Genomic DNA, 576716 nt, shown 5'->3' with positions numbered 1-576716 from the left:
CTCGATCCCAGGACTCAGGATCACGACCTGAGCCGAAGGCAGTTGCTTAACCAACTGAGCCACCCAGGCGCCCTATAAGGATTTGTTTTTAAAAAATGTTCCTAACACTGTGGTCACAAAAATATCCTTTTTTTATGTCATTAATTTTACTTTTGACATTTGGGTATTTAATCTATGTAAAGCAATTTTTTAAAAGATTTTATTTATTCATTTGCCAGAGAGTGAGAGAGCACAAGTTTTGGGGGGGGGGGGGCGGGCAGCAGAGGCAGAGGAGAAGCAGGTTCCCAGCTGAGCAAGAAGCCCGATGTGGGACTCGATCCCAGGACCCTGGGATCATGACCTGAGCCAAAGGCAGACACTTAACTGACTGAAACACCCAGGCGCCCCTGTAAAGCAATTTTTTATCCAACTTTGTAATCCAACTTTTAAAGTCCATATCCTGAGTCAAATTTCCATATATCATTTACTAAAAAATGTGTAATTTTCCCACTGCCCAATATACTACCTCTTACCAAATATGAAGTAACCACATTTTTAAGGATCTGTTTCTGGGCTCTCTCTCATCTATTTGTCAGTTCTTTTACAAAAACTACACTTTTTACTATTACATCTTTGTTAAGTGTCTTAATGTCTACTGATGACACACACACACATATATGCGTATAATGTATGTATATTTAACTTTCCACTTTAGAATTATAACAGATATCCTTAACTTTATCTCGATACATAAATTATAGAATAGGTGTAGTTTCCCAAAAGTTTCTCCTAGAAATCTGTTGGAATTTCATTGAGTATATAGATAAATTTTAGCAGAATTGACACATTTAAAATTGTTTGCCCATCCACGAACATATTTTACCTTTTATTGAGGTTCTCTCTATAAGATTTTTACATAACACAAAGATCAAATACTCAAATCAGACTCACAGTAATTATAGTTTCTCTTATAAGAAATTATAGATTTCTTACCAGTAATTTAATGGGTCTAGGCAATCACAAAGCACAGATAAAAGATGGCTATGTCTGAGAATTCTCCAGTTCCCTGGGTCCTTTCTTTATATACCAGAATGCACCATGATTTATAATTCACACATGAGGTTTCAAATGATTAAAGTAGGACATAACTTATAAAAAGGAAGATGTTTCAACTGTGAAATATCTCCCTTTTATATTCCCATAATTTATGGGAATATTCCAGGGTGTTAAATCCCATAATCCATAGATTCTGGCTTTATTTACAATAAACATATTGAGAGGAAAGATACATCCTGCTAAAATATATAGTTTTATCTCCATTATCTTTCCACTAAGAAATAGCAACAGCAATTATGGTTACTATATTTAATAAGAAAGAGGTGGGTGGCACAGTCGGTTAAGTGACCGACTCTTGGTTTCAGCTCAGGTTGTGATCTCAGGGTTGTGAAATCCAGCCCCACACAGAATTTCTGCTTGAGATTCTCTTTCCCTCTCTCTCTACCCATCCCTCTCATTCTCTCTCTCTCTCGCTCTCTAAAATAAATAAATCTTTAAAAAAAAAAAAAAAAGTCTAGTTTATTCTTTTCCCTATTGCTCCTTCTTACTTAATAAGTTATTTACATTTTGAGCAATAAGTTCTTATGCATTCTTTGTTAGGGTAATTTCTAGACAATATTTTTGTTACTATAAGCCTAATGATATTTTTTAACATTTATAGTTGGTCATTGATAGTATAAATAAATACTACAGATCTCTATATACTACTGAAATTCATTTTGTATTAGGCAGCTTAACTGAACTTTGTATTAATTCTAATTGTTGTGTATTGCTTCTATGTCAATTATTATACCACGTCTACATCAGGCCAATTTTTTCTCCTCTTCCAATTTTTACATTTATAATTTTTTTTAAACATATGTCACTGACCAGGACATCCAGTAAATTAAGAACAGTACTGATAACAGAATATTTTTTCTCATCCCTGACCTTCCTAAAATAGCATCAAAAATTTATCCATTAAATACAGATTTTGTAAATATCACTTACTAAATTATAAGAAAGTTATTTTCTAGGGGCGCCTGGGTGGCTCAGTTGTTAAGCATCTGCCTTCAGCTCAGGTCATGATCCCAGGGTCCTGGGATCGAGCCCCACATCAGGCTCCCTGCTCAGTGGGGAGCCTGCTTCTCCCTCTCCCGCTCCCCCGCTTGTGTTCCCTCTCTCGCTGTGTCTCTCTCTGTCAAATAAATAAATAAAATCTTAAAAAAAAAAGTTATTTTCTAATCCTAGTTTCCAGAGTTTTAAAAATATTAAAGTGTTCAATATTTTATTGGGCTAACTAGGCTAAGTAAGAAAAAAAAAGAGAAGACACAAATTACTAATATCAGCAATTAAAGAGAGAACATCACTATATATTCCATGTACATTAAAAGGAAATTAAAAGACTATTATAAAAAACTCCATGCCCACCAATTTGATAACCTAGATGAAATGGACCTATTCTTTTTAGTATACAACCTACAAGATTCATACAAGAAGAAATAGAAACTTTGAATAGACCTATATCTAATAAAGGAATTCAATTAATAATTAATAATCTTTCAAAAAAGAAAGCACCAGGCCTAGATGGGCTCATTAGAAAATTCTACCAAACAGAGAAGAAATTATACCAATTCTCTACAATATTTTTCAGACGGTAAGTGCAGAGGGAAAACATCCTAGCTCATTCTATGAGGCCAGCATTACCCTAATACCAAAACCAGGCAAAAATAATACCAAAAAAAAAAAGTGTAGATTAATATCTCTTATGAAAAGAGATGCAAAAATCTTCAACAAAATATTAGCAAATTCAATCCAACAATGTATGAAAATTATTATACAACAAAACCAAGTAGGATTTGTCCCAGGTATGCAAGGCCAATTCAAGTTTCAAAAATAAATTAAGGTAACCCATCATATTTATAGGCTAAAGAAGAAAAATCACATGATCATATCAATAGATGTAGAAAAAGCATTTACAAAACCTAATACCCATTTATGATAAAATCTCAGCAAACTAAGAATAGAAGGGGATGTCTTCAACATGATAAAGACTATACATAAAAGCTTACAGCTAACATTATACCTAACGATGAGAAATTAGAAGCTGTGCTGCTAAGATCAGGGACAAGGAAGGCAAGGATGTCCCCTCTCACCACTCATTTTCAGCATTGTACTGGAAGTACTAGCTAATAAAATAAGACAAGAAAAGGAAATACAAGGTATGCAGATTGGGAAGGAACTAATAAAACTTTGTTCCCAGGGGCGCCTGGGTGGTTCAGTCGTTAAGCGTCTGCCTTCGACTCAGGTCATGATCCCAGGGTCCTGGGATCGAGCCCCACATTGGGCTCCCTGCTCCACGGGAGGCCTGCTTCTCCCTCTCTCACTCCCCCTGCTTGTGTTTCCTCTCTCGCTGTGTCTCTCTCTGTCAAATAAATAAATAAAATCTTTAAAAAACAAAAAAAAAAAAAAAAAACTTTGTTCCCAGATAACATGATTATCCAGGTAATAATTCCAAAAGAATTGACAAAAACCTCCAGGAACTATTAAACTATTGTATTAAGATTGTGAGATACAAGGTTAATATAAAAAAATTGAATTGCTTTTGAATATATCAGTAATGAACAAATGACATATGAAATTAAAAACACATTACCATTTACATTAGCACCCTGTAAAATGAAATAACAAATATAAACAGGATCTATATGAAGAAAACTACAAAGCTGATGAAAGAAATCGAAGAACTAAATAAATGGGGAGATACTCCATGTTTATGGATAGGAAGACTCAATATTGTCAAGATGTCAGTTTGCAACCCAATAAAAAATCTCACAAGTTATATAGGTATCAACAAGCTTATTCTAAAGTTTATAGAGAAAAAAATAAAAATAAAGTTTATAGAGAGAAGCAAAAGACCCAGAATAGTAAAAATAATATCACAGGAGAAGAACAAAGTCAAAGGACTGACACTACTTGACTTCAACCCTTGTTGTAAAACTACAGTAATCAAGACACTGTGATACTGACACAAAGACTTGTCAAATAGATCAATGGAACAAAATGGAGAGCAAAGAAATAAACCACTCAGAAAACAGTCAACTGATCTTTGACAAAGGAGCAAAAACAATACAATGGAACAAAGATAATCTTTCTAACAAATGTATGGGGAGAACAGAACTGAATACCCACATGCAAAAAGGAAAAAAAAAATGTAGACTCAAACCTTACAACCTTTACAAAAATTAACTCAAAACGAAGCACAAACTTAAGTGTAAAATGCAAAACTATAAAACTCCTGGAATATAACATGAAAGAAAACCTAGATGACCTTGGGTTTGGCAATAACTTTTTTGATACAATACCAAAGGCATGGTCCATGAAAAAAATAATTGATAAGCTAGACTTCATTACAATTAAAAATGTCTGCTCGGCACGTCACTTTCAAGAAATGAAAAGGCAAGCCAAACCTGGGAGGAAATAGTTGCAGAGGACATTTCTGCTACAGGACCGTTATCCAAAATATAGAAAGAACTCTTAAAACACAATAATGAGAAAACAATAAAAAGGGGCCAAAGACCTTAACAGATACCTCACCAAAAAATATAAACAGATTTAAAATAAACATGTGAAAAAATACTCACATATGTGATGATCATATGTCATCAGGGAAATGCAAATTAAAACAATAAGATACTACTGCATACCTATTAAACTGCCAAAACTAGAACACTGATAACATCCAAATGTTGGCAAGGATGTGAAGCAACAGGAACTCTCATTCATTGCTGGTATGGATGTAAATGGCACAGTCACTTTGAAAGACAGTTTGGCAGTTTCTTACAAAACTAAACATACTCTTATCATACAGTTCAGCATGTGCTCTTCTTGGGATTTTCCCAAAGGAAATAAAAACTTACATCCATGCAAAATCCTGCACATTGTTGTTTATAGTAGCTTTATTCATCATTGCCCCAAAATGAAAGCAACCAAGATATCTTTTGATAGGTAAATGGATAAATAAACTATGATATATTAAAACAATGGAATATTATTTAGCACTAAAAATAAATGAACTATTAAACCACAGAAAGTTATAGAAGAACCTTAATCATATTCTCAAGTGAAAGAAGCCAATCTGAAAAGGCTACATACTATGTATTTATTATTCTAACTATATGACAATTCTATAAAAGAAAAAACTATGTAGACAGTACAAATGATTGCCAGGGTTTGGGCGTGGGGAGGTATGGATGAACAAGCAGAGCACAGGATTTTTAGGGCAGTGGAACTTTTCTTCCACTTTTCTGTTCCACTATAGTAACGATACTATAATTGTGGATACATGTCATTTTACATTTGTACATAGAATGTACACCAAGAGTAAATCCAAATGTAAACTATGTGCTTTGGGTGATTATGTGTCAATGAAGGTTCATTAATTGTAACAAATGCACCACTCTGGTGGGGGGTGTTGATAATGGAGAGGGTTATTCATATGCAGGGGCAGGAGATATATTGGAAATCTCTATTTCTTCTGCTCAAATTTTGGTATGAACCTAATATTGCTCTAAAAGATAAATTCTACTTTTATTTTCTATTTTTAAAGTAATAGTAAGAAATTACTGAAATTTGGGGCGCCTGGGTGGCTCAGTCGTTGTATCTGCCTTCAGCTCAGGTCATGATCCCAGGGTTCTGGGATTGAGCCCCGCATCAGGTTCCCTGCTCAGTGGGAAGCCTGCTTCTCCCTCTCCCACATGTTCTCAGTTCCCTCTCTCGCTGTGTCTCTCTCTGTCAAATAAATTAAAAATCTTAAAAAAAGAGGAATTATTGAAACGTATAGAAAAAAATTTTTACATTGAAGGTAAGTATTAACTTATTCACAATGATTCATTGCATACTAACCTCCAGATAAAGGTTTTGTTTTGTCCTCCTGAAAGAATCAAGAAAAACAAATACAATCTAATGCTTAAAGCAATACATTTTGGTTAACCCCAAGGCTTTGACTCCTGCTCATACATGTATTGTAAACGCCTTATAACTTAAGGACTGAAGTTTCTTTCCTGTATATGACATCCAGCCCCATTAGAGACTCTTGTTTTCTACTGCAGAATGGACAAAGAGGAAACATACAGTTGCTACTATTCCTGTTTTCATAAGTTTTTAGTAGCTTATGAAATGAAATATAAAGTAATAAAATTATTAAATGATGCTCGAACAGGTCCAGTTTGTGTGCTATTTAACCATTTACTCTCATTTGCATGATATAGTCCATTTTTGTTGAAATATGTTAATAAAATTTTTAATAATAAATAATTGTGCATTTTGGAGATAAGCTTCACTTGATCATAGCTAATTAGTTTTAATTTCCCATTAGATCAAGGGACTTAACGCATTTAGATATTTTGCATCTTTTTCAATATATGAAATTAGCTTATAACTATCTTTCCTTGGTTTGCCTTTACCGTATATTGCTAAAATATATTGTAGTGCTTTCTTCTCTTTTCCTATCTTTTTGAAATTTTCTTTTTTTTTTAGAATTATTTATTTGAGAGGGAAAGAGAGAGAGATAGAGAGAGGGAGGGAGCATGAGCAGGGTGAGGGGCAGAGGGAGAAGCAGGCTCTCTGCTGAGCAAGGAGCCCAATGTGGGGCTCAATCCCAAGACTCCTGGATCATGACCTGAGCCGAAGGCAGAAGCTTAACCAACTGAGCCCCCCAAGCGCCCCTTTTTGAAAATTTCTATGAAAGTGTTTATTTGCTCAAAGCATAGTAGAACTCACCTGTAAAAGCTTACAGGACTGAGATTCTAGGAGGTGCGGAAGTACTTTTCCTAATCTTTTCCTTTATATAATAGTTATCCCTACTTTCAAGTTTTCTATAACTTCAACTGCCAATTTTAGTATTTTACAAGTGAAGAAATGTGTCTATAGCAACAATGTTCCCAAATTTATAGATACAGATTAAATAATATTATTGAATAATTCTCTTAAAAATCTCTGCAGTTATTAGTATCATAAAATACTGGGATCCTACTTTACCATCACCTCTCCTTCTTTGAAAAAGATAATTTTCTGAAGGATCCCAGGAAAGTGCCATATGATTGAGAATGAAGACATAAAAATTCACTTAATTTCTATGGATACTAAAAGTAAAGTAAATTTTTCAATCTAAGCAACACATGGTAATAAATGTTTTGAAGCATAAGGATAATTTTAGACACAAATTGAGAAAGACTATTACATCAAAACAATGTGAAATTTTAATGAAGTAGCATCACTGATAATTAGCTGTCAAATTTAGAAGCACATAAGCAATTAATACATTTATAAAGTCATTAAAATAAAAGCCACTATACTAAAAGATAAGCAAAGGACAGAATTTTGAAACTCAAAATAGACTGGGGTAGTGGTCTTATACTTTTTTTACATTTGGTAGAATAGCAGGATGGTTCATCATAAATTCTCCAGCCCTTTTAGTGTAGGGGACATGAGAGTGTCAGGATTAGATAGGAAGGGGAGGTGGATTTATTGAGGAAAAATTTTGTTCCATGAGCTGTTACATAGTGATTTTTTACATAAAGATTTCTTGTGTTAATTCAGTAAATATTCTCCATAAATTTCAAAACTACTGTTTTTCATATTTGATATGAATTATCAGGCTATATGTGATTGTGGGAAAACATGAATTTGTAATCTTTGGAATGCATTTTATGTATAAATAACTAGAAAATTAGAGTATATGCTTTAATAAAAACATCTGGTATGTTACATGGAAAGAAGTGTCTAGTTCCAGTATATGCAAAGATAGAGTATAATTTGGGGATATGTTATATCTAAAAGAACTAATGTAAAGATGACAGCTGATGGCAAAGGTAGGTGAAACAAGTGGCACATATATAATGACAAGAACTATAGAAATTTATGACAAATGAAAGGAGAAAGAAAAAGGGAACTATAGAGATAAAAGTTATCATATATCAAATACCACAACTTTCCCATTAAAAAAAAGATATTAAAAAAATGATATTCAGTGACCTTCCCAAGAAAAAAATAGTTGGGACTGGAATCTATACTCTTGATTCCTATTTTACAATGTTTTAATTCTAGACCTCTGTTAGGAGAGACCTTTCATGTGTACTTCACAGATTAGTTGTGTTACTGATGTTGTGTGTGCCATTAACTCTCTTGGATAGAAAATGGTAGAGAAAAAGCAAGCAGATCTAGGGAAGATCAGCAGACAGTGGGGATAGATAAAAATAGGCTACCAGAAGTCCTCTGTACTCTTTTATCTGGTATCATTGCCAAACCCACTTATCTTGTTTTCCTGAGTTTTATCTGCCTGAAGCTTGAAAGTCACTTATCTGAGACACTAAAGCCCCCATTCTAGCAGGAAAAAACCTGGAATCCTACTCTCCCTGGAAGCTGTTTGCCCTCAAAGTGTCATATGCTAGGTCACTTGTCATTGCTGCCAAATCACTCTTTTGTGCACAATGCTATAACTCAACAAAAATAAGTATTCGTTTCTACCCTTTGGCATGTTTTTAGAGTTTGTACTCACCCTGTTAATTTAAAGTTTGTGAATCACCTTAAAATCCTTGAAGTTGACACATACATTGTAAAAATAGAAACTACATAATATAACAAGGAGGTTGTTAAGGAATACCTTAGGTAGCTGGCATTCTCTGGAGGATACATATCAATGACAAGGTTGGCCCCAAGAATACACAGGGGTTCATGCTGAAGACCTCCAACAAATTAATCTGGGTCCCTAATTCAACTGCATATAGTTCTTTATATAAAATAATAGCACCTTTAAAGAGACCTTTAAAATCTAATAGCAGATAATTTTTTTAATGTTTTATTTATTAATTTTTGAGTTGTGCTGCTGTATTGAATTTTTCTTGCTTCTCTATGCAGGGTTTGTTTACATATTTCCCCACATTACATTATTAGTTTAGTTAGACTTTATTTTATTTTGATTATTGGTACAATATTTATTCATCAAGTAATTAGAGAGATTAAAATGTAATGATATGTATTTTGATTTTTATTCAAAAATCAAGGAGGTTCACATGATGGCTCCACAATCATATAGAGTATTTTTTTTCTAACCCAATTTCCTGATGATTATGAAGTTCTTTTATAGAGAAGGATATAGTATTAGAGCCTATATCAAGACAGGGTGCATGATGTGTAAGTCTATCAAGAGAATACTTCAACTTTAATATTCATATATTAAAAACTGATAATTATTTATATAGACATTTCTAATTTTATATCTAGTCGTTAGTAACTATTAGTAAATGAAAATTAGGAAATTCCCAATAGACTTCACTTATACAATTCATTTATACACTTCATTTATATATAGACTTCATTTATTACACTTGATTTATAACAGTGTTCACCTTTTCAATTCACTTCTAAAATAAAGCACTTCTAGTAAAAAAATAATAAAAACATTTAAAATAAAGTGGTACATTAATAGAAAATTGCATTATATTCTGAATAATCAACATCAATACCAGTCAGATTTTTACCCTTTTACACTTCTTACTTTGGGACATTTGAAGTTAGGAAGAACCTACTAATTAACACTGCATATAGTTGCCATCATTTTATATGAATCAGTCTTTTATTCTGTCTTAATGACTGATTTCATTACTGACTATATTTTTACTCTAAAGAAAGGTAGTATGTAAGTGTTGAATCACTAATTTGTACACCTGAAACTAGTATTACATTGTATGTTAACTAACTGGAATTTAAATAAAAGCTAAAAAAAGAAAGATAGAAAATGAATAGAATAATTACTCTTAAAAACACAAAGCACATCAATTATATTTCTTTCAGTGTTCCAGTTTTAGATCATATTCTCCTATATTTGTACAATATAGTTAAAATGATTATCATTCCTCGACCTGTGATCTTCATATTGCTGAAAGGAGAAAAATGTCACTTGGAGAGATAGGAGACTACTCTGCATGGATGATATGACCATAATCTTTCTCTTCCTTATTTGTGCACTTGTTCTCAGTACTGAAGGGGGGATGTGGTAGAAAATAAGGAGGTATAGGCAACATACACATAATCCATATGCATATGCTGATCATCCTCTCAATGATGCAAATTCACCAATATTCACAAAACGTATCTGATTCCATATCACTGTATAAGGCTCTCTTTGCAAGAGAAGTTAAAGGAAAGAACACAATGAAACACTGAATACCATTTCTAAGTTGCAGAAATGAAGATATATACAAACATATTGCTCTTTCCCCCATTTTTACCCTCCTGTTTCTCCTCCTCCTTTTGGTTTATTCCCATCATCTTTTTTATCTTTCTTCTCTTTAATTGAAACTCCTCTTTATTATTTCCCTATTTTCCACCTGTCCCTTCATTGGATATTCAGCTTTGTTTAGTACAGTGCTTTCTGTATTTGTTGAATAAAGAGATTTTGTTTTCAATCTCCCTGTCCAGGACAGGCACAATTTTTTTTCTCTTCCTACTACACAGAACACTTTTATACTACCTATTATAGTAGATCTAGCTAGTACTTTCTTAATAATGCATAACACATAATGTATATTTTAACATTGCATGAGGCATTGGTCTTAGGCAAATAATTAAATTATTTTAACTTTAACAATTAAAATTAGCATGGTAGGAATGAACTGGGTTCACTGTTTATCTATCTTCACCTTCAAATGTCACATGTTTGTCTTCACCTTCAAGTATCTACATGTTTATCTGTCTTCACCTCCAAATATCTACGTAAGAATTAAAGTTAGGGGCATAAAATCAGTATTCACTAATTTATTTAAATATATTTAAAGTAATGTAGAATAACATATCTAAATGCTTAAAGTAGGGCATGATAATTTACAATTCCATCCTATTTCTCAGAGTTTAGATCCACCTTAAATATATTTGCTAGTGCATAAAGAAATTGCTATCATCCCACTTCCCTGTGTCTATTTGAAACAATGCACAAACTATCCCACTTTCCTTTGCTCATTCCTGAAACACTACATAAATATACATACATACACCCACTCCTAACAAAGCAGCCAAATGAACTAGGCAACAGATGGGAAACTGAGAGTCCATGTGTTCACATTCCTACCATGCCAATAACTTGCTGGGTGATCTTAGGCAAGCCACATATCTTCAGCTAATTGCCTTCTCAGTTAAAAGAACAGAGCCATAGGGCCTGAATATTAGCTCTCAGAAGCCAGTAATGAATTTGTCCCATCATCCTTCTTAATGTGGAAAACATATTCAAATAATAAAGAGCTAGAATTGATCTTATTATTATTGCATAATCTCACTAGGTCTTCCCTGCTGTTCTGAAGGCTATAACCAAATGTTTTGCAAAACCCACTTAAAAAAAAAAAAAAAGGAACTTTCTTCACCAAATACTACAGTAAAAATTATGAACAAGATGCATTTTTTATACTCACACAAGCAACAACAACAAAAAAGATACATCTAATTTGTTCAAAGAAGATATACAAATAAGCAATACAAGCATGAAATAAACTTTAATACCATTAGGGAAATGGAAATTAAAATCACAATGAGATTTAATTTCACAGCCACTAGGATGGCTATTTTTTTTTAAAGATAGAAAATAGCAAGAATTGGTAAGGATGTTGAAAAACGTCATACATTGATAATAGGCTTGCAAATGGTACAGCCACTTTGAAAAAATTTGGATGTTCTTCAAAATGTTAAATGTAGAGTTACCAAAAATTTCACTATTAGTTTATATCTAGGAGCATTGAAAACTGATGTCCACATAAAAACACATAAACAAATGTTCATAGCAGCATTCATAATAATCACAAAATTATGGGCGCCTGGGTGGCTCAGTCATTAAGCGTCTGCCTTCGGCTTAGATCATGATCCCAGGGTCCTGGGATCAAGCCCCACATTGGGCTCCCTGCTCAGCGGGAAGAGCCTGCTTCTCCCTCTCCCACTCCCCCTGCTTGTGTTCCCTCTCTCGCTGTCTCTCTCTCTGTTGAAAAATAAATAAAATCTTTTAAAAAAATCACAAAATTAAAACAATCCAAATGTCTATCAACTTATAAATGGATAAATGAAATGTAGTATATTCATATAATGGAGTATTATTCAGCCATAAAGAGGAATGACATACTGAAACATGCTACAACACAGATGATCCTTGAAAACATTATGCTAAATAAAAAGAAGTCAGTCACATACTATATGATACCATTTATATGAAATGTTCAGAATAGGCATATCCATAAAGACAGAAAGTGGATTAGCAGTTGCCAGGGCCAGCTGGCTCAACATTGCTCAGTGTGACCTCAGTTTACCCTCACGGACTTTAATAACCAAATTGCAGGAAGATATTGGAATGTTTTAGGCTATTTTCTCCAGATAGCAGAGCCTGAGAAAACGTTCTTGTGCAGGTTGCATTATGGGACAAGTAAACACTATGGAAAACTACCACCCAATCCTGGTAGAAGCACATACAACCCTCCACCTCCCATGTAATGATCTATATAAAGAGTAATGCAAAATTATCTGTTGAAGGGGAAAAAATTATCATTTACCTGTCCATAACCATTGCCCATTGGTCAAAGTTGACCCAGTGAATGTCACCCTCCTCGCAATCCAGTTAATGAATACGGAAATGACTAGCAGTTCTTACAGGCATGCCAGGTTGAGGCCTTAAAGAAGCTCCTATCCAGAAGCAAGTGATACAGGGTATAGGTGAGATTAAGTGTTGTCAAGTTACAGGCATTTGAAACATTATGGAACATTGGCTAAAAAAAGGATAAGTTGATAGTCTATCATACCAAGCAGAAGGAGCATGTAATACAGAATCTCTATCCCTTAACTCTCAAATATGTGTAGCAGTATATTAGAGCTGTGTGTACCAACTTGTGAGAGTTCACTCTGTACATCAGTTTCCAACTCTGCATTCAGTAACATCTTTTTAGTAGCTTGATATTGGCCATGATGGGAGTATTTGCACAATGGAAATGGGCAAACACTAAAAATCAGCTTTTAGGGGCACAATAACCACTTACCAACATATCTCCTATCAATTATTCTTCCTAGTTTTTGCTAACCAGATGCCATGTTAGGGAAATCATGTATTTACCTATGCCTAGAAACAGAAAACTACCTCTGACCTCCTTCTTTGGTATTATTGAGATAAAAGTTAAGGAATATGAGGGGTGGAAGACAAAGGAAGCATATATCAACAGCGACAAAGAAGTAGACAGATCTGAAGTATGTTTTTATATATCATGGATACATCTTCTATTGCTACTCTGAATTTAAGACATGTATGTCACTATTTAAAAGTAAATAATATCCAGATAACACTAAATATACACAAAGCACTGCACTAGATATTCTTACATAAGCTATTTTTGTTGTTGTTGTCCTAATGATGACCTATGAGACAGGTAATTTTATTATTCTCATTTTACCAACAAAGAAATTAAGAATCAGAGACATTGCAATTTACATGAGGTAACAGAGTTAGAAGTTATTTAACTTGAATACAACCGCAATGATTTCAGATTCTGAATGTCAGCAATTTTCCTATTACACTTCAGATGCCACTTTTATAACATAATCAAGAATAAAAGTAGGGTTTTATTAAACAAATTATTTTTATGTCTTTTGATAAACAATCATATAGCTATTTGCCTTTTTTCCTGTATGTGATGAATTCCACTGATACATTCAATATCAATTTCACTGATATGTATGAATAACTTTTTGGTCTGCAAGAATAAACTTTTAGGAGAGCAAGGTCATTAGTCACTTTTTGTTCCCTCTCCTCATAAGGAAGAATACACATTGTTACCCATACTCTGCTGCTCTTACTGCCTTCTCACCCAAAAGATTCTATCTATATTCAGAAGCAAAGATAGCATGTAGAATCATGGTGCCATAAAAACATGTTAACATTCCTCACTGCTCCTCAACTTCCCTGTTTCCAAATTTGTTGATCCAAATAAGTGACTATATATTTTCACACTTTTCTTCTGTCCCCACAATTTCCTCACTGCTATAATGTCCCCAACATTAATAGTAGGCTAAGCTACTATCAAGTTCTAAGTTAAGTACACCAGACTCAGGGGTCAGGGGCTAGGTTCCCTAGGACAACTTACACCCAAAGTGGGGAAAATATGCTTTTGTTACTATATACTTTATAACTGGGGCTGCACGTAAGGTTGGCCTTTTCATTTATTGCAGTGGTATAAATTTATCTTTAGTTCGGGGAGTTAACAATGCAGGGATTCAATGAGTGAAAATAAGTCTTCCTACTGGCCAATGGCCAACTCAATCCAAAGAATCCTGAAACCAGGGGATTGGGGCAGGGAGGAGAAAAGAGAGGGAAAATGGTATAAAGGTTTGCAAAGCCATTTGAAAAATCATACTTTGTTTTTCTCTTGACAGGGAAAAAAGAAAATAATGAAGATCAGGACATCGTATTTCATCTGAACCATTTATAAATCACAGGTTGATTTGGAACCATATGAGTGTATTTAAAAAAGAAATTAACTTTGAAGCAAACTTTTATGAAAAGAGCCTGAATATCTTGATGTGGCAGAGGTGATATCATAAACAAGTTTGTTACTGCATTATTGATGAAAATATTTTCATTCTGGTAAGGTTCATTTCAGAAAAAGCAAATACAGGCAGATTCTGCATTAGTGATTAGTAGAATAGTGTCTGTTTTTTTTTTTTTGGTAAACTTTGTTTTATATTTTTCTCACTCAGGTATGCAAAATGAGACTTTAAAAAATGAAAATAAATAAATTTAAAAAAGCAAAGAGTACTAATACACGACTTTAGGGATATGTAAAGTTTAAGATATTAACAGCAGCATGGGACCTGTTACACAATTTTCCTCTCTATCTTTGAACAACATTCAAGGCCAAAGAAAGAATTGTCTTAAATCCCTGTGGCATTCCCAGAAGCTCCTGTAGTCACCTCCCACCCTATTTTCAAGATAGCTCTGACATCCACCCAGATTACAATTGCAGATTTCAGGAACCCACAGTCTGTGGATAAATCAACACCACAGAAGCATGGATTTGTTCAGTGAACAGAAAATGTGGAATGGAGACTTGATACCATGAGATATCATACCATGAAGCTGAGATAGAGGAAAAAAAGTCATTGTAATTATTATAAACCCATGGGCTAAGTGATAATTTAAAAATACTATTCTCATATCACTTTGCCAGTTGGATTTAAGATTGTACAGAGACATAGTGAAGAATGAAATGAGTTTAAAAAGCAGTTTATTTTTTTTTTAGTCAGAATTGGAACTGTGTTGTAAATGAAAATAAAAAGCAAAGAAGGCATGTTGATTTAGCAAGAGAGGAAAAGAGATATGCTTAGAAAAAGGTGAAGGTCTTAAATAGAAATCTACAAAATAGGGAAAAAGATAATGTGCCCATACTTAACTACTTTTGAAATCAAAACTAGGAAAGTTGAAGTTATACTTTCTTTCTGGATCAGGATTCAAAATGATTTCATATATAAGAGTGAAGATGTTAACAACAACAACAACAAAATCAGAAGACTTCCATAAGAAGGATGGGAGGCAGAAAGGTACAGAATTATATCCTCTAACAGTGTCCTTTGTTTATTGGAACAATTGCACTAGTTTATTAGGTAAGATTTGGACACATTTCAGAAAGAAAGTTTGAGAATATCAGCATGAAACTCAAGCATTTGTTGAGTATTTTGATTAAAAAAACAGAATCTTAAAGGAAGTAAAATAAAAATAGAACCCAAGTAGGAAATCAGGTAATTCTTTTTATTTATTTATTTATTTATGAGAGAGCGAGAGAGTACTTGAGTGAGTGGAAGAGGAGGAGGGAGAGAATCTCAAGCAGACTCTGCACTGAGAATGGAGCCTGACATGGGGCTCTATCTCATGACCTTGAGATTATGACCTGAGCCGAAACCAAGAGTTGGATGTTTAACCAACTGATCTACCCAGGTGCCCCAAGTAATTCTTATATGGTAAGAGAACACCAGACGCTAAGTAGGAGTTCATGTATGATGAGATGATAAAGTTAAGCAAAACAAACAAATTAAATCTAACTTTTTGGAATTCTGGACAAGTAGTTGATGATCTTCTCAGTGGAATTACTCTATTTGGGGAAGCAAGAAATTATTTTTTTTGAAGGAAGTGGGTGCTTCTTCACAGTCAAAATTCAAAAATTGAATCTCTCATTCCAGAAGACTTGTATCACAGAATCAGGAAAAATATATTAGCAAAATAAACATCTGGACTCAAAACAAATTGAAAGAGAAGGGAAAGATAATCCTTCAATAGCAAATAGTGTTTTCCTGCATCAGGCAGAGAAGGAACGGAGCTAAGGCTGAAAGCAAATTAATTATTAAAAATTTTGCAGGCGCCTGGGTGGCTCAGTCGTTAAGCGTCTGCCTTCGGCTCAGGTCATGATCCCAGGGTCCTGGGATCGAGCCCCACATCGGGCTCCCTGCTCAGCGGGGAGCCTGCTTCTCCCTCTCCCTCTGCCGCTCCCCCTGCTTGTGCTCTCTCGCTCTCTCTCTGCCAAATAAATAAATAAAATCTTAAAAAAAAAAAAAAAAAAATTTTGCCAGGTTCTCCTTGAAAGGTATGGGAAACTAACAGAAAGTAAATGAAACACACAAAGGATTCAGTTGTAGGTGTAAAAGTTTCCTGTGGCTGCCATAATAAAGTTCTACAAACTCAGTGGTTTACTCAACACAAATTTATTGTCTTACAGTTCTGGTGAGTACTAAAAGTCCAAAATTAAGGTGTCAACAGGATTGGTTCTTCTGAGGGCTGTGAGGGAGAAGTTGCTCCATACCTCTCCTATCTTCTGGTATCCTCAGCCATTCCTTGGCTTATGGATGGCATTCCTCCTGTGTCTACATATGGTCTTCCCTCTACTCATGTCCATCTTTGTGTCCAAATTTCCTCTTTTTATAAGGACATCAGTCATATTGAATTAGAGCCCATCCTAATGATCTCATCCTACTTTGATTATTTGCAAAGAACCTATTTCCAAATAATCCTATATGCACAGGTTCTAGGGGTTAGGATTGGACATATTTTGAGAGGACATAAACCAATCCATAACAACAGGAAAGAATGTACTAGATAGTAATGTTTCTGATGTCTTTGAGATAGCACAAATTGATCAAGTCTTGTCAATTACAAAAGAAAATACTGAGGAAAAGAAAAGATTTTCTTGTACATATTATAGCACAGTCTATACAGGTTCTCATTAGATATTGGCTTCCTCAAGCTTCTGAAGCCAAACAGTTTTAATTAGGAATAGCATTGAGGGTGAGTCTGAAATACAGAAATGATAAGATCAGGCAGAAAATATCTTAGGAAGCAGGAATTATGGACCTGGAGTTATGCTTTAGGAATCTGCAGCAGAATCATTAATATTAAGACAAAACAAAAATGATATGGAATCTTCCCAGAGAAGGAAATACAGAAAAATCTAGGTAATGGAGGGCTTTGGCACTTTGAGTAGTACCATGGTCTTATGTTTCATACTGGGCATCTTGGTAGTAGAATTAAATATAGTCTGTTTCCCTACAGAATCCTCACATGTATTTCAACTGTGCAGTGCCTTGAATTCAAAGACTATTTCCAAGCACCGGTTTGTAAATATATGAGGTGAAAACCAAAGGAATGCAAGAACCTCAGGGAAGCACAGTAGACAAGCATAGTGTCCCTTGCAAAAGTTCACAATTGGGCAAAAAGAACCATTTCAAATGCTAAGAGAGAAAGGAGGTATGTATGGATGCACAAATTTTTAAGCAAGATGTCACAACTGACATTTTGATGGGTGATTTTTCCCAAGTTGACTGTAAATTATAAACAATGGACTGGCTTCTTGTAAAAGCTGAAGCCTAAATCATTTATCTCTTCTTTCTTATGCTTTTCGTCTATACCCACTTTTGAATAACACTGAATCATCACTTTTCTTGGAAATGTATTATAGTGGTTTCACTGAGGTTAATTTTAGAAGAATTTTTGGAGTGTGAGAGACAGGAGGAACTTGAAGTTAGTTTAATTCAAATTTTGAGGTGTCATTCTTAGAAAGATAAAAGCAGAAGAAAGTACCCAGAAATCTCACAAGCTCCCAAGTAAGACCTCTGTGACTACCCCATGAAGGAAAACAAAACAAAACAAAAAAATGGAGAAAATTTTTGAATTCTTAATTGAATTAAACTGAAAATTTGAATTAAATTTTGGAAATCAATTAAAATGGGAATTTAACTTTGACATTATCTTCTCAGGTAACTTAGGGGAAGGCAGGTAAATACACATGTTGAAGCATTTTAATTGTTTTATTATATTCACTGTAAAATTCCAAATGAGCTATACTGAGAAGATTATATTCTTAGAATATGACATGGGAAATCAAGTTGGCTAACCTATGGCAAAAAGTTAACTTATTGTCCAATTTGGAGCCACTTAAGATTTTTATGGAAAATAGATAAAATGCTTGTTACTATATATTTGGATAATAAACCTAAGGTGCTGGGAAAAAAGAAGTTGAGTATTATTACAAAGGAAGTTTTTTTCTTTTTTATACAGACACTGTCTTTTCAGTATATTTACATAGTACAATGTGTGCACATACAACAGTCTACAATCCTACTTTAACTTAAAGATATTTTGGTATCTTTTATTTATTTTTGTAGCTATCTGAATTTATATATTTTGATAAATTATAAACAATAAACTATTATGATACTTTATTAGAGAACTGTATAGAGGTCTGGGGAAACACCTTACAGCCTATACCTAAGTTAAAGAAAGTTGAAGTTTACATTCTGAGTTTTCATTAACCTATTTACCTTGTTTTCACCCCCCAAATCATAAAATATTGCATGTATTAGTCAACTACTGCTGCATAACGAGCCACCCCAGAAGTTTCTGGTCTACAATAAGCATTTTTTTTCTTCTCAAGTGTTTGTAAGTCAGCTGGAATAGTTCTGTTTCAGGCTACAGATCAGCTGTTGTTGGCTTCAATCTTTGGATCAGGTTCATGTCAGCTCTACTTGTCTCCATATTCTTCTTGCTCTGGCTACTTTAACCCAGGTATATTTTCCCCACAGCAAATCCCATGAACACCGGAGTACAATATAAACCAAATAAACATGTTTCATCCTCAGTTGTCACGACAAGCTGAAACAATTTATAAGACCAAGCCTAAAGTCAGTGGGGCAGAAATATATATTGATTTACATCATTTCTTCTGTTGCAACATTATAAAACTCAATAAAACAAAGTTTTATTTGTGACTAACATCATTTTGTCTATGATTCTCAAAACTAAGGGGCACGTGGGTGGCTCAATCTGTTGCATGTCCAACTCTTGATTGCGGCTTGGGTCATGATCTTGGGGTTGAAGGATCAAGTCCCACATTGGCTTCATGCTCAGTGCAGTCTGCTTGTCCCTCTCTCTCTCCTCCTTTCTCTCTCTCACTCTCTCTCTCTAGGAAATAAATTAACAAATAAAATCTTTAAAAAAAAACCCTAAAATCTCAAACCCATTTTCGCACCTTAATTCTGGGCCTATCTCTACAGGTTATTTCTTATTTTGAAATACATATATAATAACCAATTTGTTTTACAATCTTTAATACTTTATTATCCAGAAATTATTTCTCATTGTTTTAATCTGTGCTTTTATAGGTACTACTATTATAATTCACATGGACCCACATCCCATGTTTTTGAGTTTCTATTTTCTGTAATCAAAATGCTCTGATTGATGTTCCCCCCAAATGTCTCCCATTTAGTACCTTTTTGTTCATCCTGCTTCTTTTCATTTGAATATCCTTCCCATCATTCCAGAATCTCTGCTCATAGGAATTCTATTCACCCATCAAAATCTACCACCTCAAACTTTCCAATAAGAGATGGTATTTTCCTCTTTGGACCCCCCACTACACATGTCCGTCCATCCTTCCTTCCTTCCTTCCTTCCTTCCTTCCTTCCTCCCTCCCTCCCTCCCTTCCTTCCTTTCTTTCTCTTTCTTTTACTATACTGATCATATTTTGCCTTAAAATGTAATGTAGGAAATTTAATTGGGTCCAGGTGTGATGCCTTAATGATAAAAATAATAATAAATAGGAATTATATATATGCAATACACAAGCCTTACTAATTAAAATACTGTTCACCAAATATTTATTATAAGATATGCAATACTAAAATAACTCAGGATATAATCTAGAGCCAGATATTTGCATTAGCTGGTTTAACAGAGAGAATTTACTATAAAGGATTCTAAATATTGAAGAACAGAAAAGCCACTGAGATCTAACAAAAGTAACAAATTCAAGAAGAAGCTACTACTCCTAGGTTTGGAAAACAGAGGGAAGAGTTTCTGATTATTAAAATTTAGAGACCTGGACAAAGGATCCTGTGGAGTTGAAACTCATACTTTTGAGAAAGTGGTGTTGCTTGACTCTACTTGCCCCTCAGAGATGAGAAGACAGCCCCACAGAGTTAGACCGAACATCAGAGAAAGGGACAATAGCCACCTGGTGCTGATATCTCTCAGAGGGCACAACAAGACTAGTTCTGTGAGAGGTGGTAAACTGCTAAGGGTAACAAAATGCTGGTTTGGGGGTAGAAAAGCAGGCTAGTGACACTGACAGGAATAGGAAGCACAAAGAGGAAGAAAATTCCAACAGAAAGAAATCTATCCCTCGCTCCTCCAACCTTGCAGTCTTCTTTGCAGAACACCTTATTGGAAGAGCCTAACAAGAAAAAAGTGACAAAGGAAAAATATATTCTTCCCAGTTACAGACCCTGTGCCACAAAGCCAACTTTAGAAGGGAAGATTTGGAGTTGTAAGATCATTCTTTCCCATCTATAGAAATATTCAAACATGAGGAAAAGGGCTTAAAATTTGTTTCATCTGATTTTATAAACATTTTCCAGAAAGTATGTGGTCTTCATCACTGTAGATCTTTGAAAACTAAATTATCAACATTTATTAATATTAACATGATTAACAGTAATCAACTACTGTTATTAAATAGTATAAAAATTTACTTACAGGGATAAAGAATGTCATTATATTAAGAAGTTGCTGACTCTGTTGAGATATGAGCCCTCCATATTGCTTAGCCATCCACAACTTATTCTTACTTTTCTAGCAAGATATAAAGAAAACATCACATTTCAGCCAATTAAAAAATATATGTAGCATTTTCTGTAACTGTAATAAAAAATAACTTAGTAAGAAAAGTAAGAAACATTAAAAGTTTAGATGTGACCCACTGGACTTAGACTTAATCAGTCACTACTAAATACCCAAACCCTAAAAACATACCTTGAACAGAACAAATGGATCTCAAGTGACTTTGGATGAAGAAAACCTCAATAAATAACATAAAAATTCAGTCTAGTTAATAGTACATCTGAGGGGGAATCTTATGTGGGTAAAAGTAAAATTTTCCCAGAAGGAAACTCCTGCACCCAAACTCATGGACAAAGTTTCACTGAGGAAGATTTCACTTTTAAAAACTGGGAAACAATCTACCATGAATACAAGTCATATGACAAAACTAAAAGTAGCATTAGACCATCCAAGATATATCATCTGATAACTGCACAGAAGTTCTAAAATTAAAAGGTGTAAAATTAAGGAATAACAGAAGAAATAAAAACATAAGAAAACAATACAGTTGACCCTTGAACAATATGGATTTGAACTCTGCGGGACCAACTCACATGTGGATTGTTTACAGAACAGTATTATAAATGTATTTTCTCATCCTTATGATTCTCTTATTTTTTTTTTAATTTTTTTTTTTTTTTAAGATTTTTTATTTATTTGACAGAGAGAGACACAGCGAGAGAGGGAACACAAGCAGGGGGAGTGGGAGAGGGAGAAGCAGGCTTCCCGCTGAGCAGGGAGCCCGACGTGGGGCTCGATCCCAGGACCCTGGGATCATGACCTGAGCCGAAGGCAGATGCTTAACGACTGAGCCACCCAGGCGCCCCTTTATGATTCTCTTATTAACGTTTTCTTTTCTCTAGCTTACCTTCTTGTAAGAATACAGAATATAATACACAAAACATGCAAAATATGTGTTAATTGACTATTTATGTTATCTGTAAGGCTCCTGGTCAATAATAGGCTATTATTAAGTTTTGGGGAAGTTAATAGTTATATAGTGTCCCTCACCCCTGCATTGTTCTAGAATCAAATGTACATTATAAATATTGAAGGACAAATTTAAAAAATGAAGCAAATAGAAGGGTAATATTGAGAAATGTGTTCATAAACTGAGAAACTCGTGGTCAGGTTAGAGATGTAGAAATAAGAGATAAAAATAGTATTCTGTATTCTTCAAGGTTTTCTTGTTTGTTACATAAGTTTCAAAATGGGGCCTGCAAATTTTTAAAAATTACTTTAATTCACCATATTTTATAAGAAAACTATTATTTTAAGACACATATATAATGTAACATTCATTCATAAACACAGTTGCTAAGATTTTTATAGTTGCCATAAACTTATCTTAGATTCCAAAGAAAAATTCATTTAATATCATATATTATTTACTAATTAGCGGGAAATAGTTTCTTTTTAAATAAATGAAAAATACCCAGGATTTCCTGGTTGTATTATTCTTTTCACACCATAATTAGATCACTTTAGGCTCAAAAAAATTGAAAATATATGCACAGGGTTTTTTGAGCTCATAATTATTAATTTAAATAAACTGATAGTCATGTTTATCAGCATTCAGTTATGTGGACAATATGCACCTACCTATCAATGTGAAATACTCAATGTTATGGTAACTACCTTGGTACATTAAATTTCAAGTATTTATTTAGCTGGCAGAAATTATAACATTTAAAACTGATGGAATGAATACTAAAGGTATAAAGGATAATGAATGATGAAATTTTGGATCAAGTCAAGAAATACAAAAAAAATCAGATATATTAATTATTGATGTTTCTAAAAGGTTATAAAATAAACCTATTGGCATCATAAGACTTTTAGAGTTAAAATATTTTTTTTATAATCTTCTACTTATAAACTATACCAAATATTAAACATTACCCGAATACAAATGCTAATTAATGGTTCAAATTATGGACTAGTTGCTATAATTATCTCAATTCTTCAGAGGTGAGAAATAATAAGTTTTAAAACTAGAATAATCACTTCTTTTTTTTTTTAACATATATTGTATTATTTGTTTCAGAGGTACAGATCTGTGATTCAACAGTCTTGCACAATTCACAGCGCTCACCATAGTACATACTCTCCCAATGTCTATCACCCAGCCACCCATCCCTCCCACCCCCTACCACTCCAGCAACCCTAAGTTTATTTCCTGAGATTAAGAATTCCTCTTATCAGTGAGATCATATGATACATGTCTTTCTCTGGCTTATTTCACTCAGCATAACACCTTCCAGTTCCATCCACCTCATTGCAAATGGCAAGATTTTATTCCTTTTGATGGCTGCATAATATTCCATTATATATATATATATATATATATATATATATATATACACATATATATATATACCATAGCTTCTTTATCCATTCATCTGTCGATGGACATCTTGGCACTTTCCATAGTTTGGCTATTGTTGACATTGCTGCTATAAACATCGGGTTGCACGTACCCCTTCAGATCCCTACATTTGTATCTTTGGGATAAATACCCAGTAGTGCAACTGCTGGGTTGTAGGGTAGCTCTATTTTCAACTTTTTGAGGAACCTCCATACTGTTTCCCAGAGTGGCTGCACCAGCTTGCATTCCCACCAACAGTGTAGGAGGGTTCCCCTTTCTCCACATCCCCGCCAACATCTGTCATTTCCTGACTTGTTAATTTTAGCCATTCTGACTGGTATGAGGTGATATCTCACTGAGATTTTGATTTGAATTTCCCTGATGTCGAGTGATGTTGAGCACTTTTTCATGTGTCTGTTGGCCGTTTGGATGTCTTCTTTGGAAAAATGTCTGTTCATGTCTTCTGCCCATTTCTTGATTGGATCATTTGTTCTTTGGCTGTTGAGTTTGATAAGTTCTTTATAGATTTTGGATACTAGCCCTTTATCTGATATGTCATTTGCAAATATCTTCTCCCATTCTGTCGGTTGTCTTTTGGTTTTGTTGACTGTTTCCTTTGCTGTGCAAAAGCTTTTTATCTTGATGAAGTCCCAATAGGTCATTTTTGCCCTTGCTTCCCTTGCCTTTGGCAATGTTTCTAGGAAAAAGTTGCTGTGGCTGAGGTCGAAGAGGTTGGTGCCTGTGTTCTCCTTTAGGATTTTGATGGACTCTTGTCTCACATTTAGGTCTTTCATCCATTTTGAGTCTATTTTTGTGTGTGGTGTAAGGAAATGGCCCAGTTTCATTCTTCTGCATGTGGCTGTCCAATTTTCCCAACACCATTTATTGAAGACACTGTCTTTTTTCCATTGGACATTCTTTTCTGCTTTGTCAAAGATTAGCTGACCATAGAGTTGAGGGTCCATTTCTGGGCTCTCTATTCTGTTCCATTGATCTATGTGTCTGTTTTTGTGCCAGTACCATACTGTCTTGATGATGACAGCCTTGTAATAGAGCTTGAAGTCCGGAATTGTGATGCCGCCACCTTTGCTTTTATTTCAAAAAAAAAAAAGATAGCAAGAGGGGAAGAATGAAGGGGGCGGATCAGAGGGGGAGAGGAACCATAAGAGAGGATGGATTCTGAAAAACAAACTGAGGGTTCTAGAGAGGAGGAGGGTGGGAGGATGGGTTAGCCTGGTGATGGGTATTAAAGAGGGCATGTTCTGCATGGAGCACTGGGTGTTATACGCAAACAATGAATCATGGAACACTACATCAAAAACTAATGATGTAATGTATGGTGATTGACATAACATAATAAAAAAACTAGAATATTCACAAATCTAAAAGTCATGAATCCACTACAACCCTATAAGCAAATTCTAAAAGCACAAAAAAGAAATTCATAAGAACATGTACATTGCAAGAAGCTAACTTCACATTCAATTGAAGATCAGTTCTCTATTGATTAAGTCACACTGCTGATTTTTATCCCATGAAATCATTCTTTCACACTAGTAAATAATTTCAATAGGTTTGGACAAATATTTCAATTCTAACCCACTAGTCAAAATTATTAGTTCAAATAAAAACGCTTTTAACTTTCTGTACTCTTCCTTCAGTTGCAAAATATTCAATGAAAAACCATGAATCAGTTTTAAATTACTTTGTAAAACTACTTACTTTCTAAATAGTTTTGAGATTTTTTTTCTTCACAAAATATCACAAGGGGTTAAGGAGAGCATGCACAATGAGTAAGAGAAGAAAATATTTACAAACTTAGAAAACTTGGGAATGGAACAAAGGGATTGAGACCATAGCTAGTTAAGGGATTTAGTATTTTCCTACCACAAATTAGAATGTATGGTTAGACACTTGTAACTTACCCCTCAATAACTATTCTGCCATATCTCTTTAGTAAAGGAACCCAGCTGTTAAACTTAGCACTCTAAAGCCTGGCTAAATCCTCGTATCACACAACACTCTATAGCTAGGTGTGGCCTTGTGCCCAGGTAGCCCAGATGAAATACTATTGCTGAGTGATATTTGTATCCCTGGGACATCTTAAAAAGATCGGAGTGCTTTCTCTCCTCTTTCTCTGTCATGCTTGCTGGAATGTGGATGCAATGTCTCAAACAGCATAATGAAGATAATGTGACCTTGGGAAAAGAAGCCATGCACAGAACACCAAGAAGAAAGAAGGAACCTGAGTCTCAGACATGTGAGAGTGGCTTTAAGAGTCATGACTGCCTAACTACAATTTTTGTGTTTGTTTGTTTTTGTTTTTTGTTTTTTAGAATTCTGGCTTAAGTCTCTACTTTGAGGTCAGTGCTATTTGCAGCAATCTTAATCCTTAGAGTGACTGTGTATTTTTAGACCAAAATAAAGCACACAAGAGAGAATTAGAAATGCAAATAATATATTCAAAACAGGGATAATAAACATCAATAGCATCAGAATACACATGTCATATCTTGGATGGTGAAGAAAAACACTAGTTATTCAAAGAAAGATTTTTTAAAATGAAGCAAGAAGAAATAGAAATAAAGGCCATTGGCTTAGATCATCACTATATTAAAGATTCATTTGGGAAATCAACCGAAAGAATGAAAATCATTTAGAACAGTCAATGAGGGGGATGCAATATAGTTAACAGAGGATGAATAAATGGATAGCAACGGAGCAGTGTGGTCTAAACTCTTCCTCTTATGATTCTGTTGACCTTGTCATACTCACACCACCTTACCTTTCTTTTTTAAAGTGCTTAAATAACTCTTTCTATGAAAAAACTTTTCTCTGTAAAATAAAAGAAGATGCACATGTACATTTAGCTCTAATAACCTCCTTAGTCCTCTCCTTCCAGGAGTTGAAAAAGGAAACTTTTTCAACTTTTTGAGGAACCAGTACATATTAGCCTCCTTGTTATACCACATTACCCCCGAAACAAGTCTAGGAACTGATTTTTATTTCAACAGAATTGTTTCCTTTTTATTTTTTTAATTTTTATTGTTATGTTAATCACCATACATTACATCATTACTTTTTGATGTAGTGTTCCATGATTCATTGTTTGTGTATAACACCCAGTGCTCCATGCAATACATGCCCTCTTTAATACCCATCACCAGGCTAACCCATCCTCCCACCCCCTTCCTCTAGAACCCTCAGTTTGTTTTTCAGAGTCCATTGTCTCTTGTTTCCATTTGTCTCTGTGCAGAAAAAGAAATATAAACATACACACACACACACACACACACACACACACACACACACACACACTTTGTATAGTTTGAAACTATCCAATTCTTTATTTGGGAACACAGATCAGCCATTTTTGGGTCTGTGATTGCAGGCAAATTTTCAAAATAATGTACTCTCAATTTTCTTATCTGTAAAAAAGTAGGGAATCATCTTGAAGATGTATTGTTATCAGAATTAAATGAAGCCATTTGTGTGAATGTGTACAGTCTTGTATGTAATACAATAGCTCATTGTTTACTAAAGTATGGTCTTAGAATAACTACATAAGAATAAACTGTAGCACTAATTAAAGAATGAAGGTTCATTAAATCTTGGTTGAGCACAAGAAATCTGGAATTTTTTAATAGCACCATGGTTAGTTCTTTTTCACTGATTATACTGGATGATACATAATACTCAAAAAATAATTCTTAATCTTTTTTTTGTTTTTTTATCTTTTTTGTTTTTGCTTTAAAGATGATTTATTATGACAACCAATAGTAGACTAAAAATATCTAGATTGATATGGATAGCTGTAGCTATATATTTAAACATAGATACTGAGATTTGTATCATCATCACACAAAATAGCAAAGAACTTAATTTTACATTAAACTTTCACATTGGCCATAGTTTTTTTACACTGATTTAAATTTCACCCCTTTCCTTTAGCTAGCAGCTAAATGATATTAATCATGCAAATGTTAAATAGACAATGTTGTAATTAAATGGTCCCAGTTCATACAGCATTATCCCAAACCAGAAAACTGTCTGACAGAGAAGAAATATGAAAAAAGTGATATCCCATTGACAATTCTGTTATGTATTGTTTCGCCTCTAAAATGCTCTTCACTCTGTATCAGGTTCAAAATAAGAATGTATAGATAATTTCCACAGATACACAAATACCATCTGCCAAATTTAGTACATATTTTAAAAATAATGAATGTAGAAAATTAAAATGTGTCATTAGCAATAAACTTTTATAAACACACACAAAAAGGCAGATGGTAGGATTTAAGTAATATTATGCCAAATGGTTGGCTACATTATAGCTACCACTACCACTTATAAGTCTAAAATAAATTATAATGTCAATAACAAAATATTTCAAAACATAATTGAGCAAGTTAAAAAATGACACTTTCTATGTATTGTCCACAGTACCATATGTTGAGAATTGAGGCAGCTTTGACAAAAATTAAGTATAGAAAATAAACCACTCAAATCATGATCACACAAAAAAAGAGAAAACAGAAAGTAAGAAGTGTATAAAATGGTAATGAGAATAAAGAGTTAGTACAAGCACCATCCTGAGTCAAATTCACTTTGCTATTTTCTTTAACTTCACAAAGATAAGAAACACTATTATGTTCATTAAGGAATTCATTGGTTTTCATTTTTTCTTTTATTCTTTTCTTCTCAGTGCTCTAAGTTATTCAAAGAAACACTAGGTATAGGAGGAGGAGCAAGATGGTGGAGGAGTAGGAGACCTAAATTTCCTCTGGTCCCAGGAATTCAGCTAGATAGGTATCAAACCGTTCTGAACACCTAGAAACTCAATAGGAAATTGAAGAAAAGAATAGCAGTAACTCTCTGAACAGAAAAGCGACCACTTTCTGGAAGGTAGGACACGCAGAGAAGTGAATCCAAGGTGATAATCGGGAAGACAGACCATGGGGGGAGGGGGCCTCCATCAGCTGCTACGGGCAAGTGATAGAGCAGCAGAGCACAAAATCGGAACTTTTAGAAGTCTGCTCCACTGAGGGACGTCGCTCCAGTGGCTAAGCTCCAGTGGAACCCTCACTGGGACAGTGTGGTCTCAGGAACCTCGGGGTCACAGAAAGACCGGGGGTGCCTGAGTGCAGCAGAGCTCCCAGGTATCCGAGCAGGGAAGCCAGTGGCAGAGACGGAGCCGAGGAGTGGGCTCTCAGCTCGGGGTTGCCACAAACCATGATCCATGGCACAGTCGGGTCACTGCTCTTCCAGCAGGGACCCAACAAGCGGCAGATCCGGGGAGACTCCCCTTCCTCCCCCAGGAGGAGCAGTGCAGAGTGCACCGCAGGGATCTGCTGGGTTTGGAGACTCCACATGGGGTCAGGTGCCAGAGATAGAAATGCTCCCTCACAGGCCGGGTGAGCACGGAGAGCAGCCGGAGACTGGGGAGACGGGAGTGATTGACTGCTTTTCTCTGGGGGAGCACTGAGGAGTGGAACCCGAGTTCTCGGCTCCTCCGGGGCAGAGATTGGGAGGCTGTCATTTTCACTCTCACTCTCCAAAGCTGTACAGAAAACATACAGGGAACAAAAGCTACCAAGAGCAAACCAGAGCAGATGACTTAGCCCGGCCCCCGACAAGGGCAGGGCAATTCCGCCTCTGGCAAAGACATTTGAGAACCACGGCAATAGGCCCTTCCCCCAGAAGATCAGCAAGAACAGCCAGCCAAGACCAAGGTTACCGATCAATGAGAACGGCAGAACGCCAGCACTAGGGGAATACTGCACATAGAATTCATGGCTTTTTTTCCCATGATTCTTTAGTCTTTCAAAGTTAATTTTTTAAAATTTCCTTTTTTTCTTTTTCTATTTTTTTCTGAATTTTTCTTTTTCCCTTTTTCAACAAACATCTTATCAATCCCTTTTTTAAAATCTTTTTTATTTTTCATTTTTAGAGTCATATTCTATCCCTTCGTTGTAGTTAACCTAATTTTTGGTATATATATAAGTTGTTCTCTCTTTAAAATTTTGAGATACAGTTTCTTCTAACAGACTACAATATACCCTAAATCTCTAGTGTATGGCTTTGTTCTAGTCTCCTGCCTGATCACATTCTCTCCCTTTTTTTTTTTTTAATTTCTCTTCCTTTTTTCAACCAACTTATCAATTCCTTTTATAAAATCTTTTATAATTTTCATCTTTACAATCATATTCTATCCCTTCATCGTATTTACCCTTATATTTGTACATACATAAGTTTTTCTTTCTTTAAAATTTTGGGAGGCAGTTTCTTCTAACAAACCAAAATACACCCAAAATCTAGTGTGTAGCACTGATCTATTCACCAGCCTGATCATATTTGATCATATTCTTTTTTTTTTCTTTTTTCTTTCTTTCCCTTTCTTTTCCCCCAGTTTCAGGTCTCTTCTGATTTGTTTAGTGTATATTTTTCTGGGGTCGTTGTTACCCTGTTAGCATTTTGTTCTCTCATTCATCTATTCTCCTCTGGACAAAATGACAAGACGGGAAAACTCACCTCAAAAAAAAGAACAAGAGGCAGTCCGACTGCCATGGACCTAATCAATATGGACATTAGTAAGATGTCGGAACTAGAGTTCAGAATGACAATTATAAAAATACTAGCTGGGCTTGAAAAAAGCATGGAAGATACTACAGAAACCCTTTCTGGAGAAATAAAAGAACTAAAATCTAACCAAGTTGAAATCAAAAAGACTACTAATGAGGTGTGATCAAAAACGGAGGCTCTAACTGCTAGGATAAAGGAGGCAGAAGAGAGAATTAGTGATATAGAAGACCAAATGATGGGGCACCTGGGTGGCTCAGTTGTTAAGCGTCTGCCTTCAGCTCAGGTCACGATCCCAGGGTCCTGGGATTGAGCCTCGCATCGGGCTCCCTGCTCAGCGGGAAGCCTGCTTCTCCCTCTCCCACCCCCCCTGCTTGTGTTCCCTCTCTCGCTGTGTCTCTCTCTGTCAAATAAATAAATAAAATCTTTAAAAAAAAAAAAAAAAGAAGACCAAATGATGGAGAATAAAGAAGCTGAGAAAAAGAGAGATAAACAACTACTGGATCATGAGGACAGAATTCGAGAGATAAGTGATACCATAAGATGAAACAACATTAGAATAATTGGGATCCCAGAAGAAGAAGAAAGAGAGACAGGGGCAGAAGGTATATTGGAGCAAATTATAGCAGAGAACTTCCCTAATTTGGGGAAGGAAACAGGCATCAAAATCCAGGAGGCACAGAGAACCCCTCTCAAAATCAATAAAAATAGGTCAACACCCCGACATATAATAGTAAAACTTACGAGTCTCAGAGACAAAGAGAAAATCCTGAAAGCAGTTCGGGACAAGAGGTCTGTAACCTACAATGGTAGAAACATTAGATTGGCAGCAGACCTATCCACAGAGACCTGGCAGGCCAGAAAGGACTGGCAGGACATATTCAGAGCACTAAACAAGAAAAATATGCAGCCAAGAATACTATATCTAGCTAGGCTGTCATTGAAAATAGAAGGAGAGATAAAAAGCTTCCAGGACAAACAAAAACTAAAAGAATTTGCAAACACGAAACCAGCCCTACAAGAAATATTGAAAGGGGTCCTCTAAGCAAAGAGAGAGCCTAAAAGTAACATAGACCAGAAAGGAAAACAGAAAATATTCAGTAACAGTCACCTTACAGGCAATATAATGGCACTAAATTCATATCTTTCAATAGTTACCCTGAATGTAAATGGGCTAAATGCCCCAATCAAAAGACACAGGGTATCAGATTGGATAAAAAAACAAGACCCTTCGATATGCTGTCTACAAGAGACTCATTTTAGACCGAAAGACACCTCCAGATTGAAAGTGCGGGGGTGGAAAACCATTTACCATGCTAATGGACATCAAAAGAAGGCTGGGGCAGCAATCCTTATATCAGACAAATTAGATTTTAAATCAAAGACTATATAAGAGATGAGGAAGCGCACTATATCCTACTTAAAGGGACTATCCAACAAGAAGATCTAACAATTGTAAATATCTATGCCCCTAACATGGGAGCAGCCAATTATATAAGCCAATTAATAACAAAAGAAAAGAAACACATCGACAACAATACAATAATAGTAGGGGATTTTAACACCCCCCTCACTGAAATGGACAGATCATCTAAGCAAAAGATCAACAAGGAAATAAAGACTTTAAACGACACACTGGACCAAATGGACTTCACAGATATATTCAGAACATTCCATCCCAAAGCAACATTATAGCAAATACTATTCTTCCCTAGTGCCCATGGAACATTCTCCAGAAGAGATCACACCCAAAGTCACAAATCAGGTCTCAACCAGTACCAAAAGATTGGGATCATTCCCTTCTTATTTCCAGACCACAGTGCTTTGAAACTAGAACTCAAACACAAGAGGGAAGTTGGAAAGAACTCAAATACATGGAGGCTAAAGAGCATCCTACTAAAGAATGAATGGGTCAACCAAGAAATTAAAGAAGAATTAAAAAAAATTGATGGAAACAAATGAAAATGAAAACACAACTGTTCAAAATCTTGGGGATGTAGCAAAGGTGGTCCTAAGAGGAAAGTTTATAGCAATACAAGCCTTTCTCAAGAAACAAGAAAGGTCTCAAATACACAACCTAACCCTACACCTAAAGGAGCTGGAGAAAGAACAGCAAATAAAGCCTAAACCCAGCAGGAGAAAAGAAATAGTAAAGATCAGAGCAGAAATCAATGAACTACAAACCAAAAGAACAGTAGAACAGATCAACAAAACTAGGAGCTCGTTCCTTGAAAGAATTAATAAGATTGATAAACCCCTGGCCAGACTTATCAAAAAGAAAAGAGAAATGACCCAAATAAACAAAATCATGAATGAAAGAGGAGAAATCACAACCAACACCAAAGAAATACAAACAATTATAAGAACATACTATGAGCAACTGTATGCCAGCAAATTAGATAATCTGGAAGAAATGGATGCATTCCTAGAGATGTATCAACTACCAAAACTGAACCAGGAAGAAATAGAAAACCTGAACAGACCTATAACCACTAAGGAAATTGAAGCAGTCATCAAAAATCTCCCAACAAACAAGAGCCCAGGGCCAGATGGCTTCCCAGGGGAATTCTACCAAACATTTAAAGAAGAATTAATACCTATTCTTCTGAAACTGTTCCAAAAAATAGAAATGGAAGGAAAACCTCCAAACTCATTTTATGAGGCCAGCATTACCTTGATCCCCAAACCAGACAAAGACCCCATCAAAAAGGAGAACTACAGACCAATATCCCTGATGAGCATAGATGCAAAAATTCTCATCAAAAAATAAAGACTTTAAATGTGTCGTTTAAAGTCTTTATTTCCTTGTTGATCTTTTGCTTAGATGATCTGTCCATTTCAGTGAGGGGGGTGTTAAAATCCCCTACTATTATTGTATAGCCAATAGGATCAAACAGTACATTACAAGGATTATTCACCACAACCAAGTGGGATTTATTCCTGGGCTGCAAGGTTGGTTCAACATCCGCAAATCAATCAATGTGATACAATACATTAATAAAAGAAAGAATATGAACCATATGATCCTCTCAATAGATGCAGGAAAAGCATTTGACAAAGTACAGCATCCTTTCTTGATTAAAACTATTCAGAGTGTAGGGATAGAGGGTACAGACCTCAATATCATAAAAGCCATCTATGAAAAACCCACAGTGAATATCATTCTCAATGGGGAAAAACTGAGAGCTTCCCCCCTAAGGTCAGGAACACAGCAGGGATGTCCATTATCACCACTGCTATTCAACATAGTATTAGAAGTCCTAGCCACGGCAATCAGACAACAAAAAGAAATAAAAGGCATCCGAATTGGCAAAGAAGAAGTCAAGCTCTCACTCTTTGCAGATGATATGATACTTTATGTGGAAAACACAAAAGACTCCACCCCAAAACTGCTAGAACTCATACAGGAATTCAGTAAAGTGGCAGGATATAAAATCAATGCACAGAAATCAGTGGCATTTCTATACACCAACAATAGGACAGAAGAAAGAGAAATTAAGGAATCAATCCCATTTACAATTTCACCCAAAATCATAAAATACCTAGGAATAAATCTAACCAAAGAGACAAAGAATCTGTACTCAGAAAACTATAAAATACTCATGAAAGAAATTGAGGAAGACACAAAGAAATGGAAAAACGTTCCATGCTCATGGATTGGAAGAACAAATATTGTGAGGATGTCAATGCTACCTAGAGCAATCTACACATTTAATGCAATCCCTATCAAAATACCATCAACTTCTTTCAAAGAAATGGAACAAATAATCCTAAAATTTGTATGGAACCAGAAAAGACCCCGATTGCCAGAGGAATGTTGGGAAAAAAAAGCAAAGCTGGTGGTATCACAATTCCGGACTTCAGGCTCTATTACAAAGCTGTCATCATCAAGACAGTATGGTACTGGCACAAAAACAGAACATAGATCAATGGAACAGAATAGAGAGCCCAGAAATGGACCCTCAACTCTATGGTCAACTAATCTTTGACAAAGCAGGAAAGAATGTCCAGTGGAAAAAAGACAGTGTCTTCAATAAATGGTGTTGGGAAAATTGGACAGCCACATGCAGAAGAATGAAACTGGACCATTTCCTTATACCACACAATAAAATAGACTCAAAATGGATGAAAGACCTAAATGTGAGACAAGAGTCCATCAAAATCCTAAAGGAGAACACAGGCACCAACCTCTTCGACCTCAGCCACAGCAACTTCTTCCTAGAAACATCACCAAAGGCAAGGGAAGCAAGGGCAAAAATGACCTATTGGGACTTCATCAAGATAAAAAGCTTTTGCACAGCAAAGGAAACAGTCAACAAAACCAAAAGACAACCGACAGAATGGGAGAAGATATTTGCAAATGACATATCAGATAAAGGGCTAGTATCCTAAATCTATAAAGAACTTTGCACTACTGGGTATTTACCCCAAAGATACAAATGTAGGGATCCAAAGGGGTACATGCACCCCGATGTTTATAGCAGCAATGTCCACAATAGCCAAACTATGGAAAGAGCAAAGATGTCCATCAACAGATGAATGGATAAAGAAGCTGTTTATATATATATATATATATATATATATACACAATGGAATATTATGCAGCCACCAAAAAGCCCCGAAATCTTGTCATTTGCAATGACGTGGATGGAACTAGAGGGTATTATGCTAAGCGAAATAAGTCAGGCAGAGAAAGACATGTATCATATGATCTCACTGATATGAGGAATTCTTAATCTCAGGAAACAAACTGAGGGTTGCTGGAGTGGTGGGGGGTGGGAGGGATGGGGTGCCTGGGTGATAGACATTGGGAAGGGTGTGTGCTGTGGTGAGTGCTGTGAATTGTGTAAGACTGATGAATCATAGACCTGTAACTCTGAAACAATTAATACATTATATGTTAAAAAAAAAAAGATAGTAGGAAGGGAAAAATGAAGGGGTAAAATCGGAAGCGGAGACAAACCATGAGAGACTATGGACTCTGAGAAACAAACTGAGGGTTCTAGATGGGAAGGGGCTGGAGGGATGGGTTAGCCTGGTGATGGGTATTAAAGAGGGCACGTATTGAATGGAGCACTAGGTGTTATATGCAAACAATGAATCATGGAACACTACATCAAACACTAATGACGTAATGTATGGTGATTAACATAACATAATAAAATAAAATTAAAAAAAAGAAACACTAGTTATATAAATTGTTCACATCTCTAGCTATTTAGTTAGAATCTGATACAATAGAGCTCCAAAAGTTGTTTTTCCAAAAAACTGTGTTGTTTTGTACTATCTGATGCCTAGTTGTATTTGTTCTTTAATCGTTTTAATGTGCTTGCATGAATACGTTGACATTTAATAAATAGAAATAGGAACTGTGGTGAAGTGGGCCACCTTGTTCTGATCATGTAGCAGAGAGGCAAAGATATAAATGGACTCCTTCAAAGTCTGATGACTAGCAGGTAGTAAATCAGGACTAAAACATTAGTGTTTTCACTCAGACCATTGCTTTTTCCACTGAAAGTAAGCGTATTTTGTTAATGGTAAAACTAGAGCTGGGAGGACCGCATAGTGATGAGAAAAAAATTATTTGGAAATTTTAGTGAATCCATACTGAAAAAAATGAGTTTGAGAAAACAATCAATTATAAAGCTGAATTTAAAATTGCTTCTGAAATCAACTCACTATAAACTAAGAGTGAACAATTAACTATTAAGACATTCCTGATGCAAAAAATTATTGAAGGGAATATATAAATGAAATATACTTCTCTCTCATTCAATACACATTTAATCTCTTGCTATTTCATTTTAGAAAAAGCTACTCAGGGGCACCTGGGTGGCTCAGATGGTTAAGCGTCTGCCTTCGGCTCAGGTCATGATCCCAGGGTTCTGGGATGGAGCCTCGCATCGGGCTACCTGCTCAGCGGGAAGCCTGCTTCTCCCTCTCCCACTCCCCCTGCTTGTGTTCCCTCTCTCGCTGTGTCTCTCTCTGTCAAATAAATAAATAAAATCTTTAAAAAAAAGAAAAAAAGAAAAAGCTACCCAGTTATCAGATAGGTCAATCCCAGGGCTAGTGTGTGGGCACACACACACACAACACACAGAGTGACAACAAGGTTTTTTACAGAACAATTGTCATCTACCTTAACTCTCCATCTAGGAATTATGTCCTGTTTTAGAAAAATACTGGTTTTGATTTTTGGCTAATGTATGAGATAAGAGAAGAAGTGTATTATATCAAGTTGTTGCTCTATCCTTGTGTAGCTAAACTCCTTTGGAATCATAATTAATATTACTGGCAGATATAGCTTTAAAAGAATATTTCTTAAGTAAAAAAAGCCAATCATCATCAGAGTTTCTAATAAAGTCTGTGGAATCTCCATGATAATATTTTTTTTTTTAAAAAGAAAGAAATAACACTTATGCTTTTAAGGACAATGGGGTGGTTAATTTTATTCTAGCAATGCTAAACAGAGGTAGTAACACAGATGGCTCAGTGAGATTGAGTTAGTTTTTTGAATAAACATCTTTAAAATGCCTATAGACAAAGAAAGCCCATTTTTAAAAAGTGACATTGCATCTTTTCTTCTACAGTGGATGATAAAGACTCTGCTACTCTTCCATATTTGTATTGTTTTTTTCTTCTTTTCCTCAACAAGCTGGACAAGAAGATGTAATTCCCAAATTACAGACTGGCATCAATTGTTTTCCAGTGGGGACTCATTTTAATTGATCTTTAAAATGTAAAAGCAAATTTTGCATGCAAATTTAGGGCAATGTAAGAAATAAAAGAGGGGTGCCTGGGTGGCTCAGCCGTTAAGCGTCTGCCTTCGGCTCAGGTCATGGTCCCAGGGTCCTGGGATCGAGCCCCGCATCGGGCTCCGGCTCGGCAGGAAGCCTGCTTCTCCCTCTCCCACTCCCCCTGCTTGTGTTCCCTCTCTCGCTGTGTCTCTGTCTGTCAAATAAATAAATAAAATCTAAAAAAAAAAAAAAAAATTAAGGAGATAATATCTTGAAATTATAGATTAAAATCCTAATTATATTTATTATGTAACATTTAAGGAACAAATTAGATATAAAGCACTCTGAATACCTCTGTATCCACCCCTAGCTTAAAAAATTAAATGCCAATAGAATTCTCTATGTCTCAGGAAGGTGACTAGTATGCTGATTAGGTGGTTCATCAATCTCACTTATGCTTTTATACTTTCATTACATACATATCTATCTCTACCCAATGTATAGTATTGTTTTACATATGGTAACATTATAACAATGGCAACCTCCTGCAGGCTCTTGCTACTTCTCTCTCCCACCACCAAAGAGAGGAGTGGATTTTGGTTAGGTTATTCATATTTGATATCAAAAGTATTCACTCTTATAATTTATATTTCCGTTCTGTATTCTGGTGAATTTAATACTTGTTGTTTAACAATACTTATTGTCTTACCTTGAAAACTAAATGTACAGCATTAAAAACAAGGAGATCCCTTTACATTCAATGATATTCAGAGACAGAAATATATACAAATAATTTCTAGAGGAAGTTTACAAAATGTTTAAATGATATACAGAGATGTATTTTAGGATGATTCAATGAAGACTACATTATACGGTATAAAAAAAAGTCAAAGTCAAATCCCAAGAGCTCCGTGAGGAAGATTTCAATGCACTGCTCCTCTGTAGAGAAGGCTGAGATTTGATAGGTAGGAGGCAAGGCCACATAGATTCCAGAACTATACAAACTCCCATCAGTATTTCATTTACAGATGCTGAAAACAGATTCCTACACTGGGAACTGAAAGGATCCCAGTACTACAAACAAACAAATAACGTGCAGCTTTCTCTACTGGATGAGTATAAAGAAGTTTGGCCATGGCAAGTGTTGCTAGTCTTGATCTGAAGTTCCAGGTATTCATTTGAGATTAAAAGGAACGCAGCATGCTGTTTCTGAAATAAAGGGCCAAAAGGTTGGATCTAATAATTCAGGCAAATAAATATATCATTAAACCTGCTAAATGTATTCATATACATATAGAGCAACTGCACTTATATTTGTTCATAGTATCAATACTTTTCACACTGTAACCTTTACAAAACAGAGAGGCATACATTTTGGTAATACCTATGGAAATTTACAAGTATTATCTGTGGCAGTCAAAACAAAAGAAATGCCAATTCCTAAGTTACATGAATTGACTGGAAAAAGATTAATAATAATCAGTGACAAACTTCTCTTTGTATCATGTCATAAATTCATCAAGTGAAGCCCTCCAGGTGGTACAATCAATGCCCCATCTGTGATAGTTTTCATATATTTTAACACCATTTAACACCATTCGCAAAGACAAATGGCTTCACATTATAATACAAATATATATACATAAATATGTATACATATATGTATGACAGAGATATAGAGACAGACAGAAAGAGAATGTATATTGTAGCCCAAAAAGGTGCTCAAATAGCTGTGTGTGTATTTAAGCTATCATGTATTTCATTAATTTTTATTAATTAATAATGTTAAATTGCTCTTCTTTAACTGTGTCAGCTTAGATATGTTTTTATAGAGAATTATGTAAATGACTTAAATTTAAATAAATTAATTTAAAGGAAATAAAAACAAACCCTTATAAATAAGACCAATAACATTTATTAATACTGTTTTATTTTTAATACTTTAAGGATTTTATCATTAATAAAAATGCTAATATAAATAATGCTCTCTCTATAAAAGTTAAGATAAAGTACATTGCTATGCCCTATTTTCCCAAGAAGTATACTGCAAAATGAAATAATATAATTATAGAAAGTATTAACTTCTGAAACTTTAATCTTTTTTTTTTTTTTTACTATCTAAGTGCAAATCTCACAATTCTTTAAAACTGTACTACCAATATTTTTACAAGATCTCCCTCTTCTGGCTACAACAGTTATTTCATTTCTTTTTATCCACAGTGGTCAAAGTCTGCTGCAAAGTTTGGGCAAAGCTAATTTATACTAATCTGGCATCAAAGAGATAAATAGACGGACACTCCTAAAAATGAAAAACAGGAAGGTCTTTTCAATATCTCTAATACACATACTGTTCTATTAAAGTCTGTTTATCTAATTTCATTTAAGTTTTCTGCCTCACTGATAGTCTGAGGATTCATATGCCAAGCTTGGTAATAAGTTAATAAATGAATTGAATGCTTGAGGTGTTCCAGATGGACTTAAATTGTAAATGCTGTCATTCACAAAAGGGACTGAGCTCATAGAGCAGGAATGCAAGTTTCTAAATGCAGACTCACCTATGCACCTTAAAATAAAGATGAAGATGTAAGCTCCATTAAATGCCCTTTTAGAATTTAACATTTCCTTTCAAATTTACAAGCCTGATTGAAACAATAAATCTGAGAAATATTCACAAATGAAAGACAATAAATGTTTACCATGCAACTGCCAAAACAATATACCAAAATTATTTTTAAAATGTGTGCTTGTGTCACTATCACATATTTATTAGTCTACTTTGATCATTAGATTTCATTGTGTAAAATTTCAGAAAACCATGCATTAAAATTTTGGTGGGAACTGCTGTTCCCTAAAAAGCATATTGTATTAATGCACCAATATTCCCAGTGGCCATTGCTTGATAAGCTCTTCCATTTCTTCAAGAAACACTCACCATAAAATAAGTAGAACATACTCAGTACTCTCAAGAAATGCATATTTGTAAATGACATATCTGAAAAGGGGTTAGTATCCAAAATATATATAAAGAACTTAGGAAAACACCCCCAAAATGAATAATCCAATAAAAAATGGGCAATCTGAATAGAAATGGGCAATCTTTCATTTTTCCAATGAAAACATACAAATAGCCAACAGGCACATGAAAAGAGGCTCCAAATCACTGACGATCAGGAAAATACAAATCAAAACTGCAAGATAACACTTCATACGTCTCATTAAGGGCTAAAATAAAAAATGCAAGAAACAACAAGTGTTGGGGAGGACGTGGAGAAAAAGGAACCTTCTTACACTGTTTGTGGGATTGTAAACTGGTGCAGCCTCTCTGGAAAACAGTATGGAGGTTACTAAAAAAGTTAAATATAGAACTACCCTATGATCCAGCAATTGCCCTACTAGGTATTTACACAAAGAATACAAAAATACTAATTCAAAGGGATACATGCAACCCGATGTTTATAGCAGCATTATCTACAATTGTCAAATTATGGAAGCAGCCCAAGTGTCCATCGACTGATGAATGGATAAGGAAGAGATGGTAGATAGATAGATATAGATGATAGATAGATAGATGATAGATAGATAGATAGATAGATAGATAGATAGATATAGAGATATATATAATGGAATACTACTCCGCCATAAAAAAGAATGAAATCTTGCCATTTGCAATGACATGGATAGAAGTAGAGAGTATTATGCTAAGCCAAATAAGTCAGAGAAAGACTAATACCATAGGATTTCATTCATATGTGGAATTTAAGAAACAAAACAAAACAAAACAAAACAAAAAAGAGAGAGAGAGACAAACCAAGAAACAGACTCTTAACTATAGAGAAGAAACTGATGGTTACCAGAGGGAAGGTGGGTAGGGGGATGGGTGAAATAGTTGATGGGGATTAAGGAGGGCACTTGTGAAGAGCATCAGGTGTTGTACAGAAGTGTTGAATCAGTATGTTGTACACCTGAAACTAATATTATACTGTATATGAACTAACTGGAATTTAAATAAAACTTTAAAAAGTTATTATAAAAAAATAAATGCATGATATGGTGCCAACCTTGGATTACATTAACAAATCTCAGCAAATTTGGAATCCCTTGAAATTATACTCAACTTGATATTGTACATACCACTTTTTAGGAGAAAGTGTTTACTTATAGCTTTCATCAGATGCTCAAAGATGTCAATGACTCCAAATGTTTAAGAACTGAGTGAGATAAACAAATAATTACGAATTCCATAACATCTGATATTTTAAAATACCAGTGTAAACAAAAGTTTGAACAATGAACTCTACATAGGAGAATCAAGGAAGGTTCCCGAGGAATGGCAGCAGTATACCCTGATTTTTGAAACTCAAGGAGAAGTTTCTCAGGAAGAGAAGAAAGAGAAGATGACTTGAGAGCACCTCTAGAATATACATAGAAGCAACGTTGACCGCTGGAGCCTTGGCATAGTCATTGGAGAGAACTAGGACTAAAGGATGTACATAGTGAAGTTGTCTATTGCATCCATTGCTGTTTCCTACATTTAGAAAAGTATTTGGTACATAGTATGAAGGTCTATAGATGTTTGTTAAAGGAGAAATAGGAATAGGTTTAAATGATAGGATATGGACAGATAATGAAATTTCTTGAGGAATTCACTAAGAATTTGGCCTTAACAGTTTGGCACAAAAATGACATAAAACATTGGTTGATGAATACAGCCAAAATTTTCTAGCATCAGATGTTATTAGATAAGGTGAATTTCGAGTTTTAACATCATATTATGTACATGAGAAAGGTAACAGGGGAGATCACACAGAGTTCACTCTATTTTCTGTTTTCTAATGTTTTAGAAAGGTTTCTTTTCTTAGAATATCTCCAGCCAGTTAAAAAATGTCAGAAATGTCACCATTAGAGAAACACTATTTTTCTCAAATCCTCTGTAAAAATGCAGATCATATTGGGAACTCTCTAATGGATAGCATGGCATTATTTTTAGATTTTTTTTTTCTCATAGAAGGAATGCATCATTTTGGTGATTCCTCATCTAAGCTTTTGTCTCCTAATAGAGTTAATGAGAAGATAATGAGTACACTGTTTGGCATTTAATTTTAGATATCATATAGACAAGTCTCCATACCTAAATTGTGTATTGATATATTTCTATACACAAGCACACTTATTTAATTGGTTATAAAAGTTTCTCTATTATATGGTTATAAAATAGTTCCTCTATTATTATATCTCTGTGAACCATGTGAATTATGAGTTTACTAAAGATTGTTTTAGAAGTTATGCTACACTCACCTCACCTGAAAAATAACATAAATAATAGATGATAATTAAGCCTATTTTTGTTTCATTGTAAATGCAATATTAAAATGTTCATTACCTTTCTGTAAAAAAACCTAATATTTATACCTCATATTGACATAGCCAAATCAACAACAACTTGGATAACTAGGATTTTGGAGTCATATTAACAATTTATTTTTCTGCTATTGATCAAATTAACTACTCTACATTTCAAAGAGGCAAAAACAAAACAAAACAAAACAAAAAAACCTTAAATTTGGTTCTTTTGATTATGAAGCTGCCACACAAAATTGATAATTCTACTGAAGCAGCTGGACATGAGAAGGGTGACTGATCAGAGCAGAACTGCATTAATCCCAATAATATCTATTTAGAATTCTCAAGCAGGGATCAATTAGGGGAGAAGACAAAGAAAATAATGCTACTGAGGGATGCAGAATTCCAGTCTTGCCCACGATGCACACATATGTGAAGTGTGATATAATAAAATATGCTGAAGTGCTATTACTTGGTGATTCACTAAACCAGTTGGCCATGTTCATCAAGAATAGTACATTTTCCTAACCTATTTTCCAAGAGTAAGTATCTTACCTACCTTGCCAGTTTCCCTGGATTTATATCCTTATTCCATAGCATGCAAAAACCAACTTGTTCAAAACAACCTCCCTCTTTGGCATAGAAATAGAAGTTTTAGGCATTCACTTTGGCCTTTCTATTGCATTGATCTTCTATGATTGCTCTTTGTTTGCACATCACCTTATGTTTCTATTTGCAATTTCACATCCCTGTACTTGCAGCAGCAGTAATAACAACTATAGTTTGATTTTAATACTAACCTTAAGGGAGTCAGATAATTCAAATGGTCTTACTCTAATAAGGCATTATCAATAACAAAAGAGTTCCTGCCTATTACTAAAAACAAGACAACATGCCCAAAATGGAGTCACTTATACTTTTGTTTTTTAACACTATCAACTCTGAATCAGGTAGTAAAACTTTCAACAAAGAACATTCCAGGAATCTGTGCTTCAGGAAAATAAAAATGTTTAATTTTCAATGTCAGGCTGCTGAAAAGGAACTACTCTGGAGATTCCAAAACAAGTTTTCTTCACATAACCACTGTAATGTAAGGTGTTGATAGACAATTTAACTGGGGTAAGCCCCAAATGCCCTTATGTACAGGGAAAATATTGCCTTTGGTAAACTATATCTGGGAATGACTGTATTGATGCTGATATTAATCTTTAAATAATAGTCAAATGTTCTAAATAGCTATCCAAATATGTAGTTCATTAATATAACTGTAAAGGCTTCAAGTTCCAACTGTACAAATCATTTGAGAATACCCTTTCCTCAAGTAAGAAAACAATATATCTTTCTTAAATGCATTATACCTATTTTTGCCTATGGCAAACTGTGTTTAATGACCAAGTAAGAAAATAATATATCTTTCTTAAATGCATTATACCTATTTTTGCCTATGGCAAACTGTGTTTAATGACCAAAAAAGGTTTTAGGTATAATTCTATATATTTTTCCAAATATATATCATATTCAAAAACAGTTCCAATTAAGATTATTTCCACATGTTCTAGGACATAAAATCAGTATCTCCATACTTAAAAAGTATCTATGTTGGCATTTTTTATTAGTTAATTCTATGGATGTTGATGTTAGTCTAGATATAATCTACTTCTGATTATCCACACAAATAATATCAAATAGCAGATAAATACTAATAATAGCCTAATTTTAATCTATTACTTTATAATTGTTTATAAATTTATAAATTTATAAACAATTTATAAATTGTTTATTTTTATAGGGATTCAGTCTTTCTTTAAATCTCTGTTGATACTTATTTTTCTTTAATTATTTTATAAATGCCATCTAGAGGAGTATTAAAAATAATTTTGAGAAGGGCGCCTGGGTGGCTCAGTCGTTGAGCGTCTGCCTTCGGCTCAGGTCATGATCTCAGGGTCCTGGGATCGAGCCTCACATCGGGCTCCCTGCTCGGCGGGAAGCCTGCTTCTCCCTCTCCCACTCCCCCTGCTTGTGTTCCCTCTCTCGCTGTGTCTCTCTCTGTCAAGGAAATAAATAAAATCTTAAAAAATAATAATAATTTTGAGAAGAAAGAATTTGAGGTATTATATAAAATCCCAGTTTTTACAGGGGTAACTCAGTAGCTCTAGTATATAAAAATAATAATAATACATGATGAATCTTCAAATTAATGTTTTTAGGGATCGAGTCCCGCATCGGGCTCCCTGCTCGGCAAGGAGTCTGCTTCTCCCTCTGACCCTCCTCCCTCTCATGCTCTCTGTCTCTCATTCTCTCTCTCTCAAATAAATAAATAAAAAATCTTTAAAAAAAAAAAAATTAATGTTTTTAATCTAAATTCCCAAAAGATAAGTAAATTCAAATATCTTATATGCCAAGCAATGCTTTCAGTGGTTTTGTAACATATGTCCGGTTTTTGACCTAGCTTTCCTATGTATGAGCCATTGGGTCTTATTTTTTCAAGTCTTAATTTTTCAAGTCTTAAGTTTTCAAGTATCTCTGAATCTTGGCTTGATACTCAAAGTTAGAATGAATATAATGGTACCTAATATGTAAATTCCAATTATTTACAGAGTAGTTAGTAAATATTAAATCCCTTCTGACATTCATATAGCAAGTCTACTAACTACATAAACTATTTCTTATTCCATGCACAGAAACTTTGGTAACTCTTGGTTTTATTAACAGCCTCAGTTCTTATACCCAAAGCTCCACAGAATCTTATTATTAAGTAGGAAAAATCCTATGTAGAAGTCTAAGACATAGACAAATTAATACAAATATTTTTAGGGACTACCGACATCCCAAATGTTTCAAACAACTCTTCCCTGAGTATATATTTTAAATCCTAACATCAAGGTGAATTCTTTGGGTTAAGATAAAACTCTATAAAGTTTTCAGAACTTATATATTTTTAACCTGGAAGAGAAACTAAACAAAGATGAATGTAGTATTTCATACATTTGTCACACACACACAAAAATCCGTAATACTCTGGGTGTTGTGAATAAAGCAGTAAACAAAATACATAAAATCCCAGTTTTTATGGAACATAAAGCCTGAAAAACTCAGGGGTATGCATAAATAAATAAAATTAACTATTTAACATGTATCAGACTGCAGTAAACAATGAACAAAATAAAGCAAAGGGGAAAGGCAGACTATGACAAAGGTTGGTAAAGACTCTTTTGACAAGGTAAAATTTGAACAAAATCAAAAGAAATGGAGGAGCCATCACTCAGCTCTGGGAGAACAATATTCTATGCATAGAAACAATAAGCTTCTTAAAAAATGGAGATTCTTAAGGCACACAAATTATGTATAGTAAGGAACTGGTGAAGGGTTTCAAGCAGGAAAGTGGCATGATCACATTGACATTTTAAATATATATGATAAATCATTATCAACTATAATGTAATGTTATTATTTTTATTTAATTTTTATTTTTATTTGTGCAATAACTGACAGTCTGTCTCGCATACAGCTATACTGTATATCCCAGCCTCACAGATTTATAGTCTGTTAGGAATGGATATGGGGGTGGGGGCATGAAGATGCAGATAGAAGTTGGTTATGATGCATGATGGAAGGTCAAAGATAGCAAAACACAGATGGTACTAGGAAATTACAGAGGAGAAACCCCAGCCACCGACATGTGATTCAGACAACATGTATATAATACAAAATGCAATTGAATGCTACTGGACTGTAAAGTGTAAGGCATTGGTTTATAAAATATTCTATATTATGTATGTATGATTAAGGAGATTGGGATGTATCCAATAAAAGCAGGGAACCATTAAAGTCTTTAGGTAATTAGTTAAAGTTTCATTTAATACACCACTCTGACACGTGTGAGAAGGCAGATGTAAGAAGAAAAAGGAAAGGAGGCAACAGTTGTTTTTTCAGTTATGACAGAATTGGGATCTGAAAGAGGGCAAAAGTAATAAGGATAGAGGAGATGGAGTGATTGTAAAAATACATGGAGAGTAAAATCAGGGAAACTGATGATTAATCACAAGAGGAGATAGGGAAAAAAACAAAAAGTCAAGAATGACTTCTAGGGGGCACCTGGGTGGCTCAGTCGTTAAGCGTCTGCCTTTGGCTCAGGTCATGATCCCAGGGTCCTGGAATCGAGCCCCGCATCAGGCTCCCTGCTCAGCAGGAAGCCTGCTTCTCCCTCTCCCACTCCCCCTGCTTGTGTTCCCGCTCTCACTGTCTCTCTCTGTCAAATAAATAAATAAAATCTTAAAAAAATAAAAAAAGAATGACTTCTAGGTCTTAGGTTGTATTAATAGATCAAACACAGTGCTGCCAGTAGAGAGAGAAAATACAGAAGAAATAGGGCCTGAGAGGAAGGATATTTGTTCAATTTTGACATTTTTGAAGCTCCTGTGTGTTGCCTATGTTTGTACAGCAAGCAGTTTGATTAATTAATCCTAGACCGCAAAGAGAGGTCTAAGAGGACAAATACATTTGGAAAAAAGAGGCATATAATTAGTAGTTGAAACAATGTAAACCAATGAAATCACCCAAAGGTAGTATACGGAGAAAGAAAGGCAGTTTTCAAGGAACCAAATTTTAGGATGAATAAAGAGATCCTTGAGAGAGAAAGAGAGAGAGAGATTGAGACAGAAAAAGAGACAAAGGCACTATGAACTTGAAAAATTGAAAGAATAATGAAGAGTTTTCTCCATCAGTAAAGCTGAAGGAGTGGAAAATTCCAAGGAACAGAGATCCTCCAAATTCTACTGTGAGCTTCTTTTTTTTTTTTTTTTAAAGATTTTATTTATTCATTTGAGACACAGAGATACAGAGAGAGAGAGAGAGCATGAGCAGTGGGGGGAGACAGAGGGAGAGGGAGAAGCAGGCTCCATGCTGAGCCAAGAGCCCGACGTGGGGCTTGATCCCAGGACCCTGGAATCATGACCTGAGCCGAAGGCAGACGCTTAACCATCTGAGCCACCCAGGCACCCCCTACTGTGAACTTCTTAAGGGTAAGGGTTGTTTCCTTTACCTCTGTTCTGCCAGGTCCTAGCATATAACCTGTAAAATAAGAAACTCTTAGTACAAAATTGATAGAATGAGTAAGAAGAAGAGAAGGGATAAAAGTAAAGATATGAATTTCAATAAAAAAATTTCAAATATAAGGACCACTAGGATGACTGACAAAGATAGAGATTCTAGGCTTGCTTCCTACCAGGAAAGCTAAGAAAATCAGAAGTTTATCTACCTTACCTCCACTTCATTACTTTACAACTACCTCAACCCCCTTACGTCTATTTTCAGATTTGTAAACCAGAGAAAGAAAATATTGAGGAAAATATGCAAAAATAAAATTTTTAAAAGACCTAAGTATTTATCATTCCCACAGTTAAGAAATATGTTGATTAAAAAAGAAACACATTTAAAATTCAGGAAACTGATAGAAGAATTCAAATTCAGCTACCTTAAGATAGGACTCCATCATGACAAGCTTCACTTTGAATTGTGAATGAAAATAATTCCCTGAGGCATAAAATGGTTAGATTACAGTTTTGCTAGGCTGGACTAGCTAGGAAATAAGGGTTGGAAAATGGGAGAGGCTGCTGGGCAAAGTAAGTGAAAGATCTAGTTCTGTGGACAACTTTCCAAATGATCTTGGCCCAAATATTTGATCTTTTTTGCATGAAATTATTCATAATTGTATAAAAAAAGAAAGTAGAACTAGACAAACTTTATGGTGATTTTCAGAGCCAAAGTAAATGATCTTAAAATGGAAGCCATGGCCAATATGTCAGATATCCATCTTTCTTAATCTCACTGCCTGTCATATAGAACGATGTAGAATGGAAGAAGAGAGGGTATAAAATCAGAGATTGACAGAGGTATGAAATAAGAGGGGGGAAAGGAAGAAAACAACAAAAAAGATAAAAATTTATTTGAAACATTCAAAAAGCACATTGAAAGATAAGAAAATATCCTTTAAAGGACTTTTAAAGAGTAGGGAATAGATTTGGATTGACAATTAGAAAAGAGATATTAAGAATATATGAATTCCTATATTGGCTCTACTCCTCTTCCTAGGTAGGATAAACTGAAGCATAATGGACAGGCAGGTTTACATAAATGGTTCTTAAATTTGCTATATTTTCAGACTAATAAATCTTGGACCTAGTCAATTTAATACTTTAAATACTCAGAATCAGATGTGAGAGATAGGACAGGTTACAAAAGCAGTTCATATCTGAAGTCAGGCAAGAATTAGAACTTGAATTTGAGATTTTTTTTTTCCAGAGCTCAAAAACATGCAATGTAACAGACACACAAGATCAAGAAATAATGTGGATGAACTAGAAGGTGTATGGTCTCAGTATTCCCAGGGAATGTGAAACCTTCAAGGTTGGAGGAGCATAGAACTTCAGGATTATTCTTTTGTAGAATGGGGAGGGATCATTCAGTATTTAAGTGCCTGGATTATTATCATAAAAAGATGTAATTAAACCCTGAGCTGTGGATCCAGCGTGGAGACTAATAACATCTTTGCTATGCCATGGTGCCCAAACTCAGTTGCACAACAGTTTTAAGAATATTATGTTCAGCAGTGTTGGGGCCCATCTAAGATCTTCATACAACAGAACCAGCCATTTAAAAACAAAGTACTTTGCTTTATATAGCCTACCTCTTCAAACTAAAAAAAAAAAAACCTTTGCTTCTGGATTATTTTTTACTGAAACTGCATTTTCCATTTTCTCTCTAACTCTCAAGATATTTCTAATTTAATAAAACACTGTTAAACATGTAGCACCTCTACTTTGTCAGTCAATTCTTCTATCTAAATATGTTTTGACCCAGTAACAATTTTAGCTATCCATAGATACAGAATACCATTTGTGTAAATACTATCAACACAGCGTATCTACAGTGTGCAAAACATGATGTTAGACACTAGAATACAATGGGTTATAAATAATTTTCTACACAGGGGCGCCTGGGTGGCTCAGTCGTTAAGCGTCTGCTTTCGGCTCAGGTCATGATCCCAGGGTCCTGGGATCCAGCCCCGCATCGGGCTCCCTGCTCCACGGGAAGCCTGCTTCTCCCTCTCCCACTCCCCCTGCTTGTGTTCCCTCTCTCGCTGTCTATTTCTCTGTCAAATAAATAAATAAAATCTTTAAAAAATAATAATAATAATAATTTTCTACACATACAACAAACTGAAAACTTAGTTCAGAATAAGTTTATTAAGGGTCTAGTGAGGAGCACCTGAGTGGCTCAGTCAGTTAAGCGGCTGCCTTCAGCTCAGGTCATGATCCCAGGGTCCCGGAATCGAGTCCCGCATTGGGCTCCTTCCTCAGCGGGGAGCCTGCTTCTCCCTCTCCCTCTGCTTGCAGCTCCACCTGGTTGTGCTCTCTCTATCTCTGTCAAATAAATAAAAATTTTAAAAAAGAGCCTAGAGAAACTCTTTGCATTTTTCTTATATTTAGATTCCCAAGAAAATAAAGACAAAATAAGTTTTTACTATTTTTATAAATTTAACTAGAACTTTGTTCTTCTAATGATACATTTTATTTATTTTCCTTCACTTTACATTAGAAATACTATACTGAATATCTTCCAGATCATAAACTGAATATCCACCAGATGTCAGTATATGCGTGCAAATGCTTTACTTTGACCCGCCAGTGCTAGCAAAGTCACATCTTCTATTAAAATGTACTCTTACAAGAAATATAAAGTGAATGCCTTTTCTTTGAAAAATTAAAATTCTTTATTTTTTTAAAGATTTTATTTATTTATATGACAGAGAGAGCACAAGCAGGGGGAGCAGGCAGAGGGAGAGGGAGAAGCCGGCTCCCCGCTGAGCAGAGAGCCCCACATGGGCCTCGATCCTAGGACCCTGGAATCATGACCTGAGCCAAAAGCAGATGCTTAACTGACTAAGCCATGCAGGTGCCCTGGAAAATTAAAATTCTTTAATCATCTACACTATATTTATTCAGAGGTCATTGAAAATCATCTTTGAAGTTTTTATTCTGACCAAATGTAATACTTTTGTCAATTTGACAATTTTTTCTGGTACTTTATGAAATACTTACTTTAAAAAACATAGCTAGACAATTATTCAGTTGAAATTCTTTAGAGAAACGAATGCAAAACTTTTAGTTAATATAACTGTACACCTGGAAAATTACAGAGAATAATTTGAAAATCCAGTCAAATAATAAGATTATCCTATAAAACAACCAACTACAAAATTTATGGGATAAAAATGTGTTACTTTTCATATATACTGGTTAAAAACAGAGAATGCCAGGAAGAAAATATTTCATTATACATAGGGGAAAAAAGCATATGTAAGAGAAAAAGAGAAGTGTAGTGTACCTATCTGAGGAATAATTGAAAACTACTTGAAAACATTAAACAGTACTAAAGAAGTAATTCTAAGAAACGATGAGTCACTGAGGGAAAAAAATGTTGTTCTCCCTAGATTAATCTATCTTTAATGGCATACCAGTTAAGATGCCAATTAGATAGTATGTGTATTGTTCACAGTTTCACTGAAATTATATAAAATTCTACTTTAAGAAAGTTTAACCCTACAGTTATTGGAAAGTCTTATAAAGCTGTAATTAGTTGTAAAAAGGTAAGCTTTGAGAAAGAAGCCTCTGAATGGAAAGAAATAGAATCCATAAATTTACCCAAAATGAGAAGTCTGGTTAGTATATGATAAAAGTGGTGTGTCAGTGAAGAAAATATTTATTATTCAACAAATATTCTTAAGATAACTGGCCTGTCATAAAAATAAGTAAATAAACAACTAAGTTTCATAAGAGTAATTATTAATATAGATACCTGAAGTTACATTCTGTAAGTATATTCAGGAAAATTATTACAATGTTGATTTTCTGGAGGTTTTAATAATTTTCCATTTTTTATGTATAAGCTTTATAAGCTTAAAACACAAAGAATTAAAAATGCTATGTAGTTCTGTCTTAGTGAAAACAGAAATTAGCAAAATATGGAGGATAAATACAATTTTTAAATAATAAATTATAAGATAATATAATTATATGTTAATAACATAACAGAATATAATGCACTAAGCAAAGAAATCAATAAAATGGAAGATTGTGAAGAGATCAAGGAAATAAAAGCCATAATCATGGGGAAAACAAGAATAGATAATTGAATAAGGGGATACCTTGTGATCGTTATAGGAAAAAAAAACAAAAAGACAACAAGTTATCCTTTCTGGATTTTAGTAGCCAGTTTTGACAATTTCAGGCACTATTCCAAAAGCAGTAAGATTTTTAAAACGCTGGAATTTTTCTAACTGAAACTTTTTCTAGCAACCTGCAGTAATGCCTTAACTTATGTTGTGTGATTCAGTCAGTTTTTCATGCAAACTTGTATGTTGAATTCCCACTGTGTGTCAAGAATTGTACAACAAACCCAGTAAATACTTGAGCACAAAAATAGGCATTTCTGCCTTGGGACTGATGGTATTTATACATGATGTATTCAGAGGAAGGAGTACAAAGAACCAATAGCTAAAGCCTTCCTATTCAGAAATTAAACTTTTTTCCAACGGAAGTATTTATCATATTTAATGGACATATTTCAATATTTTCCCCAGTCTTTCAATCTCCTGACGACCATCCTGTACTGTGCATGTGACTTGGCCTAGAGTTTTCTGATATTGCGTATCCTCTGTGGTTTTTTACTATCCTTTCCTTTTCCGTCCACACTCTATCTTCCTTATCTCTTCCTTATCCTCTATGTCAGGAAGAATATGCTTTCTTTTTTGCAAGAGCAGCCATTTTCACATGCATCATAGATTCTAACCTCTGTCAACACTTCTGGAAAACTGTTCAGTCTATTATACCCTAGTCCTTTCATTTTAGATACATCTTCTTAAAGGAGAAAAATACAATAAATTTTCCAATCTAAACACCTATAAACACATGCAGACATATACATCACTATCCTAGATAAACTTTGGAATTATATTTTCCTTTTTCGTTCTAGAATAGCTCCATAATCTTCATTTTCTTGTCCATGATTCATTTCTTAGTCCCTTTTTCCAGTGCTTATGTGATACTTTACATAAAAATGAATCTATTGAATATCACGATTCCATATATATATTCTATTTTTTCTGATTGAATGGATGTTTCCATACTCATGTATAAAGTTTATTATCTCAAGAAAAATTAAGGATAAAAATTTCATTCAGATTTCCATTAAGCAGAGAAAATATTTTTTTTTTAAAGTTAAGGATAAACTGGATTTATCTTAATGTATAGTTATTCTTTAATCATTCCTATATTTACTGAAGGTTTTTTTGTGGCAAGTTTTCTCCACTATAAAATTACTGTTTTTCCCTTTATGATTAAAAAGGCTTGTTTTGAGGGAGATATTTTGAGACTGCAATTATCCTGTTGCTCCTTATATTTGTCCACTAATTTTAGCATCCACTGGGGGATCTTGCCTGTAGCACATGTTCTTCTAATAGCGTTCTAACGGTGGCTTTTTATTTTATTCGTTCCTTTTATATTTATCACTTTAAAGATTTTTTTAATTTATTTATTGAGAGAGATAATGATAGAGAGAGAGCATGAGAGGGGGGAGAGTCAGAGGGAGAAGCAGACGCCCCGCTGAGCAGGGAGCCCGATGCGGGACTCGATCCCGGGACTCCAGGATCATGACCTGAGCTGAAGGCAGTAGCTTAAACAACTGAGCCACCCAGGCGCCCTATATTTATCACTTTAAAGTCTTCTGTAAAGAATGGGTATCCTTTCTCCCACATATATTTTTATTGAATTATTTATTGATATCAGTATGGACTCATAGATATTTCATTTCATCAAGTGTTTTATTTTTCTCCTCAAAAATATAAATAGTAAGTTACACCATAGAAGGGTTCTATGTTGTCTGTTATCATTCATGAAAGTCAACTTATTTGGATTTAAAATGTTTGATTATAGCACAAACTTTTCCTTTTAAAACTCTGGATCTATTATACTAATGCATAATGGCATCTGTGCTACAAAATAGAAGGGTAATGAACAATATGTGTTGGTGGTTTTGTAGATAGCTACATTTCTATTGGGCTTTCTTGGTGATGGATTGCTTTGCTAAGACTAAGGCCTTCAAATTGAAGGAGGCCTATATTTAATTTCATTGTATGTTTTAATTTTTAGTTTCCTAATCCTTTAGAAAAAGATATATGTGTCTATAGATATAAAGATATCTATATTTGGGGCGCCTGGGTGACTCAGTCGTTAAGGGTCTGCCCTCGGCTCAGGTCATGATCCTGGAGTCCCGGGATCGAGTCCCTCATCGGGCTCCCTGCTTGGTGGGAAGCCTGCTTCTCCCTCTCCCACTCCCCCTGTTTGTGTTCCCTTTCTCACTGTCCCTCTCTCTCTGTCAAATAAATAAATAAAATCTTTAAAAAAATATATCTATATTTAAAATATATGCATATATATATCTTTTAAGAAAAGATATATATCTTCTTAGATAATTTAGAAAAATTGTATAATAATATATATATTTCTTGTGTATATATGTAATATACACTTATATATACATATACCTGTAGACACATACACACACACACACACACACACATACACGCTTATGTATATAGTGCTAAGAAAAAGTCCTTACAAGTATTAAGGAACAGTATTATGGCATTGGTAGTTGTATTATTAGTGCAGTTCTGCTAACCAAAATGGGAAACCTGCTATAGTTACAATTTTGTGTTCTGATATTCTGAACTGATACTATACCTAAACGACTACCACGCCGGTACACAGCTATGTCCTGTCTGCAGTCTTGCCTAGAGTGATTTGATTTGTAATATGCGCTTATGTGAATGTAGAATGCCTTCTGTACTGTTTTCTATTTCCTGCACATTGCTTTCTGAGAGTAGTATTTAAATGATGGCAGAATATGGCACCCCAAAATATGCTGCTTCAGCAAAGGGTTATTTTGAGCTAAAGGCACTTGGGGAAAAAAGGCAAATATAAGAAGCATTCTCATCTCCCCTTTGTTCCTAAAGACAGGAGATGAAATTCCATGTGAAAGATGCCCTCCCTACCTATATCAGAAGGAAAGTAACATTTTTATCAAGGATGAGAAGTTGAGACCAAGAGAATTCTCCTCAAAAGACCTTGTTAAAATAGTTTTCATCTTCCTTTACCCTCACCCTATTTCCAGTTACTCTAGATTTTGCCACTTCTTTGGGTCATTTCCTTTTGAGGGCTCCCCCTTCATATGAAACTTAAATTTGTATGCTTTTCTCATGCCTTTTGTTATGGAGACCTTTTGTTATGGAGACCTAAAATGAGTAGAGGAAAACTTTTCCTCCCCTCCATTATTCTTCAAATACATGTAGAGAGAAGACGCATATGAACGGCTGAATAATGACCTCCCAAAGATATCCATGTCTTAACCCACAGAACCCGTGAATATAATACTTCAACATGGCAAAAGAATTTAACTGATGTGATTAAATTAAGGATCTTAAAATGGGGAGATTATTTTGAATTATCCAAGAAGACCCAATGTAATCCAAAGGGTCCTTAAAATGGAAAGAGGGAGGTAAGAGAGTGAGAGTCAAGAGAAGAAAATGTTACCACGAAAGCAGAGTTTGAAGTAACATGTAAACACAATTCGAGAAATGCCAGCAGTCTCTATACACTGAAAAAAGTAATGGACCCTCCCCTCCCCTCAAGCTTCCAAGAGGTGCTGCCTATAGGCTTCTGAGATCCAGAACTATAAGAGTTTGATGTTGTTTTAAGCCACTAACTCAGTTTCTAATTTGTTACAGCAGCAATAGGAAATTAATACAAGTTATCTTGAAACACGGTCTTCATATAGTGTAAAGAAAACTTTTATTTCCTATCTATCCTGGTTTTACAGGACTAAAGAAGCTAGCAAACACTAGGAAAACTATGAAATATTTGTGAGTGAATTTTTAGGTGTGGGGGATCACCATGCAGTTTTTGAGCATGGTCAGTCCATTCACTGTTTCAAAACAGCTCCATTAGCCTGCTAGTTAATGAAAAGTGTTCTAAGAGTTTACCAACAATTAAAATGCCAATACTTCAAAATGGTTTTGTTTTGTTTTGTTTTGTTTTTTTAGTAGAAGTTTCATCAAGATCTTTATAGCACTCATTTGTTTTGCTTTGCATATTGCTAAGGACATGTCAGTTTTTTTTAGTTTGAGGATATTTTAAATCAAAAGTATAAAATTATTTATCTCATCATTTAGGTACCAATTTATTCATTAAATAGCAGTTGGATTAAAACAATCATTGTAACTGACCTCATAGAGTTTACAGTCTCAATAAGAAGACAGTCATTGAATAAGTATCTGTAATTAATTAGTATTTCAAAAGGGGAAAAAGAGATTCTCTGAGATTGTAGGTTAGGGAGAATGTACCTAGTCTAGGGAAGATATCCTTGAGGAAGTGAGATTGCTATCATTTGCTACACAAAAATTAGATGCAAAGTGTTCCAGCAATAAAAGCAAAAGTTCCTGAATGTGAGAGATTAACTCCTAGGAGCAATGGGAAGTTATTAAAAAATTTGCAGCAGTAAAGCAGAATAATCAATCCTCATCTTTGACAAAATTATTCTGGTTGAAACTTGAAAAATTAATTAAAGAATCAGAGTGTTTTCTTAATGTGTTGCTTTAGTAAACACAAAATATTTAACACAATTCAAGTACTCTTGTGCTTTAGGACTGTTACAATTGATGCAACGTTTGTGGTTTTCTTTACTACAGCTCCCTCAGATGTTTAAAGTAAATATTTCTTCTCACTAAGACTGCTCACTTCTCACACTGATATGTCTCACAAACTCAACCCTCCTTCTCAGTTGCTAACTTTTATCCAGAAAGGTACCATATGATACAAATGGAAGCCATAAAATCAAACTTCTTCAATTGTCTTTATAAATATTACACAAGCTGCTAGATAAAAAGAAAACACTGAGGAGTAAAGTATATGGGCTTTATGAGACCTATTTCAACTTTCTGCTCAATGATTACATTTTGTTCTCTGTATTATGCTTTTTGGGTTTCAAGTTGTTAAATATTCCACTACATGATAAGTCGAGGATTATTGCACATGAAATTGTATATTTTCTCACACCCACCTTGAAGGTATAAACTGCTTGCTATTTTACCCTGTTAACATAGAGATAATAAAATATTAATATTATAAATATTATTTTGTTCCCATGAAAATGACATGTTAGCTCTTGGGGATAGCTAGATATGATAAAAACAAAGTTTCATTATTGAGTGCCAAGTTCTACCTCAATGGTGGTATTATAGACTAATACCAAGAAAAAAACATTCCCCACAAATGGGTGACCCTGGTGCATAAAATTCACAATGGGTTTGAAGATTAAAATAAAAACTGTCTGAGGACATCTGGCTGTCTCAGTGGGTGGAACATGCAACTCTTGATCCTGGGGTTTTGAGTTTGAGTCCCATGTTGGGTTTAAAATTACTTAAAAAAAATCTTTATCATCAAGATAGAAAGCTTTTGCACAGCAAAGGAAACAGTCAACAAAACTAAAAGGCAACCTATGGAATGGGAGAAGATATTTGCAAATGACATATCAGATAAAGGGCTAGTATCCAAAATCTATGAAGAACTTACCAAATTCAACACTCAAAAAAACAAAAAATCCAGTCAAGACATGGGCAGAAGATATGAACGAACAGACATTTCTCCAAAGAAGACATCCAAATGGCCAAAAGACACATGAAAAAATACTCAACATCATTCAGCATCAGGGAAATACAAATCAAAACCACAATGAGATACCAGCTCACACTGGTCAGAATGGCTAAAATTAGTAACTCAGGAAACAACAGATGTTCGCAAGGATGCAGAGAAAGGGGGATTCTCTTACACTGTTGGTGGGAATGCAAATTGGTACAACCACCCTGGAAAACAGTACGGAGTTTCCTCAAAAAGTTAAAAATAGAGCTACCCTATGACCCAGTAATTGCACTACTTTTTATCCACAGATATAAACATAGTGATTTGATGGGGTACATGCACTCCAATGTTTATAGCAGCAGTGTCCACAATAGACAAAATATGGAAAGAGCCCAAATGTCCATTGACAGATGAATGGATAAAGATGTGGTGCGTGTGTGTGTGTGTGTGTGTGTGTGTGTAATGGAATATTACTCAGCCATTGAAAAGAATGACATCTTGCCACTTGCAATGACGTGGATGGAACCAGAGGGTATTATGCTAAGTGAAATAAATTAGTCAGAAAAAGACAAATACCATATGATATCACTCATATGTGGAATTTAAGAAACAAAACAGATGAACATAGGGGAAGGGAAGGGAAAATAAAATAAGGTTAGAATAGAGAGTGAGGCAAACCATAAGAGATGCTGAACTCTAGGAAAAAACTGAAGGTTGCTATAGGGGAGGTAGGTGAATGGAAGGGGTAATTAGGTGATAGGCTTTAAGGAGGGCACTTGATGTAATAAGCACTGGGTGTTACATGCAACTGATGAATCACTAAATTCTACCCCTGAAACGAATAGTACAGCACTTAGTTAACTAAATTGAGTTTAAATAAAGAATTAAAAAAAAATAAAAGTATCTGAGTACAAAATTATGAGATTTTTCTCTCAGCTATAATGAAATTCCTCATTGTGCATTTCTAGGAAAAAGTGAATGGATAACTTTTCAATTGCTGCCAATATTTAAGATTTAACACTTTAAATCTTTTTAATGTAAAGTCCAAATAAAGTCAATTTTCTGTCTCATGCTATTTTCCCTTCTGATATTAAAGAAATGTGAATTATGTGGCTATACATCTGGTTGTTCCTTCCCTAAATATACCTGTGAAGTAAAAAACAAAACACTTCTGTCTTTCCAGAAATATGGGCTTCAAAGGGCTTTTGATTATTTAAATTTTCTAGAGTCTTTGATTCCTCTAATTTCCTTCCTAGAAAATATTTTTCCATATTAATCTGCCCAGGAAAATCATCTTCTAGTTTGTGACTCCATTCAAGTTATATTGTATTTTAAAAGTCATCCCTGAAACAATACTTTCAAACATAAATTGTCCCTATCACCTTTTCTACCTCTAGTATATCCTTATATAGATTATACCATAGCATGTACACAAGATTTTATTGCATTTTTTTCATGCCTTTCTCCCTTTATTTCTCTTAAGCTTCTTCAAAGGAGTATTTATATCTCTAATTGTTTTTGCAGCCCTCAAACATGTGGGACACATATAAGTCATTAAATAATATTTAGAGCTTGAGTCAAAGTACACACTGAAAGTAAATCATGCTGATCCCAATCTAGATTTGGCAAATCTTCAGTGCACATAAAATATTGTAAAGATATAGTTGATGAGCATAGAATAACACGTACCATGTTTCCCAGTACAAAACGAACAATATTATACATCTGATCATTTTTATACTTTTATCCATGATTACATTAATAAACCAGGGCATGCTGTAAGTAACCCATAATAATTTAGGGAGTATTGTTATCAACCTTCTCCATAGAACTGCCAATAATTATATAGATAGATAGATAGATAGATAGATGCAAATATATATATTTTTATAACTATATATACACACATATATAATTATACATTAAATACACACATAAATATGTACATTTATATTAGAGTATATATGAATATTATATACTCACAGATATTATGAGAGTCATTATATATATGTATTACACACTCTATATTATAGTAGAAGTATATATATGAGTCTTATGAGTATTTATGTATTTGTGTGTGCATGTGTATTTGTGCATAATTTTGTTATGAACGTCCTCACATTATACATGGAGTATGCACATTTAAGTTTATAAGATAATGACAAATAATTTTTCAAAATGGTTCTAGCAATTTACACTATCAACAATAAAATATAAGACTGACTTTTGTTCCACACCTTTATTTTTTTTAAGATTTTATTTATTTATGAGAGAGAGAGAGCGAGCACAAGCAGGGGGAGCGGCAGGCAGAGGGAGAAGCAGGCTTCCTGCTGAGCAAGGAGCCCGATGCAGGACTTAATCCCAGGACCCTGGGATCATGACCTGAGCCGAAGGCAGATGCTAAACTGACTGAGCCACCCAGGCGTTCCTGTTCCACACCTTTAATAACCCTATCCAAGGAAGAGTGCAGTCCTCTGTAAAACTGACTGGGAAACTGATCATCCCATTCAATGGGTCCAAAGGTCTAGGGTGATGGTGAAGGAAATACTAAAAAGATCATTTTAGTCTCAGGTACAAGATGCCATCTCCTATAATAATATAACATAACACAACATGAAACAAAACAACATATCATGTACATTTTTATCTCTATCTCATTCTATATCTGCTTCCTAATTGTTTCAAAATGTAGATTATAGGAGTGTATACAAAATCATTACCTCCACACTCTAACACATGGGGCCTTGGCAAGGAAACCTTGAGAAACTGGCAAGAGGAGTTGTATTTTGGGACCAAAACACTGCATGATGAGAACCAGCCCCTAGATGCAGCTGTCACAGCAGGTGTGTCCTGGCAAGTGGATGTCTGTAACAGGTGTAGGTTCGAGCAACGCAAGCTGCACGGGTCGGGTGAACAGACTGTGCGGACCTCTGTGTCCAACAAACCTCAGCACTTGGCCACAGCTGGTTCTGCAGGTATGGGGGATAGACAAGGCAGCATTCTGATGATCAGAGAAAGAGTATTTAATGCAAAACAAAGCTCCCCTTGAAAGTGACAGTTTCAGCGTATGAAAATTTCAAGTATTGGTGGGTTGTGAAGTAATGTTTAAAATTTTATTTCTAAAATAAACATGGAATTTTCTCGATTTCCTTAAAATCTTGATAAATCACATATACATTTGCTGTCACTGGAAGTAGCGTTTTGTATTAATTAACTCTTCTCTGACCACTGGATCACAAAAATAAAATTGATTTTTGTTCATTGATACCTTATCTAACAACTTTTACAAACTCTCTTATTAACCATAATAAAGTATCTATAGATTATTTTCTGTTTTCTATGTGGCAAATTTTATACAATGAGGATAATGACAGAGTTATATGTTGAATATTTGTGTCCCCCTAAAATACATATGTTGAAGCCCCAACCAAGTATAGCTATATTTGAAGATGAAGAAAAAAAGTAAAAGTCAGGCCCAGATCCATTAGGATCCATTAGGATTAGTGTGTTTATAAGAAGAGACACCAGAAGCCAATCTCTCTCTCTCTCTCTCTCCCCCTCCCTCCCTTCTTCCCTATCCCCACCTCTAACATGTGCACATGCCAAGAAAGGTCATGTGAGGACACAGCAAAAAAGCAGTCATTAGCAAACCAAGAAGAGATCCTCACCAGAAATTGACACTACCAGACTTAATATGAGACTTCTAGCCTTCAGAACTATGAGAAAATAAATTTCTGTGTTTAAGCCACTCAATCTACTGTATTCCATTATGACTGCCTTAAAACACCAATGCAGTAGATTTATTCCTTTCTTTTATTTATTTAATCATTAATTGTCTTATTTTTAGTCAACACCAACAGTACAAGAATAAATATAACCTCACAACTGGCCATTATTTTCTTGTTAAGCATGCTTTTAGAATATCCTCACCATTTTATAGACCGGATCCTGGGGGATAAAAATATCTAGTCTACTAATGCTGGAAGACTTCTCTGTGTTTCCATTAAATCAACCTTGTATATTGTGTTAAAATATATTTTGATTAATGTTATTGTTTTTATTTGCTTTATCTGTCAACATTAAAGAGAGGTATACTGGAATATTTTAATGCTGTGGTGTAGTAGTGATATTCTGTAATTTCATTAGTTATTGCTTTACATATTGTGAGGTTATTTTATCAGGTGCATACAAGTTTCTTTCTTTCTTTCTTTTTCTTTTTTTCTTTTTTTTTTTTTTGTAATGTCCTGATGAGTATTGTAAGGACAAATACAAGTTAAAAATAATAAAGTATTTCCCTTCCTTCTTTCTCAGAGCATTTATTTTAGAGACTTTAAATTCTAAGTACTTTCTCCTCTCTTTCAAATGTTTATTTTATTTATTTTTATTTTTTTATTATGTTATGTTAATCACCATACATGACATCATTAGTTTTTGATGTAGTGTTCCATGATTCATTGTTTGCGTATAACACCCAGTGCTCCATGCAGAACATGCCCTCTTTAATACCCATGACCAGGCTAACCCATCCCCCCACCCCCCTACCCTTTTATAAATCTCTTTGAAGAAAAGATAGACCTTTGTCATATGTAGGACCCAGGAATGTCTTTCTCAATGAGCTGGGAAACATCTCTTTTTAAATGTAAACATCAAAGGAAACAGAACTCCTTTTTCTTACTTTCTGTTGGAGAGCTGGAGCCTAACTCCAATGGGTGCCTTGCCCCAAATTGCAAGACTATGCCCTGTCATAAAGATATGTCAATTTGTTTTCCTTTGGAATAAAGGCAGTTAGTAAACACTGAGGGTTGCCCAATTATCAGGTAAAGTTAAGATGAACTATGTGTGACAAATAGTACTGTCAAGTCCTCTTACTTGAGAATTAGTTACTGTTTATCTTGAGAACATGTCTATAATGGGTTGTATTGATGTCACTATATAAAGGGGTGAAATTGTTTTCTATCTGTGCAATATCTTTATTGGATTGCCTATAATGGGTAACATCGTGGTTTAATGCTTATTCAGTAATAAGTGCTTTATTTCTGTACTACCTTTGTGGAGAGGATTTCTGGATTAGAAGAACATTTTGTTTTTAATTGTATTTTCCTCAAAGTTTAAACCTATGATATTATATAGTGACCTCATTTCATAATTATAAATTCTTATTTTTTCAAGCACTACTTGGTTTCATATTTCTATAGCTATGCCAGCTTCCTTTAAGTTATTGGCTTACTGCTATGACTTTTTTTTTTTTGTAAGATTTTATTTATTTATTTGTCAGAGAGAGCACACAAGTAGAGGGACAGGCAGGCAGAGCAAGAAACAGGCTCCCCGCTGAGCAAGAAGCCCAATGCGGTACTCGATCCCAGCACCCTGGGATCATGACCTGAGCTGAAGGCAGATGCTTAACCAACTGAGCCACCCAGGCATCTCTTACCGCTATGATTTTTTTCCACTCCTGTTTTCAACTTACTCATGGGAGTCTGTTTTTGCAGCTGGATTTTTAATCTAATCTGAAATATCTTTATTTGGACTGGTGAATTTAATCTATTCATATTTGCTTTCATTGCTGAGATTTTAATTTTTAGTATCTAGTTTTGCTCTATTTTTTTCAATTTTATGCTTTATTTTAATCCTTTTCTCTTTTTAGTAGATACTTTCTCTTCTTTCCTTATAGCTCTCCTATTTCCTTCTTCTAGTTTCTCCTTTTAATGCTTACCCTTGAAATCTATTTTGACTTTGGAATCTAGTGTTAATTAACTTTATTCTTTTCTTTACAAATGTAAATACCTTAGAGAACTTTACTGCCAATCAACCTCTTGTTGATTTACATGCTAATTTTGTCTGGTGTTTGCGTCTGAAGTTTTCTATTCCTTCAAATTATACATTATTATTAATTTTATGTTATTATTAACATCATATTTTTAAGTTTTCTATATAGATAATTTTTACTTTCCCCCCACCTTTTTTCCCCTAATGTTTATGTTCCCCATTCCTTCTTATATTTCACGTCTTTCTTCTGTGATATTTTCATCTCTTCCTGAAGTGAAATTATGTTATTGATAAAACCTCAACCTTTGTGGGCGCCTGGGTGGCTCAGTTGGTTAAGCGACTGCCTTCGGCTCAGGTCATGATCCTGGAGTCCCGGAATCGAGTCCCGCATCGGGCTCCCTGCTCGGCAGGGAGTCTGCTTCTCCCTCTGACCCTCCCCCCTCTCATGTGCTCTCTCTCTCTCACTCTCTCAAATAAATGAATAAATAAAATCTAAAAAAAAAAACAAAAAACCTCAACCTTTGCTTTTGTGAAAATGGCTTCACATTTCCATTATTCTCAAAAGATCCATATATGGTAGAAAAGTAACCACGTAAAAATAAGATTAAAATGTTAAAACAGTCAGCTGAACTAATTTGAACAGAGCAGGAGGAACTTGAAAAGCACCATGAGCATAGAGATCTTTACCTATCTTGGTCACTGATGAACCCCAATTGCCTAAAAGGTGCCTGAACACACTATGTGTTCAGTAATTATTCAATGATGTAATGCACAAACATAGGATTAGAAACTTTGAATCATATTCTTTCTTTCACAAAAGGAAAAGAATGACTGTAAGGAAACACAGGTGCTACCATTAAAATAGCAAAGTTATACAAGAACAGAAAAATTCCAAAGCTGGGGAAAGGAATGTCTGGGAGAAAATTAAACAAAGTTATTGGTCCTCCTTAGGACTTGTGAGCATTGCTTCTGTAAACATAAATAACTACTTCAATACAGAAATCAGTAATGATTCTCTAATGAAAATAAATGTGGAGATATGAGAGAAATTTTTATTTAAACACATTTATTAAGTTGAAGAAATTCCAAATCAGTAAGCTCTGAGAGCAGCCAATACCATACATAACTAAAATGCCTCAAAGACATGTTAGATGTGGCTGGCCCTACACAGAATGCAAGTTTTCTTGGAGGATAGATTGAGGCAGATGTGGGGTGCCTGATTCACAAAAGAGAAAGCAAGTTTTCACAAGATGAAACTCATAATCAGTTCAAAACTTGGTGTCAAGGAAGGTTGAGGGTTAGTGTTAATTATGTGGTTTTAAATATATTGGATGAAGAAGGAAACAGCTTCAAGTCATGATGACTTAGGCCTATCAAAGGAAATTTCTAAAGATAGGAAGTAGAAAAGGATATCTAAAATACCACTTTCAATACTTGGTGGTGGATAGCACCCTCTCTCCTCTTGATACCCAATCACTTAACTGATGGAAGATCACTCTTACTTCAGTGTAAGGTCTGAAAGAATCCTGTCCATTGTGATGGTTAATTGTATGTGTCAACATGGCTGGTCCATAGAGCCCAGATAATATAGTCTGATATTATTCTAGATGCTTCTATGAGGGTGTTTTAGATAAGGTTAACATTAAGTCAGTGGAATGGCCTTTTAATGACTCAGCCATGGTGCCAGCTAGATGGCAATACCTCGCAGGACTGAGGCGAGATTCTCTAAGAGGTTATCTAGCTCTGAATCAGTGTCCAGTATATGATGCTTTCTCAGATAGACAGGATTCATGGATACAGGAATGAAAGGGTGAAAAAGGAAGTTGCATCACTCACTTTATGCCTAATGACCCAGTAGCAAAATCTTTGCTCCCTGTCCCTACAACCTTATTCTCTGCTGGCCAAATATGTAGTTCCAGAGGGAGGAACACTTCCACCAGGAGACACAACAATGGTCCCACTGAACTCGAAGTTAAGGCCACCAAGCCACTTTTAACTTTTCATGGCTCTGAATCAAAAAGCAAAAAAGGAGTTATGGTATTGGCTGGGGTGAATGATCCTGATGACCAAAGATACTACATCTCTACAACAGAAATAAAAAAGAGTATGTCTGAAATATAGGAGATTCCCTGGAGTATCTCTTGGTATTACCATGCCCTGTGATAAAGTCAGTGGAAAACTATAGCAGTCCAATCCAGGCAGGTATACTAATATCCCAGACCCTTAATGAATGAAGGTTTGGGTCATCTCAATAGGTAAAGAACTATTACCAGAAGAGGTGCTTGCTGAAGGCAAAGGGAATTCAGAATTGGTCATGGAAGAAGGTAATAATAAATACCAGCTATGATCACATGACCAGTTATAGAACTATAGAACTAAGGACTGTAATTGTCATATCTCCTTTTTACTTTATTATATGTTTGTGTGATATATACGTGTGGGTGTTTGTGTGATGTGTGTGTGTGTGTGTGTGTGTATGTGTATATATCTTTGTTTTCTTCCCTCTCTTACATCCATATCATGTAATCATGTAACATAAGATGTATGGACTTTACATCATAGTATTTAAGTTATGGGCTATCAAGAAGAATAAACATCACTGGAGGGCTTTTCATCCTCTCCCAGGCAGACTGTGTTTTTTCTTGTATGCAGGATAGTTGTATCATGTTAGGGGAAGTATGACATTGGTATTGTCTTTATTTTGAGAATAAATATGATTTAAGGAGATGCATTTGGGTGGCAAGTTAACAGAGGATGCTAGGCTGTGGTGCCCAAATATGTGGTGAAACATTATTCTGGAGGTTCTTGGATATGATTAACATTTAACTTGGTAGACTTTGAGTGAAACAGATTGATCTGCATAATATGAGTAGGTGTCATGTAATCAGTTGGAGCTCTGAGTAGAACAAAAGACTGACCTCTCCTGAGAAAATGTAATTCTGCCAGCAGATGGCCTTTGGACTTGAAATGCAACATTAGCTCTTCTCTATGTCTTCAGCCTGACTGCCTTTGGTTTCGAACTACAGCATCAGCTCTGCCCTGGTCTCTTGCCTGCCAGCCCACCCTGAAGATTTTGGACTTGCCAGCCTTCACAATAGCATGAGCCAAATTCTTAAAATAGATCTATTTATTCACACACACACACACACACACCACACGTGGAGAATACTAATACATCTGTGGTGGCAAAGTACAGTCCAGTTTGCTTATACTAAATAAATCTCAAAATCCAGCACACAATCTTTTATGACTGTCAACTTTTTTTGTTATTGTTTTGCAAACACATTTTATTATTAATGATTGAGGGACATTTATAAAGCAGCTCTTATGTTTGAGTGAAGAGACTGAGTTTAGAAAGAGAAAGAGAGGGAGACAATAAGAAAGAGAAACAGAGACAGAAAGACAGTGATTTAAAAAAGTAGGCATACAAGCATATGAGAACGTGACACTCATAGCTTAGAGCCTGGATCAGAGTACAAATTCAATAAATGTAGCCTCTATTATCATTACCATTATCAAGTGCAATTGTTACTGAATACAGAAAAGAATCATACCAAAAGGAGAAAATTAGACACCCTGTGGCTATGTTGATTAAAAAATGCTCAACCATGAGAAAGCTGAATTAAAGTTGAACCTTTCTTTCCTGCTTTATAATTCATCATAATGAATGTAGAAAAAAACTATTCCTTTAAAATTTGATTTGATTATGCCTCCACTGATTATTATCCCATATACAGAAATAGACCAAAATTGAAATTCTTTCTACTTTGCATGCTATAAGCATGCACAGAAATTTGAAAATGAAAATCTTAGCGCTATAATTTGATTTAAAACTTATTTTACTTCACATGTATTCAACTTGAGCAACCCTAAAAAAATAACTGAGGACCACTTATACCATATTACACTTACAGTTCTTGTAATTGTTTTCTTTCCTCTATAGGTCTGTCTAAATTAAACTGAAGTATGTAAACAACAGTAACTCCAACAGTTACTGCATATAGCTCAAAGCCAAGAAGCTCTATATAATGAATAGTTCTCTTCACCCAGCCTGGATTTGGCACAAAGATGACATAAGACATACAAAAAATTATATCTACATTTCAGATGTTAATCCTACCTTATTAGAAATTACATTGAATATAAATTGATTAATCAAACGTCAAAAACTTATAGAACAGATTTTTTAAAACATATGACCCAAATAATATGCCATTTCCAAGAGATTACAAAGATTTGAATAGGTTGAAAGTGAAAGGATGGGGAGAAAATACCATGGAAACAGTAAACCAAAGAGAGTAGGACTGTTCAACTATCACTAATGTTGCTGTGTAGAAATGTGGAACCAGAATAACCAAAACTACTTATTCTGAGAGAAAAATCAGAAATGTGTATTTTTATTTCATGTCTTTTAAAATCAAAACGCTGGCTCACCTTTTTACATTATGTAAGCCAAATAAAATAAGTGTAAGGCCATGTATGACCTCTTGGCTATTAATTTATGACCAATTTAAGACTTTCAAAAACAAATAACTCTTAATAATCCCCTGACCGAATGGAATGGAGAAACATTTAGGACACCAAACTCTCATAATATTATGGAGATGGAGGAAGGATGTGAAGCTTGCAGAGGAGAAACAAGTAATTTAATTTCTCTATTATGTGAAGCTTGCAGAGGAGAAACAAGTAATTTAATTTCTCTCTCCAGCTATTCTGCCATAGAGACTTAAAACTTAAAATTTTACTTCTTTATTTATCACAACATTTTTTAAGAAGCAACTTTTCATTGCTCCCTTGATAAAATGAGGAAGTTACAGTCTAGCCATCAATGTACTCAGGATTTTTAGTTCTAGATTAGTACTATGACTTGTATAAACTATACAGATCTTTTATATAACTTCACTTGAAAAGCTGTATTTCCAGGTCAGTGTCTGGCATAAAATCGGTGTATGGATGGCTCTTAGCCACACATATATTCCACTTTTTAGTGGTATTATTCTAGACTGCAGTATGAACACGCCCTAGGAAATATTCAGGCCCTGGAAGGCATTCATCTAATTCAGGTTCTCTGAAACAAAGGATTGGATCATTCTGCTGCCAGGTTCTCTGGGTATGGTAGTACCTAAAAATGATTTTATTGTTTTGTTTTGTTTACTAGCACAGTATAAAAAATAATAAATCACCAGCATTTGTTGCTCACTATAATCAAACTGACCTCACTTCCTGTATGCTTCTTGACAAATAACTATTATACATAACATTACAGAATTGGCACTGTCCATTTCCCTCTATCCCCAATCACATTATATACACATTGTACTCTATGAATAGATGCAGAAAATAAGAACTCAGTGACAGTTGAAAAAAAATGGCTGTTTTAGGTTATACTCAGCAAAAGATTGAAGCTGCAGTAGAAGGAGCCAATATTGTAGTGAGAAAACAATGAATAACATATTCTTTCTATCTTCTTTAGTCATTAATTCTGCTTTTTCTCCACTTATGGCAGATTCCATAGGTTGTAAATGAATTTCTCAACCATCACAAGGCCTGCCATTTGTGATTTGTTTTCTAAAATAACACCATCTTATCATTTATCTCAATGTTTACTCTTTTTGTTTTTGTTTAACTCAATGGGTATTTAATTGGGAATTTTAGTGATATGCATTACTATTACAACTACAAAGCATTTACATGAATTTTAATGCAGAGAATCAGTAAATATAGAATAAGAAAAGTCAACCATAGGTTTGAGATGATAAAAATATAGTGACATTTCAGAAGAAAGTATGACAGATACTTTAGTTTGGCTCACTCAACAGAAAATGGCTTTTTACCCTGCCTCCAGAAGAGAGACTAGAAATCTGTTTTTAAAATCCCTACATTTTTTTAAACCTCTTTGAGCCGAAAAGTGTTCATGTGACTCGCTTCTGAGCTGTGAAATGAAGGGGCACTACCTTTAGTATATGTGCTGCCGAAGCGAGCACTGAAGGGGCACTACCTTGATGGCTTTTCCTTCCTCCTTTTCTAGAATGCTGGTGATAACTGGGAATATAGCAGCACTGCTAAGGAAAAGGTAGCAAGAGATAGAAGAAGACCATTTCCTGTCATTACTGGGCAAAATTTCAGTCTTAGAGTCCTACCAGTAGATATATTTTTGCATGAGATAAACAAATCCTTTTTGCTTGAGCTACTGTAATCAAGTCTCTCTTGTGAAACACAAACTCTCACTGATATACAGTAAAAAAACAGACCTTTAAGGACAGAATGATCATGGATATCAAGGAAACAGAGTCTATTTTCACTAAGTTCTAAGCCATATCCAACATTATTTTGAAAAGGTCAGCTAGATCTATTACTATATTTAGAAACTCCCAGATTACTCTAAAATAATATTTTAGTAATATTCCTGCATTTAACCCTTATTGCCTGTCACAGTGAGTTCTACTCACCCAAACTGTTAATAATCACTTACAACAATAAACAAAACTTGTCAGTTCTGGCTCTCAGTCCACTCACTGATGTGTGTTCAATTCTTGGTGAGCAATTACCTGCTCTGACAATTTTCACTGAAGCAGTGGTACCTTTCACTAAGTATACCCTTGCACATTATAGACAGACACTCAATTTTTAAAAGGTTTGAGTATGGGTGGGATTATAAACCAGAAGTTAAAGAGCTTTCACATTTTTGAATTGAGAAAACACCAGAAACTTCAAACTCACCCTGAAAGATGAATCTCTGGATAGGAAGGGGCTTCTCCTCCACATGATCTTGATCATCGATCCTGAATGTCTCAATGGGATCTCTTATTCTGTGCCAACACTACTGAAGCAATACACAGAAAATCAGGCTGGATAAAAACTTGACCTTTCTTCTTCCTTGAAGAGTTAAAAGAAGAGGAAATTTTACAAAAGCTTTACTAAAAAATAATAATAATACTCATTACCAAGTGACTGATGTAAAGCATTTAAAATGCTGGTTTGTAAAGAACAGCTTGTGTACCACAGCTAACATATATCTCACTTAAGAGATCAAGTTAAAAAATTAAAAATGTCTTTGCCTGGGTCCTTCACTTCTTACCTCCCATCCTATCTTTAATATCTATCACTCATGAAGAGCTTAAACACTTAAAGTCTACCAAGAGAAACAGCCTTTATTACAATCTATCTAGGACATATTTATTCAATTCTAGTTCCTAGTAGGAAGACATATGCTGTTTTTGGTAGAAAGATTATATGATTTCAACATTTGGCAAGACAATTAGACCTATAAAAAAAAAAAAAAACTCAACTATTTTCCATTACAGAATGCATTTATAATATCACAGATTAATGAAACAAACATATTTTAGTAAAACAGAAATGAAACATTCAAACAAGTTATAATATCACTCAAGCCCAGAAGGGCAAGGACACTGCTTAGAAAGTCTTTGGGCTTCCACCATTTTGTATGACATTCATTGATTCATTCATTTTTTTAATACAACACTGTCTTATTATATGAACCAAACCAAAATGTGCCAACAGTATGCCTTATGCTTCAGGGAAATAAAAATGGGGAAATCATTAACAAACTTTACATTGTAGGAGTTCCCAACGTATCAAAAGGAGTAAAAATATAAACAAATAAATAAATAAATACAAGTAATATAGTATAGTAGATGGATTTTTAAGGTAACCATATGGTATAGCAATAGCACTTTAGAGTTAGAGTACAGCATCTTCTGTCAGGATGGTAGAGGGAATCAGTATGACGCATATAAAATCTGATATTGGATTTGTGTCTTAAAAATTGTGTTAGAACAAGAAGATTATTCCAAGCAGAAAAGCAACAATCCAATTCTCCTCCCCCCATCTCCTCCCATCCGGGAGCTCCGCCAGAGCTAAAAAGACCATCAGAACTAGTTGAAAGGGTGACTGTACCATTTTTAAATTAATGTTTTGACTTGAAAACTCACCCTAATCTGAATGAAGAAAATCCAATTTTGGGACAAGAATTAATTTCCATGAGACTAATATTCCAGCTTTTAGATGTGTATTAACACCCATTCTTTTCAACAGAACAATTTTTTGGCATTGTAATGGATAAAGAATATCAAAAGAAGAGAATACTCTTAAGTTCTTGCAAGAGGTGGTAATTTCTTCTTAAATAGAAAGATGACAACAGTGTTGCATGATAATATTCTCCAAGGGTAATCTCCAGGGACATCTCAAATTTTATTTGTTTTGCTCAATTCTCTATTCCCAGTATTTAGGACATAACAGTGGTCACAAAGTAGTTGCCCAATAAATATGTGTTGAATGAAAAAATGAACAAGCAAGCAAGTAAGTTTTCAGTCTTAGTCCTGATAATTCACCTGCAGATATTATATCACAGTTCTTGTATTTCAAATAGATTTTTAGAAACGTATTTGGCAGCATAATTGAAAAGTTACTAAATTTTATTAAGGTCACACTTGATAAAAAGCAATAAACCAGAGTAAACAGGGATCTAACTAATAAGGAGAAAGCTATGCAAATACTTCTAGAGGAACTCCAGTTACAACTGAGGAATGGAATATATACAAAACACAACTTAATAACTATTAGTGAAAATTTAGTATGTTCAAAACTAATACATTTAAGCAAAATAGGTAAATGTGAGGGATATGAAAGCTAGTGGCAATATTACAGTGGTCTTGAGCTATAACAAAATTTTTTCAAAGAATAAGATCTTCATTGAAAATTCAAATGAAATCTAATTTAAAGGAAAATTTTTGACTCTGTGACGATGTAGGATAGTTCATATCTTTGAAATATTTTTCTCTTGAACTGGAATCATTTGTGATACAAAGATAAAACTGTAGAAGAGTATACATGACTTTTTGGGGGTTTTTTTGTATCTTAATTTTTTTCCCTTCTGGGACTATAACATTTTCATTACAGTTATTTAACAAGTGAAGATTAGACGGATGGATAGATAGAAGATAGATAGATAGATAGATAGATAGATAGATAGATAGATAGATGATAGATTATTAAAATGTTTGTCATGTACATACTCTGTATGCAAACGTCAGCACATTCAGCTCTTTATTACCACTGTGAGAAATGCTGAGTCACACAAATATGCACAAATAATTCTTTAGACAACAAGTAGAGTCCTTCATATAAAGAAATATATACAGGAAAATATGGAGAATAAGCAAAAGTAAAAAAAAAAGATTTTTAAAAATACTTACAAATATTGAATAAAATAAAGCCATATTTTGAGTATTTATACTTACCAACAAGAAAGTAAAACGCCTAAAGAACAGAATTCAAGAAGGGAGTGAAAAAATGAGTCAAAGCTCATGTGAGAAAAGATTAACATGGCAGATTTGGTTTCTCAGCCCTAGAGTGTCTCTACAGTAATTTGGAACCAAGACTGACTCTTGTTCAAACCCTCAAAATATGATTATCTTACTTGCATTTTCTTACATGACTTATGTTTCATATACCCAGAAGAATGGGGCATGCTGTACCATATTTTCAGGACATATGAGGATGATTTTTATGCAAACATTAAGATTACTGACGTGACTGCTTTCACTGTCAGGAACTTGAGCTTCTATTATCACAGCTGGTTGTATAGTAGAACATATCTATGTTACCAGTTATTCACAAAAATATTTGTACCCCTCTAAAACTAATGATGTAATGTATGGGGATTAACATAACAATAAAAAAATTTAAATAAAAAAAAAATATTTGTACCCTGAGATTCAAATGGACTTCCTTGAGCTGAGGCATATTGCATGTGTAGTTTGGTACAAGACAGAAAAATGTGTCCCGTGAGACTTGGTAGGATAATGACTTGGAAGCCTGTACCTGACCCTTGTAGATTCCACCCAATGCATATTTTTTTCATAGCAATCTTGCTCTGTATCTTTTGATGTAATAAATTTTAGCTACTACTGTAACATGCTACTGAGTCCTGTGAGTCATTCTAGCAAATCAATTAATTTGAAAGTGGTTTTGAGACACTAGAAACATCAAGTGATGCTGTGGCTAATAAAGGAGGCATATGGCATGGTTGCAATGACACAGATGTTGGGTCTTTAAAATAAGGGTTTGGAGTGGAATGCCTATGCAGGGACAAAAGATGGATCCACATAAGTATTTGAGAAGGAAGCTCCCTTCAGGTTGCAAAAGATAACACAGACCTTCTAAAATATGAGTAATTCAAAATTAGAAAATACGTAAGGAAGCCATCAACCACAATTTAGAATAATCAGATACAATAAAAGTGATTGAAACTCCAAGGCCTTAAGCTAAAAATATTATAATCCAAAAGACAATATTAAAAAATGGGTGTATCTGGGGCGCCTGGGTGGCTCAGTTGGTTAAGCGACTGCCTTCGGCTCAGGTCATGATCCTGGAGTCCCAGGATCGAGTCCCGCATCGGGCTCCCTGCTCGGCAGGGAGTCTGCTTCTCCCTCTGACCCTCCTCCCTCTCATGCTCTCTGTCTCTCATTCTCTCTCTCTCAAATAAATAAATAAAATCTTTAAAAAAAAAAAAAAATGGGTGTATCTAAAATGATTAAAAGCTTAAAGGATTAAAAATATTAAAAGAATGAGATAATATGAAAAAGTACAAGTAGATGTGAAGTAGAACCAAGATTATATTTCTATTACAGAAAAATGTAGACTTTCAAATGTAAAACTCCTTGGGCCAGTTAACTTAAAAATTTATGCAATAAAAGAGGGAATTAATAAACTAGGGGACAAAACTGAGGATATTATAAAATGCAACATGAAGAACTGAAAAGATGGATGATAATTAAGAGAAAAATAATCTGGAAGATAAATGCATCAATATATGTATAAAAAAGTTTTAAAAATTAATAATAAAGAATATGAAGCAAATGCAATATTGAAAATAATATTTTGATAAGAAATTTTTAGAATTGGTAAAAGATATTACATCAGTTAGAATAAAAGTCAGAAAATAAAATATATTTTTAAAATAATCAGGATTTAAAGCAAGTAGCAATACTACTGTCTTTGAGATCAAGACACATCCATATGTGAAAGGTGAAAGGTCTGAGATTTTACTGTACTTGCGAGTTAACAAATTAGTTTTCCAATTTCTTGAACAGTGGCAGAAAACACAAGACTTCTACGTCAAAGACAAAGAACTTTACTACTCACAGCAATAGCAATAGTGGAGTATCAGCATTTGGATAAGTTGCCCAAGGCTCAATTCACATAGGCTGACAAGAAGTAGGCTTGGTGACACCTGCTTATGCAGCACTGTGCTACAGGAAGAGAACACTATGCAGTGGAAATCAAGAGACAAGGAAGTCAAAACCAAGGAGCTACAGTGACCAGAACTGCCCAGATGCAAATGCCTCTTAACATGCTGAAAGGTAGAGAGAAGTACTTGAATAATACTGTAGTAATTGTTTTAAAGTAGTCTCTATGCACAACATGGGGCTCAAACTCTCAACCCTAGATCAAGAGTCACATGCTCTACTGTCTGAGCCAGCCAGGTACCCCAAATAACATAGTAGTAACTTTAATATTTTCTTCATCTTGTTCATTAGTAGAAAAAAACAAATGAATAGGTAGATGATCTTTTGACTTTACCTCTCCCTTACAAATCTCCCACAATTATATCAACTCAAAATGGATTAAAGACTTGAATGTAAGAGCTAAAACCATAAAAATCCTAGACGAGGAGCTCCTGCCTGGCTCAGTTAGTAAAGCACGTGACTCTTGATCTCAGGGTAATGAGTGTGAACTCCACATTGGGCCTAGAGTTTACTTAAAAAAAAATCCCAGAAGAAAACATGGGCAGTCAGTTCCTTGACATTAGTCTTAGTGATGTTATTCTGAATCTGACTCCAAAGGCAAGGGCAACAAAAGTGAAAATCAATAACTGGGACTACATCAAATGAAAAATCTTATGCAAAGTGAAGGAAACACTCAACAAAACAAAAAGGAAACCTACTGAATGGAAGAGAAGACATTTGTATACCCAATAAGGGGTTAATATTCAAAATATATAAAGAATTCACACATCTCAATAATAAAAAAATGATCTAATAAAAAATGGGCAGAGGATCTGAATAGACATTTTTCCAAAAAAGACACACAGATGGCCAATAAGAACATGAAAAGATGGGGCGCCTGGGTGGCTCAGTCATTAAGTGTCTGCCTTTGGCTCAGGTCATGATCCCAGGGTCCTGGGATCGAGCCCCGCATCGGGCTCCCTGCTCGGCGGGAAGCCTGCTTCTCCTTCTCCCACTCCCCCTGCTTGTGCTCTCTCTCTCTCTGTGTCTCTCTCTGTCAAATAAATAAATAAAATCTTAAAAAAAAAAAAATGAAAAGATGTTCAACATCAATAATCATTATGGAAATGCAAATCAAAACCACAATGAGATATCACCTTACACCTGTCAGAATGGCTATTACCAAAAATACAAGAAATAACAAATGCTGGCAAGGATGTGGAGAGAAGGGAATCATCGTGCACTGTTGTTGGGAATGTAAATTGGTGCAGCCACTATAACAAATGGTGTGGTGGTTCCTCAAAAAAAAAAAAAGTTACTATATGATCCAGGAATTCCAGTACTGGGTATCTATCCAAATAAAATAAAAACACTAATTTGAAAAGATATATGAGCCCTTATGTTCATTGTTGCATTATTTATATTAGCCAAGATATGGAAACAATCTAATTGCCCATCAATAGATACATGCATAAATAGGATGTGGTATATGCACAAAGGAATACTACTCAGACATAAAAAAGAACAAAATCTTGCCATTTGCAACAACATGGATGGACCTTAAAGAGATTATGCTAAATGAAATAATTCCGACAGAGAAAAATAAATACTGCATGATTTCACTTATATGTGGAATCTAAAAAACAAAACAAACAAAACAAACAAAACCCAGACTCATAGATACAGAGAACAAATTAGTGATTGCCAGAGTGGGGGGGTAGGGGGAATAGGTGAAGAGGATGAAGAAAAACAAACTTCTAGTTATAAAATAAATAAGTCATGGGGATGTAATGTACAGCATGGGGAATATAGTCAATAACATTGTGCTAACTTTGTAAGGCAACAGATCGTAACTAGACTCGTGGTGATCATTTTGCAGTGTATACAGATGTGAAATCACTACGTTGTACCTGAAACTACTATAGTAGTGTATGTCAATTATATCTTAATTTAAAAATAGATAAAACAGTAAAAACAGAGGTGCTCCCCTCAAAGTACTTTTCATCCCGGTGGAGGAGACAAAGACAAAACATCACTGATTTCTACGCAAGATAACATATGTAAGGAGGCAAATACTCAGAGTGCTGAAAGAGCAGTAGAGGAACATTTAAACCACCCAGATAATCTTAGAAAGCATTAAGAGCAGAAATGAGCCGAGACTTGAAGAAAAAGAACTATAAATGTTAAAGAAAAATGTGGAGCCGGCACTTCTGTCAAAAGAAACTGTATGAATAAAAGAATAGAACTATGAAATGATATATTGTGTGAAGCACTTTGTACGAAGTTTGTGGTCTAAAAGAGCAAGAAATGAAGCAGGATCTATAAAAAAGAGGCCAATTCATGGAAGGGCTTATGTATCATGCTTAAGGATTTAGGCTTAATCTTTTGGGTGACAGGGAGCAATTGAAGAATTTAAGCAGGGAAGTGAGTGACATGGACAAATTTTGATTTTAAAATAGATTTCCATACTAAAGAGACTTGCGTAAGTAAGCTAGCTCAGTCATTTATTAAGGAAAGCCATTGAGAAGTGTGCTTAAATCTCTGAATTTCAGATTCCTCATTGCTGAGAGACTTAAATGAGATATATAATAAATCAAAAGATATATGGAATCAACAATGCACATAATTGCAAGCTGCAGTCAGAATTCAGACACGTTAAGATGGCGGCTGCACATCCACAAATGAGATGTGCTACTCTAAATGTCACAACAGATGATCAAGAGAATGTTCTCAGGCTAAAATTTGACTGTAGGATGATAAAGCTACTATGAGAATACTCAACGAAGAATTCCTTGTAGCAATGGTGGAAGAGGAAGTCAGGAATACCATGCTTAGAGGAGAGAGAGAAAGAGAAATTAAACATGATACTTAGCATAATACTGCGATCACAGTTTGGGATATAAAGAAAAACCAGGTAAGATTCTTATAAGCTCTAGGGCAAATACCTCAGCATTAAAGAAATAAAAATACAAGCATTTCATTAATGGGGACTGTGGGGTTAAGGTCTTAGGAAATTAATCACTAACCATAAAAATGGCAGAGATCCCTAAGGAGTGCTTATTATAACAAGAGAACCACTGGAGAAGAGGCTGGAGGGAAAAAGAAACGTCCTTCCCCATGCCATAACTTGTTAATTCAGTCAGTCCACCCATATTTATAACATTCCACACTGATATTACAATGGGCTGTAATCACACACCATTTTTCTTCTGAAGCGCAAAATTAATTGAAGAAAAATCATTAAATAACAACATAAAAACAGAGTTATATATGCAATGATGATAAAAATAACAGATTTAACAACAGCAAAAAATATCCTTGGAATTAAAGAAGAATTCCCTGAGAATGTGATATATTATTTGAAATATGATGAGGAAATAGGAAACACGTAAATGCAGGTAGAGGAGCATTTTATAAAGAGGTTGTTGCATGGGCTAAATCTTGGACTAGGAGAAACAAGGTGAGCTGTCCAGCAGGAGATGGGGTTGGAATAGAAAATGTAATTTAAAGAAATATAATAATATTTAATCATCATCCTAAAAAGATGAAATAGCTGATTGAGTGATCTGGACTATGAATTTGTTAAAATCTCCCAGCATAAGTTGCAAAAAGAAAAAGGCAAGGGTCAAAAAGAAAGAAAAGACAAGAAAGAATCAAGCCAATATTTAAAATATATGACCAGTGAGACTAAAACAAGGGGAAAAAATGAAAAAAAATTAATCAAGAATTTCTCTGAACTGAAGGAAGACAGGGATCTTTAATTTCAAATGGCATACAGAAGGCCAAGCAAGATGAGTGTAAACAATTTGTTACTGAAAACTATTTCAGAATTTCAAGGAGGAAAAAAATAGGTCCTCTATACTGCAAAAATAATTAAATTTGAATCAGACATCTCCCTGGATTTTCAGACCAAGTATAAATGTCTTCAAAATTCAGAAAGAACATAATTTTGACTAAAGGATGTTACCAAACTCTTAATTAAGTCAGAAGACAAAATAAAGATATTTTCTAAAACCTAAAGATCAGAGACTAGAATTTCCATGTATCCATTCTAAGAAAGTTTTTAATATCAGTTAAAAGAAAAGCCAGACTACCTTGACTGAAAACTAAGGAAATATTTTATTTCACATAACTGCAAAGTCTAGGTATTTCTAGATAAAAGGGAGGATAAGGATAATACAATGGAAAAAAAAAATCATAGGAGAAAAAAATTAATTGGAAACAAAGTGGTCATTGCTCCATACTTCATATCCTGTTTGAAAGAATAGTATAAACTTTTTGCCCTGATAGTGGGATGATTCCTAGATATTTTGATAGAAAAAATTTCTAGGTCCTTACTCATATCCCAGCCCCCCACCTCCCACTTCTTGGTTTGGGCCTCTAAAGGAGTCCCTTATTTAGTGTTATCCATGACCACATCTCAGAGGGCAATTGGCAAGAATGCCTATTCTGGGTGCTGATTTTCTTCATCATCTCACTCCCTACAGGTTTGTGTGTATGTGTCTTCATTTGTGTGTGAGAAGCGCAAGTGTGAATAGAGGATTGATTGCTAAATGGAAGCTCAAACATCATCTCTTAATCCCAGACACGGGGAAAGCAACTCCCTTAAAGTCAGATACTGTGTTCAGCCATGTTACCTGATTCTAGAGCTGGAACTTGGAGTTATCTGTTTCCTAGCAACAATTCTCAGTTATTTGTTCACTTCCCTAACCCTTAATTTAATGACCTCCACTGAGGCATCTGCTTTGGACAACTGGAGACAATGGTTCGGGATGGGGAGGCACAGTTAATCAGCATTTCTCCCTGCTATCTGCACTTATACCATAAAAATAATTGTCTCCTGTGGCTGCCTTGTAGTATATAACAGAAGATTCACGGAAAGGGCCTGTGGGAATCACGCTTCTCACATAACTCAATCTCATTGCCAATTTTGGTTCTGACTTCCTTAACTCTGCTAACTCTAAGAAGCTTTTTGTTAAATAATTTAGCTTTTTTATCCAAACAGGGCTACAGGTCATTCTCAGCCATCCTTGGAGGTTGGCCAGAGGCAAAAAGTATGCCTTTTCTTTCTGATGAGTCAGTTTTAACCCAGGTCTGTATCTTTATTATAGGATATTACCAAATCTGTAAGAAGGGGAGAAGCTAACAATCCACTCTGACATCCTGAATTTTCCCTATCAAATCTCATAATGTACAATCATGCTAGACACATGGCTTTTGTGCAAAGTGTAACAAGCATTTTGTCCATCTGTTTGACGACTAATAACAAGAATCGCAACTTCCCTTACTTGGGATTATTGTGATTCCCATTGTCTTTCAAACTACTTCTACGTGGCAATTTCAAGCTTGGAGTATGACAAATTTCAGCAACAGTTTAGGATAAGTACTAACAGCTAATAATTAGTCTGAAATATGATAGTGGTAACTTTTTTACCTACCAAACTATATATTTCTTAGACACATTATTTGTTGTTTTAATTTGTTGTGCTTAACTACCATTTACTTCAGGGTTGTTTCCTCTTCAATCACAAATTTAACTCAGCCTTCAATTATAGTTTTAGCAAAAGATGCTTTACTTTCTATTATAAATATGACACGAATCTACAACAATGAACACTTCAGCTTTTAACTTTCATTTGCATTTTAACTTTTTCTAAGATAAAGGGTTGCAAAGACAATTTCCAGAGCAGGAAAGGGAGAGGGAGATTGAGAGAGAAAAACACACATTTTGTTTCAGGCATTTTTGTCCCAGAATAGCCAAAAATAAATCCATTGATCAAAACACCCTGCAAATAAACTCTGTAGCCTCTTTATGAAACTCTTAATTTAAGCGCAAGAGACTGAAATGATAATAGTGTCACTCTGTAACAAGACCTTGCTGAGTTCAGTTCCTTCTCCAAACTTTATGTCTAAATACTGCAGGGGCTGCCTTGCCTCCCCAGCACGTGCTGATCCCGCCTCAACTGAAGAGTGAAGACACCTATATGAAGTCCTCTATGCTAAAATGGAAGGGTATAAATTACTGAGAACACTGTCAACAATTAACTTTCTTAAACCAAGAGATGACTTAGTCTACAAATACAATGCCTATCATTGGAACAAAAAGTAGTTCCTTATTTTTTTTAAAGATGCTTCTGATGCTATTCAGTCCTATGCTAAGATCACCAGATACTGCAGAAGGATACTTTCTTGTAATGGTATCTAAAGTAACTCTTGTAAACTGTGCTTTCAAATGCTGCATTTGACATTGAGGTTCATTCAATTAGGTCTCTCAGAAACTCAAAATTGCCCATTTCCTTTAACCATGCTTTTCCAATTTTTCTCTCAGTTTAAAATGACTGGTGTGATTATGGGTTTGAAGTGAGTACATATTTAAATACTGCTTAATCTCTCTCCCGTATCTGTACCAAAGTTATTTTTATTTTAAAAATTTCAGAAAATTTATAATGGAGATAATTGTAAAATGTTTACAAATTAATAAAAGAATGACATTAAATATCAATACTATACCAGCGAAGCTAAATTAAAATTTAAAAATTTAAAAGCTAAATAATGGGGTGCCTGGGTGGCTTAGTTGGTTAAGCGGCTGCCTTGGCTCTGGGTCCCTCAATCTACATTTGGAGGAGAACAGGCTTCCAATCAGGAACATCTGCTTTAGACAGTTACATGAGTGAGACATGTTGTTTCATTATTTTTAAGTCATTAATTATTTTTGGATATCTTACAGCATAGATTGTTACCTTACATAAGTCAGACCTTATTAAAAAAATAAGAAACCTTGTTCCCCTTTAAGAGAAGGAATCAGTGATGCCACCTGTTAGATACAAAAAATACTGGCAGCCCTTAGAAGCATATGGCACTGTGTGAGTAATGAGAGCTCCTACAGCTCTCTCTTTTTATTCATCTTTACAAAATCCCTATCCTAAATACCCACACAGGGTTCTTTTGGGTATGGGGTATATATTAGTTTCCTGTGGCTACTGTAACACTACCACAAACTGGGTAGCTTAAAACAACAGACATTTATTCTCTCATAGATCTGGAGGTTAGAAGTTCAGATAACAGTCTCAGCTCCCCCTGAAATTTCAAGAGAAGTAGCCTTCCTTGCCTCTTCTAGCTTCTGCTGGCAATCCTTGATTTTCTGGATGCATGTCTGTGATTCTATGTCCAAATTTCCTTTTCTTATAAGGACAAGAGTCATATTGGACTCAGGGCTCACCCTAATTCATTACTATCTCATCTACCTTGATCACATTTGCAAAGACCCTATTTCCAAAGAAGGTTACTTTCTAAGGTTCCTTTTTTTTTTTTTTTTTAAGATTTTATTCATTCATTTAAGAGAGACAGAGACAGAGCACAAGCAGGGAGAGAGGCAGAGGGAGAGGGAGAAGCAGACTCCCTGCTGAGCTGGAAGCCTGATGCGGGGCTCGATCCCAGGACCTGGAGATCATGACCTGAGCTGAAGGCAGATGCTTAACCACCTGAGCCACCCAGGTGCCTACTTTCCAAGGTTCCTAATGGACATGAATTATGAGGCAACACCATCAACCCAGTTTAGTGTGGGAGGGAATAAGAAATAGGTTAGAGGGAGAGGTCTGCTGTAGCATAAGTATGTGCATAACAGAATAAATGTCACTACATAAATAGTATCATCAAAGGTGCCTATTTCCTAAAATTTGGGAATGTAAATGACAGAGAGAACACCAAGAGTGGCCAGTACTACAGCTGGAAATGGCCTTATCATACTACATTTTTTGAAAAATTTTCAGGGTCAAGATAGTAGTTCTCCACAAATTGATTTTGAGTCTGATTTTTAAATTGTTATTCATATTGGATTGGATTTTTGGAATCTAACTTATATTTATTAACTTACAATATACTACCACCATTAGTTTATACTTTCATGAAATTATACAATAGCATCAGTTTATAAATTCAAAATAAAAAAATAAATGACCAGAAAATACATAATGCCATGAAAAATTTCATCTCAAGATGACTAAGCATAACATTTAGAGTTGCTTATTAAACTTGAAAATGAGTGATATAAGTACACATGTCACTTTCTCATTTTCCTAACGTCCCATTTCTTCTGTTCAAGGAATAAATACGTACATTCTCCCTTTTTGTCAATCTTATTCCAAGAATTGACATGTTTTTGAGTGAACTAAAATAAAAAATGAAATGTGCCTATGTCAAAAAAAGATACTATAAAAAGGGATATTATAAATTTATTCTGTAAATACTAAGTCAGTATACACTATGCCCCACATCTTGGGCTAGGTACTTGGGATATAATATAATAAGTTGTTCAGATATACTTGAAGGCTTCCTGTCTTCTTCCATGACTTGCCACACCCTATATACAGATGGGCATTTGATTATACCTAAAACTTTCCTTTCAACAAGTAAAGCATGTTAGCTTTCCCAAGGTACATATCTAAACCAGAATTTCACCCTAACATGCAAAGTAAAAATCTTGAGCTTGCTTCATTTTCTACTTCAATTTTATGATATTTGATTAGCTTTTCCAAACAGTTGTAATAGTAAAGTGGATATAATTGAGTGTTTTGAAACCTAGGCCAGCATTAAAATGAAGACTAAATTATTCTGATTCTCTTTCTTCCTAAAAATATGTAAGTTAAACTCTCAAATTTGAGAGGGATCCTAATTCTATTTCTGATTTGTGCAGATGGGTTTGCATGAATTATTGTCTGTAACAATTTTTCTTAACTTAAGTCAGAAACTGATCATAATTTAAAAAGGGATTATCAATTAAAACCAAATCCAGACTCAGGTAAGGAGAAAAGGCTATTGCAATAAAGGGGAGGCAGACTACGACAGTAGAGAAAATACTCTGAACTTAAAACATCTATAAACCTCTCAAAGGTCAGGCAGAAATGGATTTTATTTATAGGAATGAGTAAACAAGGCTAGAAAGAACCCGTTGTGTGGAGGTGGGATGAGTAGGTGGTGTGCTCTGACAGTTGATCAGGAATGTTTTTCTGTGAGGTGAGCTGATTCTCAGGAGGGACTCATAAAGAAGGTACCAAAGTTCAGGGGCCAAATGAAAACTTACTAAATGTGGATCAAGGCAGGTTACCAAGCATTTTGTCCATATTGCTCAGTAGCACAAATGGTTTAGCTACTCATTAATGAACCAAAGAATAGGAGTTTGGAGGATTTATGTCTAGCCTTGTCAATATATAAGCAAGAAGGCTATCCGCGAACCTTACCTAAGTTACATGTGGATAGTTATTTGCAGTAGGGCATTTCCTAGAACACAAAGTGGGGAGGAGCAGGGGAAGGGTTTCTTAATTATTATTTTCCAGAAGCATAAGGCTCAGGTAATGTTCAACATTCTCAGGGGTAGTTAGGCCAATACAAATCCAACTAACACAAAAAAATAAGTTAATTTATACTCTTAACCCTTATTCATTAGATGCTTAAACTAAGTCATATATTTCAGAAGGTAAACTGAATTCCATGCAATTAATGCACAAGTTATTATTAAATACTTACCATATGATTAAAAATGGAAAACTTTTCTTAGTTTACTTTTTCTTCTACAATTTGCAAACACAGAAACACAAGCATCTTGTCCACAAAATCAGCATGTAAATCAGGCAGTTAGGCATAAAGTAAAAAGTCTTTCTTCTAACTTAAATTTTAGATTCTTTGTCAGTTGGTTAGAAATAATTTTATATGCTCTGTGATTAAAACTACTTAGCAGGGGCGCCTGGGTGGCTCAGTTGGTTAAGCGGCTGCCTTCGGCTCAGGTCATGATCCCAGGGTCCTGGGATCAAGCCCCGCATCAGGCTCCCTGCTCAGCGGGGAGCCTGCTTCTCCCTCTCCCTCTGCCTGCCTCTCTGCCTACTTGTTCTCTCTCTCTATCTCTGTCAAAAAAATAAATAAAATCTTTAAAAAAAAAAAAACTACTTAGCAAAAAGCACATGAATTATAGCACATGAGTTGCAATTTAATAGTCCTATTTAATCTTTTGAATCTCATATTACTTTTTCCATGAACATGATTTGCTGAAATGGAGTCACATCTTATAGGAAGGTTATATTTAATACATATTAACAAGTATTTAATATGTACTTTTTCTCCATGTTGAGAGGACAAAATGTTATATTTTTTTCTCCAGTCTTAATATGCGATATATAAGTTATTTTTATGTACAGTTCATTAGAAATTGCACAAATTTTAATATATAACTTAACCATTGAAAAAAGAGATGGCAATTAAGGCTAAGGAAGAATTAAGTCAAATTAAACTGGGAGTCAAGGAAGTGTACAAAAGTAAGCGGAGGAGTGGCGATTTAGCTCTTACTACTTTGCCTTAGGAAAATTTCATGAAATGGATATTTCATGATTATGATTTTTTTTCTATGTACTTAGAGTTGTAGAAAGAATATAAGAAGCTATTTTCCTTAGATACAAGATTAACTAGACCAAACATAAAAAGATGCTTACTTCCTTATACTCTTGCATGTATAACAAATGCTCACGGAAGATGTAATAGCAATAAGAGTGAGAGAGGTGTTTTGCCAAATAGGGTTTGAGAAAGTTTATAGGAATAAATCTGCCTGTGTTGTAGCTAAAAGAAAAGCCTCCATAAAATCTTCACCCTTTGGGCATCTGGACCAACCAATGAAGAATTATTGCAGTAACTATTTTCCCAAATGCATAGTATGTGGGAAGGAAAAAAATATTACAAATACAAGAGTCAACACTTTAAACAAAAATCACAAATAAAACAGCTGGAGGGGAGAGTAAAAAGAATAATTAGAACTGCATTGTCCATCTGGAAAAAGTCTACTATCCTTCTGGTCATAACTCAAGGCTCTCTGAAATCTTCCCTAATGTCCCTAGGCACTCTCTGTTTCTTCCTTGCATGTGTGTTTTATTTATATAGTGTTTGCTATTTCTCCTTTATCTAAGAGATGAAAAAGAATGGATGTAATGAAATAGGTAACTAAAAGCAAGATACGTAGAATATACTTTCTGAACGTGGCAAATAAAACTAAATCTTGCCATATCATCCCTGCTCTAGTATTATTTAATAAATGGAGTTAATATTTGGTCTATGTTTCTAGCATAAATTCTTATTTTTTAGCATAACTATGACAACATTCTAACCAAGTAATTTATATATTATATTACATGGTATATAGACCTGAAAATTAAAGTGATTGCTGCCATTCCTTTTTTCTTTGTGGTGTGCAGAATTGGTTAAATGTTATGCTTCTGAAAATACCTTTAAAAACTGAGCATTTCATGCTCAAAGGGAAAAAAAATCTGAAAGCTGATATATCCTGAGCTAAGAATAAACTCTAACAGGTCTTGTGATATCTCTGTGCCATATCTTGGCATACACCGTTTCTGGCCTACAATATAAGAAATTAAGAAGTTTAATGATTTCAACCAGCTCACAAATAAAAGAGTCGTTTCAGCAACTGCTTATATTTCTACATTCTTTTTGGAGTGCTTGACTTAGTTTAATATAGGGTTCCCTAACAACGTCTACCTGTAATAATAATCCAAGCTTTGGAAAACCTGACATGTTTTACTGAACATACATAGGATCCTGAATCTGTATAGATTTCTAAACACAAAGTTGCGAATAGAAATTTTCACTAAATAACTGTAAAAAGCAATTATTACAAGAAAAATGGGAAGAAAAAGATTAAAACCCTAGATTTTAGGATCAAATAAAAACAGAAATCAGCATACATTCTCCTTGGGATCCCAGTGAAGCAACTTTAGGCACATCTGTAAATACAGCTTCTAGTTCATTTTGGAAAAAAAATATTATTTTAACAATCTTGACCTTGGGATGACATGCTACTTGGTTGCTTTTCAGAAATCTGGGACAGAACAATAGAGCATGACTGTTCATCAGTGTTTCATTTATTCATATATACTTTACTTAATTTTTTAAAGACTTATTTATTTTAGAGAGAGAGTGAGTGAGTGAGGGGAGGGGCAGAAGGAGAGGGAGAGAGATTCTCAAGCAGATTCCCCACTGAGCACAGAGCCTGACAACACGGGGCTCAAACCCATGACCCATGAGATCGTGACCTGAGCAGAAATCACGAGCTGGACACTTAACTGACACGAGCCAACCAGGTGCCCCATCCATATATACTCAAGTATAGAAAACAAATGTGCAGAGTGTGTGTTTATACATATTAAAAATACATATGACATAGGAGTGAAAGAATGGTATTTTACTTCCAGCGTTTTAAATTGTAAGAAAGATAAACATTTGGACAGGATTTTCTTAAGTTTTAGAGCACTGATTATGCTTTTAAAACTTATTTTTTATATTTTCTGACCATCAGTTGAAAGTATAAAGATATACTAAAGAGCAATGCAACTTTCTATTAAGAATTCAAATGTTGGGGTGCTTGGGTGGCTTCTGTCGTTTAAGCATCTGACTCTTGGTTTCGGCTAAGGTCATGATCTCAGGGTCATGGGATTAAGCCCCCATATGGGTTCCATACTCAGAGTGGAGTCTACTGGTCCCTCTCCCTCTGCTCCTCCCCCTGCTTGTGTTCTCTCTCGTGTACGCACGCTGTCCTCTCTCTCTCTCTAAAATAAATAAAATCTTAAAACGAAAATTCAAATGTTTTACTTGTGTTACAAAATCAAGTACCACTTTGAAAGTGGAGGATATTTTCCTGTAAAAATGCTTATGTCTATACATAACTAGAAAAAAAACAACGTTGCCAAGAAAGTTTGTGTTTTTATATTTTTAGTATAAATTTAGATCTATCTGCAGCAACTGTATGTATTCTGCAAAACAGACATGAGTTTGTACTTGAATAATCATTGCCTTAAAACACTTTATAGATTAAAATTTCTGTAACTTTTGTTTATAACATTAGTCTGAAGTTGAAAGAGTTTCTCAGAAGACCAGATGTGTATTTAGGGTTTTATAGCCACATGATTTGTATAAAATTTGACTTAAAATATGATTTTTTTCTCTCCTTCTGAGGGAAAAAGCTCAAATATAATGTCCTCCACAAAAACATAATCTACTAAAACATTGTGGAGTTGCTTTGGGATTTTAATAATCTTTTGGAGCAACCAGACTTACTTGGCAATCTCTAGTAGGAAGGTGATTTCATTGATCATTTTAATTTGTCACATTCCATTCTTTGAATAGAAAGGTGAATATGGATAATCAGTAAGAAGGGGAAAAATAATTAGGGTGGTAGAATATTCCCACCTCAAAACCTGAGGTTTGCCTACCCAGCAAAGATTTATTAGACAGGTCACAAAAAAGCACCAAGAGAAAAACATTAAAAATTGAACTTTGTCAAAATTAAAATTTTCAGTTAATTAAAGAATACCATTAAGAAAACAAAGAGACAGGGGTGCCTGGGTGGCTCAGTAGGTTGAGTGTCCAACTCTTGGTTTCAGCTCAGATCATGATCTCAGGGTCATGAGATCAAGCTCTGTGTCTGGCTCTGTGTTCAGCAGGGAGTCTGCTTGAGATTTTGTCTCTCCCTCTTCCTTTGCTCCTCCTCCCCACTCACTTGTGCACACATTCTCTCTCTCTCTCTCTCTCTAATAAATAAATAAATCTTAAAAAAAAGGAAAAAAAGAAAATGAAGAGACAAGCCACAGTAAGGGGGAAAAAAAACTATTTGCCATATATATATATATATATATATATATATATAATATATATGAAAAATGACTCATATTCTGAATATATATCCGCCATATATAAAAGACTCTTAAAAATCAACTATAAAAATGAAAGCAAAAAATACAATAAATATGGGCAAAAAATTGGGACTAAAACTTCACAAAACAAGATATACAAATGACTAATAAACACATGAAAAAGCTCTCAACATCTTTGAGTATCAGAATAATGGAAACTAAAATCACAATGAGCTAGAATGCATAAAGTTACAAAGTCTACCAGAATGTTGGTAAAGTTGTGGAGCACCTGGAACTCCCACACAATGCTGGTGAGAATATTCTCCAAATATTTTGGAAAATTATTTGTCATTTCTTAACAGTATAACAAAATAACATACTGTTATTACATAAAAATATGGCGTGGGCACTGTGTGTGTGTGTGTGTGTGTGTGTGTGTATCATATGAGCCAGAAAAGTCACTCTTAGATCATTTATCCAAGAGCAATGAAAATATAGTTGTCAAAATCATTCATATGAGGATTTTTAGACCACACTAATTCATAATAGCCAAAAACTTGGAACACCCTTAACGTTCCTTAACAGAAAAATGGATAACAACTTGTATATTCAAACAATGCATTACTACTCAGCTATAAAAAATATAAACTACTGTTACTCAAAACAACATAGATAAATCTTTAAAAAAAAATCAGCCTAAGGGGGCACCTGGGTGGCTCCGTTGGTTAAGTGACAGACTCTTGATTTCAGCTCAGGTCATGATCTCAGGGTGGTGAAATCGAGCCCCGTATCAGGCTCCACGCTCAGCAGGGAGTCAGAACCTGCCTGAGATTCTCTCCCTGTCCTTCTGTCCGGCCCCCGTTGTGTGTTCTCTCTCTCTAAAATAAATAAATCTTAAAAAAAGATGATACATATAATATATGATGTTTTCATTTAACTTATCTAAGTTTTCTATTTGCTATCATAAAAGTAATAAGTAATCATAGTGAAAAAGATTTTTTAGAAGTATAGAGAAGTATATAATGAAGTAAATTAACTCCTCTCCCCTGCCCACAAAGCTAATTCCATTCTTATCTTCATCATTTATTACTGATGCTAAATATAAAATACTAAAGATTTTATTTTTCCTAGAAAAGTAAAGTATGTCACACATGGATTTCTGAGTACTTTTTCTTCTATTCTTAAATTTAAGTCTGGGTTTAAAATTATTTTCCATGTGCATTAGAAGGAACAAATTCATTGTTCTCTAGAATATACATTATTGCTGGTTAGAAGGATGATAACAATTTGTCCCTTGCCTATTGAAAGTAGCCATATCACTTTCCCTCTTTGGGGGGAATACTTTCTCTTTTTAACTGAAAATTAAAACTGCAGCAAAAGTGATTAGGTTTGTTTCTTCTTATTTATTTTGTACTTCCTGGATTCCTTCATTCTGAAGATTCCAGGTGCTCAGCTCAGGGGAAATCTAGTCTATTAGTTCTTTATGTACCTGCTCCATTCTTTCTGGCATTTTCATGAGATGGAACTGGAAATTCAGTAAGTATTCTCTTTGAGTTTTATCTTTTCTTTTATGCATATATCCTATAATAATAAAAATAGTTATAAAAGAATTTATACTTATTAAGTATTTACTAAACACCAGGCACCTTAAATTCCTTTGATGAATTATTTCATTTAATCCGGCTAACTATCTTTTAAGGTAAATATTATATTTAATCCCATTTTAGCAGATTAGAAACCAGAATATTCTTAAGGTCAAGTTAGTTATCTAAGGTCACACAATTCAAAAAATTATAGTGACTGAAAGATGGAATAGATGGATTGTACACCTAATTGCTACTCTTTTTCTTCTTTTCATATAAATATACATATTCCCCAAACTTTATTTTCTAATCATCAAATTTAGTCATCACCCTTATCTATTCTTAAGCAGCATTTCTATTAAAATATATTGCTTTATTTTTCTTTATTGATATATAATTTATGTAAAGTAAAATGTACAGATCTTTAGTGTACAGTTGGTAAGATATGATAAATGTGTATACCCATGTAGCCAACCTCCACTTCAAAATATAGAACATTTCCATCACCCCCAAAATTTCTCTCATGGTCTTTTCTAGTCAATCACCACCATCACCACCACCACCATCCCTAACCCACCAAGGCAACAACTGTTCTAATTTCTCTTACCATAGATCACCTTTGTGTGGTCTTAATCTTTATATAATTAAAGTCATGTGTTACACACTCTTTTTCTGTCTGGCTTCTTTCAGTCAACTCTACATCTGTGAGATTCTTTCACTTGGCTCTATGCATCAATAATTAATTTCTTCCTATTATTATGTAGTATTCACTTGTACAAATATAAAATTTATTTTTATACTACTGTTGTGAGAAGTCTGTTTTTGCCCATTATGAGTAATGTTGCTAGGAAATTCTTGAACAATTCTTTTGTGGATCTATGCCTTCATTTCTCTTTGGTGAATACCTTGGAGTAGAATTTCTGGGTCATGTTGTGGGTAAACATTACCAATATAAGAAACCGCCAAATTTCCAATTTCTTTTTTTTTTTTTTAACAGATGTAATATTTTCTATAATCTATCTAGAGATCCTTTACATGTGACCAGTAGATCAGAGCAGGCAAAACTACTGACTTGGATAACAAAGCTAACTTCAGTATTATCCTGGTAAATGTTTAACAACTCCCTCTGGCACTAGTTGGTATAAATAATCCCATCATAGCCAATTTCAAGCTACCAACATAACATCAACCAACTCCCAAAATTCCTGAAAATTTCACAATCAGTTCTCCCAATAGAAGTTAACTTCAGTACCCCTTTGGACCTATCAGTTTATCTTAGGCAACAGGAAAAATAAAGCTAGGCAATTCACTATGTAGTCTCCCTCCTTCCCAAATCTGTCTGTGGGTATGGAATAGATAAATAATAATGCTTACTTAATGCTAACTATACGGCAAGTAACATGCTAAATACTTCAGATGCAATATCTCTGTAAATCATTTAATACCTACAACAACGCTAAGTACATTTTTATTGATGAAGAAACCAAGGCATGCTTAAGTGAAATGCTTTCCTAAAGTCCCATACCTACTAGAGCCATTGAGCTAGCATTTCAACTCAGGCATACTAGCTGACCTTTATATTAATACATAGTTGCCATTCTTCTGGAGACAACACATGATTTTGTTTTGTCACTGTTTGTTCACTATTTAAAACCCTGATTAACTGATATTTGATAGATACCTGATAATGTAAATTGTTTAATTACATTTTATACAGGCTTTACGAATCCACCTAATATTTCATTTGTGAAAAAAAACTCGAGAGATTACAATTATATACAAAGACAAATTTGAAATCTAGAATCAAGCAATCATGAGAAAAGAATGACTTTATATTGCATTCAAAAGCAATTCAAATTAAATTACCATTATCTTAAGTCAGATCTAAAAATGTTTTGGAAAACTGGATAAAAGATGTATTTGCTTATTCATAAGATTCTACATATATAACAAATTGTTTCTGCTTTGAATTATATATATATAAATTGAATCATATATGTGTATATATATAAAACAACTTCACTATAGAATAAAACTTATGCCTCAAGTTCACCGAAGTTCAGCACATGGAAGAATGTGAAATGTCAGCGGTCCTCAGCAAAAACTGATCCCTGAATGTCAAAGCCCCAAGCAAGACTGACTTACGCACTCTAGATAAAGGCAGCAGGGGAGCAGTTAGTCTTGTCAAAACTTGTCGGCCCCTAAGGTGCTCATAGTTAGGAGATACCCTTCTGACCTTTCATTGCTTTGAGCCAGGTGTCTTAGAAGTTTCCAGGCCGGCTGGAGCAGGCGAGCCTTCAAGAGAGGGGAAGAAAAACTTTTAAAAGAGGACTTGGGGCCTACGGTGGCCGACGAGGGACACGCAGAGCGGCCGGCTGCAAGACGATGCGCTTCATGCAGCCGACCAGCGGGCGGGAGAAGTTGTGGCTGCAGAAATGGTGCTTGGCCACAGCAGACACGCCGCGAAAGAAGACGGCTCGGGAGCTTATGCAAGTCGTTCTGGCTTGCAAGCCCATGATGTGCAGCCTCCTGGAGTAGGAGGACCTCAAAGTCATCTATAAAAGATACACCAGCCTCTATTTCTGCGGCGCCATGGAGCGCCTGGTCAATGAACTCGTCAGGCTGGAGCTGATGCACCGACCTGTGAAGCTCCTGGACAAATACTTCCGCAGCGTGTGCGAGATGGACTTCTGTAACGTTGAGAAGGCCTGCTTCCTCTAGTATGAGGTTTTGGTGGGGGGTGATGTCCAGGACAGCTTCAAGAAGCATGTGCTGAAGGCTGTGACGCAGGCCGACCTGCTGCAGGAGGAGGAGAAGCGCTCCTGCTGGAGGAGATTGGGGTAGCCCCCGGCGCAGCCTTTGGAGACTTGCGGAGCTGGTGGAGAGGCAGGACGTGAGTGGCCGCTTCTTACATGTCTCTCCGAGGACCCTTTTCTTGGTGGGACCCGGCTGCCCCTCTTCTGCTGCCTCACCTTCTTTTGCAGTGAGCTCTGGGCTCAGGACCCTCAAACATTACATCCCTCCACTTCTTACTTCCTGTTTCCCCCTTTCCCCCTCAAGATTTTAGGAGCAAGGAGGCAGGAAATTATAGCCAAAACAGCTGCTATTTGGTTTTCATCCCCTGCCTTTGCAGAACTATTGTCACTCCAAACTTCTTCCCCTCCCCGAAAGCTGTAAATATATAAATATGTCAGATTAAAGAAAAAGGTCTGGGGGCTTTCTCTTCTCTTGCCCCATATCTCACCTCCATCTCTCCCCGCAGGCAGCCGGGGCGTCTTCTCTGCCTGGGAGGGGGTTTCTGTGTAGTAAGCGGAAGTTCCCTTTTCCACATCTGCCTCCCTCACTTTTTGGCTGCAGCGCCAGAGGAAGAACAATATAATTTTTCTAATCTTGCCACTTTGTGGGAAGGAAGAGTTGGAGAAAGGGTGGGCTTTGTGGGAGACTGGGCCCCGTCCTTCTTTCACTCCACGTTCTAGGTGAGCCAGGAGCTTAGGGGGTGGAGTGGGTAAGTGTCTGACTTTATTTCCTTCCCTCTGAAATAAAAGGAAAAAGATTTCCGGGGCGGGGCGGGGGGGGTGGGGAATACAGCGTTATTCTGTAAAGAGTATCAAGTGGGAGGGCCATCAGGGTCTCTCTGAATTCTTCATAATAATCTAAATCTCCTAAAGCTGAAATCTGAGATAATTTGTTTATCCTTATACAGTGAGAGGAAATTCAGACTATGCAAAATTGTGCCTTTGGATTAAGTATTGCTTCACCATTTTAGCCCCACTTTTCTACCTTCTTATACTTTCAGTAGCAGTCTCTAAATATTCTTTGAAGTCAGAGACTTGCATTTCTTACATGCAAAAACAGTACTTTTCTTATATTGAAGTCCAACTCTTGTCACAATGTCAGCACATTGTAAGAATTACAATATTAATTAATGTTTTTTCATATTGGAGGAGGCTTTCTTCCTCTCATATAGAAAAAATGTGGCCTTCCTATCCAAAACTGGATTTACTGTATATCTAGTCTTTTTATTTGCTTTATTTTTTACTTTGTCAGGAGTGTAATGTGGTTGTAGATGAATAAAATATGCAGTTTGATTGATTAGGATTTTAATCCTGGCTCTGCCACTTCTCATCTAACCTTAAACAAATTATTTAAATGCTTTTAGCTTCACATTCCTCATATATAAAATGAGATATTGATACCCATTTCATAAGATTGCTCTTGTGTTGTAACATATATTTAAAATGATCAACACAATGCCAGGAACATAATATAAGTAACGTAAGTTACGTAATTAACAAATTACACAAGTAACATGATTTACTAATTTTTTGCCTTCCAGTTTGTTTCTCAAAATAAATTGTTTAAATTATAGCTTATAATAAGTTATATCCTCAGTGTTCTCATAATGTTAGTGACAAATATTTACTTACCTCTTATTTTATTTATGGAGTGTGGTCTCCAAGTTCAGGACATAAATTGATTAATCAAAAAACAACTTTAAGCCAGAAAATATTGAACATTCAGTGCCATGTAGCCAGTTTTATATTCCTTCTTATTTTTCCTCAACTTAAACTTCTTCTTAACTATAGTTATATTTTTGCAAACATGCCCAAACCTCATAACCTCCCATTTCCACCTCTAGTCTTTCTACTCCTCTGAACCCTCTTGATATTTTTCAAACAGTCTGTCTACTGTGTATACTGTTCCTACTTCTACCCAGGACTTTGTGGTTATTTTTGAATTAGTGCAGTAAATTTCTACCTGGCATACCTGATCCCAACTCATTGTCTTCTAATACACTGTCCACACTAATGGCAAGTAATGTGTTTAAATTAATCAGTCTAAAATAAAATTTCCATGCTAATTTTTTTACTAACTCCTTCTATGAAAAATCCAAGCATCTCCACATGAAACAGAAACTCTTTTCCAATCTAAAATCTATCTTTCTCTGTTGTCCATGGTACTGACTACCACTGCTATACTTCAGGGAGGGGCTCTAGGTACCATGGTCTCCCAGGCTCCCTGCATTCATGTGTGCCTGTAGGTGCCTGGAACTCTGCTTCTCTGTTTCTTTGTTGCTAACTTCTACTAGAACTCCATAACTCAGCCCTGATGTTACTTCTCTAATGCTTCTCCCACAATGTTCCCGATCTCCTGTGTGCCTTCACCTCTTGTGACAGTGGTGTGCCTTGATCTGCTTATATTTCTGCCCCCTTGGTAGACTATAACTCCATGATGAAAGAAAAAACTAGCATATTGTCTGGCACATACTAACACCAAAATTAATCCCTTGCCTCCTCTTCCTACCACTATAATCATGACTGCTGATAGAATTAATAGGTAAAATATGCCAAGAGGTTACTATTTGCCATACATTGTTCTAACCTCTTTTCATCCATTTGTACCTCACTGCAACATGCTATGCCAAGTACTATAAATGTCCCCATTTGACCTATCAGGAAATGGAGACATGGAGACACAAAAAGTTGAAATCATTTGCTCATGGTCACACAGCTAATAAGTAGCAGATCCAAAAGTCAAGTTGGGGCAATCTGGGTTTCAGAGCTTCGGAGCTTGGCCTCTTAACCACTATAAATTACTGCTCATAACTGCACCATTAACTTCTCTGAATAAATGGTTTTCCAAATTGTAAATAGAGATGAAATAATCTATATCTTTGAGACCATATTTTGGTTATATGAAGTATTATATTGTTTTAAGTTAAATTAGTTTCATAATAAATTTAGATTTAGGTTAAAAAAATGTCAAATAGAAATTTGAACAGTGATAGAGTGAATGCTGTTGATGAAGACAACTGAAATGTAGGGTTTTCATCTCCAGATACTCACCCTAATACTTCAGAGAACTAAATTAGTGATAAGAAAATGCGCTACATTATAAGGGTAAAGTAGGAAATTAATAGTGCTTATCTGAGATGGGTTGGGTGGGAAAAGCCTCACAAAGGAGATCATAGTTAGCCTGGGCATATGTAATGAACATACAAGGGAGAGAAGGCAAACAATGCAATTCAAGTTGACTAAAGCACATGAATAGAAAAATGGAGCCATGAAAACAGGTTCGATGTGTAAGCAAAAGAAACTTGGTATGTTGAAAATACTAAAGGTGTCAAAAGGAGTGATGGATAGTCCTAGGAAAGTAGAGGAAGACAGGTTTGGGGATAAATTATGAAGAGTATTCCTAAGGACTCTAATAAGGAGTCTGCCCTATATTTTTCCAGGAAACAAAAGCCAAAGGGTTTTCAAGCAGTCTTTCTTCACTTTTTTTTTTTTTTCAAATAACTAGTTTATTATAAAAGCACAGATATTTCTACAAGGAAAATAAATGAATCTGACATAATCATTTTTAACACCTTGGTGTATAGGGTATGTAAGTATAGTAGGTATGAATCAGAGTCCAAAATCTCTAGTATGTTAAGAAACGTAACTTTATTTTCCAATAAGCCAAAATGATTTTTATTTTTATGCCCCATTCTGCCAGAATGACAGGAATTCAGTTAGTCATTTGCGTTTTAATCCCTTCCTGGAATCATAACTAATCTCTAAAGTTTTAGAAGATAATTAGAGGGAGGGGCAATTTGATCCTCTACCACTACTTTATAAAGCCCTTCTCAGTCCCCAGTCAAGCCTGGAACCCTTGTATCATATCCTTTTATCTTCCTGAATTTCTACCTTTGGCCCTTACTAAGATTATAATTAAAAATATAATTATGTAAATGTGCAGTATCTTCACTATCCCTCTGGAATATAATCTCCCTGAGGTCTGGAGCAGAATCTCTATCACTATGCCCTTGTACTTAGTGCCAGTTATGAAGAGTTTTTTTTTAAAGATTTTATTTATTCATTTGAGACACAGAGATACGGAGAGAGAGAGAGCACGAGCAGGGGGGAGACAGAAGGAGAGGGAGAAGCAGGCTCCCTGCCGAGCAGAAAGCCCGATGCGGGGCTCGATCCCAGTACCCTGGAATCATGACCTGAGCCGAAGGCAGACACCTAACCATCTGAGCCACCCAGGCGCCCCTCATGAAGAGTTTTAATTGTTGCATACATTTTTTAAAAATTAATAAGTGAATTAAATAAAACCCCAGTGGTCAAACTTTAAGCAAATTCCAGATCAGTGGGAGATTATTTTAGGACAGAAATACTTAATTCCCATCTATTTACTTTGCATTTCAAGAAAAAATGTTTGACCTGTTTATTTGGTGAAATTTTATTGAAAAGGTAGCTTTTCATAGAAACCGTGTCTTATGCATAAATGACTAAGACAAGAAATAACCTGAAGAAAAATTATTGTCACCTTCATTTGTATAGCTGTGGAAATAAATGAAGACAATCCAAATGAGAAGAAACAGAAGCTATTATTTCAGAGTTTGCTATAGCAAAGGATTCAGCCACTGTCACTTGGCAATGAAAAAGCTTTATAGTAGAAAAAGAGATGACATCAGGTATGTTCTTACTGGAGGTTGTTGGCAAGGGGGAGCTAGAGGCAGGCTAATGAGAAGTTAGGCATCTTACATGATTGGTTTGAGGAGCATATTTGGCTTTCTTTGATCGGTCCTGAGTTGGAATCATAGGGCAAAGATAGGAAGCAGTCACTCACCAAGTTCTGACTGGTTTGGGCCAATTGCTTGCAGAGGTTGTGATTTGCCTTCCTGACTGGTTACTATAGAAGTTGTGGGTTAGCGTTCTGTTTTCGTTTACTGCCTGGCCCTTGTGCATTTGTATATTCAGTCTCTCATAGCTTATATTTTTAAGGCAAGATTAGCTGATAATTGCATTCTAGTCACGCTTTGTACTTTTTATATTTAGTCATGAACATATTTCTTTATTTTTTAAGAATTTATTTTTGAGAGAGAGAGGGAGAGAGCGAGCAAGCACAGGCATGGCATGGGAGGAGGGGCAGAGGGGGAAGGAGAGGGACAGAATCTCAAGTAAACTCCCTGCTCAGTGAAGCCTGGTCCAGGCCTCAGTCTCAGGACCCTGAGATAATGACCTGAGCCAAAACCAAGAGTCCAACGCTTAACTGACTGAGCCAACCAGGCGCCCTGTAGTATTAAGCATCTATTTACATTCATTAACAGTGCTAGAGAATGAGGATATGGTGGTGAACAATTCAGGCACCATAATACCAAGCCTGCTTTCAGAGTCCTTACTAATCTGTGACACTGGTTCAAACCAGCTTTGAAAGCATATTAGCTGTTGTATTTAAAATTTTAGGTTTTGTGCAAAACTGTTACGTCAATGAAGTTGCTTTCTGTCGCAAGTAATTGAAAAACTCTTGTCAATATTGAAGATAATTTATAAGCTTACGTAACTGTAACAGTCCTGAATCATTGCAGGTTTCAAGCATGTTTTGACCAGGGCTATGCTCCTGCTTTTCTGTACTTTTCTTTCTTTTTTTTTTTTTTTTTTAAACTCTTCTGCATTTGTCAGTTTCACATTCAAGTTGTCCTCAATCATATGGGTTAATGGCTAGTAGTTCCATACGTCACCTCTGTTCTATATACCATACAGAAAAAAATGAAATTTGTTTTGTAACCGACTACACAAGAAAAGCCCATTGATTGGGTCCTAATCCTATATTAGTTTTCTATTGCTGCTGCAACAAAATACCACACATGTAGCATCTTAAAATAACAAAAATTTAGTCTCTTACAGTTCCAGAAGTCTGAAATCAGTTTCTTGGGGCTAAAGGCAAGGTGTCTGCTAGACTGGTTCCTTCTGGAAGCTCTGAGGATACAATCTTTTTCTTTGCCTTATTCAGTGTTTAGTGGCTTCTTCCAGTGTTTGTTGTTTGTATCCCATGACTTGTGGTCCCTTTCTATGTCTCCAACATGAACCACTCCAAATCTCTGCTTCCATCATCACATAACCTTCTCCTTGCTTTCTGACTCCTCCTGAGTCCTTCTAATAAAAACCCATGTGATTACACTTAGGACCCAAGGGAATAATTCAGGATCATCTCTATACCTCACATTCTTAATTTAATCACAAATACCAAATCCCTTTGCTATATAGGGTAATATTCACAGATTTGGGAGATTAGGCCATGGACATCTTTGGGAGGCCATTATTCAGCCTACCACAGATCTCCAACCTTGCTGTGTGCTAATTGAGATAGGCATAGTTTAAATCAATCCCTGAGGCAAGGGGGCTGAGATGATAGAGCAAACTTGAAAGCTGGGAGTAGAGTCAAACTCCTCTCAGTTGTATGGCTGCTCACAGTGCACAGGGTGGATACATGCTGGGAAGGCAACAGATGCTTGTCGATTTCTACTGTTATCTGTAAAATAAGTAATAAAAGGAACATCCCTGGGTATGCATGGATACCGAGCGTAAACCTCCAGTGTAGAAAATTAAGGGGGAAGCTGGGCACTGAATACAATAAGAACAGAACGACCTCTAGGAAATATTCTGTTTTATTATTTTTAAGGAAGAAACATCTGGCTTAAGGCTGAATAACAGAACGAAGGAATTAAAAGTAGTAATGAAGTAAAAACAACAAAGCAACTGGAGGAGATAACAGGAGATAGGTAAGTATAGAAGTATTTTCCTGAATAGGGTGTGGTTAGGGGGATAATGTAAATGTTGGAAGATGAGAGAAAACTTAATTAGCTGTATGGTGTTGATATGTCAGTATTTACTGCTTAGAGTAGCTTTGGTCTGAAGCTAGTTCGATGTCCTGAACTAGAAGACCAAGATAAAGTACTTCATAAAAGAGATGGATTTTTAACATTTTTATCACGTTTAAATCTGGCAGTCCGGGTTTCTTAGTAACAGCTGTGATACTTGATTTTTCAAAGATAAACCATGTTTTAAAAGTCTAAAATCTTCAAAGATATTATGAGAATTTCACTTTGATATAAATTACAGTTTTGCCTCTCCCCACCTCTTACAAAATGTAAGGAGCATGAAGGAAGAATTTTGAAAGGCAAAGAGAAATCAGTAAAACTGTGTAAATAGGAATAACAGATTTTTAACTGCTATAAAAACATATATGGAGAGATTTACTTAAAAGAATTCTATAAATTTCTAAAAATTCTTAATTCAAAGTAGTTTTATTTCAAACTAATTCAAAATAAGCTTTTTTTATAGGGAAAAACAAATGATATTTTTTCAGATAATTTAATGTCAAAATAAAGTTGTTTTAATTCTCAGTTAAATGAGAAGTGTTGGGGCGCCTGGGTGGCTCAGTCGTTAAGCGTCTGCCTTCGGCTCAGGTCATGATCCCAGGGTCCTGGGATCGAGCCCCGCATTGGGCTCCCTGCTCCGCGGGAAGCCTGCTTCTCTCTCTCTCCTACTCCCCCTGCTTGTGTTCCCTCTCTCGCTGTGTCTCTCTCTGTCAAATAAATAAATAAAATCTTTAAAAAAAAAAAAAAATGAGAAGTGTTATCCTATAAGCTAATGCACCCAATTCTCAAAAAACCACTAATTTTACAAATTCATAAAATAATAGTTTCTTCCTAAAAGTCCTACATTGGTAGAAGGTTTTATCTTTTTAATACTTATTTTTTCGATCAAATTATAGTAAATTCCAGAGACCATCTCCTCCTATGGAATCATTATTTTTTTGAAATTTTTAAACGTCATTGTCATGTGAAAAACCAAACTGTATATCAGGAAGATGAGTTCATTGCAAGAGTTTCCACCTGCAAACCAGGAAACTCAAGGTTAATGGAGCAAAGAGTTCCAAGTTGCTCACAGACTAAAGTCTTTTTTTTTTTTTTAATGTGGTAAATGTGGAAGTTATTTGACTTTTTCAGCTGATTGGTTGCCTAGTAGTGTTCTTTCTTATTTGGATCAGGGTAGCTGAGTCAGAGGAACAAGGGAGCCCAAAGATGGTATAAACAAACTTGGCATTTGGGGACTGGTTGAGATCCTCTGCTGATTTCTGAAAAGAGCTATAAATTCCTGCAACCTAGGTAAGGTTGAGTTTTGTTTTTCTTTAATGTGACTGCTTTGGCCAACTCCATTTTGTCCCTGACATAAGTGACTCCATTTTTATTGTTCTGGTTCATAGTCAAAAAGGGTGAGAAGCATTTGTGCAGGTTATTGTTTCTTCAAAAGGAAGTCTTTGGAAATTAAGTCCCATCATATATTCCAAGTAAGTAGATTTCTATGAAGTTTCAAAGGTACTATAATATTGTGATGTGTAATAAGAAATAAATATTTGGTATCTGGCACAGAAATCCTAAAACTCTTGAAATTTTCTGTGATGAGAGCAAGAGAGCAATAAAGGCATCTTTTGTTGTGTTAATGAGGTGACTTTTGGAAAGCCTTTAAGGATGGGGGCCCTGTTTCGAGTGGAGCCAAGGCTTCCTCCAGATCTCTGAGGAGGGAAGAGGGGCTGGAGATGGAGTTCAACCGCCAATGGCCAAAGATTTCATCCATGATAATGGAACTTCCATAAAAACCCAAAATGGTGCGATTTGGAAAACCTCCTGGTTGATGAGCAGGTGGATATTTGGGGAGAGTGGTATACTCCAAGATGGCATGGAAGCTTCACACCCTTTCCCCGTACCTTGCCCTATGCATCTCTTCCATCTGGCTCGCCCTGAATTATATCCTTTTATAATTAACTAGTCACCAATAAGGTAGGCAACATGGGGAAAGGGCAAACCAGGAAACCAAGGAGGGCAGTATACAAGAACTGTTTCATTTTGTGGATTGATATCATCAAGTTCTTAAGGAACCTTTACTGAAGCAGGTGTGAGTATAATTTAGGAGCTGTATCTTTGGTTTTGAATGCTGCAGAATGAAAGAGCTTGTTTGGGTTGACACAGGACCCACAGCTCACTATGGAACAATCACAGATGGTTATATGTCAGCCTAGCGAACTGGGTAAGAGCCACTGTATGGTCTGTTTACCTTGAGAAGGTAGGCTGTCCATCTCCCCCTATAAATGCCATGTGGAATTCCCCAGATGTAGCAGTTGATATGCTTCATATGCAAGCCACATGGGACTGGCTTTATGACAACAAGGATATTTACCCATGAATATGCCAGTTACCTAGTCATAGTAAATGCTGTGGCTAAAGGGGCCTTTTTCACGTGGGCACCCCATTATAACCAAGGGACAGAAAGAATTTACTGTCTCAGCTTCCCTACTGGGTCTTACAGATACAAATAAATAAATTAGGTCAATTAACAAGAGAATGGGAAGAGGCCTAGGTAAGAGTCAAGGGGCTCTTCCCAATTAGGTAGAAATCTGTAAAAGGTTATTTTAAGAAATAAGGTGGGTAAAGCAAATGTTAGCAGGAGTGAAACAAAGAGGAAACAGGAGGGGAGGAGTTATAGAACTCATCCAAGCAGGGTGGAAATCTGTAGATGGCTATTAAGAAATGGAATGAATAAAATGGACGTTGATGGATTAAAATAAAGGTTATAATATAGCACTGTCAAACTTTGGGGTACCAAAGGGATCCCCTGTTGCTCCCCTAACATTAAACAGCCCCAAACACGTCTATTCTCTTTTCTCCAATTTGGAGAAATTTAAAAAGTCGTAAGGTAGAGATTACTATGAAAAACTTGACCAGAAATCACTTAGGACAGTGATTAGGTTAATAAAGATAAAAAATTGACAAAAGGACCAGGGTCTCTCTGCTTTACTCTTTGCTGGGCACGCAAAGCCTATTGCACAGGGGTAGGTCAGGGGTAGAGAAGAGACGTTACCAGGATTCCTTAATACAGGTGTTGTTCCATGAACTGTGGTACCAAACCCATTGGCAAAGCCCTGATTTGGGCTACAGGTGGATTGAGAGAATATAAAAATGTAATAGTTGACAGGATTATGGAAGTTGGAATGTTTAAACAAGCTTTATATAAACAAGTTGTGTCTTTTTTACCTAATTTTTTTTTTTTTTTTTTTTTTTTTTGAGAATGAATAATATGTCTGGCTGGGGAATACTTCCCCTCTCTAGTATTGTAAAGCAAAAACCTATGGATGAAGTCTTTTTTATTTTTTTAAGATTATTTATTTATTTATTTGAGAGAGAGAATGAGAGAGAGAGGGCATGAGAGGAGGGTGGGGCAGAGGGAGAAGCAGACTCCCTGCTGAGCAGGGAACCTGATGCGAGACTTGATCCTGGGACTCCAGGATCATGACCTGAGCCGAAGGCAGTCATTTAACCAACTGAGCCACCCAGGCACCCGTGGATGAAGTCTTAATAGAGGCTACAGTTAGGAAACAGAAGATGTAAGGGTAAGAGTTGATGGAATTAAAGTAAAAATGTGTAGGAGAATTGGTATGTTTGAATAGGTTTTATGTGAAAGGGTTTTATGTGAAGTCTCTTTTACCTGATATATTGTAGAAATAGGCATTGTATCTCACTGGGGAATGCTCTCCCTACCTAGTACTGTAAAATAGAAAGCATGTAAATCTGCCCTTCAGGCACGTTAATTGGACATACTAAATGGGAACCAATAAGACTGCCTGAGCCCACACAGTGTGAAAGACAAGCTGGAGTGCTGGTAGGGAAATCCTCTGTGTGGTAGCCCTAAGTGGAGCATAGATTGGGGCTTATGAACATCTCCCAACAACACTACTGGGGTTTTAGACTAGAAGAATTTCCATTTGAGGGGCATTTACTACCTTGTTATTGGACATTGTTAACTGAAGCTACCTCCATGAAGCCGACATAAAGTGATCTTAAAATCCGAAGTACCTATAATGTCTATGATGACGTCCTAGAGAAACACTTTAAGGGGTTGTCAGTGCCCTAAAAACTTCACAAAATTTAAATGGTTTGTACAGGATCATGCTGACTGGGCAATTCACGGAAGAGATACTTACAAGCAGGGAGCCTCTTTTCCCCTTAAAGACTGACTCTGGAAGTGCATGAGACGCTGTTGGATTCTATTAACATAGACAGTGCCCTATAAACAACTCTCAGCTGACTGACAAAGAAGTGGCAGTTCCAAGGTGAATGGACAACATCCTATATGGAGGGCTACCACTCTGAGGGAAGAAGGTAAAAACAAAGCTTGGTGGGCTGAATTGCATGCTGCTCTCCTAGCAGTGATGGAAGAATTGAACAGTTGTAAAATCTCCTAGGTATGGCTTTTTACTGACTCCCAGGCAGCGCTCAGTGACCTAGTCATATGGTTAGGCAGGAGGGCAATGGAATGGGGCATACACAGCCCTATGAAAATCACTGGGAATTTGACATTTGGCATTAAAGTAGGACATGGTGATGCCCTCAGAAGAATCTTCTTTCCGATTCAGAAGGTGATTGGAATTAACAAGCAGATATCCCCATGTGCTCACTTAATGTGGCCACCTGGATCCATGAAATGAGTGAACCTGAGGGTAGGGCGGCAACGCAGAGATGGGCTGAGTCTAAACATAGCCCTTCTGCACCCTCTGAGACAAAAAAATTAATAAAAACTGTCCTATCTGCCAAGAGAGGCAGAGACTGCAGATGGCTATGTGGTAGATCCCCTGGCGGAAAAAGGCCTTGATCATAGCTGGCAAGTGAGACTGATGCTGGTAGCACTGTGAGCTACAGATGGGTCCTGATAGGAATAGACACTGACTGTGCATTGGGCTACACCTACTCAGGGTAGATGCAAATGCTGAGTATTATGAAAGAACCAGAACAGGAGATATTGCACCAATTTGGACAGCAGACCATCATTTCTGCAGACCAGGGAACGCATTTTATAACCCATAATGGCCAACAATGGACAGAGAGATAGCCTCCTCACAGTAAGAGTCCTAACAGAGAATTGCAAGAGGCCATTAAAAGATGGTTGGCTAAATCAGGGAGATAAAAGCATGAAGGGCTGTCTTACATGCCTTCACGAGTGTATGCTCACTATCAACGTGAACATGAGTGGGGCCAAAGGAATGTCCCCACTGGATAGATTGCCCTGTTTTTCTGGTGGGTCTGAGGAGGAGAGGGTAAGCAAGGAAGCTGGTGTTCTTTCTTTCCCTCTGCAGCTTTTTCCCTCCCTCCCTACTTGGTGCAGTGGAGAAGAGCTGGATGACTCCAGTTTTCACCCTTCTTTTCAGTTTTTCACTGTGTATGCTCCGTGGCTGCTTTCCTCTTCATTAGCTCATTGGGCAATAAAGCTAGTTCAGTAGTTTAGGGGAAGAATATGGATCACAGAGGTAATATTCTTTTCTCCAAATTTAGTATAGCATTTAGGTAACTACCTTCTGAGCTGGAAGGGGGAATAAAAATTAATAATTGTCTACCGCTACACTTCCTCTGGAATCTGTGTCCCGTAAAAGTCAGAGCCAGCACATTTAAAATAAGAGAGGCAGATACTATGGGTATTTTTGCTACTCTAATTTAGTTTCTAAACCAAAAGCAAATAACACTTTTTTTAGGACATCTAAGCATTAGTGTACGGTGAAAGTATCATTATGGGAAAAAACAGACAAAAAAAAATTGTATAAAGAAAAGAAAATAAACCAACTCAATTAGGTTTCAGAACGGTTTTTAAACTCTGTAACAAGCATAGATCAGACCCATAAAAAGTGGGGAACAGATAAATAAAAATGCATACACAAAATAGGAAGACTTGAGTTCTAAGCAGCTTAACCAATATATTTTGCTCCAAATGGACTGCTGCTTTGTGTACAGGAGGCACAGGATCTCTTTAAAATATTATGGAGGTATTTTACTTTTTTAAGAAATTACATGAATGTTGACCTAAGGATTTTTATTCTGGTTTTCCGGATGAATAGCCTCTGAACTCTTGTGCCATGTAACTGTAAAATCATGGTCTTCAGTGTTCTATAAAGCTGCTTTCAGATTTATATTGATATTCCATATGTTATTTGAAACCTCATCATTACTAGGTATAATTTTAGCTATTTAAAGAAATATTTACCAAAAAAATCTAAATACTAGAAAATTAGAATATGGGACCAAGGGTATGATGACTATTCATGATAAAAATTTCTGAAGAAAGTATGATCAATTCCTACTTGTATGAAAAAAGATAATAAATTTATACATCCAAAACCAGGATTTTTTTAAATTAAAAGATTGGAGAATTCCGAGAATCTTCTCAGAGAATACAAGTCCCAAAGGCAAAGGCCAGAGAGACTTCTTGAAGATAAATCTCCAGCTAAGAAATCTAAACATTGGTAAATTATCTGTAGACAGAGAAGAAGGAAATGCATACCTGATCATTGAAATAGTCCATTCAGATTCCTAACTTTCCATAGCTTCATATCCATTTCAAAAAGAGGAACTAGTCTAAAAACAATGTATTAATTGTGATATCACACGTAAATTTGAATACATTAGCACATACACAAACACGCATATACATACACACATAGATATAACCACATCTATCCAGCTCTTTCAGGCTTTATATTTTCTGCGTGATGGTTTTTTAGCTGATCTCTCCTGCATGATTTCTACCTGCCATAGGTTGAATTGTGTCTCCCCAAAAGATATGTGGAAGTCTTCATCCCTCATACCTGTGCATGTGTGACTACTTGGAGATATGATTTTTGCAGATGTAATTAAGATGCAAATTACGATGAGGTCATATTAGAGTAGGGTGAGCCTTTAATCCAATATGACCAATATCCTCATAAGAGAGAAGAAGAGACACCCAGGGAGAGTGCCATGTAGAGATCGAAGCAGGTATTACAGTGATGCTTCTGTAAGCCAAAGAATGACAAAGGTTCCCAGCTGTCACCAGAAGCTAGAAAAAAGGCAGGGAACAGATTCTCCATCAGAGCCCTCAGAAAGAACCAACCATGCTGATCTCTTGATTTCAGACTTATGTCTTGTAGAACTGAGACAATACATATCTGTTGTTTTAAACCACCAATTTTGTGGTACTTGTTACAGCAGCCCTAGAAACAGTGTGTGGCCCGGGACGTATGAAAATTCCAGAGAACTCCATGCTATTGCTGTTAATTCTAATATAATTTAAAGGATGAGGTTTGTTGTATTATTTGATTCAAAATGTAGGTATTACATTTTTAACATAATATCAAAATGATTAAGGATTTTTCCTTTTTACCTAATGGGAGGGATATATTTTAAAACTTTTTTTCCTCATGATGAGAACATGAAGTAAGTGATCCTAGTAACTTTTAGGGCCAGTAGGAGCTGTAATGCGTAAATAATTGATCAGAGATTTTTGAGGTCAGTAAAGTATATGAGTCTGACTCCCATGCTTGGCTTTTCCTTAGCTCTGCTCATTTAGGCAAATTTTTATGAGTTTTCGGTCCCTCATCTGACTCCTTACATTTTTGATGAGATCAGTTATATCAAGTTAATAAGATTCCTATGAAAGTATCACAGTATTATGATTTTTCTCCCCATTTTTTTTCAGTAAAGAAAGTTAGGAAAGTAAACACCTTTATTCTTAAGGTGGTGGGAAAAAAATGCTGCTTTAACATTTTGATTCATCACAGTTTATGTTAACTGATTGGTATAATTCCCTCAGGGAAGAAAAGATTCTTCTTGCTTAGCAAGATATTGTCCAACAACATAGATTCTTGCTCCCACTGGTGATAGCCACTTAAATATTAGTGACCTCCCTGGTGCTTATAGCTAATGCTTTGTAAACCTGTGCCCTTCTAAAGGAATGCAGTATACTGGAAATCACATTTTGTGGTGTTACTGCTTTACCTCACCTCAAAGCTTTTACAGGGACACTAAGGTGGAAATAGATCACTAAAACTCAATTCCCCTATCTTTGTAACAATATTTCTAACCTTTGTCACAGAAATGGTTTGATTTTTTAATGCTCGTGTCCACAATGTTAAAACGGTTGGAAGTTTCCAGAACCATAAGTCTAAGCAACCCTTATTCACATCCTCCATAGCAAATCATATTACTTTAGGGTATCAAGGAACCACAATGGGGAAAAAAAAGAACAAAGATTGTTTTTGCTTTTATAGCCTTTGCTTTCACAATTCAATGGTAAATCAACAGTGAACATTTGGTTTGCCTGAGGCAAACATGAAATCAGCTTGCCTGTTTGGAGCTTATATTGTCTTTTGTTCTTATCTGATAACGCTTCAAAATAAACTCTCCCATCTTGAAGACCCTCAGCACCAGTGGTAGTCCCCACTGAATTTATTCATTTCATCAAAATGATATGAAATTCGGCTGTCCAATTTTGTATTCGTGAGGAATATTGGTAATATAGTTCAAAATAAAGCCGCAGAGAAGAATTCATTTCAACATAGAAATAATTTCCCCTATAGTTAAGTCTTTTTATTCAGACACAGAGACTTGCCTCCACGAGGCCATTTCTTTCCCTATGAAGAAGAAAAGTTTGGGGGAAAAAACCATCTGACTCAACAGATATATTTAAGCACACAAGCAAGAAAACTCTTTTTCAGGGTGATTTTCTTGCCAACAAACTCTGAGTATCCTCCCGGTCATACCTATGTTCAATGCCAGATTCAAGCCTTACCAGTGACAAAGGAAACTGTCAAGAAGGTGGAAGGCATCAGTAGTGATTTGAAAACACGTTAAGACAGGGGAAGCAAGGGAAAAAGAACAGGGCATGGAGAAATTCAAATTGATCGGCCTGATTTAGCTGATAGCTGCATCATGAAGCACCACTTTGATTTGATTTGATTTGTTAAAGAGATGTGTGACTTAGCTTAAAGCTATTTCCTTTTCTACTTCTTTCATTTTTCATATACATAAGAGATTTCTGAAGATTATTCATTTCTTAAGACAATCTAATGTGGGCAAAAAAGGATTTGTAAGGGATAAAAACATACACATGAAATTCAGAGTATTCTCAAAACAGTTAATGAAATGGCTTTGTTACCTTTAAATTAGGGCAAATAAATTTAAATGGTTGAAAAACAAAATATTGTTTTGAGGACTAAGGGGAATTACGGTCCCACCCTCCATTTTAAAGAGAGCACGCATAACTGGGCATTTACCTCAGGGCTTGTTGCAGTACCAAGAGTCTCTCTCACTCCTTCCATAAAAAGGTGATTCAATGCCCCTTCTTCCTGAATATCCCAGAGCTGTGTTGCTGTTTTGACCAACAATATGAGTCATGTTGTGAGGAGTCCAAGCAGCTCCATGGAAAGGCTCTTGTGCCACAAAACTGTTATCAGGGCTCTAGCTGAGTGTCCAGCTAGTCACCAGCACCAACCTTTTAACCATGTTTATTGAGCCATCTTTGGAAGTGGGTCTTCCAGCCCCAGTCCAGACATTCTAGCTGATGCCATATAGAACAGAGACAAAATTCCCCATAAGTCTCTGATCAAATTGCAGATATGTGAGCAAAAGGAATGGTTCTTCTCGTGACAAACCAATAATTTGGGGGGTTGGTTGTTACACAACAATAAAAAAAAAAAACAGACAGCTTGTTAGGAGGTAGCCTAACTGGCTCTACTCCTTCTATCCTAACTCCGGCACCTCTCTTACCTGTATAAAAAGAAGAAGACTAAGGAAAACATAAAATAGAGAGAGCTCTCAGAGTTGTAAATAACTGACCCTAATTCTCTGGATGTCAAGTAAAGGTGGGGGAAAAGGTAGGAGAATAGACTTCCTTCCCTTTCCTGTTTTACTTCTTAACTCCTCTCCAGGTATTTACTGGTATTAGCTCTTAAATATATTACTTGCATGTAAATTAATTGTTGTGAGAGAACCCTAACAAAGACAGCCTCAGCTAGTGATGCAGGTCACACTGGTTGCATAGATATGTCTTAGTTATCAGTCCTTTTGCTTGTAAAAGAATGGATGTAGTGTCTTCTGTGATCTGATGTCACACTCTTTGGTGTCATCCTATGTAACTAGTTTATTAAACAATGCAAATTCACTGGATGAGTAAGTTTGGACTTGTTTCTTTTTTTATTTCTTCCTTTAAAAAAACATATATCCCCAACTGAATAATATAGAATCTCTAGTCTCTAATGATTAGTAAATTCCTTAGTGTTAAGATTACATGACTCCTTCTATACACTTTCTGTTATCGATTTCCTTATAGTCTTGTATTTAAACTTCCAATTAAAATTCAATTCAAGTCTTATATCTTTCCTAAATGGTTGTTTCAGTCCCAGGAATTTGGAGTGGGGTGGAGGCAGGACTTATTCTTTCATTCTTTTCTTTTCTCTACAGTGGAGATGAGTGCGTTGGAGCTATGTATTTTGTGATATTCTGTTCTCTCCCCTTCTGGGTCTGCCTCCTCTGATGTTGTGGGGTAGGAAGGAAAAAAAAAAACATGACAAGAATCTTCTTAAAAACTAAGCACATATCAGTGGGAGAACAACCCAGTAGAGGTCTTGTTTGGTATTATACGTCTGAAATGGTATTCTGAAGAGATAGGGATCAATGGAAGGAAACCTCCTTTTCCACTTATATTCTTAGAAAATTTCATTTTTTTTTTCTGAAGACTCTGAAAGCTGTGGGAACTTGGGTGAGCATTTTTCTCATTCTTCTTTTCCTGGAAACACCATTCTACGAGTCCCTAATCATTGTGTGTTTGCAAACTTCTCTAGTAAGCCTTCTGCTTTCAGAAATATTCAAAGATGTGGGCACAAATTTCTATATCTACATATGCTGCCAAACTCTAGTAAATAATGGCAAAATTATAGTGAGTTTTTCCTCCTCACATCCTATTTACAATATTGTAAGACCATAATTTCATATCTTAGAAAATGCACAAATAAAAAATGAGAAATGAAAAAAAAATGAGAAATGTACTACTTGTATGCTAAGTCAATTTTACTCTTGTCATTTCACAATTCTTCAAAATTTGGCAGTTCTACTTTCTTGAAACAAAACAAAACAAAATAATAAGAGTGTTACTGAGATACCTCCAACATCTACTGCTTCGTTTGTCCAATGGCAGCAATATCTATCATGCCATTCCTAGATTTCCCCTTATCCGCATCCACAACCAGCAGTTTTGTTGTTCTCAGTTACTTGCATGGTGGGATTTGAGCCCCCAAATGACCCTTTCCATGTCAGACCATAACTGGTATAAATGCTCATTTACTTTTGTCACTAGGCATGGAAACACCAATCCCATGAGTTTCAGACATTGTTTTCTCTATATTTTATATAGTAGAATGATCAGTTCCTCCTGCTTGTGTAGTGACTTTTGCCATTTGGTCTTCTGGGATAAGGATTTCAAAGTGACTAGGCAGTAGCCACAGTTTTAGCTTACTGTGTCCCCTGGGAGAAAAGTGCCTTTAGGGACCAGGGCATTTAGTCAAGCAGAATCTGTGTTTATGGGGAGAAGGAAGCAGAAATTCCACATGTGACTCACTGATAATGATGGTAAAAGGTTCCTTCTACTTCTAATCCTTAGATCTCAAACCCATATATTCCACATAATGGGATAAATCAGCATTTCCTGGCTAATGGGCCCTTGTATATTTTTCATCTTGAAGAATACTACTGCGACTATAAGGATGCCATAGTCAGGGCATAAGCTATGTCTTTAAGAGTACACTACAATGTTCCATCAGGGTAGTTCTTTTCCTGATGATATAGAATATGGTACTAAGACCCACTTTCTACACTGTGAGATGGATTTAGAGCAGTACTTCACTTAACATCTAGAATTTGAAATCCCCACTCCAACTAGGGGTCCCTAGTATCAATGACAGCTGAAAGTATATTCAACAATCCTTGAAATATTCGAGTATTCCTCTTTCTTTACTATACAGTTACTCTGGTGAATGACCATAGGTCTCTTTGAGATGTATAGAAATAATTACTAGTATGTATACATGTTGTAGCATTAAATACTTATTTCTCAAAGAGCCCTGGCCTCCCCTTCAGTCAGAGGAGCTTCTGTTTGAGGAATGTTGCAGGTCTGGAAATTAGATTCAGGATTATAAATTGCATTGTAAGAGTTGCCATCAGCCTTCTGGTCCCCCACTCTTTTTTTTTTTTTTTTTTTTTTTTAAGTTTTATTTATTTAAGTAATCTCTACACCCCGCATAGGGCTCGAACTCACAACCCCCCAAGATCAAGAGTCGCATGCTCTTCTGCCTGAGCCAGCCAGGCACCCTCTATAAATTTATAAATAAATTTTTTTCATTACAAAAGTTAAGAAATCACTGGCTGCTCTTGGACCTTTACCTTAAGAACACCATAGTTTGTTAGTCATCCACAGATTTCTGGGAGTCACAAGTGTCATTTCAGACTTTCTACCATTACCACAATTATGGCTCCTTGTCTCTGATGGTTAAGTGCTAAAACTTGACCTTTGTTCTTTTGGAATTCTGTCCTTCTCATGTTATCCAGTTGAATAGCAGCCTTCCTACCATTAATCCCTAGCCTTCGAAGAATAGCCACCACTGGTTTCCCAACAATACTGGTGCCTCCTCATTGCTTTAGGGAAATGATTATCCTTAGAGATAATCCTTGGAAATCAGAGGCAGCTGCTGGGTTCTCTAATTTTATATAATCGATTTACTCTAGTTTGCTATGCTCTCAGCCTTTTGACCACAAGGCAGTTCTGGCATTTCTACCTCATTACCTCTAATTACCTAGCTTTGTATTTTTTTTTTTTTTTTATTCTTAAAGAACTCATCCCATCAACATATTAAGGCTAGCTCCAGGTATCCTTGACAGATATAAATTATGAAATCATTTAGGAGCCCAATTATTAATAAACTCGACTTTATTTAACCTTATGTTCAGCCCTCATTGATCTAGCACCATCCCAATCATGATCTCTGGGTTCTGGTTGGTTTCTAATAGCTGTGTTCTCCTACTCTTTTGATGAATAATCCTTTACCTCCTACAGCAGAAACAGTACTTCCTTCATTAATCCATAGCAAGACTTGGTCAAATGTATTACTCTAGAAGCAATGAGATAAAGTGAAGGAAGGTATTATCCTGACAGACATCTACTTCTTGTGAGACCTTTGCATGGTTGTTAGGCAAGGTGTGAGAGCTCCCCCAAAAGTTATCCTTGAAACAAAGATTTAAGGGAAAGTTGTTTCCTTGAGAGGTAATCTTAAGAAACACTGTTTCTGGGGCACCTGGGTGGCCCAGATGGTTAAGTATCTGCCTTCGGCTCAGGTCATGATCCCAGGATCCTGGGATCAAGCCCCACATCGGGCTCCTGGCTCAGCGGGGAGCCTACTTCTCCCTCTCCCTCTGCCTCTCCCCCTCCTCATGCTCTCTCTCTCTCTCTGTATCTCTGTGTCTCAAATGAATAAATAAAATCTTAAAAAAAGAAACACTGTTCGTGGGAAAAACAAATGAGAAAGTATACCTGTTGACCAGTGTTCTTCCAAAGTTCATGTCCACCTAGAATATGACCTTTGGAAATGGGGCCTTGCGTGTGTAATTAAACGAGGTCATACTGGGTTAAGGCAGACAATAACGTGTCTTGTAAGGGAAAGGAAAGGGTGATGTGGATACAGAGACACAGAGAGGAGACAGGGAAGAAGGTGAGGTGATGATGGAAGCAAAGATTCAAGTGATAGAACTGTAAGACAAAGGAACACCAGGGATTTTTGGCAACCATTAAGAATGAGGAAGAAGCAAAGAAAAATTCTTCCTTACAGCCTTCAGGGAAAGCACGATCCTGCTTATGCATTTATTTTGGTTTTCTAACCTCCAAAACTATAAGAAAATAAATTTCTGTTGTTTTAAGTCACTTAGTTTATTTGTTGTTTTGTTGTTGTTGTTGTTGTTTGGGGTTTTTGTTTTGTTTTGTTTTGTTATACAAGCCCTAGGAAACAATACAGGCAGGGAAAGGAAGGAAGTCAAGAGAGGGTTATGTTATCAAGCTCAGAGCCACTGTAATTTATTCCCACCTGGGAATTCTGAGCATTCATATAGAATACATTCCTCAGTTATTCCTTTTGAAAATGCAGGAATTGGGGTAATTCTCTACCAATTCCCATTGGTTGAGCTATTTTCCAGGGAGTTCTTCTATTCCCCAACACTTCTGATGCATTAAGCACTCGAGCAGAACGGGCTCTGGTGGTCAGTCCTCAGTCAAGAGGACACAAAGACAGGCGGTTGGAACTAGAGCTTCTGTGCTCGGAAATGGTAGTAAGGATCTATGGGAAGTAGATGGAGCACTGACAGTGTCGGCCAGAGATAGTTAACTAAGTCCATGTTGTTCATTCACATTCAAATTATATGGACCAGTGTTCACTTTGGCAGCACATATGCTAAAATTGGAACGATACAGAGAAGATTAGCATGGCCCCTGCGCAAGGAGGACACACAAATTCGTGAAGCATTCCATATTAAAAAAAAAAAAAAAAAATATGTGGACCATCCACCTGGAGATCTTTCTCCAAACTTCCTAGAACTTCTGAGCTCGGTTGGTCTGCACTGAGTAATCCACTAGTAGGCCAGCCTTTTGGCCGCATTTGCTTTTGTTATGATTCCTGTAGAAAACTAGTGCTCCACAATTCAGAAGAGCCTTGCTCACTACTGTGCTGATTTTCTTACAGGCCTCAGTGGCCTTTCAATAAAACAGAATCCGGGACCTCCTGGATTACTACCAGACAGTCTTCTCCAAACAGATGGTGGCCGTTTACTTTACACTTCCGTGAATTACCATATTGCTAAAGTGTTTCCTCCATGCCAGGGTGATTGTCTCAGTAATGTGTTCCAGAGCAGCCACATGTTGTACCAGAGCCACCCCTTTCTAATTTTCCTTTGGTCCTGGTACTAAACCTGGATTACCTGCCCAGACTTCCTGTTTCCTCATGGTCATTTCCATTATGGAGTCCCAATATCTCTCAGTTGGAATAAACTTTTTTCATCCTGCCTAATAACATTAAAAAGAGGAAGGATGTCTATTCCTTTACTCTTAGGCGATCTCTTGGCTTTGCACAAATTTGTCTATCCCTCCACAGTGACCTTCTACAGTTTCTTACCATGGGGCTATTGGGAGGAATTATATTAATGACATAAATTTGGTTCTTATATAAACTCGAAATGTACTCATGATTCTTAAAAGCCAACTTGCTAATTAATGCTATTAGTCACAAGAGGAATAAGAAGCCATGAGGATATGAGTAAATTGCTTTCTTATTCACCAAAGCTATTAGCAAAACAGAGTGACTTTTTTTCTATCAATAAAATATCAATTTTACATTAAGTGGAATATTTAAAAAATAAATACTTGTCCAGATGTCTGGTATAAATGATTTATTTGCTAAAATATTTACTGTTCACCTACTTTGTACCATCATTGTGCTGAGTGCTGGGTGGCTAAAGACAAACAAATACAGCTCCTGTCCTTAAGGAGCTTATAGTATGGAAAGGAAGAGAAAAATACAATTAAATAGCCAAATAATAAAACAATAAAAGGTATAGCAAGTGCTATTAAGAAAGGAAGAAATTGCAATGATTAAGACTAAAGAGTTACACTGAGAAACAAACTGAGGGTTCTAGAGGGGAGGGGAGCAGGGGGATGGGTTAGCCTGGTGATGGGTCTTAAGGAGGGCATGGATTGAATGGAGCACTGGGTGTTATACGCAAACAATGACTCATGGAACACTATATCAAAACCTAATGATGTAATATATGGTGATTAATATAATATAATAAAATTAAATTTAAAATAAAAAGACTAAAGAGTTACAGAAGCCAAGCACTTCTGGAGAAAGAGTTCAGGAAAGACCTTTCAGAAGTTATATTTATTCAGAGCCCTAATGGAATCAACAGATGAAAGAGCAGGAAGGAGAGAGTTCCAGGCAGAAGGAAAATGCTGTACAAAGATTCTTGTGTTGGGAGGAGCTTGGAATAATATGGACTCTGAAAGCAGCCCATGTGTCTCAAGCATTGTACTAGAGATCAGGGTAGAATGCTGTCAAGTGTCCAGAAGATGCAGGGCCTTACAGGTAATGATGAGAAATGTCAGTCTTTTCCCAAGTATATTAAGTTTTAAGCAAGTGGATAACATCACATCCATCATTTATGGAGGATTTAGGATTTATTCAGGAAAAACTGTGCTTTGTGCATGATCCACTGAAGAAAGTATATGAGAAAGCAGAGGGCAGAATTTGGAGCCTATGGCAGTTGTCTAAGTGAGAGGCCAAACTTTTTAAATTAGGAAGTCTCATTGTTTGTGACTAGTTATCTTTGGAGTTCAACTTGATTTTTGACTCAGTATACACAGCTTGATGCATTATGGCTGTGCAAGGCCAATGCAGTGATAGTAAGCCACATGTTCTTACTGATTAAGAAAGATGAATACTTTTCTTCACTTCTGAATTCCATACTGGAAGTTTGCTCCAACATTGTGGGAAATGTGATTCAATGATTATTACAACTGCAATTAGAATCACTGGATTGGTGCTAAATGAATACATACTTCAATTCTTAATCTAAAACCTTGGCTTAAATACGTTTATAAGATACAGGCAATGTATAGAGTACGTGGCGATTTCTTTTTACCTAGGGCTCAGATTGATGGGAATAAATATAAATTAAATGTTAAAAGCTGTCATCATAAGGGAAATTTTCCATTAAAACAAATACATCAAAGAACAAGAACGTACTTACATTTCTTGGCTCATATTCTTTGTTTAGCCATGACTGACTGTAATTTTATTGTTTTCAATGGTAACTTTAAAATTTTTATTTTCAGAGTTATAAATTCATTTGATGAATAACTCTGTGATGACTTCATTTTGACTTCATGGTGAACAGTTCAATATACAATGAATTTCTTAGCTATTAATGTGCAAGTTTTGCCACTGGAAATATTCATTCAAAGGGAAATTAGCATAAGGGTTTGGAATTTTCACTTAATGAATCACATATTGATTTAACAAAGCTCTTTAGCAACAACTGGTTTTTCCTCTTTCAAAGCTGCACAACACAATAGTTATAACAACTTCAATACCACATCATCTTGATCATAATATAGTAATGCAATACTTAAAGCTTTATTGGCTATACATAGACATTATTTAAAGTACATATCAATGTATATAATTTGAATTATATACATAGATATAATTTGAATACGTAGTAGATAAAATTTGAAGGTTTATTTGGCTGTAAACACCTAACAATATACTTTCCTAGAATTCTCATCTTATATTCTCTCTTCTTTTTTGTTAAAGATAGGGAAGAATTTATTGTTTTGTAAAGGACACCCTATTAGGCTTTATTCCCAGGGAAGAGAACTCAAAGATTTGAAAGTATTAAAGCATGTATCCAAGATATATGCATATGGGAGGTGAGATAAAGTTGTGGGGGACATATATGTTCTTAAATAATATACACAAAGTTGTTTGTCAAACCGAAGGGTTAGAAAGAAGAGCAGTGAATTACTGGGAAATGTTGGATCCAATAATAGTTAGATGCAGATAAATCAGTCTGGCAGTTCTGAAACTATTTTTGGAAACATTAAAGGCTCCATGAGTCTTACTTTTCTGGGAAGGCTGATGCACAATGTAGACCCTTAAGCTCAATCAAATAACCCTGACCTAAACGTGGAAGCATTTTCTTAGGCTTCCTCTGTGGAATGTGTCTTTTCCCTTATGAAAACAACCATTGAAGCAGAATTTAATAGTACCTAGGATCTAAGGTAACCTATAGCAAATCTTCGGGACCTCTTCTCTGTTTATCGGGTTAGATTGTTGGAAAGCATAATATAAAATAATGACTTTCCATTCTAAAAATAGTCTAGATATCGCTAAAATCATTATTTTCCAGGTTGAGAGAAAGATGCCTGAAATGAGTGTAGCTATCCATTTTAGATGACACCTAACACCTGGTCTTTCACCTATTACTGGACTGGAACCTGTACGTATGGGGAGAGAAAAGGGTAATCCTTGGTGAACCTGAACAACAGACCCTGGCTTTAGGTGTTTGCACATATTTGCTATCAGTTTATCTGTATCCCTTCATTATAGAATTTGAGTTAACCAATGTATAACCCATGTGGGTAAATAGGAATGAAGAAGCTGCTAGAGATTCTCTTTATGCTGGGCTGAAGAGCAGCCTTGTGTCAAAGAAAAAATTCTTTAATAAGACAATAACATGGTCAGTCTTTTAAAAAATCTATAATGAGCTGTATATTCTGCCTCAATGGAGACAATGAAGAATATATTCCCCAAAATAAGGAATGAGAAAGGGGCCATCTCTGAAAATTCTACAGAGAGTAAAAGACTAATAAGAAAATGTTATGGGGCGACTGGGTGGCTCAGTCGTTAAGCGTCTGCCTTCGGCTCAGGTCATGATCCCAGGGTTCTGGGATCGAGCCCTGCATCGGGCTCTCTGCTCAGCAGGAAGCCTGCTTCTCCCTCTCCCACTCCCCCTGCTTGTGTTCCCTCTCTCGCTGTGTCTCTCTCTGTCAAATAAATAAATAAAAATCTTAAAAAAAAAAAAAAAAGAAAATGTTATAAACAGGGGTGCCTGTGTGGCTCGGTCGTTAAGCGTGTGCCTTCGGCTCAGGTCATGATCCCAGGGTGCTGGGATCGAGCCTCGCATCAGGCTCCCTGCTCGGCGGGAAGCCTGCTTCTTCCTCTCCCACTGTCCCTGCTTGTGTTCCCTCTCTCGCTATGTCTCTCTCTGTCAAATAAATAAATAAAATCTTTAAAAAAAAAAATGTTATAAGCAACTTAATGAAAATACATTTGACAACATAGATGAAATGGATACATTTCTTGAAGACTTAAGCTACCAAACCTCATTCAAAAAGAGAATATCTCTATGGTCATTAAACGAATTGAATTTGAACTTAAATATATTCTATCAAAAAATTTTAGACCTAGATGGCTTCACTTGTGGTTCTGCCAGACATTTGAGAAAGAAATAATATCAATTTTACATAAACACTTCCAGATAATTGAATATAAAGGCATATTTCTGAACACATTCTGTGAGGCTAGCAATGTCCTGGCAGAAAACCAGAAAAAAAGGAAGACAGGAAAATAATTTTATGAGCACTGATGCAAAAATTCTCAACACCGTTTTGGTAAAATAAATCCAAAAATTTATCATGACTAAATGGGGTTTATCTTAGAAATGAAGGGGGTTTACAATTTAAAAATTAAGCAATGTAATTCGGCATATTAACGGGACTAAAAAAGAAAAATGATACGATTATCTCAATAGATGCAGAAAAGGAATTTTACAAAATCCAACCTTCATTGATTACAAAGCTTTCAGCAAACTAGGAACAGAAAGGAACATAAACTGATAAAGAGCGCATAGGACAAACCTACGGTTACCATCATACTTCATGGTGAAATGTTGAATAACTTTCCCCTAAGGTGTTTTTTTTTTTTTTTTTAAGGTTTTATTTATATTTGAGAAAGAGAATAAGAGAGAGAATGAGTAGGGGGGAGACCTGAGGGAGAAGCAGACTCCCCGCTGAGCAGGGAGCCCTAGGAGGGGCTGGATCCCAGGACGCTGGGATCATGACCCAAGCCAGATACTTTAGCAGGCTGAGCCGCCTGGGGGCCCCTCCCCTAAGGTTTTAAAGGAGGTGAGAATGTCCCTTCTCACTTTTTATTTCCTGAATTTCATTAGAGGGCACATATCTTTTTACAATTCTGTTGAGTTATAATTAAGGCATAATTACACATATTTAAATTGAATAGTTTTATAATCTTTCACATACACAGCTTGGAATAATCACCCTAATCAAGAAAATAAGCAGATCTGTCACCCACAGACTTTTGTGCTCCTTTGTTATCCAACCCTGCCTCTCCAACCCATCTGCATGCAAACATGAAAGTACTTTCTGTCATCATAGATTAATTATGTCCTCTTGATGAATTAAACCCTTTATCATTTTAAAATGATTCTTTCAACATGGTAATATTCTTTTCTCTGGAATACCCTTTGTCTGATATTAATATGTCCACTCCAGCTGTTTTCTTTTGATTAGTGTTAGCACGATAGTATATATTTTCCATCCTTTTAATTCATTTGTGGGGGTTTTTTTAGAGTTGGTTTCTTTTTAGTAGCATTTAGCTGAGTTTTACTTTTTTTTTTTTCTTTTTAATTCAGTGTGCTGATCTCTCACTTTTAATTGGGATATTTAGACCACAATTTCATTTGGTTATTGGTACGGTTGGTTTAAATATACCATTTTGCTGTATTTTGCTACTTGTCTTATGTGTTCTTTGTTCCCTTTTCCTCTCTTTCAATCTTGTTTTAGATAGCTAAGAAAAATTACGTTTGGTCATTTGGGTGGCTCAGTCAGTTAAATGTCTGCCTTCAGCTCAGGTCATGATCCCGGGATCCTGGGATCAAGTCCCTATTCGGACTCCCTGCTTAGCGGGGAGCCTGTGTCTCCCGCTCCTCCTCACTCGTGCTCTCTCTTACTATAGCTGTCTCTCTCAAATAAATAAATAAAATCTTTAAAAAAATTATGTGTGCTCATATATTTGCCATCTTCAATTCTTTCTACTCTGTTGTGTAGATACAGATTTCCATTTTACTTTATTCTCCTTCTGCTTGAAAGACTTCTTTTCACTTTTCTAATAGTACAGATTTATTGATGATGAATATTTTAGCTTTTGTATATCTAAAGTAAGTCTTTATTTCATTTTTGTTCTTGAAAGATATTTTTACCGTATGTAGATTTTTAGGTGGACAGTATTTTTCTTTTAGTATTTTAATGTTGTTCCACCAATGTTTGGCTGGCATTGTATGGTTTCTGATGAGAAGTGGTCATTCTTATTTTTGTTATTCTGTATATAAAAATTTCTCTTTTTCTTGTGACTTCTTTAAAAATATATATTTAACACTGGTTACAAGAAATTAGATTATAGCTTGGTATAGTTTTCTTCATGCATTTTGTGCTTGGGGTTCATTGAGCTTCCTGGTTCTAAGGGTTTATATTTTTCATCAAATTTGGAGAATGTTCAGCCATTATTTCTTCAAATATTTTTTATGCTTCCTATTCTGATTCAGGGATTAAATTATATGTCTATGTGGCCAGCTGAAGTTATCCCATATCTCATTTATGATCAGAATTTGTTTTTTATTTGTTTTTTATTTTTTTTTATTTTTTTTTTTAAAGATTTTTATTTATTTATTTGACAGAGAGAGAGACACAGCGAGAGAGGGAACACAAGCAGGAGGAGTGGGAGAGGGAGAAGCAGGCTTCCTGCTGAGCAGGGAGCCTGATGCAGGGCTCGATCCCAGGACCCTGAGATCATGACCTGAGCCGAAGGCAGACACTTAACGACTGAGCCACCCAGGCGCCCCCAGAATTTGTTTTTTAGTTTTTTTTTCCCTGTGTGTGTTTCATGTGGTTAGTTTTTTTTTTTTTTTTTTAAGATTTTTGTTTATTTTAGAGAAAAAGAGTGCCCAAGCTGGGGGAGGGGCAGAGGGAGAGGGGAAGCAGACTCCCTGTTGCGTGTGGAGCCTGATGCGATATAGGGTTCAATCCCACAACCCTGAGATCATGACCTGAGCCAAAACCAAGAGTCAGACACTTAACCAACTGAGCCACGCAAGTGCCCCTCATGTGGTTGGTTTCTATTGCTATATTTCTAGTTCAAAGATTTCCTTCAATAATGTCTAATATGCTGTTAATTCCTTTTTTTTTTTTTTTTTTTAAATCTCAGACACTATTCGTTTCACCTCCAAAAGTTTGATTTGGGTCTTTTTTTTTTTTTAATATCAGTAACAACACTTAAATATTCTCATGCTTTCCAGGGTGGCTGGGTGACTCAGTCGGTTGAGTGTCTGCCTTCAGCTCAGGTCATGATCCCAGGATCCTGGGATCAAGCACCATGTAGGCTCCCTGCTCAGCAGGGAGTTTCCTTCTCCCTCTTCATCTGCCTCTCCCCCAGCTCATGCTCTCTCTCACTCACTCTCTCTCAAATAAATAAATAAATTCTTTAAAAAAATATTCTTATGCTTTCCTCCCCCTTTTTAAACATATGGAATATAGTTATAAAGGTCCCCCATTTTTGCAAGATACATTCTAAAGATCTGCTGTACAATATAGTATCTTTAGTTAATAATATGGTATTGTACATTTAAAACATGTTAAGAGAGATCTCAATTAGGTGTTCCTACAAAGCTGAAAAAAAAGAAAGAAGAAAAAGAAAGAAAAAAAAGAAAGAAAGAAAGAAAAAGAAAAGAAAGGAAGAAAAGAGAGAAAGGAAGAAATAAAGAGAGAGAGGAGGAAGGAAGGAAGGAGGGAGGAAGGAAGGAAGGAAGGAAGGAAGGAAGGAAGGAAGGAAGGAAGGAAGGAAGATCAGTCACAAAAGAACCCTAAGAAATTTTTGGAGGTGATGAATATGTTTAGTACTTTGATTGTGGTGATGGTATCATGGGTGTATGCATCTGTCCAAACTCATCAAAATATATACATTAAACATGTACATTTTTTTCTACACCCAAAAATTTTAAAAATAAAAATTGAATACAAAAAAATATCCTTGACCTTTGTTGAGTGACACACCTTCATTATTTGGAAGGAGTTGTGCCTTTTAAACTTCATTAGGCAGGGCATTACTTTGCAGCAATTTTGACCCACTGTCAAGACATTGTCCTTCTGAGTACTCTACCCAATAATCCCTAAGGTCTATATTTTACTGATTTCTGTACCTTAGGTGGTGGGAACAAAAATAATTCTTAACCCTGTGTGAGCCCCAGGAATTGTTCAACTTAATTCTTTCTAGGGATTCTTTCACAAGCTTCTGGTCATTTTCTCATGCATAATCTCTGATCCTGCTTAGTGTTAAGACTCAGTCAGGTCTGTGTGCAAATCTCTGAACTCTTTGTCTCTTTATAGAACTCTTTCCTCTCTGGAGCTCTTCCCTGTGAGTTCTAGCTACTATGGTAGTCAAGTGACTTACCAGTCTGGCTCTGTTCACATTTCCTTTTCTGTGCTGCAGACTGGAATCTCTCTTTCTTCAGGAATCATTGCCCACTGCTGCCTTTTGTCTAATGTCTGAAAACCAATGTTTCATATATTTTCTAGGTCTTTATTTGCTTAAATAAAGAGGGTAACCCCATCCTCTGTTACCTCCTCATGGCTGAAAGCACAAATTAGTATACAATATTTTTATATTTAGAGAAAATATAAACTCATTACCTTTTGATATGATTGAAAATCCTTAGCTTAGTGTTTTCTTTCTGAAATTTATGTCTTGGAGATGACAGGTAGTCTTCCCAGAATGGCAATTCAATGACTGCTGTCCGTTTCTTCTGATACATGTAGAGACGATTAACTTCAATACAAGGATTCACAATGTATTTCTAGGAAATGTAGAATTCAGACCATCATTAAGAATACCATAATTTTTATGTACTCTATATAGATATAGTGTGGATGAATGTGGTAAATATATTTGTCAACAGAATCCCTAAAATATTTAAAAGCCTTACTATTTATTTTAATTGAATATGATTGGGAAAGAGAATAGGTCAATAAGTAGATAAATCTATTCAATGATTTTCTACTAATACTATTAAAATGATATGCATTTTTAAAACCATAAAAATAGAGGAAGTTAACATGCATGAAAAAGTACTTATGGACCTTAATGCCTTTATATCAATGACAGATAATGAAGTGAGGGGAAAGAAGGAGATAATAAAAGTTGAAATCAGCAAATTCATTATATATTTGATCTATATTCTGTGATCATGATCACTGAAAGCTATGTACTTATTCAATTGAATTTACTTTAGGGTGCAAGGGTCAATGGAGTTGCAGCATTTGCTAATTTTAGCAGAGGAGAACTCTGGAAAAAAATTGGCCAAGAAATTAAAGAAAATGTTAATAGAAGGGAGAATACGGTTGTTTGTTTCCAAGACTCTAATGGAAGTTATTTCTCATAGTTGTCTGAAATAGAATCAACACTTTCCCTTTTTGCAAGTTTTTACAGCTCTTTGAAATACAATTAACCCAGAACCAAAAAATTAGAAATCATTTTAAATAAGTTTTTTAAAGATTTATTTATTTATTTGAGAGAGAGAGATTGAGAAAGAGAGAGAGAGAGAGAAAGTGTGTGGGGGGGAGGGGCAGATGGAGAGGGCCAGAATCAAGAAGACGCCCTCCTGAGCGTGGGGCCTAATGGGGCTGGATCTCAGGATCCTGAGATCATGACTTGAGCCGAAATCAAGGGTTGAACCCTCAACTCACTGAGCCACCCCGGTGTCCCTTAAATAACTTTTATTACACATTTGTGGCTCTAGTATCTCTATATTTTAGCGTCAAAGAGACCCTGAAATACAGTGGTTTTTACAACATAAAATTTAACGTCTCTCTCTCATTGGAGTTTTGAAATCACTGTTTCATCTTTGCACCTCAGAGACCCAGATGTCATCCAGATAATTACCTCGCAGTCCTCTATAATGCTGTTGTTTTTATGGTTCAAATCCATACCTGGATTCTGATCACTGGGAAGAAGGAAGATTGCTTCCAGGAAGCATGCCTTCCATCTTAAGTTCTAGATCTGTAATTAGCATACTTACTTCTGCTTATAGTCCAGTGATCAGAATTTAACCTGTGATGAGAAGGCTTAAAAATATCTAGTTAAATAGCATAGTCCAAGCCAAAATTTTATTATAATGGAAGAAGGGAAGAAATTTTGTTATATGATTAGAAGTCTCTACCATAATTCTCTATATCATTAACTTCCAAATTTATATTTCTAGTTCTGAACTCACTTTTCATTGATCATTTTATTTATACTGTTTACTTAATATCCCTACTTTTATGTTTTATAAATACATAAAAATTATGATGCCCATTTAATTTGCATCCTGCGATACTGACTTTCCTATCTCTACTGATGAAAACTTCATCCCCACCTCCACCTCCCCACCCCCTTGCTCAGAAACCATTCTTTACCTAACTAACCATGATCCAACAAAATCTAGTTGAGGAAACAGAAACCACACTAGGTCTTTTAAATCATTATTTTTATTTTTTTTAATTTTTTCTTATGTATATTTTGAAAGTAACCACAGAGGTCTTTGAAATTTTGGCCAGATTATATCAGTCCTCTGCCAGAAACCTGAATTGTCTCCCAAATTTAGACAAAGAAAAGCAGAGTCCTGATATATCCTAAAGGTACCTTCAGGACCAACTCTCCATTATCACAGTACGTTAATTACTTATTTTTTTCATCTCACTTTACTCTGTTGCACCCACACTTATATTTTTCCTTCTCCTTAGCTGTTTTTCTAGCACTCCTATTCATCTCTCACTTGACAGTTTGGGCATTGGCTATCTGCCTCATAGAGGATGTTCCTAACCTAGACAAATGAACATCTCTTTCATATTTCACCTTTCTGATAATATCTAACTTGATCCCATATTTTAAAGTCTAATTTGATTCCATATTATACTCTACCATTCTCTCTCAACATTCTCTGTTTCTCTTAACCCTGTTTCACTTCCTCTTTTATTTCATATCACTTATAAAATAAAATTTAGTTACTTACCATATTTATTGTCTATTTCAATTTATTGCCTATCACTAAAATGTAAGCTGCATGTAAGCAAGAAACTTTATCTCTATTTTATATCTCTATTGCTCACCAAGAACATTGTCAAATGATAATTCTCAATAAATATTTATTGAAGTGAAAAATAGGTAAGTGAATTTCCTGTGTAGAAATTTCCATATGTATTTTTAAATTACTTCAAAGAATTGTTTCCTTTTGTTTTTCTAATACAGTCCTTAGATCCAAGACAAGCTTTAGTTTTCAAATCTGAATTTCAATGAACAACAAGCATCCACATTAGCCTCATTAACAATAGAATTTGTCCTCAATGTAATATACTCAGAACTGTTTGTATTTTCATATTATTTTGTCAACAGCTAATAGCAATTACGGAAATTTTAATACCTGAAGTTTTCTAAAGAACCTTTATGACGTACATTCCATTTCTAGAAAGGAGACATTTTTCTTTTAAAAATATGTATAGCTGTGGAAGCAAAATCAATTTTCATTAATAACTATGTAAGTAGGAATCCATTTCATTTTGTATGTCAATTTTTAATCATAACAGTCTACTGGCAGAACTTAAATCACCCAAAAACATTAATTTTCCTAACCTAAATGGAAATATCTCTAAAGATATTTTCAAAGTATTTCATTCATTCATCCAACAAACCTTCAGCAAACATTTACTGAGCTAGTGTAATACTATATTAGTTACTAGTCTAACCCATGAGGACATATCACTTTTTAAAAATGGGTCCTATATGTTGGCTAACTGAATATAATAAATAAAAATAAATAAAATTTAAAAATTAAATTAAATTAAAAGCGGGTCCTCTTGGGAAAAGAATAATGGCATTACTGAAGAGTAACATTCTACAGGAACTCAAGATGATTGGATATGAATGTTATGGGAGGATGAAGTTCCTTTCTGCAACTGTAAAGATAATGTGCTCTTCACCAAACAGAAATTTCAAGGGTAGAGCAGGTTTCAGAGAAATGATGAATTTTAGTTTTGGGGTGTTAACCTTGCGTTTCCTCTGAGACATTTGGGTAGATGATTTGGAATGGAAAAATAGGCTCAGAATTCAGGCAAGAGTTTTGTGATAAAAACATAATGTTGAAGTTATTATCATACTAGGAGGAAATTAAATGATACATGTAAGAATCTATAGAGAGAGAATAGCAACTAAGTCTGAAGGAACACTTAAATTTAAACTACAGATAGAAATAAAAAACAGTAAAGGAGAGCCATCTTTCATGATCAGAGAGTAGGAGTAGAATGAGGAAGTACACACACTTCCTCAAGTTCATTAAAGATAAGTGCTGTGGGGGCGCCTGGTTAGCACAGTCAGTTAAGCTTCACTCTTGGTTTCAGCTGAGGTCATGATCTCAGGGCCCTGAGGTAGAGCCCTGCATCAAGATTCTCTCTCCCTCTCCTTCTGCCCCTTCCCACTGCTCTCTATCTCAAATAAATAAATAAATCTTTAAAAAAAGATACCTCTCTCCTTCTTCTTCTTCCCCTCCCCACCACTCTATTTTTCTCTCTCTCAAATAAATAAATAAATAAATAAATAAATGTTTTGTTTATCCATCTATTTAATATGATGACTGGAAAAAAGAAAGGATGCAATAAATTATTATTGAGTTAAAATCTTTTATACTTTATATGGCAATATGTTAAATATCTTTCAGTAACATTGAACTTACTTTTTTCAAATTTTGTCAGAAGTGATATTAATCTGGGTTTTGGATTATCCCTTATGATATATTCTAATAAATAAAATGCTACAGGTAAAAGGTATAAACAATTTTAAGATTGTGGTAGAACTTTTTTTTTTCATGTTACTATCTATAAGCATTTTTCACATCCTTTGATTCAGGGAATATTCCTACCATGAAAAAGATTAAAGAATGTAATATAGCTTTCACATTAAGAAAATGTTAAGCTACATTTTTAGTTGAATAAATTATTAGTTTCTCTATAGTAAACACTGATGTGGAGAAACACAAAATCTCTTGCAACATGTTATGAAATTTTAAGAGTAAAAACAAAAATCCCTGACACATTTTAATATTTGTACAATTTTTAATGTTATGCATTTATATTCTATGAGAATAGAATTAATACATTTCTTTATATATATATATATATATATATGTATATATAGTTGTTTGGAGTGATTCAGTAAGCCTTAAGTGTGATATGGCAATGATATCTCCTTGTTTATCATCCTTTCTAAATGTAAATTACTAATGTAAATTGTACAGTGTAAAATGTTACCAGAAAATCCAGTGAAATTAAATCTACTTAATCATTTTTGCCTGAAAGATTTAATAATGTTCAATGGCTTTACATTTTGCTTCTACATGCTGCATCATGGTCATGGTTTCTGAATATATGATGTAGCATTGGTTCTATGTGCCAGACACCAGTGATTTCACCATAGTATACTGAACCTAATTCGCTTACAATATGTATTCCATTCCATTAATTTTGGTGTTTTTATAAGGATTTATTCCCATGTCAATATTATTTATATAGTAATTCTTCTTTGAATCGGAATATTCAACAAAGAATTGTCACAACTATTATTTCGCATATTTTCTGATACATTACCTAGCTACATCCAAAAATCAAGCCAAAGTAAATCATATTTTTTAATTATATTACCAGTTGTTTTTAATAAAAATATACTGTTTTCTTTTTACTTTTTTTCTTTCTTTTTGGTATTGTTGTTGTTGTTTTGATTTCTTGCCTTGCCAAGTCAAATTCCTCTCTAGGAAGGATTCATTCAGTGAATCTAAATTCAAGCAATAAAACGATGTACTCTCTACTCACTTCTATTTATTTGTCTGTTCTCTCATTCTCACACCTGATTTCCCAGAAAGCAAATTTAAGCAAACAGAATTACTTACATGTCTTGAAAAAAGTTTAAAAAGCCAGGCTGAGGCTTCCAGTAATACACAATATATATGTATGAATGTAGGTGTGTGTATATACGCGTGTGCATGTGTGTAGATAGATAAATTAATAAATAGATTTTCTTTTTTATTGCAAATTTACTTTTTGTAATTCTGCTCACCTTCCTGATTCGTGTTTTGACTCTGACCAATTTCTTTGTCATGTTTTACAGTAAGTGTAGCTAAAAGAGTTATACTGAAATTATAATTTAATTTTCAACTCTGTAATCTTAACCATAAGACCAACATCTTTGACCATTTATCTAGTAATATCTGTCTTTAGTCATTCAAGGGATGGGAAAGTACAAAAAGTGGTAGCATATATACTTCATGTGGGATGGTACCTTTTCTGTTTTTCTCACCACTGTAATTTTAGCGTGCATTTGCAGTACCAAGCACAATAAGTATTTATTCAGTAAGCACGATGAATTATTGTTCTCTGAATTGATGAGTTATAATGAGAAATTTAACATCAAGAGAAAGAGAAAAAAGAAAGAATGCCTAATTATCCAAAGCATCCCATATTTCTGTGTCCTTACCTTCTTTCTTCTCCCTCCTTTTAGCCTTGTCTCTGTCACCAAATTTGTAGGATGGCAATAGAAGCGCTATATTATAAGCATTATGTTGAGCACTATTAAATTTATTTTAGTAGAAAGAAATCATTTCTCATAACAGTTAATCTTTTTATTTTCAAGATGATCTTCTTGGAAACCTCATCCTAATGCATGTCGCCTATCATTCTTACTGTGGATGTATTATATATCCCCTAAGGACCCTTTTGCACTATCATAGGCAACACCCTTTTCCTGCAAAAACTCTGACCTGCTCTACAATTCATCCACAAACCTAATACGAAACAATGTCTAACTCAAGCTGAAATACTTTAACTGCCAAAAAAATTTTAGAGTTCCTTCCTCCAGCATATTATTCTTTAACTAGCAAAATTCCTGGTAGGTATTTATTTATTTATGCCATTTTCATTGTTAGTTTAGAGCACTTATGAAAGTAGAGCAGCTGTAGGATCTATATTCTATCAATAATTGATAGCTCTGTATGGACACTGTGAAAGATTATTGTCTACAGATAGAAGCACCTGGGGAAAAGAAGCTCTGGATCAAAGTAGGCTCATTCAGATCTCTAACAGAGTAGCTAATAAAAGGGAGATGAGAGACTGGGGAAAGACTGATCTTAACTAAGCAGGTTTAAAAACCAGCAGTACTTCCATTCCAATCAGAGATTGTTAATTTCTAAGTGATACCTTTAGCATATAGTTCTGAATATAGCTCTGATTTTATCAGAAGATTATTCTAGCTAAAAAACCATTTTCAGGACTAATTATTTCTGCATTTCCAAAATAAATTACTGTTGCATAATATGTTATGATGTAAGTATGCCACAGTTAATCCGATTTCAAATTCTCTTGATTTTATAGACATTGCCTTCCTTCTAGCTTGTTTTTTGCTGTTTTGCCTAATGCTGCAGTAAACAATTCTATAACATATCTACCGACTGAGCCCCCCAGGTGTCCCAATTCTGTACATATCTACTAATGAACATGAACAAGGCTTTTTTCCCCCTACATAAGAATAAAATTGCTGGGACATAGCTTAATTCAATTTTACAAAATGTTCAGTGTTCAATTTTACAAGATCATGTATATAAGAACTATAGGGAATAACATGGATGACTCATAGAAATAGAATATTGTGTGAAAAAAGAAAATTGCAGAATAACACATAAAAACTTTTAGTACAAAGCTTTACAAAAAAAATAACAGTATATTATTTATAATACGTACATGAGTTTAAACTATTTAAAAATGCTTAGGAAGTATAAAAATAAAATTTCTATTAGTGGTGACAGGGAGAGGCAGGGAAGAAATGGAGAAGATTGTGCAGTAAAGATACAGGCAAGCTTCTAGTGGTTGGTTAGGTGGTTAGATCAGGAGTATTTCTTTCATTATGCTTTATATCAAACATGTTATATGTACAAATACATGTATTACTTAAAAGTTAAATAAATTTATATGATTTTTCAATGATTTTTTCTGAAATAACACAATTTTATTTCACTATTGGTATATTGAGGACACCTATAAATGGTCCATCAGAGAAACTGTGTAGATGGATGTATAGAGTAATGTTAATAGTAATGTGTATGAAATGGCAAATTAAGAAAACATGAAGAGCTGTAATGATTACAGGAGTATTTATTTGATAATGATATACAGAAAGTATTTTGTTGTCATTTCTTTTTTGAACAATGGAAATCTGTTTTGATTATGGAAAGAAACAAAGCATAAAGCCCTGTTACAACTGCTTCTTTTGTGACTCCAGAGGAATTAGAAGAGAATGCTCAAAAAGGGAAGATCTGTAAAGTTCTCCTCTCCTGGAAGATCGGCTGTGCCAAACACAGAATCCACCAAGAATACCCTAAGAATCTAGCTAGATATCAGTTTACTAGATGGGGTGGCCAGCAACTAGGGATAGGAATGCTGGACAGGAATTCAAATGCAGTCTTTAAGGGAGCATCCCAGAGTGTTTACTTTTTGTAGTAGTGATTTCTAAACACTAAAAAGTTTATGTGATATAATGCCTGAATAATTGTATTCAGATTTCACGGTCTAAAACCAATGTTTATTGTCTCATTTAAGTTTTGAATACTTCATGTACTAAATAAATCTTTGAGAGTTCCTTCTACTCTTGAGCTATAAATGAAATAATTAACTACATATTAATCTGGATCCCATGGTCTCTATTTTGTACATTAAGTATTCATCAAGTGAATTCTTTTGTAGTTCTGTTATATTATAAAAATTAAAAAGAAAAGAAAGCCGAAACTTCACTGAGAATCTTGAAGGTCTGCAAATCTCTTCCTGCCTTTACACACACACACACACACACACACACACAAACACAAACACACACCTACACACACACACACAAGCAGCTCTGCCACTCAGAAGTATGCAGTAATGGCAGGTTCAGCTTATAGAAAAGATAAAAATTTAGCCTTTGGGGCTGGAAATTGCCATATATCCTATTAAGATTTTTTCTCAGCATTTTTATTGTTCTGCTCTGATGGAAAAAAATGAGAATTACTGCCAAAGAGCAAAACTCGCCGAGTTTTTATGATCCTCACTGTGTTGCCTGTTGTTTTAGTATCTATAAAATTTCAGAATCTATCCACACAAATGTAAAAGTAGAGAAAAGAACTAAGATCCTTTATATCTGGTGGGGGAGAGTTGTTTAGTTTTAAACAAACTCTATATTGAGAGCTCTATTAAGATATATAATAGAAAAGCAAATGCTTGAAGACTTTAGATACTGTTGCCAAAACTATTGCATGATCCTTTTGTTTCCTGTGAATTGGACAATGACTATGATAACTGAGTCTAGACAAGTTATATTTTTCTCTTCTATGCAACTTTAGAGTATGTTAAAATTAGAGAATAATTATATCCTATTTTTTAAAGATTTATTTATTTATTTGAAAGAGAGAGAGCCCACGTGCCATTGAGCAGGGGGAGGGACAGAGGGCGAGAAAGAATCCTCTAGCAGACCCCACTGAGTGTGGAGGAGCCCAACATAGGGCTCGATCACAGGACCTTAGGATCATGACCTGAGCTGAAATCAAGAGTCCACCCAGGCACCCCAATTATATCCTATTTATATAGCATGTGACTTGTTCTTTTTTCCCCTGGTTTAGACACAGTTTAATTCCAAGTGTTAACCTCCTAAATCAGATCTTAGTATAAACCTGAATTTAAAACAGTTACTTCATTACCAATGAATGTATGATACCTACATGCTGCAGTGGAGGAAAAGAGTGTGGAAAACACCCTATTAGATAAATTTATGTATTTGTTTCATGTACTGGACAAGCTTCTCCAAATATTTTATAAGATTTTTCAATGCAATAATAGACCAAAAGGTTTTATCTTAGTGCATCCTTATCCTTTTCCAGAATTTTGAAGATGAAAATAGTGAACATTTGAATTAAAGCAAACTTTCACATTGAAGGATATATAGAAGAACTTACTTTATGGGATTGTTAAAGTCAAGAACAGCACAAGACACTAACAGTCTCTACATCATTTCAAAATAATGGAATGTAATAATGTATAATGTTATCCTCAATTATCTTTTCTTCAGCACAGAACACAAATTTCATAGAAATTAGAGGAAATTTTTCCACTATTTACCCACATTTTCTCCCAGACATACCCTAAGGGACATCAAAGCAACTGTTACATTCACTCCTAGTTTCAGCCAGCTGAGGCTTGACAGGAATAATCTACTTGAAGTAATTTTCTCTGCTAACATTTTATACTTATCACTGTCAAGTAGTTATTATCATTGGCATCTGGCAGAATTTCAGAATCTATCATGTTGTTTAACACCTGCCAAGGTTTATGCGTAAGACTCAGAAGTTTATTAAGAACTCAAATTAATTACTATTTCATTAATGATTTTACAATACTCGCATATACCCATGCTCTAACATCCACATATCTTTACACTTAAAATATTTCCCCATGAAATTTTTAAAAATCTAAACACCATTGTTGAATGGCAACATATTTATTAGTCTAAAATCTATGTAACCAATTCAGGTTTCTGGTCTTGTTATATTTACTCTACTTCCAAAACAGATGGGGGGAGGGGGGAAGTCATTAAAAATGACTCACACAATACAAAATTTAATTCATATATGTTGATATCTAAATATTTTATCAGTCAGTACCCTTTGTGCTATAAAATGTATTTTTAAGAAGCCAGGGTGCCTGGGTGGCCCAGTTGGTTAAGCGTCTGACTCCATCTCAGCTCAGGTCTTGATCTCAGGGTCGTGAGTTCAAGCCTCATGTTGGGTCCCACACTGGGCATAGAGCCTACTTAAAACAAACAAAACAAATGAAAGGATATAATTTGTATTAGGTACCATTTATTTTTAATATTTTATCTACACTGTAACCATTAGTTTTATGTTTACAACTTTTCATTCTCTACTGAAACTGGGAATTCACACTCCATTTCATCTCCTTCTCCATATGAAAAGTCGAAGTACACAGAGTAGATTTTTTAGGATTGATGAAAATATGTGTCTTCCTTAACTTTGGCGACTGTAGGGATTATTACAAGATTATGGCAGCCTTGGATTTTGCCCTATGGAAGCTAAAAGTATCCCTGTATGCTGCTGCTAACCACACTGATTATTATATCTTTAACAATCAGTAAAGTTTTTGCTTACTTGATCTTAATTTTTACAATTTAAAGTTTTTCCCTCAACATTTTTTTTAATTCATAACAATGAAGAGAACATTGGTTATTTGGGATATTTTGTGGTTGCATACCTTTGAGGATTATTTTCTCTATTTCTGTGAAAAATGCTATTGGGACTCTGATAGAGATTGCATTGAATCTATAGATAGCTTTGGGTAATCTGGATATTTTAACAATATTAGTTCTTCTAATCCATGGACATAGGATATTTCCATTTGTTTGTGTCTTCTTTATTTCTTTCATCAAAGTCTTGTAGTTTCATTGTATAGATCTTTCATTTCCTTGGTTAAACTTACTCCTAAGTATTTTATTATTTTTGATGCTATTAGAGGATAGTTTTCTTTATTTCTTTTTCAGATACTCATCATTAGTGTTTAGAAATGCAACTGATTCTGTTGATTTTATATCTTGCAGTTTTACTGAATTCTTTGATTATTTCCAACAGTTTCATGGTTGAATCTTTAGGATTTTCTATATACATAAGATAATATTATCTGCAAGTAATGACAATTTTACCTCTTTTCCAATGTGAATGTTTTTTATTTCTTTGTCTTGCCTAATTCCTCTAGTACTTAAAGCACTATGTTGAATAAGAGTGGTGAGAATGGACACCTTTGTCTTTGTCTTGTTCCTTATTTTAGAGGAAAAGCTTGAAACATTTTCACTGTTCAGTATGATGTTAGCTGTGAGTTTTTCTATAAGACCCCAAATAGCAAAACAATCACGTGAAAGAAGAACAAAGCAGGAGGCATCACACTTCCTGGTTTCAAGCTGTACTGCAAAGCTATAGTAATTAAAACAGTATGGTACTGGCATAAAAATAGACTTATACACCAATGGAACAGAATAGCAAGCTCAGAAATAACTCCCTGAATATACAGTCAACTAATATTTGATGAGGGGAATGGGTAGTTTCTTCAACAAATGGTGTTGTGAAAACTGGATAACCATATGCAGAAATATGAAATTGACTCCTATATTATACCATTCAGAAAAGTTAACTCAAAATGAGTTACACACTTAAACCTAAGATCTGATACCATAAAACTCCTAGAGGTAACAGAAAAGAAATTTATTGACACTGATCTTGGCAATATTTTTTTTTTTTTTTTTGATATGGCACTAAAAGCACAAGCAACAAAAGCAAAAAACAACAAATAGGACTATATCAAACTAAAAAGCTTCTTCACAGTGAAAGAAATCATCAACAAAATGAAAAGGCAACCTACAGAATGGGAGAAAATATTTACAACCATACATCAGATAAGGAGTTAATAGCCAAAATATATAAAGAACTCATACAACTCATTAACAGAGAAACAACCCAATTAACAAATGGGCAGAGGAACCAAATAGATGTTTTTCCAAAGAAGACGTCCTGGCCAATAAGTACGTGAAAAGATGCTCAACATCTCTAATGTTCAGGGAAATGCAAATGAAAATCACAGTGAGTTATTACTTTACATCTGTTAAACGGTTATCAGAAAAAGGTAAGAGACAACAAGTGTTGGTGAGGATGTGGAAAAAGGGAACAATTTTATACTCTCATTGGGAATGTAAATTGGTTCAGCCAATAGGGAAAACAGCATGGAAGTTCCTCCAAAAATTAAAAATAGTACTACCATGTGATCCAGCAATCCCACTTCTGGGTATATATCTAAAAGAAATGAAAGCAGGATATCAAAAAGATATTTGCCCTCCCATGTTTATTGCAGCATTATTTGCATTAGCCAAGATATGGAAACAACCCAAGTATATCAATGGATGAATGGATAAAGAAGATGTAGTGTATATACAATGGAATATTATTCATCTATGAGAAAGAAGGAAATCCTGCCATTTGCAACAATGTGGAGGGACCTTGAGAGCATTAAGCTAAGTGAGATAAGTTGACAGAGAAAGACAAGTACTGTATGTTATCATTTATATGTGTAATCTAAAAAAGCTGAACTCATAGGAATGGGGAATGTTAGTTACCAGGCCTGGGGATGGGGAAATTCAGGAGATGTTTAAGGGTCCAAACTTGCAACTAGAAGATAAAAAAGTTCTGGAAATCTAATGCACAGCATAGTGATTATAATCAACAATAATACATTATATACATTAAAGTTGTTAAGAGACTAGATTTTAATTGTTCCCACAACATAAAAGAAATGATAATTATGTGACTCAATAGGGGTGTTAGCTAATGCTATAGTGGTGGTAATCATATTGCAATATATGTATCAAATCAACACATTGTACACCTTGAAGTTACACAATATTTCCTGTCAATTGTATCTTAATAATAATAAAACAACAAAGAATGAGGAGAGCAAAAGTAACTTGGAAAGAAATTACTTGAACTCAAATAACTGGTTAGAATCAGATATTGGACTCCAAGGGGTTAACAGTCAGTGCAACCATTTAAAATCTTTGCGTATTATAATCATAATGCTTTGATACTCCTTGGTATATTTAATTCTCTACATATTCAAACATTTAAGAGATTTTGGTAAATTCGGTAAAATCACAGAATAAAGGGGGAACACAAACAAGACAGCACCTTTCACAGTTCCCTGGACTTTTTAAACTAGTTGTCTAAATAAACTCTGTAAATGCTCTATGGAAACAAAAAATTTGAATAATACAAAATACATAAACCAAACTCACCTATACTATATAGGTTAAAAAAAATAACATGGGGAGAAAACCAATAGTACCCCATTGTTTTGGATCACAGGAAAATGAAAATACACATAGCTGTGCTTAAAAATAAATTCACATGAGCTGAACTTTAACATACACATACTTCTGTATAAGGTCAAAACAAATGTGATTATTTTGCAAGCTTTTCATTTGGATTTCCCATACTTTAATACCATATTCACAATAAAACTACCTCCCTCTCTATTCCTCTGTCTTTTGCTCATTCTGTATCTCTTTTGTAATTTAAGAGGCATCTATCTATCTACACACATTAATACATATATATTATTGATTTATATGTATCCTAATATATATATAAATGGTTAAAATAGGATAACCATTAAATTACCATGTATATGGATATATAGCATTTTTCATATATAATGTATATTTCATATATATTTGAGAAATTTAATGGTTATGCAATTAAAGACCTGAATGCCTGAAAGAAAAATATGTAAATATAGAAAGGTTTGAAGATATGGTCAGTGCTGCTGACATTTTTCTACAAATTATGTCTTCAAATTTTCTTCTACTTTCTGAAGCTATTATTAACTAGGCTTTATGCTATGAGAAACTGAATCTCAGAAAATATAAGTGACTTGATACATATTTTGAATAGTGATTACTATATTTTTATCTCATATAACCACCTAAACTACTAGTATGCATCTCCATTTATTTGGGAGTTGTCATGGTATTGCTGGGTGTCCAGGAAGAAATGAGGAATGAATATATATGTGTGTGTATACACACACACTTACATACATATACATATATATATATGCATACACACACACACACACATATAGTGGAGGGGGTACAGTTTACAATTTTGCACAATTGATCAGGATTATATAACACCTATTCAGCAAGTGGCAGAAAAGAAATTTGAAACATCTGTTGCTAAGGTCTGAATGTTTATGTCCTCCAAAAATTTGTTGAAAGTTGGGAAGTGATTAAGTCATGAGGGTGGCTGCTTCATGAGTGGGATTAGTGCTCTTATAGAAGAGATATCAAGAGGCCCCTAGCCCCTTCCACCGTATGAGAATATAATGAGAAGTCTGTGACCCAGAAGAGGGCTCTCACCTGGTCATGTTGGCACCCTGATCTTGGACTTCAACCTCCAGAGGTGTGAGCAATACATTTCTGCTTTTTATAAGCTAACCAGTGTGGTATTTTGTTATAGCAGCCCCAACAGAACAAGACACCTTTGCTAAATCCAAACCTAATGTTGCAAATATATGTCAGATAATTCCAATTTTCAATAGACACATTTTTAAAAAATATTCTTTTTATTTTGCATAAAAGTGCTGGAAGAATTAACAGTAATATGAAAGTGAAAATTCCAGAATACATATATATATATTAGGATACATATAAATCATTAATACATTATACTTAACATCTTATGTTGAGAATAGAACCACCTTTAGTAAAAAGACAAAATTCTATTTTATAGTTTTTCATTAACTCATGAAAACTATTGCCGTAGCTACTAGAATGAAGAGATAATTTATTCATATATTCATTGCAAAAAAAAGATTATTGGACATTTGAGATTAAGGTCAAAAGTATAAGTGTTCTTGGGGCGCCTGGGTGGCTCAGTCAGTTAAGCGTCTGCCTTCGGCTCAGGTCACGATCCAGGGGTCCTGGGATCTACCCCACATAGGGCTCCCTGCTCAGCGGGGAGCCTGCTTCTCCCTCTCCTCCCCACTCGTGCTCTCTGTTGCTACCTCTGTCTCTCTCAAATAAATAAATAAAATCTTAAAAAAAGTATAAGTGTTCATATTATTTTCTTTTTAAATATTCCAAAGAGCACCCAGAGTTTCAAAATGCTATGTTATGTATATATAAACTGTTACATGCATTACATTATTCTAAACTCTGAAAATTTTATTTTGCATGCCTCATTCATGAAGATAATATTGTTCTAAGGAGTCAGTATTTTCATAGTCATCAGAAACATTTTGAATGCTTTTATGAACTTGCCACTGTACTAGATTATACTAGACCACATTCAACAAGGTAGATGTAGTCCCTGTCTTCTTGTTTCTTATTTTCTAACAGTAGGCTAGTCAGACAAATACAATACAGCTACTAGAAAATCAAGATACATACTCTTATGACAATATAGCTCAATCAAAAATCAGAAAATCAAGTGATACTGAAAAAAAATAGCAAAATACTTGGGCTCTAGATTATATATATTAAAGATTTATTTATTTGAGAGAGAGAGGGTGTACACATGCATGCAAGTAGGGGGAGGGGCAAAGGAAGAGAATTTTCAAGCAGACTCTGTGCTAAGTGCAGAGCCTGACATGGGGCTCAATCTCATGACACATGAGATTATGACCTGAGCTGAAACCAAGATTTGGACATTCAATCAACTGAGCCACCCATGCACGCATACTCTAGATTATATTTTGTCACTGCTTATTCATTGACGAATATTGGTTATGTCCCTACTGTATGCAAGATGCAATTCTGGACTCCTAGGATATGCCAGTGAAGGAATCAGTCAGAGGTTCCTTCAATGTGGAGTTTCCTTCTCTTCCCTAGTTGGGGAGAGGAGATAAAATAATAAACATATTAATTCATCAAACATTTCGGAACATAATAAATGCTATGAAAAAATAGAGTAGGAAAAGTATTTTGAGAGTAGAATGGAGTGTAGCCAAGGGATGAGGTCAGAAAGATAATGATTATTGACTTTTACTGTGAGTTTGAGAAGAGTGACATGTTGAAAGTTGTATTCTGAGAGAATGATTCTTGTAACTCTTTAGAAAATAAGCTGTTAGGGGACAAGTGTGGAAGCCATATTTCCACATAGGAAGCTGTTACTATAATCCACTATAGAAATAGTGATGGCTTATTCCAGAGTGCATTGGGATATTAAAAGGAGGTTGGCTTCTGGAATTATTCTGAGAGTTACCAACAGGATTTCCAGATGTATTGAATGAAAGCAGAGGGAAAAAAGGAGAATTCAAAGAAATTTGAATTTTTTGGCATGAGCAATTAGAGGGATGAAATACCATCAGCTGAGGTATGACAGGCTGAGTCTGCATCGGATATTGGAAGAGAAGTTTGGGAGTTCAGATGTCGACCTGTCAAGTTTACGACATTGATTAGCTATCCAATTAGAGGCACTATGGAGAAAAGTTGGTAATACGAGTCTAGAGGATTAAAGAAAAATATGAGTTGAAGATACAAAAGGGAAAGTTTTAAAACATACAAATCATATTTAAAGACAGAAGACTAGTTGTATTTATCTGGACAATGGGCATGGATAGAAAAGATATCCTGGGCACTGTAATATTAATATGTGAAAAAGAAAGGAAGGAGCCCTCAAAAGATACTGCTTGAGTTGGCTACATGTGAGTGATGCTGACTTACATGTCAGAGATAGGTCCTCAGCCACAAAATAATGTTAAAACATAGTATATGTATTATTTCATTCAGTCCTGTCAAAAACTCTATTAATGAATTACATAATTGTCCCCATTTTTAAGTATAGAAACCTGTTGAAGAACACATACGGATTAAGTGACTATCAGGTATTACCAAGTTATTAACTATTAATACTATAGCTTGTATTGCTCTTGGATTGATTTCTTCTTTGAGAAGGAGAAAGAGGGGGAGGGAGAGAAAGAGAGAGAGAGGAGTTTCTTTCCAAATTATACACTGATCAGGCATTCACATGCATTTGTTCCAGGAATAAATACACATATTGGTTGATTAAATAAACATTTCATTTGGGAATTTAAAAGGATAGCCAATAACTATCTGAATTAAATCTCAGAACTTCTAATCAGCATTTAGATCCCATTATGTACTATTACTTATCTAGGATTGCTTTTCATTATGTTTTCATTTGCACATTCTTTGTTAAATAATAGATTCTGATTTCCATCTTAGTTTTTTCTACATTCTCTTCTTCTCTAGAGTCCTTCTTGTTCTCGATATTAAGTAATTTCCAGTACTCATCCTAAAGTATCAATTACATTTAATTGTTTATTTCTATTCCTTGAGCTGTTTTATACACATTTGGTAGTGTATTAAAATAGATTCTAGGACAGACTAGGAAAGTAAACAAATAAATTATCAAAACTAGGAAAGTAGCAGTATATAAGTGAGACCAACAGTGAAAGGTAAAATAGTGTGCATTTACCCTAAATAAGAAAATAATTAGATAAAAATGAAGTATTCAAGGGACACCTGGGTGGCTCAGTCAGTTAAGCGTCTGCCTTCAGCTCAGGTCATGATCCCAGGGTCCTGGGATCGAGTCCCGCATCGGGCTCCCTGCTCAGCGGGGAGTCTGCTTCTCCCTCTGCCTGCCGCTCCCCCTGCTTGTGCTCTCTCTGACAAATAAATATTTAAAAGAAAAAAAAAATGAAGTATTCAAAGAAAATTCTGCTAGAAAATGAGTAAATAGAAGGTACAGAATGTGACATGTGTCTCCTGAAAAAATCAGCAATCAGTATTTGTGATCATGTGTATCTGTAAATTTAACTCCTGACAATGCAAACTCAGTTGAAGTTTTATGTTCTCATGCAAAGAATGCAACATTACATATTTAATGCTCAATTTTATTTATTAATGACAATTGTGATCCAATATAACAGTGTTTTGGATATTGTGAATATGTTATTAAAAATGAATATGTGACCCATATTTGCCACCAATAATGTATAATCTAATTAAATGAGATAAAGTGTAAGCATTTCCTGTACTGCAAGAATATAGTGGCTCAAAAAAATTTAGTGCCTTTGCCCCTTCAATCATATCATGTACAATATGTGGTTTTGAGTTTATGAGGGGAGCACATTGATGTTTTCCAATCTCACTCACTTAATGCAGTGAGCAAAGATAAATTAAAACCTATTCTTTTTTAGCTGTCTGTTCAAATGACTTATTAAAAGGAAGCACTGAACAACTTTGCTTAGAAAGACTAATTCTACTTGTGAAGTATGAGGCCTCCAAATGACCTAGGCCATATTTTGTTTTCTACCAGAAGATAATAAAACCAGAGAATCCTTTCTTGCTATTATCTGGTCTCAGAAACTTGGTTCTGTGTTTGTGTCTGCCGAACTGTGACAGTCTCATCCAAATTTTGGAATCATGAGGGACGACCCAATAGCATTCTTTCTAAAATGCTGACAAAGATGAGAGACTGCTGACTAGGACAAACTGACATATTGATTGACAGCCTTTTAAAGCCCCTGTCTCCTAAAATTTCAACCTATACCCCTGGAATCTTAATGCAAGCTAATCATGCCTTGTCCTTCATCTAAAATAATTTTAGTTTAACAACAATGAATCTTATTATCTCTCTTCTTTGCAGTACATAAGCTGAACTCACAATTATTTCAACTTTAAGCTGTATTACACATTTATGATCTCAATATCCATATAGATGATCATATCCCAACCTATCTCTTGAGATTTTGATCTTGACAATAACTACAAGCTCTTTATTTACACTTCTGTGTAGCCAGACATTGCAAGAGGACCTAAGACCTTATATTCCCCAGAAATGGAACTCTAAAATCTTATATTTCAAATGCTAAGCTTGGCTTGTAATGACTACATTTATTTCCTTCATCTTCGTAATTCAAACTGGCTTTTTGACATTATTGAGATCTATTTTACATCCAGCAATTTTTTTCTCTTTCTTTCTATCCTGTCTTTCATAGCATTCTTTCTTCCCCAATTTGGCTTATAGAGCATAATTTTGGAGGAAAAAAGATTGCCACATAAGGACAATATTAATGATATTCTTTATATTATAAGTATATAATGAATCTAAAATAGATGCTAAAGAAAATTTAAATAAGTAAATAAATAAATGATATTTAAAAGTAAGTTAAGTGAGACAGGGTTGGTGATAAGAAGTGGGTAGGATATAGGATTCCATGATTCATTGTTTACATGTAACACCCAGTGCTCCATTCAGTACGTGCCCTCTTTAATACCCATCACTACATCAAAAACTAATGATGTAATGTATGGTGATTAACATAACATAATAAAATTTAAAAAATTTAAAATAAAAAGAAGTGGGTAGGATAAGAAATGAATTTTTAAGGCTATCAAAAAATATAACACCGAGATTAAAATCTGTTTACCAGGAAGTAATATGCAAGGCAGCATTGCAATGAGAAATAAATTGTGGAGTAAAAATAAATTGTAAAGCTCTACAGATGTGTTAGGTGTAAAGACTCAAAATGGAGAGCCAGATAGGCTAGCACACGCTAATTTTGTACTCCAAGTTCTTTTAGTTCCTGACTAATTAGCTCAGATTTTTTACTATGAATATTTGCTACTGGAAAAAGAATAAATTCATGGTAGTTTTGGTCAAGTCCATGCTCACTGAGCACTATTGTATTTAGTAAAGTTTATTCTGGTCCAGAGAGTCATTGCTAACCAACCATAGTATAATTGCTCACCATTAAAATTAAGAAATTAATATATGATTAATAAAGAATGTAATTATCATATTTATCATTAAATAGTTACCATATAAAATTTCACCATTCAAAGGTAATACTGCCAATATCATTTTCTATTTATTTTCCTAAACCAAATTAGCATTCAGGCTAGGCATTGCATTCAAGGCTTGGCATATATTGAAAAATAAAATACATTGTTTCTTCTCAAAAAGATTACAGTTTAGTTGCATATGTTTGGAAAACATTAATTTCAAATAAGGTTTATTTGCATTCCTGTATTGAAACTGGGAGGTAACGCAGAGAAACTTTCTTTAACATCAATTATAACACTTTATTAAAGCTTTAATAACCCAACAGTACACGTCAATTGTAAACAACTGGGGCGAGAGAGGGTGGGAGGGAAGGAGAGACAGAGACAGAGAGAGACAGAGAGATACCAAAGAGCAAAAGAAAGAATGCTAAAACATTAACATTAAAGATTAGTTTCAGTACATTTCCCCTTGTTTTAGTAAAAGTTTCCTGAATTTCTTTGAGTAAATCCTAAATGGATTTGGTAAAATAAGTCCATTTAGTGGGGTGAATGTGTCATGTGAACATAAAAATAATCATCACATTCTATCCCTTTGACCACAATAATTGATCAAGGATGAGCGAGCACATGACACATTCTGAACATGAGTCATCCATAAGCTTTTGTTCCTAACACTGGGGGTATTAAAAACTGAAGCAATGTAAATGGCTTAACACAACACAAAAACAATGTCCAATGTCACTAGTGACAAAGGAATGAAAATTTTTTTTTAATTAAATAAATAATTGAAGATATCTTTTTTTTAAATTATGAAGCTAGATTTTGAAGGATAAGTGGACAAGAGAAGGAACCTTGAAAATAGTACGGCATATTTTAAGAACTGCCAAGAAGTAACGTTCACCTCTTGTCATTTTTGCACATGATAAGTTACAAAGTAAATGATTGCATGGTAATGACTGTTAGCTGCCTCCAATGTCAATTATCTTTTTTCTTTTACAATAGTAAAATTTTTTACTCAGCATATGGGTGTTTAGAAGAAAGACTACATTTCCCAGTGGCTTAGCAACAAAGTTGCTGGTCAATCTGATGAGGCAGAATATTATGTGGCAACTTCTGGCAAACTCCTTGTCAAAGACAAATTGTACAGAAGAAAATTAAACAGGCAATGAAGATTTTATTCAAGACTGTTGCAATAGGGAAGAGATATTGAGCTTAACTCCATCAAAACAAAAGGCAGGAGGTTTTTAAACAATGGAGAAAGTAGTGGAAAGTAGTAGAGGACAGGACTTTATTGGGGGCAGGTTGATCTTTGGGATTTGTTGAGCACATTGAGCATTGAGTTGTTCCTTAGTTTGCAAATGTTTTTTCTCTGGGATTAGACCATCTGTGTTTCCTAACTGGTGCTCATCAAAAGTTAGTCTCTTAAACTCCCATAGAAACTGAGAAATCGGAGCACTATCTTTCTTGATCGCATTTGAAAGGGATGGCTCCAGGTCCCTGAGAAAGACATTTCTAGGTTGTAAAACTGGCTAGAGGCTGGGAGATTTATATACATTTCAAAGGAGCAGAGGAAGAATTTGCAATTAGAAGTTTCTAAAGTAATTGTTCTAACAAAAGACAGATTAGGGATTTACAGTCAGGAAAACGTCAGTCTAAATGTTAATCAAGCTGAGATTAACATTAAGGCAGTCTTGATTATTCTTTAACAAAACCAAAAATATATGTGACCTATGTCCTCTATTAATTTCTTCCTCCATCCTGATGTCTGGAATGTAAATTATTCTTTGGACTAAGATGATATGGGCTACAGTTTAGGGATAGCAGAGTAATGAACTGAAGATATCCTAGGTCTGTGAGGACTTTGTGGGGCAGCGAGTGCCCTATCAGCTCTGGACTGCACACTTCTAAATATTTTGTGTTTTCAACCATTGGGGGTATTTTGGTCTCTTTCTCTCAACTGAGCGTAATCTAGTTTATTGCTTGTTTGTTGAATTGCAATTAATCCAAATGAATTCCAAAATAGCTTCTCTGACCCTCACCAACAATATGTGTTCGTGAAGGTCAGAGAATCAAGAACCAGATTTGGGTTCTTGGGCCCAACAATAACCATAGAAAGAAGAGAAATTAGGTCAGACCCAAAAGTCAAAGGCACAGGCAAGCCTCTGTTGGAGCTGTAACTGGAACTGAAGGGAGACAGCCCTAAGAGAGAGCAGTTCTGTGAACCTCCCCAACGAAAGGGAGGCCCTGCTTATATAGAGAAAGTTCCTGCTCAGGTTCCCACCCTGGTCCAATATGCTAATAAGGGAAAGAAAGATAATGCCTCCTCCTAATTGGTTGAACAAGCCTCCTCCTGCCTGGTCAGAAGGGCCTCCTCCTGATTGGGTGATACTGGCAGGCAACTTAGGTAACTCACTAGTGCTTTGGAGCCAGGGTCCTCAGGTTTGTGGAGCTTCTGTTTTAAGCCTGGCTTGTATATATTGGGCCGCATCCTGGTTTTGCTCTGTAGGAGAATCAGTATAATAGCAGCCAACAGAAAGTGCCCCAAGTGCATAATGTTTTTCATGTGAGGCTTGTTCCCATGGTCCCTAACTGTCAATATGAGCTCCTTTTTACCTCAGAGTTCCTGCATTTATTTACTCTCTATTCTCATTTATTATGTTTTATGTGCAAGTATTTCACTTTCCCAGCTTAATTCAAAGGTAATCTCATTTTGTACACCCCTTAAAGGATAACATGGTAACTACCACATAATTTACCCTTAAGTAATATTTATTTGAACAATTATATCTTAATAATATCTGTATTTAAAAATTGTACAAAATTTCTAATATATGGTTTTTGTGTGAGTTTGGGAATATATCAGAGAACATGGAGGTTTGTGAATATGTAATTATCTATTCTAAAAAGTAAAACCAAAATATAGAATCTAGCATGGGAGAATGGAGGACAGTATCTGTTGCTAATTGGTTTGATTACTAAGTGATTTAGAATAATATTAAAGTAGAAGGCAAAAAATGATACAAGAGAATTTTTAATACTTTAGAAATCTTTGAAGTATTTAGCTCAACTTTTCTGGCCCCCTTTCTTCAAATAAAACTTCAACTAATTCAGAATATAGAGGACCTCAAGTTTAAAAATAATTGCCTTCCAAGCTCAAGCAAATAGAAAATTTTCTCATTTTTATTATAGGTATTTTACTGAGACCTTTAAAACCAATATAAATAATGTCAAAGCTCAGTGAAGAAATGTGGTGCATAATAAATATTAAACAACAAGGTAATAATGATAATGATTTTTTCATTGAGGACACCTTTTAAATTTTTGATTCATACAAACTATTAACTTGAAACCTTAATAGAGTATTGATTACATATAAGGGCTCTAAATAACAATAAAGAGATCCTCACAAATGAAAAACATCACATGAGAGAGTTTCTAATTAAAGTTGTAATTTATTATTATAAAATAAATGTTATGGCTGTAATTTATGATCAGTATACCTGAATAACTAACTCTGATCGTGATCAATAAGTATTGACTAATAGAACTGAGTTGTTTGCAATTTTTTCCAAGCATGCAAATCAGGACACATTTGTAAACACCAAAAACGTCTCTCTTTAAGCAGTGCATTCTGTTAGCAAAAGTAAAGTAAATATACCATAAAAAGACCAGTTTAATCATTGGTTTTATTTTATATGGAATCAAATTAAATTTAAACTGTGATGTACATTTGCATATCCAAGAGTCAATTTGTGTATTCAAATAAGTTTTAGAGGAGTAGAATGGGGAAAATATGTTTGAAAAGTGATGTCTCAAGATAGAAAGCACATTTTAAACACACTCTTGGTTGGGAATGAAAAAAACAGCCATTTCCTACTGCTAGATAATGATCAAAGTTAACAATCAACTTTATGTTCAATCCTAGTATGGAATCTATTCCTAGTATGGAATTTTTTCAATTGTAAACGAGAGCAAAGACTGTTCTAATTATATTCATATTCCTAATTTTATCCACAAATATTTATTGAGTAATCCCTATGTGCTGAGCACTGTTCTGATGTGTTTTGGATGCTATGTTTATCAATGTCTTAAAAAAGAGCTCAGGCCTGAATTAAAAGTGGGAGAATAGTGGGGCCAGTGCTGTCTTTGGCCCCTCACAGACGAGATTGTAAAAATCAGGGCCATTGTGTGAACTTCATCCGTTATTTAACTTTGGTATGTCTCTGTGTCCTCTTCTGCAACATCAGGATAATAATAATTTTCCAGGTTGTTATAAGGGCTAAGTGAGATGATATGCAAAGTACTGGTATATGTGAGAACTCAACAGATGGCAGCTACCAATAATTAAATAATGATTAAGTAATAATTATAAGCCATCGTGAGCCTTGATAAATATATTATTGGTGGTTGAGATTTCAAGTGAGTGAAATATGTGGAGATCCACCTTGAATGGTTCTTTTCTCATTTTAATACAGAACATGAGGGGTGCCTGGGTGGCTCAGTTGGTTAAGCATCTGACTCTTGACCTCAGCCCAGGTCTTGACCTTAGGGTTGTGAGTTCAAGCCCTGCATTGGGCTCCACATCTAGCATGGAGCTTAAAAAAATAAAAAATAAAAATAAATACAGAACATGCACCATATCCAACATTTATAAAAAAAATGTATATGTTGTATCTCATGTGTGTTTGTATTTTCTGATCAGATTCCATTTGATAGCATATGGGCACTGACACTGATAATCCCATGTAATTGCCTCATATGCAGGCAGTCATCATATTTGATGGGCACCCTTGTTGCTTCCAGAGTGTATCACTGTATGAGCTTGGTTCTACCACTACTCCAAATGATAACTACAGAACAATTGTTCTACTTTTGATAAATTATTTTTTTTCAACCAACAATGCCAACAGCTGGAATTCTTAGGAGAGGAAAATCTGTGTGGTGGTCTGTGGCTATATTAAAGAGAATATCACTTTGCATTAAACTGTATTCTATTAGACAACAATCTGAATCCTGCCACCTGTGCCTTAAAATTTTAGAACTTTCAGTGTATCAATTCTTTTAATTTACCATTATAGCCCCCAATATGAAATTGTATGATTTTGTAATTCACTGTTTAACTTGCCTGTCTGACTTCTCAAGTGATATTTATGATTATTGGCTTTTTATCTTCTAATTTTATCCATTGTATATGTTGAATGGCTCTATTCCTTGAACAGGTATTCTCAAAGTGGCATCAAATAAAGTCTCAAGTTCTCTGCTAACAAAATTATCAAAACCACATTGCCCTACTTCAGACAAGTGTTACCTATTACCCTATTAAATTCTGAAACAATATGTATATAATTTGTCAGCATTTTTCAAAGACTGCTACAGAGAACATTATACCCACAAGATACTCAATTAGAATGCAAAATCACTGAAGGTAGGAAGTTTTCTGTTTTATTCATTGCTATATTCCTAGTGCCTAGAACAGTGTCTGGAAGACATTGAAGAAAAAGTTTTGCTGAGTGAGTGAATGAATGAATGACAAAAAAGGAAAATTACTGAGGAAATACTGAATACTCACTCTATCCTAATCTTAAAGATTTATAGTACATATTAGTATATTAAAGACACCAGGGTATCTTGCATCAAATGAAACTGTTAATCTAGGGGCGCCTGGGTGGCTTAGTCAGTTAAGTGGCTGACCCTTGATCTCAGCTCAGGTCATGATCTCAGGGTCCTGGGATCAAGCAGCATTGGGCTCAGAGCTCAATGGAAGTCTGCTTGAGATTCTTTCTCGCTCTCCCTCTGCCCCTGCCCTTGCTCACGCTTTTTCTCTTGCGCTCTCTCTCTCTCTCTAAAATAAATAAATCTTAAAAAAACCTGTTAATCTAAATGTTTATACTCAATATCCTACAGAAACCTTTCAGCACCTGTAAAAATCAATTGAAATATATGCTCCTGTGAATATATTTTGGAAAGCTAAATCATTCACACAATTCAATTTACATAAGGTCATCAAATTAACTAAAGGAGGTTTTAAAAATACTATTAATATTGGGTTTTTTCTCATTTAGAATGTCAAATTTCAATCTTAATGTAGACACATTCAATAGTGATATTTTCTCATCCTGACAAATCAACATTTTAGATGGATGAAATGATTTGCATCTCCCTCACTATTTTCCTGTCATCCTTACTTTAAACTGACAAGCTAGTCTGATTTTCTTCCTTTCTGATACCAAATTACTTATCCAGAATTAATTACCTGATTGTTTCCTTTTCGAGAAATGCTGTTTTTGTTTCTACAAAGAGATCGACATTCATTTAAAATTCAGTTTGTTAAAGACTTCTCTGCTTGGTACCCTCAGAAGAGCTAGTAACAGGCACATGACTCTCTTTTCTGAAACACCATTTAAAGAGCAGTTCCTGGCTCCTAGTTCCCATGCTGTTCTTTTTTCTGATTCCTGAGAACCTAACTGGAAATGTAATACACAAATTGACATTGACTGGCTACTCTGTTAGGCTTTATAATGGACTGAAAAAGAGAAGCACGCTTTCTAATTCAACTGTTTCCATCTAGGAAAAAAAAAGGAGATTCATTGATCCTATAGAGACAAACATCAAGTACTCAGAAAATCCAATTCACTTAAAAAATTAAGGCTGTACTGTTTGTCAGTCAAATCTTCATTTTATTCTGAGAGAAGACCTAATATTGTGCAACTACTTTGCAGGCACGTTACTCTAGTGAAAATATTTGTACATTGACAAATTAAATAATTTAAATAAGTTTTTCTACTGTCTGTTTTTTTTCACTTGATTTCTTATTTAAAATTGTAATGAAGTAATAAGCTAGAAGTGCATGTTTTACTGCAACCATTCAAAGATTTCAAAGTCAATCAAAACTTTTTAAATAAAAAATATTTTCATAAATAATTTCCTCCTATGTCAAAAGTTCAAGTTCACTGGTTATGTGGGCTGCTCTATAAGTAGGATGGTTAAAAGAATTAAGACTTGGATATGAACAGTTTTAGCTGCTTACTGACTATATGATCTTGGTCAATAAATTTACTTTTCAAGCCTTGTTTTGTTTACCTAAATGGGAACATTAAAATCTTTACTGACCAAACAAATAGATTATGCTAATTTAACTTGCGTCTTTTTTTTTTTTAAACAAGATCTTATGATAGAACTTCTATTCTATAGTTCATGTTCTATAAATTTTGGAATAAAATGGATTTTAAATTATAATATTTTAATAGCACAATTAATATAATAAAATAACAACACCAACCAATTTATTTGTCTTTAGCATTAAATCATATCCTTCATGAATCTATTAGGCATTATTTCTTTTTTTTAAAGGAGTAGTTTTGGGGCAACTGGGTGGCTCAGTCAGTTAAGTATCAGGCTCTCGAATTTAGCTCAGGTCGTGATCTTGGGGTTGTGGGATCGAGCCCCATGTTGGGCTCAGCGCTAGGTGTGGAGCCTGCTTGGGATTCTCTCTCCCTCTCCCTCTGCCCCTTTCCACGCCCCTGTTCCCCACCTCCCTGCTTATGCTCTCTCTCTCTCAAAAAAAAATAAAATAAAGGAGTAAAATATTGATATTGAAAGATTTGATTATTTTGAGGAAAGCTTAATATGAATTCTATATCATACATAAGAGAAAAATATCTAAATGTTCAAAGACACCCTTATTCTTATTGGACACTTACATCTTAAGCATTATTTCTACAAAATATGATGTGTGAAATACTAGCAAGAAAAGGGAGTTATACCAATATTTTCTATCACACAACACATAATGTACATCTTCACCAATTGTACATCCATTTCTGCATCTTAGTATAGAAGCCAATGTACAGTAATGTCATTAAGATAATTCACTAAAAAAGTTTCAGTTTGAACTCTCTTACCTGAAATATTATCCTCATTTGAAAATTTAGGTAACTAAATTTCTTCTTACAATATCTACATATTGAACACACAATGTCAAAATGCTAGACATAGGTAATTTTTCAAAATCAGAAATATTTATACATCGATATATCAACACCTTGCTTTTAGAAACCTTGTTTTTGTGCTGCATATTTTTATTTTTTTATTTTTTATTATTTTTTGTGCTGCATATTTTTAATTCAATGTCTTTCAGTTAGTGAGATGTCATTGGTAATAAAACTACTGATAAATTTGGATAACTTTTTGAAATATGTTAAAATATTGGGTAATTATATTGATTGGAAATTATAATTTCAAAAGAGTCTAATATTTTCATGCATCTTGCTTCATATCTTTCAGGAATTGTTTTTATGCTATAATTCATCAAAGGACAGTTTTAATTATTATATTGTATATATATTAACATATAGTTGTCAAAGCTTTGAGACCTTTGGGAAATACATCTCCTTATGCAATGCACTAACAAAATGTTCAAGCCTAATGTGTCACTCAAAAGGGAGCGAATGCTACTGCTTTCTTCATCATGGGAAAACTTACAGTTTTCCTTTGACAAAAACTGAAAAGACTGAGCTAGGGATATTTTCCTTTTCTCTGAAAACAATAATAATATTTTTAATGCTATTAATAAGAATAAAATAAAAACAATATTTTCCTTCTAAAATAATACTGATATTTCTATGAATACCTTTAATTATATAATTATATTTTATGAGATAAATTATATTCCTATTAAATACCTTTAATTACAAAGAGATGTATAGGTACTTAGTTATTAATCAAAAATGTATTTTTTCATTCAGTCAACTAACATGAATGTGTGTATGTATAGATACAGATTTATATATTCAAGTTATATATATATATATATGATAGTATTCCACACACACATATATATATATACCTACATATTTTATATATACATATATATATATACACACACACACATTTATATATAGGATTATATATACAAGTTTATATAGGTTTATACATATATATGTACACATACATACAAGTTTATTAAACATGAATTGTCCTGAGTATAAATATACAAAAATTATTGGGGAAATTATTTTTACTAGTTGTTTATTATAATATAAACACATATGCATGTGTATGTGTGATTATATATATATATATATATACACACACACACACATATATATATAGCATTAACCATTTTTTCTCTTCTATGTAATGCTGGTAAAATAAATGGACATTTATTTGAATATCAAAATTATGCCATTTTAACAATAAAAAAATTTTAAAAATTTAAAAAAATTTAAAAAATAAAAAATTTAAAAAAAATTTTTAAAATTTAAAAAAAATTAAAAAAAATTATGCCATTTTATACCATAGAGCATATATTATATGTATTATTCAGTAGTTGAAACTTCATTTTGATATTTAAACATTTGGGAAAAGCCTATGGACATCTGCTAAGGAAGTTATATTGCGTACATAGGTTAAAAATACAATTAGTAACAAAATGATTGACCATGCAGACTGATTTAAGTGCCAACCACCATGATTTCTCTGTTTCAATATATTGGATCTCGAGTTTTCAAATCACTTAATTTTCAGCTTAGAAAATATTAAGATTGCTTGCAACCATTCTGGTGAGGTGTTATGCACTGTACTTGACATGAGGTTAATCTGGAGAGGACAATGTTGGGATGAAAGCATTAATTTAACCTATGACTACCAACTGCATCCACCCCCAATTCAAACTATGTATTTGAACCTTTTCAAATCTAAGTGGTTAGAAAGCATCTTCAAAATTATTTTTTAACTTAATTGTGACATATCTTCAAACTTCATGTTAATGATTCAAGCAATTATACCAGTGTATTTTTGTACAGTCATGACTAAGCTTTCTTGTCAAGACTTTGACAAAATCTTTATCCTAATTTAACAATGAAGTTAGGAATTCTGTAACATGGCAATAATTGTTGAGAGCAATTCAAGAAAAAGGCTTTAACTGATTATAGAATGAGCATACACACACAAACACACACGGAGTTTTCTAACATTCTGTAACAGATCTTTTAGTCTTTTGAAAATGTATATTAAATTACCATACTCTTTCCCCCCCTACAAACACCTTCATGGCTCTTTGTTTATTAAGATAAATAAAGCCAATTATCCCTAAACAAATGCAAAGTTCATATTATGTACCACCACCTGCTCTTGACCTCTCTGTTTGCTCTGGACCGTGAACAGGCTGTGCTTCCTTCATGGGGCATTGCACATGCCATTCTTTTTCCTTGGGGTGTCCTTCCTTCCTTGTTCTTCTAGGTAAATTACATTCATTCTTCATTAAGCAGCATCAGTACCTTCAGAGAACCTTCTCTGATCCCTATAACTGTCAAATTCTATTAGTAGCTCTTTTCATAGTTGCAGTTTTCTGTCTACTTGTATGATTATATATTATTTTCAGCTAGATTGTGACTATGTTTATTATATCATTAGAGCTCAATAATACTTTAAATGAATGATAGGATAAATGAATGAGGGGGCTCCTGGGTGGCTCAGTCAGTTAAGCATCCAACTCTTGATCTCAACTCAGGTCTTGATCTCAGGGTCATGAGTTCAAGCCCTGCATTGGTCTCCATGCTGGGCATGGAGCCTACTTAAAATAAATAGATAGGTAGGTAAGTAGGTAGGTAGATAGATAGATAGATAGATAGATAGATAGATAAAATAATATAGAAAATTAAGACATCTTAGAGCCTCAAAAATTTTCCTGAAAAATTTTTAAGTTACATTTTTTCCCCTATAGTCAAAATTTTATTTACAGGAGATTGTAGATTGGTTAGTTATTAGAAATCTATTTGAAAAGATCAAAAATGGGGCACCTAGGTGGCTCAGTCATTAAGCATCTGCCTTCGGCTCAGGTCATGATCCCAGGGTGCTGGGATCGAGCCCCGCATCAGGCTACCTTCTCAGCGGGAAGCCTGCTTCTCCCTCTCCACTCCCCCTGTTGTGTTTCCTCTCTCGCTGTGTCTCTGTCAAATAAATAAATAAAATCTTTTAAAAAAATTAAAAAAGAAAAGGTCAAAAATTAAAATAATTGCTTTATGCTTTGTCCCATAAATAGTAAGTCATAAAATCTTTGTAGGTTTTATCTTAAAGAAGGACCTGAAAATTTGAAAGCAGGGTCAGGGAAAAGGGAGTGGAAGCTCAAGGATATATTACTGAGAACAAACTCTGTACAACTAACTTCATTTATGACAAGTGGGTAGAAAGAACAAACCAGCCTTCTTCATTTTGTTTCTCAATCCTTGCTTTTGGATTAAGAGGTGTGCATCAGCCACTTCCTGAGGTAGCACTTAATGGAGAACAAGAATTCCTAGTAGCCCCTGAAGATCTTATATTTATCCCACTGGTAGGAGAGAGAGCACTACATTTTAAACTTTCAGGAGATTCTGCTCCTGTAATAGATACTTCAGTTGTCCTCTTTCCTCCTTCAGTCCATGCTCTGAGAGGTGACAGAATGGGTGATACTGGGAGAGGAAAGATTCAAACCAGCAAGTGTCTGCTGCTCTGCAGGAGTTTTCCATGAGCATCCATACTCTGCTGATCCATTTCTGCAATCCATTCCTCCATGCTGCTTGGTGTTAGAGGTTGTGTTGCTGCATGTCACTTGCATAACTTGTCGCTTGTTTGTTTAATTCCTGAAGTCCATCCCCATTGCTATTCTTCTGGCCCAATATTATTTTTCCGATATGCCTTGATGAATTCTGCGTTGTCAACTCAGCCGTTTGTGCCAGGATGTCCTTTCTTTGTATTAATGCCTCTTTTGTTCTAAGCTATTGCCCATCTCCCAGTACTGGGGGCTCTTCTGAGAAATTGGGGATTCTGGCCTGCTGAGTGTTTGAATGGGAAATGCAGAGGGGCTTCAAGAAGTTAACAAAAGGAGACTGGGCTTTGTTCTCCAGATCTTCTGCCATGTGAGAGACCCTCCACCACTGAGTATGAAGAGGTAACTCTCTTCGTTTGCATTCTGATTGTCTGCACCAAGTAGGTAAGGTCTTCTTTTCTCAGTTTTGTTCCTTGTCAATCATTTCCATAATTGGAGGAATTTGTGGAGCAGGACGAGTTTGAACAGTCCTTAATACATACTGCAAGGGAGAGAATTCTGAGTTGATCTTCTGCCTTGGTGGTGTTATTTGAGCTCAAATACCTGTGCTGGAAGATTGTTGGCCAGATTCACACTATCTGGGGAGGTTGGTAACTGAGATAGTTTAACAGACAAGTTTTCCCGTGGGAACTCAACCACTTCTCCCTTTCTGAACATCAATGGCAAAGAGACATTAACATTTATAGCAGGGCCCTCTGATTTATCTATAATTTTCCTAATCATGGATCCCCCTTCTGATGCCTGACTTTCTTTGTTGCTGTTTATCAAAGGACAGTTCTTCATGGCATGTGTGAGTGATATAAGTTGCTCATCTGTTGTGACCATGTACTGCTGAAGTCTTGCCTGGGTAGCAGTATTTTCTTCTCTAAGAAGAATTTCTGCTGTAAGTGCATCAGTGAGCTCTCGATGATCACCTAACACTCGTTCCAGTTACTGCCTTATCTCTACTTTATGCACCTGGAGCTCACTTTCTTTAAGGTACCAAACCAGACAATAGAGAGAGCTCACCAGTGATAGAGTGAAACCTGTACGACTGACTACTCCGTAGTCCCTTGACCTCACATCCTGTCCACCATTCATATTCTTCCACTTAGTGTTCCACTTCATGTATCACGGGTTTGAGGGCATCCAGCCTGGATTTTTGCTATTTGGCAAGTCTGTGGAGGCTGTACTAGCTGCTAACGTGGTTCTGTTGTGCTTGGAAACAGCATGCAAATCCGGTTTTCCTTTCACTTTATTTAACAACTGTTTTTGCTTCCTTGAGTTTAACACTTGTCCCACAAGATAGCCTGAGTCTAGAGTCTCAGTAGATTCTTCAGATTGAAGCCTGGTATGGATTCTCCTGACAGCATCGGTAGCATTGAGAGCCAGCTTTTTATTCCTCTGATGGAGGGGGCAGATGATGGAGTTCCTGGAGGGGTTGTTATTTGTGACTGTGTTGCTATTTTCTGCTGAATATCAGTCCACAGTTTATTAATTAACTCAGAATCATCTTCCTTTAGTTGGTGGAGAAACTTGTCTGCATTCCTATTTGAGAGTTTAGAGCTATCCAATTCATTCTCGCTTTCTTCTGACTGGCTGTTAACAGTTCCTTCTTCTTCATCATTTATTTCATTAAGAGCCTGAGGCTCCATAACAGATTCACTAATAATGGTCTTGGTGACAGGGTCTTGATTTACCACGATGAGACCTTGAGAAGAATTAGGAGCCATTGTTACATTCAGAAACGCTGTGCACCTATGAGAATCTTAGTTGATTCTAGTATAAGCATAATGCCAGACGGTAGTTCTTCCTGTATTTCTCTGGGTTGTCTTTTTCTTTTTCTTTTGTCCTGTACATTTCAAATATTCATAGGAAAGGAATTACAGAACATTTCACTCCTTGGACACATTTCAGGATAGTAAAAAATCCCCTCATCTTACTGAAGATTTGCTTACATTCTAGAATAATAATAAACTTAGACACACCATCCCCTGAGAGACATCTGATTAGATTTCAGTGTAACAAACCAAGAGATCTTACCCTCCTCAAATCATAAGACATTTTGACATTTTAGATTAAAATAAAGTCTTTTTCTCCCAAAGGGCTAATGGGGTGGCATACCAGCTGCCCAATATAAGCACTTAGAGTTATAATTTTAGAGCACCTCTCCTGTGATATGAATACACTTCATACCCAAATAATAACTGATTCTCACTGTGGGCAATTGGCTGATTGTTTGTGTCCACCCAAAATTTGTTTGTTGAAATCCTAACACCAATGTGATTGTATTAGGAGGCAGAGCCTCTGGGGGTGATTAGGTCATGAGGGTGGAGCCTTTGTTAATGGAATTAGTGCCCAAAAAGAGGCCTCAGAGAGCTCCCTCCCCACTTCCATCATGTGAAGACACAGCAAGAAGATAGCTGTCTATGAACCAGGAAATGGGCTCTCACCAGACGCCAAATCTGCTGGTGCCTTGATCTTGGACTTCTCAGGCTCCAGAACTGTGACACTGTGTGTTCCAGTGAGGACTGGGGCTCAAAGAACTGGCACCAAGATCCTATCCAGGCTGGTGTTCTTGGTGTGAGTAATGCATGGCCTATTTCTCTGCAGTATGGTACTTCTGTCAGGATATACATGCAATTACATAGGCTAACTTGTTTACTTGCAAGTAGGGTAAGTCTCAGACCCTTCACACTTTCTGACATAACATATATTACATAAAATATTCTACACAAACAAACGTTAGGTACTTGTTTCTCAAAAAAGAATAACATCAGTCTCGATAATATCCTTAGTATTTAGGGTTTTTTTTCCTCAAGATCTTGGTGTCTCTGGCTTTTGGTTTATGATACTATTCAAAAAACAAGCAAGCATCATTGGCTGTTTTAAAAATCAACAAACTGTAATTAAGCTGAAAGAGCATAAACTACTGCATGTATATAATAATCGGGTATATATGCAATGACTTCTGCCACATATTTGGGGAGCCCATAGGTGGCTCCGGTAGGTGGAGCATTCCTAACCACTTCTGGTTAGGCATTGCCCCATTGGAATCGATTTTTGCTCAAATAAGTCATAAAATGTTTAATATACCTCAATTTATCTTTTAACCATACAAAGCCGTTCATTGTATCCCTCAGTTTAATAAAAAAGGCATTTTTGCTGTGGGTTTGATTGTCTCCATCATCTGTATATCAGCTCTAACTTTTTCTCACTTTGAAAATACAACTTCCTCGGTAGGCAGGGGAACAGGTTTGCCGTTCCAAGCAATAAATATTTCATTAAGAAGTGTCAAGATCTTTTTGAACAGGTAGAGAAAGTCTTATAGAACTCTACTTTATTTTCAAAATCGCTATTATCTTCTACAAAGGGGCAGATGTTGTCTGAGCATAAGAAGAATATCAAAATAATGATGCCCATTTAAAAAGTATTATTCTGTGTTTATAAAGCCAAGGGGATATTATCACTTGAGACATCCAAGCAGAAATAGTATAGCTATCATCATTTAAGATAATAGACTATATAACTTCTAAGGTTTCTTTCTACTCTAAGAACATACTTTGTAATTGTGTAAGATAATAATGCTGTCTGTTGCATCCATTCTGAAATTGTGCACAACACTGATTTCAAAGTATGGTTCTCTTTCAGTTCTCCCTATCTCAGTGAATGGTACCAATGTCCATTAAGTTTCACCAGCTTAGAAACCCAGGCATCACTCTTTTTACCTCTCCCCTTTAAATAGAATCCATCACTAAGCCCTTTGATGGACGCTCCAATTTATTCACATCTGTTTCATCTTCACCATCACTAACCTCATGCAAGGTATAATCATCTCTTAACTAAACTATTGAATTACTTCTGTCTGAACTACAAACAGAACTCAAACCTTAAGGTCACATTGTAAGAAAATGCATATTTAAAGTGCTTATGCTAATCTTAGGAAAATAAACATGCTATAAATTCACATTTCTTTTAGTACCTATATACTTATACCATCTTATGTCCAATCCTCATAATGTAATCTAAATAGTGCCCTCTAATACATCCTAATCCAAGCCATCATTCTTTCTTTTTTTCTTTTTTTTTTTTTTTTTTGTTCTTGATCTGGGCACTGGGGAAGAAAGAAGTTTTGGGAGGGAAGCAAAAATTTCTATGTGACTTGTTACCAAAAGTCCAAAATCTTCATATATCTTAAAATTAATGTGAGTCTTCTGTTCTTCACAGTGGCTCACTTGGATTAGCAAATTACATTGATAATGACTTTCGGCAACTGCAATTTCATAAATTTTATTAGGAAAAAAGTCCTCCGGATGTGTTTAAGCACTATCTTTTTGTATTAGTTCTTAAAAGGGCATATGTTATGAAAGTTCATCCTGAAATATCAAAAGTGACCATGAAATTTGCCATGCCAGTACTTAATCCATCCCAGAAGTGATATGCTTTTGTCAGGTTAAAATGATAATAGTATATATCCTCCTTTGGTCTCCTTAGTAAATGACACTATTGAGGATATGATTGTCCCATGATGTCAAAGTCGCTGAGGCAGTGAAATGAACTTTATCACTCATATCTAATAGAGAGGGTCACTGAACTGTATTAAAATTAAACCTGCATTTTATTTCCTGGAATAGACAGAATATGAGCAGAAACTGAGTTCCAGTATTTCCAGTTTTGGAAAAAAAAAAAAAATAGCTCTACTATTTCAAAAAGTTTTGGAGGGCAAATAAACTTCAGATCGAATTTTTTTTTTTTTTTTTTTAAGTAATGAATCAAATTTGCTTTGCAGTTTCTTCCCCATCCTGGATTTCTTTTTAGTTAATCAAACTCTCCAGGTTGAAGATTTCCTCTCAAACACTTTTATGTAGTTAAGTGTGGCCCTTTAACTAAATCTTGGCTGATAAGGTAAAGGCAGAAGTGCTGTCTATATGTCAGGTGCTTGGAATTTTAATGGCTCCCATGAGTGCTTTCTTGTTATTATCTGTCTTTTCCTGGTTTGTGCTGCTTTTAAACAGATGTGGTGACAAAGTGCTAAAGACCCGCATTCCCCAAATGGAAAACCAATAGAGCCTAAGTACATGGGCAATGGAATGGGAGAAGGCTGGGTACCTGGGGACTCCATGACACAGAGCTGCCATACCTGGCTTGCATACCTTCAGACTTTATATAAAATACAAATGCACTCCCATCATCTCCAGTTCATGACACTTTGATTTTGGTGCTCCCACTAAAATCTAATCCTGATAGATAGAGTGACATTTCATGGGAATAAAGGTGTTCAGGTCAATAAACCTTTAGAAACTTCTAGAACAATTAACATGCATGTGATGTTTTTATTGTATTTTACAGAAGTATTCATCCGCATTAGACAAGAAAAAAAATTAATAGGGATCCTTATCACAGATAATTTGAGACTGCTCAGGCAACACTTATTATATTTATGTGTGTATACGTGTGTGGAATTATTATTTCCCCCATTCATGAATAAATATCTAATGGAGGACAGGCTTTATCTGAAGAGCTTAAAATTGCTCAGCAGGTGTGAAGTCACTCTGTGTCTGCTCTCAGTTTCTATTGGCCCTGAACGATAATCAGGAACCCCCTTTAGCTACTCTTGGAATTATATTTCCTGCGCCAAACATGTTCCAAAACCTAGATAGGAGAAGAGTCCCAAGTATCTGTGTGAGTCTTGAGACTCTAATAGAAATAGTAAGAGTGTTTTGTGCTAAAATCTTGATCTTGGGATCATCAAAGTTCATGATGTGAGTGTATAATCATAGGTCCAATTGTGGAGAAATATCTACCACTGAACAAGTTAATTTTGGTCAAGAAAAAGGTCAATAGAAATGACAGTTCTTGAATAACCCAAATGGTTAGAGTTCAAGGTAAAAAAACAAGTGAAATGTAATCACTGAAGGGCAGAGAGAGGAGGGTGGGGGAAGTGAGGGACAGGAGGGAAGGAGGGAGAGAAAAAGGACAGGAGGGAGAGAGGGAAAGAAGCAGGAATGAAAACTGTTATATTTTCTATAGCTTTTACAGGTGTATGGTAGTGATGTGATTTCACACAGGAAGTAGTTTAAATAGGGCAATGGCTAATTTATTAAATTGTTGTATCATACCATAGCAAAAAAGGAAATAAAACTTAAATATAATAGTCACCATTCTTCTACAAAAAATATTATCTCCCCCCCAAATAGCCTTTACAAAAAAGAAAAGAAAAGCAGGTGATGCATGCTTCACAAACAGCAGAATATTCTTATTCCTTGTCTTCATGATTTTCCAGGCAACGTGCAATTCATTTCAATTTTGTTCTTTTATTTATTGCTCAATTTTGTTTTTTCTTATTTGCTATTGAAGATTGCTATATGAAGTCTATCAAATATACAACTTAATGGATACTCCAGCCTCTGGTTTTACTGATGACTATGAACAATAAGACCAAAAAAAAGAGAGAGAGAGACAGCTTTATTATTACCTACTGCCACTTAAAGATAAACCATGGCTCAGTTATTAGGGGGAATTAGATGTCTTTTTCCAATCAGATATGGAGAGAATGTAATGCTTGAGGGTAAATAACATTTAAGTAAGAGGCATAAATATAATTAAATTACAATTCTCAAAACAAGTAAAACAGTGCTGTATCTCAAATAAACAAAAACAGTGGTGATATATTGTACCTGAGATGTATCTATATCTATTTCTATATCTATACATAAATATTTATTTAAAAGATTTCATTTATTTATTTGAGAGAGAGAGAGAACAAGTGCGAGGTAGGGGCAGAGGGAGAGGGAGAAGCAGACTCCCTGCCGAGCAGGGAGCCAATGGGGGCCTAATCCCATGACCCCAAGATCATGACTGAGCCGAAGGCAGTCACTTAACTGACTGAGCCAGCCAGGTGCCCCACACGTGATATTTTTAAAAGGAGTGAAGAGAAATAAAATTTGGTTAAAAATTAAATAAATGATATAATTGTAATTATTGAATGTGTCTAATACAGGTAATGACCAATCTTTATCATGTACTTATTTTCTTTCAGGTATTGTATTAAATCATATTAAATAAAGAGTAATAACCCCATTTCACAGATAGAAGCTTACTCCTATTTTACACGGCTCTCAAGTGGGGGTGCCCAGGGTCCTGGGATGGAGCCCCATGTCAGGCTCCCTGCTCAGTGGGGAGTCTGCTTCTCCCTCTCCCTCTGCCTCTCCTCCTTGCTTGTGCTCTCTCTCTTTCTAAAATAAATAAATAAAATTAAGAAAAAAAATGTTTGTATGGCTGTCAAATGAATAAGTTTATCTTAGAACAGGGGGAAAAAAGAAAGGAAAATAAAGCAAAACTATATAGTAAATAGTAAATAATAAAATAATAAAACAGCAACAATAACAAGAAAAAATATCTTAAAGAACCAGAAATGAAAATGTAGAGAAGGAAAAGCTTTCTCTTGATCCTCTAGGGTCCCTGGCTGGATCTGAAAATTAAATTGGTGAAGACAGATTAAGAGGAGAAAAGCATACAAATTTATTTAATATATAAGTTTTACATGACATGGGAGCCTTCCTAAGGAAATGAAAACCCAAAGAAACACTTAGACCTATGTACTTTTATGCTAGGTTTGATGAAGAGTAGACAGCTGTGAAGGAATATGGTAGGTTGAGGAGTATAAGGAGTATGACAGGTTGAAGAGTAAGCAAGTTCAGTCTATTTATTGAGATTCTTCAAGGTGATCTTTGTCTTCAAAGATAAGGATATTCCTTTCCTCTGGGTATGGGGAAGGCGCCTCTCACTTGTGGGTTTTATGACCTGTTTCAGAAGGACAAGGGGCTGGGAGAGAAGGTCAGAGTGATCTTCCTGCATCGGCCGTTTTCTCAAATTCCTTCAGCTTAAAATATTCAATGTGCGAGGGTGCCATATTTTGGGGTAATGTGTAATGAACCCCTTCAAAAATTATATTTATGCTAGTGTTAGGTAGGTATTGACTACTGGAAGACGTAACATTGGATTTTTTTTTTTTTTTTTTAACAAATACAGCTATAATGTTGGCAGGCATTACACTTCAACCACTCTCAGGCAGTTACTATACCTTTTTATAAAAGAACTTTAGGAATCTGAGAGGATTATCAGTTACCTAATAAACATGATACAACTAATTTATATTTTAACAAACTGAAAATATTAATGACAGTCTGCATCACTGTAAATACCAACGTGGCAATTGTAACAGGGATCTCAAGCTTGCTATCCCTTTTGAAGAGCACTCCAAGAAACATCAGGATGACATCGGAAATAAAAAAAGAATTTAGAAAACCTATGGTATTCAAAAAGAGAAAATTTGGAAAATAAAACTGTATCTAGTCTGTCAGCATTATAGCTGTTTCCAAAAGACCGCTGTTGGAGTTTAAAATACAAGAGCTCATTTAATGCCTAATAATTTAGGGCAATCATCTTGACTTTTTCATCTTTTTTTTTTTCTCTACTGTATTAAAATAAGAGATTTGAATAGAGGAAATCTTATTGTGAGTTCAATATAGGAAGGAAGACTGTAAAGGAATGAATTTAATTTGCTTGTTAATTAGTAATTAACAACAAAATGTTAGAAGTGGGTTTTCACTGCTCAAATTCTATGTGTTTAAATTTTGTGAATTAACTAAAGTATTTTAAAGACAATGCCCACCCTTGCAAGAAAAAAAAAAAAATCAGACCTGTGGACTATCCCTCACGGATAGTATATGAGGTTATGATCCTGTGCTCACCCACTGGTGCAGTAATAGTTCTGGTTTTCTGATACTGACTCTAAAGGTGGTGCATCCCTGCCTCTGGACGCTTAACTTAACTCTTCCAGTTAACCTTTCATCCACACTACTCAGGAGGCTTAGGATTGTCTCTGAATTGTTCAACATGGAATCATATTAATATTGAATAAATAAGGGGTGAATGATTGGAATTTATCTGAACCCTATCTTCCTGGAAAGCTTGTCGAGAGACCCTCCCCTCCCCTTCTGTGTTCTGAGAAATGGCTAACTGCAAAAGTGTGACTTTTCTGGCATATTCCAAGAATTAAACACCTCCAGCCTTCAAATAGGACTCACTGTCATCCTTCTTCAAAACCCCTTCGTTTCCATGACAATGAACCCTACTTTTTCCTCCCTAGTCTTTTATTTTTTTTTTAAAGATTTTATTTATTTATTTGAGAGAGAGAGCACATGAGAGGGGGGAGGGTCAGAGGGAGGAGCAGACTCCCTGCAGAGCAGGGAGCCCGATGTGGGACTTGATCCCGGGACTCCAGGATCATGACCTGAGCTGAAGGCAGTCCCTTAACCAACTGAGCCACCCAGACGCCCACCTCCCTAGTCTTTTAAAACATCTTCATTAAAGAACATTCCTTCTATTACAACAGCCTGAATTTAAAATCATCTATGTAATTTGGTCTTTCACATGACTTTTTTGATTGATAAAGTGAATAGAATGTGGTAAATGGACATTAGGAAGAGTTTGAGTATGACAGGAATAGATAATTTTTTATATTTATAACTGTATTTTAATTTTTGAAAATTTTCTTTTTTCTCTTTGAATTAGAAAATTTTTCCTTTTTTCCCTGGCCCTACTACAAACAGGATTGCTTTCATGATGTATGAAATTAACTTGATGATCTAGTTATTTAGTTTATATTTTTTTAAAGGTTTTTTGTTGTTGTTTTTTTCTGATTCAGAGCTAGTGCTAATGTTAACCTGGGTTTTGTTAATAGGTGTACATTTCTCAGAGAAAATAAATAAATTTTATGAAAAATGTATTCATAAATTGCTTCTCTTAAAATGATTGTCTAGTAGTAAACAATCTTTTGATTTTCTCTGTAAACATTTACCATGCATAGTGGTATTACAGTTAAAGGGGTCTTTTTCTTTTTCTTTTTATTTAGAGAGGGAGAGAGAGAGAGATGGAGTGGTCAGAGGGAGAGAAAGAATCTTGAACAGGCTTAATGCCCAGCATGGAACCCAACATGGGGCTTGATCTCACAACCCTGAGATCATGACCTGAGCCCAAATCCAGAGGTGGACGCTTAACCGACTCAGCCACCCAAGCACTCTCACGGGGGGCCTTTTATTTGTTTTGTTTTCTTTATTAACCTTTATCAACGATTTGCCAAGGCGTAGACATTGGGCTAAGTAGTTTAAATAATTTTCACAGTCCTCTCAATATACTTACAGTGAAGAAGGTCTGGAACAAAGAAGTTAAGTAATTTGCCCAACTCACATAACTGGAAAAAGACAGAGCCTAGACACAGCCCGGGTGATCCGAACCCAAAATATAACCTCTTAACCACTAAAAATACTTCCAGAATGTTTAAGGGAATGTTCTGTATATTATCGAATTTACTACAAATACAAGACAAAAAAAATACATATCTGAATTAAACTAATAAAATGGAAGTTCATTCAGTAATTCCTGCTATTTGGATTCTTATCCATAATTTATAGTTCCAAAGAAAGAAAAGTCGATTGATAAATACATATAATGATTCTTTTTCTTGAGGCCTTACACAAGAGAGAAAGGTACCCTAAAATTTTCCAAATTAAAGCTACTTAGCATTGTTAACATAGGAATTCAAGATTAATAGGTTTGCATTTCCTAAGGATTCATCAGAAAACAGTGTGAGATTTATTTCTGAGACTCTGAAGAAAGGACCAGCAGAAATACCCTCCTCCTACCTAAATTTAGCAGTGTTAGGTATGCAGGGGGACAAGTGGGAAGTGGTTAGAGAAAGAACATAATTGCTTTCTACATCTCACTTCAAGACTACTTCAGATCCCTCCTCCTGACTTTTTTATCATTACAAATACGAGTTTCTTGCGTAAATCCTTCTTCATCTCCCCGAGCAATTTGATATTCCCTGATCAACTTCTTTTACATCTGGTACTTAAATCTATCATAGCACTTATTCAGGGTATTATTTGCTTATAAGTGGCCTTTCTTCTCATGGTGCTGGATATAAAGAACATTTGTTGTTTAAAATTATGCCTCCAATGCCAGTTTGGATTCCTGGCATTATAGAAGGTTTTTAGTGAATATTTGACAGATGAATATATTGCATTATGAACATATTACATTTAACTTATCTTTACTCTATAAATTAGAGAATCATTTACTCATTTTAACCTAGATCTGTAATTTCTATATGTTTGCATAATTCAAGTCAATTGAAGAATTGAGATTTCTCTGAAAATTCTTGATTGTTTCGATTGGTGTTCTGTTTAAATTAATAGCATCAGAATATATGAATATATTTAGTCCAAAAAGTTTTTCAACCACTAAAATAATGCCTTTTATGACCATAGCTCTGATTAATTCTGATTGTGAATGTAGGTCTAGGGATGTGATATATTTTTTAAAGAAATGTACTTCTATACCCTAAACCATTTGATAAGCAACAAATGCATAGAATATTAGACTAGGCATCAAAACATAAACATTTTGTTGACTGGTTAAGCTGCTTCTCTGTTCCTACTCTTCGGGAGAGTAAGTAGATGCTCTTGATTTCCTAGGATTTAGAAAAATTAATGTAACGCATTGTATGTTAAAATAAGACACCTTTTTGACTCTGAAAACACCTTTACTTTCCTTCACTACACTCTTTGGTATTACTTTGCTAGTTCAGTTCAGTAGTCAAGCTTTTAGTCTCCATGGTTACTTTTGCAAATGTAATTTGGTGAGAAGATCAGAGTAAAAATCAATCAAGGCAGTGCTTAGACATGCAATTTAGCTATTCTCCCTAATGTGTACACATCATAGCAAGTTTCCTACAGTTCTTTAGGAATTCTCTTAATTTTTTAACTGACATCAAACCAGCTTTAATATAATTCCCCTTTTCAAACATCTGAATTAAAAATAAATTCCGTGTAAGCATCTTCTATACCAGTTAAAATCTAAATATGCCATTTGTATCAGCCAATTATTGTACATTATTTATATCTGGGAATAGAAGTGAGGGAAAGGACCAGGTTTTGGACATTTGAAAAAATATAAGCATTTAAGTATATATTATTTTTAAAAGGACTTCAATATTTTTGTGTATGGGCCTGAAGGATAAAGGATATGATAATTGTGAATTTCCAGACAGTCGTATCTTAACTTTCTGAATTATTACTAAGAGAAATAAATTTATTTAAATTTATGTTGAAATAACTAGCAAAGGTGATTGGTCCTAAGATAGGGAAAAATGCAGTAGAATAGAAATACATTTATGTTACACAAAGATATTAAGTTATAATGAGTATAATATTATCTATATAAAATAAGGACACTGTACATTTTTTACTGTAAGTAATCTAGGATCCATAAGTTAGGTAATTTGAGCCCATGTGAGCAAATATTTATCTTCTCATTAGTATTATTTAATAAAATGAATTTTTATAGCTGTATTATGGAATTCTATTCCTAGTTCTGTGATGGATAGAGTATAATTCTGAAGAAACTGTTATTTTCAAAATTGAGATAAAGATGAATTAGTAATACATATGACAGTATTTTATAAACATGAACAATATTTTTGGTTTTAAGTGTGTGTGCGTTGTATTTGAAAAATACTATTAGTGGTTGTTTTCTTCATAGAATAAATATCAACTTTTAAAAATAATTATGTCAACAAATAATATTTTCCTTAAATTTCTAAATTGAACTTTCAAAGTCTTGGTAATTTAGTTATAAATCTATGAAATAGTAACAATACTTTTTAAGGGGGCCCTGATTAATATGTGCTTATATAAATTTAAGCATATAAATTCCCTTAAATAATCAGTCCCATTTTCAGCTTATTTAAATTCCCTCTGACACTTTAATCTACATTCATAAATATAATAATGCTTGTGTTTTAAGTTTGTGAAGTATTTATCCTTAGACAGAAAGCTTTAAAAACATTAGTCAATTCTAATAAATGTGTTAAAATAATAAAGTCAATGATTTAATTTTTAAAATTCAAATGTTTATAAACTTTGTCACATTTTCTTTTACCCTTCCACATAAAATTTAAAATCTAAAATCAATATTACTTCCTAAATCTTAATATTACTTACTAGGATCTTAAGTCAGTTATGATGAATTTCTAACACAACAAAATCTATAAATACTATTAAATTAGTTAAACAAGGAGTCCATTAGACTGAGGTGGCCTCAGTCTATATGCTTGTTAATGGCTCTAAGTTATGAAATCAGAGTGCTAATAAGAACAACCACTCTCAGTCAACAAAGCTTTAAGCTATAGCCAGTCAAGTAATTTCCTTCACTTCCGCACCTTTATGTAAGTCTTTACCCTGACTCCTTTAGGTGGAGTGCTTTTAACCACTTTTGGTTTGGCCCTGCCACACTGGAATCTATTTTTTTCAGTTAACTCTTAAAATGTTTAACATGCCTCATTTTACATTTTAACAATACAAAACTTTTAATTTTACCTCGCAGTTTAATGCAAAAGGCATTGCTGCTGTGGATTTGATTTTCTCCATCACCAATATAAGAATTCTAAGTCTCATTTTGAAAATACAAGTTCCTCAGTAGGCAGAATAGGTTTGCCCTTCTAATAAGCAAACTGGGGATTAGTTCCCAAGCAAACTAAAATTACCATCTCAAGAGAATTGAGGTCAGTAAGAATCACTCGGATTGATTATAAGCCAGAAATTTGGCTACATGAAGCCAGGGACTACTTTCCTCTCCAGTCTCAGTAAGACTGAAACAGATTATAAAATAATGGGTATAATGTAAACATATGATCTACTTTCTCTTGTATCTTCCTTTGTAAAAATTGCAGCTTCTCATAATTGGAACTCTCTGCTTACCATATATCCCACTTCACCTAGCTCACTACTATTTCTCTGCTGGGTTTTGGGAGTAATCCAGTAAGTAGACCCTTCCTCATCTAGTTTCTGAACCAGTTAAAAATTAGACCAAGGGAAAGCAGTTGAGAACTAAAACATTACTGTTATTCCTGATAAAGTTTATACTGGAGTACATGGATTAAATATGAGAGCTGAGCAGGATTGCTGATTCCCTACTTGATACCTTCATTGAGAAAACCAGAGAGGGAAATAGAGTTTGCAGAGAAATAATTACTTACATTGGTGTTTCTCAAAGTTTAACAAGTCACATTAGATACTTTGTTAAAAAGTAGGATCCCATTTAGCAGCTCTGGGTGGGTCCCAGATTTAGCATTTCTAACAAGCTCCTAGGTAATAGTAAAGTTGCTTGTTCAGGGACTATTATCTGATTAGTAAGGACCTAGACCAGGTGTCAGCAAACTTTTTCTGTAAAGGTGCACAGAGTAAATATTTTAAGTCTTGTGATTATATGGTCTCTCTTGCAACTAACTCTGCTGGTGTAGCTAGAAAGCAGCCACAGTAAATAGCGGAGGAGGCATGGCCGTGTTTCAATAACACTTTATCTATAGACACTGGAATTTGTGTTTTACATAATTTTCATGTGTCTGAAATATTATTCTTCTGATATTTTTTTCAATCATTTAAAGACACAGAAACAGTGGGCTGCATTTGGCCTGTGGCCCTTAGTTTGCACACCCCAACATAGATCATTGCCTCACCCTGACCACAGAGAAAAAAAGAAGAGAAAAAGGGCAAATCTGAAGTTAGACAGAAAAACAACTAGAGGAAAAATACACTAATATCAATTTTAAGGACAAATAATAAATGCAAATGAAGAGGTTTAATTCTCTCTGAAATGAGGGAAGAGGGGCGCCTGTGTGGCTCAGTCGTTAAGCGTCTGCCTTCAGCTCAGGTCCTGATCCCAGGGTCCTGAGATCGAGCCCCGCATCGGGCTCCCTGCTCCGCGGGAAGCCTGCTTCTCCCTCTCCCACTCCCCCTGCTTGTGTTCCCTCTCTCGTTGTGTCTCTCTCTGTCAAATAAATAAAATCTTTAAAAAAAAAAAAAGATTTATGAAATGAGGGAAGAGATTTTTCCTCCCCTTCTCTTTCTCAAGAGCATTTACTTTAGAGAATTTGTAATTCTGAGTACTTTCTCCTCTCTTTGAATTATATGTAAATATAATTTTCAAAAACTAGATAGGCCTTTGTCAACTTGGTGACATACGAATGTTTTTTTCTCAAGGACCTGGTGTAGCCAGCATGCAGGGATACACGACTACCTCGCTCTAGACCAGGTTCAGCCAACCAGTCACTGCTGACAAAATCCAAAGGCAGAAAAAGGAGTGGTGGTGAAACAAGAAAGGAATTTATTTCATTGAGGCCAACACCAGGAAGACAGGGGATTAACGTCTCAAAGACTGTCTCCAAAATGCTGAAAATACTTCCAGGTCTATATAAGGAAACTGTGAGGCAGAAGTGGGTGGAAACATACAGGTAGGCAGTAAAAGTCAAATTGATCTTTGTCTTGGAGTCAGTCACAGGCAGGGTCTTGCTGGCTCAGGGCCAGCTTCCTTGAGAGGATAGTTTCAGATCTGATCAGGGGATGCTTTTCCCTCAGCATCTTCTGTCTGAACCAAGAGACAAGCTGGAAAGAGGAACCCAACTAGAAAGTTTGAGATCAAAATGGAGGCAGCTGAAGTCCTCCTTCACTGAGGGCCATCTCTTTGAAATGTAATCATCAGGGAAGATAGCAGCCCTATCTCTACTTCCTGAAGGAAGGTAGGAGCATAACTTTGGTGGGATCCTTGCTCCAAGTTGCAAAATTACTTGCTGTCATAAAGTTTGAGAAGTATTACCCCCCAAAGATAAAGCTGATTAACACAGATGCTCATCCCAATTGCCCAGTAAAGTTAGGATGAACTATTTATGACAAGTGGTTCTATTTAGTCCTCTTACTTGAGAACTAGTTGCTGTTTATCTTGAAAATATGTGGTAATTGAGGCAAGGGAAACAAAAGCAAAAATAAACTATTGGGACTTCATCAAAATGAAAAGCTTCTGCACAGCAAAGGAAATAATCAACAAAACTAAAAGGCAGCCTACGGAATGTGAGAAGATATTTGCAAATGACATCAAATAAAGGGTTAGGATCCAAAATATATAAAGAACTTCTAAAACTCAACACCCAAAAAGCAATTAGTCCAATTAAAAATGGGCAGAAGACATGAACAGACATTTCTCCAAAGATCTACAGATGGTTAACAGACACATGAAAAGATGCTTGACATCACTCATCATCAGGGAAATACAAGTGAAAACCACAATGAGATATCACTCACACCTGTCAGAATGGCTAAAATCAACAACACAAGAAACAACAGGTGTTAGTGAGGCTGTGGAGAAAAAGGAACCCTCGTGCACTGTTGGTGGGAATGCAAACTGGCACAGCCACTCTGGAAAACAATATGGAGATTCCTCAAAAAGTTAAAAATAGAACTACCCTATGACCCAGCAATTGCACTCCTGGGTATTTACCCAAAGAATATGAAATGCTAATTCAAAGGGATAATATGCACCCCTGTGTTTACAGCAGCAGTATTTACAATAGCCAAATTACAGAAGCAGCCCAAGTGTCCATTGATTGATGAATGGATAAAGAGATGTGGTATATATATAATGGAATATTATTCAGACATAAAAAATAATGAAATCTTGCCATTTGCAATGACATGGTTGGAGCTAGAGAATATAATGCCAAGCAAGATAAGTCAGAGAAAGACAAATATCATATGATTTCACTCATATGTAAAATTTAAGAAACAAAACAACTGAGGAAAGGGGGAAAAAAAGAAAGAGAGAGAAAGATCAAGAAACAGACTCTTAATTATAGAGAACAAACTAATGGTTACCAGAGGGGAAGGAGTAGAGGAGTACAGGAAGGGGGTGAGGGAATGTGTTAAATAGAGGATTTAGGAGTGCAGTGGTCGTGATGAGTACCGGGTGATGTATGGAAGTGTTGAATCACTATATTGTACACCTAGAGCTAATATAACACTGTATGTTAACTAACTGGAATTAAAAAAAAAATTATGGCAGATGGATTAAAAAACAAATACCTATATATAAAAATAAACGATTATAAGGAAAGAGAAAAGAAAATATGTGGTAATGGATTGTATTTGTTTGGCTATATATAAGAATAGGATATCTTTCTGTCTGTGCAGTTGTAGGTTGCCTGGGATGGACCTCACATTCCGGTTTCATGATAATTCAATAAGAAAAGAAGTTTGTTTTTTTTCCTACTACTTTTGTGGGGAGGTTTTCTGGGTTTAGAACATTTTTGCTTGTTTTTGTTTGTTTTATTTTCCCAACCTTGTCACCCATCCACCACATTACTACTAGGTTCACTATCATTTAGAGGAGATACAGAGGGTATAAAAGACCAGGAATGTCTTGGAAAAAAAATATTTCTTCATGTACCAGTGAAGTAGGGAAGAAGTATTCTTTTAACATCATCCTTAAGGATTCAGGCATCACATCCACAAAATAAAGTGGATGTCCCTCCGATGTTTTCCATAGCATTCTGGAAGAGATTTTCTCAACATTACTGAAATGTGACATAATCATGCATTTATTAGTTTGTCTTCTTTCATGTCTGTGAGCTAGATGGGTGCAAGTACTGTCCATTGAGCACAGTGCCTGCTACATGTAGATTTTGATACTGGGTCATGGAAATAATAAGCAAATAAAATAAAATAAGTGATTTGATTTTCACGTTGTGTTTTTCATATATTCTGAATACATAAATATTTTTGTGTGTAGTAGCTTGTATTACTTTTCATTTATGTTCAAGGATAGGAAATTTAAATGTCAATAAAGTTTCAATTACCAAAAGCCACAAATTGATCTAAAAACGATAAATTAAAAATGTGCCAATTATATTCATGCATATAATATATAAATGCATATGTTTTCTGAATTTGAATCTGCATATATAAAGTATCTAATTATTGTGACTATCAGATTATAGAAATTTAGAGCAAAAACAATATATAAAATTTATATAGTCACAAGACATTAATTTTCCATTTGAGATAACCATAGTCTATAAGATGATACAATTCTAGCTAGGCCTTTTCAAATTATCTAGTAGGGTAGTAGTGGGATATTTATAGGAAGAAGTCCTGTTAAACCTTTAAAGGGGAAGAGAAATAATTTTTCCTTTACCCTTTTAGGCTCTTGGCTGAGACTTCACTGGAATAAAACAGATTAACGGGAGAAAAACAAACAGAAGTTTAATAACATGTACACCTCCCGTGTACATGGGATATAGCCACAAAAACTGACTAACTCTCCAAAATGGCCTAAGGCACCCACCTTAAATACCATCACCAGCAAAAGATAAAAGGAAATGTTTGGGAGTGGGGAGTCAGTTATGAGAGGCTATCAAGAAAAGCATAGTAAACAAGGATAAGATTCTTAGACAGATTTAGGTTTTTGCCTTCTTAAGAGTTTCTAGAGCTTTAGTCATCCTCCTCTTCCAGTTACAGAGATGGAAACATTCTTACAAGTGGAGATTTTCCATATAAGTGTAAATGTCCCTTACGAAAAAGTATCTTATACTGTCTGTCCGCTATTTCTTAAAAAATAACCAGCTCAAGATAATCCTTATACCAAAGAGGAATATTTTGGGGTGGCAAATTCTGTTCCCCTTCATGCCTAAAAGATTAATTTTAATTCTCATTTCTCCTATTTATACTTAATTTTCATCTCTTTTGAAATACTAAAAACACTATATACAGGTTTAATGAGTGACATGGACACAGTTAAAAGAATTCCCCAAAGCTGCAACATCTTAAATTTTTTATAGAAACATTTTAATTTAGAAATATAAGACCATAGATATTTAAATATTATATTTTAGCCTATGTTTAAATGTTATTTTTTTTAGAATTATTATCACAGGTTTTAGCTGTTTGGTTGCAAATTTTTATTTTATACATAGACTTGCTGGTTTCTTCAAACATACATAATCTAATTAATAATTTAAACTCCTTACACTCTTTGGGTAGCCAGTATTTTTCAGGAGATTGCACTAATGCTTCTATTCTTATTCAGTCTCTTGTTTCAGTATCCAGGAGAAACTTAAAATATCACCTCTTTGATTTTATTTTAACTGTATGATTGTGTTTTATTGGCTTTTAATGTGCAACATAAAATAAATCAGTACTACAGTGTTTGGAGATTTGGATGTGATTGCATACTTTATAAATAATTTTGAACCATATTTTATATTCCTATTCTCATTAATAGTCATCATTAAAATTGAAAATATTTGCAGAATATTCTAAGACTTCACAGTGCTATTTATAAAAATAAGTTATACTCCAGGGATATCAATGTAATAAAAGTACTGAACAGTATCTTGGAAAAACTAGCCTCCTTGATGCTATTTTCTATACTTTTTTAAATTTAAATATGCCTTATTAATTAAAGAACCAAATAGTGAATCCTGTTTTTAGCAGAAATTTTATCTCAAATGGTGATCTTTAGCATAGCTGAATTATCACTTGACAGAGCCAAGTTTCAAGAATCCTGGATTGGATTAATGGCAGGGTATGTAGCAAGTGCTGGGACTTATTTAACATGTGACTTTGGAGAACAGTTTCCTTTTCAGCAAATTGGCACAGCGGTATCCATTCTCCCTATCTCATATAGGCTTAGAGTTCATTGTCCAAAGTGCTCTTCAATCTCATCATTTGGTCAATTGATGTACACACTCACTGTATGCAATATAAGCAGTAGTAATAGGCTAATATGATCTACATATAGAGTTGGTTGAATGCAGCAAATTTGTTTCAGGTAAATTCCTTCTCAGGAAAGAATATTATAAAAATATCAATACATTTATTAACAAATTTTAAATATGACCACCACAAAACTTTACTGGTTAAAAAATAGATGTAACCACATTATCTTCTCCTCTATTCTTTCAAGTTTCAAAACTAAGTTGTCTATTCCAGGTAGCTAATATTATCTGTATGTTCTATGTGTTGGAGAAAATATGTGGGCAGAAAAAATTGAATATACTTAATTAACACTACTAACCTATACTTAGAAATGGTTAAGATGATAAATTTTTTTTTTCTTTTTCAAAGATTTTATTTATTTTTTGACAGAGAGAGAGACAGCGAGAGAGGGAACACAAGCAGGGGAGGTGGGAGAGGGAGAAGCAGGCTTCCCGCAGAGCATTGAGCCCTACATGGGACTCGATCCCAGGACCCTGGGATCATGACCCGAGTTGAAGGCAGACGCTTAACGACTGAGCCACCCAGGTGCCCCAAGATGATAAATTTTATGTTATGCATTCTTTACCTGTAATTTTTAAAATTCATTGATACTTCCTCCTATCTTATACTTCTAGGGACATAATTTTTCTGACATAAATGTGACTAATAACTTTGATCACATGTGTCAATGGGATATTTAGCTATCAGTGGGAAAATTTAGATTTCCTAATATTTCCTTGAGACAAACTATCAATATTTTCCATGGTTTACATTGACTCAAAGAGGAATTTTCTTTCTTTTCTAGCTCCTGCACAATTATCAGCACTCATTATGGGATACGTGTTTTGTAAGCACTATTGCTAACTGCCTCAAATCAGTGACTATAGAAGAAAGCAATAATTAAAGACTGCATTTGGTGCCAGTGTAATATTTAGGAGGAAGTACACATTTTGAGAGAGATATATAGTCCTTGATTTTTTGAAAAGTCAAGCAATAAAAATGGCCTGTCTCTGCGGTATACCTTGTCAGTTTTTTACTCAGATGTGAATTAAAATTTATTGAAGAAAGATACAATGATAAAAGCAAATGTTCTATCATTTATTAATTATATTTAAAATTTACATGAATTTATTAAGGACATTGTATAATGTTTCCACTTTATGCTTTAAACAGTTACAAACATTTGGCATAAAATAATGTGCATATCAATGTAACAAGTTTGAAAAGTGGGAAATGAGAATCTGAAGTCCGCCTTCCTTCTAACAATGATCATTAACACTCCAAATGAATGAATCATAGATTTCTCTCTCAAAATTCTAAGGTTTTTGTTTTGTTTTGTCTTTTATGAACAAAATTCTAAAGGACTTTAACATGCAATGAATATATATAACATTCAGAATAACTAGCTTCCATGCTTACACTGAACTCAACATAAGGCAAAAGCCCATAATTGTACTGATTCTTTGGCTCAGTGTTCAAAAAGCAAAGCAATGTGGTAAGCCTAATGAAAACAATCCTTTGTGTTTGCCAGCTTCAGATTGCTAATATGGTTGCAATAAAATTCAACCATCCTCTCTGATGAAATATGCGGCTTTGATTAGCAGAACAGTTTGTTTTCTGAATGCAAGAGACAGGCATGAATCTGTTTCTCTAATTGTCCTCATAGTTGAGAAAATGAGGAAGAAGCGTGTTTGTTTTAATAAAACATCATTCTGCCTCCTAGAATGACCACATCTGATTAGGAAAGTAGTAAACCAATCAGATTCTGTCAGATGAAATATCGTATCTTTGACCTCTTTGATATTGCCACAAACTATAAAACAATTGAATGAGTTGTAGCCATGAAATTATCCATGTCACAAACACTGGTCTCTCCTTTTAATTGCTCAAGAAAAACAAGCCTTTGGTAACTTTAGTTATTGTATGCTACAATACAAAACAAATTACCAATAACCATTCCTGAACTAACTAATATACGGCCAGACATTGTTCCCATAGCAGTTTGATGTTTATTTCGATTCCTATAATTCTCTTTGATCTTCTACCTCTTTTGACATCAGTAGGTAAATCTACAGAAATCCTTGTTCTTGAAGAATTTTCATCTTAGGAAGTTCTCATTCTTGCCTTCTGATATAAAAATAACCACTCCAGCAAATAAAATCTCTCCAAAAAAAAAATAAGTCAAGGTTGCTTGATGACTACCACACAGGCACCTGCTCTCCCAATATTCAAAGAAGCCATCTGTTGAAAAAGATGAAACACAGTTTAAGACAAATTTTACTGTCATAGAAAAGTATACAAATTGTAATATATTTAAAACACTCATATGTGTGAAAATCATAAATACATGTGCTTATATTTTCCCAATTTAGTCACAAGTAGGACAATAAAAATGGAAACATTGAAAATGGCTTTTACAAAAGAGCAATAATTTGCATGTTGAAATTGTTAAAACTTGCATTCATTTTTGGAATTTTTAAGGCAAGTAGTAAGGTATTTAATGATTTTTAGTGACATAAAGATGCTATAGTAAAGTTTCCAGCAAAGATTTATTTCTGGGCTTGCATGGACACATTTGTGACGGTATTTCATAGTGGTATCTTGGAGTATATTTTGGATGAAATAGCTATTACGCTTATTGAAATCATCTTGAACTTATTTCCCCAGATATTATACTGACTTAAATGTGTTATTCATTCATTCTAAACAGAGACATACAATGAAGTAACTTCTATATTTTGTCATAAATAGACCAAAATTATAATTGCTATAGTACTTATTTAAAAAATTCCAGCTTATGATAGTCATTGAGATGAGAATTGAGATTTTTTTAAATAATTCCTGAATATGAAATTGGCTAGAAATGTATTAAAAACAATGATTTTTACAGTTTGTAATGAAAACTTATTCCATGAAGGTAAGCCAAGATTTTAATAATTTGAGCATTTTGATATGAATGATTTGTATTACAGTTTTCTAAGAATAATTTATGCACTTAAAATATCAGAGTAGGGTAGAAATTAGAGGATATTACTCCAAACTGAAAAGAATGTGAATAAAATATAAGAAATAAAACAACCAAGAGCAAAATAACCTCAGATCACATACATTATCTTATTGATTGAGAAAGGACATGGTCTCACTCTCTAAATGTGAAAATTACCATCGTATCTACAGTTCTTTTAAGTGTACTTACTTTTACCTGCCATCCCTTTGCAGGATAAAAAGAAAAAAAAAAAAAAACACAGCAACTTCCCATATGACCTATTTTTACTCATTTGTGTTAAGAATAATTTTTATGGATCACCACATCACCTTTATAATCCCATCATGTATTGTTATCTTTGTATGACAGTTATGTGAATAGAATGTCAGGAGACGATATATAAATCAATGTTCCCAAACTGAAGTGTCTGTGATTCCAAAATGCACACACTTTCCATTGTCCCTCTTTTAGTTTCCAATGATTTTTAAGTATTGTTTCACATCAGAGTCACCTAAGGAACTTTTACAAAGTATATGTGCTCATGCCCCAAAACTCAATAGGAATGGGAGGAATACTGGGTGGTTGTATTTTTGAAAACTTTCCGAAATACCCTCTGATGTTTGTTCAATACTGAGAAATCCTGTGCATAGTTTCCAAAGTATAGAGTGAATAGCTTTACTTTGTATCTGTATCTACATGTACATCTATGTCTCCAAACATGCATGAGTGTGTTTGTACAAATGAATCTTTGCCCTTTTTTTTTCCAAAAGCGTGCTGTTCCTCCTGTGTTTCCGGTGTCACATAATGCCACCACTCTCTACTCAGTTGCTCAAGTTAGAAACCTGGAGAACATCCATGACCTGTAGTTTTACCTCATCAACCTTACATCTGAATAATCATCAGGTCCTACAATATCTCTCCATCCAACGTGATTATACCCATTCCTATGGTCTGCAGCCTCGTTCACATTACAATTCTACCTTGAGTGTGAAGGCTTGCAGAGTATGTCTCCACAGGATATGCCACTTTGGCATATTAATTATTTTGAATTAAAGGTACTTGATAGATGTCTGGTACAGGAGGGACTCTTTTAACTCTTGGTCCCCCTGAAAGCAGGAAATAAATCTCCAATGTGAAAGGTAACTTCCCTTACCAGGATGATAGAAGGCATCCTTATTACCAGAGATGGAGAATTTAGAGCCAAAAAGCTGTATAAATAAACCTTGTTATTTCTTCAGTACTTACTACCACAAGCTCAAATCCTTGGCTTGTCAGTTTGTCACAAATTTATCATTTTGTCTAAAAGGTATAAAGCTTCCTGCTTTGGCCACTTCTTTGAGTGTCCTATTTTTATGGGGTTTCCATACGTATAAAACTACATTTTTCTCCCGTTAATCTGTCTTAGTTTAATTATTAGATCAACCGAATAACCTAGAAGGGAGAAGGGAAAAGTCCTCCACCTCCACAGTGGATTGGTAAAATATCCTCCTAACGAATTTCTCGGACTCTAATCTTGCTTGCTCCTAATGATTTTTCACATCCTATCAAGTGCAGTCATTTTAAAACGCAGTTCTGATTATTTACTTTCCCTACTTAAAAGCTTAACTCCCACTCAGCCTTATTGTAAAGTCAAGATTCTATCGCATAGCTTCTGGCCGTGCATTATTTAGACCCTGTTTATGTCTCCAAACTCCTTGCTCACCCCTTTATTTTTTGCATGTTATGTGTTCTTCCTGCAATTCTTTACAAATTCTTTTCCTCAAACCAAACCACTCCCCATATTTTCACCTGGTTAACTATTACCTACCTGTCAGGCCTCATTCTACATGTCATTTCCTGAGGTAAGATTTCTCTACCCAGCACACTTAGTTTCTATCATAGTGCTAAGTATTTTCCTTACCACGGAATTTATCATGCTATTTTGAGCATTTGATATATTCTACATACATACATTTTAAATATTTAAGAGAGCTTTTCCCCTTTCCCCCTTAGCTCTAACTTAATCTTATTTAATACATTTTTTTTTTTTTTAAATCTGCTATGCTCTCCCTCCAAGGTTATACCTTCAGCCCTAGAATGACATCCTAAAAAGGTTGGCCACAGAACCAATTGGAAAAAAAAAAAAAAAAAAAAAAACACAACAATGGAGAATGTAGATATTGTACCAGGCTCCCCTAGAACTTATTCTCAATATCTTCTACAGTAACCCCTCCTTGAAGGGGGAATATGTTCTAAGACCCCTAGTGGATGCCTGAACCATGGATAGTACCAAATACATTATATACTGTTTTTCCCTATACGTACGTACATATGATAAAGTTTAATTAACAAATCAAGTACCAAAAGAGATTAACAACAATAGCTAATAATAAAATAGAATAATTATAACGATATACTGTAATAAAAGTTTTGGGAATGTATTCTATCTCTCTCAAAATATCTTACTGTGCTGTACCCACCCTTCTTGTGATGATGTGACATGATAAAATGCTTACGTAATGAGATGAAATAAGATGAATGATGTCAGCGTTGTGACATAGCATTAGGCTACTACTAACCTTCTGACAATACATCAGAAGGAGGGTCACCTGCTTCCAGACTGTAGTAGACCGCTGTTAACTGAAAACATGGAAAGCAAAACTGCAGATAAGGGGATATGACCATGTATCTGTTGTGTGCAAATAAACGAAACCCATGCACAGCAGACCAAACTGAGTTGCAATAATTCTCAGCTACTTTATTGAAGAAATATTCACATTATCTCTTGCCCCACACCAGCAACTATGCTAGACTATGGGGAGATGATAGTAAATCACACACTATTTTTCTTTACAACTGCAGGTGGATGCAGCATGACAGCACTGTGATGATGTAGCAAGACAACACATGAAAGGGTGGTTTTACCCAGACCAGGGGGGATGGAATAAAGTTCTTTTTTTATGTCTTGAAGCACACATATTTTTTTTTCCAAATAAAATAGAAGAAATAAACCCAGTGTTAAATAACAAAGTCAAATTTATTCAAATACATACACGCCCATGTACACATGTAGGCATGTGTTCTCAGTAAAACTATCTAATACATGAATTTGGGAATTGCTCCCAAATCTATTAATATTATTTCCTATTAGTTAGCTTGGGAAATGTCCTAAATATACATTCTTGGATATTTTAATATAGTTTATTTATTCTAATGCTCAGCCATTTGGGGATGCCAATGATAAGTAAGATAACCTATTGTTTTTTTCCGTTTATGGGGTAAATGGAGGGAAAGTGACAGGCATTATCCAGCCATATGGGATTTTTTTTTTTCTAGGGACCTAGAATCCTGAAAATCTTCAAAGGGATCTTGTGTGGGTCTGCTGATGGTCTCTAGAGAGTCTTAAAAATATAAATAATGAAAAAATATGGACGTAAAATCTTAAAGTAATTTAAGAGCTTTAAAATGAATGTTTATTGTACTTAGACAAAGTTGTTATAAAACATTTTAAATACCACCTTGTTGTTTGGAAGATAGTATATGATCCAAAAAAGTGCAATAAAATACAGATGAGGGAAAACGTTCTTCAGGAAGTTTTTACCTATTATTACTACATACATTATTTTGATTTCAGTTTTAGAAGAATGATAAGCATAATGGCTCATTATTATAAGTATGTAATGAAGATTATATTCTATCATTGATAATGCCCATAAACTTCCTTTATTTAATGTTCATTTGTAAAAGTGGCACATTTAAAATAAATATCATTGAACTGGTACATTTCCTTAGCAAATCAACAGTCATTAATCCATGCCATATTTCTTTGTAAACACGAGGGACTCAGAAAGAGAAGAGGTTAAAATATATCTTCTAAAATTTCAGTGTGATAATTATAATCTTCTTTTATATTTGCTGCTGGTCTTTGGATGAAGAATGCTTCTTCTCTTACAGTTAAAGTAAAACATAGAAAATCACATGACCCAATTCTCCAAATACTTCTCCTTCTTTCATTCATTCTGCTTTCTTTTTTCCTTTTAGCCAAATTCATCTATCTTCATTGAAATCAAAGAGTTTTCTTTTAGAGAAGGGTAAGATTCATAAGGCAGGCACTTCAGTCTGGACATTAGGAATTTTGTTTTGTACTTCAGAGTCAGCCTATCTCTTGAACATATATCATCAAAACTGGCACAATCAAGGAAGTTATGTGTCTTTAAAAGTAAGTATCCTTAAAAGAAATTTACTCCAACCAGTGTTCAAGTTCTTCAGATAAACTTTAGTCAATTTCTGTGACCCCCCCCCCCGACCCACCCCACCAGCAAATAGAACCCTCCATCCACTGAAGATTGTTACAAGATGAGGTTCCTATTCTGATTCAATTAAGTAAGGCTTTGGAATCTCACCGCACCCATTAATGGAAATGATGTATTTGTTTGCTGGAATGGTATCTTGCTTTTAGGTTTCTGATAAAGGGGAGGAATAATAGAAATATTGAGAGACTTGGAAAAGAAAGAAGGAAAATAGAAGTTGAATATGAGGACGCAAGTCTGAGAATATGTCCGTTCCCTCCATTATAAGCAAGGTCACAGTAGCTATACAGAATAAGGTATCTTCCATTATAATTAAGTTGCACTGCACTCATTTTCCCCCAGCACCCACACAGGCAACACAAATCTTCTAGCTGTGTGACCAGAATGGGAGCTACATTATTCTAGCATGATCCTGAGTCTCTAACCACAGTGTACTATGTATCAAGACATAACACCTCACTTAAGATCGGCCAATTATTTCACTCTGTCTTCCTGGCCAAAGTGATTGTCTGGGAGTGAGCACTTTCTACATGATCGATCGTTTAGAGATCTTTGCTGTTTTGCTTTTGTTTTCTGTTTATGGCTGTGAGGATTACTACTTGGAGCTTCCAGCAGCTCCGCTCCATGGAAAATTCTCTCTGCAGTAGGTGAAAATGGACCTATCTGATAGGACCTAAAGATAGTCAAGCAAAAATAGGAGGCAGAAAGTTGACTTCTGTAGCTTTCTATCTTCTTATTCCAGTTATCTCTAAAACCAAATATTCTAAAGTTAGGTTTTTGTGAACCAATATATACCACTTTGTTTTCTGTTTGTTTCAGCTAATTAAAATTCAGTTCCTGACTGTTGTTATTACTTATAATAAAGTGGAAATCCCAATGAGGCATGAATGTCACCTTTTAATATGAATTTTATTAAAGTATAGAATACATAAAAGTACACAAAAACATGTGATTTAGTGAACTTCTTACAAAATGAACGTGACAATGGGCTAAATCAATCACTTTGGGCTCAAGGAAATTTAGAAGGAAGTAAATGAAGTAAATTCTTGTATTTGAAGTAAATTATGCTGGCAACAGTCTTACCTGTGTCCACTCATTTGTTTGTGGATCATAGGATTCCATAGTGTTGAGGTATGTCTGCCCATCATAGCCACCAACGGCATATAATCTGTCACCAAGGAGACAGACTCCAACAGCATCTCTGGGCATACTCAAAGGAGCCACCATGGTCCATGTGTCTGTTTTGGGATCGTATCTAAAATGTAAGGATAATAGGATATAGCATATTCTAATCACATCCAGCTTTTACTATATGAATGGTACTCTTTCAAAAGCACACCATGAGAAAAAGAAACTACGTTTTTTTTCTAGAAGCTCAATCATTTGAGCAGATGTTCAAGAGTTAATATCCACAATGTCTGGCTTTCTAAATTTTAAGGTATATTAAAAATATACCTTGACTGGATGTCCATGTACTCAACAAAAATCTACATAATGATTTCTTCCACAAGGAAGGCAGATATGTAAATAACTACTATCCACTGCAGAATGAGATTCAGTAAAGCAAATATAAGCAAAGTGCTATGGTAATGAAACAGAAGTAATGGTTAAAAATCTGGGAGAATTATGGACTTCTCCACAGTTGAAGTCTGCTGTAAATCAGGTCTGAAGGTGTAGCTAAATTTGCAAGAAAGAAAAGGAGACATTTATGCAAAAGAACTGAAGTGTTAATAAAAATGCATGGCCAACTTTGAGGAAAGCAGGGGTGCAGGGTGCTAAGTTCAGGAATAGATGAAGGAGCAGAGTGCCTGGAAGGGTGTTTTTTGATCAGCTTATGGTTTGTGTGATGAGTAAGGTGTTTTGTGTTTTAATAGGAAAACCTGGGGAAAATAATTACAATGTGACCAGAACTGTGCTTTAGTGGCGTTCTTTGGGATTCCCTTTAAGGGAGAGATTGGTAAATCAAGAGATTGAAGCAGGGGGCACAAGTTATTATTACTGAACTTAAACCAAAAATAATTTAATTTCCAGAAAGTCTGACTACCATGCATTACGTATGGATATTTTGTATTTTGAGTGGCAAAAGCCTGAAGAATACTTCCGTGAATGTACTTTACTGTAGCTAAGAATAATGATTAAACCACTTCTTTGCCTTTAACCTGCACGTTCAAGGTCAGATACAGAAATGAAAAAGCTAGTAAGAGCCCGGCAGAGTAAATATAAAAGAAGACTGGGTGAAAGTTTGTTTTTTTTAACAGATACAATAAATATACTTTTAGTTTGTTTTTCCATTCCAGTCTTGTGTTTCACCAATTGAAACTTTCAACCCACAGACTCCTAAAACAAAGAAACAAACACAAGCAAAAAACAAAAACAAAAAGCTACCTACATGTTTATTGAAAATAAAGAAGGTTGTTACAAAAGAAATGGTTAGGGAGGACCCCAAGGATCGGAAATTTATATTTCTCTGTATTCACGTTATCGAAGATGTTACATGCATTTACACGCCACAGTGGGAGAGGTTGTGACAGCCAAGATAATCTACATGAAATGAGAAATTGTTGAATGCCTGCAAAACCAGGCAAATAAAAATGTAATTTTACATGCTATAGTTAATAAATGTAAAACATCACAAACACAGGCACATATAGACACACACAAACACAATCTATGTCATCAAAACCTTTATTTAAACTTACCATGAAGAAAAGACAAACTTACCATGAACATATAAAATATGAAATCTTTTATATGAAATATAAAAGATTTCTTAAAATAAGGACAAAAGAAAGAAGAGGAGGAGGAGGTAGAGGAGGAGGAGAAGGAAAGAAGATACCTCAAGGAATCAGACAGGAGAATCCAGAGAGTGGAATGTTTTATTGGTAACTGACTGAATTCTCCAACAAATCAATAGCAAAACAAACAAGCAAACCCCCAGTAATAATGAACAGATAATTAGGAAGAAGTAGCTGTTCTAAATGAATTGTGATTAAACATAACAAAAAAAGTAAGTGAATCTTATTTGGATCCCAATTCAAATAGACCAACTTTTAAAGGATGTTTGAGACATTTTGAAAATTTTAATATACCCTGGGCATTAGATTTTAATAAGGAATTACTGAACTTCTTATTAGTTCTGACAATAGCATTGTTGTTATGTTAAAAAAAAAAAAGTCCTGATCATTTTTGGTTGTTTGTTTCTGGGATGAATTCAAAAATATTTTAAGCTAAAATGACATGTTTGAGAATTTCTTTGAAATACTTCAAAAAAAAAAAAAAAAAAAAAGAGAGAGAGAGAGGGGAAATGGAATAAACAAGAATGACACACTGGTGATCGTGGTTGAAGCCGGGTAATGAGTACAGGGAAGTTTACTGTATTGTTTACTTTTTTGTTTGTCAGAAAAGATCTGTAGTAAAAATAACTTTAAAAGTAAGAATGTATAATACACTTTAATTTTCAAGGAAAAGGGAATGTTCTTTACATTTTATTCATTCTTCAGTAAAATCCAGCCTGGCTTTTGTCACAATGACTTCACTTAAATAGCTTTTTCTGAAGTCATACTTTATCCCACATTTAATTGCTATCCAGCTCTATAGAATTTTTTTTCAACTATTGTCTGCAAAGCAGACTTTATCACTTTGCAAAAAGGCAGAAGAACTGAGAAAATAGCCAACACTAGGGCATGGAGCAATAATAAATGAATTTCTGAAGACTTATGAAATTTCAAGTGAAACTCAAATATTGAACAATTCTCAAATATTCATATTCCAGGGAAAAATAAGAAAACACTAGTATGTCCTATATTTAGGTGCACATTTAGAAATAATATCCTACACTTAGAAATAGATACCACTTTTTTATATATATTTTACAAAATTCCTGAAGAGAACTTTAAAAATTTAATGCATTCTAGAAAATCCAGATCTTTGGATTAGATGTGCCTGTCTTCAAATCTAGGTAATATCTTTTTTTTCTTATAATAACAAGCTTTTAATTCATATATGGAAATGGTGAAAATTTAAATTTAAATTTCTATATTGTAATCCAAAAAATGAAACCAAAACAAAACAAAAACAATCCAACTCCTCCCCACCCATATACACACTCTCTCCTGGATACAGAGGAAGTAATTACATAAATACAAAGTTACCTACTAGTGGTTATCCTTGTTTGCAAATTAATGAATCTAAATTGATTTTTCTATATTCAGAACTCAATGGATTCACCTCTCAGCCTGAGGATATACAAAATTGTTACCCCCATAAATGAAATAGACAGCTTTTTTTAACCTAAGGAGAAGATCCACAGATGTATAGCCGTTTTCCAAACAATTATTAACAGTGAACTCAGTCATTGTCAGTTAACATTTTTGATGAAACTTAGTCCTAAACGTTACTTTTTTCTCTGGCTCTTTATTTTTTTTTTTTTAAAGAACAGGGCGCCTGGGTGGCTCAGTCGTTAAGCATCTGCCTTCGGCTCAGGTTATGATCCCAGGGTGCTGGGATCGAGGCCCACAAGGGGCTCCCTGCTCGGCGGGAAGCCTGCTTCTCCCTCTCCCACTCCCCCTGCTTGCGTTCCTGCTCTCGCTCTCTCTCTGTCAAATAAATAAATAAAATCTTAAAAAAAAAAAAAAGAACAAGGCAGCAGGGGCAGTGGAGGGGTTAGAGTAGCTGTCCTTTTGTATTTAGACTGTCCGCTTCCCCTACATCTCACCTTGGCCTTCGTGGTCAGAGTGTGAGCTCTGTATCAGAGACTATTAAAGTTTATAGCCCTTAGACAAGAGAAGCACCAGTATGTAGGGGCTAAAATTGGCTGTAAAATGAAAACTTGCTGAAGGCATATGAGAGTCACAGAATAAAACTTAGTGTCTCATTGAAAATCCCCATTGAAGTTTTCGAGGTACCATTAATTTTTTAAGCCCTGTTTTGTTTTTTTTTTCTATTAAGGATAAAAATTGATCTTAAAATATTTAAAGAGAAGTAGTTTTTAAGTATGCAAGCCTTACTTCAGGAACAAATAGAATTAATACTCATTTTCCTAAATTTGTACAAGCAATATTCAACCAGAAAGCAAATTAAACAATATAGAAGTGATTTGTAGCCAGGTTTGTTTGCCTGTAAAACAAAATAAAGCAAACAAGAAAACAGAGAAATAAGATGAGATCCATGCTGTGAAAATGGATAAACAGCTCTGAAAAGAGAGGCTTTTAGATTTCTGGTAAATGAATTATAGAATCTATGTTTGAATTTTCATAAATTATTTGAATTAAGCAATTAAGAGTGACAATAATGCTGCTCAAAATACATTCTATTTTTCCTGTAAAGAAAATCAACATCTGTCTATCAGGTCTCATGAGATTATGACTTCAGAAATGCTTACATGATGGGAAAGGAAAATAAATTAATTCTAATAAAATTAATTTTAAAAAACTTAATAACTGTAAAAATATTCCTATAAACATCATAGTTCAGATATTTTCATATATATGCATATCTAATGGGTATTTAGGAATAGAATTTCTGGGTCAAAGAGAATGCATATTTTGAAATGTGGTAGATACTGCCCACTGGTACTACAGTCTGGGCCAATCTGCACTCCCACCATGAGTGTAATAAGAGTTTCAGTTGCTCTACATCTTCTCCAACATTTGGTATTAGCTATTTTCATTTTAGCCTTTCTAGTAGGTCCCGGTATGATACTGTGATTTTAATTTTCATTTCTCTGATGCCTAATGACATCAAGCATTTTTCCCAATAGTCATCTTTCCAAGAGTTCTTGTTAAAATCTTCTGCCAAGAAGATTTATTTATTAGATTTATTTATTAGAAACAAGAATTGGAATTGGGCACGTTCTGCATGGAGCACTGGGTGTTATACACAAACAATGAATCATGGAACACTACATCAAAAACTAATGATGTAATGTATGGTGATTAACATAACAAAAACATAAAAAAAAAAGAAACAAAGCCTTGTTGGTTTTGTTTTGCAAATATTTTTCCCACTCTCTGGCATAAATTTTTACTCTTCATGCTATATTTTGAGGAAAGATTTTTTATTTATTTGTTTTTAAAGTAATCTCTACACACAAAATGGGGCTTGAACTCACAACCTCAAGATCAAGAGTCGCATGCTTTGCTAACTAAGCCAGCCAGGCACACCTGAGGAAACGCATTTTAACAGTAATATTTCTCTTTATGTATGACTCTTTCCAGATCCAGTTTAAGTAATCTTTCATATTCCTCTAACTGTGAAGATAGCCCCCTCTTATATTCTAAAAGCTTTGTTTCATATTTACATCTAAAATCCATCTTGAATTGATTTTTTGGTGAGATGAGAGATGAGCTAAAACTAATTTTTTTCCATATGAGATATGCTTTTTTGCCTTTGCCATAAATCAAGATTCCTTATATGTGTGATCCTATTTCTGCAGTCAAATGCTCTACCATGTGTGATCCTATTTCTGAACACAAATCTGTTTTGTCTACTTGTTTGCACTAGGCCAATGCCATAGTGCCTTAAAGTAACTTTACAATTAGTTGTAATATCTACTACTTCAAAGTTTTCTTGGGATTTGGGGCCCTTTTCATTTTTATTTAAATTACAGGATCAACTTTTCAACTTTACATCCACAATCCATACTGGACAAGCATTTACAGTTCAATAAGGATTGCAATGAATCCATAAATCACTTTAGAGTACAATTCATGTTTTTATAATATTTAGTCTTCTCTTCCATGAACATGGCATTCCTCTCCATTTACTTAAAACCTTTTTTTTTATTATGTTATGTTAATCACCATACATTACATCATTAGTTTTTGATGTAGTGTTCCATGATTCATTGTTTCCGTATAACACCCAGTGCTCCATTCAGTACGTGCCCTCTTTAATACCCATCAACAGGCTAACCCATCCCCCCGGCCCCCTCCCCTCTAGAACCCTCAGTTTGTTTCTCAGAGTCCATAGTCTCTCATGGTTCGTCTCCCCCTCTGATTTCCGCCCCTCTTCACTTTTCCCTTCCTGCTGTATTCTTTTTTTTTTTTTTAAACATATAATGTATTATTTGTTTCAGAGGTACAGGTCTGTGATTCAATAGTCTTACACAATTCACAGCGCTCACCATAGCACATACCCTCCCCAATGTCTATCACCCAGCCACCCCATCCCTCCCACCCCCCACCACTCCAGCAACCCTCAGTTTGTTTCCTGAGATTAAGAATTCCTCATATCAGTGAGATCATATGATACATGTTTTTATCTGATTGACTTATTTAAACTTTTCTCAAAGTTTTATTTTCTATTTAGAGGTAGCACATATATTTTGTGAGATTTATTGCTAGGTGTTTTTTTCAACTTTTTAATGGCAACTTTTATACATTAATTTTGTTATTATTGCTTGCATGTAGAAAATATAATTAATTTCATATATTGACTTACTATATAGCAACCTTATTAATTCACTTTTTAATTCAAATAGTTTCTAATTACACTGTGGTTAGATTATCATTAGATATTTATTATGTAACCTTGAATACTGACAGTTTTATTCATTCCTTTCTAATTATGAATTTTCTTTCCTTTTATTGCTTTATCACTGGGTAGTTATTCTTTTAAAATGTTGAGTAAAAGTGGTATTAGCAGTCACTTTTTTCTCTAGTGAAAATCTCAAAACAATATATTTCAATATTTGACTATGTTTCTATTAATTTCTCTTCCAAGTTTGGTGAGTTTTATTATGGTGTTGGATTTTATCATCTTTGCATTTATTCAGAAGTTTATTTATTTTATAACTATATTGAGTTACATTGATTAGTTGTTCTATACTAAACCAAACTTGTATTTCTGGAATAAACACAAAGTGGTTGAAATACACTATCATTTTCATTATACCTAAGTTTGATTTGCTAATATTTCTTTTGGATATTTGTATCTATGCTCATGAGTTTAGCCACCTCTTTTGTTTCTCCTGTTTTTTCTTGCATAATATGTATAAGGTTTTATTTTTCTATAAATTTATTCATTTTAGCTAAAAGTTCAAATAATGGCATAAATATTCAAATACTCCCTTTTTATAGTCACATGATAGTGATGTCCACTTATATTTCTGATATAGGTAATTTTTATCTTTTTCCTTGACAATCTGGCAACTAGCTTCTAAATTTTATTCCAATTATTTTTAGAGAAACAAATTAGACTTCTTTTTAATCCTATTTCATGTTTGTTTTATATTTAATTAATACATTTCGATCATTATTTCACTTCTATTTTGGTAGGGTTTTTGGTCTAGTTTTTATAACTTGAAATTGAAACTTAAATCTTAGCTTTTCAGCTCTTTTAACTTGTTAAGTACATGTGCTTAAGTCTATAAATTTCTCTTTAAGAATTTCTTTAGAAATGCTGAAACTTAGTACCCCATGTTACATGTCACAGGAGTGTCTTAGTCTCTTGGCGACTTCTGATACATACAGTATTCTCTTAATGTGAGCTTTTCCAATAACTCAAACAGTGTTGCCTAAATTGCTTGGTTCTTTAACGATTTTCATTGTGCAGCATAAACGATGCAGCATAAACAAAGTTTAAGGACGTACATTCCTATTAAGATCTTGATAAGAGTCTAGGAAAATTGGGAAACATCTTTTAATGACAGTATGAATCTGTATCTTTTTTTTTTGTTCTATAGACTTGGCAATGAGACTGGAAATACCAAGTGTAGTGTGAGCATCTGGAAAAACCTTTAGTAAAAGGAGTATTATTTTTAGAAAGGGATTTCTTTAGGTACATCCCACAAAATTTGATATATATTTTCATTTCACTCAGTTCAAGTTATTTTCTAATTGGAGTCACATGTTGTTTCAAAGTATATCACCTAAATTTCAAACAGTTGAACATGGGGCACCTGGCTGGCTCACTTGGTAGAGCAAGCAACTCTTGATCTTGGGGTGGTGAGTCCAAGCCCCACACTGGGCATAGAGCTTACCTTAAAAACAAAAACACAAAACAAACAGCTGAGCATGTAAAAATTTATCTTTTCTGTTATTTATTTCCAGTTTAATTCCATGTTGGCCAGAGAAAATGCCCTATGAGATTTCAAGCTTTTGAAAATTGTTGAGGTTTACTTTATGACCCAGAACACAGTAAGTTTTGGTAAATATTTCATGTATTACTACAATTATTACTTATAAAGGTAATCACTATAGCACTACAATTATTTAGATATTTTTTCAGAAAGTTGTATATAATAAACTAGAATATGGAGAGAAAACTATCTCCATTTGAAACAATTTAATTCTAGGAATTCTCATAGAAGCAAGTCAGTTTAATAAAACATACATATAAGGAAATCAATCATTTTCCCAATAACTTACTTCACTCATGGACTCAGTTTTTGCACCACCACAGATCTGAATGGCTCATCTGCTTCCAGGGGCATAGCCATAGAGTCCCTAGAAATTATTAATCTTTATTGTGATCCACAGGCCCTGGTGGCTTTTGGTGCTCCTGTTTCCACCTCCCAAGGGGCCCACAATGGCAGCGCCTTCTAACAAAGGGAGGTGGGTACAGTGCACACCTGCAGGACTGGCTCCCCTAAAGGCAGAGAAGGGAGTCAGATTACATGACCCCATTAACTGCCCCAAAGAAAAGGGTAAAAGGAGATGAGCATTTTATATTATTTGCCAAGTGATTTACTAAACAGATTGAAGAGTTAACTGATAACAAGTAAAGTTGTAAGATGAGGATAAAATGTGTGTATGTGTTTGTGTGTGTATGCATATATATATGTATATACATACATGAATTCAGGATGGAAAATTACTTTTAAAATGTAAAAGTACCTTAAATTGTGCTCATTGTTACTTTGGTGGCCCCTAATAAACCACACTTCTTAGTGTCATACCTTTGAGTAGTACACTCTCACCTTGCTGTGACCAACATTGGCCTGTGTGACTTTAACAAGTATGATGCAAGCAGAGGCCTGACGATTCATTGTATTGGATATTTACCCTCTTGAGCCCCCTTCTTTTGGACTCCCTTGTCTTGGAATTCCAGCCACCATATGGTGGAAAGTCCAGCCCAAGAGGAACTATGGTTCTCTGGTTGAAGCATCAACTGAACTCTCAGATGAGAGGCAGCCCTAATTCCTGGCTCTGCCAGAGAAGGATTGTGAACATTAAAGCCTTGTTGAGGTCCAGATGATGGTAGCGTCAGCCAGTATCGTGTGGAGGAGAAAGGTAGCCCAAACTGAACCCAGTCAACACATAATCATGAAAGATTTCAATCATAAAAGAAACAATTATAAAGTTATTTTAAGCCACTAAGATTTTAGAATTGTTAGAAATAATCAAAACAATAACAAATATTTTCATGAAGTGTATATCTGCCTTAAAAGAAATATAAAAATATCTGCATTTAAAGAAAATACTGAAAAATATTTATAAATGTGTATTAACCATACGACATACATATGGTTAGTAGCAACTATATCTAAAGTTTATAAAACTAAAAGAACTGTTTGAGTATTGTTGATCCAACCCTGTGGGCAAAAAAAAAAAGAAACGAAAGGAAAGCCACAAGTCCTGGTAGAATTTAAGATCAGAAGCCACAATCCATCAGACCATGTACGTTAATCCATCCATTGATATATATAGACGGTGTATTTAAGCATTCGTTGTATGCTCTACTCCTGACACATAGAGCCTGAATGTACAGTTGAAGAAAGGAACAAAGAAATAGACTGATTTTTTTTTCTGTAATTTAACCTTTACTAGTAAATATATCTTAAAACATTGAAAAAGAGGGCGCCTGGGTGGCTTAGTTGGTTAAGTGACTGCCTTCGGCTCAGGTCATGATCCTGGAGTCCCGGGATGGAGTCCCGCATCGGGCTCCCTGCTCAGCTGGGAGTCTGCTTCTCCCTCTCCTGCTCCCCACTCTCGTGAGCACGCTCTCTCTCTCTCTCATTCTCTCTCTCAAATATAAAATCTTAAAAAAAAAAAAAACATTGAAAAAGAATCAAATGTAGACATCAATTTACATAAATGAATTTTAATGAGTTACTGATATAATTGCTTTTCTTTTATGATTTTTTCTCCTGATTTTCTATGTCCTCAACAAACTACTTTTAAATTAAAAAAGTGAAAACTTCATGGGATGCCTGGGTGGCTTAGTCGGTTAAGCATCCAACTCTTGATTTTGGCTCAGGTCCTGATCTCAAGGTCTTGGGATCGAGCCCAGTGTCAGGCTACAAGCTCTCCAGGGAGTCTGCTTGAGATTCTTTCCCTCTCCCTCTGTCTGTCCCTCCCCTGATTGTGTGTGTGTGTGTATATGCACTCTCTCACTGTCTCTCAGATAAATAAATCTTTAGGGGAAAAAAAAAGAAGAAAAGAAAACTTCAGAATGGTTTAACTATCAGGCTGCAACCATCCAAGACAGGATTTCTTAGTTCAAATTCAGTCTCAACATGCAAATTATTCTCTGATCGGTATAGATTCCTCTCACTGGATCTTCCACACGTTGTGTAAGGACATGTTCCCTGTTTTGATTTAGTTGCAGCAGTCCCATTAGTTAGGGTCACAAGACAGGTGAAATGGTTTTGAGTCAACTATCAATTTCAACCCCATGACAGAGGGGGAAAAGTCAGCGCAACGTAGGGGAAAAAAATCATTCTCAATATTGTTTGTGTGTTTGTGACTCTCACATTATGTGCTTAATTTTTACTTTTAAGATAGATTTTTTAAACATATCTATTGATATTCTCCCAATCTTCCTTGGTACTTCTCTTAAATATATAATGGGCACAGAAACATTGGGAAAGAAGATGGGGTAACTAGATTTCTGCTCCCCTTTCCAATATCCCTTGTGTATATATACAAAAATGTTTTAAAAAGTTAATTTGATTTCAATTTAATTTAACTTCTCTATGAAAGTATGTGAAAAATCCTATTTTGACTTAGATCATATTTATTGCATCCTCTCTTCAAGGTTGAGGAGAGGAGAAACAAATTGCTGACAGAACCAGGGAAAGCAAGGCTAAGCCACACAGCTCTTTGATTCCTCAGATGTAGTTTCCTCAGCAGAGCTTCAAAAATTATTTAAATTATTGTCAATCAATAGAACATGGAGCATACCCAGGAGATCTGAATGCTAGTTAAAACTCACTTTTAAAAATAAATACTTTTTAACAGTTCAGAACTAAGGAGCAATCGATTATATAATCACTTTCTCTACTAATATAACAGAAAACTATTATCAGCCGTGTGAGTCCAAATTGTGTATTAAATAGCCTCTCACAACATGAAAATGAATTTTGCAGTTTGACAACCAGGGTTGATATCCTTCCATCTATACGGGACATAATGTTTCATCTGTTCATGTGCATCTACCTTTCCACAGAATTATTGTTCTTCTTCCTGCAAAGCATGCAGATGAATAACCATGATGCCATCCTGCCAGGTAGTAGTACAAGGACAGCAGATTTTTCTGTTATCCCGTCTCTAGCTGACCACTTCAAAGATGGCACTCGCCTCATAAGCCACTGAGGCAAATATCTAATCACACATCTAATTTAGTTTAGCTCTGGTGTTAGTTAATAGTTGTTGCATCCATTTGTAAAGCAGGGCCCCTACACACAGAGGCTGTCAGGATTTCCATCTTTTGTATATGTGTCTAAAAGAAATTTGAACATAATTTGTCATCAAAAAAATAGCAAAGATTCTATGTGCCCAATAAGAGAAAAATAACATTAACAGCAAACTACTTAGTCTTTTCATGCTACACTCATTTGGGGGCTTACTGCTCACAGTAAGATCTTAGGAGGAAGAAGAAAGTGTCTTACTAAAAAGTTCAAAAGCCCCTATCTAACATTTTAACTTTAAACAGTTCAAGTAATTACGGTCTTGTAGAAAATTTAGGATCTCACATATATCAAAATATGAGTTAAGGTATTAATATGCTATATAAGGCCTAGGATAAGGCCATAATTTAAATAAAAGTCTCTTCTTGATCATCTGTTTTCACTATTTAGAACTGCTACAACTCTTGGGTTATTCTAAACCAAAAAGATGAACTAAGAAGAGAAATGAAAGAACCCAAAATTCTATTCTTATGTATTAATCTTTATGGTAACTTTAAAAAATTGTTTAGTGAAATAAATAATGTATTTATCCCTGTATGTCTGACAGCAAATCTTAACTTTTATTAATTTTTATCAAGATCTAAAGATGATAAAAATTTTGAGCCATATCTTGACAGAAAAATTAGATATTCTTATATTAGGTGACTTTTTCTGATATGACCAGTGTGTGGATTTTGGTAAACTTTGAACAAAAGTTTTATATTTAAGTAAGATATAAAAAATTTTACAAATGCTTATTTGTTAATAGTGTTTGGATTAGATATCAAGATATAATTTTCAATTAATATCTGAAAAGTTGCTTAATATTTTAGGCCCTATCAAAAATTTTGCCTACCCAATAAATGCCTAAAATATATGTATGTAAAGCATTATTACTCAGTCTATAATGATGGAAATGGGCATTCAAAGGGAAATAGAAAAATAAACAAAAATTTATGTCTTTCGAACCAGAGAGGGAGATAAACCGTAAGAGACTGACTCTTAATCTCAGGAAACAAACTGAGGGTTGCTGGAGTGGAGGGGAGTAGAAGGGATGGGGTGACTGGGTGATGGACATTAGAGAGGATATGTGCTATGGTGAGAGCTGTGAATTGTGTAAGACTGATGAATCACAGATCTGTACCCCTGAAACAAATAATACATTATATGTTAATCAAATCAAATCAAATCTGTCTTTCCATCAGTCCATTCATCCATCCATTCTTCTATCCTTTCATGCATCCCTATCTTTCTTTCTATCTATTAATCTATTTAACTCCCTATGTACAGTGTATTTCCAGATGCCTTCCCTTGTGAGAAATTTGAGGCCTGTTTTTCTACCTGATATCATTAAATGCTTGGTGAAGATTTACTTTGTGCCAAGAATTGTGCCAAGTGGAAGAGTATAAGAGTGAACAAGCTAATCTAGATCATCACCAGCACATGAATCCTAGCTATGTTGAAAAATTTTAAATAATTTTTCATCATAATATTGATAATTGTTACAAAGGAAAACTCCATTGTGCTTTCAGGTCAAATCTGCATTATGAAAAGATCTCTCTGGCTGCTATATGGAGAGTAAATTAGAGGAAACAAGAGTGGATATTACAAAAGCATATTTAGAAGGCTCCTATTATCTTGATATCCCTCTCCTGCAGGCCTTTTTACTGGGATACAAATTTGAGGGCAAAGGTGGTCCTAATCTATTATTAGCCAGCAGTGGTACTGATGCCTTTGAGCACATTTTCTGATCCATTGCCCGGTTTTCTGTTTTTTTGTGATCTTAAAGTTCTAATTATTTATCTGTCTCTTTCTTCTAATAAGTTTTAAGCTCGGGTTAGCACAGTGAAAAATATATGCAAAACAGTATTTGTAGAATAAGTAAAATAGATAAATGTGCTTTGTCTAATGGATTGCACCTTCTGGACACTGATTTTGTTCACTAAGATGCTCTTATTAGAGTGAGGCTTGGCTGCAAATCTACTATTCACTATTCCATCAACTATTCTAAACTTCCTATTCTTGCTTAGTCCTTGCCATCGTTCCTGCTCTGATTTGAGGGGCCAGTATTCTTTGTGTTCAAGACAGCCTGAGCCTTTACAACTTGTGATGTCTTACATAACTGTACTTTAACAGCACTATTATATAATACCTTTATGTTTCCATAAGAAATCATTGTCATACAAAATTTGTTCTATACATCTGTAATACATAGCATTGTACACTACTTCTTATTATTCCCAATGGTTTGTTTTCCTATGGTTATATACTAAAAAACAGTCTTTATGTTATATGTGTAAAATAATTCTACAGAGTATTATTATGTACTTTGATTTATTGACGATTTACATGTGAAATTGTCAATATAGAATATATGTTATAGAAACCTCACAAATGCTATTAATCTGACACATAATATGAGCTGGGATAAGAATCATGATAATGCTGCATGCTTCTGCATTACTTAAGCTGCTCATACCCACTGTACTCCTATAACTTAAAATAGCTACGCTCATTTAAGTCTAATTTTAGACTGAATAATTTATGCCTCTGTTCACCAACAACATTGTAATACATTATACAGTAATGTTAGAAGAGAATAAATGAAATATTTCATTAGGAATGTTTATATAAGATATATAGGAAAGTATATATAGGAGCCACATCATGTTAATCTTTCTTGCTATTTTTCCCAAGAATTTAGCAGAGGAAAATGTGAATGAGCTGTTGGTCTATAAGCAGTATTTTTTTAAATAAATGATTTCATGTTTGTATATATAAAAGCATACATCTATTTATTTGGACTCTGACCACTGTCCACATTATAACACCTGTAAATCCTAATTTCACTGGACAAGAGAATGTTGAAGTGAAACTGTATTGAGCGTAATGCTTTCCTCTGTGTATAGATACCCATATATCTACAGTTCATTTCACCCAGTAGCAATAACATTAAACATGTTTTATTCAAGAAGTGGTTTAAGTTTGAACAGAGAACAGAGTCTGTTTACTAAAAGCTATGTCTTGCCAATGGCCTTATTTTCAGTAAAAATCATCTCCTATCCTTAGAACAATATAAAAGATAGAGCACCTTTCTGCCACTGACTACGCCACTTGCAAGCATGAATATAATGGATGTGGTTTCTTAATGTTAAGAGGAAAATTTTTATGGTCATCACTGCAATCCACCAAATATCTCTTGTTCTTATCCCACGTAGAAGTTCTCCCACACTCATGAAATTTTCTGTGGCCATATGACTGGTTTATCAAAGTATGAAGAAAAGAGAATTATATTACTAGCATGCAGAATCTTTAGGAATCAGTGAACAGTGTATACATTTCCCATTTGACACCAGCAGCGCTTATATTGTAGCTTATACGCCATTCTTATATGCATAGCTTATATGCAATGCTATCATGGATCTGTTATGGACATGTAGTGTTAGTAAGAAAAAAATTATGGTATTAAGTCACAGAGAATTTTGAAGTTATTCATTACAGTAGAATTACTTATCCTATCCCAGTTGATAAAACAGTTGACCTCAGTATTCCCTAGTCCTACTTCCCCATATATCAGCATATATCCTTCAGTAATAAGAAGTATCATCTTCGGGTTCACTAACTCTGATCCTTACTGCACACAATATAATAGTTCTAAGTGAGGTACAGCCCTTAAAGAGAATTTAGCTATAACCATGCCAGGAAGTGTTTGGGTTGTTGGACCAAACCTGAAGCCAAGGTGGCTTTCTACTCCAGACCTTTGTGCACTTGGCCATTTTTAGGAAGAATTAAAAGAGGACCAGGATTATAGAAAATAGACTTCTAATAAGTCTGTCTTCCATTAAGAAAGGTATGACACAAAACAAAGTCCATAATTTGCCTTTGAGAGTTTGAAGGGGGTAGTAGAACAAGATAGGATGAATAGAACAATAAAATATCCAATTTTTAAAAAGAAAATTAACAAACATTCATAAATAGATTACTTAAAGCTTTTTTAAAGGATCTTTTAAAATATCACTTCAAATTCTTGTGAAAAAAATTATAGGGCTTTAAATATTAGTAGAAGAAAGAAAGGAAAAAAGGAAGGAAAGAGGGAAGGAAATAGGAAAGAGGGGAGGAGGGAGAAAGGAAGGAAAAAAATATAAGAAAGAATGAAAGTAAGGCCAGAAATAAACCCATGATTATATGGTCAGTTAATCTTTGACAAAAGAGGCAAGAATATGCATTGGGAAAAGGACAGTGTCTTCCACAAACGGTGTTGAGAAAACCAGACAGCTACATGCAAAAGAATGAAACTGGACCACTTTCTTACACCAGACACAAAAATAAACTCAAAATGGATTAAGGACCTAAATGTGAGACCTAGAACCATAAAAATCCTAGAAGAGAACATGGGCAGTGATTTCTCTGACATTGATTTTAGCGACATTTTACTAGTTATGTCTCCTAGGGCAAGGGAAACAAAAGCAAAGATAAACTATTGGGACTACATCAAAATAAAAAGCTTCTGCACAGCAAAGGAAACCATCAAAACTAAAAGACCTACTGAATGGGAGAAAATGTTTGGAAATTACATATCTGATAAAGGGTTAGTATCCAAAATATATAAAGACCTTAAAATACTCAACACACACACACACAAAATCCAATTAAAAAATGGGCAGAAGACATGAACAGACATTTCTCCAAAGACAACCTACAGATGGACAACAGACATGAAAGGATGTTCAACATTACTCATCCTCGGGGAAATGTAAATCAAAGCCACAATGGGATATCACCTTCACACCTGTCAGAATGGCTAAAATCAAACACAAGAAACAATAAGTGTTGGCGAAGATGTGGAAAAAAACAGAACTACCATATGATCCAGTAATCACACTAGTGGGTATTTACCCAAATAATACAAAAACACTAATTCGGAAGGATGTATGCATCCCTATGTTTATTGTAGCATTATTTACAATAGCCAAATTATGCAAGCAGCCCAAGTGTCCATTGATAGACAAATGAATAAAGACGATATGGTGTATATATATACACAATGGAATATTATTCGGCCATAAAAAGAATGAAATTTTGCCATTTGCAGCAACATGGATGGAGCTAGAGAGTATAATGCTAAGCGAAATAAGCCAGAGAACAGTACCATACGACTTCACTCATATGTGGAATTTAAGAAACAAAGGGGGAAAAAGAGGCAAATGAAAAAAAAAAAAACTCAACTATAGAGAACAAATAGATAGTTATCAAGGGAAACGGGTGAAATAAGAGAAGAGGATTAAGAGTACACTTATCCTGGGGCACCTGGGTGGCTCAGTTAGTTAAGTGGCCCACTCTTGATTTTGGCTCAAGTTATCATCTCATGGTTGTGAAATCTAGCCCTGTGTCAGGCTCCACGCTGGGAGTGGAGCCTGCTTAGATTCTCTCTGTCCCTCTGTCCCTCTCCCCTCCCCTTATCTAAAAGAAAAAAAAAAGACTATACTTTTTTGTAAAGATTTTTATTTATTATTTATTTGGCGGGGGGCAAGAGAGCACAAACAGAGGGAGCAGCAGCGGCACAGGGAGTGGGAGAGAGAGAAGCAGGCTGCCCGCTGAGCAGGGAGCCTGATGCGGGGCTTGATCCCAGGACCCTGGGATCATGACCAGAGCCGAATGCAAACGCTTAACAGACTGAGCCACAATGGTGCCCCAAGAGTACACTTTTCTTGATGAGCACTGAGTAATATATAGAATTGTTGAATCACTATATCGTATACCTGAAACTAATATAACACTGCCTGTTAACTATGTTGAAATTAAAATTAAAAAAAAAAAAAAAGAATGAAAGGGTTGTGCATGTGTATATGGGGGGGGTGGATAAAGAGACAGAGATTTAAAAAGCAGAATTTACCCTTCCTAAATTATGCAGTTTTTATAATCACCTGAATTAGGCATCAGTATAATTTACATTATTTCTCTCATTATAACTGTGACTTTGGATCTTACCTTTCTACATAATCTAGTAACCGGGAACAGTGATTTGAAGCAGGAGCATCATGACCTCCTACTGCATAGAGAAAACCATCACACGTGGCCACTCCAACACCCCCTCTCCGCTTACACATTGGAGCACACACGTTCCACTTATTTGTATGAGGATCATAATATTCCATTGAACTCAAACAGGAACTTCCATCACGACCTCCGACTGAATATAATCTAAAAACACAATCAGAAAAACAGGATTTAATACTACAGTCTGAATGACAAAACGTAGAAAAGAAGTCCTTTAAAAATAAATTTTCTATCACCATATGAGTCTCACATGTGTTTTAATAAGATTAGATGTTGTGGATTTTTGCTTTACCGGTAGACATTATGATTAATATATCGGTAAATAGAAACTGAAAAGTATAGTATTAAGTTGAAGTAAATGCATAGAAAGACTTTATTATTTAGTATATAAAATCATGCCGGTCTTAGATTTGCAAATGCATGCTCTAATATAATGTAGTAACTCTAAAATATGATGTTTAAACTGATTTCATCCTAGAGACATTTTTTTTTAAAAAAGCTGTTTATGTTTCTTTTAACGCCTGGCGTGATAAAATGTTTCTGACCGCCCAAGTGTGCTCTTTATGGTTGTAATGCCTCTTTGCCTGGTTAACTCACAGTTGTCTGCCAGATCTCAGTCTTCAGTAGGTTGAAATTAACTGAGAGGAACATTGTAAAGGACAAGTATTGGACAGTTTAACTTGCAGAAGCACCCAGAAATGAAACCAAGAAGTTTTTATCATCCTAAACACTTCATGAAATCTGAGCTTCGTTTATTTCTGTGAAGATCTAACTTAAAAGAAGTATGCTATAATCATGAGGTATTATTAAAATGTAAATATTTTTTGCAGAAATTTTACTTATTGAGTAAGTATCTTCGCACAAGGCATCTTGCACAGTCCCTGGTACATAATTTATATGTAAGAAAAGCATCCTCTCTTTTTTCCTGTCATTTAAAGGGAATTTTTGACTTCAAGTTTCTCTTTTATTTATACATATTACGCTGATAAAGTACAGTGTTGATTTATCTGAACCCAGCATTGCTAATAGAGTATGTATCACATACTTTCTTTTTCTGAAATTATTTAAAATGCTAACATACAAATATATAGCTAGATGGATATAGAAACTAATGATAATTAAGCATATTGCTTACATTTTAGAAGTTAAATATTGAGGCTATTAGTATAGCCTTTTATTTGGAAATTAAATATTCCTGCAAAGTTCACAAGTTACAACATCAATGACTTCTTTAATATAATTATGTATATTACAAACCACTACTCATTACATCTCTTTCTTCTGTGTGAACACTCCATTAATAAAATCCAGTAACAGGGATTCTACAAAAAAAGAAATTTATATAATGCCTTGATAAAAATGACATAATATTTGACAATCCCTTTTGTAACATAAATGTTTGATGTATGGTAGCTATTATTTTATGAATTACTTATGAAAGTCTAGGCTGTGTTATCAGTGGGTTCTTTCATTTGGTACATATCCCTATATAGTACTATATAGTCTACAGAGGAACAATGAAATTGCTGTAATTTTAATATATTGATTAATATTAACGCAAAATTATTTGACAAGAGTAAATTCACTGAATTTTTCCTCAAAAACGAGCTTTGAAAAATAAATGAGAAAATTTTAATTTGTGTAAAAGTTAATAGTGTCCTTTTGGACTGCTTTCTGAATCCACTGTTAAAACTACTAGATGTATTTTAATACTTGAAAGATTTTGAAAATTACATACTTTACAAATATATGCTATCAGCTAACATTCTCTCTAACCCACTTATTTTGAAACATAAATTTGCTAAGTGACTAAGAATTAAAATGGAAAAATAAATAACGATTACTATAATTATTGTTAAAGTTCTAAAAATAACCAAGGGATAGAAACGATATACTCTCGAGCAGTTAGAATAAATGCTAGAATGTATGCATATAACCTCGTGGACAATTATCTTCTCAGATCTCCCTTCATAAACTATTTAATCATAAGTTAGGTTGATTCCCTGCTTTGCTTCGCTACAGTGACAAATTAGATGTTGAGATTCTGAAGAGCAGAGAAGAATCTGATGCTAGACGTAAATGCACTGACAAGATAGGAGGTGGCAGCTGACAGTTTCACGGCAAGAAAGGAAACTGACATTTTAACTTGGAGTTGAAAGAGGAGTGGAAATTTGTAAGATGAAGAAATAGGAGAAAAGCTTTACATACAGGGAAAACATTACGCATAAAGACAAGGGGCAAAAAGGTCACAGCAGGTGATAAAGAGTGGCAGGTATGTCACACTGATGGAAGGGGGTTTGTGGAAGAGGGGAAAGGAGAGATGCAGCTGGTAGATGACAAAAGGAGGCTGAGAATGTAGGCCTTGATGCCATGCTGCAGAGCTGGGCTTTCACTCTGAGACAATGAGGAAAAGACAGAGAAATAACATTCATAGGAATCATCAGGTTCATAGTTCAGTGTGCTGTGAATCAATCATACGAGATCAGAAAGATCCCTGATTTAAGCAAGCTCTTCTGAATTTTGCTGAGAAGGGCAAGAATCGGAGTCTTCCCTACTACTTTCCCTAACTGGTGTGTTTATTCAGCACACAGATAAATTTTGCCTAAAGTTTAGTGACCCGGTCTCAGTGTTTTGAGACCTACTTGTCAGGTGTCCATCTAAATGAGTGTCACATGTTTCATATTCTAGAAAATAAAATATAGCTGTTTAAGGAAACAAATCCTATACTAGTTAGGACATGGGTTCAAATGTGTTTAAAGGGGCTGGCATGAGACCCAGGCTGTTTTCCACTTTAAAGCATATCATCTGTAGAGTATGACCCTTTGTCAAGAATTGTGAGGAATCTAAATTTTTTTTACTACTTGAAATCTAAGAAATTAGTGCATCATAGTTTTGTAGATGCTGGAAAAAGACACAAGACTCCTAGGTCAGAGAACAATTGCTACAATTCACAGCAAACTAAACACCATGAGCTTCAAGTTCACATTGGTTCTTGTTGTCCACCCTCCACCCCAAGGCCCAATAGGGGGGTAGAGACTCAAGTAAATATTGCACATGCAGTGGACCTTGGCCTTTCTCACATCTGAGGAACATTAAGTTGAGGAAATGCTAGTTCTTTAAAGAAACCTGCCAACAAACCCACCCAAGTTTTGCTCTGAAGGGAGACGTTATCTTTATTATTCTGGTCAAAGAACAAATCTGTTCTGTGCCCCCAAAGAAAGACACCATCTCTATCTTCCTTGCTGTTTGATTTACAAATATCCTTGCAGGCAGTATGAAAAGTTGGCAGTACTTCTTGCTTGGGAATTGTACATAAATGCTAAAATCCCATTGCAGAATTCTCTGCAAACACCCTTGTGCTGAAGGCCCAAGGTAACCCTAGCTACACAACCACAGTTCAAACAGCAGGACAAAGGAAAAGTGGAAGGAGTACACCCCCTCCCTTTAAGAATCTTTTTTTTTTTTTTTTTAGATTCCACAAATTAATAAACAAAAGGCAGAATCAAACCTAAAATACAGAGAACAAACTAAGGGTTGCCAGAAGGAAAGGGGGTGGGGGCAAAATTGGTGAAGGGGAATGGGACACACAGGCTTCCAGTTATGGAACAAGTCATGAGAATAAAAGGTACAGCATAGGAAATATAGTCAATGATACTGTAATAGCATTGTAAGGTGACAGCTATACTTGCAGTGAGCATAAGAAAACATGTAGAGAAATTAAATAATTACCTTCTATGCTGGAAACTAATGTAACATTGTATATCAACTATACTCCAATAATATTAAATAATTCATCTTTTAAAAAGTTGCATATCTCACTTCTGATATACCATTGACCAAACTTAGTCAATGTCAATAAGTAATTGATAAGGTACTACAATACGTTGTTTTTATTTTAGATGGCCATATGCTTAGTTAAGAGTGGGTATTTATATTTCATAGACAAAGGAGTGAATAAGTATTAGGAGACAATTAGAAGTTTCTGACACAGAACTAGATCTTTTCTAACCCTGTGTGCCATTGTGCATTCTACCCTAGATACCTTTTTCCTACATAGGCTAGGTACCTCTCATTCATCTCTCAACCAATTCAAGTGTATCTCTACTAGAAAGTCTTTTCTGATCCCATTTTGTCTTTTTTCCTAGAAAATTAACATTGTTTATAATCTGTATTCTAGGTAAGTTATTTAATATTTGTCATACTTTATCAATAGTGCATACTCTGGGATGGCTGTAACCAAACTCAAGCCCATCTGCCCGATGCAGTAGCAAAGACCATCACTGAAACATGGAGTATGCAGCAAGGGAAGGGTTTATTCTAAAGGCAACCAAATGAGAAGACAAGAAGGCAAACCTCAAGTCCACCCTTCTGAAGAAGTAGAGTAAGGGAAATTTAAAGGCAAATGAAAAAGATCTGGTTAAAAACTGCAGCTGAGAGTTGTACCATTAACTTTTTGTTTACTAGTTTTAATCCCCACTGTCTTTTGATCATTCCTCATTCTTGAGGGAATTGGGATGATGGCCACATTATATACTTCCTGCTGAAATGGAAGGAAGATTGGGGTTAGAGGAATGGGACATTTAGTTCAAGGTTGAAACTTAACATTCTGTATCACCAAAATTTTTGTACTTTTGTTATCACTATATTTTATCTAAGGCCTTAGGGGAGATTTGTTGTAACCAAGTAGCTTGTTGTACTTATTGATTTCTTCAGACCAGTTCTCCTAAATAGTAGTTTCAGGTCCATCAGAGGCTTGCTAGTCCAAGCAAGGTTCTTTTCAATGTTCTCCTTGCTGACTGCATATAGGGAACCTGTGAATTCTTCTCATTTGAATGTGATGAATCCGTGGCTTAATTCCCTGTAGTTTCACTGAAGAATGGGCAGTCAATAGTACCTCATTAGGTCCTGTCCAACAAGGTTGGAGCTGGTATTCTGGGTGCTCGCTCCTTCAGGTCTTTAATAACCCCAAGTCTCCAGGATTTGGGAGATATAAGGGCACATCTATGGGTACATCATCTTGCTGTATTGAATGCACTTGATAGTATCCAATTTCCTAATGTAAGCCCCATCAGGGACTCCTAAGTCATGAACGAGTGTAGAAAGAGCCTTCCATATAACATTTCATAGGGGCTTAATCCAAGCCTACTTCTAGGGGCTACTCTTACCCAAGAAGCATTTCCCAAGTTCAGTCGGTTTCTTGGCATATCTTTGCCAGAAGTTCATTTTTTTTTCCAGTTGGGTAGAGTCTCCAGAAAATGTGTAATTTCCATTGAATGCCCAAGGCATTGGGCACTGCTTGTGTGATTTTTGCCACCAATGCTGCTCCACTGTTGCTCTGAATTGTTAGCAGCAATCCAGTCCTAGGAATGATTTTGCTTAAAACTGTTTTGACAACTTTGGGGGCCTTTTCTAAGGTCATGGAAAGGCTTCAGACCAGGGGTCTACAAATATTAGCAAATACTAAAAACCACCTGTTGTTTATGGCATCATGATAAAATCTACCTGCCAGCCTTCTCCAGGTTTGGTGCCTCTAAGTTGTATACCCTTTTAGAGCTGGTGAGAACCCAGTCTTAGGATTGTTTTTACTGCAGTGTCACATTTTTGAAGACTTCTCTGAGGACTGGGACCCACAATATACTTCCGGATCCACTGAAGAATAGCATCTCACCCATAATGGATGCTTTGGTGAATATGGTTAATCATTTCTTCCAGAAGATGTCCTGGGATAAGGATTCATTATATTTCCAGCTGGTTTTAATGCCAGCTTGGTGTCCAAACCCCATTCCTTAGTTCTTCTGATGTCCTCTGAGGAATACTGGGGTTGTTTTTAGTTACATCTATGTCTGGTACTGAAAATCATTACAGAGAGTTTTGGAGTTTTTGTATGGACTGCCAACTTGGCAACTTGATCTGCCCAGCTATTCCCTTGGGCAGTCGAACAGTATAATTTCTGGTGCCCTCAACAGTAGACAATAGCTGCGTTCAGATCTTCATTGTCTTTGATCCATAAAACTGTTTCATCCATAAACATCTCAGTGTCTGGATTTTCCAATGGCAAATCCATCTAATTGGGATGGCTGGAATAAACTTATTCAGTTATCTGTGGGTCTCTGGTGATCTTTCTGAGCGGCTAGACAGCAATAGGCATGAAGATCATCTAAACACGTGTGGCAATTTTTCTCTGAAGTTTACCTCAAGTTGTTAGCTTCAGTTTCCAGGGCTTCAGGGAAAAAAAGAGCAGTTTTAGTTCTTGGTGATTTCAAGTCAAGAGAATGAGAAAAAATTGGAAACATTAGTTTGGAGAGTCTTGTCAGATATTGGAGAAAACCAGAAGAATTCAGGGTCCAGTCCAGTTTTTCAGGCAAACAACAAACAAAGACAGCTAATCAGAGCTAGAATCTAATAGCCACAAAGGCATGTTACCGAAACATAATTTCTCTCTAAAATCACCCTCATTTCCGGGCGCCTGGGTGGCTCAGTTGGTTGGGCGACTGCCTTCGGCTCGGGTCATGATCCTGGAGGCCCGGGATCGAGTCCCGCATCGGGCTCCCTGCTCAGCAGGGAGTCTGCTTCTCCCTCTGATCCTCCCCCATCTCATGCTCTCTCTCTCTCTCTGTCCCATTCTCTCTCTCAAATAAATAAATAAAATCTTTAAAAAAAAAATAAAATAAAATAAATAAAATCACCCTCATTTCCAAAGATAGCCAAATTAAAACTAATTTGTTTGTAAAATAAGTCCAATTTTAACAAACTTGGCTTCATTATTTACATAAGCACAATAACAATAGTGATTGGCCATATAGGTTGTTTTTTCTTTTTTCTTTTTCTTTTTTATTTCTTTTGTCTGCTTTACTGGGAATGTTCATAAGGAATTTCCGAATGAACTTATAACAGTCTCTCAAGGCTAAGAAGCCAAGCCAAATACTTGCCATCAGGCTTTGCCTGTAATACCTATAGATTTGGGTGAATTCCTCTCTTCTATAAGTCCCCAAAATATTCTGAGGTTACTGTATATACCAGGAAGTAACCTTCTTTACTCCCCTAGTAAGGCTGCTAGGAGTCCTGTAAACAAAGAACCAGGACAATTTTTCCAAGGGGCTTCACTGACTCCATAAAGTCAACCTTAGCTCCTTAAAACTATCTTGTCATATCTGAGTCTATGAACATCTCCCTCAAATACAACTGTCCAGTCAAGCCTTGGTAAAATAACCAGTATTTCCAATTGTGTCCTGTCATAAGGAGACCAGGTTCTTATTAAACTTATGCAGATAAATACACTGTCATGAAAATATAAGAATACGCACTGAGAATTTTTGAATTCTGGGAGGATCTTAGGGAGAAAAACTTAAAGTTTTCATATTTGTTTACAAAGAAATATTTTCCAAATTTCTATGTGTCATAGATAGGCTTAAGTCTGGAAGAGCAAACACTAGAGAACCAGCAATGTCCTAAACAAGTCTCTCAGAATGTAGCTTTCCCATTAGTTCTAGAAATTCTTGGTTTAGTTTTGTGATCTTAAAGGTAACAGAGACCTATATTTGTCATTAAGTGGAACTGACAAGGAAATTCTGTGACATACAGCACTTTAATAATTAAAATTGCAAGTGATGATAGTTATACCAGAATGTATCAAAACCTTAGGGATTCTGTATAATTTCTGGAACAGTTATAACATTCAACCATATAATAAAACTTAAGAAGGATTATCATCATTTATCTGACAATGTTTCCCATGTAATTTGACATTCCAAAGAAATAAGCCTAATTAGTCCAAAATACTTCATTTAGAAGTTGAATTTTGGGAAGTTTGTGAACTACCAGGTGGTTTTAAAGCACATGCTTAAATAAGATTACAGATCATCACAAAATTTAATGATTATCTATTTAACCAAGGTGGCAATAAGAGATTCTAAAGACAAATGCAGAGGGTTACATAGTTGTTAAAAGAAAAAACTTAGCTCTTTTAATATTGAGAAGATTCAACTTTAAGTAATCAAAGACTTAATAAAGACCAAAACATAGAAACTTATTTTTTTCTAGGCAGATTAAAGAAAAACCTTTGTTTATAGTTTAGACCAATAATCTAAGAAAACTTATTTTAACAGAAAAAACAAATTCCGATTTTATACTGGTGTACCTCTGATATTAAAACTCCTTTATTTGAATAAGAGAAATTTTTTTTAAAAAGTATGCCATCCCCCCTTTATTCCTCCCTGTCATCTCCCATGTTGGTATATACTTATTGAGACAAGGACATCCAGGGCACTGCATGGATCTGAGTTTTTGCACTAGATGCTGTGATGTCCTGACCAGAATCTCTATAAGGAATGAAGGACTCTCAGCTGTAGGAATGCTGCCAACAGTCCTCAGCTCTCAGAGGCCATCAGGGATCGCCTGGACTGAAGACAGCTGCTTTGCCAAGGGCATGCCCTCTGCCCAGGTGGTTGCATCCTCGGACTGTTATAAAAGGCCAGCCCTTTTGCCTGAACTTAGAATAGTTCTGAAGGGTAATCCAACTTTTGGAGCTCCTTGGAGAATTAGTTAAAGCTTCTGTTGATATTGTATCACTGCTCAACTTCTGCCCAATCTTGCTTTCTTACACTTCCTTCTCTTCCCTAATAAACTACTTTACATACTAATTTCCATAATCTTAGTCAATCTGGACCACATACAAAATTCCTTTCCAAAGATTCCCTTCTCACAAACCTTCTACAGCTCTCCTTTTTACATTCAGATTTTGTCCTTATCTTTAAATAACCAGTCTCATTTCCCTTGCCTACATGGTTGTTTCTCTTATTATTTCCAGTAGTCGATTACATTTATTAAAATTATTTACATCTGTTTATTCTTAGATTACCCATACAACTTCATGAGGCATTAGACAAAGTCCAAGTTTTTCTTTTTTTCTTTTCTGACAAATTTTGCAATGGAGATAACATGAACTTACTTGACTTTCAGTAAGCAGAGGCAGAATAAAAATTTCATATGTAATGCTGATAATTCTAAAGACATGTCCATTTTAATTAGCACAACCTTAAATTAAGTTAGCTTTAATACTGAATACCTTCCCAGATCATGTGAGCTTGCAAAACAACAGTTTCAATCTTTGAGTTTTAGAATGCCCAATTTTTGTAAGTGCTTACCTTTAAATTGACTAACTAGAACTCTTTTACAAAATAATTTTAGCAAGGCCATCCGAAGTAGAGAAAATCTTTCACATTTACAACATACATGGAGACACATACAAGTATACTATAAAAACAGATGCAAACAACTTGTTAAAGACCCACTTTCCAAATATCTCCCTTTCCCCACACAAATCTAATTGCAAGCTGGTATTATAATTTATGGATCCATTAGTTGGTCATTTTCCCCTGGAATTTAATAAATATCGTGACCAAGCAGTCACAATTGCAAAGAAAAAAAAAAAAAAGATTGGCCAATTTTGGAGAAACCAACCCAAAGGGTTGCATGCGAAGATCAAGCTGCCATTCCTCACTCTCCAGTGAGAACAAGGCTGTTTTTTACCATAAGCTGCAGCAATAAACAAACCAAACGAAGCCCAAGGTACCTCTGTGAGCACTGGTTCCTCCCTAAAAGTCAGAACTTCACCTGCTGAACCAAATGGCTTCCTAGACAGCCTTTTCCTAAGCAAGAAAAGAAGGTCAAGAGAACCAAAACCCCGTATTTGGAGGCAACCAAATGGGTGGAAGAATCTAAGCCAAACTAAAACAGGAGGAAGAAGTAAACTCACCTGCGGTTGCACAGGAAATACTCACCAAGAGATGTCTGTCCAAACTGAAACCCAAAACCATATCCTTGCCACAGTAGGGACGGGGAGCCCCCCCCCCACACCCCATGGTCCTTAGGACAGAGTCTAGGCTGCTGCTGAGACTTATGACCAGACTCCTGTTAGTGGCTGGGAACCTACAAACCACAGCAAAGAGCTCCTGCCTGGCTCACCAAATTTGTAACTGAACCCAAGTTCTTCTGCCTGAGATGCAGCAAAGACAGTCACCAAAACATGGCATATGCAGCAAAGCAAGGTTTTTATTCTAGAGGCAGCCAAACAAGGAGACAGGAAGGCGGGCCTCAAATCTACTCCTCTGAAGGATGTTAGGGAAATTTAAAGGCAAAAGAAAAAGTCTGGGTAAACACTGCTGCTGCTCTTAGTAGTATGCAGCTGAGAGGAGTTCCGTTAACCCTTTGGTTACTGGTTTCATGGCTACAGAAAGTGCTTCCAACACCATCGTCTCCATATTTGAAAGGTTTTGCTGACGAAGTCTGTGATAGAAATATAATCTTCACTCACAATAGATTGTTACTCAGAAAGTATGTTCAGACATCCCTTCTCTTGCATAATAAAAATATAAGAATTCCACAACCCTCACTGGATAAAACCTTTGAAGCAACTCTCTGGATCCAGAACTCGGTTTGATTTTTTGTTTCTCAACTTATGGAGATCTCTTTAATCTGATTCCAAGAGAATACCGCTGTCAGAATACTCCAGCATCTACCCTTCAGTGAACTATTTTTTGAGAGGTTCTTGTTAGGGTATCTGACAGTATGGTAAGCAGAATTTCAATAAGCTTAAGGGGTGCTGGGTGGCTGAGTCTATTAAGCGCCTGCCTTTGGTGGGGTCATGATCCCAGGATCCTGGGATGGAGCCCTGCATCTGGCTCCCTGCTCAGTGGGGAGTCTGCTTCTCCCCCTGCTTGTGCTCTCTCTCTCTCTCTCTCTCTCTCTCTCGCTTGCTCATTCTCTCTCTCAAATACATAAATAAAATCTAAAAAAAAAAAAAAAAAAAAATTTCAGTAAGCTTACAACAGGTTGTATAATTGTTCTTGTTCCTGCTCGCTATGAAACGTGGCAAATGTGGTCTGAGAGTTGCTGACATTGTAACATGGCTGGTAAGCAAGGTTGTATGTGGAAATCTGATAGCAAACACCTATCTTTATTTATTAGAACATGCCAGTTTTTTCTAAAGAAACCTCTACTTGTAAATATGCACATTAATTTAGGTCAATTAACCACATTCCAAAACTTGGTCGGATTCAGTAACCTAACTCGTGGCAGAAATGGTCTCTACTACCTTCATCCCTCCATCCCCATGTTTCCTTGCAAGCTGCCAGTCTACACCTATTACAAGTCTGCATTTCCTTCCTTTGATGTTTCCAATTTTCCTCTAATATAATGTAAGCTCTCTGAGGGCAGGTTTGCTTTATTTTCTTTGCTATATCACCGTGGCCAATACATGTTTATAGTTTCGGTGTGTGTATGTGTGTTTATTTTTTTTTTTTTTTAAGTGAATCAAGTACTGGTTTCCAATTCTCGAGAAAGGGTGATTCATCTATGAAATTTGTCAAAGAAAAAGCACCTAAGTTCCCCTGAAATAAGATTTTGACAAATGGCAGAGAAAAGCATTAATCATGTGTCTTGGGGACTCAAAAGAAGGAAAGATTAATTTTAAATGGATGAAGTTAAAAAAAAGGTTTATGGAATGGTACAGATTAAACTAGGCTTCAGATGATGGAAAATAATATAAATGGTCTCATTTACCTTTTATTTAGGTAAAAGAAAATCTTAATGCGTTTTTAATACTTCCTGGCATTATTGTTCTCAAGTGTAATAAACTGAATCCTTTTAGTATTGATCTTGCCACATGGAATTTAATGCACATAGAGAACCAGAGTTGTGTTAGGCTGAAGTTGTGTCACTTTGGAGAGATTTCAGATGTATCCAAAGATCAGGTAAAAATCTGAGGAGAGAAACTAAGTGGACAGTGAGCAATGCACAGCTGCAAGTTATTAGGAAAAAAAACACACACACACACACAATGGAAAAGAAATGGAAGTAGAGAGATGAGTCTGTGAAAGGATAAAAGTGTGTGGACCATGTCCCCATGCTCCAGTAATCTGAGCAATTTGATATGGGTGGACATAGGGCAGCTGTATATATATTTTTTTTTTTCCAGAAGAGAAATCACAGACTTCCAGAGCATGTTAGTACTCCCAAGTGAGACTCAGCAAACAAGCAGTTTTTTTTTTTTCTTATTCGTGATTCTAAGATAAAACAATTTTAATACAAATTGCTTATCATACAAAAACTTACACAATTTGGGTTTCCATATTTAAGAAAAAGAATACCAGAGTTTGCATAAAAAAATAGAAATAGGCTCTTTCTTGGAAGACACCTTGCAAATGACAGGCCCTGAGGCTTAACTTACTGTGCTAGATATTGGCACATACTGGAGAAAACAACACACATTGACTCCTCTTATGATTCTTCAAGCTGTATATACTTCAGGTTGCACAGAAATTGCAACTGCCCCATGAGTATTATTAACATGAGGTTTTGAATGCATAAGCAGACTCAGTTTAGCCATGGTGAATCATGAAGCAAACCCCATTATTTCTGTCTGTTTTGCAAGTTCTCAAGGGTCTGTCGCATACATTTATTAAAATTCAGGCCTATTTGTGGAAGTGCTCAGACAGAATCAGTATCTGCTTTTTGAGCTAACTCAGGAAATAAAGAGAAGCAAAACTGAAAGACCTATTAGCTACAGAGTTGGAAAGAATCAAGCAAAGAGCAAAGAAAAAACAAAAAGAATCACTGGTAACAGATAGCTGGGGAGTCTGAGGTTTTATATGGCCAATCACCACACCCCAATGTCTACCCACTGTTTTGTTGGGTTTCTTTCATTTATCAAGTAAGTCTGTTGGCTGTCCTGGCATAAGATGACATATCTACCACTTAGCTTACTCTCTCTTATTGGAAGACTGAACCAAAATGTTTAATGAAATTGATATAATTTTGCCCTTGAATTTATCAGAATACACTCATTAATTTTAAGTCAGGAACCAATTTCTTTTCTTTTTTAAGACTTTATTTACTTATTTGAGAGAGAGAGAGAGCACGAGAGGAGGTGTGAGGCAGAGGGAGAGGGAGAAGCAGGCTCCTTGCAGAGGAGGGAGCCCAACGCGGGACTCGATCCCAGGACCCTGAGATCATGATCTGAGCCGAAGGCAGTTGCTTAACTGACTGAGCCACCCAGTTGCCCCAGGAATGAATTTCTTATTTTTCCACAACAAATGGTATCATAAAGAATCTAAACTTAAGAGGGCTGTTCACTGGCTTTTATGTGTCTTAATTGGGAAAATTATTCAAAATAATCTTCAGACAGGCAACAGTCAGGTTATCATGACACGTTAGTGAGATGTGAAAGCAAAACAAGAGGAAAAAATCATGTCAGTAGAGATGAGAAAAAGATAAACAACTGTCAGAGGGTGATGTTGAAACAATTTTCTGCTATGGGTCTGAACGTGAAAGGTCACTTTCTAGTAATTATGATTCTCTCTGAGTAAAACAGGAAAAGCAACTAGACATTAATAGATAGTCATCAAACCACAGAATTCTGAGATCATTAAATCACACCCAGGAGGAAAAAAAAAAGATACTCAAAAGAGAGCTATACTATTTTGATTTTAAAGGAGAAAGACTGTTTGAAACTTAAATCATTTAAAACATTTTCATAGAATATGATTGAATTTGGAAAAAAATGTACTCAATTAAAATGTGACAGTTTCAAGAATAAAAACTAAGATTAAATGCTATCACACTCTGATATTTTTAGGAAGAATGGTATTAGAGTAAAACAGGATTTCTTAAGATATTACATAACCTAGCTGACCAAAAAATACAAGGACAATAAAAACAATCCAAATGATGAATCCCATGGATAGCCAATTTAAAAGCCAACTTAAAGGGGACATTAGAAGAAATTGGAAAGATAATTTAGTTATAACAACTTGTGAAAATGTGCTGTAAGACTGTCCATTAAATATTTCATTTGTTAGATTTTTATCCCACCCTCTTCTGATTGAGTTTGGAGATTTGTAACAAAACAGACACGTATTAAGATATTTCAAAGTAAAGCATAAGGAAAGTTCACAAAGCCATAATGTAAAAATCTAAAATAAGGGGCACCTGGGTGGCTCAGTTGGTGGAGCGTCTGCCTTTGGCTCAGGTCATGATCCCGGGATTCTGGGTTCCAGTCCCATATCAGGCTCCTTGCTCAGCGGGTTGCCTGCTTCTTCCTCTGCCCCTCCCCCTGCTCCTGCTCTCCCTCTCTCTCTCTCTCTTTCACTCTCTCTCTCAAATAAATAAATAAAATCTTTAAAAAATCATTTATTAAAAAAAATCTAGAATAAGATAAGTAATGCATTAAAACTTTAATAGAGAGAGGTGCATGTGTATTACAGACTACGTAACAGAATAATGCAGCAAATGAATAAGATAATGAAGGGGTAAAGATATTTGTCATCCCCGTTGAATAAATTTGCTCTGAGATATATATTTTCTAAAGAGATATGAGATATGAGATATACATTTTCTAAAGAATGCAAGGAATGAATCCATTAGCATCAAATGTAAGTGGTAAGGAAAAGTCAGTAATAAACAAATGGACTGTTACTTATAAATAAACATCAGGAAAAGCAAAAAGGCAAAAAAGGCTTAGGCTTTCTTGTACAGGAATTATGAACATTAACATCCAAGAGAAATATTCATTTTATTATGGTAAGTTTTACTATTTGTGAATAGATATGCCAGCAAAAAATATACTTAATGTTGAATAATGTGAAATTTTGCTATTAATTTCCAAATTAAGTGCTTTTTAAGTAAAAATATCATAATGCTTTGGGATGTCTAGGTGGCTCAGTTGGTTAAGCGACTGCCTTCGGCTCGGGTCATGATCCTGGAGTCCCGGGATCGAGTCCCACATCAGGCTCCCTGCTCAGCAGGGAGTCTGCTTCTCCATCTGATCCTTACCCCCCCATGCTTCTCTCTCTCTCATTCTGTCTCTCAACTAAATAAATAAAATCTTTAAAAAATATATATCATAATGCTTAAAGAAAAATAGTCCTTTTAAAAGAGAAGATAAATATAGGTAGAAAATGATATTAATACTACATATTCTCTATTGAGTAAAATGACAATATTAACACAAATGAAAAATATTTGCTATGATTGTTATTAAAAGGTGTAACAGAATTTTTATTTATTTATTTATTTATTTATTTTGTAACAGAATTTTTAAAAATCTATTGAGAAGAGTGGGGAATGGGATGTATCTAATTCACATAGAAACAATTCTAAGAAATTTCCTTTAGATAATTTTCAAATGAGATGAGATGGAAGGTCGGTGATAAGCTTCAATTTCCTCTTCTGACAAATCTCCATTTAACTAGGAAGCTATTGGAGAACACCTCTAACCACTTTTTACATAGCATTCTACCACTATGGGATTGAAGGGACGTATATAATTTTAACTCCTTTCACTCTCCTACGCAATGGTTTTCCAAAGCATCAATGATAGGACTCTAGATTTTTCTTAACCGTACCCAAAAAGAATCTAGCAGGAATGTCAATAGATATTATTTGATATTGAAGACAGTACTAATAGAAAGTTAGAAAGTTTGATACACACAACTATGCTACAGAAATGTAGCTTACAAAAAAAAAAAAAAAAAAAACTTAATTGACAGGTAGCTGTTTGCTTTGGCCTTTCCATGATTCTGTTCCACGTTTCCTTTCTCATCTAATAGATTTTTGAAACATCAGTGGATATGGACATTAATTAAACTTCAAACAAAATATTTGAGAGTAGGATTTTGAGAAAAATTAAACGTACTGACATGAGAGAAATTAAGAGACTTAATGATCTGTGACAGGACAAATCACAAGGAGTACATAGAAAACAAAACAAAGCACAACAGAGCATAGGTTAAGAAGAGTCTTTTCAAAACATAAGAACATCTTACTATTTAAGCAAATGATACTTTTTAAAAAAATGTATACTTTACAAATTGTGATTTCTAGGAAAAATAAGTAAATTGTGTTCCAAAAACAATTTAAGAAAATATACACTTGGTGATACAAGAGTTTTTTAAGATAAGATGATAAGACAGCACACTCAATTGAAGTAAGATGGATATGAAGTAGATAGGAAAGAAAGGTATCAGAGAAGGATATCAGGTAAGGAAAATTAAAATGCAAAAAATTTAAGTCTGCATTGGAAATAATAAAAATCCATAAACAAAATGGCAATGATTGAATCTGTGATATAGAAAAAAAAAAAAAAGTCCCAGGTTAAGTGGAAAAGAAATAAAATTACTGGGGAGAAAAGGAATTTATGGCTATGGAACACACATAGAATCACAAACATGAAAACATACTAAAATATATATCCCAAAACTAAAGGACTAGAATAATGGAAAAGGGAAGAATTTTTTTTTTAATTCTCAATAGATAAAAACTTTCCTCAGTAAAAGAAATACCTAGTTGAGATTGTTAAAATGAATCTCCAAGTATTAAGTTAAAAGAAAGAAAAGTAGCAATCAGATTGTATCCTGGTAAGCATTTTCTTGAATTTCTTTGTTTTTTTTTTTAAAGCATACATTTTAAAAAGAATACATTTTGAATTTTTTTAAAGATTTTATTTATTTATTAGAGAGAGAGAGAGAGAGAACATGAGCAGTGGGGTGGAGCAGAGGCAGAGGGAGAAGCAGGCCCCCCACTGAGCAGGGAGCCCGAAGTGGGGCTTGGTCCCAGGACCCTGGGATCATGACCTGAGCCAAAGGCAGACGCTTAATGACTGAGCCACCCAGGTGACCAACATTTTGAATTTCAAGATGAATGTTCCAGTTATTAAGCTGCCCTCACATTCTCTCACATTCTCTCTTCTATACTGTACTTCTCTCTTCTATACTGTACTCTTTGATGTCGGGCCAGCAATTCTGCAAACCACTTTTCTGATTTGCCACCTGGTTCCATTTTTGGCATTCACGGATACAAGAGAGAATCTGAAAGACTAAGGGCTAGGCCTCCCCTAGGGGGAGGGTCTTGCTCCTTGCTGTTTGTTTCATGTTCCTATGAGTATCACCCATCCTTTCTTTTTGTATCCAGTTGGCAGTTTTTAACACTTACAAAAATCAGCCTTATTGAGACCCCTCAGTTGGCACTGAGACCATCCATTTGGCAGTTTTTCTTTGTCCGAGATGCTGTTCCTACCAATCCTACATCATAAATGTATCAACTAAAGGAAATGACTCCCACCCCTAGTGCTGAGGAACAAAAAGAACAAATTATAATTAAGATTTTGAAGTTTGGAGGAGGAATTTATGTAGTTGAAGCCCAGACATGTGTCACTGGGCCACTGTTTAGCTAGAGCTGGTGTCTGTGACATGAAAGAGGGGCCCTTAGACTGGGACCCTGAGGCCTTGGGAGAAGGTGCCAGTCTGCTGGTGCTGATGGTTCTGAGGGGTCTCAATAAGGCTGATTTTTATAACTGTTAAAAACTGCCAAATGGATGATCTCAATGCCAACTGCAAATTAAAAGGGACTGAGGGGCTAGAGCTTGCCATATTTGAGGCTGAAGCAAAGAGGAAAGGAAAAAGTAGAGTGGGCAGGGGCAAGATCCAGAGGGTCCCTTCAGGTGAAGATAGACCCTGTATCCTATTTGGAAAGAGAAGGCCTTAAAGAGGGATAACGTTTGATTTGTATTTGTAAAAGGACTGTTCTGGCTGCTTTGGCACATGGACTGTAGGAGAAAGAGAAGTAGGGAAACCAGACTGGAAACATTTGCAGCTTTCCAGGACCAGTGTGTCACTAACTTTGTTTAGGGCAGGAGGTTCTCATGGAAGTAAGAAGGAGCATATTTTGTCATCCCCACAGGATACGAGGCAAAGTCTGGAGACTTTCTGGTTGTCACACTGGGATAGAGGTAGAGCTGAGTCTAGTGCATAGAAGCCCAGAACTCCGCTGAACATCCTGCAGTGCACAGGACAGAGCCTCACCGCCAATAAAGGATTATCTGGCCCCCAATTTCAACATTATGGAGATGAAGAATTCCTGATTTAGGGTGATAGAAATGGAAATGGTGGAAAGTGGACACACTAGTATAATGATGCAAAAAATATATACTAGGCACCAAATTTTAGTAGCATTTCGAAAGCTCCTCAAATGATTTTACCAGAAAGTATGCAAATATGCAGATCTCTAGTGGAAATAATTCTCACGAGATATATTCGATGCTGCTTTAACTGGCAATTAATGTGAAGTTTTAGTTTCTGTTTTATATGGCGAGACAACCAGGAAAATATGCAGTCTTGATTCATCAATTATCCATGAAGACTGAATTAAAGAAAAAAATAGCAATCTTAAAATATTTAAAGAGATTTTTATTGAGTCGGCTTACTAAAAGTTATTTTAAAAAGAATACTCAAAAAAAATGTGTTTTCAGATAAAAGAAGAAAAATCTACTCACTTGCCATTCAGTGCTGCTACACCAACTGTGCTTCGGGCAATGGACATACTGGCTACAAATGTCCATTGCTGACTCTGGGGATCCCACCTCTCCACTGTATTCAGATAGCTCCAGCCATCATGGCCTCCCACAGCATAAATAGGACCTTCAAGGACTGTTACACCTAAAACAGGGGAGAAATGAAAACTGAATGGATTGATTTCACAGTGAGATTTAAAAAATCAGATTAATAGTAAAAACCATGATGCAATTCAGGGTAAGCTCTAGCTATCACCCAATAGCAGTAGGGTCGAATCTATTTACTATTAACAGTATCATTTTCTTAAAGTGCAAAAAATTTAGAACCAAAAATATGATCTAGATGCTTTATAAAAGAAAATGAACTTCCTTATTTATGTCTCTATGAAGAAGCAAATTCTAAAAATCAGAGATGATACATATTGTGCCTCTACTTTTGAAGAACATTTCCACTCTGCAGTTTAAAGTAGTTTATTACTTTAAACAATGTTACATTAAATCAATGCAATATTATCAATTTGAAATTCAGGGTAGGATTTTCTGTGTTTTGGCTTCTCAGTAACTCCATGATGAAGTTATCTAAAGGTTATGATGCATTTCATATTATAAGCTAAAATCACTAAACATAAGCATTTAAAACAAATTAATAGTGAGTCATCAATGGAAGGAGATTTTATATATATGTGTGTGTATATATATACACCTATGTATATATATATACACACACACACTCCTATATAATGCTTTTCCAGTATATTCACTTCTTTATAGATGAATTTTCTTAAATGCTAACAATTGCTAAATATTTAAATATCATGTTAATATTGGCTGAAATGATTTCATTATATATAGAGAAATTCTGACAAATTTTCCTCCCAAGTTCAAAGTCTGCTTGTCAAGGGCTTTGAAGAGTGTGCGATTTTACCCTACTTGCTAGCTGATGAGTTAGACGGTCATAAATTTATGTATATTGGTAGAAGACATGAGACTCCTGGGTCAGAGGAGAAAGGTAATTCATTACTCATACCAACAGCAAGAGTCAGAGTATCACTTTTTTTTTTTTTTTTTTTTTTGCTTGTTCTTCAAGCCCCGGTTCCAACAGGGTGACCCAAAGAGGATGACCAAGCCTTTAACATTAACATTTCCCTCAGCTTGACCAAAATTTAGACAGGATTCTTCTTGCTTCTAGGGTCCTGACCTCATTTTCCTTAGAGCATTTATTTTAGAAAACATGTAATTGCACATTATTTCTCTGTCCTTTCTAGATGGAAATCTTTTTAAATGCCTCCTACTTGTGTTACAACCCAGGAATTTCTTCTCAAGGACCTGGGAACTATTTCTTCGAAATGTAAGCATTAAGAAAGATATTGAGAGCCTAACTTCAGTTGGCCCCTTGCTTCAAGTTGTAAAACTACCTCTTATCATGAGATAGAAGATTTACCTCACCTTTGGGTAAGGCCAATTAGCAAACACAGATTGCCTATGAGCCACTGCGCCTACCAGAGCTCTTAAAAACCCTCCTGCCTCTCATGGTTCTTCTCCCCCTCCAATTTCCCCCCCTTCATTCTTCCCCTCCTGCTACATTCTTCTTCTTCTTTTTTTCTTTCTTAACATATATTGCATTATTTGTTTCAGAGGTACAGATCTGAGATTCAACAGTCTTGCACAATTCACAGCGCTTACCAGAACACATACCCTCCCCAGTGTCCATCACCCAGTCACCCCATCCCTCCCACCCCCCACCACTCCAGCAACCCTCAGTTTGTTTCCTAACCATGAGAGACGATGGACTCTGAAAAACAAACTGAGGGTTCTAGAGGGGAGGGGGGTGGGAGGATGGGTTAGCCTGGTGATGGGTATTGAGGAGGGCACGTTCTGCATGGAGCACTGGGTGTTATGCACAAACAATGAATCATGGAACACTCTATCTAAAACTACTGATGTAATGTATGGGGATTAACATAACAATAAAAAAATTTAATAAAAAAAAAAAAAAAAAACAAACCCTCCTGCCTTTGTTTTGAGTGAGGTTGAGTTCAGCCTCAATTCTGGCCTCTTTTCCCTGTTGCAATAGCCTTGAATAAAGTCTTCCGTGCTTTTTAAATTTGTCTAATGCATTTTTTGCCTTGACAAGGGTCAGTTGGAACTTGAACGTGCAGTGAATTGTATTACGAGAAAGGAAATAACTTTTCAACGAGCAATAAACCTACATGCCTATTACTACAGAAGGAGACATCTTCATGCTTTTAAGCATGCCTGCCTTTCACTTTGGAAAGAAGAACTCTTTCTATCTTAGCCTTTCCGTTATATTAACATCCTTTTGGGCAGTTGGTGCCTTGCCTGAAAGTTGTACAAAAATGTGAGAGACCCATGGAGAATTGTCTTTCAACACGAACCTGAAAATAAATGACCCCTTGTTCATTCGTTCATTCACTCATTCATTGGAATGTCTGTTATGTGTCAGGAATTGTTCTTAGTACCACACAGTGCCAAGAACACAGAGGCAAACAAGGCAAACAAAGTCCCTGCCCTCGCTGAGTTCATATATATCAGTTAACAAATATTTAACTAAAATGGAATAAGTACATTATTCACAGTAAGCAAGTCCTTCACACATATTATAGAATTATAATTTAATAAAGGATAAAGTAGTGCTTGCTTCGGCAGTGCATATACTAAAAATAGGATAAAGTAACTAAATAGAATATCAAATTGCTCTCACACATATATTCAACTTAGGGATGCTATTTTACATACACCAGTAAATAGATATCCATATGGAGGACAGGGTTCTGACTCAGTGATTGCCAAAATCAAAGGGCATAAACTTTGGATGTTGATCTTTCTTTAGGCAGCTCAAAGTAAGAGATAGAAATCAGAAAGGATGAATAAGTCTTAAATATTTTGGGGGCAATTCTCAAAGGATATGGATATATCCTATGGGCTTTTTATAGAAATATGTACAATCATTCACATCTCAATAATAATTAATTATATCAAGATCAATTTTAAACATCAGTGAAGTTTTTAAAGATATATCCATCAGAAAGGGCCAGATCATGCATGAATCTAATGAAATTGGATTTTATTCTAAGAGCAAAGGGAAATCACTGAAGTGTTCATCAGTGAGGGATATGGTCACCATGATATTTATTTTGGTTGCGTTGTAGCAAACGGATTGGAGTCAGTTTAGGTGGCAGTAGAGAGATGATTAGGAGGGAACTGCAGTTATCTGAAAAGGAGAAGATGAGAGCTTGCACTAGTAGGTTAAAGAGTAAATATAGAAAAGTAGAAATATTTGAGATTTATTCTGACTCTGGAGATTTGTTGTTAGGACATGCTAATGGATTGGATCTTGGTATGTGAATAAAAAGGACAATTCACGGATAGATGAATTGATTGAAAATTTTGAGAACTATATTTTGAAGATATCATTTTTGAGGAGACTATCAGACATCTGAGTGGAGCATTTAAAAAGGCTGTTTAATATACATGTCAAAAGTTCAAGTCAGTGTTGGAGCTACATGTCTAAATTTTGGACATACCAACAATGACATGGCATTTAAAGGCATAGAATCAAATAAGGTCAATTAAGAAAATAGTATTAAGAGAGAAGGTAACAGAGACCAGAATCTAGCCCTGAGTGGCTTCAATATCAATTACAAGAAAAGAGAACAAAAGAGACAGAGAAAAAAATGGCCAGATAGGTAGAAGGAAAACCAGAAATTTTGGTATCTGAAAACTAAGAGTGGAGAGTGTTTCTAAGGGGATGGGGTAAAGTTTTCGTATTTCTGACCAAGTACAAACTTCTGTTGGATTTGGAAAGAGGGAGGTTATTGTTCACTTTCAAAATAGGTTCTGGAGTATTACATTACAAGTTGTAATACAATCTGATAACTACTTAATCAAATATATATCCTACAAAAATCATTGATCTGTGACTTCTTCTTTTAACTGTTTGAAATTATTTGACTTTATGAACATGTTTCAGTCCTAGAGCATATATAAAATGCCACAGATTTATGAACCTGGATGCCTTACAATGTGATTTGCATATTTTTTGCAGCTGTGATGATAAGTGGACCAGAATAATTTCAGAATTAGAATGATACATTCGACTTCTTCCTTATGTTTACCAAAAATATCTTACAGATGCAGTAAAGCAAGGTTAACAGTGTAAAAATATTTTTCTGTGCTTTGTTCAGTAACAATATTAAACCTCCACTAAAAAAATAATAATTTAATTGAAATATTTTTGTATGTCTCAAGGTTAGTAATTGCATGATTACTTCTGATAATGAATTTCAAAATGTCTTCTTGATGCTTTATGTTACCAAATTGTACTTTTTCAAAATGCATAATTATTTACATATTTTACACTATGGGTCTTGCACATTTTATTCCCCTTAAGACTTCTGCTGTAAAATATTTATTACAATTTTCCCATATAGAGGCGCCTGGGTGGCTCAGTCGGTTAAGCATCCAACTCTTGATTTCGTCTCAGGTCACGATCTCAGGGTCCGGGGATCAAGCCTGGCATCGGGCTTTGTGCTCAGGGCAGAGTCTCCTTGTCCCTCTCCCTCTGCCCCTCCCCCCATTCACACTCACTCTCTAAAAATAAATAAATGAATATTTTAAAAAATAAAATAAAAGCAAAATTTAATTTTACTCACACAATTTACCTCAAAATATTTACTTTACTATTTCTGTATCAATACAACCAGACACTTAATTTGTTCTCCTGAAAAAGAAATTATTACTCTTCTCTACACTTGTTAATATCATCCAATTAATGCTAAATTTATTCTAAGCTCTAAACTTTTCCAAATTACAAACATCATATTTTTTTTTTTTTTAATTTATTTGACAGGGAGAGACACAGCGAGAGAGGGAACACAAACAGGGGGAGCGGGAGAGGAAGAAGCAGGCCTCCCGCGGAGCGGGGAGCCCGATGCGGGGCTCGATCCCAGGACCCCGGGATCATGACCCGAGCCGAAGGCAGACGCCCAATGACTGAGCCACCCAGGCGCCCCAAGAACATCATATTTTAATTAAAAATTATGGCAACATAAAGCCAGTTCTTAATATTGCTTTATTGTTTACATTTTGCCATTAATTACATAATTTGAAAAGCATTAGCTTGTAAAATATGGTTTCCTTTTGTCTGTATAGAGTATTTTTAAATGAATAATAATACATTTAAATTTCTTTTGATTTAATCATTATGTCAAATAAATTACTATAATATTACTAATTATTATCTTATAGAAGTCTCAAAATATATTTAAATTACCAGTGGCTTCAATATATGTATATTGTCTTCTAGACATGAATTTATTTTTAAACTTTTTTTCTAAACTGTTTTAAAAATCACCATCAAGGATATAGTAGCACCTAGTAAATACTTATAACTAATGATTAGGCTAATTTAATTCCAGTGTTACCAAATAGTTTTACTTCAGAAGCCATGAAACCCTGAATAATAGTTCATTTAAGGATTTTTGTTCTGTGCAAAGACTTGAAAGAAAAATAACATACCTAATTGGGAATGGAGAAATAAGTAAAATTATATACATTTTATATACATTACACATTTTTCCCCAGTGATATTAAATATATGTGTGATACATATATTTATGTATGTATCACACATATACATACATATTACATATGTATGTATATGTATGTATCACATATGTATGTATCACACATATACATACATATTACATATGTGTGTATATGTGTGATATACGTATGTGTATAGATATATAGTCTTTGTGAGAATTTACCCAATATTATATATGCATATAATATAAAATATATACAAATGCTTTCTATATAATTATGATATAAAATACTAATAGATTAATACATATATAATTTTTAAATGTTGATCATAGGCAGAACAAAATGGACTATGTTGCATAGGGATATTTTTCATTCAATCTTATGAAATCATGTAGGCTTAAGATATATTTTTATTTTTGCTTGATCTGCAAAAGGACTGGCGTATTGTATTCTATTCTTTCCTTAATGAGACTGTGATTGTCAGTCTTGGCTGCCCATTGAAATCACCTGGGAACCTTTGAAAAAATACTAATTTCTGAATTAGAGAGATTCTTGTCTGATTGCGCTGAGATGATGCATAACCACAGAGACATTTCAAGTTCTCTAGGGTGAGAACTTTTAACTGAATCCTTAACTGAATCCTCAGTCAAGATTGAGAATGACTGCCACAGTATAAAATGACATTAGTACTAGAACCATTGGGCAGAAGGTCTCCAACCAATAATCTGCCTACTTTACAAGTTGCTAACATCTTTCATTCATGTTGTGTGGTGTGTAGGGGGGGCGGGTAATACAGAATCAAGGTTGTCATTGAAGTTTAGTAGTCAGCCAACATCCAATTTTACTACTATACAGTTTTCATTTCTTGGATTCATTCATCATCCATCCATTTTTCCAACAATTATGGTATAACTTCTACCCGTTCATTTGCTCACAGAGTGCACAGTGGGGTGGGAGGGGAGAGGTGTAAATCAATGAAGTCTACAAATAGGCTACTTTAGTACCTGTCCATAGGATGAAAGGAATGCTTCTTCTCCAAAGTGAAAAAGTGATGACTGAGCTAAAACCTGGGGAAATATTAGGATTCACTTTGGGGTTAGGGAATTCTAGGCAGAAGGAACATTGGTATGAAGGTGTTAGTGGTAGGAAGAAGCAGAGTATGTCTGAGGAGCTGCAAGAGGGCCTGTGTAGCAAGAAAACTGGAGAGTTAAGGGACAGGCAGTGTGGCGTACAGTAAGTCTGAGGAGTTAAAGTACCACACAGTGTGGGGCTTTATGTACCAACAAGAATTCTTTTTTTTTTTTTAATCCTAAGAGCAATGTGAAACTACTGAAATTTTTTCAGCAGAGACATGATGCAACTATATTTATTTTTCAAAAAATTCCCTGTGAGGTATGGCGTGGAGAAATGAGCATGGGTGGGTCCATGCCAATAGTGTATGTGACAGATGATAGTGTCTTATACTGATGTGGTAGCAGTTAATACAAGAAAAAATGAAAGACTCAGGAAATATTTTTGAATGAAGATGTATTGATTGGATCCCTTTCCTAATATCCTTTCTTCCTCCATTCCATCAATGCATTCTGTTTGTTCAAAAAAAAAAAGCATCCTGGCTATGTGGTTTGGAAATGTTACTTAGCCTCTCGTGTCTCAGTTTCCTGATTTGTACAATGGAGCTACTGATGGTACCCAGCCCACAGGGCTGCTTCAAGGACTGAATGGGATAATACACGCAAAGCACTTTAGAAAAGTATATGGCACATATTTAGCCTTATGTAAGTATTCAGTATGATGAAAATTATGGTAGCTATGTATCAAGACCCTAAGTCTTCTCATCAAATTTCAGTCTATAATATCACAGTAGGGATATGGGAGAGACTTGTGAAGAAACCAGTTAGAGATTTAAATACACTCCACTATTCTACATTGTCTCTATTTCTGAGGGCTCCATTTATGTTTGCTTCCTTGTAGGCAATTTAAAATACTGATTGAAAACCTTTCACAAAAAATGCCCTCTCTAAATATTTTGCTAAATGAATATATGTTTCCTCTTATGAAAATCATTGGGATGATTTCATGTAATACGTAGTCATTGTTTAAATTAGGAATGTTGTATACATCCAAAGAAAAATAAGCAATCACAATAGATTTTGAAGTGCTATCCTTCTAAATGCCAGCTTCCCTTGTAGTGATGCATTGTTGGCTTTTAAGGCAAAAATCACAATTGAGGTAATACAGAAAAGTGTTATAGAGGCTGTGGGTTGTAATTGGGTGATTAGAGAAGATATCACAGAAGATGGGGCAAGTGAACTGTGTTTTAAAGGTTGGCTATAATTTTCACAAACACAGATGCAAGACATTGTAAGAGAAGGGAATCACTTGGGCATAACACAGAAGTAAAAAGCAGGCTCTGAATGGCAACTTTAATCAGTTGTTACACCAACCATAAAAATGTGCCCACCTATAATTGACGATTGCCTGTCTGCATCCACTGAGGCCACACTTCTTACCAACCACTCTCAGACAGTGATCGTGCACGGTGAAGGTGCTAATGCAGGCCCATTCCTGCAACACACGGGGCTCTCTGTATTGAAGATTTGCCTTAGGATTCCCTCTGGGGCTGGCCAAACTGTTTTTGGAACTGGGTTACAGTCTGAGATTCTTTCTACCCAATCCCAATACTCCTTCCTCCCCTTTTGCCTTCACAGAAGTGAGGTCAAGCATGAAGGTTTGAAATCTATTTCACCCTCTGGATCTTTCGAGGCTGTTTTCTCCAATAAACCTCTTGAACAGCTAATCCCATGCATTATTGACATCTGCTGCTTAGTAAACCCAAACTAATACTGTTGTTAAAAGAAAAAGGTTGTAGATAAAGTTGAAAAAAAAAATGTGGGGCAGGGGGCAAGCAGGATATAGAAGGCAGTTTAAAAAGTATTGATTTTATGTGAGACTCTGAGAAAGGTTTTTATGCAAGAGAGTGGCATTATTAGAATTGTATTCTAATTAGATTAATCTAACCCCAATCTTCAGATCACTGTAGGTATTATGCACAGAGACAAATGATAATGCCATTAAAAAATCTTTTCCACTGTCTAGGTAAATGTAAGGAAGATGTCAATGTGTAAATATGGCCATTGGTATAACCAGAGAGATGGACGTACATCATGGAGTTAGTACTGAAAGAACCAGATCTAGATTTTATTATTCAATATGGCAGACAAATCAAGATCCATCAATTCAGCAAATAAGAATATTTGTTGAAATTTTTCACAACAGAAATTGAGAATTTAAGATATCGTACCAGACTACTGGCGAAGATATCATAAATTCAGTTGGTGAGATGTTAATATCTGAGCAATTGTCCTACTCAAAGATTGCTCTCTACTGCATTACAGCTAGGGTCTACTGAAACACACACAATACACTTTATTGTGTATGACAATACCGGCATCTTGAGATTTCAAGCTCACTTTCCTTAATGACATTGAAATACCTGAAAATAAATGTTCCTGGATGATACTTTAGCTGCTCTTCTTTAACGAACAATAGGATGATTAAAAAATAAATGAGACTCAATGTAATTTTCAGGACAACCAGTTTCTCCCAGGGTTGTAGTAACTGTTCTCAAAGATACACAGTTACACACAGGATGTTAGTAATGGACATAAAAACCAAATTACATAAAATGCCAATACAGTTTTTTCCCTCATTTCTTTATAACTTGACAAGGGACAGGGACATATCCAGGTTTAATATACAGGCTTGACCTAACACATAACCTGTCTGGTTGTGTGTTAACACCTAACACATAATTAGAGTTCAAAAAATTTTGGCAAATGAATGAATACACAAATTTGGTGTCCTATGAAAATTTTCACTGTTGTCTATTTTCTGAATGTTAATATCTTGCCTTCCCAAATGGATTGTAAACTCTGTAATAACAGGGTCTGTGTTTTATACATGTACTCCCCAGAGCACCTAATAAAACACTGCCGGTGTGTACCAACAGCCTCTCATACTTGCAGTCTTGTATCTTCACAATGCCCCCTGAAAAATCATGCTAACACAAACACGGTCAGGCACTTTCTTGCTAATACACTGGTTTTATAGACTCTGTTGTTGCATAGTGAGTCTCTATATCCTGGCCTCATTCCACCTGTCCAGGCTTAATTTCATTGCACTTCCAAATCCCTTATCATTTGATGTATTATCATTACCCATATGTTCCCTGAACTTTAACATTCTGTACCTCAGCTCGTCTGATGAAATTCTGTTCCATTCAGATCTAATGCAAATAGGAAGCTTTCTGTAAGATTTTCCATGCTTTTAGTAAGATTCTCTCCCTCCTTTACCCATGACTCTGCTAAACTTTATTTATTTGAATCCTCATTCTGGGATACAATATGTATACTAAATATTTTATAAGTATATAATATCTGATTACTTATGAAGTACCATTATATGCATTTCCTATTTTGATTATTTCTACTATCATATATTTAAAATATGATGGATACCAATTATTGAAGATATTGCTTTAACATAATTATAATACTTTTCTGTATTTGTATTGATTTGAAGAGTGGTTTAAAAGAACAGCACTGTGGAAGTAGTTAATTTCCTAAATCATTTCATGTAATTCTTTCATTGGGATTATCTTGTCTCACTTTTGTGTACAGCCTATTGATTATACCTCATTGATTATATTTCAATAACTGCTAAATTACATAAAGTTGGGGAAATGACTCTGCTTTCATGCTAAATGAAAATGAAGCAGGTAGGTAGTGGAAAGATCATACATTTTGAAGATTTTCAGTGATTCTCACTTTGTTAATCTTTAAATGAGGGATATGAGCTCTTCTCTTTGGATTGTTCTAAGCAATAATTTACATTATGTTTTAAATCTCGTAATATAAATGGCAAACATTTCAGAGCTGAGTTATTATTTTTGTATTTTGTACCTATGCTTTAAATGTTGAGGTCTACTGTCAAAGTGATATTTCTGGTAGAGAATATCAATTTTCAGGGGATTCTAGGTATAATATGAAACTATAAAAAAAAAGAAAAAAACAAGGTGAAATATTTCACCAGTGTTAGTCTAGATATATTTGTATCTAAGTCAAGCCTCATTTGGAAGTTAGTAGACAATGAAATTAAAGGGTAGCATTTTGGGACCATGGCTACTTGAACAAAATTCTCTTCTCTTCACTCCCAACTCCAAAGTTTTGCTTCTGGGAGGTAAATAGGTGATGAGATGTTCAGGCTACTGGGTAGAAGTAAGGCTGTAAGACTGTTGGGCTTCCACGATGTGGGCTGGATACGTTTCTGGGAGACACCCTAGAGTCCACTGGTAAGAATCACCAAAAAGCAAATCCAGCAAAAAAGTTGGCATCATAGACATTGATCCCTAAAGGGAAGGCTGACATTTATTTCAAAAGACTTTTTGGATTTCCTTTCCTTTGGCTTCCCAAGAAGCCAAAAATGTGTAGAACAGATGGCTTCAATCTTCTGAGGTTGGGACAGTACAGAGAATCTGCAGAATAGGGACCTCTGCCCGTCCAGAAACCATAACAGAGAACTGATGGTTTCAGGGCTTCTTCACAACAGACCCCATGAGGTCTGAGTCCATGAAGCTTTTCTCACCATCTGTGAGAATTCCATCAATTAGGGCACTCCAGTCACCCAAACCTGAGACACAATGAGCTTATAAAAAGTAGTTCTTAGATTAATCAAGGAAAACTTAAATACACACACACACACACACACACATATATAAATATATTTAAAAGATATATAAAATATATTAAAATTATAATTATATATTGAAATATATATATATATATATATATATATATATATATATATATATATATATATATTTGCATGGACTCTACCTGGAACGGTTGTGATAAAATTTGCTTGTGTTGGGGCCCAGCATCCATATTTTAAAAGCTGCCAAGGTAATTTGAATGTGTAGCCAGCATTGAGAATTGCTGCCACAAGGAAAAAAAGACACCAACTCTGGCCCAACTGCCAGAGAGGATAAGTAGGATAATCTATAAGCCTACTCATCTAAATAGAATTGCAGAGGAACTGCCAAATTGTTTTAAAAGAAAGAAAACTCTTAAGGGAATTTATTTGCAACCACAAAAGAAAATTAATGGTGATCTTAAAAAGTTTTTAAAAATATATTTTAAATATTTATATATTGTATTAAAATATATTATTTTCTATTAAACAATTATGGAAATATATTTGGACAGAATGATACTGAGGTCTAAATGAGTGGCCTTGAGAAATAAAGAGGAAGGAATAGCTTTAGGCATAGAACAAAAATATAAATAGGTGGGGACCTGAAACAAAATAGACTAGAAAAAAAAAAAAAATCCAGGAGGATAAATATGTGAAGAATAGTAGTTCCTGGAAATAAAAGGGGGCATATAGATGTTATAATTATGCATATGCTAGAAAAAAAATTTCCAGAACTGAAGAAAAATCTTGACATATAGATTGAAACATCCTTGAGTTCCAGGTAGGATTAATGAGAAAACAAAAACAACTCACACTTGGACATATCTTTGTAAAATTCCAGAGCTTCTAAATATTTTATTTTGTTGGAGTTGGGGAGGAATTAGAGGAGTAATAGAGTATTTTATTTAGAAAAATTGTCTTGCTCAAAAACATTCGGTCTAAAATATAGGAATCAGGGGCACCTGGGTGGCTCAGTAGTTAAGTGGCTGCCTTTGGCTCAGGTCATGAACCCAGCGTCCTGGGATGGAGCCCCATATCCGGCTCCCTGCTCAGCGGGAGGCCTGCTTCTCCCTCCCCTGCTCCCCCTGCTTGTGTTCCCTCTCTTGCTGTGTCTCTCTCTGTCAAATTAAAAAATAAATAAATAAATAAATAAAATACGGGAATCAAATACTTCTGATTAAAAGAGCATTTAATAATAAATTGAAACCTCCAGGGATGCCTGGGTGGCTCAGTCGGTTAAGTGTCTGCCTTCTGCTCAGGTCATGATCTCAGGGTTCTGGGATGAGTCCTGCATTGGGCTCCCTGCTCAGTGGGGAGCCTGCTTCTCCCTCTGCCTGCTGCTTGCCCTGCTTTTCTCTCTCTCTCTCTCTCTGACAAATAAATAAAATCTTAAAAAAAAAAAAAAAAAGAAACCTCCAATTAACAAGAGTAGAGAATGAAATAAATAGCATCCTCTAAATCTATGGAAATACAGGAATGGTAAGAGGGAATATATTAAGATAAGAAGAAGAAGAAAGAGGCTGAGAGGGGGAGGTGGGGGAGCAGGAGGAGAGGAAGAAGAAGAAGGAGAAAGAAGGTCAGTATGTTAGCCTTGATACTAACCAAGAAAGAACTCGTTTTTTGAAATAAGAAAGAGATTTCAGATTAGCCCAACAAAAGTCAGTCATACGATATTTCCAATAAGTACATATATAAAGTGATGAAAATGGAAAACAAATTGGTTAGCAAAATAATTAAAGAGCAGGCAAAGGTGAACAAAAATACAGAATTTGCATTAACATTAATGTCACACAAGGAAAGATAGAGACATATGATATGGCTAAATTTATATACAATTTATACAGAATTGATTTCAAAGTTCCCACAAGAAAAACCCTTTAGCACCAAAAGACATAGCTAAATTCATAATGTAAAAATATATCAGAAATGACAAAAGTGATAAAAATACAATTATCATGTGAAATTTAAATAAGCATCTCTTAGCCTTAGAAAGATATAGTAAAAAATATAACAATGTCTGAAGAATTGAACAAACTTGGCTTCATTCATAAGTATAAAACTGCATTATTTAAATGGAAAATACACAACTTTTGGAGATAAAAAGTAAAATTTAATATATTTTCAATTTTTAAAAAGCAAAACAGGGGTGCCTGGGTGGCTCAGTCGTTAAACATCTGCCTTCGGCTCAGGTCATGATCCCAGGGTCCTGGGATCAAGCCCCACATTGGGCTCCCTGCTCAGCGGGAGGCGTGCTTCTCCCTCTCCCACTCCCGCTGCTTGTGTTCCCTCTCTTGCTGTCTCTCTCTGTCAAATAAATAAATAAATAAAATAAAAAGCAAAACAAACAGATTCCACTAGGGAAACACCGTTAATAAAATTAAAATAGTTGAAATTAATGAAAGAGGGGCGCCTGGGTGGCTCAGTCATTAAGTGTCTGCCTTCGGCTCAGGTCATGATCCCAGGGTCCTGGAATCGAGCCCCACATCGGGCTCCCTACTCAGCAGGGAGCCTGCTTCTCCCTCTCCCGCTCCCCCTGCTTGTGTTCCCTCTCTCACTGTCTCTCTCTGTCAAATAAAAAAAAAAAAAAAAAAATTTAAATTAATGAAAGAGAAAACAAACCAATGTATCGATATGCTCCAATGCTTTATCTTTGAACAGATCGCTCAAATATTTTGATATTTGTATACCTGATTTTAAAAATTGGAATAATAAAAATAACCTAGATTAGGCATGAGGAAGACATCATCACAGATGCATGAGAGATTGAAAGAATAAGAGAATACAATCATAGACCAACCTGAGTGCTCTGGACTGAACTGTCTCCTCCTAAAATCCATCCATTGCATTCATAACCCCCAATGGGATGGTATTTGGAGATGAAGACTTTGGGAGGTGATTAGAGTAAGAAGGCACCATGAGGGTGAAGCGCCTATGATGAGACTGGTGACTCTAAAGAAGGAAGGAGAGAACATCTATCTCTAAGCCATGGAAAGGGGGTGGGGGGACACAGCAAGAAGGCAGTCATCTGTAAGCCAGGAGGATGGCTGTCACCAGAACCCGACCATGAAGGCAGGCAAATCTCAGACTCCCAGCCTCTAAAACTGTGAAAAATACATTTCTGTTTTTCAAACCTCCAAGACAGTGGTATTTTGTTTTGGCAGCCTGAGCTGACTGAGATAGTATAGTGAAATTAAATACTTAAAATTTGAATGATATACTTAAAGAAAGAGGCAGTTCTTTATGTACTGACACTTGTCCACAGTAAGTGAGAAAAGAAAAGCTGTTAATCATACACAGTTTGATAGCACTTAACGTAAAAGATACAATTACATATATTCAAAATAGAATGAAGGCGTCACAAGGCATTTCCCCCCTTGAAAACCCCAGAACCTTAGGCATTTTCCTTCAGCTGTCCCACCACCAAGTTTACCTTGTTCTCTCAGGGTATTTTATGCTGGGGCTTCAGGACTTTTCCCTGCCTTGGACTTTGAATAGAAATTCCTTGTTGAAAAGTAATCAACAGATAACATTTACCTTGGATCTGGAGGATCTCCATCCTTTTCTTCAAAAGGACCCTGAACCACTTATGCAAATTGATCCACACCCTTCCCAGGGACAAGCTATCACCAAGTGATGCAATAGTAACAATGTTAGTTTATATTAATTTTTTGAAAAATCAGCCATGCACTATTGCCATTTTGTTTATATACTGTAAGTTGACAACTGACAACAGAAAATGTTGTTTATCTGCTATATATCATTCATATGATAGGGACAATGAAATTATTGTAAGGTTTTTCTCTCACTTTCAGAAAAGAAACAGGAAATAGATATAGGTATGAAGATATCTAGTTTTAGTTAATTATTGCTACATTTATTAATGACTAAATTTTTAAGAGGTAATTTTAGAAATGAAACCAAGTATGTTATCCATTATTTTGTTTGTTTCAGGCTTAACCTAGAGTTATGTGCTTGAGGCAAAAACTATTCTAACTAATGCAAAATCCGGATTCTTTTTTCTTTAACGTATAGATAATTTTGTGTACCAGCAGGATAGTGAGGGAAACATATTATACGTGATTTACACACAAATTTTACACATTTACAAATTAAAACTGTTTCAGCAACCTATCTTACATGCTTTCAAGAAATATCAATCTACACTAATATAATTACTATCATCAATCTTTATATTAAAGTTAATTTCACAGAATTTTAATAGATTAATCATTTACATACTAATGATTTCAATGGGAGATTCTATTTATAAAATATCTTTTACATGTTCTTTTCTTTTGTTCTCTCCATAATTAAATCTTATTCAAATCTGACATCATACGTTATAGTAGCCTTCGGACTCCCTTTAGTACTTGCATATCTATGTTCTCCAATTGACTTTTTTTTTTATTTTATTTTGTTATGTTAATCACCATACATTACATTATTAGTTTTTTTGTTATTATTATTTTTTTATTATTATGTTATGTTAATCACCATACATTACATCATTAGTTTTTGATGTAGTGTTCCATGTTTGCGTATAACACCCAGTGCTCCATGCAGTACGTGCCCTCTTTAATACCCATCAACAGGCTAACCCATCCCCCCACCCCTCTAGAACCCTCAGTTTGTTTCTCAGAGTCCATAGTCTCTCATGGTTCGTTTCCCCCTCCGATTTCTCCCCCTTCACTTTTCCCTTCCTACTATCTTCTTCTTTTTTTTTTTTTTTTAACATATAATGTATTATTTGTTTCAGGGGTACAGGTCTGTGATTCATCAGTCTTACACAATTCACAGCACTCACCATAGCACATACCCTCCCCAGTGTCTATCACCCAGCCACCCCATCCCTCCGACCCCTCACCACTCCAGCAACCCTCAGTTTGTTTCCTGAGATTAAGAATTCCTCATATCAGTGAGATCATATGATACATGTCTTTCTCTGATTGATTTATTTCACTTAGCATAATACCCTCTAGTTCCATCCACGTTGTTGCAATTGACTTTTGATGCTTCTCTGAGATTGAGACTAATCTTCCAGTAGCACAGACTATTCCTGCTCAAAAGCCTCAAAGATTTTCCACTATTGAGAAAAAAATTAAGGAGAAAACTTCATCATGTGACATAATAGATTGGTCAGTATCTGGCCTTCACCTTTTGAACTTGTATCTACCACTCCTTATATCCATAAGTTTTTAAATCAGTGAAATGCAGTACTTGGTGTTTCATTTCTGTTCCATGTGCCCTATCTTTCACGGCATTTCCTATATTATATCCTATACTGCAAATATCTTCCCCTATGGTAATATATCAAAATTCTACCCATCATTTAGATGTCTACTTAAGTCTTCAGAGATAAGTTTTTCTTTTTTTTTTTTCAGAGATAATTTTTTTTCTTACCAAGCAACAAAGAACACAACCTGGTTTGATAATTGTTTAAAATAAAGCTTGTATTTTTCTAGATTGTATTAAGGTAATGACGAGTCTGTGTCTCCTAAGAAATTGCAGTCTTTGTGAAAGTAGGTTTTGTTTTACTTTGTTTTGTTTTGTTTTGGATGAATTATTACATCTCACAAAGCCCCTGCAAGCGTGATTTAGGCTTAGTGGACACTCAATAAATGGGTGTTCACCAGAGGCATGAGTGGATGAACCATGGAGGAAAAAGAAAGAATGAAAAAATTGATTAATTAGGTGAACTAAAGCCCAGAATAACAAATTAATCTTCTTCAGTGATTTAAAATGCAGCATATGATGTTACAGATTCCCTAAACGTATGGAAAGGGTTGTGCAGTAGTTTGAAAGAAAATTAGAAGATAAAGCTTTAAGACATTTTCCTCTATGAGAAAATTATACTGATTCTTGATCACATTTAATTGTTAAGATATAGCACAATGTTGAATTAATATTAATTATTTAATAGATGCTCACAGAATAAATTTCCAAATTATTCGGTAAAATCACTACAAATAAGAAATTAGAGTCTTAAATACAGAGAAGAAACTCATGGTTGCCAGAGGGGAGATGGATGGGGGATGGGCAAAATAGATAGAGGGGAATAAGAGGTACAAACTTCCAGTTATAAAATAAAAAAGTCATAGAGATAAAAAGTACAGCATAGAGAATATAGTCAATAATATTGTAATAACATATGGTGACAGATGGTCACTACACTTATTGTGGTAAGCGTTGAGTAATGTATAGAATTGTCAAATCAGTATGTTCTACACCTAAAAGTAATATAACATTGTATGTCAATTATACCTCAATAAAAACAAAATTCAATGTTTTATTTAAAACATTATACTTACTGTGAATAGTAAAGTGAAACAATTTTATTTTTAGAAATGAAAAATGTTTTTCTCCATGATTTCATATAGAGTAATATAACTTTAATTATCAGGATAAAAGAGTAATTAATTTCCACATTGTAAACCAAAAATTAATCAGGATATCAACTTTTGTAAGTCAACATATTTTGAGTTATACTTGAATCATAGGATTTTTTTCTGGGTCATTTTTATAGAAGATTTTAAAAGCAAAGAATTACATTATCTTCATTTTTTAAAAAACTTTCTATCAGAAAAGCAGATGAAAATAAAACTGCACCAGTATCTTGACTAAAACAAGTGTCTAAAGGTTTAAAGGAGAAACTTTATCAAGTATAAGGTCAAGACTAACATATCAAGGGGCGCCTGGGTGGCTCAGTCGGTTGGGTGGCTGCCTTCGGCTTGGGTCGTGGTCCCAGGGTCCTGGGATCGAGCCCTGCATCGGGCTCCCTGCTCGGCGGGGAGCCTGCTTCTCCCTCTCCCTCTGTCTGCCACTCTGCCTACTTGTGCTCTCTCTCTATCTCTGTTAAATAAATAAATAAAAATCTTTAAAAAAAAAAAAAAAGACTAACATATCAAGTGATTTCCAGACACAAACACACTTCAATGCCAAAAAGCATTTTCTATCCATCTCCATTTTAGAGATTAATTTTTCCCACAATTGAGCATAGTTTGTTTCTATTACATATTGACCTTCAGGTGGTATAAAAACCTAGTAATTATTAACAACTTCATTAGTTAAAATTCTGTTTATACTTTTGTTAATTATTAAGTATTTCTTGATTGAACTGAGATATTCCTGAATTTCTTCTAGGTTATTGACTAAAAGAAAAAAATATATGCTTGAACTTCAGGCACATATAGAAACTGAACAGGTATGGTTCTCATCTTAACAGAGAACTAACTTTTTAAAAGTTTTTATCAATAATTTTTTTGTAACAATGACAGTGTCTTACATTCATTTTACAGAGTTCTTTTTTATTCAATATTTTTTCAACATTTTACTTTCTTTAATCATGTCTTTTAACCTGTTTTTATAGTAGACTACCAGTTTTGAAAAAATTATTGCAAATATATTTACATCTAAAAAGATCGTCAAATGCACTTCATGTTGCAAATGTTTTGTGTGTGTGTGTTTTGTTTTGTTTCTAACATGAGCTAGCAATGTTTTAGACACTTGTGGGCAGTTAAATAAAAATGAATATGACATAGCCTTATTCTAAAAGCTAAGAGACTAAATGTGGAAAAATGCACAATTAAATAATCATGGTCTACAGTCATGGGTATTATAATACACCCACTATGTACCTGGAGCCCATGAGAGAGGATAATAGCATTGCAAAGAGTAGTAAAAGAAGACTTTACCTAGGAAATGACATTAGACCCATCTGTTGAGGGATGAATAACAATTCCTTAGTCATTGGGGCGTCTGGTGGCACAGTCCGTTAAGCATCTGCTTTCAGCTCAGGTCATGATCTCAAGTCCCTGCTCAGTAGGGAGCCTGCTTCTCCCTCTGCCTGGCTCATGATCACTCTCACTCTCTCTCTCTCTCTCAAATAAATAAATAAAATCTTAAAAAAAAAATTTGTAAAAAAGGAAAAGAATACCTTAGTCAAGGAAGAGAAGAAGGATCAGTCTGGGTGGAGGCAACAACTTGTGCAAAGTAGCTTTGCACAAAGTAAAACAGCTTTTTGAGTTTCCACCTTGGTTTTTCATTTAGTGAGTGTGATAAATCTCAGCGTGTGGTAGCAGAGGGTAGTAGAGTTTAAGGCAGCATGAGGCAAAGGCTACATATTGGTGAGTGGTGAATGTCATGTTAAGGAACTTGTTCTTTCTACACAAGTGAATAAACAATCAGATTTATATTTTGGGAAGTTAACTTTAGAATTAGGGAGAATTAATTGAAAGGCAGACTAAGGTAAGTATTTCTCCTATACAACAGAACAACATATGAGATCCTAATCACCTTATTTATCCTAGACTAAGTTTGTTATTTATATATTATAAGTATGTATGGCATAAGTAAATATAAAACAAGCATATAATGTTCAGGGCATTTTTTGGGAAGCTGTGATTGGCTTATCTCACTGCTGGAATATCTGGTCATCAAGATAATGCTAATCAGCTGCACTAGGTGCTTTCTGGCTCTAACCAACCTGTTCCGCTCTGCCCCATAAGTCTCCACCTCAAAATTCCTCCAATTAATCAACACTCTCTGCACATTAATCTGACTCTACTCCCTCTTCTATACCTTGAAGACTCCTGTTCTGTCTTGCATGTTTGGTTTCTAGGTTGTTCTCTCTGTCTCAGCTGTTATTTGACATTTTGCGCTTTTAGCAACTTTCTAAGATAAGAGACAACAAACAATCAAAAAGGTAGGCTCCTTATCTTCTCTATCTTATGACAACATTTTTAATCCATTGTCTTCAAAATTGTCTTAAACAATGAGAAGCAACTGCCTCAATTTACATTCAATGCACCACTCATGTTTACCTTCCATCATAAATATTTTAGGGGGATGCAGACAGGTGGCTATGCCTTCTACAAATTTCTAGATGTAAGAGCCAAGGTTAGAGATCCCTCCTATAAACTTTTCCACTAACAGCCCTAGTCTATCATCTCACGCTTGCTTACACTGTAGCAATTGACCTTTGTTATTACAAATTCATGTTAGCTGCTTCTAGTCAAAACAGTTGTAAAAGTCTAAAATGAGAACCAGATATACTTTCTTTGCCCAGAGGGGCCACTAGTGAAGGAATTTGGGTGCATAACATTAGATCTCAGGGCTTCCTAAATGTTAAATTGAAGGATTATATGTGATAAAATTATTTTGAGTGGATTCTGTTTAACAATGATAATGCTATAACATGTTTCTTTTATTCCTTAACCAAATGATCACAATATGGAAACGTGTGAATCAAAATGTGAAGATACAATTTCAAGACAGCAAATTCCATTAAGCTATTTTTATGATTTGCATCCTTGTCAGTATTGCAGAACTTATAAATACATGTGTAGATCGGGTAAAATAATTGCATTAAGACTGGGATCCCAGGAATCCATCATTTTATTGTCCTGGACTTGTATAGGAAATGCTATTTTAAGAGGCAGCAGGGAAAAGTGTGTTGACTTATTTACTATTCCCTGTCCTGCTATACCTACACAGCTGTATTCAATTAAATGGAAACAAATGAAAATAAACATAAAATAAGCATTTGTAGAAGTTGAAAATAACTGCTCACAAGTGTCTGAAATGTCCTTTCTTGTTGAATCCTTCCCCCTCCCCCTTTCTGGCTGCATACACATCATTCCATATGATCTCACTGATATGAGGAATTTGAGAAACAAGACAGGATCATAGGGGAAGGGAGGGAAAAATGAAACAAGGCGAAACCAGAGAGGGAGACAAACCATAAGAGACTCTTAATCTCAGGATATAAACTGAGGGTTGCTGGAGTGGAGAGGGGTGGGAGGGATGGGGTGGTTGGGTGATGGACATTGGGGAGGGTATGCGCTACGGTGAGCGCTGTGAATTGTGTAAGACTGATGAATCACAGACTTGTACCCCTGAAACAAATAATACATTATATGTTAATAAAAATAATAATAATAATAAAAAAGAAAGTCTTAGGGATTTGCCCATTGCCTGAGAGTAACTGATTGACATGGAAGTGCTTTCTAAGCTAGAACCTGAGCAAAGTATTAAAAATATATATATATATCTCTTAAAGCATGGAGTTGGTTGCAAAAAGTTTTGAGTATCCTTATGCCAGTAAGTCAATTGGTTCAACTCTTGGAGCTTGTTTTCCAATCTATAAAATAGTGATATAGTACTTACCTCAAGGAGCTATTGTGAGAATTAAATGGGAAAATGTATTTAAAGTGCTTGGGAGAGATTTTAGCACTTAGATTTTTTTGTTTTTAAAAAGTTACTTTTAGTTTAATGTGATTTAATGTACTGCAGATCAAAAATAAGGTCAAGGTCAAAACTTTGTCTCAGAAAGAATAAAGAAATGGTCTGGATTCACATGAGTCCAGTTGCTTCTTGCACCATTTTTTCTTATAATTTTCCCCCTTATCCTTCTTAATTATAAATTATAATTTATAATATAAAGTGTATAATATTGACATTTTACACTTAGTATCTCTAATGTTTGGCAATTATTATTATTGAGATTCAGCATCAAGTTACTGCTTGAGGATGTTGAATAATCAATATGTTTTTGTTCATACTGATTTATGAAATATGCAACTATTTATATTTGTCATGGTTGAAAGGAAAAATACACCTCAATATTTATTTTGATTGTGTTATCTATAGTTAACATGGTCTTAATGAACTATAAACATTTTATAATGGAGATAAAACAAAATGATAGGCTGTATCTTAGAAAAAAAAATGGAACTATTGTTTTTTTATTTTTTTTAAAGATTTTATTTATTTGTTTGACAGAGAGAGAGAGAGCACAAGTAGGCAGAGCGGCAGGCAGAGGGAGGAGAAGCAGGCTCTCCGCTGAGCAGGGAGCCCGATATGGGACTCAATCCCCGGACCCTGGGATCATGACCTGAGCCTAAGGCAGCCACTTAACCGACTGAGTCACCCAGGTGCCCCAAGGGACTATTGTTTAAATAAAAGATAAAAACCCTAAAGAAAAAAAAAAATTATAGATCAAAGTATTTGTCTTTTTATTAACAAATAGTGTGAGAATTTATACATTCAAAGTGAAATAATGTACTAGGAACAATTTAAAATTGTTTTATTCATAAAAAAATCCAGAAGTTTTAATTCCTCATTGTCTCTAGGTTAGAATATGTCAGCAACTAGAGTACAATGTTTTTCTCATTTTTTTTTTTACTTTCGCCTTTATTGAGAGACCTATTAATTAATATCTGAATTATCCTATGTAAAGTAACAATTGGGGAAGTAGCTGCTACAAAGAAAAGTAGTTTGTTAGCTTTTAAACCCTCTAATCAGAAACTCAGATTCAGGTGTGGACTATTACATGACCATCATCTATTTTAATCTTATAATGATTTATTTAAATATATTTCATAGACCTTTTCTGTCCTTTAGTGAAATGAGTAGCCTTTAAGATATGTGGACTAAGGAGGAATATTTTATAAGTACCTCTGCCCTCATATCAACAGGTTATATGATTATAGAATAAGGTTATAAGATTATAATTAAATAGATTGTTCAGTCACCCATTCAAAGTCAAGGACTTTTTCAACCATAGCCAAATATAAGGATTCTATTGCCTAATTTAAACCACAGTTTTAGCTGTATTTCACTGCAAAATACTGTCTTTTATTTAGCCTAAAATCAAGTAGTGAGTCTAGCTTTGCTTGTTTCTGCTTTATTTGCAAATAAGTATATGTGCATCAGAATTTGATTTTACACTTTATTTTTCATCAACACAGACAGTAAGGCTGTGAGGAAAATAATAATATTCCACAACTACCTACAACTACTGAAGGCTGTGAATATCTACCAAAGAAACTCTGATACGTGTATTTCAAAGTTACATTATTTATATAAAATATATTTATATTATATATGTTACATACATTTATATATGTTTATATTATATATATTAGATGCATAAATATGTATATAATTAATTTGTATTCTCTCAGAGGCACTCATTTTGTGCCATTAGCAAGCACACATATTATGCAACACAATTTTTGTATCAAGATAAATTTACTGGTACTTTTTAAATTTGAGAACATAATAATAAATACCTTCCTTATAGAAAAGTTTTGAAAACTTTTAGTGTGATGTATCTATTATAATAATGTACACATTTTATTTATAAGTATAGTATTTTTTCTTATTTAAATAACCCCTAAAAGAAATGTTCCTAGACTCAAAGATCAACAACTACTAAATAATGGGGCTTTTGTTACCTCACTAAGCCTGAAGCAATAAGAGAGCAGGGTCATTTTTTTTTTTTTAAGATTTTATTTACTTGAGAGAGAGAGAAAGCACTAGCCAGGGAAGGGGCAAGGGAAGAGGGAGAAGCAGACTCCCCACTGAGCACAGAGCCCTATGCAGAGCAGCATCCTAAGACCCAGAGATCATGACCTGAGCTGATGTCAGGCGTTTAACCAACTGAGACACCCAGGTGCCCCTAGAGCAGGTCATTTTTGCTCACAATTTTCTGTCTAGCACCCAGAGAAATTCTTGGCAATATATTTGTTGAATTAATAAAATTTAGTCTGAAAGTTTCAATCTAATATAATAAAATATCAAGTTGAACTTAAATTATCTATAAATGCCTTATAGACTCACTATTAATAGCTAATTATTTTCTAAAAACATAAGTGAGGCAAATAGTTCTATTGCAAAACTAACAAAATGTTAACCTTCTTAAAAGAATTTATACCAAATAAGGAAAAAACTAGTTGAGTGTCCAAAAGGATAGTAACTAGCTAGAATTCCTCTTTTTAACATGCTTGGAGTCCTCCTAATAATTAGGTCTTTCAGACTAAGGATAAGGATTAATCATAATGTACTATTCTTTGTAAAAATATATAAACTCATAAATATATATTTGGTTGCAAGAAGCATTAAAATGTCGGGCGCCTGGGTGGCTCAGTTGGTTAAGCGACTGCCTTCGGCTCAGGTCATGATCCTGGAGTCCCGGGATCGAGTCCCGCATCGGGCTCCCTGCTCAGCAGGGAGTCTGCTTCTCCCTCTGACCCTCCCCCCTCTCATGTGCTCTCTCTCTCTCTCTCTCTCAAATAAATAAATAAAATCTTAAAAAAAAAAAGAAGCATTAAAATGTCTAATTCAAAAAGGCTTTAATCAAATTTTGACATGAGCATACAAATATATAGTTACACAAGTATATGTACAAATATAAAAATATTGTGATCTATTTCAACTTCTTAAAATTTAACATATTGGTTTTTTTGTATATTACATTATAAAAATATTAATGATAATGCATTTTACCATCCTTTTAAGAATGTTAAATAGTACAGTCTGGCAAAATAATCAAAATAATTTGTGGTTTTTTCTTCCCTCCTCCCAAGGATAAAATGTAGTGTAAGTTAGTATTTGCATTACTCTTTCCTTTTGTCCTAAGTTTAAAATGCAGTGTGAATCTAACTAGTTAAACAAAGCAAAATAGCCTATATCGTTCTGTTCAATTTAACATAATAATGCTATAATATTTTCTTGTGTATTAGCTTCTTAGAACCTACTACTTTTCAGAAATCATTTTACTGAGGAACTGTGAGCTCTCTTTCATCGTAACCAAAGGATTATCATTAAAGCCCCTTCCAAATTCTATTTGAACGCCTGCATTTAAAACTATCTTTTTTAACTGAAACGATCAGGAAAGAAAAGTTGCTAGGACATCATTTTTCATCTTTATTGTTTCTTGAGCAGAGGCTTCATGTCCTATGCAAATGTGAAATGTTTTTGGAAAGAACTTTTGTCTATATTAAACCTGACAATCTAATGCCATTATCTGGGCAAAGAAAAAAAAATGCAATGCATTTTTATTTAAATCCTTTCCTGTGAATGCCAAATGATGAGATCATTTAATGAAATTAATAGATAAATCACTATTAAAGGCAGGAGTAGCTTCTAGACATGGCATTGCTAATGTACTCAAGCTTAAGTATTTGGTGTCTTGGAATGTCTGTTATGTTACACAAATGACATCTAAAGAGGCAGAGTGAGGTGACACTGTTGCCTAATTGTCATTAGAGGTACTAGTGATTCAAAAGTTGGAACATGAAAGATTTATATTATATATGTCTGGTAAAATAAACATTAAAATAATACAGAAACTATTAGAACCTCTCCATATTGATACCTTCAACCTTATAGGGCACACATTTAATTGAAAATATTAATTCATTCAAACATATTTGGTTTCCTATATGCATTGGGTTGGGTGCTTGACCACAGACCACAAAAACCTAGAACAATGTCCTCTTGGGGCTTACATTCTAGCAAGGGTGATGTGAATAAAGATATGAAGAAGGTTGATTCGATTTCACCTAGAAATAAAAAACATTGTCTTTACTTTCATAAGGAGACATTACTTGGGTAATTTCCATGAATTGTGTTTTTTTCTGGAGGCCTAAAGAATTATAGGACAAGGGTGCCTGGGTGGCACAGTTAGCTAAAGCGTCCAACTCTTGATTTAGGATCAGATCTGATCTCAGGGTTGTGAGAAAGAGCCCTGCCTCAGCCTCTGCACTCAGCGCAGAGTCCGCTTGAGTTTCTCTCTCCCTCTCCCTCTGTCCTTACCCCCAAACCCCCCTCACCCCACCCCCTGCTTGCTTGCGCATGCACTCTCTCTCTGTCAAATAAATAAATAAATCTTTAAGAATTACAGGACAAAAATTCATACTATTCCATTAATAAGATGGCAAATAAGAACATTTTCTAGCATCATAACGTTGGCCATGACAAAAGTATATATAAATAGTTTATCTCATAGCAGCTGTAATTCAGATATCTCTAGATTTATATGAACAATTGTTCTAATGCTTTAGAACTATTTTATCAAATCAGCCACTCAAATAAACATCATAAGCATGCATATCCAACACAGAATTTCAGTTGGATATTTATGTATTCATTTTAAATATTTTACACCTTGGTAAATGTATAGCCAGAAAGTATAGGTCATGATGCTTATAGCTTTTCTACTATATGAAAAAAGAAACCGATTTTTATGAAATTAGAAACTGTATATACTCTTGAATGTGATATGAATTTATATGGAATATAATCCCATCAGTAATCCCCATAAAAAGAAAAACATATAAAATTACATAATATATTGACTCTAGCAATATATGGTCTTACAGTAGATGCTACTAACTCTGTTCTTTGAGGAGGGGTTTCCTGTGAGATGAGGAAGCTGAAAATTCAGTGCCCCTCCCCAACCAGGGTACTTCTGGGGCCCTGGAAAGGGCCCTAACAATGTGTTCAGATGACAATTGCATTTCTCTTTCTTAAGGACAGTCTCATCATTAAATCCCACCACAACTGATTCTGCTCCAGGCTCATCATATTTATTGTATAAAATAAAATTGATATATTCTAGAAATAGTAATATACAAATAATCAGAATGAGGTAGAAAATCTATGCAAAAAGCAAAGCAAAACAAAACACAAATGTGTGATGAATTCCAAACCAAGTTTTGCCGCTAATGAACTGTATGAACTTCAACAAGCTATCTAATCTTTCTGGCCCTCCATTTTTTTTCATTTGTAAAATTAAGGTTCTGGAGTAAACATCTTCTTACATCCTCTCTAAGTTTAAGTACCTATTAGTCCACATAATTCTTGGTTTCATTTGCTTTAACATCTCATTACCACCTGCGCATTGATATGGAAACTATTAGGGCTGAAGGAATTTTTCTGTTAATCATAATTTTAACATGCATTTTACATTGAGCCTTAGAAGATTTGCATGGTCATTCAGGTTGAAAACATCAATGAAAAAAGTTAAAATGTAAACTAAAATTATCTCCCCAGATAAATCTACAAAAGCAAAAGCAAGCAATGATATTAGCAGTCAAAACCAGAATAATAGGAACTGAAGTAGTGAGCCTACTGTAGTTGATTTAATATTTTTCCTTCTCCATTAATAGCTCTTTCTGTGGGATTCACCTGAGCAACTAGATTTTCCTCATGTTTTCTGAAAACTGAATCTTACTTGTTTTCTATTGAATATGGAAAGGATATCACATAATGAATGTATAACTTTATTTTTTGAAATTTGGGCTGAATTCAAAGATATAAGGTCAATTAGGGACAAGAATTTACCTCAAAATAAATATCTTGTTATTCAGTTTCAAATTTCAACTGAAATATCATAGAATGGGATTATAGAGGTCGTATTATGTATTCTCCCATATCTCTTGTACTACAGATTAAACATGAAATAGGGCATTTGTTATCTTTTAAAACGTATTAATACAATTTTAACATCATTGAAACTAATTTGTTTTCTAATAACCTTGTGATTTACTACCCAAATATTCTATGCTTTCTTTTCACTTCTGCCTTGTTACAAATTTCACCTAGTTGGAGCACCTGGCTGGCTCAGCTGGAAGTTCGTGCTACTCTTGATCTCAGGGTCATGAGTTCAAGCCCTATGTTGGGTGTAGAGATTACTTAAATAAATAAATACTTAATTAATTAAATAAATTTAAAAAAACCTTAGATTTTGCTTTGTTGACTGAAATATATTTTTCTTCTTCAATTTGCCTATTAATCCTTTATGGTTCAGTTTAGGCATCACCTCTCTTTAGATACCTTTCCTAATTATCCATTCTGACTTAACACAGTATGATCATAGCACTCACTTATTGTACTTATAACACTTTATTTTAATTGTCTGTTAACTTTTCTGGTCCCCCTCCTCAGTTATAAGATCTTTGAGTATAAAATCTTATTCATCTTTTCATTCTAACATGAGTATTATAGTACATAGAGGTATACTTTATTGCTAGTTGAAAGATGGAATGATTGAACCAATGAACATTCTTGCACAAACCTTCCTCAGATTTAATTAGACTAATTCTTCTAGCTTTATCTTTAATTTACCTCATCTTATTAAAAAATGAAGGTGATTCCTAAAATAGATAAAATAGAGATTGATATATTTGATTCAAACTACATACTAAAGAAGATAGCAAAATAAGCAAAGAAATATAAATAGAGCCAAATGTGAGATTGCTACAAAAACAGCATGCATATTTGTTACTCCTAGATGGCAAATTTAATTCTAGACTTTATAACATTTAACACACAAAGGAAAATCTAGTTAGTTACATCATTTATGATATTTTGGGGATAAAATCTGACCAGTTGCTCAGGAAGAGAAAATTAGTACTGCGACTCAGATCAAACAGTTAAATTTCTCAAGTTGTCTCATAAAGAGGAAACTTGGTATTCAGAATCAGATCTTAGTTTCCAGGGCCAGTGTTCTAGAAGATCTGTGGGCCTTTACCATTTTATCAAAGCACAGTATAGTAAAAAGAATTCTGCCTACTCAGTCCACAAATCCTTAACACCACTGCAGAATTCAGTGTTCTGTATTTTTTAGTAAAATGCCACATCGACTGGTAAAATATAATTCTTGACTAAGAGAAGTGATATCCACAAATCACAGAGGAATATGTTGAGGACCAGTGAAACATTTTGTCATACAAAATCTTACTTCTGGAAATGAGTAAGAGATAAGTAAAAGATTATTACACAACAAACAAGGCACACATTCTCTGTGGCTGAATAAATAAATTTTATTTGTAACTACTCTATGTAACTAGTGTGTAAAATATTGAATGTAGATATTCCTTCATTCATCTCTTTTTTGCCCAGCACTAAAAAGTCTTTAATAAATATTTATTTGAACAAGAAATAAGTCAGTGGAAAGACACCAGGGAATATCTAACCTTAGAATTCAATAGGTATCAGGACCCAGAAGGCTAAATATATAATGAGGATTTTGCTGATACTTAAAATTTATAAATCAGTGTATAAAATAACATTCTGCTGAGAAAGGTCTTTAGTTGCTGATGTTTCTTTTCCTTTTCCTTCTTTCCTTCCTTTTTTTTTCTTCCTTTGTTGCTAGGATTACTAATGGTGTGTCTATGATATTTCTAAGAGGAACTGATAAAATTAGAGAAGTATAAAAGTTCTAAAATACTATTAGAAATTTTACACACATATGTCTGTATTGATATCATATCTGCATAAATAATAAGGTGACTTTATTATGATTTTCTGTTACTTAGTTAGTTTCAAATGTAAATGGCAAAGTTATCAGGTCCAAAAACTTGTTTTTATGTCCTATATCCTGCTGAGAAATTTCACTATTTTATCAATCTGACATTCATAAGTACTGAAAATTATGAGTCTGTATATACATTTGTTTATATGTGTTTGACTTTGCATACAAGAGAATACATTATCAAAAAATTAAATATTTTGTTTGCAATCCCAACCATTATATATTTTATATATATATAAACCATTATATATTTTTTCACAATATCATTTTTTTATGTCTGGTGCATAAAACTGAATGGGCAGTTTTGAATTTTGTTTCCTTGTAAAAATTTGCAAAACTTTGAGGGGAGAATCATGTTAAAGAAACATAGGCCCTCCGGTCTTGCGAGAAATGCTATTTTTTAAGTAAAAGAGACATGAAGAGGACAAACATATACTGGTATAATTTAAGAAACAAAGGTTTAGCTGAAGCAAGTATTCCTTTTAAGACAATGAAAACTGACAGCTTAAAATGACATTTTCTAGTCTAATAGGTTATATAACAAAAAAATGCAAGGTTTTTTTATGCTCATATTTTCTTCAGTCCACTTATTACTAGTTGTTATAAGCATAGTTTCTAAAAGCCAATGAAAAAACTGATAATAAATGTCACTTTAGGTTCTCTTTCTTTATAAATACATTCAGGAATTTTATTAATTCAAATACTTAATATTGTTTTGAAAATATTCTTTAATATTTTCATTTTAACATCGCATTCTCCCCATGCATTTTATGAAACGTGATTTGTTTTGTTCTCCAGGCTGAGTGTTTCTAGATGCAGATAAGCAGCTCCCTCCATCCTCCCACCTGACCTGGCCCTTAGTTCGGAGCAGAGCATCCTCAGATTGCTTTAATAACTTCCCTCCAGTCAAGCATAACAAGCCAGAAGTGGAAGCAGACTTCTTTATTATTATTATTATTATTATGTTATGTTAATCACCATACATTACATCATTAGTTTTTGATGTAGTGTTCCATGGTTCATTGTTTGCGTATAACACCCAGTGCTCCATGCAGAACGTGCCCTCTTTAATACCCATCACCAGGCTAACCCATCCCCCCACCCCCTCCCCTCTAGAACCCTCAGTTTGTTTTTCAGAGTCCATCGTCTCTCATGGTTCGTCTCCCCCTCCGATTTCTCCCTGTTCATTCTTTTAAGCAACAAGAAGGAGGGCAATTCAGTGACACATTAGGATTTCCCAAATCTTGGCAGGTGGGAAACAGTACTGTGTTTTCTTTTGGCAAAGAGATCATCTCATGGCCTATTTCTTCCACGAGGCTGAAAATTCTTTGCACGCACAACCATTTATCCCCTACCTTTCCTAACAGCAAAGGAGATCTTCAAATCCTAACACTAGAACATTTGTTCTTCTTGAGACACTCCTTTTCCAATGTCAAGTCTGTGAGAATGGATCTGGAGGTTCACGTCCTTACTGAGATCAGCAGAACCAATAACATTTGAAGATGCTTTTTTTTTTCCTCCCTTCATACCTGAGTGATAGTTTGACTTGACTTAAGTGAGTTGAAAAGCTTTGCCCTTCAGAGGTTTGAAGTATGCTTTCATTATTGTCTAGCATCTAAGACTGATACTGAAAAGCCTGAATCCAGTCTGATTATCCTTCCTTTGTAGTTGAATCCGGTATCTCACTGCTATTTAATTGCTGTTCATTCAGGGTTATTTTGTTAGCTCAGGTTCACTTTTTCCCTCTTTGGCAGATATTATAATCATCTCTTTATTCTCGATATTCTCAAGTTCGATGCAGACAGACTGAACTTGCTCTTTCTCATTTTTCTAGTTGCTTTCTGGGCTACTCATTTTTGAGGCCATGTACTGTACTCAGAGAATCACTCACATGATTTCTTATTTTTCTCTCCCACTTTCTCGGTACTTTCTTAAAACTACCAGGGGTAGAATATTATACTCTCTTACTACTGATTTTTATCTTATCTATTTTCCCATAATCTTAATATATTTTCTCTCGTTGACTTTAAGAGTTGACATCAACTTTATTTTTTTCTGTAAGTTTTATTTACACTTAATTTCAGCAAACATTTTACATTTAAAGAGACACTTCTTATATTTTCTTTTCTCTCTCTTTTTATAACTGTTTGTTTCAAGAGTTAATATCTTATGGTTTCTATTAGAGGATACCAAATGAATTTGTGTTCATGTTTAATGCTTTTTTGGGGGAAAAAAGAGAATGTTGCATGTACCCCTTTACCCCTCTCCTATTTCCAAAAGAGCCTAGGAATCTTGATAGTTTGTACATCTTAAAAATGAGGTAATAAGTTCCTACACCTCCACATGCATACAAGAGTTTCCTGTTAGGAAGACTGGATGGTAGACCACCCTACAAGATGGATAATCCTGAAGTGCTAGAATACAAAGATTTTTTTTCTGATTTATTAGTTCTAAACTGTATCATTCCAATGCATAAAAATCACTGATATGAAAATAATAAACAATTGTACCAGTATTTTCCCTTTTTCCACTCTTAGCACAATTCAAAGGAATATAGGTGAATAGTGAAATAGCACAGAATATATCCATACATTATCATCTATCTATCTATCTATATCTATCTATCTATCTATCATCTATCTACTATCATCTATCTCTCCATCCATCTATCTGTCATCTATCCATCATCTATCATTTATCTACCTACATATCTACTTACCTGTTTGTATCTATATCTAAATCTATATCTATACATCTGTACTTCAAATCTAAAATATTTTGGTTGAATCATTCCTTAAAATCATCCTACAGGAATCTTCACAATGGATCAGTCATGTTAAACACTCAGAGACGGAATTCATATTTTTGTGTAGATATGGTGATAGGTGAATCTTAATTGATAAACTAAAGTGAAAATATAGTAAATAGAATATATTTACATATTTATTACTCATAAATAGAATATATGTATTACCATTTACTTACATTGGTAACATCATGTTGTATTAGAAAGAATATGATTTTGGAGTCAAACAAACTATTTTTTATTTTATTTTATTTTTATTTTTTAAGATTTTATTTATTTATTTGACAGAGAGAGCTAAACAGCACAAGCAGGGGGAGCAGCAGAGAGAGAGGAAGAAGCAGACCCCCTTCCGAGCAGGGAGCCTGATGCGGGACTCGATCCCAGGACCCTGGGATCATGACCTGAGCCAAAAACAGATGCTTAACCATCTGAGCCACCCAGGCGCCCAGAGTCAAACAAGCTTAGACTAAAATCACAAGTCTTTCTTGTAAGATAATGTGACATTAAGAAATAAACTGATTACTTTGTGCACAATTTTTTAATCTTTAAAATGTCAAAAAGAATCATGGTTGTGAGTATTTAATCAGTTAACAAATGAATAGTAGACATTGCCTTTTTCCCTTTATTACCCCAGCATCTGGAAGTCCCTTTTATTTTGTGAATATTCACACATGTAAATATTCATAGGAAGCAGGCCTTGTCTTCCACTATCCATGCCAACTAGTTGAGTTACTTCTTTTGCCTGATTCTGCAAAACTGAGCCCTGTACCTATAAACTAAGCTTCGCCAATAAGGTGCTCCTAACAAGAACTTTAAAACTAAAATGAACAAAGCAAAGAAGGAAAGTAAGACTTTTGTTTTGTTCTGTTTTTGCATTGGCAAAGGTTGCGGTAACATCTAGTTTCATGGGTAATGTGACTCAGCTACTTCACAGATCTAGAATAGATAGAAGCAGATGCCAGCTGGGGCATCCAATGTCTTTCATGGAAACATCTTTATCATCACCAGACTTTCACAAGGATGTAATTTTGGTCTTGGATTGATTAACAAGTTTCTCTTGGTTTTAGCCAGGTTCTAGATTTTACCTGAGCATGTGCACAGCCCTGAACATGCACTTGACCTTCAATTAGTTTTCTAAGATAAACATTATGTTTCAATAGACTCCTTTTGCTAATTGATCAATCCATTTCTGTTTATGTACCCATGTAAAAACAATTCCTACATAGTGACATCAGCAGGAAAGGTAGACACCTTTGACTGGTCGCACCTTCACATATTTGTATTCCTAGCCTAGGCACCTTTATTCCCAGGTCTCTTTGTCTCAGGCCTTAGGAGAAGGTCTTCTTCAGGCACCTCTGCCAAAGTCTCCTTATGGAGGAGGAGGAGGAAAACTTGCCTTTGCTGGGGTTCAGTGTGCATGTTGGACATACTCCTTTAACACTTTAATAGGCAGTTTACAACTCTGTCTTGTTAGGAACTCAACTAAGCTGTGAGAAAAATTGCTGAGCATAAGAGACCACCAGTAGGATAAGCTGAAAGATATGCACACTTGGCACATCACAAATGGTCAAACACCAAAGACAGAATCTTGAAAATAGCAAAAGAGTAGCAACTTATACAGGGGATTCTCATTAAGATTAACAAGACTATCCTCATCAGATACCAAGGAGACTAGAAGATAGTGGGATGGCATATTCAAAGTGCTAAAAGAAAAAGACAGTTAAGAATTTTATAGTCTTCAAAAATAAAGGAGAAATGATATCATAAATCCAGGTTAAAAAATAAACAAATTGAGGGAATTTGTTGCCAGCAGACCTGCCCTACAGGAAATACTAAAAGGAGTCCTTTGGGCCAAAATGTAGACATTTTTAGACAGTAACACAAATCCACATGAAGGAAGAAAGAGCACTAATAAGGTAAATATTTTTAAAAAGCATAAATATATTTTTTGTTTACAACTTTATTTTCTCCTGTCTTACTTAAAAGACAACTACACAAAGCAATCATTTTAGAACTGTGTTGATGAATATATAATGTATAAACATGTAATTTGTATCACAATAATAATAAATATGTAGAAATTAAACACACTTCTAAATAATCAATGGGTCAAAGAAAATTTAAAAATTAATAAGAATACTTTGAGAGGAATGAAAACAAAGAAGCAAAACACCAAAACTTATGGAGTGCACCTAAAGGATGGAAATGTATAGCTGTAAAAAATTAAGAAGGATCTCAAATCAATAACTTACTTTCAACATTCAGAAATAAAAAAAGAAGAGCAAACCAAATGCAAACAGAAAGAAGGGAATATAAACAAAAAATAGAATGAAAACAAATAAAATAAAGAATAGTAGAACAGTAAAGAAAACCACAAAAATTGCAGTTGGTTCTTTGAAAATATCAACACAATTGACAAATCTTTAAGTAGATTGAACAAGAGAAAAAGAGCCAAGTATCAAATTACTAAAATCAGAAATAAAATAGGGAACATTACTTCCTACCTTACAGAAACAAAATGGATTATAAGAGAATACTAGAAAGAATTGCATGTGAACAGTTTAGATAATGTAATGAGATGGAAAAATTCCTAGACTGACTCAAGAAGAAATAGAAAATCTGAACAGATCATTAAGAGTAAAGGGATTGATTAATAATTCAAAAACTTGGTTTTACTGATGAATTCTACTAAATGTTTAAAGAATTAACATTAATCATTTGCAAACTATTCCACAAAATAAAAGATAAATGAACATTTCCCAACTCATTTTATGAAGCTAGTATTAGCTTGATACTCAAGCCAGACAAAGATATTACAAGAAAATTACAGACCAATACTCTTTATGAATATAGATGAAAAATACTAAACACTAGCAAACTAAATACAGCAACATATGAAAAGGATTATAGACCATGACCAAGTGAGATTTTTCTGAAAAAAAAAAATAAGCTGGATTAACATCTGAAAATCAATCAATGTAATACACAGTACTATTAGAATAAAGGGGAAAAAATCACATGGTCATTCTAATAGATACAGGAAAAGCATTTGACAAAATCCAGTATCTTTTATGATAAAATATTCAACCAACTAGGAATATAAGGGACTTTTCTTAACCTTATAAAGAGCATCCACACACACACACAAATAATGGATAATATCATGTTTAATGGTGAATGACTGAGACCTTGTCCCCTCTTACTATTTCTTATCAGTATTGTGCTGGAGGTTCCATCTATGGGCCAATAGGCAAAAAAGAGAAAGACCATATGAATTTTATTTTATTTTTTATTTTTATTTTTTTAAAGATTTTATTTATTTATTTGAGAGAGAGAGAATGAGAGAGAGCACATGAGAGGGGGGAGGGTCAGAGGGAGAAGCAGACTCCCTGCCGAGCAGGGAGCCTGATGCGGGACTCGATCCAGGGACTCCAGGATCATGACCTGAGCCGAAGGCAGTCACTTAACCAACTGAGCCACCCAGGCGCCCAAGACCATATGAATTTTAAAAAGTAAATAAAAACATTTCTCTTTGCAAATAACATGATTTTATACATATATATGTATATATATAATTACATATATAATGCATATACACATATTATATATATTACATATATATATAATCTTAAGAAGTTCATAAGAATACTACTAGTCTAATAAAAATGTTCAGCAAGGTTTTAAGATACATATTCAATATGCAAATATAAATTGTTTGAATGAAATATATTAGTAATGAAATATCTAAAAGTGAACATAGGAAAACAATTGCACTTATAATAACATCAAAAATAATAAACTATTTAGTAATAAATTTGGCAAAAGAAGTACAAGTAGACTTAAATAAACAGAATGATATCCAATGGACATTGATTGGAAGACTTACTATTGTTAAGGTGGCAATACTTACAAACTGATCTACAGATTTAATGCAATCAATATCTGAATCTCTTATCTGAGAAACTGATTCTAAAATTTATATGGAAATGCAAGAGAATCCAAGTAGCCAAAAAAATCTTGAAAAAGAACAACAAAGTCAGAGGTCCACACTATCCACTTTCAAAATTTCAGTCACTAGAAAATGACAGCAATAAAGACAGTGTGGCACTGGCATAAGGACAGAAATAGAAATCAATGGAATAGATTTGAGATTCCATAAATAAACTGTCACATTTAAGGTCATTTGATTTTTGACAAGGGTACCAAGACAATTCAATGGGTCATATGGTAATTCTATTTTTAATTATTTGAGGAACCTTCATACTGTTTTCCAGAGTGGCTCTACCAGTTTACATTCCCACCAACAGTGCATGAGGGTTCCTTTTTCTCCACATCCTGGCCAACACCTGTTGTTTCTTGTGTGGTTGATTTTAGCCATTCTGACAGGTGCGAGGTGATATTTCATTGTGGTTTGATTTGCATTTCCCTGATGATGAGTGATATTGAGAATCTTTTTCTGTGTCTGTTGACCCTCTGTATGTCTTCTTTGGAGAAATGTCTGTTCATGTCTTCTGCCCATTTTTTAATTAGATTTATTTTGGGTTTGGTGTTGAGTTGTATGAGTTCTTTATATATTTTGGGTATTAACCCCTTATTGGATATATCATTTGCAAATATCTTCCTCCACTTAGTTGGTTGTCTTTTGGTTAGAGATGAAACAAATGAACAAGGAAAAAAAGAGACAAACAAAAAAACAGACTCTTATATATAGAGAACAAACTGGTTGTTGCCAGAGGGGAGATGGATGAGGGGATGGGGGAAATAGATGAAGGGGATTAAGAGTATACTTATCATGATGAGCACCGAGCAATGTATAGAATTGTTGAATCACTATATTGTACACCTGAAACTAATATAACACTAAATGTTAATTTTACTTGATTTAAAAACATAAATAAATATAAAACTAAATTTAAAAAAGACAATTCAATGGGAAAGAAAGTTTGTGTTTTATTTTGTTTTTAACAAATGGTGCTGGGACAACATGCAAAAGAATGAAGTTGAACTGCTTCTATACATCATATACAAAAACTAAAAATGAATCATGTTCTTACATTTAAGTACTAAAAATACAATACTTCTAAAAGAAAACATTAGCATTAATTTTCATGACCATAGATTAGACAGTATTTTCTTGGATATGTCACCAAAAGCATTAGAACTAAAAGAAAAAATTAAGTTGGAGTTCACCAAGTTAATTTTTGTGCTTCAAAGGACACTATTAAGGCAGTTAGGATAGAATGCATAGGATGGGAGAAAATAACTGAAAATCCTATATCTGACAGAAGACATATTCAGAATAGATAAAGAATGATTAAACTCAACAATAAAAAAAAATAATCCAAACAAAAAATGGACAAAATACTTGAATAGAGATTTTGCCAAAGAAATAAATGGCAATAAGCACATAAAGAGTTTCAAAATTATTCACTAGAGAAGTGCATATAAAACCACAATGAGATATCACTCCATATATGCTAGAATAATTACAATATAAAAGGAAAAGATAATAAGTGCTGGCAAGGATGTGGAGAAATTTGCACCTTCATACATTACTGAGGGGATAGAAAATGGTGCAACCATTCTGAAAACCAAATGGAAGTTCCTCTAAAAGTAAAATATAGAGTTGCTATATGACTCAACAATTCCACTCCTGTATATAGACCTAAGAGAACTGAAAACATATAGTATAGAAAAAAATCCATACATGAATGTTCACAGCAGTTTTATTTTATGCATAGTAGTCGAAAAGTGGAAACAATCCAAATGTTCTTCTGTTTATGATGTATAAACATGATGTATGTAGCAAATTCTAACAATGGAATATTATTCAGCCATAAAAGGAATGAAGAACTGATACATGCTACAACAAGGATGAACCTTGAAACATTATGCAATCGATGTAAAAGAAGCCATAAACAAAAGGCCACAAATTGTATGATTCTGTTTATATGAAATGCCCAGAATAGGCAAATTTATAGAGACAGAAAGTAGATTAATTATTGGTAAAGGCTAGGAGGATGGGACAATGAAGAACAAGTGCAATTGGGCGGAGAGTTTCTTTTTACAATAATACAAATATTTTGGAATTGATAGGGGTGATACTGCACAACTGTGAATATACTCAAAAGCACTCAATTCTATACTTTGAAACTTAACTTTAGGGGTACCTGGGTGGCTCGGTCAGTTAAGAATCTGCCTTTGGCTCAGGTCATGATCCCAGGGGCCTGGGATCAAGCCCCACGTCTGGCTCCCTGCTCACAGGGGAGCCTGCTTCTCCCTCTGCCCCTCCCCCTGCTCTTGCTCCCTCTTCCTCTCTCTCTCTCTCAAATAAATAAATAAAATCTTTAAAGAAAAATAAGATAAAACATAACTTTATGGTATGTGAATTTTACCTCAATTGACAACTAAATAAAGTAAAAACAAAAACAACTAAAGCAACTCCTATCATATATTTAATATACAATATGGTGCCTAGCATATAGAAAATCCATAATAAACCATAGCTCTTACTCTTTATCAATTTCTCCTAAAAAGACATAATTGTAAACACTGTATTGTAGTAATGTCTTTTTCAGTTTTATATAATATGAAATGTGGTGGGAAAAAAGCATGATATCTAGAATTATGTGCTTCAAAGACATAAATGTCAAAATAAAAACTCTTAGCATATTGAGAGAACCGTGGTCTTAATTAGTTTAATTCTCTAGGCAGATGCATTGCTCCCTTGACATCCAGACTTAATATGCATATAATTTTTTCTATGCTATTTTATTCAGCAGAAGGAGCTTACTTCATTTATTGATAGCTATGAAACATTTTTGGTCATATCATCTTTAGCAACCAAAAAACTCATGTGACTTTCTCAAAACATAATGCAAGTTTTTGTTTTTCCTATACAAATCAAGGGAGGAAAAAAGCTATATAGGTCAAAAATGTCTTGAATTTTTATTTTACATATTTTTTTAATTTTACTCTAGCCTGTAACTTCTAGTCACTTGAAAGTATAATATGGGATTATATAGTCAAATTTGTAATTTCACTGTGTACCACAGAATAGGTACTAATTAACTATATAGCAAATAAAATGGGAAATTCTAATTTCTGAACAAATAAAAAACTAGCAGAGAAGGCTGTTGATTTACACTCAGACCCATTCCTTGGGATTGCATGAAAGTGAGAGTCATGGTGTGTTTTTGAAAAACAGACATCAGGACTGTAAAAAATAATTAGAGAAACAGAAGTCAGTTGTGACTTACTAGTGAGACAAAAGTTCATGGCACTACCCTGGGGGAATATCTTGGAGGAAAATTTGATCTGTGCTCTTTTGATGTGGCCAAAAGAAGAGCTACTGCATCTTATACACTGTTGGGCAGTGAAAGAGCTTGCTGTAATTGGCTGGATGATGTCAGGATGTCCTGAGAGCCCAGCTTAGAGGAGGAACTGTTAACAGCTCTTGCTGGTTCAGAATTTTCTCTTCCTATCCAAGCTCCCAATCCTATATTTAGGACATCATAGATGAAGGAAGCCTCAAGCACATTTGTGTGCAAATGAAAGTAATAGATGTGTCCCATGGTGTTTTGTGTTAGGAATAACAGCAGATAGGCTGAGCAGTCAGCTTGCAGAGTCAGGGCTCTACACCCTGGCATAATTTCTCCACCCATTCCTGAATGTTTTGGGAAGACACAGAGAATGGCATATGCCTTAACTTCCATTCAATTACCCAAAGTATCTGATATATACATATGACTTGAAAATTACAGTTGAAAAATAGATTTAAAAATTACATATTTCAGTGATTACAACTACTGTTAAATAGAATTAGAAGATAAGGAGAAAGAAAAGGAGGAAGAAAAAAATAGATATGAGGAAGAAGAAGAGGAAAAAAAGGAAGTGGGGAAACAGAAGGAGTAGAAAAAGGATGACTAACAGGAGAAAGAGAAGTGTAAGAGGAGAGAGAGCTGAGAGAAGGAAGATGATCACATATAAATAAAAAAGAATTAATTAAAGAGGCAGATAGGAATTTGAAATAGGCATAATAAATAGCCTCACAGAGATAAGAAAGGATATTAATACATGGAGAAGAAAGCAATTATAGTGAATTACCAAACAAGAATAATAGTATGTAAAAAACAAAATTAATTAAGATCAAGGCATCAATACAATGGAGAAATACCACAGTGCACACAGATTAAGAACAATTTGTAGCACTAAGTAGTAAAATTAGCTATCAGGAAGGGATAAAGGGAAACATAAAATTAAACTTGAAAGATATGATGGGTTAAATAAGAAATATCAACATCAGTATAATGGTAGTCCTTGGAAGAAAGAAGGTAAATCAAAGATTGATGTGTAATATTGAAGAAACAAGAATCTTAGGCCAAGGAGATTTATTGCAGTTGAGTATGACACAGAATGATGAACTTCCTGAGATTCAGCTGATGATAAGGAATGTGATTGATCATAAAGGAAACACTCAGCTTCCTCAGAGAACAACATGTGTCTTGTGATGCTATCAATCTGGCTTCAGCTGATTGGACTTTGGATTAGCATCCAAGTTGAAGGTAGTTTTCTGTGTACTGGGCATTGCTAGCAATCTATGAAACACATTGAGATGAGAATTGTGTCCAGGCATGATGCCTCTCTACTAACTCAACAAGGTCAGATCTTGAGCTGTATTGTAGTAGAGAATTTTTTAAAAACTGACAGGAAGCAATAATCACTTGGAAGTAAAACAGGGAGGAAGCCAGTGGCATGAGATATGGAGGAGAGGTGATCCACTTCAAGACAGAAGTGAAGCAGAACAAAAAACACAAAGCAAGAAAGGCCGAGGCATGAAAATACTGACTACTCTTGCTTTTGGGTCACTAAAACTTGTGAGAAATGCTGTACTACATGTCAGATATCTCTGATACTTATTAGCTCATATAATTCACTATGCAGCCTTACTTCCACATGGACCTTTACAATAAACTCTTTAGCAAATATGAAAAACTAAAAAACAATATCCAAGGTTACCATTTTGCCCAATCTTGATCCTGAAAAGACCAGAACCTGTGTGATAGGATTTCGAGGCAAACCATCACCTTGTACACTTGAAATTAACATCATGTAAAATGTATTCTTGGTGAAATATTTTGAAGTATGTTTTCTTGGCATGCAAATAACCTACATAATTGAACTTCAGCATACCTTGATAGAAAAGAATTGAATTGTCTAAAACAAAAAGGGAGAAGACATTAAATTCCAAAAATTCTAATCCAGAGTGCTTATTCTCTGTATTTCACTCCAACAGAAATAGGTAATTCGATAGCTAGATAATAAAAACAACACATACAGCTTTCACATGGATATAAAAGCAAAAATCCTCCAATATATTTGAAAAAAATCATATAAGAAATATTTTATACTCATAAATATTAGCTGGGAAGAATCATATGCTGTTCATGTTTTCCATATCATAATTGAGTTCCATGTGATTTAAATAAATTATATGGTTTTAATTTAGAGCACAGAATTTTAGAACTTGAAAAGGTCTCACACACTTATTACTATTCTTTATTTTAATAATGACTCATGTGAAGAAAAGGGAGGTAAACCAGAAGATAAGAAAGGTAAGTTGCTTTAGTTCGGAGCTATTTTACTTACTTATTTTTTTTTAATTTTTTTTTTTAGATTGATGGTAGAGTAGACAAGAATGGGATATGCAGTGCTGAAGACCTCAAAACACTAATATGTGTTTTTTAAATGATCTATAATTTTGCTTGCCTATGAATGTCTATATCAGTGGATTTGCAATTAAACCCTGATACCTTTCTAATGTGTATATTCTAAATATGAAAGACAGTTGACTACCTGACATATTTCAGGTCATCAAAAAAAGTAATTTGCACTTCCCTTTGTAATCCCCAAGATACAAAATACAAATTCAGAAACTGTTAGCCATTATTACATTCCTCTTTTTCAAATATTTGTATAGAACTTTACAATTTACACAGTGATTTCATATTCATTACATCATTAGATTTTTATCTACTTAATAACTTTGAACTGGTGGCAAATCAAGAAACTGAGGGCTCATAGTTTAAGTGCTGACCTCAAATCATGTCAATATGGTAGCTTCAAGACTCACACCCAGATCTTCTGAATCCCAATATATTTCTCCCCATCTCCAGGTTACTCCATAGTAGAAATCACTTGAATCCTATATTATTGACCCCTGGTGCCAAATAAGATGTTACTCTTTCTCTAAACCTTCCCCCATAAAGTTTTCAAGGTGGGATTACTTACATGCAAAAGAATGGTTAGGCTTGTCTATCCAGCAATGTGGAAGTGAGCCACCTCAATTTTAAATTTTTCTCAATGCACATTAACCATTTCTTCCTCTGGGCTGCATTACTCTGGCCTTTCTGTGATAGTTCTACTTTTTTTTTTTTTTTTATTGAACTTTACATAGTGTATGAATGTCAGATTGTGAAAACTTTAGGATAGCTTGAGGCTTACTTATTTTGGTATCTTTAACATCTTTCTCCACAGTTTAATGCACATTGATCAACCCAGGAAAATGTTAAGAACTCAAAAATGCTCCAAATAAGCCTGTAATTTACCTAAAGTTAATGATAATTGATGACAGTAATACTATATTTTAACATACATTTTCACTATCAATAAATGTTCTAAAAATAGTATCAGTAAAGTAAGAGATCTTACCTAGACCATGTCTATGTGTTGACATTGGTGGTAAAACAGTCCAAGTCTTGGTTTTGGGATTGTAACATTCAACAGTGTTCAATGTCTTTAAGCCATCTCGACCTCCAATTACAAAGAGTTTGTCATCAATAACAGCCACACCAAACTGCAATCTCCTGCCGTTCATCATCCCTGCCTGGATCCACAAATTTGTTCTGAGGTCATATTTCTCTATGGTTGTAGCTCCTGATAAAACATAAAATCAAATAGTCACCATTTACTACTAATCCAACATATAACCTGCCCAAGACAATGTACAAATTAAGATGTGAAAACACTCTTGTCACATTTATTTTTCTTAAAGAAAATGTGGCAGAAAACCAAAGGGAGTAGTAATTTAACTACATTATTTTATCTTTTTGGCAGACACTAATGATCAAAATAGATACACATCTACAACTTGTTTGAATTACATAATGGTCTTATGCTAAACTATTGATTCAATGGAATCATTTTTGGTCATATCACAGTTCTGTCCGTAGATTTTACAACTTCTTTCTATCACTGTTTCCCATAAAAAAAAAATAATAATAATCCTAGTATAATTTCTATATAATTCCTGTATAATTTCTGAAAATGAAGATAAAAGAATGTAATAAATTCTTTACCATGTTTCTTTTAAAATTTTCTTTATGCCTTAAGATAACAAAACATTTTATTTTACTTTAATTTATTTTTAAAGATTTTATTTATTTGAGAGACAGAGTACGCACAAGCAGGGGAGGGGCAAGGAGCAGACTCCCTACTGAGCAGGGAAACCCAATGTGTGGCTCGATCCCAGAACCCTGAGATCATGACCTGAGCCAATCCCAGGACCCCGAGATCATGAGCTGAGCCGAAGGCAGACACTTAACTGACAGTCACCCAGGTGGCCCAAAATAACAAAACAATTTAAAAGTCAATTTGAAGTTATGTAAATAAATGTCATCTATGCTTTTTTAAACCTTTTTTTTGCATCTGGAGAATAGCTTAATAGAATGTAGAGACATAAAATGATTTTCTATCCTTTATCAATCATGTTATAATCTCTAAATAAAATAGCTTATCTTGGGGCGCCTGGGTGGCTCAGTTGGTTGAGCGACTGCCTTCGGCTCAGGTCATGATCCCAGAGTCCTGGGATCGAGTCCCACATCGGGCTCCCGGCTCAGCGGGGAGCCTGCTTCTCCCTCTGACTCTATCCCCTCTCATGCTGTTTCTCTCTCTCTCTGTCAAATAAATAAATAAACAAAATCTTTAAAAAAAAAAAAATAAATAAAATAAAATAAAATAGCTTATCTTTCATAAAAGCTTTTTATACATAAATTTGAGAAATGCAATAAATCTGATAGCAATATAGAAATTGAAAGAAGAAATAAGTTAAATTGTTGATTAGATATATTTTCATAGATTCATTTATACATTTCAATTAAAAATGTCTGCCTTGAACAAGTTCACAAATGTTTATATGACAAGATATAGCTAATAAACACTAATCTTGCTTTTCAGTGTTTGATCTTAATGTTCAGACTCACATTCACCAATGTTTTATCTTCAATGATTAGATATCCCTAAAAAGGGAGTCAACATTTTTGTGTACTTTCACTTACTCACTAAAGATGTATTTTACTTGTAACATAATAAAAGTTTGCAAACTAGAGAAAGCATTCATCAGGGGAACTCATTTACTATTTAGAAAGTAACCAGCACTGAACTAAACAAATATGAATAACTTGGTAGGAGAAGTTTTGCTAATTGAAGTAAAAATGATACAATGATGCTCCATTTTTATTCAAAGGTAGCAAAGAATAATATAGATACTAGGTTAAATGCATTAAATCTTTTTTATGTTATTAAAAATACAAGCTAATTTCCATATAACTAAATATGAAGTATTATAAAATTATTATTATTATTGGAATAAAAATAAATTGTAATGTTCATAAAAGTTATTTATACTATTTGGTAACATAAGAAAAATTATTTAAACAAATGTGCTTATTTTATGTTTAAGTATATTTACTATATTTTATATTTAATGTTTTATTGAATGATGAACAAGTCAAAATTCCAAGGTGAACTAATTTGTCCAATAATTTCAAGGTCATCTGAATTCTCAAAGCTTGATAACATTGGGATTTCATGAATACCTAATTAAAAATTACGTTATATGGAAGTACCTCTCTCTTGTCCTTGACAAATGCTAGTAGAAGAAATAGTGTAACTTAATCCTAATGAACCCAATTCCATGAGACCCATATTTTACAGGTATATGTAGACAAGGAAGTATGTGTACAACTGTACTTTTCATAATGTCCCAAACCTTGGTCAAAATCTTTGCAAAGAATTTGAGGTCCAGTCATCCTTCTAAAAGGAAATAGTTGGAAATGCGTGAAATTAATGGCTTCTGAGCAACCAAAAGTGTTGTTATTCAAAGGGGAAAGTGAATATTTGATCTGAGTTTCAAAGTCTTATCCAAACAAGCTAGATATAACTTAAATCCCAACATATGGCAGGATATTTTACTTTTATAGTGTTTTCCCTCTGAGTCTTCAAAGGTAACCTACTCATTTTATCCTAAAGTTGTTACATCAGAAATGGAGTACATCCTTGTCTTCATTTTTCAAATTTGACTGTTTTAGTTTCCTATGGTTGCTATGAAAAATTATCTCAAACTTAGTAACTTAAAAAAATACACATTTATTATCTTACAGCTCTGGAGGTCAGAAGTTCAGAATAGGTCTTCCTGTGCTAAAATCAAGGTGTTGACAGGGACTTTAGAGAAGAAGTGAATTTTTTGCCTTTACCATTTTCCACAGGTCATCCATATGCCTTATGACCTTTTCTTCCATCTTCAAAGCCAGCAACATTGCATCTCTACATTGATTCTTATGATTACATTGGGCTCACCCATATATAATCTGAGTGAATGTAGACTATTCCTATTTAATGTAGAATAGTCAGCTTAAAGTCAGCTAATTAGTGGCCTTAATTCCCTTCACAACCTTAACACACACCCTCCCACACGCACACACACATATAGTTAGCTATATGAGCTAGTATGTTCATAGATTCTGGGGATTAGAATGTAGACAAGGCCTATTTTCACTCCACTGTTTAACTTCGCATAGTTATAGAAAGTTTAGTAATACAAAACAAAGAAAGATTTCTTGATTTGTAAAGCTTACTTATAGTCAATCTAATTGGTTATTTTCTTATTCAGTCAGCATGCAATGTGAATGTTTTATCTCATTTTTAATGATCACAAAGCTAATAACATGCTTCCTCTTTTTCTAAAGAAAGCTATTAATAATAATGTTCTTTAAGAAATTTTCTTGGGGCGCCTGGGTGGTACAGTCAGTGCAGCATCTGACTCTTGGTTTCAGCTCAGGTCATGATCTCGGGGTCGTGAGATGGAGCCCTACATGGGGCTCTGCATTCAGCGTGGAGTATGCTTAGGACTCTCCCTCTCCTTTTGCTTCTCCCCCTTCCCCAGTAAATAAACAAATCTTTAAAAAAAAAAAAGAAAGAAAGAAAGAAGATTTCTCACCAGTATACTTCATTAGCTATCTGTACAAACTTCTCTATTCTTACTATTTTTTGTAATTTATCAATTTGTTTATGAATACTGTTCGTTTTCTTTGCTATTTAGAGTATATACATCCCCTTAGTGGTTGCCTGAGTCAAAGGAAGAACAAAGCCATCCTCTCTGAGAAATGTTACCCTAGGTTTCTCCTTACAGTAAAAGCAATATTTGTCGTTACATAAATTAAAAACAGAATATGAGTAAGAGTGGACTCTTGTGATAAGTCATAAGTTTGAGAGAGATTAAAAATAAAAATTTATTTTAGCATATAGTTACTTTGGATTTATTCTGTTCATGAAACTATCACTAGTTATCTCAGCTGCCTGCATGACTTTAAAATGGGTGACTGAAGACACAATGGAGTCCTGACAACTTTGATAAACTGGACAGCATCCACTCTGAGATTCCAAACCATAAATCTAAGCAACCAACTTAAAATAATGTTTAGGTCCATTAAAACAGGTATAATGAGCACATCTGGCTATGGAGGTCTATTAGGACTGGTTAGATCCCTATTGTGTGTTTTAAACTCTAGACTACTATGTTAAAGCATTTTGAAGGATGCATTATCTCTTGTAGGGAATTTTGCTATTCTGTGAGCTATAACTTTGTATAGTAACAATATTATTTTATAAAATGTGTAGTATAACTCAATAGAATCTAAAGCAATTTGTAAAATTTCCTAACTAAATGGAGTTACGTAATTCAAAGATAAATCTCATTCTTGGCATATAGAATAATGTGAAATAAAATCATAGACTATGTACTAGGTAAGGACAAGGTGCCTGGCATTTAAGATAATATAAAGTTTTGATGTTGCTTTATTTGAAACAACTCCTGAAATACATTTTCTGTAAAAAGTAGTCAAAACATCAAGGGAAATCATGACATATATATTATTCAGGATTACTTAACATATTATCATGTTTTATTGAAATATGGTTGTTATATAAATATTGAGTAAAGGGTTTGGAGTAGACTTAAAATAAGATATTAATATTAATAGATAATATTTAGTGAGTACTTCCTGTGCTATAAGAGATTTACATATATTAGTACAATTAATTTTTATTAAAAACTGATGACATAGGTATTATTATGCCAAGTTTATTGAAAAGAAGATGAACCCACAAGCTTTAGTAACTTGCTCAGTGTCTCTGAGATAATAACTAGTGGATCCACAATATTAACCTGGCTCTAGAACCCACTCTGATAAACACATCTCTTTAGCACCTTATCCTGGTTATAGAACAAGTTCATTCCACTTAATACATGTGGTAGGCAGCGTTTCCTAAATGTCCCTTCCTGAGATTTAATGATCTATTTCTCAGAACCTGTGAATGTGATAAGAAATCACTCCACTGGATTGTTATGCTGTCTGTCACAGTTCACCTTAATATAGGAAGATAACCTGATCACAGGAACCCCTGAAAATGGAGAGATTTCTCTGGCTAGTTGCAGAAGGGGAAGTCAGAGAGATTTGAAGCATGAGCAGACTCGACCTGCTGGTTTGAAGACGGAAGGGGCCACATGAGAAGGAATACAGGTGGCCTCTAGGAGCCGAGAGTGTTCCTCACCTGACAGCCAACAAGGAAGCAGTCAGTCCCTTGGTTCTACTACAGGGAACAGATTCTGTCAGCAGTCTGAATGAGCTTGGAAGATGGCCTCCAGCTCTGGATGAGAGCACAATCTAGCCAACACTTTGATTTCAGCCTTTTGAGGTCTTGAGCAGAGAATCTAGGCATGCCACCCTGACTTCTGACCTACAGAACTATGAGCTAAGAGATGACAGTTGTTTTAAACCACTGTTTGTGGTAATTTGTCACTGCAGCAATAAAGTATAATTTTTTTAATTTGCATTTTATCAAGTATTTGTTTTCCAAGTTGAATAAACATAACATTGTATTAGATACAATGCAAATACAAAATTATTTTCCTCATGACAAAACAAACAGCAGGCTCCTGTCTGAAAATATCAAACTGAGAAAAAGTGCTCAAGAGATTATCTGGGTCTCTTTAGAGTTGTTCATTATACAGCCATATGTGACTAAATTGGGAACAACAGGAATTAATATTTGTACATTCCACTTTGGCATGACTAAGAGCAGGACTTATTCCAATATCTATAATTCAAATATCTTGAACACAGCACAGAATAAAATGATAATAGTTTTCTGAACGGATAAAATAATGTCACAAAAAAGCTCCTAGAAAGAAGATAAAGCTCCTTTATTCAACTCAACAGAAAGGCCCTCAGGTCTTCTCACAAAACCTTTGTACTACAATTTTAATGCCATATTAGTAAGCTCAGTTACCTGACTCTCAAGACTTTTTACAAACCAGCAAATGAGAGTGATCTGGAGCAATTGAAAGCAGCAATAGCTGACAGTGAGGGAGTAACTAGGATAAAAATATGTTGTTTTAATTGAAATAGAATACTCATTCACAGCTATTAAACAAAAAACACATTTTACAATGCCTAAAGACTTTGGTACCAAGACTGATGGTGATCTTGATGCCATCAAATCATCAAGAAAAAGTTAAATTATTTTAGATGTATTCTCTTTAAGGAAGCAGTAAATATGGAGAAGCATATTAGAAAAATTTAAAAGCAAAGATTTTTTTTTAAGGATACTTCAAATACAAGACTTCAAGCTTTAAAGAAAATAGCATTATAAAGAATGGCATTTCTTGAATTTTTTATGGAATAAGCTTTTCATTGACTTTCATATGTCTAGATACTTATGAAAAATATAGCTTTGGGATAACATTCTTACACATATAAAAGATATCACTGCAGGGAAAATATTTTTCAAAGATAAACAAATCATTTCTTTTTAGGTAATTTGTTACGTTTTATAAGGATGGCACTGTAAACATTTCATAATCATCATAATAATTTCATATTATTTTGTTAGGATAATAGACTGATACACAGCTATGTATAGAGATATAAATGTAAATATATCATTAAGCTTAATGCTGGGTTTTGAGGTAGATATATAAATTTCAAATATCTAGCATTATATTTAATTTAAACTAATTTCACTCAATTCAGGAATGCCAAAGGATACCATCTTCTTTACTCATAGCCAAAGGAAATAAAAGTATGGAACATAATTTTAATTCTTTGTATTTTATGTAATAATCCACCTTAATAACTAAAAATTATTACCATTAAAATCTTAGCAAAAAATTAAAGATTCCTAGAAGTTGGCAAATCAGATAAGCAAAATGCAAAAATCAGTGTAATTTCTTTAGAAAAAATTAAATCCACCTAGATTGTGTAAAGAACCTATTTAAACTAGCACCACTAAAAGTGAGTTATCTAAAAATCAGCAAGATAGGTGCCAGTTCTAGGTAAAAAAAAAAAATTAAAACTTTATTGAAAGATGTCAATTTGAATGAATGGAAAGAATCATACTAATTTAAACAAGATGACTTGTTTGCAGAAATGTGACTTATTATCTTATATAATCACAATTAATATATTTGTACAAGGTATTTATGAAATTTTGCTTGTATTACTCTGTAAATTCAAATGTAAATATTAAAAATACATATTTTAAAGACTTTATTTATTCATGAGAGAGAGAGAGGGAGAGAGGAAGGTAGTGGGAGAAGCAGGCTGCCCGCAGACCAGGGAGCCCGATGCAGGACTCGATCCCAAGACACTGGGATCATGACCTGAGCCAAAGGCAGGCACTTAACCAACTGAGCCACCTAGGCACCCTAAAAAATACATTTTTAAAAGCCAGACAATTTCTATACAAGGGAGTCCTGAGGGAAAAATGGGCTACCAGATTTTAAAAGGTATTATATAACTATAGAGATTTTTTTTCAAAAGTGCTTTATGATGAAGAAAAATAGCTGTATTCATGAATCTGAAATGAAAGCCAGAAATAACCCTAATACACTTGATATTTATAATATAACAAAAGCATCTGTCTAAATCAATGGAAAACATTTTATTATTTAAAAAAGTTTTTAAGATAACTAGTTATCCTTTAGAGAAAAATAAACAAACTTGGATTCCTGCCTTACTCTTCATACTGGAATATACTTGAGATGAACCAGTGATTAAAGCCCAGCACACAAAGCCACAGAACCCACTAAATGGTTCTTTTCTCAAGACTCTACATACATTAACAGAGACTTTGTGGAACATAAGGAATAGCATGGAAGACATTAGGAGAAGGAAGGGAAAAATGAAGGGTGGGAAATCAGAGGGGGAGATGAACCATAAGAGACTATGAACTCTGAGAAACAAACTGAGGGTTCTAGAGGGGAAGGGGCTGGGGGGATGGTTTAGCCCAGTGATGGGTATTAAGGAGGGCATGTATTGCATGGACACTGGGTGTTATACGAAAACAATGAATCATGGAACACTACATCAAAAACTAACAATGTACTGTATGGGGACGAACATAACATAATAAAATTAAATTAAATTAAAAAAAAGAGACAGGGAGATTTTAAGTAAATTGTCTTGGGTTACACTTTACTAAAACCTTAAATGTCCCAGAAGATTAAAAAGCAGGGGATGAGCACTGGGTGTTATACGCAACTAATGAATCGTTGAACACTACATCAAAAACTAATAATGTACTACTATACCCTGGCTAATTGAACATAATAATACAAAAAAATTAAAACAGAAACAAATGATTTATTTTTACTTCTAGGTGGACTTAAGATCAAAGGTCCATGAGGTAAAACCCTAAGACCCAGAAGTTAAAAAGTAAATATTAATACATATATGATTACCAATCATCTAAATATAAAATATAGTTACTTCAAAAATGCACAAAAAAGAAATTAAAAAAAGACTGAGAACATTAACAACAAAAACTTTCTATAAATCTAGCAAAGGGTAAATTTCCTTGATGAATAAAAAGGCTTTAGAGATCAAGAAGTACATTAGAAACATTAAAATAGTAATACAATAATGATATTAGCAGGTGATTAATAGGAAAGTGATATGAGTAATATGTAAATGTCAGGAAATTTACTTAAACTTTCTAATAAATAACCTTATTAGATTTATAGCAGATTTAGAAAATGAATAATTTTGGGTTGACATCAAAACCAGCGGGTTGATATTAAATTGATGCAACTTTTGGGGAGATGGGTAGAGTGTATGAGTATGTGTGTGTATATGTGTGTGTACAGTAAAATATACAGTAAATTTAGGAAATGGGGGTGGATTTTTTATTTGTAACTTCCTATTTTAAATATTTTATCATAAATATGTCTTAGTTCTATAATTGAAATACTGATTTCTTTTTAAAAGCAGCTTTTGGTGTTGTTAACGATGAGGTAGGAAAGAGACTTAAAAAGGTAATCCAAAATTGTAGTTATTATTTCTATCACTATTACTTAGCTATTGTTTTTACAGCACAGAGCTCATATATTAAAATAACTTTATAGCAAAAGAACATATATATTAAAGCATTATTGCAAGCATAGTTTTTTAATTTTCTTAATAAATACTCATTAAACATAAACTTATGTACTTAACATTTTCAAATTGAATATTTATTTTCACAGCTAACATTTGCCAAAATGAACCAAATCTTTGCTATTTAGTTTGTTTTTAAAATGCCCTATGTCATAATACTTTCCATATAATACCTATTAGAATTTTTCTAACCTTTGTTGAAAATGTGGGTACCAGTGAATGAAAGGACAAATAAATATCATGACAATTGGATTCTAGTTCTATTACCTACTATATAACAAAAATACCAGTCATTGAAGTGCCTTTTCCTAAGTATAGTAAAAGAACATGAGGTCTTATTTTATTTTTTTTTAAGATTTTATTTATTTATTTGAGAGAGAGAGAGAGAGAGCACATGAGAGGGGGGAGGGTCAGAGGGAGAAGCAGACTCCCCGCTGAGCAGGGAGCCCGATGCGGGACTCGATCCCAGGACTCCAGGATCATGACCCGAGCCGAAGGCAGCCGCTCAACCAACTGAGCCACCCAGGCGCCCGAACATGAGGTCTTATTGATCTCCACCTAAACTATGTACTCTTGGGAAATAAATTTTTGCCTTTTTCTTTAAGGAGTACCCACTTTACAAAGATGTATTAATTGAAGGCTCTCTGTGATCTCCTGATATTTGCTCATTTAAGGTAAAGCCTTACATTAGTACCACATTAAGTGAAAGTATAGCAACCTCTACTTATCTTTAAATCTCTTACTTCTCAAAATAAATAAATGAATGAATCTCTTACTTCTCATTCTCTGTAAATCTCTACCAAAGAAGTAACTTACAGTAGCCCTGAGGAGTCCTTCTTTGCCAGGGAAGAGCCACACATTGGAGAATTCAGATCTGGTTTGTATGAAACATATGCACAAACACACACAGACTTATTCCCCTTGGATCTGCATTTAGACTACATTTAGAAAACAGATGTATTTATTATCATTTGCTGTATATTCACAGGAAGATTGATCAAAAAGAATGCACTGAGTGCCCCAGAATTTATGATTATGGTAGGCATTTTCTCATAAGACACTAATTTCTTGTTCAATCCACATTCATAGGAAGATCTACGGAATGTACAGTGATGTGGCCCAAATCCTCTGACTACTACAAGGAGAAATAAAGTTATTATTAGACTAAATTTTGAAGAATTTGACTTATAATTTTCATCCTGATTCATCCTCAGAAGAAATACCAAAAAGAGTTACAATGAACATCGTCACTAAGCTTTGTTTCTTTCTAATGAGTATGAGGCTATGAAAGGAGACTTCACTGACAAGTGATTCACTTTTCACCAGAAAGAGCCTTCTTTCACTCTCCAGTAAAGAACATGGCTCCCACAGACATTTTTTTTTATGTTATGTTAGTCTTCATTAGTTTTTAATGTAGTGTTCCATGATTCATTGTTTGCGTATGACACCCAGTGCACAGACTCTTAATTATAGAGAACAAACTGATGGTCACCAGAGGAAAGGGGGTGTGGGGGGATGGGTTAAATAGGTGATGGGCATTAAGGAGTGCACTTGTTGTCATGGGCACAGTGTTGAATCACTATATTGTACAACTGAAACTAATATAACACTGTATGTTAACTAACTGGAACTAAAATAAAAACTTAAAAAAAAAAAAGAGCATGACTTCCATGGTTGAAAGTCCCTTGTCTGGAGGCTCCCTGAGAATGATATAAACAACCAGAATTTAACCTAACACATAAGCATCTCTGATTCTAAAGACTGTTAAGGAAGCCGAAGCCTTGACTTTACTTTGTTCTCCCCCCAGGACCATTGAGCAAGTACGGTTCTCCTCTAGAATATGTTAGCAGCCCACTAAGTAGATGTCCGTGCGAGAAGACAATTCTTTGTGTCTGAAAAACAAACTAGGCTGAGGCTAACATGATGTCATCCATGGTTTTGAGTTGTTTCTATAATTTTGTGCAAACTGATGACCTTGAACTGGTAAATCTCCAAAGGTGTACTTTAAGTTCAAAGAAAACGTACTGAAGTGGAACCAAAGTGACTGAATGAAGTTACTGAGGCAGACATCAAGTAGGGCAGTACTCAAAGGGCAAAGATGAAAGAATAAGCTTTCTTTTGTTATATGGATTTTCTTCAGAAAAAGTCATACAGTATTTTAAAGTCACTTCACCCACCTAATTGTAAATGCTCACACAGAATTGTAAGTGAATCATTTTCTTAAAGCTATGTGATGATTACTATTGAGTTAAGTGCTTTAAAATTTGTCCAGTTGTAGAACTGCAGTATTAAAAACTATTCTTTAAAGGTTTTTGATAGTGAAGCTTGGCCAGCTCAAGCCAAGGAAGTAAAAATCAGGTCAAGATAGTTAATTCCACCTATTTCATTTTCCATTTTTGCCTTTCAATAATGCTTATAATGATGCAGTGTGATGAGACAAATTCAGGATAAAATAATCTGGTCAAGTCCTTTGAATAAAAAAAGACAAATATCAGGAGCTTATACCTAAAGTTCATTTTTTTAATATATGAAAATCCAAGGTACACATTAAATATTTAAATGCCATAATAATATATACTCTATAATCAAATGATCCAATAAAAAATCTCAAGGAAATTAAGGTTTTTATTTTGTGGTTAAGAATTAATGCTTTTCCCTCCTTTATGATTTTTTCATCAACATTCTTCTTATTAGCTTTATTAAGAAAATTTTCTTTCAGTTCACATGAAACATGTAGGGAGGGCTGTCTGATCGATCAGACACCTGGCTGTTAATGAAAATCAATAATTGACATGTGGCTGCAACTCGGCCATCCACGAGGAAGCAATGCACATATGTTGAAATAAAAGACTATACACTCAGTCCACCGTGGCCTAAGAGAAGAATCACTGCTACTGTGGTCTTGCCACCGGTGTATTTGCTGTATCTTTAGCCTCCATTGATCATTCACAGCTGTCATGTGTGAGATGATAAACAGAATTTATAATACTTCAATTTTATTATTTTCTCTCTTTTACCTCCAAAGAATATCAATTTGAAAACTTCTCAGCCTTTAACCCTTTGCTCAATCTTTCTTTGGAACTAAAACAGTTGACCCTTGGACTACACTAGTTTGAACTATGTGGGCCCACTTACAGGTGGATTTTTTTTTTTTTTTTGATACAGAACTGCAATTGTATTTTCTCTTTCTTATGATTTTCTTAATAACATTTTCTTTTCTCTAGCTTACTTTATTATAAGAATACAGAATATAACACACATATAAAATTCATGTAAATTGACTGTTTATGTTACTGGTAAGGCTTCCAGTCAACAGTGGGCTATTAGTAGTTCAGTTTTGGGGAAGTCAAAAGTTATATATGAATTTTCAACTGTGCAGGGGTCAGTGCCCTCCCCCATTGTTCAAGGGTCAACTGTAGTCTCTTACACATGGCTTCCTTTAAGCCAGAGGGGCCTCTGCTTGCCTGTTGTGGTCCTGTATATAGGAAAGCCCACTGTGGTTGCTTTGTGTCAAGAAGACAGCAGTGCCTATCAGAATCTTAATTCCCCTTCAGCCAAAGCAAAGGAGGGTTGCTGCTTCATAGACTTATGCCTACAAGAAGGACCTTGCAGTGGCCATCAACCTCACACCCTAACATTTTAGTCCCATTTCTCCGTATCGAGCAGCAGAATTCTACAATATTTCCTCAAATACAGTCTTTGCTTTGCATGGTTCTGATATGCATGAATTTCAGTTATCATGGTTTAGTTAAATAACACTAATCCCCCCAAAAATTTCAGATACCACAATATATCAACAGTGAGTAATGGCATAAAATGCAAACTTTGCTACTAGCTCTTTAGTGCACAGATCACTACTTAAATGACAAATGTACATCAGGATCAGTGACCAATCACATCCCTTCTTTCAAAGTCTACAAGTGATTGCTCATTGCACTTCTGTTATTGAGCTCATGCACAGGCTATGTGTCGCCTTTTTGTTCCTAGTGACAAACTCACTGTCATTTTACAAAATAAATAAATAAATAAATAATAAAAAGATAATTGAAGAGAGAATTGCCTAACAAAGGGGTAAGTGGAGCATAAAAGAGAAAGGTGATAAGGCTAGAAGTGAAATTACAGTAGAGTTACAGACTTTCATACCCTGTTGGTTGAGGATTGCCTCTGGAGCTCTAACCCCCATCCTATGCTAATACTACTGGGCCGCCCGTGCAAGGGCCGTGCAATTTGAGCTTGCTCTCAATACCACAAAGAATGCTCTTAGGCAGATAAGCAGGGAGACTGGAGGTCTCTTGGGGTGGAACCTTGTAAGCATGCACAGAAACTGTCCATTCCCCCCTGCTAATACGTTAAAGTTGGGTCAAGGGAACGTGGCATTTGGCACTACAAGTTTCCTACAAATACTGTAGAGAGGTTTATTTTCTTCTGTGAGCTAGCGTTGGAAAACTTTTTCTATAAAGGGCCAGACAGTAAAAAATGTAGTCTGTGGGTCCCCTTATGGGTCTCTTTGTTGTAACCATATGGTTATTGTAGAGTGAAAGCATGTAACAATAGGCTGTAAACAATAGGCGAACAAATGAGGGATGTTCAATATAACTTTATGGCTACTGAAATATGAATTTCACAAAATGCAAATATTCACTAAATGCATCACTAAATATTATTCTTTACTTTGCTCTTTACAATGCTTATGATGTAAAAACCAAAGCCATACAAAACACATAGTGGGCTAGATTTGGCCTGTGGGCCATAGTTTGTCAACCCTTGCTCTTAGAATGCCAATATAATATAAATATTTGGAGAAAATGTCACTTGGCAAATGTTTGTTGGTTATAATAAATCAAATAAGTCTTCATTTTTGAAAGAAAGGAACTGAATTACATATATATAGCAATTTGTGTATCAGATTTATTAGAGTGGCCTTCCCCAGCCAATCATCATAAAACAGCAACATGGGCCTTTATCCTGTACTCCTCATCCCACTTTCTTTACTTTATATTTCTCTATAACTAGTCATCACATGAACTATTTCATACTAATGTGTATGTTTGTTTATTGTCTCCTGAATATAATTTAAGCTACAACAGGCCAGAGACTTTTACTATTTAGTTTAGCAGCACTAAGAACCATGACTAGAAGTTAGTATGAATATTTGTAGCAGAATTAGATAATTCAAAAAGAGTGAGTTAGTAATCTGAGAACTCAAGAAATGCTGAGGAACCAGCTATAGAAGGGAGACAATTATAATCCAATTTCATAATTAATACTTTCCAATAATTGGGGCAGAGATTTAAAAAATACAATATCTATTTTTTCCTAATGTGGGAGAAAAAGCAATATTAGCAGAATTATCAGAAACTCTCATTTTTTATTCAACACGTGAACACCTATATAAAAATGATTTTAATCTAAGAGAATTATAATTAGACTGCCAAATATATGAAACTGTTATTTATTCATGCCCATGCTTCAGAGGTGGACATTGGCAATGGTCACCTATAGAGATTCCTGTAAACAAGAAACTTAAAGAGAAATTGGAATTATGTACAACAAAGATATCTCTAACTAGAACCTTGTAGGACAATAGACCAAGTAAAGCTTAAGAATAGTATAATATGTGAAAATAATTTATTTGTATAATTGTTATAAAATATACTTAATTTAATTATCCTTAGAGTAAAGAATAATATGTTTTTAAATTCTTATCTGAATAAAGATCAAATTGATACATTCAAATTTTGATGCAAAAGCATAGTTATATGCTTTTATAAGTGAACTCATGTTGTTCATAAACTTCCTTTTTTTAAAAAGATTTTATTTATTTATTTGTCAGAGAGAGAGAGTGCACACGCACAAGCAGGGGGAGTGGCAGGCAGAGGGAGAAGGGGGCTCCCAGCTCAGCAGGGGATGAGGGACTTGATCCCAGTCAGAAGCTTACTACTATGATGTTTCTTAGCTGGGTTTGCTCTGTGAACCATAACAGCCTCAACACCAATGACTAGAGAGGCTTAAGTGTGAAAAAAATTTACCAGCAATGAATAATATATAACACTTCAAAATATTACTCCCACCATCAATTATTGAATCAGTGAAGTTTTTTTACATGTGTTCCTGTTGATATTTCTCACAGCATCTCAGAAATATGTAATATTATTCCCAATCTCTATATTAAGGGACACCAACATTTTGAATACTTACTTATCTTACTAAAGATCACAAAGCTCACACAACTCTGTTTCAGTTTTACCAAAATGAGTAAATGTCATGCACCAAAATGTATTTGGGGTTGTTGGTGAGGAATGAGGCCTTGAAGCCTGTAGGTAAGCCACGAGTCTTGAAATAATTGTTTTTTTAAAAACCCCTTACCTTTCTAGTAAATGCACATTAATATGGGCTTACATAAATATGTGCACATGCATATGCATAGTATGCACTTACATGTATATATAACTATATTTTCAAAAGTTTAAATCTAGTATGGAAACTTATTTTTGGTTTGGTGTTTTGTTGTTGATAGAAAATGGAAGATTCAATTTTTTGTTTATAATTTGCTTTTATACTTAAAAAAACTAATTAAATGTACAACTATACTCCCCCATGACAGAGATAATGGGGATTTCTGAGGTATCAACATTTTCACTTTCCCCATCTCTTGCTTACTGGCAAGAAATTGAAATTGGCATCACCCTCATCATTGAAATTATTATCTCCCTCTCTCAGTAGGTATGGTTGGATTCCTTGAGTAATATGTATAGTTAATATGACTCCAGTGTAATAGCATAAATTAAATGTGCCTACCCCCTTTGGTATTTATTCATGCATTTTACTCTTGCTATTAAATCACCTCTTGGTGGATATATCATTATGTGTATATATCATTATCTACAAATGTACATTTGTATTTCTAAACCACATTAATGCTGCATGGTCTTAAAAGAATTCCTCAAAAGTCAGACATCAAGACTACCTGAGTGTGAAACAGGACTAACATAAAATTCTTCAAAAACTTTGACATTGAGTAAAAATACATCCTATAATTCTGGTATATCAAATAATATTTCATATTCATAAAAAATGCCAAAAAGCCCAGGTTGCACAGGTGAAATATTATTAGTAGAACACAAATCATGAAAAAGCAAGTAGGTTTAGGTATAATGAAAACAGCACTTTTTGTGATTTATTTAGTCACATATTTATGTAGTTTTCAAGAAGGAAACATTTTCAGTGATGTTTTGCAAATCATGTGTCTTATAATATCAGCTTATGTATCTCTTAAACATAAATGTGCAGTGGCTACAAAAATATTGTACATGCTGTTAACAGCAGCTTTATTTGTAATAGCTAACTCTGAGGAGATCCCAGGTGCCCATCAATAGAAAAATGGATAAACAATTACTAATAAACAATTACAAAGAATGAGCTATTGGTATAAACAATCTCCTGGAAGAATCATCAAAATATTATACTGTTTGACAGAAACCTTAAAGAGTATGAAATGTGTGAGTACATTCTGATGAAGTTCAAGAATAGGCCAAACTAATTTAAGGTGAAAAAAGTTTTAAGGAGTGGTTCTCTTTGGAGATATGGAAGCTGGGGACTAATTAAAAAGGGGTATGAGGAAACTTTCTGGGATAATGGTAATGTTCTATATCTTGTTAGGGGTTTGAATTATATAGGTATATGTATTTGGCAAAACTCATTTAAGGATACACAAGAATTATGCATTTCACTGTATGTTAAATTTACCTAAAAGCTCTAAAATATATTGAAATCTAGTTAGTAATAAGCATGCCAATGTTTTTAGGATGAAGTGTATCTATGTCTACAATTTTGAATGCATTAAAAACTTTGATGGATGAGCTTAATATTAACTATAAAATTGGCTGAGTATATAGATGCTCACTTTATGATTCTTTTAACTTATTCCAGAAAATTTTGGGAAAATAAAATAATTAAAAACAGATGTTTTCTTTCCTTTTTTTTTCTAAAGATTTTATTGATTTATTTGTCACAGAGAGAGAGAGAGAGCACAAGCAAGGGGAGCGGCAGGCAGCGGGAGAAGCAGGCTTCTCGCTGAGCAGGGAGCCTGATGCAGGGCTCAAACCCAGGACTCCAGGATCATGACCTGAGCTGAAGGCAGATGTTTAACTGATTGAGCCACTCAGGCGTCCCCAAAACAGATATTTTCAGTATAACTGGATTGGTGTAATAAAAGTGGTAAGCACAAAATGCTAAGACATTACAAAAGATGGACAAGATGCAGCTAGGGGTGGGCAGATAGTGAAGTAGGGTTAGACAAACAAAGAAAGGGGTGATAAAAGGAGTAAGACACTGAAGCAAAAGGCAATGGATGTGTATCAACCGTACTGCAACTAGTGTATAGCTTCAAACCTGAGGAAATGAGTTGTGACATTTGATAAAGATTAGAGGTATCCTATCAAGACATTTTTAATGGAGAGAAAATGGGAAAAACCTACTGGTTAAATTTGAAATGGTAGACAGTGAAGGATAAATACACTGATAAAGAATGGGCTCTACCTGGGGGATGGGGGACTAATGAAGGTTTTTATTATTATTATTAATAGCATCATCATCATCATCATTATTTTGCATTTTAGTGATTATGCTAAAAGTCAGGATAAATTAATTTGCCAGAAGTGAGTTGGAGAGAGACTGGAGATAGGGAGATCATTATGTACCTTATTTATGTGTTGTAAGAAAAAATAAGTTCATCTGAGAAACACATGATTTACCCCAGATCTGCGGCACAAGGTGATAAAGTTTCAACAAATGTAGTGGAAATTCTGATGTAAATCAGACAGGCTCTGATAACTGATTAGCTATGGAAGGCAGAACAATTCTGATGACAGACTTCAAAGCCACATTAGATGGAAATATTGCTGATGGTGTATATTCTAGACAGGATATTACTGATTTTTTATAGTAGGAAATATAATGACCTTGTTTGAATTGTAGAGCTTTTATTTAATAATTATACCATGTATTTCACAGTCACAGACAAGTAGGATTTTTACATTTCATATCTAAAAGTTGCTTTATTCACATGGATAATTTGCCCTTTGAAGAAATAATATAGACATAAAAGTTAAATAAAAAATAATATTTTTGAACGCTTGTAATAAGAAACTCTTATTTTAAAAACAATATACGAGGGGCACCTGGGTGGCTCAGATGGTTAAGCGTCTGCCTTCAGCTCAGGTCATGGTCCCAGGGTCCTGGGATCGAGCCCCGCATCGGGCTCCCTGCTCAGCGGGAAGCCTGCTTCTCCCTCTCCCACTTCCCCTGCTTGTGTTCCCTCTCTCGCTGTGTCTCTCTCTGTCAAATAAATAAATAAAATCTTAAAAAAAAAAAACAATATACGAAGGGTGCTTGGGTGGCTTAGCTGGTTAAGCATCTGCCTTTGGCTCAGGTCATGATCTAGCCCTGCATCATGCTCCATGCTCAGCGGAGAGCCTGCTTCTCCCACTCCCTCTCCCCTTCTCTCCTCTACCTGCCCCCTGCTTGTGAGCTCTCTCTCTCTCTCTGTCAAATAGATAAAATCTTAAAAAAAAAAAAGTAAAAAAATAAATAAAAACAATATACGAATTGTGAACTTTATAAGTTTGTTTTCATGTATATAAGTTTTCTGGAGATCAAACAAACACATGTTTTTGTTATTTAAAAATACTAACTTAATAGTTCTCCATACCTATCCTTAGAATAAAACTTAAAATACAGTCTGAATTTTTATGAAATGTCTGTGATAGAAAAAAAAAAAGAAATGTCTGTGATAATTACATTTTGAAGATATGTTATTGAAATGTAAAGCTTAGGAGAAATTGATCAAATAGAGAATTTTAAATTAAGGGGAAATAGTTAAAATACTTATAATTCTGTGTGCATAAAATTAATTTACAAAACATGAAAGAGAAATAAATATAATAGAGAATATTTTACTTTTTCAATTACCTACTTTCTTATATTCCTAATGTGTTCTCCAGAGAACTAGTCCTAAAAGTCAGTAAAATCTTGAAGAAAAATCATATATTAAGAACTAAAAGTATGTCAGGCTTTTATACTGGCATTTAAAAAAGTCACTTTCAGCACAACTCATCATTAATAGGTTAAATGTGGGTAGAAGGGTAGAAGAAATAACACAGACTTCAGAATTACACAGATCTCTGCACTTAAACTCTACCTTAACATACTTAGTAAAAGGTAGAAATTAAGAATGTTTCTCATCTTTGTCAAAATCAAATGATCAAGAATATACTGTCAACATAAGTTTTTTGTACAAAGTAAATGAAATATTGTATATGGTGGTGCTTTAGTATTAGGTATTAAAAATACATCATTGGTGAAGTAATTTTATAATTCCTAAATGTTCAGTTACTGAGGACAGATACAGATTTATAATATTTTCTTCTGCTTGAAGGGTCATATTAGGAAAATTATTCAGGTAATAACAATCTTCTATTTACAGTTGGTTTTTCAGATCTTCAAAGGATTATAAATAAAGGAGATTTTCATATGAATACAAAGTTTATATTGATAAAAATTACACTTAAAACTTAATGCTTCATATATATGTATGTATGAGATTTGTTCATTTTGGACATCTACTAAGATCAGTTAAATAAGTTGTAATTTCAGTATGGCAAATATTTACTGAAAGCCTACTAGAACTAACACTGTACATGAAGTTAGAAATGTAAAGTTCTTGGGATGCCTGAATGGCTTAGTCCACTAAGCATCAGACTCTTGATTTTGGCTCAGGTCATGACCTCAGGGTTGGGAGATCAAGCCCCGAGTTGGGCTCCATGCTGGGTGTGGAGCCTGCTTAAGATTCTCTCTCTCCATCTCCCTCTGCCCCTCTGCCCTTCCCCCCACTATCTAAAAACAACAAAAAGCAAAGTTCCTTTCTCCAGTTTGCTTATAATTCAGGAAAGGGAGTTAATCTATTAAATTAGAACAAATATACTCATGAATTTATACTTGTAGCTCTGAATACTTGCTAATGATCCTTCAGAACCAAGACATGTATCAATTTCTAATTAGGCTTGGGCATGAGTTTGAATTACATTTGCTAATGTTCAGGGATTTGATCAAATTGTTAGTAAGTCATCATCTATATTGTATCATAGCTTTTCTAATTTATCACATGATCTAATTTAATACTTTGAGTTAGAATTATAATCTCTATTTTAGAGATTTTAAAGTTATATTTCAATAGTATTACCAAATTTGTGAATACTCAAAAATTATTTAATCATGGATATGTCTATGATCTACTTTATAAATATGTGAAAGGGAAGAAAAAGTCAAGTTGCCAGTAGTTTAATTCTAAACAAAATACCTACATTCCAAAAAGGATAGGACATAAAACAAGTGAAAAAATCTATGGAGTAAATTTCTAAATGGAAAAGAAAAAGGAGCCTTCTGTTTATTGGAGAACAGAAGGCATGCTGATATGCCCTCTAGTTATAACACCAATACACCCGGGCAAATTACAACAATACAACTATTTTTTTGCATTGCAGGATTTAAATGAAAGTGAGAAAAAACTAGAAGGGCACAACCAAGTAGCTGAAAGAAGAGTGAGGTAAAACCTGGGAGAGAGTTAACTGAATACAGAGGTCAGCACTTCCCTGGGGCAGATGTCTACGCCTGTGATCGGATCTGAAGCACCAGCCCTGGGACTGACATAAGGTGGAAGAGTGAACCAGAGACTTTGCCTGAAGTCTGGAGCTTTGAAGAGGGCTGACAGGGCTCATGTCAGTGGTGCCCCTGGTTCTTGGTTGAAGCTAACTCATCCTCACTGGACAAAAGCATCCCCAAATTAGGTCCTCCAAAGCCCCACAGAGTAAATGAAATTAACTATGACTTCAAAATATTACCCAACACAAAAAGAATCAAACTAACAAAAATGAGACTTGTCAGAAACAACAGACAACAGGCTTAGACCCTCAAACTTTAGATGTTGAAATTACTCATCACAGGATATAAATTAAACATGTAAAACATTTAAGCAAATAATAGATGAAATTAAAACATAAGTAAGTTGAGAACATAAACGATTATTTTATAAATCTCAAACAAAAGAGAGAACTTTCAGAAATGGGAATTGTTGAAATTACAAATCCACAGGGGCCTCTGCTTTTAACTATGATGCTGATTCACAAGCAGAGTGAGGCTGAGAGCCTGGGAATATTCATTGGCTCAGGCTTCTTGGGAGTCTCCTGGAGCTGGGAAGACACCAACAGCAGTTCTAGACAACCAAGGTCCTTAGGACCTTAGACTCAAAAAAGAGAATGGCAGGACATTGTTGCTTGTCTTCTCTGTGCATTTGCTGAGGTGTAAGACATATCTGATGAGAAACAGAAATCGAGGCAGACAATGGAAGCTGAATGCTAAAAATGAGGTAGAGCTCGTCCTTCTGAAAATTAAAGGGTATTCAGGGCCTACCATGGAGGAATGGCTCTTATATGAAGATTAGAAAGAAACCAGGAGTAGAGAAGCTCTCACAAATACTGCATCTTAGTCTCAAATCATCCAGTCCTGATTTGGAAGAAGGGTTTTCCTCTTACTCAAGTGTCTGCCAAAAGGAAAGTAAATTCTCTCTGAGAGACAACTTAATGTTATCCACAATCTCCATATATTTTCATATACAAGAGGAATCATTCTTCCAGGAATTGCCAAGTAATGCTCTGCTACCAATTAGAAATTTACAGCAAATTTGTAAAATATTAGCATTATTCCTCTTAAAGAAAATGAAAGGATCACACCATAATCTGTTTGTACTAGACTTTTTACTATATGGTATAGGCAATTAGCTCAAGACACTGAAATAAAATTTATAATAATTAGAAAAGAAGGAAATAATATGTCATTCTATATCATTATATAGATGATTTTATACATAAAAATTCAATATACAAAAAAACTCAATTTCACTATTAAGAGAAATGTAAATGTAATGATAAGAACATGGGAGTTTTCATTGTATAATTTTTTCTACTATTGCTATGCTAGAAAATTTTTATAAGTTTTTTTTTAAGACAGAAAACTGGTTGAGAAGACACTTAAGCTGGCATTATTGTATAATTTGGTGATGTTATATTCTTATAAACTTTCCAGAAAGACATTGGATCATATGGCACAATAGCTTTGCCTTTCCACCCAATAATTTTTCATCTAGTAATCTTTATAAAGAACACTCAAAGGTCAAGAAAAACTCTTAATGAATGCAGATGCTAATGATGGCATTATTTACAGAAAAAAGAATTGGATCCCACCAAATGTTTAATAATAAGTTTGAGCTAAAAAAAACTTGTGGTGTTTCCATGTAAATAAGAATTAGTAAGCTTCTTGATAAGATGTATTTTAAAATGTTAATGAAATATAAATTTACATATGTAAATAATGAATAAAAGCAACAAAAGTAACAATTTTAATTAAGTCAATAAATCCACATATACTTATATATTATACCTCTCTAGGTAATCACAGACTTTATGAAGACAAATGTTAATAGGTATGTCTCTATATAAATGTAGATATATAGTTACGGCTGTACATAACTATCACACACACATACATAGAAATTTGAGAAAGGAAATACACCATTCTGTTAACAATGACTGTACTTAGGTTATAAGCTGATTTTTCTTATCTATACTATTATATATTTATCAGATTTTCAATACTTGCATTAGTAGAATGAAGAAAGGTATCTCAAGAAAATACTATTTTGATCAATACAAAACCAAACTAATCCTATTTCTAAGGAATTGTATAATAAACAGTCAATATCAGAATATAAATCCAATAATGATATTTTGATGCAAATATTTTCCGTTAACCACTACCACCAAATTTTATTTCATAGCTTACATGAATCATACATAAGTGTAAGTCAGTCTAAGCACTTGAAAGTAAGTGATTAGTGTTTTACCTTTAAATCAACCTTCTAAAATATTTATGATGATTACCGTGTGATTTGTAATAAAATTCTTACCAAAACAACAACAAATTGATCAATACAGTTTACTGCTTTAAATCTGCATTTGATTTCTGTTGACACCATTTAAAGAAAATCGTTCTCCTTATAAAAACAGCTTGTATTTATTGCCTTTTTATTTAACTTTATGTCCCCTCATTTCTCAATTCATAGTAGAATAAATATTAATACTTATAATAACGTTTTAATTGGCTTTAAAATATGCTATAAATTACTAAGTTTTTAAAGATTTATTCTTCAGTATTTTCCTGTTATAGAAGTAAATTAAATCGTACTTTCTAAAACACATGACAAACTTCTATTTATGGCTTGATTCTTTTTTTCTCATTTGATTCATCATTTTTGAATGTTCATATTAGCATAAAAGGCATTTACCATGCTCATGATATAAATATAAATGTCATTTATATGAATATTTTATTCCCTTTCTTGTGTCATATAACTGTTATTTCACAGAACCCACATACTTTCATGTCTCCAAAGTTCCTACACAGCTTGGCCTTGTTCCACATGATTAGGACGGTTAGCCCAGGTTTCTGCTCTGAGTCCCCTGGGAGTCCCTTTGGTACCAAACATGTTGGAATGCTTTGTTGTGTTTTAGTTTAACCTCTTTACATATTGTTTCATCTCATTTAATGAATATACTTTTACAGAAGTGGATATAATGCTGAAAAAGGGTAAATTATACTAGAGATTTTAAGTGACCTCCTGGATTTGAATGGGCATCTCTCTGATTTTGAAGACTGCTTTCTCCACTAGGAACATCACCAGCCTTCTAAGACCTCTGTAGTTTCAAATCAGAATTGATCCTGTAAAGTCTCTCACTGAAGCCCACTGTGTCTCTCTTCCACTAACTACCATGCTTTCATTTCCCTATGGCCATAATCCCGCCATAAGGGATTTCTCTCCATTTTTTTTTTCTTTTGAAGATGTCACTTTTCTTCAACTGTGAACCTTCACATTTGATATACCTGGAGTCTGGAATTTAGCACCCAGACCATCCTTCTATTCTAATAATGTGCTAAACTAATCCCTAATAATTCTTTAGATTTCAGCTATCAAAACAACAAGAGCAGACACTTTGCACTTCTGACTTTTCTAGACTAGCCCAGGTTTGCTCCACAGGCATTATACTCATTCCACTTGCAATTCCCTTCTTGTAACATTCATTTTATAAGTATTTTGTTTATTATTTGTTTTCCCAGATGACCTTGGTACCTCTGTGAGGTAGGGGTTATATGCGTAATGCTCACCACAGTACACGGATTCTTAATGCAGACCTGGCACAAAATAGATGTGCAAAAGATTTGCATCAGTACTGAATGCATATATATATGATTATAAGAAGGGAGAGAGGAGAGGCTAGTGCTCTGAATTTTCATGTCTATGGAAAATCTGCCAGCACTGTGTCCACAGTTTATCTATCTCATTTGATATTGTCTGAATCTCAATGATTATCTAGCTGAAGAGGAATCCCAACAAAATGTTTATATAGCCCTTTATAAGGCACAATATAAATATGTCAAAAATTAAAAAAAAATACACTCAGTGTTATATATTGTATTATTTTTCAAATTAATCATACCAAGTAAATTCCAATTTTTTACTGTAGGTTTTTCTTTTGATTACTCTCTTTTTTACATTTTATTCCCTTTTCCTCATTACCTTCCAAGAAAACACAATTTTAAGATAAAATCTTAATGCCTATTTAAAGATAAAAGTTAATAAGGTATAGAAAGCACTATTAAAGCAGTAAAAGCAGGATGCAAATAGGAGGGATTACCATAAAAATGTTCTATTTGCTCTTTAAATCCCTTGAAACATTGGGCTTTTATAAGTTTCTGCTTCACTAGGAAAAATAGGTTCTCTGAGGTTTGGTATTAAGTATTAGACTTTTATCTAAGTTTATGGGATATTAATATCTCACTCCGATAGGGCTAAGGATATGGTAAAATTTCCTAAAGGTTCCTTCAAATAATTTTTTCCATTGTATTGCTGATTTAATCTGGGATATCTGTTTAAACCTCCTGTATTATCACATTCTTTTAAGCTTCTGCCTTATTGAATATGTGTAACAATAAATAAATTGTTGGTATTACTCAATTCTAAAGTAAGATTTGGAATACCTAAGAAAGATCAATTTTTAAATAATTTAAAGAATTTTTAAAAGTTTGCTTAGAGAAATTCAAAACCTGCCAACAGTTTAACTCAGTGGACTCCATAGTCTCATATTCTTTTATGCTACAACAATTTGAAGTCACCAGATTTAAAAATTCAAATTTAGCCATGGCCTTTGGCTCTTTAATGGTATAGTAGTTTTTGTACCTATTTTAATTTATGTTTATTATTCACTCCTAATTAGAGGCAAACCAGATTCAATAAATGTTCTTCCTCCAACTGCTCCTCATCCTCTTCCTCCCCCTCCTACTCCTTCCTCCTCTTTCTTCTGTTCTTCCTCTTCTTTTTCTTTAGAAAAAAATATTATGTGCAGATTTACAAGTGGAATCAATGTTGTATGGGTAGTCTTCCTGTAGAATACAGTTTCTTTAAAAACAAATTTCACTCATTTGACTATAAAATTTGATAAGTATTATAAAAACCACTACCCATTTATAAAATCTTAGACTTGGATGCATATATTTATTGAAAGCCATGGAAATCAGGGTATATACTTTTACAGATACAATGAACATGTTATAATGTCAAAATAAAGTTTGCATGCTTCTGCTACAAGAGATGACTATGTCATGTGGTGTATGACATTTGATATTTATTACTCTCATAAGGACAACGTGGGTATAGGTTACTAGATTTGTTTTCTTAGCTTGAAAAAATTTCTTTGGAATTTTAGTACAGGTTCTGACTATTTTTTTATCAGGTGTGTATCTGATAAAATTTTTTCTATTTCACCACTTTACAAAAAAGGGGTTTGAACCATACTTTTTGAAAACGTCTGACATGTTCCCTTATGTAATAACATATATTATAGGATAAGCAAAAAATGGAGGGAGAGAAGGAGGGAGAGAGAGATGAAGCCATTTCCCTAGTTCTTAAAGCAACAAGTTATTTACCCCCTTTAACTGACAGTTATATATATAATATATAACCTAGATATCATATATGCAAAATATATGTATATAGAAATTCTCTGGTGCTTATTTAATGTGATGATTACTAAAAATAAATGTCCCAATAAACAGGAAGTAAACTTCTCAAAAAATTAAACTGGTGAAAACCACCTAATGGCCACAAGGTATCTTCATGACAGACAAAAATATGGGAATATGTGTCTTTCCTTATCAATTACTTAAATTGTTTTCCTTTAGCTGCTATTTGGGGATCTCACTTCACAATTGTGGAAGTAGGTTTTGTTGCTTCCTTCTTTTTTTTTTTTTTTTTTTTAGATTTTATTTATTTTTTTGAGAGAGGGAAACAGAGAGAGAGCATGGGAGGAGCAAAAGGAGAGGGACAAGCAGACTCTGCTGAGCACAGAGTGCAGAGCCCAAGGTGGGGCTTGATCCCAGGACCCTGAGATCATGACCTGAGCCAAAACCAGTGGTTGGAGGCTTAACCGACTGAGCCACCCTGGTGCCATTGCTACTTCCTTCTAATTCTTTAATAATAAAGTTCTTTAATAGAGATCAAATGTGTAACCACAGTCTATTGTTGCCAACTATATATATTGTGGATTAGGGCGCCTGGATGGTTGAGTGAGTTAATAGTCTGCCTTCAGCTCAGGTCATGATCTCAGGGTCCTGGGATGGAGCACCCCCCTTCTGGCTCCCTGCTCAGCAGAGAGTCTGCTTCTCCCTCTCCCTCTACCCCTCCTCTCTGCTTGTGCCCTCTCTCTCTCTCAAATAAATAAATAAAATCTTAAAACATATATATAGTGGATAATTATATCACTTATCAGACACAAACATATGGCAGTTATATTCTTTGTCTTGTGTACCACATAAGACAAGCTGAAGAAGACAAATATTCATGGAATGTTTTCCACAAACTATAGAAAAGTAAGAATAAAACCTTCAAATGTGGGATGGAGCAAGATGGCGGAGGAGTAGGAGACCTGGATTTTGTCTGGTCCCAGGAATTCAGCTGAATAGGGATCAAACCATTCTGAACACCTACAAACTCAATAGGAGATCGAAGAAAAGAATAGGAACAACTCTATGAACAGAAAAGCGACCACTTTCTGGAAGGTAGGACGTGCAGAGAAGTGAATCCCAGGTGATATTCGGGAAGATAGATAGCGGGGGAGGGGACCTCGGTCGGGCGTTTCTGGCAAATGATAGAGCCCTGGAGCACAAAATCGGAACTTTTAGAAGTCTGCTCCGCTGAGGGATATCACTCCAGTGGCTAAGCAGGGGGTGGAACCCTCGTGGGACAGTGTGGTCTCAGGACCCTCGGGGTCACAGAAAGGCTGGGGGCGCCTGAGTGCAGCAGAGCTCCCAGGTATCGGAGCGGGGAAGCCAGCTGCAGAGACGGAGCAGAGGAGAGGGCTCTCAGCTCGGGGTTGCCATAAACCATGATCCGCGGCACAGTCGGGGCACTGCTCCTCCAGCAGGGACCCAATAAGCGGCAGATCCGGGGAGACACCCCTTCCTCCCCGGAGAGGAGTGGCACGGGAGCGCACCGCAGGGATCTGCTGGGTTTGGAGACTCCACGCAGGGTCGGGTGAGACAGAAATACTCGGTCACAGGCTGGCTGAGCACAGAGTTCGGCCTGAGACCGGGGAGACGGGAGTGACTGACTGCTTTTCTCTGGGGGTGCACTGAGGAGTGGGGCCCCGAGTTCTCGGCTCCTCCGGGGTGGACATTGGGAGGCCGCCATTTTCACTCTCGTCCTCCAAAGCTGTACCGAAAGCATGGCACAAAAGCTCCTAAGAGCAAACCCGAGCAGATTACTTAGCCGGGACCCAGCAAGGGTGGGACAATTCAACCTCCGGCAAAGACATTTGGGAACCACGGCAACAGGCGCCTACCCCAGAAGATCAGCAAGAACGCCAGCAAAGACCAACTTTACCGATCAATGAGAATGGCAGAACTCCAGCGCTAGGGGAATACTGCACATAGAATTCATGGCTTTTTTACTATAATGCTTAAGTCTTTCAAAGTTAATTTTTTTTTTGAACTGTCTTTTTTTTTTTCTTTTTCCCTTTTTCAACCAAAATCTTATCAATCCCTTTTTTAAAAAATATTTTTTATTTTTCATTTTTAGAGTCATATTCTATCCCTTCATAGTAGTTACCCTTATTTTTGATATATATATATAAGTTGTTCTCACTTTAAAATTTTGAGATACAGTTTCTTCTAACAGATAAATATACCCTAAATCTCTAGTGTATGGCTTTGTTCTAGTCTCCTGCCGGATCACATTCTCTCCCCCCCTTTTTTTTTAAATCCTCTTATTTCTTTTTTCAACCAACTTATCTTATCAATTCCTTTTATAAAATCTTTTATAATTTTCACCTTTACAGTCATATTCCATCCCTTCATCATATTAACCCTTATTTTTGTACATATACAAGTTTTTCTTTCTTTAAAATTTTGGGAAGCACTTTCTTCTAACAGACCAAAATACACCCAAAATCTAGTGTGTGGCACTAATCTATGCACCAGCCTGATCATATTTGATCATATTGTTTTTTTTTTAGTTTAGTTTTGTTTTTGTTTGTTTTTATCTGTTTCTTTTTCTTTCTTTTTTTTTTTCTTTTTCTCTTTTCTTTCTTTCCCTTTCTTTTCCCCCGGTTTCAGATCTTTTCTGATTTGTTTAGTGTATACTTTCTGGGGACGTTGTTACCCTATTAGTATTTTGTTCTCTCATTCATCTATTCTTTTCTGGACAAAATGACAAGACGGAAAAAATCACCTCAACAAAAAGAACAAGAGGCAGTACCGACTGCCAGGGACCTAATCAATATGGACATAAGTACGCTGTAGGAACTAGAGTTCAGAATGATGATTTTAAAGATACTAGTTGGGCTTGACAAAAGCGTGGAAGTTAGTAGAGAAACCCTTTCTGGAGAAATAAAAGAACTAAAATCTAACCAAGTCGAAATCAAAAAGGCTATTAATGAGGTGCAATCAAAAATGGAGGCTCTAAATGCCAAGATAAATGAGGCAGAAGAGAGAATTAGTGATATAGAAGACCAAATGATGGAAAATAAAGAAGCTGAGAAAAAGAGAGATAAACAACTACTGGATCACGAGGGCAGAATTCGAGAGATAAGTGATACCATAAGACAAAACAACATTAGAATAAATGGAATCCCAGAAGAAGAAGAAAGAGAGAGAGGGGCAGAAGGTATATTGGAGCAAATTATAGCAGAGAACTTCCCTAATTTGGGGAAGGAAACAGGCATCAAAATCCAGGAGGCACAGAGAACCCCTCTCAAAATCAATAAAAATAGGTCAACACCCCGACATATAATAGTAAAACTTACGAGTCTCAGAGACAAAGAGAAAAATCCTGAAAGCAGCTCAGGAGAAGAGATATGTAACCTACAATGGTAGAAACATTAGACTGGCAACAGACCTATCCACAGAGACCTGGCAGACCAGAAAGGACTGGCATGATATATTTAGAGCACTAAATGAGAAAACTATGCAGCCAAGAATACTATATCCAGCTAGGCTGTCATTGAAAATAGAAGGAGAGATAAAAAACTTCCAGGACAAACAAATCTGAAGGAATTTGCAAACACAAAACCAGCCCTACAAGAAATATTGAAAGGGGTCCTCTGAGCAAAGAGAGAGCCTAAAGGTAACATAGACCAGAAAGGAACACAGACAATATACAGTAACAGTCACCTTACAGGTAATACAATGGCATTAAATTCATATCTTTCAACAGTTACCCTGAATGTAACTGGGCTAAATGCCCCAATCAAAAGACACAGGGTATCAGATTGGATAAAAAAACAAGACCCGTCGATATGCTGTCTGCAAGAGACCCATTTTAGACCCAAAGACACCCCCAGATTGAAAGTAAAGGGGTGGAAAATGATTTACCATGCTAATGGACACCAAAAGAAAGCTGGGGTGGCAATCCTTATATCAGACAAATTAGCATTTAAACCAAAGACTGTAATAAGAGATGAGGAAGGACACTATATCCTACTTAAAGGGTCTATCCAACAAGAAGATTTAACAATTGTAAATATCTATGCCCCGAACATGGGAGTGGCCAATTACATAAGCCAATTAATAACAAAAGCAAAGAAACACATCGACAACAATACAATAATAGTGGGGGACTTTAACACCCCCCTCACTGAAATGGACAGATCATCTAAGCAAAAGATCAACAAGGAAATAAAGATTTTAAATGACACACTGAATCAAATGGACTTCACAGATATATTCAGAACATTCCATCCCAAAGCAACAGAATACACATTCTTCTCTAGTGCCCATGGAACATTCTCCAGAATCGATCACATCCTAGGTCATAAATCAGGTCTCAACCGGTACCAAAAGATTGGGATCATTCCCTGCCTATTTTCAGACCACAATGCTTTGAAACTAGAACTCAATCACAAGAGGAAAGTCGGAAAGAACTCAAATACATGGAAGCTAAAGAGCATCCTACTGAAGAATGAATGGGTCAACCAGGAAATTAAAGAAGAATTTAAAAAATTCATGGAAACAAATGAAAATGAAAACACAACTGTTCAAAATCTTTGGGATATAGCAAAGGCGGTCCTAAGAGGCAAGTATATAGCAATACAAGCCTTTCTCAAGAAACAAGAAAGCTCTCAAATACACAACCTAACCCTACACCTAAAGATGCTGGAGAAAGAACAGCAAATAAAGCCTTAACCCAGCAGGAGAAGAGAAATAAAAAAGATCAGAGCAGAAATCAATGAGATAGAAACCAAAAGAACAGTAGAACAGATCAATGAAACTAGGAGATGGTTCTTTGAAATAATTAACAAGATTGATAAACCCCTGGCCAGACTTATCGAAAAGAAAAGAGAAATGACCCAAATCAACAAAATGATGAATGAAAGATGAGAGATCACAACCAACACCAAAGAAATACAAACAATTATAAGAACATATTATGAGCAACTATATGCCAGCAAATTAGATAATCTGGAAGAAATGGATGCATTCTTAGAGATGTATCAGCTACCAAAACTGAACCAGGAAGAAATAGAAAACCTGAACAGATCTATAACCACTAAGGAAATTGAAGCAGTCCTCAAAAATCTCCCAACAAACAAAAGCCCAGAGCCAGATGGCTTCCCAGGGGAATTCTACCAAATATTTAAACAAGAATTAATACCTATTCTTCTGAAACTCTTCCAAAAAATAGAAATGGAAGGAAAACTTCCAAACTCGTTTTATGAGGCCACCATTACCTTGATCCCCAAACCAGACAAAGACCCCATCAAAAAGGAGAATTACAGACCAATATCCTTGATGAACATGGATGCAAAAATTCTCACCGAAAGACTAGCCAATAGGATCCAACAGTATATTAAAAGGATTATTCACCACGACCAATTGGGATTTATCCCTGGGCTGCAAGGTTGGTTCAACATCCGCAAATCAATCAATGTGATACAATACATTAATAAAAGAAAGAACAAGAACCATATGATCCTCTCAATAGATGCAGAAAAAGCATTTGACAAAGTACAGCATCCTTTCTTGATCAAAACTCTTCAGAGTATAGGGATAGAAGGTACATACCTCAATATCATAAAAGCCATCTATGAAAAACCCACAGCGAATATCATTCTCAATGGGGAAAAACTGAGAGCTTTCCCCCTAAGGTCAGGAACACGGCAGGGATGTCCATTATTACCACTGCTACTCAACATAGTATTAGAAGTCCTAGCCACAACAATCAGACAACAAAAAGAAATAAAAGGCATCCAAATAGGCAAAGAAGAAGTCAAACTCTAACTCTTTGCAGATGATATGATACTTTATGTGGAAAACCCCAAAGACTCCACCCCAAAACTGCTAGAACTCATACAGGAATTCAGTAAAGTGGCAGGATATAAAATCAATGCACAGAAATCAGTGGCATTCCTATACACCTACAACAAGACAGAAGAAAGAGAAATTAAGGAGTTGATTCCATTTACAATTGCACCCAAAACCATAAGATACCTAGGAATAAATCTAACCAAAGAGGCAAAGAATCTATACTCAGAAAGCTATAAAATACTCATGAAAGAAATTGAGGAAGACATAAAAAAATGGAAAAACGTTCCATGCTCATGGATTGGAAGAACAAATATTGTGAAGATGTCAATGCTACCTAGAGCAATCTACACATTCAAAGCAATCCCCATCAATATACCATCCACTTTTTTCAAAGAAATGAAACAAATAATCCTAAAATTTGTATGGAACCAGAAAAGACCCCGAATAGCCAGAGGAATGTTGAAAAAGAAAAGCAAATCTGGTGGCATCACAATTCCGGACTTCAAGCTCTATTACAAAGCTGTCATCATCAAGACAGTATGGTACTGGCACAAAAACAGACACATAGATCAATGGAACAGAATAGAGAGCCCAGAAATGGACCCTCAACTCTATGGTCAACTAATCTGCGATAAAGCAGGAAAGAATGTCCAATGGAAAAAAGACAGTCTCTTCAACAAATGGTGTTGGGAAAATTGGACAGCCACATGCAGAAGAATGAAACTGGACCATTTCCTTACACCACACACAAAAATAGACTCAAAATGGTTGAAAGACCTAAATGTGAGACAGGAGTCCATCAACATCCTAAAGGAGAACACAGGCAGTTACCTCTTCGACCTCAGCCACAGCAACTTCTTTCTAGAAACATCACCAAAGGCAAGGGAAGCAAGGGCAAAAATGAACTATTGGGACCTCATCAAGATAAAAAGCTTTTGCACAGCAAAAGAAACAGTCAACAAAACCAAAAGACAACCGACAGAATGGGAGAAGATATTTGCAAATGACATATCAGATAAAGGGCTAGTATCCAAAATCTATAGAGAACTTCTTAAACTCAACACCCAAAGAACAAATGATCCAATCAAGAAATGGGCAGAAGACATGAACAGACATTTTTCCAAAGAAGACATCCAAACAGCCAACAGACACATGAAAAGGTACTCAACATCACTCGGCATCAGGGAAATCCAAATCAAAACCTCAATGAGATATCACCTCACAGCAGTCAGAATGGCTAAAATTAACAAGTCAGGAAACGACAGATGTTGGCGGGGTTGCAGAGAAAGGGGAACCCTCCTACACTGTTGGTGGGAATGCAAGCTGGGGCAGCCACTCTGGAAAACAGTATGGAGGTTCTTCAAGAAGTTGAAAATAGAGCTACCCTATGATCCAGCAATTGCTCTACTGGGTATTTACCCCAAAGATACAAATCTAGGGATCTGAAGGGGTAGCACCCCGATGTTTATAGCAGCAATGCCCACAATAGCCAAACTGTGGAAAGAGCCAAGCTGTCCATCGACAGATGAATGGATAAAGAAGCTGTGGTATATATATACAATGGAATATTATGCAGGCATCAAAAGGAATGAAATCTTGCCATTTGCAATGATGTGGATGGAACTGGAGGGTGTTATGCTGAGCGAAGTAAGTCAATCAGAGAAAGACATGTATCATATGACCTCACTGATATGAGGAATTCTTAATCTCAGGAAACAAACTGAGGGTTGCTGGAGTGGTTGGGTGTGGGAGGGATGGGGTGGCTGGGTGATAGACATTGGGGAGGGTATGTGCTATGGTGAGTGCTGTGAATTGTATAAGACTGTTGAATCACAGACCTGTACCTCTGAAACAAATAATGCAATATATGTTAAAAAAAGAAGAAGAAGAAGAAGAAGAAGAAGAAGAAGGAGAAGAAGAAGGAGAAGAAGAAGAAGAAGAAGAAGAAGAAGAAGAAGAAGAAGAAGAAGAAGAAGAAGAAGAAGAAGAAGAAGAAGAAGAAGAAGAAGATAGCAGGAGGGGAAGAATGAAGGGTGGTGAATCAGAGGGGGAGATGAACCATGAGAGATGATGGACTCTGAAAAACAAACTGAGGGTTCTAGAGTGGAGGCGTGTGGGAGGATGGGTTAGCCTGGTGATGGGTATTAAAGAGGGCACGTTCTGCATGGACCACTGCGTGTTATACGCAAATAATGAATCATGGAACACTACATCAAAAACTAATGATGTAATGTATGGTGATTAACATAACATAATAAAAAAAACCTTCAAATGTTCTGTGTTCAACTTTTTTTTTTTTTTTTTTTTTTAAAGATTTCTTTATTTATTTGAGAGAGCGAGAATGAGAGAGAGCACATGAGAGTGGGGAGGGTCAGAGGGAGAAGCAGGCTCCTCGCTGAGCAGGGAGCCCGATGCGGGACTCGATCCTGGGACTCCAGGATCATGACCTGAGCCGAAGGCAGTTGCTTAACCAACTGAGCCACCCAGGCGCCCCCTGTGTTCAACTTTTAAATGAATCATTCACTTCCTTTTGAAGGGCCAAATTGGTAATCAAATTAGGTTTGTAAAATATAACTGCCACTTATGTATAGTTGTCTATTTATTTGCCTGGCTTCCATATGAGATTCTAAATGCCTCAAAAGAAACTCTCTTCTTCATAATATTGCTCTCAGCCAGTATGTGCTTGGCATATTACATTTTCTTTGCTTAGAATTGAAATACAGTTGTCAATATATCCAACACATTATTTGGCCTGTGTTTTGTAAGTGCTTCAATCCCCTTTTCATTTCATATGAACTCTGGCCCATAATGCACAAGAGATAAGGGAGTTAAAAATAAATAATAAGCAGAAGCAGCAACCACAGACTGAAAATAAAAGATGCTCTTTAAATTTTTCCCTTAATATTAAATCTTAATGTATAAAGCATGTGAGTTTCATTGGTATTATACAGATTACAATATTAAGATCGTGCCAAGGTATGGTACAGGGTGTGTATTATATAGAGATGAACAATTGTATACCTTTGTTGTTATCCATTCCTCCTACTGCATACAGAGTTCCAACTGTAGATTTTCTAGGTTTAGTTCTTGGACTTTGCATTAAAGTTCTTCTTTCTGGCAATAGATGATATTTCATTGCTTCCAGAATCAGCTTTTGACATTCCAAGTCATTCTTAAATAATGCATGGTTTTCTAGGTCAGCCAATATCTGTAAATAATACATAATCACTGTTAATAATGTTTTTATAGGAATGAGTATATGACATCGGTAGTTAAAATTAAAAGCTTAATGCCTATGATATTACATACATATTATGCAGAATGTAATAATAATAAATTACATTGACAAAAAAATGAGTAAAATGGAAGGCTTCCATGAGAAATGGAATGGATTTTATTTTCTATTTAATACTATTTATTATCATTTTATTACATAGAATATAAAAGAACTTTTAGAAATCACTCTTTCCATTCCTTTACTCTTATGAAGACTATTTATAAATTGAATATAGTTGCCTATGTTGGCCACAAACCTGTCTGGTGAAGGAAATTAAAAAGTAAGCTTTAACAAATTCATTGTAACAATTTTCATAAATATTCATATATTTATTTTAAGATATTCCAGGTATGATTTAAACATCTTTGAAATTTAAAGAAATCAATAAAAATGAAAACAGTTATCTTTATCTCTTTAAGGATACAAGCAGATGGAAAGTTGTATAGTAGACAAGGTAAAGTTTCCAATAGTGAAATTAAGAACTTTTATACCAAAAATCCAGCACCTGAGGGAGGACTAGAGTAAGATCAGCTGTTTGAAGCTATAGTATGTTTCTCTTTTGCTACACCAGGCTTTTATCCCCCCAAATTCTTCTGTGTGCATTTCTTTGTGCACATCCAAAATATCTTTTTTTTTTCCCCCTCCTCTTCTGTTTTTCTTTAGACTCTCTTTTTTCTGTATTCTTTCAGGATCACTTTCTCTTTCTTTTTTTTTTTTTTTTTTTAAAGATTTTATTTATTTATTTGACAGAGAGAGACAGTGAGAGAGGGAACACAGGCAGGGGGAGTGGGAGAGGGAGAAGCAGGCCTCCCGCCGAGCAAGGAGCCCCATGCGGGGCTCGATCCCAGGACCCTGGGATCATGACCTGAGCCGAAGGCAGACGCTTAACGACTGAGCCACCCAGGCGCCCCCACTTTCTCTTTCTTAATGAATGAATGTTTCATTTCAAGTGACAGTTAAATCTGTCACATAGATTTAGAAAATTAACAAGTTGAAAATTTAATACTAATACACTGACCTTTTCATCCAGATTGATAAGAAACTTTATCACACATCTGTACACAAATATGTATTGAGTGCATAAGTTAATATATGATAGCAGCATATAACTAAATAATTAATTTTCACATTTTAACCTTAATCGAGTAAATTTATTCAGCCATCGTGATATATACATTGTTGGAGTTGACAAGAAGAACATAAAAACACATAAGATAGGGCGCCTGGGTGGCTCAGTTGGTTAAGCGACTGCCTTCGGCTCAGGTCATGATCCTGGAGTCCCGGGATCGAGTCCCACATCGGGCTCCCTGCTCAGCAGGGAGTCTGCTTCTCCCTCTGACCCTCCCCCCTCTCATGCTCTCTGTCTCTCATTCTCTCTCTCTCAAATAAATAAATAAAATCTTTAAAAAAAAAAAAAAACACATAAGATAACATGTGTAACATGTGAGAAAGAACAATAGCTCTGAGGCTGAATAAGGAATGTAATGTATTAGAGCTACCAGAATACTTTGGAATATAGAAGGGAAGATGTTCAATTAAATTCTTGGCTACATTGCACTTTTTGTAGATTGAAATCTTAGTTGCCTTCCTACCCACTTTCATTCTGAACACTAAACAAGAAAAACACTTTTTTTTTAAGGTATGGAATAGGATAGGAGATCTCTAATGGATTTTTTTAAGGACTACTATTTTACTCTTTCAGTAATTAAAAAAAAAAATTAACCACCAAATAGAATATCTATTTCTAAGAATATCCTAGTGGTCTTTATAAAGTAAAAGGAAAAAAAAAGTATTTTGATATGACTTTTGGTCATCTGTATATCAAAGTATAATTGTTCTACATCTAAGCCTTTTCCTTTCCTTAAAAGGAAAACAATCAGCTTTTCCAGTGATAAATGTATATATGGTTGAACTTGGCTCCCATCAGTTCTTCTTTTTTTTCTTCTTCTCTTCCTTTTTCACCTTTTTGGAGAAACGTTGGGATTAGTTGATCATAAGAAACTGTTCTTTTATTAGCAGTACACTCTAGGAATATCTTATCCAGATAAACAGTAAAATACAAAATAAAAGGGGTAAAAAGAGAAAAAAAACTTAAAAAAATTCAAAAGATATGGCTTCATATCTATATTTTTTTCTTGGAAAACTATAACTCATAATCAATAAGCATAACTGGAAGTTTGAGTAAGGGCTTAGGTTTTAGATAAATAGACTCATAGTATACATGTTAATATTTTAAAAGTTTGACATATGAATACATAATGTCACTTACATTAAAAGGAGTTCACACACTAGTCCTAATATGTAGATGACTCTTTTAACTAATTAGAGTGGGTTAGTTTTAGCTTAAAAATATCTCTATGCATTCTTTTATATTTTATCACCATGTAAAAATAAGGTTAGTACAATATTTAAATACAAGACTTGGGTTAATTTCTTATATTTTAAACTTTAAAAAATTTGCACATTAATTATATGGGTCCAGTAAAGTATAATTAATTTAATAAATAGTTTATGATTACCAAAATATAAGATTGTTTAGTAAGTTGTATCTTTTATAAAGGTTCAGTCTTGTGAATTCTTGTAGTCCTACATATCAAAAAGACCAATGGTGTTGGCTTATAGTTTTTATTTCTTCAGAAAAGTTTAAGACAATAGACTAATATTAAATTAATTTAAAAAGTTTAGTTTTTGAATACTGTTTTGATTTCTAAGAAAAGTCACATTGGTCACTGAAATATTTCCAACTTGTCCTGGTTCCTTATTTTATATATATAAAATGGACATAAATTAACAGAATGTGCAACATGATAAAGCTAACATTAAAAATATTAATTTTATTACCTACTCAAATGGCTAAATATCTATATATTTCTAAATACATAATGCAGAGATAAATAAGGATTCTCTCAAATTTTTCATTAAAAATAGGTAATTATAAAAGAAAATTTAAGGAATTTCATCAAAATACAGTATCAGAGGACAGTCAACCTTAAGTGCCTACATTTATAATACTTTCAAATAATTTTTAAAGGGAAATTAATTGCTCAATGTTCATAGATGTATGCATAATGAAAAATATTATAAATTATTTCAAAGTATGACAAGGAAGATATACAAAATAAAACTAAACTTTATAATTTAATTCTATAAAATAACCAAGGTATTCTGTAATTAAATATTTTTCCTTTAATTAATATAACATTGTGTAAAATTTCTTAATTTTGGCATACCCCTAATCATTTGACAATTTTTAAATTTTATTTTTTATTTTAAAAGAAATTAAATTTTTCATGATCACTTTTCCTTGTTATTGTGTATTTTCAAATGATTATTTATTATTGCTTATGGATACTATGACTGTGTCTATATTTCATCTCCTCTGACAACACTTTTTAGCATTACAATTTCATCCCAAATTAAGACACAAATTCAGAATAATAAAATGGTTAAGCTATCTTTTAAATTTGAACTATCTTTAGATTTCCTGCAGTAATCCAAGATTCACACAATTATTGCTCTTCCCTATAAAATGAAAGATAGTTTTTTATATTCTTCAATTTTAATGAAATCTATTGTGACAGCTCCTTTGACACTCAAATTTAAAAATATATCAATATGTTTCAATAATTATATGTTACTTAGAAACATACCCATGTTTATATTTAAGAATTTGTACAATAGTTGTCTACAAGTTAGATTTTCTTCCTAGGATACTACCAACCAATACCCCTTCCAATCAAGAATAATCATAATATAATTTATTTTACAATTTAAAAAATTCTTGGATGTTTCATAAAATCTTCACTGTTAGTATGTTCTTACACTTAGAATAATCATTAACTACATCATAAATTGTGTATTAAACCTCAAGGAAAGATCCTAGTCTCTACAAACAATAATGTTTCAAAATATTTGGTCAACCAGAAGAGATATCAGAAATCAAAATATCCTGAGACTCAATAAGAAGGACAGCATAGGGTATATTAACAACATTACGTAAAATTCTAATGGGTTGATCTGTGTCAGCTAGGCAGTCACTTTGCAAATATGTCCTAGCTCCCCATCACCTTGGTAGGTTTCCTTGTGACTAAATAACGATCTGCAAGTTAAAGGGTAAATGTGTAGCTGCAGAATAGAACACAGTCAAGAAACATGTATGATATTCAGAATTGACTAATATGAAAAAACAGGATAATTTACCCATTTCTACCTAGAATTCTCGACAATAACTTTGTTAAGAGCATTCCAGTTGCCAGCAATGTCATGAATTTTTATTAGATATGTTCTTTTTGCAATTGTGTGTATTTAAACACTGTTACTGTCTTTTTGCATACTCTTTGTAAAGTTCCATTGACTTTATTTCTAACTACGCTTTGGGGGGAGAAAAAGAAATTCCATTATTAAAACAATATTTCTTAAAAATTACCATTACATTTGTCATTAAAATACCAATAATTTGATTGTTGATTGCTTGAGAAATTCAACCATGTGCTTAAAATAGCCACGTTTAGCAACATGAGAATATTGATGAATGTTTTAATCCCATATATTCACACATAGATACTCCTCAAACTGCAGTTTTCCAACAGTATTTATATGAATTTGTTTCAAATGTTTTTGCAATACATTGGAAATTATGACTCTAAAAAAGTATTGCTTCACGAAAATAGAATGCATTATTCAAGCATCCAGTTTGCATTGTTTTTCCAACCTTCAAATAAGAAAATAGAATAAATTGTCATATCATTCAGAAAAAAATTGTCTCCTATCTTTATATTTTTCCTTAATATATCAAAGAAAATACTCTCTTGGTTAGAATCTTTGTCATGATTCTCTGCACTAAATTGCATGTATAGATACTTCTCTAACATTGTAAACAACTCTTTCTTCTATCACAAGCAAACAAAATCAAATGCATAGATTTATCTGTGTTGCATGACCTACTCTTATTACATAAAAGGCATAGTCTAATTTTATAGTAAAAGTAAAAATATTTATATTATAAAAATTTGCATTACAGACTTTTAAAAATACCATAAAATAGTGCTATTTAGGAAATAGAAATTATAGTGATATACTCCTATCATGTTAACGGCTGGAAACAAGAAAAATATCTATATTGTGAGCTGTTTCTTAAGGAAGAGTAATACTGCATGAATGAAGACATAATTTGAAAGGCAAGGTGACTAATAAGATCTGTACAAAGCATAGCAAATCATCTATACCTTCCATCTGGTCAGGGAGTCCACTGGAATATGGAATGCAATAATGGAAAAACACCTAAAGTAAGATAAATTTAAACTTACTGAGGACCAAAGGAAGTATTAACTCTTCTAACACTATATCCTTGGGCTATCAAGGTTATGAAAACATTCTCACATTCATAACCGTGTGACAAAATTTCATTTACCTCATATTATTTCATAATATTTCAAACTTCTGTTTTGCTACGGGGTGTTGTGCTAAGAAAAATCTACTCACAGAATCTGAATCTATTAAACCAAATTGATTCCTATTAGAAGTGACAGTCCTTAGAGAACAAGTGACAGTTTCATACATAGTCTTTCAAGTTTTCTGCTTGACAAAATGAATAGGATGAATGATAAAATATTATCATATGCCATAAGCTGCAAGAAAAAATGATTTTCTACTTCAATGTCTTATAAATAGGTCTGAGACAATTAATTTTCAGGTATTTTTATGAAGCAGTTTCTAAGACAGAGAAACAGTGATTTAGTGAGCACACTCAGTGCCACAGAAGCCCTGAGCCTGTTCAAAAGTCAGTATTTGGGGGCGCCTGGATGGCTTGGTCATTAAGCGTCTGCCTTCGGCTCAGGTCATGATCCCGGGGTCCTGGGATCGAGCCCCGCATTGGGCTCTCTGCCCCACGGGAAGCCTGCTTCTCCCTCTCCCACTCCCCCTGCTTGTGTTCCTTCTCTCTGCTATCTCTCTCTCTGTGAAATAAATAAAAAAAATCTTAAAAAAAAAAAAAGTCAGCACACGGTCCTGGTGACAGGAGAGAGTTAAGTTATCAGAGAACTCTGTAGCACGTAATAAACGGGGAGCTCCTAGGTAGAGTTGTTCCACTTTGCAAGGGAAGATATAAACTGCCTCATGCCTAGAGAGGTTTTCTGTGTATTTCCTCCCTCTCACATAGATTTTCAAAAACATAGATAGAAGAAAATGGACAATTCCTTTGAAAACTTGGAATATAAGTTAGTTGGTGCACCAAGGCTCACAGCACCTCATCGGCTATAATCTGAGTATCTGCAGGGACTGGGACAGCCTAACCTTGTACAAGAGGAACTAACTCAGCTGTAGCCAGGATATCAATCTGCAGCCTGAAAGAAACTCATTAATATGAGTAGATAGGTCCTTAAAGTCCATTTAAAATCCCATTTGTATCCGTTGAAAAGAATTTTGGCAAAGGATAGAATCATGACATATTAAGAGACGGAAATATCTTCTCACCTTTTCTGCTGGCATAATCACTATTCTGGCTAAACTACTTGAAGATATTATTTATATTTTTAAATAAGTGAGAAAGAGGATACAGTGGCGCTTTATCTGTCTCCTCCCGTGCTGTCATTTCAAAACGAAAACACAAATTACTGACATGCTAACGCTACCATCAGATCCATCTGAATAATTCCTGCTCAAATATTTGAGGAACAGAAAGAAACCACCTACAAAACAAGGATCAGGTTCATTAATTTTATTCTGAATACAGAATATTCTGAATTCTGAATATTTGATTGCCTTAAAATGAAAAAATAATTGGCTGAGCTGACAGTACAAATAAAGAAGAATAATGACATAATCACAACAAGTAGGGATCATAAAATTAACTCAAATGATAGCTGTTATTAATGACAAATGAGATGGGGTTTAATGTTGCTAGTTAATTTATAATTAACTTTTAGTTATTTAACATGGATTTGCTATTCTATAGATAGTTTGAAAGCTCAAAATTTCTAAAATTGAAATAAGTGATTACATGCCCTACATGAACATCATCTTCATCCAGAAAAATTTCATTGCATCCTAGGTAGGCTCTGGACCTTGCACACATTCATTCATTCATTCATTCATTTAGCAAATATGGAGTCAGCACCTATTTTGTGCCAGGTGCTATAATGGGTCCTGGATACCTGCAATCTCTCTCACCACTAATCAGTTCTACTCAAGCCTACCCTCCTCCCCACCTCTTAGAACACTTTTGTTAATTTACCCATGTCTAGCTATATTCTAAAGCATGCATTAGTTTATTATTGCTTCCAGGACATTATTCAACACCGCCAGACTTGCAGCCCAAAAATGCAACTCCATTTTAGCTATTCAATAACTCTTCAAGAGACCTTATATATTGTTTTCTATATTTCATCTTTTAGCTCTTCAGACCTCTTTCCTCTGGTCTGAACGGATCCTGCTGTTTTTTAAAGTAATATTGGTAATGCTTTTTCCCTCTGGGGCTTCTATTAAAATATGACCCAATCTTCAGAGTCCAGTGTATGTTCTGTTACTTCCATGAGGACTTACCTCATTATTCAGGCCACAATTGACACAAGTTCTTTTTCTCGGTCATATCAGACTTTAATCAGTTGACATCTGTGTAGTCACTTAAGGGCTTCAAGTGCATGCTAGTCATAAACTTGTAGGAAACCAGAAAAAATGTCTGTCACCTCTTATTGAGTACCACTGACAAGGTTACAGGCTCCTAGGAATTGCTCAATAACTATTTAAGTGATTGATAACTTACTCTGATTAGAGTATCTATTAATTTATTTTAAATAACATATCCAGTATTGAAGTTTGAAAATATATAATGTATAGGCAGAAATATATTCAATATCACATCTCAAATTACATGCATAAATTAATCATCTTTGTAAATATTTATGGTCTTTCAGAAACATCTTTGTTTAACAACCAACAAAATATCTATGTTTCTAAATAATTTATCCCAGGCTCAGCTGATGGCATGCTTACTTCCAGCCATAGTCAATAGCAAAACCCTATTACACAAATAATTCGGGCTCTTGGACATTACTGTAAGGTGATTTGACTCATAACCAAGAAGCATTTGATTCGTAACCAAGAAGCACTGAGCTTGGATGTTCCACTGACAATTCAAACGCACACATTTAAATCTGAACTTATTCTTTAGCACTGCCATTCTTCTTCCTGTATTGACTTATGCCTTCTATTTTTTATTGATGGGTTACAGTATTTCTTTACCTGTGCTTCTGTTTTAAGCTACTTCTATTTAAACGGATTCAAAATTTTGGAAAATACAGTATTTGGATAAATAAATATTCTCAAAATGCGTCTTAATTCAATCAAGCCTTAATCCATTGGCAATATTATTTAGAAAAGTTTATCTTCTCAGTCAAGGCCAGTCCAAAGAGTCATCAAATATTATTGGTTATTATAATACTGCCTAAGATCCTTCCATTCCACTATTCCCTTCTCCCTCCAAAAGCCACTTTACCAGTTGATATTAACTCTCTTCCGAATTTTTGAGAAAGATTAAAAATTTTAATTCTTGTATGTGGCATAAGAAATCATATGCCGAATTCAGATTACTCCCACATAGTGTCCTAGAACATATACATTCATCATTTACTGTCTTATTGCCTTGTTTTAATTCTTTGCATTACAATTGAAAGTATTTCCGAATGTAACTTAAAACACCGAGTTTAGGTTCATTTCTCACTGTACCTCCAGAACAACCTTCCGCTTTGAAAAAGCTGTTCTATTTACTGTCTCCCATGTGAACAATTTCTTTATTGCATCTTTAATGTGATTTTTCATCTTGGATCTATCTGAGTCTTAGTTGTGTGCTCTTGTTTTATCTGTGCTTTCAATGAACTTTTAAGTTTCCCTGTCTTTTTATATATAAATGGATCTCCTTAGGACTTACACTTGATCTGTAATTTCCTTAATTCATTATTTAGTATTCTATCGCTTATACTTAGTAATTACCAGGGGAAAAATATACTGTTTTTATCTTGTTTTTATGGTTTTGTAGGTAGCTGTCTCATTCTTAAATGTTAACTGTATTTATTTGAATTTTAAAGGTAAAATCTGGAGGAGTCTATCTTTCTAAAATTCCCCATTATTTGTCATCTTATTTTGCAAGAAGATAATTGATAACACAATGTCCCCGGACTAACCACAGTTAACAAGCACAATGCACTAAGTGTAAGGGTCATTCTAAAGTATACTTTCATTGAGAGGGATAAATCTGCAAGTGACCTACACACAATATCCAAAAAGAAGTAATTGTCTTAAACCTATAAAGAGCATCTGGTGCTACCAGAAAGATTGAAAATTCTTCCTCTGCTTCTCCCATGTTCTGTCTCGGGGAAGTTAATGCTGATGGTAAGAAGCAAATGATGCTCCTGGAAGTTCTTTGACACAGATCTGCAGGAAAGCAATCGAAGGGACTGCATTTAGTTTACTCTGGTAAACTAGATTTCCTGATTCCTATTATAATAATGGGCACAGTATTAAATTTTTGTTTTGCTTTAGCACTGTCTCAATTATCTTAAATAAAAACCTTTCCATTTCTCTCACACTAACTATAAGGTACCAGTCAGTATTTCACTTCCCTTATTCCACTAAGAGAAAATGGAGAAAGAATTTTAATCACTGCATATTTGCAGATTTCTAGCTTTCTTTAGATTTACTCTGATCAAAGTCCAACATACCTCTTTTGATCATCATCAGTGAGATAAGTTCCTGTGAAAACATCAAGGTGGATGCATCTTGCAAGTCAATAAGGGATTAAAATAAATCTCCCCAGGAAAGCTAATTCCACCGGGCATACACTCTGCCTGTGGAGTTTCTAAAGTTTGGGTATGAAATGAGTTGTTCAAACATCTTGACTGAACAAACTTCAGGGATAAGGGAAAATATAAAAATGAATATTAATATTAAGGGCATTAAAATAATTGAAATGGGTCAAACCCTATGTCAGACACTTTGGAGTATGCAAAATGTATCAGTTCCTAACTTAAATCATTCACAATATAATTTATATTATAATGGAGTAATATATAACATAATTTATGACATAATGGAGCATCTGGTTATGATGTTCTAGTACTCACAGCCAAGCAAAAGTATATAATGCTGTGTTGAGAAACCTGTTATATCCGTATCCAACATCCCAGTTTTCAGTTGGTTGACTTTTTCAAAACAGGAATCATTAAACCATTCACTCTTCTTCCGTTCCTTACAAATAACCCTCCTGGACTTGCATAACAGTTGAAAATCATTGCAAGAAGCAACACTAATCAATTTAATGTGTAGATATACAGGAAGATAATTGTTTAAAGGGTATTCACCAGGTCCAGCAATTCCACTTCTGGGTCTTTATCTGAAGAAAACAAAAACACTAACTCGAAAGGATATCTGCACCCCCATGGTCATTGCAGCTTTAGCATTATTTACAATTGCTGAGACATAGAAACAAACTGGGTGTCCATTGAGAGATGAATGGATTTCTTAAAGAAAATGTGATATGTTATATATAGGAATATATTCATCTCTGTGAAAGAGGGGAATCCTGCCATTTGTGACAACATAGATGGACCTTGAGCCCATTATGCCAAATGAAATGAGTCACAAAGACAAAGGCAAGTACTATATGATATCACTTATATGTGGGGTCTTAAGCACACACACATAAAAAACCAACCAAACAAAAACCAAACTCACAGATACAGAGAACAGATTAGTGGTTGCCAGAGGTAGGGGGCAGGTGGTGGGTGAACTGGGTGAAAGTAGTCAAAAGGTACAAGAAATATGGATAAAGTACTCAAGAAAATAGGAAGATATGCTTAATCAAGTGTTATGTGTTAAAGAAATACTTACAACTGGGTGTCTTCCTTAAACCAAATCAGTAAGATAAGTACCTATTTGCCAGGCATGGAAAACAATAAAGAGTATTTCAAGAAAAAAGGTCATAGGTACAGAGGAATGAAAGGAAGTCAAGTAGAATCCAAACTAATGACATTTACTCAAAATACACTGTTCATGGAGATTCTATTCTTAATAAAATCTTTCTCTCTTAATTCTGTATTTATTTCAATCTCCATCCATCCATCCATCCATCCATCCAAAATTCCATCCTTATATATAAAGCCATGTAATCATATAACCCTAATGTTCTTAAGAATCCTCTTTTTCTTTTATTCAACACATCAAATCCACTGGACATACTTGTAGTTTAACCTTCAAGATATATCTAGAATATATTTACTACTACAGCCCTGGGACAAGCTAACATCCTCACCTGGACTATTATAAAACCTCCTGACTAGTATATCTACTTATAGTCTGCCCTTTTAGTGCTGGTTATTTTCATTTGCTTCCTTGTCATCCAGTTTGCTCTGTTCTCTGTCCAGTTCAGTTCCTTGTGAAGCTGAACCTTCTGGAACTGCATCACCTGCCTCCCTTGCTCACTTGCTTTAGGCTGGATCCAGCCAATGGGACTTATAACCAGAAAGTCAGGCGGTGGAAATGAAAATAAGTATATTTCTTCCTTATTCCCTTCATGATGTGGCTGCAGTGGTGCTTCTTTATGACTGCAGCTCAAGTAGGGCAGCCACTCTGCTATAACTCCAGGCTTTCTGAACTATGTAATAAGGTTTCCTCCATCATTGCCTTGGTTCAGGTTCCCTGAGTCCTCAACATCCTTTGTTCATTTCTTGAACACTGGCCACACCTCTGTAAGTAGTGCCTTCATTAACATCTCTTCATATGAACCATTTTGGGTAAATTTTATCTCCTGCTGGGATCTTAGTTATTGTGCCATCATCTAGTTTATTTTTCATACACTAGCTAGAATGCTCCTTTTAAGATAGAGTGACTCTCTACTTTTGAATACATTTGAATATCTCCATAATAAAAAATAAGAAAAAAATGGAGTATATGTTTTCTCTTCTCAAAAGCCTGCAGTGACTTTCCGTAGTTAGCATAAAAGCTAAACTCCCTCCGACCATCTAAGCCTCTCATTATCTATCTCCTGAATACTTCTGACCTCATCGTCCACACCCCTGCCACCCTGTCCAAAGAACTCTATCTACCTTGGCCTCTTTGCTGTTCCTTCTTGCTGGAACACTCTTTTGCCTCATATCAATTTGGTTTTTCCCTCATTTCTTTTATGTCTCTGCTCAAAGTCACTTTTTCATAAAGGACTTTCCTGGACACCCTACCTAAATTGGCAACCCCAAACACTCTCTCACCTTGACTTATTTCCTTAAATTCATAATTATGTTAACCATCTGAATTATAATGAATGCATGGTTTGTTTGATGCCTGTTGCCTGCTCTCCGCCCTGTCCTCCCCTTCCTGCTAAAATGTGAGCTGCATTAGAGTGAAGGGCGGTCTGTTTGATTCAATGCTAAACACACAGGGCATACTCCCCGCATACAGGTGGCCCTTAGAAAGTCTCTATGAAATGAATGAGTGAGTGAATGAATGAATAAATGAAGAAATTTCTAGACTGATTTTCACCAAATGACTGATTCTGGTATTATTAATGGTAGCATTTTGAATTTCTATTGTTTTCCCTGTTGTATGTGTGTATGATTTGCCTTTTAATTAATAGAACATATCTATAAAATGAATTTGTATTTTAAAAAATTCATTCTGGAGGCATTGTGAAGAATGGATATAGGTGGGGAAAGATGTCACTAGAGTTGGGCGATTACTATTGAGTCCATTGCAAAAAAAAAAAAAAAAGAATGATAAGGTCTAATCTAAAGCTATTGATAATATACATGGAAAGAAGAGGTTTAGCGCATCACATTTACAAAAAAAAAAAAAAAAAAAGCTTGGTGCCACATGGAGTAAGAAGACAATAGCTGTTGATAAGGACTTTATTTAAAAAGATAACATATATCTAGTCTTTGTTTCTGGAGATGACATCAGGACAAGATGCCATTCCAGTCTCCTAAAAAAGTGACCAATCAGATGAAATGGGCATTTACCATTCAAATTGATCTTTATATTTCAGGCATAACTTATTTATCTGCCCAATTTTATATATATTTTAGCATATACAGGAAATAATGAGCATTTGCATGAATATTATCATGGGGTGAAATCTAATGGTCAAGATAAAATCCCATCTTTTATTCTTATAATAGATGAATGTTATGAGTGACTGCTCACTGTAACCAGATTTTAGGTGTTCCTTGTGATTAAATATTCATCATTCCCTAAATTCTTACCACATACTTGCCATCTCTTATTCTAGCTTCCTTTTGAAAAGAGTACAACGCTGATTTGTAGCAAATTGGGAAGTTGTTTAATGGTTTGGAAAACCCGTACAGCTGACTGAATTGAGAATAACACACTCATTATTATTTATGACTCTATTTCCAGGTCTTTATAGGTCAGCTTATTGAATTCACTGAATATGCTGCTTTTCCAGCTCAGCAAAGCCAATTTTGCAGGCTACTTTGTAGTAGATAGACTCATAGAAATGGAAGAGAGCCTATTTTTTTTTAATATAAACACACCTAGAGTGCCTTTAATTTAGGATAATTTACTCTAAACGAAAATCTATTGTTTATTAACCTTTGTCATAAAGAATTCCAAAACCTTAAAAGATAATAACAACCCAGAGCAGTGCTTCCCTAGTGTGCTCTGTAGATAATTCTTTCCATGAGACTTTAATAGTCATTACTTGAAATAAGTTTTTCTTCATAAAATTCATGAGTTTAAGGGAGTTTCTCTATTAAGAGATTACTATGACAATCTGTATTACAAAATTTTAAAGGGGAGGGATGGCAAGATGGGTTTACTTTTTTTTTTAAAGATTTTATTTATTTATTTGACAGAGAGAGATAGCGAGAGCAGGAACACAAGCAGGGGGAGTGGGAGAGGGAGAAGCATGCTTCCTGCCAAGCAGGAAGCCCAATGCAGGACTCCATCCCAGGACCCTGGGATCATGACCTGAGCCAAAGGCAGACACCTAACCAACTGAGACACCCATGTGCCCTGCGAGATGGGTTTATAAACTTTTTTTTTTTAAACATGAAACAGTTTTGTGATGAATACCTTTAGATACTATTTGTCCATGGATAAAGTGTTAGAAAATGCTAGTCTACAGCAAATCTATTTCAAAGACCAAATGTAGATGAAATAAGGCTTAATAATTCAAAAACAGAGCATGTTTTGTTGTTGTTTTAGTAATTTATAATTTAGCGTCAAAAGTTTCCCCTTTATCCCATGGGAAATATGGGATATTTTGGCTTAAAGAGCACATATATAATCCTTATACTCTGTATCTCTCTAAAAATAAATAAATCTTTAAAAAAGAAAGTCTAGGGTGCCTGGGTGGCTCAGTCATTAAGCGTCTGCCTTCAGCTCAGGTCATGATCCCAGGGTCCTGGGATCGAGCCCCGCATCGGGCTCCCTGTTCTGCGGAAAGCCTGCTTCTCCCTCTGCCACTCCCCCTGCTTGTGTTCCCTCTCTTGCTGTGTCTCTCTCTGTCAAATAAATAAATAAAATCTTTAAAAATAAATAAATAAATAAGAAAGTCTATCAAATAATTTTTTTTCAAATAATTTTTAAAAGAAATAGTATGTTACATATTTTGAGGAAAATAACATAAACCTTTGAATACAGAGTTACTGGTCATGAATTCTATAGTATAATGCATGAAAATTTAAAAATATGTAATGAAGATACTGTTTTTTAATCTGTCTTCTATTCTGTTTCTAATTTCTGGCTTTCACTGATGAAATCTCCACCACCCACAATCCTGATTTGCTTAAGCTAATTATTGCAGCTCTTTGTCACATTTGAGAAATATATATGTAAACTATATCAGAAAAGAGTTTAAGAATAGACTAATAGAATATGACGTACTATATATATATATATATATATATATATATATATATATATATATATATAAAGGGGGGGCAGAGGGAGAGAGAGAATCTCAAGCAGGCTCCAGCTCAATGCAGAGCCCGACTTCAGGCTGGATCTTATCATAGGTGGAAAAAATTATCTTTCGAGAGTTAGAATTCCTAAGTTCTCTTGTACATGAGTCAGTGGGTTTTTAAATTTAAATTATTATCTAAAATAGTCTGCTTTAATTTTCAAAGCCTCAATTTCTACCCGCAAAATATTAGGGATTTGGTTTTGAAGGTCTTTTCTGCAATAGAAATGTGAAAGTGAGGTAGATATACATTTTAGTATACACATTTTAGTATGGTGTCATGTGATCATTCACATATTTTCCCTGGTGATTATGGAAAAATACATTCTAAGCTGATATGAATTGGCCTGATAAGGAAGACAACAGTGGGTTGGAAATATTGGAGTAAACATAACTTCAAATTAACAAAATTAAAAAAAATCACACCAATGTTTCATAAATTATTGTTTGGATTAAAAAGAAAAAGTAATATGCCCACTTAATGAATTCTATTTGATGAAGTTAAATTAGAGAAGACTAAGAATTTCTGATGATAACAAACTCAGGGGCGCCTGGGTGGCTCAGTCGTTGGGCGTCTGCTTTCGGCTCAGGTCATGATCCCAGGGTCCTGGGATCAAGCCCCCTGCTCAGCATGAAGCCTGCTTCTCCCTCTCCCACTCCTCCTGTTTGTGTTCCCTCTCTTGCTGTCTCTCTCTCTGTCAAATAAATAAATGAAAAAATCTTTTAAAAAAATAGCAAACTCAGAATTGTTTTCATTAACTTAAAATTGAACACATAGAAAGTAAATTAAATTTTCTCCATTTTATCAGGGGTACTGAACTGGAAAATTTGATGTATTTGTGGGAAATATTAAATTAACATGTGTGCCGTTTTCTTAATAGTTAGAATATGAAATTGCATGATCCTCAGCACCAATAACATTATTCTAAGATAATTTACATTTATATTTTGAAAAAAAAATCACTCCAATAAATCTGAATAGTTATGCAAAATAACACACAAGTATTTATCATTTTTTAACATTAGCAGTGTACTGTTACTTTTTGAATATTATTAAAGTAACAACTTTTATTCTGGGTGACCTATAGGTATTTCCCATTTAATTAGAATGGAAAAGAGTGCATTTGCCTGATTCTCTGGATAGTCATTAATGTTAAATTGTTCTTCTCTGGGGGGTAGTTTTTCCATTTTCAGAGTCATTATAATAATAAACTGTTTTATTTATTTGATGCTCTTGGAAATTAAAATTACAGTATAGTCATTTCAATACATGTGTGATAAAATTCAATTCACTTGTGATTCCTTCTCATAGCTTATACTTGGCTTCCTTTCCTCTTAGGAATGATTTAAATTATACAAGTTTGCAAAGTAATTTTAAACAGTTTATCTATTTTTTAAGTCATAGGATTTTTGTCATTTAAAAGTTGTGAACGATGATTATTAGGAAAAAATGACTACAATGGAAGGAATCCATATCTATTGGGTGAGCAAAAAGTTCTTCAAGTTGTTTTGTTGTTTATTGAATGAAATTTCACAAGAGGTTTGAGGCATTGTCAAAATTATCTTTTTCAGGGGTGCCTGGGGGGCTCAGTCATTAAGCGTCTGCCTTGGGCTCAGGTCATGATCCCAGGATGCTGGGATCAAGCCCCGCGTCGGGCTCCTTGCTGAGCAGGGAGCCTGCTTCTCCCTCTCCTTCTGCCCCTCCCCCTGCTTGTGTTCCCTCTCTCGCTGTCTCTCTGTCAAATAAATAAAATCTTAAAAAATAAAAAAAATAAAAATATTTTTTCAGATGGGGAGGCATACATATCTTAATTCTCTATAAAATTATTTATGTCAATTATTTATTGAATAGGCATCAATTCTTAGGAAATGAAAACCTATTTTCATTCATGCAATGTTACTGATAGAAAGAACATTCCCATCTTCTTGTCCTGATGTGAAAACTGAGGCCCAATGAAATTAATCAAACTATCCATGATCAAACACTGAATTAATATCAGAGTCAAAAATAGGATCCAAATAAACACTCATGTATACCATTGCATCTGCTCACTTACCAAGATCTGTACACATGTTTTTGCTTTTCACCTATTCTCATAGATAATCCTCTTTTCTAAAGCCAATCTATCCACTTGTGCATGAAATCCTACCCTACTCTAGCACATTCAAAGACAATATTCCAACAGTTCTTCCCTCTGTCTTACATCATCAAATTTCCTCTCTTCGGAATCACACCTGTAAGTATGCAAACATGCTTGATCTCTCTCCTCCCCCCTACAACAGTTTGGTGTTTATTAATTAATTAATTAATTTTTTGTTTGTTTGTTTATCAGTTTATTGACCCTCAGCTCCAAAATGATCTTTTTCAACTGTTTTGTGAAATGGATGTTAAAATGGCCCTTTAAATACGCTTTTTTCTTTGCCAGCTAGCACTATGCTAGGCTTTGTCAGTAGAGGACACTGGAGAGACACCTTCGGGAGAAAGATTTTGCTCCCTGGTTTGAGTGTGCCTACTCACCAGGTTCCTGCAATGAATGCAGTTACTCCAGTGCTTGCCTCCGGCAGAGCATGGTGGCCAAGAGAACCTAGAAGCTTCCCCCAGCAGTCCCCTCAGGTGATTTTGTTAGCAAGATATCTCTTTGGGGACACCTAGAGGGAAGATTTCTAGTAAGTTCTAAAGGACAGGTTTCTAGAAAGTTCTGCCACGGCTGCACCACAGTGATTTCACTGCCATCCAGGTAGCCATGGCTGTAACCTCTTCAAGGAGGTCTGGATCGCAGGTGGGGTGCTTCCTTGGTGCTCCATCTCAGCCCTAAGGTAGTAAGTAGCTGCTCCTTATACAGGCAAGCTTTCTTTTAAGTGCTTTGCTTTATTATGCTTTGTAGATATTGTGTTTGTTACAAATTAAAGATTTAGGACTTCACTGGAGGAAGTAACTGAAGATGTGGTAGAAACAGAGAGAGAACTAGAATTAGAAATAGAGCCTGAAGATGTGACTGAATTTCTGTAACCTCATGATAAAACTTGCAAGATGAGGTGTTGCTTCTTACAGATGAGCAAAGAAAGTGGTTTCTTGATATGGAATCTACTCCTGGTGAAGACTGTTGAAATAAAGAATTTAGAGTATTACTTTATGAACTTCATTGATAAAACAGTGGCAGGGTTTGTGAGGATTGATTGTAATTTTGAAAGAAGTTCTACTGTGGGTAAAATGCTATCAGACGGCATTGCTTGCTACAGAGAAATTAGTAGTGCAAGGAGAAGTCAATCAATACAATAAACTTCATTGTTGCCTTTTTTTCAAGAAATTGCCATAGCCATCCCAGCCTTCAGCAACTACCACCCTGATCAATCAGCAGCCATCAACATGGAGGTAAGACACTCCACCATCCAAAAGATTTTGATTCACTGTAAGTTCAGATGAAGGTTACCATTTTTAGGAATAAAGTATTTTTTAATTAAGGTACATACATTGTTTTTTAAAGACATAATGCTATCGCACACTTAATGGACTACAGTATAGAGTAAACAAAACTTTTATATGCACTGGGAAACCAAAAAATTCACTGGACTCACTTTATTGTGATATTCACTTTATTGAAGTGGTCTGGAACTAAAACCACAATATTTCTGAGGTATGCCTCAGAAATCTGCTATTTCTATATTTTTTAGAGTTCTTTTAACTTCCTACTTTCTAATTATTCCTTACTCTAAATCCTTTTTATAGTTAATGATTCTTTATATAAACTTTCCATGTTAAAATTTCACTGTGTTTTTGTTTCTCTTCATTGGGCTTTTGGCTGATAAACCCAGCCACCTACGGATTAATTTTTCTGTTCAGTTTTGCAGTTTCAAAGATTCTATGTATTTACTATTTTAAATTCCATTTTCCCTATTTGCTTAGCTCTATTCTATAGAAACTAATATTGTCAAAGTTACCAATGACTTTCTTATCCTTAAATTCCTCAAAAGTCAATTATCGGGCATCATTCTATTTGACCTCTCAGCAGCACTTGATACAGCTGATCACTCAGTCCTCTCTGACGGTTTACTCCCTGCTCTCTGCACAGCAAGCTCCCGTGGTTTTTATTCTATTTGACTAGTGTCTTCATTTCAGTTATTACATTCTTTCTTTTTATCTCTAGTTTGGTAATATTTCAATGCCCAGAACATCATTCTTCATTCTCTTTCCGTATATATGTATACTGACTTCTTTGGTGATACTATCTCATATCATGGCTTTAAATTATATCTATATGCCAACAATTTCCTAATTTATATTTCCTAGCGTACCTTCACAACACTTGAATGATGCATTCAACTGCCCACCCCACATCTCCACGTAAAGACTTAAAGAAATCTTTAAGTCAGTGTTCCATAGTATCCTTCCTCAACTGGGGCTCAAGCCAAAAAACCTGGAATCATCTCTGATTCCTCTCTTATTCTCCCATCTAATCAACTGTACTTTAAAATAGAATGAAAACATTTCTCACTATCTTCATTGTTACTACCTTATTACTCTTTGACTTCTCAAATATCTCACCTCTGCTATTGCTATCACCTCCTAACTGATTTCCGTTTTCTACTCTTGTTTCCTTGCAGTATACTCTCAACACAGCAACTAGAGAGTCCATTTAATTGTGTACATCAGATCAAGCTCTCTGCTCAAAACTCTGCAATGGCTTCCATTACACTCCAAGGAAGTACCAAAGTCCTTACAATTGCTTACAAGTCATTCAATGGTTTTTATCCTCACCTTCTCTAAATTTTTCTAACAACTCACCCCTTGGATCACTCTGCTTCAGCCACACAGGCTGCCTTGCTTTTCCTCAAAGAGTTACAAGCAAAAATATTTTATAAAAATAGCAATGTTGAAAAGGGATTTAGGAACATATGTATTTTATCTATATCCCAAATAAATTACTTATCAAAATAATTTTATAAATGGATCAAGGTAAATTTCCTCTACTATAGCTTTATTTATTAGATGTGCCCACAGATCAAGAGTATTCTTTAGTGTCAGGATCTTATTTTCATCTCCAGATTTCATCTCTATAAACTTTAGTTACTAAAATATTAAAATCGCTTCATCAGTTAATTGAGTTCCCCAAATCCTAAATTAAAATCACTGGAAATGGTTTAATGATTTAAATAGCTTTTGCTTCATTACAAACATTCCACAATTTTTGTTAGTCCTCTTACAAATTATTATATCCTTTAATTTTATCATTGTTATATAAAATAGGCATGAATAAAAAATGAAATTCTTCTTTAATGTTTAATTGAGAAAAATAATTGTTCTTGCACTGTGTGGCCTCTTGGTAATTGCTATCTATATTATTTAATATGTACAAAAATGCTTATGAACTAATTTAAGTTCAGGTTTTGTTTTTGTTTTTTTCATGAAATGGACTTTGTTTTCTGATTTATTATGTTAGCAATGAAAATGGAACAAATTTTTCTCATAGCCAAGTTATTTTTAAATACATCATTGAATTAAAGGAATTCTGATGAATCTATGTTCTTTGAATATCCCTAATAAAGCAAAGAGATGAGAGAGTATATCCTATTCAATTTGCCTTCCCATTGTCCATTCAATAAGGGAATTTTAGTAAAGTCTGAATCAATGTGCTCTTTATGACTGTGTTCCTAGTACCCACTGTTAGCTCCATCATAATGCACTAATGTAGGTTTCTCTCTCATTCCAGGTAAATCTTATATCAAGAGATGGTAAAATGAAGTTAAAATTCCTAAGACCTAAAATAAACTTTTCATTTGTTGATTCAACAAACACTTTCTGAGTACCAATTATGCCAAGAACTTTGTGAACAAGAACTTCAGGTCTGGTGTTCTGAAAAATATAAGGAAATAGACAAAAACAGACTAAAACTAAGCAAGAAAATAGTAGGTGAAAGTGCTAAGAGCAGGACACACTGGATGTGGCATGTGACTAATTAGAAAGAGCAAGCCATGCTATGATAAAGTTGAACATCTTCTAGGTAGTAGAGGACAAGAAAAAGGGTGTGGTGGGTAGTTCATCCCAGTAGGTAGGAATATGTTATCAATGGCGTCGTATAGGATTGTCAAGGTATAGTAATAATAAAAGTAGACTGACTTTCAGCCATTTATTATTGTCTTTAATTATCTATAAACTATGCCCCCCCTTTCATTGCTTACACCTGAGAAGACTATTCATATCACCACCATCCTCTTCCGCTGGCAGGCCTCTGATTCTAGCCCCCAGAATCAGCTAGTACAAATGTGCTATCGAAGAAATAAACCTGAATTGTACAAGAAACAGAAAGAATATCAGTGACTCTAGAGGGTACTAAGTGCTGGGAGGAGATTAGGTCAGGGAAGTAGTAATCATGGTACTGATATACACCTTGTAGGACAGGGATATTAGGATTTTGTCCTAAGGGTATAAATCTTAAGTTTGAAATTAATGCATTCATACTTTAAAAGTTCTATCTAGTTGCTAGTTGGAAATTATTGCTATAGTTAAGCATAAAAGTTAGAATAACAGGTAGGAGACTATTCCAATAGTGCTGGAGAAGGATGGTGGTAGGTTATTTTAAGATGGGGCTGTAGAAAGACCGAGAAAAAACAAAAAAGAAAGAAAGAAAGAATGAATTTAGGATCTAGTTTAGAATACAGCAAAAAGGACTTCCTAAAGAATTGAATATTAAATGAAATGCAAAGTAGAGAATTAAAAGTGATTCTAGAATTTAGGCGTGAGCAACTAGATGGTTCCTAGGGCTATTTACTGAGAATGGGGGCAGGGAGGAAGACTTGGGATTTTGAAATCTTCCATTTTGACCATGTGAAGTTTTGAATGGCTATTGGATATCTAGTTAGAGATGTCAAGTTGTTAACTGGGTATGTGTATCTATCTCTCAAGAAGAGTTTAGGGCTAAAGATATAAATTTGGAATTTATAATTGACTGCTATATAGTATTTAAAAGTATAGAAGAATGTTATTCTTTATGGAGAAAATATGGTGTCCTGGGGCATTGCCACATCAAAGAGTAGAAAAAATTAGCAGTAACAGTTGAGTAAGAGTGGCCAGATCAGTTTTGTCAAAGCTGCTGGGAAGCCAAGTAAGATGAAAACAAGTGAGATGGGGAGAAGTATGACAGCATGGAGGTTTTGGGTGATTTGGAATAGTTCAAAGGACTGATTATAGTAGGTTGAAGAGAGAATGATGATTATTAATAAATATATAAATATTTTAAAATTTTATTTATTTATTTAATTGACAGAGAGAGAGAGAGACAGCGAGAGAGGGAACACAGATGGGGGAGTGGGAGAGGGAGAAGCAGGCTTCCCGCCGAGCAGAGAGCCCAATGCAGGGCTCGATCCCAGGACCCTGGGATCATGACCTGAGCGGAAGGCAGTCGCTTAACCAACTGAGCCACCCAGGCGCCCCAATAAATATATTTATTAACTATAAATAATAACTACATGTTTTGTTCTAAATGGAAACAGAATTGGAACAGTTGGTAGGAATATGAGGAGTTTTGTTATAATATGTTTGAAATAATAAATCTTTGCAAGTTAATTAGAATGATCCAATATGGAAAAAATTGATAATATAAAACATAGAAGGGTCACCAGTGTAGAGAAATTTCGGTGGCAAGACAGATGGGCTGCGAACCACAAGCAGTGGTCTCAGCCCTTGACAAAAGCAGAGACACTTAGAGCACTGGAGCAAGAAACAAAGGCTTTCAGATTAGGTTCCGACTTCTCTGCTCTTTTTATCGAAGATAGTAATGTGTGTATGTACAAGTTTGTGCTTGTGCATATCATGTTTTACATTATACCTCATTGACAAAAACTGTTGAAATAAGTTTTTGTATTTTCTTAACGTTGTAACTTGAACTGTGAATGTCATCGTGGGTTAAATGATCATGAAACTAAATACTATTTAAGGTAAATCTTTAAGATTTTAGAAGCATATATTGCCCGTGCATTTCTGTTTTAAAGATGCTGTTTCTCAAGTTTCTTTTAGAGAAGAATAACATTATTCCACACTCTTAAAAACTATTATAGTCTAGTTTTGTAGAGAAGACTATTTCTTTGATGATGCCTGTATAATGATTAATTAATCAGACAGCAAGCAGATCAGAGAGAAAAAAAAAGAACAAAAACAAATTAAAAGGAAACAAAGACAAAAAATAGACTGTATTAATGTGTTTGATTAATTTTTACCTTTTTCGTTTGTAAGAGTTAAAAGTTCTCTTTTTGTTGTTTCTTTTTCCTTTGTAAAAATAAGATATATAATACACTAAGTAATGAACATTAATACTGACAAATGTGGAAAATTGTCAGATTTATCAGGAAGTAGTTTACCTATGCTTGCTTTGGAGAAGTAAAACCAAACAAAACGTATAAATTACTCAGGAGTATAATCTATTCTGTATATCATACATTGTGATTTATGAATGTTCTTTTTATATTGATTTGTTGGTTGCTTTTCATTAGGGTTTTTAGTTGTGGCTATAATTTTTATGGACAGCAGAGTCTATGTCACTGGTATCTGATGAACTGTCACATTTCCAATGGAGCAAAATTAGTTGATAACTTCTCCTTTCCCATGTTGCTATTATTACATAAAGAATCTTTTGGGATAAATTAATTACAGCTTTGCATAGAAAGAATTTATTCTTATAAAATAAAGATAGTATCTGTTTCCTTAAGTTACACTCTTGAGTTTCCTTGTTATTTTGTTATTTTTTATTATTAAAGTAAACTATACTCTTCTAAGCTTAGGCAATAACTTGTTATTTCATTGCAAATGTTTTTTTTTCCTTTCACATTTTGTACAGAAAATAAATGTTTATGCACATAAACACACACACTGCTACATATTTCTTTTAAGAGTCAGTAGGTATTCTGGTTTGCAAGATCTGAGAAATCTTTATCCTTGTTGTCTCAAAAGAGATAAACAATACCAATTCCAAGATAGGAAGCAAAGTTTATTTGTATATCTCTAACCTTCTAAATAATCTCTGACTATGATAAAACTGAATTTTCCTAAAGACCTTTTGGCTTGACTATAGAATTGCATTCCCTTGATTTTTTGAATAACATGCTTCAAACTTCCAGACAAATCATTACAAAAGAACCCACCAAAAGTTGGATAGTTGTGTGTACTTTTAAAATATGTATATAATAAATATTTATGTGCATATTACAAGGATAAATCTTGCGAAACCAGTTAAAACCAGTGTAAATGATAGTTACATAATGTTAAAACATGTTTATTGTATAGCAACATATTCTTTTGTTGCATCTTTGTAAGAGGAAATAGAGAAAACTAGTAAATCAAATTGGGTAACCCTGTGTGTGTGCGTGCGGGCGCGCGCGTGCGCGAGCACGCATATTTATGCAATCACTCTCTAAAATGAAATTTCCATATTTTTTCCAATTCTGTTGAAATTTTTAAACCTCTGAGTATTCAAGAAAACACTGAAACTATTATGCAAAATTCTATTCCTCACTTATATAAAAAGATAATAGAAGTCATTCACTATTTCTTAGACTGTAACTCAATTACGAATTTCTTTCATTTTGCCTTTTCCTCTGGTCCTTTCTGCAGCAAAGCCAACTGAATTTATTTCAGTGTTAGCTGTTATAGTTCAATACAGGATAAAATAGACATTTCACTTCTGAGTCATTTTATGTCTCTTCTTTTTATTCTTTTCTGAAGCTCATTTTGTCTACCACTGTTCTCAACTAAAATCCATACTGTCTACCAAAATTTATATCCTCATATTTTTCTACACCAAATTACCATAATTTATACATTATAATAACATACATCAATTTATAAATAATAAAGAATATCAGAATAGATTTTCTCTTGAGAACTTAAGAAATAACTAAACACAGACACACATAATGGGTCTAGTAATAAAAAAAAATGAGAATGCCGATTGTGATAAATGATTAAACTGAAATCCACCTAAGTCAAGTTGGTCAATTGGCTCATGAGTATAAGAGAAGACTATTACTGTAATCTAGATTTATTCTTTGACAATAATCAATCTTTTAACGTTTTCTTTGTTGATGAAATCTCTGTCATTGTGTTTATTTTTACTTTTTTTAAGTGTTCGCTTCGGCAGCACATATATTTTTACTTTTTTTAAGCTCTAGAAATTGTTCTATGCATTTACTAAATAGAAACTAAAAACTCATAGCTATAAAAGTACTCACAGTCATTTAGTTTAACTCTATCCTGGAAGCATATATTTTTTCTATATTTATTTATTTGTTGTTTTAAGCATCTCTAATCTCATCTTTTCTACTCTTGCCCTGGTCAGTACTATTGTTATGTTTTGCTTAACCACATTATAAGCACCTCACAACTGGTCTTACAAATTTTGTTCTCTCAGTTACCTGAAACCCATCATTTACATCAATAGGAATTATCTTACAAAAACACAAGCCAAATTCTTCTCTCAAATCTCCTTCAAAAATTAGCCTATGTACTCTTTCCTTTTGAAAATAAATTCTTAACTCACTAGAAAAATGGAGATCCTTCTTCTTTTAAATATTGTTAGTACTTTAAAATATAATATTACATTTTATATAACTATTAAATATTAAACATATATATATATGTAAACATATATAAGGAGAGAGAGAGGGAGAGAGTGTGCGTGCAGACAAGCAATGTATATTAGGGGAAAACCTATATTTAATAGCTCCAAGATTAAGAAAAAAAGTGTTTCCTGATCATCATAATAGCTTTTCTTAAGGAATGTAAGATGCTTAGCCACTTTGAAAGTTCACATAAAAGGCTGGAAAATCCTAGATTTGATTAAAGTCTTTTTTAGCTCTGGTCGGACACTGAGTTAAATCTGAAGCCAACTGCACAAGTAAATACTACACTCATTTCCCTTCAGTGGATTAAGAACCACATTAATGTCAGATACATCGAGAGCACAATCTGAGCTCTACAACTTAATAGGAAGATGGCTATTGTGCTGATTCTCAATTTGTTCATTTGTCAAATGGTAATTATAATATTTACTACATAGGGATAATGTAGAAATTAAATGAAATAAAGTATATTGTGTTTGGGAACTAAAGAAAGAAAGAAAAGCATGTTAGTTTCTATTCTCCAGCTCTTCTTCACCAATTTTTTTTTTTTTTTATTGGAAGCTTCAAAATCTGGGTAGAAATATATGGAAAATGCTTATAATAACATGTAATTCATTAATATTAGTTAAGGAATTGACAGCCCCTCTTATATCCGAAACATTTTATGAAAAGAAAATATGTTTTACTCTTTCTTCCTGCACGTCTAATTTGAAAAAAAAAAAAAAAGAAGAAGAAGATAGCAGGAAGGGAAGAATGAAGGGGGTGGAAATCGGAGGGGGAGACGAACCATGAGAGACTATGGACTCTGAGAAACAAACTGAGGGTTCTAGAGGGGAGGGGGGTGGGGGGATGGGTTATCCTGGTGATGGGTATTAAAGAGGGCACGTCATGCGTGGAGCACTGGGTGTTATATGCAAACAATGGATCATGGAACACTACATCAAAAACTAATGATGTAATGTATGGTGATTAACATAACATAATAATAAAAAATGCACTGAAGAACAGAAAACTAGAATAAATGGAAAGATATATCAAAAAAATGAAATTATATATAAAGTTATGTTTGTAATGCCCCTAATTTGAGAAATAAGAAATAGAGAAAAGACATATGCTATATTTATGACTATTAGATGCTGTAATAAGAGTTAATGAAAAAGTCTTTTACTAGCTAGTTACACCAAAAAATTATATCTTATTTTCTAATGTTAATAAATATTGTTTCACTAAGTAAGATGAAGCAGCTGAGCCAATAAGAATTAAAACTCCATTTGTAATGTGTAGCCTTAGTAACAAGTCAGTAGGATGTACATGTCTGCTCTGATGGAATAGCACAGATGGATGTACAGGTAAAAGCATCTCCCATTTTTGATGACACAAGGTAGGGGGAAGAGTGTATGAAGGAAAGGCATATCGTGAAAATATTGAGCCCTGGTCACATTCTTGGCCTCTTCAGTTATGTGTCCTAGTATTTATGATTTTTTTATATCCATGATGATTTTTGACACTGGTTTAACTTCAAGCTCCCCACATTTCTTTTTCTTCCTTCCTTTCTTTTTTTTTTTTGTTAATTCAATTAGCCAATATATAATACATCATTAGTTTTTGGGGTAGTGTTCAATTATTCATTAGTTGCGTATAACACCCAGTGCTCATCACATCATGTGCCCTCCTTAATGCCCATCACTCAGTTACCCCATCTTGCAACCCACCTCCCTTTCCACAACCCTCAGTCTGTTTCCCAGAGTCAAGAGTCTTTTATGGTTTATCTCCCTCTCTGATTTCTTCCCATTCAGTTTTCCCTCCCTTTCCTTATGATCCTCTGGGCTATTTCTTACATTCCACATATGAATGAAACCATATGATAATTGTCTTTCTCTGACTGACTTATTTCATTTAGCATAATACCCTCCAGGTCCATCCATGTGGATGTAAATGGTAGGTATTCATCCTTTCTGATTGCTAATATTCCATTGTCTATATAAACCACATCTTCTTTATCCATTCATCTGTTGAAGGACATCTCGGCTCCTTCCACAGTTTGGCTATAACGGACATTGGTGTTATGAAAATTGGGGTGCAGGTGCCCCTTCTTTTCACTACATCTGGATCTTTGAGGTAAAGACCCAGTAGTGCAATTGCTGGGTCATAGGGTAGCTCTATTTTTAACTTCTTGTTTTCCAGAGTGGCTATACCAGCTTGCATTTCCACCAACAGTGCAAGAGGGTTCCCCTTTCTCCACATCCTCACCAACATTTGTTGTTCTCTGTCTTGTCAATTTTAGCCATTCTTTTTTTTTTTTTAAGATTTTATTTTTTTATTTGATGGAGAGAGAGACAGTGAGAGAGGGAACACAAGCAGGGGGAGTGGGAGAGGGAGAACCAGGCCTCCCGCTGAGCAGGGAGCCCAAAGTGGGGCTTGGTCCCAGGACCCTGGGATCATGACCTGAGCTGAAGGCAGATGCTTAATGACTGACCTACCCAGGCACCCCAATTTCTGCCATTCTAACTGGTGTAAGGTGGTATCTCATTGTGGTTTTGATTTGTATTTCCCTGATGGTTAGTGTTGTGGAGTATGTTTTCATGTGTCTGTTGGCCATTTGTATGTCTTCTTTGGAGAAGTGTCTGTTTATGTCTTCTGCCCATTTCTTGACTGGATTATTTGTTCTTTGGGTGTTGAGTTTGATAAGTTCTTTATAGATCTTGGATACCAGCCCTTTATCTGTTATGTCATTTGCAAATATTTTCTCCCATTCTGCAGGTTGCCTTTTAGTTTTGTCAACTGTTTCCTTTGCCATGCAGAAGATTTTTATCTTGATGAAGTCTCAATAGTTCATTTTTGCTTGTGTTTCCCTCACCTTCAGAGATGTGTCTTGCAAGAAGTTGCTGTGGCCGAGGTCACAGAGGTTATTGCCTGTGTTTTCTCTAGGATATTGATGGAATCCTGTCTCACATTGAGGTCTTTCATCCATTTTTGAGTTTATCTTTGTGTATGGTGTAAGAAAATGGTTCAATTTCATTCTTCTACATGTGGCTGTCCAATTATCCCAGCACCATTTATTGAAGAGACTGTCTTTTTTCCATTGGATATACTTTCCTGCTTTGTCAAAGATTAGTTGACCATAGGGTTGAGGGTCCATTTCTGGGCTCTCTATTCTGTTCCATTGATCTATATGTCTGTTTTGTACCATGCTGTCTTGATCACAGCTTTGTAATATAGCTTGAAGTCAGGCATTGTGATGTCCCCAGCTTTGGTTTTCTTTTTCAACATTCCCCTGGCTATTTAGGATTTTTCTGGTTCCATACAAATTTTAGGATTGTTTGTTCCAGCTCTGTGAAAAATGTCTATGTTATTTTGATAGGGATTGCATTGAATGTGTAGATTGCTCTGGGCAGCATACACATTTTAACAATGTTTATTCTTCCAATCCATGAGCATGAGATGTTTTTCCATCTCTTTGTGTCTTCTTCAATTTCTTTCATAAGTGTTCTCTAGTTTCTAGAGTACAGATCCTTTACCTCTGGTTAGGTTTATTCCTAGGTATCTTATGGGTTTTGGTGCAATTGTAAGTGGTATTGATTCCTTAATTTCTCTTTCTTCAGTCACATTGTTAGTGTATAGAAATGCAACTGATTTCTGTGCATTGATTTTGTATCCCACCACATTGCTGAATTGCCGTATGAGTTCTAGGAATTTTGGGGTGAAGTCCTAGCCTCAACAATCAGACAACAAAAAGAAATAAAAGGCATTCAGATTGGCAAAGAAGTCAAACTCTCACTCTTCGCAGATGACATGGTACCTTGTGTGGAAAACCCAAAGCTCCCCACATTTCAACTAACAGTTGGAATGGGTGGGCAGTGGTCTAAGGTACCATTTGCCACAACATCTATCAATGGTTAAGGCTATTTACTTATTATTGGCTAACAGTGTTCATTGGCCATTTCTATCCTGGGAGAAGATCCCCAGGCTCTAAGGATATCTGGCATCATAACCTAGGATGAAGGATTCAGAAAAATCCAGTGCTTGGATTCACAATTTATTCTTTGTTTAGTTACCTAAATGCATTTCTCTTCCTTTTTAAGATCCTAGTGTTAAGATAAGCTCATATAATTTGCTTAGGCAGGACTTCCATAAATTCTTCTCCTCTGTTTTTACTGCTTTATTCATTTTAGCAGCCAAATTAAACACAATTATCCCTTTATTTATAAAGCTTCATTTATTTTCCCAATTTTGGTACACTGTTTTTTTTTTTTTAACTTCCCAATCTTAATATATGACCATAATTTTCACTTCACTTATTAACATGTGCTTGTCTGTCATTCTTTCCCAAAGTCCTAATTCCCTATCTTACATTCTTAGTAATATATGGATTAGTGAAAGTGTTGATGGTAGTATAGAGCCAAATGAAAAATCAGGTGAATATTATAGGCCCCTCACATCCCCCAGACAAAATGTATACACATAATTTTATCTACCATTTCAGAGGTACCTTCAGGCTTATTTCTGGATAGCCTTAGAAGGCAGAAACCCCAGATTAACATTGCCGTGCATAGATAATTTTGCAACATCACAACTTAAAGACATAAGACTCTAAATCAGAGAAAAATAGTTACTCTTACTCTTATAAGCTGAATGAACTTGTTTTTACCAGTTCGCCTGTCCTACATAACTCATCAGTAAAATGAGGCAGTTGGTTCACTTGGTGTCTGGATTCTCCTTAGCTCCAATTATTAAAGATTCCATAATTCCAACTGCTAAATTCTGTTACTTCATAACTGTATAATTCAGTAATATGTCTTGTCTGTTTATTGAGGTTTGAAATCCTATGTATTGGGTCTTAAAATATAACCCAAGGATGTGTTTTCATCAGAGAATGATCATATTATAGCATCATAAGATAGGAAGATAGAAGTAGATAGATAGATAGATGATAGATTAGATAGATAGATAGATAGATAGATGATAGATAGATAGATCAATTGATCTCCAAAATAGGGAAGCAGGGAATTAATTGCAATATTTTAAAAATCTTCTAGCTACTATATTGAGATTAAGTACTTTACACGTATTGTCTAATCTGATCCTCACAAAACTTTTGCATGGTAGTACAATTTTATTTTATAGATGAAGAAATTGGATATCAGAGAAATTAAGTGACATTCTCATAGACAATATGTTGTAGAGATGAGCTTCAGACCTATCACCTATCATTTTCCATCACCAAATTTTCCTAAAAAGAGTATTGGGTTAAAACTAAAAAACAAAAATGTGAAGAAGAATAAATGGGTTGTGATGTCAGTTTTTTTAAAGAATTAAATAATTGTAAGAAAATGGTAATGGAGGGGTGCCTGGGTGGCTCAGTCAGTTAAGCGGCTGCCTTCGGCTCAGGTCATGATCCCAGGGTCCTGGGATCGAGTCCCATGGGGCTCCTTGCTCAGCAGGGAGTCTGCTTCTCCCTCTGCCTGCCGCTCCCCCTGCTTGTGAACTCTCTCTCTTTCTGTCAAATAAGTAAATAAAACCTTAAAAAAAAAATGGTAATGGAGAAGCATAAAACAGGGACTTTCTACTTTCAAGTGTGTGTGCATGTGCGAATATGTATTAATTGAACATAACTATTTTACTAAATGCTCTATGGGTATTATTATTTTTTTATTTTAAATTATTATTATTATTATTTACATTTTGATGTTACTTTTAATATAGGATCTTTCAGTACAGAGTAGCTGTTAACACAGCATCACGTGCAATTACCTGTGGTGGAAGCAGTGGCAATCTTATAAAGGCAAGAAGCATACTCAAATCATTGCATCGCCTCTGCATGTCGTACTTGACCCACATCATTAATGCATGGAAGATGGTTTCTTCATCAGGAACATTTACATCATCGCTGGCCAGGAGTTTATGGAGCTCCTCAGCTGGAAGCAGTAAAAACTCTTGATTTCTCATAACTTCCATTATGTTTTCCTGCAGGGAGAAAACATCTTGGCATAAATTTGGCTTCACTTTGATTTTGCTGGGAAAGCATCTCAGAAAGAAATGAGAAAAGTCGTCAATAACTTTTGTTCTCATTATAACACAATCCTTGAGACTTAATCCTTCAGAAACTAGAAGCTGTTAAAATGAAAGCCTTGTAATTGTAATTGAAGTGAAAATGTATCAGAGACAGCACGGATCTTATAATAACTGGAGGATTATACTGTTGAGCTTTGTGATGCAGGCAGAATGTACTAAGTGATTAAATGTTCAAGTTTCAAGTGGACTGCTGTGTAAGATTTGGTGACTATGAAGAGAACAGCATTCAAATGTTTTAAAGCTTGACTACATATATATGAATCAGAAAGTGGGAATGAAATTACATAGGAAGTAAGTAACACTATAAGATGCATCATTGTTTACTTAGAAGGGAAAAAACAGGACAGATAGGCCATAGACTTCACAAAAGCACGTATGTTCCACCCTTTTATTATCTCTCATACCTCCCTCCTCTCATGATAGTTTCTCTGGATTAATTTAGATTCCCATTTATTTTCTTCCAGATTGCTGCCATAACCTTCTAATTACTCTGCCTGACTCTATTCTTAGCCTCTTTACTGTATCCTCTATAATCATGCTAGAATGATAGTTCTACAACATAAATTTCATGGCATTCCTCTAAAGTTTTTGCTTGGTTTAGTTTGGTCTCCTTTTGTCTTTTGTTTCAAATCTCTTGGTTAAATACACTAATTCTTTATGATCTGACCTCTTCCTAAGTTGAAGACTACACTTTTTAACCTTTCTTGGGTTCTATCTAGTCACCATTACTTACTCTTTCAATTTGCCATCCTGTATTGCTTAAAATGACTTTTATGCACCTTGTTTTCCTAATTTCTGCCATTTTCCAAGACTCAGTTCATATGGAACTCTCGAGCCCTCTGTCCACTCACGTTGGATCTGGCTACCCCATCCACCATGCGTGCACAGTGCATGGTATTTATATCTCTGAGACAGTAGTTACCAAACTGTGGCCTAATCTTCAGTGCCCTTAGGGGTCTTATCACAAACTTTAAGCTCCTTGAGACAAACACCTTGACAATTAGCTTGCATATCTCAATCCTGGAACACAGCAGGTGAACAGTACATAGTTATTGAATAGATGTGTTGGTGATCTTTGCGGAGAAAAATAAAATTTTGGAAATAGTGCACAGCAGTGCGGTGGTTTTCAAACACAGTTTTAAAATGACTTGTCAAAAACCTTCTTATATGCTAGCAGAGAGCCTTTGGTGGCAGATATATGGTTAGAAAAGACAGAGATCTGACTGACTCCCTCTTTTGTTCCACCTCCCCTCCCACCCCATGTCTCAATTCCAAGGAAGATAGAAGTGAGGTTTCTCAGATCATAGTTTTCAAGGCACAGTTGTGGTAGAAATCCCAGTACATGCCTATTGTAGGAAAAAACCTGAAACAGATGGAACTAGATCTCTTCCCCAAAAGGCATTATGACTATGCTACTATGCTAATGTTAAGTAGCAGATTCAGCCCGTGCCCGTTAATCTGTATGTCAGAGCAGATCCGAAACCTATTTTCTAAAAGAGACCTGACCCACCTTTTGAGTATATCCTTGGAACTGAATCCAAGGCTTGAGGTGCCTTCAGCTGTCACAAAAGAATGTCAACTTTTACTTTCATTCCGGTCATTTGTCCTATTTATTTACATTTGATTGACATTGCAGAATAGCTGATTTCCTGGAAATTTTTGTCCCCTGTGTTTCCTCTGTGCCTAATACAAGTACTATGTAAATTATAGATGTCCAATATCTATTTAGTGAGTTAACCAACTGAGTGTTCTGAGATGTGGGGCCACCAAGTTTCTCTAAAGGACTCTAGTAAGATAAAGATGTTTTTGAAGAATCTTTGAAAGATTTTTTGTCCATCCATTTTTCCAGTTACTGAAAAATCTATGCCTCTATTAAACCACACACAGAATTGTAGTGCTAAACCATCAGTATATAGTATGGGGTACCATAAAAAAAAAAAAAAAGCAGGTCTATGAAACTCTTAGTGGTGTCTATCAAAGATATTGTTTAAGACATATTTTGTTATATTTTACAGTGGCCTCTTTATGATGACCCTTGGGAGAAATTTCTTGCAGGTTTTAGTAGCAAGAATAATTGCACTTCTCCTGAGTAAATTGGTTTGCTTTTATCATGGATGTTGTAAATTATAAAATTGATCAGATTTTTCTTTTTATTTGGCCTCTAGAAAACTTAGAGTTAAATTGAAATCTATCTGTTAGGAAGGCTATAGCCTTTTATAGTTTGATTTCTTCTTCAGACAGCTCCAATAATAGTTTCATTTAATATCGCTACAGCAGATTTTATTTTTTTTCTTTTATCCCTGCATCTGATTTAGAGCATATTCCTATAATTTTATATCTTTGCAAGCCATACTACATGTTTGGGAATAAGCCATGTGGTTTGTAAAAACTGCTATAAGTAAACTGGACATTGGGAGCTAGTATCAGATATTATTGGATCTCTCATACTGTCCCACATATTATGTAGTTTATTATGAACTTTATGTATTTTGGACTTCTAAAGTTCTCTTTGCTCTTTGTTTGTTTTTTCCATCAAGTCTCCTTTTCATGATACCCTGCCTAATATTTTCCTGTTTTTTGCAATCTAGCTTCTGCAAATTGTTTTAATTTCATTATGTTCGATTCACTAAAGAAAAAACATAAAGTCACGCCAGTTTCCTTAACATTACTTGTGCACTTCAGCTAACTCCTCATGTGAGAAGACCAAGTGGGGAGAGGCATCAAAATTCTTTGGCCTATTTACCTTTTGTACAATAACATTAATTTATTCAATAATTCATTCTATATAGATTTCCTGAACACCTAACATATGGTTCTGGATAACTGTAGCAAGGAGAACAAAATGGATTTGCATCAAAAAGCTTACCACACATGGGACACCTATAAAATGTGCAGTGCTTAGGAAATGACTTGTCAAATCTGGAAAAGCAGGTTTTTCAAATGGACCTAGAATATTAGGTAGGAGGTAGCTTAGAAAATGGGAAATGGAAAGATGTAGTATTACGACCGGGGGAAAGCATATAAACAAAGACATAATAGCAGGTAATATAGTATAAAGGGCCATATTTGGTGTGTCAATTTGATTAAGAATGAGCACAGAAAAATTGTGAGAAATAATACTGAAAGTGTAATTTAGACCATATAGTGAAATAAATTTATTCTACAACTTTGACAGTCTCTCCATTAAATGGGAATATATCTATATATATATACCTTTTACACATAGATTGAACTATTTATTATAAAGGAAATTTTAGCACCGAACTTAAGTTGCCGCTACCTAAGTCACAAGCAATCTTTATTAATTACAAGACTAAATTCTACTATCTTTCCTGCTTCATAATACTTTAAATAATTTTGCTAGCTATAAAAAATTCACAATTTTGTTTTCTAAGCAGAATTTTCTTACCTATTGTTATTTATTTCCTGAATTTGACATAAACATTCTAATATCAGTTTTTCTCCCTTAATTATATTATTGTCTTCCTCTTATTATTGGTAACATATCAATAATTTAAAATTCCAGTAGAAATTCACTTTTCTACATCATTTTAAAAGTTAGCTAACAATTAATGGTAATAATAGGTCAAGCAGAATATAAGTGAGTCCATTCAATTATCATATTTTAGTTATTGATTTACTTTAAAATATGGGTATTAAATTGTAGTAAAATATTTCATTAATGTTCAAACATAAACTTTAACAGTGTTTACTTCATTAACAGCTACTACAAATATCATACATTATACACTATATGGTTAACTCAAAGAAACTGCTTTGCTATGAATGTCTACTGAATTAAAATCTATATTTCACCATCTTGCACTTTTTGACTGGAGGTCAGTTAGAAGAACCTCCTAATCACTGCTTTCAACATTATGTTGGGAAGGTTAATCCTTTGCCAGACCACCACAGAATCTCTGGTTTGATTCCAAATCACCAGAGGCTATGGAATTCATTTAATTGCCTATCTAAAAAGTTATTGGTTAGAAAGATGTATTCTTAGGAGGCCCATACTATCAAATAAATGGAAAACTGAAAGGTAAGCCTGAGAATTGCCCTACATCCTCTGATTGAAGCTTATTATATAAGTATGAAAATGTAAATTTTGGGTCTAAAGTCTGAATTATAAAACTATAATTCCTTGCATCCTTTGCAAGGAAATTTTTGAGAGTTTCTGATATATGCATGATTCTACTATTGTCAAGGACAAGATTGAAAAATGCATATCTTGACTTCTGAAGCAGAAGTTACATCATGTACCAGATTGAGTCCCAAAACCTCACATCCACTTGGAACCTCATAATGTGACCTTATTTAGAAATAGGGTCATTGAAGATGTAATTAGTTAAGCTAAATTAAGGCCATACTGGATTAGAGTGGACCCTAATCTAATTATTGGTGTGTTAAAAGAAACAGACACACAGTGATGAGAACACCATGTGAAGACAGAGGTGACAGAGGGAAGAAGACGTGTGAAAGTAAAGATAAAAAATCATGCTGCCACCAGCCAAGGAATGCCAAGGATTGTTAGGAACCACCAGAAGTTGGAAAAGGCAAGAAAGGATTCTTCCCTAGAACCACCAGAGAGAGCATGGCTCTGCTCACATCTTGATTTCAGACTTTTAGCTTCCAGAACTATAAGAGAATATTTTTCTGTTGTTTTAAGCTACCTAGATCTTAATACTTTGTTATTGCAGCCCCAGAAAAATAATAAATATCATAAGAGAAAGTAAAAAAAAAAAAAAAAGGTTATGTTAAAAACTCTCACATAAACCTAAGAAAGTATGATAATTAGTCCCAATCTTTTATTTAAAAAAAAAGATTTTGGGGTGCCTGGGTGGCTCAGTCATTAAGTGTCTGCCTTCGGCTCAAGTCATGATCCCAGGGTCCTGGGATCAAGCCCCACATCGGGCTCCCTGCTCCCTGGGAAGCCTGCTTCTCCCTCTCCCACTCACCCTGCTTGTGTTCCCTCTCTCGCTGTGTCAAATAAATAAAATCTTCATAAATAAATAAATAAATAAATAATAAAATAAAAACATTTTATTTACTTATTTGAGAGAGAGAGAGACAGAGATAGGGAGATAGAGCACAAGCTGGGAGGAGAGGGAGAAGCAGGCTCCCTGCTGAGCTTGGATCCTGACACGGGGTTCGATCCCAGGACCCTGGGGTCATGCCCTGAGCCAAAGGCAGACACTTAACTGGCTGAGCCACCCAGGCGCCCCAGTCCCAATTTTTTAAATTATAATTTCTTTCTAGGCTCTTTATTTTATAGAATGATGCCTTTAAGAAATAATACATTGCCAATGATACAAAGGAGTGTCAGGGACAGGAAAACGTGGTCCAGTGTTAAGATCCGGATCTATCTATCATCTATCATCTATCTATCTATCTATCTATCATCTATCTATCTATCTATCTATTCCTATATATATTCCTATGCCTCTAGAATTTCAAATTTCTAAAAGTACAGGGTGGGGAGAGACACCTCTTCCAGTTATCAAGGGCTTCATGTATCAGGTACCTTAAAGTTGCTATACTGATATATTGGTGTTAAGCCTAACCTTTTCAGGTTAAAACCAATTTTCCCTGGCTTTTGATTATTTGCTTCGTCTGAATTTTTAATTTTTAATACCTGTGTTAAAGTTGCTCTCTGAACTCTTGAATACTACCTTAGAGTTCAAAGGGAACAGAGACTCTTTATGAGAGTCACACCTTGTTATTTTATAGATGAGAATGTAGAGACTGGAGGGGCTCATACATAGTCAAAGTAAGTCTAGGATTAGGAATTCAGTCTCTTGTCCTATTACATTACCTGGACTATTTATCCTTTGGTTAGGTTCCCCTTCTGGTTCTCCTTTGTTCATCTACTTTAGATTTACTGTCTTACTTTGATCTCTGCAACATGTATGCACTCTGATTCTTAAGTGTTCCCCTGAACCTGTTTCCACCTCTTTCTTTTTTTTTTTATTTATTTTTTATTGTTATGTTAATCCCCATACATTACATCATTAGTTTTAGATATAGTGTTCCATGATTCATTGTTTGTGCATAACACCCAGTGCTCCATGCAGAACGTGCCCTCCTCAATACCCATCACCAGGCTAACCCATCCTCCCACCCCCCTCCCCTCTAGAACCCTCAGTTTGTTTTTCAGAGTCCATCGTCTCTCATGGTTCTTCTCCCCCTCCGATTTCCCCCCCTTCATTCTTCCCCTCCTGCTACATTCTTCTTCTTCTTTTTTTCTTTCTTAACATATATTGCATTATTTGTTTCAGAGGTACAGATCTGAGATTCAACAGTCTTGCACAATTCACAGCACTTACCAGAGCACATACCCTCCCCACTGTCTATCACCCAGTCACCCCATCCCTTCCACCCCACCCCCCACTCCAGCAACCCTCAGTTTGTTTCCTGAGATTAAGAATTCCTCATATCAGTGAGGTCATATGATACATGTCTTTCTCTGTTTGACTTATTTCACTCAGCATAATACCCTCCAGTTCCATCCACTTGCCATTTCCACCTCTTTCTTGATACCTCTGAGTTCCACGATGTGGCATGGTGATTATGGAGAGTCAACATATTACTACTGACTCGGAAAGCTGGTCAAGATTTAGATCCCAACCTTGCTATCCACTGGTTGTGTGATGAAGAAGATGGATTCTTTGTCTATAAATGGGATAAAAATAGTATCCACTGTAAAGCAGTGTTGTGAAGATTAAGTGTGAAGATTAAATTAAATTTACTGTTCTTAGAGAAGGACCTGACCCCCAGCAAGTGTGACAGAGGCATTAGCCGTTACTATTCTGCACTTGAGCCCACCCTTCACTTCAGCCTCCTATTGTTAGATGTATTGTCTATATTCACATTTCTCTATCTTCCCTATTTTCTTTACTGATTATTTAGTCAACAAAACTTCGAGTATTTTTTCATCGCCTACTATATTTGTCAGATCAAAGAATACCGAGACTAAAAAAGGAAAGTTCTGGCTCCTAAGAAACGTACTTTCTAATGAGAAGGAAAATATGTTATAAGAGAAATATATGCATTTTGTGAGGAGAGAGAAAAAAATGGGGGATTTAATGAAGTCAAAGGTATAAGAATGAAAGTGGAATACAGGAGGCCAAGTTGGAGTTTGAGTGAGGAGATACTCACCTCTCCTCTCTAGAATAGCAATTCCCCAAACAAGGAAATGTTTCTCAAGGAATCATAGATTCACAGAGCACCACAGAAATGTTGCTGGCATATGGTCTAATTCTCATATCATTCTCTACCAGGCTTTTTAAAAACAGGAATTTTTATGACCTCGTATAATCTCAAATTGGAAACAATCTTTGAAGTTACTTAGTTTAATGTATACTCCATATACTTTTCTGTGCACTGCTTACCCAGGGAGTATTTTCAGTGATGGGAAACCCATTACCCTATAAGAAAATCCGTATCAATGCTGAATAACCCTGTCAGAAAATTACCCTCATTCTGAAGTAAAATTTGCCTTCTTATAATTTTCTTACATTAATTCCAAGGCAGATCTATTTTTTTATTCTATTGATCAGCTATTTGAATATTGAGGGTTTTATTTTTTCTCTCTTCTATCATGCCTTTTAAAGGCTAAAGAACTATCATTCTTTAATCTCTCTAAAGGATATTAATCTTCAAAACCAGAAAATGATGCTACACTAAAAGATACAATCTTTGCTGAATTTCCCCTGAAATACCTACATTCTTTTCTTTATTCCTTCCGCAATGAGAACAAATAAAACAAAAATAAAAAAATATTCTTACAGACTTTGTGTTGTTTATTTACATACAACTTTTTAATCTTTCCCAAGGACATTTTCCAAATAAATGCAGGAAAAACAAATATTAAGCAATCACTGTATAAAAGTCTAATTTCAATCATATATATGTTTTTGTATAGGTGTGTATATATAATAAATGTATATAATTACTATTATTTAGATAATAAAACAAGGAAAAGAAATGTTCAAAGAGTTGTCAATGTATATAACAGTGTTTTTCTTGTCAGTTTTGTCAGTGCTTAGGAAATGACTATGGAATAGAATTCTTTACGTATTTGAATTCTATATCAGATCCTTTCTTAATAATAAGTGTATTGTAATGGCCACAAATGTTTTGGTATATATATACATATATCATCTGAGTTTTCTTTAGTTACAGGAAAATGATCAAGATCCAAATCTGTCAGACTGAAGTGAACAGTTGCCAGTTTTATTAGTTCTTTTCCATTTATTAAGTGTGGTTACTTCATTGGTAGCAACTCTTTCCCCCCCCAAAAAATATTAGAGTATCAGTGTTAAAATGAAGCATTTTATAACAATTCCAAAACTGTGTCCAGTCTCAGAAATTATTTCTGATGGTCATCTTTCAAGATTATTGTGTGGAACAAAAGATAATTCTGTTATTTTAAGTTCCTTAAAAAATGTATGAGTCTATGACTCATATATTATGACTTTGCCTTTTCTGACAAAATGTTGCTAAAGAGGTAAAATAACTTAGAAATTATAGTGGAAAGAGCAATAATTCTTAGGTCAGAAGGACTGGAGAAACATCCCATTCCAATACTCTCTGGTCAGGATTTCCCAGGCAAAGGCACTTCATTACTCCAACATATTATCTCTTCACTTTGAAAATGGGTTTTGTAACAACACCTAGTCTGTAAACCTTTTCTGATTTGCTTTTGAGCACATTGAGCTTAGAAGGAAATAATTCCTAAACTTTACAATGTTATGCAAACTAAACAATTATTTTCCTGGGATTCTTTAACCCTTGTAATAATTTGGTCTACTTTTGATACTGGAAATATACTGTTTGAAAACACAAATAGGCAATATATGTTATCTACTAACACGTAGAAGAGGGAAGAAGGGAGCACATACAAATCATTTATAAACTTCACTGCCAAAAATACAGCCCAGTCAGCTAAACAGTTCTGCTTCCATTTTTTTTGGTTTAACAGAAAAGTAACTAACCATTCCCAAACATATGAATTGCTTTGCAAACTGTGTAATCCTATGCATGCATAAATTATTAGAGTAGTAGTATTGATTTTTATAATTTAATATTAGGAACATTTACTCCTTGATGGAGCCCAAACCTATCTGCCCCCCCACCTTTCTTCATAAATTGCTCTGCATCAGTATTTGCTTAGTTTCCTTTAGGTATCTTATAGAAATCATTGAGAATGGCAGCAGATGGAAAAGTTAGGAGGAACGTGAAAATCTCTGCACAATCTTTATGAGAGGCACATATTTGTGCCAGCCCAGGAAGAAATGGTATCATTGCCAATTAAATCAGGAGGCAATAGCATACCTAAGAATTCAGAGCTGTTTCTTTTCACTGCAGCCAAGTGTCCAGGACACCTGATCATATAAACTTTTTCTTAAAGGAGTTACAATGCCCCAGAAAAACATAAAAATAATGATCCTCTACAACTTTGCTAGAAAAACAGAATTTTAACACAAGATAATATTTCTGTTTTCCTTGCAAGGACATCTTGCAGAAAATTGACTATAAGAATCTTCTTTGGTGCGTAAAAATGTGTATTTTATCAGGTAGTGCTCATTTTGTGCTTACAGAAAATTTAAAGGAAGTTTATCCCTTATCTTAACAGAAAATAAATTTTTTCAAGACCAAAAAGGATTGTTTTGTCAACCTGTATTTATATAGTCTTTTGTTCTTATGTTTGTAAGCATAAATGATTCATCAGGAAAGCCTGGTATATGCACAATCTAAAATAGCCAAACAGTTGGGGTAAAAAGTATGTGCAGAAAAAAAGGAAAGAGTGAGTATGGAAGTTGCTTATATAACCACATTGATTAGTTTGCAGTTAAAAACAGCATTAGCATTCTGCATCAAAGAATACATTACAATTTTGCAATTGTAAGGTCTAAATGGTCTCTACAGAAGCATGTAAAATTTTAATTATAATTTTGTGTTAATTTATTGCTTAGTAAAAGGATTTAGACTATTTTCCTTCTGGAGTGGGCTAATTTACTAGCTGCTTACAACCCACGTTAAAAATCACAGCACAGTATATTCTCTTATATTTAACCTATTTTAAAATTTTTAAACAGCGGACATAATTGTAATCAGTGTCAAAAAAAAATCAAGTAAAAATCAAAAGCAAGCTATAAAAATTCTCCCCATGAAAACTGTAAAATGGAAATGAGTGAAAGAGTATACTTTGTGTAAAATAATTGGAATAAAGAGGATAATCCCCTTAGTAGTTATATAAGTGTATAATAAATTTTCCTCCAGTTTGCCAAATAATTTAGTGCATGCCATTATCTCTCAGCAAATAAAAGAACCATTAACTACATTACAGCATGTATGTTTACATATAATGCATTACATATGAAAGTTGGTGCCAAACATAATTCCATGGAATATTATTATATTTTATAAATAAGGTGCAGTAAAAAGTGTCAAGTACTACCATGAATCCCAGATAATGAGTGAGTGGCTAACATAAATAAATTTTCTTCATTCCTACATTCCTCCACCCTGAATTTTAGTGGAATCCCATAAAAATTACTAGAAGGTGAGTGATAATCTGGATAGATGGTAATTCAACCAAAAGCATTACACATAGCTCCAAACTTGTAATATGACCAATCATGTTGCAAATATTTTTAATTTGTGATAATAGGAAAGTCACAGCAAAGATTTAAATTTATCATTGTGTATTAAGAGCTTTAGGGCATATCAAGTGGATAAAATCATGTGGTCTTTTATCTAAAAATGCTTGATAGAAAACTATATAACTTTTTATATAAATTACATTACATATATATATAATTTTAACAGGACATTTTAACTCAGTGTTTGTCGAAGAAGGGCAAGTGGGATCTTGTGGGATCATGCGTGGAGAACTTAACACTACCATAAGACCCTGCCTGATCTCACTCCCACCAGCCCCCCTACCTCACTTTTCCCTTTCCGCCTGCCTTAGGATGTTATTATAAGACCTATTTTAAGAGTAATCATAGGATTAAGAGTTTTTAAGTATTTAAGGCTGGTGTCCTACTACATGGCAGCTGAGGGAATCAAAACAAAATAAAGACACTAAATAATAAGTAAAAAATATTGGCCAGGATGGAGGAATGTAGGAATGAAGAAAATTTATTTATGTTGGTCACTCACTCATTATCTGGGATTCAGTATACTGGCTAAGAGCTTAATAGTGAACGTGGATGCTACCCTGAAGTCTGTAGGTGATTATGCCTTGCTGTAAATGAGTTGGAGATGCTAGAACTTTATTAGCATATTATTGAGGAAGACAACAGAAGTCAGAAGGAGGTGGAAATATTAAAATGGATTATTTAGGGACGCCTGGGTGGCTCAGTCAGTTAAGCTTCTGCCTTCAGCTCAGGTCATGATCCCAGGGTCCTGGGTTGAGTCTTCACATCGGGCTCCTTGCTCATCGGGGAGCCTGCTTCTCCCTCTCCCTCTGCTGCTCCCCTGTGCTTGTTCTCTCTCTCTCTCTCTTGCAAAAATAAATAAATAAAAATACTTTAAAAAATAAAATAAAATGGATTATTTAAAAGAACTGAAAATCTCTTCATTTTATGCTTCTTGGAAGGGCCCAAAAAATGATGCTGAAGGGGGCACCATTATGTGGAGATGGCCGGAATTAGACATGGGAGGTGCTGTCATCTTCCTGGAGTTGAATATCACTGGAAATATTGATATTCCAGAATGGAAGAGTCTAGATGGAAGCAGTTAATCATCAGAAGCAAGACCCCCCCAAAAAAAGAAGCAAGACCCATATAATAAAAATAAAGAGCAGGGAGGCCTGCATGTCATATAGATTTCCTAGATCCCTGAGAATCTGTGGAATTGATCTTCAAGTATGTTGGGGTGAGACTGATGGGCTACTAACTTAAGGGGGAGAATGAGAGCCCTTGAGAAGTATACCACCACAGGTGTATACAAGAAATTTCCCTCTGATCCTTCCCTCAGTGGATCTGCAGCCTTTGCTAGGATTGATGAGCACTGAGAAAGAGAAACTGGATACCTCGGAGGACTGTTTGATAAGAGGTTTGTGGTGACATTGAAATGCCATAATGGCTTTTTGGGTAGAGTGGGGCCAATAGAAGCTGCATGAAAATGCAGTTTTGTCTCAGTGTGGTTCTAGAGACCTTCTCTGTGAGTATATTCTGAGATATAAATGTGTAATTAAGATATGCTAACAGTTGGCAGACCTCTCTCATTAATTCCCTGATGTGTTAGAGCAGTGGTTCTCAAGTTTTTGAATGTATCAGAATCTCCTGGAGGCAGGCCTGGCTACATGATTTGTGAGGCACAATGCAAAGTGAATGCAGAGCCTCTTTTTCAAGGAGCATGAAAAAATGCTATAAAAGGTACATACAAAGCTTTTTCTTTTCTTCCACCGTCTTACTTTTTATTTGTCTTTGGTGCTTTTTATTTGTTATTTAATTTCATTCTTAATAAAATAAAATAAAATTTTAAACCATTAGCATGAATTTTTCTATCCATCCTTATATTGTACAATGCTAGTTTTAAATGCCAATAGCAGAGAACTGAAGTCATATGCAGAAACACCAAAATTACAAAATTTGTACTTTGTGACTCATCTCTGAAGAGTGTCTAGAGTTGGCCAGAAGAAATAAACACAAGCCAAACTCAGGAAGGATTGGAAAGAGGAAGAGTGCCTCCCCTCAGGCATGGAGCCAGACCTAGGTAGTGCTCCCAGGTATGGGACAACCCTCCTAGTTGCCAGGGGCATTATTTTCCAGCTACTGACTACAGAAATGCTTTCTTCTCAATTCTCATTATCAGGAAAGAACAAAAGAAGTTTCTTTTTACACCACAAAGGTGGCAGTACATTTTTATAATCACAGAACTCTTGTTATAACTATTTTCTGTCATAATAGGGTCTACAAAAACCTTGACTGTCCTGACATTCACAGAGCATCACAGGTAGCCACCCTATTGATATCATCATACTAATTGGATTCGGTGACGAGGAAGTGGCAAATATTTTGGATAACCTAGCAAGACTCATGTATGCCAGAAGGCAATGGCTAAATCCCATGAGTTTTCAAGGATCTGCTGCATCTGTGGATTTTTCAAGAATCTTATAGTCTGGAGTATAGCAGGAGACCTTCTCTAGATAGCAAGTCATTGTCCTTCATACATCTAACCACTGAAAATGAAGCACATTTGTTAGGTTCCTCTGAATTTTTTAAAGCACATGGGAATATGACACAAATCTATATGTTGGTTGGCTATATGTTTCTGATGGGGCTAGAGTATGCAAGTCCCAGTTTCTGTGTAAGCTTCCCTCCATCTGTACCATCTGACCAGTCATTCAGTTAGTTCTGGAAGTAACCATGGTGGATAAGAATGTTGGGAAGAGAGTCTGTCAAGTCTCAGTGATAAAATCATGGTTCCAACTTCTAAAGGACTGTAGCAAGACCACCCACTGCAATCAAGAATTGTTCTCTGTTCGAAAAAACAACTCTCGGAACACTGTTGGGCTCAAGTGATGACCGAGGATTTAACCATGGAATATCCAGGGATTATGAAAATTGTTTTGGTGTTATTAAGTCCACTGGATGGTAGTGAGAAGTAATCATAGAAACCATCCATTGGAGAGTGCAAATTTCCAATGGAAGCATTGAACTTAAACCAGGCTCGAGGAGGTTAAAAGGCACTAATAATTGCATGCCTATTCCTCAACTCATGCATATGGCCTCAGGGCTTCCTTACAAAGGCATTTATGAAAAGGAAAAGAATTCAGTCTTAGTTTAGAAAAGGGTTGGCATGGAATCCCTGTGCTAGCCAGGACAGTGATGAAATTTTTCATAAGCAAAGCTGTGGACAGTATACTTAGATGCCTACTTTGTATGAAGAGAGAGAGATGGTATAAGTCATACATGGACTTCTGAGCACTGGCAAATAACCTGACTGGTTGGTGAGAAGCCTGAAAGGGAAAAATCAGTGGCAAATATAGTTGGAGTAATCTTCTATCAGTAAAACCCCTGGAGTGATTATAAAGTAAGAATCTTTCTTGAATACTCAGCAGGGAGCATCCATTGCAGAGGAGGCTCTCAACATTCAGGTACACGCATTACTTATGCCATGGACATGAGCTATCTTCTTTCCTTAGCCATCTCAGTGTTACAGTGGGCCCATAAAAAGATGACCATGATAGCAAAGATAGAAATTATACACAGGTCAACAAAGCTGATCTAGTTGTATCATAGCTAATTCCTAATATGGCACAATTCTTTGGAGAAGACAAGCTATCTGGTGGAAAAGTGGATTATAGATCCACTTCTACATTGCAGGAAGCAGACATTCATAATTTCTGGAGTTGACACATGCTCTGGACATAGGTTTACATCTTTGGCTCCTCAGCACCATCCAGTGTCTTGGAGAATTCCTGATCCAGTTATACAGTATGACTGACAGAAGTATGACTGACAAAGTTTCCTTAGAAAAAAGGAACCTATTTTATGGCAAAGGCAATACAACGATGGGCTCCTGAACATGAGATTCATTGGTCTTACCATATCCCCTATAAATATCTGGCATGAAGAATGGTAGAACAGCATCTCCAAGGCTTGGATAAAGCACCAGCCTTGGGCATAGCATCATGCATGGTTGGCGTATGGTACTCCACAATACAGTATATGCATTAAATCAATGCTGATATTTAATTCTGCATCCCCACTTGTCAGAATTCATGGGTTAGGGGGATAAAAAAAAATTGGGATTAGCGTCTCTCACTGTTACTCCCAGTATCTCACTTGTGAATGTGTTTTACTTCTCTACAACTTTAGGATTTGTTAGGCAAGAGATCCTAGGTCCTAGTGGAGGGGGTACTTCTGCCCCCTGAGTAGACAAGGTAAGTTTCACTGAACGAGAATGTGGGATTACTGACTGGCTAAGCAGAGCTGGCTAACACAATTTTGAAGAGAGAGAGAGAGAGAGAAATAATGCAGTGATACAAATTTTGTATTCTGAAAACAGAAGAAGTGTTGGCAGATAATTTTTTCCCATTTATCCCCTTGATGGACAGATCTGAGCCACAGTGGGGTTCCACATGGTCTGTTTGGAAGACACTTCTCATTACTAAACTACCCATTGTGTTTGAACCCACTGTGAACAGCTCACAAATGTACTAACTGATATTTACTTTCCCTCTTTCCTAGCCTACTTTCCCTTTTCTCCTCAATTTTGCAACCCTGAGATTGTATATCCCAATAAAACCTTGGCCTATTAGTTTTGTGCTGGATTCTGCTTTCTAGGGAAAACAAAGATCTTTTCTCTTTGAAGTGAGGTAATTAAGCAGTAATCCGAATATCACCATAAACACAAACCAGAAACTCACGGATTGTATTTGTCAGACAGTTACTGAAACCCAAGTTCAGCTGCCCATTGCTAGAAAGGACAATACTCAAGAGACACGTTTTGATTGGAAAGGTATATGAGCTTTATTCAGGAGGCTGGCCACCTGGGGAGAAGGTGGGTTCTTGTCTAAAGGCCAACTCCCCAGATTTTTAAAGACGTTTAATCAGGTAAAGGAGTGCAGTGGTCTGTAACATTACCTGATTAAGTGCAGACTCAATGATGTCAGCTATAGGGTTATTTCAGTGCTTGGAGGTTGTGCAAGAAGTTCTAGTTCCTTGGTACCTGGGGTGGGGGTGGGGGAGGGTTGTGCAAGAAGATCTGGTTCTTTGGTACCCAGGGGTTGTGCAAGAGAACTGTTCTTTCTGCAAAGAGGGGCAAGGTCTACAGATGTACAAAGGGAGGTCAGTAAAGTCATTTGTGTAACCTTAAAAAAGAAAAACATTTTGCTAAAAGATTGCTGGGCTAATCAGAAAGCTAAGGGTGTAGAAGCTTCAAACAGACATGCTGGCCTCTGTGGCCTAGGAACATTCTGGTCCTTTATTCCCCAAGGCCAGTGATCTGCAAATCTCAAAGAAAGTAAATTAGTTCTGTTACAGATCAGGTCTTAAGTCAGCCAGCGAGGAGGGCGTAAGACCAGCCACAGTGCTGTTACAGGACACTGTGTATGCAAACAGGTGACTAGAAAGGAAATGACATTTACAGAGTATTATTACATAGGGAAACTGCTTAAGTTATTTCATATTATGATGTTTTCAGTCTCATATTTTAATGCCTAATTGTGAAGACAGAAATAAATGAAAAAATGCACCATTTGAAAAATGGCAGGAGCAATATAATAATATTAATGTAGCTAATATTTATTTTACTGTGACAGGCACTTTACTCATATTATCTTACTTGGTCTTCTTTATGTGCATAAGTAATGAGGCTCATAGAGATTAGGAGATTTATCCAAGGATACATACCTAGATTAGTGGTTAATTTAAACCTAGAATCGGGTATCTTTAAACCGGTCCCCTTTGTGCTTAACTTTGTTTGGGATGGGATTATATTATCAAGGACTAGGGTAGGTAGATAAATTTCCATGAATGAGCTGGCCAATAAATTAAACATATAATGAAGAGTTACAGAAAAGTTACAAAAAATTTGAAAGCCAGAAATATATATGATATGCTTGGAGGACAATGACATTCCTTGTCAAGGATAAACAGATGGCATATTTGGGGAGAGTGAAAGAAAACAAAGTAGAGTGAACAGAGTGGAATTAGGTGCAAGAGGTTGAATGCCAGCCTAAATGTGGACATCAGTTTGCAGTCTGGTTGCCAAATACATCAATGATGCTTTTGGCAGAAATGAAGATGTTCAAGAAAGACTTAACATCTGTTAAAGTACAAAGGGTTTTTACAAGACTCATCGCTTTTGAAGTAATATGGCATAATATATGGGAACTGTTTAGCAGGAAGCTAGAAATAGAAGTTCATGAAGTGGTAAGTTTTGGACAGGCAGGACCCGGAGTCATTACAATTGGTAGACAGTCGAAGATCTTTTATAGTTTGGCCAACATGGCTGATTTAAGGAAAAGGGAAGAAAAGAAGATATTCATGAAACAAAGAAGACAAGCAAAAGAAAATTTTAAAGCCAGTTGAATCAATACACTGAAAAATATTGAAAGTTGAAGGAGAATGAAAACAGAACAAACCTGGGGCACCTGGGAGCTCAGTTGGTTAAGCGTCTGCCTTCGGCTCAGGTCATGATCTTGGGATCCTGGAATTGAGCCCAGAGTAGGGCTCCCTGCTCATCAGGGAGCTTGCTTCTCTCTCTCCCTCTGCCCCTCCCCCCGCTTGTGCTCTCTCTCGCTCTCGCTCAAATAACTAAATAAAATCTTAAAAAAAGAAAGAAAGAAAACAGAACAAATCCATAGATTTGCAGTTAGTGTCCTTAAAGGCACTTTTCAGCCAAGTGGTGGGTGTAGAAGCTTCATGGTAAGAATTTAAAGGCCTAATACTGAATTTAGTGCTGGCAGAAGCAGAACACTATGTGGAGAGAACGATAGTGCTAGAAAGTGAGAATTCAATACCCTGGTTTTACAATACACATTTTTTTTTTTCTTAAAGATAAGACCCATCTACTTGACTAAATTCTTGATAATTATCTCAAACCTGGAACAGCTTGGGTGTTTAACATGTATATTTTTTAGAATCAATACTTGTTTGAGCCTCTTGCAAAGTAGAGGGAGGAGTCTGCTGGGGAGAAACTGAATACAATCATAAGAAGAGACCTCAAATGGGGGTAAGTAGAAAACAGAAGCAAATGAGATCATTAAAAAAAACAAAAACAAAATGTTTCACATAAGAGTGATAGTGATAATTTTAACCAAAACTTCAAAAAACAAACTTGTCAGTATTTCAAAATGAATCCTTGGGAGCGCCTGGGTGGCTCAGTTGGTTGCACATCCGGCTTTTGATTTCGGCTAGGGTTGTGGTCTTGGGGTCGTCAGATTGGCCCACAGAGGATTCTGCTCTCGGTGCTGAGTCTGCTTGTTCCTCTCCCTACCCCCGATTGTGCACTCTCTCTCTCGAATAAATAAATAAAATCTTTAAAAGTAAATAAATAAATAACTAAAAAAAATGAATCTTTGAACATTAGTTCTGAGATTTTATTACTGGACACCTGTAGAATTCCAAAAGATGGAGAGTAAATAAAAATGGAAAGTACACTGACCAACAGAGAAATAAAATGGAAAGAGCACCTATAATCCAAGAAACACAGTATTAAAGAAAATACGGATTAAAATATTCAACTGAACCCTGGTGGGCTTGTATCAAAGATCATGATATTATTTCTTACATTTTTCATGCATATTTAAAGGAATGCTTACTACTTTCTGTGATGAGCACCAGTGCTGCATGGAAGTGCTGAATCACTATATTGTACTCCTAAAACTAATATTACACTGTATGTTAACTAACTGGAATTTAAATAAAAACTTGAAAAAAAAATAGAATGTTTATTTTATGCCCTATATATTTAAAGAGACATGCTGGAAATTATCAGGAAATGCCATGTTTAATTTAGTTTTTATAAAAGAAATATAACTGCTATATGGTTTTATGTTGATATGTAAAACAGAGGTTTTTTACTTTTAAGGTGAACACTAAAAAAAACCTCTATAAAAGATTTATGAAAATAATTTTATATGCATTATTTCATGAGAAAAATTCATTAAGGTTAGAGGTTGAAACTTTGCTGAAGTCAAGAAATATGAAAGTAGAAGAATCCCTTACAAAGTTACCTTGTTTAAATTTTATGAGTCTCAACCAGGGTATTATTAGGCAGAGCTGAAATGATCATGATGAAGATTCTCACTTGAGACTAATAGGATCTGAATATTAGAAGAAATGTAGATGTATTTCGCCTAGATTCATATTGTGCAAACCTTTCTTCAATATCCTGATAAGTATCCAACATTCCTCATCCCCTTCATCAAAAGGAACTTTCCACCAGCTGAAGGAGCTGACACCGACTATTGCAAAAATCTCTAAACTGAATTCAGATCATTTTCCATGCATCATATTCCTATTGGTCCTGGTACTATATGAGGACAGAACTCCATACGATAATTAAGTAACTCACAGTTTACACATATTATTCTCACAATGGCTCTAAAAAGTAGAAACCTCTTTGGCCATCCATGTTTGCTTTTTGGGGACACTCAAGCACAGAGAGTAAAATATTCTAAATTTACACAGCTTGTGGTTGAGAAGGGCTTCACAGGGTTTTCATTCTGGCTCCAGGATTCACACTTAATCACTAAGTCATGTTGTCTCTCGGTATGGTTTAAATAAAATGCTGCTAAACTATTTTGAATTTGTATCAATTATCATAATACAATTTCTTTAATTTGGGCGCAGGGAGATTTCCCACCAATAGTTTATAGTTAATCTCTTCTTTATGATAGCTCTCACAGCTATTGTGCAGTTTCTGCAATAATGGAATGTCTTACTAAAATAACTAGAAAAAAGAAAACTGACTATCTCATGGTTATCCAGAAAAAGAAAATGAGTGAACAATTAAAAGGATTTTTCTTACATTCTTCCTATGTTGAGTAAATTCAATTTGTTCCCTACCTCTAAACCACATAAAACACATAAAACAATCATCTGGGTTGGTTCAGTTTCAAGTTTGTTTATTGTTCATCAGACGTCTCCAAGCAAAAATCTTGCCTAATGCCACAGAATGTGAATATAATCTAGAGGTTGATTTTTTCAAGTGTGCTGTGCAGATAATGTGTTTACTGGTAGTAACAATGTTGATAATATGGCAGTGCTATTTGATTTTCATAAATTTTAATCACTATCCTTTAATTTTTAACTTAGTTTTTAAAATCGCCTGTGAAGGAGAGCACATGCACTGTAACTTGGCAGTGATCTTTCTTCAGTTTTTGTTCTAAATTGGCCAAATGCTGGAACTGGTTAGATATCATTTGTAGTTATTAATATTGAAAATTGAATATGGTGATTCCTCTCTATCATTTATTTAAAAGCATTTATTGATTATTCACTCTGTGACAGGACTCTGTTAAAAAGTAATAAGCCCTTGATTTCAATTGGCCTAGCCCATACAAAAGTCTCAGATTCCTGCTGATTAACTCTATGTCATTTGAGATGGTTGCAACTATGATGAACTTAGGATTTCATACTTTATATTTTTAAGATATTGAATATATTATTTAGTACTCAACTTGGTGAGGTAACTAGTATAATTACTCCTTTTAATAGGTGAGAAAAGTGAGTCACAAAAGATTTCTTGCCTTAAACAGTTTTCTAAAATGCTTATATTAAAAATCCAGGGCTCCTGGGTGGCTTGGCAGCTAAGCTCCAAGTCTTGGTTTCAGTTCAGGTCATGATCTCAGGGTCATGGGATCAAGCCCTGCATGGGGCTCCATCAATGTGGAGTCTGCTTGGGATTCTCTCTCTCTGCCCCTCCTGCTGCTCTGCTCTCCTCCTGTACACACTCTTTCTCTCTCTCTCAAATAAATAAATAAAATCTTTAACAACAACAACAAAATCCAGGCAGTCTCCTTGCAAAGTCCATGTTCTTAATCAAATGCTAGCTATCTCTTTGCCAAAATAATCACTGATAAATTGTTGGGAGTAGAACACTGCCATAAGTTAACTCCAAGTTTTACAAATTTACACTATCACAGCAACCCAGAAGATCATTTAACTTTATTGCCATATTAATTCATTAATGCCCCCAGATTAACTCTGTGTACCAAAATCTCCCAAGGAACTAAAATAACTGGCATAAGAATCTTGATGGCTTCACATAGTGAATTTTTAATATGTAAATACACTACATGTTTTCCTTCCTTCTTAACATCCCATGAGAACTGCCACTTATTAAGCAGTCACCAAGGTTCCACAGGACTCACCTAATAAGTTATTTGACAAGACTGGACATTTTAGTTACAGAAATGAGGCTATTTCTGTGACTCAAGATTCCTGGGGGAACTTTTATTATCTAAAAATCATCACGAGAGCCATGGTGCCTGTTTTTTATTTTATTCAGTGGGTCAAGGAATAAGGGACTCACAGAGTGATTGACAGGGACATTTGTGAGAAAAAATCTTCATGTTTTTATTGCCCCTTCAAGACCAAATTAATCAATGTATGACCAATTTAATTAATGAAATTAATATGCAGGAAAATAGGGCTACAATGAAACACTTATAGGTAATCATCTTATAGTGATGATATTTTGGGTGGTTTCTTTTTTTTTATTATTTTTTTTTATTTTTAAAGATTTTATTTATTTATTTGAGAGAGAGAGAATGAGAGACAGAGAGCACGAGAGGGAAGAGGGCAGAGGGAGAAGCAGACCCCCTGCGGAGCAGGGAGCCCGATGTGGGACTCGATCCCAGGACTCCAGGATCATGACCTGAGCCGAAGGCAGTCGCTTAACCAACTGAGCCACCCAGGCGCCCTTGGGTGGTTTCTTTTTATTATTTTTGCTTAGTTTTAGATTTTCTAAATTTCCTGGAATTAGTATTTTTTAATAATGAGAAAAAATTGTAAACTTCAAGTTATAATTTTATAGCCTTAATCTTGGATACAAAACCCTTCTAAAATATGGTTTAGTTTTTATTCATTCATCCTCTTGGTACTGCAATAGAATGCTAACAAAAGAGGTAAAATTTCTATCCTGATTTTCATAAATGATACTTTCTTCATTTGTAATGAAAATTCATTCGATTGTAGTTGTTACATATACTTTGGACACCTTACTCCATCTTATCAAGTCTACCTAAAATAGTATAACTCTTGATGGACTATATATATATATATATATATATAAAATTTATTTTTTAAAAGATTTTATTTATTTATTTGACAGAGAGACAGACAGCGAGAGAGGGAACACAAGCAGGGGGAGTGGGAGAGGAAGAAGCAAGCCTCCTGCCGAGCAGGGAGCCCAATGTGGGGCTCTATCCGAGGACCCTGGGTTCATGACCCGAGCCGAAGGCAGATGCTTAATGACTGAGCCACCCAGGTGCCCCTATATATTTCATTTAGATTTTAGATTATATTAGTAAGCTTTCTCGGTTGGTAAGAAAATTACCATATTACCACATTTTTAAATAATCTGTCTTATTCTAAAAGAAATGAGTTTATTGTTCAAATTTAAACATTTATTTTCACATTCATAACACTACCTTTGAACTTTCCCTTAAATCTCAGAAGTATAAATTATCTTTGCAAACTCTAGCATATATTTGTTCATAAAGCTTTGGTGTAATCTTTGACTCATTAAGCAAACAAACAAATAAAACAGTTGACTGGTTGGCAGTGTAGGCCATTGATGACTAACATTTGTGGGCAATGATCAATAAGGCAATTTTGAATATTTACCTGATTACTCTTCTTTTAAAAAATATTTTTTAAAAATTTGACCTTTTGAAGTATTAAATAAGTGTATCATTTTACATAGACTCATGATGAATCCCAAAGCTACAAGTAGGTCCACTATATTGGCAATTCAAATACCATGAGCAGTGTTGACACTTGTATTGCAAGCTTTCAAAATGGCAAACACCTATGGTAATGTTCTCAACAGAAGATATTTGCATTATTTCTTCTATTTACACAGTAATTGTATTCTTCAAAAAAAATCCCTGGGAATACTTAATTCATATAAAATACTAAAAATATTTTGTGTTTATATGTAAATTTTACTCTTAGTTTCAAATAATTCTGAATAGTTGATCCACTCACATTAATGCTTGGTTAGACATTTGAAAGTCATGGGTGGAAATGGACAATTTTCCAGTGTGTACAATTAACAATGTTGCAAGAAAGTTGCAATGTAGATAATACAGTTCTCTGGGAAAAAATGGAGAGGATAAAGAAAGTGGATATGACCAGAAACCTGCTGATTTGATGAAATAGAGACCATTAAAAGAGTGTTTAAGGGCCTTGAAAGGAGTTGGGGCTTTATACTGAAGGGAATGGAAAACCAATTCATAGAATTCCCAGGTTTTTCATAGAAAGATTATAATAGCAGGATGCAGGATAGATTATAATAAAGAATTTGTTCCTTGGGCAGTTATCCTTTCTTTCTATGATCTGATTCAACATTTCAGTCAAAAGCAGAAAAATTACATAGTTTATTTATTCCCTAAGTTTAATATGGGAAGAATTTGAGAAAAATGTGAAAAAACTTTCACTAAAATAAAAATTCTTTGTTGACAAATAAAATGAAATATATATTATATACAATATATGAGTTATTACATCTTTTCAACAAGTATAACTTGTTTAATTACACAATGACCAAAAGAAATGCATATTCATTACACTAGCTGATTTAGACATCAATTTCCAAAGGTATAGGGGATGTTGGTTTATATTATCTTTGTTTCCACTGGCAAATAAAGGCTGAACAATATAATAAGTGAATTCCTATTTATCAATATTTCTTCCAAATTGATCAAATAATGTAGAGTTGATTACAGTATTTTGTCTATCATATTACAAGTGATATTTTTCTTTTTTTAGACTATGTTTTCTCTCCACATTAAAAATATCACTTAAAATAATCTTAAATATTAATGTATTGACATGATACATATAGCTAAAAGTACTCATTCTATTTAAGGTAAATCCTGGCTCCTAAGTATGGCTTCAACTAAATTATGACAACTAATTATCTACTTTCATTATATATAAGTAATATTATATAACTACATAATACAATGATATATTAAAAGGGGGAATATTTCACTGGATGTTCAAAAGAGAGAGAGAGAGAGAAGGAAAAGGAAAGAAAAGAGGAATAAAACTGCAAGTTAGATGCTTACTTGTCATATTTCAGCCCAGAGGAAATCTTAACTGCCTCTAATTTATGGCAGAACTTGTGCAAAATAAGCACACCTTGAGATGCACAGAGAATTTATTCAAAATGGGATCTATATCCACATAAATAATGTTTCTGGAGTGAAAATATAACCCAGTTGTAAAATATTTCACATAGTATTATTCCAAAGAATTTTCTTTCAAAATTACAATATAAGGGAGGTTAAACAGGAAATATGTCCAGTAAAGAAAAGAAAGGTCACAAAATATATACAAAACGACATCATTATTAAAATAGAACATATTCAGACTTCGCAGTCATTATTGTTGGAGAAAGTTAAAAAAAAAAAACTTATCTTGAAGTCCAGATGTTTTCTCATTACTGTCAAAATGTTTTCCCAATAGTTTATTAAATATCAATGACATAGATAATAAAAATGTTCCTATTCATTCCATGAATGACATTGTGTGTCTTGGAAATAATTTCTAGAATTTTTTAATGGAATAGAAGTCCCTATATTTTAATACACAACTACATAATGAGGATAAAACACAAAATTGCATTATAAAGCCCTCTGAGTTTATGAAAGACATTTTATAAAGCTAGTAAAAACAATGTAATAAATCCAGAAGTTATCAGTAATTAATATGTTACTATATTCTTTCTATCCATTGCTATTGGTCTTCTTTCTTTTTCTTTTGTTTTCTTTCCTTTTTCCCAAGCCTCTTATGAGGCATTAAATCAACTGTGAAATCTTTCTTAAGTTCCTTAGTCAAGAGTCCCCTCCTTTGTGGTCTCCAAATAGTCTGGCCAATCCCACCGCACTGAAAACTTTTCCTGCTAGAAATATATTGTCATATTTAACATTGTCTCACCATCTCTAACAAAGATGCCTGGAAGCTTTTAAAATATATTTACTGGACTACCTTGGCCTCCAAAATTTAATAGTGTTTCATAAATTTCCAGTGTTTGCAAACCACATAATGAATGGCCAATATACCACAAAGAATTTCATACTAAGTTTGATACAGAAGTAAGGAATAACACAGCAGAGATAAAGGGCTCAATAAACAAAATGACAAACAAGACTGATGGAATGAATAGCAGGCTGGAAGAAGCAGAGGAACAAATTAATGATCTAGAAGACAGAGCAAGTAATCAAGCTGAACATAATAGAGAAAAAAGAATTATGCAAAATGAGAATAGACTTAGGGAGCTCAGGGACTCCATCAAATGTAATAACATTCACATTATAGGAGTCCTGGAAGAAGAGAGAAAAGGGGGCAGAAAATTTATTTGAAGAGATAATAGCTGAAAACTTCCCTAATCTGGGGAAGGTTACAGATATCCAGACCCAGGAGACCCAGAGAACCTCCGACAAAATCAACAAAAGTAGATCCACACCAAGACATATTATAATTAAAATGGCAAAATATAATGATAAAGAAAGAAAATTTAAAAACATTGAGATGGAAGAAGACAGTTACATATAAGGGAAACCCCCATAAGACTATCAGGAGGTTTTTAGCGGAAACTTTCAAAGCCCAAGACAGTGGCATGATATATTCAAATTGCTGAATGCGAAAAATCTGTAGTCAAATACTCTACCCTGCAATAGAAGGAGAGATAAAGAGTTTCCCAGACCAACAGAAACTAAAGGAGTTCATGACCACTAAACTAGCTCTGCAAGAAATATTAAGGGGGACTCAATGGAAAGGAAAGACCAAAAGTGACAGTATGAAAGTAAGAAACACAAAGCTGTGAAAAAATGAATATTTTTGTAAAATACCAGTCAAGGAACTCACAAAATAATAGAATGTAAAATATGACACCATATACCTAAAACGTGGGGAGCAGAAGAATAAAGAATGGTTTCAAACTTAAGCGACCATCAACTTAATATAGACTGCTATATGGGGAACATATTATATACAAACCGAATGCTAACCACAAATCAAAACCCACTAATAAGTATGCAAAAAGTAAAGAGAAAGTAATCCAAATATTTCACTAAAGAAAACCAGCAAACCACAAAAGAGAGAAATACAAGAAAGGATCAGAGAAAATCTTCAAAAACCACCACAAAACAGGTATAAAATGGCAATAAAGACGTATCTAGCAATAACTAAGTTTGGAGTATAATTTTGTCATGCTCTCTTCTTCTCTTTCTGTATAAGTATATATTCACTCACACACCTATACTCGGGCATACAAATACATGTATATACACAGACACATATATACACAAAACCATTTTTCTGCTATATATTGTTTTCTGCAAAGTTTTTGTTTTATTTTTCCTTTGGTATGACATTACGTCCCAGATATCTTTTGATGTCAGTAAATTATCCTTCTATCACATTTTGGTAGCAGCATAGCACTATATTTTACTTCACAAGTGAGGCTTATAGATAGCTTAGGTAGTCATTTCAGTGACTTACTTTACTAAAATATCTGAAGTGTACTTTATTGTCTAACATCTGTACTTACACACGTATTTCCATAGCACTGATTCCTAAAACTGAGATTGATTTGCTGTGGGGCACCCCGTACTTGCTATTTTAACCAGTATGGCCAAATTGCTTCCAGAATTTACATTCTTAACAACAATTATTGAAATACTGTATTTTACTTCACCTTCCCAATGACTGTTATTAGACTTAAATTTTATTGATTTATTTTTGATAACCTTATAGGAGAAAAATAAAGTAGCATGTTTGCTCTAATCTTCATTTAATTGTCACTAAAGTTTAGTACTATGGCTTTCTGGGTTTTTATGTTTTGCCACATTTTTAAATTGGTTCACTCATTTTTTTTAAATAACTTGTAAATCTGGTTCATATTATGAAGAGTAATCTTTTTTAATTAAATGTTTTAAATATTTTCTCCCAAAATGCTACTTGTATTTTGTCCCATACAGCATGGAGTTTTATATACACTATTTATTTTTGACTGGCCGTGAAATTGAATGTTGTATGAGGAAGAAACAAAGTAAACGACTTGTTTATTTATTTGTTTACCTTCCTTGCTTTGCTAGCACTTCACAAAAAGATATCTTTGTACAGTCACTTTATGTCAGCTAATTGCAGATATTCTTGATAACTGGACTCCTTTAATGAAACCACAAACCTAATATAGTTTAGAGTCAACCACAACAATACAATGTAATTAAAGGTCAGGCTCAACTGGACTTAGTGTCTAATCTCATCAGGTGCTTTCTGCCTCTGTAACATTTCTGAAATCCTCCTTTCTAAGAGTCTAAGTGCAGCCATCTCCTAAAGAGATTATTGTGGTGGCCTACAACAATTCTCCCTTCTAGGGTGCCCTTCCTCCAATCGATTAACTACATTCTCCTCTCTTGTCTCAGTAAGACACAGTTCGTAGAATTCTCATACCTAAAAGCTTTCAAAATCTCCCGTTCAATTATAGGAGAAATATTCAAGTTATTATTATGATAACAGAATCCCTTCAGAGATGATCATCTACCAATTTTCCAGCTTTTTATTTGACATTATTTCTCACATACTCCATAATCAAACATACAAACTATTCACAATTCTGAGCAATATTTTGTTCCTCTATGAACTTTTGGAAATACAACTTCTGTGTCTTAGTAATATGTACCTGAACTATAGAATCGGAAGAAATGGCCAAACTTGCCTTGCACCATCATGGGCTAAGTTGGCATTTTGCCCCAAAAGTAGCAAGTATCTGAGGCTTGGATATTCTATTCTTCAATGTTACACTCAATGAAACGAGCTCTGAAAAAAAAAAAAAAAATGAAAAGAGCTCTGGAAAGTTTATTCCTTTTCTATACTAAGTAAAATATTCTTTCAAAGCATCTGCATATCTTACATACAATATTTATGTCCTTCACTTATTTGTAAGGTTTGTTGTTGTTGTTACAGATGATGATGATGATGATGATGATAATTACTATCAAAAGGAAACATGTTATCAATGGAACAGAATAGAGAGCCCAGAAATGGACCCTCAACTATATGGTCAACTAATCTTTGACAAAGCAGGAAAGAATGTCCAATGGAAAAAAGACAGTCTCTTCAACAAATGGTGTTGGGAAAATTGGACAGCCACATGCAGAAGAATGAAACTGGACCATTTCCTTACACCACACACAAAAATAGACTCCAAATGGTTGAAAGACCTCAATGTGAGACAGGAGTCCATCAAAATCCTAAAGGAGAACACAGGCAGCAACCTCTTCGACCTCAGCCGCAGCAACTTCTTCCTAGAAACATCGCCAAAGGCAAGGGAAGCAAGGGCAAAAATGAACTATTGGGACTTCATCAAGATAAAAAGCTTTTGCAAAGCAAAGGAAACAGTCAACAAAACCAAAAGACAACTGACAGAATGGGAGAAGATATTTGCAAATGACATATCAGATAAAGGGCTAGTATCCAAAATCTATAAAGAACTCATCAAACTCAACACCAAAAGAACAAAGAATCCAATCAAGAAATGGGCAGAAGACATGAACAGACATTTTTCCAAAGAAGACATCCAAATGGCCAACAGACACATGAAAAAGTGTTCAATATCACTCGGCATCAGGGAAATCCAAATCAAAACCTCAATGAGATACCACCTCACACCAGTCAGAATGGCTAAAATTAACAAGTCAGGAAATGACAGATGTTGGCGGGGATGCGGAGAAAGGGGAACCCTCCTACACTGTTGGTGGGAATGCAAGCTGGTGCAGCCACTCTGGAAAACAGTATGGAGGTTCCTCAAAAAGTTGAAAATAGAGCTACCATATGATCCAGCAATTGCACTACTGGGTATTTACCCCAAAGATACAAAAGTAGGGACCCGAAAGGCTACGTGCACCCCGATGTTTATAGCAGCAATGTCCACAATAGCCAAACTGTGGAAAGAGCCAAGATGTCCACCAACAGATGAATGGATAAAGAAGATGTGGTATATATATACAATGGAATATTATGCAGCCATCAAAAGGAATAAGATCTTGCCATTTGCAACGACGTGGATGGAACTGGAGGGTATTATGCTGAGCGAAATAAGTCAAACAGAGAAAGACATGTATCATATGACCTCACTGATATGAGGAATTCTTAATCTCAGGAAACAAACTGAGGGTTGCTGGAGTGGGGGGTGGGGTGGGAGGGATGGGGTGACTGGGTGATGGACACTGGGGAGGGTATGTGTTCTGGTAAGCGCTGTGAATTGTGCAAGACTGTTGAATCTCAGATCTGTACCTCTGAAACAAATAATGCAATATATGTTAAGAAAGAAAAAAAGAAGAAGAAGAATGTAGCAGGAGGGGAAGAATGAAGGGGGGGAAATCGGAGGGGGAGAAGAACCATGAGACACAATGGACTCTGAAAAACAAACTGAGGGTTCTAGAGGGGAGGGGGTTGGGAGGATGGGTTAGCCTGGTGATGGGTATTGAGAAGGGCACGTTCTGCATGGAGCACTGGGTGTTATGCACAAACAATGAATCATGGAACACTATATCTAAAACTAATGATGTAATGTATGGGGATTAACATAACAATAAAAAAATTTATTAAAAAAAAAAAAAAAGGAAACATGTTTATCTAGTATCTGGGACTGATACGTGTCCAGAACAGATGCTGCCAATTTTCCTTAACTGATTCCTCTTTTTTTTTTTTTTTTTTTAAATATGGAACGCTTCATAAATTTGCATGTCATCCTTGCATGGGGGACATGTTTATCTTCTCTGTATCGTTCCAATTTTAGTATGTGTGCTGCCCAAGCAAGCACTGATTCCTCTTTTTTTAACTGACATAATTTGAATTCTATCCATGGCCTTTAAACTGGTTGGTTAGATTGTTGATTTGTGGTTTTTTGTTCAGCTGTGAAGTTGCTTGAGTGGAAAAGATAAATAAGACAGGTGGCAGAAAAATGCATACTGGGTACATTAGTGACACCAATTTTCTCTACAAATAGTTGGAATCCCCAATCACACAGCCAAGGCCAGCTCTGCAGGAGGGTCTAATAGTAAGTTCAGGGGAATGTCTGAGACTTCAACCCAGTCTGGGTACCCAGAGCAAACCAGGGCAGCCTGAGGCAATCTTCAGAGCCCACTGTCCAAAACAATGTACTCAGATATTTCTGTTCTCTATTTGGCCCTGCCTCATCTTAATTTTGTTACAGTGGTATAAAGAGGCATATCTGTTAAGTTTAGGTTACAATTGGTCCAAAAAAAAAAAAAAAAAAGTTGAATATGTTTCTTTCAGTTCTGCTTCTTCCATTATTTTAGCTTAGCTGATGGAACAAAAGTGGGGTGCCCTCATTTTTCTTATGGCCTAGCCATGTCCTTTCATACCTCCAAAATAGAATCCACTTTTTCACACAACTCGCCTGCTGGTATAATGATAGAAACTAAAGATATATGTCAAATTGATGCTTCCCTTTTACATTGGACCTAATTTTTACTTGGTTTGGCAGCTTTTTTCTTCAGAGTTTACATCATGAGTTATTATAATTCACTAGCTCAATGCAGATGAACTTTCTTCTTTGTTCTGTGTTTTTCCATTCATTTGGAGAGTTGTGAAAGGAGTTATGAAAACAGTGCTTACTATCTTTACCAGAATTCCCATTCATTTAAAATGTATGTGAACTTGTCTATCTCTAAACTTTGGAAGACAGTAAGTGAATCCTAGGTTAACCCCACTGTAACAAAATTAAGAAAGTAAATAAATGCTTAAAGACATAAAGCATTAGTCCATTTGTAATTTACAGTGTTATTTTAACAGATATTCAGGCCGAACCCAATGACATGGGTATAATGAAAGTGACATTCCTAAATTAATGTCACCATGAAGGATTAGGCAACGTTACTTCACGCATATAAGAAAGTAAAAGGGAGTGAAAAATTAATGTAAAAATATCTTTTGGTTGAAAAAATTTAAGAAAGTTAAATTGATGAGTAATATAGCAAGGCGTAAATAGGTTATCTTGGGTATTTGTGTTGTTTTGACATGTTCTTAGAAAATATTAGATTTTACATAAATTTATGACTGTCTTGAGCTCTTTATTTTATGGAGATGTATACAGATATGCCTCTTTATACCAAACATAATCACAGAACAAAGCGTAACAGTGAATGAAAAAAATTCTTGTTCATTGAATTTTTCATTCACAAATGTTCTTAGAAGAAAAAGAGAGAGGTCAGCAAACATAACTGTTCACATATTATCTCTGACACAAAACCGCTCACAAACATTAATTCTGCTCTGTATGCACTCATAAAGTAAAGGTTGCACATGAAATAAACAGGAACATTAAATATACAAATACATAAGCAGTCATAAATGTTAACCCCTATCCTATTTTAGCATATTCATAAGTCTATTTCTGCATAACAATTAATGCCTCATGCTGTTTCAGCACCAACTTAGCAGATAATGAGACTTCTGTATGTGAAAATGTAAATGATTTTACTGACCAAGTAACAGGGGACATATATTTCTTTTCCATAAGAAAATCTAGCCAGTAAAGAACTAAAGCAGGGTTGCAATTGCAATAATTTTCTTTGGAATAAATTAAAAACCTCTTTCTTTAGTAAAAAGAAACATTATCAAACACCTTACTAGAAATCTGATAAGATAAAGTTATACAGCAGGTCAAGTCACTTTTATTGTCGGCAACATGATTTATAATGCATGTGTCTTGTAGGACGTCTATTAAGGCAGATATAATCTTATAATCCCCATCCATCAATGTGAGTGCAATAATAGGGTTCTATTCAGCAGATCTGTCTTGCACAGCAATATCTTAGGTGTTTCAAATGAGCATTTGCTACATAAATATTATTGTATACACACTGAGAGTTGAATTAATCGAGGCTTAAAATTATTTCTGAAACTCTTTCATAGTATTCCAAATGCATGCAACAGATCTCTCTTAAAGTTCTGTCCTCTCTATTTGATGAAACTTGGTCATTTCAAACTCAGTGTGAAGCCAGCCTCTAAATCCTAACCCTGTTCCTATTCTTCCCTTTTCTCAAATATTGTGTGGGATTTTATTCCCCTTTTTTCCTTATTCATAAGCTTAGTCTATTATTTGTTCATTTGCCTGATCATTCAATCAAAACAATATATTTTTTCAAGTTGTAGGTGAGGTAGACCAGTAGATTCTAACTTTTAAAAAAACTCATGTCTCATGGAGATTAGGAATAAATAATACACATAAAATGTAGTAAGTTCTACAACCGATGTAAGGACAAGGTTATATGAAAGCATAGTAAAAGTTTTCAGGGTGGCTAGGAGATATGTAAGGGAACATTTAAGTTATATTTTAGGGTTGAAAATTAAGTTAAAATTTTGAGAACACATGCAGGAAGAGTAAAAGGCTTAGGTAGAAGGAGAATAGTGTGTAAGGACACAGAGTGATGAAGTATCACGGAATGGTGTGGAGCTGTAAGTATTGAGTATGGCAGGGTAGCAGAGGTCCAGGGAAATCTGGTAATATGGCTGGAAAAGTAGGTAGGCACCAGATTATAAAATCACTGTATGCTAACAGTTTATACTTATTACTGGGGAAACCACTAAAGAATGTTTAGCTGCCGATAGATTTAACCACATTTGGATTTAAGGAAATTAGCCACCTAACTTAAGAAAATTAAATAATAAAATGTTATTTTTACTCCACTGAAAACTATGACTTAAGCAATTTTTATAAAGGTCGACAACAGGGCACCTGGGTGGCTCAGTTGGTTAAGCATCTGCCTTCAGCTCAGGTCATGATCTCAGGGTCCTGGGATGGAGCCCTGCATCTGGATCCCTGGTCAGGGAAGAGTCTGCTTCTCCCTCCTCCTTTGCCCCTCCCCCTGCACGTGCTCTCTGTCTCTTTCTCTCTCTCTCAAATAAATAAATAAAATCTTAAAAAAAAAAAAAGCTCGAGAACAAGCACAACTAAAAAATATATACATTTAGGGATACATACAGGTGTGGTAAATACATTACAAAGAACACATGTATTGAAAACACAAAATTCTTACTATCCTCAAAGAATAATGTTTACCATTGAGGGAACAACAGGTAGAAAGGATTTCATGGAGTGCACAGGTAGAAGTGTACTTAAGAAGTTTGATTTTTAAGTTAGGTACCACTATGGTGGAAAGTTATTTGAGTATTATACTTTATAATATTAATATATATTCTAAGTTTCAAATTTTATAAAATAAACTGCTTAAAATGAATAAACATTTACAAATAAAATATTTGAAAACATTACAAATAAATTTCAAATATTACATTATAAAGTATTTTTAAATGAATTAGATGGGGAGAAAAAGAAATAGAAGCTAATTCAACATCTCAGGTAAGAACAGATGAGAGATTTAACAGAGTAGTGAACTCTAGGCAAAAGGGAAGAAATCAGGTTCAGTCAATGGTAAGAGAGAAAGGAAAACAGTAATGAAGGCGGCCTCAAAATTCAAGGTTAGAGGCACTCTAAAGAAGAAAGTGTTCATTAGGGTCTAACACTGCAGAAAATTGGGACAGAAAAGTACAACTGGATTTTCAAACTGTGGGGGTCACTGGTCCATTTGGCCATAGCTTTCCTATGCCTTAGTGGAGACTGAATCCATAGTGCAATGCGGATTCAAGAATTTCTACTTCGGAGTTGCTTAGAGGTGGTGATCTGGTTTGGAGGGCAGGTGCTAGGGTTCTTGTGTTGATATTGTGATTATAGGAAAACTTGAAATTTTTCAGTGTCAACTACAGATCAAAAAATTTACATTGTTAAGATGCTTTTATTTACACTTACATTGCTTTTTAAAATGCCAGTTTTTGAACAGAATCATCATCATCATCATCATCATCATTGTTAGGGCTATTATATTGCTCTTTGAGGTGATTTTAGGAAGTGTTGATGGGAAGAGAGATTCTCTTTTGGCACTAAAATAGTTGAAGAGGAATCAGGAAATAAGATGGAGAGTTAGTGAGAGACAATATAGTGCAATGGTTAAAGTTATAGACTTAGAAGCTAGTTCCTCTAATCTGAATTCTGGCTCATATACTCAGAACGAGTACAGTTCAGTGAGTTAATTAACTTTTCTTTGCCTCAGTTTCTTTGACTGTAAAGATACTACCTATCTCAAAGCATTGCTAGGATTAAAATAGTTAATATATAATACTTAGAATATTATCTGTCTTATAGTAATCTGTTCTAATTCTTAATATTATTTTGGTGAAATTGTGAAGAAACTGTAATTGCTTGTCCTTTCTGCTCTCTATGTAGCTAAGAAATATTATGCAACACTTGTAAATAAGATACATGGATGACTGTATATCATTTTAATGTTATATTGGAACATGAAAGTCACCATTGAAGAATTATTTAATTTTCTAGGAGAATATACATTTGTTTGATTTACCGTTTCTATTGATTAGAGCTTAAGCTCTGTGAAATTACATATTAACTGGCAGAATAATGATAGTTGCAAATAATTTCTGCCTGTGGAAAAGAGAAACAATAATGCTTAAAGTTCAATGCCTTGTAGGACATTAACTGGCTTTGTCTTTAACTTTGCAAGTTTATTTCGGCATTCTTATTCTTAGTGACTTTGGTCTCTTTAAACTAGTTTACCACCCTGCTGATACTCTCATTCATAAGAAAAATTATATGGCATGTGCTCAATATATATTTGTGTGACTCATGATTTTTTGTTTGTATTAGCATTATGTTTTAACTTTGGAAAATGTTTGTTTATAAGTCACTTTTACCTATTTCCCCATCTTATATAGTAGTAGTAAGCCAGTATAAAATAAGGTTCAATAAGAAATTTAGTGGTGTTGAAAGGATACAATCCTTATCTGGATATGGAAATATCATTATAATATTTGGGGAGCTTATTTCTTATATATTAGGAATAGTCAAGCTGCCCCAATTACTCAGGTAACCATTGCTTCTATATTTTGTTCCAAAATATGAAGGCCTGGGGGACTTAACATGCCCTAAAGCTTTAACATCTTTCTACAGCTTGCTGTCCTCTTTATGCCTATTGAAACATTCAGGGCTCCCATTTTTTTCTGTCTAGATCAAAAGGAACCTTATCACTATGAATTTGTTTAGTATTGGCATGCAGCAAGTTTTCTTTCTCTCTCCTGCTAAGGTATTTTTGAATGATGATACCAGATGAAACCCAGATCAAACAAGCCTACTAAATTTCTTTCTGGATTTATTTTGTAGACTGCCTATTCTCCATTAGACAGTATGTCTTAAGTTATGGGTGTATAGTGGAGAGAAAGAATGAGGAACAGGTGGATAGAGGATAAACAAATATTCCTTAATTCCCAAGTACCCTGAAAATCCCTCAAAGTGTAATCTACAGCCAAACTCGAGCTTCCATCATTATTTAAAGGCCTCAGTGCCAACTAAGCTGAGTCATCTCCTTCTCATAATTATTACAGTAACTTTAAGATTATACTGCAGAGTGGATGGTGAGGGAGAAGTGAAAATAAAGAAAAACATTTTGGTTAGATTGTATCAGTGCAAAAAAAAAAAAAAGACAATTTATAAAAGAAGGCATTTAACAGGAAAAAGTTCTAATAATAATAGAGGAGGGTTGAGATCAAGAAGTGGAAGAATTAGTCTTGAATAGTTGGAGCAACACCTGCTCTTCTAAGATTAGAAGTAAACCGAGGTGTGTTGATAAAAATATAATGATGCCTTTCATTAGCCTTGCACTTTATACTTCTTTTTTTTTAAGATTTTATTTATTTATTTGAGAGAGAGAATCAGAGAGCACAAGCAAGATGAGCAGGACAGGGAGAAGCAGGCTCCCTGACGAGCAGGGAGCCCGATGCGGGGCTCGATCCCCGGACCCTGAGATCATGACCGGAGCTGAAGGCAGCTGCTTAACCCTCTGAGCCACCCAGGCACCCCCGTGCTTTATACTTCCTAAAATATTTTACATATATAGTCCATGTTTGACATTGATTACATTATCCCACATTATTTACTTAAATTAAGGCAAAAATATGTACTTTCTCCAATCATGTTTTTAAAAATCAGTTTTGAAAAGTTATCTTCATCTTTGGATAATATATTTTTTAAGTAAAACCTAAGGCAGTGATACATAGTGGTTAATACTTGTGCTGTATATTAGAATTCAATATCTACAATTCATTAGCTGGGTGGCTTTGGGCAAGACATTTAATCTTGTATCTTGGTTTTCTCATCTACAAAATGAGAACAATAGTTTTACCTATCTCACAGGGATGTTTCACTAATGCATGTAAAGCCATTTGTGCCAAGCCCAGAGAAAGTCTCTAATACATAAAGAACTTTTATAACTCAACAATAAGAACAGAAGAGAGATTTCTCCAAAGAAGATGTAAAAATATCTAATAAGTACATGAAAAGCTGTGGAATTTCATTAGGATTGGAGAAATGCAAATCAAAACAAGTTATCACTTCACAACCACAAGGTGGCTATAATTAAGAAGAAAGTTAATAAAAAATTATTGGCAAGGATATAGAGAAATTGAAATTTTAGACACTCTTGTAGGGAATGTGAAATGGGTGCGGCTACTCTGAAAAACAATCTGCTAGGTCTTTAGAATCTTTAACATAGATACTATACAACCACTTCATTTCTGGTTACCTTTCCAAAAAAATGAAAATATTATGTCCACACAAAAACTTGTATATGAATGTTCATAGTAGGATTATTCATAATGGCTCCAAAGTGTAAACAATTCAAATGTCCATCAGAGGATGAATAGATACAGAAAATGGGGTTCTATGTGGTGTAATATTATTTGGTAATAAAAAGAAATAAAGTACTAGCATATGCTATAACAAGAATGAATCTTGAAAATGTTATACCAAGCAAAAAGAAGCCAGTCTCAAAAGTCCACATACTGCATGATTTAAATGGGGAGTGGGTTACTATTAATAGATACTGGGTTTCTTTATAAAGTGATGGAAATGTTTGAAAACTGATTATAGTGATGGAGGTACAATTCTGTGAATATACTAAAAAGCATTGAGTTGTACACTTTAAATCGGTGAATTGTATGGTTGGTGAATTATTACCTCAATAATGTTGTTTTTATAAAACATAAAACACTTGGAAGCAGGAAAATGTTTACTCATTCTTCCATAATTATTTGTTGATCCCCTACCGTTATCAGATAATGTTCTACTTGTAGTGACACTAAGGTTTTATTACTTAATGATAAAATGGCACTTATCCACCTTATCTAGAAATGCATTCACAGCTCATGGAATTTCAGATTTAACAAGATATTTGGAAAATCATAAGGCTGCAAGGGACCACATGGGACTAGTATGATTGCAAATAAACTACATCATCTTACAGTTAATGAGAGAGATCTCGAGTGAATTGCTCAAAGACACACAGTTTTATTAAACAGTTAAAAAGCTGAGTCTTATAATTTTCAGCGCATTTTTTTTCTTATACTTTACCTTCTTTTTGTGTCTAAGAAGTGTTGAAATCTCACACACCTTCAGCAATTAGGATATAATGGAATTGGAAACAAACTAGTTAAAAAATGAGATTGTTGGCCAAAATCAAAGCAGCACTGATGGGAACATATTCTGGATAAAATAAACAAACAAATAAAGAGTGCAGCTTAGACTTTTACCAAATGTTTTAAAGAGAGACTTGAGAAATTATCTAGTTTACTCATTTGTTTCTAAGATTTATTTATTTATTATAGAGAAAGAGTTAGCAAGCGGGGGATGGGGGAGGTGCAGAGGGGGAGAGAAAGAGAGAGAGAGATCGAATCCTGAAGCAGGTTCCCTGCTAATTTTGGAGCCCAACACAGGGCTCGATCCCAGCACCCAGAGACCATGACCTGAGCCAAAATCAAGAGTTGGCCACTTAACCAACTGGGCCACCTGGGTGTCTATCTATCTAGTAAGAATTATTTCTGCAATATCTGTGCCAGGATTTGGACCATTTTTTTCCTTAATCTCAAAGGTGTTCTGTTATCTCATAAATTATTTTAAAAATGAGCATCAAGAGAAAAAAAATGAGCTTCAAGGAATGTCAAAAATTCTAAGATATTATTAATTAAAATTTTAGGTTACAACATTTAATGTTAGAAATATGATATGCTAATATCATATTTGTACAAAATCTTATTATTTAGTCATAGTGTAGATTAAAACAATAATAGCAATAAAAACTAATATTTGGAGGGAATTATGTACCTTTCAAAATCTAATTTGATATACATCATATTGGCTTTTAAAAATAAGATAAAGGGCACTGTATATTATGATAAAGTTTTTTGTTCTTTGGTCAATAAGATAAACCTATTTTCTACTAACATTTGATATTGGAGAATACCATTGAATGAAGAGCTGATGGTTGGGTCATGTTATTCTGTTCACCCAAGCTGATTCTTGGAGTTGGTAAGTTTTTCATCTATTGATCTATCAGAAAAGTTATTTTATTTTGGCCTGGAACCTGAGGCTCCGTTGATTCCTATCTCTGTTGTCTAGACTACTAAAGATATATTTACTTGGGGAAGTTTATAGATCTTGAAGTTGTTTGTCTTAAGTTATGTTTATTACCAAGTTTTATTTGCACTAAGCTGGAATACATCACTCATATTTCTGGCTTCTTGAAATAAAATAAAGCAATAATTCTCAGGGCATTTTATGACTTCAAAAGTAAAAGAAAAGAGTGTCAATTTACTATGACGAATTTCAAGTGAGTTCATCCAACTGTTCACTTTTGGTTCTAAATGATCTAGTAAAATAATATTCTTTCCTAAGTCAAATGATGCTTCAGTCTGCTGACAACAAAACCATCACAAATCACTAAAGGCTTCTTACCTGTGGAAGCACACCATTCAAACGCACACTGCATCACTGAGTACTTAAAAACCAAGCTTTAGAGTCTTTGAGAAAAGTTGGGATTTTCAAGTTTTCAGTATTTAATAACATCCTTCCCCATAATCCTTCTGAATAATTGAGAAAAAGGCACTTGCCAAAGAGGAGAAAAGTGTATTACTGTATTCTACAGTGGTATCTGTCAGAGCATATGACAAAACCAACTTTACTAATGAAGATGATGTCCTAATTGTTGTCTATATTTTATTTATGCCTTTTCTAGTTGTGTGTCAAATTTATAAAAGTTTAAGATGTAGAAGTTAATATGATAATGATGATCATAATATAAATACATATGTATATGATCTGTGGAAAGTGAAGATTTTTAAAACAATGTAAACTAGGGTTATAGAGTTTACTACTTAAAAATCTAACCTTTCTTCTGGATTAATATATGCAGTCAGTGTTCCTAAAGATGTCTATTTGTGCATGTAAATTTATGCATATATGTCTTAATCAGCAACTATATATAATAAAACCTAATTTTAACTTCATCAATTTTCTTCTAGTTCAATTGCAATATATTTATTTGAAAAGTATCTTCTACATTTTATGCTATCCTGTCTCCTCATCATTTCGTTATCCTCATTTATTCCTATCCATTACCAGAAGTAAAAATAGAAACACTACTTTATAATTGATAATCAGCTTATTTTCCTTTCAAAAAAAAAAAAAAACTGGAGAAGAAACTGAATCCCATCTCTATCCATATATTTGGAAATCTCTTCATGTTCTTTTAACTTTAGATCCAATTAAAATGCAAATTGCCTTTAACAATTGCTTAGAATAGTATAATATCTGGTTGGAAACTTTATTCGGACTTTAATAAATCTGCTTAGATTTAGTATCAATGAAATAGTCCATTTTGCTTTGAAAGTCAACTCTTCATTATTTCGAAGAAAACCTTTTCACTGATTGTAAATTTTATAACTCTAATATCATTAAAATATCTTTTTTTATGTTGCTCAAATAAATATCACCTTACATAAAAAGAGAAAAGAATAGTTATAAGTGGTTATTGGGATAAAGCCCACCCCCTTAAATGTATTGTTTATTGAATTTACTTATTGAAGTCAGGATCTGAATTCCATTCTTCAGAACTTTCTGATTTCTGCTTACTATTATCCAGTGACTTTTAATTATGATGTGCTGTTCTATATGATCTGCAATCATATATGAAAATAGGATACATTTGCCCTACTATTAATTTTTTTGTATGTGCCCTTTGTGTTGAACAAAACATTTTATATTTATTTTACATATTTATACCTTGATAGCATAGTGACCTTCAATAAAAACTGATTTTATTTTATTTATTATTATTATTATTTATTTATTTATTTATTTTAGAGATTGTGAGCAGGGGGGAGGAGCAGACGGAGATGGGAAGACAGACAATCTTCAGCAGGCTCCAGACCCAGGCCAGAGCATGATTCAGGGCTCAATCTTACTAATATTTTTGAGTATTTCAAATGAAAGTTATTCTTATTTAAAATCAGTTTGGGGGCCCCTGTGTGGCTCAGTTGGTGAGCATCTGACTCTTGATTTTGGCTCAGGTCATGATCTCAGGGTCATGAGATGGAGCCCAAGTGGGGTTCTCAGCGGGGAGTCTACTTGAGTATTCTCTCTCTACCTCTCCCTCTGCCCCTCCCCCTGCTTGCATGCTCTCTCTGTCTAAATAAAAATACATAAAAATCTTTAAAAAAAAAGAAATACTCAAAAATATTAAATATAGATCTTGATTATGAAATGAATCCACTAAAAACTTAAAAATATACACACATCATACATGGTATATGTTACCTGTTGAACAGTTTTTAAATAACTGATAAAAAAAAAAGCTAAAGAACTTTAAAGATCATGGATGTATCCTGTATGTATGTATTTACAAATATATTTTAATAAAGAGGTATGAAAAGTAAAATTGGGAACAATATAAATACTTTTAATTATTGTGGAATAGGGATAATATATTCCACTCCAAATTATTAATATTCATTAGATTTCATTTAAGTCAATAAAATTTATAACAGCATAGTTAAAATTATTAATATTTGAAATTATTTATTCATTTATTCTTTCTTTCAAATATCATATTCCTGTACCTAAAATGAGAAAGGTGTGAGGTGCCTGGTTGGCTCAGTTGGTAGAGCATGCAACTCTTGATCTTGGGATTGTAATTTTGAGCCCCATATTGGGTATAGATATTGCTTAAAAATAAAATCTTTAAAAAATAAAAATAAATAAAATGAGAAAGGTGTTATATATTAAGAACTAAGAATACAGAAGTGAACAAGTCAGATGCAGTTTGTTACCTTGTGGAACACGTAATCTAGCTCTGTGCATAGTATTTTTTAAATATTTATTTATTTATTTATATTAGAAAGAGAGAGAGAGACAAGCAGGGGGAGCAGCAGTAGGAAAGAAATAGCTTCTCCGTGGAGCAGGGAGCTCGACTCCAGGCTCCACCCCAGAACTCTGGGATCATGACCTAAGCAGAAGGCAGAGGCTTAATCGACTGAGCCACCCAGGCACCCCCAGCTCTGTGAATTAAAATATTACATATTTAGAGTAACTTGGGGTCTGCGGGGAAATACCTGATAATCTATAAGAAGTTATTTTTTCCTTAAATTTTTTCTGGTTGTACAGTACATTTCTAAAAGCATTCCTTTAAGGAAATGATCTGCCCCATCTCAACTCTGCCCTACATACAAAGGGCAGACTGTTTCTCTTCAAGCAAAGATGGATGTATCATGTTTCTTGTGAACTATAATCGATCCCTCTACCTTTTATTCCTCTTTAAAAAATTACTGTCAAAGATCTTTAAGCACAAGTATAGTCCTTAACTGAAAACTGACAATAAAAGAAAAATCTAAAAGAGAAGCATAAAAAGAAATTAGTTTCATAATATGTGATTCATTACCTCATCAGAAAATATAAATACAAATATTTTACATGAGTTAATGAGGTGCAAATTATTTTTTTTTTTTAAGATTTTATTTACTTATATGAGAGAGAGAGAGAGAGAGAGAACGAGCAGGGGGCGGAGCAGAGAGAAAGGGAGAAGCAGAATACCCACTGCATGGGTGGCCCCATACAGTGGTTGATCCCGGGTCCCTGAGATCATGACCTGAGGGGAAGTCAGACCCTTAACCTACTGAGCCACCCAGATGCCCCAGAGGTGCAAATTATTATAATAAAGTGAAACTTTCATATGCATAAAAAATCAGAATTTTTTTTCACTTGATCAAAAGCATATCACTGATTTCATTTGTTGAAGAACTTGTGTTTTGCAAACTGAAAAGGACACTGTAGCCAAAAAATTTCTGGCTTTCCTTTCTCCTGACATCACATAAGAAGCCCTTTCAGGACTATTTTAATAATATAGTAATATTACTTGTTACAGAAGGGAATTCTATAGATTAAGTGATTAAAATAATTAAACACTTGGGGACTACTCACAAATTACTATGAAAATCTTTTATATGTGTGCTTGTAGGATATTTTGTAACATTAATTCCTTCTTGATACTTTGTTAGTTCTGTTGCTATAGCATCAACTCAAGACAACAGTAACTACACAGCCATCTATATCTGCTGGACAATAAAGAAAACCTAATACATTTTTAATAGTAGATTCTGTGTGTGTGTGTGTGTGTGTGTGTGTGTGTGTGGTGATTTTATACAGCTATTGCTATATCTTTGTTTTAGAAATAGCTCAGTAGGAGAAATGAAAATAAAATTAAAATATGCAAATGACACCATCTTTAAATGAATAGAATACTTTTCAAGTAGATGAATATTATTATCTTCAACATCATCAACATCAAGAAAGTGGAAGGATAAGTTTCTTAAAATAGAATTAGCTTCAGTTTGGATACAAAAACCTAAAAAGGAAACATATTTGAAGAGCATCTGAATAGAAGAAATGGACTGTATTTAAAATGGACCCTTAAAAAGCTTATAATTTTCATTGCATACTCTGTGATTATGCTTAATTAGTCTTTGAAATTGTCATAAATGCATATTTAATTGTGGTTATTTTATGAGCCCTAACAATTACAAAGTTCTGTGTAGTCAAACTGCAATCACATGAGTGAATAATTATGTGTTATAATATTACTATTTATTATACATCTCTATCAGTTTATTCAGCGTAATGTGAATATCCTGTTTGCACATGACCTAAACACAAAAGTCAATTTTTTAAAACTCCACTCAAATCAACTTCATCTTAGCCAGTAGACTAGAATTGTACCAATGACTGAGTTAGAACACGGATGACTGCCTGTAAAAAGTTGTAAGCTTAATTTAGGGACAGAGGAAGTAAAGAAAAACAAAAACAATAGGAAGTTCCTTTCTAGGGAAGCTTCCACATGCTTCCTTACTTCTTGTGATCATCCAACTCTGGAGGCAGTTGTCATCCAAGCCACTCATTGTATTCAACCTTCATTTCTTCAATTAACAAAGAAATGTTGAAAGTCAAATTTTGCCTTTTTCTAACTTGACAGTTGTATATTAACTTAAACTCATTACTCAGACCATGTATGTATATAAGATAATGAAAAGTAGTAACACAATGTAATGAATAATAATAAAAAAGATAACATTCAACACAAATTTTATTACTAATTTATCACATAATAGTCCTGAGAAAACTATGGATGAAAGGAACTTTGTTTTAATGGCAGAAACGCAAAGCAATTTAAAATTAAATTGCAAGTATTCTCCCAATGCAAACTCTAATTTTTTAAAAATTAAATTGCAAGTATTCTCCCAATGTAAACTCTAATTTATGGGTTATTAGAAGGGTTATTGGTAAAGATTAAAAAAAAGGGCATGCTGCTAGCTAGAAACCATAAGAAATGTCAGATATTTCAAAACCATGAACAGAAAGCATGTAAAGTTCGTTCTTTTCCTCCGGCATTGTTGTAATGGCTCTGGAGGACAAGTGAATGATGTATAGGATCTTTGGAGTATGGGACGGACAGGGCAGCTACTCTCACACTGACTCAGGGAGGCTTATGCTCCAGTTCTGAGACTTCCACCTTTCCAGGCTATTGATTGAACATGGTAGCCTCTTGATGAGTCCTATTGCCACGCTTCTGCCTCTAGCTTAAACATGGTGAACTGCTGCATGCCATGCTGGTGGCACTGGGCAGAAAGGAGAGTGCACTGGACAGGGAAAAGAAAACAAAACAAAAACAAAAACTGAGGAACAAAATGTTCATGGAGTTCTGTGCTCTTATCTATGTTTTAGGTTTATAAAATCCATTTGTCTGAAGTAACCCATGTTTTGAAGTGTTCTGGACATCAGAAATCTGATCTGATATAATGGATAAAATGTAATCACTGTGTAATCATTAGCATATTAGATGGAACACCTAATTTGTAGTAAGACAGCACTAGGCTTAAATCCCCATTCTAGCATGTTCTTGATATTATTCTTCAGTAAATTATTGAATACCCCTGAATCTTAGTTTTATCATTTTTGGAATGGGTATTACACATACTTTGCAGGGGTTTTGAAAGGATTAAATTCAGTATGTTTAACACCTAGAACAATACCTGATATATCCTAGGTACACTTAACTTGTAGACCACCAGCACCAGGAGTGAAAAGCATTGCTATCAAACACAGTGGCAGAAGTTAGAGTTACCTCAGTTTCTCTTTTTCTTTCTCACTCACCCAATATACATATAGGCCTCTAGTGAAGTGCCAACCTTTATTCTTAGTCTCTCTTCTTGCCTCCTCCTCATGTCAGTCTGACAACTAGTCTTTAAATTAAATCTTGGCTTTTACTTGCTCAAAAAACTTTCAATGATATACCATTATATTCAATATAAAAACCTGAATCCTTAACAAATTCTCAGTAACCTTGGAAAATTGGCTCGGCCTAAATCTTTAACCTTATCATCCACCTCTCTTCCTTTCTGCTCTACCATCCCATCACACTTGAATTTCCTTAAACAGAATAAGCTCCTTCCCACCTCAGATCATTGGCTCATCATGAACGTTCTCTAGCCAACTTTTCCCCTGATGAATTCTGCCTCATCCTTTACAACTCAGTATAAGGCTGTTTTACTCTTCCATAGCATCTTACAGTCCTTTAGAACAGTTACCATATAAATACATGTATGCAAATATATTATGAATATATATAATTGTCATTTGTAGTAGTAATTTATTTGCATTCAACATATTCATCTTTATTCTAAGGGCAATCTATGTCTATTTTGGTCACCATTGTATCTCCAGTGCCACCTACTATAGTTCCTGGTATAGAGTATTCAACAGTCACTCACTCTTTCACTCAACAATAAATGCTATGCACTTAAGGTACAGATGTTTAAAAAAATGCTACCAAGAAACTGCCATAGTAATGGTAGAGAAGAAAGCAACAAAACAATGACAAAAAAAAATATAAAGCCAGAAACTCATAAGTACTCTAAAGGATATGAAACAGTGTAAGGGTATAGAGATGTTTGGTAGAAGAGTGTTTCTGGCAGAGGGAAGAAAGAGCAAACACAAAGGTCATCAGGTGAGATGCTTGGTGTAGTCAAAAAGCAGTAAGATCGGTGTGGCTGGAACTATGTGAATAGGGAAAATAATGGTAAGAAATGAGAGTGAAAAGAAAGAGGAAAACCATGTGTGGTCTTCTTGAATCACTGAATTCATGAGTGCTGAGAGTCACAATCTTAAAAGACTATCCAAAGGAAATATGTTAATATATTAAAATGTACTAGATACTTTGTCAGGACAAAATGCATTTCCACAGAGAATACTTATTCTATTATAAAGGATTCTGCAATAGAGTTGTGAAGACCAGTCACAAAGACAGAAAAAGGTAATTAATTGTATAAGGAAATTTATAATGATGCCACATAATCCTAAATAGAGGAATACTAAGATTTCAAAGGAGAGAAAGAATGCCATGAAAAGTTTTAAGATATTTCTTAGGCATGGATGAACTAAAACTGGAAACGGAGGGGTTATTTAGAATTAGATACCAGAGATTCCAGGCAAGAGAAAGATCATGAGTAAAGTATAAGTGAAGGGAATTCACAGCACATGTTTAGGAGGGGTGAAGTCAATTCCATTAATTTTTGAGGAAAAATGCCAGGGGAGTGGTTTAGAAGCTAGGTGTAGAGGACTCCAAATATGGAGTGTGAATCTGCTCTTTTGAGATAAGTGTTGGATTAGGAAAACAAGCCATTCTATGTTCAATACAAGAAAGATTTGTGGACAGTGAATTGACAGGTGGTGCAAGTGAAGGTCAGGAACTTTATGTTAATGGTCTCAACCTGCAGTTCTATGTGAATTGTTCTCAAAAGCACTCAGCAAAGGCACTCCATTCCCCAAGAACCTCCAGAAGGTCTCAGTCTCCAGCAGGGAAGTACACCGCTTTCAAAGACTTGCAAAGCAGTTACTTCAATTTTCCATTCGTCCACTTTTCTGCTTTCGGCTGCTTGTGAAGTTGTACCCTGCACCTCTTCCACTTTCCATCCCCTACATGGATGCTTGTTATTGGCAAACTCTAACCGAGAACCAAATGGAGAGAGTATTTCTGGGAGATGCAGTTCCAGGAGTCTCCTCAAAAGGCCCGATGACCTTGGAGGGAAGTGGCAGCAATGATTAGTGGAAATAGACAACCCAGCGGAGAAAGAAAGATCAGATGACTGACATAGACTTCTGGACTTCCCATTCATCTTCACAAAAAGCAAATCAACCTTAGTATCATTCTTTCATATAACCTTTAATTTGAACAGAAGACTACTACTAAAATGAAAAACAGAATGAGAAGCATTTACACAACACTGTTTTAGACAGAAGTCTATTCTAACAAATATGTGAAGATGACTCTTTTCCTGCCATAATATTATTCAGCTACAGGAACCCAAATGTCTTTCAAAGTCCCTTCATATGTCATGATTATAAAATATTTGCTATTCTTGTTATTCTCATCTGTTTCTATTTGTCACTCTCTAATGCTTTTAAAATATGATGTCCAAAATTAAGCACAGGTCTCATAATGAACTCTGACTAATAATAGAGGGGGGACTATTTCCTTCAATTATTTTGTTGCTGTTTATATATTCATGCAGCCAAAGTTTAAATTAATGTTTTAGAATTAGTTTCACACTTCTACCTAATACTGAGCTTCATTCAAAATTTTCCAGTATTTTGCACATGAACCACTGCCAAGTTGGGTCACCTTCCTGAATAGATCCACACAAAATCAATAGCTGAAGCCAAATAACTGGGTGAAATTTCCAAAAGAAAGTTAGCAAAGGATATAAATAGAAAGATGCAGGCAACTAGCAAGGTAAGATCTAGCCATTCAAGGTCAAGTTCATATCTAAAAATTTTAGCAAGGAAATTAAAAATTAGAAAAAAAAGTGTTACTTATAAAATAAACAAATAAGTAATAAGAGCCAATAAAGAATTTAGTCCCAGATGTACCAGGAAACCTGGGATGATTTGCTATATTAAAGCAGTTAAAAAGAAAAAAAACTGATAATATTATAAATTTGCTCTCAAAGCACAGATTGAATAGATTAGATGAGGACACATGGGTGATTAAACAAGGATCAGAAGCAAAGATATGGTGAAAAATTATAACATCAGATGTAAAACAGTCATTTTAAAGTGTTAGAACTGAGAGAAAATAGTGGTGTAGGAAGAAAACTGGTCAGTAAATTTTCTTCACTAAAATGGTAATCTGTGAGCATCTTGAAAATGATGGAGCTTCATGTTTCCAAAAGAATTGGAAACCATTTAATTTTCAACAGACATGACACAACACATAATCCATTCATAGTCTCAAAAATAAATTAAAGTAGAGCTGTTTAGAATGTTAAGAATATTAACTAGAACTCTTTTATATTTTGGTTTTAAATATATTTTACTATAGAATATACATTTTAAAATGTCTAAAGAAAAAATATTGTTATTGTTGTGTGATAAATTGCAGAGCAGTCCAAGCAGCTGCGGGAAAAATGTCTTTATTACTAAATTAATAATTTCAAACTAGACCAGAAGGGACCATTATCCCTCTGGATATGGAGGCATATTGTTCTTTGGCTTAGCTAAGCCAGGAACTCCTAATTGTAATGAAATGTGCATAATTAAATGACTGCAGTTGGACTTTGATATTTTGGCTGATGAACTATTTGTTTACATTGATTTTACATGGTTCATATAATTTCAGTAGCAGTACTATGCCCTGTCATGGAATATTTCAGAGGAAAAATTTGACAATAGAATTAAAAAGCATATATCTCCCTCCTTTCATTTGTTTATTTTCATTTAATTTACTAATCAGCTTAAAGGATTAAAGAAGAAAAATAAAATAATATTGAAATTCTGTATAAGAGTAACAATTGGAAGACTTTTAAATGGCTGACAGTCATTAGTGATCTGAAAAGATGTTGAATCTTAAAATAAGAGTTTTTAATAAGTAGCAACTATAAAGCTTAATGAGATTTAACTCATATAAATTCTTCCCTTGAGTTGGAAAGGGAAAGTTCTATATTCTACAATTGGTTGTTTCAATAATAACAATCAAATCATTAATAATGTTAATAATGAATGGCTAACATTTTATATAGGACTTACTATATGCCAGAAACTAGATTAAGTGCTTTTAGGATGATTATTTCTAGGGTATGAAATATTGTATGAATTGTTATAACTGATTATTCTATTCTAGAAAGGAAATCACATGAAAAAAATCCCACACCACAAAGTTCACACATTTAAAGTGTGCAATCCAAATGATTTTTGGCATCTCTATAAAGCTGTTAAAATACTTATGTATATATAGAAAAAAATCAAAGAGAAGAATATAAATAGATTTAGGGCGCCTGGGTGGCTCAGTTGGTTAAGCGACTGCCTTCGGCTCAGGTCATGATCCTGGAGTCCCTGGATCGAGTCCCGCATCGGGCTCCCTGCTCAGCAGGGAGTCTGCTTATCCCTCCGACCCTCCTCCCTCTCATGCTCTCTGTCTCTCATTCTCTCTCTCTCAAATAAATAAATAAATAAATCTTTAAAAAAAAAAAAAAGAATATAAATAGATTTAAATTATTTTTGGAATATTTACCGAGTGATATTCACTCCATTTAAGCCCATCATTAAAATGGTACAGAAAGTCAGTTATAGAAAAAAAAATGTAGAGTGGTTGGTTTAAACATCTAAATATTTTCACTTACTATAGAAGTTTCCAGGAGTTTTGAAATCCAATATTTACTCTACCAATAAATACTTTACAATATATACTGTAAGTATGATTTTTTTCATCCACAAATCATATAGGCAAAGTCATACCAAACATAATGTGCTACGATGAAAATGTATCAGTGAGCTCAGACTGCTATAACACGATACTACTGATTGGGTAGCTTAAGGAACAGGAATTTCTTTCCCATATTCAGGAGATTGGGAAGTCTAAGATGAAGGGGTAGACTGATTGGGGTCCCTGGTGAAGGCTCTCTTCTAGAGGCTTGCAGGTGGCCACCTTCTTACTGTGTCCTCACAAGGTGGAGAGAGAGAAGAGGCAAACTCTCTGGTATGTGTCCTTATAAGGGCACTAATCTCATCAAGAGGGACCCATCCTCAAGACCTCATCCAAACCGAATTACAACCAAAAGCCCCCACCTCCACATACTAACACATTGTGGGTAGGACTTCAACATTGAATTTTGGTCGATAACAACTTATTCCATAGTAAAAAGGTTGTAAGAAAAAAAGGCAAAAGAAAAGTTTTTTTGTGGCACAGACTGGTCACTCTTTTCTAGAATGAAAAGGGAAAAAAAGGGTAGCTGTGGAAGTAGATATAAAAAGATAGATATGCCAGGAGCAATAAGAAAGATTCACTTAAACAACTTCTAAAATCTTAAACAGTCTTTAATTGCTTTATGGCTTTTTTTACTATTTATAGGCAATGTAGATATAAAGTCCATTATGAATACGCTTTATTTTTTTTTTACTTTGCTATTATAAAATACTATATACTACATTGTACCCCGTAATAGAAATGTGCCAAGCTTGTAGAAGTCATTTTAAGCAGAAAGAAGTCATTCGATGCAAAGACAGTAATTGTTTTAACCTCTGATAATACAGCTCTGCCTCTATGATTAAAATATTAAATCTCCTTACCATTGTATAGCTGTGGGCTACCTTCATTAACTCAATACACCCTTGAGCGTCTGCGAAGGCTCGGATCCCCAGACAGTTGGATGGGTGCAACAGCTTCATGAGGAAGTGGCAGCACACTTCCACTACTTGGGGAAGCTGAAGAAGGCACGCTGCAGCAAGAAGGTTTTCAATGGTGTCTTCCTTTAATTCCAAGCAACCTAAACAGTAGGTGAAGAGAATTACGAACCTGTTTAAACCATGTACCATTGTATTATTTAAAACATTAGGCCAATCTGCTAGAAATGACCTGAACCTAGACCCATAACCAAGATAAATATAACTCACTAAAAGCCAACAACTATTTTAAGCATCTTGCATTTCTTACTTCATGTAATGTTCAAAATCATCTAGTACGTACTAATTACCTGTGTCCACTTCAGAAGGAACTATGCTTGCTCCTTTTGTTGTGAATTAAGAAAAAAAGAAGAGTAAAAAGTAAGTTTCACAAAACGTGTCTACAAGCTTTGGAGAGCAAAGGTTCATGAAGTTTCTGACAATACATTCATGCGTTTATTAGTATGAAGCACCTATGTGTGGATAATGAATATATGTATATAGATAATTTACATATTGTATTTAACTCACCATACCCATGATTATAATTTTCTATAATTTTTCTTTTTTTTAATCAGTTAACCTAAAAAATTGAGATCTTTTAGTGCTTCCTCTTTTATCTAACTACTGGAATAATTTATTAATGAATGGGGCTATTTCTGTAATGTTTGTAAAACATTCCCGTGAAGGCTTCCAGGCTTAACTATTTGGGGTTAGGTTTTATTTAGCAATTTAACACATTTGTTTTAAAGATTTTATTTATTTATTTGACAGAGAGAAACACAGCGAGAGAGGGAACACAAGCAGGGGGAGTGGGAGAGGGAGAAGCAGGCTTCCTGGTGCTCAATCCCAGGACCCCGGGACCATGACCTGAGCCGAAGGCAGATGCTTAATGACTGAGCCACCCAGGTGCCCCGCAATTTAACACATCTTTAATAAGTTTATTCCCCATTCAGATTTTCTATGTGTCACTCAGTATTGAGTGAATATTTCTAAGTCATACAAATGGCTTATTCCATCTTAGTTTTTGTGGCACAGACTGCTACCCTTCACTAGAAATAGATTCACTCATTTTCCTGAACACAGGGCCAGGCCACATGTTAATATCGTGATACCTGTCAATGGACTATGAGTAAAGGGTTGTGTATTACTACCACACCAAGGCATTTACGACATGAATGTGCTTCATCCAAGCTCTCTTTGTCTCCTATCAGCAAAGTAAAGATGACATAAAACCCTGGTGGATGAAGGATGCACAAAGAGTAAGGAGCCTGGGTACCTGAATCTACATCAAGAAGTACTAGTTTCAAATAATAATATTCAATATTTAAACTAATAATACTTAAATAATAAACTCCAGTATGCAAATACATTTTTAGTTTTATTGGTTTATTGGTTTTATTGATTCTTGCAGTCCAATCTACTCTAAATTGTAGTTTTAATTTTATTTTAGTTAGTGTGTATCTAAAATTATGGGAAATTTTTCATACTATGGATTTTTTAGTTTTGCCTTCTGTCATCCTTATTTTGTTAAATTAACCTATTTTTCAGTGGATTGCTTAATCATTTCAGAGACTCAACTTTTTTGGGTCTTATTAATGCATAATATAAAGTAATAGTAATGAACTTGAGTTTTTAGAAAATTCATTTTTATTAATTTTGCTCAGAAATTATTGACCTTGCTAAATATGGAAATTCTGGAAAAGTATTACCTATTTTTATGGAAATGATTCTTCCTCCTTACCTTTGCTTCTTCAGTTTTCTCTTAGACACTATTATTAAGGACTATGTATTGGATCAAATCATTCTCTCCTCCATATCTATAATTTCTTTATGTATTCCATTCACTAATTCTCTCTCCAGTATACTTAATATTTTGTTTAAACTTGATATGTTAAACTTTAGAAATATTTTATTTTTACTTCTAGAAGTTCTCTCCATGAGAATTATTTGTATTCAATTTGTATTTTCATATCTACCTTAAACTCATAGATACTTTTTGCTATATCTTATACACTGTTTAACCTTGACTTATTAAAAATTTAAATAACTTTTAATAGAATTTCTACCAATAGGAATTATTCATTTCACAGAATTTTTAATTAATTCATAAACATCAATTTTTATTCCTGAGTTTTAATAATGTCATTCTTTTTCTTTGATCATGGATTCATTTTATTTCTACTGCTCTGTCTTTATATAACTTTACCACATTCAGTTTTTTTTTAATTTTTTAAAGATTTTCTTTATTTATTTGAGAGAGAGAGAGAACATGAGTGGGGAGAGGGAGAAATGAAGACTTCTTCATTTTATTTTATTTATTTTTTTTTTAAAAGATTTCATTTATTTATTTGACAGAGACAGACACAGTGAGAGAGGGAACACAAGCAGTGGGAGTGAGAGAGGGAGAAGCAGGCTTCCTGCGGAGCATGGAGCCTGATGTGGGGCTCGATCCCAGGACCCTGGGATCATGACCTGAGCTGAAGGCAGACGCTTAATGACTGAGCCACCCAGGCGCCCCAAGACTTCTTCATTTTAAAGTATTTTTTCCTTTATAATTAGTAATCTGTTGGGTGGGGGATAACATTGCTTTCAAACATGACATTTCACCTATAAGTTAACATGTTTAATAGTTAAAGAGTATTATATTTTATTTATGAGTGTCACTGATAGAATAAGATGGCAAAGGAATCTAAAGCATGCTTCCAAGTGTAGCAAGGGATTTAATGAAAAAAGCAGGTAAAGTGGAAACAATAAATTGAAAGGAACAGTGTATAAGAACAAAATTAAAATACTTTTTTATTATGTATTAATTTCCAATTAAATTAGCTACCTAAAGTTTAATTTTAATATAAAAGAGGGACATTATCAGTAATAAAAGTTATTTTTAAACATACAAGATTTTGATAAATGCACAAGGATCCTATTACTCGGATATTATCAACTAATAGAATATTGAGTATCATAGGTCAGTTCAGCAGAGGACACATTTGCCAATACCATTCTTGGAGGTTTTTACATTTCACATTATCATTCAATAATAATGTCAAACAAAATATTCATCTGAAGTTGAAAGATTCATATAAACTCGAATGATTTTAAGATAAATTATGTCAGTGCAGCTATTGATATAGATTTTAGGGTATGATATTATAGTAAGCACCATAATGAAGTATTCTACGGGTTATAGAAACCTGTATTTTATAGATTTTAAATGATTTATGAAATGTGTACCTAAACTTATAAGAATAAAAATATGAAATAAAAAGGAGATAACATGACTACATTAAAATCTGTTATTTATAATTGATTATAAGCATAACAACTTTTTTTTTTAAGATTTTATTTATTTGACAGAGAGAGACACAGCGAGAGAGGGAACACAAGCAGGGGGAGTGGGAGAGGGAGAAGCAGGCTTCCCACAGAGCAGGGAGCCCAATGCTGGGCTCGATCCCAGGACGCTGGGATCATGACCTGAGCCGAAGGCAGACGCTTAACGGCTGAGCCACCCAGGTGCCCCTGCATAACAACTTTTGATATCATTTATATCTTTTAAAATATTGTGATGATTTCAGACCTTCAGAGGAATTTTACCTAAAACTTTCAGTAAGATTGCCAAGAAGATGATTATATGCTTCCTAGCATGGGTCCTGTGAAAATCAGATAAAAGAGATAAATGAAGATGGGGCGTGGCTTTTATAGATTCTGTTTTATTTTGATTTTAGAACATTAGGAGAATAACTTCCTTTAATTTTAACTAATTGTTTTCTGTATTTTAAAGATTTATTTATTTGAGAGAGAGAGAGAGAGCACAGGAGCAGGGGGGAGAGGCAGGAAGAGGGAGAAGCAGACTCCCTGCTGACCAGAGAGTCTGATGCAGGACTGGATCCCAGGACACTGGGATCCTGACCTGAGCCTAAGGCAGACGCTTAACTGACTGAGCCACCCAGGCGCCCCTATTAACTAACTGTGTTCAATAGCAATTATACAGAAAAAAAATTAACACGGTAGCTCTGGCCTACTATTTTTGAAAAGGCCTGCTTGCAAGATTTGCCCTTGACTGGTGTCTGAAAAATTAGATTTCAAAGGGGTCTCCACCATTAACTAATACAAATGGCTCACTGTACCTAAAGTGTTTGTATAAACAATGTGGCTTATGCTGAACACCTGCTTTCCTTCTGGGAGTCTTGAATTTGGGCACATGCTAAGCAGAGGCAGCCTATGTGATCAGATCTCCATAAAAACCCAGGGCACTGAGTCTCTAATGAAACTCCCTGGTTGGCAACAATTCACATGCTTTGTCACATCTCATTGAAGAGGACATGAAGTGTGCCCTGTGTGATTCCACTTGGAATGGAGCTTTTGGAAGTTTGTGCCTTGTTTCTCTGGGGCTTCACCCAGTTCCCTTCCCTGACTGTGCACTGAATCCTTTGCCATAACAAATCGTGACCGTTGGTATGACTATGTGCTGAGTCCTGTGAGCCATCCTAGTCCAGTGATTTACTATATCTGTTGGTAGATGGTTATATTGCTGACAGACAACTGAGCACTGTTCCAAAACACCAGAAAATATTCTCAGCCACGTCCAGCCAATTGCCAAGCCACAAACTTATAAACTAAATAAATGGTTAATGTTTTAAGACATTAGACTTGGGGCAAAAAGTTTGGGGTCAAGCAACTCTTATGCATGAAAAGCTAACTTACAGAACACAAAATAATAAATGTGATGGGCTAATGAAAGAAAAAAGATTACTCAGAATGGATCATAGTCCTAAATGTAAAAACTAAAACTATAAGTCTTCTATAAGAAAACAGAACATTTTTGTGACCTTAAGTGAAAGATTTCCTAAATAAGACATCAAAAACATAATCCACAAGAAAAAAATTGTTAAATTGGACTTCATAAAAATCACTGCAAAGGACAATATTAAAGGGACAAAAAGATGAACCACAGACTGGGAAAAAAATGTTTGCAAAATCATATTTCTGGTAAAGTACTTGCATCTAGAATACATAAAGAACTCTCAAACTCAATAACAAGAAAAAAAAATTTAATGGGCCAATGATCTAAACAGATGTTCCATAAAAGAAGATACATGGATGCAAATGCTCAACATTATTAATGTTTAGGTGGAAGGAAGCTAAAAGCACAATGAAATACCAGTACAGATGCATCAGCACTGCTGGTGGAAATGTGAAATGGTATATCCATGTTGGAAAACAGTTTTACAATTTCACCTCTTAAATGACTCAGCCATTTCACTCCTAAGTATTAACCCAAGAAAAATAAAACAATATGTTGATATAAAAGCCTTGTATATGAATGTTGATAGTGGATTTATTTTGTAATAGCCAAACACTGGAAACAACCTAAATGTTCATTAACAAGTGAATGGATGAACAAATTGTAGTACAGTAGTTCCCTTTATCTGTGGGGGATATTTTCCAAGACCTCCAGGGGATTCCTGAAACTGTGGATTCCTGAAACCATGGGTAGTACTTAACGTTATATATACTGTTTTTTTTTTTCCTATACATACATACTTATGATAAAGTTTAATGTACAAACTAAGCACAGTAAGAGATTAACAAAATAACCAATAATACAATAGAACAGTTATAACCATATACTGTAACAAAGGTTGTGGGAATGTGGTCTCTCTGTACTCTGCTGTACTCACCCTTCTTTTTATGATGATGTAAGATGATAAAATGCCTATGTGATGAGATGAAGTGAGGGGAATGAGGTAGGCATTGTGACCTCACGTGACCTTACTGTTGACCTTCTGACAATGTGTCAGAAGGAGGATCATCTGGCTTGGATAGCTGAAACTGTTGAAAACAAAACTGCAAATAAGGGGGGCTACAATGAAATACTACTCATAAAAAGGAAAGAATGATTGATATACGCAACATCATGGTGAAGTATGTTGAGTGCAAAATAATTATGTTGAATAAAAGAAACCAGACAAAAAAATAAACCTTATGACCCAACTTAATTAAAAGCTTTAAGCATTTACACTATTATGACATAAATCAGATCATCAGTACCTGAGGATGGAGTAGGGGCAAGGAGGGGCAACAAGATGGATCAGAAAAGTGGGTGATGAATATATTCATTACTCTGATTATGGTAAAGGTTTTATGGGGTATACATATGTCAAAAAGTCAAATTGTATACCTTATATATATGCAGTTTATTGTATGTCAATTATTCATTAATAAAGACTTTAAAAGGAATACTTCAATGCCAGCAAAGATGAGTTGGACAGACTAGTACCTATATTTTCTGAAGGCTTTAATTCAAACTTTACTAAGAAAATCACAAAGATACTATATTATAATTTAGAGAAATTGTGTGTTATGTGTTAATTTTTTTCTTAAGAGTTTACAATATATAGAACATATTATATTTATGGCAATTTCATATATGCTATTACCATTTAAAATACCTGATCAAGATATTGTTAAAATAATCTTATAAATGTAAATCTAACATATAAAGTGGTGTGAGTGTGTGTATATGTTAGTATCTTTACCCTCCCAGATCAACCCTTGAAAAGTGATTCAGAGATGTTAAGTCAATGTAATAAGCCAAAGGATATGTAAGTTATTTGTTTGTAAAAACAAATAGTCCAAATTCAAATACTGAATTTAGCATTACACTTCATAATAATTTAGATCATATTTTAGCAGGCACTTCTTCCTTTTCTGTAAAAAAAAAAAGAAAAAGGAGAAAATTTTTTGATTTTCACAGATTACCTATAGACTAATTTTTTCAAGTTACTTATGGTAACTTTGGATGCAAATTTGGAAGATATAAGCATTGTTTGTTTCAAAGAGTTAAAATATTCTATTTTTTTCAACTTGGAATATATCCAATGAAACAACCATTTGTAAAGGTCAGAAGGCACAAATGGAATATTAGTGAGTGTTGAGCTTGAGTGCACACAAATTGAGATACCTCATGCATGATATTTTTTCTTTATATATATATATATATATATATATATATGTTTTTATATATATATATAGAACCTGGCTTTCATAGATAGATAGATAGATAGATAGATAGATAGATAGATAGACAGATAGATAGACAGATAGACAAAACGTGGTTATTTCTGTGACAGTCTTATATGGTAAAAAGGCAAAAATCTGCCAAATATTTGACTTAAAACTGAACCTAAAAAGAAGACATGAATACACTTAATGAAAAAAATCATAATTCTACCATACATTCAAAGTTAATTTTTAAGGCATAATGTTCACAAATGGCTTTAGACATGCAAACAGGGAAAATCTACATGTTTTTACTTTGGGTGCCATAGAAAATTAGCTTAAAAATATCTGATACCTACATGAGACTTTGGATGCCTCCGAGCCTGTGACTATAACAGAAAGTCCTGAGAAAACTTTCCTAAATAGTAAGGACATTGTTATAATCTCTTCTGACAAGTGCAGAGGAAGGTTGTCTCCAGAAAAAATTAATTGAAAGGCTCACCACATCATCAGAAAGCAACCATCTTCTTAAGTGCCTTGTTGTTTCCCTCATAGCTGCCACAGTTTCAAGCTTCGGAATCAGACAGGAAGAGAAATTGGTCCTTCCTGCATGTCTCTCTTGAATCAGTGAAGAAATCTTAACCAAAAGTTTCCCAGAAACCTTTCTTCCACGTTGCCTTGACAAAAATTATATCACATGACCACGCCTAACTCAATAATTACCAATGGGCTAAAACCCCAATAATTGATTTTGACCTTATATGAATTAGATTGATAGAATTAGAGTCAACTTTGGGAATAGGAAGGGAATGCCTTTTAAATAGGGTACCTCCGAATGCATGCTACGTATATGTATAGTCTCACTATAAGTAAAACTAAAGCTACTGAGTAGTCCAAATATGTATCAATAGACTTACAGTGATTTTCTAGAAGAGAATATACTTAAATTTACACTGTATTGGATGAAAATATGTAAAATAGGATGGGGAGGAAAAAGTGAAGATTATAGAAGAATGTGAATTTAAGCTGTATTTTTAATGGTAAAGTGGTATCCTATTGCCAACTGTGCTTTATAACTATATTTTATCTATAAAATCAGTTACATTAAAAAAGAATGCATTTTTCTAGATAGATGAAAAATTGCCTATAAAATCCATAAAGTAAATTAATCTATCCATCCATTTCTATCTTCAGTGGAAAGAAAGAAAAATAATATCATTACCATACTAGAATTGAAACAAAATTAAAAATTAATATTCAAGTAATTCATAGAAAAACTTTTTTCCTAAAATACTTTAAATTTACAGAAAACTTGCAAAGATAGTAGAGACTTCTCATATAATACATACCTATTTTCTTTAGTTATTAACATTTTACATTAGTATGATACATATGTTAAGGGACCAATACTGTTATATTATTATTAACTAAGTCAATACTTTACTCTCATTTACTTGGATTTTTTACGGATTGCCCTTTTTCTGTTTCAGGATCCCAGGCAGGATACCATATTTCATGTAGTCATTTTGCCCCCTTAGGATCCTCTTGGTTGTGACAATTTCTCAGACTTTCCTTGTTTTTGATGACTGACAGTTTTGAGGAGTTCCGGTTAAATATTTTATAGAACGTCCCTCAATTGGGATTCGTCTAATTATGATTACACTGGGATACAAGTTTTGGTCTCATCACATCATATCAAGGGTACATACTCTCAACATGACTTATCACTATTGATGTTAACTTTGATCACTTAATAGATGTAATGGCCGCTTTTAGGCATCCAATTTGAACAAGGGAAAACTGAGTAAGGTAAAAGAACCCACAGTGACCCCTGGGCTGAATACAAACAGGGCCGTTAGGCGACCTACTTCAAAATATCCATAAGCCCTAGGTGAACAATGAGTTACTTATACCCAGACACAGATACCAAAAAGGAAATTTTCATATGTTCCCATACCTCCTCACCTTTCCTTCCTTAACTACAAGCCCCCAACTCTGCCTTCAGACAGTCTCTCCCTTGCAGTCCTGCTCACTGCTCCCTTACAGTGTATTCAGTAAACTTCTTTTTTTATTATTCTTTTTTATTCTTATTATTCAGTAAACTTCTATCTCCTTTGTTCTGCCTTGAGTGAATTTTTTCACCACTTGTGCATCTGGCCTCCACACGATCAGGTCACCCCACAGTAGAGGTGGGGTTTGTCATGTTTCTCCACTGTAAAATTACCCTTTTATCTCCTTTTCCATACTGTACTTTCGGAAAGAGGTCCCTATGCACAGCCACACTTAACGAATGGGGTGTTATGCTCTATTTCCTTGAGGGCAGATTAATTACATAAATGATGTGGAATTCTGCATGAGAGATTTGTATATTCTTGGTTATTTATTTACTTAATCATTTATCTACTTCATAATTTACTTAATGATTTATTTATATCAACAAATTACTACATTTTTTGAGTGTCTCAAAAACGGCAGGAGAGTTAAGAAAATTTTGGTTTACATCATTTTATTATTTTTAGTAGGCTTACATGTCTTTTTAACAGTTACCAAAACAAAGTGATTTTTACTGCACTTTGGACTTTTGCTGTCATCAAATTATTCCTTATTCTAATATGCATCACATTACTGGCTCCCTGGTCCCTCTCTCTACCTCTTGTCTGGAAGAAAATCCTGTTTGCAAACCAGTTTTAGAAAACAGAATGACAAGCTATGCCTGGAAAATCCTATCAACTTAGAGCTTATTAATAAACAATGTCTTATGTGGATTCCAGCCATAAGAAAAGCACGGTTTATGTTTTTTGAGCACTAAATATATCTCAGAGTGTTAGAAAATTCAGGGAAATATCTGTGCAAGGACCAGTGAAAAGGCAGTTGTAATAATAAAGGCCATTATTTTTCTAAATCTACCTGCACACCTTTTTCTTCGAAAAGTCCAATGGGTATCAGGCCAGATGTTCTCATTTACCTAAATTGTTTTAAATCTAGTATTCTCACATATCTATCATTTGGAAAGAACAGGAATTGTTTGCTGAGAAAAATCTTGAGTTTTTCTGAACATTCACTTCACCCACATTCATTCATAGGTGTTTAGCTTACTTGACTTTCACCACAGAGTAGATCCCTTTTTTTCAGTATATCATAGCTTGTAGCTCTGTCCTTAATAAACTACACAGATTTTTTTCTACTCCCAGTACTTGCTAGAGTGTTTAGTGTAACACAGGCTGTCACTCAATACTCAAGGAAATTTTAGTTGTGAGAAAAATAAAAAATAAAAAGAATCAACTCATAGTTATCCGAGTTATCCAAACTTCTACTGTAAGTAACATAATTGGTCAACTGGTAAATCAAACACACCACAAATATACTCATTTGGCCATTACAGAATTTAGTATTTTAGGATACCTTTAGGTGGAACATGTTCTTTTGAGTTCACCATCAGTAACACCGATCTCTCTCTCCTTAAGAGAGAGAGAGTGGGGGGGGGGGGGCAGAGGGGCAGAGGCAGAGGGAGAGAGAGAATCTTAAGAAGGCTCCACATGTGGGGCTTCTGGGTGGCTCAGTCGTTGGGCGTCTGCCTTCGGCTCAGGTCATGATCTCAGGGTCCTGGGATCAAGCCCCGCATCGGGCTCCCTGCTCTGCGGGAAGCCTGTTTCTCCCTCTGACTCTCCCCCTGCTTGTGATCCTGCTCTCACTGTGTCTCTCTGTCAAATAAATAAATAAAATCTTAAAATAAAATAAAATAAAATAAAATAAAATAAAAAATAAAAAATAAAAAAAAGAAGGCTCCACATGCAACGCGGAGCCCAACCTCATGATCCTGAGATCATGACCTGAGCCGAAATCAAGAGTCTGGCACTTAACCGACTGAGCCATCCAGGTGCCCCAATACTAATCTCTTTAAATTAAAGGTAACTTCAACCCAACTGAGTTTTATCCCTGGATTTTAATATTTTACTGTTTGATGCATGAAATTTTTAGTAATCTGTGTGTCTGTGCAATATCATTTGAATTTGAATCAGCCAACAGAAGAAATTGTTCTGTAATTCATTGTTATATCCACTTTTGGCATGTTAGTGAAGATGTCTGAAGTACATCATATGGTGTTTTACAAATATTCAAATATTCAAAAATATTCTTCTCAGATTTCAATATTAGAAACTTGTGTTTATGTTGAGCAAAATCCTTGTTTTTATTTTATAACTGATTATGCTTCTTTCTTTATCTTGGTGCCTGAGAAGCTAAAACAAATTGGTATGTAATTTCTATGAATACAAACAATCTTAAGACTCTTACGGTGTAAATCATACCAGGGTGTTGTGGATTTGAATTTGAATGCCTCTTTCAGGTCTTCTTTACTTGATGTTCAAAGCCTTATACATCAGAGATACTGAGGCACAAAATTAAGACCAAATCAGTCTTGTGGCTTCTGTAAATGACTTTTTATATTTGTTCTTCCTTTATTGTTCTCCTTCAGTCAGTAAAACAGTGGGGAGATTGAAAGGGGTAAGTATAAGAAAATATATCTGCTCACTGGACAGATGTTACAGTAACATTATGGAGAAGTATGTTCTTATAGAACTAGGTTGAATTGAAGTTATCTACAAAGTTACTCCATCTTGGAATGCTTAAAGATTTTATGCACTAACTTGGCTGATTGTGACGTGGAAATAAAAAAAGCTGCAGTTTTGATATGTTGTCATCTGGCAATCTGCCCAGATTGAGAGTTCTCCTGGCAGCAGCCATACTACCCACTTCCTCCGTACGCCCAGGCTTCTGAGTTGCCGGATGTTTTTACGTTTGTTTAACAGATAATTTTCTTTGGAGTACTATTCTGGCTCTCAAAATATGTTTAATATGCTATCTTATTCTTTTTCTGCCATCAAATAGATCATTTTCAGAGATTTACCACTTTCATTTTCTGACTATAAGCATTCATATTTTTCTTGAAATCTTCACATCTAACAGCCTATAATCATAATCAATATTTCTTAGCCTCAAAATAGTTACGAAGTGTTATTGGAGGAATATACAGTTAACTCTCTAATATATGTCAAAACACCACCCTATACATTATTGATACCTTATTTCCCTCTCTTAATGTATTTTACTTTGAAGCTATTTTGTGACACAGCAAATTTAAATTAAATACATATAAAAAACGAAGTTTGTGCTTGAGGTCCTAAATATATTTTCCTTAACTTAACTTGATAAGCAAAATAATAATGTGTCAAAAAATTTTTAAGATTTCCTATTGCAATGCCCATTTATCAGAAAGTAAACTATATAAGTCCAGGAAAACACATGAAAATAATTAATGACATATATTTCAAAGTATTGTTTACACTTTGTAGACCTGAATGAATTAGAAATGAAAATGTTATATGTTAAAGTGATTTTTACAATTCTTCTCACAAGACTGAACTTTCATTACTAGTACAGATTTTCCTTATTGATACTTTACAGTACCCCCACCGCCCACTTCCCCACCCCCCCAACTCCCCACCACACACACACACACACACACACACACACACACACACTCCTAAACATTTCTCCAGAGAAGAAGAAAAGACCGGGCGGGAACAGACATCAGACTCGCATGAATGTCATTTAGCGGAATATTTTCTCTGGTGGAGGAATACAAGAGGACTACAATAGAGCTATAATGGTCTAAGCAAGCTCAACCACACAGTATAAAGTAGTCAGAGATCAAGGTATTCCTTTAGAATGTCTTGAGCATACCATCCACTTCTGGCTGAAATTTTCCCTGCTGGGTAGCCCTTACCATCCTTTATCTGAGGCAGAGAAAGCATTTAAAATCAAAGTTCTTAGAGTTCTCTTTATGAATTTCCTGTCTCCAACATGAAAGGGAAGCCTCTCCTGAGTGAAGGTGGCAAAGCTGGCAAAATGGTGATTTACGGAAGTCTTCAGAAGGGGGCAGTGACTGGAGTTGTTTTATTTGCTTGTTTTTGCTTGTTTATTACTTTTAGTTGTTTTTTCCACCACATACTATCTGCGGAAAGAATCCTCTCTATCAAATTTTAAATGCAAAGTATTGAAAAATAATCAAAACACAACTACAGTGGTATTTTTAAAGATATGTATTGTTCAGAAACATATGTGAAGTTGGTGCTACATTTTTCCCAGCTACATGATAAAGGTGAATGTTATCAGAAGTAACACAGATGTGTGTAAAACATCCTGAAAATGTTAAATGTTAAACATGTAGTGTTTCTTATAATTCTTCTTATTTACATAAAAACAACAAAACAAAATTAGACTTAAATTTGCAAAGTTATGAAATTGTGAATGTCCAAGCCTGAGGATGATCAGTGCTACAGTGCTGTGATCAATCTCAAATAATTCTCCATTTGTAGTATCTACATACTTTCATCAGGTTATTCATGATTTTATGGAAAAGGAAAGTAATTGTAAGAAGAAAATATATTTGATGGCAGTTGGTACTAGGAAAATGGAAGGTGGTAATAACAAAGGTACATATAAGAGGCATTCCCTCTCATTTTAATCAGACAGAAGTTTGAATAACTTCAGCTCTAGCAGAAAGTACACTGGAATGTCATTGGGAAAACTGGACCATGCTCTCACATCCGTGGAATTTTGTTGCCTTTTATATCAACGTATTTTCATTTTCGTAACTGACAATAAGATTTGATTAGTTGCCCATCTCAGGATATTACTGTGTGGAATGAGATAAAATATGCTAAAATAATGAATGTAATACATGATAAAAACATAATTAAAATATATAAGGCAGTAAAATTAGAAATAAGTGGTTTTAAAAAAAGTATCACTAAAAATGTATATACCAAATTATATATATGAATTAGAATTCATACTGTAATACTAACACATATAATAAATCAGTTTCAAAATTATTAAATGTTGACCAAGTGATGATTCCCTCCCCAGTTTTGTCTCCAATTTCATTTTTTATAATGGATTATGCAAAGGATTTGATGGAACTTATAAAAATATCCATTACAAATAATCATCATAATTGAGTGCTTACAATATGCTCAGCATTATGCTAAACCCACATAGTTTTATTAGTTCATTTACATAGACATTATTATTTTCCTTTCTTAGAGTTGATAATATTAAAACTCTATAAAGCTAAGTAAGGGGCGCCTGGGTGGCTCAGTTGTTAAGCGTCTGCCTTTGGCTCAGGTCATGGTCCCAGGGTCCTGGGATCGAGCCCTACATCGGGCTCCCCGCTCAGTGGAAGCCTGCTTCTCCCTCCCCGACTCCCCCTGCTTGTGTTCCCTCTCTCACTGTGTCTCTCTCTGTCAAATAAATAAATAAAAAATCTTTAAAAAAAAAAAAAAAAAGCTAAGTAAGTTGTCCAAGATCTCTAAGTATAAAATGGGGGAGCACAAGGGATATAATCAAAATACTTGAGAAGTAAGAAATAAGTACATGCCAATTAGAATAAATGCCCAACAATTTGAATGAATACTGGGCTGACACATCTCAGTGAGTTTTGGTTGAATATTAGTCCTGGTGAAGGCCAAAGAAAAGTCCACATGTTTCTGATGTTAAATTCTACATACTACCCTGCAAGTACAACAGAATCAAGTGTGCAGATATTTTGGGATCAGAATGAAGGTGAAGTGACCCTGAGAAAATACAGTCAAATATGAGATTGATACACAAAAACACATAACGTGTACTCTGCACACATGCCATGGTGACATAGGATTCAGCGCCTGCCTTCCTAGGATCCAGAGCAAAATGTAGGGCCCAAAGGACATGTAAACAGTTTCCCTATACAATTCCTAGTACCCACAGGAAAATGTAAACAATTATAAAATTGTGAGTAACAATAAAATGAAATCCAAGCAGATTTTATAAGAAAGTAGATTATAAGATGAGACCTGGGAGATTTTCCTTACTTGGGGACCCGGAAAGTAAATGTGAATTACAGGGCAGAAGAGACATAACCTTTCCTCTACTGCTAGTAAATATTAAGTTTCACATATCAATTTCTTTTTCAATCTGTCTATGAAATCCCATAGCATGAAGCCAAGATGCAGTTCAGTAACAACAACAAAATGTTATAAAATTTTCAGAAAATATACATAATTTTTATCAATTTCTTTTTCAGTCTGTCTATGAAATCCCATAGCATGAAGCCAAGATGCAGTTCAGTAACAATAACAAAATGTTATAAAATTTTCAGAAAATATACATAATTTCTATCAATTTCTTTTTCAGTCTGTCTATGAAATCCCATAGCATGAAGCCAAGATGCAGTTCAGTAACAATAACAAAATGTTATAAAATTTTCAGAAAATATACATAATTTCTATCAATTTCTTTTTCAATCTGTCTATGAAATCCCATAGCATGAAGCCAAGATGCAGTTCAGTAACAACAAAAAAAATGTTATAAAATTTTCAGAAAATATACATAATTTTTATCTATTTTGATACAATAATTTCCCCCAAATTAGCTTATATTATTCCTCATTACACACACACACACACACACACACACACACACACACACACACAAGCCCATAAGGGTTCTTGGAATAATGAAAAGGTAGAAGTAGGATGGCAATATATAACTGATTTATTTTTATTTTTATTATTTTTATTTTTCTCTTCTTGAATATATAGATTATTTCAGCATCCTATGGAAATTACTTAATCAATATTTTTAATTAATGGGTAATAATAATTGATAAAGCCAGTCTTTAAAAGCTCAATTTCTTAAATTGAGAACAGAAATTTTCCATCTAGTAAAAGTTCCTACTTTAAAACTAATATTCTGTTAATGTGCTTGCATAATTCATGCCACTTGAATTAAACCAGTAATAAAAATGAAACAGTAATTTACTTTTAGTTACAATAAAAAATTCTGAAGGGAGTTTAGAATATTCAATCCAGGCTGACTATATTGATGTATCCTTTTTTAATACTAAAGCAGAACATTAAACATCTCGGTTCCTGTGTGTGTGTATTTATTTCGTTCAAATGTTTGGCAGTAAGCAGAAGCTATCTTAACATTTGTTAGCATGTACTAAGACTTTAATTAACGTCAGTGGCACACAAAACTTTTTTTTTTTTTTTATAAGGAAGTTAACTCCTCAGTATGATTAAAGGTTTGGCATTTGGCAGTTTAATTTTCTACCTTTCTTCTTATTACCACTGCTGGATGGACAGCTTCCTTTATTTAAACCGTGTCCTTATCAGTTCTCTACAGGACCTGACACTTTGCTAGTAACCTTGCAATCCCATCTCCCACATTTGTTAGAACTCTATTTCCTTACGCATCAATGAACACAGTATATTTTCAAGTATGTCTGGATAGTAGGGACTATGTAAAAGAGAAACCAGAAGGAAATTTCTATCAACCTGAAAGCAACGTTAAAATATAGTGAACTCCAGAGCATCCTTTTCAAATATATTAAATTTCCTCTTTTATTTTCACAATATAATCATCAGTTTTTGGCCAGAACTGAAATACTGAAATATATATATATATATATATATATATATATATATATACACACACATATATGTGTGTGTGTGTGTATGTATATCTACATATATTTATTCATTTACATACACACACACAACCAATGTAATAGTCTTCAAAATTTGCTTTATACCATTCTCTAATGAAGAAATATTAGACTGTGTCTATCAAATGTATGTTTATACCAAAAGAAGACAACAAAAGTTAGTTATTTTATACCCTAAACTTGAAAGTCCCTTAAAGGCAGAAAATGTGTGTAATTAAGTATATTGTCTTCCAGAGCCCATCATTGGGCACAGCACACAGTAGGCATGTACTAAAACTTGAAAGGCATTCAAGTGCATTTACAGGGCAAGGACTATTAGGCATTAATGTCCTTAAGTTTTAGGTACAATTGCCTTGTGCAGGGAACTAGCAGTAAGAGTGGGAAGAAGCACGTCCCAAACCTGCAGGAAGCCACTATACAGCAATATGGTTGTCGATTTTAGCTACCCCAACTATTTTGAGGGCAAAATAGTCACAAGCCACTCCAAGAAACTCTACCATAACTGATAACTTTACAAAAGGACATTGATTCGGTAGAGAAAATGCCATTGAATGTGTGTTCTGATGTTTCATTCTAGTAATAGATTCAGTGTCTTACTATTGATCTTTGTCAGGTTACTTTATTTCATTGATGGGCTGCCTGAAGAACTTCAGAGGTCCTTAAATGCTGGAAAAAAAAATCTGTCCCCTCATATTAATTTAGAAGAGACCAATAAAGTTCTGAATTGTCTTGGATGATTTTGTCAATGCTTATTTGAAATATCGAATATGTAATTCTCAAAAAAATAGTTTTGGTGCCTCTGCTTTGCATCACATACTTAGCCGTAAGAAAAATGTTCATCTATAAAATTTATAATGTAAGGGACGGAATTTCTATAGTTCTATACATATCTAACTTTCTAAGTGATATGAAAATAGAATGACGAGAAACAGTAAACATATATTTTTTTAAATTTTCTTCTCCGATTCTATGCTTCTGAGTATGTTCTGTAGAATTACTCCAGAACAGCCTTGACTTCATGATTCAAATCACAGGCTTTATTACAGTTTCTACAAATACTATCTCAGGTCTCTTTTCTAGATGAGTAAAATTACAGAATAGAGGCTCCATTACATGTAGGAAAATATTCAAAAGTATTTGACACTATACAACTGAGAATGTCATAAAGTGGAAAGTGGTACATAGATATTACTGCTTTTGAAAACAAAAGTAAAGAGCTTTTTCACTAGGCCCTGTTCTAATAATTTTATTCATTACCAAATTTGTTTAAAGGTTTATGTCATATTAACCTGTATCCATCCAGTCTTACTTTGTATTTTATCTTCTAGTCCTTATTGTGACTCTCTTCATGCAATGTGCTTAAATACTGTTAGCTGAATTATGGTCGGATTTTGAAAAACTGATACACAGTCTTATAATTATGTATCCTTTGGATTATAACTAAGAATTCAAACTTTAAATGTAAGGCACCAATTATAAAAGGGCACTATTTTATAACATGCACTATTGATTTTGCACCTTTTGCTTTCTATGAATAGCTAAGATCATACTCAGATTTCTTGGTTAAAAACCATAAAGAAAATCCAATGAAAAGTTTTAAAAAGAAATTTTGAAACTACTTGAACAGCTAATTAAGAACTTAGAAAATTGATATGAACCTCAGATATACAATTATTTCTAACATTAGTGTAAATTTTCATTTCCTTTCCATTCCTGAGCTATGACAATGTGTGAAAAAAAAATTGACCTAATGGTGCCTTTTATTTTAAGTAAAGAAGCTAATTTTGATATTGTAATAATTAGACATCATTTTTATTGTTGTATCTTAATCCTTTATGCTTCCAAAACTGTTTAATTTTGTCAACATAAAGACCTTACTGGTTTCTTTATCCTATCTTACATATTGCTAGTATTAGTCTTTTTATTGTTACATGTTTTTCCTTTAAAAATATTCATATTCCCTTTGAGCTATTACCCCCACTGCCATCACATCCTGGGTACCCAGGTCACTCTTCCTAGTTACCAGAAAAATAAATCTATATATACTTGCCTTCGTTCTTACAGAAGCTCTACCAGGCCCCTGGTCCCACTTCTTATTCTAATTTGCTTCAGTAGGAGAAAAGAGAGGTAGACAGGGAGGATGTCTCCCATGACTGACCATGTGCAAATTTTACTACCTGAAATTATTTAAGGGATAATTCCTCGTTCTTCAAATCAAAGATTATTAAACCCTATAATCACTGAAGCTTATCTTAGTCAAAAATTTATTGCAAGCTACTTTATGCTTTCATTCTTTTCCTTAATTTCTACATCAATGACATAAATTAGCTACATATGGTTCTTTCAAACCTTACAGACTTTTGAGATCTCATGGAAATTTTATCTGTTTAAATCATTTTAAAGCGAACTTATGTATCTCTACTGAACACTTTACTTCTACAGCTAATAGTTAACTATGAATTCTTTACAGAGTTGATCCTCCTTAATTTCTCAAAAGCCCCTCATACCTCAAAATTTAAGGAAATATTACCAAATAGCTGACCCTTTATGTATCTTTACTGCTCATTCATTTTTTCGCTCTTCTGTGATGCATTTATTTTTAACCTACTACCAAGAAAAGTCTTAGAGACTAGCTAACACACTACCTAAATGGAGACATATACAGATATATCCTATTATTCCCTTTCTGTCATTGCTCACTTGATCTCTTCTATTGTCATATTTTGTTTGTCTCCCAATATTAGCTTGCAAATTATTTGCTCATCTAATATTTCTATAAACTAACGATTAGAAATTTATCAACCACCAGGGAGCTATGGATGTTGCACCAAAGGCCAAAGTAGCAGTAGCAACTGAAAGGCCACTTCGTATCCTATCTACCCTCCCTAAAGCTGAGCAAATCTGGGTCATTACATTCAGCAGGGAGCTTTGAAACACCTTCCAACTTTGTGCTGCGTGATGATGAGTGTCTCTTGACCTAGTTTTGAACAAGAGAAATGCAAGGTTGCCAGGCCATGGAGACTGTAATGGTTGGATTTATGCCTTTCTGTTGTTAGAAGGATCCCTAAAATATAAGCTTCATGATCCTTCCCTTTCAAGGAAACAATAATGTGGTTATGTTTGTTATCTCTTGGCTGGGAGGCCAAAGATCCAATATGTTACTATTTCAGGTTGTATGCAGATTGAAATTGACTAAGATGGTTTTAATGGTCCTTCAGCTTGACTAAGATATAAACAGGTTACTTCTGAACTTTAGATCTTTGGTCTCCCTTTTCTCAGAGCATTTACTTCAGAAAACTTGTACTTACAAATTCTTTCTCTACCCCTTTGAGATGGAAGTAATTTTTAAAGCCTTTTTGCCAGTTTTACAACCCAGGAATCTTGTTCTCAAGGACCTGGAAGCATTCTCTTTGAAATGTCAGGTTCAAGGATGATAGTACCCTTATCTCTCAGTTTTTGTGGGAGAATAGAAGTATAATTTGAGTGGGTACCTTGCTCTAAGTTGTAAAACTACATTATGTCACAAAGATAGGAAAAAGTTTACTTTTCCTTTAGGTAATGCCAAATGGCAAACACAGATGGTCTGTGTTCTCTCATCCTAGCACTTAAAAATCTCTCCCTCCTTTTGTTTCATCAGAATTAAATAAAGACTGAATTTTGTCTCTCTCCCCTATTGCAACAGCCTTGAATACATACTTGTTTACTCGCTTACCTTTGTCCAGTACAATATTTGCTTGGACAAAATATAATTTAAAAATAACTGAGGCAGGGGCGCCTGAGTGGCTCAGTCAGTTAAGTGCCTGACTCTTGATTTTGGCTCAGGTCATGATCTCAAGGTTGTGAGATCCAGCTCGGTAGGGCTCCATGCTCAGTGGGGAGTCAGCTTGAGGTTCTCTCCCCCTTTCCCTCTGCAGCTCCTCCCTGCATGGGAACTCATGCTTGCCCGTGCACGTTCTCTCTCTCTTTAAAATAAATAAATAAATCTTTAAAAAATGAAAAAAGGTAAAAATAACTGAGGCTGGGAAATGTGTACGTCTGTCCATCACATTGCTATTTTGAGATTCAGCACCCAGAGAATGAGCATTTTTCTTTTCAAAGAGGCTTAATTTACTGATTGAGTGTTATATTAGCAAACTCCCTTCTATGAGAAGCCAAATCCTCCTTCAGGAAGACAGATTCCCACTAGTCCCACAGCCTTTTGGTTCTAGTGGCTGATCTTCACAATGCCATCTCATGTTTCCCAGTAACTAGATATGCTGCAAAAACACAGCTCCTTAAGCTAGGGTCCCGCTGTTTTGATAATCGGGCCCTAGCCTACCTTTTTTCTTATTTCATACCATGATTGAGAGTTCAGGCAAAATGAGCCACATGCCATTTATACTATATATATATAGTATATATATATGTAAACTTCAATTCATACCATCTACCTTGGCCTCTATCACAAGATTTTATTATAGTGTCTCCCCCTTACCACAATAATCTTGAAAACTATTAAAATGTTTTAAATGAATATGAGTCCTGATAATGCTTTGAACAGCAGGTTTTATGCCTTCTAACTCTCTTAATGTGTCACATTATATCAATATTTATTCTTCATCTAATTCTTCTCCACTTGGACTATGAGCTTCTGGAAAGCTAAGACATCTTATTCATTAGTTTATTCTCCAGAGATACAGCTGATACTTGCACACTGAGAAACATTTAACAAATGTTTGCTAAATTGGCAAACTTATTTGAATGCACTAAATATAACATAGTGCAAAGGCCATTAGAAAATGTCAACATAGTAGATCAGGAGGAAAAGCCTCAAAAAGTAGTCATTTCCATAACTAAGTATCTGCATTGTCCTTTTCAGCTAAGTTTGCCAAGTCCACATTAAATGTTCTGTGAAGATTTTAATATTAAAATAATACATTTTAAGGAGAAAAGAGTTATTCCAACCCATAGGAAAGAAAATGAGAATCTATTTCCCTTCCTAATGCTCTCAGAATGGACATTTAAAAATTCTTTAAAAAAAAAAAAAATAAATAAAAATAAATAAATAAAAATTCTTATTTGATAATTAATAACCTCTTTGCTTGTCTCCCAAGCTCATTCCATTGACTATTTTTATAAGCTTATTATGACCTTTGTAGAAGGGAATAGGGTATATGTATACATATATACATTTGTGATTCCATGACAAATGAAAAGGTAGTCTGATTTTTCCCTGTTAGATAATCTTTCAACTGAAAAAGTGAAAGATACAAACTAAACACTTTTTAAGCTTTAAATTTTATACTCAGATTCTAAAATTCACAAGACATCAGCATGAAGCTATAATTCTTTCACTGTACCTGTATATGCAAATTGGACAAGGTCCCAGAGGGCATTGGGGTCTATGCCTTCCATCTTGATCTCCTCTTGCTTGGCTTCACAAACATCACTTGTAAACATGGCCGCAAAATAGTCGGAGACTGAGCTCAGAACAAGCCTGAAAGAATCATAGGGTCTAATTTAGGTCATGAATTTAAAGCAGCAAATGCTAAGTGTCAGTCAGAATGCAGTATAGGGGCACCTGGGTGGCTCAGTAGGTTAAGCGTCTGATTCTTGGTCTCAGCTCAGCTCATGATCTCAGGGTCGTGAGATGGAGCCCTGTGTCAGGTTCCACACTCAGTGTGGAGTCTGCTTAAGACTCTCTCTGTTCCTCCCACCCTGCTTGCTTGCTCGCTCGCTCTCTCTAAAGTAAATAAAAAATCTTTAAAAAAAAGAACGCAGTATAGAGGTACTCTATCTATCTACCTACCTATCATCTATTTATCTCTGTATCTATGTATCATCTATCTATCAATCTATTTATTGCCTTATAGATTGTACTTTTCAAAACTGAGTTAGGAAATTTTGTTCCACCTTTGGTCACAGAACATTCTTCTATCATTTTAAATACATATTTTTTTCTCTCACATTTAGTTCTTCCATCCTTTTGGATAGGAATCCAATTTTATTTCTGTCTATATACTCACTTTTTACCACACTACCTACTAAAGACTCTGATTATTCCCCACTGAATTAATGGCACATCAATATTGAGAATTTGCGTCCTGAATGCATACTTATCTGTCTCTGAGATTTCTATTGTTTTCTGCTTATTTGCCTGTTCTTGTAAGAATATATTATTCTTTTTATACTGTGAGTCTAAATATGTCTTTATAATCATATGAGGCAAGTCCTCTATCTTTATTTTTATTTACCTATTAGTGAAGTTTTATTCTTCATATAGAGTTTAAAGTAAGTTTGTTAAGTTCTTCGAATAAGTTAAATGGAATTTTAATTAAAAATGCACTGAATTTCTGATTTTATTTTTGGTGATCGTTGGTATATTTATAATATAAAGTCATCCAACACAAAAATACAAAATATATCTCCATGTTTTCAGGATATCCTGTCTGCTTTCTATTCAAATTTTAAAGTTTTCCCTAAAATCGTCTTGTATATTCTTGGTTGATTTCTTCATACTTTACAGTTTTGTTGGCATTATGTGTAGTAACTTTATAAAAATTCTATTTTTTTGTTGGTTTTTGTTGGTTTAAAATTCTGAAACTCATAAATCCATCTTTTATCTGACATATTTACTGAATTATCTTACTAGTTCTTTTGACTCTGCTATTTTTTTTCTAGGTAGATGATTATTATCACCTGCAAATAATCTCATTTTGTCTTATCCTTGTTTATTTTCTATAACTCATTTTCTTTTTCTTTTCTGAAAACTTCATCCAGGACCTCCAGTGTTCCAGTGGTGTGTTGAACAGTCACTGTGCCAGGGGAGAAAATTTGTGTTTTTCTCTATCTTCAAAGAAACACATCTAAAGATTCTCCTTTTAGTAGGATACTTGTTGAATGTATTGGTATGTAACCTTTATCATGTCAGAAAGACCTCTTTATTTCTAGCTTTGCTAGCCACTGTTATAATATATAGGTGTTAAAATTCATAAAAGGCCTTTACCTCAATCAAAATTATCTTTAGCATTTTCTATTTATAGTCACAAGAGAGATGAACCTATAATTTTCTTTTGTTGTATTTTCTTATCTGACTTTTTTTTTTTTTTAAGATTTTATTTATTTATTTGACAGAGAGAGACACAGGAAGAGAGGGAACACAAGCAGGGAGAGTGGGAGAGGGAGAAGCAGAGCAGGGAGCCCGATGCCGGGCTCGATACCAGGAGCCTGGGATCATGACCTGAGCCGATGGCAGACGCTTAATGACTGAGACACCCAGGCTCCTCTTCTTATCTGACTTCTTAGTTAATATTACATAGCCTCATAAAATGAGGTGGCAGCTTCAACTCTTTTTAATTTTGTATAATGATTTATAGAAGAAAGCAATGAATTTTTCCCTTAAGATGTTCCAGAACTTACCTGAAAAAATATTTTGGTTTGACTATTATGAGAAAAGGTGACATGATCTCATTTTAATTATTTAATAAACTACAAGGCTTATTTTTGTGCTCTATTTCTTCATTATCAAATTCTGCATTTCATATATTTTTTAAATTTACCCATTTTATCTCAGTTCTAAAATTTATTGATGTATATTAATGTATATAAAATTATGTGTGGCTTTAATTCTACATATATATATATTCTCTATCTGTTCTTTTGGGTGAATCTTTTCATTGTCTTTTTTCAAAAAATCTCATTCATTAACATTTTAGCTACATCTTTTTTGCATATAGATGAATGTATTTTTTTAAAGTGGTTCTTCTTGAGTAGGGATCAAAATACTTTTTTTCTGTAAAGAGGCAGATATTACACATTTTAGGCATTGAGAGTCATATATATAGTCTGTCATATATTTCTCTTTCAAAAAATGTTCAATTGATTAAAAATGCAAAAATAACTTTTAGCTTGTGATCTATACAAAATAAGCCTCACACCAGGTTTTGCCCCTGCACAGAAGTTTGCTGATTCTGTCTAGAGATTACAATATTGATCTTCAATTAATAACAGTATCATCAAATAAAATTATACTACTTCATGAATATTATAAGAGCCTTACAACAGCATAATTCTGCTTACTCAATACTGGTCAATCAATAATTTTTTAAAAGAAGATCATATAAGCGAAATTAAAAATTTATTTTATATTTATCCCTTTCTTCACCTTTTCTGGGGTTCTATTCATTTCTGAAGAGTAGACTTCTACCTGGTATCAATAACCTTCAACTGGAAGAAATTTCTTTAGTATTTCTTGTACTGCGGGTCTGATGACAATAAATTCTCCCAATTTTCATTTATCTAAAAAGGTCTTTATTTAGCTGCATTGAAAATATCTTGAAAAGTTATTTTCACTTGATATAGAATTCTAGCCTTTGGGACTAGGTAAATAGTATTCTATTATGATCTAGGCTCTAATGTTTCTAATAGAAAATCAGCTTTCATTCTTATAATTGTTCTCCTGATTTACTATGTTCTTTGTATCTAATTGTTGTTACTTTTTTTCACTCTTTATCTTAGGATTTTAGCAGCTGACAATGATATGCCTAGGTGTGGTTACTTGGTATTTACTTTGATTATAGTTTTCTGAGCTTCCTAGAGCAGTGGATGGACCTTTTTTGATCAAATTTAGAAAGTTACCTGCAAATAATTCCTATTTTGTTCCCACCCAATTCACTCTCTCTTTCTAGGACTCTAATTGCATGTATGTTTCAGTAATTGACAGTGAGTGCCTCACAGGCTGCTGGGTCTTAGTTCATCTTCTCTCAATCTTTCTTCTACTCTGTTTTACTGTAGATGAATTTTAGTGACTTGAATTTTTCCAAATCTGTCTTCATATCCCCACTGCTTTATTCATTATATTCATCTTTTCCTATAGATATTTTAAATTATTTTTTATAGTTGTTTAATGCCCTTTACTGATAATTTTAACACCTGGATCATCTCTAGGTTGGTTTCCACTGACTGATTTTACTCTTGACAATGAATTAAATTCTTCTGTTTTTCCCCCTGTATTGCAACTTTCAGTTGTATAATGGTCATTGTAAAAAAAAGAAAAAAAAAAAGTTGAGGCTAAGAGGGGAGTGTCATTCTCGTTTTCTCGTTTTTAGTTATTTAATTTTTTTCTTCTTTATGCCACAGGTTTCTGATACCTTTAAAGAAAAGGTATAAATATTTCATCTTCTGATGATTTATTGTGATTTTAAGGGGAGTGAAGATTTTTCATGTACTTTAAAATCCTAAGTGGAGGGGTGCCTGGGTGGCTCAGTGGGTTGGGTGTCCAACTCTTGATTTCAGCTCAGGTCATGGGATCGAGCCCGCATTGGGCTCTGTGTTCAGTGAGGAGTCTGTGTATCCTTCTCCCTTCCCCCACTTGTGCTCTTTCACTAAATAAATAAATAAATAAAATCTTTAAAATCCTAAGCGGAAATATAAATTTCAAGAACATTGAATAAAAATTTTGACAATATATTCTGATTCCAAAGAAATAGAGAACTATAAGAAAATGCATGTGGTTAAGGTATGTTTTTCATAATTGTTTAAATTAGAAATTTTGAAACTTCCTTCTGTTTAAAATAGATTAGAGGAAATTAGTACATTCTTAAAGATAATCAGAGAAAGGTTACTCATTGATGGAAAATGGAGTTACAAATATGGAAATGAAGACTAAAATGAATCCTATGACACTGGACTGAAATCAGACATATCAGTGTAAATTTACAGTTCTTAATAAAAAAAAAAAAACAGAAATACTGTTTGTTCGTGTGTATGTACATTAAGAGATCCTCGGAAAAAGAACAGATCACAGGGCTGAAACAGGGAAAGCACAAGATGAGCCTTGAACATCTTCTGTTCTAGAAAGTAAGGAAATGCTTAAAAAGTGATGGGGGATATGTTAAAAGAACCAAATGTGATGCTTACATCTGTAAGCTAAGCAACAGTAAACTTCAGATTCAGTTTTCTTTCTTTTTTCTTTGAAGATTTATTTATTTATTTTAGACAGCAAAAGAGAGCATGCAGGGGGAGGGGCAGAGGGAGAGGGAGAGAGAGTCCCAAGCAGATGCCACACTGAGTGCAGAGCCCGACGTGGGGCTCAATCTCACAACCCTGAGATCAGGACCTGAGCTGAACCAAGAGTCAGATGCTTAACCAACTGTGTCACCTAGGGGCCACAGGATGCACTTTTCTTTCTAAGAACATTGTAAGGGAAAAGAGAGGAATAAAGGTCAACACAGGGCATTGTTATCTAAAAGTTTTCATAGTTTTCAAATCAGGAGATATTCTTTTTCAATTACTTATTTTGTAATTTTATCTGCTTTATGTCTTATTTCTATGTAAGTGAAGGACATGATAAAAGCTAACTTCAACAAAGAGAGACATTTCTTCTTTTAACTAAAAAAAAAAAAATCCTTCAACATATACTTTATGCATTTAAAGAGTACTTTAGAGATCCATGATTTTAGCTACCCTATTAATATGAATGCCTAGGGTGGAAACTTGTTTAAAATACTTAAAGTTATCAATTTGTTACACATTTAATTGAGCCATTTGTTAACTAAACATGTTATTTCTTTATACTCTCAAAATCTGACAAAATAATGAAGACACAGATATCTTCAAATATTTATTACATACCAATTAGATATATCATGTCAAAACAGTTTTATCAAAAGAACTAAATATAACATTATATGCTATGAAAATAAGCTGTCATAAACCAGAGAGATATATATCATTCCTAGGGCACAAGAAGTATATTGATATAAAGTTAACCAGTTTAATCTTACACACAGAAAGGTTTTATTTATAACAGGGTCACATCCATATAGAGGAAAATATATGACCTGTAGAATTCAATCTTAATTACATGAAATCTTCTCAATCAAATATAACATACAAAATATGTTATATTCTTTCATTCAGTAACGGAAGTGAAAACAAGTTTATACTGCATTTAGATTAAGTGACACATGAGATGGGAATTAGATTTTGGAGGAAGGATTTAATGCATAACAGAAAGTGATATCTTTACATGCACATATATAAATTCTATTAATGCAAAGGAAGCAAGAGAAAAAAACCCATAAATGTGTGAATGCTTGCAGCCATTCTGGAAAATCTCTCACTGAGGTCATCACAAATTTATTTCCTTCCAAATCTATTAAGCTTTTCTAGCCCTACTCCAATTTATTGGTGGTGTTTGACATTGCTGACCTCCTCCTCTTCTTAAAATCCTCTTTTTAGCTAAGGTAGTATAGACTTTCTTATCTCAGCTTACCTCTGATTCATTGACTTCTCTCTCTACTCTTACTTCTTGAGCCTCTCATTACCCTAGGTTTTTTCTCAGACCTCTAAATTTTTGCCTTAACACTCCTTGTTTCAGAATCATCCTTGAGCATGGCCTTAATTATTATCATTATGGTGGTTTTAAATCTTGCCATGTATCTCAGATGCCTACAGAAACTGCTCACCAGATAGCCCAGTAGTATTTCAGGATGCTCTGAACTAAACTCAGAGTCTTCCTTGTGAGATTCTTTTTTCATTTTTACTTCTCTGTTACTAACTTGTGCACCACCAATATATTGAACTTTCAGAGTAGATATTATGAAGTCATTATTTGTCTCCTTCTCTTTCATTGCCTATATCAAAAATGACATAAAATCCATCTTTCCTTTTGTATTGGACTGTGTGGTTACTCTGGCCGGACCCTCTTTATGAGGCACAACTATGCCCCAGTGCCAGTGATATCATCTGACTTGTCCCAGCTATCCCTTTCCTAGAATCACACTTGGCCCAATAGGAGCTGCCTCCCTGGGAGTTTATGCGTCCGGCTCTTCTTACCTCATCCCCTGACCTCCACAACCTCCCCGTACTGTCACCTGTGAGTGGGCCCAATGGCAATTAATAATAAAAGCAGAGTGTAAGATGCTGTCTTTTTCCTCAAAGCATGACTAACTCTGCAGCAAGTCATGCTCCAGAGCTTCTTGGGAGTTAAAGATGAAGCAAGGCTCCAGCTGACAGCTACATCTTTGATTTGCTCCTTCCTCTGCCCTATCCTTTTCTCTTTCTTCTGAGAATGCTCTTTAAATAAACCATGCATTATTTGTTTCAGAGGTACAGATCTGTGATTCAACAGTCTTGCACAATTCACAGCGCTCACCATAGCACATACCCTCCCCAATGTCTATCACCCAGCCACCCCATCCCTCCCACCTCCCACCACTCCAGCAACCCTCAGTTTGTTTCCTGAGATTAAGAATTCCTCATATCAGTTAAGAAAAAAAAGAAGAAGAAGAAGAAGAAGAAGAAGAAGAAGAAGAAGAAGAAGAAGAAGAAGAAGAAGAAGAAGAAGAAGAAGAAGAAGAAGAGGAAGAAGAAGAGGAAGAAGAAGAAGAAGGAGAAGATAGCAGGAGGGGAAGAATGAAGGGGGGGAAATCAGAGGGGGAGACGAACCATGAGAGACGATGGACTCTGAGAAACAAACTGAGGGTTCTAGAGGGGAGGGGGTGGGAGGATGGGTTAGCCTGGTGATGGGTATTAAAGAGGGCATGTCCTGCATGGAAAAAAAATAAAAAATAAAAAATAAATAAACCATGCATACTTGAATTCCAGTCTCCAGTTCTACTTCCAGGAATACTTACTAATGACACGGTTCTCCAAAATATTTCTCAGTTCATCTCTTTCTCTATATTTATATAATACTCATTTCACACCTGGATTAACTCTAACAGCTTCCTAGACCATTAACTAGCTTTTGCTGTGCCCATTTTTTGTACATTTTCTAAAGTGGTCCCATTTTTCAGAGTTATCTTTGTAAATTATGATAGGCAGCCTATTGTAGCTGTTAATACATTATTTCTACAGAACTGCCAACACAGGGAATGTTAACTAACATTAGGACTGTTATTTTTATTATTGACTTAATTATGCTACTCCCCTCTTCAGGAACCTACATGAACTTCTAATTATACCTGACTTCAAATCCAAATTTCTCTACTGGTTTTCAAAATCTGTCAAAATTGTTTTTGTCCTACTTTTACAGCTTAATTTCCCAGGATTTCCAATACAAATGACTCCACTTTAACTAAGCCAGTATCTCGTAATTTTCACAAATTCTTTCTTTCTCTATTTTTCCATATTTTTCTATCTAAAATAGCACACTTGTTCTTTTCCATTAGGCTGACCTCAAACACAATCTCTCTGAAAAACCGCTCGTTACCTTATTTGATTATCTCTTGCATTTGGACTCAAAACTATATATTTCCATCGCAGTTATAATGTAATATATGATGACTATTACAATTTCCTTAATTGTCCTACAGGTTATTCTTTCCTCCTCAAGATTGTTGCAAACTTCATGTGGAAAAGTGTCATGTTTTATAATCCTTTTGCATCACCAACAGGGAATAGACCAAGGCATACATGTTTGATACACATTTGTTTTATGCAAGGAAAGATGCTTCATGTACTGCTGAATATCAGTAGTAAGTAGAGAGAAGACATTAAAGTGATACCTACATGATGGGAAAACAAGTGAAACAAAAGTTTTTCAGCTTCTCTTATCGCCCCCTTTCCCAGTTTTATTGAGATATTATTAACATATATCATTTATTTAAGGGATAAAATATGATTTGATACACATATATGTTGAAAAAATGATTACCACGATATATTTATAATTGTTGTATCCTGTTGGTGAATTGATTCCTTTATCATTATATAATGACCATCTTTGTTTCTTGCTACCATTAAGCCTTAAAGTCTATCTTGTCTGATAAAAACTATAGTTACACTTGCTCTCTTTTTGGTTCCATCTGCTTGGAATATCTTTTTCCATTCCTTCCTTTTTGAGACTATGTGTGCCCTTAAAGCTGAAGTGAGTCTCTTGTAAGCAGCATATAGTTGGGTCTTATTTTTGACTCCATTCAGTCATACTATACCTTTTGATTGGACAGTTTAATCCAGTTATATTTAGAATAATTATTGATAAGTAAGGATTTACAATGCCATCTAATTGTTTTCTGGCTGTTTTGTAGTTCCCTTGTTCCTTTCTTCGTCTTTTGCTATCCTTGTTTGTGAACTAATAATTTCCTATAATGTTATACTTTCCCTTTTTTCTTTTGTATATGTACTTTAGGTTTTTGTGCTGTGGTTACCAAGAAGCTTACATAAAACAGCCTATAAATATAACTATAAATATTTTAAGCTGATAACAACTTAATTTCAACCACATACAAAAACTACTTTTTTACTCCTTGCATATTTTGTTTTGATGTCACAAATTACCTCTTTGTATACTGTACATCCATTAACTAATTATGTAGCATTAATTATTTTTAAAACTTTTGTCTTCTTTTTTTTTTCTAATCTCTATATTAGAGTTAAGTGATTAACACATGACACTACAGTTTTAAATTATTCTGAATTTGACTCTATACTTAGCTTTACTAGTATGGTTTATACTGAACAGGGAGCCTGATTTGGGGCTTGATCCCAGGACCCTAAGATCATGATCTGAGCCAAAGGCAGACACTTCAAAGACTGAGCCACCCAGGTGTTTCTAAGTGTTTATGAGCCCCTACGTGTTTCTAAATACATCATGTCAATTGCCACTTTTAGCTTCAACTATTTTTATGATACTAGTGCTCAATAAAAAACACTAAAATCATATATATCATATATATATGACTTATATATTTATGGTATATATATTCTTGAAATAACTAAATCTATTATCAAACATAGACAAAAACGAAAACAGAATATGATGTTAAATGAAATGCCCAGGGTTTTTGTCTACAGAGCAGGATTATATCTGTCTCCATCACATATCACCATTTTATTTTTCACCTAAGTCTTTATTTGATCATGAATAATTGCATGGCCACTCTAAAGAGTTCAAAGAATATATATATTTATACATTAAAAAAATGCTAACTCCTCTTTATCCTGCCTACTCCCATCTCCCAGGAATAGGCTTTATTGACAGTATGTTATATATCCTTCCACACTGTTTCTATGCACATAAAATTATAAATAATATTATTTCCAACTCAGAGAATGTTAGCTATTTAAGATTTTCTCATTTATTTCTGTCTAATGCATTTACTCCTAATAATGGCTAGAGAGGGAAAAGACTTTCACAGGCTAAATGATATTTCATTCTACACTTGTACATTGTAACAAAGTAGGCCCTGAAAACCCCTTAATTCTCCTAACATTGATAATTTGGCGGGACACCTGGGTGGCTCAGTTGGTTAAGCGTCTGCCTTCGGCTCAGGTCATGATCCCAGGGTCCTCAGATAGAGTCCTGCATCGGGCTCCTTGCTGAATGAGGAGTCTGCTTCTTCCTCCACCTGCCACTTTCCCTGCTTGTGCTCTCTCTCTCTCCCTCTCTCCCTCTGACAAATAAAGAAATACACTCTTAAAAAAAAAAAAATAGCTCATTTAAAAAAAAAAAAAAAAGAAAATTTGGCTATCCAGGGATGCCTGGGTGGCTCAGTCGGTTAAAGCGTCTGCCTTCAGCTCAGGTCATGATCCCAGGGTCCTCAGATAAAGTCCTGCATCAGGCTCCTTGCTCATGGGGAGCCTGCTTCTCCCATTGCCTGCCGCTCCCCCTGTGTGCTCTCTTTCTCTGACAAATAAATAAGTAAAATCTTAAAAAAAAAAAAAAGAAAAGAAAATTTGGCTGTCCAATTATTAATATTGATCTTGTCAGTCTAATTTTTAGCATCTGGCATCCCTGATTACAGGCAGCTACCTAGCAAAAAGTTCTCTATATTTAGTACTCAGGGATTTATATCTAGTGTCTTGGCTCACTTGTTGCTAATCAATTATTCTGGGCCATTTATGAGAACCTTATATTTATTTTAGAATTTCTCTGAAAACTTAAAGCACAGATGAATTCAGAATTTTGATTATTTTCCATGCCAAAACGGTATTAGTGTGTCATCTTAAGTATTATTAGCTTTTTAGAACTAATTTATTAAAAATATGCATAGTGGTAATTAAACGTATCTATATAAACATGGCATTTCATAAATACATTGATAGTTGTTACTTATATCAGGTTAAAAACGTATATACAATATAACCAGAACAAAAACAAAGGGTTTTATGGAGAGCCCTTTAATAGTCATAATCTATTAACTTAAGTGGGGATTGATTTGAAAATTTTGAATGATGAGATAATAATAAATTAAATATACATGACTTTATGAATGGGTATTTAGTGAGTGTGCTTATAAGATTAGCTTTCAGTGTCCTTCCTGAAGGAGCAGTAGATCTTAGTGTAGTTGTCTCTTTTTTCATTATTTGAAATTATTATAATAGCCCCATGTTCCAGTGCTAATGATTGTAACATCATATATATTTTGCCCTGAGGCAATACTCATCTGTGCTAATCAAAATATAACAAAATAACTTCAAAATCCGTTCCTTAGTTACTATAGCTAAGATGATTATTTGTTTAAAGCAAAGAACTAATCTTGCATTAATTACTATCATTTTACTGTACAAAAGTGCAAATAAGGATGTGCAATGTATCTGCAGTTACTAAAAACAGCATTTGCCTTTTTCCGGTGCCCCATAAATGTTTTCCCACATATTGTTAATGTATGTTTAACTTAGAATCATAACTATATAAATTATTTATAAAATAGGTAGTACTAAAGTCTTAACTCATGGTATAAAATAAATATAAATCCTTATTTGCATTAATTTAGCAGGGAGCCTTAGGCTAAAATTTTTCTTGTCACATTTAAGGAAAATATAGATGGTTGACAATAATTACTTGCTTTAATATCTGCTAACTATATAAAATATTTAAATGTTCAGAGTAATATGTATAAAAGTAATAATTACTCTGATGTTTTAGAATAATCTAAACCAACAAGCAATTTTATTTCTTAGTCATCTGGATTATTATAAAATAACTTATATAATTACATTATTTAGAAAATAATATTAATGATCTAGATAAAAAGAGTAACAAAGAAAACAATGTAGAATATAATTAACATGAGAGAATTGCTCAGTATATTGGTTAAAAATGCTTCAAGTGAGAAATATTAAATGAGAAATATTAAATTACTACCAATATAAGGCTATAAAATAAGACTGTAAATTACATGAAACACCGCTTTTTTAAAATATTAATGAGCATTTGATGTGCTAATATACTTTTGAGTTGATCGAGTCCCTCTATCTTCTTAAACACACACACACACATATATATAATATATATAATTATTTAATGAATTTATAATTTAAATGAAGTAAATTTAGTTACACTCTCAAATTAAGAATACTTCTTACAATAGAATTTTTATCTAGATGTTATTTAGATGATAGTTCAGGATAATTTGCATATTTGCCACACATATTACAACATTAAATATCTTAATAATAATGACTATTTTTAATGGCTTTCTTGCCAATAATAATGCATTGTCATAGAAATATTTGAAAATGCGTGTGAATAGTATATTATTAGAATTGTTGCCAGAGTTAGCTGATATTTTGAACCCTACCAGACCTACATTAGTTATTCAATGTTAAATGTTCCCTCCTATGCATTTCCAGTGTATCAAATTCACTTTCACATTTTAATATTGCTATCATAGTAGAAATACAGCTTAATTCTTCAGGAATGTTTTTAATAGTCAGCACTTAGATGTATATATATTATCTACATAATGAAATTTAAATTAAAAGTATAGGAAAGAGGAGTACACTGAAAATATTTTTTATATGTTGGTAATTTATGCCTCTTTTAAATTCATCAGCATTAATATTATTAAACATCATACATCAAGGTAGTCTAAGGCTATTTGCCTATTTATTCAACTATTTAAAATAATAAAATAAGAAGTATCAAAATTAAATTAAAATTATTTTCCCAATTACAATTTCAAAATAAAAAATAGAGAAACAAAAAAAAACCATCAAATTTAATTAATTTTCATAAGTAAGCTGATAAGAAATTAATGCACAAAATAATTGGATGTTCAGTTCATGTAACTTAGAATTATAAATCACAAATATATAAGGAATGTTTAAAAGTACATTAGCTTTCAAATATATTGGACCTTAAGGATAATATTAGTATGTTATAATTTTTTTAAAAATTAATAAATGCAAAATAAAAATGTCAACATGAAATACTTTGAATTTCCTAGTTGAAACAAATAATATATACCCAAGATAACCTAATTTCCTTCTAATTTTGGCAGAAACATATATCTCATTTCAGATCTTAGGTACATTCTCTTAAGTTAAAATGGATTTCCACTTAGTGCAATTATGAGTCACATAAAATGGACTATGTATGAACCCTAGGTAGAGGAAGTTTTATTTTTGAAGTATTTATATTTGCTTTATTTATTAAAAGAGATTACTTAAAATGACATTATAATTCTCCTCCCAAAAGAAATAAAGAGTAAAAGAAAAATAACTCAAGCTCCCTCAAAAATGTGGATTCTCAACTACTATAAATAGATTTAGCTATGATTATTTGACAAAGCTTAGTAGAATACATTTATATTATGATTTAAAATTCTGCAAATTTACCTGTATGCTTCATCTTTTTTTTTTTTTTGCAGTTAAATCATAGTACTATGAAGACGACATGTGTTAATAGATGGAATATCAAGTTATTCTTGATGTTCTTATTAGAAAATCTTAACTTTCACTCACAGTAGATTTTTGATCATCTAATCTCTGAGCCTGACAACATTTGAGAGCATAACAATTACTGAATGAATAAACACATGGAAACAAACAATATTTTTATAATAAAGTATCACACATATCATATATATTATAAAATACCTGGAAATTCATAACAAAATATCAAAGTCAAAATATTTCAAATAGCGTTTGAACTCCTTTCTTTCTTCCATGAATCAAAGGCTTGAAATCTTGAGTTCTTTAACACAGGGATCAGCAAACTACGGCTCGTGGACCAAGTCTGGCCTGCTGCCTATTGCACAGCTCACAAGCTAAGAACTGATATTACATTTCTATTGGTGGGAAAAATCAAAGGATAAATATATTCCATTACGTGTGAAGAGTATATGAAATTCAAATCCCAGTGCCCATTAATAAAGTTTTATTGTACCACAAAAAAAAATGGATTCTTAATTCTCTGATCATTGAATGTTTTGTATTCTACATACCAGACTGTCACTTCTATATCCAATAAAGACAGGTTACTATACCTGTGTGCAGGTATCTTTCGGTTCCCGACAATCAGAATAACATCACAGAGTTGCTGTTGTTTCAAGTAACTTTCCATTTTTCTGAAGGTTTGCTCAGCATGGTGTACAGCCTGATAGAATTCTTCAGAGCTACTGGAGTCCATATCACTTTGAGGTGTCAATGAATGGCTAGTTGCTGCCAGCCTACAAATCACACACAAAAAGATGGTGTTTATAAAGTGCTATGAATCGTCCAAAACAACACACAGAGTTTTAGAATTTTATAGGGAAAATCAATGCATGTCTCCTTATGTTAATCATTATTAATGTAAGTCAGAAAAATCTATTTTGGGTGAAATAATTTGCTCTAGGAAGCAATAAATGAATTGTTAATTATCTTTTTTTCTAATTTTAAAATGATTTAAAAGATAGGTTATCTATATTTAGTAGGACATTAAGCTAAAAAACCTGAAAAAGTAACAGAAACAGTAAATTACTAACATGCCTCTTCTAAAATTGATTGCTAATACAATGTTAACTTAATCCATTTGAAATTGAGGTAGATCATCTAATTATACTATTCTAAATTATGATTCCTGTGAGGTTATAGTAAATGTTCCTTTATAGAAGTAGGTGATTTTCATGATGAGAAATTATGAAACATGGTTTGTAAAAAAAATTGGCAATAAATTTAAAAGTAAATTGTTGAGTTTCATATTCCATGCCCAACCAATTAAAAAAAAATTACAAAATGTAGTAGCTCAGTACTAACAAATATTTTAACCGTATATATGAATGTCTATGTGATAAACTTTAAAATTTTGAAAAATTCATGATACTTAAGTTTGGCTACTAAATCTATTAATATCATAACAATGACGTCTTTAAAATACCATACTGTATATTAAGGAGAAGACTGTCAGTATATGCATGATAGGCCCAGAAGACCCAATCAAGTATTCTGATGCTGTGCTAATTAAGTCCTTATAACAATTTAAAAATGAAAATGAATTAGATATTTAACAATAATAATAAAATAGCTTATTTCAAAACAGAAAGTATGGAGAATTCTGCTTCCAATGACAGGGCAATAACTTGTAGCTGACTAAACCCCTCACCAGAAAAAAATGTTACATATAATATCAAAACAACTAAATGAATTTAACAATAGCTACTAAGACAACCAGGACTTGAAAGACCAAGATCTTAGAATAAAGAAAAACTCATGGAAGTCAGCTCAAAATTCTATACTGTTTTTTCTTTCCCTCTAAAGGTATTTACTAATTATAAGCAGCACAGGGTAAGAAACTGAGAAAAAGTATCGTGGGGCTTGGAGGAAAAGATGGATATTGGAATTTTATGGGCTCCAAAGGTAGCAGAACTTGAGAAACAAATGAGGGGCCATAAAGGAGGAACGTTTGGGAAAGGCTGTCATTGGGCACCACTTTTCCCCAGAGGTATTTGTGATCTGAAGCACTGCTAGACGGGCAGAAAATGACTTATTGGAGATTGAGACGCTAAATAGAGTGTGAAAGATAAAAATTTGAATTCAAGGACCAGCAAGATGAGAGACTCTGGTAAATACACAGGGCCTCAGTTGAACTCCCTGAAGGGCTCTATCCTCGGAGGCAAGGGAAATAGAAATTGACAAGATAATACAAAGACAGAAACCTAGGTCTGAATCAGTGAAGTCTCTGAGTGCATTAAGGTGATGTACCAATCTAAATGTCAGCAAACACTCAAAATAAAAACCTTTAGAAAAAGGTACCCTCATAGAAGCTGATTTTTGTGCATGTGTGTAGTGCTTGACATTAAGGTAAAAAAAGCAGGTCTATAAATAAACTAGACCTAGGGAGAAAAACAGGTAATAGAAACAGGCTTGGAGGTGCTACAAATGTATCTCTGAAAGGAAGTATCACAATTATAGATGTGAAAATAACTGTCATTACTATATTTTACTATAGATGACAATCTGGAGTGTTTCAAGAATATTAGGTTATATGAAAAAATCATGTAGAAATATAATAATTTAACTTAAAATTTTGATAGAGGAACTGAACTTGCAGAATGCATGCAGATGAGGCAAACATAAGCTGAAAAATAAGTAGGAAATACTGAAAGTAAAATATTGAGATAAAAAAGATAAAAACAATAATTTCTGAAACAAATGAAACATGGGAAGGGATTATAATATATAATTGTAGTCTTTTTTTTTCTTTTTTTTAATTTAATTTAATTTTATTATTATGTTAGTCACCATACAATACATCATTAGTTTTTGATGTAGTGATCCATGATTCATTGTTTTCGTATAAATAATTGTAATCTTAAAAACAGGAGAGAGACATGATAGGGCAAAAGCCATCTGAAGACATAATGGCCAAGAGTTTTCAAAAATGTGTTAAAAACATCAAAACAAAGATTCAAGATTCACTATCCATCCACGATAAAACAAAACTACACATGACAGTAAAATCAATACAAAACTGAGGGAGGCAGGCGGAAAGGAAGAAAGAAAAAAGAAAAAGACTTTCTTAAAAGTTGTCAGAAAACAGAAAAAGAGAACCTTTCCTCAACTCATTTAATGAGGCAAATATAACATGGAAACAAAATTTGGAAAGGAGTTTACACGGAAAGAAAATTAATGGCCATTCTCTATTCTAAACATATTTGCAAAAATCCTAAGCAAAATACTAGCAACTAAATATAAAACTGTATGTAAAAAATAAATGTAAATATGAGGCTCCTGAGTGGTTCAGTTGATTAAGTGTCGGATTCTTGATTTGGGCTCAGGTCGTGATCTTAGGGTCGTGAGATCAAGCCCTGCATTGTGCTCCACACTGGGCATGGAGCCTGCTTAAGGTTCTTTCTCCCTCTCCCTCTGCCTTTCCCGTTCTCCCCTCCATTCTCTCTCTCTAAAAAAAAAAAAAGTAAAAAAATAAGTGTATCAAATATATAGTGGATAATGCATCAGAAGTAAGTTGTACCTAATTAATGAACACATTTCAATCATATAAAACCACCTAATTCACTCATATATCAAACATATTTAATGGAAATCTTTCTTCCTTGAGACTGAAAATGAAATTCTTTAGTACTACCTCCATTCAACGTTTTTCTGGAAGGCCTTTCCAATGTAATGTAAACAAGGGAAAAAAGAAATAAAGCCCATTAAAGTTAGACCAAAAAATACATATATAACTGCTATTATTTCCAGAAGACATGTTTGTGCACATAAAACTCCAAAAGAACTGCAGACAAGTTTACAAATCTAAATCCATTAAAATTATGTGTGTTCTCTGCTATCTACAATATTTGTCTATGCAATATGATTATTTTCATTAGTTTTCCTTTAAATATTTAAATATTTAAAATTAATAGAAATTTTGCTGTACCATATGTTTGCCTTTCACAAGTTTGCTTATTACAACCCCAGAATATGGTCATTTCCCAGCATATATTTTAGGAATTCAGGCTCGGGCATATGTTGGCAAGAACATCCTTCTACACGTTAACAAACACATTGAACAGAAAAGTCACAAAATGCCCAGCAGGATGGACTTTTAAATCTAGAATGAACATATCATTATTGGGTTACAGGTAATTATGGAGAATAAAGTCAGGAGTGCAGGTTGCCAAATAGATCAAGACTGCCTCACTGAGATCCTGATGTTTCTGGTCTGGTACCAGACTGCATGAGTAGGGTCCTAAAATCAAGATACTAGAGACAGCCCTGCAGAATGGCTCCAGATAAGCTTAAAGGGGGTTGGGGATAAAGACTACATTCAGATCCTTATCTTAATTTCCTACAAGTCAAATACCATACTTAGGGCAGAAAGTTTTATAGCTCACTAAGATTTCCATAGCCTGGGAAATGTTAGCAAGAAAAGAATTTAGTGTAGTAGTTTCTCTACAAGTCACTCAAGTTGCGGTGGACACAATATTAGAGGAAATAATGAAAGAAATAGAGTAATACAGTTGTAGAGTTTGGTGAGACCACAGACAGCAAATCAAACAGGGCATAGATTTGACAAGATTTATTTAGAGCTAATTACTCACAAGGTAGCACCACCTTTTCCATAATCAAGGTATACTAACACATCTTGACTGTAATACAGAGATGGGCCTTTTCTGAAGAACTTGAAAGCAATTTAAAAGGATAAATCAAAAGAACAGAGAGCTAGAAACTAGGCTCCAAACTATTTTTTTCAGAGTTCTTATTCACTCCCAGCTTTTTTCCTAAAAGTTCTAATTCTCTGAATTTCTCCATATTAAATCTGAAAACTAGTTATTTTTCTTGAAGGTTGGTTGATCTGTCAGAAAAATGGTTATGTTGGTTTGACTTGATTTTCTCCCTATAAAGTCACTGTCCCAGTGCTTGCACGTTTTCTCATAAATCATTTCCTGATACCTGGCTTGAGTAGAGCTCCTTGACCTTGACCTTTGACTCAGGATTTAAAAAAGGAGTTTCCACATCAGTATACTTAGGATTCTTAAACTACAGTTTATTATTTAATCTTCCCTCACATATCCAACCTTATTAGTTTAACAAATGAGACTTTAAAATTATAGGAAATAGAGGTTATATCTTTATAATGTTTCCTATAAATATAAAGTAAAAATCTGACATTGTATTATTTCTGGTATTGTCTAATTTTTATGTCTTCAGCCTAAATAAACTTTATAATCTCTTTCTAATCTAAGAGTATCTCAGATGTTAGGATCTGACACTATATTTTTTATCTTTATTGTGGCCCAACAACATAAAGCTTCAAGTTCCAAGAAATGCAATTTTAAAAGGGCAATATGATTTCTTCCTATCGGAATTTAAACATGCTAAAGAATTCACCAGCCTGTGATATACAAAACAAGACAATTAAAAAATTTTCTTGGGATGCCTGGGTGGCTCAGTCGTTAAGTGTCTGCCTTTGGCTCAGGTCATGATCCCAGGGTCCTGGAATCGAGCCCCGCATCGGGCTCCCTGCTCCGCGGGAAGCCTGCTTCTCCCTCTCCCGCTTCCCCTGCTTGTGTTCCCTCTCTCGCTGTGTCTCTCTCTGTCAAATAAATGAATAAAATCTTTAAAAAAAATTTTTTTTCTTGATCTCACAAACTACTCTAGCCATAGCTATTCCTTCCTATTTCCTTTCATAACTATAGGTCTTGAAAGTGTTGTCTGCACTCGTTATCTTAATTCCTGACCCTCTGAATACTCCTCAATCCATTGCAATCTAACTTTCCAACCACCCTTGTAATGAAATTGCTTTTGCCAAAGGCACTAGTGTCTTTTCTGGTGGCTTTATTTAGCTTTCATGTTCATTTCTTATCTTAACTGCTCAGAATTGACCAATAAGCTTTCCTGTTCCTATGCTAAATAGTTCAGGGCTGAACATCACTTACTTTTCCTGTACCAAACAATTCGGAGATAAAGCATACTTTCTAATTTTTGTGCTAAACAGTATTGGTATCAGGTGGAAATAACTCTTGCACCAGGAAACAGTTATTTCTAGAAGATTAGACTGTGAATTAACTTAAAAAAAAAAAAAAGCTGTAAAAGGTAACAATTACTCCTCTGTTTTCACGTTAAGACCCCCACCTATGTGCCGATTTAAAGCTATTACATCATAAATTGTGCCCATTGTCAACCAAGTTCCAGCCTTCAATGCTTCCATGGTCCAAATCACATATTGTATGTTATAAATGCCTAATGATCTGATGTTTTCTTCAACTTTTAGTACCCATCAGCTCTTTTAGGCAGTTAGGCATGAGGGAGGAGAGAGAGAGCAGATTTTGGCCACACCCTCGGAGCCACTCCAAAGGTCAACAGCCACATCTTCAGGGCCATCTTTAAGGGTTAACAGAATGAAAAAGGCCTAGCCACAGAGCTGGCTCAAAGGCCACCAGAGGACTGCTGAGAGCTGAGCATGGGCACAAATGGTGTGGCTAGTAAGGTCACAGCAAAAGCTCATTAGACACTCATAAATATACAATACATAAATAAATACAATTATAAGACTGCATCATGGGTAGGCGCATGCGCAGAGGTCAATATTATGTAACTACCAGCTGTCAATCAAAAATGTCAATCAAAGACAAATTTACATGTACACAAAGCAGGCTTAAAAGGATGCAGCTGGAGCTTCTTGGTACCATTGCCACTCTTGCTCCAGCGATGGCCCGCTTTCACTCTTGAAAGTGTCCTCAACTTACCTACTCTATGAACTCTATCTCCCCATTCTGGTCTTGTGTCTCCAATTCTTTGGGGCATCTGGGACGGGAACTGAGTGACCCAGTAACAGCTGAAGCTCTAATTCTAACCATGCTAAGTAGTTTCAGTATGTCATACCTCTTTCTTCTACAGCTTTCACACATATATTTCTTTACCTGAAACCTTCATATCACATTGACATTCTCGTGGATAACTTCTTCAGAGATCAGTTTAAATATTACTTCTTTCAGAAAGACTTCGTTTAGTTTGGGGGGTCATGGCTTACCCTGACACGCTAATTACCCAGTGCAGTTTACATCCGTCTTTGACATGTAGAATACTTAAGGAGTTCAATTATTTGTTGAATAAATGAGTGAGAATATTCTATGAGAAAATGGCCTTGGCCAAGTACTAATCTTAATTTGTTATGGTTTTCTTGTTTGTTTCATAGAACACAAAAATATACTTTTGGTAAAGGACTTTATATCCCCAAACCTGACAGAGTGCCTGGCACACATAGGGTAGTTAGTAAATGTTTTTGTGAATTGCTATAGTTGAATTTCAAATAGCTTCCAGAGCTCAGGAGAAAAAATGCATACATAACTGCTATAACCCAAATATGAACTCTTTTGCATTCTCTGATAGTGCACTTATGTACACTGTGAAAATACTAAAGAATACACTAAAAAATACTTCTAAAAAATCCTTTCTTTTTTTAAAGATTTATTTATTTGAGAGAGAAAGAGAGAGTGCGCGTGAGTGGGGCCAGAGATGCAGAGGCGGAAGGGAATGTCTTGAGCAGACTCCCCACTGAGCAAGGAGCCTGACACAGAGCTCATCTCCTGACCCTGCGATCAGGACCTGAGCCAAAACCAAGAGTTGGTTGTTTAACTGACTGCACCACCAAGGTGCCTCTAAAAACTCCTTTAAACAGATATGATGCATTGATTTCAAACAAAGTTCCCGGACTAAGATAAGTCCCAGCGTCATTATTATATCTTTTTTTTTTTAAGATTTGTTTATTTATTTTAGAGAAAGAGGGTGTGCAGGGAGGGAGGAGGGGCAGAGGAAAAGGAGAATCTCAAACAGACTCCCCGCTGAACACAGAGCTCTTGGGGGGTGAGGGGGCTTGATCTTAGGACCCTGAGATCATGACATGAGCTGAAAGCAAGAGTCAGATACTTAACCAATGGAGCTACCCAGGCATGCCTTATTATTATATCTTTAATGTCACTATGTAAGAGTAGAACTAAAATGAAAAAATAAATTTGCAAGGAGTTTCCTTTTTCTCTTGAATAAGTTAGCTTTTGTTTTGAGGGAATAATTTAAAGAACATTTCTGTAATATCGGATAAAGGAATTACCAATATATACTTCTTGGGCAAGACCTGAGTGTAGTGAAAGATACTGTTATGTAAGTGAAAAAATAACTATTTGTTTTAGCCATAAAATTTAGTGTACACTGCAGGCATCTCTTCATATTAAATTTCCATTAGCAAAATATTTATTTTAGCTTGTAAAAATATTTCTGGTCAAAAGTTTGCTATTTTATTCCTTCCTTACATTGCTTAAGTATTTTATATGAAACACATGTCATTTCAATTTTAAAACTATGAAGTTATTATTACAAATCATTATGTAAACAATATCAAAGATCAAAAAGTAAGCAAAAATTCTCAGACAATAAAACACAATATTACATATCTATTTAACCTTGAAAGTTCTACACCTAAAGTTAATATTTCATTATTTAAAAAAAAAAGAAAAGGGAAACATTTTTAAGTAAATGAGTAAATTTGAAGAATCAACTTTGCATTATTACAAAACCAGCAAATGAAACATCATCATCATATATCGGCATGGCAGAGTAAACCAGTATTCAAAATGAATGTCTAGTTATACAAACACACTGATTTCAAATCTTTTAATAACCCCTGAGAGAGAGGTTTAGATCCAGGAAATATTAGAAGGGATAAAGTTCAAGCACCAGGTGCTACTACTTAGAAGCAAGAAAAATGAATATAGTCATTAATGTTGCTTTTGGGTACAATTTTGTCCTATAAGATAATTGGAATTTTAAGTAAGGCTTTTTATCAGAAGTATTGAAACACACACACATGCATACACACACACACACACACACACACACACACACACTGGTAAGACAGAATAATAAAAAAAGAGGAATAACTCATAAGCTAGAGGAAAAACTATATATATTCTAGCCTCCATCAGTTACTGCATTTTGAATCTCGATTAATTTATCTATAAAATAGAATACCAGCTTTTTCCCCTCAACTTTAAATGTTTTATTCCTTGTAAGGCTATTGTAGAAATTCAATAAAATTATGTAAATTAAAAAAAAGAATATCATTAAAAACCTCCTCATAGAATGCTGTGGAAAGAAATTTGTATTTGAAGCTGTTAAGTATATTTCCAATGAAATACCAGATGTAAAAATGTAACCAATAATATCTATAAAATAATGAATTAGGTGTGTATCAGTACAGGGCAAAATGTTGCTTGAAAAATTACATCTAGGGGCACCTGGGTGGCTCAGTCGTTAAGCGTCTGCCTTCGGCTCAGGTCATGATCTTAGGGTCCTGGGATCGAGCCCGGGATCGAGTCCCGCATCGAGCCCTGCATCGGGCTCCCCCTCCGCAGGAAGCCTGCTTCTCCCTCTCCCACTCCCCCTGCTTGTGTTCCCTCTCTCACTATCTCTCTCTGTCAAATAAATAAATAAAATCTTAAAAAAAAAAAGAAAAATTACATCTACCTTTAATAATTAATAATCATCCAAAAAATAAACAATACTTTGTTGTTTTCCTCTTCTAAATTTTAAAATGTATAATCTATAGATATACCTATTTAAATTAAAAGTATTTTTAAATGTTTGAAATTTAAAAATTGAAATAGTTGAAATATTTTCAAGGGCTTTAAATTCAAAAGAAAGAAAATCATGATTGAGGACATGATAAGAATAGTTGACAAATAAATTATATTTAGATGCTGAAAGTTCTCAACAAAAAAATGCCAGATCTGGGAAGAAAGGCAACTACTCAGAGGGAATTGGAAATGTTATAAAATCTGAAAATGTTTCTCATATGAAATGCAGTTGGAAATTGATATATGAATGATTAATTAATGCAAGTTCTGCTCTGAGAAGATATACCACAGAACAAAGGAATTACAATAATGTGGGAACTTGGATAGTACGTACCTGGGAAGTGCCTGTAGAGAAAGATTCAAAGGGTATCAGATTAAGGTGAAATAAAATGATGTGTTTCTTCTTCACCCAGGATTCAGAGGAGTGGCTCTAACAGCTATTGGGCTAATGGAAGCCTGAATTAAAAGGGATCCTAGAATCTGTAATGCAAACATTTCCTAGTCATATTGTAGAAGAAATAAAAATGCTTATGTATATGGGCATGATACAGCAGATCTATCATAGCCAACCTGTTTGACTGTAATTATTGGATGGTTTAGGGAACATTCTTTTCACCATCATGAAATAATGAATCATTGAACAATACATCAAAAACTAATGATGTAATGTATGGTGATTAACATAACAATAAAAAATTAAAAAATTAAAAAAGAGAGAATTAAACACAATGTGAGCTCTATTGTCACCAGTCTACTGCCAGTTGTCCAATCAAGCCTGCCGCCAGTTTTGGCGTAAAAATACGGTTTTACTGAGATATGGCCACACCCATTCAATACATATTGTTTGTGGTTTTTTCTGGCCACAACGGTGAAGTTCAGTAGTTGTGAGAAAGACCATATTCTCTCCAGAGCCAAAAAATATTTGCTATCTTGTCATTTATGAAAAAAAAAAGTGAAAGAAAAGAAAATTACTGGTCCCTATTATGATCATAGGAATGGAATGGTGATGAGTAGATTTTAGTTACTGAAAACAACTCTGGAAAATACAACTTTATCATAAGGTACCTGCATGAAATGGATAGTCCACTAAGTTCCTACTTGGTCTGTTTAATCAGAAAAAGTATAGATCTTTTGTGTAGCAATCTGAATTGAGTCATCATGGTGGGACTTTATACTCTCTCTCTCTGTTACTTTATCTAAATTAGTTCAGAAATTCAGAGTTTCTTCACTGATTATAAGACTGGGTTCTTTGAAGAATGAACCCTGAAAAATTGCCATATTTCTGTAATGGAAATATTTACCCATGTTTTCCCCAGACATCAGACTCTAGACACTATAAAATTAAAAATACCCAAACATTCTAGTAGTTATTAAGTATTATCCCTGAATTAAAGCAAGTACCTTGCAAATTTAAGCTGTCACCATATGCACTAGAAAGGGAGGAAGTCCATGAAAACTAAGCCACAAAGTGGGTATTTGCCTGAGTCCATACCCTGGTACACTCACTGGGCTGATGGATTCAACCTGCAGTTATTTCCCTGGTCCCAGAATGCACAGTTGGAAAAAATGTATTCAGAAACTGTCACAATTATCATATTGGTTTCCTGACCCACAAAGTAAGGTCTATTAAAGAAGAATGTGTCAACTGAACTACCATCACACACCTACCATCGTAGTAAATCCAAAGCTATATTGTATTCATAAGGAATTTGCAGATATCAGTGCACATTAAAAAATTAAAATATGAAAGGGGCACCTGAGTGGTTCAGTAGGTTAAGCTCTGGACTCTTGATTTTAGCTCAGGTCATGATCTCAGGGACTTGGGATCAAGCCCAGTGTTGAGCTCCACACTCAGCAGGGAGTCTCTTTCTCTTTTTTTCTCCCTCTCCTTCTGCCCCTCCCCCTGCTGGCAAGCTCTCTCTCTCTCTCTAATAAATAAATCTTTAAAAAAAAATTAAAACATGAAAGAGTAGAGATTCTATTATATTCCACCTTAATTTGTTCAATTGCTAGGTACAAATTGCAGATGGATCTTGAATAATGACTAAATTATAACAAACATAATCAGGTAGTGATGATAATTATAGCTGATATTCCAGATGTGATATTTTTACAGAGGAAAATCAACACAACCCTGGCACTTAGTATGCAGCTATCAACCTGGCAGAACACTTTTTTTTTCCTCAATCAACATTATTAAGGAAATCAGAACTTGTTTACCTTCTAACAGGAGCATCAGCATCATTTCAACGTCTTACCACAGGGAAATGACAACTATTCTTCTCTTTACAGTGTGCAAGAACTATTATCACCTTGATATCCCATAAAACACTACATGTTTCCATGACATCTGTGACATTATGATCATTGGATCTGGTGGGGAGGAAATAGCAAGTATGCTAGACATTTTTCTTGTCAGAGAGTGGGAGAAAAATCTTGCAAAATTTAAAGTGCCTATCACATTGGTGAAAGTTCTAGAGGTATAGCAGTTTGAATATGTTAAGAAATCGCCTTTAAAGTGAAAGACCTTAAGTGATACATTTTGTGCCACCTGCCGCTAAGAAAAAGGCACAAGGTTTGATGGGCTTTTTTGTTGGAGACATAATATACAAAATTTAGGTGTCCTATGCCCCGCAGTTTGCCAGTAAACTCATGAGTCTACCAGCTCTGATTGAGGCACAGAGCAAGAGAGGCCTCTGCTGTAGGTTTGAGCTGTCGGACAATCAGTTCTGCTCCTGGGGCCTTATGATCCAGAAGAATAAACATTAGGAGAAGTGTCTATAGCTGCCAGGGATACTAAAGGAGCCCTGTGGCCTATAAGAGAATTATAGTCCAGAAAGACTTCATGAACAAAATCATATTCTTCCAATAAATCTTCTCAATTTGAGAATCATCTGGTTTACCAGAAAAGACTGAATGCTGGCCAGAAGGCAACTGTGAACTGACTAGCCCATTATGATTTACAAAATCATAAAGAAGAATGTGTGCACTTGCATTCTACCATAATATAGAAATGTTATACATGAGAATGGGTCTCAGCAGGTCCAGAAGTAAATTGCATGAATCTGTGGCTAGACTCCCTGGGAACTTATTTCTGCTCTATTAACACTTATACTTCTACCTGTACCTAGGGCCATATATTAGTTTTCTATTGATCGTAACTAATGACCACAAACGTATCAGCTTTAAACAACCCAATTCATGTGTGTCAAGAGTCAAGATATGGTTCAGGACCTCTGATCAGGGTCTCAGAAGGCTGCAGTAAAGGTGTTGGCCAGGATGCGCTATCATCTTGAGGCTCAACTGGGGAAGAATCTACATTCAAGTTCACTCAGGGTGTTGGCAAAATTCATTTACTTGTGTCTGTAGAACTGAGGACCGGGCTTCTTGCTGACTTTCATCTAGATGATGCCCTTAGTTCCTAGAGGTCATCTTCAGGTCTTGGGGGACACCCTCAACTCTTAAAGGCCATCCACAATTTCTAGAGGTCATCTATAGTTCTCTTCCACACAGGTTTCCTCGCTAGGGCTGCTTTCTTCATCAAATCAGCACAGAGGATCTCTAGAGAGAATCTAAATGCAAGATGGCATTTTACATAACATAAGAGCAATATAGCATAATTTTTGCCATATTCTATTGCTTAGACTCAAGTCACAGGTCCTTCTCATACTCAAGCAGAATCATCCAAGACTATGAATGCCAGAAAACAGGGACCATTAAAGGTCATCTTCATGTATGCCACAGACCTCACAAGGAGGAGACTATGACCCATTATCAGGAATGGTGAAATCATGATCTGCTTTATAGATGGGCCTGACATAAGTGGCCTTTTAAAAAATTGTCACTCTGATAATACATGGAATTCTTGCTTACAATTACTAAAACTGAACATTAAAGTTTTGGCAGTCCATTTTCAAGTGTAAATTTTCTCCTGACCAGCTTTAGGCTCCCCATGACACTGAATCAGTAGGTAAGCAAGGGGTTCCTCTGTCAGGTGGAGTGATTAGTTCCAATTACTGAGGAAAGAAATTGGGTTCCTTGTAAAATGTGGTTAATGAGAAATATGTCTGGAAACCCAAAGACTGACTGTAATGCCACTTAGCAATCCTAAATCCAGTGATAAAGATCAGTTTTGACAACCAATTCAATACAGGAGCATTGAGGACTCAGCACCTTCAGGAACAAAGGTTTAGCTTACTCCACCAGGTAAATAATGTTGACAAAATTGGTATTGTCAGAGGACAAGATGTATATGGAACTGTTGAGAGACTAGAGAAGTTAGGATTAATAACCTAGGTCACCCACCAGCCACAAAATTCACTTTTCATTTTCCTTGTATGGATATCATGAAAATATGGTATGGTATGTCATAGATTTGGTAGGAGAATTTGGTAGGATATTGTTATTAATTCGGCTTTCATTAAACATCAAAATATATAACTAAGCTAAATGTAAAATTATTGATCAGTGTTGTTTTTTATTTTTATTTAAATTCAGTTAATTAACATATAATGTATTATTTGTTTCAGGGGTACAGGTCTGTGATTCATCAGTCTTATATAATACCCAGTGCTCATTACAACACATACCCTTCCCAATGTCCATCACCCAGTTACCCCATACCTTCACCCCCCTCCCCTCCAGCAACCCTCAGTTTGTTTCCTATGATTAAGAGTCTCTTATGATCAGTGTTATTTGTGATGGTATGAAGTCCACAAGAGAAACTTCTTTTAGAAAAACAAAACAAAACAAATTTCTTAAAAAAGAAAACAGTTAAAACTTTAGTAATCATCTAGCATGCCTTAAATATATAGGATTTAGAAGAAGATGTTCTTGGTGGCGCCTGGGTGGCTCAGTCGTTAAGCGTCTGCCTTCGGCTCAGGTCATGATCCCGGAGTCCTGGGATCGAGCCCCGCATCGGGCTCCCTGCTCTGTGGGAAGCCTGCTTCTCCCTCTCCCACTCCCCCTGCTTGTGTTCTCTCTCTCGCTGTGTATCTCTCTCTGTCAAATAAATAAACAAAATCTTAAAAAAAAAAAAAAAAAAAAAAAGAAGATGTTCTTAAAATACAAAAGCTATTGTTGGTATTTTAGCCTATGACTTATTCTTTTTCTAAGTGGTAAAAGCTTCCAAATAAAAAATTTCCTCTAGTTATCATGCTTCTGACTATATTTAAAATGATAATTTAATAAATATAAAATTGTGATGATAATAACAGCTTACCTATATTGAGCACATATAACATAGCAGGTGCTCTTCTACTTGATCTCATTTTTTTTTTTTAAAGATTTTATTTATTTATTTGACAGAGAGAGTGAGTAAGCAAAAGCAGGAGGAACGGGAGAGGGAGAGGCAGACTCCCCGCTGAGCAGGGAGCCCGATGTGGGACTCGATCCCACAATCCTGGGATCATGACCTGAGCTGAAGGCAGCTGCTTAACCAGCTGAGCCACACAGGCATCCCTTGATCTCATATTTGATTTACAACTACTTCATGCCCATCTTATTGGTTTGAAAACTAATGCCAGGAGAATTTAAGTAACTTGTATAAGGAATTAGATATGAAAGACTGCAAAAACTCTATGACAGACTCACTCTGAAAGTATTACTCTAGGGTAAACTCAAGCATAATTTTAAATAACCTAGATTACAAAAGATATAAGAAATAATCATCTAAATGCAAATAAAAATGTATAATTGGAACAGTATAGTTGCTGAATCATAATGTGCAATTTTTTATTTTTTAATTTTTTTTTTGAAAGAGAGCATGGGAGTGGGGGGTAAGGACAGAGGGAGAGAGAGAGAGAAAGAATCATAAGCAGGCTCCATGCTCAGCGCAGAGCCTGACGTGGGGGCTCAATTTCACAACCCCGAGATCATGACCTGAGCCAAAACTCAAGAGTCAGATGCTTAACTGACTGAGCCATCCAGGTGCTCCTCATGTACATTTTAAAAGAAAGAGTATCCCATATTATCCCTTAGAAGTCTTAGAAATTGAATTTGGTTGATAAAAGAGACATTAGGCAAATACTACTATCTTATCTTATACATCGAAAGGAAAAGTTAAAAATACGTGATGAAATGCTAAACTAAATCTAAAATCACTAAAATAGATATAGTATGTACAATATTCTAACAAATAAAGAACTTGGCCCTCTCTCACCCTCCCCCCACGAAATAACTCAAAGTAAATTTGATCCATCCATACCACATCTACTGAGGTGTCAGAAAGATAAGTTCTTAGGAGTAAGGACCACATAACAGAATAAGAGCTACTCCACGCTCACCCTAACAAAGCATAAAATCACTCCTCAGTGCTATCAAAATAGGCTACTAGTAAAGTAACAGCTTGACAAAACAAAATTCAACACTTTTTAAAAGAAGACAACATAATGCACACTCCTTTTTGCATAAATACAATGTCCATTATGTAATTAAAAATTACTAAATGTGCAAAGAAGAAAAATATGCCAAAGAACCATGAAAAAAAAAAATGTACTCAATAGAAAAAGACTCCAAAGTGACCCAGATGTTTGGATAGTAAAGGAGGCCTTTAAAGAAGCTATTATAAACATGTTCAAGGAATTAAAGGTCATTATGGTCTTCATGCATGAAGGGATTGGGGAGATGGAATCTCACAGGAAAAAAAAATTCTATAACTGAAAAGCACAATATCTAAAATAAGAAAATTAACTGATGGGTATAATAACCAATTGGAATTGGCAGAAGAAAGGGTCAGAGTAAAAAAAAGGAAAAAAAAATTAAAAATAAGCAGAGCCTCAATGACATGTGGGAAAATATCAAATGATCTACTCTACTATAATTGGAGTATCAGAAGGCAAAGTGAGAGAAATAGAACAGAGAAAACATTTAAAGAAACAGTGGTTTAAAATGTTTCCAAATTGATGAATACTTCAGTTTTCAGGTCCTAAAAATCACAGTTCACTCCAAGTAGGATAAATACTAAACAAACCCAAAACCAATGACAAAGGGATAGACTATTTAATAAATGGTCTTGGGATAACTTGCTTTACATTAAAAATGACTTAGGTCGTTACCTGATATCATAAACATTAGATATGTTAAAATGCTAAACGTACATGGCAAATGTATTTTTTTATTATGTTTTGTTAATCACCATACATTACATCATTGGTTTTTGATGTACTGTTCCTTGATTCATTGTTTGCGTATAACACCCAGTGCTCCATGCAGAACGTGCCCTCCTTAATACCCATCACCAGGCTAACCCATCTCCCCACCCCCTTCCCCTCTAGAACCCTCAGTTTGTTTTTCAGAGTCCATAGTCTCTCATGGTTTGTCTCCCCCTCCGATTTCCCCCCCTTCATTCTTCCCCTCCTGCTACCTTCTTCTTTTTTTTTTTTTTAAACATATAATGTATTATTCAGAGGTACAGGTCTGTGATTCAACAGTCTTACACAATTCACAGCGCTCACCATAGCACATACCCTCCCCAATGTCCATCACCCAGCCACCCCATCCTTCCCACCCCCCACCACTCCAGCAACTCTCAGTTTGTTTCCTGAGATTAAGAATTCCTCATATCAGTGAGGTCATATGATACATGTCTTTCTCTGATTTACTTATTTTGCTCAGCATAATACCCTCCAGGTCCATCCACGTCATTGCAAATGGCAAGATTTCATTCCTTTTGATGGCTGCATAATATTCCATTGTATATATATATATATATATATATATATATATATATATATATATACACCACAGCTTCTTTATCCATTCATCTGTCGATGGACATCTTCGCTCTTTCCACAGTTTGGCTATTGTGGACATTGCTGCTATAAACATCCTGGTGCATGTACCACTTCAGATCCCTACACTTGTATCTTTGTGGTAAATACCCAGTAGTGCAATTGCTGGATTGTAGGGTAGCTCTATTTTCAACTTTTTGAAGAACCTCCATACTGTTTTCCAGAGTGGCTGCCCCAGCTTGCATTCCCACCAACAGTGTAGCAGGGTTCCCCTTTCTCCGCAACCCCGCCAACATCTGTCGTTTCCTGACTTGTTAATTTTAGCCATTCTGACTGCTGTGAGGTGATATCTCATTGAGGTTTTGATTTGGATTTCCCTGATGCATGGCAAATCTATTAACAACTGGAAGAAAAACTAGTGGAGGGGTATACTTTTGTATGATTTGAATGGGATGCATTCCTATACAAGCCATAAATTCCAGATTTCTTTTTTTTCTTTTTTTCTTTTTAAAGATAATTTAAGTACTAACCACACACTCAGAGAAACTATTTTGCTTATATTACAAACAAGGGATTAATACCTAGATTTTCAAAGCACTTTTAAAAAATAATAATAAAGAAAAGACAGAGTCTAGTCTCTTTTTCTCATAAAGATAGTTAAAATATTTCTATTGTCCTTTTTCCTTTAAGAAATCTGGAATTTTGGCACCTGGGTTGCTCAGTCATTAAGCATCTGCTTTTGGCGCAGGTCATGATCTCAGGGTCCTGGGATCGAGTCCCACATTGGGCTCCCTGCTGGGCTGGAAGCCTGCTTCTGAGGGTTCTTGAGGGGAGGGGGGCGGGGGGATGGGTTAGCCTGGTGATGGGTATTAAAGAGGGCATGTATTGAATGGAGCGCTGGGTGTTATACGCAAACAATGAATCGTGGACCACTACATCAAAAACTAATGATGTAATGTATGGTGATTAACATAACATAATAAAATTAAATTAAATGTAAAAAAGACAAATAGAAAAATAGACAAAAGATATTTTCATTTGATTCAAAGCAGAAACAAACACAAATGGAAAATAATTATATTAAAATAAGCTGAAACTGAAATAGTAATGATGGACATACAAATTATACATAAATATTTTTTGCCCATAATACTGGAAACATTTAAAAGCATTGACAATCAAGTAATATGCAAGCTTTGTCTTGAAGCATGATAAGAGTATTTCTTAATGAATAAGGGAATTAATAAAATTTCAAGGGAAAAAATAAGAATCAGAGAAAAGTGGCTGCTATGTTCAGGTATGAGGAGGTGATCAAAGACACTGAGTTGCCTACAGAGTTATGCTGAGAGCAGAGGCTGAAAATGCTTTGAATGAAATATTAAAGCAATTAGAATTTATCTTTTAAGCTGCATCTAAGGAGGTATGCAATACTTGTTTCATGCAATACTTTTATCATGAGGTCTAAATAGAGATGATCAATTTGCGAAATGCCATATTCACTGCCTCACTTTAGAGATTCCTGCTACACATGAAGATAACAAAGGATATGGAAAGAAAGAAAATGAGTTTAATTTTGTATAGCTCTGTTTTCCCAAATACATTTATCTTTGAGACAATATATAATGTTTTATTACATTTGTTTATTTCTCAAGGAGCAAAGTGACGCAAAAGGATAACCCCTATTAATATCTCATGGAACTTGTGCATCACAGAACACTTTGGAAAGAGCTGTTTTAAGAATTTAACCATTTAAAAGTGGTGGTGTGAAATAACTAGATACGTGGAGGAAAGATTGCAGGCAAAGATATATGTTGGGAGACTATTGTAGTAATCAAGGGAGATGATACAGACCTGGACCAGATCAGACCAAATATAGGGAGTGTTAAGAGAATGGGCATAGTTTCAGGAGATAGAATGGAGGTAAAATCTACAAAACCTGAAGGTCTATACCTGTATTTGGATAAACCCATCTTTAGGTATTTAATCATATACAATAGCTCTTATACATGATTACTAGTTTATTCATACTGATTATAATTTTTATGTGAGACCTACCTTTAAGGCCAACTAATGACCAATATGTGGTGTATGTGAGAGTTTCACATGATTATTCTAAATAGAAATTTATTATCCAATGATTGATTAATGGAAATGGTATACCAGCAGTGAGAGGCTGGAAATAGAGCTAAACTTTGGAAATAGAGAAACCATCAACTACTGTATAGAGCTAATAGGTAGGAAACTGTAGGATCAGATAATAAATACTCACATGACAGATGACAACAAAAATGAACAACATAAAAACATTTGATTAATAATCCAGGAGCTAATCCATGCAATAAGACATCCAAAATTATGTTGCCTTTGGTTTTGTCCTGGCCTTTTCTTTGGTCATAGGAAAGCTCACTGAGGGCTACATCTTGATTACCTAGTAATTGTGTTCTCATTTGAAGTATTACAAGTGCTAGCTTTTTATCCTGCCCTCCCCATTTACAAGTTCACTTTTCCTTCTTTGTATTATTCTTAAAGACAAAATGTCTTAGCATTAAATATGCTTTGGTTAAAATTTTATCATTTTCCCATTTTTTATTACCCCCAAAGAATTTGATTATATAAAATAAAATGTTATGCTGGGTAAACAAAACCAAAGTTACTGTACTAGCAAAAAAAAAAAAAAAAACTAGCTAAAAAAATACTAAATTGGTATAATAACTTTGATAATTATAATTAAAATTTGCTACAAATACACTTTATTTAATTACTTTGGTGGAGATATATGTACCTCCATAAAGACTCCAACTATTTTCAATTAAGTAGGAAAATCCAGTTAATTCTATGTCTTACTTAGAAAATAATTTCCTGTTGTGCAAGTTTTTAGAGTGATAATGTGATTGCAAAAGCCCTTGAAATTAAGAGGCATAGCTATGCCTTTATATACCTGCAATATATCTTCTTTACCAAGTTGCAAAACTAATTAACAGATGGATATATGGTGTTCTCTGCATATTTTCAATGTTTTTTGAGAAAATAAAATCAGAACAATTATTTTTACACACAAATTTACTAGGTAACTGAAGCTAAAAATTCATTTGAGCTCCTTTTTCTTCAGAAATGGCAAAGAAAACATCTTCTATGTTATATTATGAAAAAAATGTACATGCCTATTCCAGGATAGTGCAAAATGCTAATGCATATACAAAGAAATATAGAGTTGACACTTGAACAACATTGGACTAGGAGTGCAGATCATCACCACCCATCCCTGTCTCCGTGCAGTAGAAAATAGGGCACATATAACTTTCAACTTCCGAAAAACTTTTTTTTTTTTTTTAAGATTTACTTATTTATTTGACAGAGAGAGACACAGCCAGAGAGGGAACACAAGCAGGGGGAGTGGGAGAGGGAGAAGCAGGCTTCCCGCAGAGCAGGGAGCCTGGAGCAGGGAGCCCGGAGCAGGGAGCCAGATGCTGGGCTTGATCCCAGGACCCTGCCTAACGATTGAGCCACCCGGGCGCCCCTCAGCTTCCCAAAAACTTAACTGCTAATAGCCTACAGTTTGCCAGAGGCCTTGCTGATAACATAAACAACATATACTTTGTATATCACATGTATTATGTATTGTGTTCTTATAGTAAAGTGAGCTAGATAAAAGATTTGTTATTACGAAAATCATAAGGACGGGCGCCTGGGTCGTCAAGCATCTGCCTTGGGCTCAGGTCATGATCCCAGCCAGGGTCCTGGGATCAAGCCTTGCATGGGGCTCCCTGCTCTGCGGGAAGCCTGCTTCTCCCTCTCCCACTCCCCCTGCTGTGTTCCCTCTCTCGCTGTGTCTCTCTCTGTCAAATAAATAAATAAAATCTTTAAAAAATAAAAAAAGAAAAACAAGAAAATCATAAGGAAGAGTTAGTACTGTACTGTATTTAAAAAATATATATACATATATAAATGGACTTGTGCAGTTCAGGCCCATGTTGTTCGAGAGACAACTGTAATTTTTAAAAAATGTGTTTTAAAACAAGTATATAAGCATACACTCATCGTATATATCAATTTAAATTAGATGGTTACTAAACAGACATAGAGCAAAATCAATGTTTATTTCCAAAATAAACAACCAAAATAATTTGGTTAATTAAGAAGGCTAAATTCCAAAGAGAATTTGAGAATTAAAGAATTTTCATGATCAATAATAAAAAAACCCAAAGATTGTTTAACTAGAATTAAATTTACTAACTTAATAACTAAATTTACTAACTGTATTTACTAATTTAACATATTTCTTTAAAATATTCTGAAAAACAATTCATTTTAGATATGTTTATCCACTATTATGTCATGTACAACAAAAACAATTTATATGTTTTAGTGACTAAAAATAAATATTTTGCTTATTTTACTTTGGTTAAAGTATTTTACATTTTACATTAAAAAAATAGATACCTGAGACTAGCAACAAACATCATACAAAAGAATAGTTAAAGGGACATTGCCTTATTGGTATCATAATATACTCTTAAGCCATTCCAATTAGATCAATATAGTATTGATATAGGTTAGTAAAAAATAACAGAAACCTGTAATATGCCAATATTTACTAATATATTAGAAAATTGGGTAGGGGTGCCTGGGTGGCTCAGTCATGTAAGCATTTGCCTTTGGCTGGGGTCATGATCCCAGAGTCCTGGGACTGAGCCCTGAGTCAGGCTCCCTGCTCAACAGGAAGTCTGCTTCTCCCTCTCCCTTCGCTCCTCCCCCACCCAAGTCTCTCTTGTACTCTCTCTCTCAAATAAATAAGTAAAATCTTTAAAAAGAAAGAAAATTGGGAAATGGAAGGATTATGTATTACATGTCTCAGGCAAAGATGGTTAGTCACTGGAAGACATAAAGAAAAGTATGCATCTTACATTTTATATGGTAATAGATTTTTTTTTACATGGTAATAGAACTTTATGAGTTAAATTTAAAGAAAAGAAGCACACAAGAAAATTGAGAAAAGTACATCAACAATTTAGGTTTTGGGAAATCTTCTTCAGCTGAAAACACAAAGAGGAATTGAATTGCTATGCATTGATAGATCTTGTGCATAGATTTTAAGCAATTGTAGAATATTAACCGGACTGTTTTCAAAGCAGAAAAATTGACATTGCTGCCTTTAAGAACAGCATGAATGGAAGAAATTGAAAGAAATAGTAACATATCACAATTATATAGAAAAGATAGAAAGAGCAATTCAAAGATAGAATTGTGGCAGGTGTATGTTAACTATTGTTTCTTTGATACGTGTGTTGTAGTTATATTTGAAAGTTAAAAACAGCAAGTTTAAAAATCAAATGTTCTATGCCTGATAGTGTTGAAAATTTTTATGAAGATAATTGTGAAAGAATTCTCATATATCCCATACCAGGTTCTCCCTACTATTAATAACTCTCATTATTATGGTACATTAATTATAATTAATGAGCCAATAGTGATACATTATTCTAAAGTCCATACTTGATTAGTTTCTACCTAATGTCCTTTTTCTGTTCCAGGATCCCATCCAGGATACCACATCACATTTAGTCAGTATGTCTCTTTAGGCTCCTGTTGGTCATGACAGGGTTTTAGACTTTCCTCGTTTTTGATAACCTTAACAGTTTTGAGGAGTACTTCTCAGGTATTTTGTAAGATGCCTGAATTGGAATCCAGTTGATCCTTTGCTCATGGATAGACTGGGATTATCAGATTTGGGGAGATCATGGAGATAAAGTAAAATATATATTAAGAGTACATACTGATGACATGACATTACTCTTGATGTCAACCTGGACCACCCGGCTGAGGTACCATTTGTCAGCTTCCTTGATTGTAAAGTTACTTTTTATTTCTCCCAGTTGATTTAATTTTTATTTTGGTTAGCAATTGTGCTTATATTCACAAATCCAGGTAGATGCCAAAAATAAAACTATCATTTTGATACAGTCCTTTTCTCTTCTTGTTGGAGAAAGGGGAAGTGTGGCAAGATGATTTGCTTTATTATCTCTTTAGCTTTACAAATGTCCTCTGCAAGGTTCAAATCTTTTCACTTTGAACCTTTAATGACAGGTCACTATTGTCTGTCACTGATGGGTGAATAAGGCACTATTCTATTTATATGCCCGTTTACCCCCTTCAGTAGCTCAAATGAAACATTCGTGTGTTGGGGATAATGTAGAGCATGAAATCAGCCATAATACCTGGCTTGCTAAAATGTAACACAGAGGCCGCTGGGGGCGAGGGAGGGTTTGGAATGCCGGGGCCCGTGTGACCACTCTGCCCTTGGAATGCCGCGGGGAGTTGCCTTCCCCGAAGCTCTCTTAGCCCAAACAGCAGCCCTGTGATCTAAGAGATGTATGCATTGTCCCTTAGACTATGTTTAGTAGAACATGCAGATTAGCATATCGTATCTTTCCCGTAAAACAGATCCTCCTAATTCCTGTAAGACCCCTTGTCACACATCACGTGCTTGAGAAACAGTGATAAGGATTTGTGATTATCTTGAAGGACCAATAAAAGCGGGAGCAAAGAAGAGCAAAGGGTCTTTGTCTCTGAGCGTTGACCCCCTTGTCTTCTCTCTTTCACAGCAAAGTTTGGAGTCATCTCTCATCCATCGGTACAGGGATTGCTGACCATTCCCGGCACATGTGCAAAACCATTTAGGAGTATGGGGTGGCTCCATAGCTCTTCTCTCAAGAATTAGTTTAATAAATCCAAAGTTCATTTCAAAAAAGGGAGAGGTTATAAAGACTTTGGGATGGTTGGACTTTTAGTAAGCTAACAAGTTGCATTATATTAAAAAAATAAAGGATGTAATTTCACAATCCAATCTTTAAGCGTATCCACTTATGGACATTCTTTAGTCTTCGAAAATGTGTCTTATCTCTGTATCTTCTTTATCTTTGTTACACTGCTTCTCCTCATTTCTCCCAAGACGCTATTTTTTTAACTACTTGACCTCTGCTCACCAAGCCACAACCTCGGCGATTTTTCTAGAATCTTTACTCTTCTTTTTAATGGCAAGGGGAAAGATATTTGTTTGCTTTTCCTCCCCTTTCCCTCCAGTTATGTGAAAGAAATAACAAACTTAGGATCAGAAGAAAGATTAAAAAAAAAAAAAAACAGTAGTAATAAACTTAATTGCAAAAAAACAGAACAAAACAAACCAAAAACCAAAAACATATGATCCCTATTCCTTTTGTACTTCAGTCGGAAGTCCTTTCTTCTCTTCCCAGAAGTGGAGAAGAACAGTAGGGTGACAATAAAGACGTTAATAATGATAAAATACATGATGAGACTTAGACTTGCTAAATTTGAAGGAAGGGTAATGGAACAAGAAAAACAAGAGAGATAGGGATTTCAGGAGAAGGAAGTTCTTAAAACAAGGGTTCTTTCCAGGCCAGTTGTGAGTAAAGGGAGGAACAAGAAGAAAGGAGAGGGTACTCATGGTACTGTCATACAGCCTATCAAACCTCCACAGACTGACAACCTGATAAACTGGCAGTTAAGTGTTAAGTTAAAAAACAAACAAAAACTAATGGTCATAGGATTATCAAACCTACTCATCCAAGATGTATAGTTTAGATTCACTACTACAGACTTTGAAGAAAATTAATCACTTTTCAATATTGTATGCACATATTCAGTTCAGTGTCCAGAAAAATAATTGATATAGAGATGGAAAGAGTCCCTTCCCCTGGTCAATGGCAGGCAATGGGAGCTTGTTTAGGGTGAGCTAAGGTGCAGAGAAAGCACCTACTTGAAGATACCACTGTAAACTGAGAGAAGATTAGACTAACATCAGAGGAGAGTTACAAACTTCAAAGTGTTAAATGGTAAGGAGCCCTACCGTATTCATTGAGAGTGGTCATTGATAGTGATGAATGTGTCAGGATCAGTGTCCCCTGATTACTTGCAAAGCCAACACGACATTCTTCAAGTTGGGTTAACTCAACAAACATTCCTTTCAGAACACCGGGCTAAATACCTTGTACACCAAGATAAAAACAGGTTTTTAACTTCTTGCCACCCCTTAAGACACAACAGAGTGTGAAATTATTATTCCCGATAAAGTTATACTTCATTTACTCAAAAAAATCTTACCATTCATTATTAGATGCATTCTTAGAGCTTATAGTCTAGTGAGGGTAAACAGCCACTAAAGAAATAAAAATTATAGCATTTAGGGGAAAGTATGGGCTATGGTATAAAATAGTGTGAGAAAGGGCAACATATGAAACATTTGAGGAGAGGTTTGTCACAATTTTAACCTTATATATACATTTTTAAAGATTTATTTATTTATTTGATAGAGAGCAATGAGCGGGGGGAGGGCCCAAGGGAGGGAATTTCAAACAGACTCACCACTGAGAGCAGAGCCCTTTAAGGGGGAGGGATGTGAGAGGGGAGCTCCATGTCAGAACCCTGAGATCATGACCTGAGCCAAAACTAAGAGTCAAGTCGCTTAACCAACTGAGCCACCTAAGCACCCCAGTATTATATACATTTTGCCGGTAAATATTCCCTCAATGACGAAATGTGTTTTTCTTTGTTAAAAATGAGTTCATCCTTAAGAATGGCAAAAACCGGGCGCCTGGGTGGCTCAGTCGTTAAGCGTCTGCCTTCGGCTCAGGTCATGATCCCAGGGTCCTGGGATCGAGTCCCACATCGGGCTCCCTGCTCAGCAGGGAGCCTGCTTCTCCCTCTCCCACTCCCCCTGCTTGTGTTCCTGCTCTCGCTGTCTCTCTCTCTGTCAAATAAATAAATAAAATTAAAAAAAAAAAAAAAAAAGAATCTTTAAAAAAAAAAAAAAAGAATGGCAAAAACCATTTAAGGAATTTAAAAAATATATATTTTCTATGAGCACTAGTTATAAAATAAATATCTTAGATTTATATGATGAATGCACTGGGTCAGTTAATATGCAGTTAAAATAAATATTTCATCATATTTTGTGAGAATTTATCTTATTTGAAGAAAATTTGAGGACCAAAATGAAAATCTGTTGCATGGATAAGGATTAATTTTAAGTACATAACAGGAAATTATTTTTGGCAGTTATTCCTAAAGCAGCTTTAATTTCATGGCTATAATAAATTTTACTTTCAGTTATTTAATAGGCATAAATATTCCTTCAAGCATTATGTATAATCATCTTCAAGATGTACATTATTTTCCATTAGACTTTAAATGTAATTTTAACCTGGATAAATAAGAATTTATTTAAACACTAATATTCTTCGAGGTTAAACATTAAATCAAATTAAATCACTTATATCCACATTAATAACTTCTTAAATGGCTCCCTCCACTCACTCTTGTGATTATAAAGATTTATTGGTCTCCACTGAATTTTTTATATCAAAATTCTGTGGAGAAGTAAAGATGAATGTGGACAATTTCCAGTCTTCAACGTAATTCTAATTGTGCAACTTCAAATATCTATACAACTATCTGCCACTAGGTATTGGAGCCAATATGTTGCTTACATTAAAAGTTAGAAAAATGGAATAATATTTTGAGAAATGACATGAAATTTGAGAGTGAGCCTTGATTTAACATAACTTATACCAGAAGTAAATAAGAATTAAACATTCAGAGACCTATATTTTCTTAAAATGTGTCAGTAAAGTAACTAAAGTTGAATAATAGATGTCTATACACAGTCTTGTGGAAGTATCTAAGATGTGGTCCATAATGGTGAGCCTTGAACTAAGGTTCCAAAGATGTGCAAGTGTGTATGATGGAAGGATGGGAAATAGGCTATTGCAGGTAGAGGAAGCATAAGCAGCAACAGGGGCATATTAATATCATGAAGTTTTGAAGGAGAAATTGTAATCTATTGACATGGAAAACAAGTGGTAAGAACTGAGAGAGAAGCAGGGTTCAGATCATGAAAAATTTTGTTTGCTTTTATAGTTATTCTGTGGATGAAGTGGAGCCATTCGAGGATTTAATCCTCTCTCTCTCTCAACCTTAAAAACCAAATTAAGGGTGCCTGGGTGGCTCAGTTGGTTAAGCCACTGCCTTCGGCTCAGGTTGTGATCCTGGAGTCCCCGGATCGAGTCCCGCATCGGACTCCCTGCTCTGCAGAGAGTCTGCTTCTCCCTCTGACCCTGCCCCATCTCATGCTCTCTCTCTCTCTATCTCATTCTCTCTCTCAAATAAATAAATAAAATCTTTAAAAAAAAAAAAAAACTAAATATAGGTTCCGCCCCACTCCAGCTATCTGAGGGTAGAGCGTTCCTATGGAATGCTTTGTAAGCTAAAATAACAGTGAAGAGTACCCCCCTGCTTTCCGAAAGTTGGCTTCATGACACTTTGCTTTTACAAAAAACCTACCTTAGTACCTATTTTCACAACCAAAAGAAGTCTGAAAAGGATTTTTCATTTTTTTTACAAGGAAAGCCATTACCCTACTAATGTAGGTATTTCCTACAAGGGAACTGGTGTTAACTCAAACTTTTGGAAAGAGGAGAATACCTGTCTCTGAGAGCTCTGACAATGAATGAAGTTCATATTGAGGATTCTGCAATAATTTACATCACCATGTTTCTTTTTAATTAGAATAAAAATAAGAAGTTGTCACAAAAAAGGTGAATGAATAATACTAAGTTATTTCCATGAAAGATTTGTTAGAAGAAAAGTATCTTTCATAATCATAAAATCTAAAACTATAAGTAATAATTGATTGCTGATAATTTAAATTTCTTTTCTTAATTAGAATTAAATGAACAATCATAAGAGGTTTCCAAGTTAATCTTACATAGGCACAAATTTCTTTTTTGTTTTAAAGGTAACTCTTATTTATTATTGCCATTATTACTTCTGCTGTTGACATTATTATTCCATCATTATGTCCATTGTTGACAATATTTCCTTTTGTTTTTTAAGTCAAAATACATTACCATTACATTTGATTATATTTAATCAAAATTGATGGCATTATGGATGATAACTATAAGAGCTATGAAGCTATTATTACAATGTAGGTTTTAAGAAAAGAACCTGACTGCAATTATGAATCCAGTGTTTTCCTTTTTCTGTTTTCTTTTTTTTTTTCAAATTTTTAAATTCTAGTTAGTTAACATATAGTGTAGTACTAGTTTCAGGAGTAGAATTTAGTGATTCATCACTTACATATAACACCCAGTGCTCATCACAAGTGCTGTCCTTAATACCCATCACCCACTGAGTGAAATCCTATGGTATTTGTCTTTCTCTGCCTGACTTATTTCTCTTTGCATAATAACTCTAGCTCCATCCATGTCATTGCAAATGGCAAGATTTCATTCCTTTTGATGGCTGAGTGTATATTCTTTATCCATTCATCACTTGATGGACATTTGGGTTCTTTCCATTGTTTGGCTATTGTTGATAATGCTGCTAAAAACATCAAAGTACTTGTACTCCTTCAGATCTTTTTTTGTATCCTTTGAGTAAGTACCTAGTAGTGCAATTGCTGGGTCATAGGGTGGTTCTATTTTGAACCTTTTGAGGAACCTCCATACTGTTTTCCAGAGTGGCTGCACCAGTTTGTATTCCCACCAAAAGTGCAAAATTGTTCCCCTTTCTCCCCACCCTTAACAACCGCTGTTATTTCTTGTGTTGTTGATTTTAGCCATTCTGACTAGTGCGAGGTGAATCTCATTATAGTTTTGATTTGTATCTCCCTGATGATGAGTGATGTTGAGCATCTTTTCCAGTGTTTTCTTAGATTTCAAAGATATTAAGGGAAATGCTGCTGGTAATGTTATCTGAAAATAATTTGAGAATTTATCAACAACACCCTATGATACTAATCAGAATGGAAAAATTATATTTGAAACTTGCCATATTGAAATAAATCAAGCACATGCATTTGATTTTGAAAAATATGTACTTCTAAGATTCACAATAAAATTATAGAAGTTAGACTTCATTATAAGTTTTTTCCAATAATTCTATTCTGCTCAAAAAATAACTTTTCCCAGAAATCACTCACACAGATAAGCACATATACATTTATATATGTATGTGTTGATATACTCATTATTTAAGTGAATCTTACATTTTGAGTTTCTGACATACATATGGAAAATATCTACTTTAAAAACAATATAGCCTAGAATAGATAATGATGGCATTGAGTTGATGTACTTTTCACCAATATAAAAAGCAATACCAAAAATAGGCATTTGCACTTTTTAATAATTCAGCTACAGTGGAGATAGGATCTACCTTTACTGAAATCTATCTATTTAAGCTTTGTTGTGGGCCATTAAATAGCAGAGAATCTCAGCTTGCCTACTACTTTTTAATGTCACATACTGATTTATTTTAAAGAAGTAAATATTCACAAGCCATAACCATTCACTGAAACACAGAACAAGAAAATAAATACAAAGATACAGAGGTTCCCACTCACAATGAGGATTTGGGGACTGTGGAGACACTTTTGATTTGCTTTTTAAAATTTCTTTTTCTATTACTGCATATAGTGTATCATCTCATTTGCTCATTCAGCTCCTTCTTATATTATAAGAATGTGTTTCTAGCCATGAAAAAGGAAGTCTGTACTCTAAACATGTGGAAATTCAAATAATGAGCTGCACAAGAGAAGTGTGATAGATGGAAAATAAATACAATTTGAAAACAAGCAAGTGTGACATCCCACTCAGAGAATGCATGTTCAAGTACTGAGCAGGAGTTGGAAGGTGTAACCTCCTGGCCCCACCATTGGTCTCTGCTCTACAAGTTTCTCTCAGTGAAAGGATACTGCATGTAGGGTAATTTTATAGACCGAAATACATATTTTTGTGCTACCTGACCCCTAAATATAGATTAGGTAACTAATCTGGTCTGTGTTGAACACAGACCTACAAAAACAAGAAAAGCTAAATACTTTTGTTGAAAGAAAATCAGATGGTTTTGGACTAACTGAGAAAAAGCCAGCTCATCTCAGGGATGCTTTCCTAAGAGGTGTTAAAACATATTTGAAATGATACGGTACTTACTGTTTCCGTTACTGATTAAGTTTAAAACCTACCCCTAAACAAGTTGTAACTTTCTTCACTAATTAAAACAAAATTTTAATGAACCATAGAAATGTTCTCTTTTGTAATGATATATGATGTCTAGCTTTTATATTTCCCATCACATTTTCCCATCTTACATCATTTAATAAATAGTATTGTCTAGAAGTCAAAACTCATTTTTACTACAAATGCTTTCCTTTACCTAATATAATCCTGGTAATAAATATATGACCCTGGTAATAAATGTGGCATAATAAGACAAGTGGTATTTTTGTTGGATGGAAATACTATCCAAAATATGATAAGTACTTTCCTCAACAACATGCTAGCTCATATATAAACTTTATAATATTTATGATTTCATGTAGAAAATGAATATAATATAGCATTAACAGATAATGGTGTATTCTGACTTTGTGGCCTTTGTTCTGTTTTCCTGAATATCTTGGTGGACTCTTCTTCTAAGAGTTCTAGCTTTAACTTTTTCAATTTCTGAATTTTTGGAAGTATTTACTTTAGAGTATCATTTTCTGAAGTGCCTATTACACAACCATATTCGATTTTTTTTTTGCATTGAAAATCAGGTTGTCGTAATTGTATTTATATGTTTCATTTTGAATATTTATTCAAAAGTAAATATTTTGTGGGTGCCTGGGTGGCTCAGTCATTGAGCATCCGCCTTCGGCTCAGGTCATGATCCCAGGATCCTGAGATTGAGCCCCACATCAGGCTCCCCGCTCCGTGGGAAGCCTGCTTCTCCCTCTCCCACTCCCCCTGCTTGTGTTCCCTCTCTTGCTGTGTCTCTCTCTGTCAAATAAATAAATAAAATCTTAAAAAAAAAAGTAAATATTTTGGGCTTCTGTAACTCATAGAGGGAGTCCTCATTCTCTTAGAAATAAAGGTCATGATTAATTTAGTTAAGGACGTGCACTTGTGTCTCATCAGTAGCTTTCATGTCTAGAGTCCTGTCTTTTCAGAGTCATAAAGATTTTTATCATTCTATGGACATAGAAGTGTGTGTGCATCTACTTACGGTGTTTGGGGATATGGCCTCCTATTTGGATACATTCATGTGCGTAGCTGGCAATGCACTTAAGTAAACACATATGTAACCATCTAATACATACATTAAAAATCTACTGGGGACAGCAAAATTGGCCATTTATCCCAATATACCCTCTATATTTTCCATGGCTTTCTCACCCATAATTATATGATTTTCAGTTTAGATCCACAGTTGTTCTTCTGACGCTAGTTTCCTCTTTTCTCTTACCAGATGTTGCTAAAAACAATTGATTACTTACTCTTTTTTAGTGACTTGAAGACAAAACTCCATCAAGTATTTGAATTGCACTGAATATATATACCAAGAGTGATATCAATTTAATTATTCATCAGTATGAATCTGCCATTTTGATGTAATCAAATTAATTAGTTTTCATTGATTTAGAAAATTGTGTACCTACAATAGAAAACAACCTGCTAAGTGGATCAATACTATAATAATCCTTCTCACAATACTATGCACTTAATTCTCCCTCCTAGGTTTTAAACTTGTCATTAATGTTCAGGATTATAGGATGCTTTATCTAAAATAAATAAACAAACAAAAAAAAAAAACAAATAAGGATGAGATTATAACATTCACTGTCTTTCTTAAATTTAGTATATTTTTGGGATTTTGAAAAATCCTATAGATTTATACCATAAGCATGTGGATTATTATATACTGAGGGAAAAAATTTAAAGGTATATACAAGTCACAGTTTCTGCCACTAAGAAGTTTTATGGGAAGACAGACAAATAAACCAAGGGCAATAGGGTCACAGTGCATTGAATGAATATACAATGTGCTGTGAGATCAGAGGGGTGGAGTTTAATTCAATTCAGTCCCTGTAGCTGAGGATTGGGGAGTATCAACCAAGACTTCTTAGAGGGGAAAAGTATATTTCAAGAAATCATGAAGAATTGCATGGGTAAAGGGTGGGGGAGTGATAGGCTTCTCAGCAAGAAGAGCATGTTTAAAGGCTTAGAAGCTATATGAAGTATTGAGGGAATTAGAAGTATTTCACCATGACTTTAAAAAGTGGGTTTTTTAATAGAATGGAAGGATGAAGGACTCAGAATACTGAAATAAGGACCTAAATTCTACTACCTTTGAATAACTTCATTGTGGCTGCTTTACATTGTTGAGTAGTGAGACAAAATTGGAGAAAGTAACAGAGGTTGAAATATGGACTCTCTTACTTACTTACAGACTGTATTTAAGTGTGGTCAAGTAAACTTCTCTTCATGTAAGCTTCAATTTTCTCTTCTGTAATATGAAACCAATATGTATAAATCATTGCTATTTATTCATTAATGTATTCACTCATTTATTCAACGGATACCTATTAAGAGCTATAACATGTCAAGCCTTATTCTGCAATCCAGGGTCACAGCAGTAAACAAAAGAGGCAAAGTTCCTTTTCTCAGCTTACCTTTGAGTTGAAAGGCAGACAAGCCAAGTTGGGGAAAATGCTAAGTAGTAGAATAAAATTGGAAAAGAGGAAGTTACCATTTTCTGATACTGTGACAAGTTACAAGTTTAATGCATATAATCCAATATATTGCCAGATTCAATAGTAATGTCCCCATTTTACCTAAGGAAATGAGTAAATAGGGAATGTATATATTTGGGGGGACTGCTTCCCCAGAAGAGAAAAAAAAAATAAGTCAGAGAATTCCCAGTAGTTTAGAAATGGCAAAGAAGCCAGTGTATCTGGAGGGGAATAACAAGAAAAAATGTACGAGATAGCAAGAAACTTGATTCTCTAAGGCCTTGTGGGACTAGGTAAGAGCTTTGGATTTTATTCTGTGTAAAATGAAAACTATTAAAAGATTATGCTTTAGGGACGCCTGGGTGGCTCAGTCATTAAGCATCTGCCTTCGGCTCAGGTCATGGTCTCAGGGTCCTGGGATTGAGCCCTGCATCGGGCTCCCTGCTCTGCAGGAAGCCTGCTTCTCCCTCTCCCTCTCCCCGTGCTTGTGTCCCCTCTCTCGCTGTGTCTCTCTCTGTCAAATAAATAAAGAAAATCTTTAAAAAAAAAAAAAGATTATGCTTTAGAAGAATCACTAGCTTCTGTGTGTAGAATAGATTATTTGTACAAAGGTGAAATCAAGGTGAACCATTAGAAACCTATTACAAGAGACCACTACAAGTAACGATAGTGGTTTGAACATAGACAGCAGCAAAGGAAGTGAGATGATGTGTTTGGGATATTTTCCTAAGGTACTGTTGAGAGAATGTGTGGTTGGATTAGGTATGAAATAATAGGAGAAGAAGTAAAAAGAATACAGGATTATTTAAAAGTCTTTGGTCTTAGCAACTTGGAGAATGGTTTTGACACATTGAGATGGAGAAGAGGAAGGAGATGTGAATATAGAAAAATAGAGAAGAATTCAGTGCCAAGTGAAGATGTCAGGCTATTGGACATATATTCTTGAGTTTCGGGGCAAGTTAAGAGTTTGAGTAATAAATTTGGCTACCTTATATTTTTTTAAAGATTTGATTTATTGGGGCGCCTGGGTGGCTCAGTCGGTTAAGCATTTGCCTTCGGCTCAGGTCACACTCAGCAGGGAGCCTGCTTCTCCCTCTCCCTCTGCTTGCTGCTCCCCCTGCTTGTGCTCTCTCTCTCTCACTATCTCTCTCTCTCTGTCAATTAAATAAACAATCTTTAAAAAATAAAAAAACAAAGATTTGATTTATTTATTTGAGAGAGAGCGAGAACAAGCAGGCGGGAGAGGGGGATGAGAATCTGAAGCAGAGTCCACGCTCAGTGCAGAGCCTGATGCGGGGCTCAATCCCACAACCATGAGATCATGACCCAGGCCAAAACCAAGAGTCAGAAGCTTAACTGACTGAGCCACCCAGGTGCCCTTTGGCTATCTTATTTTTTATTGGCAGTATTTAAATCATGCCACTGGGTCAGATCACATATATTGTGACTGCACGTAGCAAGGGTAAAATGACCAAGAACAGAGTCCTGAGAACAACCAGTAAATGAAACTAAGGAAAATTTGCTAGTGAGAAATACAGAAAATCAAGAGATACTGGTGTCTCAAAGGACAGATAAAGAAAAGATATAAATTGCTTTAAATGCTTTTAATAGATCTATTAAGATAAAATGGGGACATTACTATTGAATCTGGCAATATATTGCATTATATGCATTAAACAAACAAATAGAAATTCTTCAGGCGGGCACCTGGGTGGCTCAGTTGGTTAAGCGACTGCCTTCGGCTCAGGTCATGATCCTGGAGTCTCTGGATCAAGTCCCGCATTGGGCTCCCTACTCAGCAAGGAGCCAGCTTCTCCCTCTGACCCTCCCCCCTCTCATGTGCTCTCTCTCTCTCATTCTCTCTGTCTCAAATAAATAAATAAAATCCTTAAAAAAAAAAAAAAAAGAAATTCTTCAGGCAAACTCCCAATGGTGAGTTCTAGTCAAACTTTTTTTTGTCACTTTCTCCTTTATTTTCTGTCATTGACTTCCTAAGGACATTTTCATTGACAAAAGCATGCATTTTCAAGTGGTAAAAGCTATGACTTCTCAAATAGTTCTAAATTGTTCTTTTTATCAATGCTTCTTATCACCATAATATTTATTTTATTAATTAAGATCTAGTCTTTTGAGCAATGTCTGACTGCTCTACTCGTCTGTCTAAAGGCTGTCTTAATCCCTTCACTGGCTAATACAGCCTCTGTAATGTAATACCAAACAATAAAAACAAACAAATGAAATCTTCATAATGGAATTGTGGGCAGAGTTGCAAAACAGACCTTACAAAAGAAAATGAAGTCTTCCGGGTTATTTATACTTAGCCTACAGAAAAATTCGAAGTTTAACCTTAAGACAGAAATAAGCCAAATATGATACCATCACTTTCCTGTAATTTAAGCAATTTTGTGGACCAAAATATTTGAAAATTTACTTTGGAAATACAAAGATTCTTCACTTTTGGTTAATTTCCCACACTCTAACAGTTATTTCCTTTCCAGAAATTAAGACTACCTTATTTTCCTCTAGGGTCCAGCCAAAATATACAGCACATGAATATAAAATCAAAAAGTTTTCTAATCCCAAAGTCATTTCTATTTTTTTTAATTGGATGTATTCTTTGAAGAAAATGGGGAGGAATAGCTGGAAAATAAAGAGTTCATTTTTGTTTCTGTCCCTCTGTACTGATAATTTGGTTGTGTGTTTATTATAGGGTATCATTTTCTATATGCATAGAAAGTGAAAATAATCCAAATGCTACCTAGAATACAGCTTAAACTAAGAGTTAATTTTGTATAAATCTTTTAAGTCTAAATGTGTTTGGAGTGTTAAATAATTTATTTATCATTTTTGTTCAGTTAGTTGAAATAATATCTTGGATGCCACTTACATGCAGTGGAACCAGATGATTTATAAAATCTCTTGTCTGTTGAGAGTCAAATGTTTTTCTTGGTGTCTCATACTACATATCTCAAGGATAACACTGAAATGGACAATGCACTTTGAAATCATGTTCTTTGCTTTTCCATTAACAGATAATAATAATAAACTGTTATCTTGGTTGTGCCATCTTTAACTACACTCCTTAGAGAATGAATTCATGTTTGTTTTTTGGATAATGACAGAATAAAAGAGGACAGGATTACCACTGCAAACTAAAACCTTGAATCACGGCTGACATATAACACTATTAAGATACATCTTACATATCTTGCATTCATTTATTTTTAGAACTAATGCAGAGCTTACATGTTTATTAAACAGTAGCTTGATTGATACAACCTGCCAGCATTCTTTTGGACTGTGTCATATACAAGTTTGCAGTATTTTCCAGCTTGCAATCACACAAATTTGATGAGTGTGATTTCTAACCTTTGGCAAAGTAACAGATAAAACTATTGAATAATCAAACTCACAGAGAGAGCAGTGGCAAACTTCCCATCATTTTATTCTTCACCAGCTTTTTTATAAAGTTGTTCAACTAAGAACAAATAATCTTTCGTGTGTCCCTACTACTTTACTTTATCTGCTGGGAGAAAATCAAATGCCTTCCTGAAATAAAGATATCCTTTTTCCATGACATTTATTTGTCCAAATTAATCTAGTGAATCATGAATAATTATCACTGATCTTTCTTCTAGAGTTTACAAAATCTTAAAATTCAGTAGTCTGTATCATTAATATCAAGTTCATTGGACTATAATCTGAAAACTCCTTTCCCCCTTTTTGGAAAGCAGCCCATTTACTTTCCTCTAGCCTGTGGATTCCTTCCTGATTGCTGATGTGCTTCAAAAAACACGGAGAGAGTCTCCATTTTAGTATATGTAGACCAGATATGAAAATTACTTTGAGTATTTACACTCTTTCTTCCTTTGCTGATATTTTATTTGCCTTAGCCAATATCTTTTCTGCCCTTCCCATTTTGAAAAGCATCTCTTTTGACAAAGAAGAAAGAAAAAAAAAAGAGGAATTGAGGAGTTAGGTATTTTCTATCAGCCATCAACATTGGCTACTGGTTCCAAGAGCTGAATTCATCCTTATCTTGAGAGTTTTGCTCTGAACATCACCATCCTGATATTATTTTTACAGGTGCATATCCCTAGTTGAGACACAGGACCAGATAGATAATGTCATATAAATATTTGTAGGTAAGAAAATTCAGTTCTCAGAAAGTTTCAGGCTTAGGACTCATCTTTTCCTCTTGAAAGTATTTATTATTCTATTCAGGCAATTTTTAATTAAATTGTGTTGCTTTTTATTATTCAATTTGTTTATAGCATTCCCCAAAGGCTGTTTATATTTTTCCAGGCATAGACAACAAATATTTGTTTTCAAAAAACCACATCATAGATGAAATACTTTCAGGTTCCTTGTGAATTTATTCCTTGTGAATTATTCCTTATGAATAAAGGGTCCAGAACTCAATATTTTAGAGTTCTATTAGACTTAACAATTTCATAAATAGCCACTGTTTTTCAGGAAAACTGGATTGTTATAACAGCTTCCATGTTTTGTTTTATTTTGTACTTAATTATCCTACTTTTCATGATTCCCCACATTATCCATTGCCTTTTAGAAGTAAAGGGTTTGACTCACTTTAACATTCGTCTTCTTTCTCATCAGTTTATATTTTTATTATTTTCAGTTTTTTTTTTTACTGCTCCACGTTTATATTCTCTTAACTATTTTCACCCTCTAACTTCTTTACCTTCTGGACTGAAGTCTTGAAATTGCATTTACCTATCTCTTTCACTCTCCATTTTGTTAACATATTGGTGGATTTCTACTTTTAATTTATTAATAGGAATAAATTCTTGGTACTCAAGGATGATTTTATCCAAAGAACCATCTCCTGCCTGTGAACTCCTGGAATGTCACTTAAGGGGACTTGTTTGGCAGTCTTTGGAGGAGGGAGAAGGAAGCTCAAAGATGCTATTTGGGTGGTAGTATGGATTATTAATCTTGTGACTATGCTAGAAACTCATGGTGCTTTAAAAAAAAAAAACTCTATACTAAACTTTTTATATTTTTGACCTATACCAATTTTACACTTGATTTTTAATTCTTCATTTTAAATATCATTTGCATGTAAATTCTTGTATATTATTTAAAATTCTCTTTCATAAAGAACTCTAGACTGGATACTGAAACAAAACATTAAAAAAAATATCATTAGGACAAATCAAGTCTACACTGAGATATCACCTCACACCTGCCATAATGGCTAAAGTCAACAACACAAGAAACAACAGGTGTGGGCAAGGATGTGGAGAAAGTGGAACCCTCTTGCACTGTTGGTGGGAATGAAAACTGGTACAGCTACTCTGGAAAACAGTATGGAGGTTCCTCAAAAAATTAAAAATAGAACTACCCTATGATTCATTAATTCCCCTACTACATATTTACCCAAAGAATACAGAAATACTACAAAGGGATACAAGCACCCTGATGTTTATAGTAGTATTATTTACAATAGCCAAATTATGGAAATAGTCCAAGTGTCCCTTGACTGACACATATATATATCACATCATATATATAAATAATGGAATATTACTCAGCCATTAAAAATAGTGAAATCTTGCCATTTGCAATGACATGGATAGAGCTAGAGAGTATTATGCTAAGCAAAATAAGTCAGTTAGAGAAAGACAAATACCACATGATTTCACTCATATGTGGACTTTAAGGAACAAAACAAACAAGGAAAGGAGAAAAAAGAGAGAGAGGCAAGCCAAGAAACAGACTCTTAACTATAAAGAAGAAACTGATGGTTATAAGAGGGGAAGGGGGTGGGGGAAGGATGAAATAGTTGATGAGGACTGATGAGTATACTTGTCGTGATGAGCACTGGGTGTTGTATGGAAGTGCTGAATCACTATATTGTACACCTGAAACTAGCATTATGCTGTATGTTAACTAATTGGAATTTAAATAAAATCTTTAAAAATTAGTAAAAATAAAAAAATAAAAATTTTAGGAAATAAAGAACAAGTACACCAAATTCTACTGCCCTCTTAAATTGGAAGGACATAAAGAAAAACTCACAATATGAAGAATAAATGTAGTCAAAAACATTATGGAAGGCACAGTATCATTTCAAAATACAACACTGAAAGCCGCTCTAGACTTTAAAATGATACTTCAAAAATTCTCACAAAAAGAGAAAAAAGGAAATGGTAGAACCCATCAACAAATGCCAACTGTGATTATGTATTACATTGTTACTTTGCCTTATAATAGAAGAGTTTTTCATGGCTCTTAGAATTAGTCTGGACAGTAAGAAAACTTCAGTCTCCCCCCACAGATTTCTTTCCTTGTTGGCAACTTAAGAGAAAACGCCAAACGGTAATATAACAGTAGTAGAGTATTTCTATCTTAATTTTATCAGAGTGAAAGTTACCTCATGAAGTTGAAGCATTGCTCTGTTTATTCTAATAGGCTGTAACCATTTTTGTTGTTGTTGTTGTTGTTGTTTATTTATTTCTAATAGCTCGGTTTTATTCTGAGTTGGTGCATTAAATGACTCATGCTACTTAGAGTTTCCTAATAGGAATTCAGTATGATATTTGCATTTAAACTATTACAAAATATTGAAAGCTGTAAGAAAAAAAACAAATTTCTACAATGTATTCTGTTATTCTGCCAGGGTAGAACCTTATATCACAGATGCCCATGATGCAGTTTGAGCTATAATATAGAAAAATTCCATACCCATAAAATATAGGTTTCTATATGTGACAAAATTCAGATTTAATAAAGCAAGTCATTTTATCACTACTTGTTATAAACACCAAAAGCGGTGATTTAAGATGAGTTTATGGTATATACTTTAATGTTTATAACTGAAAAAAAATACAATTCTTTGCATAATAGTTTGCATTTACATGGTGGCTAATGTAAGGAGTGCTGGGAAACACATTCGAGGAGAAAAAAATATATTCAAACTTATGTTGTTTCTAGGGACATATATCCCACAAAATAGAATGCCAATAAAAATATCAGTACAGAATATAAAATAATGAACTATATCATCATTTTTCAGGTACTTACATAGATTAATGCATTTGAATGAGAAAAAGAAAATATTTTTTTCCTGAAGAACAGAGACAAAAATGAGCTGAAATGGATTTGATATTTCCAATGTTCCTAACAATTTTGTGCTTAAATAATTGGATATATTCCAGTCTCATAATAACCAAAGTTAATAAACTTTGTAAGGAAAACAGGGAATGAATTCTGAGGCTAAAATGAGTGCACAACTTTATCAAAAATCAATTATTTTATGTGGCTATAAAATTCACTGTTTTTTGTTTGAAGAACATCAGAATACTCTGCTGCAGTCCATAATAAGAATTCCAGTAGCATTTATCATGTGATAGTAAAGGAGAAAAGTATAGAAATCTTACATTTTGAGTGTGACAGCTAAGAAAATCATCACTGAGTCTGTCAAATTGGAAGCTAGTGAAAAAGATAAGGAGGCAAAAAATAAAGTCTGGGTGTTTTTCATACTTCTCATGCTATCATCCATGCATATATAATGAGAATCTCTAAGATTCAGAATGTTATTCCAATTGCTATGGGACCTTTATATAATATCAATATGTTTGAAGCATTGTGAAATCTTATAAAAATGGAGTGTATGAATGATGATAATGATTATGTTAGATGTTTATGAATTTTCACTGAGCTTCTGGGGCTGAAATATAGGACAGCTAAAACAAATGAAGAGACAGTCAAAACACATTTGCATTAGTGAGAAAAATATGCTAGTAAACAGGGTATGTTAGTTCATTTTCCCCTTTAATTGGAGTAGGTTTCCAGAAGACTATATTGTTGTTTCACAGGATTTCATATTGCAGTATTACAACACATATTGTATTATGAAAAAAATAAAGCAAGATAAAAAATTGTAACAAAAACTTCAGCTTAAAGTAAATTATATTAATGAGAAATGATTCACAAACATGATCATCATTGAACTGGAAGCAGTAGAGTATGTACATGTCATCCTTGTGTGATAGACCCTATGTTTTTAATACTTTTTATTTTAGAGATGAATAAAAATAAGGTACAGAAAGGTTAAATGAGGTCTTGCACGTTTTTATGAAAATATCAGTTTCAGGACTCAAACCTTTTCTGAAAGAATGCATTGACCTTTGTGTACAAGAAAGAACACACTCAATAATGGAGGTGTCTTCTCTGTCCTCTAAAAATGCTCTACCACTTCACCCCAGAAAAATCTCCAGTAGGCCTCTGTAGTTAACTTAGCCATCTATGACCACAAAACGCAGATGCAGACGTGCGCGCGTGCACACACACACACACTCAATTATGACTACAAAATCCTAGTGTTAAAAAAGCAAAGGAAACAGAATTGACGGTCCGGAAATAGAAAGCAAATAAAAATGTAAAACATTATGTAGGGCTCAAGTGTAATTTTTTTTTTTTTTAAAGATTTTATTTATTTGACAGAGAGAGACACAGCGAGAGAGGGAACACAAGCAGGGGGAGTGGGAGAGGGAGAAGCAGGCCTCCCGCTGAACAGGGAGCCCGATGCGGGGTTCGATCCCAGGACCCTGGGCTCATGACCTGAGCCAAAGGCGGACGCTTAATGACTGAGCCACCCAGACACCTCTCAAGTGTAATGTTGTGGCTGAATCTTAGCACGCTTTCTGGAAAGGGGAAAGAGATAACAATAACAAGTTAGGAGTGGGGTGAAATCATGAAGTATTTTATGTGCAAAGGAAAAAAAGTTTAAAATTTATCTTGTATTCTATAGGTGAACATTTTAAGGGGAGCTAGAATAGCAATTAATCCTGATACAGCCATATGCTAGGCAGGATTTTATATTACGTTACTATAGTTGTTATAAGAAGCCTATGATATAGGTATTATGGCTATCCCCATTTCATAGATTGAGAAGTTGAAAAATGGGAGATAAAGTATTACCCAATGTCATACAGCTATAAAGGGGCAGAGCTGAGAATTGAACACAGACAGTGGGAATTTAGAGATTGTCCACCCTGCTGCTTATTCCTCAAGGCTAATTAATTAGCTGTTATAGCAGTACAACCAAAAGTAATGAGGACCTCATCTAAGCAAACTGAGAGGTGAAATCTATTGGGATTAGTGTCTGATTGCAGAGAGTGATGGAGAAATTTTCCTGTAAAACTTTCACTATTTGCTGATGACATGAAACTTTATATAGAAAACCTGAAAGACTCCATCAAAAATTGTTAGAACTGATGCACAAATTCAGTAAAGCCACAGGATACAAAATCAGTGCACAGCAATCTTTTGCATTTCTATACACCAAAATGAAGCAGCAGAAAGAGAAATTAAGGAATCAATCCTATTTCAATTACACCAAAAACCGTAAGATACCTAGGGATAAGCCCAACCAAAGAGGTGAAATTCCTGTGCTCTGAAAACTATAAAACACTGATGCAAGAAATTAAAGATGACACAAAGAATTGAAAAGCATTCTATGCTCATGGTTTGGAAGAACAAATATTGTTAAAATGTTTATACTACTCAAAGCAATCTACACATTTAATGCAATCCCTATCAAAATACCAATAGCATTTATGACAGAACTAGAACAAACAATCCTAAAATTGATATGGAACCACAAAAGAACCCAAGTAGCCAAAGTATTCTTGAAAAAGAAAAGCAAAGCTGAAGGCATTGCAATTCTGGAATGCAAGTTATATTACATAGCTGTAGAGATCAAAACAGTATGGTACTTGCATCAAAACAGACGCATAGATCAATGGAACAGAATGGAAAACCCTGAAATGAACCCCCAGCTATATGGCAAATTAATCTGCAACAAAGCAGGAAAGAATATTCAATGGGAAAAAAACAATCTCTTCAACAAATGGTATTGGGAAAAACAGGACAACAACATGCAAAGAATGAAACTGCACCACTTTCTTACACCATACACAAAAATAAATTCAAAATGGATTAAAGATCTAAATGTGAGGCAGGAAACCATTAAAATCCTAGAGGAGAACACAGGCAGTAACCTCTGACACTGGCCTTGGCAACTTCTTTCTAGACAGATCTTCTGAGGCAAGGGAAACAAAAAAGCAAAAATAAACTACCGGGACTTCATCAAAGTAAAAAAGCTTCTCACAGTGAAGGAAACAATCAACAAAACTAAAAGGCAACCTATGGAATGGGAGAAGATACTTGCAAGTGGCATATCTGATAAAAGGTTAGTATCTAAAATAAATAAAGAACTTACAAATTTCAACACCCCAAAATGAATAATCCAATTAAAAATGGGCAGAAGACATGAACAGATATTTCTCCAAGGAAGACATAAAATGGCCAACAGACACAGACAAAGATGCTCAACATCACTCATCATCAGGGAAATACAAACCAAAACTACAATGAAATATCACCTCACACTGGTCAGAAAGGCCAACATCAACAACACAAGAAATAACAGGGGTTGGTGAGGATGTAGAGAAAGGGGAACCCTCTTGCTCTGTTGGTGGGAATGCAAACCGGTGCAGCCACTGTGGAAATCAGTATGGAGGTTCCTCAAAAAATTAAAAATAAAGCTACCCTAGGATCCAGCAGTTGCACTCCTAGGTATTTACCCAAAGAATACAGAAATACTAATTCAAAGGGATACATACACCCCAACGTTGATAGCAGTATTATCACAATAGTCAAATTATTGAGTGATTTTGAAGTTTAGAGTTTAGATGACTTGTGGGATGACTGTGTCATTACTGAGACTGGAAGCAAAGAAAAGGAGCAAGTTCAAAATAAAACACTTAGTTCAGTTGTTGAATTGTTGGAGGTACATGTAATTAATCCAAACAGAATAAAGGGTCCTAAGATTTAAAGAGAAGCCTGGGTAGAAAAAGATCCTTGAAACTCAATAGTACATAGTTAGGAGTTGGAACCAATGGTTGGAATGAGGTCACTTCAGGATGTTTGGTAAAATGAGAAAAATAAAAGGACTGTGGTGACACCAACATTAAATGGATGAAAATGGCACTGGAGCCATAAAGACAGGAGAGAAGTGGAAGAGGTTACTGCCGCTAAAGCAAATGGGTGAGAGGCTTTCAAAAAACAATGGAGATAAAATGGCACCAGTAGGCAAGAAGGCATGATTTCTCCCGAATGGTTCACTAGCTACAGTGGTGTAAGGAAGTACCACACTTTTCTTCTGACTTTCTTCCTCCACATTTTTCACATTAGTTCTTAAAGGCTCACAGAATCACACTTCTTTAAAAAGACTTTTATAATCCCCTTGTCCTTGCCCTTAAATTACAGGTTAAACATTTTTCTCAGTATGCAACACCATGGATGTAGATTTATCACACTTACCTGTGTTCTCATCTTTGGCTAATTTGACTATCTCACTCTATATCCTGAGACAACCTGGAGAGTGGGAACTGTACCTTTTATCTCTGAATTGTAGCACACAGCTAATCAAGTTATGGAAAGGCACTCAACACAAGTCTGCTGAAGGCATTAATTGTAGGTATTTTTTAATATATGCTAAAAGGATGTTTCCAGTACATCAATAAAGTATTAGTTTACGTGCTTTATTTTTGTATTGTGTTATTGGTTTACCCTGACAATGGATTAAACTGATTCATGTCTCTCTCTCCCTCTCTTTGTATCTACATATACTAACAGACTTTTTTTTAACTGTTTCAGGTTCACAGCAAAATTGAGCAGAAGGCACAGAGATTTCTCATATACTCCCTCTCTGCCCCCCACATATGCATAGCCTATATTATCAACATCTCCCACTGGATTGGTACATTTGTTATAACTGATGAACCTATGTCGACACATCATTATCACCCTAAGTCCATTGTTTACATTAGGTTTCACTCTGGGTGCTGTGCATCCGATCAGTTTGGACAAATGTATAATAACATATATCCACCATCATAGTAATGTGTGGAGTAGTTTCACTGACCTAAAGATCCTCTGCACTCTAGCTACTCATCCCTCCCTCTCCCCAACTTTTGGCAACCACTGATATTTCTACTCTTCCCATAGTTTGGCCTTTTCTAGAATGTCATATAGTTGGCATCATACAATATGTAGCCTTTTCAGAGGATCCTTCACTTGGTAATGTGCATTTAAGTTTCCTCCATGTCTTTTCAAGTCTTGGTAGCTCATTTCTTCTAGCGCTGAGTAACATTCCATTGTCTGCACATGCAGACATTCATCTACTGAAGAACAGCACCTACTAAGGACATCTCAGTTGTTTCCAACTTCTGGCAATTATGAATAAAGCCACTATAAAACATCCATGTGCAGGTTTTTGAGTGGACAAACATTTTTTAAACTTTGAGTAAGTACCAAGGAGCACAACTACTGGATCAGATGCTAAGCGTATGTTTGGTTTCATAAGATACTGACAAACTATCTTCAATAGCTGTCACTTTGCATTCCTATCAAAAATGCATCTGAGTTCCTGCTGCTCCCTATCCTCAGCAGCATTTCGTGCTGTCAGTGTTCCAGATTTTGGCCATTTTACTAGGTGCATAGTGGCATCTGATTGTTCTGATTTGCATCTCTCTGACGAATATATAATGTGAAGAATCTTTTCATAGGCTTATTTGCCATTGTAAATTTTCTTTGGTGAGGTATCTCTTAAGGTCCCTGTCCTTTTTTATAATTGAGTTGTTTGGTTTCCTATTGTTGCATTTTAAAAGTTCTTTGTATATTTTAGAGAACAGTCCTTTATCAGATAAGCTATTTGCAAATATTTTCTCCCAGTGTTTGGCTTGTCATTTCAAACTCTTCTAAGTCTTTAGCAGAACAGGGATGTTAATTTTTTTTTAAGTTTTTATTTAAGTTCCGGTTAGTTAACATACAGCATAATGCTAGTTTCAGGTGTACAATATAGTGACTCAACACTTCCATACAACACCTGGTGCTCATCACAACAAGTGCACCCCTTAATCCCCATCACCGATTTAATTCATACCTCACCCATCTCCCCTCTGGTAACCATCCGTTCGTTCTCTATAGTTAAGAGTCTGTTTCTTGGTTTTCCTCTCTCTTTTTTTCTCCCCCTTTGCTCATTTGTTTTGTTTCTTAAATTCCTTATATGAGTAAAATCATATGGTATTTGTCTTTGACTGACTTATTTTGCTTAGCATAATACTCTCTAGCTCCATCCACATCATTGCAAATGGCAAGACTTCATGCTTTTTTTATGGCTAAGTAATATTCCATTGTGTATGTATTTACCACATCTTCTGGTGTAACCACACTGGAAAACAAGTTAAAAAAGTCAAAAAGTTAAAAATTAACTGTTCTATGATCCAGGATCTGCACTGCTCTGTTTTTATCCAAAGAATACAAAAATACTGATTCAAAGGGATACATGCACCCCAATGTTTAGCAGCATTATCTACAATAGCCAAATTATGGAAACAGTCTGAGTGTCCATCAACTGATGAATGGATAAGGAATGTTTAATTTCAGTGAACTCCATCTTATCAATCCTTTCCTTCATGGATCATGCCTTTGGTGCTCTTTATCTAAAATGTCATTTTCATTCACAAAGGTCTCCTAGATTTTCTTCTATGTCTTTTTTTTTTCTAGGAGTTTTACAGTTTTACATTTTACACTTAAGTTTGTAATTATTTTGAGTTAATTTTTGTGAAAGGTGTAAGGTTGTGTTTTGATTCATTTTTTGACATGTGGGTATCTCATTGTTCCAACATTTATTGAAAAGACTATCTTTTTTGTTTGTTTGTATTGCCTCTGTTCCTTTCTCAAGCTGACTATATTTAAGTAGGTCTATTTCTGGGCTCTCTATTCTGTTTCACTGATCTGATTCCTATTTTTTTTTTCTTGTCACCACTGTGACTAATGACACTGACCTGCTTATTGGAATAGGGTCAAAACCACAGTTTTATGAACAGAATGCATCAAAATATTCTGTGTCATTGTCTTTATTGTATTCTACTACTTAAGTTAAAAAATGAAAAGTAATTTATCTGTAATAAAATATGGTGAACAAATAGGCATATTATGAAAAAAATATATAAAGAACAGATAAAAATGTGTTTATTTAGATTCGTCCAAAAATTACTATTTACATAACCTTAAGGTTTAATACTGCTAATGAATGTAAGCAAAAATCCTTGAATTTTTATGTATGCAAATTAGTGGACTATACTGTGAGGTTAGATGAATTTAGCAAAACACAGAGCTAGTTGTTTTATATGCTACCATCTAAAATGGACAGATGTGAAGTTATTCTCTAAGCATATGTTGAAGCTTAAGCCTTTTTATGCCTTAATTTCATGCTTTCCTTGATGCATAGTTTATAAAGCAAGCAATCTGGCAAACTGTAACTGTATTAAGAATTCTCAAGTAAGATAAAATCTGTACTGAGTAAAACTACATCACAAAGCCCAGAACTACATCATGGTTTATTTATGTTGAAGTTTGGATTATATTTTCCAGATGGACAATATATCTATGTCCTCTTAAAAGAGTCCCTCTGTTTAAGGAGAGTTCTTCAGTGTTTTTGTTCACATTCCTTTACTTACTATACCTTTTGAATGTTAGAAAAATATATGTTCCTTCACATATTTCTGAGGGGTTACATATAACATTTATACTAACATTTTATCTAGAAAATGTTCAAATCTATCAGACCTATTCTATTAAAAAGTTAAAAGAATATTATACTCATACACCCTTCACCAGATTCAGTGTTAAAATTTTGTCCCCTGTGCCTTATTGCTCTATAGCTTTCTATACACACATGTGCTTTTATATGCCCCCCTCCCCAACATACACACATACTTGCTGTTTGAAACACTTGATAAGTATATTGAGGACATCATAACACCTCACTCCAAATGCTTCAGTATGAATTTCTAAAGAATAAAGACATTTTGCAATATAAACTCAATACAATTTTCATCACCTAGAAAATTAGCAATAATACCATAACATCATCTCAGTTTATATTCATATTTCCCTAATTGCCCTAAATATCTTTTATTCTTTATTATTTTTTAATCTGGGATCTAATCAAGTTCACAGTTTGCATTTGTTTGTTGTATCTGTTTGAACATCTTTAACCTAGAGCCACTTTACATCCTCCAAACTTTCTTATTTCTTCCATGACATAACTTTGTTGCAACAACCAAGATAATTCTCCATAGCAAATTTCACATTATGATTTTGATTGCTTTCTTATAGTGTTGTCTAAGTTGTTTTGTTTGTGTAGCTTTTGTATTGCTAGTAATTGGAAATTTACAACTGAAAGTTAAACATTTGTGGCAAGTGTAGGTGATGCTTTCCCTGGACCAGATGCCACAATATGTCAAGTTGTCTTTCCTTTATTTTACTAAGTTTGATAACCTGCTTAGGCGGTGATTACCAGATACCTCCATTATAGAAGCACTTATTTTTCTTTTGTAATTAGCCTCCTCAGACATTTTATTTTGATGTCAAAAATGTTTCTCCTAAGATCAATTTGTTGCCAAGGGGATATGACCTAGCATTTTAATATTGTTGATATGCTTCCTAATGTTTAATTTTATGTGTCAACATGACTGGCCACAGAGTGCCAAGAGTAAACATTATTTCTGAGTGTCTGTGAGGGTGTTTCTGGATGAGATTAGCATTTGAACTGGTAGACTCGGGAAGATAGGTTGCATCACTCCCCACCACCAGCAATGTGGGTGGGCATCATCTAATCAGATGAGAGTTTGAATGGAGTAATGGCAGAGGAAAGAAGAATTTGCCCCTTTTTCCTGTGTCATTCCTGAGCTGGGACATTTCCTCTCATCTTTTCCTGCCTTTAGACAGGTATTTACACCACTGACTCCTCTGGTTCTCAGGTCTTTGGACTTGGACCAGTTTTCCTGGGTCTCCAGGGAGCAAATGGCAGATCGTGGGACTTCTCAGCTTCCACACTCACATGAGCTAATTCCTCATAAGAAATGTATATATATAATTGATCCTGTGTCTCTGGAGAACCTTGACTAATACAGGCTTTAAATATATTTTTTTTCAAAACCTTGTACCAGCAACTTTAGCTCATTTAATATATGGAAAATATCTCTTATTAAACTGAATTGACAAATGACCCAGCTAAATGAGACTTAATTTTAATTATAGAAGTCTGACAATTTTGTAATGTGAAGAAATGTGGTTATTTAAATTCTCATGATAACCACATTGCTTCTGAATTCATAGACAGGGATACGAAAAGTGAGGAAAGGAGTAGAGAGAGAGAGAGAAACAGGGAGGCTTGCCATGAATTTTTCAGCAAGAGCAGATAAAGAGTGCCTTTGTCTTTTTCTTACAGAAGTTCTCTTTTCTTTCCTTTTCAGGGGATCTTCCTTGACAAACGTGTATTCTACAAATGTCTCTTTATGTAGTGTCCAGGAATTTTTAGCACCCAATGACCCACTGCAAGATTTGGAAAGGATTTTCCCAACCCTTCCTCCCTTCCTTCCTTCCTTTCTTTCTTTTTCTTTCTTTCTTTCATTTTCTTTATTTCTTTCATTCTTTCTTTCTTTCTCTCTTTCTTTCTTTTTTTTTCTTCAACTTAGGAGAATGATAATTATGAAAGGGAGTTGGGAAGAAGAATTTGCACAGCACAGATGCATTTACATGATCAAATTTAGGAAGGGGTATTTATGAAAGTTGAGGATATGCAAATTGATTTCCTTAACTACAGGCCAATCCTTGTAGCTCCTAACGGTATATATATACTCCAATGTTGAAACCTCTGGTCTAAAGGATAATCACGGGGAAGGTAATAGCTAATAGTTTATGAGTTCCTAACATGGGCCAGGCTCCTTAGATATTTTATTTATAAGCTTCACAAGAGTCCCATGAAGAAAGTATTGTATTTCTAATATGGAATCTGAGATTTGGGTACACATGAATTTCATGTGACCCTGCAGGAATTTAACCAGGTCAGGAGACTACAAAACCTCTATATTTCCATTATTCAAAGTTGCTCCTCACATGTAAACCATAGTCAAGGCCTTTTGACTAATTTTCTTAAATGAGGCCCAGAATTTTATACAATTGTAAACAAGGGGTTTTCATGGATATTTTAAAGTTAATCTGTGAGTATGATGTGCTAATGAAGATCAAGGCCTTTATTTAAATAAGTATAGATTGTGTCTCTAAGTGGTTATCTTCTTTAGTTTATTCTGAGGTGGGATTATTTTATAAGTCAATATAGTTGCTCAGGTTGATACTTCATTTCTTTATTTATCCTTAAGACTTTTGGTACATGCTATGTAATGGGGTTTAGTCTTCTGTTCCTTATTTATGATCTTATTACTGAACAGAGCATCTGGTCAAGAAAATGCATGAAATATTTAAGTAGTAGGTTCTGGGGTAAATGATTATATAACAAAAAAAAGTTGCCCATCCTAAAGCCAGGACATCCAACTCTAGTATATGTATAAATTAAGAAAAGCTAAATAGGAAAGATGCAATTTGAGTTCAGAATATAACCCTAATTTGTAAACATGTGACATTTCTAAATTAATTTTATGGTGTTGTTTTTTTTTTTCACTTTTTCCAATTGAAAGCATTTTGGAGTGCTCAAGTTGCCTTACATATGTGAACTTACTCTGATCATCTTTATGCTAGACCTACACTGCTTAGTCTGCTAAAATAACAGAGACAGAACACTCTCAGTGGAAGCTCTAAAGCTAATAAAGAACCGGTCCCAAAAGCACTGACTCAGGTGAAATATTTTGAAGGTTCAGGAAAGGCAGAGCAGGCCCTGTCTCCTCACATCAGCCCTCCTCCTTAGGTCATGCAAAATGCCCTGCTCACTGCAGGAACATCCTGAAGTTAAAGGCAAAGAGGATATCCTTTTGACTGCTAGGTTTTTTTTATGTTAAAATAGCTCCTTTGTTAAAACATAACAGAATCAGTAATAAATAAACAATCTAGATTAATGAATATTTGATAGCACCGAAGGAAGTTACACATAAAAATTTAAAATAGTTACAAATAACTGTTTTTTTCAACATGTTATAAGAGAGATATGTATAACTGAAACTAAAAACAAAAAAGGCCTTGGATGATATAAAATTGATAGAATTGTGTGTTTGATTCTTAAGACATAAACTTTTGAACAGCCAAACAGTACTATGCAGAGTTCAGTTAGAGAAGATAAGACATTTTTCAGAAATTCAGTTTTAAGGGATCAGAAATACACGGGGTGTGTTTGTGAGAGAGGTAGAGAGAGAGAGAGAGGGAAAGGAGACAAGCTTTGATTGTACTTTGAAGAAATAATTATTCAAAAGGGAGAAACAAAGTATAAAATAAAAAAAAGGTATGAAGGAATGAGAATGTAGAGTTGTTGGAAAATTATGTAATTGGACTAGACTTCTATGATTTCTCAATGTTCTAAAATGTGCACTCCCCTTCAATTTTATGCTCAAAAGAATTCTAAGTAACAACAATTCTAACACTGAGTTTGTGCCATTGGTTGTACATGTATCAGGTACCCCATAATGTGAATAAGGTTGGCCGTTTAGAGTAATTGTAATGAAGAAATATTCTCAAACACAAGAGTGACTTTGAAAGAGTAAATGAAGTTAACCACACAGTATAGGATGTTTATATTTAAAAAGACTATTGAGGCATTTTTGACTGTTTTTAAAAATGTAACACTTTTAAAAGGTAGAAAATTAACATTACTTTTCATTCACAAACTTTATATTCCCGAATGCTGATCTGGAGAGACAGAAACAAAGTAAGAAAGCACAGATCTACAATGAATGCTGTGGTACAAAACAATGCCTAAGGAGAATGAGAGGAGCCTAAATCCCTTTTACAATCAGTTCAAAGTAAATGCTGCTCTTTTCCCTTCTCTTTGGCTCCCAACGAAGCCCACGTTTCTTCAGGACAGAACTTTGCCATCACAAAACCAAGACAAGATACGAATACAAATATAAGTTCTCTGCTGTAGCAGTTTAATGTGATCACATTTCATAGAGCAGGAAGGGCAAAAACTATACCAAAAAGCAATATTGCAATTCCACCATGACAGTTACTGCCCTCTCAAATGTCCTTGAATGTCACCTAACAGGGGACACTTTCAAAGCACACAGTACAAAAAGCTTCTCTATCCCTGCAACAGCTGACTAAAGATAACCCTAAATATTTGGAATTGGTTTCAGAGCCAAGTGGTGGACAGTGAGGAATCTGTTTTCAGAGATCAGTTAGGAATCTGTTTCAGAGAATAAAGTGCCCATACTGGAAAGTATTTGGTAAACCTACCGTATAGAATATTTGAGAAGCAGAACATAGACATAATGAAGTTATGGCTCTGGCTGAAGAAATTCCTAGAAGAGAGTGATAAGAACAAACTGTGTTTTATGAACCGCATTGGATAAGGTACTACAGGGAGTAGATGAGGTCAGAGAGAAAAGTGCCTACAAAATATATATTTTCCTCTTTCCTCTTTCCTGGTCTAAGACACTGCAAAAGAAGAAATGAGATCTAACATAATGGTTCCCAAATATCAGCTGTGGACAGGTTGCCATCCACTGCACTCTTTGCAAATTGATGTTGGATGATTGATCAAGATCCTGAGCTAGATATGAGCTGGCTGCTCTGAATACCAATTTACTTAATCACTGTCACTTTTTTTCTTTTTTTTTTTGGCCAGAAAGAAAGGCATAAAAGGTGATTAGATTGGAAGCTGTGGTGTCCCCAGTTGTGCTAGAGTGATGGCATCCTACCCTATAGGAAATGAAAAATAAAAATAATAAATAATTCCAAACCATCTAGAATGGGTTAATAAAATTTAAATTTAAATATGGGGGCGCCTGGGTGGCTCAGTCGTTAAGCCTCTGCCTTCGGCTCAGGTCATGATCCCAGGGTCCTGGGATCGAGCCCCACATCGGGCTCCCTGCTCAGCAGGAAGCCTGCTTCTCCCTCTCCCACTCCCCCTGCTTGTGTTCCCTCTCTCGCTGTGTCTCTCTCTGTCAAAGAAATAAATTAAAAAAAAAAAAAATCTAAAAAAATAAAAAAATAAAATTTAAATATGATAATAAGAAGAAGGAAAAGGATAAGTGAAACAAAGAGTCAAAAGTATGACGGTATTTCAAAGGACAGAAAGATAGGGCCTAGAGAAGAAAGAGGACAAGATTTAGAATATGAAGAGCAGGGCTTGATACCTGAATATACCAGTCACACGTTATGCAGACTTGGGCAAACCGATTTAACCGCGTGAATTTCAGGATCACAGTCAGTAAAATATGGATATTATGCTTCCCTTAAAGGTTTATTGTAGACATTTAAAAATGTATCAGTATGTCTAGTGCTAAGCATAGGATCTAGCACACTAATACTGCTGTGATTATGGAGTGGCCGAGTGGAACAGGAAGGTAAGAAACGGCTCAAAGGGAGAAAGTCCTAATTGCCCTGATGACTTTTGAAATGCATCCAATCCCCAAAGCCTCAAAGCTTGGGTAGGATAGGTAGTTCTTTCATTGCCAGAGGAGAGAAGATGTGAAAACAGTGTGCTTAAATATCAACCAGGAGATTCCAGTAATAAATTACATCTTATTTCAGGGAAAAACTTGGTAGAAAATACAATGCCAGGGCAACTGGAGGAAATGAGTACAGTGCACACCAATTTCATAAAAATGGAACAAGTATAATGTTTTACAATGAATGTTTGTATGTTTCTCTGCCAAACAAGCTTATATTTTATTCTCAAATATTACTTCGGCAAAAAAAAAAAAAAACTTAAAGCTCCATGACCATTAAGTATTTGAATGTGTTCGTTTTAAAAATGTATAGTTTCCAAAAGTTCTTCAAAAGATTAAGTGGGTTTTGAAATAATTCTTAAGTATTATTTTTATGCATTTAGATATGCATCAAATATGTGTATGAAAAAATATTTACCTATGTTGATTTGAACTCTACTCAAACTAATGACTAAAATATATGGCTTTTTAAATATAATGATAAAAATTTTAGATTTTTTCAGATAACTAGCATTCTTTTTTATGATCATTAAATCCCATAATACTTTTTAATTTCCTTAAATGTCTTTTGAAGCTCTTCATTTTGGGGCATAGATACTACCTTTCGAATTCAGTGAGGTTGCTTTCTATTAGTATTTCATCTGAATCTACAAATATAATTTTGTAAGCTGATATGTATTAAAATGTGCACTTAGCTATATTTTAATTACCTTTATTTTTCCTCAAATATTTTCCTTCTGAACTGCTTGTTTTTCTTTTTGGTATTCCTTGAGTAGCTTTGTGTTTCATCAACATGTGTTGGAAGAAAAAATTTTACTTTCCTTAGCTAAGTAAAGTGATGAGGGGAAAGCCTGGTTTGTCATTTTCTCTCAACCACACTTAAGCCCCATAATCAGGGCTGCTCTTAAGCCTCTAATAAATGTTGCTTGATGAAAATCCAACCACTGAGCCCTAAAGAAGTCTAAACAAATGCCTTAGGTATACTCTCCCCTTACTCAGATACAACCTACAACTGAGCACTTCCCTAAAATAGAGACAAAAGTAACAGTGCTTCAGTTATTTAAATATTAAGAATCACCGCAAGTGATCTAATACATGCAGCCTTGTTTAAAAAAAAAACTTTCCAGAACTTACATATCATTAATTTTTAAATCATGCACACTATTATTGTTCTGTTCTAAAAGTCTGTGATTCTACACAGATTCTAAATGAATTATTGCTGCTATCTTATTAAATGTTTGAATAAATGCTTTACTACAAAATCTTTCATATATAAGAGACTAAAGAATTTTGAATACAGAAAATAATTGACTACCAACTTTGATTAAAGAAACCAAACTCTCTTCTCCATGCTGAAATGGATTCTTCAAGTCAGAAGAGTCAGAAAAAAAGAAGAATATGAACCTGGGATCTCCATCTGTCTGCTGAGCAGGGTCTCAGCAGTTAGTATGATATGGGCTTGCCTTAAGTTTGTGAAATGGTTGTCGTGACAACTGCATTTCTATGCATCGCTGCTCGTATGGGATCAAGAGAAGGACTGAAAAAAAGTTCTGAGTTAGAAACAGAAAACATCGGAAAGTAAAATTTTGCAGTCATCTTGTCCAGAAAAAAAATGTGTGGGCGTATATATGTGTCTTTGTGTGTGTATCTGTTTGTGTATGTGTGTCTGTGTTTTGGGGAGAAGGCAACTAGCATCCATTTAGGAAATTATAAGCCATTATTTTTTTTTTTCTTGAGACACATATATGTATTTGAATTTCACTAAGCAACTATATACAGTTTAGAATAAGACCAATATATTTTACACCTTAATTGACTTATGAAATTGAAACAGATTATAAAAGTAGCCAAAAACTTAAATATACTGCTAATCTTTCTATGTATATTCTAAAATAAATGTTACAATGAAGTCATGGAATTATAACGAAGGGGTTTGTCCTTCATAAAATCCTTTCAATCAAGTGTTGTGTATAGTTATAAATACTAATATTTAATGGTATTTAAAGAATAATGAAGCATACTCCTTAAAATGGCATAGTGACTAAATGAAATAATGTTTGTTGGTTAATTTAAGTTAACATTACTCATTTAATAAAAAAATTAAAAATCACTTTTATCAATAACTCTTCGAAGAAAATCAGTCTTGGGAAATATTAAGGGAAGAGTCTTCTGTTTACTAGCAGAGAAGTTTTAGAGACCACGGAGAACCACTGTTTCACTCTAAAACAGGTGGGAGATTTAGAAATTAGGGAAAAGAAGCTGGGAGAGTTTGGGGAAAATAGAAAGCAGGAGCATGTGAGCCTGAGTTCGGTGAGGGAAGGGCAAAATCTTTAATGTTAAATCTTCATTTTGGGGGAATCAAATGAGGTGATGAGGACTTAATCAGGCCTGATATGGAATTAAGTGTAGGATAATGCTAGAAGAATGGATGTGTCTAACGTATTAATTAGGAGCATTTTTAGTCTATAGATAGGAATACAGAAAAAATTAGGTCAAAAGGAAAAATTGAGAGGGACACCTAGGTGGATCAGGTAAAGCATCTGACTTTGGCTCAGTTCATTATCTAGGGGTCCTGGGATTGAGCCCTGCATGAGGCTCCCTGCTCAGCAGCTAGTCTGTTTCTCCCTCTCCCTTTCCCTCTGCCCCTCTGACCCACTTGTGCATGCACACTCTCTCCCTCTCTCTCAAATAAGTAAATAAAATCTTAAAAAAAATAAAGACTGAGGAAGTATTTAATTTTATAATGCAATAGCTTTAGCAACTATGCAACAGAATATCATTTACGAATGCTTCAAAACAAATGTTTCAATGATGAAGATAAATGTATTGAACAATTCCAGGGACTACAAAGGATCTTATATTTGGAAATAATAGTTATGCTTTTAAAATAGTTAGAGTGGCTATGTATTTTGTTTTCACAATTTTATTTTATCTGAGAATAATGTACTGAACTAACTAAATAACAGTTTTATAAAGGTGGATATAGGAATTTTATGAAGCTGGTTTTGTCATTTTTCTTGGAAGATAGTGTCATTGGATATATCCTAGACTTATTTAACTTTTATCATATAAGCATCTTGAAGACACAATTACAGTGTTTTGAATTTTACTATTGCTGTTAAGAATTTAGAATCAGTGTTGCAATTCTGCTGGGCAAATTTGGTTGAGTTTAGGGTCTTTGTTCTGCCATATAACTACACTTTGTTTCAATGTGGGTTTCTTATTATTTATATTCCTTGTAATTTGTTGTCTAAAATCTAAGACTATGTCTTTTATTATTTCTAAATAATGCTCTACCTTCATATCTTTGTATCACTTCCTTATTTTCATTCTGGTATTCCAATTAGGTATGTTAGAACTCCCTCAGGGAAAAGAAAAAAAAAGAACTTCTCCCTCTATCCTCAGTATTTCTTAGCTTTTCTTTAGCATTTATTATCTTTCTCTGTCTTCCTAAGCTCTGTTCCATGTAATAGGTCCATAACTATTTCCGGTTCATAAATTTTCCCTCCAGTACTAAATGCTGTTTAACAGATTAATTGGGTTTCTTAAATTCAATTAGTATTTTTTTCACTTCTAAAATTCTGTTTGTCAATATGTTTGATCTTTGTTTTTTTGATGGACTCTTACTTCTTCATTATATTTATAATTCCTTTTCATTTCTATAGATATTTTGAATGTACATTTTATACATTTCATCTGATCATTTCAATAACTCTTAATTGTGAGTTTAATTTTACTGTACCTTTATTTTATTACAGAAAGCTACCTTGTGCTACCTATTTCTTGTCATATCTTTCTCTATTCTCTCCACTATACCCCTGACAAACACTAATCTGATTTCCATCTTTATAATTATGCCATTTTGAGAACATTATATAAATTTAATCATGCAGTAATTAAAAGTTGTTATTATTTTTCTCATTATTGTGCTTCAGGCATATTGTGTGTCTATCAACAGTTTCTTCCTTTTTACTGCTGAGTAGTACTTTATGGTATGGATATTCCACAGTTTGTGTAACCATTCATCTGTTGAAAGATATCTGGACTCTTTTCTGTTTTGGGTCATAATGCTGCTATGAAATATCATGTACAGATTTTTGTGCAGAAATAAGTTTTCATTTTTTTCTTCAGTAAATGCCCAAGAGTATAATTTCTGGGTCATATTCAATGTGCGTGTGTGTTTTAAGAAACTGCCAAATTATTTTCCACAATGGTTGTACCATTTTACATTCCTAGCAGCAATAATAAGAGACACCCAGTTTCTCTACATCCCTACTAGCGTTTGACACTACCATTTTTTTTTATATTGGTTGTTTTAATAGAAACGTATCTCATATCTCTTCATAGTCTTAATTTCGATTTTCCTAATTGGTAGTGACATTGAACATCTTTTCACGTGATTGCCATTTATATACCTGGTTCTTATGTTAAATATTACTTCATGTTCTTTGCATATTTTCTAATTGGATTGTTTGAGGTATTTTTTATAATTGAGTTTTAAGAGTTGTTTGTATATTCTAGATATTTGTCTTTTGGCAGATATGTGGTTAGCAAAGATTTTATTCTATATTTAGCTCATTTTATTTGTAATTTTTTTTAAACAGGGTCTTTCAAAGAGCAAAAGTTTTTAATTGCTATTTTATTTATGTATTATATTTTTCTCTCTGATTTTCATTTCTCTGTTTTTTTCTTACTGTTTTCCTTTAGGTTTCTTGAACATTTTTTAAATTGCAATTTGATTTATCTTTAGTATCTTTTAGTGTATCTTTTTGTATAACTTTTTTTTAGTGGTTTCTGTAAGTTTCCGCTATATATAAACAACAACAAATTTTATGTGTCAACATTTTGCCAGTTGGGTTAAAGTGTCAAAACCTTACCTCCCCCATACTCCTTTGTCTTCCTCTATTTACCTAAACACATTCGTAAACACATTAGACAGTGTTATAATTTCTGCTTTCACCACCAAATATAATTAAGAAAACTCAAGAAGCAATATATGTTGTATTTACCAATAATTATAATCTTTTCTTTCTTATGATTTTTAAATTTTCTTCTTTTATTATTTCTTTGATATTTAAAGAACCTCTTTCATCACTTTTTTAGAGTAGGTCTACTGGTGAAAAATTCATTTGCCTTCCTTAATCTGAGAATATCTCGGTTTCCCCTTAATGTCTAAAAGATATTTTCATTCAACATAGAATTCTATGTTGACAGCTCTTTTCTTTTAGGACTTGAAAACTATTGTGCCACTTTCCTCTGACCTCTGTGATTTCTGGTGAGCAATTCATTGTCATCCGAATTGTTTTTTCCTTATAGGCAATGCTTTGTTTCTCTCTGGCTGCTTTCAAGAATTTGTATTTATCTTTAGTTTTCAAAAGTTTCATTATGATGTGTCATGATATGGATTGTTTTGGGTTTATTCTATTTTGAATTCATTCACCTTCTCGAATCTGTAGATTTATGCTTGGTATTGTCATTTCTTATTTTATTTTGTGTGTCAGATTTAGGGAGTTTTCAGCCATTACTTACATGAATAATTTTTAAGTGTCATCTTCTTTTCCTTCCCTAATGGAACCCAAATACACAAAGGCTTGATATTTTATAGTAGTTCATAGGTCCCTGAGACTATGTTCATTTTTTTCCCCAATCTATTTTCTTTCTGTTGTTCAGATTAGGCCATTTCTACTGATCTATCAAGTTACAGAATTCATTTTTCTGACTTCTGTTTTTGAACCAATCATTTGAGTTTTATTTTCATTGTTGTATGTTTTTTGTTCTGTAATTTTCATTTGATTCTTCATAATATTTTCTGTGCATTTTTCTGAAACTATCAATTTTCACTTGTATCAAGTATGTTTATAATACTACTTAAAACATTTTTATGTTGGCTGCCTTAAATCCTAGTGAGATAATTTAACACCTGTGCTATCTCAGTGTTGGCTTATCTTGCCTTTTTTCACTCTGTTTGAGATCCTCCTGATTATCAGTATAATGAGTGATTGCTAACTGTAACTGGACATTTTGGATTTTATATTGTAATACTCTGGATCTTACTTAAATCTTGTGCTTTATCAAGTCTTCTCTGACTCTGCTCTGCTGGGTGTGGGGCGGGGGGCACCGCCTCAGTATTTCCATACTGAGATTTAAGTCTAAGTTCTCCTGTCTGTGGACAGGGTGATGGAAAAGTAGGGGGAGTGAGGTGCTCTTTTTCACTTTGGGATAGAGGTAAAGTGAGAGGTTGGGCTCTCCATTGGGTCTCTGTTATACCATTCTGACTAGCATAGGTAGGAACAAGTTATTATTGCTTCCCACACAGTTTCTACTGGCACCATAGAGTGGTGGCCTTATTAATAATGAGGGATGAGTACTCTTTGCTAGTACTTCTCTGACCCCATCCTAGCAGGGAGGGGAAGAAGTGTCTTAATACCTCTCAGTGAGGCTAGAAATCCAGACTCCCCATATGGTCTTCACTGATGGGGTAAAGGAGAGATATTGGGAAGGGGGTCTTGTTATTGGCATGTGAGGGTGAAATACCACCAGACATCCTACTTAGCTTTCTCTCAGGCCGTGACAATGGGACCTCCTTATCTCCTGGCAAGGGTGGATACCTAGGTTCCTCAGTCAGCATTTGCTGGTGGGGAGGAGGATGAAGCTGTAGATTTTTCCTCATGTCTCTGGCTGAAGTAGATTGGTTATTACCTAAAATTTTTCTGTCTAAAACTTTTTCTTGCTAGGCTGCCCATTCCTAGCATTTGGTTAGAGACAGTAGATTTTCTTGGGACTTTTTTCTCTGCCTTTTTGTATGTCCAGGTTAGTGACTTCTCCATTATTCAACCTGGGCTATATAAGGCAAGAATAAAAACTGGAGAATTCACCACTGTGTCATTTCTTGGGTCCCCAGCTACCTAACCAGTCTGCCTTCTTTTTACATTCTATCCTCTTATGTGTTATTTACTGATTTATATATTTATTCAAATATATCTCTACTATATATCTATATATGTGTGTGTGTGTTATATATGTGTGTGTGTTATTCATATATATGTGTGTGTGAGTTATATATGTGTGTGTGATATATGTGTATTATTTACTTATATATATTTTTACATCCATATATATTTTACATGCATACATATATACGTATATATATGTGAATATATATGTGTGAGTGCATGTGTATGTGTGTGTGTGTGTATGAGGTGGTTTTAGTTTACTTATCAAGAGGAATAGGAAAGAGTCCATCTATTCCATCTTCCCAGAAACAATTCTGTCAATTTTTAAATAGTCAGCATAGAGGAATCACAGAACTGAACTGGACTCCTGGGCTCTATTTCCAGTTTTGATTATGACTCACTGAGTAACCTTGGGAAAGTCATTTAACCTTCTGTGACCAAGTTTTGTTGGTGTAAAAAGGAAATAGTAACACTTAACTCTCATGGGTGTTATGTACAGTAATTCATATTTGAAGTCATTTTGAGGGTCTTTACACACACACACAGCACAAATTGCTATTTGAACTGTAATACCGAAGTCAACATGCAACTCAAAGAATGCAGACTTGATTCATACAGCCATCATCCAAAAGGCTGTGAGTTCTTTCTCTAAGATGATCTTTCCAAGGGAAAAATAGTATTACTTTCTAAAATTATTAAGTCAAACATATTGCAATCAGGAGCAAATGAACTTATGATAAATCCAATAAATCAAGCACACAAATGGCCTTTTCTGCTTTATCTTGATCTTTAAAGCTTTAGTTTTTGTTAGCACAATTCCTCAATTGCAAGCATTATCCTCACTAGAAGACATATTCTAAAAATATTTTTCCTATTGTGTTCTAAAAACAAAACCATTATTAACTCGTCACACATTTATGGAAAACTTACCACCTGTTAGATAAATTGCAAAAAGTGGGACATACAGGGATAAGTGTCTTACAGTTGGCATGCAACAGAATGGGGAAAGAGCTAATAAATAAATATTACAATTTGAACTCCATTAAAAAAAACACAAAAAACAAAACACAACAAATTCCCTTCTGACATCTAAAGTTGAGGGCAACTTATATGTTTAAATGTTTAAAACATTGCTGGGCTTACTCTTATAATTGCATATCTAACATAAAGGAAAATATATATATATATATATATTTTTTTTTTTTCCTAAATGACTAATGGGCATCACCATAACATGCATCTCCTTAACTGGCAAAATCAAATTAGTTCTTTCCAAGTCAGGGGACGTCGCCCTAACTCCATTCATTCAGAAGGACAAGAGCTAATGTTTAGTTTCCAGATTAGCAGAGAGACTTTCCTCTCCCAATTTTGTCAAAACTTTTAATCACATTTAAACACTATGCCTGAAAACTTTCTCATGCCAGTAAAGCTATCTTTCATTCAATCAAATCCTCAACCGACCTTTTTAAGGAAACACTTTTTAGTTAAGCTGTTCTTTTCTATTTTCTTTTTCTGTTCCTTTCTCTAAAATGAAAAGAGGGCATAATGTTGAATCTCTTTTTAGTAACAGGGCAAACTCACTATAGAAAGAAGATTCAATTTGGCCAAGAAGCCAGCAGAGTGAAACATTCTACAAAGAGGATAGAGCTGGTAAAAAGACATGCAAAGAACTGAGAACATTTTGTGTGTTTGTCACTGGGGCTTGTGTGTGAGATAAAAGGTCACAGATGGTAAATACTGTCAGGAGGAACACAGTGGCCGATTTCATGAGCAAGTTTTACATTAATGATTACATTTATTTCCCACAAAGTCTCCGGAAAGTACGGATAATTGTCCCCATCTTACAAATGAAAAACATTCTGCTCAGAGAAAATAACACACTAAGATCCCATAAGCACAGTGGGATAGATCCTAGCCTTGCACCCAGCTACTTCTGACTTCACAGCCTGTGTGTTTACGGATTACCACACCAAACACTAGAGCTGCAATTCTGGATTCTCTCCCCTTCTCATCCAAAGCATTAAGGCAACTGTTTTTCTAGGGATTTAGATCTCCGCTTCATAGTTTCAAATTTAGGGCACATTGACTGTTTTGAATAAACTCCTTCGCCAATATTTATCCTGCGTTAGAGACTATGAATAGTGCAGTCAATAAGATGCTTATTCCCTTGTGAAGCCTGCACCTGAGTCTTGCTCACACATCCTAACACATACACAATAGTACTGATGTGGCCCAGTGCAAATTACAGGAATAGTTGAGTCTGAAATGTTTATGCAACACTAATTTTTTTTTCACAAAACACAATGTCATAGATATAATACATAAGAAAAAATATAAAAACTTAGCTTGCCCAGTTTGATTTTAAAAGATAAAAACAATATCACAAACTTTTGGTTAATTTTAGGAAAGAGATTATATTCCAATTTAAAAATTAGTTCATTGTGCAAAAATATCCATATTACCCCAATTAGCTTAAAAAGAAAATTAGTTTATTGATATACATAATAATCATATAGGAACAATTTGGCCCTGTATAGTAAATTTTATGAAGGCTGTGTTCTTTAGAGACACATTACTTCACCCATTCACTATTTCTCAATAATAATATAGGGAATTCATTCATTAAGCATAAAACTCTGATCTTATTGAAAAGGAAGATTCTTCTAACCTCTGAGCAGTAGTATGCATGTCACATTTTAGGGATTTCCCTTGAAGGAAACAAATTCTGAACACACTGCTTTAAAAATATAGCTAAACATATGAATTGAAACATTGTATTACAAACAAAATTAAATTCTTAACTTCAAAAATGTAACTTTCTTCCTCCCAGGGATCTTTGTAACTATATCCTATTTCTCTGGCTGCTTCTAGATTTCCAGGCATAAACAGAACAATATTCAAAGGTAGCACAGATAAAGTACCTCATTTAAAGCCAGAGGCCAGGCTTGGTGCTTTCAGTGGTCAGATTTAAAACCTTGGATGTGGCTCTTTGTATCTCTGGACCTTAGCTCCCTCATATCATAATGGAAGTGTTCAAATAAATTATTGATGAGATCACTTCAAAGTCTGACACAACAAGATTCCATTTCATTTTGGGGGGAGATTTCAGCTCTTTATCACTGGCATACATCACCCTACAACTCGGCATGCTATCTCAAGGAAAATCTTAGAAAAAGAAACATGATACTATTGTACAAATTACATTTTTCAAGAATCTAACACAAATATATGCTCCCTAGAGTTTCAATAAGCCAGATTGGCCTGACAAGAAATGGACATTCTGAGAACTCAGAACTTGATGTTGAGTGATTGTCCACTTATCAAAAATGTTGATGGTACTGAGAATGTACAACTACCTAAATTCTGTGTATATTTCAGAATACAATGTAAGATTCAGTTTTAGTTTTGTGATTATCTCTAGCTTTATCTTTAAGCATATTTGAAGAAAAAGACAGATTGGTCCAATCATAGTTTTTGGTAAGCCAGGAGGTTATTAAATAACTGCATATTATTACATCAACTTTATCTGGCAAGGCAGTCTACTAGAAAGATTTTGAAATCTAAGGATAATACCTAAAAAGGGGCAAATACAGGAAAAATTAAGCCAGTTATAATGGTAAGGCTACAAGAATCATTTTATCCACTTTTATTTTGCTTTAATCTGGTCTCCATTATTGGTGTAAGTATACTTCCTTTTAAAGAGAAATTCATTTGTTACAGCTCTGATATGTAAATTGGATGCGATATCTTTAGTACTGATACTACATGTTTCATTAGCAATTTATAGCTTAGAAAGTACTTTCTTATTCATTACTTAACTTTATATTTCATGAGACATTGTTTTTTTCCAGAAGGGATATATTACACCCCATTTTAACGATACGGAAAATCGAGGCCAAGCAGGTTTAGATGAGTGTTCATGGAGCTACCATGTGACAATTGAACCCAAATTTTAAATTTCTTTTTGTCTCTAAATCCAATTCTTTTATTTCTTTTTGTCTCTAAATCTAAGTTGAAGAAATATCATTAGTTCTTGCTAAAGACATTTTTCCTTTTTAAAATTCTCTACTTAACATTTTTAAATACTTCGTCCAACAACTTCGCAGATTTCAGAATTCCAGCAATCACTATTTGACCTTGGTCTGAATTACTAATAAAAACATCAATGAACCCCTAAATCAGCACACAAATGAACTATGGCTATTTAGTTTGTGCTCCCGCCATCTGCAGAGAGTGTAATCATCATTGCCATAAACATCAGCATGTATAATTTATGACATGGCAATGATACCACACAAAGCTCTGTAAACTTTTTATAGTTTATTTGTACAGGATTCTATGATTTACAGTGTGCTTTTAAATACAGTACAATGATCCCATTTTAACTTCATAACAAACTTAAAAATGAGAAAGGAAGGTGTTTTTGTCCCCATTTTATACATGAGGAAAATGAATTCCACATAAATGATGTGGTGGCCACAGAACATGGAGTTAGAAATACAAATTTAGTATTGTTCAAATTTTTTTTGGCTTACCCCAACACAAAACAAAATTATCCTACTTGTTGTCTTTTGACGGAACATTAGTACTGATACTAAACCATTAATTAAAACCATAAAACATTAAAATGGGAGGAAAAAATGAGGAATGAGGCAGAATAATAGATAATTTATTTAGAAGTGATAATTTAACAAATATTTTTTCCAGAATGTGAAATATAAAATAAAAACTGTAAATAATCAATTTATTGCCTTAACTTTTTACTGCAAAAATACTGCCTTTAATTGATCATTTAAAGTGATCAGGTGAAACTATAAAAAAGAAATAACTTCTAATTTTATCACCTTAATATTAGTAATAGAACCCATCCAAAATTTGAAAGTCAATTTTGATGCTCTATATGTCATTAAAAGGAGCCATTTGATGGAAACCGAGTTGTGTTACATGAAATATTCATACATGATTCTGGAGCCTTCTTTCTTAAGAAACCTTTCCATAAAAGTCTTCTTCAGAAGCCAGCATCTACCTCTGTATGAAACTTTTATCTAGAGAGTTAAAGTTTTATAAGGTTTAAGATTATAAAATATTAAAATGAAGGTTGAAGTTCTGATATGTTCACTCAAAGAAAGTGAGCTGAGGCTTTTCTTTTTTTCTTTTTTTAAATTCTTACTCTTTTCTCTATGAAGAGCATAAGAACTGAAATACAGTGCACTTCAGAAATTCCCTAAAGGACAGTGGTGATTGATTTCCCTTTTCATGTTTCATAACTGGGGTTCCAAGACTCAGCTAAAATAAATATTAATCTGGCCAGTTGCTACGCTGATTTGAATTACTAATTTTTTTTTTTTATATATCTCGGTTTAATTATGGTGATGCAAACTTCACTTCTTCTGCCTATGAAACACTATAAAAAATATTTTTAATCACGGTAAAAGACAAATTTTAACTTGGTAGTTGTTAACTATCAAGCCCTAAATATAACATTTTTATGAAGGCAATTTCACAATAATCTTCAACATATTATCATCAATATCTGTGTGGCATTTTACTATTTTGAAAGTTTTTATATGCACCAACAAATTCTGTAGTAATAATTATCATCCCTAGAAAATTGGACATCATATTTTCCATAGCTAGCTGTGGCAGGTGAAGTCATTGTCTAATGTCCTACTTTTAAAAGAATTGTAAGTAGAAATCAATACTGGAGAATATAAAGAGGGCAGTCACATTCCCAAGCCAAGTTTAGTTGGAATATAACATACGTCACTGGGAAGACATTAGATATGTCTAGATCACAGATTTCTACAAAAATAGATATATGGAGTAGGGAGGTAGGGTTTTCTATAAAATAATTGTTAATATATTTTCTCATGGGGTCAGATAACTTATTCTTACTGTTGCCTAACTATGTCATGTAGAGATTTCATAGCATTTTATTTAATCCTAATTAGTAATATTGCTTTTCCTAAAACCAAAATCTCACAAGATGACCATTTGAAAACATTTTTTCTGCCCTTGCTTAGCAAGTGAAAATGAATAACAGATGGTTATATCCTTTATTGATAGTTGCCTTCAGCTCATCAGACTTTACTTTTGATTACAGAAAATCTTAGTGTTATCCTAGAGTTATTTCTACATAATGTTCTTAACCATTGCTGTTTACTTTGGGCAATCCAATGCATCAGGTACTTAATATTCACCAGAAAGAACTCATGTGGATATTTCCTATTAAAGGGCAAGTATTTTATGCAGACATTCCATGAATCAAATTTAACTCAAAAAAAGGATAATTCCAGCATTGAGATTGTCTAAAGTAGGTATTGATTTACACATTAATTGAACGGTTTAAATGTATGGTAATGGGGCACATGATAAACATATTGTTAAAGAGTTTCTTGGACTAGATGAGTGGATGCCTCACTGATTTTAGGGACCTTTCCCACATATGATTTATGATTCTATCTGCCCTTGTTGACATTATGGACTCTCTGCCAATTTGTTCTACTGACTTTTCATAGGTAATGGTAACTTGATAAGGAAATCCACATCTTATTTATTTATGTATGTATTTATTTTTGTTGGCTCCAAAATAAAAATCCTAACTTAAAGAAATGGAAATAAAATTTTTTTTTCCATTTTTGGTTTTACAGAATTATTTTGATTTGTCAAACTCTATTAAGCTATACTTTTATAGATTAACTTATATTCTTATATGTGACAAAATTTCCAATATTTCAGACACCTAGATTTCATATTCTTTATTATTGATCTCTACTTTCTTAGCAGCTGTATAGGGCACTGATTAGGAATTTAGTTCATACTAGAATTCAAATTTCCAGTAACTAGCAGAAATTCTGATGCATTGAAAATGTGTTTGCTCAATCAGCGGTGGAATTCAAAGTTAATGCAGCCATAATAAAATAAGAGTTATGCCTCCTTTTAATGTAGTATATTTGGTATCACTATTATAAGGCTGTAATTGTGCCTTTAACCATGAAACATAAAGACAAGAATCAATACTCTTGCCTATGAGAACTTGAGAGAAAGGTAAGGTACAATCCTGAAGAACATTTAAGTTATTTCTCACACTTCCCCAGTATTTGTGAGGAGTGTTTTTGAGTAGCTATATTCTAAAAGAAGAGACCTCTTTTGTGATGGTAGCTAAACTGTAAGAAAAAAAGCTTAATATCTTTTATCTTCCAAATTTAGAAGGCACTATCGAACTGAGGCTTTCCCATATTTGAAGCTATTACTTAAAATTTGAATTTTATAAAATGTTTTTGCTAAAAGTGGTAAAGGTCCTAGACACACCATAGCATATTTTAATATTAGCTGTTCTGCAATGTATTTTGATTGCCAATATTTAGTAATATTAACTACTAAAAGATTTATTAAAAACCTAACAACTTACAGGTTTCCAGGAAGGCATCCATTTCATCCAGATTGCTCAGTTTATTGGCATATAGTTGTTGATAATAATTTCTAATAATTTTTTCTATTTCCTCAGTGTTAGTCATGATCTCTCCCCTTTCATTCATAATTTTATTAATTTGGGTCCTTTCTCTTTTCTATTGGATAAGTCTGGCCAGTGGTTTATCGATCTTTTTAATTCTTTCAAAGAACCAGCTTCTAGTTTCGTTGACCTGATCTACTGTGTTTCTGGTTTCTAATTCATTGATCTCTGCTCTAATCTTAATTGTTTCTCTTCTAATGTGTGGCTTAGGCAACGTTTGTTGCTTTTTCTCTAGTTCTTTAAGGTGTAGAGTTAGTTGGTGAATTCGGGATTTTTCTATTTTTTTGAGTGAGGCTTGGATGGTTATGTATTTCCCCCTATGACCGCTTTTGCAGTATCCCATAGGTTTTGGACTGATGTGTTTTCATTCTCATTGGTTTCCATGAATTGTTTAAGTTCTTCTTTGATTTCCTGGTTGACCCAAACATTCTTGAGCAGAGTGGTCTTTAGCTTCCAAGTGTTTGAATTTCTGCCAAAGTTTTCCTTGTGATTGAGTTCCAGTTTTAAAGCATTATGGTCTGAGAATATGCAGGGAATAATCTCAATCTAACCCAGAGCAATCTATACCTTCAATGCCATCATGATCAAAATTCCAATGACATTTTGGGCACCTGGGTGGCTCAGTTGGTTAAGCGACTGCCTTCGGCTCAGGTCATGATCCTGGACTCCCGGGATCAAGTCCCACATTGGGCTCCCTGCTCGGCAGGGAGTCGGCTTCTCCCTCTGACCCTCCTCCCTCTCATGCTCTCTGTCTCTCATTCTCTCTCTCACAAATAAATAAAATCTTAAAAAAAAAAATTCCATTGACATTTTTCAAAGTGCTGAAACAAAGAATCCTAAAATTTGTATGGAATCAGAAAAGACCCTGAATTGCCAAGGAAATGTGGAAAAAGAAAAACAAAGCTGGGGGCATCACGTTGCCCAATTTCAAGCTATATTACAAAGCAGTGATCACCAAGACAGCATGGTACTGGCACAAAAACAGACATATAGACCAATGGAACAGAATAGAGAGCCCAGATATGGACCCTCAACTCTATGGTCAAATAATCTTCAACAAAGCAGGAAAAAATATGCAATGGAAAAAAGACAGTCTCTTCAATAAATGGTGCTGGGAAAATTGGACAGCCACATGCAGAAGAATGAAACTCGACCATTCTCTAACACCATACACAAAGATAAACTCAAAGTGGATGAACGACCTCAATGTGAGACAGGAATCCATCAAAATCCTAGAGGAGAACATAGGCAGTAACCTCTTTGACATCGGCCACAGCAATTTCTTTCAAGATACATCTCCAAAGGCTAGTGAAACAAAAGCAAAAATAAACTTTTGGGACTTCATCAAGATAAAAAGCTTCTGCACAGCAAAGGAAACAGTCAACAAAACAAAGAGGCAACCCACAGAATGGGAGAAGATATTTGCAAATGACACTACAGATAAAGGGCTGGTATCCAAGATCTATAAAGAACTTCTCAAACTCAACACCTAAAAAACAAATAATCAAGTCAAAAAATGGGCAGAAGATATGAACAGACACTTCTCTGAAGATGACATACAATTGGCTAACAGACACATGAAAAAATGTTCATCATCATTAGCCATCAGGGAAATTCAAATCAAAACCACACTGAGATACCACCTTACACCAGTTAGAATGGCAAAAATCGACAAGGCAAGAAACAATAAATGTTCTAGAGGTTGTGGAGAAAGGGGAACCCTCTTACTCTATTGGTGGGAATGCAAGTTTGTACAGCCACTTTGGAAAACAGTGTGGATGTGCCTCAGAAAATTAAAAATAGAGCTACCCTATGACCCAGCAATTGCACTCCTGGGTATTTACCCCAAAGACACAGATGTAGTGAAAAGAAGGCCCATATGCACCCCAATGTTCATAGCAGCAATGTCCGCAATAGCCAAACTGTGGAAAGAGCCGAGATGCCCTTCAACAGATGAATGGATAAAGAAGATGTGGTCCATATATATGATGGAATATTACTCAGCCATCAGAAGGGATGAATACCCAACATTTACATCAACATGGATGGGACTGGAGGAGATTATGCTAAGTGAAATAAGTCAAGCAGAGAAAGTCAATTATATGGTTTCACTTATTTGTGGAACATAAGGAATAGCATGGAGGACATTAGGAGAAGGAAGGGAAAAATGAAGGGGGGGGAAATCGGAGGGAGAGATGAACCATGAGAGACTATGGACTCTGAGAAACAGACTGAGGGTTTTAGAGGGGAGGGGGGTGGGGGGATGGGTTAGCCCCGTGATGGGTATTAAGGAGGGCATGTACTGCATGGAGCACTGGGTGTTATACAAAAACAATGAATTGTGGATCACTACATCAAAAACTAATGATGTATTTTATGGTGACTAACATGACATAAAACAAAACAAAACAAAACAAAACAAAAAACAAAAAAATACTCTAACAACTGTTTTTTTTTTAATTTACCTTTAAAAATGAAAACAAAATCTAACTTGGATTTTCATTTGTTTCCTCTGAAACAGGCTCTCCTCCTTTCTTTCCCACGTATATTAAATTCAGTGCAAAATCATGGGGAGGGGGGTTGAGGGAGGAATCAATCAAGTGCTAAGTGCTGTTCTTAAATACGGAGAAATAAAGATATGAATTACACATGTTACTTGATCTGCATGAAAATATGCTGGAGTGGGAAAAACAAATAAGTACCCAATTAACAGAAACGTATATAAGGCAAAAAATGATTATTGCAATAAATATACTAAATGAACTTTTATGAGCAGACAAAGAAATAGACTATTAACTTTGGGGAGAAGACAGAAAAATTATATGTAATGGTATATGAAATTTGGCTGTAGTCTTGAAGAAAAATATAGAATTTCAAAAAGTATGATAGAAATCAAAAGTTTAAAGAGTATTGTAGGTTCTATGAATAAAACATAGAAAGAGATATTTAACTACAAGACTTTTCCAAGAAGTGTAACACTTAGAATGGCAGAGCCTTAAATATCCAGTGGGTAATATAAGATGTGAAAGATAGATGAGTGCCGTATTTGGAGAGCATTCTATGCAGCATCAAGAATTTTATTATTTATGGCATAAACCATGGGAGACACTGAGACCTTTGTAAAAAGTGAAAACAAGATACGTTTTTAAAGATAAATTTAAGTCGAAGAATTTTGTCAAGGGTATACTTTAGCAGGGAAATGGGTTAAATAAAGGACATTAATTACGATACTTTTGTGAGGGTCTACTTAAAACAGAAGCAAAGGAGAAAAGAAAAAAAAGAGTGGAGACATATTTGAGAGATAAAAGGGATTGATGACTTACTTAGTATGGGGCCAAAAGAAGGGAACTGAATCAAGATGCTTTCAAGCTTTCTATTCTGAAATACAGGATATCTGGGGAAACGAACAGGTTCTGAACAGGATCAGATGAAACAGCTGGGAAAGAGCTTTCGTTGACATTTATTTACTCTGTGCCACACGCTGTGGTAGGTACTCTACACACATCATCCCGTTTGCTTTCCGTGAGAATGTAATGAAACCAGACATTATCGTCCTCATTTTTCATTGAAGAACAAGAATGTCAGGAAAAGCCAATTACATATGATGGTATAATTTTAACTGGTAAAAGTGTAATTTTACAAATTAAATAAACTCATGTTTGTTTTGAACTTTAATTTGATGTAAGTGTATAGTAAGTACTGTTTTGTGTCTGGATTTTTCTTTTTTTTTTTTTTTTTAAAGATTTTGTATTTATTTGACAGAGAGAGACACAGCGAGAGAGGGAACACAAGCAGGGGGAGTGGAAGAGGGAGAAGCAGGCCTTCCGCCGAGCAGGGAGCCCGATGCGGGGCTCGATCCCAGGACCCTGGGATCATGACCTGAGCCGAAGGCAGACGCTTAACGACTGAGCCACCCAGGCGCCCCATGTGTCTGGATTTTTCTTAAAGTTATGTCTGTGAGAGTCACCTTGTTGCATGTAGCAGTCAATCAATTCTTATTGCTTTAAAATAGTCCAGTGTATGAAGATTCCATGCTTTATCCATTCCATTATTTTTGTTTGTTTTTTAGAGAGAGAGAGAGAGAGAGTGCACACCTGTGCACGAGCGGGGGCAGGGAGGGGCAGAGGGAGAAGGAGAGAGAATCCTGGCTCAGCAAGGAGCCAGATGCGGGGCTCATCTCAGGACCCTGAGATCTTGACCTGAGCCAAAATCAAGAGTTGGATGCTTAACCAACTGAGCCACACAGGCGCCCTTTTCCATTCCATTAAGAATGGATATTAGGTTATTTCCAGTTTGAGTCATTACAAATAACATTGTTATGAACTACTTTCACATATGTTTGAGTTCACATATGTGATTATTTTGAGGGTGTGTATCTTTTCAAGTGGAATTGGTGGTCCATAAAGTATGTGTGCGCTCGTATTTAGTACACACTGCCAAACAGTCTCCATACTCATTGACAAATTTACACTCACACCAGTGGTTGTACTGCATCTTGAAAATGCCAGATATTAAATATTCCTTTCTTTTTAAAAAGTTTAGCCATTCTGATGGGTACTTAGTTATATTTCATCATGTTTTGATTTGTATTGTATTGATAGCCGTTTGGATGTTTTCTTTTGAAAAGTGGCCCGTTCAAATTTGCTATTTTCAAAAAGTTGGTTCTTTGTATCTTCTTAGTCTGTAGAAGTCCTTAATATATTCTAGATGACAGTTCATTTTTGAAACTATGTATCACAAACATCTACTCTGTGGCTTCACTCTCATAATGGTGTGCTCTGGTGAACAGTTTTAAATTCCAATAAAGTCCAATTTATTAGTCTTTCTCCTTTGTGAATCTTCTCTGAGAAATCTTTGCTTGTCATGATATATGAAGGTGTTTTCTCATATTTTGTCTAGATGTTTAATTGTTCTATTCTTTATGTTTTGTTTATAATAAATATATTATTGATCTTGTATATAGTGTGAAAGATATCAAAATGTTAAACTTTTTTTTCTAGATACACAACTGACCCAGCATTATTTATTAAAAACACCATATTTCTCCACTGCATTGCAGTGAAGACTTTGTCACATACCAGGTATATGTGTAGTTCTGTTTCTATTTCAATTAATTATTCATCTGTCTTAGCACCAATAACACAATATTTTATTTCCTTTAGTTGTATAATAAGTTTTGGTATTTTGTAGAGTAACTCTTTAAGATTGCTTAAACTGCTTTTGATCCTTAAAAATTTCTTAAAATTACAGTCAATCTTAACAACTTCCATCCAAAAGAGATGGAATTTTAATTGGGATATAATTTAATCTATACATAATTTGGGAAGAACTGGTATCTTTACACTGTTGCCTCTTTCCACTCTTGAATATGCTATATCCTTCTACTCATTTAGTTTAAAAAATTTTATCTTACTAATGTTCACAGTTTTCATTGTAGAATTTTTTTTATATATTTCATTAGATTTATTACTTTCAATGTGACTAAATCTTTAAAGTTCTTATAAAAATCATCTTCTACACATTCGGTTTTGACAACTTATTTTAATTTATAGGTGTTAAAGTAACTTTATATAATGATCTTGCACCTAGCAATCTCACTAAACTCATTCAAGAATTTATCTGCAGATTAAGTTTTTTAGGGAGGGAAGTTGTTTGATTTTGGTCATTTGATTCTGAATTTTTTGGTATGCCTGATTCTTTTGATTTGAGACCAGATATTGTATATGAAGTATTATAGAGATTCTTGATATTATCTTTCTCTGAGGTGATTAAATTTTCTTTTGGTAAGATGATAGAGTATGGACAGATCATCTTCTGATAGGTGAGGAAGGTCAAATTCTAGTTTGCAGCCTCCCCTGGGATATAGCCCACCCAGGGGTCACAAGACATCTGGAGGGTTGTTCTTAGTCCCTCCTCTTTGGCAGGCCTGAATTGCAATTTTTGTCTGACCAGTAACATGAGAATCTTATATTTATGTTTGGTTTTTGGTCTTAATGGCCTTTTATTTCTTGGTTTATTGGCATCCCTTCCAAAACTTGAGCAGTGTCTTAATCAGCAACTGCCTTAAGAGGACAAGATATAGGCAGAATATCAGGCTCACTCCCTTTTGTTTCCCTTTATCTAGGGACTTTGACCCTCAAGTCTTTGTTGACTTGGTAGCCCAAAGTCATTTTCTTTTACTGCATAGTGAGGCTGCAACAACCTCCAATTCATGGTTTCTTGCATAGCATCCATTACGTGCCCTGTGAACTGGTAAAAGATTTGAGGATAAAATGTAGCTGCAAATGCAGGATTCACCTCAGTTCCCTTCCCTATGCTCCAGGATCTTGCATCTCCAAATCCTTGCTGTCTTGGTTTCTAGTTTTTGTTTGTGTGCTTGTTTATTTTTAATACACCTTTTTTTTATTCTCAGCTGGCGGTGTATCTGATTCCAGCTTCTGCGACACAGTCAGAGTATAAATCTTGTGTTCTTCAACACAAAATACATTTGAAGGGCAGCAGAAAATCCATATAAAACTATCTAGCTTGAACTCATGTGGAATTTTGAGGTATACGTGAACATTTTAAACTTGAGATTTATTCACCCAACTTCATCAGTATAAACCACTCAAGTGATTTAGATGTGAAAGTAACATGTGCTTTTTAAGTCTATCTCTATTACATGCAACCTAAGTAAGTTATTTAGGGTGCATAAACATATTGAACTAGAACTCTAGATCAAAATTTCCAAGTACAAGATACCCAACTTTTTTTTCTTCTATTCTGTTTAAGTAAAACTGCAGTGGTTCACCTTTAATTAGTTCAAGATAATAATGGATACTTAGTAAATTTGGCATAAATAAGTTAATTGATGAATAAGTAAATATAGCATCTATCCATGCCTGTCTTGTATCAATTTTTCTTGTTGAGTTTATTTTTTTTAATGTTTTAGACTTGCCTTTGTGGACAAGCATACTATTTTTTTTCAGTTTCAATAATTTCATTCCAGTTCACATTTGTGTAACAGAATTCTATTCTGGTTATATGGACACAATTAAAGTTTGTTACAAAAGAAAAAGAACTTAAAAAACTAAATGCAAAAAAAAAAAAAAAACTAAATGCATTTGCCTTTTTAGTTATCAGTTTTTTCTCCTGTTCAAAGATGTGTGATTTTGGGCGCCTGGGTGGCTCAGTCGTTAAGCGTCTGCCTTCGGCTCAGGTCATGATCCCAGGGTCCTGGGATCGAGCCCCGCATCGGGCTCCCTGCTCAGTGGGAAGCCTGCTTCTCCCTCTCCCACTCCCCCTGCTTGTGTTCCCTCTCTCGCCGTGTCTCTCTCTGTCAAATAAATAAAATCTTTAAAAAAAAAAAAAAAAAAAAAAGATGTGTGATTTTTTTCCTCTGATCTTCTTTTTACCTTAAATTAATAAAGAATTTTACTTTCTCTTTTAAAGTTCCTTTTTTTTTCATTTTAGTCTTCCCAATCACATCATGCTTGCTTCCAGGAGATACATAGTACTGTTAAATTTGGCTACAGGTTCTGACCTTTCTTAATGGCAATTCAGTTTCCTCCGAACACAACTCAGTTTTCAGTCCTCAGTGATTTCAAACCTTCGCTTAAAACTCTAAGCATCCAGGGCCCTTTCTGACTTCTCTTTAAGTAGACTGTTTTAGGTGGGATATATAAGGCTCTTGGGAGGTACAAGTATTTTCTATATTCCAATAAATTTTTTCCAGGAGTTATAGTTTTTTGTTTTTTGGTTTTTTTTAGTCCCACAGGCAGCCACTCCATAGATAGCATTAATAACAAGGGCATAATTTTTACCTCTAAGTAGGATAAATCTTATGTTCTTTTTAAAAACAGCCACCACAGCTTTTACAGATGTTAACATGCTGCATTTACTAAACCTTTACTGGTATCATCACATGGCTTCTGATTTGATCGTTATAACTAATGCAATGTTATAACTAATGACAATGTTCATATTGTCACTTTCACTCATACTTTCATTTCCCCATGCCATTTTGTTGTTAAAAATTTATCCATTGGTGGGGCCCCTAGGTGGCTCAGTCAGTTAAGCCTCTGACTCTTGATTTCGGCCCAGATCATGATCCCGGGGTCATGAGATCGAGCCCCACATCGGGCTCCATGCTCAGCGGGAAGCCTGCTTCTCCCTCTCCCATTCCCCCAGCTTGTGTTCCCACTCTCGCTGTCTCTCTCTCTGTCAAAGAAATAAATAAATAAAATCTTAAAAAAAAAAACAAAAAACTAGCTCACGACTGACTGTGTTGCATGAGTGCCTTTCTTCGCTGTGTGTGAGATGTGCTGTCTTGGAGAATAAATTTTGCAAATATCAAGTTTTGACTTAGATTACATTTATAGGTGGGCCTATGGAACTGTATGGTTTCTTTTTCTTCCTAGGGTCCGAATCATTCTTAAACTCAGCAGGGTTAATGCAAAACCACCCAAAACACCAAAACTGTGAAATTTTGTTTTCTTCAGGAAAATATGCATCGAAATACTGAGGTAATAATATAGGTTATAAAAAATAGTTATCCTGAGAACTGATTGATTATCAAACTTTAGAGGACTAATTAAAGGACATGAGACACACGGAACAAAGCAACAATGATTTATGAGGACTAGTTAATCAGTGTACAAAGAGAATGAACAAAGCAACAATATTTATTTTGGCCAGTTGGCACCAAGATTTTAGCTAGGTTTCTTGGACAAAAAGATAAATAAGACAGTACTTGCCCTCAAGTTCAATATCTGTTTGAAGTATAGTATCAGTGAAAACCATACAAATGTTTTTTTTTTTTTTTTTAATGTGTCATGTCATAAATATAAACAAGAGCAGAGAAATCAAGAAAGGTGTTTGTGTGCTCACCTCACCAGACCTTTGGAAAGTTGAGGGTGATGTGAGATGGTCAGCTTCATTAGAATTAAATATTCTAAATTAAATATTCAGAGGTGAGTATTAAATACATGGGAATGCCATAGTATGTTTCGCCTTAACATGTACAGGTTGTTACAACTTGTCGTTCAGAAGCTGCTTCTCAGCTTCCGCCCACATCTGCTGTGATAGTTCACACCACGCTTGTAGTGTTTTATGTTTTCAATTGTTTGATTAGTATTCACTTAATGTAAACTTCACAAGGTAAGTAACCATTGTCTACCATTGTATCTGTAATGCCTAACAGTGTTTGGTAGAGTGAATATATCTTGGATAAATGAGGACATATAATATATAGCTAACTTGGCCGCCTGTCAATGTTCGTGTGTAACAGACTTGTACAGCTCACTCTGACTTAGGTCTAAAGCTGGGTGAGGGAAACTGAGTCCTAAACATTGTCTCCTCAACATTGTTACCTGCAGCTTTCAGCTCTTAAGGTCCACTGATTATTTACTTTCTTTTAATTAATCTTGAGGTGTAATTGTAATGCAATAAAATGCACACATATGAAGTGTACAGTTTGCCCAATTTTGACTCATGTGTACACGTGTGAAACTATCCCATCTGAATTACATTTTATTTCCTTCATCCAGAAAAGCTTTGTTGCACCCCTTGGCAGTCAGATCCCCCTGAAACCCTTTGAACAAAGACGTCTAATTTCTACCGCCATAAATAACTTCGGCCTGGGGCGCCTGGGTGGCTCAGTCGTTAAGCGTCTGCCTTCAGCTCAGGTCATGATCCCAGGGTCCTGGGATCGAGCCCCACATCGGGCTCCTTGCTCAGCAGGAAGCCTGCTTCTCCCTCTCCCACTCCCCCTCTTGTGTTCCCTCTCTCGCTGTGTCTCTCTCTGTCAAATAAATAAATAAAATCTTTAAAAAAAAAAAAAAAAAAAAAAAAAAAAAAAATAACTTCGGCCTGCCATAGGACTTCATATGAATAGGGTTATATAGTATGCACTCTTTATATCTAACTTTCTTTTGCTCAGCATGTTCTTGAGAGTCATCCTTTAAAAAATTGCTTAGTAGTGTTTCATTGTATTAATATATTGTCATTTAAAATACATGTATTTATCCTCCCTTAGACTGTTTCCAGATTTGGGCTATTGTGAATCAAGTTGCTGGCTTCTCGATTCTTGTCCCTACCTCTTGGAATCCTGAGCACCAAACTATTAAACCTATGATGTCACTGATGTCTCTGACTCTCTGAAAACTGTTTTGTATGTGCCTGTACGCACAGGGAGTGGGGATAATCGTTCATAATTTTCTTTCTCAAAAACAGTTGTCCAAAAATAAATAAACATTTTTTTTTTAGATTTTATTTATTTATTCATAAGAGAGAGAGAGAGAGGCAGAGGGAGAAGCAGGCTCCCCGCTGAGCAGGGAGCCCGATGCGGGACTCGATCCCAGGACCCTGGGATCATGACCTGAGCCGAAGGCAGATGCTTAACCATCTGAGCCACCCAGGCGCCCTAAGTAAACATTTTTGACCCCATTTGCTTCTCTGTTCTAAAACACATCACAAATTGGCTTAAGGCCCTGTCTACCGACCTGTTCAATTGTCAGTTCCTGGGCCCAACTTCATTTCTCCCCACATGCGTTCTTCCTTCTGAACCGGAGTCACTCCCTTAAAACAAATACGTTATGAGAGGAAACAAGGGAGCAAATTAGGGAAAGGAAGGAGAAAATAAACATTGACTGCTACCTTCTTTGTTGCTTCACTTCTGATATTTCTTTAAAATTATCATTAAGTTATTTAATATTGTTTGAAAACATACGCAAAGTCTGAGACGGGCTTTTCTACAACCAACAAAACATCACATGTTTTCTACCTTTAGGAGATTTATATTCTAGCAATATGGACATTATCAAATTACTAAAGCATAGGTGTTATTTAATAACAGTAAAAGTGCATTTGGAAGGAATGAATCAGGTTTTAAAAGAATGGAGAGGGTAATTCTGGCAAACACATAGGTCACGATCAAGTGATGGTGACTTGATACTCTAACGCTGTTTATAGACTAGAGCCATCAGCAACAGTGATATTTGAATATAGATCTACCAGCATTCCTTCTTTCAGTGATTCCTTTGTATTTATAGCAATATTTTAATTTTAACTATGGGTGCAGATATTGATGAAAGACAAACTAAATACTAGCCAAGTGACTAAAACTTGGTGGTATTTTTATGCAGGATTTCATGTCCTTAAGGGATTCAGGCCAAGCACCTCGCTTATAGGAAATGACCAGAGCAACACCATCAGCTCCAGCTTCAAGGTCAAATCTCTCTAGACTATGGCATGCTAGCCAATCCTCCCTACCTACACCTTGAGCCATAGCAGGGAAAGGACAATACATTGAGAAGAGGTAGGAAGCAGGTGATTAAGAATAGAAGGCTGAAAGACACGGTGCTTGCCTATTCCTACAACAATCAGTAACAAGAAAGCAGCCATTCTTTTATTTAATTTTATTGTTCACTAACACTGGGAAAGAAATATACCCTGCAGCATCAATTACCATTAAATAAAATTTTAAGAACAGTGGGAAGTTTTAGGGAATATAACATTTTCCCCTGGATTTTATTCTTTAAATCTCTATGTTTTGGGGGAAATAAACTGTGCAAAAGGGAGTAATGTAAACCTATTATAGCCAAAACTTCACAGATGCACTTTAAAGCCAGAAGCAGTGCCTTTGTTCAATGACACATGAGCATCCATTGACGTAAGGGCTTAGCAGGTGGATCAGACAGATGGTAGTCAGAATTCCCAGGTTTACCACTAACATTCATTGCTTAATCAAAACCAAGATAAAGCAAAAAATATTTAAAAGAGAAGGCTAAGCATATATCAACTCCTATTACGGAGACTAGTAAGCTAAATTTTGCATTCCACAGTGATTATCTGGGGGAAATTAAAGCATTAACTAAAGACATTGATAAATATTTCTATCAATTTGCTCAGACAAAAATGTTTTTTAAACTACAGACTATAGCATAATTATTCAAAATAAACAGTAATTAACTGAACTAAATCAAGCAACACAAGGGTTTGTAAATTTGCCCTGTGGTTTACCAGCTGTGCTTTTTACTGTCTGCACTGTGAATTTACACTCAAGCTTTGAGTTCTCAAGAGGTGGTAGAAATTGAAGCATGTTTTAGAAGCATATTAAGTACAGATAAAATTACTAATTTAGTCAGTCTAAATCATCTGGCAATGAAAAATTTATTTTAAAAAATCTTTGTGAAGCAAGTTTACCAAGTTTTTATTCGGCACCTACTGTATGCCAGAAACTGCGAGAAGCATAAGGATATAGATTTAAAGAAGACATTTAGGGTGTAAAGAGAATAAAAAATAGAGACACGGTACAAAATTCTGAAGAATAATTAAGCTCCAGGTACTGACTTAGTAAATCAAGAAAATGAGCAGAATTCTTCCTTAGAGCTACATTAAAAACACGTTTGGGAATCAGAAACTCCATGTATTACCTCTCTTTTGGCCTCAGATCCATAATTCTTCCTGGATAGTGAGAAAGGTTTATCCCAGAGTCTGATAATTCTGGGGATGTTTTCTTTTATTTGCTTCTCTTTGTCATTAGGGACAGTACTCACAAGGCATGCTGCAAGAGTCCTTGTCACTGTCAGGGTTGAAATTATAATGGATAATTTGCATGGCACTGTATGGCCTGGGCTAAATTTTTGGATTCCTATTTGTAACCACAGTATGTATATGTTATACTTCCACTGAAGTGGGAAGATTGCTTGATAACAGAATGAAAAACAATCATTTCATATGACAACTCTTAAATACTAATCTATCTATTCACCTCCCTAGCACGTTTCCCATTGTTCAGAGTCTCATATTTTCTTTATGATTCCAAAAGCATAGCTTCAGCATTCAATTTATGAAGACATATTTAATAAACACTTTGTAGGCACTAAACAGAGCATTGGGGATATAAAATGAATAAAACCCCATTCCTGTCCTCATGGTTCTCACATTCTAGTTTTCGTAAGATTCAGTTTTATAATCTAGTTCAACTGGATAAAACTGCCATGGCATGATCATCCAAACAGTGTCTGAACAAGTATTCAGAAGCTATCTAAAAACACACTAATCCAACCAGAGGAAATACGTCTCAGCATTTCCACATTATACGTTAGAAAAAAAAAGGCAATATGTAAAACATACCCTGTATTCAGTGTTTATTCTATGTAATACATTGAACATTGAATAGCATTATCTCTTTTAATTTTTTAAAACACTATGTGAAGTAGGTATCATTTTTTTCCCTTTTCCTATATTTATCTTAATTCCTTTTCCATTTTATTTGTAGAATGTTAGGTCTATGAGAAGGTGAGAGACTTGCCAAACGTTAAACAGCCACTGAGTGGTTACCCAGGAACTGAACCCTGTCTGGGGAGAGCCAGTGAGGAACTAGTGGTAAACTGCCATCCAGATCACCTGCTGTCCAAGTTGTGGTCCAAAATGGGCAGATCATTCAAGTAGAATTCCTTCTTACAGAACAGAAAAAGGAGAGGAAATACTAGAGCGGGGACCCAGGAGGACAGATTCCTACACAAAAAGTTCTTAGGGAGGTGCTAGATGCCACAGTTCTTGGAAACAGGCTGAAATCCCCAAACACTGGGACTTTCCAAGAACTATGGAATCCAGAATTGCCTTTGGAGTCATTGAGAGCCACCATCCTTCCTCATTACCACTACCGTAACCGTCACTATCCTCAGGTAATCTCACCCACCAGTGGAGCAAAATTTTACCCCAAATGAGAAGGAGGTACAGAAGAAATAGGAGAAGGTACAGTTGCTATCCCCAAGAAATCTGGTAAGAAGGAAGACTCCAGAAATAGACAAGCCTGCACAGAGACTAGTCCAGAAGTACCAAGCCTCTCGAGCATTCAAACCATGTCAGACACACAGATCATCACTACCCAGTTACCATGATGGGGGAGCGGGTGGCAGGTTAAGTTACTCTGTTAACTCTGAAGACTACTTTTAATGTAAATAAAAAGGCTTGGATTTGTTTTCCTAAGGATCAGTCAGTGTACATGCAGACACCCAGTTTTCATATGAAAACCAAGCTAACTTTAAATCAATTTTAATTTAACTTTTCTGATATATGGATCTAGCTTTGTTTTTTTTTTTTTTTTCCAAATGGATTTTACATGTTATCTTTTTTCTCTTCTTAATTTTTTTCAGGTTTATTAAGGTATAATTCACAAATAAGTTATAAAATGTTTAAATTGTACGCTGTGATGATTTGGTTTATGTATCTATTGGGAAAGAATTCCCCAAATCTAGTTAATTCACACATCCATCATCTCATATATTTATCTTTTTTGATTTTTGTAAGAATGCTTAAGTTCCACTTTCTTAGCAAACGTCAGTTATATAATAGAGTGTTCGCAACTATAGCCACCATGCTTTGTGTTAGATATTCAGACCTTACTCATTTTACAGCTGAAAGTGTCTATCTTTTTCCCAATCTCTCCTCATTTTCCTCACCCGCCAGTCTGTAGCAACCACTTTTCTATTCTCTGTTTCTGTGAATTTGACTTTTTTTTTTAGATCCCATATATAAGTGACACCATGCAGTGTTTGTCTTTCTGCCTGGCTTATTTCACTAAATATTCATTTTAAATATTATCATTGATATTTGTTACTTATGCTTTATGAGAATTGCATGTTTCTAATTATTTATTTATTTAATGTTATTTCAGTTAATTTTAGAATTTGTTTTTTTTTTTTTTAAAGATTTTATTTATTTGACAGAGAGAGAGATAGCGAGAGCAGGAACACAAGCAGGGGGAGTGGGAGAGGGAGAAGCAGGCTTCCCACTGAGCAGGGAGCCCGATGTGGGACTCGATCCCGGGACTCCGGGATCATGACCTGAGCCGAAGGCAGACGCTTAATGACTGAGCCACCCAGGCGCCCCTAGAATTTGTTTTAAAAGTAGCAGAAACATGTATCAACTCTTCTAAACTTAATACAATGCATAAAATAACAAGTTATGTATATGCTTTATATTTATAAATTCAGTATCTGTGACAGAGTTATACTTTCAACAGAATGTGCTGTTCCTTTTCAAACTTTTCTTTGATCATGGGAAACCATATGTTGTTCACTCAAGTGCTGACCATTAGACCTATCAAATGGTGTATGTGAAAATAAGATTATTTTTCATTTTATTTACAGTGACATGAATCAACAAATTATGATGATTTAAAAGTCATTGAGGTCTTCTAGAATAAGGTATATTGTATTGGGTGTAGCTAATTGTTTTTCAATTCTTTATCTTTTTTACGTGTCACATATTTGAGTTTTGGACCTCAAGTTAAGTTTCACAAATATCCCCTCACCTACAAGGAACTTCCAATATTGTATTTGGGGGTCATCATATGCAGTGGGTATGCATATGCTCTAGTGTTTAAAAATATGCCTATTTTGTGAGTGTAAGTAGAGATGTGTGTGCTCATCTATGAAAGAACTAAAAAGCTTATGGCTTTATGTAAATTCTGATATAGAAGTTTGATAATAAATTCATACAAATAGTTGAATAGATTGATTTGTATGCTAATGCTATCAGTTTTTTCCCCTCTACATAAAAATAACCAACATTTAGTTAAAACTACTAGGAACTTAACTTGAGAGTTAAAATGTTCTGGAAGCCCAGTCTTAGGGGAGGTTCATATTTTCCTGAGTTTCAACTCCAGGAGCCCTCTACCAGAGTCTTAACTATAAAGATCTGAGAAAAATCCCCTCTTGCTTCCAGCAGGGCAAGGGAAAAAGAAGTAATTCTTTTGAAATACCTGCAGAGTTCTCTGTTTCCCTTAACAAGGCCTGACCACAAGGAAAAATATTAAACGGCTGTATCAGTACCAAACCTATTGGGATTATATCAAAACTTAACCCATCTGGGGGAAGTGAAACACTCAACTGAGGCTCACTAAAAGACTGGGGCCTAATCATAGGACTTCCACAACCCCACACTCTACCACCATATCAATAATATTCCAGTATAATAAAGGGGTTATCGCTAAAAGAACTGCAAGACTTAGGTGTTTTTTAAAGAGTCTCTAGGGATACCCAAAGAAAACAGGGGAGACAGGGGCGCCGGGGTGGCTCAGTCGCTTAAGCAACTGCCTTCGGCTCGGGTCATGATCTCAGGGTCCTGGGATCGAGCCCCGCATCGGGCTCCCTGCTCCGCTGGAAGCCTGCTTCTCCCTCTCCCACTCCCCCTGCTTGTGTCCCCTCTCTCTCTGTCAAATAAATAAATAAAATCTTAAAAAAAAAAAAAAAGAAAACAGCGGAGACAAAATAAGAGCACCAGAGGAAATTTTAGCCTCTGACACCACTGTTTTAATAAACACAGCCTAACATGTAGCCAGACAACCATAAAACCTCAGTTCCTTTTACCTGATATATCATGTATTGCTTTTAACAAAAAAAGTTACAAGTCATGTTAAAAAGGTGAAAAAATTTAGTCCAAAGAAACAGATCAAGCATCAGAACCAGACTCAGATATGGCAGAAATTTGAAATTATCAAACTGGGAATTTAAAATAACTATGCTAAGGACTCTAATGGGAACAGTTATATGCTAAATATAACATGCCAAAGGCTCTAATGGGAAAAAAACAGACAACATGCAAGAACAGATAGGTACTGTAAGCAAAGAGGTGGAAACTCAAAGAAAAAAAAAACAAAAGGAAATGCTAAAATTCAAAGACATTGTAACGGAAATGAAGAGAATGACTTTGATGGGCTCATCAAAAGACCACACATAGTTAAGGAAATAATCAGTGAGTTTAAAGATATGAGAATGGTAACTTTCAAAACTGAAATGCAAAGAGAAAAAAAGAAAGCTATGAAACAGAATATCCAAGAACTCTAGGATAATTACAAAAGGTGTAGCATACCAGAAGGAGAAGAATCAGAGAAAGGAACAGAAGAAATAGTTAAAGTAATAATGGCTGAGAATTTTCCAAAACTAATGACAGACACCAAACCACAGATCCAGAAAGCTCAGAGAACATTAAGCAGGATAAATACCAAAAATTCTGTGTCTGGGCATATTGCATTTAAACTGCAGAAAACAAAAGACAAAGACAAAATCTTGAAAGAAGCCAGAAGGAAGGTGAAAACAACATGCCTATAGTGAAGCAAGATAAGAGTTACATCAAACTCTCTAGAAACTTCTATGTAAGCAAGAAGAGAGCAAGTAAAATATTTAAAGTGTTGAAAGAAAAACAAAACAAAATTCCCCACCAAACTAAAATTCTGTTTCCAGTGAAATTATTCTTCAAACATGAAGGATAAATAAAGACAATTTCAGAGAAACAAAATTAGAGAGAATTTATCATCAGTGAGCCTACCTTGTGAGAAATGTTAAAAGAAGTTATGCAGGGAGAAGGTAAATGATATAGTTCAGAAACTTGCATCTACATGAAAAAAGGAAGAATAGTGGAGAAGGAATAAGTGAAGGTAATATATAAAATTTAATTTTCTCTTATTTTTAATTGATTTAACAATTTGTTCAAAATAAAAACAATGATGTATTTGTTGGTTAATAAACTTGTGGGTAAATGAAATAAATGGTGATGATGTTATAAGTATATGGGGGAGGAACTGGGAAATCTCTGTTATAAGGTGACTACAATATCTCTGAAGCTGTAATGATATTTAGAATGATATTAATGGTATTTATATTACTCATAACTATGTATTTCAAACTCTAAAGCAACCACAAATTGTCTTTAAAGAAGTATAATTGATAAGCTAAGGGAGGAGAGAAAGTTGAAATCATATGAAGTTCTTATTTAAAACCAAAGAAGGTAGAAAAAGTAGAAAATAAGAGAAACAGAAATGACAACATATAGAAAACATATAGTAGATACAAATAGTAGAAAATGCAACTATTAATCATTTTTAATGTGAATGGTCTAAATAAAACAAATAAAAGACAGAGAATCTGAGAGTAGTGAAAAAAAACCCCAAAAAACAAAACAAAAAAAGACCCATCTATATATTATCTACAAGAACCCCACTTTAAATATAAAGACACAAATAAATTAGAAATAAAGGGATGGAAAAAGAAATGTCAGGCTGACACTACTCAAGATAAAACTTGGTTTACTTTCAGACAGAGCATAATTCAGAGCAATGAAAATTATAAGGAGCAGCATTACATAAGTTAGAAGGGTCAATTCTTCAAGAAAACATAATAATCCTTAATATCTATGTGCCTATAACAGAGTGTCAAAATATGTGAGGCAATTGAACTACAAAGAGAAACAGATGAATTCACTACTATACTCAGACAGTTCAGCACTCCCCTATCAGTGGTCGACAGATACAGCAGGCAGAAAATCAGCAAGGATGTAGTTGAACTGAACAGGGCCATCAATCAACTGGATTTAATTGACATTGATAGAATGTTTCATCAAACAACAGCAGAATATACATTCTTCTCCAGCTCACATGGAACATTCACAAGACAGATGACATTCTGAGCCATAAAACTCACCTTAACAAATTTAAAAGAATGGACGTTATACAAAGTATGCTCTCAGACCATAGTGGAATTAAACTAGAAATCAATAACATAAGAATAACTGGAAAAATCCCCAAATATTAGGAGATTTTGAGACTTCACAATAAAATACATATCAATGAGAAGTTTCAAGAAAAACTTAAAAATATTTTTAACTAAATGAAAATGAAAACACAACTTATCGATATATGTGGGATATATCAAAACCAGTAGAGTGAAATTAATAGCATCGAAAGCATATATTAGAAGAGAAGATCTAAAATCAATAGTCTACATTTCTACCTTTAGAAACTAGGAAAGTAAGAGAAAATCAAATCCAAAGTAAGCAGAAGAATACAGCAGAAATAATAAAAATCAGAACAGAAATCAATATAATTGAAATTAGGAAAATAATAGAGAAAATGAAAGAAATCAAAATCTCATTCTTTGAAAAGATTAATAAGATTGATAAATCTCTACCTAGGCTAAGAGAAAAAGAGAGAAGACACAAATTACTAATATCAAAAAAGAAGGCTCACCAGTACTAAACCCATGGACATTTACATAATTAAGGAATATTATGAACAACTGTATGCTCACAAATTTGGTAATTTAGATGAAATGGATCAATTTGTTGAAAGACACAATCTGCCAAAACTCACAGAAACGGAGAGACAGATAATCTCAATAGCCTTTAAGAAATTGAATCAAATAAATAACAATCCAAAACAGAAAGCACAATGCCCAGATGTTTTCACTAATGAATTCTATCAATCATTTAAAGAATAAATGATGCTAGTTCTCTAAAATCTGTTCCAGATATAGAAGCAGGAGCCATATTTTGTAACTTATACTGTGAGGCATTACACGAAAACCAAGCTCAGACAAAGACTGTAAGAAAGGGAAACCACAAACTGGTATCTCTCATGAATATGCAAAAATCCTCAATATTAGCAAATAAAATAGAACAATTTATACAAATAATTATGTACCATGATCAAGTGGAATTTATCCCAGTTATACAAGGCTGGATCAACATTCAGAAATCAATTAATGGGATCCATCTCATCAACAACTTAAAGAAGAAAAATCATATGATCATATCGAATAGATACAGAAAAAGCATTTGACAAAATATAACATCCGTTTATGATAAAAGCTTTCAACAAACTAGGAAAAAAGAAAAACAACCTCAATTTGATAAAGAACACTTACAAAAAAACTACAGCTATCATCATACTAATAATGGTGAAAAACTAGATGCTTTTCCCCAAAGATCAAGAACAAGGAAAGGATGTGCCTTTTCTTATGCAACCTATACTAGAAGTTCTACTTAACACAATAAAAAAAAAAGAAACAAATAAAAGGTATAAATATTGGAAAGGAATAAATAAAACTGTCTTTTTGCAGATGACATGATTGTCTATGTAGGAAATGCCCTCTTCAAATCAATAAAACAACTCCTATATCTAATAAGCAATATGATATATAGAGCAAAGGTGCAGTATACACTACATGGTTAATAAAAGTTAATCGCTTTCCCATATACCAGCAATGAACAATTGGAATTTGAAATTTAAAACACAACACTATTTACATTAACATACAAAAATAAAATGCTTGGGTAAAATCTAACAAAATATATATGAGGGAAACTACAAAACTGATAAAATAAATCAAAGCTCTGAATAAATGGAGAATTATCCATGTTCATAGATAGGAAGACTCGATATTATTAAAATGTCAATTCTTCCCAATTTGATCTATGGATACAATGCACTCCCAATCAGAATCTCAGCAAGTTACTTTGTGAAAATTGACTAACTCTAAAGTTTATAAAGAAAGGCAGAAGACAAAGAATAACCAATACGATATTGAAGAAGAGCAAAGTTGAAGGACTGACACCACCTACTTCAAGATTTGCTATAGTGCAGTGTTAGTGAAAGAATAGACATATAGATAAATGAAACACAATAGAGAATGCAGAAATAGAACCACACAAATAGAGTCAACTGGTCTTTTACAAAGGAGCAGAAGCAATCCATTGGAGAAAAGATAATCTTTTCAAAAAATGGTGTTGGAACAACTGGACATTGACAGTCATACGCCAAAAAAAAAAAAAATGTATCTAGATATTGACTTTACACTTTCACAAAAATTAACCAAAATAGATCATACATCTGAAGTAAAATATGAAACTAAATCTTCTAGAAGACAACAGAGAAGAAAAATCTATGTGACTTCAGGATTGGCAATGCATTTTTAGACACACTAAAAGCCTGATCCATGGAAGAAAAAACTGATAAGTTAGACTATAAGAGAATTAAAAGACAAACCACATACTGGGAGAAAAGTTTTGCAAAATACATATCTAATAAAACAACTATATCCAAAACACACAAGAGCTCTCAAAACTCAACAATAGGAAAAAAACAATTAAGAAAGTAGGCAAAAGACTTGAACAGACACCTCACACACACACACACACACACACACACACACACACACAGAAATACAGATCCAAATAAGCATAGAAAAAGTTGTTCAATATCATACGTCATTAGGGAACTGCAAATTCAAATAACAATGATATATCACTATACAGCTATCAGAATTGCTAAAATCCAAAATACTGACAACACTGAATGCTGGTGAAGATATGGAGCAAGAGATATTATCATTCATTGTTCACAGGAGGGCAAAATGGTGAAGCCATTTTGGAAGACAATTCAGCAATTTCTTAAAAAGCTAAATGTACTCTTACCATATGATACAGAAATTGTGCTCTGAGATATTTACTGAAATGTACTGAAAACTTATGTTTACACAAAAGCCTGCTTGCAAATGTTTATAGCAGCTTTATTCATAATTGCCAAAAACTGGAAGCAACCAAGATGTCCTTCAAAAAGTGAATGGATAAACTGTGGTACCTATACCCATAAAATAAAATATAATTCAGTGATAAAAAATGAGCTATTAAGCCACAAAAAGATGTGGAAAAACCTTACATGCATACTACTTAGTGAACAAAACCACCCTGAAAATGCTACATATTGTAGGATTCCAGCTATATGACATTCTAGAAAAGGTAAAACTGTTCAGACTGTAAAAAAAAAAAAAAAAAAAATCAACGGCAAGGCGTGGTGAGGGAAATGAGTATATGAAGCACAGGGGATTTTTAGGGCAGTGAAACTATTTTGTACAAGAATGGTTGGGTACATGACTTTATGCATTTGGCAAAATCCATAGAACCATACAATACAAAGAAAATGCCCTAATATAAACCATGGACTTTAGTTAAAAATAATGTATCAACATTGGTTCATCAGTGGTACCAAATGAACCACACGTATGCAAGATGTTAAAAATAGGTGAAACTTGATGGGGGGGGCAGTGAAAAATTTATGGGAAGTCTATTTTCTGCTCAATTTTTCTGTAAACTTAAACTGCTCTAACATAGATTCTATTAATTTAAAATTGATATTGAGCTATAACTATTAGGAACTACTTTATAAGCACAAAAAGTTAAGGAAAAATAATGTATTATCCAATGAGATAGAAGCCATGCAAAACCTTTGCTTATGCTCTGTGCCCTTTCTGTGATATTTACTGTGTTAGGTTTTATGTTGTTTTTTTTTTTCAAAGACTTTCTTCTCATTAAATAAAAGGTCAAGTAGAATTTAGTCCATATTTATTATTCTTTTAAAAATCCTGTATTGGAAAAGATCCTATTAACCTGTTCTTTACAGGTGCCCTTCCAGAAGGCATTCTTTACCTAGCAGAGTCTCCGCATCTGTTCTGCCTGGTCTAAGCAGAGATAGGGAGGATTTACAGAGCTGGCATGGCTCAGCTCTCTACATGTGCCTGGCATGCTCTAATGAGGGGAATTAGCTCAATCTGGGCAAAAGAGAAAAAAATATATATTGCAGAAGATTCTTGGACCACTTAAGCACCAGCCAACAATCTTCTTACTACAACATCCACAGTGAGGAAAGTAGATTGAATTTCATCTGCTTATATTAAAAGGTCATATTAAATAGGCTCCTCATTCGCACACAAAAAGAGTATTTGGGATTAGCAAATTAATGATGTTCAAAGAGTTATTTAAATACCCCATTAGGTTTTTAATGACAAATTTAATCATAGAAAACTTTCATTTGTGTAACTTTGAAATTTTTCTTTCAATTATTCATAAAAATGCAACAAAAAACAACAAATTTTTTTTTTACAAACTCAGAGTTATTTGAAGGCCAGTGAGCTTAGTGAAGGATATTGGCTTTGCAGTCAGACAAACAGTGTTCTAGAACTTGGAAAACTGCTAATGAGATCTGGGACCTTGTAAAGGTCAATTAACATTTGAAAGCCTTAGTCTCCTTGCCTTCTCTTCTATAAAATAAGAATGTGATTCCAGCTAATGGAGATCACTACCAGCTTGACTGTTTTAATATCACCACTCCATTCAGTGCACTGGTATAAACATATTTTTATTATTATTAGAAATGCATTTATACCTGGAATTCTTTCACCAAAAATAAAAATATGTAAGTATACAAATAAGGAACCTAATATACTTGATTAAATATTTATTAAAAACATGAAATGTAAGTACTTAACGTTGCAATGAATCAATTTAAACAACCAATTCTCTAAAATGATCTATCTCAAAATACACACATTGGTTTTCTCATTAGCTCAAATCATCAGTCCTTCCGTTTGACAAGCTGTACCGTTTGATGGCCAGCAGAGGAATGGAACAGTTTTAAGATATTCAACCCAAGTAATTAAAGACAGAATGCTCCAGAGTATTTGACAGAAATACAAGCTAGACAATTATCAAGCATGTGATACATATGACAGTTGACATAGATCCTCTAAGACTTCCTGGAATGTAGATTTGGATCAAGGCAGGGTCAATAATTTCAGTAAATTTGTTCATGCCAGTGATATCCAGACCAGGTTGACCCTGACAATCACATATAAACTTCTTTCTTTTTTTTTTAAGATTTTACTTTTTTAAAATTTAAATTCAATTAATTAATATATAATATTTATTGATTTCAGGGGTAGAGGTCAGTGATTCCTCAGTCTTATTTAACACCCAGTGCTCATTACATAACGTGCCCTCCTTGATGTCCATCGTCCAGTTACCCCATCCCCTCAGCCCCCTCAGTTTGTTTCTTGTGATAAGCTTTTTAACAATTCCTATTCCCAGAGCCCATACCACATTTACCGAATCCAAAACTGCAAGGATGGGGCTTATCAAAGTTATTGGTCAGAGACTCCTAGGTACTTTCCCCTGTACATTAAAGTCTCTAGTCTGTGGCATATATGCCATGGTAGATACCTAGTAAAGTATCAAGGTGCATAATTTTCTAACCCTGTTCATGTTGCCTATGTAATCTGTGCTATTCACTTTGTTTCAGCATGTCTAAAAAATTACTTCTGTTTGTTAACGACCCATCTAATCCAAAATAGGGTGTCTTCTATTTTAGTTTCATCAGCATAAGAACAGAGTAATATATTTTAAGACTATTCACATACCTTATAGTCTCAACATTTTCAAAGGTGGAATAATAGCAATAGCAAACATTGATGTAATGGTTATAATGTGCTGGATGTTGTTCTAAGTGGTTTTAAGAATATTAATTCTTTACAATAACCCAACTAAGTAGGTAACATTATCCTCATTTTGCGAATGAGGAAAAGAGGCTTAGAGAGGCCAAGTAATTTGACCATGGTCACATCTTTAGGTAAGTGTTAGACCTGGGGTTTGAATTCAGGGTACTGAGCTCTTAATCTATACCCTATGTGGTTAATTTATTTTACTTTTTTTTTAAAAGATATTTATTTATTTATTTATTTATTTATTTATTTATTTAAAGGGAGAGGGAGAGAGAGAATCTTAAGCAGGCTCTAGGCCCAGGCAGAGCCTGATGCGGGGTTCAATCTCATGACTCTGAGATCATGCCTTGCCTGAGCCGAAATCAAGAGTCTGACGCTTAACCGACTGAGCCACCCAGGTACCCAATTTATTTTACTCTTTCAGAATGTTTTAGAATAATTCCATAGTAGATCGCCAGTGCATGACTGTGTATCCCACAGTTCTTGATTCCATCGCTGGTTCAATAGGTGAAAGAAGAGATTTGTGGACAGTCCCAAGATTCTTCTGTGGCAGTTACTGCCACTAATAAGGCATGGTGTTCATTAGTCAGCATGCCGCCTGGTGTAAGACTTTGGCAGAGTCTGAAAGGATGCTTGTTGGCATGGGTCTCAGACTGCCTTTGTGTGTCTGCTAGTCTGAGGGCTGTCTGATTGGACCAGGGAATGAATCTGAGGTGTGTGCCAGCGTGGCTTGGCTCTTATTTCAGACACCTGTCAACATTTGGCAAGGGCTCAGAGAGTGCAGCCGTTAAGTGACCACAGGATCATTTATACTTCCCAAAAGGAAATCATAAATGCAGAAAGAGGTATGATAATTGGAAGAAAGAGCTTTAAAATTAAATCATTTACAATATATTTTTAAAACAAAGTCATTCTGTGTCCACCAGATAAACCTAGAGGTTAATGTTGCCTCTTCACTTTGCTGCATCTCCTCTTCTCACTAGAACATCTGTTCATATTAGTTTTATAAATATGCTGATAGGCTGATATATGGGCCAACCACAGTCATGTTACAGTTCAGTTTTTTAATGTTCAACCATCTTACTTATTTTTGGTATGTGCACATACTGACATGCTTTAATTCAAATGCATGGACAGAGGCCTATGAAAATCACAAGTGCTCTTTATGTTTTAGGATGATCTTATTTTCCAGCTTGATTTTCTCTTTTCTTTCTTCTCAGTAGTACCTTATGGACATCCCTCTAATCAATCAGTACAGTAATGTTGATTCAATATTTTAATGTCTGAATACTATTTCATGGTGTGACTATGTCATTTATACTTTTGACTGTCTTTCATATTTTGTACCAAACTGTTAATATACCAATGCAACAAAAATATTTTGAGAGGTTAAGTTAAAACTGTGTTTATAATTTTTTCAAGTTTTTATTTAAATTCCAGTTATTTAACATATAGTGTATTAAAACTGTGTTTCCTACCAGGGGCAACGTAGTCCCGCCAAGGATATTGAGCAATGCCCAGAGATATTTTAGGCTGTCACACACTGGGGAGGGGCAGGTATGCTCTAAATATCTATAATGCATAGGACAGACCCCATCACGATGATCTTGGCAGATCAACTGCATCAAGATTGAGAAAACTCTCAGTTAAAGAATATCTGTGCTGTTAATATTTTGTTAAAGATTTATTTATTTATTTATTTTAGAAAGAGAGCATAAGTGGAGGTGGGGGGGCAGGGAGAGAGAGAATCCTCAAGCAGATTCCCCACTGAGCCCTGAGCCTGACTTGGGGCTTGATCCCAGCACCCTGAGATCATGATCTGAGCCAAAATCTAGAGTGAGACACAACCGATTGAGCCATCCAGACGTCCCTATAACCATTAATACTTATAGCTGTCTTCAGAATGTTCCTCCAATGTTGTGACATTTCAAAATTCTGCCAGAAACATTAAAGAGTACCTTTTGTTACCTGTTTTAAAGTTCTAACCATAATCTGTGTGTCAGTTCTTTAAGGTTTTTTTTTTTTTTGCCAAGTTGATGGGTGTGAATGAAATTTCTTGTTTTCATAAGTTATTACCAAGTTTGAACAAAATTCTTATATTTGATCACCATCTTAATTTCCCTATTATCACATGACCATATATTACATGCCCATTTTCCTACAGTTATCAGCATCTAAAATGAATTTTACAGATCATTGTTTTAAGTTGTCTTCTAGTTGGATATTTTTGGCCATTAAAAGTTTTATATTTCATTTAGTTAAATACTCTATCTTCTTACTTTTGAATTTTGTGCCTGAATATTACATCACCCACTTGTAATTTTCTTTCTTTTGACAATTATATATAGCAGTGTAACTCATACTCCAGTATAAAATATAGAACATTGTTATTACCCCAAATAGTTCCTTGACAAATAATTTCTTCCCACCTTTGTGGCTTTTATATTCATTTCCTAATAGTGTCTTTTGATTAACAGACATTTTAACTTTTGATTAAATCCAACTTATCACTTTTCTTCTTGCATGTTCAATGCTTTTTGATTCCTGTCTAAAATATATTTGCCTCCATTTATGTTATAAAAATATTTTATACATTTTCTCCTAGAAGATTTATGGTTCTAGCTTTTGCACGCAGGTCTGTGATCCATGTGAAATTAAATTCTGTGTAGGGAATATAGTAGAAGTTGAGGTTTGGTTTGCCCAAAACAAATTTTTGGTTATTCTAAGCATACTTTGTTAAAACAAAACAAAAAGCTTTTCTTTCCTCATTGAGTTGATTCAGAAATTTGATTGGATATTGATTGAACATAAATGTGTGAAGTCTATGTCTCGATTCTCTATTCTATTGATCTGTTTGCTCTATTTTGTACACTATACTGTACCCATTACTACAGTTTTATATTAAGCCTTGAAATCAGGAAGTGTAGGCCCTGAAACTCTTCTTTTTCAAAATTGTCATGGTTATTCTATATCCTTTGTGTTTCCACACAGATTTTATTTTTTTATTTTTTTTTTTTAAGATTTTATTTATTTAACAGAAAGAGACACAGCGAGAGAGGGAACACAAGCAGGGGGAGTGAGAGAGGGAGAAGCAGGCTTCCCCCGGAGCAGGGAGCCCGATGCGGGGCTGTATCCCAGGACCCTGGGATCATGACCTGAGCTGAAGGCAGACGCCTAATGACTGAGCCACCTAGGTGCCCCTCCACACAGATTTTAAAATCAGCTTGTCAATTTTGTCAACAAAAGTATCTGGGTTTTGGATTCCAATTGCATTAAGTCTATAGATAAGTTTTAGCAGAATGGACATACTAACAATAGTAGGTCTTCCAATCTATAAAAAGGGTATGTCTCTTGATTTCTTTAGATCTTATTGAACTTCTCTCAAAACTATTTTGTATGTTTCATTGTGGATGACTTGCACATCTCTTATTGGATGCATTCCTAGGTGCTTCATGATTTTTGATGCCATTGTAAATTGTATTGTTTTTAAATTTCAGTTTCAGATTGCTACTAGTATGTAGAAATTCAACTGCTTTTAAACTAATTTTGTTCAACCATGATTTGTTCAATTGATAAGTGTTCAACCATTTTGAAACATCATTGTCTCCTTTAATATTATTCTTAGGGATGTCATATGTCTATGTTCTTTTAATTCAATCCAGGGACTTCATTTTCCAAAATATTGTAAAGTACATATCATAAAAAATAAGTTGTGTAAAAATCCTAAAAAAATTATACCTACAATCCTTTAAAATTCACATCAGAGCCAACAAAAAAAGTAAGGGAGGTTTAGAATAACAAATTTGTCCCTGTTTGCCCAGGGATATCTCAGAGTTAAAACTTAAAAGTCCCATATCCTGGGGAACACTTCAGTTCTGGGTAACTGGCATAGCTGGTGTATTCATTTTCTATTGCCATATAACACATCACCACAATTAACAGGTTAAAACTATACACATTTATTACATCCTGGTTTTCTTATGTCAAGATGGAGGACTCACGAGGCTGCAGTCAAAAGTGTTATCTGGTCTGCTTTTTCATGTGGAGGCTCAACTGGAGAAAATCTGCTTCCAAGCTTATTCTGCTGGTTGACCCAATTCTGTTCCTTGCTGCTTAGTGTCTGTCAACAGATCCATGCCATGTGGATCTCTCCATAGGTCCCCTCATAACATGGCATCAGACTTCCTCTAAGCCAGCAAGGAAAGAAGATCTGTACTGTGTACGCTGCAGAGTGTAGTTGTATCTGTATCTATATCTATGTCTGTGCTCATGTCTATATCTGTAACAATCTATATCTACAACTATATCTATCTATATCTGTATCTATATCTATGTCTGTGCTCATGTCTATATCTGTAACAATCTATATCTACAACTATATCTATCTATATCTGTATCTATATCTATGTCTGTGCTCATGTCTATATCTGTAACAATCTATATCTACAACTATATCTATCTATATCTGTATCTATATCTATGTCTGTGCTCATGTCTATATCTGTAACAATCTATATCTACAACTATATCTATCTATATCTGTATCTATATCTATGTCTGTGCTCATGTCTATATCTGTAACAATCTATATCTACAACTATATCTATCTATATCTGTATCTATATCTATCATCCTATTTCCTTTGCAATATAATGTAACCTAATCATGGGAGTTAAATACCATGATTTTTGCCATATTCTTTTAGTTAGAAACAGGTTACATGCCCCATTCACACTCAAGCAAAGAGATTCTACAGGATGTGGACATGACAACTTTTCCTAGGTCTATTTGTGACCGTCCACCCTCTGGCCCCCAATGATGCATGTCCCTCCCACATGCAAAATACATTTACTCCTCTCCCAAGAGTCCCATCCTGTTATAGTGTCAACTCAAAGGCTCCAAATCCCATCATTTAAATCAGGCCCATGTGCAGATGAGACTCCTGTGTGTTGTTCATTTAGTACAGCTACTACTGCAATATTCTTCATTTGTAGATCTGTGAAAGTAGAGACAAAGTATCTACCCTAAACAGTCCCTATATATGACAGTGGAATAAGCACAGGATAACAGCTGTACACATTCATGCTCAAAAAAGGGAGGAAATGGGAAGTACAGAAGGGTCACTGCTCCTGGCAGTGCTGTAATCCATCTCCTGCATCCTAGCTGCCTGCTGCTATTCCATCCTGTTTTGCCTTGAACTTTATGATCAGAATTGCTTCTTGACCTCTTAGCTATGTTCATCTTCTTATGCTAATTATGGATGCTCTCCTTAAGCATGTGGGGGACGGTGGTTTCCTTACTGAGGTCTACAAGAGTGCACACCTCCTCTACCACAATACCTCCAAAGACCAAAGGAAATGGACTGGTACTGAAGGCTTAGATCATTTAAATAACCCAGACTCAGATACATAATGGAATAGGGAGGTAAAATCTAAGTATTTTTAGACACTATAGGTTATCAAAAAAAAAAAAATCCTTTAAAGGAACAGCAATATCTTATTTTTTTCAACTTTTTCTCTTGGTGTCCTAAAACATCTGCCCCGTTGTAAAAAAAAGGAAAGAAAAATCATAAAAATGTTTGACACAGAAGGTGTTTGTGGGGATGTTACTTAATTCATTAGATTTTAAAGTAATTTTTTATTTCCAAATTTAAGTTTGTATTTGACATCAGTCTGCTTTGACAGAGTATTTTATGACTTTATTTTCTCATGGTATTTTGAACCAATTATATCTGTTATACTCAAACAGCTTTTCCACAAATGGATTGATTCATCCTTGGGGAGTTAAAGGGTGAAGTATGAAGGCTAAGTTATAAAAGCTATGTGACAATTAGAACTGCAGTTCATACTATGAACTGGAATATACATTTTATCAAGATCATATGTATATAAGGTTAGTTAATATGCTTAAATAATTAAATAAGAATTTCTATAATGACATTATTTGAGGATAATATGCATATCTGATTGTGGAATTATGTATTTTACTAAAACATGGTAAAAGGCTATGTTTAATTTTACCAATCATGAGAACTAATTTTATTTTAAATTACCAGTAGTTCTTTCTAACATGAGAAAATTGGGTTCTTTAAACAAGATATTATGTGGAAATGAGCCTTCTTATACAAGGCAGAGAGGTCATCCTAGGGCTTCTAGAAATTTGTCTAAGATTTATGTTAAAGAAATATAATGCAATCCTCTAAAATTTTTTGATATAAGACTATATCGATTCACTCATTGCTGACTGGATTGAATTTGGGAAAACAGGGAGGCTTGGAATAAAGGCAAAGGTTCACCTGGTAAAATTGTTAGACTTATGTAGACTAAAATAGAAAATTCACATTCTTACATGTCAGAAAACTGTTGGGTAGATTGTGTTTAAAAAGGTTTAGAATTAAGCTGTGAGACACCACATTTCAGTTATCCATCTAAAGCAGAAGGAGCCATTTTACTCTGAGTGTACTTTGACTTATTTGGGAGAAAACTGGAGACTGCCATTTTTACATGGTAACTTGAATGTCTTCCTTAGCTACTTAAGTGAGTTTAGGACATCCTTTTGATCTCCATCACTCCTTCCTCTGCCAAACTTTTTTCTAACTGCCTATCTGGTTTCCTTCTCATACTACCCCAATATACAAAATAAAGAATTATTCTTGTTTCTCAACTCACTTAAATGCTGAGCTAGCCAAGAGAACTGATAGCAAGAGAAGTGGGAAAGGAGTTGAATAAATCTCATGTCCTATATCTAGTTTCCTCTGCTACTAAAAATAGTCTTTCCCTTTTGTCTATGCCTAGACATCTTACTTTCAATGACTCTGAGATAGTGTTGATATATGCAAACTTAAGAGTGATTAAAAGCCTGGGGCGCCTGGGTGGCTCAGTTGGTTAAGCGACTGCCTTCGGCTCAGGTCATGATCCTGGAGTCCCGGGATCGAGTCCCACATCGGGCTCCCTGCTCGGCAGGGAGTCTGCTTCTCCCTCTGACCCTCCTTCCTCTCATGCTCTCTGTCTCTCATTAAAAAGAAAAAAAAAAAAAAAAAAAAAAAAAAAAAAGAGTGATTAAAAGCCTAATTACTGTTCCAAATAATAAGTATTGCTTCAGTCATTGATCTCTTCAACATAATCAATAGTATCAGTTATAGGGTCTAAGTGAAATTTGGGATAGTCCTGAGACTTTGGGAATGTTTATGAGAGAGCTTATTGCAATACTTTCAAAATAAAAATTTTACAATGATTGTCAGAAGTGTCAAGAAGAAGGTTAAAGATGTTTAAGACACAGGAAAGGGAAAGACTTGCTCTACTTATATTCTCAGGATTATCAAGAACTGATGAAATAACTGTGGGACTTAGCGAAAAATGCAAGTGCAGGAAGCCATTCAACATTATTAGGAGTTTCAAGAGAGAGACAGTAGAACATTAAACCAAATGTGGGACCCTCCTAAGCATGGGGCCCTGAGAGACTGGCAGCTTGTATGCCCATGAAGTTGGTGTTATCAAGAATATGGTTAGGTTTTTTGGAGACATTGTACCAATTTGTAACTTTCTTTCATGTCAAGTCACTTCTCTCTCTCTTCTTTTTGTTGCCAGCAGTAATATCCCTTAAAAATACAATACTATTTTGTGATTATTTTAAGATAGGCTTGAAGGAGAGTAATTACAACATGGCTTGCTATCTCTTATTATAGGTTAAGGATGAGTGAAATCTTCTAATCAAAAGACAGTAGCAATATAAGGGGGGGGGAGATAATTAATTAAAGGCTCCTGGAAGGATGGGAAGAGTATGATCTACATTCCCCAGGTCACAGAAGACTGGTAGGGATTTGGAGCTAGATTAGATCCTGTTTCTCATGCTGTGTAAAATGAGTCCCTGATTCCAATACCATGTAAGTTATTGGGGGGGAAATGCTCTTTTGTAATCCTCAAATTAGAATTTTAATAGCATTCCCAATAAGGTGATTCAATGCTAGTGTAATTAACATACACTATTGGACTTTTGAGAATTTTCCAACAGTATCCTAAGGAGAAAATTCAAAGTGACTTTTCAGAAAAACTCCATTTGAGGACCTGACCAGAGTTTGTACTTAACCAGAAAAACCCTCCAATTGTTAGAGTTCTGAAAAGTATTTGCTGTGGTAAAAATAGACTTAAAAACAAAAAACAACAGAAGCAAACCTCAAAGCAGTGGAACAGTTCTTTGCTCTGTGTATTATAACTTGACCCCACATTCTAGGTAGGAGAGGGATATGATTAGCAGTAGAATTATCAATATATAGTCTCTTTTGAAGGAAGTGGAATGAAGAGGAGAATCAGTTGCCAGATTATCTAGTCTGAGTGAGGACAAAACTTAATTTGAATTATTAAGGCAACAATTAGCTAAATGAGAATACTCTAGTTGTAATTACTAGCTTCAGGGCAAAATGATCTTCTGAAAAATATACCTAGAGTTAGAACTGAAGCATGTTGCTGCTATAAAGACTCTGAAAAGTTATCCTGATATTGTATTTCAGAAACTCAGAGAAACTTTCAGAGAATTAGTTTAAAGAGAGCCCAGTATTTGATTGTTGTTTGCTTTGTTTTCAGATTTCTTTTTCTTTCTTTATTTCCTTTGTAATAGACAATGGACCGTTGTGTAGAACATTGTCAGGTTAATATGTAATACTGGTTGCAAGATTACATGCTTTATTGATGAAGTTCTATATAAAAATTCTCTAGCAAATTACACATGGCAATAATGAAGCCTAGAAAAGCTCTGGTCTGATGGGAAAAAGTGACACACTGCAAGCATTTTCAATCTAGCTTCATTAACTCTGGTATATGGACCACCCTCCCAACATTGCTAGCTCAACTGTTACGGTGTAATGTGTTAGTGTCCAAGTTCTCTCAGATACTCTGCCATAATTCACTCAACAAATCTGCATGTGAGATGGGTAAGGCAGAGTTGGAACCTCATGTAATTCAGCAAGACACAGACCTAAGATTAGCAGGCCAATTTTTTCCTTTGAATCAAGACTCCATAAATTTGCCCTGCATGATTTGAATGTGTGGTCTTCTAAAATACAAAGTTTCATTTGAATTATAGGTAGTACTGTTTTAACATTATACTTACACATTATGCTTATATATAACTTTAAGTAATTGAAATTATTGCATTTTATGAAGTAGACATTCTTAATTCTCTTTCAATATTTTTGGAAAAATATTAAGTAAATTTTGAGAATATTAAAAAAATTGAGGAGAGTAACATTATGAAAATGTTGACATAGGTCGCTCCCAACTTCAGTCCCCCTCACAAGAAGACCGACTAGCAACTATCCAGACAAGACACTATTGTGAAAATCCCAGAATCTGGGGTTGAGGCTGTAGACCCCTCCTAGACCACAAAGATTGAGAAGGACCTCACTAGTTTCATTTTGACCACATCTCTCCTGCCCCACGCCAGCATAGCACCTCAACAAGAGGGTTTCTCCTGCGAAAAGTGAGCCCCATGTGGACATGCAGGTCTCACTGCTCAAGGATCATGAGGGGAAATCTGTGGGAGCTTAATCACTTGGGATCAGATAGAGATAGAGAAGAAGGGTGGGACTTACAGCAAGGAGTGTTCAGATCTTGGTGGACTGAGCTCCTGCTTAATAGCAGAACCCAAACAAAGATCCCAGCCAGTGGTTCTGTTTATCTGCAGACCTGAGCTGGTGGTTCCATCTGGCCAGGGAGTTCAGTTGGCCATTCTGACTGATTTAAGTTCCCAGCCAACCGGCTATACTGTCCATGAAGCCCGTTCTATGTCCCCACTGGACAGGAAAGCACTTTCAAAGCTCCACTTAACTACTAAGTGCATTCTATAGCCAGGGTAGGAAAACAAATTTGCAGGCCCACCCAACTGCTAAGCATGGCCTCTAGTCCCACTCCACCAGGAAGCCTAGTCATAGAATCCAGGCAGGCCTGGAGTCCATCCTACAGACCTGCCTGCTCTGGCAAGGAAACAAGGCAGCAGCCCTCCTGGCTGTTGAGCATAACTCCTGGTTCTGCATAGCGAGGAAGCCTGAACAATGACCTTGGGCAGCCTGGGAGCCCATCCTCCAGTACTGCCCAGCCTACAACCCCATCCAGCAGCAGAGCCCAGCTTATGGCTCTGCCCAATTGTTGAACACAGGCTATAGACTTATCCAAGCAGGACTTGCCCAGATAGTGGCCCCACTAAATCACATAACATAGAATGCAGCCCCACCCAACTAAGAGCCTGGACAAGATCCTGCTCAAACACGGAGCATAGTCTGCAGCCCCACCCAACTGCAGGACATGGTTGAAGGCCCTGCCCAGACAGCAACCTTACACAACAGCAGAGCTTAGCCAAGGGCTTACCCATTTGTGAAGCCCAGCCTGTGGCCTACCCAATTTTGGGGCATAGCCAGTGGTACCTTCTGGTTGAGGAGTACAGCCTGATGTCCCACCTAACCAGGAGCACTTGTGGAGCCCAGCCTGCAGTTCTGTGCAACCACAGAGTCTCACTAGTAGCACTGCCCTGCCAGAGAACACAGCCTGTGACCCCACCTACCCGGAGATGATTGCAGAGCCCAGCTAGTGGCCCCACCTGACTACAGAGCATATCAGGAGCCCTACCCAACCAGGGAAATTACCCAGCAGCTCCACTTGAATACAAGCCCAACCAGCAGGCTAACCCAATCAGGAAGCTCAGTCTGCGGCCACCACCCCCTCAGCGCACCCCGACCCCCCACTACAAACCTCAGAGGGTGGGCAGAAGCCTCACCTCACCCAACTAAGGAACTTGATAGTAAGCCCTGCCTGCCTCTGGGCAACACCTGCTGATTGATCTACTATCTCAAGCTGAGCAGACTGGTGAAGGTCTTTCCTTCAAAGGTGAACCTGAAAAGTGTGGAAGTGGAGATCACTTATTCAAATACAGATGCCAACACAAGGATACAAGGATCACAAAGAATCAGGTGAACACAACACCACCAAAGGAAACTAATAAAGTTCCAATAATTGGTCCTAAAGAAATGGAGATCTGAGAATTGTTTGACAGATAATTCAGACTAATCCTTTTAAAGGAGTTCAGGAAACTACAAGAACACATAGACAACTAAATGAAATTAGGAAAAGTATGCATGAGCAAAATGAGAAATTCACAAAGATATAGAAACCATCAAAAAATCAAAGAGGAGGGAACACTCCCAAAATCATTTTACAAGGCCATCACTACCTTGATAGTGTAGTGAAAACTGAATATAAAGAATAAGAAGAAAATATTTTAGCAATTCATTTGTATATTAGGATAATTTGACATCCTTATTTATCTGGCGTATTATATAGTTTTAACTGCTTGACCATCTCTCACATTGTTTTCAAGGGACCGTGTATCTTCTTTGTGAATAGATGACCAATAGATGGCAATATTACTCTTTTTGAACACCTCCAATAGGCATGTACCAAAGTTTGATGCTGATTATATGCATCATTCTCAAAGTCAGCATTTTATAAATTAACTTTTTTGCAACCTTTTCTTAGCTTATTAATTTACAAAATAGCAATAAAGTTCAATGTAACAAATCAAGAACATAGAAAACAATCTTATAGTCTTTAGATAACAAGTGTAAAAATGTGTTTGACTCAACTATACTATTCTCTGATCTTACAAAGGAATTTACACATATAAACATGCATGTGGAGATTTTCTGGTTTTAATTTTACTATAATGTAATCATATCTCACCCATTATTTTTACACACTTATCTCAAATTGCTTTATGCATTGAACACTAGTGTTATCTGAGACATTCTACATTTGTTACTCTTCTCCTACCTCTGCAGATTTACAGGATATATTTTATATCATATATTTTATAGCATTTGTTTTACATGATGAATATAAAATGATTTTTTGTCATTCTTCTATTGATGAGCAAGCATGGAGCATGTGTGTTCCTTAATATCTAGTGTTTTATTTCTGAAGGATATGTTCTCAAAATTTGTGTTCCTGAATTAAATGCCTTTTATATTCTTTCATACCATTAGATATTGTCCCATTGCTCCCTCCACACTCCCACACTACAGCAAATTACATTCTTACCAGCAATGAAATATTCCTAATTATCTCTAACCCTATATATTGTAACTACATATATTTAAGCCATTTACTTAATAGAAACTTGAGTATCATGACATAATTTCTATTTTAGATATATTTGCTATTTGAAAGAGATTAACCTTTTCTATCATAAAGCTTCCATAATTATTTTAAGGAATCCTACATTTGTAATTTCAAGTGTGTCATCCTTTCTTCTAATTTTTAACTACCAGAGTTCCTCTGTCTGAAGAAAGCAAAGTCCAAAACAATTGCCCATTTACTTTTATACCTTCAGCTAAATTTATCTGCAAATTTAAATAAAATATAATACTTTTTATTTTATTTATTTTTTATATACTATTTAAAAGGAAAGTTATACTTAACCTCATAATATAACTGTGATCAATAAGAAATGATAAGAAGAAAGTTTCCTGACATTGTGGCAATCATTGATTTTTCAGAATTGAATATATTACTTTGACGTCCTTGTATATAGGTTGATGATATTGCATTGGCTCACTTTGGTATGCTTCTCCTTGACTAGCTCCTGGACCGATGTAATTCTTCAACCTAGTGTACAACTGGATAAAGCTGAATGAAATATAAAGCTACTCATAAATTCTTTTTTCCTAAAGAATTAATGTAGGAGTCAATTTTATTAATATATCAAATTCAACATGGGAGATTATAGGCATGTGTGTGAATATGGAAAAACTATTTTGAAGTAGAGCTGAGTACACATACTTTTAAGTTCCCTGAGGTTCAAGCTTTTGATACTAACTTGGTTCCAATAGCCTTCCTTTCAAGTGTAATAATATGTTGGATATTTTAGAAGTATTGTTTTGTTTGGGGAAGTTACTTACCACCTCAAATTAATAAATTTAAAAAGCATTTTAGTATTTTGTTAGCTTTGTAATTATTTATGACCATTTATAAATTTTATTTGGTGAAACTCATTGAAGATGTAGCTGTTTAAGCTGGAAGTGATTTTCCATTTCTTGGCTTTCCAAAATGTGTAAAAGAGGTCGCTTTACAGATTATGTCAACTTTTTATATTCCTTTTTTTTAAGATTTATTTATTTTAGAGAAAGAGAGAGCATGAGCAGGAGGGGCAGAGGGAGAGGGAAAGAGATTCCCAAGCAGACTCCGTGCTGAGTGCAGAGCTAGACACTGGACTTGATCTCAAGACCCTGAGATCACTATCTGAGCTGCAACCAAGAGTCAGTCACTTACCAACTGCACCACCCAGGCACCCCCAAATTTTTATATTCTGTGGTTACAGTCCAATTCAAGGCCACTTCATGTATGTGGACCTCCGTAGTTATACAGAGACGTATGTTCAGAAAGGCCCTTGGTTTTATGCTTTACTGTCTTTGTCTTCAAATTCCTAGTAATTTTTAACAACAATTGATAATTGTTTAGTTATTAATAATTAATAATTTTCATTTTGCCTTGGGCCCCACAGATAACATAGTCTCTTCTGGAACTGTTCATAATGACAGCACCCAATTCCACTCTCTTACCCATGAAAAAATCTCTCAAATGCTTGATGAGACATGTAACTAGTCATAACCTCTCTGAAAGTACCCGAAGAAGAGACTCAAATCTACCAACTTTTCACCATTGGTTTATATGGAACAATATCCAGTTAATCTCACTAATGCTCCTAATGCTTACCATCTTTGACCACTGCACAAAATACAAGCTTCACTACTCAGTCTGTTCTTTCATAGCCTTATACACATAAAGATGTGAATTTTGCGTCAGCTGATTTTTTGAGATTTTTCAGTCTGAAACTTGTATTATTCCTTTCACAAGTGCTTTTACACATCACTTTGCTTCCCTTGCACCCCTCTTATTGGTAGGTTATTCATATTCCTCACATCTATGGCCCTGGAGATTGTGTCTGGAAATGTCTAGCATTGCATTTGTGCACCTTATGAGCCTTTCATCCTCAAACAACAAAGTCCTTCCTCTTTTGAAGACTCAAGTGACATGTTTGTATTAATATACCTCATATTTCTTTTTTATGTCTTCTAATCACTGAAAACATTGAAACCCCTCAAATCCAGCTGTATTCCTGAGCATTTTCAATCTTCTGTAGACGACTTCTCAAACAATGTAGCCCCTTGTGCCGGTCCCTTGAATTCCACACCTTTAACTCAAGTGACTAACTCATTTTCACAGCCACATATTCAAATAGCTGTCACTATCCGGGTCTATTCTTCATGTGAAATCTTCAGTCTCTACCTACTCCCTAACTACATTTTCCTAAATTTCAATTTTTTCATATTGTGTTTTATCCCACTACAACTACTGCAAAAGGACTAAAACAAAAATTAAAGTATATACATCAGCTCCTTAACTGGACTCAGATTCTTCTCTTCCCTCCAGCCACCTACATTGTTCACTGTGTGGCACAACAAAAAAGCCCATTCATCTGCCAGTCCAGAATTGTAGCTCTTATCTCTCTCTCTTTTACAATTAAACCTCAACTAATTGGCAGTTGTGGCATTTATTTTTTAAATGCTTTCTTTCCTTCTGCCCCTTTTCTTAGTAATAGTTCCTCACCAGGACTGTTTGAGCCTTTGAATGTGGCTCTCCACTTCCATTTTCCCCTGTCTTTTCTCTAGTCCATTTCACATACTGTAATAGGGAAATTTTCTAAAGTTTGAATCTCATCAGCTAGATTCAGTCACAGTCACCATACGCAAAATCCAAAGTCTTTAATATGATGTCAAAAGCCCCTTGTTGTCTGACTAGGACCTACAGCTCCAGCCAGATCGCCTGACTTTTACCAGAGCATAGCCATGCTAATTCACTTGCTATTTTTCCTTCTAATTAGCAACTGCACATGCTGATTCTGGTCTGAACGTTATTAAGAGCTTTTTCAAGCCATCATTTTCTGTACTTTTAAAAATTCCTTTTAATATATATTTAGTACACCACAAGTTAAATTTCTAAATTATTAATCTGTTAATGCTTATTATAGTTTTTTACTCTGAAAAAAAAAAAGGGAGTTTTCTAGGCCTCTTTGTATCTCAGGAAGCTGGCATATTGTCTGGAAATGAATAACTGATTTAAAATAGTTTTCGTTAAGTGAAGGAACATTTAGTGTTTTCCTTGGGGTACATCTGGCTCAGAATATACCTGAGTGTTCAAAATAGAGCTTACTTCATATCTTAAGTAGTCAAAGTGCAGCCTAATTCATGCTGCTATACCAGGAGTCAAGCTGAATCAACTATAGGTAAAGATCCACTCTTTTCTTTTGTGGTGGCAAGGCTAGAGGACTTTAGATATGATGCATTTCTTGCCCTTTCCCATCATATTCTAATGACAAAATGAGATAAAAAGCAATTTAAGTGGCAATGGTGACATTTTCCTAAACAGGCAGAGTTACTCTAAAACTAAGGTTTTCTAATGCCAAATCCAGTTTTCTTTCTATTGTAGCATGAAACTGTGGAGGCCAGTATATTTGAAGGCAAACAATATTAACTTACAGTAACACATGTTATACAAAATTGTCAATATTTATAGACCATACATATTTTCAGTTGTGCTTTATAAAAACAAAAGATTTTTCTGGAGTTTATTGAAGAAGAAGAATTAAAATATTTCCCATCCTTAGAGAAAAATTTTGTATGAAGCAAAGAGAGAATATAAGAGTGAGAACAGATACAAAGGCATCTTAAACTTTAGTTTAGATTTCAAATAGGGGTATCAATCAGGGGAAAGAAATAAATTTACATTCAGAAAATATCTTTAAGTTGTGTCTTTAAGGGGCTCTAGACTAATACAAATTTAATTTTACAACTGAAAAAGTATTTGATAAGAAGTCTATTTAAAAGTCACAGGCTGTTAGGGAGACTAATCACATGTAGATATTTTATATCTATTAGGACAACAAGAAGGAGTGAAAAAGGAGCCCCTTTTTTCTCTGTGGAAAAATAGGTCTCTGGTACTTTCCAGTCATCTGGTTAAATACAAAGAGGAGTCAGAGAAGAAGACAGAACGTAGCTTATTCCTTTCTGTGTCATTAAGGTAAAGCTCATGGGTAGTATTGCTGCTCTTCAAGTACTGTGAAAGGAGATGCCTCCATTGCCTCAAAATAAAGTCCCTTGTGGTCACATGGCAAGGCCTTCTGAACTTTCTTTGCAGAAACACTTACTCTAAAACTATTTAGCCTCCCTTTCTTTCTTACCTGCTGCCAACAGGAAGGCAGCAAAAGATTCAGTGTGAATATTTATCAGTTTCTGTAAGATGTCAATGGATAACTTCTGAGGCCACATATCAAACTCAAGAGGTATTTGACTCCAATAAATGATTCAAGGCAAGTTAGAATCAAATTTCTATTCAAAGTATGAATAATCAATAAAATGAATAAGTTTATCTCACTTATAATAGACAAGTGTTAAGGACAAAATATACCACACAGTGAGTTTTTTGGCTCATCAAAACATTTTTTCATTTAATCATGGTGTTTGAGGATCAGTGGTTTATTCTTTCTTTTTAATAGCATAATGTATTTCATAATATGGTTATTATCAGAATTATTTATCCATTCCCCATTAATCTACTTATGTGTTGTTATCCTGATACCACACTGCCTTGATTACTGTAGTTTCATAACAAGTCTGGAAATCAGGAAGTGTTAGTCCTCAAATATGTTCATTTTTTTCAAAGTGGTTTTTGTTTATCCTAGGTGCCTTAACTTTTCAACGGATTTTAGAATAAGTCTGTCAATTTGAACCAAAAAAATGCACAGATTTTCTCAGAGGATGTGTATAATCTATAGATGAACTGGGAAAGAATTGACATCTAAATAATAGTAAATTTTCTGATCCATGAATATAGTATATCTTTACATTATTTAGGTCTTATTAATTATCTTTAATAACTATCAGAGTGGCTTTATTGTTTTCAGTGTATGAGTCTTTCAAAGTTTTTAGTCATATTTATTATTAAGTATTTCATACTTTATTGATGTTACTATGAAATTTATGATTTTTAATTAGAAATATAATTGATTTTTATATGTTCATTTTATATCCTGCCACCTTAAAAAGTCATTATCTGTTTTGTAGATTCCAAAAAGTTTTTTCTAATAATGTCTGCAAATAAAGACCATGTTAACTTCTTCATTTTTACATAGATGATCAATTCTTGTGCAAATTAAAACTATTTTATTTCTTACTTTCAATAAAAATGCTCTTTATTTGTTTTTGTTTCTTTGTTGAATTGACTAGCATCTCCAGTACTGTGTTTAATAAAAGTGATGAGAGAAGACATTCTCATTTTGCTCCAGCTTTTAGAGGAAACACATTTAGACTTTCAGTATTACGATGATACCTGGAGGTTTTTCAAGATTGTTATCAGATCGATATTCTTTGTTCCCAGTTATATTTTGTCTATTATGAATATATCCATTTCAGCTTTCTTTTTATTAATCTTAACATACTACATCTTTTTTACCCTTTTCCTTTTAACCAATATCTGTGTTTATCTTTAATGTGTATTTCTTGTAAGCCGAATATACTTAGATCTGGCTTTTTATACAACCTGATAATCTCTGCCTTTTAATTACAGATGCATAAAGCAGTTGCTTTTAATGTAATTATTGATATAGTTAGGTTTAAGACTATAATTGTGTTGTGCATTTTATATTTGCACCATGTTTGTTCCCATTTCCTCTTTTTTTGGATTAATTTTTATGAGAGTATTTTATCTTCTTTGTTGGAATACTAGCTGTTTATCATTGTTTCATTATTTTGGTGGTTGCTTTAGGGTTTATAATAAACTTCTGAGACTACCTTCTAATGATATACTATTTCACACTTAGTATAATAACCTTGTAATCCTGTACTTTCATTTCTCCCTTCCCAGGCTTATTGCTATTGTTGTCATAGAAAATTTATCTTATGCATATGGTAAACAAACCCTCATATTACAGTAGTTTTATTTGTTTGTTTAACCATCATATATCTTTCAAATTTTCCAGATTTAAATAATAAAAAAATAATCTTATTTTTTTAACCATGTAGTTATCATTTCTGGTGGTTTCCATACCTTGCACCAGCCAGTACCATGTCTTTCTGCAATCTGTGTTCTGTCATTAATTTCAGCCAGTATATTTTTTTTATCTCAGGCATTATAGTTTTATTTTGGCCTAGAAGTTTGATATTGATATTTTCCTGTCTACCATGATCCTATTTAACTACATGAATATACACAATATGGTATAACTGCATTAATGACCTTGTCTGCTACAGTTTTGATTCAGTTTTAATTGATTGATTTTGCTTCTCAGTATGGTTCATGTTTTCCTACTTCTTTGTTGACTAGTTATCTTCAGTTGGATGTCAGACATTGCAAAATTTACCTTGTTTGGTATTAAATACTTCTGAATATGTGAATTATTCTTCAACTTTGTTCCAAGGCATAGTTAACATTACTTGGAAACAGTTTGATACTTTTGGATCTTGCTGTTAAGATTTGTTAAGTGAAACCATGTCATTGTTTATTCTAGGGCTAGTCATTTCCTATTACTAATATAATAACCCTCCAAATACTTTATCTAATTCAAAGAATCATGCCATTCTGATTGTTAGGAACAGGTGTTAGTCCCTCTAATTCTAGTATAGTTCTTTCCCAAGACTTGGGTTTTTTCCTAAATACATGTGTCTGTCATTATTCTACTGAATACTGATCTGCTGAATACTCAAGGGGCGCCTCCACAGATTTCTGGAGTTTTCTCCCCATGCATGTCTTTTTTATGACAATGCTATCTTGGGAGCTCTCACTCTATCTCTTCAATTCAGGGTGGTCATCACATTTTTCCTGGTTTCCCCTGGCCTGTATCAGTGGCTGGAATCTCTCTCAAGGCAGTAAGCTGGGACAATCCCAGGGTCATTTCATTTGCTTTTCACATCTCAAGAAGCACTCTTTCAGTACCTGATGTCCAGTGTCTTGAAAAATGTGTCACAGAGCCCCTTCCTTCCTTCCCCCCGCCTTTTTTTTACCTTTTCTTTTTTCATTTCTTTTTGCCTTTGTCTTCTTTCTGCCTTTCTTCTACTTCCTTCTTCTTTTGTTCTTTGTTGCTGTTTCAGGTGAGAGGGTAAGTCCAGTCCCTGTTATTCTATCTCAGCCAGAGTCAGGAGTGTCAGTTCTTTTATGGTGATTTTAATCAAATCATTAGAATATTATTTGGCCCAGGATTTTTTCATCTCAATTGCTTTTTAACAATCTGTAATTTATATACAGATGATATGGGCATATTCCCCCTGCTAATAACAGTTTACTAACCAAAACCACTGTAAACCAGAATCATAAACTAATTATAATACAAAAATGTCATGCCTTTTGAGAAAAAAAATACACAAATAAATGTTTAAAAATCATCAGGGCATCACCAAATGCCCAATATCTAGGCACTAATTTGTATAAACTTTTCTACTGAAATTACATACCAGTATATCAAATGGTATATAACTGAAAAAGTGGGAATTGTATTTAAATTTTGTTACAAATGAGAAAAACAACTCCAAATTTATTTTCAAAATAGTAGAGTTGAGGTTGAATCTCAGAGTTAGGAAGTCAGGATGTTTGGTATTCATAAGTTTAAAAATAATAGATTTTAAAAACAGTTTTCCTTCCAAAAGCTGTTTTTCCATTTTCTCTGGAGCTCTGATACCTTTGAATATTGACCTAAAGACACATCTTGGATATTTTAGTAAGATTAGAATCTACTAAAGAAACAAAACAAACTGTATATTTTATTGTTGACACACAGAGGTTTTTGGCATTCACCTCTTGAAAAACTATGAAATTGTTGAATTCTTCCTTTCCCAACTTTCTGATCTCACAATTTAAGTTGTTCCACCAAAATTCAATTAAGATGAAAATGTTGATTTACATGAGCAAATATCAATCAGTATCACTAAGAAAAAAGGTGCCTGAATGACCTCCTAGGACACAGTGTCACAAACAATTATGATAAGAACTCAAACTGAAAGATTTCCTATGAGAATCAGTTATCTGAATTAGACTAAGGCCACCAAAGGAATAGGAAAGGCCAGGTTTAGAATTAACATCAACTGATTCCACTCTTTATTATTATTGGAGACTCTCAGATCATTTTCAAAAAGCAACATTTCTGTGACATGATCTTCAGTCAAAATGATCTACCTCATAAGCTTTCCATTCGAAACAGATTTTTCTTGGGATCCTAAATTATAGCACACATGCTCTCTAGTCAGGAAAGACTATGTTACACTTTCATAAGCATCAATCTGTTTTCAAATTCTGGCTAGAAAAGTCAGCAAAGTAGTCAGCCTCAAACTCATATACTGCAACAGTTTTTTTGTTGTTGTTGCTGTTGTTTTGCTTATTCTTGACTTACAAAATCTTCACATCTTTAATTCTGCTCAGATTATTTGTATCAGTTATTTTCTTCAAAGTTTTGGATAACATTATTTTAAACGTAGAAAGGTAAATTAAGCCTGGGTGGCTTAGTCATTAAGTGTTTGCCTTCAGCTCAGGTCATGATTCCAGGGTCCTGGGATCGAGCCCCACATCGGGCTCCCTGCTCGGCTGGGTGTTTGCTTCTCTCTCTCCCACTCCCCCTGCTTGTGTTGCCTCTCTTGCTGTGTCTCTCTCTGTCAAATAAATGAATAAAATCTTAAAAAAAAAAAAGAAAGGTAAATTAATATTATTTGGCCCAAACTAGTATGTAAATCCCAGAGCATTTGTTTTACAACTACTACAAAAATATCTACAGTTATTTTAGATGGTAAAATAAAATCAGTAGAGTCTCGTTACTTAGAGACTCTGTTTAAAATGCTGCATATTTTCATGTTCAGGAACTTGAAACTCTAAAATACACTGCAGATCTCAGTTTTCGGTAAATTCCATAAGAGCTCTTAGTCAAAAATGATGGAATTTGACTTAGAAGCACATCATCTAAGTAGTCATTAGAAGCATGTTATCCCCTAGATACACAAATTATCTTTTGAGGCTTAGAAAAAATAAACCCACAAAACCAAATATCTGATCAATAGTATATTCCATATTAGCCACATGCTCATTTTGATTGGATAGGTATTATTTTTAGATTATTAAAAATCCTATTATTTTTAGATTATTTAAACTTGTACCTTAAAGAGGTTGATAATATAGTTTACAAAGTAGTCATTAGAAATTCATCACTGAAAAGCAAAAAATGGTTCTTCAATTAGCATGGATTTTTTTGTTATAATTAAAAGTTCCATTTGTTTCATTCTGCACTTATATTCCCAACTTTCACTCAGAGAGCTCTGGAGTCTGGGGTACCTGTAAATCCAAGCAGTGGTCTCATTTCTTTTTCCGTTAAGATCTTCTTGGTTTGCCTGAAGCAAACTTGCTTAGAGGGGAGGGCACCTGGAAACTGTGGGCTTCTTTATAAAATACCACATAATATTGATAAATCCATTCTAAAATAAATAAAAGAAGCTCTCCCCAAATAAGGTATCATCTGTTGCTAGTTCTGGTTTAAATAGTAGTAGACTGTAATATTCAGCCTGGGAGGAATTAGCCAAGAAGACATAAAATTGAGTAAAATCATTCCATACTCTTTTCCACTAGAAACTGGGTTTACAGGGAAAATAGGAACATGATTTCATTTTAGTGTTCCATAGAAGCATAGTTTGAGAAATGCTTTCCCCAAGAAATAGTCTCTAACCATTTTTAAAGTTGCTTTTTCTTTTCGACTGAGGCAAGGCTGATTCCTTTTCATTCTCAACAAATATGTGGCTCAGTTTCTCATCCACCTCCATGACATTTTAATGGTTATGCTTTCTTCTGTTGACAATTTTCTGTATCAATTGTTTGACCCTCAAAAGCAGATTTTCTTTTGTTTTTCTTTTTTTTTTTTTTTTAAGATTTATTTATTTAATTTAGAGATTGAGAGAGAGAGAGAGCGCATGCACATGCATGAGTCGGGGGGAGAGGCAGAGAGAATCTTCAAGCAGACTCCCGACCGAGCACGGAGCCCCACATGGGGCTCAATCCCAGGACCCATGAGATCATCACGTGGGCTGAAACCGAGAGTTAGCCCGCTTTACTGACTGAGCCACCCAGGCTCCCCAGAAGCAGATTTTCTGTCATAAAGCTCTCTTTTGGATTCCAAAATTAAATTAGTTTTCCCTAAGTTATTTCCTCATAGTTTTGTTTAATTGTAAAGTAAAACACACGGAATGATCCATACTTCAGGAAAACATTGAGTGTCTTCTAACGGGCTAAGAAGTCCTCTTTGAGCCTTATCAGGCATTGTCCTTCACTATTATTTTAAGAAGTCTATTTAACATTCAAACACAACCTCATTTCAACCAAGAGAATAAGAAAACTCCTTCAGCATAACCTTACCTATAGCCTCTTTTCTTCTGTTATGTTTGTTTAAGCAGAGGGAAAGAATTGGCAAAGTGGCCCCAAATATGGTATCTGGAGTCAGATAGCAAGGCTTAAAAGTGCAGCTATACTGCTTAGAAGCCTGTGAATCTGGGCAAATTAATTACCTGTCTATATCTCAGTCTTCTCATCTATGTAATCATTATACCTAAGGGATACATAATTGTGCCAGAATCAAAGGGCTGTTCTGAATATTAAGTTGCACAATATAAATATTCAACATGCTATCTGGCAAATAGGAAGTTCTTAATCAGTGTCACTCATTATGATTATGACAAATATTTATTCACTTAACAGTATTTATTGAGTAACTACATGCTCTATGATAGGGACAAAATGATGAGCAAAATAGAAATATCCTATCCACTGGGCAATTTTTGTTAGAGACAAACAATAAAAACAACATAGATATTAATATATGGTTACAGGTTACAAGGAGAAATTGAAGAAAAAGCAGAGAGCAGTTACTCTAAGAATGTAAAATAAGCAGATGTAATGAATTTTAAAATTTTTAAATTAATTTGCTTAGGGGATCAATGAATGCTTCTTTGAGAAAGGTACAAAGCTCTTATTCAAGACATCTCAATGATAAATAAGAATGAACTCAGAAAAGGGTGGGTTGAGGGAAGGAGACTATACAAGGGGACAAAACAAGTGTGTGAGCCTCAAAGGTAGAGGGAAGGAGACTATACAAGGGGACAAAACAAGTGTGTGAGGCTCAAAGGTAGGTAGAGGACACCGAGCCTGGAAGACAGAGGGTGTGGGGGAGGTTGGTGAGTGAAAGAGCTCAATAATAGACAAGGGACAAATCATCCAGGGCCTAGCTATGCACAGTGTGGATTGGGGTCAGAGGGTAGTGGAAATGCTTTTTTTCCTATGACCCAGCAACTGCACTCCTGGGTATTTACCCCAAAGACACAGATGTAGTGAAAAGAAGGCCCATATGCACCCCAATGTTCATAGCAGCAATGTCCGCAATAGCCAAACTGTGGAAAGAGCCTAGATGCCCTTCAACAGATGAATGGATAAAGAAGATGTGGTCCAGATATACAATGGAATATTACTCAGCCATCAGAAAGGATGAATACCCAACTTTTACATCAACATGGATGGGACTGGAGGAGATTATGCTAAGTGAAATAAGTCAAGTAGAGAAAGTCAATTATCATATGGTTTCACTTATTTGTGGAACATAAGGAATAGCATGGAGGACATTAGGAGAAGGAAAGGAAAAATGAAGGGGGGGAAATCAGAGGGAGAGATGAACTATGAACTATGGACTCTGAGAAACAAACAGGGTTTTAGAGGGGAGGGGGGAGGGGGAACTGGTTAGCCCGGTGATGGGTATTAAGGAGGGCACGTACTGCATGGAGCACTGGGTGTCATACAAAAACAAGGGATCGTGGATCACCACATCAAAAACTAAAGATGTATTGTACTGTGACTAACGTAACATAATAAAATTAAAAAAAAAAAAAAGGAAAAAAGAAAAAAAAAGGAGAGCCAGGGATGTGGCAAAGTATTTCAGATTTTCATTTTATAATTTTCATTCACTCCACTATGGAGAATGGATTAGAGGTGGCAAAATTAATGAGGGAAGACAATGCAGATGGCAGTGATAGAAGTTGAGTTGAAAGGGGACAGTATCTTAGAATTAGGTACAGACAATGGAGAGATGGAGGGATACTGGACAGATAGAGGAGGGAAAATATTTTTTTAAGATTTATTTTATTTATTTGAGAGACAGACAGACAGAGTGGGGGAGGGAAAGAAGGAGAGGGAGAGAGAGAAAATCCTCAAGCAGACTCCCCACTGAGGGTGGAGCCCAACACAGAGCTCAATCCCAGGATCCTAAGATCATGACCTGAGCTGAAATCAAGAGTCAGACGCTTAACCAACTGGGCCACCCAGGCTCCCCAAAGAGGGAAATTTTTGAAATAAAAGTGTCAGGACTTGGTGGAATATTGAAAACGATGTGGAAGAGGACGTTGGCTAATATGATCCTGGATTTTTGGCTTGCACAACCTAATGCATGGAGAGCTGTTCTCTGAGATAAAGAAGGAAACTGAGCAAGAGAGAGGGGGAGATTATGAGCTCAGTTTTGTACATGTTTTATTTATACTGTGTCTGCAATATCCACAAGAGAGGTCAAGCAGAGAGGTGGGTGTCTGAGACCGGGTGGGGGAGGGGGAAGAGGGTTGGAAGGGGGGCGGTCCAGATTTTGAGATGCAAATTTAGAAATACAGTTTATGGACAGCAACCGAAACTGTGGAATCCGATGACTGCATTGTGTGAGAACTGAGAAGACTAAAAAAGCAAGCAGCTGAACATGGCATCTCCCTTTCCACTCACCTTACTACAAACTGCAAGAATATAAATATTTCTCTTTGGTTCTTAGTTCACTACGTATAGAATTTTGGATAAAAATATCCACACCAAAAATGTATGATAATCTGAAGAGCTAGGAAATTATAAACTTTCCAACAAAAGTTCAGAACTAAGTAGAAAAAACAAATGACTTAATAACATAGGTCAGGAGCCTATTACTATACATTAGAATTCTTAACAGTGTAATAAAGTATTAGAATACTGAGATCTGTTTATGTATGCCTAGTAGGTTGGGATAAGATAAAGGCTGGGTTTAGGCAATCAATTAGTTTACCAGTGTCTTCTTGCTACCTTTATGCTTAAACTCCATTAGAGTTTGACCTTTCCAGAATTTCTGAGATTATGGGGAGTTTTCCCCTGAGCATCCTCCAGCAGCTGTTTGAACAACAAGTTAAACCAACTGAGCTACTTATACTTGTCTAAAACAATGTTCCTAACTAGCATGGGACCAGATGAATAAAAAGATCAGAAAATGAAAAGAAAAGAAAGGGGCCAACTCTTGTTTTAGATGAGAAGATTAATTTTGTATATAAGTCAGAACTGATAAAACAAAATGCTAAATATCAAATGTGACATCACAATATGGTGATATAATAATGACCCATGTAATCAAAATTATCATGCAAGATTTAGATAGTTTTATGCACTCATTTATCATTATAAACACTATGTAGAGTCCCTGCATGTGCCATGATAGAAACAAAAGTAAATCCACATTACTGACTATTTTACATATTATTTTTCATTCAGTACTTAACTCTAGAAATGCTGTCTCTTCTGAAAAGTGAAACCTATACTTACCACATATTAAAATTTATACATATATAATTGTAATATATATGTAATATCTATATATAGTGACTATCAAGTTTAGTAGCATGGTTTCGATCAATCATGAGCACAGAACCAATGCTCCATGAAGGTTTGGGAACTCATGAAATCCACATTATCAGTGCTAACTGATTTGTCCAGTGAGAACTTTAAATTTATCTAAAGGATTTAAGTCTTAATAAGAATTTTAAAATCAAATTAGACCTGATTTTCAATATTTTATACATGTAAGAACTCATAGGACCCCCTCATTCCAATAGCAAAGATGGTTTTAATGGTACTTGCTTATTTTCAGAATTCTTTTCACTTATGACTCTTTGTGAATAAATACACTGATGCATATTCAAAAGTGAGGGACCAGAAGTCACACCTGATGGGTGTTTTGTCCCTGAGCTGTATTAGTTATTAGTTTTATTTTTTATTTATTGTAATTTCTTAAGGCAATATTCCGTATTTTCAAATTCTTCAACTTACATGAAAATCTTCAGAAATTACTGATGACAAATATGCCTCATTTACTTAAATGTATTTGTTATAAAACAAATTTTTAAAAATTATCTAACATTAATATTTCAGGTCACATATTTTACGTTGATTTGAAGACTTTACAAAATTGAAAAAAAATCTATTTTTTCTGAACTGTTTGAGCCACAAAAATACTAATTTCAATATAGTAATTAGTAAATATTTAACCTAAACTGATTTCTTTTAAATATATAAGTTGAATTGTTAAGTGCTTATGATTTCTGAAAACTGGAAAAAAAGAGGTTTATATTTTCTACATTAAAGGGGGTAAAGCTCAACATATTTTATTGATAAAAGTTCTAAAATTATAATAAGTAATGATACATAAATCAAATTACTTTATGGTACTAATGGTACCCAAGTTATAACCATTTTGGTAAAATATCTTACTTAATTGAGTAATAGATAAACTTGTATTTAGGTCTGCTGTATATGGACCTTGCAAATACTTGCAAATTTTAAATTAAACTTCTCCCTCTTTAATAGTATTACATTATAAGAAGTGTCTTCATATATTAGACTATGTTCAAGGCTCTTCAAATTCAAATTCAAGTCCATATTATCTTCATAATTGAAAATTTTAAGGATGATTTTTTATCTCTTTAACTTCACATTTGTCAACATCATTGAAGAGCACCTACAGTATTATTTTGCTCTATGCATTCCTTTTGTGACTTAATCAACTTTATAAGAAGCTGATTCAATCAACCAGAAGTTTAAAAAGTTGTTTCTGTTTCTAATTTGTTATTGAGAGGTAATTGAATTTTATTAACATATTCATTATCATTTTCCTCTGGTCCCTGTGTTTCTTCAATAATGTATTCTGATATCATATGAATTTAAATGCAAATCTTTTCATATTCTCACTATCTGCCAAAAGTAGTAATGATCTAGTGCAGAATAATGAGTCAATTCTCTAAAAATGTGAAACTCAGAAGTTTTATGTGTCTTTCAAGTCTTGAAAGTAGAACTCTACTCAAAGAATGTAATAGTAGAAATATACAAAACACAAATGTTGACCCACTTCCTAAAGATATACAATCCCATACTTAGCCAACAAATCAGGGGAGCTGAATGCAAAGGGGCTCAGCAACAGTTTAATTCTAAGACTTTGAATGAGGCAAAAGTGAACATGAAGTAGGATAAAAAGGGAGGTTAGGATAGAGAATAACAACACTGTATTTCAGACAAGAAAAAAAGAGAGAAAATACTGCTGTCCAATGGCCTCATTTGCCCACCTCATTAGTCCTGAAATATAGATCAAGACACAGGGATCCTGGATAACACACTAAGTCAGTTTCTAGGCCCATACAGGAGATCCTTCTGAATGGTGTTTAAAGCAAGTTTCACCTCACATCAGATAACTGGAGGATTGATGTGATATAATGACAGAAGATGACAGAAGAATACCATCATCTCAGAAATATGAGAACTGCTCCACTTAGAGATTTACCAAAATGCATATTGTGATTACAACTCTGAAACCTTACAAAAAGAACAAAAAAATATGAATGAGCCAGTAAAAATTAATTAGAAAACTTTTAGTGAGATTACAACTTGGGTAAGAAAAACCAAGCTGGCACCTCTCAATCAAAATTTTCAACCTGAAACGTTTTAGGCTTAGTAACTACCAAAGCACACGGGGGGGGGGGGGGGGGGGGCGGGGGTTGAGGGGAAGCGAGTGGAAATTGGGAGATGCTAGATGCCCCGTGGGGACTTACTGTACCTGTGTCCACATCCTTCACCTGTTGCCTGGCTTGAGTTGGCCGGCTCCACTTTGAGCTCTTGCAGGACCAGCCCTTTATCGTGTGGTCCAGGAAAGTCCATGCCTGGCACCTCCTCTTCCTCTAGAGACTCCACGTAGAAGAGAGTCCTGGCTGGCTGTTGGGTGCCCTGCCCCGGTGCCCCTTGCTGCAGCCTTGTGGCCACTGGCAGCAGGGTGCCATTCAGTGGGTTAAAGGAAGAGGAGGAAGAGGGCGGTGAGGACGACGAAGAAGAGGAGGAAGAGGAAGTCTTCTTCCAGAAAGTGCTCACGCTGCCCTTCTCTTGGCTTTTGAGCAGGCGGCTCTGGCTGGGTCCCCAGTGCTCGAAGCTGCCGCTGCCGTCCTGTTGCAGGCAGCCGCCCCCCGCCGGGCCGCCAGGGGCTGGCGACGGGTGGCTGAAGAGTTTCCAGCGGAGTCGCAGGATGTGCTTCACATCGAAGTCTTTTCGCCCAGAGCCTGACATGCTTGACGCAAGAAGGCAAAGAGACCTCAGCTGGCGCGGAAGTAGACGGGCCAGCTGGTGGGGGAGGCCGGCAGAGCCCGGGGTCGGAGGAGGAGGAGGAGGAGGAGGAGGAGGAGGAGGACTGCGCCCTCTGCACCCCGGGAGCACACGCAGCGAGGCGGGCTGCGCGCCCTGCTAGGCAACCACCTGAGCGCGGACGGCAGAGCCGCGCGGCTCAGCTGCGGTCAGGTCCGGAAGGACCCGCGCGTGGGGAGCCCACCGGCCGAGAGCAGAGGCAGGAGCCGGACGCCGAGGGCAGAGATTCCTCGATCCGCGCGCGGGGGCCCCGTGGTTACGGCAGGGAGGGACGACCCTGGTGATGGAGGGGCGCGAAGACGGGAGGTCTGCGCGCTCCGAAGCTCGGGAGGCGGCGGCAGCAGGATACACCTCCCTGGGATGCACCCGTGACAGAGCCTCAGTCGGGAAGGTGTCGGCTCTCCTGTCCTTGCAGCTCAGAGTTCAGTGCCTGGAGAGCGCAGAGAGAGAGAGAGAGAGAGAGAGAGAGAGAGAGAGCCCCAAGTCAAGAAGAAGCGCACCCCCTAGTCTTCTCGGTGCACCTGCGCCCCTGTCCCTGGCCTCTCCGAGGATGCTCTGAAAGCCTGCCGGGTATCTTTGAGAAAGTCAGATGCCTTCTGCGAGGCGAGAAGGGGTGGTTTTATAGAGTCAGTTTGTAAAAGGGAAGAACAAATATTCCAGAAAATATAGGGAGGCAAAAGGAAAAGCCCGCCCGTGAAGCTGTCAAGGTCCTCACAGTACAATTTTCTCTCTGCCTCAGCGCCTCCTCCTCCCCTGCAAGTGACGCAGATGTGCACTGGGGCCTATACGGAGAGATGGAGGGAGGGAGGGAAGGCTTCAATCTTCTTTATGCAAGTGAGTCTGCTGCTCTTATTGTCCCCTTGCTAGGTCCTGTCACCTTTTTTCATCCCCCTTCCTCACTACATTACTGTGTAGCAATAAAAGAAAAGCAAACAGGCATTATGCTTTAGCATCAGTAAACACCAAACATGAATCATGGCAGCGTAAACTTAATAGGCTGCCATCGGTTTGCAGGTTGCAGGTTAATGGCTTGAATTATTTAATAAACCGCATCCTTTAACCTTTAGCCTTAGTTTGTCTGTAGTGAGATACAGAAGAAACAGTGGTGCTGGCGTCAAAGTGTGATAATGCCACCATTCTGACACTTACATTGTGATTCTGCCATTAATACACTCAGGCAGCGCTTCACCCTGGGGGCCAGAGGCTCACACGGTAGAAATTTTAAGATGGGCATCTGAGCGCAGGGGACGACTTTTGCAAAATCAGTGCATTTGGTGTGTAGCCTTAGAATGAAAGCTGTTCTCGGGGTAAACCAAGCAGTGGAATAAAATGATAAAAGAGAATTTCAAGGCAAACCTTCCGGTGCATAAATCATGATATTGAATGCATAGAAGAGTTTAGGCAATGAACAAATATATCCCAAGGCTACTATCCTGTAAAAATCTGTTTGAAGAAGGGAAGATGTGTTTTCCTTTATACCTATATTTAGAATGAGGAGGATTATGATGCCTTTCTAGCTATGACTACTTGGACATTTTTCATCTTTTCCATTAATGAGCCATTAAAATAGAACCCAGTCACCTTTGCTGAAGGCAAAGGGGGTCAGAGAAGCAGCAAGGTCCCCAAGTCCACCAGGAATGTGGTTGTTGTCCATTCATGAAATTCACAGCTTCAGCAACCCCCAAAAGGGCTCAGAAATCAAATATTAAAGTGCAGTTATATTACTGTTCTCTTACCCTGTTGTAGAGCAGTAAACTTAAATAGAAACCAAAGATAAATATGAAGTCCTTCCTAGACAAAGTTGGACATTTTAATAAAACAAAAAATTAAGCACACATTTTTTTTCCACTTTTAGGGGAAGAAAAATCACTGTTGTGCATTTTAAATATTGATTTATGCCACAACAGCTGGAGTGCAATCCCCAGTGCCTTGATTTTTCTTTCAGTATTCAGTGTTAAAAAAGAAAGAAAGAAAGAAAAAGAAAAAAAGCCCTTTAAAGCAAACAATGGTACAGATCATTTTTATCCAAGAACTGAATCAAGTAAGTATTTCCCTCAGGGAAGAAAACAGTGTATGAAATTACACATCACAAACAGGACAGAGAAAACTTTCCATCAGAGGTAATGTAGAAATTTCAGATGCATATAATTAAATGATTTCTATAGAAATTGATGCTTCATAGATTTTCCAACTTGATATAATTTTTAATTTAATTAAAGTAACTAACAAAAATAATACCAATCTGATATATGTATATATTCTTCATTAATTAACATCTGTAATCATTCAAAAACTGTAATATAAAATTCATTTTTGTTGGTATTCTGAAATTCCATTTTGTATTCCCCTTTTATTCTGCGATACTGCTATTAACTATTATACAGCTTAAAAGTTATCTATTTAAAGGTCAGTAATTTATGTGATCCAAAAGAGATGTAATATTGAGTTTTATTATAAAGGAACATGAATTAAAATATTAAGGCATATTTAGCAAATGATGACGAATATAGTTAGTCTGGTAGTGATATTTAGTAGATTTTCTTAGTCTTTGGTAGTCTTGTAGTAATATTTTGTGTGCTGAAAACACTGTTGCAAGCTTTTATTTAAAATAGCTACTTTTTTATACTTACCAATCCGTATACAATAATCACTCTTGTTGAGGAACATATTTAAACATAATTCATTTATATTACCAAGTAAAATATATAGGATTTAGAAAATAGAGTATGCCTGAAATTATGTTAAAGTGAAATGATTGAAGATGATTGATTATATTCTTAAACTTTAGTATTTATTTACTAATTATTATTACTATACTGTTAGTGGGAAAGAAGGGAAGGAGGAGGAAGGAAAAATGAAGTAATAAAGGAAGGAGAAAAGGAAAGGAAAACACAGAGGAAGAAGGAAGGAAGGAAGAAAGAAAGAAAGAAAGAAAGAAAGAAGGAAAAGAAAAGAAAGGAAAGAAAGAAAAGAAAAGAAAGAAAGAAAAGAATGAAGGAAGAAAAGAAAAAGAAAGGAGAAAAGGAAAGAAAAGCATCAATTTACTAAGACATCATGACTTAGCTTTTCATATTAGAAAAAATCCTTGAAAAATTATGCCTTTTGAAATACTGTACTCATTAATTTATTTACCCACTATTCAAAATTTAAAAAAAAAATTAACTGAGCACTTACTATATACTGGGTCCAATGCCAAGTATTAGCATATATGGAAGAATTAGGTTCTTGCAACTGGCTGGAAGAGCTAACAAAAAAGATTGTTTAGCCAGTCATAATTAATAATTGACTTGTACAGGGCACCTGGGTGGCTTAGTTGTTAAGCGTCTGCCTTCGGCTCAGGTCATGATCCCAGAGTCCTGGGATCGAGCCCCGCATCCGGCTCCCTGCTCCACGGGAAGCCTGCTTCTCCCTCTCCCACTCCCCCTGCTTGTGCACCCTCTCTCGCTGTGTCTCTCTCTGTCAAATAAGTAAATAAAATCTTTTAAAAAAAATAATGGACTTGTAAGTCAAATTAAGATTTAAGATAACCAAGTTTATAAGGAAGAGGACATTCACATAATAAAGATCACTTTTTAAAATTTTATTATGTTATGTTAATCACCATACATTACATCATTAGTTTTTGATGTAGTGTTCCATGATTCATTGTTTGCGTATAACACCCAGTGCTCCACTCAGCATGTGCCCTCTTTAATACCCATCACCTTTTAAAAAGAATCTTAATAATCACATTACATTTTGTTTTAAAGACAAAATCAATTCAATTATTCTAATCCTATTTAATTAAGTTGAACTGTCATTTTAGTCAATCAGGATCTTTCAAATGAGTGTTCATATTATTGCCATAATACCCTGACACAACCTTAGCAAAAAAGATCAATCGGGATACTAAAAATCTGGAGGATGCTCAAGCATTTATAACTATACACAAGTACAACACTCTTTACATAATTATTAAATCCAACATGGATATTAAATATGCCACACTGAAAGTTCCTATAACTCAAACATTTAAGCAATAAACAAAATTGGATTTAGACCCAAGCATTTTCTTGGTTGAGGACTTTTCCCTTTTAGTAATTGTCTTCTAAGCAGAGTTAGATGTGTGCTTATCCAGGAAAAGTGAATTCTGATTCTTTTCCTTTTGACAGCCCTTCTAGAATGTCAAATAAGTTGCCTCCAAATAATAACATTCAACAAAAGCATTTAAATGATTAATTATGATCCAATTTGAATGATCATGCCTTATGATGGTGCCTGTATTTTTTGTTCTTGTTTATCTTTGTTTTATTTTAATGACACATATCTATGTACATTACTAGAAAATATCACTTAAAACAAGTGAATATTATTTAAAATGAGTGTACAACATTGTGGATGTGGAAATTAAATGAAGATCCTTTTGTAATGACATTTTCTTTCCAAAAATGAATGAAACACAGTAACATATAGCACTAATATCAAGTGATTTTATGTATACTATCAAGGACTCCCACTGTTTCTTAAAACAAATAACCATAACCTGTTCAAAATCTATTAATCTTCATTACAGTGTAAGTATAGTTTAGTTAAGTAGCAATTGAGTGACTGCTTAATAAACATCCTTTGTAGGTGTTAATTGATCCTCAGGGGCCATTTTAATCCACTCTACCTCTTTGGTTTATTTGACCTTTTGATTTGAATCAAGAAATAAATGCATATACTTGAGAAATTCTCATATGTAAATTGCTGAGTTAATTGCATGAATGTAGGAATGCAAAATGGCACTAAAATAATGCATTCATATTTAGTTAAGTACCTTTTTATCTCCTAAAGTCATATGCAGAATGTCCAAGGTGGTTTGGGAAAATTCATTATTTTGACTTTGGTACTAGGTCCTGTTTGGTTAATCACACTGCTCAGGGTAATATGATATGATTAAAGGAACCCTTAACTCTTTTATGAAAATATTTCCACAAATATATAAATATAGATTTATATATATATGGGCATATTTAATGTAGATATAGATATATTTGATATATTTAATGATTTTTCAAGAATACTTTTTTATTTTATTTATTTATTTGAGAGAGAGCACACAAGCGGTGGGGAGGGGCAGGGAGAGAGGGAGAAGCAGGCTCTTCACTGAGCACAGAGCCCAACCCAGGGCTCAATCCCAATCCCAGGACCTTGAGATGCTGACCTGAGCTGAAGCATATGTCTAACTGACTGAGCCACCCAGGTGCCCCTCAAGAATCCTTTCTATTGTAGAAAACATTTGGGGGAATCATATTACTTATTTTCTATAATATAGCAATCTTTTAAAGAGAAAACTGCTTATTAATTAATACTTTATATTTTCCAAAGTGATATGATTTCCATAGTATAAAGTAATTTCATTATTTTACACATTTTATTTAAATTTTCCAGGATCACTCTGAGATAATGTGTGCCCCCATGAATTTGTAACCATTAATATCAAAATAAAATAGTAAGATTGCAATGTATAAAATACAGACTTGGAAGTTTTGAAAAAATGTATATGATGTCTATATAAACATGGATAAAAATAACAGAAATTTAAAATATTAGTTTCAATATGGTTGCTTTTTTTTTCTGCTTAGGAGACCTGAAAATACCCTCTTCTTTTAAGCCTACCTAAATTGAACTTTGTGGATGATATTTTACTGTCTCATGTCTCATTTGGACACATGCAGATTTCTACACTTCCATCTTTCTTTCCATCTCGAGATGCATCTGCCAAACTTTTAGACCTGCTTTCATCTGCATTGTTGCCAGATCTTTTAAAAATCCATGGTAAAAAAAAAAAAGGCTTAGGAGGCTAGGACCCCATTTGCCCAAATATAATTCTGATTAGGGATATAATATAAATTACACATAGTTTACCAATGTTCTTTTTTCCAGATGTTCATGTGTAAGTAATATGTGAACTTATAGCAGCTGAGAACATTTTATACACACTGCTTTAGAAATAGTATTGTGATTTTTATTTCAAGTAAATTATATATTCACAGACCTTCAAGGAGTTTATTCTGGGAAATTAAATTCCTTCTGAACATTGTTACTATAAGTAAATAGGCCTCTAATTTCTAATTTGCATATCAAAACTGAAGGTATTCAATATAGTTTAATGATTCTTACTACTAGTCAAATTGCCTTTCAGTCCATAGTCGAAAAGAATATTACTTCTCGCTCAGTCTTGGGAAAAGGTAACCAAGGGACCCCTTGCCCTAGACTCTGTCGTCTGCAGCTACAGTGACCTCTCCCTTGCTACACTTCTCTAGTTCTCTAGTTAACCATCATGAAAGATGGAAATTGTCACTTTTTTTGGAGAGCAGAGGAAATGTGACGTGTACGGAATACAGGCATACTGGAAAGTCTGAAAAATATTAGGATAGATAAATCTGAAGATCATAATACTACATAGAGTTCCTGAGATTGTAGTCTACTTGAATTTTAGTGTATAATTCTAGGACAAAATTATAAATGAAGATGAGAGTGGGAAAATAAAAGATGAATTTGCAGATTATATTAGATTCTTTAAATCTATTCATACTAGGTAGACTCTCAGATTAAATATGGAGAATATTTTCTCCTATAGCAAGATATAGATAGAGAATTTTTACTGTTATCATTATTTTCTTCCTTTTGAAAAGAATAATTATTTTCTTCTTAAATAATGATCTGGGAAACTCAGATGAGGGCTATAATTTTATAACATCCCATTAAATGCCAACCAGCTATTTCATTTAATCCTTATAAAAATCTTATTAGGTACGTATTATAAGACACTTAATATAAGAAAAATAAATTTAAAACCACTTGCTACAGATATTTCCTTTTTGTTATCTATCTTAGACACTCTTCCATAGCTATATTTTTTCACCTATCATGTACAAGAATAAAGTTTTAAAAAAAATACACCCATTATGGATTGGTGTTCTCTATATCCTTTCATGAATTGTGTGGTTCAAAGTTCATAGGCTGGTAACTATTAATAAATTTGCCCTGCTCTAATAGAAGAGGAACTTTTAGCAGTCTCAAAAGTGAGCTTTCTAATATTATGGTAGTGTGTGTGTGTGTGTGTGTGTGTGTGTGTGTGTCTAGACTTGAAAACAGTTTAATGATTTTTTTCTTTAGAGAAGTAATTTTTGGAAAAATGGAGATTATCTTACTAGGCTAGGATGGTGCTAAAGGGAAGAGAATAATGTCTTATTTAATAAGGAATTAACAGTGCCTAACACAGTGGCCATCATGGCATGAGAAATGAATAAACACTTTTTGAATTAATAATAATGATCAGGTCGGTGGAGGGGATAACACTTTATAATGAAGGAGAGGGCAACAAATATATATTTAAACAAAAGCAGTATAAAACTGTGTCCGTTGTTATTTAGTGTAAGGGCAAATAGAATTATAACAGTGGTTTCTACACTATTTCAGTACTTTCATTTTTATTACTAAAGAGGACTCTAAAACACTAAACAATTAGCATATGTTTGGCACGCACATTTTAAGAAAGGGGCAATGACGTGCAACATATTTAAAAATATTTTTCATTGTATTTGTTAAAATTTAGTTTAAGTCTTCACATTTAAATTCATAAATTTTAGTTACATTAAAAATAAAAGTTCCAATAAATAAATAAATAAATAAATAAAAATTCCATCCATCGTCTGTCTATCCCTTTATTTACTCAAACATACATACATACATATACATACATGTATCTTCTATATGTTGTTGTTTTTTACTGAGCACCTATTATGTGCCATGTCTTGTTCGAAGTGATAATGATGTGGCACAAAAAGAAAAAAAAGGAAGAAAAAGAAAAAAGAAAAAAAAAGGTAAACCAAAATCCATGTCTTCATTGAGCTTACATTTTTTGAAGTGAGGGGTAGAAATTAACATTTGACAAGTAAATGAGTATATCAGATGATGAAGACATCTAAGGAGATAAAGATCAGGGCAGGAAGGCAGGGAATTTCGAAGGGAAGGGAGTTGATATTTAAGTAGTCTGCATGGCCAAGCTCCAGTGATAATGTGGCACTTCAGCCATGTCCAGAAGGAAGCAGAAGCATATGCTGTTCAGGTATATGGGTCGGTGCCCCAGGCAGAAGGAATAGAAAAGCAAAGGTCCTGAGGCATGATCAACTTTGGAATATTTAAGGGGCCAGACAGCCTGGAGCCGAGTCAGTAACGGGGGCCAGAGCTGGTGAGCTCAGGGAGGCAGCAGCACCAGGTTCCTCATTAGATCTTACAGGTCAGTCCAGGAAGAGTTCGTTTTTATTCAAATGAGATGGGAAGTCATTGGAGGATGTGAAACATTGGTGTGATGGCATCTGACATATATTCTAAGAATGTTCGGGCAACGGTGTTAAGAATAAACAAACAGAAGAGAGCAAGGTAGAAAAAAAACAAACACTAGGAGGCTGTGGCAGTAAAGCAGGTAAGAGATGATGTAAGCTTGCACCAGGAGTGTGGCTAGGTGGAGCGTTCCTAGGGAATAGATTTTTCTCAGAGCTCACAGTTCTTTTTTCCTTTCCTAGACTATCTATGTTTTATAAAGGACTGTCCTTTCTTTGCCCCCCAAAGATTACCTGTTCCTCTTCTTCTCCTTCTCCTTCTTCTTCTACTTCTTCTTCCCCTCCCCCCCCCCCCAAGCCGGGCTTATTCACTGATAGAGGATACTCACATAATTTAAGTCATGCTCAGGTGTTAATGGGATATTCCTCCCAAATAAAATAACTGATAATTCATCAAGATTTAGTAAAGAACCACGTTTTCCCCAGTGTTTTTAAAAATTTGGTCAGTGAACATACATAGTCCTTTTTTTTTTTTTTTAAAGATTTTATTTATTTGACAGAGAGAGATAGCGAGAGCAGGAACACAAGTGGGGGGAGTGGGAGAGGGAGAAGCAGGCTTCCCGTGGAGCAGGGAGCCCGATGCAGAGCTCGATCCCAGGACCCTGGGATCATGACCTGAGCCGAAGGCAGACGCTTAACGACTGAGCCACCCAGGCGCCCCATACATAGTCGTTTATCACTCTTTAGGGATTGCCAAAACTCTTAAGGGCAGTGCAAGCAGTCACAACCTGGGGCGTTTGTCCCTCTTTAAATAAAAACAATCCTCTTTTTTTTGTTTTATAAATTGGGCTCTGCATAAGTCTACATATCTGAAGAGCATCTAATGTTAAAAAACTATTTTTTAATATAACTATTGCAGTCTGAGGGTAAATTTAATTTAGAAAAGTTCAGGCATGTTGGCAGGATAAAATACAGGTTATTTCTGAGAGAACGGACCCTCTTATTTTTGACTCCCTCTCACGTGCTACCTGATGTTACTATGCATATATTATTATGTATATGATGAAGTTTGATCCTAATGGAATAGTACTGAATACATGCCAAATTTTATACTTTTTGAGGGATGATTTCTGAAGAGTTTATCATTTGGATCTGAAGGAAAGAAAAATTAATTAAAATTTAAAAGTCAGCTTTGTCATCATATATTTCATTCATATGACAAATGTTTATTGAGCCCTATCAAATTGTCAAGCGCAGTGGCAGGGAATGAAGATACAAATATGAATGCATATAGCCTAGTAAGTAGATAGAATTGTAGCAAACAATTCTGAAAATTAAGTACTATAATAATAAGTAACAAAATACTAATACTAATAATAACCAATAGTATTAATACTGTAATACAGCCATGTGCAGTATCCCATGGGAGCACAAAGCATCTTACTGATTGAGAAAATAGAATATCTAGCCAGAAATTTATTGTAGTTTTTTAAATATTTGCAAATATGTCTTGCCTAGTATTTAAATTTTAATACTTGTAAAGGATTATGTGCAGTTTTCCTATTTGTATTTTGGTCTAGAGGCAATATTACAGATTGGGAACTTCACAGGCTTTGAAATCAAACCATGATCCAAATCCTTCTCTGCTACTTACCAGCTGCAATGGTTTGGACAATGCTCTAATTTTTTGAGTCTCCGCTTCCTCGTACGCATAATGGACATTAATGAGGGAGGCCTAGTCCATTAGATTTTTGTGTGGACCAAATAAAACCTGTGAACCAACTAGCACTTTGCTGGTGCTTAATAAGTGTACATGTTTATACTTATTTTGAAATTATTTGTATATTTAACCTCATCTTGATGTAGACAGAGTTTTGGAAATAAAGCTTTTAGTAGTTGATCTTGGCAACTTTCACAAACATTTTATAAAAAGTACAACTTGCTATACATTTGAGTATTCAAAATATATGATTCCTGATTAATCACAGCCCTGCTTTTCTGGTGACCTACTGGCTTTGCAAGTAAATGACAAAAATTGACAATTGATCTTTTATATAGTTTTATTGCAGGAATGGCCAGGATTCATAGATGTCTATATATAAGATATATTCTAAAATCATTTCAAGTAGGAGAAATATATTAAAAATCCTTGTTTCAGTTGATAAATCACTTAAGTTAATTTTACTTTCTCATATGAGTGGGAAGGATAATGAGAAGTTAATGAATAAATAAAGTAATTTAGAGATTGCAAAAACTATTATTGGCATTGAACTGTGAGGAATTAAGAGAAATCTGGTGCACTAAGTAAATTCCTGACAATGCAAGTGAAACAATAATTTTACTAAGGAAATTCGAAGCTATTTTGCCAGTTATGAAACTTGTCCTTTAATATTTACTGAACCGTATTCATGGAATTTACATATATTAACCACCAGATGTGATGCATTATGAGACATCACTGTGTTTTTATTTGTAGAAAAATTCTAGTCAAATGAAGAAAGTATGTGTGCTAGTCAAACTGCTGGTTTTGCATAAGAATGTTAATCTTTTTTCATCAAAAAATTTTAAAAACTTAATTTGCTTTCAAGAAACAAATTTTCAATAAATGAATGTTCCTTCACTTACCAAAATTCTTTGAACGAATAGAATAGACTACTAGAAAAATTTACATTACTGGATAGACTTCACATGTCCTCTTTCTAGATTCTTGCCTGAAGATTGACACTTACATCCAACAGAACAAGCTTACCAGAAGACTCATTCATTATTTCTGATCTACTGCTACAAATCTATACTTCTATATAAGCATTGAAAATCCAGACTATGGATTTCTAACACACAAAAATGTCTAGCCATGCAGACTAATTGAAACCACAGGGTATTTCAATCAATCGATCAATTAGTATTGAGAATTGGCTGTGTACTTAGCCCCATGCAGTGAAGGCTATAAAGACTTATCTTAGTAGAAAACACACACAGGAAGAAAGATTTTACATTATGACTATCCCACAACATAAAATGTTTTAAACATTTTTCAAATTCTTATATGTACATACAGGTTTTGCAGCTACTTTTTTCACAATTATTTCACATTCCTGTTTTCCAAACATGCAAAAAGGAAGCAGAGAGACGCCGAGTTAGCAATCACACAATTACCCAGACTCCTAGTAAGCCATGCCTGAGTCTATTTCTTTGGTTAACAAGAGAGAATTCTATAGGTTATAGAGAGTTGTAAAATTTTAATTTTCATATGCAACATAACTCCTAAAGTTGCCTATTTCCTTCGCATTAGTTGTGTGTCACTAACCCCTTTTAAAGCTTCCTTTCCTTTGCTGTGGGTAGTGTTTTCTAATAAAGCCATAGAAGAAAGCATTTATTGCAGTGTGAATGAATCATTTCCTATTCAAACACATAACATGTGCATATGTATGTGTGTATATATACCTGCATGAAAACACAGGGGGTATGAAAGGATTCAAGTTGTCGGGAACATAGTCAATGACATTAAAGTGAAAATGAATAGTTGGACATTTATTTCTTTTTGACAGAGAGTAGGTTAGCTTATGTGGTAAACAACATTTATTAGATGTTAAAACATAGTTTCAAAACTTTAAGTGGAGTCAGCTTACAGAAGTCATTGAATTCCACACGGATGCAATTTTTACATCGTTGTTGTTATTTTATTATTGCTATTGATGGTAGGATATTTTGGGGGTGTCATTGACACATACAACCTCTAAACTTTCAATAGGATATTCGAACAGAAGACAAAGGGGAAGAAAATTTCAAGATGAGGGTGATAAATAGTTTCAATGATGTCACAATTACAATAAATAAATGAACTTATCAATAAGAAAAGACCTACTCATGATCTCCAACAAAACAAGCAATTTAAGTAATGTGCCACTTAGACCAAGACTGTCCAATATTGAAATAAATAAATTTCTTATGTTCCACATATGAGTGAAACCATATGATAATTCTTTCTCTGCTTGACTTATTTCACTTAGCATAATACCCTCCAGTTCCATCCACGTCGATGCAAATAGTGGGAAAACTCAATGGGAAGAAATCAGAGAGGGAGACAAACCATGAGAGACTCTGGACTCAGGGAAACAAACTGAGCGTTACAGAAGGGAGGGGGGTAGGGGGATGGGGTAACCGGGTGATGGGTATTAAGGAGGGCATGTGTTGTGATGAGCACTGGGTTATGTTATACGCGACTAATGAATCATTGAACACTACATTAAAAACGAAGGATGTACTATATGCTGGCTAACTGAACATAATAAAAAAATAATTTAAAAAAAGGAAATAACTAAATTTCTAATAATAATTTAGACTGTTAGGTAGACATGATTAAATATTTGACTTAGTGTTATTTAATTGTTGGAATCTATTCAATCATGGAACAAATATCGAGCACTTGAAACGTGCACTGTGAAAGGGGTTCGCATTGTCCACACAGAGCTTATACTTGTGGAGAAAAGGTGTAAACGACCAAATGAACTAAAACACAAACTAAACATTTTAAGTGTTATGAAGTGATCAATGTGGTGAGATAGCAAATGGCATTGCACAGTTCTTTATATAGAATTATATAGAATTCTTAAAGAAGTGTTCCCCACAAATTTGACATTAGAACCCACCCAGAGAATAGAAGAGATGTACATAGCACATGGATGAAGAGATAGAGAAGAGATGATAGAATGCAAAAATGGAAGAAAACAATCAACATGAGGGCAAGGGAAAGAGCAAACCAGAGAGAGAATGGCTGCTGGAAGTCACTTCAGCAGCAAAATGCAGTGGGAACTGGAGGAACATAAAGGCCACTGTTTGCGAGTGTGGGTGAGGAAGAGAGGGCCAGAGATGGTATAATTCACAGTATAGAGTTTCAAGTTTAATTGTACCTACAGTGGAAAGTTAGTGAAGGCTTTTAAGCAGGGAGATAATGTGTAATTTAAGGTTTTTTAAAAAGTTACCTTGATTAGATTGGAAAAATGCACAATCAAAAGAATCAGATAGATCATTGAGGAATATTTTCTTCCCCAACAGAAAGACTCAATAATGTCAACAAGGATCATTCAGTAATAAATTTTGGAAATAAAAAACTGAGCAGTATTAAACTTACTTTCACAGAGTAGTTCCATTTTAATTTAATTTGGGAATTTTATCATCTTACTAAGTGATGTAAATTCCAGTGCTGGGTTTTGTATTTTTAAAACACTTTCACACGTTTTCTCACTTTATAAATCATGTTGGTTCTCAAGAAGAAAACAGGGCTCTACACTCTGATAGTAAAGCTGAGATCTGAATGACAAGGGAAAGCAAACCATAGGGAAAGCAAGAAGAAAAAGAAATGTTAGATGCAAACATCCTGGGTGTTTGGGTGAGGAGACTGCTTGGCATATTAATTGAATTGAAAGGATATTGTGGGAAGAAATAATTTTGAAACACAGAACAGGTAGTTAGTACTTTTTTAGATTATTAACCTAAAGGTTAAAACAATGATATAACCTATACAAATTTTTATTAGTCTCTAGCATTTTCAGAATTCAGATATAGATCTTTTGAAAATGCCATAGCACACGGATCCCTTCCTGAAAATATTGAGGTGAAATATTCATAACCAACAACACTGCATCCCAAGTAAAACTATAGATTTTAAACTTAATGTTATCAGTGTAGAAGGTCTATTGACATGTACCCCAGAAACTGTACCCGGGTGATTTCTACAATTTTACTCTTTCACCAGTCTAGCTCCAAGTACCTTGAAGATTAACTCACTTTTATTGTCTTCTGCTCATCTAGTATTTTGCATTTCACCTGCAATTTGCACTTCCTGAGCGCAAAGTTTGTGATTTTTCTAACATTAAGTATAGTTAATCCATTTTATCCTATGATTTAACTTCAGAAAGTTACATGGTTCTGAGTAAAGTATGATTGTAAATACACAAGAATTCCTGAAAATTAACTTAATAAAACATTTAATGTTGTCCAAATATCTACTTTTTTTTATAGGATCTATAATAAATATTAGCTTGGAGAAAAAAATAAGATTCATAGAAACTCTCCATAAGTAAAAAATGGCATTTTTTTAAATGTATAGAATGAAAAACAAAATATCTGCATATTTTTATAAAACTGTGGTATCTATGATTTGGGATTCTTTCAAAACAGTATATTGAAAAGAATCAAACTGGGGAGAGTCCAGAAAGTAGAAACAAATAACAAATAAGAAAAGTCCTCAAGAGGAGAGATACACTGATGGATCGTCAATCTTGACTATTTTTGAGGAGCATGATCAAAATCTATCCAAAGTAAAATGACACAGACAGACCTTACTCTTGGAGCAGCCAGACCTGGTTTTGAATTCCAACACTGGCACTTATTAACTCTGTCAACCTGACATTGTTTCAAAACCTCTCAGAGACCCTGTTTCCTAATCTGTAAAATGATTTTGGGGAAAATAAATTAAATTACATCTTTTATCATAAGTCCTAGCATACAAAAGATACTCAACAAATATTAACCTGTCTTCTACATCCTTTATCTCAATTGAGGTGGTTCACCATAAATGTGCTACTATTTAATATATAAAGTATGAAACTTTTAGTCAATAATTAAATTATGAAAATCAGATAGTATAGATGGAAAATATTACTGCTATTTAAATATTAAGATAATGCATTAATGTCCATAAGTTATAAGGAAAAATTGGATATTTTGAAGTTGACTTTAAAGAATAATCATGCGGGGCGCCTGGGTGGCTCAGTCGTTAAGCGTCTGCCTTCGGCTGGGGTCATGATCCCAGGGTCCTGGGATCGAGCCCCACATCGGGCTCCCTGCTCAGCGGGAGGCCCGCTTCTCCCTCTCCCGCTCCCCCTGCCTGTGTTCCCTCTCTCGCTGTGTCTCTCTCTGTCAAATAAATAAATAAAATCTTTAAAAAAAAATAAATAATAATCATGCACTTAACAATAGAGTTTTTAATAGCAGGTTATTACATTAATTAATGGTGACGTGTGATAAGATTTATGTTATCAGAAGTTTTGTTCATTGATCATAGTTATCAGGGTGAATCTTGAGAGTGATTGTGAAGAATGTGCAAAGTTTCATTTACTATTGAAAATATTACCAAATTTTAATATTACCCATATTCGCTTTATATGACCGGCGCCAAGAATCACTTGGGGAAGTCAGTGGCCAGATGGTGAAGGTTCAAACACTGTCACTCTCCCAGACTAGAGGAGGTCTGAAGATGCCTCTGACAGGTAATAGCCCTATCGTCTGTCTGAGGTACCCAAATGGCAATCTTTTGGGTAATAGAAGAGATTCCAAATATATTGTGTTAAAACAGTAAGAATTCATCACTAAATAAGGGGGAATACATATCAAAAAGAGAACCCTAGGGAGAAAGCATTTATTAGCACATAGAAAATCCTTCTCGTAATAAATATTTAACTCAGTGCCTGAGGTTGTCACCAAGGATCCCACTTTGTTGAATTCTTATATTTATTTAAGATCACAATATTTAAAGAATATATAATTTTGGTTATTTGCAATCTGCAGTCAAATTGCTGAAATGTCATCTGAGTATGTTAAAGACAAGAGATAGGCATTTTGAAAATAAGATTTTCTTTGATAAAATACAAACAGAATTGAATTTATTTCATTAATTGAGTTTGTAAAGAAATATATTTAGAGACACAATGTTAAATCCAGTGAAAAGCATTTGTTATTGAATTTCATATGTCATTTTTGTTCCCATTCTTTCCTTAGCACTTAAAGAAGATATAAATAACATATTTTTCCTGTATGATTTTCTGCTTTTGTACATTAGCAAGTAACCACCATTTCCCAAAGAAGCATTGGTGGGGGGTCTCAGCTCTTTCCTTTCCAAGACATTAAATAATTTATAATGTTTCTGTTTCATACTAGTGTCAAACGCCGTTCTAGATGCTTTAGTGGAGTTTACATCCTAGTGGGAAAAGACAAACAAGCAAATAAATAAGTAAACAATGTCATGGGGATTTAATTATTATGTAGGAAAATGAAGTAAGTGAAGAACTAGAGAATGTTGGGGGAGCTGCAACAATTATTTTAGATGATATGGTTAGAGAAAGTCTCTCTGATCAAACGACATTTGAGAAGAGGCCCGAATAAAGAGGTGGGAGGGCAAGAGGGAGGCTCGCAGTTACCAGGGCAATAGTCATCAGGGCAGAAAAAAAGCAAGTGAAAAGCCTCCAAGGCATGTGTTTGGTATGTTAGAGCAACAATAAATGGGGTAGAAAAATAATTAAATGGACGACTCAATTAACTGTTATCCATAGTGACAGAAAATCTCAGCAACACTCTGTCTTGTCTTTGTTTTGTTTTGTTTTTGCTTTTGTTTGTGGTTGTTGTAATTCCCCTCTGCCCTAGAATCTGCCTTTCCCCAAGTCCCACCATCTCATTCAGTCTTTTTTTTTTTCTTCTCACATTCTAGGGCTGGAATTATATCGCTGCCATCTACCTTCCTATACTAATGGTGTGGTCTAGCTGTTACACAAAGTTCCCTTAGGTTCTTGCTACTCTGCCTTCACCATGCACTGTGATTGCTAAGAAAACAAGTTTATGTTTATAGGCACATAGATATTTTTTGCTTGCAAAGCTGCTAATCTATTTCATTTCATTTAAAATATTATTGAATTCTTATTTATCCTCTGTGATGTTAAATTTTTGGACAATGTACCTAACTGGATTTTTTGGTGTTTTTGTATCTTGGTTTCTTTTTGCATTCATTTCATTTTAAGTCAGTGGTGTGTTCAGAAAATATGAGTTTTTCTTCAGCACAATGTTGTATTTTTTTCATATATATTTTATTCCCTCCTCTTAGAATGTCAATTAGTCAGTTATAAATTATGGGTGTTTCACTATTCACAGCTAAACTTTTAGAGCATACACTGCCAAATTACACTAATTTTTTCAAATTATCTTTCTAACTCATTAAATTGTTCCCTATCTTTGTATCCTCTGCTTTCCTGCCAATTGATAGCATATGCAAAAATAGAAAGAGTGGTATAATAAGGTCTCATGTACCCATCACCTGAATTTCGTTATCCTATTCATGGATCTTTTTTCACATCTACTTACATTTACATTATTCACCTACTCTCCTGTGGATTATTTTGAAGGAAATCACAGATATTATATTATTTCATGTACAAATATCTATTAGTGTACATCTAAAGAATAAGATTTTTTTAAGTATAAGAAGTGAATACACCTGAAACCATAAAACTCTTAAAAGAAAACATAGTCAGTAAACTCCTTGACATCGGTCTTGGCAATGACTTTTTTTTTTTTTTTAAGATTTATTTCTTTGGGGGTGTGGAGTGCAGAAGGAGAGAGAATCCAAGAAGACTCTGCACTGAGCTCAGAGCCCTACTCAGGGTTTGATCTCACAAGCCGAAGATCACGACCCTGACATCATGACCCTGAGATCACAACCTGAGCCAAAACCAAGAGTTGGAGACTTAACTGACTGTGCCACCCAGGCACCCCAGTCTTGAGATGATTTTTTTGGACCTGACACCAAATGTAAAAATGAACAAGTGGACTAATAAACTAAAATGTTTCTGCACAGCAAAGGAAACTATCAACAAAATTGAATGGGAGAAAATGGGAGAAAATGTTTGCAAATCATATGTCTGATAGGAGTTAATATCTAAATATAATATCTAAAATATATAAATATATAAAATATATAAAGAACTCATACAATTTAAGAACAAAAAAACTCAATCCAATTTAAAAATGGACAGAAGATCTGCATAGACATTATTTCAAAGAAGACATACACATGGCCAACAGGTACATGAAAAGATGCTCAACATCATTAATCATCAGGGAAATGCAAATCAAAACCATAATGAGATATCACCTCACACCTGTTAGAATGGTTATTATGAAAAAAACAAGAAATAACAAGTGTTGGTGAGGATGTGAATAAAAGGGAACCCTCATACAGTGTTGGTAGGAATGCAAATTGTTGAAGCCACTATGGAAAATAATATGGCGTTTCCTCAAAAATTAAAAATAGAACTATCATATGATCCAGCACTTCTCGATATTTATCCAAAGAAAAAGAAAACACTAACTCAAAAAGATATATGCACCCTGATGTGCAATGCAGCATTATTTACAATAACTAAGATATGGAAAAAAAAAAACCTGTGTCCATTGATGGATGAATGGATAAAGAAATGTGGTATATATTTACAATGGAATATTATTCAGCTACAGAGAAGAATGAAATCTTGCCATTTATGACAACATGGATGGAACTTGAGGACATTAGCTAAGTGAAATAAGTCAGAGAAAGACAAATACCATAAGATCTCACTCATATGTGGAATCTAAATAAAAAAAACAACAACAACAAAAAAAGAAGCTCATAGATACACAGAATAGTTTGGTGGTTGCCAGAGACAGGATGTTGGGGGATGGGCAAAATTAGTGAAGGGGGTCAAAAAGTACAAAATTCCAGTTGTAAAATAAATAAGTCCTGGGGATGTAATGCACAGCATGGAAACTATATTAATAATATTATATTGCATATTTGAAAGTGGCTAAGAGAATAAATCCTAAAAGTTCTCATCACAAGAAAAAATTCTAACTATGTGTGGTGATGGGTGTAAACTAAACTTATTATGGTGATCATTTCACGATATATACAAATATCAAATCATTATGTTACACACTTGAAACTAGTATAATACTATCTGTCAATTATATTTCAGTAAAAAAATAAACTGAATACCATTATCAAGCAAAAAAATAAACAATAGGTTCACATATTCAATGAGTATTCAAATCAACCAGGTTGCCAAGGTTTTTTGTTTTGAATTGGGACTCAAGCAAGATTCAGACCATTTTAAGTTTTAAATATTGATGCTCATATTTTAAATTCCTAAGATCCATATTTTGCAAGTTTAGACATTAATTATCTTTATTTACTACTCTTTTTTGTCATCTTGTTTCCTTAAAATTTGGTTGAGATTTTGTCTTTTAGGTGATGTTGATTTTTCTGAAATGTTTGGTGATGTCTGGTTGTATGCTCAGATGACAAATGATGTTTCATTGGTGTGAGAATCCGTTTGTCTCCCTTGTCAATCAGTTGCAGATACTGATTCCAGAAATACCTCCATTGATGTGGGGTAGGGTGGGGTATGCTGCTTTTTATGGTGTGCAGGTGACTTCTGAGTTTCATGGTTCCACATTCTTCCTAGACATTACTCATTATTGGAATACTTGCCCTACCTCAATTACTCCCAAACCCCACTCTTGAGAGGGTTTATGGGGGTGAATGGAGGGAAGGTGCAAATATGGCTACTTTCTTTAGCTGAGGACATGTGGTATAAAGAGAAGAGGAAGTGGCCAAATCTTCTGGTTCTATTAGTGCAGGTTCATGATTAGTCATCCTGATAATTACATGAAGGACCTCCCTGGGTTTATTTAATCTTTTGAATATATGCTTGAAGCATACCTATAAGTCCCCCCGCCCCCACCATCACCACAATTAAACACTCCTATCAAGTGTTAAGATCTGGTTGTCTCTGGTCATTGTAAGCTCATCCTCTTTCTGCCTTTTGAGTATTTTTTGAAGTTTATTTCCTGTTCATGATACTTTATAAGCACAATAATACATATGCATACATAAATACAAAGACACATGTTATTTGGATATATCTATATGTACCTATACATCTATATCTACATAGATAATTTTTTATCACTCTCTTATGGCATAAAAGAAATGCTGCATACATGTGTTCCCTCTGATTCATGGTAGGACAAAATGTAGGCAGAACACTCAATCTGAACTATTGATTCAATTCATTGTTCATTTATTTCTTACCTTACATTAAGTCATGTTAATTAATATATACAATATCTCTTTCTGTCTATATCATCTATCTATCTATCTATCTATCTATCTATCTATCTACCTATTAAGCAAGTTTCAGGTCCAAAACTGAAATTAGAAAAAAAAAATCCAATTTGTATAATTTAATGATTTATCTTCTACTTTATGTCATCTGATTCTTTCTACCAATTACATATGCTTCAACTTTTAAAATAGTATGACCTAAGGAGACAAAAATTGTTCAAGGTAGGAGATCTACATCCTATTAACTATGTCATTTAAGTGAGAGTATTACTAGCTGTTCTTTAATCAATGAGGTCAAAAGCAAACTCTTAATATTAATATATCCAATCATGGTAAGATGTTGATAATGTCCTTTAATTCAGTCTTAATTATTAAATATTCATGGACAAGAGTACGGATAATTGTCCATGTAAATAGTCATAATAAATTGGCTTTGTATTCTAGAAATAAACTAACAGAGGTATATGAACGTTAAAGTTTATGAGCATGATCTCTATGATATTCATTTCATGCAAGGAATTTTTAAAGGTATTGGGAATATTGGTATTAGAAAACAGAAGAAAAAGAAATATCCCCTATGTCACCTCTCCCAACACAGACTTGCACTAAATATCTGGAGGTCTATCATATGAAAATAAAGGATTTTGCCTTGCCTCACAGAGCAATTTAAAATTTTGTGGAGGGGTTTAAAGAGTGCACACTTCAAGCCATTAATAATAATAACTTACTAAAAAGCAATACTGCCAAATAATGAAACATTTTTTTTTTATGAAGTAGTGAGTTTGGGTTTTTAGTTACCCAAACAAAGGTTAAATTGTTACATGTTTATGCCATTATAGATAGAATTCTTGATTTAGGAGGATGTGTGGTAGGTGGGTGAGCTAGCACCTCTTCTTACATTAAGATACTTTGATTTCATTGGTTATATTTTATTAAATTACATATAAATTAGGCTAGAGGCAAGTTAGTATTGAAAAATGTTTATAAGAGGTTAACATAAATTGAGAAATTGCCTTTTATCATATTTTTGCTTATATCATTTTACAAATTTAGACATTTAAAGGTTGATCCACCTGGCAGTTTTTTCTCTCATCTCATAAATCCACTAATTGCTTTGTTGCCTGTTCTAATGGTTATTAAGTAAAAAATGGGCTTCTGGAATAACACAGCTGGGGTCCACTTTACCAAGATTCTTTTTAGCTGTTGGATAGCTACATGATGTTCACACCCACTGTTCTCTCTGGACATTAGTGCTCCATAACAGTCTTTTACAATTTAGTTCATTTGCTTCCTTCACTTGACTCTATCAAAGAAATAAAAAACTCTTAAGCTGTGTTTATACTAAGGAAGAGAGGGTAGGTGTGGTGGTGGAGAGAATAAACACCTTACTTTAGAAGTAACAATAAGATTTATGGGCCCATTTAATTTGTATTGACTTGAATATAAATATTAAAAAAGCAAGAATCACAGTAGTAAATTTCAAAGATTCAGACATTGATTCAGATAGAAATTCATAACTCAAAGGGCTAACATTTATATACTGTAATAAGTGATACCAATTGGCATAGTTTTCCTTCTTGCAAAAATTCACTCTTGTGAATATTGTTTCTATATTCTAATATTGAAATTCTCTTTCCCAATGCCTTAAAAATCTTTTGTACATATATTTCTTTCAGATGTCTAAGGCATTTGTGTATGAAATACTGCCTTAAAATGATAGATACGGCCCCAAGAAAGAGTTCTTAGGCCTGTCTAGATTATATTTTTTCCCAATCAGTGCATTATGTTTCAGAAAGTCAAATGTATTGAATATGCCAATATAATGGTCATTTATCACATTATTAATTTAAAATATATTAGTGATTTTCAACATAAAGTTTTACTTGAAGGATCAGTGTATTGTTAGTAGAGTTAAAAATGTTATCATACTTGGATTATAAATTGTTAGAGTAAGAAAAACAAAATCAGTGCTTGTAATTTACTCTGTGTGTGCGTGCAGTATACTTTCACTAATACAGGAAACAAGTAAATGTTTCTCTCTTGGATACACTCAAGTTTTTCTTTCTAATACTATTTCCTCTGTGGATATATACCCAAGATGAAGATCTCCTTTAGTCAATGTATTTAATATAAGATAATGGAATAAATTTAACTGATAGACTTAACGTTTTCAAATTCCTTTACCTGAGAAAAATCTATTATTATATGTGGTCTTTTACATGATAAGTGAATATGTTAAATATGTGTAAGTGTGTTGGATGTTTAAAATACATTTACAATATTTTTTTAAATTCAAATTAGTTAACATATAGTATAGCATTGATTTCAGGAGTAAAATTTAGTGATTTATCACTTACGTATAACACCCAGTCTCTTCCTAACAAGTGCCCTCCCTAATGCCCATCACCCATTAAGCACATCCCCCCACACTCCTCCCCTCCAGCAACCCTCAGTTTGTTCTCTATAGTTAAGAGTCTCTTATGGTTTGCCTCCCTCTCTGTTTTTATCTTATTTTATTTTTCCTTCCCTTCTCCTATGTTCATTTGTTTTGTTTCTTAAATTCCACATATGAGTGATCATATGGTATTTGTCTTTCTCCAGCTTACTTATTTTGCTTAGCATAATACCCTCTAGTTCTATCAACATTGTTGCAGATGGCAAGATATCATTCTTTTTGATGGCTGAGTAATTTTCTATTATATTGTATATAAGATATTCCTAGGTATCATATACTGATCTCATATATATATATATATATATACACACACACACACACACACACACCCCCCACATCTTCTTTATCCATTCATCTGTCCATGGACACTTGGGCTCTTTCCATATCTGGCTATTTTTGATAGTGCTGCTATAAACATTGGGGTGTGTGTGCCCCTTCAAATCAGCATTTTTGTATCCTTTGGATAAATACCTAGTAGTTCAGTTGCTGGATAGTAGTGTAGTTCTATTTTTAACTTTTTGAGGAACCTCTATACTGTGTTCCAGAGTAGATGCACCAATTTGCATTCTCACCAACATCACAAGTGTTCCTCTTTCTCTGCATCCTTGCCAACATCTATTGTTTCCTGAGTTGTTAGTTTTAGCCATTCTGACAGGTGTGAGTGGTATCTCATTGTGGTTTTGATTTGTATTTCCCTGATGAGAAGTGATGTTGACCATTTTTTCATGTGTCTGTTAGCCATTTGTATGTCTTCTTTGGGAAAATGTCTGTTCATGTCTTCTGCTCATTTCCTAAATGGATCATTTATTTGTTGAGTGTTGATTTTGATGAGTTCTTTATAGATTCTGGATACTAGCCCTTTATCTGATATATCATTTGCAAATATCTTCTCCCATTCTGAAGGTTACATTTTAGTTTTTTTATTGTTTCCTTCGCTGTGCAGAAGCTTTTTATCTAGATGAGGTCCCAATAGTTCATTTTTGCTTTTGCTTCCCTTACCTCCAGAGATGTGTCTAGTAAGAAGTTGCTGTGACCAAGGTCAAAGAGGTTGCTACCTGTTTTATCCTCTAGGATTTTGATGGTTTTCTGTCTGGCATTTAGGTCTGTAATCCATTTTGAATTTATTTTTGTGTATGGTGTAAGAAAGTGATCTAGTTTTATTCTTCTGCATGTGGCTGTCCAGTTTTCCCAATACCATTTGTTGAAGAGAATTTTATCCATTGGATATTCTTTCCTGCTCTATCAAAGATTAGTTGACCATATAGTTGTGAGTCCATTTCTGGGTTTTCTACTCTGTTCCATTGAACTATGTGTCTGTTTTTGTGCCAGTACCATACTGTCTTGATGATTACAGCTTTGTAATACAGCTTGAACTCTGGGATTGTGATTCCTCCTGCTCAGCTTTTCTTTTTCAACATTACTTTGGCTATTCAGTGTCTTTACTGGTTCCATTCAAATTTTGGGATTGTTTGTTCTAGTTCTGTGAAAAATGCTGTTGTTATTTTGATCAGGATTGCACTGAATGTGTAGATTGCTTTGGGTAGTATAGACATTTTAACAATATTTGTTCTTCCAATCCATGAGCAAGGAATGTTTTTCCATTTCTTTGTGTCTTCTTCCATTTCTTCCATAAGTGTTCTATAGTTTTCAGTGTATAGATCTTTTACCGCTTTGGCTAGGTTTATTCCTAGGTATCTTATGGTTTTTGATGCAATTGTAAATTGGATCGATTCCTTGATTTCTCTTTCTGCTGCTTCATTTTTGCTCTATAGAAATGCAACAGATTTATGTACATTGATTTTATATCTTGTGACTTTGCTGTATTCATGTATCAATTTTAGCAAGTTTTTGGTGGAGTCTTTCATGCCATCTGTGAAGTGTAAATGTTTGACTTCTTCCTTGATGATCTGGATGCTTTTTATTTCTTTTTGTTGTCTGATTGCTGAGGCTAGGACTTCCAATACTATGTTGAACAACAGTGGTGAGAGTGGACACCCTGTCATGTTCCCGACGTTAGGGGAAAAGTTCTCAGAATTTCCCCATTGAGGATGATATTAGCTGTGGGTCTCTCATATATGGCCTTTGTGATGTTGAGGTATGTTCCTTCTATCCCTACTTTCCTGAGGGTTTTTATCAAGAAGAGATGCTATATTTTGTCAAATGCTTTTTCTGCTTCTATTGAGAGGATCTAGAATGTTCTTAAGATCAGAATTACTTTAGCAACATATTCAGATTGGCAGAATATTTTCTATGTGTCTCCTTATGTCTTTCCCTGAGTTTTCTCTCTCCTTTAATCATGGTAGTTTGCATAATGACAAAATTCCTAGAAGAGTATGTGTATAAAAGTTGAAATGCTGAGAAGAGAGTGGAGCAGAATTGAGAAGGGAACAAGGTATGAACATCAAGATGTGCTCACAGATAATGGCAAGGTGCATGGTCAGTAGTGCTTACTGGATACAAAAGAAGAAGAAGAAGAAGAAGAAGAAGAAGAAGAAGAAGAAGAAGAAGAAGAAGAAGAAAGAAAGAAGAAGAAGAAGGAGAAGAAGAAGGAGAAGAAAATGAATCAGCCACATATTAGTTGACTCATGTTCAGTGATCATGATGGTGTTGGAGCAAAGGACATTAAACTAGCCAGCACTTAATTTCAACATATGAACCATGGATTTTCTTCCCCATCTACTTGAAAATACCTAAACTTTACTAAGTACCCAGATGCCATCTTGTGAAGAGAGTGATATTCTTAGAGAGGAAAATATGTAACCAGACACAGATGCCAAGATACTAAACATATTTCAATTTTTTTATTACATGTAGATATAATTCCATTATGGGCTCCCACATTTTCCAGCTTTGAATCTTTGCATACTGTGTAGGACACATACAGGCAAGAACAGATAGTTCTTTGCTTAACTTTGACTTTCATATTAGAATTTATTTTGTGTGTGTGGTAAAATATTAATCTTGAAATCCACGCATTATAGATATCAGCAAAGGCCTTCTAATTCCTAAAGTTTGTATTTACATACCAGGAATAAAGCTTGGGGAGTATAAAGTATACTTGGAGGAACAAAATACAAACTTTGTTCTGATAAAGCCTTTTGCAGGAAGGATGTATGATATGGAAATGCAAGATATGATGTAGGCAAAATCCCTTCTTAGAAGAAATGGGATAGGCTGGATACTGAGGGTGGGTGAGAATTGGGGGAGAGATGGGCAAGTGATGTGGAGAAACAAAAATGTTTAGGAGTACTAAAAAAGTGTTCTGGCTTCCTATTTACAATCCAAACCTCAGGGAGATTGGGAGAAATCCAAGACTACTGACAAGGGTTTTATTTCCCTATAGAATAGACTTCATTTCAGTCTCGGGACCTCAGTGACCAGGCAAAGTGAAGGACAACTAGCTGAAGGCACAGAGAAGAGAGCAAAGCACACAAATGATCCTACCCCAACCAGACAGTGTGTATCTAGACCTCCCATTTCAAATGTGGAGGGAATAAAGGAAAAGAATACACACTGACAGAGAGGAAATAGCACTTATTGGGATTTGAACATTGAATTGACTGAATATCCCAAAGAGAATTTAGCGGTGACACCAAAGTACACTGAACAACTATTCATTGGCAATTTTCATCTTATCTCTAATCTATATAATTTCTTGCTCCCCCTAATATATGTACAGGAGTATGTGTAGGCACCAATATACCATTAAGCAGGAATGGTGTTCTAAGGAAAGGCAATATACAGTATAGGAAATAGTTAAATGTTTTTTTTTTCACATCTATATCATAGAGTATGCATGCTACACATTGTAGATATTTGTCAAATTCATCTATTTCTCTCCATTTCCAAATCTCTAGTCCAAGCTACAAATATCTCTTACCTGAAATAATACTACACCTGTCTCCTGAATTATTTCTCTGAGCCAATTCTTCCCCTTCCAAATTGTAGGCAGGACTCTATTCTCAAACTGCAAATATGACTATATTATTTATCTCTCTTAGTATATGGAACAGAATCCCTGACATGACCTGCAGCTTCTTGCCAGTTTTGGCCCCTACTTTTTTTCAGTCTCACTTCACACATTTTCTCACAAGTTCTCTACACCCCAGGATTAATCTAATTTTTTGTTTTTGATTTTGTTCCTCCCAGGGCCTTTGGACTGCTTCTTTCCTCTTCATAAAACAGTTTCCACCCTCACCTCTTGGCTCAGTGAATTCTTACTCAGCATTAGAAGCTCAGTGAAAGACATCACTTTCTCATGAAAACATTCTCTGATCAACCCAGGCTAACTCACATCCCCTTCCTATGCTTTCACATCTCCCTCTGTGTTTCATTCATAACACTTTTGCAGTGTGTAATTATACACCTGTAATATCTTTTTTTTTTTATTTCCCATCTCTCCTATGATCTGTAAACTTAGCACAAGCTAGAACTTGCCTGTTTGTTTCATTATGCTATACCTAACTCCAAGCAGAGTATTAAACATAACAGGCCCTAAAATATCCATTAAATCATTGTGTAAATGCATAAGTGAACACGTGAATACAGATACACTAGTCTAAACATGTTTCTACGACACACATATATAGGAGTTTCTAACAAATAAGATGGAGAATGATATTGACCATTGCCAGAAATGATGTCTGGTAATACTTTTGCTTTTTAGATATTTAAATATCATTTATGTTAATAAATATGCAAATTAGGTTGCTATCACAATGCATTGAAACTACTTCGGTACGTAATTATTAATCACAAGTTTTCTTTTCATTTTTAAAAAAGATTCTATTTATTTGAGAGACAGAGAGAGAGCACGAGTGGGGGGAGGGCAGAAGGAGAGGGAGAAGCAGGTTCCCCACTGAACAAGGAGCCCAACGCAGGGTTCCATCGCGGGACCCTGGGATCACGACCTGAGCTAAAGGCAGACATTTAACTGACTGAGCCATCCAGGCGCCCCTCTTTTCATTTTAAAAATTATTGCTAATTAGGATAAAAAATGTACACTAAATCTTGGGAAAAAGTTAGCTATATTAATATAGCAAAAACCCTAAAGTGTGGAATTGAGTTTTATTTTATGTCCTGTATTTTAGACACTGTGTAAAGTAATTTAATACTGAGCATTTGAGAGTAAAATCTTGTTATATATGTGCATGTCAGTCAAGGTAGTCTATCTGCATCTCACTGGCTGAACAATAAGTTTTTTTTTTTTTTATGTGTGCAAATTCCATTGTTGAGATTCATGGAGACCATCTGCTAAATGTGATTCAGTGACCCAAGTGAATTCCATTGTATGGAAACCACATATTTAAATGTGGTCTCTAAAATCTCCACAGCCAGGGGAACCTGGATGACTCAGTCAGTTAAGATCCCAACTCTTGATTCTGACTCAGGTCATGATCTCAGCGTCGTGAGATTGAGCCCCGTATCAGGCTTAAGCTTTTGTGGAGTATGTTTGAGATTCTCTCTCTCCCTCTCCCCCTGCCCTTCCCCTCGCACACTCTCTCTCTCAAATAAATAAATAAAATCTTTAAAATCAAATCAAATCAAATCAAATCTCCAGAGCCAGCACTGGATTGTTACGCAGTCCTTTGACTATCATTTCATAAACCAGTGCTCAGGCACCTAGCTGGACCTCAGTTCAAAAGAGCAGGAAAGACAGGTTAGGGATGTTTTGGAAATAGGAGATAAGAATGTATATTGCAGGGGCGACTGGGTGGCTCAGTCGTTAAGCGTCTGCCTTTGACTCAGGTCATGATCCCAGGGTCCTGGGATCGAGCCCCGCATCGGGCTCTCTGCTCCGCGGGAAGCCTGCTTCTCCCTGTCCCCCTGCTTGTGTTCCCTCTCTCGCTGTCTCTCTCTCTAATAAATAAAATCTAAAAAAAAAAAATATATATATATATTGCAAAATCGTAAGTCCTGGGTTTTGGAGGAAAGAATATATTTTGCAAAATCATAAGTAATGGGAAATCGTTATGAGTTAAATTGAGTCTTTCAAAAAGATAGGTTGATCATATGATTTTTATCCTTTCTCTTGTTAATGTGATGTATCACATTGATTGATTTGCTAATATTGAACTACCTTTGCATCCTGGGAATAAATCCCACTTGATCTTGGCTAATGATCCTTTAATGTATTGTTGAATATATGGTATCACTTATATGTGGAATCTAAAAAACAAAACAAACAGACAAACAAAAGCCACACACACACACACACACACACACACACACACACACACAAAACAGACTCAAATACAGAGAATGAATTGGTAGTTGCCAGAGCAGAGATGAATGGGGGGATGGGGGGGCAAAATAGGTAAAGGAGATCAAGAGGTACAAACTTCCAGTTACAAAATAAATAAGTCACCAAGATGAAAAGTATAGCATAGGGAATATAATCAATAATATTGTAATAATGTATGGTAACATATATATGTGTGTATATATATATATATATATATATATATATACACTATATGAGTAACATATAGAATTGTCAAAGCACTATGTTGCACTCCTGAAACTAACATAATATCGGCAGCTATATTTCAGAAATAATAATAATAATAATAATAATAATAATAATAAAAAGATATGTTGAAGTCCTAATCCCCAGTACCTGAGAATGTGACATTTTTGGAAATAGGGTCTATGTAGATAAAATCAAGTTAAGCGGGATGAGCCCTAATCCAATATGACTTGTGTCCTATAGGAGAAGAAACACACAAATACACACACACACACATACACACACACACACACACACGGAGGAGAAGGCCATGTAAGTTATAGAGACACACATACAGAGAAGAAAGATGGTCTTGTGAAGACGGAGACAGAGACTGAAGTGATCCTGCTATAGGCCAAGGAATGCCTAGGGCCATCAGACAGAAGCTGGAAGAGGTAAGGAAGAATCCTCACCTGGAGGCTTAGGAAAAAGCATGGCTTTGCTAACACCTTCAGTTTGGGCTTCTAGCCTCCACAACCATGAAATAATAAATTTATCTTGTTCTATGTCCCCCCCCCTCCCCCCCGCTCAGTTTGTGGTACTTTGTTATGGCAGCCCTGGGTAACTAAAAAAGATTTTCGTTAAATAGAAGCATGGAACAAAGTAAGGTTCCTCATGTTCTTTCAAAGGTAAAACAAATTGGGATATGAGGTGAAATAATATTTTACCCATTGGACTCAGGATAAATTTAGTGTATTTTTTTGCTGTTCTAGATATTTGCAGAATGGCAACAACATTTTTCTTTCGTCTGACATTAATAAAGAGAAAGAATGAACTAAATGCCAGAATTATTGCCATTTGGGGATATGAGTTTAGTAACAAAGTCATATATTAGAATGAAGCAAGAAATGAGTAACTTGTGGCTATTGGTCATCCATATTATCTAACTGTATATTCTGAAAAATATGGGAGATACAATTAGGGATCAAAGAAAAAATTAAGAATTCAGAACTCTGCAGGGTAGGAATTCCTTTACAGTCATCTAGTTTATTCTTTTTTGCTAGAACAACTTTACAGATTATGTCACAGAAAATATAAATTCGTCTCTAGTAGTGTTCCCTTCTCTTGCCTAAATGCTCCACTCTCCAGTACAAGCTTTCCTTTCCCTCTAGTTACCATCTTAATTCATTATCCTCAACATTAAATAATGTTCCTCAATTTTACTTGCCCGTTTAAGTGAATGAACTAATTTTTCCTTCCCTTGGTACTGAAATTTTTCCAAAACTCCACTTGCTGAATAATTTTCAATACCAAAGTTTTATTCCCCAAGGTTTATTCTTCAGTTAAGCTGGTTTCTTTCCAAAGCATGTGCTAAATCTTCTTTTGTTTGGAAACCAGTGAACTTCTCATCCCATTACTACTTCTCAAATCATTGCTCCACTTGCAACTGTTGAACAATTGTGTACCTAATAAAATGTTATTTTTTTTCACTTCTCATAAAGGAAATGCCATCCCAACCTTTCTTCTGTGAGAAAGGAAGCTGGGTGAAGCTTGTTATTTACTTTATGTTTTTAAAATTTAGGTTCAGTGGTCATAGCAAGCTGATCAAAGAATGGAGCATTGATGTCTCAGAACCATGGGAAAGATAACATTTAGGTCTGAATGTTGCCCAGGTAGGTTCAGAATTGGGCACATGTCTCCTGGGAGCTAGCAACTGGTCATCATAGAAAGGAACATAAACCAGAGAACTGAGCAGAGGCTGCAGATCAACACAATCCACTCTTCTTCATTTGCCTTTCTGTTGCCTGACTTTCCCTTGTCCTTATGCAACACACCAGGTTTTAGCCAATACTATTTCCCTACTTTTATAAACTCCTAATTTGGTTTCTATAACACCAGACTCCTCTTCCTATCTTATTGGCCACATGGTACTGTTCTCATTAATTATTGTCTTTCACTTAAATGGCTCTCTTCTTGTGGTATTAGCCTCTGCACCCCCTTTTTGCATTAAACTGTCTATTCTTACGATTTAGTCTGCCCTGTGAATTCTGATCACCATCTCTAGATCTCTATTTCCAACATCAACTTCTTCACTATGAACCCATGATTCCTTTTTGTACTGAGAAATTCTGGGGACATCTCTTATTTATCAGGACCAAGACCGAATATTTCCCTCTTATAGACTCTACCCTTAATAACGCAATTTTTGTATGTACTACTATGTACAAATTACATGACAGGTAATTCAGGACAGAATCATCTTGATTACTCTCATGGGTGTCCTACTATTAAGACTTCTCTACTACTTATTTTTCTACCCAGATATATAAATCAAGACAAAATTGAATCAATAGCTGAAAAGCAAAACAAAGCAAATGAAACTATTACAGGCATGTGGATGACTCACAAATATGGCATTTCAGACAAAAACAGTCTTCTGAGATCTAGATAAAGATTTTAAATTCTTTACATCTATAACATCACCACATCATATCCCAGAATTAACCCATCATTTCTTTATTCTTTTACTTAATCATTAATATTCATTTTACCCATTTGCCTGACATAAACCTTATAATCATTCCAGTTCTTTCTTTCCCCTAATCTCTTCATATTCAGGGAGTCATCAGGACCACTGACAGGAGAGTTCCTTTACAGCCCTAGACCTCCTACTTGTAGATTCCTATTATCAGGGAGAGAGAGAGTTTTAGTTTTCTTAAACTACAGTTATTTGGGGTATTTCTTTTACTTACCAAAGAATTCAACCCTAGTCAATGTTTCAAAATACACTTTAAAAAAGTCATATTATTCAATTAAAGATAGCAAAATAGAATTATTTAAATTCACAACAATGCAAAAATAGAAGTTTTTTATGGAACTATTTAAAAAATCAGAACCACAGGACTATTTGACTAGATTTTGTTCTCTTTAAGATAAGGATGTTGTTCTTTATCACTATGAGAATTCCATTGTTCCATTGTGATGTTGGCTAGAAGCAGGATCCTATGCGAGATGTGATCATTGACAAAAACGGTGTAATACATAAGTGAGAACTGCTAATCCACAAATCTATAATCAATCATGAGAAGTTCCTTATAGCTTGAAGGTGTCATCAAGACTTGGTGCTCTTACGAATTTAAAATACCCAGAACAGGGGCACCTGGGTATCTCAGTCCAATTAAACATCTGACTCTTGATTTCAGCCCAGGTCATGATCTCAGGATGGTGAGCTGGAGCCCCATGTTGGGCTCCTCACTTGGCATGGAGTCTGCTTGAGATTCTTTCCCTCTGCCCCTTCCCCGATCATTCTCTCTCTCTCTCTTTCTCTCCCCTTCTCCTTCTCTCTCAATAAATAAATGAAATCTTTAAAAATTAAAATAAAATACTCAGAACATTGCCCACATTACTAATAAATGTCAGTTGTAAGACAATAATATTTAGTAGTCACTAGCTGAACTTCTAAAAAAAATCTGATAAAAAAAATTCTGGAAATCTCTCCTAATGCTTTTAAAATGTTTAGGAGCTTCACTTTAAGTACATAACACTTCTTATATGTATCTCCAGGTTTAAGCACCACAATCATCACCATATTTTCCATGAAAAGCAACAGTGTGTCTATATAAACAGCTCTAATTGGTTCAGTTTATTGCAATATAGTATTTCTACTCCATGGTATTATTTGTTATGAAGACACTGACATATTTTAAAAGATTTTCATTCATATGGGTCCTTCTGGTTTGACAGAGCTAAATGAACTTTTAAAATTTATCCTGTATTTGATGAACTGGAAAGATTAGCAGAATAGACATAATCAGAATTTGTCTGTTTGCAACAAATTGTTTTGAATTTGTGTTATTCTGGATAATTCATATTTCCTGAACATATCTCTAATTCTAAAATAAAGAAGTCAATGATAGTGCTTTTTTGGTCCCAAGATTGTTAATATTCACTATTTGTTTTGAAGCAGGTTTAATGAAGACCCTGAGAATTAGCTCAATAGCTGTGACATTTGCAATTAAACATTACAAACTAACTACCTTAACTTTTACAATGTCTTTCCCTGTGAAACTACACATCATTTTTTCAAGACTGTTGAAATTTTCCACTTTGCTCTAACAATTCAATTAATTTAAGTAGGTTATTTGTTGTGCTTTAAATTGATGTCTCAGATTGGATGGTTCTGATACAGAATCTGTAATCAGATGCAGGTTCACTTTCTTACCAAGATATTAAATCTAAATTTAAAGTTTCAAAATCGTTTTCATTATATTAGTGTGATCCTTTTTCATGTGAAGCTTGAACATTTACAACTTTAAAAGATAACTGTGGCAGACGAGAAATTCTACCACTGAACCAATTGTGTTTTTTGGGGTTTGTTTTGTTCTGTTTTTAAATCTCGGTCGTATAAACCTATCTAATGATATTCATGCATTCAGAAAATATCTATTGAGTGTCCCAGGCATAGTTCTAGGTGCTAGAGATTCATTAAGAATCACAACAGACACAAATAATTGGCATATTTTTTCACAGTCAACAATAATACTATTTAAATATTTATCTATTTAAAAATTAATCACTAACTTGATTTCAAGAGCAGGAGAGGAGAGGAATATGTCATATTTTATTCTAATATCAATTTATACTTTCTATACTTACACACCTTTTGTACACTAAACACAATCTTATAGAAGTAACATTTAAAAAATTTTATTGAAAATAACCTAAGAATTAGAATTCTTTTTTTAAAAGATTTTATTTATTCATTTATTTGAGAGAAAAAGAGACAGAGAGAGGGAGAATGTGAGTGGGGGGAGGAGCAAAGGGAGAAAATCTCAAGCAGACTCCCCCGCTGAGCACAGATCACAACAGGGGGCTCCATCCCATGACCCTGAGATCATGATCTGAGCTGAAACCAAGAGTCAGACACTCATCTAACAGAGCCACCCAGGTGTCCCTTGAATTTTTATTAATAATTCATATAATTGGCACCAAACGGTTATAGTGGAAGATTCAGTTCCTGAAATTTTGAAAAGACTAATATGGGGGGATACATACCTAATTCAGGATTTGCCACATTACCTACATTACTCTCTCCCTAAGCAATGATATTCATTAAATCACTGATTAATTTTGCTAGCTACATTTTTAAAAATGAAATATGCGTTGCATACCTGGTATTTTTAAAATGTCTGTCTTAAATTTTATCTTGAACTGTGGGAAGCACCTATCGTGTTTGGTAAACAACACCTTTAGTCTGTTACTAGTTCTTGGTCCCAAACTCACATTGTGATCTGTTGCTCTATTTTCTGATTTCTGAGACACACCAGTGTGTCTGTTTATGATACTCTTTTCTAGTCCCTCATCTGTCCCTACATTCATATTGCTTTCTCTGACTCCCAGCTTCCACTGACAGATTCACCATGTTGGCTGCCACCCTACTCCCACTACCTTAGCTCGACCCTGGAACTTCATTTTAAAATATCTTACCTCACTACTACCACTAACTACTAGTGATGTTACTGTTGTTATTATTATTAATTTTATATGCCTCCTTACCCCATTTGCCTCTACTTACTAACTCAGTTTAAGCATTGATTTTTCAATAAAGTTTTCCAAAAATCTCAGGTTGGGTTTTTTGTTCTCTCCTGTGTATTCTTAGGCCTCATTAGCCTTCCTCAAACAGAACACCTATGAAACAAAATTGCATCCACCAACGCACTCACAATTTTTTTAGTATATCAATCAGTATGAATTATACATTACTCATTTTATCCCCAATGGAAGGAGCTTAATATAACTTATTTGGATAATTGAATGCTTTTTCCCCTCCTTTTTAAAGTTCGCTTCTTCTGGCTTCATTGAAAATGGTATACAATCGGGGTGCCTGGGTGGCTCAGTCAGTTAAGCACCCAACTCTTGATTTTAACTCAGGTCATGATCTCAGGGTGGTGAGATTGAGCCCTGCATTTGGCTCCGAGCTGGGCATGGGGTCTGCTTAAGATTCTTTCTCTCCCTCTCCCTTGGCCCCTCCCCCTGCTCATGCTTTCTCTCTCTCTCTAAAAAAAAAAAAAAAAAAAAAGGTATACAATTATTGATAGTCAATGAATTCCTTACTCTGTTTTCAAATTTGGGGGTATTTTTATGTAGACATTTTATAGATTATTATCTCCCCATACAAGGAAAAAGATACTTTCATTTTAAACTTGGCATTTAATAATTAGAACTGCAGCACTTTATGACAAATGCTCTGATCGAAACAAGAGCTACTTGAATTAAGTGGAATACAAAGAAATGAAGTAAAGTCAGTCTATATTTGGTTATAAGTAACAGAAATATATGTTCATTGGTGTAAGGGGAAAAAAAAACCCAATAATTTATTAAATGAATACATGAACTGAAGGACAGATAGAACTTCCAGGCTTGATGGACTAGAACTGGAAATCTAATAGTTTCCATGGTAAATTTCCATCTCTATGTATCTCTTTCACTGCATACTCCTGTTACTGTACTGCTTCATTCATCTTCTTTTCTGCAGAACAGCTTTCTTTGTTTTTTCTAGGCATTAATGGAAGATGTCTCCATACCATTTTCCTAATACCACCTAATATCTAATCCTGTTTTAACAATCCCAGTTTTACATTATTGGAAGTAAAGAACAACAACAACAAAAAGCTCGGTCAGTGTCTCACCTCACTCTATGAACTAGTCCCCCACCCTGGGACTGGGTTTTTATCTTGGATCAACTTTACTATGGTCAATAGAGACAAGGCTATTGACTATGAACAGGATCATAGGGGGCCACTTCCTTTTTTGTGGAGATTAGTTATTAAAGTAGGTAAATAGAGCCTCAGAACTAAAAACATGTCTACTGAAATTCTCAGTCTTGTCATAGATGAGCATGTAATGGTGGTAAAAGGTTATATAATTAAATAAATGCATTATACGGGATAGTACAAAACTATTTTTAATGAATGTATTTAATGATGAGTTCAGAGATTAGTAAGTTTCCTTATACGTGACATCTTCTTGCTCTAGATCCTCAAAGCTGCCCTAGTTTTTAGGGTACCTCTGTGTGAGTGAGAAAAAGCTGATCTTCCCTCAATGTTCTTTTCTCTCATCTGTTGATAGACTATTATAACAAATCGATTTTTGTTAGTTAAGACATGCTCTCCTGGAAATATGTTGTAATAAGTATAAAGTCCACATTGTCTATGATGTGAACAGTACCACCTTACCTGCTATACAATGTGCACCTTGCCCAATGGTTTGTGGCCACTTATAGATTCTTACCATATATTTTACACTTGAATAGTATCTGGTGTAATTAAAGTATTTATAACTGCAAAATGTTTTAATATTTCAAATATATTTTTGAAACACTATGATTTTTTAAGTGTCTGGAACTTGTTCTTTGCAGAATACAACAAGAATGCAGTGCTCCTTAACATGAAGAAAACTTATAATGCGTTAACCAATTCTGAAAAAAAAATATGTAATATGCATAATTGTAAGTCTCTTAACTCTACTGTATTATCATTCCCTGACCCTTTCGTGACCCAAACAGAAAAGTGGTTACAGTATTTTTATTCATTCACCGAAATAGCTCTTATTATGTTCCAAGGATTACTCTAGATGCTAGAAATATAGTAGTAAAAATTATAGGCAAACCCTGCTCTCTCGTGCAGGTTACAAAGTAAAGGAAAAGAGAAAGACAACAAATAAATTTTTAAAATTTGAAATAATTTCAGGGGTACTAAGTGTAAAGAAATTACATAAGGTATTAGGATAAATAATGCCAAAAGAGTTTAATTTGGATTGGGCAGTTCCAGAAGTTTACAGTCAGGAGATAATCTTTAGGCTGAGACTAAGAGACATTGAAGTTAAAAACTCTTGTGGAAAGGATATTGTTTTTATGGGAAATAGTGGTTATTAAATGTTACTTATACTATAGACAAGTAGCATGTTTTAGAGGGACAGTACAGTGAAACTCCCAGCATGACTGGGTCCTCTGGATGTACTTTAGCAGCTACACAATACGAGTATTTGTACCTGTATGGTATGCATGTGTGTGTGAGAGAGAAATCGGAACAAAATCTTGTGATATATTTATTAGAACTTGGGATTATGTGTCTATTGGGCTTTGGTCTGAAACTTTGCCTTCCATGGTTCTTCTTTTTATTTTTTAAGATTTTATTTATTTATTTGACAGAGAGAGAACACAAGCAGGGGGAGTGGCAGGCAGAGGGAGAGGGAGAAGCAGGCTCCCTACTGAGCAAGGAGCCCAATGTGGGGCTCAATCCCAGAACCCTGGGATCATGACCTGAGCTGAAGGCAGACGCTTAACCAACTGAGCCACTCAGGCGCCCCACCTTCCACAGTTCTTAACATTTGATTTGCATTTAGTAATGTCAATCATTTCCCTTTAAGGGGGTAGAGAGGGACATAATTTTCTATACTGTTGAATACAGTCAATTCAAAACCTGTCCCTCAGGAAGAAGGATATGGAAGATTTTCTTTGTGAAGTCCTCATTACAGTTGTGCTCTAGCCATTGAATAGTAAGGTGTTTGTATTACATTGTATGAGTTCACCTGCAAGGTGTACCTCAAACCCGGTTTGTATTTTCATGACTTTATATCTGCATTTTGTGGTAATCACTATTAGACAATGCTCTTGATTAATTAGATAGCATAAATCTTAGGAGAGAATGTCTTTTCACGCTCTGGACAAGATTATTTCGCCAATTTTGCTTTTCATAAGGCAGCGATACTGTTTTTCAAGGGAACAGATATGAATAGATACTAGACTGTAATATAAATTATTAAATACATCTGACATTTTAAAATATGTTGAGTGTTTTCATGTTAATGTATCTAATTAACTCTTAAAAGATAATTTACCAATTTGGTAAGAAGTAATTAAAACAAATTACATTTGAAAGATTAGACTTATTTTCCTATTTACATCCTTCTTTTTGATGATCTTTGGTTTATCTAAAGTTTCCAACATGATTTCTGTCTCTTGTTCTTTCTCCCTCCCTGCCCCTCCCACTTCCCTCTCTCTCCAAAATATTTGCTGCTCTCATGTATCACCCAGATAATTTTACCTATTGCTCTCAGTGTACTTTCCAAAGCATCAGCAATAAATATGAAACAACTTAAGTAGTGAATTTGGTTCAATTAATTAATAATTGTAAACTTACTTCTCTTATCTCTGTTGATATTCTGTGGTTAAGCCAGATGAGAATTAGGATTGATTTTAAATGTGCTTACTGAATGCTTTCTGCAAACTTAAACTGAGTTCATAGATAAGATGAGGCATATTGTTTCCTCTCAGGTCCAATGTGTACATTTGCTTATTCATAGAGAATTTGGGCTGAGCTTTGAGATACCTCATATCTACCTTATATCTAAGAGGCACACATATTTTTGGCTGCACATTGCAGGAAATCTACATAATATGTACATGCCTGGGACTCTATGAAGATTTTTTAGATATTTTATGGCATAAATTAAGTGTTTGATCTCTCTAAAAATAAGTTTATATACAGATGACCTACAAATATATCAAAAGATGCTCAATGTCAATAATCATCAGGGAAATGCAAATCAAACCATAAGCTAGCACTTACACCTGTCAGAATGGCTAAAATTAAAAAAAAAAAAATAACAATTGTTGGAGAGGATATGGAGAAAAAGGAACCCTTGTGCTCTGTTGGTGGGAAATGTAAATTTGTACAGTCAATGTAGAAAACAGTATAGAGTTTCCCCCAAAATTTAAAAATAGAAATATCATATGAACCAATAATTTCACTACTGGGTATTTACCCAAAGAAAACAAAAACACTAATTTGAAAAGATATATGCACCCCTATGCTTATTGCAGTATTAGTTACAATAGCCAAGATATGGTACTTAAGTAACCTGTGTCCATCAATACACAAGTTAATAAAGATGTGGTGTATGACATTTTGCCATTTGTGACAACATGGATGGACCTAGAGAATATTATGCTAAGTGAAATAAGTCAGACAGAGAAAGGCAAATACCATACGATTTCATTCATATATGGAATCTAAAAAAAATTAAAACACATGAATAAATAAACAAAAAGCAGAATCAGACCTATAAATATAGGGGACAAACTGATGGTTGGCAGAGGGAAGGATGTGGGGAGTTGGACAAAATGGGTGAAGGGGAGTGGTAGATACAGGCTTCCAGTTTTAGAATAAAGGTATAACATATGCAATATAATCAATGATATTGTGATGGCGTTGTATGGTGACAGATGGTAACTACACTTGTGGTGAGCATAGCATAAGGTACTGAGTTGTTGAATCACTATATGTACACCTGAAACTAATGTAACATTGTGCCAACTATATTCAAATTAAAAAATTTTAAAAAGTTTATGTATAGGAAGACTTCTAATTAAATTTGGAATTACTGAAATTGGCTACTTTACATACAGTGTGTTGACATGGATCCTTAAGGTGCATTTTAAACTTATTTAATGATACATTGGAAGGTTAAAAATATTTGTTTCCAAATTCTGTGTTTTTTATGTAGTTGGGGTGTAACTTAAAAGATTAGATCATTTGATTCTATGCCTCGACTAGTTTTTGTAAGGAAATAAACTTGGCCCAGGATGGTGTTGTGAACAGAAACTGGGACTATTCAGGTAAAGCACAGAATACAGTCCCTAGAAAATGTAAGAACTCAGTAGTTGTTAACTTTTAGTATTTGGATTTTTCTTGTTATCCAGAATTATTTCCCTTTGTGGCTCGTTATCTTTTGTACTTTTGCCCATCCTCATTTTCAAAATGGCTTATCACACTGTATTGTCCTTTAGTAAATACAATTTTCTCCATCTGGTTCATTCCCAGTGACTGTATTCTATTTTATGTGTATTGGTCACCTGGGAATTCATTCTCTTTGTGTGCCAACATTACCGAATATCATTACTCCTTTTTTTGAACTCCTATGACATGCATATAAAGGCTGGTGTTTTGTCATAACAACCCAGTTGAGTAATGATTTTTCTTATTTTTCTTTTTTGAGTAGAGGATGCAATGTATCTATTTTTATACTCAACGATCCGACACACAGTCTGATATGTAATGTTCTCATAATGAGCAATTACTGAAGTAAACCAATGATTACAGTATGTATACAGTTAGGATCTTTCCACATATTGACTGAAGTAAGTATTGACATGGAGGTAACTCATTTGATTTCTATGTGAAAACTACTCTTGAGTTGTGGGCTATTTTCCTGCAATTCTATTTTCTAATTTTATCAAATCAAAAGGGTAACCAACTATTCTGTTTGCCTAACTAAGAGGGTTCCAGGGTCATAGGACTTCTGGTACTAAACCAGGGAAGTCCTGGGCAAGCTGGATCGCTAATGGCCCAAGACAGACACCTTACATTAATGCATAGATTTTTGATACATTTACAGAGAAGCAGAGTATAATTTATATGATTTCAGACATCTTTAGCAAAAGTCAGACAATATCATTTAATTATTGATAATTATTAAATTATTAAACATTTAAGACATTAGAATTATGGGAATATTCAAGATGCTTGTTCATGCCACATGACATTTTTTCCTAGTCCTCTTTTGCAATCCCATTCTCATGTCTGTATCTCTCACCTAAAAATACAACATATTGTACAAATAACACATGAAATATTTTATACTCAATATAAAAGTATTTCTAAGTTAAAGAAATTAAAAAGAAACTTTATTTAGAAATGATAAATGACCTTAAAATATTTTATGGTTTGTTTCTGCTATGTGATTTATAACATATTCATACACTAAACAGCAAATGTTCCTATTTTCAGTATTTGATTTTTTTAAAGATTTTATTTATTTATTTGAGAGAGAGACAGAGATAGCAAGAGAGAGTACAAGCTGGGAGGAGAGGGAGAAGCATGGGGCTCAATCCCAGGACCCCAAGATCATGACCTGAGCCGAAGGCAGACGCTTAACCAACTGAGCCACCCGGGTGCTCCTTCAGTATTTGATTACAATGAAATATTTTCTTCTAAAAATATTATTGTTGTTAAATTATTAATTATTATTAATTACTGTTAAACTGCTTGACCATTTTTGGTGAAACTTTCAGTGAAACTTTAAGGGCAAAGACAATAGATCAGACAACCTGGATCCACATCTCAATCCTGGAACTTACTGAGTGATCTTCCACAAATTATCTAGTCAACTGTCCATCTGTTTTCTAATCATAAAATACAGATAATAGTAATAATAATAATTATTATTTATTTATTTATTTATTTATTTTTGGGGCAAAATGGTGGTTTATTAAAGCATAGGGACAGGACCCCTGGGCAGAAAGAGCTGCTGCCCCAGGTTGTGAGGGGGCTGATTATATACTATGGGGTTGGGGGGAGGTAAGGAAAAAGGGAGGTTTTAAAAGAATCTTCATATGCTAAAGAGGACCTACAAGATACCAGGGGCCTTGCCACTGTCAAGTTAAGGTTGCTTTCCCCTCTAGCAAGGCATTAACATTAAGATAGGTGGGAAATTCCTGGAAGAATGTCACACATGTCCCACCCCGGAGTGGGGGGTGGGCAGAGGTTGCAGGGTGTCAGCTTATGCTTTGCTGCATAGCTGAGAGAAAGTACTCTTTTTGCTTAGTATTTTATAATTACATACAAACAGATGAGTTTTCTTGCCCTTCCTATTACAGAGCAGGCAAGTTCTTCTTTTCTATTTCATGTTCTTAAATATAAATAGTGAATTACAAAATACATGCTGGTGCCCAAGAATGTATGGCCCTGAGAAAATAGGTGGATGAGAGGAAACATTTTTCTCCCTTTCTTCATTTTGTCAAGGGTAATTTTTCTGAATGATGTAGTTTCTGAAACCCTTTATTATAATGTCCTTCAAACCAACTTTTCATTAATTTTTTTATTCACTTCTGGACATTTAATGTTACTTCTTTAGTTTATAGGTTTATTTTTAAAAGGTCCAAATAAAACTATGAGTTTCATAAATATCAATTATTATATATATATAAAATTATATCCTTAATATTCAGTGAAATTCCTTTTGTAGATACAAAAAAATTTTTGAGGAAATATGTCTGCTAGTGGGAACATGTATATTACTCTCCCAGCCTCCAGAAATATAATACAGTATGACAAGTAACCCAAGTAAAACATAATCATTTGAAAGGTATTAGTTTGACAGTCTTTGTAAAGTGAACCCAAACATATTTCCATTTCTCATGAACTAAAATTAGTGTTTTCCCTTGAAGTAAATATACTTAGTTTTTATCATATAATAAGAATTATTATATCATGTAGTCTTAGAATAACTATAATAAGAAAAGATAACCTTGTAAATCTTAGAATGACCTGCAAAATTCCTTTTGTATTTCAGAAGAACCATGGTGGATACAAAACTACAAAATCAATTTGCAAGTCTCATAAAGAGTATTTAGTATTGTTTTATTGCTTTCTTTTTCTTCTTCTTCTTCTTTTTTTTTTTTTTTTTTTGACTAGGTAAATTTGCAAAGAAAAACTTACATGTGTCTCACCTAGTTCTTACTATATCAAAGTGTCATGGCTTGTCAAAAAAATAAAAACTAATAGGAGCAATTTATCTTTTTTTAATTTAATTTAATTTTATTATGTTATGTTAATCACCATACATTACATCATTAGTTTCTGATGTAGTGTTCCATGATTCATTGTTTGCATATAACACCCAGTGCTCCATTCATTACGTGCACACCGCCAGGCTAACCCATCCCCGCACCCCCACTCCCCTCTAGAACCCTCAGTTTGTTTCTCCGAGTCCATAGTCTCTCATGGTTCGTCTCCCCCTCCGATTTCCCCCTCTTCATTCTTCCCCTCCTGCTATCTTCTTCTTCTTTTTTAACATATAATGTATTATTTGTTTCAGAGGTACAGGTCTGTGATTCATCAGTCTCACACAATTCACAGCGCTCACCGAAGCACATACCCTCTCCAATGTCTATCACCCAGCCACCCCATCCCTCCCACCCCCCACCACTCTAGCAACCCTCAGTTTGTTTCCTGAGATTAAGAATTCCTCATATCAGTGAGATCATATGATACATGTCTTTCTCTGATTGACTTATTTTGCTCAGCATAATACCCTCCAGTTTCATCCACGTTGTTGCAAATGGCAAGATGTCATTCCTTTTGATGGCTGCATAATATTCCATTGTATATATATACCACATCTTCTTTATCCATTCATCTGTGGATGGACATCTTGGCTCTTTCCATAGTTTGGCTATTGTGGACATTGCTGCTATAAACATCGGGGTGCACATACCCATTCAGATCCCTACATTTTTATCTTTGGGGTAAATACCCAGTAGTGCAATTGCTAGGTCATACGGTAGCTCTATTTTCAACTTTTTGAGGAACCTCCATACTGTTTTCCAGAGTGGCTGCACCAGCTCGCATTCCCACCAACAGTGTAGGAGGGTTCCCCT

The 576716-nt window shown here is 34.8% G+C and overlaps 1 protein-coding gene, 2 non-coding genes and 2 pseudogenes across 4 annotated transcripts; 2 read left to right on the top strand and 3 right to left on the bottom strand.

The window, feature by feature from the left end:
* The first annotated feature begins 91364 nt into the window (after window positions 1-91364).
* LOC118554069 (AP-1 complex subunit sigma-1A pseudogene) lies at window positions 91365-92549 on the top strand (annotated as a pseudogene).
* Window positions 92550-113382: 20833 nt separating this feature from the next.
* On the top strand, window positions 113383-113489 carry LOC118554076 (U6 spliceosomal RNA). The gene has a single exon (XR_004926358.2). It is a non-coding gene; the product is annotated as a U6 spliceosomal RNA (small nuclear RNA).
* A 39730-nt stretch (window positions 113490-153219) lies between these two features.
* On the bottom strand, window positions 153220-156744 carry LOC118554072 (spindle and centriole-associated protein 1 pseudogene; annotated as a pseudogene).
* Window positions 156745-174347: 17603 nt separating this feature from the next.
* KLHL1 (kelch like family member 1) lies at window positions 174348-533835 on the bottom strand. Of its 2 annotated transcripts, XM_036121357.2 has the most exons (11): window positions 532498-533833; window positions 413076-413258; window positions 399219-399355; window positions 377235-377431; window positions 327111-327323; window positions 295531-295717; window positions 260483-260707; window positions 217530-217692; window positions 199136-199348; window positions 181621-181792; window positions 174348-175503 (listed from the first exon to the last, which is right to left on the bottom strand). In XM_036121357.2, the coding sequence occupies exons 1-11, from the start codon at window positions 532995-532997 to the stop codon at window positions 175444-175446; spliced, it is 2250 nt and encodes a 749-aa protein (XP_035977250.1). In that variant the 5' UTR covers window positions 532998-533833; the 3' UTR covers window positions 174348-175443. The 2 variants fall into 2 exon arrangements, with proteins under 2 accessions (XP_035977250.1, XP_035977251.1); XM_036121358.2 differs by lacking the exon at window positions 181621-181792 and having other exon boundaries at window positions 532498-533835.
* On the bottom strand, window positions 356854-356960 carry LOC118554077 (U6 spliceosomal RNA). The gene has a single exon (XR_004926360.1). It is a non-coding gene; the product is annotated as a U6 spliceosomal RNA (small nuclear RNA).
* Window positions 533836-576716: the final 42881 nt, after the last annotated feature.

Source organism: Halichoerus grypus, chromosome 4, assembly GCF_964656455.1.
Source record: "Halichoerus grypus chromosome 4, mHalGry1.hap1.1, whole genome shotgun sequence".
NCBI classification, from domain to species: domain Eukaryota; kingdom Metazoa; phylum Chordata; class Mammalia; order Carnivora; family Phocidae; genus Halichoerus; species Halichoerus grypus.
Note: the sequence above shows the minus strand (reverse complement) of the source record. Positions and strands in the feature narration are given on the sequence as shown.

Coding starts and splice junctions, on each gene's coding strand:
- KLHL1 (XM_036121357.2), bottom strand. CDS start 532,997: ATGTCAGGCTCTGGGCGAAAAGACTTCGATGTGAAGCACATCCTGCGA. Junction 399,356..413,075: donor CGAAAGATACCTGCACACAG/GTATAGTAACCT, acceptor TGATTCTTTCAG/GCTTGTTCTGAGCTCAGTCT. Junction 199,349..217,529: donor GTAGCAGCACTGAATGGCAA/GTGAGTAGATTT, acceptor TTGTGTTTTTAG/ATTATATTCAGTCGGAGGTC.